At 46.0% G+C, this 494254-nt stretch overlaps 1 protein-coding gene across 5 annotated transcripts; it reads left to right on the plus strand.

The window, feature by feature from the left end:
* Nucleotides 1-43031: 43031 nt before the first annotated feature.
* On the plus strand, nt 43032-343077 carry CSF1R (colony stimulating factor 1 receptor). 5 transcript variants are annotated; one of them, XM_069654065.1, is made up of 21 exons: nt 43032-43176; nt 140653-140913; nt 149002-149277; nt 150127-150272; nt 173616-173775; nt 175288-175474; nt 177305-177414; nt 179796-179916; nt 180511-180680; nt 190515-190633; nt 241011-241137; nt 241507-241611; nt 244214-244324; nt 255894-256056; nt 268708-268787; nt 269982-270097; nt 291968-292090; nt 302236-302347; nt 304850-304949; nt 326243-326348; nt 339904-340173. In XM_069654065.1, exons 1-21 carry the CDS (start codon nt 43047-43049, stop codon nt 340036-340038), a joined length of 2958 nt encoding a protein of 985 aa, XP_069510166.1. In that variant the 5' UTR covers nt 43032-43046; the 3' UTR covers nt 340039-340173. The 5 variants fall into 5 exon arrangements, with proteins under 5 accessions (XP_069510166.1, XP_069510168.1, XP_069510169.1 ...); XM_069654067.1 differs by having other exon boundaries at nt 150127-150260; XM_069654068.1 differs by lacking the exon at nt 43032-43176 and adding an exon at nt 43251-43437 and having other exon boundaries at nt 339904-343077.
* The last annotated feature ends 151177 nt before the right edge of the window (nt 343078-494254 follow it).

Raw genomic sequence — 494254 nt, forward strand, 5'->3', positions numbered from 1 at the left:
GCAGACGTTTGCTGTGCAAGGAGCTAAGTTACATGCTAAGTTTGGCAAGTTTACATTGGCCCCAGTTCTAACTTTCTATCTACAAAAGGTAGTTCCAACACTAACATTTGGGAGTGAAGCTGGTTGGAACTTAAGTGCAAAGTTCTGGGATGAAATGGAAGCTTTATTCTGGCGAAAGATACTGCAATTACCATCAAATGTGTCAGCGGTTGCCATTCGACATGAATTAAGCATAGAGGTACTATATAATACAGTGGTGTGGAAATCAATAGCAATGCTACGGAAAATGTGTCTACAACCGTTAGCTAAACCATATGAGATCTCAAACCGGAGAGATGTACACCCTTCAAACGACTTACTAAAAATATGGGAATCAAAACTAACTAAAATACTAGATAAGGCTGACATATCCTTAGAACAGGTACTGCAGATGCCTCAAATTGCAAAAAAACGGATGTGTCGATGGAATTGGATTACCAATGAAGAAAAACACAGACAAATGAAGACAGCTTGCGATTTTGGTCTTTCAACTCATGAAGTCGGAGTTCTTCCGAAATATCTCTCTAAATTTCCTTCACGGTACCATAGAGATCAATTCATCAGACTTCGACTAAACTTATACAAAACGAAAGAGATACTTACATTGAAAAAAGATCCAAAAACATCAGACAATGTATGTCGCTTTTGTAATAAAGAGATTGAATCGTTAAAACATTTAATAATCAGATGTCCAGAAATCTCTGCAGAGAGATCACTGCACATTGGGAAATACGCACCAAAAAATGATAACATGGAAGACTGGTGGAGTTATTTAATTTCCGGCACAAACCAACAATTAACGTGTGCAGTAATAAACTTTATGGACAATATTCTCCCCTCAAATTAACTAAGCACAAATAAACTCTTGTATAATAAATAGACATTATATCTGGTAAAACTGTCAAGAGAAGTGATGGAAGTACATGTGAAAGAACCATCGAAAATGTGATCAAGATCATGTAGATAATGTTGACAAAAAGTTTACTTTTTTTTGTTTGGTCAAATAATTTTTTTTTAAAAAAAGTAGAGACCTTATAACCTTAAACCCAGACAGTCAAGTTCTTTAAGGATTCAGTTACATAAGATACCCAAGTACCACTTTCTTTCTTTTTATACTCTCTGAATCTTTTTAAGTATTGGGCAGGAGTCTTTCGAAACTTTAAGATGAGAGTTTGCTTCAACATTGCAAAATCTTCTCTCTCAGCTTTTGACATTTCAATAATGGCACTGCAGCCAGAATGGGGGCAGTCTACTAAGTAACCAGGCAATTTTATCAGCGTTGCCAACTTGTTGAACTTCACATGCATACTCAAATGCATTCAGCCAGTCCATAATGTCATTCTTTTCCTCATACACACTGAGAAGATCCTTAGGAAACCTTGGATGAGAGGAGGCCCCAGACCCATGTCCAGGACCCTTGGATCCATTGACAACCTGAAGCTTGGCCGGTTCCAACTGGTGATCCCTGTCTTTCTGTTTTTCTGCCTGGTCTATTTTCAGTTTGGTCATGTTGAATTCAAGCTCCTTCTGCCTACACAGCAGTTCTTGCTTCTTGAATTCATGCATGGCCTCCCCTTCAGTACTGGCAGAGGAAACACTAGACATTACATCCTCCAAGTTCTCATGGGTCCAATGAACAAGTGCAGCGATAGAACTGTCAGTTCTGCTAGTGGGAGCAGCCCCACCTCCTTCTGTACTGTCCACAGGAGATATGACACTAAGCTGAGCTTCTTGCCAGTCCATGATTCTTTGGATCATTTCCATTTGTGTGCCTTGAGCAGAGATACCTCTCTGAGCACACATCCTTCTCAATGTTTCAGATTTAGAAGCATTTAAAGTTAACAAGATACTTGTTTCTATACTGTTTGATAGGACTATGGGCTTTTTCAGTTATACTACAACTATTCACTATGTGTCCTGGTAGAAATAACTTGAAATGCCTTCACTAGTAAGCAACACTGGATACCTTCAGTCCTATCCCACCGCTGTTCACCAATTTGTTAAGAAGGATTTCTGAACTCTGACCTGGAGGGGCAGAGGTTTAGAAGGCCAGCCTAGTTTCTTGGAACAGGGTCGAGCTAGACCAATCAGGGTAGCTATGGCAGGCGGTCAAGACTAAGTCTCAGGAGGGGTGAGGGTGACTGAAGGACCTCAAGGAGCACACAGAGCAAGGACACTTACAAATTACTCCAGGCAGGTGTCATATTAAAAATATAGACACATTTATTACAAGGCCTTTGTAACATAGACCATAGCAAAGAATCACAGTAACACTAAGTAAACCAAAACATCACACTCAATACAATATATATACAAGACCAGGGGGGTCTAAAAGGGTGGCTGCACGAAATATGTCGACAACCTAGATGGGAAGGAAACAGGCAGTGCAGTTAATCTTTAGGCCCAGTTCAACATCAGTTATTCACCTAACTAAGAGGCAGTCCAAGTCCTAGGAAGAGAGGAGCCATTTGCTCAATAGTACAAGTAGTGCCAGCGCACGCGGTTGTTCCAATGGGCAAAACGGGGTCTCTAGCAGCTTGGGAAGGTGGATAAGGTGATGAAGAATAAGTTCCCACTATTCAAGAAGGACTTCCACTTGAAGGCTGAGGCAATTCGACAGTTCGGGATGGAGTCGCTATTTCACAATAGCAGTGGACAGGAGCGGGGCCATCATGGGCCACTCGTGCGTAAAAATGGGCTCTTGTGCTAGGGGCCACCAATTGGGGTATTGATTACTCACCCGTCCCTGATGCAAGGAGACCCAAACTTTGTCTGGTTAGTTCAATTCGGTTGAAGGTTCGAATGCAGCAAAAAGGACGTCTCGGCACCTTTTAGTTCCTGAGATCCAGCAAGGATTCCCAAATGGGACAGTGGTGATTTCTCCGCTCTGGGTGGATGAATTGCCCCAGTTTCACTACAGCAGGCTTCAGGGGCAAGATGGCCACAAATGCAGCAGACTTGCAAAGGACGTTGCTGCAGCAGGGCAACACGGTAACCGCGTTTACTTGGATCCGGGCACACTCGTCTCACTTCAGACCTGGGAATGCCAAGTGTACGAAATTCGGTGAGAGGGTGCCGTGGACACAGAGCTAGCAGTATGCCAGGTTTCAAGGGCCTCCTCGAAACAAAGGCGGAGACAGAGCAAAGGTCCTGCGTAAGCTGGTCAGCCCACTGGTTGGCCCAGGGGCAATTCCGAGAAAGCTTACTTGCAGGTTTTGGTGAAGGTGCCGAGAATAGTTGGTCCCACTATTCCAGTGGGTCGAAGCATCTTCGCAGACCTTTTAGGACGACCAGATGCAGAGGGGTCCCACGAACGACAGCGGGCTCAGGGTGCCCTATCCTTTGTTCAGTGAGAACTCAGGAGATCGACCTGGTAGTGGTGTTTCCAGCCTCCTCTCATCCAAAGTTCCCATCGCGCCAAAATGGGGAGGACCCAATGGGAGATCTGCTCACAAACACTCACTCCATACGTTGACCAATCACAGACCACGGTGGTCTCAGGCATTCAGGACACTCCAGACTCTCTGGCACCAAGGATGTGTATTGGGACCAGACATCACAGCCCACATCCTGGAGGCGCACACACAAGGCATGCAGAAGCCTGCGAAAGCTTTGGGATTGCGGGAAAGTCCATGACCAAATAAGGACTGGCCCGGGTCGACTCGACCTGGGGAAGGTGAAGGGGCAAGATGGCCAAAGTACAGGACAAAGAACCTTGTGGCATGGCCATTTTGGAGCCAGGCCACCTATTCATGCCAAACGCGATTAACGCGGTTAACATGGCAGGAAAGGGTTACAAAATAATGTGAAACAATAGCTGCCACCAGTCCTGTCCATGACACATTTGCACAGTTCATATACAGTACAGCGAGAGTATCTAGGGCCTTTGGAAATGACTATAGACCCAAGTGTGCTGAATGGTAAGATACATTGCACACTTGTTACATGTTGCCCAAAAGTTGCAACATGAGGAAAGGACTAAGGGAAACAAAGTCTCCCAGTATTGACTGTCTTAAGGGCATGTCAGTTTCCCCATAAAAAGTGAGCGAAAGCCCAGAGGAGTACAGCTGAAGGCTGTGATTCTCTGGCAAAGTCAGTCAGTGGTGTCTAAACAGCAGCAAAAAGTTTGGGGGTTGACACATGAAGAGAAAATGACATACACATATGAAATCATTCCTAACAGGCGTTGGAACTTAAAATCAACACGGTTGGCGTGGACGTAAACCTCTTACGGCAGGTTGTCAGAGCCCTGGCGGAACGCACGAGTGGCCTGGAAAGCGCAGTAAAAACCAACACGAACGTCAGCACTGCCAATGCCAAGGAGGTACACATATTACAGCAACAGATGCGCCACTTCTAAAACCGAGCAGAAGAGGCAGAAGGGCGAGTGAGATGCAACAACATCCGCGTGGTGGAGCTGCCGGAAGGGGAAGAGGGCTCGGACCCGATGAATTACGTGGAGAACATGTTGATTCAAGAAATAGGTGCCGGTGTGCTCACCCAGTGATTTGCAGTTGAAAGGGCGCATATGGCCCAGATTAGGAAACCCCAGCCAGGAGCTCCTCCCTGGGCAATCATTGCCAAAATATTGAACTACAGGGACAGAGAAAAGATCCTGGAATTTTTTCACGAGCGCGGAACGATAGACAGGGCATCAGCAACTGTCACTGCGTACCCAGACTTCACCATGCTGGTACTAAGGCAACGTTTCAACTATGTGGCCGTGAAGAGACAACTGAGAATATCTGGCTTCAAATACATGCTTTTGTATCCTGCAAAGCTTAAGGTCCTGCACAAAGGCAGGGCCTTCTTTTTTGAGACGCCAGAGGATGCGGCAAACTGGTTGGACACCAGGGGTGCCCGGCGGATGCAGATGGCCCAGATTGGGGTGGACAGGATAAGTGAACCTGCGTCTCCTTGTTGTTTGCTTAGATAGATGTTAATGTAGCGTTGAACATTGGAAGAGGTACGTGGGGCATTTAAGCATAGTGTGGATATTGACTATTTGCGCACTCCTCATGTGGACTTGTCCGACTAGAATATGCATGTGTGCAACATTACATGGGTCGGGCGGGTAATGCGTACTGTAGCAGCAATTTGGGAGAAGTATGAGGAACACAACTTTATCCCCAGTGGTTAGAGTAGTTCAATCACCAGTAGGGTGATTTCCCCTGCTGGGTCCTGAGTACTGGTAGTAACCAAGAAAGGGCTAGATGCAGGGTAGCCTGAGATCCAGGGATGGAGCTGGGTATCAGTTGGGATTGGGGAGGGGAGAACGCGGGGTGGTAATTGGGGAGTTTGGGGTTGGGCTGGGGGTGGGAGGGGAGTTGGGGAGTTGGGTTTGGTAGTAGCGGTCAGGTGGAGACTTCAATTGCACGTTGAATCCCGAGGTAGACAGATCAGACGGGAAGACGGTGATACCCACCCCAGCAGCAAAGGCCCTCCGGACCATATTGGGAGACTTTCATCTAGTTGATATATGGAGGATGCACCACCCACAAGACAGACACTATTCTCATTACGCGGCACCGCAGGGCCTACATACTAGGTTGGACTACGTATTTGTCACATCTGAGTTAACAGGAGAACTAGTGAGTTCCGAATACAAAGCGAGAGTCCTGTCAGACCACTCGCCGCTGATTGTAAAATGGCAGTATTCTCCACCCAGGGCACAGATCCCAATGTGGAGACTAAGAGCCGAGGCCTTAAAAGATGCAATGTTTAGAGAGGACCTGAGAAAAGAAATAGTGGAATACTTTGAACACAACACAGGAAGTGTGGAGTCGGCTTGCACATTATGAGAGGTATTCAAAGTGGTGGTGAGAGGTGCAGCAATATCTAATTCCAAGGGGCTGCAGGGTGAGATCACTAGGGAGTTACATGAACCAGAGCGAGAGATAGAGGGAATCATGCACAAGGGTGGACACACACATGAGGAGATTGGGACTGTTAGGCGACTGCAACAAGATTGCGAGAAACACTGGGAGAGATTATGTACCCTGAGCTATAAAAAATATGTAGAAAAACAACATGCAGGAGGAGGCAAACCAGGCAGGCTGCTGGCCTGGTTATACAAATGTGAAACACCCAGGCAACCAAATAGAGCAATATGGGACAATAAAGGACAAGCACTCGATACTCAAAAGGGAGTAAACAAAGGGTTTGTAGAGTTTTACCAACGACTGTATGCAGATACTGGCGGGGAGACGGAGGTGGACATAATGGGCACTATAGAAGACATTGGCCTTCCCAAACTGGAGGCTTCAGAGAGGGAGGACCAGGAGGTTCCAATCACCCTGGAAGAATTGAAGGCCGTGATCGGCTGCTTCTAATAAGACCGCGGGGCGGAAGGTCTCCCTAGTGATTTCTATAAAGCATGCAAGGCGGAACGGCTCCCCCCATTGCTGGAGATGAGAAATGAAGCATTGGAAAAAGGGGTGTTGCCGGAATCATTGAGGGAGGCGATTATCATCCCGGTCCTAAAGCCTGGCAAGCCAAGCATGGATTGCGGGTCGAACAGACCGCTGTCCATGCTCAATCAGGATAGCAAGATACTCACTGCAGTGCTAGCAAACAGGTTGAGACCAGTCATCACTAAACTCATACACCCTGATCAGACGGGATATGTCCCTCATAGGAACATATCTGATAACCTTAGATGGCTACATATCATGGAACAGACAGAGAAAGATTCAAAAGAGGTCGCAATAATATCATTGGATGCAGTGAAGGACTTCACTGTCAAGTGGCCTTGGTTGATGGCAGTCCTAAAAGGATATGGAGTGGGGCCAGTGTACTTGAGGTGGTTGTATTTACTATACAGCGCACCACTCACCCGAGTTAAAACAGGGGCGGTGATCTCCGATCGATGGCAACTTGGCAGGGACACTAGACAGAGATGCCTGTGGTCCCCGATGCTGTTCATACTTGCCTTGGAACCCTTGGCGATATATCTGAGGCAACACTATGGAGAAGTGGGTATTCCCATGAAGGGAGGGCTGCATCTGATATCAATATATGCTGATGATATGCTTTTATATTTAAAGTATCCCAAAGAGAATCTTGTATTTGTATTAGAAGTGATGGACAGATATGCTGCATTTGCTGGGATAGCGGTGAACCCCAAGAAGTCATGTATATTTCCCCTGGGTGGGTATAAAGGGATTCCGCGAGAGAAGCTGCGGATACTTCAAATACAATGGGAGACTGTGACCTTTAGATACTTGGGGATTGATGTGTATCATACGACGAGGTTGAATATATACATAATACAGAGAAGACGATGACAAATATTGAACGCAGTAAGATGTTCTGGGCCAAGCTCCCCCTGACCATGATGGGAAGAGTGACGTTGTTAAAGATGGTGGTGTTGCCTAGGTTGTTGTACTTCTTCGGGAACATACCTTACATGATAACCAAGCGATTCTTTGTCAAGCTCCAAAGCCTGTGCAGGGGAATTATATGGCACAATACTAGGAATCGAATTGCACTTTGGAAATTGCAAAATACGTATGATAGGGGGGCATTAAATTGCCAAACTTTGAGATGTATTTCCTGGCTAGTCAATTACAATATGTGACCAGGTGGTTATCAGATGACGCGACACGGGAATCTAGAGTCCTGAAAGCGGAATGTGTTCCGTACTTCCTGAAAGAATGTATCTGGCGGCCACGATCACGACAAGGGGGGAACACGAAAATGCTAGAGCTAGGTAGGAAAGTGTGGCAGAGAGCTTGACAGGCTATGGAGAACTCTGCTCCGTGTTCCCCACAGATGCCATTGGTGGCGCTGACCGCGGTGGACGAGCAACTGTGAAAGATAATCCGAAGGCATTGGGAACCAGATGGCATTGTTATGTTAGAGGATATATGGCAGGATGGGAAGGCGGTGGACTTCGACATGCTAGTTGAAGGCATGGATCTACACCTGGGACAGTATATTGCTTATACCAGGCTGATGCGGATGGTAAAAAATATGTGGGCGGATACGGTGCTGGAAGGTCAGCCTGACACGGCCATAGAAACAATTTATGACATGTCAGACGGGGGCCATGAGGTCTCCCAACTTTATGAACTACTTATGTCCAGGGTGGGTAAAGAGGTGCTCCAGCTGAGACGAGACTGGGAAGAGGAAGCCGGGGAACCCATGGGGGATGGGTTGTGGGTGAGAGCCCAGAAGTATCACAAAAAAGTATCCAGGAATGCTATACTGCAGAAAATCCAGTTGTGCATTACTCATAGGGCGTACATGACCCCTCAGAGGATTGTACGCTTCAAAAATGCGGGGATACAGACATGTCAGAAATGTGGGGAAGTAAATGCGGGAATGATACACATGTTCTGGGCTTACCCTGAAATAAGGAGGTTCTGGGAGGAGGTGACCCACCGGTTGAATGAGAAAGAGATTAAGCTTTAAGTGGAATCTTTGTGGGCGTGCCTGGTGGGAGGGTTCCCCAGGCCACGTAAAATGAAACATTTTAGTAAACTTAAGGACTTGGCCTATATACTAACCAAATGCAGGATTGCCAATGGCTGGAAAGCTATTAATAGACCGAAGGTGGAGATATGGTGGCGCGACCTTCAGAAATGGGTGGAAGCGGAGACTGGAGTTTGGAGTGAAGCAGTCAATAGGTGGGGAGGACCTGGTAGAATCATTGATGGTTTGGAGAAGCTTAGTGGCGATGTTGTTTGAGGTGGCACAGACCGGCTCTGGAGATGAAGACTCCTTGACAGGTGCAGAATTTGGTATACCCTTAGAGGATGCGACAGGGAATGGTGTAGGAGAGTAGGCTCGGGAGGGAGGGGGGAGTAGTAAGACAGCGATAGACATTAATAATAGCATTGTACCTATGACTGTTGTTTATTGTTTGGTTGCTTTTGGTTGTTTATGTTATTAAAATTAATAAAAACTTCTTTAAAAAATAAATATACGATAACACTGACTAGCTTAATACAACAAGCCCATCAGCATAAGCAAGCAATTTATATTGCATTTATTGACTTCAAGAAGGCCTTCGATGCAGTCCCGAGAGAATTGCTTTATAAAAAACTTGCAGATGCTGGTTGCCCCTGGGAAATTTTAAAGTGGTTGATAGAGTTACATACGAACACCACTATTCAAATAAGATTAACTAATGATGGCTTACTAATGGATCCGATCAGGATTGAATGAGGCTTAAAGCAGGGATGTTTGTTAGAGTCAGCCTTATTTAATTTCTGTATTTCGGATGTAGGTCAGGTTTTTGAGGGACTCAATACAGACTCACCTATGATTATGGGAGTGCATGTGAAGTGGTTGTTGTACGCCGATGATATGGTCCCTATATCTCAAACTCCAAAGGGTCTGCGCACCATACTGAAGGCATTAGATGTGTATGTGCAAAAAAAATGTATTACTATTAATATCATGAATACAAAAGTAATCCAGTTTGGCACACGAAAACAAAGAATGGCCAAATTGCAATGGCCCCTACAAAAATGTGAGATCTCGGCCGTAACATCATACATATATCTAGGCACATGTATCTCCAACCAATAGGCAGATACCAATTATCACCAGCAAGTAATTGCAAACGTCAGTGTCCCAGGCACGAATTGTCAAAGCAAGGTATTGCAGATTTTCATTAATACCAGTAATAACATTACAAATTAACAGTAATACCAGTTATAATGTACGGCGTAGGAACGAAATAATGGAAGCCTTACAATCACTGGGCAAGCAAGGAAGGCTGACACTGGAAGCATGTGTTAATCTTACCCAATTCAGAACCAATACCCATTATAAGATACGAGCTGGGTTTGATTTCCTCATATGCTATATACAAGTGGAAGCTGTGCTCACTTTATCGCAAGTGTCTCATGAGCAAAACAGCTACAGGTTGTTTGAATATCATATCTAACTACTTATTAAACTCATTAGATCCATTTCCCAGAATCTGGCGCTTAGAAGCGAAAAAAGTTCCGGATGCAGCACTAATCGATGCAGCATTGTTAATTGAGAATCCAAACAGAGCAAAAACTAAAATATGGGAAATGGATTGGATTAAAACGAGAACTGCATGCTTGCAATACCAAAACTTTGCGGAAAATCCATTTGAGTTGAAATGTTATAGTGAGTTTGCAAGCTATTTGGTGAAATTTCCGACCTCGCAACATCGAGATGACTTCATGCAGTTCCGATTAAATTTGTGGTTAACCGGAGAAGTGTTGTACAAACGTAGGATTCTTGACAGTGTAAATGCGAAATGTCGGTTTTATAATCAAAAGATGGAAACCTTGAAACACTTGTGCACAGAAGGTATCAAACTAGTGGCACATAGATCCCTTCACTATAACCACCTATTCGAAGTTCATTGTGATATGATAACTGAAAAACTATGGGGTCTGTTGTTTCACACCACAAGGAAATCAGTGAGATATGCCATACTAAACTTCTTACATCACTGGAGTTAAAGGAAGGGAACAAAGAGGCATGAAGTGTTAATGTGATTTTGATGCCAATAGAGCACTGCGAATGGTTTAAATAGGCATGATTTTATATTTTATTTTAGTAATTGGTGACAGAACAAACGCATATCTCCTATTGTAACCTTTTGTCTATATTACATTTTTATTTATGTAATATGTAATATGATATATATGTTATGTTTTAATTGTGAATTGTAATGATCAATTGAATTTAAACTGTATTTTGTTTTATTTTCTTTATATAAAAGTTGAAAGGTGTCGATTTATCATGACCATATCAACTAATAAAAAAATAAATATATATAATGATGTAGGGGAACAATATATAATGTTAGCTGTCTTGGTTGTCAAACACACAGCATATATATATACATATATATATGATATGTATATATATGATACGGCCGAAATCCTCCCTGGAGAGTGGGGGCTGGTTTCTGGCCATGCCTGGGTCGGTTTGGAAAAAAACAATTGAAATTTATTTTTATTTTTTTCACATTTTTTTTTTTCTTCAAAAAGCCTCTCATTTTTCTTAAGTCGTTAAATGAGTACCAAAGCTGGTTGGGTGATATTGTATGTACATTTGTTCTATAAAAAAGAGCTTAGGCGTAAGTGCTATACAATAACATATTATCATTTGGCCTTGGACGTCTGCTTGCATTCACAGTAATTTGTCAATATGGATCTATACACAGATATATTAATGATACATTTGGTGACCCATTCTTGTATGAAATGTAGATCACATTAGTGAAATCATAACCATATTTTTCGTAGTGTACTTAGGAACAATGCCAATTGATGCCACTTCCTGTTTTGTTAAGGGTTAAAAGATCATGTTTCATCGCTTCCCGGGATGTCACTTTGGGATGGGGTCATCATTTCTGGTGATGTCATCAGAGGTCAAGGGTTGAGAGGCGATGGGTGGGCCACTTTTTTGAGGCAACGGGTGGGACACTTTTTTTTGGGTGACCAAGCCTATTTCTTCTCCAAGTCCGACCCTGGTCCTGTTCTGGATGAGTTGCAGAGGGCGGAGAGTGGAAGCAGATAGATTTAGAAAAAGGCTGTTGCAGTAGTCCAGCCTAGAAAGAACCAGAGCTCTAGAGACAGTGAGCTTCTGTGGGAAGGAGAGAAACTGACTCATTACTTGGATTAGGAGGGCCAACTGTAGCTCGAAGTTCGTGCATAAAGAACATCATCATTCGCAACACAGATCTTGTAAAAGTCATGCAGCTCGGTAACGCATACCAGTGGTGTGTCTTCTTCGGCAATGTAGGCCAAGCAGCCAGAGTTTTCTCTGCAACAGCAGTTCTCCACCGTAATAGGCATTGGCTCCCAACGATGGCAGGTGCACCAGGTGGAAGCATCTTCCATGCGACTGGGTGCAGGCTCTGTGGATTGATCGTCATGACTTTCATGTGATTCCTCATCGTTTTGGCTTCTTTCTCTTAGAAGTATTTCCTCTTCTGAAAATTCAGGTTCATACAGGTAGGGCTGAATTGTTGCCGTAGTTATTGAAATATTGAAGAAGTACAAAATCACCAATGAGAACATTTTAAATAAATGTTGTTTGTATATTTTAACGAAATGAAGTCTAACATTAATGTTAAAGAAAGACAAGAGAAGAAAAGGCCATGTTCCAAAACACATTATGCAAATGTTTGCAAAGACACATGGTAAGAGCGTGCCATGTTACAGTAGAAATTATATATGGTTTGGTAAAGACATTTGTAATAAGGACTACTGAGTTAACTCATTTTAGGCAGTGTAAGTACCTCTTATCAGTGCAGAGCACTTTGAAGATAGCCGAACACATCAGAAACAAGTCAGGGAGGCTCAAAAGGTAGAATACTGACATGAAGGAAAAAGAAACTCCAAAGTTGTGTGATCAGAAAGGGTTTGTTTACCCTTGTCGAGGAAAGAGGCGTCTTAGATTTCAATGGAGATACGTCAATAGTTTCTGCACAGAGGACGTTAACATGAGACGCGCATTGGTGCTGTGAAAAGGGGCGTGAACATATAGTGATGTCAGCTTTAGCATGTGTAAAAGTGAAAAAAACAAAGGTAAGATGCATTGGACATTGTTTTAAGATCGATTGATGTATGTTCAAAAATACATGCCTGATCGGTTGGGCAAATAACATTTCTGAGCGGACTACCACTTTAATGATCGACTTCTTCATTGGCTAATGAATTCAATTTCCTACAACAACAAAAAAGTGACTAGTCCGAGTAATCAGCAAATAGCACCAAAATTTCTACTGACCTACGAGCTCCCAGCCCTTTCATTTGGTGGTTGTAACATTGACATTACTTTTAGAAGATGCAGCATGATCTATGTAGTGGTATAGAAACAGTCTGCCATGGTATAATTATAACAAAAGCATCATTGTGTTCATAATTTAACTGCTATTAAGCATATCATGAAGATTTCAAAAGATCATTAAAAATATTTAGGTTCAGTAAACCCATAGTAAAGGTACACTGCTACATTTATTGTGGTTTATTGACAACGAAGGATTTCCATACGTGTGCGTACTTCATAAAGAACATCATGTATATTGAAGAGAAAACATTCATATTTTCAATATACACACACTATTTGATGATAATATTCCAACTACTGCACTGTTTCAGAATAGTCAATGTTGTGGTTGGATGCTGCTCCCAGGGCTTGTGCAGTGTCACGTGTGTGACAGGAAGTAGGTTGGGCACTGCCCATCCAGGCATATGGCCGTCCACCGACAAGCAACCGAACTGTAGTAACCCCAGTACCGGAAGAGGTAACCCGCGTACACCCTTAACTACTTTGGGCTGCAATGCAGCCTATTACCTTACCCTTAATAGATGAACATTAACTGCTACCGTGGAGCTGAGTAACCTAAATCCAAGCGTCCACCCAATACCCCTTAAAATCGTATTCAGTTAATCGTATTCAATTTGCCCAATGGTCTCCAATCTCCCCTCCCTTAACATGCGTGTAGCTCTGTTAAAAATAAAAACCTCTTGAAAGCTAGGGAGTGGGGGGTTGTGCCTGTAGTTTACATGTGCCTGCAGACACTTCATACACCTTGCCTGTTCACCCAGTCCTCTCCTAACCCGCTTTATACAGTCTGGAACCTTGAAATTATAGGTTATGTATAACGTGCTTAATGCCCAGAGGTTTCTAAATGCGGACGGGGGATAGAACCTGTGATGCTCTGTGACGTCTTGCTTCCACGGCGATCACGTTGCCCCTGAGCTATCCTGCCTTCATACCTTCTAACCTTCAATGTTAACATATTCACTAGATCCTTTCACTCTTAATTCCTCTTCTTTAGAGCCTCCTTGACACTTACCTTCGCCCAGGACCTATGAATGCATGCTACTTAACGTTAATGCCCTAGGCTGGTCACAACTTGCTTCAGTAATACCTGCCCATTTTTCAGGGAAATGGTATGCTACCAGTGGTCGAAGTGAGCGGGAGCGGTCGGGAGCAGTGCTCCCTCTACTTTTTTAAATTACCTTTTACAGCTCCTATACTTTTATTTTTAAAGTAAACCGTTCCGGAATGGTTTCTTTTTAAAAATAAAAGTGTAGGAAGAAGTTGAAACCTTCACTTTCAGTGCACTGCACTGAACGTTCCCTTAAACAGCAGGTGCAAGTGTTTTGGTGGTGTGTATTGTGTGTGGGAGGGGTTGTGGCGATGTGGTTTGTGGGGAGTGGGTGCAGGCCAGCAGGGAACATAGTTCGCCTACTTCTTTTCGTACACTTCGACCACTGTATGCTACGTTCCCTCGGAGGAGCCTCTGCACCGTGAAGACCACACGGAGGCACTAGTTGCCTTTAAACTTAAACAGATCGCGTTCTGTATCCCCCAGCCCGGGACTCCGCCTTGCTCCTCTATTTGTCGCACATTGTGCAGGTGTCGACGAAAAAACCCAAAATGGAGGAGGCACCCCGATAACCCGAGCGGTGTCCTCCTCCAAAGGCGGCCTCCCCCTCTCCACAGAGGTGGTGGGGGAAGGCAGGCGCGGCAAACAACGGGAGAAGCCCGCGAAAAGGGAGCGCGGCAAAGGAACGAAAAGCCCGCGAAGCAGGACAATGGGAAAGGGGCGGAGTTATCCCCTTAAAAGCAGGCGGGTCCCCACTGCAGAACTCAGTCACCCCTGGCAGTGGGACCCGCTTGCCATCAAGGACTTTACCACCCCTTTCAGCTCTCCACGGCATGCCAAATCCCCCTTTCTCTTCTTTAGGGTCTCCTTGAACCTGTGTTTGCAAAAAATAAACTTAATTAGTAACACAAAGCAGGTCGTAGTACCCCCTTTGGGCCTCATCTTTGCATTCCCCTTTTAATCCCCTCGCTGCTTACAATCTTTGCAGCATTGTCCTGGCTGTTGGGCTGAGCTTGAAAATATTGCGTGTTCATTAGCATGCATTCCCAAGCGTCAGGCAAACCCGGCATCTTAAACTTGGACTTAAGTACACACCAGTCATATGAACGTGTTTCGCGCAATGCTTATGCCCCAAGCTGCATGTGTAGTTGTTCACAACTCTTTCTTCTGCAGAACCTGCCGCCTTTCTAAGGGAAATGATCTGCAATGCTCGGAGGAGCATATGCACCATGAAGACCAGTACAGGTGTTAACCCCCCGCCCCCCGCCTCCCCCCCCACAAACACACGGATGGTGCGCCAATCCTCCTGGCAATAGTCGCCTTATTAGTGCGTAGCACATAAATAAACCGTCCATCCGGGTTAAAGCCTTAAACGTATGCTAGCGCACAAAGTCCCGTATCCCCCACCCGCGACTCCGCCTGGCTCCTCCCTTTTGCACACGTTGTGTGTATGGTTGTGTGTATGAGCATTATAAACATACAACACATAAATAAATCCTCCCCCTACTACTTTTACAGCGCATTGTGCTTAGGTGGATTGTGACCCCCCCAAATCATACACCAAGGTTTCTCCCTCCCCCTTGGCGCCCCTACCCATCTCCCTCCTCCCTCCTCCTTGGGTAGGTGGTGTTTTAACAAACGGCGAGGCATTGTCACCCGTAGAAGATCAACAAGCGGCCCTGCGGGTATTAAGTTGATGGTTGGCACCATAAGCCAGCCCCAGCTGACTTACACTAAATAAACCCTTCATGAAACACGGGAAATAGCCATCCATTAACTTAGTTGTGACTTGCTATGCTGTGGTGTAAATACGCCTTCCATTGTACCAAATGATGTAATCAAATATGTACGCCAATTCTTTTGCGAGCTCCCTTAGTGTACTCCTCTCCTGTATGTCTCTTGTTGCCACAGCTGCCCTGCAATCATGGCCGCCCAACCTGCAAACCGTGCAGTGACTGCCTCTTTCATTCTGCCAATGACCTGGCGCTCAACCCCAGGCCCCACACTCCCTATGAAACTGAATTGCATTCTACGTATGCGGGCGGGAAACTGCATCCCACTTATGTGTACAAAAATCCCCAAACACAATTGCAGTTCACCGTGCAAAAGACATACTAAAATCACCCTTTTGCATGCGCCAGAATCCCTGGCACAGTACTCAATTACAGAAAACCCTACGTCCGATGGCCAAAAAACACCAAACACGACTGAAGAATATTTGGCATTCATAAAAATTCTAGCATCCCTTGCTAAACTGCCAAGTAACCCCACCAAACATGCCCTTAAACAAACGCTGGGACATTTCACTTTGCGGCTAGTAGCCTTGATTGATGTTACTCATTCTTCTTTAAATGCACCATTTGCATCGCATTTGAGCGAAAAAAAAGGAGCAAACAAAATACAACCACAGCCAAACACATGCTGCAGCGCAGTAACCCTGTTTGAGGTGCCGCCGGCCCGCGCCTCGTGGTGGGGACCCACCTCCCGGGCGACTGTCCACATCCCCAGATCTCATCTGTACCTCAATCGCGCAGCGCTCGATGTTCCCTGCCTGTCCCGACCTCTAGGCGGGGGCTGCAACGAAGTGAAGCCTTGATCAATGTTTCATAATACTTATTCTTGAAATTGCAAAATTTCCATCATATCGTACTAAAATAAACTGTTGTACTGTGTGAAAAGCTCCGACCCTGTACACTTATATGCTGAGCCCCAGCTGCATTTCCCTTTGCTGCACGCATTAACCATTACCAGCTCACAAATAGTCTGCCTCCAACAACAGAACGGCATTTGCTGGCCATTTCCTGTAATTTACTAGCAACCCAATGCTATTGCGTACTGACTCCCTCCCTATGAGTCGTGATTCCTGTGATTAATAACCCTCACTCTAAAAAGGAAAACATTCCGCTGTCGCCCCTGGTGTAAAGGCGCGTTATAAATCAGTGACATGCCCTCTGGCTTATCGAGGATCATCGAAACCCTTGTGTATATGCCGTTTTAAATTAAATGACATGCCCTCTGGCTCTTCCTTGAAACACTTGTGTATAGGCGCGCTATAAATAAATAAATGACCTGCCTTCAGGCTTAGCATCGGGTCACTGAAGCACTTGCATACAGGTTGTTAGGAAGAAACCTATGCAGTTCCCTTAGGGACCACTACAAAAGATTTAAGACTACAGGTGTTGGCAGTAAACCCACTTGGTAGCAGTTTGTACCACCCAGATTTACCTGGTAGCTGTGGCTGAGCAGTCAGACTTCCCTCAAGAAGAGTTAGGCAGTATGCAAAGTATACTCAATAGGCACTCAAATACAATAATACAAGCAAACACTGACCAGAGCTTTGGTATCAATGTATATAATTATTTATTTAAAAACACACAGTTGAAACACTCCAGCACTCTTATTGTAATATATTCTAAGCACAGTTACTATTAGGATATATACACCCCTTTTTCCCTATTAGAAAATCACAGTAAAACACCACTTATTTTCATACAGAGGTGAGCGCTTAACTAGAGTGCACTCTAATAAGTTTGTGAAAAAGGGAGGGAAAAAGACAGAGGTACACCACTCTACGATTCCAGAACACTGTTAGCAAGGCAGAGAGCAAAAAGTCACTGGTGAGCCAAAGTCCAAAGGCTGGGCCCACTCTTAGAGAGAGCAGAGCACAAATGCGCCAGTTACACTAGTCTTAGAAAGTCTTGCAGAGGGTTCAGAAAAGCGTTTAGAGAGGCTTAGAAAGGTTTAGCCAAGGTGTCCCAGGCTAACCCAGGTTCGAAAGCCGGGGGCTAAATCTACCCCATACAGTCGGTAGCAAGGGAAGCCAGGCGGGACACGGTACCTTAAGTGGGAAGGATCCTCCGGCGGTGGCAGTTGTTCCTGGTAGTGGGTGCAAGTTGCGTCGTCGTCCAGGGGAAGAGAAAATCTCGACTTGGAGGAAAGATGAAGGTCGTTGCACTACCAGGGCAGAAACCAACCGTGGAGTTTTCCGGTTAAAGGGGGTACCTTGGTTTCGCGGTCGTGGTAAAACGTGGTATCCCGCTTGCCGGGGTGCTTGGCACGGGCAAGGCGGCCACAAGATACGTCGGGAAGCGAAAAGACAGTGAAACTGGTTATCCCCACCAGTTAAAGGAAGAAGACTCTCCGGCGGGAGATCTCCTCTGTCGTTGGGAAAAAGTGGTGAGACGCTCCAGCAGGGCTCCACCGGTCGTGGTGTCGTGGCAGGTCGGCTCAGCTTCTCCCTCGTCGGATTCTTAGGTCCTGTGGCGACTTCTGAAGTTCCAGTCCCCAAAGCCCTGCTTTTATGCAGCAAACCCCCATTCACTCAGCCTAGCTGTCACTCAAACATGCTAAGTGGTGAGCCGGTCGGCTCACCACTTGGGCCAATCAGGATGGAGTGCGACTTGAGTTGCCTAGGCAACTCAGTCCAGGGTGCCTAAATTTCCCTCCACCCCTCCTAAGTATCCCAGACAGAGTGGCACCACTTTGGAGGGCTTCTGTGGAGAAGCCCGCCAAAAAGTGGAACAAAGGGCTCGACTTGGGTTGCAGTCACAGAAGAGAACACAAACGCCATTTTAGAATCAAGTTTTGGCAAAAAATACCAACCGGAGAATTAATATTAATTAAATAAACCGGCGGTATGTTCGAGGCTACCGTAAATAATTAAATAAAGATAGTAGCCTAAAACAATGGGAAATCCCATAGGAAAATATTCGCGGTTGAATATAAAAAGTAGTATCCACTGCCACCAGCCAAAACTCGATCAGGGGGGACGGAGACGTGCCCCCTCGACTAACAGACCCCGGGGCAATTGAATTGCCCCAGTCAGTACGTCCAAAATATGATGGTTTGTACTGGTTCTGTTCAGAATTTAAGACTAGTAAAGTCAATGGTGACTTTACATGCCCTGGGAGACAGTAGTCAGTCCCAGGGTATGGAGTCTATACTGGGGGGTCACTATGACACCCCTGTGTCACTGCATTGAGGGTGCTGGGTAACACACATCACAAAAACACATGAAGCCCTATGGAGTAAAAGACCCCATAGCCCATTAAACACATCTAGATTCAAAGAAACACACTCAAATCATGCCCAAGAGTGAGGGTAAAAGAGTCTCACTCTTGGCAGGAGAAAACAATAAACCCCAAAAATCCAGCAAAGCTGCTGGGGGACTCACTAGGTTAGGAAATTCAGCCTAAACAGAGAATTCTCCCTAACACTCACCCCCCCCCCCCAGACTAAGGAACAGGAGGATTTAATCCACTCCTGGATGAACCTCATACATCTGGCCCTGTTGGCAACCCACAAGTCAGCAGCCTTAGCTAGTTTTCTGGAATCTAGTTCCTTTGAATCAGCCAAGTGCTGTCTGAGCTCAAGAGAGCAGGCATCATAAATTGACTCCAACATAAACAGATTTTTCATACCTTCATAAGTGTTCACCTTGTAACCCTTAATCCATCCCTCTAGGTTTTTCAAACATTCACTCACCCAGGTAGCCCAAGGGGTACCATCATGCTTTTTGAGGGTTCTAAACCTCTTAAGATACTGGGAAGGGGTCTTCCCAAATATAGCTATCAGAGCTAGTTTCACACATTCATACTCTTTCCTATCCTCCTCCCCCAACTCCATTACCACATCAGTTGCAACAGGGGGAAGCCTAGAGAACAACCAGGTGAGTAAGTCATTTCCTGTGATGTTCTGGAGCCCATGATTATATTCAAACAGAGACAACCAATACAACACATCCAACTTAGGCTCATACATACCAACCAATTCTTTAGGCATCCGGGGACTTTTAGGACTGGAACTTCTAGAGGAGCCAGAGAGAGAAGCATTTTCAACAGATAATTTCTTCATTTCTAGCTCATGCTTGAGCTCCATTTCCCTTAGCCTTAGTTCTTGATTAATTTCCTGATGTCTCTGTTCAGCCAGAGTATTCAGTCTCTTGAACTCTAGTTCAAGTTTCATTTTCTCTAATTCAAGATATTGAGGGCTTAGTGTGGGACTTGGTAAAGGCCCAGTAGGTACAGCAGGTAGAGCAGACAGAGGCCTAGGGGGGACAGTCACAGCAGCCTCACCCTCTTCTGACTCTTCCTCAAGATTATCAACATGTGGATCAATATCAATTTCTATACTGTTATCTACATTTTCTGGCATGGTAGGTTCCTCAGACCCATTATCCAGACTTTGCTTAGCTAACAACCTTTCTATTAACTCCATTGTGTTGCCTTTAGTCGGGAGGTTCTTATGCTTACACAATACTCTTAAACAATCAGCAGTTTTTGTAGCAAGGGACTCTTGACTATAAGTTTCCATAGTTGACATGTTAGAAAGATTACTTTTTCAGTGCTAAGCTTTGTGGTTAGTTGTACTAAGGTATCCTCAAGCACTCTAAAGTGTATACTCAATACAGATCCCACCGCTGTACACCAGTGTTAGGCAGAAACCTGTGCAGTTCCCTTAGGGACCACTGCAAAAGATTTAAGACTAAAGGTGTTGACAGTAAACCCACTTGGTAGCAGTCTGTACCACCCAGATTTACCTGGTAGCTGTGGCTGAGCAGTCAGACTTCCCTCAAGAAGAGTTAGGCAGTATGCAAAGTATACTCAATAGGCACTCAAATACAATAATACAAGCAAACACTGACCAGAGCTTTGGTATCAAAGTATATAATTATTTATTTAAAACACACAGTTGAAACACTCCAGTACTCTTATTGTAAAATATTCTAAGCACAGTTACTATTAGGATATATACACCCCTTTTTCCCTATTAGAAAATCACGGTAAAACACCACTTATTTTCATACAGAGGTGAGCGCTTAACTAGATTGCACTCTAATAAGTTTGTGAAAAAGGGAGGGAAAAAGACAGAATAAGAAGAGGTACACCACTCTACGATTCCAGAACACTGTTAGAAAGGCAGAGAGCAAAAAAACACTGGTGAGCCAAAGTCCAAAGGCTGGGCCCACTCTTAGAGAGAGCAGAGCACAAATGCGCCCAAGATCACACAGTTACACTAGTCTTAGAAAGTCTTGCAGAGGGTTCAGAAAAGCGTTTAGAGAGGCTTAGAAACGTTTAGCCAAGGTGTCCCAGGCTAACCCAGGTTCGAAAGCCGGGGGCTAAATCTACCCCGTACAGTCGGTAGCAAGGGAAGCCAGGCGGGACACGGTACCTTAAGTGGGAAGGATCCTCCGGCGGTGGCAGTTGTTCCTGGTAGTGGGTGCAAGTTGCGTCGTTGTCCAGGGGAAGAGAAAATCTCGACTTGGAGGAAAGATAAAGGTCGTTGCACTACCAGGGCAGAAACCAGCCGCTGAGTTTTCCGGTTAAAGGGGGTACCTTGGTTTCGCGGTCGTGGTAAAACGTGGTATCCCGGTTGTCGGGGTGCTTGGCACGGGCAAGGCGGCCACGAGATACGTCGGGAAGCGAAAAGACGGTGAAACTGGTTATCCCCACCAGTTAAAGGAAGAAGACTCTCCGGCGGGAGATCTCCTCTGTCGTTGGGAAAAAGTGGTGAGATGGTCCAGCAGAGCTCCACCGGTCGTGGTGTCATGGCAGGTCGGCTCAGCTTCTCCCTCGTCAGATTCTTAGGTCCTGTGGCGACTTCTGAAGTTCCATTCCCCAAAGCCCTGCTTTTATGCAGCAAAACCCCATCCACTCAACCTAGCTGTCACTCAAACATGCTAAGTGGTGAGCCGGTCGGCTCACCACTTGGGCCAAACAGGATGGAGTGCGACTTGAGTTGCCTAGGCAACTCAGTCCAGGGTGCCTAAATTTCCCTCCACCCCTCCTAAGTACCCCAGACAGAGTGGCACCACTTTGGAGGGCTTCTGTGGAGAAGCCCGCCAAAAAGTGGAACAAAGGGCTCGACTTGGGTTGGAGTCACAGAAGAGAACACAAACGCCATTTTAGAATCAAGTTTTGGCAAAAAATACCAACCGGAGAATTAATATTAATTAAATAAACTGGCGGTATGTTCGAGGCTACCGTAAATAATTAAATAAAGATAGTAGCCTAAAACAATGGGAAATCCCATAGGAAAATATTCACGGTTCACGGTTGAATATAAAAAGTAGTATCCACTGCCACCAGCCAAAACTCGATCAAGGGGGACAGAGACGTGCCCCCTCGACTAACATACCCCGGGGCAATTGAATTGCCCCAGCCAGTACGTCCACAATATGATGGTTTGTACTGGTTCTGTTCAGAATTTAAGACTAGTAAAGTCAATGGTGACTTTACATGCCCTGGGAGACAGTAGTCAGTCCCAGGATATGGAGTCTATACTGGGGGGTCACTATAACACCCCTGTGTCACTGCACTGAGGGTGCTGGGTAACACACATCACAAAAACACATGAAGCCCTATGGAGTAAAAGACCCCATAGCCCATTAAACACATCTAGATTCAAAGAAACACACTCAAATCATGCCCAAGAGTGAGGGTAAAAGAGTCTCACTCTTGGCAGGAGAAAAAAAGAAACCCCAAAAATCCAGCAAAGCTGCTGGGGGACTCACTAGGTTAGGAAATTCAGCCCAAACAGAGAATTCTCCCTAACACAGGTGCGTTGTAAGTAAATGCAATGACCTCTGACTTAGCCCAGGCTCCCTGTAGCAGTTCCGTCCATGCGCGTTATACAAAAATGCCATGCTCCTGGCCACGCACCAGGTCACGGAAACCCTTGCGTATATGCGCACTATAAATGCCTTCCTGCATCGACGTCGCCATCATTTGCCCTGTTGCTGGTGTCCACGCCCTAATGCTTTCTTGCATAGATGTCGCCCTTATTTGCATTGTTGCTCCGTTCTTGCCACTCAGTCACTTCCATTGGGACAATGGAGCGAACCCAAGGCCACTGCATCGGTTGTTGAAGAGTCCCAACCGTCCCTAGTGGTATCAGTGCCTCTGTCACCCCATCATGACTGAAGCAGTCAGTGCTTGTAGCTCACGGACCAACCACAGCGTGCTCCCTTCTCTGGGACTGCCCTGTAACTCCGCCTGCGACAGAAAGAATAGTTAGAAAATGTTTTGTTACCATCACCTATGAGAATGAAATGGGTTAGTACGAGAAAGTAATGCATTCAAACAAGTACAATATTTACACTTCGTCAAAACAAGTACCATATTTACACTCTCTCTACACTCTGAGTTGTCCTCCAGGCAAGAACCCTCTCTTTTCCATTCCTGTCCTTGTCTTCCTTACAGCTTGGGTGGGAGGGTGGTTGCTGCTGCCTGGGCTGGAAAAGAGACCTTGCTCTCTTAGGCCAGGCTATTTATGCCCCTCGAGGGGACGGCCGTTTCCGGCCGGACCCCGGAGGGCACCTGCACTAAGCCCACCTCAAGGAGGCGAGCCCACTGAGTGGGTGGCCAGAGGGGCGGCCCACTATGTGAGCTGCACCTCTAGCGCCCCCAACGTGGGCTGGTGCAGCTGCTGAGACGAGCTTATCCCCGGAGTTTGGACTAAGAAAGAGCTAACGCCCAATTGTGTGGGGTTCAGTAAAACATGATGTGTCCTTGGAAGCTGTGATCCCACAGATTCTGTATGATTTAAATGGGTGCAGCAAATACTCGCATCCCTCATGTCCAACATGCTTAAAGACGACCCAGCAAATGCTGTGTTTCGGTCATTTCCAAAATGCTTAAAAGTGATCCAGTAAAGGTGCATGTCATGTGTGCTCCACCTCTCCTGGACTAACAAAGTGGGTTTTGTGTGTGTGCTGTGCCCCACTGGCTGAGTTTTAAATGTTTGTGACTTTTGTTTTACCGCCCTATGAACAACTGCCTATTCCTAAATGTGTTAATAAACGCGGGAATGCAGGAAAACATATATGCGCAGGCTCACGAACAGTTGTTCTCGGCACGCAGGCTTTGCGGGATCTCTGTGCACTTTTCCATGAATCAGGCCCATAGTGCTTATAAAGGGAGTGGCTGAAGGCAGACATGGTTAAGACATTTGTATTACACCAGTAAAGCGTTTCCAACTCCAATTAAGTAATTAACTCTCACAAGACTGCTTTGAGAAAACACTGGCATGCATTGTTTGAGGGTATGGCTTGATTAAAGCAAGAGTGTTCTGTGTTGTGGACTCAGCTGCTTTGTTTTCTGCCGGCTTGCAAATGTGAGTACCTTTTCACTTTCTACTATCCTGGAGGAGTGCCTATTTGTTGTATTTTTGGCCGGCGTAACACTTAAAAGCCTGACGTCTGGCGGAGCGAGCAGAGTGAGCAGATTGTTCTCTGTTGTGGACTCAGCTGCTTCGTTTTCTGCCGACATGCAAATTTGAGTACCTTTTCACTTGCTGCTATCCTGGAAACGTGCCTATTTGTTGCATTTGCCAGCGTAACACTTAAAAGCCTCACATCTCGCAGAGCGAGCTGAGTGAGCAGAGTGTTCAGTGCGTCTGGAGCCTGTTATTGACGGCCTCACTTGGCAGTAAGCACATTTTGTTTATTTTATTCATATCCAAGGCAGACTCATAGCCCTATTGGCTCCTGACTGTGATTACGAAGCGGAAAGCCTCAGGGCTGGTCGTGGTGGGGGTCACGAAGTGAGTAAAATGGGCGAGGGCAGTCCCAAGTCACAAGCCCATTGGGACTTGCAGTACCACATCGGCCGCGATGGCCAAACTCTTGCCTATTTCATTTCCGCCCAATCCAACAGCTCCTTCTCTGTTCTGCTCTCCACTAAATACTAATAACCCAGCGGGCAGAAGCAAGGCAGGCGCCAAAGTGATTCCTACGGGATGTCAAGCACCAGCTCCATCCTGTCCAGCGGAAGGAAATATACTTACCAACAATTCCACGACTACCTCTGAAGAAGCTGATACTTGTGAATCTACAGTGTCCCATGCTGCTTCAAAATCGAAGTCTTGTCTGCGGAAGACATTTCGGTTTGTTGTGCCAAAATCAACTATGCATTTAAAGACCCCTCAAAAAATGACTGATTACTATCCAGCACGCACAGACTCAAATGTGGATAATCTAGGCACTGAAGCCGCACCCACCCCTACTTCTGTAGATTTTTGTTCTCAGTGGATGGGCGAGCTATCTGTCTCATTCCCTTGCCTGGGTTCTAAATTAATCAAGTCTGTTACTGCAGAGCTAGTTGGGGACCCGGGTCCAACTCCCTCTCATTGTGAAGCCAGCGCTATGCATACAGATCTTCCATCTGCTATCAATGGTGGTGAGGAAGAGTCTTCTGCTCTAAATCATTGCAAGGATTTGTTAACTGGCCCTGAAGGCACGGTGCACCGTTACACCACAAAAAAGGACTGAGCTACTTTTTCGGATGCTCCTGTAACTAATGAGCCTTTGACTTCTGCGCACAATAGGGTAGCTGTATCAGTGGAGGTACATCCTACTACAATCATGAATGATGTCATTTTCAAGTATCAGTACATTAACAGATAAGTCAGCTACAACCTTAGCTTTTACAGAAGAGGAAGCAACAAGAATCTTAGGATTGATCAAGGACACAAGCAAAGTTACATCATTGGATAATAATCCAGAACGCCTAATTCAAAAATTAGAACGCCTAATTAGAAGAGAGATCTCACAAAAACTCCATGCAACTACATTAGCACAATACTATAGAGCAAAATGAATCCCACGAGGCTTGAGAATCTACCTCAAGCCAACACTCTGTAAAGAAAACAAAGAATTTGTCATCAGGTGGGAACATATCCTCAACAAGTGTTCATTGGACCTGATTTTGCCTACCATAGAAGAACTGTCTAAATCGGTACTAACATTACAACAGGAAATAGAAGAAGTCACAGTCCAATTGTCAAAACTCAAGACAGAAACTGAACTTAAACAAATTCTGGAAAATACAAACAATAAATTGGACTCATATAAACAAGACATAGAACAACACAAGATCAGAAAAATTCCGTCGCAACACCTTGGATTACGCCAGAGACATTGTTTACTCGTGGCAGGAGTTCTACGCAAACAACAGACCAACATCAAGGAGACCACAGAGACCCCAAAATACACCAGATAGCAACACCGACAGTAGCAAAGTACTAAGCGGGGAAGTTGAGGATAGAAGCCATCCATCAGCTGCATCAACTTCAACTAACAATTTAACCCCAGAAAATCTTGAGGATTCAAGACCAGGACCCACAACGGACACACAACCACGTCCTTTTTTAGGAAACGCAAAACAAGACGAGGACAGAAGAAAACTATGCCAGAAAAAGAAATAAACAAAAACTTGGTCATTAATATCTCATCCAAACAACTCACCATGGCACAAATTGAGACATTGAACTTAGGCATTTCCTTCATTCCTACCAACTCCACTACGTTCTTCGAAGAAGAAGTCAATTTGTTTAAATTAATAAGGAAGATGGAGTTAAAAGTATTCTTTCACAACATTGAAGACAATCTACATCCCAAAGAAACACCTAGATATTTGGAAATGAAAAACAAGAGTACCTTCCACCCTCAGGTAAACCATCCGCTCATAAATGTGTTAAAACAAAAAACTATGAAGGATTTAAAACGCATTAAATATATTCCATCTAAAAAATGCAACATCAGGCAACATCAACAAAAAATCATAAAACAATTGGCAGAGGATAATACCCTCACGCTGAAACAGGCAGATAAAGGGGGTGCTCTGGTACTCATGGACACCACACTTTATAATAAGGGATGTCTGAAACTCCTTGAGGATGCCCGCACTTATAAACCACTAGACAATGACCCAGGATTAGGAATAATTTCTATTATTCAAACAACAGTGGATAAAGCTGAAAACATGAACTGGATTTCTGAGAAAACAGCAGATTATTTAATTCAGAAACACCCGGTTACCCCGGTTTTTTATGGTCTCCCAAAGATACATAAGAATGCCAGCGACCCACCATTCCGCCCAATAGTTGCAGGAACTGACAGCATTTTTCAACCCCTTGCTATCTACCTGGATACAGCTCTCCAACCACTTGTACAATCAATAAGTACATACCTCAAAGATACTACACATTTTTTGAGAATTCTATAATCACTACATTTGCCAGAAGACAATTTACTATTTTTCACAATGAACGTGAATAGTCTATATACTTCCATCCCGCACTCAGAAGGCATTGAAGCTGTGGAATGGTTCCTGCTGTCACACAGAGAAGTTAACATTAACAGAAAGTCTTCACTCTAGAATTACTCCACATCATCCTGTACAATAATTACTTTAGGCACAATGGACGATATTATCTTCAAATTTCAGGTACCTCAATGGGGTCCTCAGTGGCCCCATCCTATGCTAACATCTTTATGTACCATTATGAGAAAACACATGTACTGGACAACCCCAACTGGAAAAACAAAATACAAATTTGGCTAAGATATATCGATGATATATTTGGAATCTGGAAAGGTACGGAAACAGAACTTGTACAGAACATCTGTAACGCAAGAATAGGGTTTACGATGGAAACTGCCAAACTCACGGTGAACTTCCTCGATATTACAGTGGAATATACAGGCACAAACATTAAAACAAAGATTTCGAAAACCAACGGACGTGAATAGTTGCCTACATCACATGAGTTACCATCCGAAACACTTGAAAGACAACTTACCTTACAGTCAGCTACTGTGAGTCAAAAGGATTACATCAGAGACCAACACACTACAGGATGAATGCAACACCATGAGAAGAAGGTTCCTCGATAGAGGATTCCCTCCAGATACGATCAATAAAGCTATTGAACGGACTGAAACTCATGACAGGAGTGCTCTCCTACAAGGGAAACAAATGATTGAAGTGAAAAATCTAATACATACGCTCAAATATTCAAGCCAGAGTTTTCAAGTCAAAAGAATCATTCATAAAAATTGGGAATTAATCAAATCAGATTAAACTCTTACGCAACTATTCCCTGATCCACCCATGATGGCCTATAAACGAGGAAGGAACTTTAGAGATCAACTGATACGAGCCGAAAGAGTAAAACCAACAACACAGAGAACGCTAAGCAAACCAAAGGTCGGCACCTTTGCCTGTTTACATTGCCAGCATTGTAACAATCTGATCAAAGGTGATCACATACGTCATCCACAAACAGGCAAGAAGATTTTTCTAAAAATTGTTGCGACATGTGACACAAAAAATGTCATCTATGCGATACGCTGTCCCTGCGGAAAATATTATGTTGGGAAAACCAACAGAAGGGCCAAAGACAGGTGGACAGAACATAAATCATGTATCAGGACTAAAAATTCAAGTTCACCAGTCTTCAGACACTTCCGAGACATGAGACTTAACGTCTCCCAAATGAGATTAGTAATACTGGAAGTCATACGTCCATTCAGTAGAGGGGGTAATTTACCTAAATTGTTGGCACAAAGGGAACTTTTTTGGATCAATAAACTAGATGCTATGACTCCCCGAGGACTAAATGAAGAATACTACTTAGGGCCATTCCTCTAGGCACACATTCAGATTTCACGCAAAAAGTAAACTTCATGTTTTCCCTGATTTTATTGCTATGTGTTTGTGACTCTGATATAAATGTTCCAATTAGAGCAAGCAAACTTTGGAATGTTTAAAATACCTATTGAGGTCCATAAAATATTGTACACCCATCTGTTTTGGGGTTAGACTACTTTGGAAAAAGACTTCCTCTTTTTATATAACTCTGCTCCAATGTTACTTTATTTATTATTCTACACTTGAATATGGATCGAAAAACTTGACTTTATTCTATTTTTCTCTAAAGACCAGTCTACACAGGTGTTCATAAACTTCCTTCCTTTATACATATAAAGTTTTTATAACATTACTGAACAGACTGGTAAGTCACTAATCACTTTCCCTATATGGGACGCATTACATTTTTAACTGCCAATTTTTCCATCTGTGAACATACTTAGACTTTGCGCTATATACCTTCCCTCCACTTAATAACCGTTTAACAGGCTGACCTGATCACACAACACATTTTTATTTATTCTACTTTTTAACTTAACATATTTCTGCTATTTCTTTTACTAGACTAGCACTCCATACGAGATTCAGCCATACCTTGTAGGACATTAGCAGCATTCACATGTGCTATTTCTCCATTATACTATTGCTTATCTATACAATACTCACATACCGTCTCATACGTCAACTGCGGATTCGCGGATGACGTCACAGACGCTTCATTTACATGACCATTTAGTCCCAGCATATGGACAGCTTGAGTGCGCATAAAAATTACCACCCAAACATGTGTATATGAGATCTTTGGTCTCTTTATTCATCATTTTACATTTCTAGCTTCATTCCAGCATAGGCACAACACTGAACGTCGCTCGCGCGAGTCACGTCACCATCTCTGACGCCGCTCGCGCAAGCGCGAGTGACGTCATAAGACTTAATAAACATATATAAACAGAGCCGCGGAGCAAGCGGTCGGAAAGCTGCGCTTCCTGACTGCTTCTCCACTACAGACCTCTGAACAAGTAAGTAATTTTTTTAAACAAAATCCCATTTTTTCCTGCACATCTCCATTTTCCATTTTTAACATTACGCACTCCCTTCTCTGTTTTACTCCATTAGGAGATAGAAATTGGCTTTCATTTCATGAGACCTGGTTGTCTCTATTGAACAGAACCCTCCTGGGACCTTACTAGCTCCCAGCCGTCGCACCAAGCTTACCTTTCAAGACTGTTGAAGAAGGGTGAGTTTCTCTCCTTCTATCCTTCCACCTCTTTTTTTAAAAAAAGTCATCACAAGTTAGCCTTCCCATTCACAAACTCTAAGTGTGTTACTTCAGTTGAAACAAAGCCCAAAACACCATGTTTTTTTTGCATATTTTGCGAATTTTAACAAGATGGGTTCTTGTACCCATATTACAATTACTTACATAAAAACGTATCTCTTACAAATGTTTGATCACTAGATCATTGAGATTTAGGCTTTTCCAGACAGCCAATGACATAAAGGACATGGTATCCATCCTAGACCATTTCTTGGTTTGAATACAGAATCACTGTTGAAAATTAAGTTCTGCTTGAATAAGAAAAGCAATTTTTTTAAAAAAGCTCTTTGATTATTAAGATGTGATTTTCTTGAAAAATAGTATTGAAATTGATTTATTTTGTATATATGTTTCTTATAGACGCTTGTGAAATCTAATTTTGAAACCTAAGCCCCTGATGAAGAGAGAAAAGGATCTCGAAACGCGTTGGGCAACTAGAAAAAATCAATAAAAAAAGAGAAGACCATCTTTCTCTAAAGAAAACGACCCTTGGAATTTCTCCTTTTTTTTAATTCTTACACATTTGAACTTTGAACTTTAAGAGACACTAAATTACATTGTTGAAAACCTTTTGATTAACTCCCTTAGGCCTTTGGCCGTTTTGAAAGTGTGCAGGGGACGCAGTTATCCATAATTTGGATTTCTTCTTGTTCACAATCATGACTGATCTCAATCTGTCTATTCACTCAACCTACGGGTGTTTTTTCTCACAACATTGGTGCTGCCTTGGATGGGACTCTTTCTAATTCACCTAACCTCTTCAATTCATCTCGGACAAGCAGATGCTTGTCGCGTTCTCACAAATTAAAACTACTGGAGGCTACCTTACCAGCCCAATCTGGCGCTTTGATGCCCTGTGACTCTTCTATCCATGTGGTCACCACTGTGGATAACCAATCGCATGAATCATCTGCTGTGTCTACTTCGTTAACAGAGAAATCTACTACAGCTGGAGACCTAGCCGTGAGACGTGAATGGAAAAAAAGGAAGGTTATTTGCCAGGCGAGGCGATACGGTGGAAAAAGCTTTTCCTTTAAAAAATCTTTTGATGGGGCGTGGCTTGGAGCGCCATCGGTGTGGTCGCTCCTCTGAGGCCGCCCGTGGGATGTCCGACGCCGCCGTCGAAATCTGGCGGTTCTACAGCGACCGGAACCGACATGGCATAACCTGGCTAAACACCTCTTCAACCGTGGCGGCGTTCTACTAGAAATTTGAAGCTGAACTTCTCTCCCGTACCCGACGGACGAAACTAAGATGGCTGCCGAACCGGGGCTCAGCAGCACGCTCCGCACCTGTCGATAGCGGGACCTTGGGAGGCAGAAGAGCCGGAGAGGGGGAGCGGTACCTAATATAGAATCCCCTGATTTCGGTTGGGCAGCCTGGATCCCTTCTGGGTTGCTACCGAGAGCAGGTCCCCACTCCTCTCCCTACTTTGCAGATCAAGTCGGGACCACTGCGGCCATCTTGGATCAGCCCTACCGAAGTCCTTCTCCCCGTTCCACCCTTCCTGGGGCGCCCCTGCCCACCCATCTACACCTGACCCAGAGCGAAGGCCAGGGTGACGGAGTTCTCCAGCTGCCATCTCCCACCGTCCTGGGCCTTGCCGCTAGTCTCCCGACTGGAACTGTTTGGCGTGGGCAACATGTCGAGACAAACAAAAGTGAGCAAAGGCACGGATATCTCCGCCATGTTTACGGCTACAGAGAAACCCAAGAAACAGGAACCTCCCAAACTGACCCCACAGAAGCAACAAGAGGACAGGGGCGAGCTTGCCACTAAAGGAGACCTAATAGCCTTCATGGCGGACATCAAATCTGAGTTCCGCGCTTGCCTCTCGGAACTCGCCACCAAAGTTGACCAAACAGATCAGAGAGTCACAGAACTCGAGCAGAGGTTTGGAGAGATCGAAGATCATGCCCAGGAGCACACCACCGCTCTGGGGGAAATGCAAAAATCGATCGATTCCCTGCATCACAAATGCGAGATCATGGAATTTAAACAGGAAGATCTCGAAAATAGGGCCCGACGCAATAATCTCTGCATCCGGGGCATCCCATCCTCCGTCCCCGATAACAAGCTAGCGGACTACGTGGCAAACTTCTTTGAGGCTCTACTTCCAGATCCGGACAAATCTCGGCTCATATTGGACCGCACCCACAGGCTTCGCCAGCGCCGCGGGACAGATTCTGACCCTCTTCCAGACGTGATCACTAGGGTCCACTTCTTTACAACGAAAGAAGCGATATCAGCGATCAGCCGCCAAGGTGAAGAGATCACTTTCCAGGGCACCCCTCTTCAAATTTACCAGGACCTTTCGGCACTCACGCTCCAGAAAAGAAGAGCACTTCGGCCTCTGACATTATTCCTCCAGGAGCAACAGATCCGTTACAGGTGGCTGTTCCCGACAGCTCTTCAATTCACATATAATGGCACCCTATGCCGAATCAGCCACCTGGAAGACGCGGAGAAAATCTTGCACTCGACCGCTCCCCGGGACCCTCCCACGCCACTCTTAGAGGGGACTGAGAACCCTGGTCCGCCTCCCTCCCCAAAAGCTAAACGCACGCCTTGGTCGTCGATACAACGAAACAACAAGAAATGATGAACGTGGACGCCTCCACGGTCCCAGGCTCCGTCAATGAGCTAGCCGGGACACAGATATGCTCGTCTGAATCAGAACCCGCTACCTACATGCCAACCTCTTTTAAGTACACGACGGCGGCGGGGCATTCCCATGGCTCATACCCACCCCAAGGATACTTTCCATCTTCTGTTCCTTGGGAACCCACAGTATGGGACAATTGGCCCTGTTGGCCTTAGGTACGACCGTACTAACAAAGTCGGTCTACCGCCTTGTTAAAGTTGAGATCCCCCGTTGGGATTTCGCGTTAAAACCTCAAGTGCAGAATGATTTTGTGAGTGCTTCCGTCAGTCATGGCAGTTGAACCTCCACCCCAGGACCCCCCCCCTAACGCAGGGAACGGAGAGTGAGCCCCCAGAGGACTTTCAGTCGCTTCGGATCCTCTCCCTGAATGTTAATGGCTTGAATTCTCCTAACAAGCGAAAGACAATTCTATTAAAACTCCGCGACGAGGAGGCCGCGATTGCCATGCTTCAAGAGACCCATCTGTTGCCCGCTGATGTATCCCGCCTTCGGTCTCGGCTATTTCCGCTTCAATTCTTTGCCTCTGGCACAAGCAAAAAAGGAGGCATGGCGATTCTCTTCAGGAAAGACTTGAACCCACAGATTCTGGAAACAAAGACATGCACAGAAGGCCGATTTATAGCGATCAAATGTCTCCTGTTGGGAGACCTGTACACCCTTGTTTCAGTATACGCCCCCAACTCTGGACAATCACATTTTTATGACGCCCTGGGCACATCGCTCGCCAACTTCGTGGAGGGCCAAACGATCGTCGGTGGGGACTTCAACGGGGTCCCTGACCCCACTAAAGACCGATCACACCCCCCGACCCCAGGCGACTACGCCCAAGCACTCAGCCTCCTTCGTCTCTTTAGGACCCTGGAGATATAGACTCATGGCGGGTGTTTCACCCTGATGATAAGGACTTCTCCTTTTACTCGTATGTCCACCGCACCTTCTCAAGGATTGACCTATTCCTGATTTCACCTCACACGTTCCCTTCAGTTAAGAAGGTCACTATCGGCACAAGAGCGATCTCCGACCACGCTCCAGTGCTCCTGGAGCTTCGGGTTCAGAACCCTGACCCCACCACCCCGCGCAAATGGATGCTATACGACCCAATCCTCAACGACATGGCCACCAGAGACAAGATCGCAACGGAAATAAAGAACTTCTTTGTGGAAAACCCGGCCTCAGACACCTCATTAGCAAACAACTGAGACGCCATGAAGGCAGTAATCAGGGGCTCCCTGATAGCCCAGGGTGCGGCCTACCATCGAGACTACGAACCCGGACAGCCCTGGAGCTCGAATTGAGAGAGGCCGAGGCACTCCACAAGGAGAAAGGCTGGTCCCCCAGAACACAACGGGCCATTCGCACGGCACGGAAAAGGCTGGAAGCCCATTACGCGGAACAAACCGCCCAACTAATGGCGAAGGTCAAACAGTCGTATTATGCGAAGGGCAACAAAGCGAACAGGTTCCTGGTGGCCAAATTAGCCAAGCAAAGACGCAGCATCGCGATCATGGGCCTGCAAGACACCAACGGGGTCATACTATACTCAGAACCCGAGAAGCAACGCCTCGCGATTGAGCACTTGGCCCAAACCGTGAAGGCAACCCCACGAAACCCAGCACAACAGAAGGAATACCTTCGGCAGGCAGAGGTGCCCCAGCTCTCCGACGCAATGAGAGATGAACTGGAGGAGCCCATCACGGGGGAGGAAATTGAGGACGCCATCAAATCTCTCAAATCACGGGCCCCTGGCCCGGATGGCTTCTCAACCAGGTTTTACAAACTATTCAGGTCGCAACTGACCCCCCATCTCACCACCCTATTCAACTCCTTCAGGGAAACAGGGGCGGTGACCCCATCGATGCAGGAATCGACCACCATCCTTCTGCCTAAACCTGGAAAAGACCCAAGAAGCATAACTTCTTATAGACCCATCGCACTCTTGAACATAGATGCGAACATTTACTCGAAAATTTTGGCGACCCGCTTCAATCGCATCCTGCCGAATATCATTCATCCAGACCAGGCTGGGTTCATCCGGCACCGGACCGCAGGCGATAATATCCGGAGAACCCTGAACCTGGTGGACCTCGCCTCCCGGAACTCCCAAAAACTAATCTTGGTGGCCCTCGATGCAGCTAAGGCGTTTGATAGGGTGGATTGGACGTTTATGGGACACACTTTAGGGGCCTTCGGCTTCGGACCGGCGTTCCGAACGATGGTGCTGGCCAACTATGATCGACCTACAACAAGCCTGAGGATCAACGGCCACTTCTCGGCTCCAATCCCCTTGCCATGCGGGACTCGTCAGGGCTGTCCGCTGTCGCTTTTTGCACTCACCATGGAGCCCTTCGCACAAAAAATTAGGCGGAATGACCAAATCAAGGGCATAACAAGCGGCCCTTCACATCATAAACTTGCCCTATATGCGGATGACATTTTACTTACGATCTCGGAGGCCCCCTCATCGCTTGAACATGCGATTCGCGAAATCACCAGCTATGGCGAAGTCTCGGGCCTCACCATAAACTTCGATAAATCTTCCGCCTTGGGCATTGGCCTCACCCCAGCAGAGCGAGAACCGCTGACTGGGATGTGCCCCATAATATGGGAAAGGAGCGCCATCCCCTATTTGGGGGTTTACATTCCGGCTGATCCAAAAGAGACGTACAAATCCAATTTTCCCCGATTTCTCAAGGAACTGGAGGGCGATTTGAAGCGATGGGGGACCCAGGAGATTTCGCTGCTTAGACGCATCACGGCATGCAAGATGAACCTTCTCCCGAGATTTCTATACATATGCGCCTCACTGCCAGTGGCAATCCCCACTCCGATTCTCCGAGGGATCCAGAGGAAAATGCTGAACTTTATCTGGAGAGGTAAGAAAGCGAGAATCCCTCTTAGAACTATGTTGGGGAGTCCCAAACTGGGGGGTCTGGGGGTTCCAGACCTTCAGGCCTACAGAGTGGCAGCCCAACTGGCCCGGGTCCAGGCCTGGCAAAATACGACAGACCGCCCGAGATGGGTGGAGCTGGAACAGTCGCGGACCCCCCTGCCTCTGCGGTTTCTGCCACACATCCCGCCCCCCCTCAGGTCCCATGGGGGAGAGCTCCTGCTGTCGACCAAACACACCCTTAGCACTTGGGACTGGGCGCTGAAACGAAAGGGAGTGCCAAGAGGACTGAGCCCACGCTCCCCGGTCTTTCTCAACCCAATGTTCGCACCGGGCATGCATCCCCGCAATTTCCAAAATTGGACCAAAGGTGGGCTAGAAACCATAGACCAGCTGTATACAGGGGAGAAACCGCTCACATTCGCCCAATGTAAGGTGAAGTTCCAACTTCGGGAATGTGACAGATTTACTTATATCCAACTACGCCACTGGTGCTCACACCCCCAAACCTTGCAAGCAGCGACCCGTCCTCCCACTGCCCTGGAACTCACCCTAGGAGACCTCCCGACTCGCGGCAGCGTATCCACCCTCTACAGACGCTTCTTAAGCGACTTCCTAACCACAAGAACCCGATGTATGGCCCAATGGGAAGCGGACCTGGGACACCCGATAGAGGATCAAACCTGGGTGGACATATGGACCCGAACACATACCGCATCCACCTGCATCACCAACAGAGAATGCGCATACAAAATCATGCTGCGATGGTACTATTCGCCCCTCAGACTCCACCATATGAACCCCCAGATAGACCACGCTTGCTGGAGAGGATGCGGCCTCCCTGGCTCTTTCTTCCATATGTGGTGGGACTGCCCGAAGATCCGACCATTCTGGAAAGCTTGTCTAGAGTCTATTTCGCTGATTACCGGAACAATGATTCCCTTGAAACCGGAGCCGATCCTGTTAGGAGCTCCAATTGCCGGGATCTACCCGCGCTCCAGACCCAGAGCGAAACTATTGACTCACTGCCTACTGGCAGGGAAAACGGTGGTGGCCCGAACCTGGAAATCCCCGGAAGGCCCCCACATTGCTCAATGGTGGACCAAAGTATGGGACATTCTGATAGCGGAGAAGGTAACGGCAGCACGAGCGGGGATGCTACACCGCTTTCAGAACATCTGGGCCCCAGTCCTGGAATTCGACCAGCGCTTCCCCGCCCTGACCTATAGGCCCGCCAGAGCCCTCTGGATCTTGACGAACCAGGCGAGCCCGGAGGAAGACTCCTGAGCGCTGAGACTCCGGCCGGACCGCCCGGGTGGGAGGAGCCCGCTCGCAGAGCTTGTGGGACTGATAATCCAGGGAGGAGGATAGAGAGAGAAGACACAGGGGGGGTCTAAAGACTGGGGGTCAACTTGCTGAGATAACCCTTGCATATAATGTCTGTATTTATCATTCTGCCTTGATTTAAAATAAACAAAGTTATAAAAAAATCTTTTGATGCCTTGGACTTAGAAACTCTAAACTCTCCGGATTGTAGGAAGGTTTCTCCTGTTTTTAGAGGCATTGACCCCTCTGTTATTGCTCTCTCGGCCGCTGAAGGGGCCAACCCTGGGGTCTCCATTCTTCCTACAATCCCCCAAGAAGTGGTCCGCCCTGTTCCTGTTCTGCCTAAAGCTCCAGCTGAAATGTGAAAGGTCGGCTTTTCAGAAGTTGGCTTGGCAAATTCAAACAAAGTTTGCAGTGGCAATGGTGGACGCAGGAACAACTGTGCAGTACAGACATCATTCTCTGTCCTGGATCCGCAAGATTCGTGGCGTGACTCCACTGCAATGAATCTTATTAAGAACTCCTCAGCGGTTCATCCAGCCAGTGCGGTCACAACAACGTCTGCCTCCATAGTACCGGTGAGCTGGGTGTTCCCAAACAGCCCTTTAAGATGAGTAGCAATAACCTGGAGACAGATGGGGATGCAGATTTTATTCATACATCAATGATGAAGATGACACAAATAGTTCGGAAAAGTTTGTCTGTTTCAATGTCAAGTATCTAAAACAGGGAGTACAACGAACATCAGCAATCGCTCGATACTCTGACTCGACTTACTTCATGAAGAAATTGGGCTTTTGTACCCAAAATTGGCCATCACTGACATTTTGACCTGCGTCATTACCAACATCATCCTACGTGGCAAACTACAAAAACCTAACGTGAGATGGGATTGGTTCTAAGTGAATAACCAAGCATAGGTTCCATATCTGTATAGGGTAACAGAGAGAGGTAATTGGATAGTTAACATCAGGTGGGGCAACTAAGCCCTCCCTTTAAAATGGCCACTATGAACGTCACTAAATGTACGACGTCCCATTGGCTACACAAGCTAAAGGGCCCCAACTACATGGTCCCGTACAATTGGTTGGCTTCTGACCCCCGTCAGTACTTTTCCACATACGTTAGCAGCACGCAGACTGAACAACCAGGTGCAGGTGAGCTCGTCTTAGCACCAGCTTCCCACCAATTAGCATAACCTCCATCATCACCTCAATGGTCCAGTGTCAATTAGTGCTTTGAAGTTGGCCTTGAGTTTTTACTGTTCTCTGAGAATTTTTTAAGGCGCATGGGCACCAACTTCCTTCTATCACATGACTGGACACCATGAAATTGAGCCTTTTTTTGTGTATTTGATTTTATTCTCAATAGTCCTCTGACGTCTTTTGTTTTTGCTTGACCTCTCTGAACTGGAGCTTCTGTTCTTTCACGTTAATTGTATCCAATGTCAGCCAATTCCAGTTTGATAAGACTTTGGCTTTCTCGGCTCAGTGAACTCATTAGCTGAACTTTTATTCTGTTTAATTCAATTACTTTTCTTAACTGCGACACTGAAATGAGACTGTCTTGCTTTGTTCAGTACTGCTTATATGCATAGTGGAAACATGCATCTTTTCTTAGTCCATATGTATCTATAGAGGTATATATGTATATGTTGGCGCTTGCCGCTGTCTAACTATTAAAAAGCATGTGGCTAGCTTCATGATTGCTTTGCTACTTGCGTTTTATTGTATCTGTACACGTTTAAACTAACTATCTTCATCGGGTCTGTGGCATAAGTCTCTTCATCTTGATCCCAAGATGTCACTTATTCTTGGTACCTCCTTGTGCTCTATAAATCGTCTGCCTCTCTGGTCCGGTTATCTTTCTATCTGGGTGTCGATTCAACTTTGTATGATGTCACCATTCATCTTTGCCATTTAGTTTCTCTGCTTCTTCATGAATCCCGTTCAAATGGCCATCAAATTGTCTTGTATGCAGGTATGGTTTCCTCAATGGGTACTTTACCTCCCATATTCTCATAGGTATAGGCATTTTTATGGGTACTGCACAGAGTCACGCTCTTCTCTTTGCTGGCTTAACTGTTCAGTATACGTCACGTACTGTGGTTCATACTTTTCAGATAGTGTAGGCGGGGCAGTTGGAGTGGGGGTACTTGGCTCCTCCTCTACACTGGTGTCAGAGAAGAAGAAAGAAGGGTCTCTCTAAACCAAATACAAAAATCAGAAGGCAAGTGCGGGCGGTGCCAAGCAATCTCAAGATTTAGTTCCTGTATACAACTTGAAACTACTTTTTGCCACTCCTGCCTCCACAACTAGTGTACCCCCCTCAACACCTACTACCCTGGGCATTGAGGCTGGTGTCGCTAACCTAAGGGTGGCTCAAACCTATGTGGGCTCTCTTCCCCCATCCTTGAGTACTTTGGATTCTGGTCGCAATGCTAAGGAATCTGTGAATCTTGAAAAGGCTCTGCAGATTAGGCGCCTCTTCTGGAAAGAATCAGATGATTACTTAAAACGGGCTCAGGTTCTGGATTTGTTTAATTCTATTCTACCGCTCAGCACTATTGGTAACTATGATATCAAGACCGCTTTTCAGTGCGAGTGAGCTGCATTTGTCACTTCTCTGGTCTACATTTTCTCGGATACTATGGAAGACTATGCGGTCGAATTCAACCAGCTATTCCTCAGAATCGGCTATGAATGTCTTGTCTGGAGCTGTAACAAGCCTCCTGAACTGGAAATGTTCCTTCTGCCCCGGCGGGCCAACCCTTAGCTGCAGGGGCCATTGACATTTGTATGAGGAGGATGGTTTGTTTGCACATATTGACTGTTTTAGTGCCATTGCATTGCAGGAGACTTGGATGTTGAAACCCTTAGATGGGTGGGCCATCATACAAAAGCCTGCAATCAAGAGGAAGCTGGGGAGACCCAAGTGTAGCCTAGTCTTGGTTGTCCAAAAGCCTTTGATCTTGGCTGAGACTTTCTGTGATTCCGACAATACATGCTGGTGGGCAGACAGTCTCTTGGGAACTGAAATGAGCCCAAAGAAATACTATTTGTTAATATCTATGATCCCCTATGTTGGGTATCATGCTGCAGTCCTAAACATTTTTGAGGGGTTGCTTGATTCAGTGTCTTCTGTTTCCTCTATAGTCGTGAGTGGAGACTTAAATTCCCAAATCCTTAGCAACCCCTCTATGGAGTATTTGATTGACGATTCTCAGTCCATCGGGACTTGTGCGTGAGTCCAATCTTGACCATTCTTGTCTGGGTGGCTCTCCTTTATTCTAGAGGTTTTGTTATGTTGAATGGCGCTCGCACGTCTGACTGCCCCCTCACTCCCAATTTACTAGGTCTACTCACACTAGCTCTAACATTATTCATTATTCATTTGTGGCCCACAATCCCTCCCTGATTATGGATATGGCTATCACGCCTATTATGGAGAGCAACCATTCCCCTATTATCCTGAGGATTGACGCTGAGAAGGCTGAATTTGATGACTGTGCAAAATATGAGCAAGGTACGACTCTGATCTGTGATAGCATTTCCGTTCAAATTCGGGGAAATAACCGGAGGGCCACTGGGATCAACAAAAAGCATACTCATGCTTTTGAAAAATCAATCAGGGACAAAAAGCGATCTATCAAGTTATACTAGGTGGCTCAGACTTGGTGTCAACCACTCTAACAAATGACACAAAGAAATGTTGGCAGATTATTAACGGACATAAGCGAACTTGCCCAGATATTAACGCAGTTTCTGAGCTTGAATGTATAACTTTATTCTCTGAGACCCAGGGCAGCTTGTATCTGAGACCTCCTCATCTTCCTAATTTGGGCGTTTGAAAATTCAAGAAAATTAGGGAGGAGGTCTCGAGGCTAATTAGCATCAGCAAGTCATCCAGGGGCGTTGGCCCCTGATGGACTCTGTAATTTACTGATTATGTCTGACGTGTCCTTGTGTTCTGAGGTCCTTCACCACCTCTTTTGCTGTATTGCTGCCACCCAGGTCCTCCCTCGTTCGTGGCATGACAGCATTTTGGTTCCAGTTTTTAAAAAGGGCTCCCATGCCGACCCCAGAAATTACGTTTTTTTGTCAATGTCAGATGTTCCCTCTAAAGTCTTTTCTAGGGTCCTCCTTAACGAACTAACCAGTTGGACCGGAGCTGAAAACATAATTCCTTAGAACCAAACTGGATTTAGAAAGGGCTGTTCCACCTCTGTCAATGCCCTGGCTCTCATCACTATCGTGCATCAGTCCTGGCAGATTTGCAAGATACCAGTCTATGCAGCATTTGTAGATTACAGAGCTGCATTTGACATGGTAGACCGCGCAAGACTTTGGGGGAAGCTAGTCAGTTGGGGGATCCCAGCGGGCCTACTAAAAATGACAGGGAAGAATTGGGTTTGGAACCTCAGTTGCAATGGCGCTGGATATGGCAGGTGCCAAATGGTATCGATGTACCTGTGTTACCTTTTCCAATGACTGTTGGACACAGTTGGGTGATTAAAGTAGGTCGGATTTATTGGGGCATTGGTCAAATCACAATATTTGCCCCAGGTGGGCAGACAGGCTTGTTTAGAGTAGCATGTTGGGTATATGCTGTTTGCATGTCATGAATTTCCCTAGGGTCTTTCTCAAGGCATGTAAGTGTGGGCCCCGTTGGTCCTGGGTGTAGTGGCTGAGTAGCCTCTGCTGGAGCCCGGCAGAGCTTGTAATTCTTGTGCGTCCTCACGGCGATCGTCTGCATCAGTGCTGGCACATTCGCAAGAGACCAGTCTATGCAGCATTTGTAGATTACAGTGCTGCATTTGACACGGTAGGCCGCGCAAGACTTTGGGAGAAGCCAGTCGGTTGGGGGATCCCAGCGGACCTACTAAAAATTATAATAATGCTGCACAAAGAGACTCACATTAAGGTTTGGCTGGAGGGAAACAGGGGTACTTTGGGGTGGATTTACACCAATATGGGCCTCAAGCAAGGCTTCATTCTGGCCCCTTTGTTATTTTCTCTCTATCTATCTGACATGGGAAATGCCTTGGCTGATCCGAAGAGAATTCCACCTAAACTCAGCGACCAAGTAGTGTTGTGGATGGGGTATGTTGATGATATTGTCATCCTTGATCTTACCTGTCTGGGTCTTAAAATTACGCTTGACAACCTAGACTCCTATTCAGCACTGAACTCTCTTAGAGAGAACTTCTCCAAAACAAAGATCATGGTGTTCGATTCTCAATCTTAACGAGCGGTCCAAGCGGATTGGAATCTGTGGGGAGATTCAACTGAAGCCGTAACTCAGTATGTTTATCTTGGGATTGTATTGGCCAACAAACTGAGGAGTGCTCCCCATTTAAACAAACGTAAAGTCTGCTCTGCTCAAACCTTAGGAGCGATATGTTATTTTGCCACAAGAGGGTGGGGGGGGGGTGGGTTCAGTGGGTACACTTGTAAAGTTGCATACTATGAAAATTGCCCCAATTATCAGTTATGCAGTGGAGGTTTGGGCCTGGGGATCTTTGAGGGTTGTTTGGAAGCTTGAAATTAGTAAATTAAAGAGTTTACTTAGACTTCCATCTTCTGTTTCCTCTGAAATGTTTGTATTTGTATTTGTTTATTTATAACGCGCAGACCATCAGGCCCGGGGGCATCAGGGCGCAAGGAGTTTATTGGAGTTTGGGCTACTTCCCATCCGAGAGCGCATCACATTGAATGATCTCACTCTCTACTGGAAGTTACCACATGCACAGAGAAAACACCAACGTTTCTCTTATGAAGTCGTCCACTGAAAATGTGGAGAGAATTGTATGAAGTCATTTTAATTTTGGAGAAGTGAATGTATATATTTGGTTTTCCTCTTCTTCTCACAGATGCTGGGGTTTGGCAGTTAAGAATTGATCAATTGACATTGATGTAAATGTATTAAACGTTATTAATGTAACTGTAAAATATGAAATTTATAAAAAATGAAATAAAATAAAGCAAGCCCAATGAGTTCCCGTGAGGAGGTGTTTTGAGCAGGGAGGAGCAGGAACTGGGTGACAATGGCCATAGGGATTAGCATGACCTTGGTCAGTCAATGGGTGGCCAAATAACCAAGCATCACCTAAGCTTTGTGTTCCTCCTCATATGGCGTTTCTCCCTATCTGTACTCTAATGTAATAGTTCTGGTTTATAGGGAGCCCAAATTTAAAACAGCCCCGCCCAACCGTGGAATGTTTTTTTGCTACTGTGGTCATGCTCCTGTCAGCAACTGCTGGGTGGCTCTAGCTATTTCACACCTGACAATTCGACTCCTCCCACATAAAAAAGAGGGAGAGATAGAGAGCGAAAGAGAGCAAGAGGGGAAGAAAGCGAGATAAGCCTGGGAGCTAGATACGTTAATAAAAAAATCACCGAGCCACAATACAGCCCAGTGGCGCCGGCTGTGCAAGTGAGCTATGGTAAATAAAATCACTGGCTACCCAATGTTGAGTGAAGTCCTGTATAGCTAAACATATCCAGGGGGCTTCTAGTGTCGTGACCACGGCTTTAAAAATGTGGCAAGCGGCTGTCTCGGACGAAAATTGGAAAGCTATTACAACACACGGCTGCCCCCCGCCAAGTTATTCTGCAGAAACCTCAAGCAACCCTCCCGTGTCCCTTCGCAATTGTTGGTCGTGTCCAGGTATGTCCTCATCTGTGGTCAACTCCGAAAGGAGAAGTTTCTCTGGCAAGCGACGAGGCAGTCTGCAGGCTTCAGACACCTCTCTGCGCTCTCGCGTGCAGCCTCTACAGTGCCCGCTCTCACACGTGGCTCGAGCCTCTGCTAGGACCCCCTGCGTTGCGCCCCTCCTGCAGGCCGTCTCATACGGTCGTCCCTAGCCGTGCAGGGGCACCATGGGGCCGGCGTTCCTGACGCTGCTGGCAGCTGCCTGCTTACACCAAGGTAAGTGAGGGCGCTCAGAGCCGGGCTACGTGGTGGTCTCGGGGCCCGGAGCAGACCTCTGTGTGCAGAGGCGTGCAACATTGGCAGGCATTCGCAGGGACGGCGCTAGGGCCTTACAGCTTTTTCATTTGAAAGGGGCCTCGAGGCTCGCGCGGGTCGGCGGCGGGAACGCTGCCAGTCATTGGTTGTATTAGGCTGCAATAGATTATTTTATATATATTTTCATTCTGGACCTTTAAATGTAGACCTTCACAACCTCAAGGGCTAAAGTAAATGAAGCTTGTAATGCAAGCTCTAAAAAGCACACATGTAAAACAAGGGAATACTCCCCGGGTTAATGCCTGTGGATTATCATTAGACGGCCAGCCAGCAGGGAGCTAAAACACTGAAAGGCTATAAACCTTTCTTTGTCAGCTAGGGGCTGGTGAGGGGCAACCAGTGTTGAAAGGCAGCAAGGTGATAATCAGTGAACATTAGTTGTATTAATTTATCTCCGTAATAACGTGTGCCTCAGAGTGACTGCCTGCCACTCTATGCAAAGCCCCCCCCCCCCACCCATCATGTTGATATGGACCCCCGCACATCTAGAGCCGGGCCTGCGCGTCCGGTTTTCATTAAGGTCGGTAAATGGGTGCCACATAACCAAGAAATTGCAACAGCGCACCGCAGCCACATGACAGAAAATAGAAGTGGCAGTCTAAATATATGACAGGCTAATGCAATTGCTATATGTGTATATTGGAGGCAGAGGGGTCATTGCCTCTGCAACTAAAGTAACCCGACAGCGCGGGAATTGCAGTTCTGTGTGCGAAGAAAGCTTGCCCTGTTGCTATGTTTGCAGTGGGTGTGTTGTGGGTGTGACTGCCGTGGTGTCTGCACTGCTGTGACATGACACACATACACACACACATACGCCATTCAAGGTTTAGCTGCCCCCGCGCCACAACCTACCCCCCCATCCATCGGTGGTCTGTTCCGTAAACATCTGCAGCCACTCCCCCCCCTCCCACTGCTTTATCTGGGATTGCATGGAAACCCCCCTCTCCCCAAAGAAAGCATGCACCCCACAGAGGGCCGGTGCAAGGTTTTTGCCACCCTATGTGAAGGTTCATGTTGACACCCTCCCCTCGCCCCCACACCCCGGTCATACCGCGATAACAGTATGCCCTGCCCTAAATGTGCACTACCCAAAGTGCCTTTAAATGGCTTTTCACTCCCCCAGGTGCTTTAAACTGTTGTTTTCGTAGCAAATTAAAATCAAATCTCCCCACAAACAATAACTGTCATGACCAGAAATCACTTGCTAGGCAACATTAGAAACATTAACTATATCAGGCCCCATTATAAATAACTACATCAGGCAGGATACAGTGCAGTGACTATATCAGGCACAACATCACTATGGGCCTGATTCACCGAGCGTTTTCCAATGGGATTAGGCATTATAAAGTGAATCAGGCCCTATATGGGCAAGGCTAGAAACAATGATGACAAGAAATCAAAATAATGACCATATCAGGCAAGAACATTAGGCAAACCCCTAAACCCTCTACACATTCTGGACCCGATTCATGGAACTGTGCAAAGTTTATTTGTGCAGTGCAGTCAGTGCATAGACTTTTTTGCAGTACAAAATGACTTTGCACAGACTTTGTATGGCAAAAATACACTTTGCACAGTCCCATGAATCGGCGTTAGTGTCGGCAGTGCAAAGTCACTTTTCAGCAGTGCAAAGCCAATTTGAACCGTGCAAAAAATTCCACGAATCGGGCCCAGACACTAACTTTGATTAGCAGAAGCAGTGCAACTTTCCGTGCACAACTGAATAGATGCACTACTGATGATATTGGTGCAAACTTTAACCACACACTGAAAACAAGTTTCTCTTCCACACTGAAATGATCACAGCAAGGCAGTAGCAATGCACGCTTCTCCTTCTCCTAACACACAATAGGAGCAGCGCAGCCAGTAGCATTGCATGCTTCCGTCACAGACAAACAGATACAGCAGAGTCAGGAGCAATGTGAACTCCATGACTCACCGAAGGGATACATTACAGACAGTGGAGCATCCTCTTACCCATAGAGCAAGTACAGGCCGATCGGTGGGAGTGCAATCGCGCCCACTGGAGCTGACGACGGAAAAATCAGCTAAAAATGGAGGAGGCAGCAGGGTAACCCCTGCGGTGTCATGCCGCCAGGACCTGGAACCATCCCCTGGGGGTCAAAAGGCGAGGGGCGGAAAGGCGCCAAAGGCCTAATGGGCCAAAAGCCCGCGAAGGGCAGAACAAAAGAAAATGGGCGGGGACATCAGGACTTAAGCAGGCGGGACCGGGGTGCCAGGCATCTCGCTCCTGCACTGGGACCCGGTCGCCGCCTCGCTGAGGGAAGAAATTTCGTTTTGTGCTGGAAGATGTTCGGGATGTTCTTGGTCCAGGTTCCTGGTGCACGAAGAGGAGAAGAGGCGTTCGAGGGAAGGGAGTGTTCCTGTACATGCCGAGATGAAGTTCCAGCATGGAGGGAGCTTCGTGTGTTGCAGTGCAAACCGCATTGGAAGGTAAAAGCCGAGTGAAAAGGGGCCTCAGATTACAGGAGTCAGGGTAGTGGGCTTGTGCCAGTACAGGCGCAGCCCAGTGGGTAATGGAGGGACTTCGTTCCGCAGGAAAGCTGGTGTTAAAGGATCGGTGGCAGCGCGGGTAATCAAGGAACATCGTATGTGCGCAAGGGGTTAATGCGAGGTGTGCCCGCTGTTGATCCTCTTAGTTTGTAGAAAAAAGCATGGCTGACGGTAGGCCTTTTGAGAGGCACGCCGGTGGATACCTGGGTCGTTGGAGTTGGGATGGCGGGTAGAAGCCGCCGTTGGGGGTGCGCGGACGTAAGGCGTGCAGGGGATAAGCATGGGGGTTTTAAAGAAAGTTTGACGGATTTGTTACCAGAAACCGTTGCAGTATCAGCTGCTGATTTTGGGGTAGAAGCCGCCGTTGGGGGGTGCGCGGACGTAAGGTGTGCAGGGGATAAGCATGGGGGTTTTAAAGAAAGTTTGACGGATTTGTTACTAGAAACCGTTGCAGTATACAGCTGCTGATTTTGTGAAAAGGCCGGCAGGATAGGTCACCGGCAACGTGCACGCCTTGCAAACAAGACGGCACGAAGCAGCACAGGTTAAATCCCCGGGTCCGCGCACAGAAACCTCGGGGTATTAAGCACGTGATAATTAGGCAATTAAGGCATATTCCCGTAACAGCGCCTCGATGCACCCAGAGCGCTGTAAAATGCAAATTAAATAAATAAATACGCAAGCCTACAGTCTTTCTAGATGCCCCTTTTGCGTGCAGGGTGGTTTAAAGAAATTCGCATAAACCCAGCGGTAATGTTAGAGTTGTGTGTGCAGCACATAAAAGTAAGTTGTGGCGGGTTCCAAGGTGCTAATCTCTTCACGGATGGCATGATTAACTTGTTTAGAAAGGGCTAACGGCAGCTGTGTTCGGGTGCTCGCCAGGTTGGCGTGGGTTTAATGGTTTCATAGGGAATGCTGTAGGAGGTTCAAAGGAACTAGTAAGTGGAAGGGAGCGACGTGGGTTTTTGCGGAATAGAGGGCAGAGACCGCTTTTTACGGATATCGCTCAAGGATAGAAGGAAATATTGTGCATTTAAGGATGTGTTTCGCTTACTATGGTTGGATGCGGCCCAGGAACAGTCGACCACTAAATATGGGTGGGAAAGCAGGCAGATTAGACATGTCTAGGAAAACACATGCGCAATAGGGCTAACTCGGGAAAAGTAAGTGTGAAAAGCATGTGCGTTCTTGGATAATAGAGGTTAATGGACCAGCATTCCCTGGTGGCCATTATGTTTATATTCCCAACCTAGCTAGCGGACCCAGTGCAAATACATATATGTTGAATTCCACCCGGGACGTGCTCCTGGTTTTGACTCAGACAGGAAAGTGAATTGTGGGACTGGTAGTTTCAATTTCCGCATTTGTGCGTATGCTGCACTGTGCGTGGAAGGGATTTTAAGAGTGGGGAGAACCCCTTTTGCTGTGTTTAAGCTCCCTCTGTGGCATTTTCCGCTACTGTCCCCTTGTGCTGGAGCCAGACCTATGGCTGTGGATAACGTGCAGTCAAACTCCCAGTGATGCTGTGGCCACAATCCTTCTTACATAGAAAAAAAGAGCTGTTTTAGAAGCTTATAAATCCTGCGTGGGCCCTGATTTGCTGCTTACTTCCCTCCCGGTTCTCTACATTTAGGGTCCGTGGGAATACAAAGGAAGAAAAAGGAGGCCGTTTTTATCTTGCTCCTGCCAAAAGTATTAGAACATTTCGTTTCCAGTGTCCATTTTCATCTCTTTACATGATATAGATCAGATGCATGAATGAGTTTACGGCCTGACCGCGCTTGAATAAACCGATCGTGGCTTCATCCGGGGGCATGTAGTTCCGTTCAAGGAGGGAACGGTTGGCATCCCGAATTATTCTTACGTTGTCGAGGGAAGGGGTTGCTTAAGGGTATTCGACAATCTGGTGGCGAGCTGCAGGGTCACGGGTTAAGCACCATAAGGGAATATGTGCGGGGTTAGGAATTGGTAGTAGTATCTGAGGTCGGGGAAGTATGGCCAGTTATTACCGCAATGTTTTACCACTATTTGAATGCGGGTTGCGCTTGTGGGTTGGCCAGCATGTGAGGTAGCTGGAGGCGCCGGACACGAGATATGCTCGCCTTATTAAGTTATGAGGAAGAGGAAAAGCCGGGGGCTAGGCGCGCCTCTGGCCCACGAACAGAAGGGGTTTTGGTAGGTAAGGCCTGCCATGTATCAGTGCATTCGGCCTTATTTTCACCGCAAAGGCGTGGATCGCTGGTTAAGAGGGTTTACGGCCATGGCGTGCGGGTAAGGTACTATGGGAACATGAGTGAGTAGGTTTATGGGTGTCTCGGCACGTTGCATCCCGTTAATGCAGGCCATTACTGGGATAGCCACAGCAAATACTTGATGGCACCGCAAGGTAGGCTGCACGGGGCAGCTACAATGCATTTACGGGCGGGTGCAGGTGGAGAGGCACTCGCTAAGTAGGGAAGGTCCATAGCTTGCCTCAAAGGCATGGGGGTGACTGGCTTAGGTAAAGCAATAGGTAACTTGACATGGGTGGGCTCATACAAGCAGGCGTTGCTTAAGACAAGTTGCGGATAGGAGGGCGCATCCCCATTGCAGGGCAAGGACAGCATAAGGCGAGCCTGGGTAGGATGGCTCAGGGTCAATGCGTCCGCGTTGTTGGAGAGTCGGCACAGACAACGCAGGTCCAGGTACTGCACCCGCAATTAGGACCTACGGAATCTGTCTCCTGCCCATAGGCAACACGAGCCCCGGTAGGTTTGCGGGGTCGGACAGGGACATACAATTATCATGGCACCATTATGTCGGGCACCAAAGGGTAAGGTGACCCATCGTTGCAGATGACAATCATTTCCTTTTGGGACTTTGTATAAAGAGAATCCAATGGGTGGGTAAGATGAACCGTCATGCAAAGGTGCAAGGTAAAGAATATGTGTTAAGCAACAATAGTCCAACCTTACCCCCCACCCCCTTTTTCCCCACAGTAGCAGTTTGCAGTGGGGGGGGCATTGCCCAACAAGACAGGCTGGGCACCTGTCTGAGCGACAGGTAAAGGTGTGCATTTTAACCTCCAAGAACCAATACAAATGTTTTCCCCGAATCTCGCAGTATCAAAAAGGGACTTTCACCTTCGCTTAATTGTAATCTTATCATGTTCCATAGTGCGGTGGTGAAGTGTCTGGCCGACAAACCTAACAAACTACGGCTCGAGACCCAAGGTCAGCTTAAATGCATGAATTCAAAGAAGATAGTCTAGGCGTTTCAATTATTTTGGGGAGGGAATCAAGCCTTTAATTGCGGCCTCTCCAGCCAGGGACGAGTTGCATACGGCTAGTAAATTCTGCCAAGGTGGCTAAATGTTCAGGCGCAGAGCAAGACGGAAAGGTGGCAGGGGCAGGGAAGTGTCCCGGAGCAGGCCAGCCACGGCTAAGGCGGAGAGGGGTGGCAGGGGCAGAAGTGTCCCAGAGCAGGCCCTCCCTGGTTAAAGCAGAGCGGGATGGTAAGGAGACTGGCGGCAGGGGCTGGGGTGTCCCGGAGCAGGCCCACCCTGGTTAAGGTGGAGCAAGACGGAAAGATGGTAGGGGCGGAAGTGTCCCGGAGCAGGCTCGCCCTGGTTAAGGCGGAGCAAGTTGGAAAGGTGGCAGGGGCAGAGGTGTCCCAGAGCTGGCCCACCCTGGTTAAGGTGGAGCAAGAAGGAAAGGTGGTAGGGGCAGAAATGTCCCAGAGCAGGCACGCCCTGGTTAAGGCGGAGCGAGTTGGAACGGTGGCAGGGGCAGAGGTGTCCCAGAGCTGGCCCACCTTGGTAAGGTGGAGCAAGAGGGAAAGGTGGTAGGGGCAGAAGTGTCCCAGAGCAGGCCCGCCCTGGTTAAGGCGGAGCGAGTTGGAACGGTGGCAGGGGCAGAGGTGTCCCAGAGCTGGCCCACCTTGGTAAGGTGGAGCAAGAGGGAAAGGTGGTAGGGGCAGAAGTGTCCCAGAGCAGGCCCGCCCTGGTTAAGGCGGAGCCGGTTGGAAAGGGGGCAGGGGCAGAGGTGTCCCAGAGCTGGCCCACCCTGGTCAAGGTGGAGCAAGATGGAAAGGTGGTAGGGGCAGAAGCGTCCCCGAGCAGGCATGGCCGGAAGACAGCAAAAGTTGGGGAGATGGTCTTCAGGTTGTTGCAAACGATATATAAGGCACACAAAATATAAGTTAACCATGCCGTTCCCTCCTGTTGTCACTTCGCAGCAGCACAAGGAAGGAGGAAACGTACCATGTAGGTAGTAGGGCGCGCATGCATCTCAAAGGCTAAGGCGAGCTGGACTCGGCGGCGGGAGGCGCTGATGGCCGGCGAGGCAAGAGGGAGTGGCACGGGGTGCCAGGGATGAAGTTGGCTCAGCTAGAGGGGCAGCTATGGAAATTGCTGAGTAGGCGGCAGAAACCAGAGGGTTGGTAATACTCTTGGGGGGGAACGACCTGACCAGCCTGGGGAGGGGTGTCCGGCTGAGGGACATTACGAGATCATTGCAGGAAATAGCAGCACAGTTGGGCGAAATTGAATGGTCGGAAGGGATTCCCCCGACACAAGGGAAGGGGGCAGAGAGCCAGGCAGTAGTTGTGTAGGGAAGAAGGATGCTGAAGGGGGGTGTTGCAAAATTACAAGGGCAGGGGTTTCCAATCAGAATAGGCATGGCTTGAGGGATGGGGAAACACCCGAGTACTTCCGATCGGACGGTGGAAAACTTGTCCACGAACGAAACGGAGCTCCTTTTTCGGGGACATCTTTAGCAAATTACTGGAAGGGGAGTAGGAGACAGGAGGAAGGGGAGCCACAGTGGGCGAGAACCCACTCAGTGGCGTGGCGGTGTTTGGGCAACCAAGCACAAATGATAGACTCCGGACGAGCCAGAAGGAAACGGAATGGGTCTTCGCTCTTCCGGACCAGCGCCTCTTGGGGGCCTAAACGGCGGGGGCGTCTGGTAGGGACAAATAAGGCTCAGCTTCCCCCGAAAAACAAACGGCGCTCTCCCCACCCACGGACACCTGCGCGGGCAGGATTGGAACAGGTACAATGGGTCGGGGGAGTTGGGGGCCTACGGTAACAAAGAGAGGGGGAAGCAAAGGAAGTCCGGCAAGCAAACGCCACACGGGCAGAATGAAGTTCACAAATGTGTACAAATAATTCTGTTGTCATGGAAATAAAACTGCGGCCAAAGTTGCCATTTGAAATTTTGTGTCATGCCAATTTGTGGGGATAAGGAGTAGTGCATGGGGGTGCATGCACAAAGAATAATTGGCAGTAAAGGCAAATGGACGGCTGCAGGGGTTATGGAGCTGACGACGGAAAAATCAGCTAAAAATGGAGGAGGCAGCAGGGTAACCCCTGCGGTGTCATGCCGCCAGGACCTGGAACCATCCCCTGGGGGTCAAAAGGCGAGGGGCGGAAAGGCGCCAAAGGCCTAATGGGCCAAAAGCCCGCGAAGGGCAGAACAAAAGAAAATGGGCGGGGACATCAGGACTTAAGCAGGCGGGACCGGGGTGCCAGGCATCTCGCTCCTGCACTGGGACCCGGTCGCCGCCTCGCTGAGGGAAGAAATTTCGTTTTCCACCCACCCACCCACGAAATACAAGCAAAAGAGCAGGAGACCTGGGGTGTTGCTGTCGCAGGACACCCAGGCCAGGATGTGACAAGTTGGCGGTGTTTGGGCAACCAAGCACAAATGATAGACTCCGGACGAGCCAGAAGGAAACGGAATGGGTCTTCGCTCTTCCGGACCAGCGCCTCTTGGGGGCCTAAACGGCGGGGGCGTCTGGTAGGGACAAATAAGGCTCAGCTTCCCCCGAAAAACAAACGGCGCTCTCCCCACCCACGGACACCTGCGCGGGCAGGATTGGAACAGGTACAATGGGTCGGGGGAGTTGGGGGCCTACGGTAACAAAGAGAGGGGGAAGCAAAGGAAGTCCGGCAAGCAAACGCCACACGGGCAGAATGAAGTTCACAAATGTGTACAAATAATTCTGTTGTCATGGAAATAAAACTGCGGCCAAAGTTGCCATTTGAAATTTTGTGTCATGCCAATTTGTGGGGATAAGGAGTAGTGCATGGGGGTGCATGCACAAAGAATAATTGGCAGTAAAGGCAAATGGACGGCTGCAGGGGTTATGGGAGTGTGTACAACACTAGCAACAAACTTGCTCAAGCTCAGAACACGTGCAGCCTGAACAGCAGAACTGAGAAGTTCCCTCCAACAAAAAGAGCTGATAAAGAATTGGAACCAGTGCTGCAGGCTTTGCTCACATGCACAAAACACAAAACTGTCAGGGGCTTCTGCAGGACACTAAAAGCACCGCGTGGGTGCGCGCGCACACACGTCACTGCACTTGCAGCTGCCCAATGAGTTGGTTTATAGATACACTGTGCAGGGTTCTAAATTAGGATTCAATGAGCAGGCGCGAAAAACCAGCTTGTAGGCAGGAGCTACCGCTGGGGAACGAGAAGAGAGCACGCAGCGCTGCAAAACTAACTTCCGCATGAGATGCACTTTTATGTTTTCCCATTTTTTGTGATCCATGATATTTAAATGTGTCCTAATTCTTCTTCATTTATAAAGACTCTAAGTGAATGTTCCATGGGCATGTTTGTAAGGCACCAGTCGGCCTGGGGAGCCAACAGTAGGTCCTATTCACTGTTGCATTGATGCGGTCCAGGCTCTGCTAGGGTAGAAGGAGGGGGCAATAGTTTCCAGCAATTCCGAACCCTGCACTGTGTCCTGGCACAGGCACGTTATAGCCCAGGGAAGCCCTGAATGGACACATATGTGCAGTGGCTGTCAATGCCCCAGAGGCATGTCGGCTCCCGTTGTGTCTGTAATGATGCACATGTGCAGTGCCTGCTGCCTGGGCAGGAGCTACATATATAAACACACAGGGCCGATTCAAGGATGTTATTGCACGGTTCAAAGTGACTTTGCACTGCCGAAACAAACCCGGATTCGAGGAACTGTGCACAGTGTATTTTTGCAGTGCAAAGTAATTGTGTACTGCAAAAATGACTGTGCACGGACTTTACACTGCAAAAGTACACTCTGCACAGTTCCACGAATCAGGGTTTGTGTCGGCAGTGCAAAATTACGTTGAATTGTGCGAAAAAATCCGTGAATCGGGCCCATACTGTACAGAAGCATATCTAGCATTGGAAATGCGCTGTGCTCTACGCGGACGGACACTGGCAAATCATAGGTTGAGACATTACAGATATATATATATATATATATATATACTATATATATATATATATATATATATATATATATATATATATATATCCCAATGGATGCACAGTTTGACGTAGGTACTGCACCACAATATGCACAACGTTTCCATGGTTGGCAAGTGTGAAGCCTTAACAAGAATACATTGACCTGTCTTGCTGGTGTGCGGCCTCCTGTAATGATGGAGCCAGAGAGGCGTCCGGGGCGTGCGTGATCAGGGCTTTTACTTTCTCTCAGGGCCTGGGAGACCCAGTGGCAACACCGGGCCAACGGGAGGTCAGGGAAGCGTCAATTGTTGCAATTGCTTCAGTTACTTGTGCCCCGGCCAGCAAATAGGCACACAGCGCGCCCACAGACGGAAAGCAACACATCCCGTCCACTGGGCCCTTAACGGAGTGGATGTGGCACGAAGACCGGGAAATGGGCTTGATATATTTACTGGTACAGGTTTGGAAATGAGCTTTTGCAAATAGCACGGAGTGAAATGAATCAGTGCAGATATTCCAGCTGCACCTCTGCCCGAGGAGTACTGTGCAATCTGCAGAGCTCGGTAATGCACACATTGTCTTACGTGTTGCTGTTTATTCATTTCGGTTATGCATCAGCGGTCATTTAGAGACTGCAGCTTGCTCAGGATCAGAGCAGGGGGCATCAGCAAGCAAAAGGACATCTATCACTGTGACACAAACAAGGAAAAAAAAAAAAACATACCTGTCAGGTGTCCCAAAATGTCAATGGCCTACAACGCTTGAACATTTGGAATAATTATAATGTCCTGTTTTTGTGTAGCGCTTCTTGGATTCCTCCTATTGGAGCTCTGTGATCATATTAGCTATCACCCAATTTGTATGGTACTCATTTAAACTAAACCATGACAGGCAAAGTATGCGCCAGTATTATTTGATGTCATAGGACCGTCTTCACAACTGAGAGGCGGACAGCTAAGGAAATCGCCTGGCTTCCATTGTTGGTGAATAACACCATCAGGTGAAAGGCATACAAAAATAGACAAAAAGGCAGGGCTGGTTTATTTTTACTAAATAAAATGTACACGCAGGTATCACTTAGTGGTAAAACTCAGGTTCTGGCTCTGCCACCTTTAAAAAGAGTTTGTCAGACATCGGACAATGTATGCAACTGTACACTGCTTATCTTCTCACAGCTTGAAGGATAGGATGAGGCTGCTTGTCCTTATGCTGTTAAAAAAATAACAATAAAAACTATCTGCAAAGCTCTTTTGAAAATGGTTGGCTTCTCGGATTTTTCAGTGGGTTTCACTAGCGGCGGATGAGATATGTAAGATATGTAAGAGCCTACGGTTTAGCAAATCGGAACATTGCTCAGCGGGGCGACTAGTTTGTCATTCAAACCTGTAACTTTGTAGTACATGCACCGCAAAAATGGACCTGCACAGGCTATGTTCTCATGTTCTGGGCAGAAGAATCCAGCTGCAGAGAACTTACCTGCTGACGTCTTGCTGCGGGGAGGAAAAGAGGCCACAGTGATGCGAATCCAGGATAGAGAGGGTGATACGGTCGAGTCCAATACACTAGTGCTGTGCCTGCAGGCTGCAGTGTCTGGGCCAATGATAACCCTGGTTCTGTCAGGAACACATAATCTCAGTGCAACACTGGTATGCTGTGCACCTGAATGCAGATGACTGTTTTTATTTTTAAATTGTTTATTTATAACGCTGGATCGAACCTGTGTTGCACCGCCTTGGCTTGCTTCTAAGACAAACGCGTTGCCCCAGAGCTATTCTTTGAAGGCCCCAGGCGACTCAACTGCCCTGGCTTGCCTGTGCCATCACTGCACAGTAGGAAACCCTCCAGCCATAAAGATAGCTCACCCCACTGCCCCCAACACCAGACCTGGGGAGCTTTGATTCATAAAACCGCAGCGGAGAGGAGCTGCTGCGTCCCACACAGTTGGAAAGTTAGCTTGTATTTCAAGCTTGTACAGCGCCCTCTAGTGCAGCATGGGCTCATTGTGCCACTGTGTTTGTTACAGTAGACCTTAGCCAAACGAACGCAGTGAAATTACACACCACCTGGACTACTGCAACAGCCTCTTTCTAAATCTGCCTGCCTCTACTCTCCACCCTCTGCAACTCATCCAGAACAGGACTGCAAGACTTGTCCTTGGCCTCAAGCCCAGGGATCGTACCTCTCCAGGACTGAAATCTCTGCATTGGCTCCCAGTGGTTGCGAGGATTAAGTTCAAAACCCTATGCATTGTCCACAAAGCCCTCTGGGGCCTGGGGCCTCAATACCTTCAACTCTCGCTTCCTAAATATCTTCCTTCTTGATCTCTTCGCTCATCCACCTCCAACTCCCTCAGGGTCAGTTGCTTCTCCAAGCAACAAGTTGGTGGTAGATCTCTCTCCTCGGCTGGGGCCTCCCTCTGGAACAGCCTCCCTGTCTCTTTGAAAATTGAGGCGAACCATCTCTCCGGAAGCACCTCGAGACCTTCCTCTTTGCTTCTGCTTTCTCTCCTCCACTCCCCTGCTGAACTCCTGGCTGATACTGCACTGGTCACCTGGCTACCCTGTGTTCTCTGGCCCAGGTCCCCTCCCTGCCAGTTGCACACCTGCACTGCCCCCCTGGCAACCCGTGCACCCTGTGGCTGTTTCTGTAACCCTACAGCCCCCTACCAGCACTTGACACCTGTTGACTGCACTTACCCTGACAGCTGCCACCAGCTGGCCGCACTTCTTATTTATTTTCCTATTTATTGCTTCTATTTATTTACTGTTTATCCTATGTACAGCACTTCGCCACCCCATCCCCCTCACACTTTCCCCTTCCCCACCTCCCCTCCACTTGCTCGATCTCAATGTCACCTGGCCTAATAAGATCGTTGTCTCTGTCTTCCCTCTGCTACTCTCCCTTGCCTCGTCGCGCCTTGAAACACTTGTGTATAGGCGTGTTATAAATGCCATATCATATCAAATCACCAGCTCCAAACACCTTGATCTTTGTCACAGCTCCTCTTTAGTTTTGCGCCCTAGGCAAAGGGCTAGTTTGCCTTCCCCTGGCCCTGATCCCACAGTGTCCGTTTGGTGGCAAAAGATAGACCTCTCCAAAAGGTGTTAACTTATCATAAACAAGTTAACCCTTCTGTCAGCTCTGTTGTGGGGTAGTTAATGCTTAGAGATTAATGAAGTACAAGGTGGCTCATGTTAGGTGAATTGTCAGGTAAAACCACAAAATTCGCTCAATGGAATTTGCCTTAGAATACATTTGCCGTTATAATCCGTGCACCACATGACTAGCTCCCACAATTTATGCCCTTTACCCTTGTTGCAGAAAATATATTCCTCCCATTCCTTATAACATGTTGATTTTGTGATTAGATGGGTACTTGAGTATGCAGTACAGGACCAACTGACACAATTTATGCCCCAAAAACACATCTACCATTTTCGACTGCCCTTTTGCATTTGAAACCTTAAACTACCATACTACATAGGAGGCAACCCGGTATACAACTGTCCAACAACCAGTTGGCAGAGTCTATTCAGTCTAGATACGGGTGGATCAGTAACAATTATAAATAAGAGACAGAACTAAGGGAACCGGTACTGGCCACACTAAGTCAGACCTAAGAATTGGACCTAACGCATATAAAAAATTACCAAACACATTTTAATACGAATCCAGCAGCAAGTTAAAACTTAATTAAATTCAGCGGTCTACACAAATTACAATACTTAGCAAAAGAAACACAGGAATACGTAGAAGGCAGACAAATGCTACCTAGAACAATTACAGGAAATTACACAAACCTTATACACTTCAAAATACTTGTCCATGTATCAGTATCCATTTGGATTATTATGCCATTATTTTACAACTCTGTTTTTAATCCAGAGGGATGTCTCGACATGTTTCTGTTCATAAACGCAAGTCATGAACATTCATCAGGAGGCAGTGATTTCAAAGAAAAAACCTATTTCTTAGAGAGTCACAGACTTGATCTGAGTCAATTTCATAGCACCTGTAGAATTAAAATACATAAAAACACAGTGTAAGCTGATTAGTAGCTAGTTGGCTGTGTAAAGCTCAAAAATTGATGAACTAGAGGACCAAAAGACAAATAGATTACCTTAAGGAGTGCTCGTGGGGGCTCGCAACTTCAATATAGATCAGTTGGAAGTAGGAGGGTGAATCAGTCCTACAGAGTAATGAATATGGGAAAAGCCACTCAGTAAGCTTAACTAAAAAAGCAATATCTTTGCTCACAATGCAAGAAATTAATGCTAAAGAAAACATTCAGTGGAAGATGAACACTCTAGTATGTCACGAAAGAACACAGACCTGCCGAGGTCATAAGGAGACAGGTCCTCAGGGTCGAAAGGTACGGGTTCCTAAAAACAAGCAAGCAATGCTAGTGAGTCAGTGGCAAAATACCACAGGCACAGCCATGCCAATTATGTAGACAGAAGAAGGGGACAAACTTCAAGGGAGTGGGACTACTAGCACCACAGTGTGTACCACAAGACAATCGCAAACCCGATAGTAAAAATAAATAAATTAATTACTGAGTACATCCAAAAATGGTGAGCACAATCGAGATCAGGCAGCTAGTGACAGTGCAAAGAAAGCCGAGGCTAAAAAGTACTCTAACCCATGTTCCAGTGCTCCCGAAGTCCCCATCGTGAGCTAGCAAACAGTCAACGCCATGCAGGTGGCCCAAAATCACACCTACAGATTCAACTGTGGTTACAGATGAGTCCGAAAAGCCTGAGTGTAAAAAGCACCAATTATAATAATGCAAGGTGCATCTAATGTAAAGTATTAAGTATTTCACCCAGAACATACCTCTGTATCGACTTAAATGGACACAGAAAAGGGCTATATAGCCGCCTGAACTGCGGGTGGCATCATCCTCGCGTTCCTGATTTACAGAAATGTAAACAGAGTAGCGATCAGGTCGGTAGCTACAAGAAAGAAATAAATAAACTGTGTCAGTCAGTAAATACCAGAATGACACACAGCTAGATCCACACGACGGGACAAGCAAACCTGAATACTGCGGATCGTTCTCAGGAAAAAGTGCTTTGTCAAGCGAGGGTGTGCGGTGTCTTCAAGTGGAGAGTCCTACAGATGAAAGCAACGGGCGCGTTGGCATGGAGACGGCTGTGTCCGTTTTCCATGTCTAGTCGTCCGTAGGTAGGGTGAAAAGGAAGGCGTCAACTGGCGGCCATATTGGAATGATCAAGTGCTCGCATAGGGAAGGAAAAAATCCCCAGAAGATAATCAACGAGCCTTAATAACACTTCCAGAGTATAACGAATGAAGGTGGGGAGCCACTAGACCTTCAGTTGGTAAAAAAAGGGGAGTCAGAGGGTGACTACAAGCTAAGTCACGTGCTAGGTAAAATATGAAGCATAAAAAAGTTGTAAATAATGTATAGGGTGTCAGTACAACTGGTAAGTATAGCGAGTAGGTGCATCACAAAGTAGAAGCCCAATATAGGAAGTGAATTGAACCAACCCACTCAGGTTGAAAGGTAGTCCCCGAAAGGACCCGCAACCCACAAAAGTAGGTCACTGTCCCATCCATACGGACAAGATAGTCTAGAGTTTTGCACAGAGGGAGAAAAAAATCTCTTGCAGACAAGTCCAAGTAAGTACTCGTCTGAAGACACAGGGAGGACCCTGGGAAAGAGAGAGGTGTAACCAGTATGGGACCAATAATGGAATAGACAAAAGGTAACAGAGCACCAGGAGAGTCACAGAGATTCAGGACCCCTAGAGTATTACGGACTCATTCAAGCCTGTGACGTCACTACCCAGCATATAAATCAATTTTTGTTCACATTTAAACAACTTTTTTCAAGTGTCGAGGAGTTAGACCCTTTCAGAGCAACAAGCACAGTCCATGTAAAGTCCTCGTAACCATGTTTAACAGTACAGAAATGTTTTACCAAAGGTGCATTCTCAGTTTTGTTTTGTAAACAGCTCCGATGTTCCATTATACGGATTTTTACTTTCCGGATTGTCTTCCCCACATAAAGTAAACCACATTTGCAAGTAATCAAATAGACCACGAACTCAGTATTACAATTGGATAAACTTTTCTGGGTCCAGGGTTTGGGTCCCCCTATATCAATTTCTTTACTTTATTAGTGGTAAGTTTACAGACTCAGCAAGAGACACACGGGTAATGACCCGTGGCTTCTGGCAGACCCCACAAGGTGGTAAGTTTGGGGTTGGGGGCAGTGACCACTTTCAATCTGCTGTTACTCACTCTATTCCCTACTGTCGTTCTTTTTTTATAAGCAAAGATAGGTGTAGGGAGGGGAGTGGAGGATGTGTTAAAGATTTTCCAATGTTTTTTGACAATGCTCGTGATTTTCAGGCTCTGGTCCGTGAAAGTGTTCACACAGACTATCCTTTCTTCTTTTTCTTTAGCTAGTTTGGGTTCCAAAAGTGCATCTCTATTATTATTAAAAGCCCGTTTGGCGGCTTTCTTCACTAACTGTTTAGGATAACCTCTTTGTCTCAATTTCTTTGTTAGCTCACCAGCCTCTTTTTCATATGTATCTTTGTCGGAGCTATTACGTTTTAAACGAAGAAATTGGCCAAAGGGCAAGTTATCGCATAAATGCTTCACATGGCGGCTGGAATAATCAAGTAATGAGTTTTTGTCAGTCGGTTTATGGTAGGGTTTGACCTTGAGAACACCATTATGGGAGTAGATAGTAAGATCCAGAAAATTAGTCGATGTTTCGCTCGCTGTCATTGTAAATTGAAGATGAGGGTTAAGGCTATTCAGCCATATGAAAAAATTGTCAGCTGACGTCTGTGTACCCCCCAGACTACTAGAATGTCATCTATATAGCGGTTCCACTTTATGATGTTTTTCGTGAACGGGTTGGTGGTGCTATATATGTGGGTCTTTTCAAAGATTTCTACGTATAGGTTGGCCACGCTCGGGGCCATAGTGGCACCCATGGTGGTACCCTCAATCTGTTGAAAAAAGTTCCCGTTGAATTCAAAGTAGTTGCGTTTGAGGGCCACCTCTATACACCACAAAATGAAGGAAGTTGGAATGGGATCTTGATCTTGACATGTAAGTAGTATCTCTTCAATTGTGTCCAGCGAGGCCTGCTGTGGTATATTAGTATACAGGGAGATGATGTCAAATCCTAAAAGTAACGAGTTGGCAGGGTCGAATTCGAGGTTCTCAAAGATGTTAATAACGTCCCTAGAGTCTTTAAGATACGATTGCATTTTCTGTACATAGATTTGCAAATAGTGATCTGCAAATGTGGACAATGGTTCAAGAATAGAATTGATTCCAGCTACTATCGGTCATCCGAGAGGGTTAACAAGAGTCTTGTACACTTTGGGCAGAGTATAGAAGGTAGGGATACTGGGGTTTCTATTGTTCAAGAAATCCGCTTCCTGTTTTGAAATCCACTCTCTATCTTTGGAGATTTTTTCTGAAATAAGCTGCTGTAGTTCTTTAGTCGGATCTTCTTGGAGTGGACGATAGGAATGGGTATTACTAAGTTGTTTCGTACACTCATTAATGTAGTCAGTACGATTCATGATGACGATTCCTCCACCTTTATCAGCTTTCTTAATGATGATAGTGGGGTTAGTAGAAAGGGAATTCAGTGCAAGTTGTTCCATTTTAGTAAGGTTTTGGAAAGGTCGATGTTGGTTGGCTTCGATAGCAGCGATATCAGCAATGACTTCTTTCTCAAAAATAAGGGATTCAGGAGAATAGCTGTATGTGGGCAGACAGAATGTAGAACAGTTGGTGGATACATAGTCCAAAGATTCAGACTCGAGTGCAAAGAATTCCCTCAAGTGAATCTTACGCATTAGTTTGTTAAACTCAATGCGGAAATCAAATGGGTCATGTTCTTTGGTAATTACATATCCCAGTCCTTTATTAAGAACTTTTTCTTCTGCTTCTGTCAGGGGATAATTGGATAGATTAATCAGAAGCGATTCCCGCTCCTGGCCTGCTTTGCCCCTTTGTCCCAGTTGTTTCGATTCTGGGCCTGGTATAAAAAACAACCTTGATTACCACTCCTTCCTCCATTGCCTTGGCGTCTCATGGGTTGTCCTCTACCTCTTTTATTGCCCGGTTTGGTGCCAACTGATGTTCCTTCGATGGGGTCATCTGGGTCACTGCTGTCGTTGCTAGTGCTGTATGATGTGTTACGGAACGTCACTCTTCTGTTGTTCCTTGTGGGTCCATTGGATTGAAGACTTTTGTTGACATAGTTGTCTTTGACGTATGGGAAGGCTTTCTCATGGGAAAAGCGTGCCAGATCTTTTTTCAAGCGTTGGATACGTTCATTGGTATTGTTAGTCTTGAATTCTTTCATCTCTTTTTCTATTTCTTCAATTCTTTTTTATAATTATCCAATGAGACCAATTTCTTTATGTTCTCTTCAATCTTTAATATTTCTATTTCAATTTTAGTTGTTGTTTCTTTGGCAGTATCAATAATCAATATGAGCCAGTCACGACCACAGCGGTTGGCAATGTAGCTCCACTGTACTCTGAATTTTACATTATCTAGGAACAATCTGGGTTCGTTCAGGACTGTGAGGCCCTGAGGCAGTGCCTTGTTCTTCAAGTATTCTAGCATAATAGCCCCATGTAATTCCGTGTGTATGAGTCTTTTTTTAAGTTGTACTAGTTTGTTCCATTCATCGGTGTTGAGGGTGGTGGAAACCCCTATGTCATCTTTACTAAGAATGGAGATAGCTTTCATAAGAGCTGCTGCGTAGTCATCACTGGAAGCCAGCGTTTTTTCTTCAGGGACGCGAGGATGATGCCGCCCGCAGTTCAGGCAGCTATATAGCCCTTTTCTGTGCCCATTTAAGTCGATACAGAGGTATGTTCTGGGTGCAACACTTAATACTTTACATTAGATGCACCTTGAATTATTATACTTGGTGCAGTTTACACTCAGGCTTTTCGGACTCATCTGTAACCACAGTTGAATCTGTAGATGTGATTTTGGGCCACCTGCATGGCGTTGACTGTTTGCTAGCTCACAATGGTTACTTCGGGAGCACTGGAACATGGGTTAGAGTACTTTTTAGCCTCGGTTTTCTTTGCACTGTCACTAGCTGCCTGATCTCGATTGTGCTCACCATTTCTGGATGTACTCAGTAATTAATTAATTTATTTGTACTATCGGGTTTGCGATTGTCTTGTGGTACACACTGTGGTGCTAGTAGTCCCACACCCTTGAGGTTTGTCCCCTTCTTCTGTCTACATAATTGACATGGCTGTGCCTGTGGTATTTTGCCACTGACTCACTAGCATTGCTTGCTTGTTTTTAGGAACCTGACGGTTTTCTGTAAGGAGGATTCCTTTCCTGTATAGCAATTCATCTGCGGAGTACTGTGGATACCCCGCCCGTACCTTTCGGCCCTGAGGACCTGTCTCCTTATGACCTCGGCAGGTCTGTGTTCTTTCGTGACATACTAGAGTGTTCATCTTCCACTGAATGTTTTCTTTAGCGTTCATTTCTTGCATTGTGAGCAAAGATATTGATATTTTAGTTAAGCTTACTGGGTGGCTTTTCCCATATTCATTACTCTGTAGGACTGATTCACCCTCCTACTTCCAACTGATCTATATTGAAGTTGCGAGCCCCCACGAGCACTCTTTAAGGTAATCTATTTGTCTTTCGGTCCTCTAGTTCATCAATTTTTGAGCTTTACACAGCCAACTAGCTACTTATCAGCTTGCACTGTGTTTTTATGTTTTTTAATTCTACAGGTGCTATGAAATTGACTCAGATCAAGTCTGGGACTCTCTAAGAAATTGTTTTTTTTGTTGAAATCACTTCCTGCTGATGAATGTTCGTGACTTGCGTTTATGAACAGAAACATGTCGAGACATCCCTCTGGATTAAAAACAGAGTTGTGAAACAATGGCATAATAATCCAAATGGATACTGATACATGAACAAGTATTTTGAAGTGTATAAAGTTTGTGTAATTTCCTGTAATTGTTCTAGCCAGCATTTGTCTGCCTTCTATGTATTCCTATGTTTCTTTTGCTAAGTATTGTGATTTGTGTGGACCGCTGAATTTGATTATGTTTTAGCTTGCTGCTTGATTCTTATTAAAATGTTTTGGTAATTTTTTATATGCGTTAGGTCCATTTCTTAAACCTTAAACTACACCAGATCAATGCATTTTTGTTGTTAACATATGCAAATAGGTTTTTCCAGCTGTAGGTCGGCAGAGGGGGCCCAAACATTACCCTGAAATGGGCCATCCAGATATAGTGTGCTGTATAATACAAGGGAAGTTGCAGTGAGACCCCCCTCTAGTTGCTCTGCATGTGTGTGGTTGTAGCTTGCACTGTTTGCCGAATGCCTTCTGCTGTACCTTTCTGAGAGCGGAAACAGTTTTTAATGGTGCTGTGAACACTGTAACTGTTTTGTGTGTGGAAGAAGAAGCAGAAGTGCCCAGAAATAACAAAAACAAATGCACTTTTTGTGCGCATTCGGCATAGTAGAATAGGTGGAATCCCAAAATGCCGAACAAGGAGAACAGGCATTGCAGGGGTGTCCCCCACCCCCCTAGTTTGGCATTATGGGCTCTGGAGGTTGCAGGGGTGTCCCCTGCTTACATTAAATGCAAAGCGGGCAAACAATATCCTAAAAAAAGCATGCAAGATTTTCAAAATGCGAACAAGTCAGCTTCGCAGGTTTTGAGACTCGTGCTTTTGACATTTGTTTTTTTCACGTACATCCAGATAAGATTGTACTGCTGCAGCCTGTGCTTTACGCGGTCTGTGTTGTTGATGCTTGCACTATTGCTGCCGTTATATATGTTATTTGTGTGACTAAAAAAAGGTTGCCTGTGTCTTCCACCCACTTAATAATGTTACGTCCACAAGGGGATCTTGTGCTGCCCACACTGTACATTTTTGTGCAAGTGGGAGATATGTGGGCTCCCTATTGGGCTAAATGTTCTGCCTTTTCAATTGTGGTATTACGCCCAAGCTGCGATGGGGATGAAAATCAAAATTCCACATGATGGGCAGAATGGCAATGGGGTGGATTTTAGGACCAATCCAGCATTCCGATCCACGGTAGAGGAAACAGGAGGTTCTCCCCATCCTATTAGGCGTATTGTTAGACAAATAAAGGGTAGGGACATCGCTACAGATTATAGAGCAATTAAAGAACATCCTCTTGCTTCCAACGTAAGATGGATGCAATGTATTTCCATGCTTAAATTCTATTCGTGCCTGGGGGAATGAGTCTGGCCAATCAGTTGGCCAGGAATGCGGTCAACATGTATCACTGATCACATGTGTTCTCTCAGCCCCCGAGCGTCATCCCGATCTGTCCGACCATGTTTGCTTTTGCAGCTACCCACAGGCCCTTTCCCTGCACATCAAAGAATGGCACTTACCTGCCGTCACTTGCTCCACCTCACCCCACTTACTGGCTCACCATGGGACCAGGGGAGCCGATTTATGAATTTCCTGTGGAGTGCCCAAAGATAGGAAGTGACATCACCAGCGGTTATATGACCGCATTTGCACATAGTCGCCAACTTGGTATGAGGCAGGGGGTGGGGGCGCTGAACATTGGCTAGCATGTACTGCATATACTAAAGTCCTGTAAGGAGGTTTAAGCCTTCCAGTTGCATTCCAGTAGGCCAACACTGCCCCTACTCCGCTCCTCTATAATCATCCAGGTTGTAGTAGCCCTCAAAAGGCAGAGCAACACAACTAGGATGGGAGAACGAAATGCCATCCCATCCTATGAGTGTGTCAAATCTCAGAGCAAAGACTGTGCATGTGCCTCCTACCTTGGAGCACAAACTCACTAATTTGGTGCAAATCTCGCAAGTGGGAGCATGGGAATCCCCCGCGTGTCTGTGGGCTGCAGACCCCGGATGACATGCTCATTTCTTCAGTGTGAAACTCTGGCCAAGGCTCTTTGGGCAAGCATTCAGGATGGGTCTCACACCTTTAAACAGTGTGATATATTGAGTAGGCACCTCACTCCTTGGAGCATAGTATACCCGTTGCTGGTAATCTCACAACTGAACGTATAGTTTCACTCTTGGTCATCTAAGTGACCCCATGTATATTAATAGAGACAGTCTCCTATCTGGGAAGACACTTATATTTCTGTTAAAATACTCTGAATTCTCACTCCAGTTTTCTCGATCTATAGATCCATACCATATTCATTCATTGTGTGTGCAGGGGTGATAACTTGTGTCTGAGAGAGCTCATTCTTTCAGAGGGATAAAGAGGTGACCACCCCCTGTATGTGGGATCAGGCTAATTTTTTGTGTTAGGAGTAAGGAGACACTGGCTCGCGGAGGACAGAAGACAGAGTTAAGGAAAATACAGCGCGAGTGAATCTGCGACTCGATAGGAAGTAGGAGAAAGGATAAAAACGCATGCGGCAGGAAACGGGGAGCATTTCAGGGAGGAAACCTGAATTGACTGCAGCATATTCCTAAAGATTCAGAAAGTGACCCCATATCAAATATAAATTGATCATCCATTTCTAAGACAACATTTGCGATTGTTCGAGTTGAAAATGAAATAGACTAGCACTTCAAAGATGTGAACATGAACAATATACAGAGAACCATTAACTAACTGGGAATGAGGAAAAGATGACGTTTCCATAATCTCACAACGCAATAAATTGCCACAGGAAACACCTGGGGATGTATTAATCAAAAAGGAAATGATGCTTTAATTTGACGTTGAAGAACGGGTTGGCTTTGAGTTTAAAATGAAGAATGATGTTGTCCTAAGAATGAAGAATTGTTAGAATTGAAGATTACTGTAACAGAAAAAAGTTGTTGCTCCTGATGAAGAGAGGCAAAATCTCTCGAAACGCGTAGAGCTCATTTGAAATTATTTGTTTTATAAATATTGGTTTTGAAAATATTTGCTTAAAAAACTTGGAGTTTTTGGTAGCTTTTTGAATTTGTTTGAATTCTTTTGAATGGTTTGAAATATGTTTAAAGAAATTGCTTTGGATTATTTGTCAAGTGCAAACTGAGTTGTTGAGTGAATATAACTCAAAGAAATAATTATATTCTTTTGTAAAATATGTAATAATACTATTAGTAAAATAATTGAAAAATAAGCTTAAAACTCTTGACTGCAATCTTTGATTGAACTATACATCAAGTATTTGTCAACTCTGGCTGGTTCTAAATAACTCTGAAAATATTGAGAGAACAAATAGTGGAAATTATCAAAAAAACTGAGATTTGTTTGGAAAGTTTTCTTTCCACTATTGAACGGTGTGCAGGGGACGGGAGTTCCTATTACCAATAGGAACTTCATTTTGTTCATATGTTTGTTGACTTATTGATGACAGAGTCATTTTTTTCTCCCCTGCACCCAGAAAAAACGGATTAGTATAAGGTTCAGTTGATTAGAAAAATAAGGAACACTATAAGCTGCTTATTGAACAAACATAAAATAGAGTGTGCTTTCCCCGCCTGTTGTTTTTTTATCAGGCTAATTTTGCCCCATGGCCCCTCCAGAATGAGTGAGCAGGTTTTAAGACCCTGCTGATTCTGCTATCCTACAGGCTCGAGCCTTCTATCCCTTGCCCCATCACGGCTTCCAACATCCTGAGTGGCAGTTTATGTACAGCAGGCAGTTCGGGACATGCCTGTTGCCAATAGAATGTAGCCAGATCTACTATTTAGACACTGGAAGAGTGCCATGAACCCACATTGGTGGTGAAGAAGCACTCAACATACAGAACACAATGGTATAGTGTTGCAGTCCTGATGAGAAATTACAGTTTGGTTTGTTTAAATGTAAAGCAGAGTGGCTGAGAAGTACACACACTGTGCCATTAAAAATAAAGCAGCTGTGGTGGGTGGAAGTGCTGCTTCGGTGGCATCAAGAGTATGTAATTCCTTGTGGGGTAGTGTTGGTCATTTCCTATTGAATTATAGCAGTCCTATTGCGAAGTGCCATTAAAAGTGAAGCTATCCAGTAGGCTGGATCATTGCTGCCCCATAAAAGGTGTAGCAGCCTCTGTGAGAAGTGGCAGTACTGTCCCAATGGTGAGAAGTGTAGTATTTTCACATTAACTATGCTTAAGCACTTTGGTTTATTGAATAGTGCCGCTACATTCGGAGTAATTCCATCCCTTTAAATATATTAGCTCTTGTATAACCACAACAGTGTTAAGTTATTCTGATGATATCATCCTCTGCTGGTTGAGAGCTGCATGGTTTCAACTTCCAGATGAGCTTTTGAGGAAGAGCAGCACTTCTTCATAACACAAATCCATGTATGTAGACATATAATGTAGAACCAAATGATGCCGGATAAGCAAATATGCCGGATAATGGAATTTTTGCTGTCCCGAGAGCAGAGAGAAAGAAAGCTTAGAGCGGCATAACAGAGAAAAAATAGAGAAAAAAGGCTGGATAAAAAAGCTTCCTGGACCTATGCTTTGTTTACTGGCACGGTACTATATGGACACTCAGTTACCCAGGTTGTAAACCTTGGAATCCAGCATTGTTTTCTAACAGGAATAGGTCTATTAGCAGCAATTGGGAATGCCAGTTAGTAGAGTGTCCCCGTTAATAAGGTGCTACTTAGCAAAACTTTTACTGTAGTTTTCAGAGGACTCTTGTTAATGGACCACCAAATACAATTCTTCATACTAAATGAACTGGATTTGGGAATACATGGAGGTGGTTACATTGTATGAAATATAGAGATTTTTAAACAATTAATGCAGGTCAATGGTGACCAATAGGCTGATTGATCTATTTTTGTCTGTCTATTCTCCATCTACACACATGTCAGACATCTGGGAAGAGAGGTTTGAAAATAATCTGAAAGTAGGATTTTGGAATTGCTGTCACAGAAGAGCAATGGAAACTCCAGTAGTGTTGGAACATCTGATTAGTGACGCCCAAGGTCAGATCGGCTATAAAGTTCTCCGTTTAGAATGACCCCTCCTCTCATGTGGATGTGTCAACCTACCCAACTCTCTCAGTTGTGCTGGAAAAACTGTTACATGTTGCAGATGTTGTAGGACATTGTGCGAAGTAGCTATTTTTTATTTTTGGGTGAAGGGCAACATGAACAGGTTCTATGTGCAAATGTAGTGTTGTGAAAAAGCACTCTCACCCAAATTCTAACCAATGTCTTTAACCCTAACTTCTAGCCTTACCCTAACCCCCCAGCCTAACCATGAAGCATGCAATTATAAGCCTTCCACAGCTTCCTTAATCCTAATGTCTATCTTAAAAGTACTGCATTTCGCTACTTTTCAGCTTCGTTTTTGAATACTTTTTGATATGCAATTGTTTCACTGCATAGCTATTTTCAGCACACTTTTTTCACTGACTACATTTTAGTTGGCAGCATTTTCACGACACACCCTTGAGAACAATGTCGCTTTACATGTAATACCTCAGTTCCATTGCTAGGAAACATGTGTTTTAACCATGTCATCCACATACCGGAGCATGCAGCCATCCTACTTGAGACACTAGAAGCTGCTGATGTTTCTTTTCGTTGGCTAGGACATCTGCAATGCCTCTTTCAGTGAAAAAGGGGGAATAGAAACAGGGTAATTGTAACCCTTAAGATGTGGTATCAAATTGGGTCTGATCAAAATTGACAAGTGAAGTAGGTGGACTAGGCTGGCAGGTTAACCAAATTGTCATATTTGGGTGCACATCCGACTAGTTGTAAGTTCTTTACCCCCAATAATTCTGTATATTTACCAAATGAAGAGGCTGTTACTGGGATATGCTCTGCTAGTCGGAGGCCTGGTAGGGCCATAGGCCGTGCCTTCCTGCTCATGGTCTGTACGGCTATCCTGTATACTGAGTGCATGGATCTCTCTTTTGTTGTGTTCCACGGTTCATTGGTCCAATGGCTGTGAGGGCCTGGTCTGTACAATATAAAAAATACATGTTCCTAAGGGTAAGGTAGGTGTAGCTCATACATCAAAATCCCAGTAGTGCCGAGTCAGCCCTTCATCCTTTCCAAGTTTAAGAACATGAGTGCCTTGTGTTTATGTTCGTCCAGACCTTATGATAAAACTATCCCTCTCCATAATTCCGAATAGCGTGTGGAAGGTTGGGGCTTAATTACATTTTAACGCTAGCGACTCATTTGCACAGTGCCATTGAATCTGTTGTATAGAGTCTGACCACTCCTATCACAGTGCAGGCTCTTCCGAAGTGCTTCTGATCGTTCAACAGATGATGCAGTGTTGGGCACTGGAACCCAGGCATACCATGGGTTCCCATGTCAATCATCTCCCGTCTTAACTGTGTCCAATCAGTACAGCCTTTAGGAAAATATATTGATTTCTTCCTACAACCCATTATACAGCAGACCCATACATACCTAAAGGACACAACCCACTTCCTTAATAAGTTGATGGAGAGCACATTTATACAGGATAGTATCTTGTTTACCATTGATGTTACAAGCCTATATACTTCAATCCCCCATGATTTGGGACAGGAAGCTATTGAATGGATGTTACTATTGTCACCAGAGATCAGAGCACAAAAATAATTAATCCTTCTATTACTCCAGTTCATAGCTGAAAACTCATACTTCCAGTTCAAAGATCAATTCTTCCTTCAAGTTTCTGGCACAGCAATGGGAGCCACAATGGCTCCTACATATGCAAATTGTTTTATGTTTAAATTCGAAACTGATCATGTGCTCATGCATCCAAGATGGAAAGGACAGATACATCTATGGACTAGATTCATAGATGATCTCTTTGGAATCTGGTCAGGAACTATTGATGAACTTAATGAATTCTTTGAATATCTAAATACTAAAGACCAACGAATACAGTTTACCCATGAAAGTTCTAACACACAGATTCACTTTCTCAATGTATTGGCAAGTAAAAGAGACACAGGATTCAAAACATCTTTGTACCGAAAAGCAACAGATAGGAATAATTTGCTTCATCGTTTAATCTTTCGTCGACCAAGTCTACTTCAGAACCTTCCATTCAGCCAGATGTTACGCATCAAGAGAATTATCAGCGACCCGTCGGAATATGAACAAGAACATGCTGACATGTGTAAAGAATTTCAAGCACGAGGATATACAGAGACAGACATTGGTCGAGCTTCACAGAGAGCAGAATCTATGAATAGAGATTGCCTGTTGGACACTCGAGACTAGACTAAAGATGCCTCTAATCTTGTTTATGTATCAAAATGTTCGATTCAAAGTAAAAAGATCAAGAACATTATTAAGAAAAATTGGTCAATACTAACCTGTGACACCAGAGTGCAACATGCAACATTTGTTTAAAGAACCCCCAACTTTCGCTTACCAAAGAAGCAGGAATTTAAGAGATGAGCTCATATCCACCAGACCTGCTGTGAAGAAGCCCAGTACTGATAGAAAAGGTACTTTCCCGTGTTTACACTGTACAAACTGTAACTTTGTCACAAAAGGTGACACGGTCAGCCACTCATGAACAGGACAAAAGATCAAACTGAAGGACTATGCTACATGCGATAGAAGTTTTACTTAAGCAAATGTCCATGCGGCTTACACTACGTGGGCAAAACCAAAAGAATGGCCAAAGCACGTTGGAATGAGCATCGCTCATGCATAAGTAATGCCAACATGGGCTCAGCTGTAGCAAGACATTGGCTAGAAAACAAACATCATGTGTCACAGATAAGGTTCCAGATCTTGGAAGTAGTGAGAACAAGAGATCCACACGAAAATATGAACATCAAATTAGATCAGAGAGAGACTTTTTGGATCGACAAACTGGGATGCCTAAACCCATCTGGGATGAATGATGAGATTAATTACCAATGTTATCTATATAGAGAATGTTTAATTTTGATTTGATGTGATGAATTTTATTTTTTCTACCTGTTTTTTCTACCTGTTCTTTTATGTTCATGTTTCCAATTAGTGATTTAAGATGAAAAGTATTATTTAAGCTACTAAGAACATTCACTTACAGCTAGAGTTGTAACGGAACATTACTCACATAGAGGGGTCCAAATGAGGTTACTTCGCCTTGATAACATATTTACTAGTATTATTTACTAAGTATGTGCACTTTCGGAATATTTTCCGCTGTGATGCAATTTAACTATGTTATACCATTAGGCCTCTGAGCCCCACTTAAGCTTTTTCCACTAACGACACGAGACCAGTAAAGACAGTTGATTTGCGCTACTTTATGATCTTTGGAGTAAACCCTCCCATTTACAGATTTACATGAATCAATCTTATAGCATGAGTTGGTAAACTCATAAGTAGCGTATATGACGTATAACCTGCTGAATTTGGGTTAGCTCGCGTTGAGGATCATGGCAGTCTGCAGCTCTTCCCGGCCCCTGCTGATTCAGCTGTGCTGGGGCGTGAGACGGCTGAGTCATGACACACCCACAGGAGTGTCAGACCCAGGCATCTTATGCTGCTGCCATGGTTACATAATATCATGATACACTTTTATACGGTATATGACTTTTTGTACCATCCCCCTACTAACTTGTAAGAATTGTAGGAGTTTTATTTTGTTCAGCGCGACGCACATGTCTCACGCATTTTTTTGGTTAACATAGTGAGGATCAAGCTGATTAGCAGCACGTCCCGGCCCCTGCAGCTGCAGCGGGATTAGCACGCTAGACTGCTGAGTCGAGACACACCCACGGGTGCGTCAGACTCAGGCGTCTTGGCCTGCAACCATGGCAACGTATGAAAACAAGTGTTGGGAGGACGCGTACGCGTTCTCCTTAACACGGCAGCACGTAGGTGAAGGTAAGCTGAAACCTCGCTCCTGCGATCCTCTAGATCGCGTAAAGGACAATTCACTTACATTAGGATATCTGTACTCAATTCTGTATATTTGTACCTTTATTTAAAGGCACGGATAGAGCCTGCACTACTGTCATGTTATCACGAATTAACGGGATGCACCGTCGTGCAAGTAAGCCACGTTTTACTTTTATTTTTTAATCAGGTTTATTTTCAAAGCAATATTACTGATAGTAAAGACCTAGTCAGGTTGGCATTGCAACTGATTACGTGTATCTCCCATTTTAGGGAGGATTGAGTTTTGGAACCGCTCATGGTTCATTTGATTCAACCAGAGATATAAGATAGAGGTAATTACATTTAAGTTCTTACGAATTGAAACAACAATATAATATAATGATATTTTTTCCTGGTACGTGAAGTACATTTGGTTGATCTCTGTTCTGTTTGTTTTTCATTTTTTCGAAACATCCTGAATAATACAATTGGAACGTTGGTATGTAAAATCTAAATTATATACACAAATATTTATTCTTTGCTGTGTAATATGTAAATACTAAGATTTGTGCATAGGGGGCATTGCCCTGATGAAGGAGAGTGATATTCTCTGAAATGCATTGGCTATATTAAAAATGCTTCCCCTCTGTTTAACATGAGTCCTATGTGGTGGCCTATTATCTTCCATACAAGAGCTATCAATTAATAGATAATAACTGCACGACCAAACCTCATGAAAAGAATAAGTACCTAATAGTGGATACACAGTTATTTTATGACAAGCAGCAAATATCGTTACAAATGGAGTTAGTGTCACAGGAACATAGTTAATAATTACGTGGTGCCCGCCATCCTGGCTTTTTTGTTTATAGGGAAATAGGCCCATGGCCAAATCCAAAAGCTCATAAAGCTGTGTGGGCCACTTTTTTGGCAAATGTTGGCCAGTTTGATGAGTTGCTTCACTATACGGCTAGTCGTTTTGACCAGTGATGCTGAATAAATATTTTTTTTAATGCACAATTTGCGTCACATTTTATCTTTTTTACAGAAGGTAAGGCTGGCATTGTGATGCCGTCAATATTGAAGAAGGAATATTGTAGATCAACCTTCTTGATCATTGATGCAGTGTCTACCAGCAGGATTTCTGTCTTGTCATCATTTAAACACAATCAGTGGGTAGCCATCCAAGCCTGGATAGTCGTTTAGATGGAGTTTAAGGTGGTTGAGTCCTGGAGATAATTGCCGGAGAGGGGGAGTAATATTTGTGTATCATCGGCATCGTTTGTATAAGATTGATAGATTCCAAAAAACGAAATCTGCAGATATCAAACACAGAGCTAATGGCCAAACATTTTTGTGATGCCCCTTTACGAGTGTTTGCCCTGGCCAAGGAGCACCACCAACAGAAGATGCAAGAATTCTCTGAGTGTATGGTTGGAGGAACCCAAATTTAGTTTGCTATTATGATGGCAAATAAAAGAAAACAAAGCCATGTTCAAGCCAATACTCAAGGGCGAGGCTACTGGTTGCATAGAAATGTCTATCAATTAACACTACCAGACACTATTGAACGACAATAACCAGTTCCTAGGTGGAATTGGAATCAACTCTGTGTCTGCATGGTAGTGCAGAACATGACAAAAACCCATATTCCACCAAATGGATCCAGTAAAAAAACATTTGCGACCAGTAGGCTGGAATTTCCACCAAGTTAAAATGTGGAACAGTCTCTCCAATTATCGCCTTAGTCGTCTAAAGTTACCCTAAGACAATGGTATTCAAACCTTTTTAATGCCGAGCCCTCCTTGAGTAATAATGTTGTTGCCAAGCCCCCCCTTGAGTACACATAATGCTGCTGGGCTCCCCTAGATGTCATTTCTGCTTACATTTTCTATTCAAATCAGTCAGCGCACTGGGTTTTGGAAGAGCTTCATGCACCCCCCCTGCCCTCCACCCCAGGCACCCTCCTTTGGGACCCCCAGGGGGCCAGCCCCACAGTGTGAAGACAACTGCCCTAAGAGGGGGCACATATCTCATTTTGACCAAAATTCATTTGAATTATAAGTAGTGTCTATTGGATCCGGATACTGACACATGGGGTTTCGTCTCCTGAGCTACTTTGAAGAAAGTTTTGGAGATGACTAATATATTGGGCGGAGCGGGTTTAGTATTTATATTGCACAGTTTAAGGTGGTCACTGTTTTATGCACTCCCAATTTCAGCACTTTAGTGGACACAGGAACACAGAAAAGGTGATTTGCCCATGATCACACAATTTTGTTAATATTGGGAATCCAGTGCACCCATTTCCAAATGATACAACTATGTCTTCAACAATGTGAAACATACATGAACTGACCTATCAAGAAAACGTGTCAGGCCTTCCACCTGCTTATTTACTGTGCATTGTATAGAACGGATTGGCATAACTTTGATTGTTTAACCCGTGGACAGGATGCAACTTATCTTTCAGAGACCCAACCCCAGGGAATCTCCCCACCCACCAAACATTGTAGCCTAGCATTTGTTTGACTTTTCTGTGAAACAACCAGGACTCGTAACTGAACCTGCTAATCTACAGGAGGCTATAAAACACGTTAGGAAAAGCAAGCATTGCTCTCATTTAGAGAAGAAATTAGCAAAATCGCAAATGCGTATCTTTCGAAGACAGTGCATGAAAATAAGTAGATTAAAACATTAGAATTTCCTCTGTGGAACGTCAAATTCAAAGGAGAAACTCTAGATTAAGATTTGAGAAGATGACAAACTTGATGAAACAAAACCTACTTCAACATATCAAAATAGGTGATGGACAGCAACATTTAAAAAATAATAGGAGAGGACTCATGCAAAATCTTGCTCCCAGGTTATATGGCTGCAGACCGCTGTTGACACTTACAGCTTCACTCCATTAAGTTCTGCTCGCCAGTCTGGTGTGCATGCAGTGAGAATGGCCCAGCAGAAGGGCAAATGAGAAATTACAAGCAAGTGCAGGAACCCTGTCAGCTTCGGCATTCTAGACAGGCAGCCAAGGCGACCCTGCAACCTGGTCATTGACACAAAAGAAAGAAATGCTCACTTGACGCTGCCAAGTTGGCCTGAAGGTGGATCCCCACTTAGACTACAAGGCCTGCAGAAAATTGCCCTCCCTGATGGCCCTTTGTGACAGGGTGGGCCCAACAGGCCTTTGCTAGCTCATACAAGCTGTTCCTCTTTTGATGCACACTTAGGTTGCAAGTGCTGCTTACAACATTTGCTTGGTTGACTTCTTGAGTGCTTCCTCTCATGGACAATACATGCAGGCATCTTGCACCAGGAGTGCTCCCCAATTGGGATCAGGGCACGTGCAGATGATTCTGCACATGCGCTTTGCCCCTAGCAGAAAATCTTTGTTTGGGGGCGCACCTCTGGGTGGTTACCGAATTTCTAAGTGCATCCCTAATTCCAGAATGTGCACACCCTGGAGTAGCCTTCTCCTGCTCCAGGTCTTGCCAGGAGTATGGCAAGCACAGGTGAACGTACAAGGTTGACAGTGGCATGGGCGTTTCTACTCTGAGGGAAATATCAAATTGGCATTTTATTTGAAGCGTTCTCCCAGTAGCCATATGTGTGCAGGGCAGTGGTGGAAATGGAAAAAATGTGGAGGGGGATCCCACAAAGGCCGGTGTGGGGGTGGAGTTTGGAGGAGGGGGTGGAGTTCAGAAGGGGCGGGGCTGCCAGTTGAACTCGGATCAAAGGAAATGTTAAAAATTATATTTAAAAAATGGTGCAATTTCTTTAATTGCTTGAAAAGTACACAAACCATAGTAAGCGTACCTTGCTATGGTGTGTTTACTTTTCAAGCCAGCACCGTCCGTGTCAAAATGTATTTTGAAATCCCAAACTACAAATACCAGAATTCATTTGTGAAGGCAACAATCACCGACCCACGAAGCTGGGGGCTCAGTGATCATTGCGTTTTCCAAATGGATTCTGCTTTCTGCTAAATCACAGCGTCTTTGACCCTCGGCGAACCTGGATGCCCGCCTCAGGGATATATGCAAAGTGCGCTTGTGCACAGCAGATTAGGTCAGAGAGGCGAGCCCCCAGGTTTGCTGAAGGTCTGCCTTGGCTCCTGCTGCCCGTGACATAGGTAGCGGGGGCGGAGTCAGAAGAGCACTCGCCATAGTGCTGTGTGCGGCTCCTCCCCCCTAGCCCTCTACCGTAGCGTGGAAATCGCTTTGTATTTTTTTTTTCTTCCTTTTTTTTTTCAAAAGCCCTTTATTTCGTGATGGGCTCTTTGGAGTTGAGGCTGGCCGGATCCCGAGACCCAGCTACACATCTGGTGTCAGATCTCGGATCTGGCGAGAGCCGGCCCATTGACCAGCGCTGGGTTGGAGGGCTGCTAACAACAACTAGTTTCCAGCGCTCCACTCACTTTTGTGCTGTGGCAATGCACATCTGAGCATTGGGCATATGTCCAATGGAGAGATATGAACTGAGAGTATGCTGCACTTGGGCTTGCAGTCCAGCCCGTCCCCACTGCACGCAGATTCCTTCCGTTCCTCGGAAGATTCGTAATGGAAGATCTTCTGTTCATATTTTTTTTGTCTTGTCATTAGTGGTCAATAGCGCTAATGTAGTATTCAATACTAAATGAAGACTAAAAGACTAGAAACAAGTATTTGTGTGGTATTCTGTTAGTAATCGACTAGTATTCATCCCGCTGAATGGTCTTCTTATAGTATGCTGCTGAAAAAGAAGGTATAGGAAAATCACATCACCCAAGATTCCATCGAAAAAGATTTCCTCAAATTTTGTACAATTAATTTTTCTGCAAATGTATGTGGGGGTGCGGGTATGGGTAATAATTAATAAGGGGGCTACCAGAGGTATCCCCTGACATATATTTGCAGCGAAATGTAACTAAAGAAAAAAAGTGCGATGAAATCTCCTTCGATTTAAAAATCTCGAGGAGATCACATAGATCAGAAAAAGAATACTATGTGTAATACTATAAAAAGGCAAGTTAAATACTACAGACTTTGGTAAGGGAAGCTCCTGCTGATGAGATGACCAGTGAGGTTAATGTTTTATATGCATGAACCCGGGTCCAGAAGTGTCTCCGGAGGCATAGTGGAGCAACACAGTGCGGGACACCGGCTAGTATGGCCTTTAAGAAAGACCTGTCTGTTAGGCCACGAAATATCATGCTTACCTGATGAAAACCGCGTGGCGAGTGAAAAGCACAGAGACAGAGTGGGGGTGGCAAAGCAACGAGAGACTGAATGTTACACAATCGCGGTTCTCTGGAAAGGTTCACATCAAGTTATCGGCAGCGATAGGGAAGTACGCTTTGGGCATTGCACGCCTACTGATTGCGCAAGACGCCATCTTGCAGATTCCAGATCCCTTGTAAACACTCTAGTCAGTGGGTGGCCCTTTGCCTCCCCCCAGGCATACAGCTTTTCAGCATCTTGCCCTCTACGCATTTCAACACTATATGTAGGCTGATGGAAGGACTAGGTGGTGTATACAGAAGACACTTCAAAATTCTCAGGGGAGTGTCGAGAGGAAGGGGGTGGGGGGAGCTAGGAAGGGCTGGAGTTTGAGAATGAGTACATTTTGTACAAAGATGAAACCTGCCTACAGACATAAGTAGAGTTTGACATTATGTCCCAGTGTTCACATATCATTGGACAATTCCTACGGGATTCATCAAGGTTCGTAATTCTTTATTGTATTTAGTCATCTGGGCTCTTTGGAGGCGATGGAGGCCATTATTCAGGCACTTGAAAGCAGCAGGGAGAGGTGAATTAAAGGGGTCTAAAGAAAACAATTATGAGAATGTTTTCGAGGAACCCAATGGGAACCAAATAAAATGCAGGAAGTGGAATGTAGTGGGCTGTCCGATATGTTGTCCATTAGGGAAGGCTTCACGGTACCATGGAGGGGACTGAGTGCAGAAGCAGGGCAGACAAAGAGACCCGCAGGTACCTACCGAGAGCCAGTTCCAGGCATCTGACAGGCTAGTAGAAGTTAGTGGTGGACTGGGACCCAAAAGAAGCCCTGTAATTCTTTTCAAAGTGACCCCATATTACCGATTTTCATCAAACCCATCCCTTTTTCTATGGGAAAATGTGGAAATATCACACAAAAGAGACCCACTGTGATTAGGACTATGGGGACATTTCCAGAGTTCCATATAGGCCAGCCCACCCCATCCCTGGTAGAAGTCAGATTGGGAGGAGGCCAGCACATATTGTGGCACTTTGAGACCGCAGTTAACCAGGAGAAAGCAAGCGGCCATCTTGACTGATCTGTTTGAGGAACTAGGGAACTAGACTAGTGGTACTAGATATACAGTGCCCAATGGAGAGAAAGTGGATTGCAAGCATAGCGGGTGGTTCCAGAAAAAGGATTGCCAAGGGGCTGAAGTGCATTCTTGCTGAATTGAAGAAATAATCAGTAGTCCTGGCCGGTGTGTCTTCAGAAAAGTGTGTTGAAGTACTGAGTGCCACTCTAGACGCTCAGAAGGGGTGAAGACCACGGGGTGAGTATGATGTATTTAATGGGTACTTGCAATGAAATGTTATATGTTAGTTTCAGTTTGGTAATTTATTTCGCAAAAACAGCCATAAATGTTACAATAAAACATAATACACAATTTAAAACATTAAAAAGAAATTAAACTCAAATAAAAATTGAGTTTAAATTGTTGATACGGTCTTGTAAAAGTACACATACCAGCCTCAGTGCAACATCAATTAAGAACTCGTACAATGATAATAACCAGATTAGCACTAGTGCATCGGTTTAAGCAAAAAAGCACTCAAAAGCACAGTTTCAACAACGTCATAAATACCACCAATCCTGAAGTAGTTTACAAAGAATGATACCTATTTAGTGAATTTCTGACACAGGATAGATAGTTCCACCATACCATGGGGTATTGCTAAAAAGAAGAATCGCAAATTCTGCCCAATTTTACCCAGCGTAGAGAGGGACACATCCTGGAGTATTTTACACATCTGGAGACATCCAAATCCCCATGGTTCCAACACAGACTGGAGTCCTTAATCCTGGAGCAGCCCACCTATCCACAACAAAGTCCAGACCGTGCTGGTAACACAATGTACATACTGATTGTGATAGCTTACCTAGTGCCCAAATGTTTGTTATCTGACCCAAAGTAGTGTTTCCAATAATTGTGAATATTACCCAGAGTCTAAAGCCCCATCGTTTTATAATTCAGAATTCGGAGAATCTAATGCAGAAATGAGAACAAGTTATCATGTCTAGAATAGAGAGATAAGTCCTATTGTACTTTGCTCAGGGTTGAGACCCAAATTCTGAAACATTTTAGCTAGAATAGAGTGACATGTCTTGCTGTATCTTACCCAGAATAAAGTCCAGATGTTTCCTAAATCATGCAGTAGCTTGACCACAGCAGAGTCTTCAATTCTGAAAACTCTTGCTCGGCGCAAAACTCTGAATGCCAGGGAATCTGACCCGGGTATATCGCAAGCTCCTGGAATATCTAGCATCTCCTGATCCTCTAGAATGTTACCCGGCTTTAACTAAACAGGGAATTGTTACACTTAAAATGGTATTCTAAACGTGAAAGTATCTCACCCATAGTAGATTTCAGGTGCTGGAGTTTCTTAGCCCAGGGTGCTTGCAAGTTAACCAATGGAACTGAAAGCTAGAGAACAAAACTGCCTCAAAACAGAAAAAGTTATAGGCTTGCAGGGCAGATATTTTTTTTAGATATACATGTGACACAAAAAGTGACGTGTCTAAATCTAGAAACACTTGGTTATTTATTTTGTTTTTTTAAGCACACTATATATCGATTTATACACGTTCAGAGCACTGGGTAATATATGTTATAGGTTAAAGAAAAAAGAAATGCAGGTAGTGAGACTCCAACATGGCCACTTATTCAGCATTCCTCAATCGTTTGTGCTGCATAGTGCTTGCACGGATGGATGGAACTTGTGATGTCAGAGAGAATGCTGTGAGAGTGCTGTTGTATGAGTGAGAGAGTCTTTAGGTAGAAGAAAGGTTCTAACCCAGGCAGTTAGAGAGATCAAGCCTGGGAGATGGGAGTCAGTGGGTTACTACTAGGCTTCCTACATGTCTTCCTATGTAATAGCTTAATTTAACAAGATAAGAAGGAATAAAGGAATTTACCTGTAACTCATTTGAAGTGTCTGCGGGGCTGCATTATTTCGCTGGCGACGAGCTGGTCTTTCTAGAGGACCAGGATAAGAACCTGCATGGCAAAAAGGAGAAGCTGGAATAAGGACATTAAGAAATTGATTCAGGGGTGTAGAAGAAGAGAGAGGAACCAACTACCCCTAAGAGTAAGTCCCATCACCCAGGGCAGTTTAGAGGGGTGTCGTGAATCACCCAGGGAAGTTTAGAGGGGTGTTGTGTATCACCCTGTACAGCCTGCATAGTACGTGGTCTAGGATAAGACAAAGACAGCAGAACAGCAGGGCGGCCCAGGAGGTGATTGAGCAAGGCTGCAGTATTTTGGACCTGGTACATCATAGTGACTGTGAGGGGTGTTGAAGCAGCAAATTAGCTTGACGAACAGATGTGAAGTGCCAGAAAGTGGAGCATTAAGTAACCTTGTGTAAACGACGGAGGTGGGCTGTCGGCTGAATGTGCCTTTGACGTTCCTGGCTGTTATGTTGGTGGTGTTTGTGCGGACTATGCACTGTGGAGACTTTCCTGGTATCTTTGCAGTGCATTAGCGGGGGAGCAGAAGCCATTGAAACGGCTGCTCTGCAGGAGTTCTGTCTTGCTCTGGAGACCACGGAGCACTGATGATGTAGGTGGCTGTGGCCAGGTGATTGCGGAGCCTGGGATCTTCTGTCCAATAAGCATTCCAATCTGCATTGGGAAGTTTCGCCAGGGACCACTGAGGAAAGAACCTTCCGACGGGTTGAAGTGACATCAAGAGGGAGTCGTGATGAGCGGAAAACTTGCACCAGAGCGGATCCCCAGGAGTCAGGATAAACAAGAGCAAGATATCTTGGGATCAGTGTATTGAGAGCACAGTATTAGCATAAGAAATGTGTTGAAAAGTACTTGCATTGCAGTTTTATTAGCATCTCTGTTTTTAGGCTTTGCAGGTGCAGCACAGTCAACACAGCGTGGACTTGTAGGGCGTCCATTGATCTATTAGAGTGTGTTGTGGTTCTGGGTTCTTTGTGATGCTTTGGATACAAATAGGGGTTATGTTAATAACTGGGTTAGGTTTAAGGATCGTGAGGACTTGGAGGAGAAGAGTGGCTGCATGCCACGAGGACTTTTAGGGATTATCAGTATGCGTAAATTGATGTACACCTTTAGGTATTGAAGAAAAGAAGTGTTGTAGGTGCTGTTAAACTAGCGCCCATAAAGAACAAGTATTTTATTTATTTATTACATTTGTTAAACGCCCAAACCCTCGGGTATCACGGCTTTGTTACAGACATCTTATCATAAAAATTCAACAGTAGTCCAATTACATCAAATAACACATTAATACAAAAAGTTAAATGTGTTAATACATTTCATGGGCTAGGAAGTAGGTAAGTAGTTCTGTGGGAGCTTGTTCTGCTAGGTACATGTGTGCTGAGGAATTTGTGCATGTTAAAAGTGCTGGTAAGCAGGATGTGTGTAAGGAGTGGTGAAGCTGAGAATGAAGTTAGAGTTAACAGGCTTGAGGATTTGCAGGGTTATTGCTGTCGAAACAGCTGTGGACTTGGAGGTCTTTTATGAATTTGTAACAAAGGGTTTTGTAATTGGTTGAAGGTCTCATCAGAGGTAAAGATCTATAAAGTATATGGTGCAGAGTTTGGGATTGCTGAGAGAGAAGTCGACCACAGACCGACACTGCGCTCTTTAAAAGCGGGCCAAGTGTATGGTGCAGAGTATGGGACTATCGCTTCCGGTGTGTGGCGGAGTCATTGGATATATGGTTTTGTACTGCTGTGAGAGTGGTCGTCCACGGACCGACACCACACTTTTTCAAAAAGCGCGTCATCTTTATGTGCAGAGTATGGGACTATTGCTTCTGGTGTGTGGAGTAGTCATTGGAAAAAAGTGTGGGACTGCTGCGAGAGTGATTGTCCAGAGTGGCACAGCACTCTTTAAAATCGTGCCATGTGTATGGTGCAGAATATGGGACTATCGCTTCCGGTGTGTGGGGTCGTTTTGGAAAAAGGTGTGGGACTGCTGTGGGAGTGGTCGTCCATAGAGCGGCACTGTGGTCTTCAAAAGTTTGCCATGTGCATGGTGCAGGGTATGGGACTATCGCTTCTGGTGTGTGGAGTAGTCATTGAAATATGGTGTGGGATCATGCTCTCTTGCGTGAGATGTGGTTGTTGGTGTAGGGGAAGCCCCTTATTTGTTTTCAGAGCTACACCGCTCGTTAAAATTGTGTCAGTGTGAGATGTTGTGTGAGATAGGAGTGGTGCAAATTTGCATGTGCATGTGTGTTTTGTGTGTGCTGCTTGCCCATATGCTGCTTGGGGGTTAATGCTGGAGAATTCTGGGTTAGGAAGGGAGGTGTGTTGTATAGTGCTTGGATGGATACATGGAACTTGTGATGTCAGGGAGAATGCTGTGAGAGTGTTGTTGTATGAGTGAGTGTGTTTTTAGGTGGAACGGTTTTAACCCAGGAAGTTACAGAGATCAGGTTTGGGGGATGGGAGCCAGTGGGTTCCTGTTAAGCATCCTATGTAACCTGATGTTAAGGAATAAAGGAACGTACCTGTAGCCGAGGTTCATCTACCCGTGTCCTGCCGGAAGTCTAAGGTGACGGAAAGTCTGAAATAGGTTAGGATGCTTGCTACGTCATTGGCGGGTCAGATGCTCATTGGCTGATGGATTATCGGATCCTTAAATACTTTACCCCGCGTGGAGTCTGAAATTCAGGTTCTTTTACAAGTAGCAGAGCCCAGTGTTTAGCTGTGATTATGTGTAGCTTGTGGTTCACACGTGTATATGCCCCTCCTCCCTCTGTGTGGTATTACAGTGTTTTATTGAGGGTGAGACCCACATCCTTTCTCACAGTGCCAATCTATTCTAGTTACTCACATTTCCCACGGGTGCCCTCTCCTCACACTGCCCAATAGCACCAGTTTCTTGCACAGGGTTGCATGTCTTTATACCAAAGTCAGTTATAAAGAATGCACATATATTGAATATTTTATAACGAAAAATGTCATAGACAATGCACTTTTTTGGGGGGGACGGGTCTTCCCCAAACCCCCGTTTCCCACCGCTAAATACCCACTCCAACCATTTGCCAAAAATATTTAACCTTTTACCCCACCCTAAATGCATTCTCTATAAAAACGTTCGTTAAAAAATGTGTTAAAAGTTCATTCTTTAAAAAATATTCGCTATAAAGACTGCATACCCTTGCACGGTGTTCCAGTGCGTGTTCCTAGCGTCACCAACAAGTGCCGGCTCCTCATACAGTGCGAGTGAGTGTCACACTACAATATTTCACACTGGCCACCAGAATGAGCTCCCCAAACTTCCAACCTGTTCCAGTTCTGCACACTGTCCAGCACCCCCATCTTCTCACAAGGCCTACAGGTGCCAGTTTCTCACACCTTGCCTATAGTGCCTGCTTCTCTCCTCACACTGCCTACCAGTGCCTGATGCCCACACCATTCACTAGCACAGGCTTCTCGCAAGGCCAGCCAGGGCAAGTCTTTGACACTGCCCACCAGTAAGGCGTCAATGTTCACACTCCATACCAACTCAATGCGTGGCTTAACTTATGTATTGTAGTGCCCCTCAAGTGCCTTTTGCATTGAATGCGGTTGGAAAGGCACCTCAAAGGCGAAGACGTGCTGTGCCAATTTTAAACGTGAGGCGCACTTTTTGCACAAATATGTGTGCATAGTTGATATTGCTGGTGAATTGTGCAGACTAAAGTAACGTTTCAAGTGCATTCGTTTCGGAAATCCAGTTGAAATGATGTGTGGGGATTTTCCTAGACCTAACTTTAAGTCCCGGGAGGTCCTGAAAGATCAACTTGGTGCTTCCCATTCTGCAGCCTAACTACTACTAACCTGGCACCAGCAGCGTGCACAGGAAACTCCCACAAAAACAAACAACACCCACAGGCACAAGGACTCTTTGTTTAACTCGTGACATTGCGCGATGTTTTAGGAATTGGAGAAGCTCGGTGTAGTGTAGGCAAATGTTTTGGGGAAAATACCTGCACCAGTATGCGGTTACAGCCTGTACTTCCTTATGAATGCTGACCCCTAACATCAAATTAGCTCTGCGCAAAAGGTTTGGCCGTTAGTAGGGTGGCAGTAGATTGGGAAATAGGATTTCCAAAAGGGTGGTGCCTCTGAAAAGCATTAGGGCCAGAGATGAGTCACTTGCATACTAACAAGGCAAACACCGTAAGAGTCACCCACTGAGCCTTCAAGGAAACTCGTCCCCTTTAGTTTTACAAGTGTCTCAATGGCCTTGCCACTCCTTATCTCTGTTCCTTGACCCCTTTCTACTCCCCTGCCCAATCGCTCCTCACCCAATCCCTTTTTCTCTTAACTGTCACTGTTCCCCCTGTGCGCCAGCCATTTGCCACTCCTTTGCTCTGCGTGTCCCTAAAAATTGGAACTCTCTCCCTCCCTCTCCACGTTCCATATCTTCTTTCACCTTTTTAAGTCACACCTCAAATCAAAGCTCATCTTCTCTCTCACTGATCTTTTGTTTTTGTTTTCTCTTACGCGTTCATTTTTAATGTACCGTTTCTGCTCTGTTCAGCACTTTGGCATCAAGCGCTCAAAAATTCAATACAATGGCATTGAATTTGCATTTCACACAATAACACCAGCCATAGCCATTGGCTTAGTTAACAACCAGAACATCCCATCCTCCCGAGATGACGTATGTCAATACGAGCCAGGAAAGGAATGCAACCAATCACCAGCACTACAAAACACATAATTAATTAATACATTGCTTGCTGTCTTTCACCAATTACCAAAGCCCCACAGGATCTTGCGCCTCCAAAAATATTCTGAGCACTCGACCATCCTGGTCAAGTGACCATCCAGCCACTGCCATGTTTCGTACATGCCTTTCCTCTTCAGTCATGCTACAGCCAAAGGCACACCAAGGAAGAAACTGTTTACAGCCTCTCTCTGATGACTGTTGAAAATGGCATCGATCAGTCAACACACAACGAGAGAAGATCTTCACCTGTTTTCTATGATCTGTGCCATTTTTGTCATTCCCTCTAATGGAGCTGGGCACCAATTAGTATGAAAGGCACTCTGCATGTTTCCCCTCTCTGTAAGCAGAGACCATTGGTGTCTGTTCTTGGGACAGGCAGAGAGGTCTCAATCCATTTGGTTATTCGCCTGTTTTTAACATCAGCAAAAAGCAGTCCCAATTCATAAGGATAACGTGTAATGGCCGACGCATTGTTTCCCCTAGACGCATTGTTTCCTCATAGGGGCCGCCTTGGCTCATCATTTGCCCACTGTGCTGGTAAAAATCACAGGGATCTAGGAACCGCTCACTTTCCCGTACCTTTTTACCACTCCAGCGCACATGGTCGGTTCGCTCTACCCAATATAGAATCTCCAACCAAGTGGCCTATCCCTGAGGAGCTGGCAGTCAAGATTCCACACCGAAGGGAGCATGGATATATGCCTGCAAAACACCAACAGAATCCTGAACCAGCTGATGATGGGCCAGAGTTATCCAGCACTCCTCGACAACCGGAAACTTTCCACACCACAATTGATAAGGGCGGAGGAGGCCTTCTCAAAATGACCCACAAGCTCTTCTACAGATATACACTGGCATTCCAGCCCCCCCCCCCCAAACCCTCACAAACAAGCTGCTGCAACTTATCAACAGTGCAAAACCAGTCCCCTGATTTCAATGGCCTTCAATGCAACCATTCAGAGAATCTTAACAATCGAATATCAACAACTCCCAAACCACCAAAACATCCAGTGTGTTATTTGCACACAGGAGCACACATCGCAGAAAATGTGATGGGTGCGATTCTCAGAAACAACTCCAAGAAGGAACTACTAATGATGGCTCCCAAAAAAGATCTAAAACCACCCCCACCACCTCTCCAACCAACACAACACCATTCAGGAAAACCAAATTCCCACAACCGAGAGAGCCAACACCTCCCCCGCCATTAATATCTTGACATCTGGACGTCACTAGTCCAAATACGCTCATTCCTGCCAAAATCCCACCTCTCTACAGGCTCCAAGCAACAGCCAGAGCGAAACACCATTACTGGGACATCCCACTTGCAAACCTGCTGAAAAAACGGAACCCTTGACTGAACGACTGAGTAACCCGACTCATCAAAGTCACAAAGAGAGCACGTACAGAGTCACCCCTCCTGGCGTTGACCTCACTACAGCCTTCAAACTCCTCACCTTCCCCAACAAAGCCATCTAGGGCACTGATCCATGAAAGAAATTAAAGACTGATGAGGCCAATTTTGATTCTGAATTGAACTTGTACCCCATCTCCCAGACTTGTCCACGGATACCCTGATTCTCCAAACACACCACAATAGGACCTAGACTTAACAGCGTGGAATGCACCAGCTGTGGACCACCACACGCCACCCAGCCTAGGGATGTCGGTTTTCAGGAACACTGCAAAACCCAGTGTGTCCCCAAGGACTGGATAACTCGACAAGAGAGTGGTTGCTTGCTCCCCATCCAAGCCACTTGACTGTCCGCTACAATCCATGCCAGTGGCGAGACGCCACCGACATCAACCATAGAACTAAGGAGTCGCCTGACATCACTCATCGGCGTGAGGTCCAGCACATCAGTTGCAATCACAATGCCACAGGGCCAGCACGGCAGCTCAGTGGGCAGAGCGCTCGCAGCAGGCACCTGGGATAATAAAAGGCGTAACTTTGGTTCATTGTCATTACTCTGCCTCTGAAGTAGAGGGACACGACGCGGGCGGCGTGCTCGGCGGGGAGGCTGCTGGAAGAACGGCGGGGGAGGGGGTGACATTCAAGGAGGTTGCGACCCGGGGGAGAGAAGGAAAGGGGAACTAGTGTGCACGACCCTGGACAATGTGTTTCCTAAGTCTGGCGTAACCTTCCCCTTCAAATCTTTACTCACCCATTCCTCCCCTTTCAGTTCCTCCTCACTCCCCCTAAACAGAGTCACAGGCAACCTTTTTTTGCCGAGAAAGCAAAAAAAACAAGACTTCGTTGTGTCCCTTGGCGTTGTGGTTAACTGTCTTGTCGACGTAGCATAAACGCATCCTTATTCCATAGTGCGAAACTCACGGGTACAAAAACCACAGGGAAAGACTCGCGTGCACACAGTGAGAAGGGGGCCAGTGGGTCGCCTCTGAGGGATCTGCGTAGCTATGCGATTCTGGAAGGAGGCGCGGCTGACCAGGCCTGGGGTGCGTCATTATATAAGTGTGGCCGTTCTGAAATAGCAGGAGGTGCTGCAGATCGGGACTGGTGCATTATTAGAGGGTCTATCTGAGTCACTGCTGAATAGCAGGAGGTGCTGCAGACCAGGACTGAGGTGCATTAGTAGAGGTGTATATCTGAGTCACCACAGAATAGCAGGAGGACCAGGACTCTGGTGCATTAGTAGAGGTGTGTATCTGAGTCACCACAGAATAGCAGGAGGACCAGGACTCTGGTGCATTAGTAGAGGTGTGTATCTGAGTCACCACAGAATAGCAGGAGGACCAGGACTGAGGTGCATTAGTAGAGGGGTGTATCTGAGTCACCACAGAATAGCAGGAGGTGCTGCAGATCAGGACTGAGGTGCATTAGTAGAGGTGTCTATCTGACTCACCACAGAATAGCAGGAGGTGCTACAGACCAGGACTGAGGTGCATTAGTAGAGGGGTGTATCTGAGTCACCACAGAATAGCAGGAGATGCCACAGACCAGGACTTAGGTGCACTAGTAGAGGTGTGTATCTGAGTCACAATAGAATAGCAGTAGGTGCTACAGACTGAGGTGCATTAGTAGAGGTGTGTATCTGAGTCACCACAGAATAGCAGGAGATGCTACAGACCAGGACTGAGGTGCACTATTAGAGATGCCTGAGTCACCACCGAATAGCAGGAGAAGCTACAGACCAGGACTGTGGTGCAGGGCTGGCCTTAGGGGCAGCAGCGCCCTGGGCGAATTGGTGCTCCTCCGTAATCCCCCCACTGCACGCCCCTGGTCAACAGGGGGCAGGGTGGAGCCAGGATGTGCGGTAATGAAATGAGTAGGGTGAATCAGCACCCTATTGTTATTATATTCCCTCCGCAGCCGCGGGCGCATTCAATAACAATGGGGCGCCAGCCACGCCTTCTGCCACTACGCCAGCTCGGGGAGTCCTTGAAAGACTCCGCCGAGCTGGCGTGGCAGGGGCTAATGGCATCCTAGGGGGCATGGCGCCCCAGGCAGTCGGCCGGCTTGCCCCGCCTAAGGCCGGCTCTGCTGAGGTGCATTAGTAGAGGTGTGTGTCTGAGTCACCACAGAATAGCAGGAAGTGCTACAGACCAGGACTGAGGTGCATTAGTAGAGGTGTGTACCGGAGTCACCACAGAATAGCAGGAAGTGCTACAGACCAGGACTGAGGTGCATTAGTAGGTGTGTATCGGAGTCACCACAGAATAGCAGGAAGTGCTACAGACCAGGACTGAGGTGCATTAGTAGAGGTGTGTATCGGAGTCACCAGAGAATAGTAGGAAGTGCTACAGACCAGCACTGAGGTGCATTAGCAGAGGTGTGTATCAGAGTCACCACAGAATAGCAGGAAGTGCTACAGACCAGGACTGAGGTGCATTGGTAGAGATGTTTCTGTCGGTCAGTACTGGAATAGCAGGACTGAAGAACATTATTAAAGATGTGTGTCAGAGCCGGCACCGAGCAGCACGACCCGCTTCAGACCAGAACTGCACTGAATTACTAGATATGTATGTCTGCGTCAGTTCTGAAATATCAGGACGTGTTGCAAATCAGGACTGGGTGCATTATTCGAACTATAGATCGGTATCAGCACACAGACAGCACGAGTTGCTACAATCCTGAAATGGGGTGCGTTATTAGAGATGCGTGAGGTACTAGAGGCCTTGGCTGCAGTGCAATCGCATAGAAGTGTGCGGTGTCATTACTGGAAGACCAGGTGGTGCAGCAAACCAGGAATGAGGTGCATTACTAAAGATGTGTGGCTGTTTGGGCACCAGAATTCTAACAGGCGCCAAAGACCAGACCTGAGGTGTAATACTAGCCGGCTCGGACTGGCCTATAGGGCAATAGGCCCATGGCCAAACCAAAAATGCAAAACGCTTGTGTAGGCCAGTTTTTTGGGTCAAAGTGGGGCACTCTTTTTGGCAATGTGGGCCAATTTGATGAGTTACTTCACTATGCAGCTAACAGTTTTGAGCAGTGTTGCTGAATAAATATTCTCTAAAATGTACAATTTGCATCACATTTTTATCAAAAACCTCCCCCTTGCGTACTATTCAAACAGTCTGTTACAAAAGGAATGAGTTGTCATTTGCAACTGTGGGCCACTTTTTCGTCATTGGTGCCCGAGACAATGTTATGCCTCAATCCGGCCATGATTACTAGAGATGTTTGTGTCGGAGACACTATTGAATTATTAAAGACAAGGTGTGAAAAGCATTTTTAGAGATTTGTCTCTGTGTCAGCAAACGAACCGCATGAGGTGCTACAAATCCGGACTGAGGCCCATAACTAGAATTATTAGGGATGTGTGTCGGTGGCACTTCTGAATGAGTAGGAAGTGCTACCGACCAGGCCTGAAGTGCATTATTATGGACGTGCCTTGGTTTCAGCACACAACTAGCAAGGGGTGCAGCAGGCCAGCCAGGGATGAGGGGCATTATCGGAGATATGTGCCGAGTCAGCAAACGAACAGCATGAGGTGCTGCATACCAAGACTGAGGTGAATTACCAGAAATATGTGCTGACTTATCAGGAGGAGCTGCAGACCGGTAGTGGGGTGCATTAACAGAGATGATTGACAGAGTCAGCACTGAAATAGCAAAAGGTACTCCGAAACCGGTAATGAAAGGGTGGCCCCTCACACTTGTGCACTCAAACGTCTGTGATCAGTCATTCAAAAAATGATTCTGTTCCTTGTTAGTTTTACTAGAAGTCCTTATTTAGTCAAGTAACTTGCTATGTGAAGGTTACATCATACTTGTCAATCTGATAATTTTAAAGCATTCAGCGTAAATAAATACAAACTTTTGCTTTTAAAAGATTTTTTTTTTACAGTCTCACTGCACAGCCAAACCTCTCCTAATTATTTTTTTCCTTGTTTGCTCTATTTAAGAGCTACCTCCATTTTGTCCTTTTTGTTCTGGTTTGGCAGTGTGATTCACTTCTTTCAAACCAACCCCACGTGGCGTTGGTTCTGTTATCCTGTTTCTCTGTTTTTAAATCTGTGCCAGTCTTTTTAGCATGGTTTCCAGGAATATTCCCAGCCCTCTTGTTATTTTTTGGTTTGGCTCATCATATGATGCTGACCACCATTGTTCGGGGTCCAGGTCACATGTTGGCATTATTATGGGTTGTAATATTTTTTCCCTTTCTATTCTGAACTCGGGGCAAAACAAGATAAAATGAACAAGATCAAATATCGTGTGGTTTCTTCATCCTGCTTGCACAGCCGACATTCTTTCTCAGTCTCTAGACCATATTTCATCAAGTTCGGTTTAGTTCTCAGGGTGCTGAGTCGAAAGCGTAAGATTAGGTCTCTATGATTTTGGTTTGCACTCTTTTCTAGGTAACCTGGCAGACTTTTTGGGAATCTGGTGATCTTTGTTGATAAAATGTGGAATTTAGAGGCTATTTGCGCACTTTCTGTTTCCGCCCAGTCAATTGACAGCAGCAATATTTTGACCTTCTTCGGCTGTTTACATAAAGCCTCTATTGATACACTCAAGTTTTGCAAGATCTCATTGCATTTTTTCTTCCACTCGATCAGTGGCCAGAATGGCATTCTTTCGATTTCTCTTTTAAAAATTGTGTATTGAGGAGGACAATTTGGCAAAGCTATCTTTCTAAAGGTAGCTAAAGCTTTCCACACAATGTGTACCTGCATAGAGTGCAGCCCCAATTCATGTCGAATTGTGCTCATTGGTACACAGGTCGGAATTCTCAAAATTGTTCTCCAGAACCTGGCTTCCCGCCTATCCCAGGTTTCCCACAGGATTCTCAGCGCTGTGTCACCTGCATATGTTCTTGTAGGAATTACTTTCGCATTGTAGAAATCTATTATGGTTGAATTGAAAATTTGCAAAATTTTACTTTCAATATCAATGCTTGTGCTGTTAGTTGGTCGGTTTTATGTTGAAGATGGTCAAGATGGCTGATCATTCCAATCGGCACTTATAATTTCCCCCAGGTATTTTGTACTCTTCACATTTGGTATGGCCTTCTTATTTATGTGCCATATGAATGCTTTTTGCATTTTTGTTCTTGATTTTTTGATTACCATTACCTCCGATTTTTCTGGATTGATTTTCTGCTTGTTTTCTTCAACATATGCATTTAGAGCCTCCAACTTTTTTGCAGGCCTATGGGCGTTTTATCCAGCACTATCAGGTCATCTGCATTTAGCAGGTGCCATATCATGCTTTCGACTATTTTCAGCGAGCAAGCTCTAGGGGGCTCTAACCAGTCTTTTATTTCCAAGATATAGGGCTTCATTACGACCCTGGCGCTCCTGTAATGAAGGGTGCCGGTACACGACCGGCACCCTTCATTACGGGAGCGCCTATTACGAGGATCCCTTTGCGGGACCTAGAAAAGACGTCTGGTAAAACCAGAAGTCCTTTCCGGGTCCCGCGAGGGGTTTCCGGGTCCCGCGAGGGGAAGAGGGAGCTAATAACGGGCGATTTGTAATGTGCCCGTTATTACCTCCCTATGGGGGCTCAAATGGGAATGGGGATGGGTTCCTGCAAGGAGGAATTACCGGGTCCTCCAATGTCGGAATGACCAGGTAATTCCTCATTGCAGGAACACGATATTGGAGCCCCGTAAGGAGGCAGCCATGGTGCTAATAGCATCATGGCTACCTCCATACTCGTAATGAGGCCCATAGACGTTATAGAGTACTGACGCCAGTGGGCAGCCTTGTCTGTGTGGCTGATAATTCTGATAATTATGATTTAACCTTCTCATAGCAAGTTACTTGACTCGATAAGCACTTCTAGTAAAACTAACAAACAACAGAATAATTATTTGAATGACTGATCACAGGCATTGAGCGAACAAGTGTGAGGGGTCACACTTTCATTTCTTGTACACATTTTCAGACCGGCAGGTGTTACGGTCTTCCCCCTACCTGATGCTGACAGTGCCTAGTTTTTGGAAGAAAAAATATAACTAAGATTGGCGCAGTGATACTTGGTAACCAACACCACCCATTTCTTTAGCATGTACCCTGAAACAGGACTTGGATGCATTGTACAGCAAAGGATAAGCATGGGCTTCTACAGAGAAGACTGGACGTCCATTCTTAGAGGTGTGTGCATATGTCTGGTTTGGAACAGAAGGAGATGCTATGGACCTGGACTGAGGTGCATTCTAGAAGTGTGCCGTTGCCAAAACTGGAACAGCAGGAAGTGCCAAAGACCAAGACTGAAGCGCATTATTAGAAATGTCTGCAGAGACGACTGGTACATTTTTGAACTTGAGGGGGCATACATATTTGCCCCGAATATGCAGGAACGACCAACTGTAGCGAGGGACACCGAACTTACCAACGGGGCTTGGGAGGGTTCTCCTTCCAACACTTGTTTTTTAAAATGGTGCATTTTACATCGCTTTCTGTAGAAAAAATTGTTAAAAAGCAGCTCAGTTTGCAATCACTTTGTATTGTGGCATATGAAAAAACCCAATTGATGCAAGTCACCAACGGTGTACAGGAGCTTTTTCCAACTTATTTTTTCATGATGCTTTTTCCCAAAACATGTTTATGCATACATAGCCATGAAGACTGCACCAATATATGCCATTATTACCATATAAGAACTAATTTGTTGGCGTTTCCAGTAAAAAAAATGCCATGCCACAGTAAGAAAACATGTAAAGAATTGCTCCACTAATGTAGGTCAGTCTATCCATGCAATAATACTTATCGTGTTTGCTTTACTCTTGATGCGCAGTAACAAAATGCCATGCCACAGTAAGACAGTATATCTAAACTGGCTGCTCCAGCGAAGGTCAATATAGCAATGTAATAACACGTATCATGCAGCCTTTACCATTTATGCCAGTAAACATTCAATACCACAATAAGAAAACATATTTAGACCGGCTTCACCAAAGTAGGCCAGTCTAGCTACATAATAACACTCATCATGTTTGCCTTAACATTGATGCCAAGTACCAAATGCCATGCCACAGTAAGAAAGTAGACCCAGACTGTCTGCACCAATGAAAGACAGTCTAGTAAGCAATAACAGCACCATGCTGGCTTTATCCTTCATACAAGTAAAAAAATGCCATGCCACAAGAAGAAAGCATAACTAAATTGGCTGCAGCAAAGTAGGCCAGTGGGGGTATGTGAAAACACTCATCATGCTTGCTTTGCCATTGATGCCAGAAAAAGTACCATGCCACAGTAGGTAAGTAAATCCAGACTGGCTGCACCTGTGTAACCTAGTCTAGCTATGTAATATGTAACTGATTTTAGAACATGGCACACTCTAGCCAGGGACTTCTTCCACTGACACTGAAGGTGGCACACAATAAAAACCGCCTTTTTATTTTTATTTGAACCCTGGATTCTTTCTTGAGAAGGCACCCAACCCGTCTCACACCCACCTTAACAAATACCCAGTGTCGCAATGGACCATGAACCAGGCCAGTGTGTAACAATGAGATATTTATTTATTTTTAGAATTCAAATGAAAAATCAGAGCAAAACAAAATTTAGGGCAGCAGGCACCACGGTGTGGCAATACACATGCAAAACCTTATAACAGAGTTAATTCAACCTCTAATACAAGATACACACACCTTTAAGAGAAATGGCAACAAAATAATTTTTCTTCACAATCACAGATGGCACATAGGTTAAACACTCCCCCTGTAATACTTCCCCCAACACCTGCTGACTAAATTATGTGTGGATGTAAAGCAGTGGCAAGGAGTCAGAAAAAAGAGGGACAAATCGATTGAAAATTCAGCCAACCACCCCAGAATGGGAGGCCAGAAAGGAAAAATGAAAACCCTCAAAATGAGCAAAATGGCATACTCAAATTTTACTGGTCACTTATAGATCAGTTTTCACTTGCGGTAGGATAGCTAAGACAGAAATTCGTGTGGCTGCACTAAAGATACAAGGAAGCTTACAGGCTACCGAACACGGCACTAAAGCAACACAGGTGGGAAAATCGATTTTGGGAGGAAAACAATGCACAGGAAAACACATGTGGCAGGATTGCAATATCTTATTTCACACAGCTTTTTAACTGGCAAACAGCTAAGAAAATGGGCTTAGCAGTCAAAATTGAAAATCGGTTTTTGGGATGAGGAACAAAGGCACAGAACAGATAGGATACTGAGGGGGAAGGGATGACTCTAGGATGATAGTATTTGTTTTTCATGGGGAAAATGCAAGTTGGATTTTAAAGAAAAGCAAAATACATGGGTAAATTTGGTTTTGGTTGCACAATGAATAATTCTACTGATGCTATATTTTACTTACTATATTCTAAAGGAAAGGCACTGGGTTAATTTGGAATTTTAACCAGCTTGCACTACGTACCTCCTTGTAGGGGAATTAATTAATTTATTTCCAAATGGTACTAAGGACTTATACAGATAACTGAAATAATTATAAAAGGAATATGCTTACAGACATAGACTAACACAGATTCTTCTAAGGAAAGGGTAAACAGAGAATACTAGCAATTTGGTATATGAGTGGGATTTATTATGGGATTTTAATAGGATTTGAACAGGATGCAAGGTAAAAGAGCGGGATATGCAGTTTATGTGCACTGGGTGATGTGATACTTAAAAGGTACACTTGAGTTTGGTAATTTGGACAGCCAGCAAGGTCTCTGGACAGCGGGCCAAGAGATCTGGACACTAGGTCAGCTGGGCTCTCCTGGATGGGGACAGCTGGGCAAGGTCTGGTCACTGTGGATAGTGCGATGGTTCAGCTGGGCAAAGGGTCTGGTCACTGTATTCTCCTAAAGGAAATCATTGGCCTCTCCTCTTTTCTCTCTGGATTATTGGGTATGCCTGGATCTAGATGGGTGGTACTGCCTGGATCTGGAGTGTCCTGCCTGGTTGGGGTCAGCTGTCTCTGGATCTGGTTTTGGAGTCTTGGAATGTTGAATGTTGAATATCCCTTGTGTCTCTCTGTCTCCTGCTTATATAGCCAGAGTGACTTCATAACATTTTACAATCTGGGGGGAAGTACCCAGGAATTACTCTAGCCTATCGTTCCTCCCACCTCCCTCTGGGCACATTGGTTCAAGGGAAGTGCAATCACCTTAAGTGTGTGCATTTTATGACTCCCTTTGTCTCACAAGCCTAATCTTTTTACAAAAATGAGTTATGGGACAAAACTTCATATTTACACTAGTCACCATCATAAAAAGCAGATCCCATATTTCACAAGGAATTGGCCAGTCTGAACACCAATTCTGGGTGATGTTGCATCGCCCATTGGCACAATTTTGCATTTTTCAGGAGAAACATAAGATCTAAAATTCTGGCTACACAGATGCATAATAGTATTTGGCACATTTTCCTCAAGTTTGATGCCTGTGGCATTTATGCTTCACCCAGAAATGAATGTTTCCATCCCCCCGGTCCCAGAAAGATGCACATGGCCTCATTGTGCTTGTCGAAAAATCACATAAAATACTAGCATAATATTGAATACTTGCTTATTTAGGGTGCTGGGCAAAATGTCTTGATGTACAACAGTTTTTAAAATCAATGGGCCAGATTATTCCCTTTTGTGGGCAGTCCTTCCACTCCCCCAACCAAATTGTCTCCCCATGGGTCAGCCTGATCAAAGGGTTTCCATGACCTCCCTTTTGAAGCCATCCAGTGGGTGCTGGGAATGAATGTAGGGGAAATCACACCTCTGAGGCAAAACACAGGGCTTCCCCCTCCCTTTGTCCTTTGAAGCAGTTCTGCCTGGCAATCTGGTGCAACCTGTAATGATCACACTGTCAGTCTCATAAGAACAGAGCACATGCCCTTGCAGCATCAGTTCACTGGTAGGTGCAAAATTAGCCTTTATACCAAACTGGTCTGACAGGAATTCCTGGGCCTCAGCCAGGCTGAGTGGTCTTTTTGGGGGAAAAGAGCATAATATGCATAGCTTTGCAGCCCCTCTAACCACATATACAATTGTGTATCTGTGCGAGCAACAGCATTATTTCCCATTTGGCTTTCAAAATGTAATTTTCCTGCTTTGCAAAAGCAGATTTACACATGTTCTTTTTCTCCCATGTTAATTTCACAAAATACGGTTTCTGCCGCACACAGTTTCCTTTGCATTAACTTTCTGAAAGGCTTTTAAAGATATGGTCAGTTTCTGGAAACAGAGATATGCTGAAAATAGGTTCTTGGTAATTGACACTAGGCAAGAGAGAGCGCCACACTATAGCTTTCCTCTGAAGTAATTTGCATGTGCTGGTTTATTTCAAAAGTAAATCCTAGCCGTGCGTACTGAAACAGAATTCTTTGCTCGTCATGGACTTAATTTAAGGATAACAATGCTGTTCTGGAAGGGATTGCCTTATTTTATGGCATTGAAATTAAATACACATGCAGGGCTGTGTTTTAATGAAGCAACACATTGTGGTGTTTAAAATGAAACGAGGCACAAGTGCAATGCCATCTTGAATGCAGGTCATTTTCTTGTGCAACCTTGAGTTCTTAAATGACAGAACAGCAATGCAGAGCCATTCTGAATTTAGGATATTTTCTGTGGATTCACATGCAGGAGAACAAAAGTCAGCCATTCTTGGGCAAATGCTGAAATGCGGTTTTGTGTTGAAGGGAACTTCTGATGAGGCTACCCCACATATTCCCCCCTGCTCTGCCATAACTTTTTTTGAGGGAGAGTAGGGCAGAGTGGCGTTCATTTGACAGAGTTCTCTTTCATCAGGGAGCAACACTCAAGGATTTCCTTCCTTCTTTCGGTTGGAGGATATGAAGCCTTTCCTTCCTTCCCTTTCCAGGCTAGGAGGAAGTATATTATAGGAGATAGATAAAAACAAGGTTTAGGATATTTAAATGACAGAATTCCTGGAAGATTTACAACAGCGGAACAATGCTTACAGTTACAGTTTTCTGTGGTCTTTTTCTTACATTTGGACAATAACATCACACAAATTACTCAACAAGGACACAATTTGACTTTTACACCTTGGTTTCATTTTTACAATACATCAAGCAACTTACTGAACAGGACCAAGACAGCAACTTGACTTTTACAACACCTTTTCTTTTTCATTTTTACAATAACAATACAAAAAATACTCCCTGTTATATAGGTATACCATTGCACCTACCTTTGGTTATTTGTTTCTTTTTCTTTCTTCTCATTCTTTCGATGGTTACTCGGTTTGTTTTTCCTTTGGCTCATCAATCAGCTGCAGAGCGTGTCTTGGGTGACAACTTTTTAATTGATTGATTAGGGCCCATTTCTCTTCTGACAGCTCTCCTTTGGGGATGCAGATCCTGTAGGTGACAGATGACATTTTGTCTACAATTTCAAAGGGACCATGCCAGGAGGGGAGGAACTTCCCCTCCTTGGTCTGGTTCGTCAGAAAATTGTACAAGTAGACGCTGTCTCCTACTTGGTATTCTTTTTTAGTTGTCTAAGTCATAGTGGGTTTTCATCCCCTCTGCCAATTTCTACAGATTGCGCTGAGCGTACGCAAAAGCATGCTGAAGGTGTTTTCTTAGATTCTCAACATATTCATGTGTTGTGGAGGCGTTTATCAGTGTCTGCTCTTGTGTTCTATAGAGCAGATGCTGAGGTAGCACCATTTTTCGCCCAGTCATTAGCTCAAATGGAGACATTTTGGTCGCAGAAGATGGTGTAGATGGTGTAGATCTGAATGTGAGAGGCAAGCGGTAATCAGATGTCCCAACTAGGCCCAGAGTCTGCCACAAACCTCTTAAGAATGCTCACAATGGTTTTATTGTACCTCTCAACTCCCCCACTAGAGGATAGGTGGTATGCAATATGGAGTTTCCTTTTTACCCCAAGTATCTCCCACATGTTTGTCATCACTTCGCTGGTGAAGTGACTTCCTCTGTCTGACTCAATCCTTTCAGGAAGGCCAAAACGCGAGAAGATGTGGTTGATCATCAGGGCAGCTGCTGATTCTGCTTTTGCAATTTGGGGCCGGGAGACGTTCCACCCATTTGGTAAACACGCATGTTACTGTTAACATGTACTTGTTCCCCCTAGAGGAGCGAATCCCGGGCCCGATGAAATCTACTTGTAAATGTTTATGTTTAATGAGTATATATAGCGCTTTAAGCCAAAGCGCTTTACAATATAACAACAGATACAATAGTAAGTGAAGCATATTTACAACATGAAACAAGTCATTAGAACAATCTGTAGAACAATTTACTAAAAGGAAGGGGAGAGTGGGGGAATGGGAGCAGAGAGGGGGTAGATAATGGAGGTAACCAAGTCTGTATTGAGGTCAGGGGAGTGGGAGGAAGGGGGAGAGAAGGGGGAGTTATCAAGTAACCAACAGTTCTCTATGTGGTGACTAAATGTGACCAAGGCAGTGTCATCCCCCTCTTCTGGAGGGTAGCTCGGTGTGTGAGTGAACTTGGCTGAAATTGTGCATACACAAGACACCCCTTCAAATATTGGTTGAGGTCCTGCCCCATGTGTGGCCAGTATGCAACCTCCCACAAGATTTCTAAAGTAGTGTGAAACCGAGAGACCGGCTGTGGCCACGTCATGGGCGTGACTTAGCTTCAGGCTTCGAAATGAGATAGGTACCACCCACTGGTCACATCCAGAGATGAATCTTCTTACCAACAAACTGTCTTGGATTCGGAACATTTTGGGAAACTTCATCAACACCCTGAGATCCTCTTTCCCAATGTAATTGGTTTCCATCAGAGGAAAATTCACTGGGTCCTCAACGTGTTGGTAAAATTTCCCAATAATCAGATCCCCTTTTTGTGCCGTAATTAAATCAGCATCTGGGGTCTCCTTACTCCACTGGGCAGTTGAGAGTTCATTGTGAGCAAGTGTCTGGGACCTGGTGACAGCAGTGACCTGGATTTCCCCCAAAAGGGACTCGTTCTCAAGGAGATACCCCCGGACGGCTCAGGTTTTGGCCAACGGATCAGCCAGGTCGTTTCCAGTTTTGTCTGGTCCCTCAATTCTGGAATGACCCTTCATTTTTTTCCAATAGATGCTCATCCCATTAGAGGTGACCAGATCATCAATATTTTGTATGAGTTTGCCATGCTTGAGTGGTTTATTATTTGCACACAGCATGCCTCTGGTTTTCCAATTGATCAGGTGCTCCACAAACCTGTTCCGGACATAATCTGAATAAGGGATTATGACTAGTTTGTGGATTCGGTGTTGCACGGCAGTGAGGATGGCTTGGTGAACTGCCATCAACTCTTCCACCTGACTACTGCGGGGACCAATCTTGTACCCAGCGGAGGGCTCCGGGGCATCATTGACCCAGGCATTCCCAACACTGGCCACCAGTTCCTTTTCCGCATTGTTGTCAACATGGTAGGAGCACCCATCCACATAGACTGTGGGCATCCCCTTGCACGTGTCTTCTTCATAGATCTTGTGTGGGGAATTCCGGTACTCCTCCATGTTGTTTTGGGTTTTGGGACTTTCGTCCTCAAGGCAGTTTTCTCAGGCACAATCATGCCAGTCAAACCTTTGTGAGGGGACTCTTCTTGTTTTGGCCATATCTGACCTCCACAGGAAAGCCTTGCATGGACAGAATCCAGGAAGTAATTCTGGAATTACTCACATTTCCTGCCCGGATTCTCTCACTTTGGAGATATTGAAAAGGCTGGTGCGGAGTCTCCACAATGATGTGCTCCTCCTGGATGAACAGGTGGTAATTTTTCAATGCCCACACTGTTGCCAGGAGTGCCTTCTCACAATCGTTGAATTTTTCCTCCACAGAGGATAGAGTCTTACTTGTGTAAGAGATGACTTTATTGACCTTGTCATACTTTTGATATAATACTGCTGTTAAGCATGTATTTGAGAACCCTGTCTCCAAGAAGAACTCCTTGTTTTTGACAGGGTAAGCTAGATCAGGTGCTTGTGAGATGCTTCCATTGAGTTGTTTCACTGCCCCGGCTTGTTCTGGACCCCACTCCGACCTGACCCCCCCTTAACAGACAGACCAGAGGTCTTGTGACCTCTGCGTAATCCTCAATGAACTTCCTACTGTAATTAGTCAGTCCAAGAACGCTCCTAAATTCACACAGAGTTGTGGGGTTTTTCATTTTTAGTAGTGCTCCCACTTTCTTTGCCTGGGAACAGAGACCCTCAGGGGTGATTTCATGTCCCAAGAAGTTTACACGGGAACTACACCACTGTGCCTTCTGGAAGGACAGTTTTGCTCTGGTAACCTTCAACTTGGTCAGAACATAGCAGATTTCAGCTATGTGTTCCTCCACAGTTGAACTTGTAATCAGGACATCATCCACATTGGCCAGGTTACCCCTTTCACCCAAGTCGGGCATGGCCTTGTGTAGGAAGATGTTGAATTAATTGCTGGAGTTTTATGTATCTGAAGGGAGTCTGGGTCCATGTTTACTGCTGCCCAAGGTACTGTGGACTAGACAAATTATCCCACGGGACTCTAGGTTTTTTATAAGGATTATTATCATTCTGTAAGGACTCCATAGACACGAGAGGCAAGCGATATTGATTCACGAATACGAATACAGGAGTCATTCCAAGGTCAGTGGGAGTTGAGGTAGAATGTATCTCGTGCGCCACAGTCGTACGAGTGAGTCCAAAGCAAAGATATCTTGAAAATCTAAAAACACTTTCAACTTTTGCATTTTGTTCCTTGGTCTCACAGGCATCAGCGAGGTTGACCCGTTCTTCAACCATCTGTCTGAAGCCTGGGAAGACCTTGAGTTCTGCGATCTCAGCGGCCTCCTCAAGCTGTGTGGAGAGATCTTTGGTGAGGGTGTTGACCTGGACAGAGGGTTTCAGGTAGGAAAGGCAGTCATTGTGGACCTGGAATATCACATCATCCCTCCTGATGTCACAGGTCACCTCTTCCCCCCAATAAGGGCAGGAAGAGTACACCAGAAAATTCCCCCTTGCCGTGAGAAGACCTTTTCTGATGGGATGTCATCATCACAGTCAAAGCAGTCATTGGGGATTGGTCCTATGATTTCATTTTCTAAGTCCATGGAAAAATGCTGGTCATCAACCGACATTCCAATAATGGTTGCTGTTATCCACCAATATTGGAATGGTGTTGTGTTCTAAGTTCACAAATGGTGTTGGGTTTAACCCCAACCCCTGCAGGTGGAGATGGGAATTGAGGTGTACATAATCATCCAGATTTTGGAATTTCTGTCCTCTCTTAATTTTTAAGTACAGTGGGAAATGTCGGGTCTGTCCTGGGATGGTGACCTCCTCTCCAATTTGGATTTCAACTGCACACGGTAGCAATTGAGCTCACCAAAATGCCTTTTCAGAATTATCAAAGCCCATAGGGTTGTCTCCCAGTCGGGACCAGGCCTTGTAATCTATGAGGTCCAAATTAATTGCGAACCGACTGCGAATGTCACTGCCTAAATAGAATGCAGAAGGGACATCTCACATGACCCAACAATTATGCTCTATGCTTTTATCACCTATGGACATTTTTAGCATACACCTGCTAGGCAGGAGATGTTTGGAATTGGGAGTTTCCAGGCCCATTTTCCATTTATCAATCAATTCAAATGGGGGAATGGTTGGATCTTTTGGGAGTTTCCTGAACAGCGCTTCTCTGATGAAGCTTTTTCCATTATTCAGGCACATCTCTGGTGAGAATAGGCTCCCTTGCCCTCATTTAACTGAATAGGGAGGAACAGCTGTTCACTCATTTTCTGAATATCAGCCAGGGTTTTAGCTGGTTTTTCATCACTTTTGACTACAGGACTTGGATTTTCAGAATGGAGATCGGTAAAACATTTCAAGGTATTTCCTTGCAGCGTGGAATGCCACTTGGAACTGGAAGGAAGGTTGATTTTCAAGAATGGAGAGGAGTTCCCATCACCAGTTTGCTGTCCTACAGCAATTACTGTACTGTCAGGTATTTGATTGTTTTGAAAGTGGAACTCAATTTTGTCAGATCTATGTTCAACCATGTGGCATGTGCCATTTAAACTGACATAGTTGATGCTTTGTTTTAATTTTATTGGCTGGTTAGTCTGAGTCCAGAGGACATTGTTCACAGTCTATCAGGGGAGACAAGCTCCAAAGGTCATTTCCTAATAGATAGGGGGTTCCCTCTAGAGTCACGATTATTGCAGGGTGCTTCACCTTGTGTTGCCCAATTTTAATTTCCAGATCCGCAGTCCCCTCAACGGGAATTGTATTCCCGTTGAAGTTCTGGAGTTTTCCAGGAAGAGGCGTGAGAGGGATATGGTGTCTCTCCCCCCTTCCTGAATTTAGCTGCTCAAAGGCCCTTTTGGACAGAAGAGTGGCTTGGGATCCAGTGTCCACATTACCCTTGCACTCGGATGGGCGCTTAGAACCTACCTTCTTTCTCCTCCAAGGGGCAAAGGAAATGGACATTTTGGGCAAGCTGGGCAATTAGTTTCTTTATTTTGGACTCCGACACTGTGGGGTTTTGGACAGTATTCTGTGTCGGAGTTCGGGAATCTGTAAAGAAGACTTGCCATGCAGAAATAGATAGGATTTCAGAATCCCCCTTTTCCCTTAGCTGTGTGCTATCCCACTTTCCCTGGAGGCAGTCACTAGAACTGGTTTGTGGGGAGGATTGTTATGTTCTCTGGAGGACAATTCTGGGGTTCAGAGATAGGTGGTTCTGAATCAGTCCCCCCACCTACCCAGTCTGGGTTGTGGTCCCTTGGGACCCATTTTTCTTTCGGAGGAATTCTCCCGTCCTTGAAGGAGAAGACTTTTACCCCAGAATTCTCCAAGTATTCTTTCCCTTCAAACTGGAGAACACTGACTTCCTCCACAAAATGGGCCTTTTTGCTCTCTTTGTTTCTCCTACCCAGCTTTTGTTTCCTGTGTTGCAGATTTGCAGGGGTGGGAGATTTTAGTTCCGGTTCCGGGGTGTCTAGGGGCTTTTCACGGGTAAGGAAGGAAGCTTCCTCTAGGGCTTTGCATCCCTCTTCCTCCCATACCTCCTCCTCTGGAACCGGCTGGTTGTCAGGGTTCCTCCCCATCATTGTTCCGGGTTGCCAGACCCTTGGGTTGAGTTATTCTGAGTTGCCATGTTCATCTGAGGGTTCTGCTGAGCCCTCAACATGCAACTCAGATCTTGAGTTAGGTTCTGGGCCTGGCGCTCCAGTTGATACACCCGCTCTGGCTGGTACAGGGGTCTTACATCAACTCTGGGTTGCTCTCGGGAAGGGTAACTTTCCCTTCTCCCGGAGTAACCTGGGTATTGGGGATTCCCCTGGTAGCCCTCCACCTTTGGCCTCCCCTCTCCTGGATTTGGTGGTCTGGACTCCTGAAAGCGGGGTCAGTAAGGATAGTTGTCCTGGATGTTGGGGTTTTGAGGGTACCTAGGGAAAAAAACTTTAACCAGAATTTTGGAGATTACTGCCCTCCTGAGGGAAGTTAGGACGGAAGTTCCCTGAGGCCGTACTCACCTGATGGGAACCCCCCTTGGGCCGGGGAGCCCACACGTACCCCAAGATGGGTCTTTTGGCCTTATACCTAGGGCTGATGTAATTGACTGAGGTTTATAGTCAAAAAGTCGAATCCAAAAAGTCGAAAACAAAAATATCGAATTTTTTTTTTTGTTTGCTTTTTTTTCGAAATGGGGGGGTCCCCCCCAACCCCCTTTTTTAAATTTTTTTTTTGTTTTACCACTTTTGTTTTACCCCCGGAACCCAAAAAAAATATATAAATAAAAAAAATAAAAATTCGACATTTTTGTTTTCGACTTTTTGGATTCGACATTTTTGTAATTCGACATTATTGATTCGACATTATGACTGGACACCATTGACTGAGATAGGGGGCACATTTGTGGGGAACCCTACTTGACTACCACCTGCTTGTGATTGATCAGAGGGTCTTCTTTGCCTCTGCTTTGATTGGTTCTGGGAAGGTGGATTTTTAGGTCCCCCCATTTCTAGGTCCAAAATGGGGGCAACCTACACCTCTGCCACCATGGCAGCAGCAGGGGTGTTGGTTGGGGTTGGGTATTTGGTTGGATTTTTGTTTTCTACAGGCTTTTGGACCTCGTAGATCCGGGTAGCTTGCTCTATTACCCAGTCCAGGGCCCTATCATCATGGAAAATCTCTTACCAGCTGTGTCACAATATATTTTAGGAGTGCAAGGTATTTATAAGTTCCTTACTCTTTGTGCGCACCCGCCTAGTAGTTTGCGCAAATGCCCGCTTTAGCTCCTTAACAAATTCTCTTGGGGCCTAATCCTCTCCACACTGCAGATTATAGGCCACCTTGCGGGCCTCCTGGGGGTTTCTGTGTGTGGAGAAGTGCTTCAAGATGGCCGCCTTGTAGGTGGACCACTTTGAATGGTTCTGGACTTCCAGCCCATCAAAGAAGCTGGAGTGCTCTGGAGAGAACGTCCATTTTGCAAATTCTATGGAATTCAGGTTATTTTTAATGTCAAAAGAGGTCATCATCTGGTCATATAGCTCCAGATGCTCCCAGGCAGAATATTTGGTATTCTTGTGGTACAAAGTCATGATACTTCTAATAGCTTTAATCTGTTTAATGGGGTCTTTCACCAGAACACTCTTTTGCTTGTTAGCTTTCTTTTGCCGCTGCACCTGAATCCATTCGCCCTCAGGCTCAGAGCTGCTGCTATTTGAGGTCCCGTCGTTATCCTCTGGACGCTCCCTAATTCTTTGAGCTTATGAATTTCTCCCAGAATGATGGGGCCTAGTCTCATCTCCCCTGTTGTGCCTTGGGCTCTCTGGGTCACTCCCTTTGGACTCCCTCTTTCACACTGGAGAGTAGTCTTCTGACTCCTCCCTGCTTCCAAGCAGGGACGTCATTTGAGGGTCGCCAGAGGTCGCAAGTGCGACCTCTGAGGTCTCCCTTGCGACCTCTGTGGTCTCCCTTGCGACCTCTAAAAAAAAAAGTAATTTTTTCTTTTTTTTTCTTTTTTTGCAATGCAAGCTCTTGGGCTGTGGCCAGCACCATGTGGCTCTTTAATTCTGGAGTGGCTAGCATACTTGTTCAGGCCTCTTAAAAAATAAGAAAAATAAGAACACGAGTGCCACAAGTCTAACACTTTCAGGACTGACCCTAAATAAGAAAGAATAGGAATGCCAAAAAAAATGTGTCTTTCTGGAATTCTATATAATAATTGCTAGACTCATTAAAGGTTTACTTCAGGCACACTTCAGGGGGTGAGTCACTGATTTAGTCTGTTCTTAAACACCTCAAATCAGCCTTTCATCCTTCTGAGGTTGATAAATGGGTACCAACACAGGTTGGGTGATATTGGGTGTATATTTCTTCTATGTAAAGCGCTTAAGCGTAAGTGCTATATAATAACACATCATTATCATTTGGTCATGGACGTCTGCTTGCATTCACAGTCATTTTTTAATATGGGCCTATACACACTCGATACATATTGCGATCCATTATTGTATGAAATGTACATCATATTATAGTGATATCGTAACCATATTTCTCCAGCATGGGGTCTGGCATGGATTCACATGCTCATGAATATTCCCCGTCGTCAGGCTGGGAATCCTCGGTAAAGAAAAAACCCGTATCAGTTTCGTTTCTGATCTGTCTTTCGCAGTAATAACCAATCACTGGTCTCTGCGTCATACTGACCACAGCCAATGACTGCCCTCTACCTTAGCACCGCCTCTGGCAGCCATCTTCAGATTTTTACCGCACGTTCATGTGTTGGGATCCTCGTGCTATTGCTCTCGAGCGTTAGTGCTATTTTTTTCACATTTTTTCTCAAAAAACTTTGTTTTTTCAGTCAAAAGAGCATCAAGCTCCACCGACTCTCCATCCGATCAACGGGGACCCGTGTCGGATTCGTCTGCGCCCCTCAAGGGTGAAGATCTCGTCGAGCTATGCTTTTGGAGGACTCCAGAAGTTTCTCAGGCCCGGACATGGCCCAGGAGAAGGGAAGCTCGACGCCCGGAAAGCTGTTCAGGATCTGCCCTGGATGCCAGCTGCAGAATGTCTTTAAAGAGGACGAACACTCCCTTTGTCTCTACTGCTTACATGAGGACAAGACGCACGTGGAGAAGGACTGTGCGTTTTGCGGCAATATGTCGGAGCGGACCATGAAGGACCGCCATCAACGTCTCGCCAACTGGCTGGAAGGGAAGAGCCCGTCAGGCGAGAAGAAGAGGAAGAAATCCGAGCGGTCTTCTAAGACCTTTGAGGACTCCCCGGCGACGGGGGTCCAACACAAGGCCAAGCACCGCGAGTCCGCTGGCACCGGGAGCGCCGAACGGTCGGGCTCTAGGGGCGCCAGGCAGGGCGCACCCTCCCCGGCACCTTCAGCCACGAGCCAACGCTCTGGGTCGGGTAAGAGGAAGGGCGAGCACCCGGCGAAACTCCTGGAGAGGCCCCGGTCGAGCTCGAAGGCCCCATCGGAGGGGGAGCGAGGCAGTGTCCCCCCCCTCAAGGCTAAGGCGGTGAGCGCACCTAAGGGGGTGAAGGCCTTAATCCATCCGGCCAAGCCCTCTATCGATACTGTTGCGGCGGCCCTGGCTCAGCCTGTGGAGGCTACACCAGTGGTGGCGACCTCGGGGCTCAGAGTCTCCCTGCCACCTCGGAGGGAGTCCTCTTTTATTCCCATCAATAGGACCCCCGTGAAACCCCCGGCGGGGAAGAAAAAGGGGGGGCAGGGCGTCGTCGTATATTCGGCCTCAACCTCAGAGGAAGAGCTGATTGAGGTCTTAAGCCACAGCCTTGGCGTGGAAGAAGACCGGCCCGTCGGGATGGATTCCGACGCAGGTGACGACGACATCGTCGAGGGTGCCGACGGGGCTCCTGATCGCCCGTCGGATTCCCCTCTGCCAGTGCCGCAAGACAATTCGGCGGCCATTTTGTTGGCTATACAGTCCTTATGTTCAGAGATAAGGACGAGACTACCGTTGCCGACGGAGGAACCTCTCCCGTCGGGGGATCCTGAACCGGGACCTTCTGGTGCTCCCCCGCCCAAGAAAAGAAGGATTCACAAAACGCACTGTTTCTGGGAGCGAAGCTCGACACAGTGTCCCTTCTGGCCTCCCCGTCGGAGGAAAGGACCAGGTCCATCCTGGGCAAGGTACAGCGGATGTTGGTTTCCGACGCGGCCAAGGTGAGGTCCATCAAGTCCCTCCTCGGAATGATGTCTTCTTGCATCTACCTCATTCCCATGTGCAGGCTCCGGATGCGCCCGTTGCAGGAGTTTCTGGACGCGCGCTGGATCCAAACGACGGGCGGCTTCGAGGAGAGGATCACACTCGACGAGAGTTTCCGCCGAGCGGTCCGGTGGTGGGGCACCCGCGCGCATCTGACGGCGGGCATGGACTTCCAGACCCCAGACCACCAGGAGACAGTGACCACGGATGCCTCCCTGGAAGGGTGGGGAGCGCACTCCGTAAATCTGCACGCGAGAGGCCTCTGGCTCCCGACGGAGAAGTCCCTCCATATCAACGTCCTGGAGCTCCGTGCAGTGTTCTGGGCCCTCAGGTCCTTCCTTCCGTCCCTCAGGGCAAGGTGGTCAGGATCTTCACCGACAACACCACCACCATGTTTTACATCAGGAAACAGGGCGGAACCAGGTCCCCAGCACTGTCCAAGGAGGCGCAGGACCTGTGGCATTGGGCAGTCGCGCAAGGGATGTTTCTGGTGCCGTTTCATCTGGCAGGGATAAAAAACACCATCGCCGACTCACTCAGCAGGGAGCTGCGCTCGTGCCACGAGTGGGAACTACGGCAGGATCTAGTGGATCGCCTCTTCCGATGGTGGGGCACACCCCAGATCGACCTGTTCGCGACGGCGACGCACTCCAAGTGCCGGAGGTTCGCCAGCAGGTTTCCCCAGGCGAGGAGCATGGGCGATGCTTTCTCGTTCCCCTGGGAGGGCCTGTTCCTCTACGCGTTCCCTCCTTTGCCACTGCTAATCCGGCTCGTCAACCAGCTCAAGAGGTCACAGTGCAGGATGATCCTCGTCGCACCTGCGTGGCCGAGGCAGATATGGTTCCCGGACCTTCTGGACTTGTCAGCGTCCCCGCCAATCAAGCTGCCGGTGGACGCGGATCTACTCTCCAGGGAAGGAGGCGCCATCCTCCACCACGACCCGAAATCGCTGAACTTGCAGGCCTGGCTCCTGCAGCGCTAGAGTTTGGAGGATACGACATACCGGCCGACTGCAGAGAGGTTCTTGCAAAGGCCAGGGCGTCCTCGACTCTTAAATGCTACGGACACAAATGGAAGAGGTTCTCTGTCTGGTGCCACGCACAGAAGATTAACCCTCTACGGATTACGGCTCCCCAGGTACTGCCATACCTGCTGACGCTGGCCAAAGCTGGACTAGCACACGCGTCCATCAAGATACATCTTGCTGCGATCTCCCGATACACCAGAACCACGGGCCGGTCGTTCCTGTGGTCTCATCGTCTGGTGAAAGAGTTCATGAAGGGACTGTTCAGATCGTTCCTGCCGGTGAAGGCGCCGGCCCCGGCGTGGGAGCTCAACGTGGTGCTGACCAAGCTCATGGGACCTCCGTTCGAGCCTCTGCACTCGGCCCCGTTGAAGTTTCTGTCGTGGAAAACAGCGTTTCTTGTGGCCATCACCTCCGCACGACGGGTGGGAGAGATCCAGGCCCTTTCCTGCAAGGCCCCGTACTTGACTTTTCACGACACGAGGGTAGTGCTCAGGACGCACCCCTCCTTCATGCCCAAGGTACCGTCGGACTTCCATCTCAACGAACCCTTGGTGTTGCCTGTATTCTTCCCGTCGCCTTCGTCGCCGGCTGAGAGGACTTTGCACTCGCTGGATGTGGCTAGAGCGCTGAAGTTCTACGTGGACCGCACAAAGTGTTTTCGGAAGACGTCACAACTCTTTGTGAACTTTGGACCTGTCAATCAGGGGAAGGCTCTCTCGAAGGCTTCCATTTCCAAATGGCTCTCCGGCTGTATCATGTACTGTCATCGGTTGGCAAACCGACCGCTGCCTGGCCGTCCGAGAGCCCATTCCACCAGAGCGATCGCAGCTACCACGGCGTTCCTTTCTGGTGTGCCCCTGCTGGACATATGCAGGGCTGCTACGTGGAGGTCGATGCACACCTTCACGAAATTCTACTGCGTCGATCGGGATTCCAGGGAGGAGTCCAGGGTCGGCCAAGCAGTGCTGCGCAACCTGTTCGTCTGAGGTGAGCCTGGTGAGGAGGTAAGATGCTTAATGTTGAGTTTGATGTAATGCTTAATGTTGAGCCTTTGCCACCTCCCGTGGTTGTGCATGTGTGTACTGCTATGTATTCTTTATTCATGAGCATGTGAATCCATGCCAGACCCCATGCTGGAGAAGGAACAAGTTACTTACCTGTAACTGTTGTTCTCCAGCATGGGTCTGGCATGGATTCACATGCGAACCCTCCCGCCTACCCCTCTGCGGCTCTTCACTTGGTCATACTGCCACTTCATGTGCTTCCAAATCTGAAGATGGCTGCCAGAGGCGGTGCTTAGGTAGAGGGCAGTCATTGGCTGTGGTCAGTATGACGCAGAGACCAGTGATTGGTTATTACTGCGAAAGACAGATCAGAAACGAAACTGATACTGGTTTTTTCTTTACCGAGGATTCCCAGCCTGACGACGGGGAATATTCATGAGCATGTGAATCCATGCCAGACCCATGCTGGAGAACAACAGTTACAGGTAAGTAACTTGTTCCTTTTCGTAGTGTACAATGCTATGTGATGCCACTTCCTGTATTGTCAACGGGTGAAAGGTTGTGTTCTATCGCTACCCTTCGGGGTGAGGTCAAATTACATCACTTCCGGTGATGTCATCAGGGGGTCAACGGTTGTGTGATGTCACTTCCGCTACCCCTGGCATTTTGGTGAAATGACGTCCCTGCCTCCAAGGTTGGTGGAGAACCCCCCCCCCCACTTCCCTGATTGGGTGGAAGTTTTCAGAATACTCTTGGGGCCTCAATTCGGACTCCTTTTTCTCTGCAAAGCGAATTAAGTGGTTCTTTTGTAGGTGATGTTTCTGCAGGTCTAGCTCCCTGATTTCCTCCTCATAGGAGCTTTCATGGTCAGATCGATCAGCCATGACATTTTTTTATCTGAACTTGGACGCCCGCCCATCAGTCTCTGATGGACGCTGACCTGCCAGCTCAATCATGCTCGGGCTATTTAAGTCTAGCTGCCTCATAGTTTCCGGTTCATGTGAGCCTGTAGACATGAAGTCAGCAGTGCCTTGTGCATGCAAGGTGGTAAATGGGTTTGAGGCCCTTAGTTCAGAGTGCATCACACTATGATAAGGGGTTGCCCTGCCACTCTCTACTTGTTCAGGGTCCCTCAAGTTTTGATTCAACCTAGCACACTCTTTTTCTAACTTCCCAAGTTTCTCCTTCTAAGCCCCTACCTCTTGATAGTAGGCAAAGGCCTGAGCCTTTTGTTCTGCTATCAGGGATTGACTTGCCTCTGTTACCTTCCCTTGGGCCTGCATCATTAGATAGGGATCAAATTTGGAGACATCAAAAGTCGATGCAGAAACGCCACTTGTTGTCAGGCTTTGTGACAAGTACAATCGGTGAGGACCGTTCGCATATGATTTCTCAATGGCACCGACATAAACTATTTCCTTTAGTTATTGACAAATTATTTGCTTCTGGCTTTGGGTGTTTAGTAAGGTTTTTTGACATATTACTTTTCCGGTAGAGGTGCGTATCTTGTGGACTATTCCCTGTACCTTTTCAGGTTTTGGGGAGAAAAAGGCAGCATACCCGTTGACCTATAGGGCTAACTCCTGATATTCTGTTGTTGTTAGCCCTAATGGGATAGTTAGTCGCAGTGCTCAAATGAGTAAAGGTGTCTTCTGGGTATTGTTAGCATACAGTAAGGGCAATTGTGTGTTGCTATCTTTGCTCTAGCCTCTAGCTTATTTTTATGGTAGAGTTGGGAGGTCTTGCAATGGTCAGCTTGCTGTACATTGTATGTTTGTGAGGTCGCCACTTCAGTTATGGTATATCTCTGTGCCATTTGGCTACCATTTTGTTTTGTGTGGTGGGCAACAGAACCATTATCTGGTCCCCCACTTAGAAAGTACATAGCCTCACTTCTGTGTTGTATGCACTATCTTGTCGGCTTTGCCCTTCCTGCAGATGGGTTCTGACCAGTCGACAAGCCTTCTCCATGTGTTTATAATCATGGCATCATCACTGGTTTTCTATCTCTGGGGTCCTTCCCATTCATTCCTCAGAATATCTAAATGTCTTAGCTGTTCCGACAGAACACCAACTCAAATAGGACACCAACTCAAATAGGGGGGAGCCTGGTCGATGATTCTGATATATTTCGTACTGCAAACAGGGTTCACAAAATCATAATGACCCAATTCCAGCCATCTGGTCTCGGGAGGATAGCTCAGGGGCAACGTGCTTGCCTTGGAAACAAGACGACACGGAGCAACACAGGTTAATTCCCGGGTCAGCGCTTAGAAATCTCTGGACATTAAGCGCGTTATAAATAACCAATCATATCATATCATATCATCTTCAGAAACCGTCTTTCTAAGAATGTTCTCCAAGACTTTATTAAAGCACTCTACTAGACCATTCGTATATTCATTAGTGTTCGGATATACATTAGTGTTTTTAATCCGCTCATCTGTTCCAACATGAAACTACGCTCTTGGTCTCTAAGGATTTCTGCTGGGAACCTCACTCTACTGAAGAAAGGAATGAGCACTTTGAGTATTACTTTGGAGGTGTTACCTCCAATAGGGAAGGCCTGCGGGAATCAGGTTGCGTAGTCGACAATCACTAATATATTGTTTGCCAGATTTAGAGGGTTTCAGGAGGCTGGCTACCTCCATGCCAATCTGATGTAGGGGTACTTCTATGATGGGTAACGTCTGCAGGGGTGCTCTGTGCACATCATCTGGGGAGGCCTTTTGAAAGATGGGACAGCATGTGCAGATCTGCTACATCCCCGCATATACCCCATGACCAGTAGAACCGGTAAGCAAAGCCTTCTTAGTTGCCACTAGCCCGAGTTACCCTGCAATTAGATGGGGTGGGCAAGTTACAACACAGCTTTCCAAACTGTTTCGAGGATGCCCCTGGCGTTCACATTGACTCAATAGAGGAGTTTTCTACTTTTCATAAAATGTGGAGTCTTCAGAGTTCATCACTCAGAAACCAGACTCTGCTGAGCTTGGTCCAGGAGTGGATCTGTCCTCTGAGCTTCTGCAAATTCAATGGGAGCAGGTCATGGGAAGTCATGGCTTTGGGGTTTTGATCATCCTGTTCACATCATCTCGCCAAACCCTGCTTCAGCTCTGCCCGTGGGTTCCAGGATTTCTGCTTCCTCTTTTTCCAGGATCAAAATCCTCTCACATATACATTGGGATATGTATTGGCCTTCTTTCAGGTTAAAGGGAGTATTTCCGAGGTTCAATAGAATAACCTTAACTTCTTCTCTGTAATCTCAGTCGAAAACCCTTGTTCCCACCTCCAGAGAATATTTATGCACCAACCCGGATTTTGGAGCTACTCTTCCATAGGTTCCCGCTGCTATCTCTATTTTCAACCCAGTACGAAGCATGGCCTGGCCTCAGGAAGGGATGATTAGGTCTTAGTCCCCATATAAGTGATACCATGATGCTCCACGTTTACTCTGGTGGGAAACCGGACATACTCGTCAATCTCATAATTCTTAGCATCTTGGATGGCAATGGGTGACATCTATATCAGGGTCTAGATGATCCCACAATGACACCATGTGCCACAGATGGGTCGAGAATCACTCCACACCTCAGAGACGGTTCAAGGGTTTTTATTTGAATTTTGGGTGGGCCCTTGGGCTGTTGCTTTCTTTCTCGTCTGGTGTAGCACCTCCTTCCTAACCCAGGCATCGCTGACCCCAGGTTAGTAGATTCAGAAGATTGACCCCTGCTGTCTAAATCTGCCTTGTAATACATGTTAAGGCTTAAAGGCAGCTTGCATTCTCTATCTTAAACTCCCCCAGGGACTTCCTAATTGCCCCTATTCCATCTAGATGGTAGTGTTGTAATGGGTCTGGGGATTTCTACCTCATGATACCATGTTGGATTCAGAATTTCTATTATGCTGATTTTCTCTACTCCATTTGCTGTACTTTCTCTTACTCCCATTTCCACTCGACCTGCCTCTCTTCTCTCCACCCTACACTCTTTTGTCCCTCCAATGTCTCTCACTCCTTTTGGATCTCGCCTCTACCCTTTGATTTAACCACCCTCTCTCTGCTCCTACTAGTCCCTCCTACTCTTTACTACTCCCTCCACAACACCACTACTTCCTCCTCCACACCACTAGTCTCTCCTCCACACTATTATCCTCTCCCTAGAATACTACTCCCTCCTCCACACCACAAAACCCTCCTCTACATCACTACTCCCTTTGCCAAACTACTACACACCCCTCCCTACTACAATGAAACACTGTCATTGCACTCAGTACAATTAACTCTAAAATCACTCCCTACACTAACTCCCTTGCCCACACTAAAACACAGTCTTACATTGCAGTACCAATCTCAATTACTAGCCAATACCTCACATGTTCTAGAAAAAGTCTCCACACTATGCTGCTCCTTTCTCCCTCCTTCTGGTCTCTTGGTTGTCCACCTCCTCCTCCTCTGACCTCAAACAAATAACTCGCACTTCTCGCTTTCTGTGTTGCTCTTTTATCCCCCTCCTACTGCTTGTATCGGGCTTCTGTCCTTGGCCAATCTGGCCCTGTCTTCCCATCCCAGGATATGATACAAGTAGCAAATGTTATAAGGAAGACGCTAACCCCCGTCTACTTCCTCCTAGTGGACCTGCCCTGGAACTGCAATGGAGGGCGAATGCTCGAGTTTAGTCTGTGTGTTATAGGGTTTTGTTCCCAGGACCCCACAGGTGAGTCCTGATGTGGTGAGGGATTGAGTCCCTGGTGGTCTATGGTGATCATTGGTGGTGGAAGGTGCCTGCCACCGCGTTCTCAGAGCACTTCTCGATCTCTGTGCCTGCTGTGCGTGGATGATGCTGCTGCATTTCTCTCCTCTCTCTTCTCCTCTAAAGGCAGCCGGTTACCAGAGCCTAGGGAGCGGCTTGATGGTGGGTGGATCTCATCTTTTCCATGGCTGGCATGGTGCATTAGACACAGGCACTTGCTTTACTGGTCCTTAGTGGCTCTTTGTTTGGAAGAGTTGTCACTAGGAGAAATCAGAAAAGACTGGCAAGCATCTGATATAAAAGGTATGGCAGGAGATACGGTTCGACTGCTCAGAAGCCGACTAGCACAAGGGGGGAGACAGGAACTGGGACCCTCTCAACTGGCACCATCTACATCAGGGGATGGCTTGGCTCTGGAATCTTTCTTGGTAGGCCTCCCACCCCCGGCTAAGAGAGATTCCCATCCCATTCTCTTAATTGTGTTTTACATACTTAGAACACAGCTCATTCCTTTGGGAATACATCCTTCTGTAACCATGAATCCCGCCAGCCAACATGTACATCTTTTTATTTGTCCAGCCAATTTACATGTCTTTTTATCTGATTCTTTGTTTGTCAATAGGTTTCTTTGTACGATGCTTAGATTGTGTCTTTTATTATGGTATGTTTGGTATATTTGCCTTGCTGTAGGCAGGCTTTTCTGCATGTCAAGGACCTGCTCAATATCGCAGAGATATTCGGAAATATCAGTAGATACCCCTCCTTTCACACTCCAACTCTGACAAAGACCCAACTAACACAAAGCACTCACAGTATCAGTTAAGCCTTTTTTTGGAAGAATTGAAGATGGTATAGCGTCTTTTACCACAGAACTTGTCCTATTCTAGTGAAGGGAGGGGAGAATTCTCCCCAACCGGGAAAAGCAGAGAAATACAAATACCTTAAAATGCGGCAAAAGGGAGAATTCATTTTCCATTTTATAGCCTTAGTTCTTCAGATACAACACAGGCGAAAGACAGGCATTCATAGCAAAAGGCCAAAAGATGCAACAGCTGGGGTTGCCACTGCTCCCCACTCCCTTCTCTTTGAAACTAAGTTAAAGTCACATAGTACTAATGCAACTGCCATTGGCCAACAGACACTCACATAAAAGAGAGTTGCCATCCAACACAAAAAAACATTTCAATATCTTCTGTGCCCAATGAGTGAATGAATTTGGAAGGAGAGCAGACAAATAGGTTAAATAGAAGCTGGGACAGTGAGGAGCCCTGCCGAGTAAACATGAAAGTTGATTAAAAGTAGGCTTACAAGGGTCCAATCCCACGTCTTACAAGCATGAGATTGAGTATTTTACAATCTAAAGTTTGTGACACTCTCACATCCCTCCTCTATATTGCTCCCCAAGATCAGTGGTCGACGTGTACAGAAAGAAGTAGTGGAACTATGTTCCCTACTGGCCTGTACCGCTCTCCACAAACCCCATCGCCACGCACAATACAAACCCCAAAACACAGGAGCCTGCTGTTTAGGGGAACGTTCAGTGAAGTGCACTGAAAGTGCAAGTTTCAACTTCTTCCTACAACTTTTATTTTAAAATGAAAACATTCCAGAACAGTTTCTTTTAAAAATAAAAGTATAGGAATAGTAAAACCCAATTAAAAGAAGTAGAGGAGCATCGCTCCTGACCGCTCCCCCCCCACACTTCGACCACTGGCCAAGATACCTTCTGTCCACCACCTCTCCCCCTACCTCATATACTCTCGACTACTACTGCCCTAGCTCTTCTATTGAATTAGCACCCATCCTTCGCAGTGCCAACCCATCTTCAGATCCTATCAACCCTTTTGCTCCCCAAATGGTCAAAGACTTAGGGCCTAATACATGCAACGTTTAGCACGGTGCAATGTGACTTTGCACTGCCAAAAACACATAGAACTGGGCCTAATTTACAGAGTGGTGTAAAGTGTTTTTTGTAGAGCAAAGTCACTTTGCACCGCTCTGTGGATTAGACCCGGTTCAACGTGTTTTCTGTCAGTGCAAAGTCACTTTGCACCGTGCTAAATGTTCCATGAATTAGGCCCTTAATCTCAATCACTTGTCCTTAGCTTGCAGAATTCTTTAAACCCTCTCTCTCCACTGGACTCTTCTCTGACTCCTTCAAATCTGCAACTGTCTTTCCCTGTTGAAGAAACCCTCTGCTGACCCAACCGTCCCAGGAAACTATTGCCCAGTTTCTCTCCTTCCCCATCATTAACAAGTCTTGAGGGGGTGGTCTTCAGCTGGACCACTAAGTACCTTGAGGATAATGGCCTTGGAGATGCACTTTAATCTGGCCTTCATAGTGAACACTCCACGAGTCTGCACTCATGCATATCTACAACATTCTTTATAATGCTCACCACTCCAAACTCTCTTCTGTGCTCATGCTTTTGGGCCTTTCTACCACTTTCAACACTGACAACCATGCCTCCCTCCTTCTCACTCTCCAGGACCTTGGGTTTTGCAAATCTGCTCTTGCCTGGATCATCTCCTACCTGAAGGTCGATCCTTTAAGATCTCTTGGCACTAGCAAACCTCTGACCTCACCCCTCTTTCCATCGGCCTCCCCCAAGGATCAGTCCTTGGACCTCTGCTCTTCACCTCCTATACCTCTGCCCTTGGAAGACTTATCTCATCATTTGGTGTTCACTATCTTTTTGCTGATGACACTCAAATATTTTTCTTGTATCCTTCCTTCAGCCTAGCCATCTCATAACAGATTACGAACTGGCTCCCAGCAATTTGTCACTGGATGGCTCATGATGAAACTTTCAAAAATAGAAGTCATATTTCTTCCGGCTTCCAATGTCATCCCTACCTTCCCCTTATCTCCTTTCTGCCTAACCTTCTTGCTCCCTCACCCACGACTAGCAATCTTGGGGTCCTCTTTTATATGCAGTGTGGTGGATCAGAAGAAGGACGCAGGCTCGTCAGTCATCTTGTGATGTCCAAAAAGAATCAGTCCACTGTCTAAAAAACAAATGCTATCTGACCCTACCACTAAGTTGAACCAAAAAAAGAATAATGTCAGGAGAATTTCAACCGTCTCCTGACAGGTGCTTCTTACACTGTTCTCTTTAGTCTTTTAAACTCCAGTTTAATATGTAATTTTCAAATAGTCTTTCGTGATTCCTCATATCAGTTCATACAACTCTCTCAACTGGCTCTTGTTCCTCCCATTCTTTGGTGCAATAACCTATCCTGAATCTGGTCGGTTCCTTAGGGTATTCCTTAAAAGGTTTGCATATTAAGGCAAAATATAAGTCTATATGGGAATCATATTTCTCTTGTTGGTATATTTCCCCTTTCTCTCCTCTGTATTCCCACTGCCAGTTATTATTTGTGAAGGATTCTTGGGCCTTCTGCTCCTTATCTTTTGTCATTCTTTTATACCTTTCGTTCACTTCACACAATGGGTTAATCTTCCCTTCTTTCCAGGATAAGGGTGTATTTTCTTGTAAGTGATTTATCATAAAGGCTTCACAGCCTTTCTCACTTTCTTTACAGTGTTTTTCAAAGTCTCTTACAGTTCTCTTTCGCTCCCTTTTAGTTATTATTCTCTCTGTCTTTAAGGCCATTCACGTTTTGCAACAACTCCCTTTCTCTTTCAACTCTATTAGCTTCCATTGTAGGGTGGATGATGCTTCTTTTTTCTTCACCCCGGCAGTTCAAGATTTGTCATATTTACTTTCTCACTTTTCACGTTTATACTGGAACGTTTCAACGTTCTTATAATGATTCCTGCCTCGGTTACCATTCCTCCCTGGTTCCCTGTTACCTGTGAGAACGTCTCGGGGTTGCACAGTGTTCGGGTCTCTCCAGGTGTTCTCTCTTCTTTGTTCACCTCCTCGCAGGCGTCTTTGCTTGACAAGGCTCCTCTTCTCACCTGACTTCGGTATTCCTCACTGGGGAACCGTATCACCTGTAGCGGTCTCCCTGCGGCAGTTTCAGCATCGTTGCACAGCCAGCTTGCCTACCACTAGAATCTCGTGGTCACGCTACCACATTTTTCCGGTTCCTCTCGGGCCGGAGTCTTGTTTCCTTCAGCCTCCACAAAGGTTGCTTCTCAGTTGCCGGGTCCCAGCAACTTTGGACTTCACTGGCTCTGTACTTGTCCACAGACCCGCTTCCAGAGAGCGTAACGTCACCATGCGATCCTCTCTCTTCACTCTCTCTTTCTTCTCCGGTGTTAACGAACATTCCTCACCCCAGTGGATCTAGGCTTTTCACTTAAAGAATCAGCTGCTCCTTTTTCTTGTGGATAGCATGTTTTCTCTTGTTCCTTCTTCAAGTCTTGATCATTATAAGTAGTGGATATGGGAGACAGTTGCATATATGCCATTATATGGCTTGGCGTTGGGAGTTCCTCACAAGAATGGGAGTCCTTGTCACCTAAGTTGGAGTCTCTCCCTGTGAGGCCTCACTTGCCTCGACATTTAGGGAGGGTGTTGCGGAGCAGGCTCACCTCCCTAGCCTCACGGGTAGGGACTCCCTCTTGGGGAGAAGTGACAAGTTCCCTTGATTGATTCATCACACAACCTACAACTGCAACACTTCCTCACTACTACTGTCACTGCCTCTGCTGCTCCTATTATCCCCAACATTCGGAAAATTCATCCTTTTCATGCTTTTCTTACTAACCACTCTACCAAAACTCTAATGTCCACTCTCAGACTCAGCAAACCTGACTACTGCTCAAACCTACTGCTTGGCCTTCCTATCTATGCTTTCCTCCCTCTAGACAAGGTACTCAACTATGATGCACACATTCACTACAATCCACCATGCCCTCCTCCCCCACTTCTACCTACTGACAACATGCTGGTTGGCTCTTCATGCACAACCACTCTCTTTTCAATTTCCTTCTCCTAGTCTACAAAGCTATCAATGGTCTTGCTGTTTAGTATCTGTCTGATTGTATCTCAGTTTATTCAGCATCTAGTTCCTTCTGATCCTCCTCTGCACTCAACCTCACCATCCAATACCCTCCCCTGTGTCTCCACTCACTTCTGCTCTTTTTCTCTGCTCGCCTGCTTCCACTAGAACCCACTGCCCATAATAATCAAAATCAGCCCAACTGTGGATATCTTCAAAGCTTGGTTTAAACCTCACTTTCTTGATAAAGAGGGAGATTTCACTGACCTCCCTCCCACCCCCTTATCTGACCCCACCACAGCCTCTAGTGACACTCATGGATGTCATTCTGTATATTTAAATAGTACTGTTCTTTAGTTTGAAGCACTTGCCCCCCTTAGGCTAATGTTACCTCTGTAAGTTGCCTGTATTCTTATATGTATATTGTTTTCTATTTGTTTTGTTCCTGGTTTATGTCCCACTTTTATACACAATCTTCAACTGGCTCACCACTTATTCTCATTTTAGGCTACTGTACAGGATCCCTTCATGGGAAAGCCTCCGCCACCTGTAAATGTGCTGTTATAAGTCATTTCTGTACAAAACAGAGATCCCTGTTATTCAAATAAATACAAAAAATTCAAAGAAAATAAAAAAATACATTTGAAAAAAGATAAATGACTTCCACACTTTTATGTGTGGGATTTTATCACTATGATACAAGATCTCAATATGCTCCCTATTCCTGCACATTATTATAAACTCTCCTTCAGAATGTGCACAGGAAGCACTACCGCAGGGGGCTGCAACCTGCACGTCTCCAGAGGCTTTAGAGGACAAGTCCCACGAACGCTCACCAATCACTATGCTGGCTGGGGCTAGTGGGAGTTTTGGTCCAAAACATTTGAAGAGCCATTGGTTGCAGACCCCTGCACTACTGAGGAGGGGTTATGTGGCTTACTAGTAACAGGAACACAGACAGCCATAGATGACAAATGCCCACAAGGGAAGGAGAATAATCTGTAATTACCAGCATGGCAATTGCACCATGGAGATCATTCCCCAAGAAAAAGCCCAAGAAGTGCAGGAAAGAATCACCAAACAGCATGACACAAGCAAGTGAAGCACTCTTCCAAGACAGAGCAGAAAACACTGATGAGCATAGTGCAAGGACAGCTGCAGCCGCACTGCAGCAAGGGCAGGACATGCATTGGCAAAACAAATAGGCCTAGATTTTTTAAAGATATGAGTTGTGGTTGTATAGATGAATGCAGCTGCGAAGATTGGAGGATGTGTGGTTTGGGATATTTTTTAAAGTGTCACGTTCAGGAAGAACAAGTACGGTCTTATGAAGTTTAATAGCAACATGTACAAAACACATAGTAAAGTAACCAGAAAATGAATGGATTCTTGCTGAAACATGATAAGCCAACAGAGTATAATTGTAACTTTATTGACCACATTCTGAATGGAAGCATACAAGTTCAGCAATGCAAAGTAATGCGAACCTGAACATTCTCCTCTGTTCGACTGCCCCAATACTTTAAGAACGACTTAAAGGCACACAATAAAAGGTTTTGCGTGATTAGAGCACATGCATACAGTAATTGTTTGGCAGCAACACCCAGCTACGTTTTATGCTTGATGCTCCCCAAAACTGTTCTGAAGCAGACCATTCTATTTCAACAGGAAAACCCACACACCTCTTTCCATCACACTCCAACCCTGTTCTACTATTCAATAAGAATGACCCTGTGGTAGACAGGCGGGCAGGCACATTCACCTCCCCTGATTTCGCACCCCAGTCATGCTCTGCTGCCCTCCTCAGCTACACCGAAAGAAATAACATTTTGATATAAAAGCAAACCCCTTTTTGCGTGTCAAGCTTGCAGATATAACAGATATAAAGTAAGGAGTTCAATGTTGTGACTCACAAACTGTCTGTGTGTTGGAAGAAGTGAGAGAGTTGGTAGGTACATGGAGCTATGAGTAAACTTCCAGGTGGAAATGCCAGTTCACTGTTCTGAGGGTCAAAAGCACCTGGAGGAAAAGGCAGTGTCCTTGCGTAGGGCCTGGCAATGACCTGTTTAGCATTTTTCTTTGTCTGATTAAAAGTAAACAGAGTATCTCTGCTGCTCGTGAATCTCAGAATGCATCACACCTGAACAAATATTGCCTATAAATAGTAAAAGAATCGGAGGGAAATCTGTGCACAAAAACCCAAAATGTCAAATACGTTTTTATAATTCATATTATTATCATTATGGTATTGTTGGTGAGAAAACCTGGAATGCCAGAGGTCTGGAAATGACTAGGAGCTTACCCGTCCGACTCCCAAGGGCCCAACAACCCTTCCCCCAGAATAAACAGAGGACTCAGCCAACGGCAAGTTAGAACAGTCATGTATTACAAAAACCGACAGGAACCATACAGGACAATCACGATTCTCCATTAATTCTTAATTTCACAAGGCGTGTTTCACAGTTTTGATGCCACATGACGTCATGATCTGGGCCCTTCCCCAAAAACCTATCCCCTTTTTTGTTTGAGTGCTCGGAGTAGTATAACCTATGGATCACCTAAAGGTGTCTTAGTTGGTTGGCCTTCTCATGTGAGATGGCTAGTCTACCCCATCCCCATGAAACCATTTATTACATTGTTGCAGGGTAGCAGACTAACCATTGGCCCTTGCCCTCTGTGGTCCACCCCTGGGTTTCTGTCTCCTAATTGGTTGAACCTGGTCTCCCCAGGCCTGGGACTCGATTTGGTTCTCAGCCCTCTATGCACGTTTCCAAGGTTATGTGAAGTGACTACGTGTCCCAAATGTATCTTGTAGTAGACCACTTTTGCCTATGAAAGTGCACTCCACGTTACAACATTTGTTTCACTTCTCGTCTAGGTTGCTGAGAATGGCTTGGTTTAGCACCACGGGTGAATACCCATTGTCTAGTTCGGGCGCATCACGTGGTTGTGGACCCCAAAATGGAGCTCTTTCGGTCTGCATTTATGAAGATTGATTCTGTTTTTTCGTGCACCTGGCCCCTTTTTCGCTTGGAGCTTGGAATGCGCTTGTTTATCTCTGACCTTGGCTGTGAGCTCGGTCTTCCCGCTTCTTGCAGCCTGAGTCTTCTTCCCTTGTCTGGTGTCCTGTAGCTTGAGGCCTTCTCTAATTTTCCTTAGACTTATAATGTGATTTCTACATGTTTATACTGTGCTATGTTTCTTATAGGTTAGTCGTACGTGGTCCTGCCAGGCTCCATATATATTCTTGTAGTTCCATAGGGTTAATTGCCACAAGCATCTGCAAGCCTGCTCAGGATCTCGTGTGGCCTTGCATTTAGCGGTACTGCACTTGGCTAATGAGAAAAATAATAAACGCTCTGACAATATGTATATGTATCTGTCCTCTATCTACAGAACTGTGTTTGCATGTTCTTCGTGTATGCAAGTGAGTTTTTGTGTAAGCTTTCCATGACTGCGAGAGTTCTTCATGGCTAACGCAGCTACGTTGTGGTGTCACTAGTGACGTCAGCACAGTGGCTCCTCGGCACGTAATCGATGAAGTCCATTATGGTTTTTGGAACCATGATCTCCGTCGAGTCACCTGTATCCATGAGGACATGCACTGGATAAGGTTGCAATGGCTGTCCGAGGGAATACCTCTCTACATACGTGCCAGTCAGTGGTGCACTTGGGGGTTATCCATAAAATTAGTGGCTTTGGCCATCCTTAAGTCTTCGGGCCGTAATGTTCATGGGGCTGAGGAGGGGCATTCCTGGGACCCTCTCTTCAGTATTTATTAAGCACAGACCTAGCTTCAAGAAGCAACGGAGCACTTTACAAGCCAGAATGAAATGGTGTACAAATTATGTAAAATCACAGAAATTATACAGGGTCGTTTCCTGCCTCTAATTACCTACTCCAGGCGGTCAAATGATTGCAGGATTACATACACATAACTGTGTTTACTATCACTTAGGACACTAGATCCTTAGCCAACATGGTCGCCGCCATATGGAAAAGGGACAAAGTCCCTTTTCCATGTCTATGGCGGCCAGGAGACTGGAGGAGTGCCGGGACCGGAGCACAGAGCTCCGATCCTGCAGATAAGTTGGGATGGAGGGAGGGAGCGGGGAAGGGGATCGGGGGATTTTTGGGGGCGGGTGGGGCGGGGAGGCAACAGGGAGAGACTCCCTGTTGCCTCCCCATATTAACAAACAAACAAAAAAATGGCGCCACCCACGGAAGGACCTCGGGTGGCTGGGACAGCGGGCGGGGAAGGTGTATTCTCGTCCGCTGTGACAGCCACTTTATTGGCTGAGCACCCTTCCCCGGGTCCGAATACTTTGTGGACCAGGAGAACAATGTAACATATGCTAGCATTACAACCCAGTTATTGAGAAGAACACCTCTATCATCCCCATTTGTATTTAAACACAAAATGCCTCAGAAGTAAATTACATTGTAAAGAGTGTTAAGAAACAACAATATATGTCCAAATCGTGTGATGTCCAATCTGTGAGGTAGGCCCAATGTGGGCTTAATTATTGGCATCAATAATCAGTTGATCACTGACCAGATGGAAGAATAGAATTGCTCTCATTTGCTTTCTGTAATCATTGAGATGCATGAAATGGACAGAAGTAAACGGTATTGCTTGATTTTAAATATCTACGACCCCCTGGAGGGACGATTACAGAAATATGAATGAAGGGAATAGATAATGTATTAGACCAAATCATGAGAAATTCAATCATGTTTCTATATTAATTGACAGTCACTTCAATGCTGCTCGCTGCACAGCCACAGTTTATTTATTTATTTGAATTCATATAAAGCGCCACATGCCTGTGGGCCTCAGAGCGCACAAAAAACAAAACAAGGTAAGACAACAAAAGCATAAAGAAAAGTCATACCAAGTGATCAGTGGAAGAAAGAAAAAACATTAGTCAGGACCAAGGTTGAAGAGATATGTTTTAATTGCTTTTTTTGAACACAATAAGATTGCTAACAAGACACATAGGGGCAGGAAGAGAATTCCAGAGAAGGGGTACCTGAACGTCAAAGCTAGTTCCACCAGAGCGGACCAGTCTGAATCTTGGTTGGACAAATGTGGTTGCCAAGGAGGAACAAAGGCTTCTGGTATGGATGTTAAGCTTGGCTCGATCAGACAGATATACCGGACATGAATGAGAAAGGCATTTAAAGGCCAGTGTCAGGATTTTGTGTGTAATCCTTTGTTTAATGGGAAACCAATGTAGAGCTTTCCTTGACATAGAGACATGTGCGCGACGAGACAGACCTAAAGTCGCTCGTACCGCATTAGTTTGGGTAACCTGCAGAGCTTGAATGTTAAGAGCAGTAATACCTGCCTACAAGCTGTAACAATAATCGAGTCTGGAGTTGATAAGAGCAGTCGACCACAAGGCGCAATTTTCAGTAGCGATGAAGGGGCGAATATAATGTATTTGTTTCGTAACGAGACCGCATGTGGAGCAGATGTAAGACACTCGAGGCTTCATAGATAGTTCTTCATCCAGAACTACTGGCAAGGTTTTGATCTTCTTGGAAACGAGAACAGCATGGCCCGCAGTTTCAAAGTTGGAATATTCAGGCGTTAGCTTACTCAGACAATCTTTTGAATCAGGTGATATGAGATAATTGTTTCCCAAGAACGAAAGTATCTAAACCACAGGGAAATAATTCGAGTAACATATGGTTACAATACATGGCTTCTATAGGAATGCTCATGTTGAATGGTAGAATTGAAAGTGACATAACTGGCAAAGTAACATGCAGAATGAGTAATACGTCCTCACGTTTAGATAATTATTTTCTCACACATAAAGATTACGACTGTGCCTCCTCCTTGAACATTGTCGACTGTCCATTAAGTGATCATTCAGTTCTGACCATGTCACTTACATTGGAAGGAAAAGTGAAAACTTGAAAAGTTGGACATACAATAGCGAATGATAGTGGTAACAGAATTACATGGGCACACAAGAACATATCTGCTTTACATACATGTTTTTCTGCAACTCCTAAACTTGATGAATGACCATGTACTCATGGTCCGACTGATGATTTTATCATTGAATCTATTCAATTGCACAATATTGTAGGCCCATTGGCAAATGTAAGATCTTCATGGAATCTATTAAAAATGAACATAAGACATATGATGCAGTCATTGCTTCTAACAAAAGTATCTTTAAGAAGGATATCCGACTTGCTATAAAGAAAGGTGGAACTAGTACTAACAAGATGATGTCCTCTGGAACAGCCTCCCTGCCACCCTAAAACTTGAGGAGAACCATCTCCGGTTTCGGAAGCACCTCAAGACCTTCCTCTTTTCTTCTACCTTAGCTCCCCCTCCCCCCTTCTGATCTGTTCCCTCTTGGCACCGTGCACCTGGCCACCCTCTGTCTTTTGGGCCCAAGTACCTTCTCATCCTGCCACCCTCCCGCACTGCCTCCGGGCCACCCCTTGCACTGAGGTCTGTATCTGTACCCATACAGCCCCCCCTTTTTCTTCCTGCACTTATCAGACCTACCCTGTCTGCTGCCTTAAACCTAGCACTTGCAAATTGCTGGCTGCATTACCACTGTTTGTTGCCTTTATTATTTATTTATTGTTATTTATCTGTTTCTCCCCTGCTTCGCACTTTCCACCTCTCCCCCTTCCATGCACTTTTCCCCTCCCCCTCTCCCATGCACTTGCGTGTTCTCAATGTCACTGGGCCTAGTAAGATCGCTGTTTTGTTCTCCCCTGTTCCCCTCCCTTGCCTTGTTGCGCTCTGAAACACTCGTGTATGAGCGCGATAGAAATAAAATATCAATCAATCAAAATAATTAATAATAAAACTAAATATAGAAATTGGCATGAAAATCTCTGCTATCTTTAAGGCACAACAACTGGCAAATAATGATACCCACATAAATGTTAGTAAAAAGGTTGGTATATCTTTAATAAGGAACTTGGTGGGTTGGATAGACAGCAGATTAATTGTATAGAAGACACCTGGCTGTGCTTTCTTCAGGATACATTTTACAACACACACATGGATGATGCGTTGAGTGTAGAATATACATATCATGTGAAACTCAATAGGTGAGATCACTATAGAACTGCGTCAATCGTCTTAAATATTGAAGGGCGTATGGACCTGATGGTTTAGGAAATATAAATCTGTAAGTAATAAGGTGGTGTGGACACCAATTTAGCATAAAATGTTCTGTGATGGACACAAGGGCGCTGTTTCTAAGTCATGGAAAAAATCCATCCTATTGCCTACACATGAAAAAGGCATTAAAACAGATCCTGTAAATTATCGTTTACTCGCCCTTTAAGCTGCATCAAGCAAGGTTTTGGCCACCTTACTGCGCAAGAAACTGTACAAATGGATGACTAATAGCAACTTGTTAAATGCATTGCAGACCAGATTTCATATAAATTGCTTGACTATTCATGACATCTTGCTTCTAAAAGGTTTGATAGATAGAGCCACACGAAATGATAAGCCACCATAATATGGAGCATTTCTAGACTACAGTGCAGCTTTTGATAAAGTGTAAGGCAAAGATTCTTAAAATCAGGAAGTGGAACATTTCACAAGGTATGTTAGTATTAATCATACAACTATATACCAATACGAGTTTACAGATATGTTTAGATAGTATAGGTACTCAATCTAAAGAATGGACCACTAACGTTGGACTCAAACATGAGTGTGTACTAGATACCCTGTTATTCAATCTTTATATTTCTCACATTCATATGGCACTCTCAAAAGTGCACAGCTTTCTTCCCAAACTGGCATGTCTCTTAGTTGGGATATGCAAATTATTTTATATTACTTGACCACGCCACAGTCTGCTTGAAAAGGTCCCTCATAACTAGTATGGCTTATTCCAAAGAAAATTCTCAGACATTGAATCCAATCAAAACCACAATCATAAAGTTTGGTAAGCAAAAGCCTCAATTAAACAAAGGTTGGTACATATGTGACACCAAATTAACAACCACATATTTGTACCTTTACTTAAGGATCATACTTGCTACTACTCAACCTGACTTTGAAGATCAACAATTTTGAAGTACAAAACGTATACATAAAGTGATTAAGAGCAAGGAATTCACAAGTCGCTTTGGTGGGTATAGCTACATGGGTTTATTTTTGATATATAAGAAGAACTTGATTTCATCTTTATTTGATGGTATGGAGATGACCTAGTTTGATAAACCTGCAAGGCAAATTTTGACAAAATGTTTGGGTTTACTGAATAGTGTCACCATACAAACTATTAGACTGGAACTAGGAATTACACTTATTAGTACCATGACCAAATTAAGAGGAATACTATTTATTTTAAAATTAATATTTTTAATGCATATCCCATGAATGATTTTTTGGTAAACATCTTAAATACTAAAATACTGACGGTTATATTAATGAAATTTCTTAAAGAAATTGTAACAGGTACTGATTATGTAAACAAGGAACATCAATTTGAAAGCATTAAGAAAATATTTGTAGAAAAGGTGAAGCATTGGGATTTTTTGAGAATATAAATGATATTGGAAAACACAAAAATATACAGGAGATTGTTACACTGACATACATATACGATTGCCATCAGCAGTGCATATTAAAATTTGTATCTGAAGTAATTAGACATACGTTTCTACAATTGAGGATTAACGTATTGCCTTGGTTAGCAGTGCATGGTCCGAGATATGGAATAGATAAAGAAGAGAGAAATTTTGAAATGTGTATGAGAGTAGATAAAAAATGAAACAACTAGACAATTACTTACTGCATGTGTTGAATTGTTTGACCATTATGGAAACATTTTTGGCGAATATATACATTCTATTAGCATTATAAAGACTACTTCTTTATGGTTAAGATATGTAAACGGAAAACAACTGTCATTGACAGTTGCAGTAGCAAAGTTATAGACTTTAATTGAAGAACAATATTTAAAAATGGATAATGAAAACCGTGAGATTTAGCTAGTTTACCTCTTTAGAAATGTAATATGAAATTATGTGTTAGTTATGTAAATGTAAATGTATTGTATAGTCTTTTATTTTATCTTTGTGTACATAAGTGTGCAAAGTTTATTTTTTAACTAGGACTCACTTTAAACAATAAATAAATAAATCCTGTGGTGTGTGTGATTCTTCAGGACCTAAAATGACGATCCTCATTGTATATTATGTGAACATCTTAGTAAACCGCAAGATAATATTCTGTCACTGGTAAGCTTGTCCTAAATACAGGTAGTGCCAAAGATCCTTTATTCGAGTAACTGCCTGATAAGTGGTATCTCCTGAAAAGCTTCTTTCAGTTCATGGGTATAACATTCGAGAAACCTTTTAGGTAAGAAGGCTACCCAATCAGTCATAGACAGCGATTTCCCTTATTTCAATGTCATTTATAATGAGCTATGGATAATTACTTGTTAAACACGTTTATTTTCAGTATGCTGATGGCAAAGAATTAAATGTGCGAATCAAATAATGCTAAGTACAAAGAGCAGTGAGAAAAATCATGTGCTAATACCCCGAATGTCAACTATGTTTGTTAGCCAGAATTACTATACAAATAATACTGAAACACGCAAAATGTGGTTGCCTGAATCTCATTCCCTGTTCCAGTTGTATGAGGGAAACGTAATGCGTGATCTGTTCTGAAGCCCCCCTTAAGGGCACGGTTTAGCATAGGGATGCTGTCCTCTGAGAGGACCTGTGAGAGGTGGTGCAGTGTTTCGGGAGCGGCCGGGGCTACAAGGTTGGTTAAAACGAAACTAGCCCAAAGGTGTTACGTTCCCGCTTTCAGCATGACTTTGTATACATGGTGGGCACCTGCTTTGAAGTGGCCGCAAGGCAACGTACAGCACTATATAAAAAACGTACAGAAGAAACGTGTTAGACAGTGGGGATGGAGCAGAAGGACTGTTATAACCCTACACACGGAGAATGTAGATCCAATGTTGCTTTGTGGATATAGCATGTGTAATGGCTCTGGCACCACAAACAAAGGAAAGGGATTTGCTACGGCACTAGGGAGAAGCAGCAAGAATGTAATTGATTGAGTGTATACAGGAGGAGTGTCATGTGCAGCAGATAAAGGAAGAGGATTGGGTACGGTTGCTGATAAAGTACAATTGACTATGACTTTTGATAAAGGAGGGGGATTGGCTGTGACTCTGGTTATGAAAGAGGATTATTGGTTGTGACCTTTGATAAAGGAGGAGGATTGGCTGTGACTTCTGTGATAAAAGAAGAGGATTAGTTATGATTCTGTAGACTGAGCAGACAGATTGCCTCGGGCTACGAAGAATAAGAGGACAACATGTTTGGTGTTTTAGGGATAAAAACGGCAGACTCTGCCTGCAGGTTTGGGCGTGAAGGTGAAGAGTTGCTAGTGGCTCGATGGATTGAGATTAATTGTTGCTCTGGTTGTAAAGGAACATGATTGACTGTGGACTGAGGGACACAGCAAAGGATTTCATTAGAATGTGTTGATCCAGAAAAGGGGTTGGTTGAGAATTGTGATAGATGATAGCAATTGGTGGCACCGGGTGGTAATGGATACTGGGGGATATTCTCTGTTATGAAGAGGAACATTAACTGGATGCTGGGTTCTGGTGGTAGGGGTGTATAATTGATTTAAGACTAGTCAGTGGTTACAAATGGTAGTGATTGGCTAAATCTTAGACACATTATTAAAGATGCACTGGTTGCGCAGATAATGAGGATGTCGTCTCAGGCTCTGGGGAAAAGGCGATAGGGTTACTGTAGCTCAAGGTCTGGCAATGAAAGATTGAACTGACTTCTATTTCGTTTTGATGATGAATCAGAAGGACACGCTTGGACATAGGCTCTGGTGATGATTTATCAGATCAGCAGCGTGATCAACTAGAACATGTCAATGAGGCTTTGCCTTTGGAGATGAAGAAGAGGAGCTTGTGGGGATGGTGATGGGATCGGGTGAGGTTTAGGATTCGTTTGGACTCTGGTGATTAGAAGTTAATTACTGGTTGGGGCACATTTTTAGGTAAGGAGGATTATGGCTGAAGCTTTGGAATTGGCGCTAGTGGGAATGGTTGGGAATACGTAGTTTCCTGCCTTCAGGCAATGGGAACTCACAGGAGTATCGGAACGAGGGATGCAGATTTATTGCTCCCAAAAAAGTGCGTGCATTTTTTCCCGCTTCTTTCTTTGATCGATTCTTTTCTACTAAATGTGGGGGGGGGCCTTCCCCACCTGCCGGTAGACACCCCACTATCTCTCACCACCCACCCTCTCCACCCTCACCAATATTGTCTGACCGCAACCCACCATGTACATTTGGTGGTATAATTCGAATTAAAAAAAAGCAAAACTATTCTGATACGATTTTGGTCGGGAATGGCTCGGGAATAGGTGTCAGGGTACCTTGTGTGTGACATCTGAGGAAAGCAGCAATGTTTATATTTGATTTCATGCTGCCTTGGGCATGCCAGCCTTGTGTGCCCACTTCTGTGACCGTACGTTCATGCCATCAGTTTGCGAGTGTGTCCTATAGTCCTTTCCCCACACTCTCTGGCCAGCCTCCGTTGACCCTCCTCCTACCCCCACCTGCGAGGCTAAGAAGCTCGGGGTCATCTTTAACTCCACCCTTTCCTTCTCCGCCCACATCTCTGAGGTCTCTAAAAAGTCAAATTTCCGACTGCACCTCCTCAGAGGTACTCTGCCTTTCCTCTCCTTCCCTCAGAAGCTCATTGTATCTCAAGCTCTGGTTCTCACTAGCTTGGAATATTGTAACAGCCTCTTTCTAAATCTACCTGCCTCTACTCTCCGCCCCCTCTGCAACTAATCCAGAACAGGACTGCAAGACTTGTCCTTGGCATCAAGCCCTGGGATCGTATCTCTCCAGCTCTGAAATCTCTCCACTGGCTCCCAGTGGATGCAAGGATTAAATTCAAAACCCTCTGCATTGTCCACAAGGCTTTCTGGGGCTGGGGTCCAAAATACCTCAGCTATCCCTCTGCAAATACCTCCCCTCTCGAGCTCTTTGCTCCTCTACCTCCAAATCCCTCAGGGTCAGTCGTTTTTCTAAGAAACGAGCTGGGGGTAGATCTCTGTCTTCGGCTGGGGCCTCCCTCTGGAACAGCCTCCCTGCCACTCTTAAACTTGAGGAGAACCATTTCCGGTTCCGGAAGCACCTCAAGACCTTCCTCTTTTCTTCTGCCTTCGCTCCCCCTCTCCCCTGCTGATCTGTTCTATATTGGCACCGTGCACCTGGCCACCCTCTGTCCTTCGGGCCCAGGTACCTGCACATCCTGCCACCACCCCCGCACTGCCTCCGGGCCACCCCTTGCACTGGGGTCTGTATCTGTACCCATACAGCCCCCCCTTTTTCTTCCTGCACTTATCAGACCTACCCTGTCTGCTGCCTTAAACCTAGCACTTGCAAATTGCTGGCTCCACTGTTTGTTGCCTTTATTATTTATTTATTTTTATTTATCTGTTTCTCCTCTGCTTTGTACTTTCCACTTCTCCCCCCTTCAATGCACTTTTCCCCTCCCCCCTCTCCCATGCACTTTGCACGTTCTCAATGTCACTGGGCCTAGTAAGATCACTGTTTTGTTCTCTCCTTGCCTTGTCGTGCTCTGAAACACTTGCGTACGAGCGCGATAGAAATAAAATATCAATCAATCAATATCAATAGTCACACTCCGCCATATATTATACAATTGCAGCAGCATTGCTGTGTGACATCCATCTTCCAGCTTGCCCTTTGTGCTTCATTTGCACTTTGCTTTTGGGGTGATTGTGCTTTGCAGGGACCCACCCAGACTTTGCTGAAGAACAATGCTGCACATTCTGAATAACATTCTAGACTACCGTGACTGCCACATTTGAGTCTAAATCTAACCGCCCGCACAGAGCCAAGAAGCCTTGTTTTTCAGTGTCAAACCTTTAAGAACCGGAACCGTATTATTGACTGATAACTGCCCCTGGTACCAGTTTTGGACCCTATAGACCTGCTAGGTCACTTTAATCCTTTTTGCATATAAGAACATATCCTGTTTAAAGAACATTGTGGTTATGGATTGCCTTTGATCCCTGTTTCATTACCCATAGTGCTGCATCTTTTTATCTCTTGCATAGTCTCTGTTCTTTCCACAGGGGTGGGTTTTTGTAGTGTTTTCTAGTTAGTTGTTTTTGCATATGGTGAGTTGTTATTAAAGTATATATTTGTATAGAACCTTGATTGGACGTTCTTTTATTTTGGACTGTTTTACTTAGCTGTTTGGGTTTGTACTGTTTTATATTCACACCCCTCTTGAGAGTATAGCCGTCCCTCGGCCCACGTTACCACAAAGGGCGAAGGAGGTTTATCTCTTAACTGTGCCAAGTCCACCTTCATGATGGGGATCACTTTTGTTTTGTAGAAGTGTGTAGGCGCTTTAGCCACTACTCACCCTTATACTCCTACAGGGCAGAAGTAATTTCGCAGCTAGAAAAAACTTGTGTACAGGCGCGTTTTGAATTATGAATGACTCATATCATATATCATGCTCACTCTCTTGTTGCCTCTCCCTCCAACATTGCTTTCTTGCAATCCTTCCAATCTTCCCCTTCCCCTCCACGCTGCTACTGTCTGTGCCCTGCAACTTTCACCTGATTCCGTTTTAGTCCCGTCTTTCAGCACCTACTGCTTACCTTGTATCATGTGTATTTGAAGGAGATATTGTGCAAGCATGAGTGATTTTGCTTGATGATGTTGTACAATGACAATAATTACATGACTGATCAGGTTCTTTAGGTTTATGAGGATTGGGCCATGTATGTGAGGGGGCAGGCCACATGTGTGTCCCGGGCACAGAGGTAGCAATTTCCCCTAGGGTAGCAAACCTCCTTGCACCACTCCCAGCAAATAAGTGAGTATGTGGACATGGGTGGGTCCATGTAAGTGGCATTGCATGCCTGTTTGAATGTGAGAGTGCACACATGTGTATGTGGTTGTAAGTGCATTTTTGCATATGATTGTGCATATCGATATGGATTAGAGTGCATGTGTTTTATGTGTGAGATTGTAGGTCTAAATATAGTTAGATTAGTTGGGCATATCACAGCTGTAACAACAGGTGAGGGGACTCCCAGCCATATGGTCGACTACTAGAACATACAGTGCAAACACGTGAAGATGTAAAAAACGTGTGGTTGCCTTCAAAGTTGTCCTGGCGATATAAAAACTAAAGCCTCATAAAGAGTCAAAAACCTGAAGCAGGCTAAAACTCAGCCACTATTCTCCATACCCAGGGATCAACATACGTGATAGGCTTTTTTAATTAACAAATATTTGGTTTTTTTTGTTTTTTTTATTGTGACATTTTAGATTTACATTGTTAAACATTTATCACATTAATTCCTATCAAAATTCATTCATGCCAATTTAACACACATTATTCACATTTTCCCCATTTCGGTTATTCAGTCCATCATCAGCTATTCCCTTATTATTGGCCTCCTTATTTTTAAGGATATTTTCTAAAAAGTGTATGCCCTGACATGTGAACTTGTGGTTGTGTCCTTGTAAAAAATAATCCCACTTTTCCTCCTTACTTTTTGCAGTTGAAGGTAACATGTGGGCTCCTAACATGTATTGTCTCGTTTTGTCTCCTGCACCACATTCCAGTAAAAGGTGAAATGCTGTTTACATTTGGTTTTCTCTTTGGCAAAATCTGCACTGACCATCGATGACCCCTCTTTTGCCAGTTCTATTCTTATATTCATTAGTTGGATACACATTCAACCTAATTTTCATTAATCTTTCTCTATGAAAGCTGGAGGGGAATTTGGGTAGATATTCAGGCAAAGCATTTCTTTTCTGATGTTCATTCGCCATATTGCCACAGTTTTTGAGACCCATTTTTGCCTCTCTTGTCAAAATCCAATCAGCTCTCAGGAATTTCTATTTCACTCGATTTGGATTTGTTATCAATTCATTCATAGATGATTCTAGATCTACAAGGATGTTGGACCATTCCTTTTTCCAATTATTTAGAAGGGAAGCATTTTTTCCTTTCCCATTTTCCACCAGTATTCTGTAGCCTTCTGCCAGATTTTCTTCACTTATTTTCCTCAATAGACATAGTGATTTCCATTTCATCATTACTTCCAGGAACTCAAGGCATAGTACGGCTCTTATTGCAACAATTGGGATACTTTTTGGCAATTTTAGTATGGTCTTTCAAAAAATGCTTTCTAGTTTTGGCCAGATGTCATAATTTAAGTTCACTCCGGCCTCACTTCCATATGTTAACGATGGAACGACTTTCTGTGAGTAGAACATTCTTACTGGAACTAAGGAGAATTTTGCAAATCTTCCGTCCGTTTATGATACTACCTTGCAAGCTTAGCATCTTTGCTTTTGAGAATAGCTCTTTTTCCCATTTACTTTCGATGCTAGAGGTATTAAACCTTGCTCCTAGGTATTGAATCTCGGAAACTGTGTCCAGTTGCACACCCTCAATTTGCCATTTGAATTTTTTCATAAGTGGTTTTTTACTTCCTCCAATTGTGACAATATTTGATTTATCGTTATTTATCACCAGGTTGTTAGATGTCATGTATGTCTGTAGGTTGTTTAACAGACGCTGCAGTCCTATTCTTGTTTCGTCAATTAGTACTATGTCGTCAGCACAGCAAATTATTGCCACTTCCTGTTCGTTCAGCTTTGGAGGAAAGTGCCTTATGTTTGTTGTTGTTATTTTAGGAAGATCAGCAATATATAACTTGAAGAGAGTGGCTGCAAGTGGACACCCTTTTTTTACTCCTTTTTTTATTGCAACTTTTGTTGTCAAGTCGAATTTTGGGTTGAGGTGCTTTGGTGTAGTGCTCTTATTGGGTTCAAAATGTCTTCAGGGCACTTCCACTTTTTCAATTTATCCCATAGTTTTCTTCTATGTACCATGTCAAATGCTTGACTGAGATCTACGAATGCGAAATGCACTTCTCTATTATATTTTAGGGCCTTTGTTTTAAGCATCATTTGAATAAATAGATTCAAGTCTGTGCTGGTTCTCTTGGTGAATCCCGATTGTCGTGGGTCAATGATGTTGTTTTTATCTGTCCAACTGGATGAATTCCATTGTAGTTCTGCAGCAAATATCTTCCCAATTGTTGCTAATAGGGATATGGGGCGGTAATTCTTCAGATCGTCCCGTTTCCCTTTTTTGTAAATTGGGACAGTGATGCTTTTGTTCCAGACTCCTGGGATTTTCTTTTTACTCACAATCTGCCTAAATAAATTGTTAATCATTATCGCCCAGTTTTCTGGATCTTTTTTCAGATGAATATTGGAAAGACCATCTCCAGCAGCAGTGGAATTTTTCAATTTTTTTATTGTGTCTTCTAGGTCTTTTATATCCATCAATTCCTTCTAGGGATTGGTAGTTTCCTCTTCCCACTGATCTGGGTCGTCCTCGTAAGGATCGAACACTTGAGTGTAGTGTGTGATCCATTCAAGTTCCAAGACCCCACTTTTCAACCTCTGCTGTTGATTTAATGTACATTTATTGATAAGGTCTTATGTCTCTCTCGTTGTTGTGTTCCAAAGTGTTCTCAGCATGAGCTCCCCTTGTTCTTGAATTCTTCTAAATTTTAATTCTGTAAGCCAGTTTTTATACCATTGTCGGGTTTGTGCTATGGCCTTTTCTTTACAAGAGTATTGTCTGATTTTTTTTAACTGTCTTATTTCTCGTCATAGTTGTTTTCTTTTTGCCACCAATTCAGCAATATATTGGTACTTTGGAATCATCGAGTCTTGGGTCAGGCCATTTTTTTTGCTCAGGTGTACCACAAGCAATGTTTCGTACTCGAATTGGTGATTCGATTTTGTGAATCTGTCTTTTAACTTGACAATGTCGTTCCTTGTGAGTTGCAGTCTATTTCCCGGCAGATTCAAGTCAAACTCTTCCAACCCTATTTTAGCCGTATTTGTCACTTTTCTCATCAACTGCAATAGGGTTGCTTATGGTTGCTGTCATCTTGATCAATGACTTTGAAGCTTTTTTATTTTATGCAGCATTGATGGTGAAACACACATATAATCAATTGTGGACTTAGCCGCTGCGTTGGTCCAAGTTTGCGCACCGGGAGTGTCTCCCATATTCTGACCATTAAGCATTTGGAGATTGTTCTCATAAGCCATTTGCATCCATCTTGCTGCATTTGAGGAGCCCATACATAGCTAATCTAATTGTGGTAGACTGTTGGGGTTCAAACACCATATGTTTAGGACCCCACAAATGATTGTATCCAAATTTATATTTTCAGAAGATTTAGATCTTAATAAATCTGTAATTGTTGGTAGTAATATATCTGCCTTTATTCCCACGTGGTTCCAGTAGACGTTGATGACCAGCATTTTCTATAGCATCTTTGATTCCGTTTCACTTTTTTCAAATAATACCCATTGGATGTATTTATTTGGGTTTCCCTTCTTTATTATTCGAAATCCATTCCCTTTTTTTGACAGGGCCAATAGACCCCCTGATGGCCGTCCATGCGGTCCCTTTATAGCTTTATTCATACAGATGTCAAAGTCTCTACTCGTGGGAACGTCACTTAACCAAGTCTCTTGCAGACATATTATAGAGGCGTTGTTTAAATGAGGATTTTCTTTGGTCATTAGATGGTTGAAGCCCCTAGTATTCCAGGAGATCACTGTGTCCTGGACTATATGTGATTTCCCGTTTTGCAACTTCTGTTTTTCATCCATTGCAAGAGAATTTGCTTCACACGACTAATCCTCTTTTGAGCTTGTAATTCTTCCAGAGTTTTTTTTGTATTTTGATTGTTATCTGCCGTGTAATCATTTTTCACCATTATTTTAAAGATCTCTGTTTTTTTTCTCGTTGAGGTTTTTGTGTTGTAAATGTTCAACACTTTCCTTCTCTGGTGGTTGTGAGAACTTTTCTTCCTTGCACACCAATTGGGTCTCTGTTAGAAGGTGTCTCATTTCGTAACCTCGTTTCTTTAGTTGCATCCCTTCGTTGAGCAAAAGCACTTTTATTGATTTCTCCCTCAAGTGCAATATCACGTGGTCAACCCACTCTTCGTACACATATTCAACCACTGCATTGTCCTCAGATGTTATTGACCTAAATTGGGGGACACACTGCAGTAGCTGCAAAACGTTCTTTCGATTCAAGTTGAACTCATCATTATCTGGTAGAACGTTCTCAATTATGATCTTTAAGTCTTCTTTTCTTGTCTTCCGGCTTTGTTTTGAGTAATTTCTTCTACCATTGTTTATTCTATTGCTCTCAAGTAGCTTTGTTGGATTCCAAATACTTTTTTCAGGTTTGGTCTCCTCCTTTGTGTTATCTTGATTCAAATGTTTCTGGGATTTTTTCTCAAATAACTTTCTTTTTTGATCCAGTGTTAGAAATTCGTTGTCTTCGTCGTCGACTTCCTCAGCTGATATATCGTGGGAACTAGTGTTTTCCACCAGCTTCACTGTTCGAATAGTTTGCTCAGCCACAATTCCCAAATTCCCATTCCGTTGTCCCGATGGACTTGATTCTGAAAACTGTTTGGCCTCGTTGATGTAAAAGGAAGCATTGTCAATCAGGTCATGAAAATTATTTCCTGGATCAGAGTCACAATCCTCCACGCACTCTTCTAGTCTAACTACTCTCTTACTCAGTGTTGGAACTCGCTTGTTATCTTGGTTTTCCACCACTGGACAATCAATCTTTGTTTTTATGTTTCGGAAGAAGGATCTCGCCCCTGTTTTCTGATTCTGTTGTGTCCCTTTTATATTTTTCGATTTCACAATTTCCTTTACAGAAGTTGTTTTTGCTGTGCTTTGTTTGGGCTCTTTGCTTTTTTTTTGTAGTTTTCTGGTTTGTTTTAGACAGTATGGGCCCTTGGGGTGTACCAAATACTGGGAACAATTCGTCTTTGTCTATTATATGTATCGGTTTTCCCAAAGCGCCCTGTTGTGTATCAGGTTTATCATCATCCTTTTTTGCCTTAGGATTTGGGGCTTTTCTGTTTTTAAAATCTTTGTCGGGTTTATTTTGGTTAGCTTCTGTACGAATGCTTGCCTCTCGCGCTTTGCTTCCTTGATTTGAGCGTCCATCGTTCTGTTGACCTGTCATCTCATTCATTCCTTGAGTGATTATTGCTCCTTTCTGTGTTTTTCCTCCAATACAAATTCCATTTACATTTGTTCGGTTGGACAAGCTGCTGTTCGTCCCTAAGGCTAGAGGCACCCTTTTCTCGGCACAGTTAGTGTCTTCATAGATATTCTCACTCCATGTCCCTTGATTTCTACTTTCACATGTTTTTCTTATCCATTTTAAGGAGTCTAATAGCGCATGAGTCAGTTGTTCTTTTTCATTCTTTTCGCCACTTGCTAAATCATATAGCCTTCGTCGCCAGGCCGCAGAATTTTCCGCTTCTTGGTTTAATTTAGCAGCAAGATTTACAGAAGTAATTTCTTGCGCTGACAGTTTTGTTAGAATCAGCGCAAGTAAGGGGTTGTTGTCCTTTAAGCTGTCACTGATTGTTTCATATAACTTCATGTAGGGCGCCAAGGAGATAGAAAGCGCAGCCATGACATTATTGTGTATCTGCATACCTGCTGCGATTGACAGATGGTTACTGCCTCCTGGCAGCATTTCCTCTTTTTCAGTTTGATAGATCTCTCCATTTACTGGCTCTTTCAGTTGGTTTCTTTTTTCCCCTTCGCCATTTTGTTGGTTGTCAATTGTATTGCTCTTGTAATTGTCTCTTTGGAATCCTTTCGATACGATAATGACATTATCCATTTGTGTGGAGGTCAATCTATTTTTACGCTTCTGCAGGATATCAGTGTCCTGATATTTATTATCAAGTATGTGACTTCCTTTAGACACAAAGGTTGATTGTAAGCAATATTTGTCATGGAGCGGTACCCTTATCAAGTTTGCATCTTCAATGCTACACATTAATTACACATATTTGTTGATTAGATTAATGTTGTCAAGAAGTATATTTCTCTTTGCTTTGAAATATCTAGCATGTGGTAATAGTACTTATGTATATGATTTAAATACCTATTATATGAGGTGACTCCTCGGCCAAATGATGACATGCAGGTATATAGTAGGCGTAGAGGGGTATATGATGGCAATTTGTTGCATTTCTTGGCATTCCTGTCACGGTGAAGTCTATGCATGGCATGTTGTTTGTATTTGGGATTGTGATATCAATACCAGACACATGGTGCAAGTATCTGGGCATACTGTGGGCCAAATTCACAAAGCTTTTTTTGGTGCCAATGAGATGCTCTGCCGCAGCTCCTCATTTTCTCCAATAAAAGCTGCACCTTATTCTGAAAGCGCATTTACATGTACCCCATCATGGATGTGCATATTTAAATGTCCTTTTTCATTCATTTAACCTTTTGTGCAAATCAGGGGATTTCTGTGCCCCTTTTTGGAACAGGTCTAGGGTGTGTGTATTGCATGGTAGCAGGATTACTCCTGACCTTGTCGTGCTTTTGTGTTTTAATAGCAACAGAAGTGGTAGGAACTGCTGCAGTTCCATTTGCATTTCTATCCCTTAAGCATTGTTAGAATGGTTTTCTTAATTTTTTTAGCATGTCACACACATGCTTTTTAAGGGAATGTCACTGTGAAAAGCGTTCCCAGCACCCACTTGGTTGCTGGAGGCCTCACATACATTCGGTTTAGGAACGTGCTCCTTACAAAAATGTATTCAGGGGGGCTGGACAGCACATCTTTTGCACTGTGGACCAGCTCCTCTGAAACGCACAGGATAACTCTGAGAATAAAGTGACCTGCACATTTCTGAAGTGAACGCAAATTAAACAGTACCTTGCCTCCCCTTATTTTTGAGAATCAACCCCCAAGTCTGCAAACAACATATGAAAAGAGTAGCAGTTAGAGGAAGTACCTGTACATATTTGGTAACATCTGACAAATAAGGGGGAAGGATGAACCTAACTACATATTTGGTGCAAACACCTTGTCGTGTGATAGCAACACCTGTCATGTGGTGTGAAGTACCTGACTGCGGCCATTTGATGGCAATGCTGTTCCATATTCTGGCGTTACACGTATTTATGTGGGGTTTTCGCTTCCTTGATGTGTTAGTGTATCAGTGCATAGTGGCATGATGTATGCTTTTAAGCATTAAGCTCCTCCCCCTGAAGTCTGGGTCTAGTTGCACCTCTGACCGGAAGTCTGGCATTGTGTCGAGTGTGACTGTGAAAGGCGTCGCCTAATTACTTTACTTTTTCCTTTCTAGGTTTGGGGTCCCCTGTAGTCCACCCTGCGGCAGGAGAGTTGGTAGTACAGAAAGGGAAACCGGTCCTGTTTTACTGCTCTGGGAACGAGACAGTAAAATGGATGAATTCTGGTCGCTGGGACAAGAAGCGGGTCAGCACAACAGGAACGAACGCCAGCGTCAGCATTCAGAAAGCAAACGCTTACGACACGAACACGTACACGTGTGTTTACAACAACAGTCAATCGGCAGAGAATGCAACCCTGCACGTATATGTTAAAGGTAGGGCTTCAGCATAGAGTGGTCCATGTCAAAGCCCTTGTTGCACTGCTGCCAGGATACCTTCACAAGCGAAGCTGTGGGCATTTTCACGATTCCCCCAAACTTACAAAGTCATTTAAAACGTGTTTATAACCAGTTTGGCGCCATTAATTTGATGCAGCGAGTTCAAGCTTTGCCAAACCTGCTGAAAATTGTTTGGCGGGGGGGGGGGGGGGGGGGGGAGGGGGTGACTGGTTGAGAATTAGCACCCTGACTGTAATTAAGTTTGTTGTTGGGCTGTGGATGGAAGCAGGTTGTAGAGAGCCTGTCAATGACGCCTACAAGGAGGAAGTTAAAGATAAAGGGGGTCGTTTGCTTCCTATCTGCTCACAAAACACAATTATAGGTGCAAAAACAGCTTAGTTTTAATTGGTATTTTGACAGGCTAACACGTGTTTCGAGCGACAATGCTCTTCATAGGAGGCTTGGAGTTCTTGTTGTTTACACAGGACACTATTTAGCTGTTCAATTACTGCGGAGAGTTATAAATCATGGCTGAAGTAACTACATTTTGGCTTACTCCACAAAAACCCAGACTCATTTAAAAGGGGAAAAGGTTGCTTTAATGTGACAGGCCAAAGCTTACAATTAAACGCTTACCTGGCTCCATGGCCTTACAAACTAAAGACATATTTAAACAACCAATTAACTAATTAAACATTTTCATTTTCCCCCAACAATTAAATAATTAAATAAAGCCATTTCCTCTCTAACTGTCCCTTGGACCTTACCGTCTCCTTACTCCTTTTCCTGGCGTCCCGCTTTCTCCCCGGGGCCATGCCCCTCCAGGCTCAATACCTGTTCCCCCGGGGTGGCCTGCTTGTGCAAACAGCACCACCCCATCCTTTCCCGTGTCATTCCCCCATTGTGCTTCCCTCCCCCCACATCAAAAGGGGCCATGCCCCCGGCACCAGAAAAACCCTCCCCCGAGGTGTTCTTTCTGCCCCACCCAACTCCCCCAATTTCCTTTACCTCCAACTCTTTAACCAATCTCCCAGCCAAGAGCCCAGGTCCGCCAGGTAATGATTATTCCCATAAATCGACAAGTGTACACTATCTTCTCTAAAGATCATGAAACCTTCAAACACTATTTCTTTATGTTCCATAACCTGTACCGCCACCGAGGCACAAAACCTAACCATCTCTCTGTTGATCCCTTTCCTAGCCCGCTCTATCGCTCCCTCACTCCTCGCCCCCCTCCACACTCTCCGCGGCAACAACTTAGTCCACACTACAGCTGCTTGCGGCCACATTTCACGCACCCAGACTAAATCCCTTTTCATTTTCCTTAGCAGAGCCACCCCCGTATCCCTTACCAGGTCATTCTCCCCAGCATGAATAATCAACACCTCTGGAGCCCCATAGCGTTCCCTCAACCCAGCCAACATAGGAAGCAACTGGTCCCAGCGGAGGCCCCCTAAACCGTGCCATTTTACCACCACATCCTTATAGCTGCACCCCAGTTGCCTACCAAGAACCCTCTTCTCCGCCTCTTTCCCAGCCCACTTAACAATTGAATGGCCGACAATCCACACTTGCGCCAACTCCCCCTCCTTTCGCACAGCATCTAAAAAAGAAATTACGAAAATCACTACAAATCAATACATTCTACCAACGCTGTCAACCAGGTCCTCTGCCACCCTCCTTCAAAATTCCCCTTTATCAAACTCCCTGACATACCCCTTGTATCTTCCGGACCTCCAACGCCCCAGGTTTTTCACCTTATCCTCCGAAAAACCCAGCCTATTACCTTCAGATGCTGCACCCATCCTAAATGAATGTGTACCAAAATATCCCGCCCTTTCTCCTACTGCTACCAGCACCTTACGCAATACCCCAAGGACTTGTGCCGCTGAAACCGGTGTCCCATCCTCATGCTTAAACACTAACCCTGTCTTACCCCCACAACGCTCCTTCCATAACCTGCCTGTCTGAACTGGGCATAAGTCCTTGCTCCCCTGACCCAACAAAACCCAATGACCCTTTCCCTTTTGGCCCGTTTTAGACCTCTTAATCCTGATGTCCAAACCCAATTCTGTAATTTGCACATCCTCCCACTTCAGTCCCCCCAAACCCCCTTTTCCCCCCACCAACTCCGAAACCCGAAAAGCCCCAAAGAATAACCACGTAAAACAAGTCTCAAACAGCTCCCCTTCCCATACCAACCAGCAAACTCCCCTCACCGCCTTAATCAACCTCTGCAGCAATTCCGCCGATATCGGCCTCCTCTTATCCTTGTCCCTCTTACTCTCCCTTGCCCATCCTTCCAACATCCTACTTGCCATTTCCCCCCCACTCGGCTGAAAACCCCAAAACCATTTCCCGTAAAAAGCAATCCCGGCTAACTTCCCTGCTATAGTTGCTCTTGACCAGCCCCTGTCTATGCACCTCAGTAGGAAGTTCATGACATCGTCCCTCCTCTGCTCTTCCGCATCCCATCTACCCTTCCAACTACAAGCTCCCCCCCCAATAAAATTCTCCCAGGCCCTCCTGTATGACTCCTTAGATGCCCCGGCCAATGAACCCTCCACCAAAGCAAGCGCTCTCAGCTTCCTATCTTCCACAGCTCCTCCGGAAAATGCTGCCCCTCCTGATCCGCATCTGGAGCCAATCCACGGAATCTCTGCCATTGAAAACGAGATAATGCATCAGCGATGCCATTATCCTTCCCTGGCACATGTGTTGCCTTAAACACCACATTCCATTCCATGCAGCGCAGAACAAACTCTCTCATCAGTCTTGCCACCCTCTGATCCCTTGCTGACTGCCTGTTCACTACATGGACCACGCATTCATTATCAACATTGAAATTCACGTTCTTATTCTGCAAATCCTTCCCCCACAACTCCAATGCCACCAGCAAGGGGAAAAATTCAAGAAATGCTATACTCCTTCCCTCCTTCAACCACCGAGCTGGCCACTTCTCCGCACACCACTCCCCCCCCCAAAAGACTCCGAAACCTCCTGCTCCTGCTGCATCAGAAAATATCTGTACTTCCCATGTCACTGGATCTCCCTGCAACCACATTGACACCCCGTTGAATTTCTCCAAAAAAGTGCAGCCAAATTCTGCAATCCTCACTGCCCCCGATACTCTTATCCGATGATGTGGGCACTTTGCTCCCGCCATAGCCCTTTCCATGTTCCTACAAAACGTCCTCCCTGGGGCCACCACCTTGCATGCGAAATTCAGATGCCCTACCAATCTCTGCATTTCAACCAACATCATTTTCTTGGCCCCTACCGTTTTCTCCAGCAGTACCACCAGCTTGCTCACCTTGTCGTGCGGCAAGCGTGAGGTCATGGCCACTGAATCCAGTTCAATTCCTAGAAATGTCAACACCACTGCCGACCCTTCAGTTTTGTCTTCAGCTAAAGGCACCCCCAACTCCTCCATCAGCTCCTGAAACAACTTTAGCATTTCCTTGCACTCCCCCTCTCTTTCTGCCCCGCTAATGAACAGAAAATCATCCAGATAGTGCAGCACACTCTCCCCACCCGAATTAAATGAGAAAACCCACTGCAAGAAAGAGCTGAACCGTTCAAACAAAGCGCAGGAAATTGCGCACCCGATTGGCAAGGCTTTGTCTATGTATATGTGGCCCTCGAACTGCAAGCCTAACAACCAAAAGTCCTCCGGGTGCACTGGCAATAACCTGAAGGCCGCCTTAATGTCGCACTTGGCCATGAAGGCCCCTCGCCCTTCTTTCCTTACCAGCTCCACCGCCTGGTCCACACTTGCATACACAACCCCACATTCTTCCGGGGCAATGAAATCATTGACCGACATGCCCTCCGGCCATGACAAATGGTGTATCAATCTGAACTCCCCCGGAGCTTTCTTGGGCACCACCCCCAGTGGGGATATAACCAAGTCACCCGGCAAGTCCTCAAACGGCCCTACTATCCTACCCGCCGCTATCTCTTTGCTCAATTTTTGTCTTACCCCCTCAACATTTTCTTTGGCTGACTTCAAATTTTCAGCCCACCGACGCACTCTTGGGCCCCGGTACCCCAATCTGAAACCTTGATAAAACCCCTCCCCCAAGATCTTAGCCCCTTCCCTGTCCGGATAAAATTGCAACCATTTTTGCAGCACCCCCACTTTAATTGGAGTAAAAGCTTTTCCCCACAACCCCTCTACCTGCACCTCTCCCCCTACCCCTGTCCCCCTGTTGGAAACACTGAGTGAGAGGGTGTTTTCCTCCACACTTGCTACACTCGTGCCTGAACCTACACAGGGTCCTTGTGCAGCCGTCCTTATTAAACGCCTAGCACGCTGCTGAGGACTGCCCTCTGCCTCGTCCCCCTGCCCCATCATTGGCGGGGCGACCAAGAAAGGGCCGGAAAGGCACAGGCAGCCCACTTGCTGTGTGCACCGTCGGGGCAGGCCTCGTCGGAGCCATCCATTGCAGCCAAAGATACATGTCTATCTCCCCCCAGACCGCCTGTCTGTCTTCCGCCATTCTCGCTCTGAATTCCTTGCCATACCTTACCCAGGCAAAGCCCCCAAAACTCGTGAAAGCCTTCCTAATTACGTCCATATATTTAAGCAGGGTCACGCACCTCTCTGGGAATTTTTCACAATAAACACTGGCATAAATGATAAATGCCGACGTCCAATTCTCAATATTCACCGGGACCCTTGGGCGCGCAGCCAGCTCCCTCTCTTCTTCTTTAGACCCCTCCTTTGCTCTCACTTCCCTATGGAGCAATTTAAAAACATCTACAAATTCCCCCGCCTGAATCTTCTCCCTGGTTGCTGCCATCAAGTGCGCCCCCAACGGTTTTGTTATCCCCATGTATGGCAGTTTTTTCTCCCTGCTTTTTACCTCCACCTCCTTTTCCTTTCCTGCTTGCACCTCGAGCACCAATGGCTCTACCACCTTGTCCGTTTGGACCTCCGCTGAGCAAATGCTCTTCTCCGCCCCGAGGCTCCAATGGCCTGTACACCCACTTCCTTCCTTACCCCTTGCAACCCAGACCCTTCATTTCCCGCCCCCCTTTTTGTGACCCCTCTCTGCCAACCAGATGACCAATCCCTATCCCGCTCACCTCTTTCCACGCAGACCGTCTGCGGTCTGGCGTCCACACCGATGCTCCTCATCTTTTTTCTTGGAGGGCTCCTACTGCGGGGACAAAACATGTCAGCGGACTCACCCAGCCAGTAATTCCCCCGACCTCTTGCCCCCCGACCACCCTACACCTGTCTTTCAAGATCCCCCCTCCAAATTCTTTCCTCCTCCCCCCTTTCCCTTACTGCCCTATAACCCTCTACCCCCCACTGCCCCACATAATCCTCCAATCCAACTTCATCACCCCTTAAATACCATTGTGGATGCGAGCTCATGCCCGAGTTGAGTTGATCTTCTTCGTGCGAGTCCGGGCCGTCCGCCCCGCCACTCCTTTGACGTCTTCTCGGCGGGGCCGCAGAAACCCCTGCCTGGTCCTCTTCTCTCGGGCGAGGCGTGCCGACCTCCGCCCTGGAATCCTCATCGCTAGGGGCCGTGCTGCACCCTCTAGGCTCTCCTTGTGTTGACCGAGGAGGGGCCGTTCTAAAACCCTCCACCTCCACCTGAACAGCAGGGGCTGCGCCGCGCCCTCCGCCCTCACTCCTTCTACCTGGGGTGGCTGTTCCGCACCCCCTTCTATCCTCCTCAATTGATGGGGACCTCTCCCTCCTTCTCCCACCTGCACTCTTCTGCAGGTATTTACCCCCTCTACCTCTCTGCCCTGTCACCCCTTTCTGCGCCCCATCCCCACCCCCACCGTGGTTCCCTTGCCCCACCTCTTTTTGAACACTCCTAGCTTCGCCAGGGCTATCATTCACTCCCTCCCTCCTTAGTTCCCCACCCGAAAACCTTTCTCCCCCGGACGCCCTCCTATTTATCTCCCTCCTCAGCTTCATGCCCCTGGATTCCCAAACCTCCCCTCTCCCCGCCGCGGCGGCGCAAGCCACCACTGCCGCGAGAGCCCCATCTGCCGCAGCTCTCCGCTGCGGCCTGCCCCCACCTCGCTCCGTCTCACCTGTGACCTCCGCCACCGCCCCTTCCAGCTGGGCCTTAGGCGCCCTGCTGATAATCTCCAGGGCCTCCCTCAAAGCCCTAGCATCAACCAGCCCCTTCTTGTTAGCTCCCTGGCCCACCATTGTGCACCACTAATCTGGGTGAGCACCAAAATATAACCCTTTGAAAGTAAAACTAACTAACTAAGCCCCCGAGCCAGATACCTACCCGTGGAGGACTACCCTAGCCTGGGAAAAACCGCAAGCGAAAAATTGCGATATAAAAAACCCACTAACGCCCACAAGGTTTACAAAATCTATATTTCCAATATAGAAAATATAGCACCTTATTATTCTGGAAAACCCTTACCCTAAAGAACCCCTCCCCAAACCCTAACTTACAACGAGAAAACAGCCCAAAACCAGATCCCAAAAACCAAATTGGGGCCCAGAAAGACAGTAGAACACTGCCCCCTGGCGGCACAGAAGCCACACCGCACTGGCCCAGGAAAACTAAACGCTGTCCCTTTAAGGGAACTGCAATGCCCTCTATCCCCTGTTTAGCGCTACCGCGTATACGGGCGACCTGACTTAGAGTGCCCTATAAAAACGAAATTCCAAACTAAACCACACAACAACAGACGCCCGGGCCCCTTCCCTGCAGGAAATCTGCTGCTCCACCTAAATGAATGCAGCGAGCAGGCCCACCGTAGGCTGCAGGAAAAACAATCTGGTCCCAGGAAGCCGCTAACCCCGTGCTCCCACTTCTCACCAGAAAACACGGGACCCGCCGGTAAGCCGACAAGGGGTGTCTTATCTACGGCACCCCTACTACCCGTTCCAATAATAACTGTCTATGTAATTTTTATTTTTTTTTTAAACTAACAACTACCTAACCGTCCACTCTACCCACCCTCCGCTGCCTCACCTGACTAACTCGCACGCCTGAAGGCCCCGCTAATACCAGGGAAGGCTCAGGAGCAGGCACCAGGACTTGACAATTGGCAAGTCCAACCGTCGCCTGCCTCCCGAACCTTCCCTGGACCCTTAAATACCCCTGGGCGGTGCTCTGCCCCCCCACGGCCACTCGCTGGCCGTGTGCAGCGCCAAAAACCTCCCCGGGGGGAAACGCTTCGCGTTCCCCCCGGGGATCCCCTTCAGGCGGAGACGCTGAGATCCTCAGACCCAATCACAATTGCGTTCATATAGTGGAGCCATGATTTATAACTCTCCACAGTAATTGAACAGCTAAATTGTGTCCTTGTGTAAACAACAAGAACTCCAAGCCTCCGATGAAGAGCATTGTCGCTCGAAACACGTGTTAGCCTGTCAAAATACCAATTAAAACTAAGCTGTTTTTGCACCTATAATTGTGTTTTGTGCGCAGATAGGAAGCAAACGACCCCCTTTTTCTTATAATGCTGAAACACTCATCACTTATGGTTAGACAGTCTAACACAATGTGGTTGTATCCTTGCAATGTCCTGCCTAGAGTTCCACGAGTCTCACTGCCAGGGACGCCGCCCAATAACTGCATGCAGGAGGCTGTAGTGCAATCCATAGCAATAGAGAGATGTGAACAAATTCACACATTTAACTTTGAATTGTCAGGGGTTATTGATAATTGGTGCTTGAGGACTAACGATTAGCCAATCGCAATTATGAATGGCCAATCGGAAGGAGAAATAACCATTCTCTCTCTCTCGCTCTCTCTCTCTCTCTCTCTCCCTCCATCTCCCTCTCTCGCTCACTATCTCGCGCTCTCGCTCCCGCTCTCTCTTCTCTCTCTTTTAATTCCAAATTCATTGTCACTTGAATTGTAATATTAACTTAATGCACTGGTCAAGGAATCCCACATTTTGATTGATCATTTGCAATGTATCTTCATGCCTACATCATAATCTTTGAATCTAAACCTGCATGATGCAAGCGTAGGAGGCCCCCAGCATTCTCCCTCCCCTCGTCACTTCTGTTAAACTTGTTCCACGCTCTCAAAAGGCGATCCATGCTCTAAGGCTTCACTGTTGGTTCTCGTTCTGTTGCAGATCCAAACACGCCTTGGGTTATCCAAAAATCGATTGTCAGCGTTTACAAAGGAGCAGATGCACGCTTCCAGTGCCTTCCTACAGACCCAGCTGTGGCCAACGTGTCCCTGGTGCCAGATGGAAATCAGCTGGAATCATCAGCCGCCATATCATTCAGCCGTCAACGGGGAATAACTCTACACAATGTGACGGTGAATCAAAATGGACACTACGCATGCGAGGGAGTCATGTATGGAGAGAGGAAAACATCAAACACTATTGAGCTCTCTGTCAAGGGTAAGCACTGCAGGTAGAAAGAGTATGGGAGCCAATCACTAGGGTACAGTCATCAAGGAATCCTGAGGAGTACCTTTCCACAGTACACAGAATACACTGGCAATGAGAGTACCCAAACCCGCACTCAGTGCGGCAATGGGCTCTTGTTTTGGGGGATTATCAATGGCTATCTTTGGCGTCCTCATCATAGTTGAAGGTTTCATTGTTTCTAGTCTGCAGCATTTATATCTGTAGTTTATACTATGCGGAAGCTGCACAAATATCCAGTGCATTTTCTGCATAATCAAATATTATAATTCCGGTATGTGGACTGTGGATATATTAACTATATATGAACTGTGCATGAGGTGTTATATAGTCATTTAGTTTGTCTTGCCCAAGAGCACAGTATGACTATGTGAGATGCGGTGTGCGAGTAAGAGAGAGTGGGTGGTTGAGTGTGTGTGTGTGTGTGTGTGGGTCGCAGACTATGCTTGGATGTGAGTAGTAAAATATGTGGAAATTGTTGCTTGCGTTAAAAAGATGGCAGGCTTTGAAACGGTAGCAAGAGGTTTGGCCTTGGAAGAAATGGTCGAATGCGATTTCATAGAACTTTAAAAAACGATTTCTTCCGCAAATATTTGTGAGGGGTGGGTTTAGGTGTATAACTACTCTGGGGGAGTTATGGGGATGCTGCGGGGGTCTCCCCCGCATATATTTGCAGCACAATTAAAAAGATTGGACCAGGTCACAAAACCCTTTGAAACCCTTTTTCCGGTGTTCATAAGCAATCTGCTTGGTAAGGATTCGTGAATGCGCACGAGGCAGACACAGAGCAACTCAGATGTCTATTCTTTTGTCATTTACCAGAGATTCCTGCTCCTCCGGTAGTAGTACTGGAAACTCAAGGACTTATGCGGATCGTGGGTGAAGAATTCCAGATAACCTGCACAGCAATCCATTCGGAGGCCTGCACTGTGGTGTGGCAGTACCCATCCGACCATGTAAACATCTTTGTACGTCTTGCTTTGTTAGTATTGTACAGCGCTTTTATTAAATTGCAGGAATTTCAATGAAAAAACAAACACCAATTCACCATTTTAAGAGGATAATTCCTATGACGAATCCATGAAAAGTGCATTGTGTAAGGTACATAAAATATTGCTTGGCAATAACCTATTTCATAGGGTTTTCAGAAACCCTCTCCGCCGATTTTACGTGAAAATGCTTGACTTTAACAGGTAGATTTGAGTTGTTATAAGTCACTTAGCATAACTGTGGAATAAATACACAGATTGTCCACCAAAACGGATTTTGAAAGATATTCCCAATAGACAACAGTGCAATCAAGACCCCATTCTTCTATGTACACTTTTTAGTGGAATTCTATATGATACTGTCCAGAGGCACACCAATGGGTCACTTTGCCAGTCACAACCCCCTCTGATGCAAAAACAGTTTTGTAATCCCTCATATGCTGGTGTTTGCATGTTTGTATGCAATCAATCCGATGAAAGGATGGTATGATAGGGCAATTCACAAAGCGCAAAACAACACCAAAGGGGCACCCTAGCGATGACCGACACGGAAAGGCTAAACATCCTGTAGACGGAGGGTTACATCAAGCACTGTAGGCAGAGAATGGTCTTCCTCCGATTCCAAAACATTAATAGCTGGTGAATCTTGAGTGCCTCCTCCTACAATGAATACTAAACAGAAGCCCCCTAAACTTGAAAAGATTAACTGAGTGGATTTCTCCATTTAAAACGAGGAGTAGCTATCAAGCCTTTATCACTGGAGAACAGGTTCCCTTTAAGTGAAACCGTTTAACCAGATCCCCACCGACTCTACGCAGCACCATTGATGCCTTAAAAATGATAAGGGAATCTGCTGGTAGCTCGTGCGGTTTCCAAAGAACAGGAGATGTGGGAGCTCACCGAGAAGACAATGGAACCACCCTGGCTGCTGGGTTCCGAAGGACCTGAAGCTGGCAAATTAAGCTTATCAGAGGATGCTAGAACGATCTGTTTTTGCCGTGGTTATGGCACAAGCTATTGTGGCACAATCAGATTCCAAAACAAATTGGAGAATTTGTGGGACTAGGATGAGATGGAATCTCAAGGTGCTAAAATAGCATTTACCTGCGCTGACATAGAGTGGTATCAAACATAACTCACAAAGATGTTATATTATCATGAGCAGGAATTCATGACTCAGCAATAGCAACATATGAATACCAAGTGTCCACCTTAGCTTTCACATGTGCCCTGATAGCAAAAAGGATTCGTTTTTTGATTGGTTTAAGCTGAACAAGTTGTTTTTCATCCATTACTCAAAGATGCCAAAAGTGCCTGTATGGAGCCCAGATTTTCTTCCTGTTTTTCCGTTAGTCGCAACACAAACTATCGTAATTATGAATTCTCACACCTTCCGCAAATAGTAAATGATATAACTGCTTATTATGTCAAGGGGGAGTGACATGGCTCTTCCCCATTGGCCAATTTTGCTCATAAATTTGGTATGGTTTGGAAATTGGCCAATGGGAGGGGAAACCGCAACTTCTCCAGTCACGGCCGCTGACAGGTCTCTCAGCTCGGTGCACCCTATCATCACAGGCATGCTGTGCTGAAAGTCCGGACACCCACCTGCACCATTGAGCCTAGCCCAGGCCGTACCTGACCGACATCGTCCGGGCACTCAAGCATTCCCCCGCATCTCTAAAACCCACCCTGCTCCTTACCATAGTCTAGTGAGGGGTGAATGGAACCCCCCCCTGCTGCCGAATTCTTTGCCGGGCAACACTGGCAGACACGGCACGGCCCCTGAACCTCATTTGTGGGCTGCCTCTGTTACTTTGACAGGCTGGCAGATACAACCCGGCAGATTTCTAAGCTCCGCCCCTCCCTCCTCATCAAGTTGCTTCACCCTTCACTATGCTTAACATAATAGCTTTATAAAACATATCCTCGGGCTGTACCTAGAGTTATGGGCCCATAAACCTTGTCAAACACCCTCGCTATGCTTGACCCTTTAACTCGGTCTTCAGGGCCCACAACAGCCAGTATGGTCCTCGGGCTAGCTCTATAAAGCTTAAATATGTATGTTAAACAGAGCAGGAGCGTGCCATGACCCCTGGGGGACTCCACATCCAATGTGGTAGAAGAGGTTTCAGACTAGCCTAGCCTTAAGACACATGTCCTGTTACGAATAAAGCAGTCAAACCAGTTCCTACCACCAAGGGGTGACTGATTTCAGATACCGTTAATTATCAAATTATGTTGGAACAACTTCTATCAAAAGCAACCAATAGATACAGCAGCAGTGAGATGCCAGATCCATCAGCTTCCAGTAATTTGAAAAGATTTTCTTTTACATCCAAGAGAGCTGGTCTCTGGTTCTCTATTAGACCTAAACCCAGATTGTCTGTCCGCTCTGTGGTTGTGTTTTTCTGTATAGGTTTGCAATGACAAAGAGTCCGCCTTGTCCAATATCGTTATCAAGAATGCAACATTAGATGTAGGGCTATAATTAGAGCTTGCACATGCTTTCAAAGAAGGTGGGGGTCATTACAAGGTGGGCGGTAAGGGATTACCGGCACCGGTAAGGGCACCAGTACCGGTAATCCCTTACCACCCTACTACGAGGTCACTTAGCAGGTCCCGTCCTTAACGCCTGGTTTTACTAGGCGTTATGGAAGGGACCCGTTAAGGGACTTCAGAGCTAATAGCGGACCCGTTATTAGCTCCATCCCCATTCCCATTGAGCCCTATGGGGGTTCAAATGGGAATGGGAATGGTTCCCAGAATGGGGATTTACTGGGTCCTCCAAGGTCGGAATGATCCAGTAAGTTCCTATTCCGGGAACCTGTTGTAATGTTACATTGTCTTGCCACTGGCCTGGATGCTTGCTGTAGAATGTTGGTGCATGAATGCAGCTCAGGAGAATGTTGGGTGGATCTGTGTGTGAATGTTCTGTGAGTGTCAGTTGGGGGCCTGAGCTGGGTTGAATGGATGGCCGGTGGGTCTGCTCCTTTGTGAGTGATGTTTATACCTTCCCATGTCCCTGTCAATGTCCACGCGTGCTGTAACTATAACAAGAGTAACTGGAGCAATGTACAGATTGTACATATGTAAAATAAAGCCTTGCCTGGAAATAACTTAAGTCTCCACAGCTGGTCTGTGTGTCCGGTGTGACTAGTAAGAGACATCACTACAAATGGCGACGAGGAAAACCAGAAAATTAAGAGGACATGGAGAAATGGACTGGTCAGCGTGCTTACAGAGGAGCTGCAGCTACCATAAAGTACAGTAAGGAGTGCTGTGGGGGGGAAGCAGCATTAGAGTGACCCACCGTTCCCCCAACATCTTGTATAACCGTCCTGCCCAGCATGCATAATGGATAAAGAAATAAGCTCATAGGATTCCCTGGGAGGGAGGCCCCCATCCAACAGATATGCCCAGGAATTACCATCAAAGAGCAACATGGGGCGGCTGTGATTTAGTCAGACCCACCTGAAAGACATATGAATACGAATTGGAGATACGTTAAGTTGCTATGACTATCTACAAGTGACTTGGTGGAGTAAATGCCGTAATTATCCAGTGGGTGGCGCCAGAGCTCCATGTACTTTGCAAGAAACGTGCATAACAAAATTATGAATGAACATGGCCCGTGCGTATATGGAGGAAAAGTGCCGTGTGTTTGTGATCAACTTCGATCAGTGATGTTTCAGTTTCCCGTAAAGTTTTATAATCGTGATGTTGATGAACAGTTTGGCATTCAGTACAGTACAGCATGGAACTTGCCATTTGAATAATGCTGTGCGTGAGTGGCGGTTGCAGTGTGGGGGCCCAGCGAGGTCCTGCTCTTTCAGATCCAAACAATGAATGATGACGTTGCCGAACGTCCTCTAGGTGATGGGGATGCTTAGGATGTTGGAATTTCCAAGGAACGTCACTGCGTGTGTTTGTAATGCTTGGAACAATAAAAAAAAAAAAAAAACACAGCACCTCCGGTGAATGACATTATTACGCAATGTGACCCATCATACAATCAGGAAGTTATGGATGTGAGGAAATAATCGTCCCTATACGGGATGCTGCTAATGTTTTCATGCATTGTAAAGCATTACGCGTTTGAACTAAGACTGCCTCCGTACAACTTAAGGTTTGTGTTGCTCACGGAGTATTTGAAAGTAGTCAGCCCACGTGTAACAAGGAACGTGTAATGAAGTATCTCTGTTTCTGGATTTTAAAGATTTCTCCATGTTGTGCGACCACATAAAATGACACTTGAAAACGTATTATGTTTCACTGGAATCGTAAGTGTTTTTAAAGGAAGATGCATCTAATATTTAAAAAAAAGGAAACAAACGGTCATCAGGAACTTTTGGTAAAGGAATGCAACGCACATCTTGATGAATACAAGACATTGATGATTTGTGATGATGATAATGCTACAGGAATGCTATATTATGGGTTACTTAATTTTTTTGCTTCTTTTTGCGTTTTTGAATTTAGTTTTATAATGGTGTGGCCCTGATCAAGCCAACACATGCTGATAGTTAGAACTTTTATGGTGAATGCAATTTTTTTTTTCTTTGGTATAAGAACTTAATTGAAAAAGGATTTATTTAAAGATAATTAGGCAAAGTTTAATCAAAAAGAAACGTTTTTGTGCATATGCAAGAAGTTATTTCAGGTGTTTTAAACACATGCATCATTTTATGTTTGTAGTTTGGAGTTTAATGTTAAGGATCTTGGAAAAAGTTAGTGGGTTTAGTGATGACCTATGTATGTAAGGTATTGCTAAGTGAACGGTAAGGATATCCTGTAATAGTACTGGGCCATTGTCTTGTGACGTTTGTCTGGTGTTGTGGCCCTAATTGTGAAGTGTCTCATCCCGACCATGACTCATGTGTTGCTGTTCATGGCCGAAGTACAGGGTAATCTAAAGTGTCATATATTTATGTGATGTGTTCAAAGTTGTAGGTATTTGCCAGTATATGTGATGAAATTCACACTCACTTATGAGGTACATATGTGATATGTACACTCAAGTATGAGGTACAGTGGTGGCCAACCGGGTAAGGGTTGCGCCTGACAGTTATAATAATATTTATTGGAGTAGTATTTGTCAAAGTTAATGGTCAACCATCATTAAGGTTGCTATGGTTCGAGTACAGTGGAATATTTAGTGGAAATTTAAAAGTAAAGTTATATCAACCAATTGGGGTTGAACTGGCCAGCGGGTGTAATTACAATGTATATAGAGTGCACTCTAGTTAATAGGTTTAGTTATTAGAATGTTAACTATTGTTTCCCTACAGGTCAAAGTTAAGTTGTTCAATGCATTAGTGCTACCAGGAGCACATCATTTGTTACATGTCGTTTGTGTGTGTGATCTGGTAGTGTCTGGTTTGGATGATATTGGTGATAAGTGACGTGCGCTTATGTTCCCCTTTTCTGGTTGCAGTTCGATTGTTGGTTGTGGTGGTTTGTTTTTCCTTTCTGCGTGTTGGTGATTCTGTGGGATGTATGAGGGAGTCAAGTGGGAGCGATTTGTATTTGGATGTGATGTGAGGGTGTAAGAGGAAGAGGAGTGATCTAAGTAGCCCTCTGCAATTGTTGACCTGTCATGGCAACACCTCTTGTTGTGCGTTAGTTGGTTGGACTTGGACTATGCCTCCCCAGGGTGTCATGTTTGTGGTGACACCGGGTCCGTGGTGGGGCAAATGCGTGATCCCCCCCTGTTTTTCCCCACCTGAACGTATGATTGTTATCCTGGCTGTGTATGGTTGGTGCCAGAGTGTGGCAGGCTCTGTGTTTGGATGTGGCAGGTCCAAATGGAAGGTGATTGTTTGGTTAGATGTTTTGGTGATGGGGAGATGTTGTGGTGAGTCTGTGGTGAGTCTGGTATGAAAGGGAGATGTTGTAATGTTACATTGTCTTGCCACTGGCCTGGATGCTTGCTGTAGAATGTTGGTGCATGAATGCAGCTCAGGAGAATGTTGGGTGGATCTGTGTGTGAATGTTCTGTGAGTGTCAGTTGGGGGCCTGAGCTGGGTTGAATGGATGGCCGGTGGGTCTGCTCCTTTGTGAGTGATGTTTATACCTTCCCATGTCCCTGTCAATGTCCACGCGTGCTGTAACTATAACAAGAGTAACTGGAGCAATGTACAGATTGTACATATGTAAAATAAAGCCTTGCCTGGAAATAACTTAAGTCTCCACAGCTGGTCTGTGTGTCCGGTGTGACTAGTAAGAGACATCACTACAGAACCCGGACCCAGAATGCGGTAAGGGGGTAGGCGTGGTGCTAATAGCGCCATGGCTACCTCCAACCTCGTAATGACCCCCGGTTTCTTTAATAAAGGGGTGACCCAGACGGTTTTTAAATGCTCGAGGATAATACTTTCTTTGAAAGATAGATTAACTGCGCCATCAATCAGAGGAGCCGTTAGCTGTGCAGGATGCTTGATGACTATGTTAGAGCAGGCCTCTGCAGGACAATATATGATTGGACGAATGTCAGAAGTGATAGTCTGGAAGGGAACAACTTGATCTAAGTGGCAACAATGGATCGTCACAATATGTTCTTTGACATCAAGTATAGGAACCTTGGCTACTGTTGCCAAAGATGTGGATTTGTGGGAAGTGACAACAAGGCACTGGTCAGTAGCCATGTTATTGTAACATTCATTCCGATACAGTGACAAAAAAGGACCTCTCATACAGACAGACACATACATGTGTCTAAACTTTTTAGCAGCTATTGAGACTCTTTTCGCTAAGCTGTTTATGACTTCACTTCTAGGAATTTTGGGGATGGGCAGAAAATATCTGTTTACGCTGGTGAGGGTTATTTCTCTGTGCTGTGTTAATGCAAATCATTAACCCGGTCACCCGGTACCCCACCTGGACCCCCTAGTCCTCCCTTCCCCGTCACACACAAAGCACTTTGAAGCTACATCTGAGCAGAAGAAACAGCTCTACATAAGAACAATAAACAACATGCATGCAGAAAAGTGTAATGTTGTCACACAAATGTACAACAAATGTAACAGAAAGGACCCTTTTCACACTTACAAATCAAAGTAGCTTGCTCCCTGTGGACTCTGTTGCCGGGTGCAGTGGGTGGGCTTGGGCAGGGCGGGGGAGGAGGTGGAGACACAAGGAGAGGGGTCCAGAGCTAGTCGGCCGTGCAAGTACTGCATTAAGGCCTGCAGCCTCCCACAGGGCTCAGTGTGGTGGATTCCCTAAGGCCTGGATTACAGGATCCACAAGATCATGGAAAAGCCTGCTTGAGGTCTGCTTGCCTTTCAGCATAACCTCCCACAGCTCAGGAAGCAAGGCATCTCTGTATCACTCGCCCAGGGCTTTGCATACATTGCCTCGTCTGAGGGAAACACCAGATGTGAGGTCTGCTGCTCTTTCTCTTCTTAGAACAGGACAGTATTGGTCCAAATGTTATTGATGATGATGTGGCAGAAAGAGTTCAGATGTTCCACGTTTTGGCCTTAAGTAATTGCTACAGAAGATATTGATGTATATTGTTTCACAGAGACATGGCCTGCGGTAGTGGCCCTGTAGTTATGGTTAAGTTGCTCAACTTAACCAGAGAACCTTTTGGGCGGCTTATAACTTTGCCCCCCCTGGACATATCCTCACGAAACCTTGCAAAAAAAGTATATGGCCCGTCAGATTGATTATGTGAAGTTGGGTGAGGTTTCGTGCAGGGGGAGCAAAGGTATTGGGGGGCCCAAAGCCCCGGACAATCTGGCTACTGACCATGACCAGGCAGGACCAGAAGTAGGGTTAAAGTGGGCAGGGCCACTAGGGACCAGCTATGTGGCAAAGTTTTCCGAAATTGGGATAAGTTTGAATGGGAACATAAATTCTTCTTGTGGGTACAGGTTGAAATGCTGGATGGGATTGCAGTAAATATGCACAAGGAGGTTCAGCAAGAACTTGAAAGCATGGTTTTGCAAATATGTCCTGTGCTTTTTTTCCAAAAGTGTAACATGTAAGTACACAACAAAGTGATATAACATTGGTGTCTGGCTAATGGGCCTGGCCGTCAGCAAGGAGAAATGTGTACTGTAATTTGCTTATTGGGCCAAACGTCATGGCCGAAGCAGTAGGTTTTAATGGGAAAAAACATTCTGCTTGCGGTTACAGCTTGAAGTGGTGGACTAGATTACAACAAACTTGCACAACAAGCATTAGCAAGGACCCAAAGCATATTTTTGTAAATATGTCTCTTGTTTTATTTTTCGAAAGTGTAAGAATGTAAGTAGAAACACTAGTGATATCCATTTGGTGTCTGGCTAGTGGGCCTGGCTCTGGCCCTCTGCAAATGCAAATGTTTACTCTGATTGGTTTATTGAGGAATGTGGCATGGCCGAAGCCTATGCCCCATGGATTTGGAGACTGGCCATGGCTGGAAGCCATGAGCACTGGCCATTGGTTACATTATTAGGGTATAGTGGACACTGAGCTAGGATGCAGGGTAGGTGCATGCATCCCGCTGTAGGAAGGAAAATCCTTTTTTTAGCACCCCGGGTTACCGCTTTGGCAACCCGGGGTGCTAATGGCCTTCATCCCATAACGGTCCTGAGCCCACATTATCCACCCTCGCTTCACTTCGGCCGATAACATGGGCTGCTGGGCCGTTAACCTTGTTCCAGCCTCTGGATCAGGGGATGAACACCAAATTATTTCCATTAACATAACACAAAATGCTATGGAAATGTTGGAGAATCTTATTGAGTCTATCTACTTTGTTGAGAAATGTAAAGGATATGGATTCTATAAGATTATTTCTTTTAGTTCTATTTTTGAACTGTGAAAGGTGGTTCCTAAAGGAACTTTGTATTTTTGCAGGAGGGGTCAGAAAGTAAGGTGGGAAGGAAATGAGGGAAGAGGCACCAACCACTAATATGGAGGGGCAGGTGGACAGGTGGACAGGGGGAGATGTTGCACGTGTGTTACATCTAAGGTAGAGGGCAGTGTTTCTCATACTGCTTGATTACAACTTCAAAAGCACTTCCAAATTGCTCCCCCCTGCAGAGTGGTGTGTTGCAGTATATACAGAGTACTGTTGTCTTCGAAAGATATGGATCAAAAGCCTCTTTTATTGCTTGCAAGGTAGCTGGTGGGATTTTGTGTCTCATAGAAGTAGGCTGTGTAGTTCCAGTATTGGTTGAGGAAGATGAGGTGGAGGAAAACAGCATACTACTTGCTAAGAAAGGAACAATCTTTCTGAGAGCATTGCAATGGTTGGATTTGGTGAGGGGGTGCATGCAGGTGGTCCCGTAGGAGTACTATCCAGGTAGTTCGTGACTGAGCACTCAGTGCATTTCAATTTGGTAGCTTTATCCTTTGGTACATTCCCAACAGTGGTAAAGAACTGCCACACGCATGATTCTCTCTGGGTGCTCGAGGTAGGCCCTTCCTCTACCTCATCATCTTCATCCTCTTCATTGTCTTTGGAAGTAGTGCACTTTTCTTCTTGTGTAGGTCCTCCAGCTGCTGGTGGTGGTTGCTCTAGGGGAGGAGGGATGGCAATAGCTGATGCCATTTTGAAGATAAATAACAGTTTTTCTAATATTCTTCCAAGTATGTGCTCTGTGATTGTTAATGGGTAATGAGTAGGAATAGGTGTAGGAGCCTTGCAACGGTAAATCTTGAGCTTGAAAGTTCCCGGAGCAGCAGGAAATGAAGTTCTGAACTGTTTGCGAAGCACGGAACCATTTCCAAAGTGCGGATATGTTCACGGACACGTCATGCCGCGGAGGATCACGTGACACTGTCTGGAAAGTCTGTGATGACGTCAGACATTCGCGAACAATCGACGAACACAAAAAAAGTGGAAAAAGTTGCAAAAGTTGCAAAAAGTGTATAGTGTTAAACATGTTGCTAGAAGGTGGGGAATGGCAGTGTTTTAAAGTGAACCTTTGTGAATTGGAAAAAAATGTTGCTATATTGGGGTAAGCATTATATTAGTAACCTGTAGGAAATTAGCGTGCACTGGTAAAAACCCATGAAATTCACTGAACATTTTTTGTTAAAGGGACGTTATGGTTAAGTTGCACTAATAAAAACCTATGAAATTCAGTGAAAAAACTTAGTTAAAGGGACGTTATGGTTCAGTTGCACTAATAAAAACCTATGAAATTCAATGAAAAAACGTTGTTAAAGGGACGTAATGGTTACAAATAAAACCGAAAAGCCTGAGAAGCTAGCTAAGCAACCATAACTTGTGCCACCATCGTGCACTGCTAAGACTAACACCCAGGACATGAATGATGACATCACAAATGTCATTGATGACATCACTGATGCCATCTCATTTTAAATTAATTTTAATAAACAGTCCCTACAAGGGGTTCAGTTTATAATTTGGAAACACAATGTTGGGTGTGATTGGGAGAACTATCATCAACTTTAAAGAATGTTCTCTTGTAAACAAATCATTATATTCTAGTGTTGTTGTTAGTAGAGGAACGTAATCATACATAAATATAAGGAATGGTTGCAGCAGGCACCACAGAAGGGAAATATTTGTAATCTGGACATTTCCGAAAATAAAATATTGAATGCTACCTTATGAGAGTTTTGAGTGATGTTAGACATGGAATAAATAGGTAACAATTGAAAACTTACCACACACTTGTGTGAGTAGAAAAAAGACATTAAAAAATGCACAGTGCATACAAATTAGAGGCACATAGAGGGAAACTAACGCAAGGAAGAAAGAAACAACAGCACCAAAAAATTACAATAACATTGGAGTTAATCATCATGTACACAAATTAATTGTTTGTTTGAGGCCTACTTATTGCCCCATTTAAGTGCACCATGATCTCAGTTTAAACTCTAACGAAAGTACTTTAAAAACATATAAAAAGGTTAATGTGTAGATATATAGCACCTTTTCAATTTTGGAAATTCTCATTATCAGTAAAAACAAAAATCTAGCCTAATCATGTCAGTAAACAAAAACAAGTGGCCCAGATATGTGATGTCGATGTCATCAATGACATTTGTGATGTCATCTTTCATGTCCTGGGTGTTAGTCTTAGCAGTGCACAGTGGTGGCGCGAGTTATGGTTGCTTAGCTTACCATAACTAGTGAATTTTCTGGGGGTTTTCGGTTTTACTTTTAACCATGACGCCCCTTTTTATAACGTTTTTGATGCATTTCATAGGTTTATGTTACTGCAACTTAACCATAACGTCCCTTTAAGAAAGTTGTTTGACTGATATATATGACACGGCCCGCGCTAGCGGGCGTGTAGTTATGTATGGTTAAGTTGCTGAACTCATAGTAAGAGCACTTTTTCGGCAGCTTATAACTTCACCCCGCTGGAGGAATCCTCACCAAACTTTGCAAAAAACGTAGATGGCCGGCTCCAAATTTTTTCACCAAGTTGGGTGAGGTTTCATGAAGGGGGGCAAAGAGATAGGGAGGTCCCAAAAAATATGTTTTCCCATAGACTGAGTGGGGAAAAACTTTGCGCACGGCTACAGTCCGAATGGCTGGACAAATTTTCACCAAATTTGAGGGGTGAGCGGGGGCTTGTGCCAGAAAGCGTGCTTTTGTGTGTTTGGTGGAAATCCAACCAGTACTTTTGTTGTATACAACTGAAATGTACATCCCCTAAAATGTCCCTGTTCGCTCTGTGGACCGAAGTGTAATTGGTGCGCGGTATGGCGTGATGTCGCCGAAGAGTGGACGCAGCCGATGGTTGGCTGGAGGGTAGCTATGGTGTGTCAGAGGGTAGTGTTGTGCTGTGTGTGTGGCAAGATTGTAAGAGATAGTGTGCGCGGCTGGCACTTTTGTATGTAGGATTGTGCGCACTGAAATTAGTACTTATATAAGGCTCAGGTCTGGCGTCCCATTTTGCTGGTCGCTGTGCGGGCGAAATTGTGATTGTACTGCAGTAGGCAGTGATGGTATGTGTCAGAAAAGATAGCTATGACGGCGCCATGTTGTGTGGGAGGACAATATGGCGGCGGAAGGGCCTGAAGAACATAGTGCATGGCATGAGGTGGGTGCAAGAAGGGATGGAAAGGGGGCACGAGTGAGCAGCGCATTGTGTGAGAAATGTTACGAGAAGAGGAGGGTGGTGTGCCAGCAGAATTGGCTCACAGTATGGAAATGGGTGGTTACCTGAGTAGCCAGGAGACCTGAGATTGCAGGCAGCCTTAGGTATGGCATGGGAGGTACAGGGGCGGTGTGTTAATGTGATAAGTGTTGGAAGGAAAAATAGGAAATAAGGGGCGTGCATTGCACAAGACAAGACAATACAACTTAAAGAGAGGGTGTCCTATGCTGTGAGAGGTAAGTCAGTAGTTCCTTTTATGGGTGCAGGCGTAGGAGAGGAAAATATGTCCAGTGTCTGAAAAGTTATGTGCAGTGGTTCAAAGTAGGTGGTGCATTGTTGCTTTGTGTGTGGGTGTTTGGTTGTGGTGATTGTTGGAACAATGTTCAGTTGCAGATGTGTGTGGGTGGAGAAGTTCCACTGAGCAGTCCTGCAGTGTGTCACGTCAAGTGGTTCAAAGAAGGTGGCACACTGTCCGTTTGTGTGTGGTGAATGGTGGAAAAAAACGTAGAGTTGTACATGTGTGTGGGGGGAGATGTTCCAGTGAGCACTCCCCCAGTCTGTGTACTGCGTACTGCAATAGGTTACTGTACATATGGATGCCGTTATGGCGGTACTGGTTCTTATATGTGGTTCTGTACTGTGCATTGGCCAGATTAGTAAGTGCTTGGATTGCGCAATGCAGCATTGCTTTTGTGCATGTAGTGCAGTGTTCAGAGCAGGCTGAATGTTGTGTGGAATGTGCTGCTAGGGTGCCATACTTGCAATGCTTTGTGATTGCAAGTGGGTAGTGGGGCAAAGCACAGCCATATGTGTGTGTGCTATGGTAAGTGGAATACGTGTCCTTGTATCCCTGCATTGTGGTGCGGTGGTTGGTTCGAAGTGCTGGAGGCTATGTTGGTTTTGTTATTTGGGTGCATGCTTACACTGTGACCTGCATGGCTCTAGTAAGGTGTGGCGGGTGTGGGTAAGGCCTAGACTGTTGGGTGCATGGCTGAAAAAAGAAGGTTCAACGCACATGGCACTGAAGTGCCACTTGAGGGTAGGGGATGGACAACAAAGAGGGATGATTGTAAAGAACGTAACAACGGGTGTGTGTCACATATTGTGCCCACAGGCGCTTGTAACACAGTAGTAAGCATACTGTAGACAAGGTGTTAGTACCGCAATTTGGTGGTGGTGGGTGCTTATGTGTAGGAAAATAGATGCAGTAAGCGTGCAATTTTGCAGCAACATTTGTATTGAACATGGTGTGCACTGACAGTATAGTAGCATGCTGATTTTGTAACGATTCCTACAAAGTGTTGTGCACACCAAACATTGTACCTTGCTAACGTCTTGGATGCCATTTGTGAAATTGTGTGTGCCTATTAACATGTATACAATGAGGTAGCGCCGGAGAAAAGGAAGTAGAAAGGGAAGATGGACTGGTTGTACTTTACTGGGATGCGTCCCGCGAGGTGTTTGGAGCACCGCATGTGCCACTATCTGCCCTTATCACCATGCTGGCCAATGGCCATGAGGCTGTTGGGATTATCCAATCAGGTACAGTGAGAGAGCTTAACTCTAAGGGGCTGCGATAATGTTGTACATTATACAGTTCGTAGTCAGGATGGCTGACATTGCGATATTGTCTGGACTTTCAGTGATGCCTTCGTGATAGATCAACGCAAGTATATCCTGGAAAGAAAAGTTGCTGCCAATTTCGCTTTGCAAGGAGTGGACGCATTGTGGAACGCTGTGTAGGAGCACAATTCTGCCATATGAACGCACTTTGCAAAGACTTGCCCACTTTTGCTACAGCGGATGTTGGCGGCACCCACTACAGCGGCATGCATATCCATTACATGGGTTGCAAAGGTTTGTTTCGTCGACTGAGAAGCGTTGAAAATCCCACTGCGAAGCTGCTTTTCACATCCATGAAACTACAAACAGTATGGGACACTGCTATTGGATGTTGATCGGAGCCCGAGGTAGGAAGGTGTCTTATTAACAGAAGCATGTACACTTTTGCGTCAGGTGCAGCAATGTTATTCTGGAACGATTACCCCATTAGTTGTGGAAATCCGCAGTTCTCTCAAGAAAATGACATTTCTCTGTCGCCCTTTGGTAATGCTGTGTTGTTTGTCCATCTACAAGATGCACTGAAGAAAGTACTGTACGAATGTACGCACAAGGAAATAAACAAGTAAATAGTATCCGAAAGAAGGTGTTTCTGTATAAGCAATTTAAAACAAAAAAAGGGGAAAGCTTTCTTCATAGGCGCCTTCTAGAACAGCCTTCCCCTATCCTGCTTGCAAGTTATTTCACCGTGGCCGCATGCAGTTGGAAAGCCAAAAGACTTTGAGGAATGCATCCATGCAATTGGAACTGCACAGGCACAGGGATTGCGCAACAGCGTTTGTGGCCGTGGTGTGTACGCAGAGGCCTGTTGTACAGAAGTAATACTTTTAAATGGACAGCTCTTCTTTGTCATTGATGGAACCGTTTACAACTTTTTTACCAGTACGCAATGATGCCGTGCTGTTAAGAGCACACTGGAAAGGGAAGAAGGAATGTGTGTGTTTCATTCGGACGAGTCCTTCGCCGTGCTTGGGTACACGCACGTGCATCTACTCCCTTTCTGTGCAAGCGACAAATCAAATTGGGACAAAAGGGACTACCGCTGCTGCCGGTGTAGGTGTTATCGAGGGCTGTTTATAGATTTCTCCACTAGTGTGCGTAGCCAGGCACAGTGATATGGTTGTAGTGAATATAGTGCACAAAAAGGTTTCAAACCTTCTTTTTGTGGTGGTGGGTGCTCTTGTGGATGAATGCGGATGCACTCCTGTTGAAATGGTTTACTAACTTTTACACTGCACATGCTGTGCACTAACAGCACAGTAGCAGGTTCGTTTTGTAACGGTATCTGGGAAGTGTTGTGTACGTGTTACATGCTATCGTCTTCCATGGCATTGGTGGAATCGTGTGTGCGCATCTGCAGGTATGGAATGTGGTAGCGGGGGAGAAAAGGTAGTGGAAAGGGAAGATGGCCTACCCCTGGTTAACTGGGGTGCGGCTTTCGCTGTGTTCTGAGCACCGCACGTGCCACAATGCGCCCTTCTTACCGTGCTGGCCAATGGCATGGGACTGTGAGGATGATGCAATCAGGTGCTGTGGGTGTGGTTCATAGGAAGGGGCAGTAAAAATGTTCTACATTGCACAGAGGGTAGTGAAGATGGCTGACATGGCGAAACGCATAGTGTGGTCTTTAGGTGATGCCTGTGTGATACATCTGCACCAGTATGCCCTGGAAAGAAACTTTAGTGCCAATTTCGGCTTGAAAGGAGTGGACGCATTGTGGAACGCTGTGTACGAGTGCACTTTTTCTGACATGCATGCACTTCCAGACTTGGCCACTTTTGGTACAGCAGATGTCGTGGTCATCCACCACTGCGGCATGCATATGGGTTACCTGCGTTGTGAAGGTTTATTTTGTCGACTGAGGAGGTTGCTCACTCTACTGAAGTCGCGTCTTCCCACTGCAAAGGTGCTTTTCTCTTCTATAACTCCACAAAGAGTATGGGGCGCTGCTGCTGGATATTGTTCGCAGGCGGAGGCAGGAAGGTGTGTGACTAACAGAAGCATGCACACCTTTGTGTCTGGTGCTGGAATGTTCTTCTCCAACAATGACATCATTAGTTGTGGAAATGCAAACTTTTTTGAAGACAATGAGCCTCATTACGAGGAAGGCGGCCAAGGATTGTACGGTGCCGGTAAGGGACCGGCACCGTACATTCCGGTCCGCCACATTACGAGGTCTGCAGCGGGTACCGCTAAGGACGACTGGTCAGACCAGGCGTACTTACCAGGACCCGCTAGCAGACCCAGATGCTAACAATGACGGGCCCGTTGTTAGCATCCTCCCCATTCCCATTGAGCCCTACGGGGGCTCAAATGGGAATGGGGATGTACCGGGTCTGGGTCCCGAGAATGGGAATTACCGGCACACCAAAGTCAGCATGGCCCGGTAATTCCCTATTTCTGGAACCCGGACCCGTTATCTGGTTTGGGGGTAGCCATGCCGCTAAAAGAGGCATGGCTACCTCCAAACTCGTAATGAGGCCTAATGGCTTTTTTTTGTTGTTCACTGGTAATGCGATGTTTTTTGCCCGTCTACAAGAAGCAGCACAGAAGGTACTATAAGACTCTCCACACAATTAAAGAGAAAAGCAAATAGTATCCGCAAAAAGTTGTTTCGCTGCAACCTTGCAAAAAAAAAAAAGGTTTCTTGAGAGCACCTCCTACAACGAACTTCGCGTACACTGGTTGGAAGTCCTTCCCCCACGGCCGCACGGAGCTAGACAGCAACATCCAGGGACTTTGAGGATGGCGGCCATAGAAATGGAACTGTACAGGCACAGGGATTGCGCAACAGCGTTTGTGGTCGTCGTATGTATGCTGAGGCCTGTTGTAAAGATCTAATAGTGTGATATGGAGAGCTCTTCAATGTTATTGCTGGATGCAACTGCAACTTTTCACCACGCAATGACGCTGTGCTATAAAGAACACAATGGAAAGGGAAGAAGGAATGTGTGTACTTCATTTGGACGAGGCCGTGCTGTCCTTGGGTACATGCACGTGAGTATACTCCCTTTTTCTGGAAGTTACCAATGACAATGTGAACTATGACTGCTGCGGGTGTGGGCGCCACCAGGGCCAGTCCATAATCTTCCCCACTAGTGTGCGTACCTAGACACAGTGACATGGTTGTTACTGCTTGCAGACGCTCTGTAGATGAGCAGATGTGGTACAGCATTATTTGCAGGGCAAACCTATTTGCCGAACTTCGCTGCTGAAAAAAGATGTAAACACATTTCACAGCACTTCAACGGTGTGCCTTTTGGCTGGATTGTTGTGGACATTTTTCACCCTGCAAGGAGCCATACATTATTTGTAAACATGCATGCCTGTGCAATGGCACATAGCGATGTGTTTGTAAGGCAGCCCTCTTCAAAAAATACTGCGTACATTGCTCTACCCTATACTTTGCCATTGTCAGAGAGTCCGGCTCATGTCCCCGAAATGAGGGTCAACGCACACTGTAGGTGTGGTCGGCTGGTCACGTTGCCACTGCTGTTGTTATGCCGCTCGAAAGCCACATCCGGGAACTTTCAGGATAGCGGCTACGGAAATGGGACTGTACAGGCAGAGGGATTGCGCAACTACGTTTGTCACCACGGTGTGTACGCAGAGGCCTGTTGTAAAGATCTAATAGTGTGATATGGAGAGCTCTTTAATGTTATTGGTGGAAGCGTGTGCAACTTTTTACGAGTAGGCAATGTTGCTATGCTGCAAAGAAGACACTGCAAAGGGAAGAAGTACTGTGTCACCTTCATCCGGACAAGGCGGTGCCCGTCCTTGGGTAAGCGCCCGTGCGTACACTCCCTTTTTTTGAAAGCTACCTACGACATTGGGACATTGGGGAGTGTCGCTGCTGCGGGTGTGGGTGAGAGGAAGGGAGGTTCATAATTTTCTCCTCTACTGCGTATACTCAGCCAGAGTGAAATGGTTGCTGGTAGTTGCAGACACACTGTACAATACCACTTTTAGCCATTCTAGAATTGCCACAAGTGACATACACCCTATTTCTTCTACAAATGGTTTGAAGAAACACTCTCTTACCTCTGCCTAGCCAGGCCTGTAACATGTATTTATCACACAATGCTGATGAAAATTCAGAAACCTTCCGCAGTGTTTGTGTACCGTGTGCAGTTTGACAGATTGTGTAGGACACTGAGAGATGTCTTATGAAAGTCGCCAATGCACTTTGCACACACCCCCACCAGTGTATGTGTATCTTGTGATGTCTCAATGAGTGTGTAGGGAAGTTAGTGCTGTGTTCTTTGAGCCTTTATGCACCTTTCACACACCCCTAATACTGCATGTGTTCCTTGTGAGATGACATTGCCTGTGTAGGAAATTGAGCGGTATATTATGTTTTTTTTATTTTTTTTTATTTATGCATTTGGATTTGTAAAGTGCCCTACAAGCCCAAAGGCATTGAGGCATTCTTGCATGACATTGTGTTAGTGACATGCACTTGTTGGATACTTGGGTCATGGTTACAGTGATATAATCTTATGAAGACCTTACACACAATCCAATCCTTTAACCACTCGGAACACACAAGAATACAATCAATGCAAAAAAGAAAGGAAATTTACAGCACAACCTGTCCTCACAAAGAAACTCCTGCTCAAGGCCACCAAGGAAAGAAGTATCTCCTTATTCTTCTCCATGAAAGAAAAATTACTCTATTAAACCCATTCGATTCAACCTGTAGAAAAAGCTTTTCTACAGTGTGTGGTGAAATTATAAAACACACTTCTACATCATAAATAGGATTAATCAACTTAAGAGGACATTTGACCACCTGAAGCTCCACACTTTGTGGTAAAACACGTGTTAAGGAGTATTGGTTGACTAACTAAGGAATGCTTTGTTGAATTATTTTGATGTAGATGTCTTTTACTGTTTCATTACAGATTGTCCCACATTCAAATTGTTGTGCTTGTTTGCCAGTGGTTGGTGTGGGCGTCTAATGTCGCTCCTGCTAACTGTTGGGTGTTAAGGTAGGCAGTCACTTTTTTGCTACAAGTAGCATCTACACTGCTGCCAGGATATTTTTGTCATGCTTACTTAATAAAATGTAACATCACGGTTTGTACCACCAAGTATACCTGTTTTTTTTTTTTTTTTAGTTAGGCTTTCTTAGGCCTCTACATAACAAAATGTATTTCACCTGAAGGTACACTTTGATATTTTAAAAAATTACTGCATTTACCTACTGCTATAACTTTGTTAACTTGCTCGTATTTACTCACTGACATGTTGTTTGTTTTAGCAAGACCTATTGTAATGGTTCATTTGTCCAGAAGTAGTACATGTGTCGTCCTCTCATACATTGAGGTTTCATCCAGTTCTACAAATCCAACGTCACTGGTGAATTACATTGTTGTTCTTGCTACGCTTGACGAGGGAATTGTATTGTGGTGATGAAAGTGGTGACAGTATGTACACGTCACTCATTAGCTACATGTGTTCATTATTATGGGTGACAGTATATGAGATGTAGCACATCAGGCAGTACGCTCCTGTGATGTTTTGAAGGCCATATGCCAACTGAGGTCATTTCCTGTGATGCGTTCAGGTGAGGCTTCATGTGACATCATGTCCTGTGATACTATGTGCTGCCGTTTCATTGGGTGCAGTTCATGTGGCTTCATTTTCCGTTATGTCACCAATACGGTAGATACAATTTTTGAAACTTTACGACTTTGCTACACATTTTCAGGCACACAATGTTGCCATGTGTGCTATTGGACGACTGTCCCCTGGATGCTTTTTGCCTGGACAGCGTTTTGCGCATGTGAATGGGTGTACTACGCACACCGTTGCAATTTTCTACGGAGTGATATTGCACCACAAATGCGCCAAAACATTTTTCGGAAGATGATGGCTACTTGTAGGGTACACCAGGTGGGATGCTTTTATGCATAGCTATCTGTAGGACGTGGGTGGATGCTTTGCCTACATTAACGTTCTTTTGCATATGCTCCACATTGCTCATGTTACCAGGACACAGAGAAATACATACACATGCCTGTACTTGCACTATGCACACACGTCCATTCTAGCACGCATTGGTAAGTGGTTGACAACATGCTGACATGTGGAGCCTGCTGCCTTCATATGGATGCATCCATTGTAATTGTGGGTAGTGTGTAGGACACCTATCTTTTGGTTACTTGCAAGCATTGCAAGGACAACTGTCTGCCGCAGAGTGAATGAAATTTCACGAAAAAAAGCATATCACCCAAACACTTAGCTCCATTACCATTATTAATGTTCTCTTTTCCACATTCCAACAACCCGGTAGGGAAGGGGTAGCACAAGTGCATACTTACTGTGGGGAAATGCGGATTTGCAGATCTTGGTTGTTAGGGCAGGAAGACATTAACACGATTTTTCAGGGGATGGCGGATTGCGACATGGAGAAGGAGTACACCTGCAAGTGTGCCACTACCATTTCATTATGTCCAAAACAATTCTCTGTACGCAAATTGTAAGGACCCACAATTGTTGCCTATTGTTTTCACTTTGCATTCCAGCCTCTCCATTTTTCTTTTGCTATGCGCGCCTCTTGTTGTGCAAGGGTTGTGCTTTCTACTGCCTTGCTTTCCAATATGTTTTCTTACCAAACACAGAATCTGGTTGCTGTAAATGCAGGAATATATCGTCCATAATGTATGCTTCAGACTACAGTGCGTAGAAATGGGGTTACTGTAGAAAGTCTTTCTGTTATGAGGGACTTTTGTTTCCGGACACTGGAAGGTGCCTGCCATTGCAGCGTTACAAAAAGACACCTTATACATATGTACTGTTGCATAATGCAACATCAGTGCGATGATTAGAGAAAGTTCTGCTTCATTACTATATTGTACTGAGGTTGTCCTCTTACGTCTTGTCATTCGTGACTCTGCCCGTTACTTCTTTGATTCCATGTACAGTAGCAGTGCGGTACGATTGTCCAAGGCCGACTTTAATTATGCTGTTGATGCATTACCTTAAGGTGTCCTCCCAATTACCTCCTCCTATTTTCTTTGTACGTACAGAATTTTAAACCTACACTGTTTTTCCTTGCCATTGTCCGCCATGGTGCTCTTTGCATATCTTTTTTGTGTTTGGTGCTTACTACCACAATGTAAGAGATTAGCAGCCTTCCTTAGCAGGTTGCATGCCACCCAATGTTCACAAACAGACATACAGTCCGCGAGTGCTGTCTGCATTAACATTCTGCCAGCACTACCACTATGTTGCACAATTGTTTTTTACAAACTAAGGTTATGCTGTTAAAAACCAATGAAATTCACTGGCAAAAAACTTTGTTAAAGGAACGGTATGGTTAAGTTGCACAAGCAAAAACCTATCAAAATCAATGGACAACCGTTGCTATAGGGACGATATGGTTACAGGTAAAACTAAAAAGAATTTTTTTTTTGCAAGTTATGGTAAACTAAGCAACCATAACTCGCGCCACCAGTGTGCACTGCACGGACTAACACCCATGACATCAAAGATGCCATCACAAATCTCATTCATGACATCACTGATCACATCACATGTGCATTTAGTTATCATGGGAAGCCTCCACATGTGATTGGTATGGTAACGGTAGCAGAAAACTATGAAACATCATTGGAAGAGCCATTATGAGATAGGTAGTTTATTGAGCAATGCATGGCTTTACACACCATTGCATTACAGACTTCTTTGCACTACATAAGCAATTCATGTAAACCGTACCCATTGTCCGCACCATGCCCTATACAGTGTTACATTGAAAATCTTCCCATTTCAACTAGAGAAATCATGAATGCTTTAGTTTTAGAGTTTCGGGTACTGTAAGACATGGAAGAAATGAATAACTACATAAGTGCACTAGTAGACACCAAATATAAAGACAGCACAATGCATACAAACATGAGCATATACACGGGAATTAAAGAAAGCAAAAAAGGAGCACTATTAGCAGAAACATGGTCATAACATAACTGATTATCTTCATGCACAGAAATCATGGCAGTGTTGTACACCATCCTCTTCCCCTGAATGTGTATGTATCATATAATGTTAGCATACCGTAATGAAAGTAGTGTAAGAACATATGAGAAGGATGCTGTACACAAAGATAAACCCTTTTGAATTGTTAGTTCCTGACTGTTAGTGAAGGGGAGCACCTGGACTACTTATAGCACTGTTGAAAAAAGAGGGAGCCACACATGTGATGTTATCAGTGATGTCATGAATGAGATTTGTGATGGCAACTTTGATGTCATGGGTGTTAGTCCTTGCAGTGCACTGTGGTGGCAGGAGTTATGGTTGCTTAGTTTACCATAACTTGCCGAATTTCTGGGTATTTTCGGTTTTACCTGTAACCATAACGTCCCTATAGCAATGGTTGGCCATTGATTTTCATAGGTTTTTGCTTGTGCAACTTAACCATAACGTTCCTTTAACAACGTTTTTTGCCAGTGAATGAATATATATAAGGGTGCTCTATTTGTTGATAAAAAGATAGGGAGCTAACCGATTTAACTGGTTTAAGAAACGTTATATATATATATATATATATATATATATATATATATATATATATATATATATATATATATATATATATGTAATGTTTCTTAAACAGGTTACATATATACTATCTAGCCATTTGAGCCAGGTCATGCATTCCACAACGTCACCTAGAAGCCATTGATGGAAGTTCACCTCCAATTCCGAGCCACATCAGCGATGGATTGTGGGTATGCAAATTAGACTAAATGCAAACCTTCTTCTCCAGGGTATGATCTTTGTCTTAGAGGGCAGTGCTACTCTATACATAGCTTAATCAACCGACATTTCACAAGGCTGTCAGGACAACCACATACCTGGTTTCACCCTTACTATCTTACTTTCACATTTCAGGTGAAAGTTTTTTTTCCAAGTCTTTTTGAACCCACCATAACGTTTTAGATATATATATATATATATATATACACACATATATAGTTAAGGTGTGTAACATGAGCCATAGAAAATCCAAAAATTCTATTGCTAATAACTTTTGACTTGCATGACGGATTTGGCTGACATTTTCCAAATGAAATCTTTATCACGCATACCCCCCTGCCGCGCAGACTGGAAGTTATGGGAGAGATTTGTTTAAAAATGAAAAAGTTATTAAGAAAGCAAAAAACACAATGTTTCGTTTGTAAGAGCTAGACGGGTAATTGCCAGGCCCTACTTAATGGAATGATTGTGCAGGACCCTGCCTTTTCCTCTGGGCGATATAGCCCATTAGAACAGTGAATTGGCATTTACATCTGGAAGCTCACTCATAGCTCCAGTTACCTACCAACTCTCTCACCTCTTCCAAGAGAAAGACAGTTTGTGAGTCACAACATTAAACTCCATTTGTGAAGCTTACTTTATATTTATATCTGCAAGCTTGACACACAAAAAAGGTGGTTGCTTTTATATCCAGATGTTCTTTCTTTTTTGAAATTGTATGTGAATATGTGAGGGCCTTGATGCCAGAGTAAGTGAGAGGTGCAGTGCAGCATCAATGGGTGCACATGAGCAGATGTGTGTGTGTGTCTTCTTGCTGGAAGGGAAGAATCTACCCACCCAACGGGCTGTTATTTTTGCATCGTAGGGCATTGACAAGCCGGATGTGCGTTTTGTCGACAACAAATACTATGTGAAGTCCACTCTGACGATTGCAGCAGTGGCCACTGTGGACAGCGGAAGCTACACTTGTGTTGCCAAAGGACAGGTCACAGCCAGTAGTAGATCAGCAAATCTGCATGTTGTAGGTAAGAAGCAGGGAGTGATGTATGTTTCCATGTGCAGATGGGGGGGAGCGGTCAAGTGTGGGCCACCCAAATATGAATGGAAAGCCCCATCTCCCCACAGAGAGCCCCTTTCTGCCAGAACATGAAAAATCAATGCATGTATGTTCAGCTGAAGGAAGTAAAGACTATGGGGAAAGAGGGGAGGCAAGTGACGCCAATCATGTTTTGGGGATAGCGAAGAGCACTAAAAAGGCATGCGGGCCATCTCCGCCCGCAAAGACTAATTCAACAGGACATCCCATCTCAGAAACATTTGGGGCCATAATACAGAAAATATGCATTGTGACAAATTGCTGTACTGCAAAAAACATATTCTTTCAATGAATTATTGCACCATGTCCTGGAGCAAAAAGACATCGAAATATATTTTTTGCACTAGGGCAATTTTTGCCCTTGCGCTAATTGCACTTGGACTGGTGCAAAGTTTGTGTAATACCGCCCATGGTCCCAGTGGGGCATGCGCATACCTCTTGCATCACTGCATCCTTCCGCCACTACATCCGTCCCTCCTTTTTCTTCATAGCATCTATTTGCATATCTTCCACCCTCTTCTCTCCATCTGCTTATTTCCCCCCTTGCAGACTAATGTCTGGATACCCACGGATACACATGGCAGGGGCACAATATGTTATGTTGATTTATACCGTGCACCACTACCACCCGAGGGCAGTCTGCAGACGCTCAATGCCACACTACGGACAAGCAACTAATTCAAATGCTTATTTATTTAAAGAATCTGTCAAAGAACCAAAAATAAAATCATCTACCAAGAAGGACTGGCTGAATGCAAAATAATGTTTCACTACTCAATAGATTGATGTGTGGGGAATCTGTAAGTTCCCTATGGAGCAGTTGTCCTATATGTATGGGTCCTCGCAAGCCACTAATCAGCCAGCATTTGCAGAGTGGTGCAGGCAGAAAGATCCTTCTCATGGAAATAGATCCTAACTAGCAGTGGCTGCAGGCTGATGGAGCAGGCCGCGGAACATGCAACAGTGCAGGCCGGGCCGGGGTGATTCCAAAGGTCGCCATTTGAAATGCTCAATGCTGAAATGCTCAATGCTGATATTAGTTATCCAAATTCTGATTTATCTTTTGTATTTCAGATTACTTTTGTTGGCAGTCATGCTTAGCTCCAGCTGATCAGTCAGATTTCAAACTATTTCGCAAAAAAACCCAGACCAATAGACCTTCAGTATCTTGAGTAATAGAGAAACTATCATGCCCTTTGACTTCAATTACAGCACAAGCCAATGGACAGTCAAAATTCCACCTGAACAACTGGGATGTTGAATCACCAATCACAATCCTATTAGAATCCTAATTAAACTGTCATTTTGAAAGTTGTTTATCTATTATCCAGATTTGGGGATCTGAGTTTTCCGAATTGCGTCCACGTTTCTAACTTTTGCTGCTTCAGAAATAACTGGTGTATGGATATGGGAGCCTGACCTATGGCATTTCTGTGTTCAGACAGTGGGTACGTGCGCCTTGCTATCCCGGAGAACAGCAGCCTGCAGGTGACCCCGACAGACATCCTGCAGCTGCAAGTACAGATTGAAGCTTACCCCAAGATTGTCCGGTGGAGCTGGACACATGAAGCGTCCAAAACCTGCAACAAATCCCATCTGGCAAATCTGATGGATCTCAATAATGACAGGTAATGGCTTCTCTCCAAACTTCAACACATACGCTACATTATCAGCTCTGGTCACTCCTGTAGTGACGTAGCCGCCAGGTACTTAGTGGGCGCCCTCCATGCTATTCTATTGCTTCCATTCTGTCATGAAACCACTTTCTTAAGTGGGACAGGCGCAGGGGAGGTGTTCTGTGTCTTTATTATGCTACTAGTGGCAGGTAACCGCATCACACACCAAGTTGCTCTTGGAGGGCTGAACACCCTCTCATGTCAGCCTTAGATCAAAAACCCGACAGCCCCATGAGTTATGTCTAAGGCGGTTGCCATGGACCTTGCTTGACAGCTTGTCAGTGCAATTCACCCTATCCGAGGCCCCCATACACTGAGGTCTAGTGCCTTAATTTAGGTACTCAGTCATGGTCATTCCTGCTTATCCCAACAGAAAGTCAATCAACACTCCTGTTTTCCATAACATGTATGATATCTATTTAACACACAAGTGCAAATGTCTAATGTTAGTACTGCAAGCCTTCGAAATATATCATCATGAATGAAAGATCACAAATTGAGTGACCAAACCTCTTTCCCATCTAACTCCAGTACGCTAACTTGGAAAATCTCTTCCTCTAATACACATACACCCATACTCACACGACTCTGGTCACATCATTCAAAGATGTCACGAAACTGAAGTCCACAAGACACTGAACACAGTCATTGGCAGTCTGCCCACACTGCTGTGGGAGGATTCACAGCCAAAATATCACTCACCCCCTCGGTCCGCCTGCCATTTGACACTGCCAGATCTGCACCCACATGAAGAGACTGGGAAGCGCAGCAGATCTGTAAGAGACCAGGTCGGTTGCAAACCTGTGCTTTGGGAAGCACCAAATCCCATGCGGAGAATAGGGGCAATTTACATAAAACCTAGAGAATAGCACAGTGACCCCAGTCCTATTCTCTCCTACTGACTGTGACCTCAAGGATACCCTGGCGCTCAGCCCAGCAAACACCTTTGGGGTGCCCCATACTCGCCAGACCTAGGGCTACCCCCACTCCTCCGGCAGTCCAAGCTCAGCAGGAACAGAGGGCAAATCACAGAATACCATTCCTACACCTACAAAGCCCAGCTGTGGGGCCAACCTCAGGAAAACAAAAGACCAGCCCAGCTGGCCTCCCCAGGGTTCACTGTCCGAAATGACAGAAAGATAAACAGGATGATTATGGGACAGGTTAGGTGCTTTACAGCCTGGACTATTAGGGGGTGGCACTAAAAGATAAAAGGAAGACTTCTTGGGAGAGGGTTCAGTCGGAAGGCAGAGCACCTTCATAGAGTAAGTACTGTGACGAGAAAGAGGGACGTGGAGGTAATGTGGGATCTTGTTTGCACAATGCCACAGTGTTCTCCTTGCTTTGCTTCGTTGACTTGCCCAAAAAGTAATATTTATCAGAAAATGTCATACCATATGTTTCAAGTGGAAAGATTTAATTATGTGCACCTGCTCAATCAGAAACCAGGGCTTGCCCCTTCATCTTAGTCAATATTACAGCTATGACTGTGCCCGTGGCCCCCTACTGCTGCACAGAGGACTTCTGCCTCCCAAAGCCATGTTTACGCTTCATAAATACCAAAAATAAAACAAATTATTGACATAAAACCTCAGGTCTCCAGGTGTGTGGGACACACAATGTCACAGAGTACATACTTACCCCGATGCAAAAATATAATGGCTCGTTTGAGAAATATTATGAAAGTGCATTACTGCTCAGCTGATTTGACCCATTGTGGGCTTCGTGAGGCCTAAACGGAATCCATTCAAAAATATGTTTGCTAAATTTCCTCCCTTGCAGATATGAGAGCCACCTCACCTTGTACAGGCCGAAGGCAAGCGAAGTTGGGCAGTATATCTTTTTTGCTGCTAATTCAAAAGCCAACAATTCCATCACCTTCTCGTTGTACAGTAAGTACTATCCTATCCCCCTCCCCCGGCAGCTTATCAAACGGCCTGAATAACAGGAAATTGTGTACATTAAGTGGCAGAAATCAACTCGCCTCAAAATTTCTCAAAAGGATTAACACACATTTTGTACATTGTGTCATTTTTTGTAGCCACTATTTACCTACTATGGGCCCGATTCATGGAAATTCGCACAGAAATCCCACAGGGGCCGCGCAAAGAGAAAGACACTGCGCGAGCCTGCGCGCAGAAAGAAAAATGTGCGCCCTTCGTATTCATGGAATCTACAGCGCAAAGTAACTGTATTCGCAAGTCACGCCCAGATCGCCCCCGATACGCCCACACGCAAAGCATAAACAGCCAGAACAGCAAACGTTGGGCGCTCCTCCAGGCGCAAATACATGCACCCTTGAAACAGTGCGTGGGGTCCATCGTAAGCAGGACTGTGACTCAGGGATCCTGCACAGGGTCCCTCGTAACTGTATGCAGCACCCCGACAACTTGCGTATGAAAAATCGTAACTCGGCAATAACTCAGGAAATATGCATGCGAACCCCCATAAAATGTTCCTGCAGCCTGCTACACTGCTTACGCACACCCCTAAGTTACATCGGACCCCTGATTGAGTACATGTGCCCCAAAATCCGACATGCAACCCCACCTGCATGCTGCAAATCCTACGTGCAAGTGTACTTACGCCTGCCTCCTTCGGGTGGCGGATCATATGAAGGACTTGCATGGCCATCTCCCAGCCGAGACATTGCGTGATCGAATCCATGAATATGTCTCGTGCTGCGCAATTGTGGGTGTGCAAGGGACTGCTTCAGGCCGTACCTCGGAACGCCCAGTTTTTTGCAAGTTCTTCCCCATTTTTGGTGTTATGCCCCCTTCCCCGCCCACTGCGCAAGCCATGCCCACGCTCTGCTTGGAGTCTCGTGCAAGGCCTTTGACGCCTCGCACAGACGTGCAAAGCCAGTGGGAACTCCATGCTAGTCCAGGAAAAGTATCACGCATTCGATTCCATGAATCGACGAAAGCAGATTTGCCCACGGAAGTACCCTATTTTCTGCGCCGATAATTCCATGAATCGGGCCCTATGTGCACAATTTCATGAGGTAGTCACATTATGAATAACACAATTGTCCATTGTTGTCATGTATACGATCGGGGCATGGCGAAATCAACTAGACTACTAATGCATTGCAAATATTCTGTGCGGTGTATCCTGCCACATACAAAACAGTGAGTTGAAAGTTCTACACACGGTGCTGAATGCTGTGGAGGGAATGCTCCCTGAGGCAGAGAAAGAGAGCAGGATCTAGAGTGGTAACATAAAGTGTGGGACCGTGCTGCAGCTGTGAAGGGTTTTTTCCCTTTCAACCCTAATATCACAATACCTGGCCAATACGGAAAACAAATTATTATGAGGAAAATTAATTATTAATTTTTGGGGTCCTGAAATTCGTTTTGTAAGGGTTTTGTAAGGTTGTGCCAAGCCCCAGTATTGTGTATTTGTGGAAGCCATGGGAGAGCGTGCGCATCGTGATGCATGCAGTGGTGGAAGTCGCGCATTCAACTGTGGACTGTCAGTCTCAGAAGAGGGGTGCACACCCAGCTGCTGCCCATTATAAAAGGTGGATCTCAGTTCAGGGAGCAAGAAGACTGATAAAAAGAGGAGAAGGCCTATTGGGCCATGGGTCTTGTGAGCTGGGTGAGGCTTCCAAATATATTTTGTATTCAAGCAATCTGACTTTTCCCATAAGTCATTTTGGTTTTGTAGAGAGGGCAGCATCATCTAGTGTTGTTCACTTTTATGTTTGTATTGCTTTAGGAATGAGAAAAGCAACAAAGGCATATCCATTGATGCGACAATAACAGGACTGAGAAATAGATGAATGGTGAATGAAAAGTGACCATCAGTGCCCATCGCACCATTACTTTGCCTTTATTTGTGCCTCATTTGGATGCTACCCCCATATTGATATGTATTTTGGATATACCCACACATGTGCCCAGCAGGTAGTTCTAAAGAGCTACAACATTCTAGAAAACCCAAGGGAAGCCTATACACAGGGGTCTGCAACCAGTGGCTTTTCAGAGGATTTGGACTACGTCCCCCACGACTCTTCAAAATTGACTGTGCTAGCTATGACTGATGGGAGCTGTAGTCCAAAACATATGGAGAGCCAAATGTTGTAGATCCCCTGCAGTCAGGCATGTCATGCTCCTCTTCCTCTGCTGTGAGGAGCCTGTAAGGGAATCAATTACTTTCCATTGAATTGGGCCGCTAGCTAGACTGCTGGCCTCCTTGCCAGCACAGCCAATGCCAGTGGCAAGGAAGCCTGCTCACCCACTAACGTTTCCTACTATCTTGCCTCTTTCAGGGCTGCCCTCTGTCTCTGCCAGCTTGTTTGAATTCAATAACTCCAAGCAACTGAACTGCACTGCATCCGGATACCCCACACCGAACATCACCTGGCACTGGTGCCCAGGAAGGAAGGAGAGGTGAGAAAGAGAATGCAGACAGCAATATATATATATATATATATATATATATATATATATATATATATATATGTGTGTGTGTGTGTGTGTATATATATATATATATATATATATATATATATATATATATAAGAGGTCTATGACCTACGTGGACTTTGATGGGAGCAAGAGGCAAAGACACCATTAAACTGGGTTGGGTAAAACCAGGAAATCTCACCAACAGGCCAGTTCTTCTGAAAGGCATTTTGGACTGGCCTAGTCTTGTGAACCTCACATGCAATTCTTTCTATCCCTCCAAAGCCATATTCTGGTGTCATGGGCTTGTACATTTTCCCAGGTTCTCAATAGAGCGCCCTTGCTTTCTGGAAGTACATTTTGGTGGGTTTTCACCAGGAATGTCCTGCTGCTGTATTACTCCTTGGTGCAGCGTGGTGCATCATGTCTACGGCACCTGAAGACACAAAACGAGCTGTGTGTGTGTGTAGTAGTATCCAGGTTGTGCTGGTGTGCATAAGCACCACACACATGGCTGGCTAGGGCTGCTCGCTGTCAGAACTCACAGCTAACACACACACATCCTTTCTGTTCCTGCAGCTGTGAGGCAGCTGAGCTTCTGCCACTGGAGGGCTCCAAGACAGAGGTCGCCTTTGCACAAATAAACAGCACTCTGCGGCTGGATGGGATGAAGGAAGATGCCACCTTCCAATGCACGGCGTCCAATATCATAGGAGCTCACTCCGAATCGGTGCACGCTGCCCTCGCAGGTAAGACCCTTCCACATGTTTCCTTGGCACAAAAGGGACCCTTTCAGGGCAGGATCAATGTGAAGTAATCAAACATGTTATCCCTGTGATGGGTACAGGAATTCATTACCCAGAGGCAGCAATGGGAAAGAGTTAAGGTTTTCTATGAATGGGAATGCAGTCGGTTTGCGGGCTATACGCTGCTGGCTCCACCCAGTCCTTAGTATGGGGGCATGTTGGCTCAGCAGGTCTGTCACATAGTTGTGAGCTGGCACATCAACCTTGGGATTACTCGCTGAAGACAAGCTTAGGCTGCTTAGCCCTGTTGTGATATAAAGGCATTGGTTCATTTTGGGTATTCAGTGGATGGTGTCAAACCCTTGATGCCCACGGGTTTAGCGCGCTTCATAAATGTAAAAATAAACAAATGCGTTAGACAGCATAAGCCCAGGCCACTGTACGCTGCCGGGAGGATATTCAATATATCTCAGCACTTTTCTGCAACACAAAATGCACATGTTAAAATTAGATCCAAAGATCTGCCTAAACCTAAACTTTTGCAAATTATCAATAGGTGGAGACAATGGGCCTCATTACACGGTAGGCAGTAAGGGTTTACCGGTACCGGTAAGGGCACCGGTACCGGTAAACCCTTACCGCCTTACTACGAGGTCCCTTTGCGGGACCCGACCTTAACGGCTGGTTTTACCAGCCGTTAAGGAACGGGCCTGCAAAGGGACCTTGGTGCTAATTACGGTACCGCAATTTGTGGTACTGTAATTAGCGCCTTCCCCATTCCCATTGAGCCCTATGGGGGCAAAAATGGGAATGGGGAAGTGCCTTGGTGAATGGGGAATTACCGCCCCGCTCACCTTGGAGTAGGGCGGTAATTCCGCCATCCACCAAGGCGGACACAGTAAAATACTGGTGGCAACCATGGCGCTAATAGCGCCATGGTTACCGCCTACCGTGTAATGAGGCCCAATGTCCAGCCAAAGACAGGACTGCTCATCCAACTTCTCAATGAGTCCCTTCAAAGACAGGAAGTGTACATCCAAAGGCATTATCATTAAAAGCCCAAATACAGGAAGGGTCTGTTTGTGCAAACCAACAAAGCGTCCTTTCAAAGACAGGTGCCAACCCAGAGAGAAAGTGTTCACCCGAAGAAAGGACAATGTTCTTCCAAAAGACAGAAAGATCCTATCCAAATATAGGGCCTAATTTACTAAACGTTTTGTGTGGCGCAAAGTGACTTTGCACTTTAAAAGAAAACTTTGCTCCATGCTAAAAATCAGTTTCCGTTGCATGGATCAGGCTTTACGCTGGGCCAAGCCACTTAGCGCTCTGAGCGAGTGCTTTTCACAGAAGGCGTGGGAAGGGCCAGCGCAAAGAATAAAAAGTGGGGGGGACATGCAAAATCCTCATTAAACGAGGAAAATGAGGAAGAACATGGGCATGGGTAAGAAGGCACCGTGCAAACAACAAACACACCCCATCACAGAGCCTATCGCACAATCATTTTGACCACAAAGGGGAACGCTCATCCCGTGATCTTACCGCCACAAGTTACCCATTGCAAAGCGCAAAGAAAGCACACACATAAAAGAGCAATACAACCCAAATGAACATACGATTGCCACAATGATGAATTCTGCATTGCTAGCACTGATATTATTACATGGAAGGAGGATGAGGAGGAGGGCCAGAATATTCCATACACAAATGACATTATGCCAGACGAGAAGGTGCATGGGAGATGCCACTTCCCTCCCCCATCCCCATGTCATCCTAGACCTGGTCAGGGGGTGGGAGATTGACCTGGTATCACCCACCTTGTGCTCACAGGCTGTGCCACCTCTGGTCAAAGTGCTACCAGTCCTACACTTCCTGGCCACATGATCATTCCAGCACACCACAGCCATTGTGGGGGGGTATATTACAGCCCACACAATCAAGGTGCCTCCACCAGGTCTTGCGCTGCATCCTAGCACATGTGCCCAGGCTTTTGATTTAGTAGACCATGCTATTCTTATTGACAGATTTTTACACTCTGCCTTCTTTTCTCCCGTAAAAGGAGCGGTAAATGGGTGTAATCCTTTTGTCTAATCACTCAGCAAGAGTGTTCAGTGGTACTGCAGTAGCAGACATGGTTAATGAGCCATTTTGTGTTCCACAGGGGTCATGTTTGTCATCAACCCGTTACATATATTTACTAAACCATTAGTTGACCTTCTGGACACAAAGGGTGTAATCTACACCAATTATGCTGATGACAGGCAGTACACAATTCCTACATCAGGAGATTATGCAAAGGACACAAAATACATTAATGCGATCTGTTCTTGCATTCAGCAGTAGATGACGTGTGACGGCATGGCCTTAAATGACACAAAACAGAATTAATGCTTGCTGGCACACTCTACAGACTAAATAAGTAGTTATGCAGTATAAAAGCTTTGTTATCACAGTCTGTACGATTGGCACTTTGCAAAAAGTAAAAACCTGAGGAGTCTATTTAGACTCTTGAGTTGAGTCTGAAGGCACATTTAAACCGTAGTGTAGCCACCTCCACCTATCATCTGAAGCTACTGAATAAACTACGAACCTTCCTAACCAAAAAGAGCTGTGCCACTATTACAAGGGCTATTATTGGGGCAAAACTAACTAACTACTTCGGCAGCCTGCTCCATGGAAGTGTTAAGGGTGAAACATCTAAATTGCAAATAATCCAAAACAGCGCAGTCCGCATGGTAGAAGGATTAAGGAAGAGAGAGCATGTCTCTCAGGCCAGACGAGCACTTCACTGGCTTCCGGCTGAGCCCAGGATCTTCTTTCAGCTTCTTGTGTTGATGCACAAATGCCTCTTTGGTGATAGTCCAGGATATCTAACAGTAAGAACCACCTGCTTACCTGCACAAAGGATACTAAGGTCTATTTTCAGAGGTCTGATTGATTTGGATGAATTATGGTGAGAGTTGTTTGCCTTTTTTGCTTTTAGTTTGTATAACAGTTGGTTGTCACATCATTTATAATTCTATTTTTAAACTATTTTTAAATAATAAAGATAACTTCAAATGACTCACTGTGTGTGACATAGATTACACATGATCCCCTCAGTGACCCACTAGTAATGTTTCGAAGAAAATAGTATGGGAGATTGTCTTTGTGTTGTTCTTGGCATGGTGGCATGCTTTTGATTGACATGGACATGTGGACATGTGTTTCACATGTAGGGGAGGGACCATCAGAAAGCTGGGGGTAGCAAGGGATGGTTGTCGATGCCGTTCCTTGTGCAGGGGCACTGCATGTTTCGTGTTGGTGGTTGAGTACATTTTGGATTGTGTGCGTAATGGTGCCAATGTGGGGATGCATTTGGTGATGCGTGACATGTTTCATGATGGTGTTTGGGGTCTCCTATTGGGGATGGGTACTCATTTCTACATGTGTCTTGCCAGATGTTCCACAGAGCAGAGATGTTTGAGGTATCATGTGACAGCTCATTCACCTCTGTCCATTCACTTCTCGAGGTTCAGTTTTTAATGTACGTTGTATTCTTTTCTGGTCCACTGAGGTTTTGGTGTCTCTTCCGCACTTGCTTGTCAATGTGGTTGTACTCATACTTCGTATAGAGGTATGGCGTATTGGCATTGGGGATGGTGAGAAGGGATGTGGCCTCACTCTGGATCACTGGGCTACACACATCACATGTGGACTATTTCACCTGTACCTCAAGTGGCCAAAGTGTAGCTGAAGTAATAGTATGGTTGCCTGTTGTTGTGCCACTGAGTTTGATGCAAAAGGGAGTCATGGTAGAGGTGACTGTCCTGGATTCAACGGCACTGCTTCTAAGTGTTCCTGATATGATATGTTATTTATAGCACGCTTAATACCCAGAGGTATCTAAGCGCAGACCCGGGGATCGTACATGTGTTGCTCCATGTCGTCTTGCTTCCAAGGCAAGCACGTTGCCGCTGACCTATCCTCGCGAGACAAGCTCCTTCCTGTTGGAGGAGGATGTCTGGCAGGTTTACTTCATGGTAGAAACAGGCCATAGGAGTTGAGGTAGGTAATTGCTTCACATTGAACGGAGATGCGGGCAGATTTGTGGGTGCTGCCTTAAGTTAGGGCCTTGGGGCGCAGATCAGTGGGGGTACTGGGATGAGGATGGACTTGTGATTACTGCCTTATGCTAGAGGGTTGGGGCACAAATCAGTGGGGCCACTGGGAAAAGGGCGGACCATTTGGTGCTGTCTTAAGTTAGGGGGTTGGGGCGCAGATCAGTGGGGGTAATGGGACGAGGGCAGATTTGTGTGTGCTGCCTTAGGTTAGGGGGTTAGGGGCAGATCAGTGGGGGTACTAGAGTGAGGGCAGGCTTGTTGGTGCTGCCTTAAATTGCGGGTTCCGGGTGCAGATCAGTGGGGGTACACGGGTAAGGACTTGTCGCTCACAGGAGAGGAGTGGAAGTAATGGTGATTGCTGGTAAGTAATCCTTGATTGCTTTTTTACATGGTCCAGCGCAAAAGTCATTTGACAGCGATGCGTTTTGTTCGCCATGGGGGTGGCATGTGGGTGTTCCGGGTGCTGCTCTTTTTTCTTTGTGCTGCAGGTTTCTGCGCGCATTTTATTCCATGAATTGAATCAGCTCCCAGTTCTGGTCATTTCGTCCAAACAATGTTCTAGCTTGCGCTAACTACTTAGTGCAGATTTAAAGCTTTTTTTGTAAATATATGTTTATCTAACTGTTCCTTCCACAATTATTTAATTGTGTTTGACTAGTAACCCTAAACAGTAGCACATATATTGCTCATTAATATTATAATATTATTATAAAGATTCCCTCCCCTCACAGATCTGCTTAACGTTAGTGAGACACTTCAGGAGAACTTGACATTTTAGGGTGGGTTTAAGTTATATGCCAAATGGTGTGATGGGTGGTGCAGTACCTTTTAGCCGTTAGCCCCCAGGGTGGGGGGCGCAGCCAATCAGGTTTTTTGGCTTTGCGGGCTGATACTCCCAATTTCAGCCCACGTTCCATGGAACCCATTGGCTGCCTCCCCCATCCTACCATCTTCTAGACACCCACCCTTTCCCTTTAATTTTATAATCCCAAGCCCACTTACCTGATTGAGGCTGCACCGGTGCTCACAAGGGCAGCTTCACTGCATCTCACATTTTCGGCTTCCATGGTAATGAAGAGGGGCAGTCATCTCAGCAAAGTATTTTCATCATTGAGTGGGACGCGCATGCCATCCCGTTCCGTGAATGAAATACTTTTTTTTAGCACCCCGGTCTACCAAAGCGATAACCCGGGGTGCTAATGGCGTTATTAACCCATTACACGGGCTGCACCAGGGGTTTAATGTCCCAGAGCCCTTGTTAACCGCCCTCACTTTGCTTGGGCCATTAACTCAGGCTGCCGGACGTTACCCCCCCCCCCCGCCCGGTGTAACCCGTGGAGGTTTTCGGGGGCCTTTTCTTTCCTTTGCAGTGGACTTTGCGAATGTATGCATTAGGCTGTTATTTATTGGGAACAATCTACGCATTGCTTTCTTGTGTGTTCTGCTCATCTCAATGAGGTCGTTAATTTTAATAGGTAGGTCTCCTGAAGAATGTTATCCCCTAGGACCTGCACTCTTCTTCATTGCTCTGTTACCTCAGGGCTGCACACAATCTTCAAATGACTGTACCTCACTCTTTACTTACTGTCGAATAATCTCTTAAAAATGTTTTAATCTTAAAAACCATGTCTGTCTCATTCGCTCTTCTGGAAGAGGTTTCAGCTCAATCTTAAAGGCTTTCATGCTGAGATATGTCTCCAATAGATGTAGGATCTCTTTACCCCAAAAACCAATGCCTCCAAACTCACAGTCTATAAGAAAACATACTTTTCTTCTCTGCTCTGCGCTCCTGAGGTTCCTCCCTCTGGTGGTTCTAGTTTAGATGTCTGCCATTTATGGACGGGTATACTTCTGTCCTTGTCTGCCCAATCAAGTGTACTTTTGATCTTCCTGATGTACTTTCGTAAATCGATAATGACGCCTACATCTCTCTATGGGTATTGCCACAGTGGTGGCAAGTTCCACATTTTTTTCTTTACTTTAATTCTGGCCCAGGGTCACACAAATCTTCAACGCTATGTGTGGCTGTGTACCTTATTTATGTCCTGTTGATTAAATACCCAACAGTGGTAGCCTAAGTGAAGCTACTGTCAGAGATTTTTGTCTCTGGTGCAGTGCTTAATTTGTAGGAAAATAAGTGCAGCACCCAAATATTTTCTAGCATGCCTGTGACACACCGGGGTGGACACCACCCACGTCTGCACCATACAGTTTCAACATATTTGGGGTTAAAGCTGCAACTCCCACCAGTTCATTGAATGCGATGAATGATCTGACTGTGGCAGTGTCGACACAACATATTAGTTGTGGCTCGAAAAACGTAAATGTTTAATTCTATCACTGGCAAGTGGAACATATTGACCATCTAACCACAGACAAAAGAGCAAACATGCTTTCCTTCTATGGCGAATTGAAGGCAACAGGACATCACGGCCGAGGAAATAGGTGAGGCGATCAAATCACTGGCCACTTCTAAGTCCACAGGCAGTGATGGACTCCCCCCGGAGTTCTATAAAACACACGCCTCGGTGGTGACGCCGGTGTTGCATGAGGTGTACATGGAAACTAACGATAAAAGGGTACTCCCAGCGAGCATGAGAGAGACACTAGTGGTCCCGATACCCAAGCCAGAGAAACCCACAGACGAATGTGATTCTTATACGCCTTTGGCAATGCTTAATTATGACATGAAGATTTTGACCACCATTTTAGCGGGGCGGCTCAGCAGAGTGATCAGGGGTCTGATACATGGGGATCAAAACGGCTTCATCCCGGGCCGCAGCACAGCCATGAACGTACGTCGGCTACAACACTTCATTGCACAATCAACAGATACCCAAGAGCAGTGCGCAGTACTCTCGCTAGATGCGATAAAGAATTTTGAGTCAATATATTGGGAATGGCTACTTGCTGTATTGAAAGAGTTTGGGTTTGGTAGGTGGTTTATCAAATAGGTTCAGATCTTATATACATCACCGGTGGCGAGGGTCAAATCTGGGAAGCTAGTGTCATATGCCTGGGACATACAAAGAGGAACACGACAGGGGTGCCCGCTATCACCCATGCTGTATGTGCTGGGGTTGGAGCCCATAGCAATTTACTTACGCAAGCAGTTCCCGGAGGCGGGTATACATGTGGGAGGGGTGGGCCACTTGATTTCGCTGCATGCGGATGACTTGTTATTGTACCTGCAGAATCCACGCCAGAATGCACCACTGATAATGGAGGTATTGGATAGGTATGCAATGGTGTCCAGGATTAGCTTCTGCAAAAACGAAGTCCTGCATTTTCCCACTGGCTAGCCTGAGAGGAGTGGAAATAGGGGGACTCCGGGAGGTGGGCCTACACTGGCAACTGGGTTCATTCCGGTACTTGGGGGTGCACATACGGCATACAACTGAGTGGGTGCATGAGAGCAACACGGCAGCTGTCGTTAAAGGCTTAAGGAAATCCATGGTATTTTGGTCCAAACTACCATTGTCACTGATGGGCAGGATAGCTATATCTAAAGTGATAATTTTGCCAAGATTTCTGTACTTCTTTAACAATGTCCATAACTATATCAAGGCCTCCTTCTTTCGCTTGTTAGAAGTGCTGTTACTGGGATTCCTGTGGGGCTCGGCCCGTCATAAATTTGCTCTTGCCACACTCTGCCTCCACCACAAGGATGGAGGGTCATAGCTACCCGACTTGGAGAGGTATTATTTGGCGGCGCAATTCAGCCACGTAACTAGATGGCTCTCAGATGAAGCCACTAGTGAATCGGCCCTGTTGCACAGCCTGGTAGCCCCAGCACGCCTGAAAGAAATTCAGTGGTTGCCACTGAGCTGCCTGGGCAGCACGCCTATGTTGGTAGCACTGGGACGTAGGGTGTGGCATATGGCCCTGGCACTGCTGAAACTGAAGTGCCCCTATTCACCCGAGACCCCAATGCCTTCGGATATCTGCAGGAACAGGGAGGACCTGGTGATGATGAGACACTTGGAAAACTGGGGTATATACACATGGGGAGACATGTACGAGAAGGGTGATTTCAGGGAGTTTGGGTCATTAACGCAACGGGAGGGGCTGCCTCGTGGGCTATTTTTGTGGTACCAGAGGGTGAGGGGGGCTGCAAAAGGGGGGGAGAGTGGAATGGCCGGAGGAACCAGCAATAGGCCCCCTGCTGGCCCTGATGCACAATCTGGGAGATGGCTGTAAGCCGATATCTAGGATATATGCACTCTTATATATACAGGCCCAACCCCAAGAGTATGATGCTGAAGGAACGCTGAGAGGCAGACCTAGGGGAGGATATAGTAATGGGCATGTATTTTACTGCACCCCCGGAAGGTGTCAAGAAACTCCTGCTTTAGATTAATTCAGTTAAACGTATTGTACCACACCTACATGACATCACACTGAGGTGGCAAAATGTAATAATGCTACGCAACCGAAGTGCCCTGGTGTGGCATGGATGGGGCGGATTTAATGCACATGTTCTGGGGATGTATGCACGTACAGGGATTCTGGGAGCAGATAGAAAATGCTTTTAGTATAGCACGGATTGTAAGGTACACCTGGAACCCGAAGGAATGCTTGCTAGGTGCTTATCCTAGGGACGGCAAGTTCAAGCATGTCACAAAATGTATGGACTTGGCATACTTATTGGCCAAAAGATGTATCGCAATGGCGTGGAAGTCAACAAAAGGCCTGCAATATAAACACTGGCATAAGGAACGTGAACGCTGGGTGGAGGTGGAAACGATAGCGTGGGCCAACATGGTGGACAAATCGGAGGCAGATACTAGTGCCACCTATGAATCCTGGAAAACGCTGACCTGGGATATGTTCCATCCCTCGGACGACAAACCCCCATGAGAGCTTGCACATCCTTTATGGATAGTTGTCTCTAGGAGAGGCCAGGTTGAAGGGACTTATGGGTTTCAGGTTGTACCCCGGAACATCTGCACCTTAAGAAATTAGCTTGGATATAATGTTTTACCCTTGAAGTGAAGAAGGTTTGTGTTGGTTGTTTTGTTTTCTGTTAAATATAAAAGGCATCTAGACTGCAACATGAGAGAGTCAAACAGAGTGGACACAGAAACGGTTGTGATATGTACCACTGTAAATACACAAATGCCAATAAAAACATTTTTAGATAAAACATTTTTTAAAAAGGCAAATTGAAGGCAAAATCATTACTGAACTAATGACATTTCCTGTCAAACACTGCAGTGAGGTCTTTTTGTATAGGTTGGCCCTGTTTTGGGGCTGCTCACTGGTGACTGTCCAGATGTTGCCAACCCACCCTGCTGTGGCAGTGCTACTGGTTATTAAGGCAAATAATGTTCACCAATGTTATGCAGGCTGAGTGGAGCAGTGTGCAGGCATGGCTAGCACTCATTATTACTCATGAACATGGATAATTAGCCATGACCTGCCAACCTAGTCCACACTGTTGTTAGACGTTGTGTTACTAGGACTGACTAACAATTAAAATAATAAAGTTGACAAAACACCACAACTTAATGAAACTGGGCTCTGAAATAAGTACCAGGGCTCAGAAATAAGTGCTGGGGCTGAGCCCTGGAAAACACCTCCACAATTTAGGCACTGCTGGTGCCTCGGGTAGTGCTGAATCAGAGTCAGTCATCAAGCAGTCTGCCAGTGAATCCAACTTTTCCTTATAGGAAGCCGCCAATCCACCTCGGCTTCCAGGACATGGTTTTATAATGTGTCCCTTTTTCTTTCTCAGAACGTGTCGTAGAGCGGAGAGTCCAGAACACACTGTTCAGTCCGGTGTTGGCAACCTTGGGTGGCATTACTGCCTTGTTCCTCTTGCTGCTGATTCTGCTCTTCTACAAGTACAAGCAGGTGCGTCCCTCAATATTTACCATGTGTTTCATTAACACCTGTCATCACCAATAACATTTCACTCATGTACAGAAAGGGGCACTTTATGAGTACAGTGCTGCAGCAAAAAATGGTGGTAATTCCGTTACCACCATATTGCCGTACCATGATCGGTGGTAAGGTGAATGTACACCAGCAAAAAGCTGGAGGTAAATCTGCCACCTTACTGCTAAAAATCTTCAGAATTACCACAGCGATATTACCGCTTGTGGTACTTCTGAAAAAATCCCTGTGGAGTCCAATGGACTTCAGTAATGAGGACTAACCAAGTGGCGTTAACAGTTACCAATTTTGGTAGTGCATTGACAGATTTACCACCAAACTCATAATGAGGCCCAAAATATTTTATTTTGTGTGTTTATTTATAGAGTTTTATAAAGTGTGAACAAGGCCTTGGGAGGGCATCATAGCGCTTGGAAGTGAAAGCATTAGCGGGAAAAGAAAATTACAACAGGTGCCTCTCAATAATAACAAACTGGTCCAAGCAAAGATATAAATATCCGTGAAAGCAACATAAGCAACAATGAGGACAAGAGAGCATGTTAAAAAAATACACAAATATATATATATACACATATACACACACAGTTTGGATGGTCTGGGCAGGGACTAGCAGGTAGGCCAGGATATCCGGGGTCACCATGGTGATGAGCACAAGCGGGGAGTACCTTACAGTAAAACAAAACTACAGAGTGCATGCCATTTCAGAATTTCAGAATGGTAGCTGGTCTGCTTCTATGAGCTGAGAACAATGATTTTCTACTTAAGGTCAGAAGGGCAATTACATGGCGTAGGAGTGCTTTTCGGCATTTGTCATTCAAGTATGTGCTTCTATGAAACATCAGTCTGCTCAGTGACGCACTAGGGTTGCCCCTAGTATCTCTCTGGAGAGGACAAGTCACCCCACGTGCGGCTCATTCTTTATTTATTTATTTATTCGGTATTCTGTTTGATTCTCTTATTTCAATTTGTACAAGGTTTTTTTTATATTTTTGTGTTTTAGATTGTACCTTACATTGGGCCTCATTACACGGTAGGCGGTAAACCATGGGGCTATTAGCGCCATGGTTCATGCCGGTAATTTACCGGTACCGCCTTGGAGGAAAGGGGAATTATCGCCCCATTCCAAGGTTGGCAGGGCGGTAATTCCCCAACCCGCAAAGGGACCTCGTAGTAAGGCGGTAAGGATTTACCGGTACCGGTAAAATACCGGTACCAGTAAACCCTTACCGCCTACCGTGTAATGAGGCCCATTGTTATTCCTTTGCCTTGTATTTTCATGAATATTGTTTATGTTCGAATAAAGAGCTGAAGTGAAGTGACCTCACCCTGCCCCTGAGGGCACACAGGTTTATCACCCAAGGCCGTGCAATTTATATGACTTCCAAAAGGCCAGAAAGAAAGTTCCCCAAACATTATAAGCATAGGTAGAATATACAATACAATGCAAAACACACAGAAGAAAACGTAGAAGTCCCCTTGGTGAGTTCACACAGGCCGACGTGCAGTTCACATTTCAAAAGTAATCAGTGGCTCTAAAACTACCTATTTTTTTATTTGACTATTCTTGATCATGTATTCCTACATTGTTCTTCAGCCAAACATGAGCTTCAGTAACTGTCTGTGGATTAACCTGTGGTGATTTGGGAGAGTAATACTATCACTCCACTGCTGTCAGATCTCTGTGAAGGGCCATGCCATTGCCGCCCTGCCTGGCAATACCCCGGAGAGAGGAGTCGGAATTAACAATAGCAAAAGATCTCCCCCATGAGGGCAAGCCGTGGTTTCACTTACGGGAAATCAGGGAGCTGATTACGAGTACGGCGGGTGGGAAAAAATTGGTGGTAATGTAATTACTGCAACTTTTCCCGTTCCACCATTCTACAAGTAGCACCCTGGAGTGAGGGATTTGCTTCAAGCATCATGCTAGAGGTAAATCCTTCCACTTTCCGCTGAAAAAACAGCAAAATCAGCAGGATTACCGCAGCAGTAATTCCAATGCAGTCCAATGGACTCTTCGAAAATGGGGATTAACTCCACCACTACCACTTGTAATCCAGCGGGTATTCTACCGGACCAAGTGGCGGTAATGGTAATTCTGTTGGGCGGTATTCCAAGTGTGGTGAAACTATTGGCAATTGAGTGAAAAAATATGGGAGCTGGATATAAAGAGGGCTACACAGCCTGCAAATGTGGTTTGGCTACACAGCAAAAAGAACAGGAGCATTGCAATGGAGACTTTCCCAGCCTAACCCAATGGATGTTTCCCTATCACCAAGTACCTAACGAAAATGTATTTGTTTTGTCACGATTATTATTAAAGGTATTTATCCTACAAAAAGAGTGGTTTCAGTCTCTACAAACAACACACACACAAATTGCCTCCAGCAATGCACTGCACACACAAAGACTGCCCAATCACTGCACACACCAATAGCACTACACTTATACCCATGCACCAACTCAGTGCTCCTGGCATCGCACACACTCCCTTTATCACTACACTGCTCATTTACACCTCCCCAGAACTGATATGCAGTAATACAATCGCAGCAAAAAAAGTTGTCTGTACAAAAAATCGCTGTAAAAATGCTGTGGTTTGACCCGGTAAAGGTGTACCCCATTATACCATTTAAGGTGAGCTGGGGTTGCGGGGGTATCCCCCGCTCCCGTCAAATGGTATAATGGGTCTGGGAATTGCAGGAGTGTCCCCCACATCATTACATGGATTGTGGCGGAAAAACCACTGCCTTTTACCTGCAATTTTTTGTGTAAACAGCCATTTTTGTTGCGATTTTAACACATGGAACCCCAGAACTGCCTGAACACGCGCGCGCGCACACACACACACCACACACTGCAAGCACATAGAGACACTTCCCTCAGCTCGGCTCTGCCTGCGCACACACCAACAGCACCACCACAGCAGTCCTGCACACATACCACCCCAGCACTATTATTTTATTGTTATTATTATTATGGTATTTATTGAGCGCGGACCTAGCTTTGAGAAGCAACAGTGCACTTTACAGAGTTATACAACAATACAGATACATAACGGAGTGTTTTTCAGAGGTAACAACAGAACAGATATACAGTGGGGAGTGGTACACAGAGGGCCCAGAGGAGGGTTACAGCTGCACCGGGTGGTGGGGAGCAGAGGGGCAGGTGGCGCCTAGGTGCCTTCCCTTATTGTGGTAAGCCACCGCATACCAGCGTTCAGTGTGGGAACCACCGTACCTATAGCTAAGGAGCTGAAAGGGTCCCCTAGTGTGGGAAGGCACAGTATACCAGGGTTCAGTGTCCATAGCACTCCACACACATTGCCCCCAGAACTGCACAAACACTCCTCCAGCACCACCCCCTACACACACAAACATATGTACAACCGCAATAGAATCTGGCCTTAAACTGCAAATTTGCCACACTGGCATCTAAGATTACTATGCTTTCTGGGCAGGATGATAACTGTCTTGAATGTCAAGGCTATGAATAATAGCCCTACTGTGCTAACTGGCCATAATGGATTGTGCAACTGCTGTTGTGATTTAGCATAATAGTAACCGGCGTTACTGGGTGAAGTCGCCAAAATCAAACATAAACCAAAATAAAAAGATAATACCACATGGGATCAATTATAATTCATTCCGCAAGTGGAATAACACCATACAAGCCGCCATGTGTGTATGTGTTACATACTGAATGGTCCCTTGCTCGCAAAACATTTGTGGTGAATGGAAATAAGTACAGCCTGTAACATTAAATAATCCTTTTCACTTCCACATTAGTGTTTACTCATCTCTTACACTTGTGTCTATGATCACTCCAAGGCAGCTCACCTCCATTATGAGCAGGAACGCACTGCAGTTTGCAGTGTGTACACGACACGGCGGCTGGAGGGTGGTTACCTCATTCTAACACTCGGCACTGAAAAATTGCCATTGACTTGTGATTGGGTCTTCGTTTTGTAATATGTGCCAATTCTTTATAGTAAGCTGTTTAATTGCAGTAGTATCGGAACAACACAGCAGATACTAATCTTTCAGTAGACTCTTTTTGGTAGGTTTTATCAAGTAAGCATGACCTGTCTGCTACCCTAGCTCTCTTATATGACAGACTTAGTCATCTCTTCGGGAAGCCTCCCGCTTGCAACCTATTCTTCATTAAGTCTCCTAGGGAGGTACAGTCTCCGTCGGCTCTCAGGAACTGTCCATATGCTGTGGTTTGTTCCAATGATGCAGGTTGAACACTGGGATCATGCAGAGGGTTTGCAGGACAAGGTGGTCAGCAATGTACGCTCTTCCATTTCAGATCTGAAAATTGAATTTCGTATCTCCTTCCCCCAGAAACTCGCTGTCTCCATATCCCTGGTTCTCTCTAAGCTGGACTATTGTAACAGCCTCTATCTAAATCTGCCTGCCTCTACTCTCCGCCCTCTGCAACTTTTCCAGAACAGGACTGCGAGACTTGTCCTTGGCCTCAAGACCAGGGATCGTATCTCTCCAGGACTGAAATCTCTGCACTGGCTCCCAGTGGCTGCGAGGATTAAGTTCAAAACCCTCTGCATTGTCCATAAGGCCTTCTGGGGCCTGGGGCCATAATACTTGCAACTCTCTCTTCCTAAATATCTTCCTTCTCGAGCTCTTCGCTCATCTGCATCTAACTCCCTCAGGGTCAGTCGCTTCTCCAAGCAGTGAGTTGGAGGTAGGTCTCTCTCTTCGGCATGGGCCTCCCTCTGGCACAGCCTTCCTGCCTCCCTGAAACTTGAGGAGAACCATCTCCGGTTCCGGAAGCACCTCAAAACCTTCCTCTTTGCCTCTGCTTTCTCTCCCCTTCTACCCTGCTGAACTCCTGGCAGAAACTGCAGTGGTTACCTGGCCACCCTTTCTGATTCTTGGGCCCCGCCAGTTGCCCTCCTGCACTGCCTCCCTGGCACCCCCTGCACCGGGGGACTGTTTTCTGTGTCGCTACAGTCCCCCTACCACCACCTATATCTGCACTTACCTTGCACTTGCCACCAGTGGCCGTTTTTATTTATCTTATTTTTTCAATTATCCCATGTACTGCACTTTCCCCTCTCCCTTCCCCCACGCACTTTTCCCTTTCCCCCTCCCCTTCACTTGCGCGATCTGAATGACACCTAGCCTAGTAGGATCATTGTTCTGTCCTCCCCTTTGTTCCCCCTCCCTTGCCTCGTTGCGCCTTCAAACACTTGTGTGTGGGCGCGTTATAAATGCCATATCATATCATATCATATCATTTACTATATGAGATTGTGAATTTTAAATTAGGTTTCAGTCCGTTAATCCAAGCTACAAACTCACTTCGTGCCGACGATTCACTACCTTGCCACATAATCAAGATGTCGTCAATGTACCATTTGTACACTTTTCAATGTGAAGAGAAGGAATTGATTGCATTCAAATCTGAGTTGTTTTGAAATTGGAATTAGAGAAAGAAAGGGTTTGCTCTCAAACTGCGCACACACATAGAATAATAAACAATTGCAAATTAAATGAGTGGTTTTAATCAGAATTGGTGCAGCCTGACACGTGTTTCGAGCTTCCCGCTCTTCTACTGAGGCTGCTTGTGCAAAATTATAAAACATTGATGTACAACGAAAACATTTGTTAAGCATGATTCAATAGCAAAACAAACCAGTCCCCAGACCCAGGGCAAGGAGGCAGTTAGGGTTTGCCAAACCAACACATTGAGTATATGGTTTAAAGTAACAGACAGTTGCAACGAATGCACATATCAAATCAACCCAATTCAAAGAAAGAAAATGAAAACACAAAAAGTGCGTAATTCGGTGGAAAAAACATAACACATTATAAAACAATGAAAAGAGGGAGGAGAGAGAAAAAAGACAAAAGAACAACAACATTATTCAGTGAGAGAAGATGCTCATGGTAATCAGCCAGAAATACATGTATAAGGCCACTGACTGTTAAAATTGTACCTTAATCTTGGCTAGTGTGTATTTTGAATACTAGAGAAAAATGCAAAATTAAAAAATGTTTTATCAAGTGGCAACTTAATGAATCGAATACGATAAAAAGAGGGGTTGCAAATATATTGCGTCATAGAAAATTGTTTTAATATTATATATATAGTTTTATCCCACTTACCAAAGGTAGAAGTTGAGTAATCTGACAAAGTTAGGCGTGGGCTCCCTATAAAGCAAAAGACGGGATGGCTATTTATGTAGGAATCTGACTGACTAGATTTCCACCTAGCAGTCATTTGAAAATAAAGAAATGACATACCATTATTTTGCAGTTGCACGAATGAATTTTCAGTAAATTATTATCTTGCTGCAGCACAGGCAGGAAACGAAGAATGCAGGTGCGGCAAGAGCCAAAGAAAACAAAGCAACAAAAGGTCAATTAGCTAATTGAGTGGTTTATCTCTGTGGACATCTGAAGCAGCAAGAATTCTTGCTGGAAGGGTACGTGTACAAATTGTCAACGTTGACTCACCAGTACTTTCACTGCTATGTGGGGAACTGGAGCCAAACGGGAACCCTCTGTGTGCCGAGTATAACTCGGAGATGTGAGGGAAGCAACAGTGAAAACGCCCGTGCACAGGCGAGTCACCACAGAGTTAATGGGAAAACAAGAGCGCCATGATGGACTAGTGTAGATATCATGTAAAGGAAATCATTAAGGCTACTCCATATAGACAAGGATATGTTTGAGGTGTGCGTATGCCGGAAATAAATTGCGCATGGTAAATGCACAAATAGAATTGGAATTACAAAAAAATAAATAAAAAATAAATAAATAAATAAATAAATAAAAAAATTTTAAAAAAAAAATTGCGAGACAGAAGGACATAGATCCGGAAGACATTAGTTAATTAATTGGAGTATGAAGTCACTTGAGCTGTCCACGGATGGCAGTAGTGTATTTTAAAACACCTGTGCCTGCATCTATAATAAAGAGTGTTGCATGTGCTGAAAAAGATGCTAAATAAAGGAAGTGCGCCTCGACCTGACTGGATATGCAAGGATTGTGTTAAAACGGTTGCGCCCATGCTAGCAAGTGTATTCATTAAAAAAAAAAAAAAAAAAAGGGGGGGGGGCGCTGCACCCGGGTAGATAGCATGATAGTTGAGTAATGACATGTAAATAGCGGCTGATTACCATTGACATCCATACAAATAATCGGTACCTATTGGCATGACATGTGCGAAGACCTTAAAAAACACACGTGTACCATAACTTTTAAACAACATGTAATCACAAAAAGACAGATAGTTCATGGTCTGTGTTCAGGCCAAACTCTACAGTACGGTATTGACAAATCAATCGGGCTTCCAATTGTCTAAGTTTGAGTATCTGGTTGCCTCCACGTTGTGGAAGTGACACCTTCATCATCCCAGCAAATTTGATCATTGTCTTGTTATCCATTTGATGGGATCTTTGCCAATGCAAAGCTAGGGGATATTTGGAGTCAGATTGAGTAATTGAGTACAGATGTTCCCTGATACGAATTTTCAGCGGGCGTATTGTACTGCCAATATAGAATAGGCCGCAGACACATTTAATACAGTAAATGCAGAATTTCGAATTACAATTAATAAAAGACAAAATCTTATGTGTACCTAAGTGTCCGAAGTCGATGGAGGTAGTCTCCAGTGCATGTGAACACGTGGAGCAGCCCCCACACTTGTAAAAACCAGGGCGTGGGGGCTGGTGTAACCAAGTATGTTGCTTGGGTGGGATTGACATGAATGAAGGAGAAAGTATGTTCTTGAGGTTGTTTGCCTTAGTATAGATAAAACTTGGTGAGTTGTCCACCCAAGGAGTAATATCACGATCAAGTTGTAGGATGTGCCAATGCCGTTTGATTATATTGTAAAGCAGCGAACTATCGGAATTAAATCTAGTAATAAATTTGAGTTTCTGAGAATGAACAGTCTCGTTCCTTATTTTCGGAGTGAGTAGATCGCATCTCTTCATGGTCCGTACATCATGTTCTGCTTTTACTACTGAGCGTACGTCATAGCCTCTAGCTATAAACCTTTGGCGTATCAATGAACATTCCTGGTCGAAGTCTTTCGTAAGCAGACAATTCCGTCTTGCCCGAATGAATTCGCCTTTGGGTATATTGGAAACTACAGTTTTCCTATGACAGCTAGTAGCATGCAGAACTGCATTCACGGATGTAGATTTTCTAAAAGTTTTAGTTACAAACTGATTATCTGAGATACTGATAGTAAGGTCTAAGAAATTAACACATATGGGGCTATACGTGTGTGTAAATTGAATGCCCCAATTGTTGGAATTGAGATAAGCAACAAATTCATTTAAAAGCTCAATAGAACCATTCCAAACCAAAAGCACATCATCGATATAACGTTTCCACATGTGAATATGTGGCGTGAAAAGCTGGTTAGAGAAAACGAGTTGTTGTTCATAATTATGCATGAAAATATTAGCTAACGCTGGGGCATAACTTGCCCCCATTGCAACTCCGATCAACTGTCTGTAGTAAGTGTTATTGAAAAGAAATACATTGTTGGTAAGGGCAACAGATAGTAAATCTTTGATCATTTCGATATGTTCGAAAAACGAGGCTGAATGAGCACGAAAGATAAAGTCTATACTGCTGATTGCTTGCTGATGATTAATGGATATGTAAAGCGCTTTTACATCAAGTGTAACCAGGACAAGATTAGGTAACATAGGCAGTTGGTTAAGCATCTGGAGAATGTGCATTGTGTCACGAATGAAAGTAGGTATGTTGTTGACTAATGGTGAAATGCATTCATTGATGTACAGGGAGGTGGGCTCCAGGATACCACCACCTCCACTCAGTATAGGTCTCCCTTCTGGTATTTTAACAAACGGTTTGTGAATTTTTGGCAGGAAATAAGCAGTTGGCATTGTTGGCCCATCAACAATTAAGAATTGTCTTTCCACATCGGTTAACAGGCCTGCTGTAAGCCATTTGTCCACCACTAATTTGATTGTTGCACGGAGGGAGGTCGTAGGGTTACCAGGTAAAATTTCGTAACATCCAGGAGAATCAAGGTGGGCGAGGCCCATTGTGATGTAGTCTACTTTGTCCAGAATCACAACATTGCCTCCCTTATCTGCCTCCTTTATGATAATCGTATCAATTGAAGCCAGAGTGTGCAGAGCTTGTTGTTCTTTGATAGAGAGGTTAAATCTCGTGTTCTTTTGTTTGACAGAGTCTTGTAATTTGTGGATGTCATTGGTTACGACTTGGTGGAAAGTATCAATCAAGTTATCTTTAGGAAATACAGGAGTGAACTTCGATTTGTTTGATAATTCTTTTATTTTCAAAGTTTGTTGTTCAATATTGAGGTCATGCATCAAGTTCATTATATTCATGTTCGGGTCTAATCCATATTCATCAATAGACATGAGTACATGAGTGCTCAACATGGTTTGTAATGTGATGTCAGATGGTTGTGGTTCTTGGGGCTTACTTGTATAAAGCTTAACTTGTGTAGCAAAAAATTTCTTTAGTTTTAATTTACGAACAAATTTGAATAAATCAATCTGAATTTGAACATATTCATTGAGACCAGTAGGCGCAAAAGAGAGCCCTCGGTTAAGGACTGAACGTTCGTCAGAGGAGAGCGAATAACTACTCAAGTTATGAATTAAATCTATCTGATTTGATTCCTGAGAGTCTGTTGGTATGATGCCCGGGTGACTCTGCGTTGGGCGATCGGGGCGTTTGCGCCTGGTTGGTTGGCCGCCCCTTGTGCCCCTGGGCTTGGGTCTGGGGTTGAAATATTGACGGGTGGAGGTAATTGAAATCGAACCTGTTTGGCCGCAGCTAATGCGGCTTGGCGGTTGCCTTTTTTGTACCTGCGTATTTGTTCTAAAAAAGGCGTGGGCAGAATAATGGGTATTTGTTCCCCTTCTCTGGACTCGGTAGCATCAGAGAGATTAGGCTCAGAAGTAGCAATACCTGTTTCCGAATTAGTCTCAGAAGATGGTTTGTCACTGTCGCTATCGACTTCAGAGCTAGCAAGGGATGAAGCCAGACTACTCGTACGAGACCGAGATACTTGATCATATTTAGGTTGATAAGTATATACCCTGTTATCACGGTAATCTCTATCATCTCGTGAGAATTTCCGTGATTTGCGTAGTTTGACTTCATCCTGATGTTTGCGTAAACGAGTATATAAAGTTTTATAGTTCTTGTCGATCGTAGTGCTGGGTGCATCATAGAGAGCAATTTCTTCTTTCAAACTATCGATTTGGACGACAATTCTGGCATGTTCTCTTTTAGCATGTTCAATAAGTAACTTGAGCATATTATTGGAACTGGTGGATAGGTTGCTTTCCCAGTCCGTGGCGAGGTCATTATCTAAGGGGTCTTCAAAGTCCGGAAGAATTAATATACGTAGGCCTCTAGGTATTTTATTTTCTTGTAAATAATGGGTAAGGGTAGTCTTTTCCCAAAATTTGTTGATCTCTCTGATGCTAAGGCGTTCAAGCTTAATAAATTTAGATCGTAAGTCCTCTACTTCAGAGGTCATCCTTTTGAAAGGGTTCAATGTCGAGCCCCTAGGGGCAAATAGAGCCTTAATATCATCATCTCTAGTTAGAATGTATTCAGCTGTTACAGCCATAGTGGTGATAGAAATAGTGATGCCGAATAGAGCTGCTGTGTCACTAGGCCTAACGGGTTTGAAGAAAAAGTGGCAGAAAAGGCCAGCAGGATACAGCGCATAGAACGGTAACTTATGTGGCTGTGATAGGGCTGCGGCTGAGAGCTTGAGTAGGAGCCTGCCAAATTCCCACTGGAAATTGGAATTAGAGAAAGAAAGGGTTTGCTCTCAAACTGCGCACACACATAGAATAATAAACAATTGCAAATTAAATGAGTGGTTTTAATCAGAATTGGTGCAGCCTGACACGTGTTTCGAGCTTCCCGCTCTTCTACTGAGGCTGCTTGTGCAAAATTATAAAACATTGATGTACAACGAAAACATTTGTTAAGCATGATTCAATAGCAAAACAAACCAGTCCCCAGACCCAGGGCAAGGAGGCAGTTAGGGTTTGCCAAACCAACACATTGAGTATATGGTTTAAAGTAACAGACAGTTGCAACGAATGCACATATCAAATCAACCCAATTCAAAGAAAGAAAATGAAAACACAAAAAGTGCGTAATTCGGTGGAAAAAACATAACACATTATAAAACAATGAAAAGAGGGAGGAGAGAGAAAAAAGACAAAAGAACAACAACATTATTCAGTGAGAGAAGATGCTCATGGTAATCAGCCAGAAATACATGTATAAGGCCACTGACTGTTAAAATTGTACCTTAATCTTGGCTAGTGTGTATTTTGAATACTAGAGAAAAATGCAAAATTAAAAAATGTTTTATCAAGTGGCAACTTAATGAATCGAATACGATAAAAAGAGGGGTTGCAAATATATTGCGTCATAGAAAATTGTTTTAATATTATATATATAGTTTTATCCCACTTACCAAAGGTAGAAGTTGAGTAATCTGACAAAGTTAGGCGTGGGCTCCCTATAAAGCAAAAGACGGGATGGCTATTTATGTAGGAATCTGACTGACTAGATTTCCACCTAGCAGTCATTTGAAAATAAAGAAATGACATACCATTATTTTGCAGTTGCACGAATGAATTTTCAGTAAATTATTATCTTGCTGCAGCACAGGCAGGAAACGAAGAATGCAGGTGCGGCAAGAGCCAAAGAAAACAAAGCAACAAAAGGTCAATTAGCTAATTGAGTGGTTTATCTCTGTGGACATCTGAAGCAGCAAGAATTCTTGCTGGAAGGGTACGTGTACAAATTGTCAACGTTGACTCACCAGTACTTTCACTGCTATGTGGGGAACTGGAGCCAAACGGGAACCCTCTGTGTGCCGAGTATAACTCGGAGATGTGAGGGAAGCAACAGTGAAAACGCCCGTGCACAGGCGAGTCACCACAGAGTTAATGGGAAAACAAGAGCGCCATGATGGACTAGTGTAGATATCATGTAAAGGAAATCATTAAGGCTACTCCATATAGACAAGGATATGTTTGAGGTGTGCGTATGCCGGAAATAAATTGCGCATGGTAAATGCACAAATAGAATTGGAATTACAAAAAAATAAATAAAAAATAAATAAATAAATAAATAAAAAAAAAATTTTTAAAAAAAAATTGCGAGACAGAAGGACATAGATCCGGAAGACATTAGTTAATTAATTGGAGTATGAAGTCACTTGAGCTGTCCACGGATGGCAGTAGTGTATTTTAAAACACCTGTGCCTGCATCTATAATAAAGAGTGTTGCATGTGCTGAAAAAGATGCTAAATAAAGGAAGTGCGCCTCGACCTGACTGGATATGCAAGGATTGTGTTAAAACGGTTGCGCCCATGCTAGCAAGTGTATTCATTAAAAAAAAAAAAAAAAAAAAGGGGGGGGGCGCTGCACCCGGGTAGATAGCATGATAGTTGAGTAATGACATGTAAATAGCGGCTGATTACCATTGACATCCATACAAATAATCGGTACCTATTGGCATGACATGTGCGAAGACCTTAAAAAACACACGTGTACCATAACTTTTAAACAACATGTAATCACAAAAAGACAGATAGTTCATGGTCTGTGTTCAGGCCAAACTCTACAGTACGGTATTGACAAATCAATCGGGCTTCCAATTGTCTAAGTTTGAGTATCTGGTTGCCTCCACGTTGTGGAAGTGACACCTTCATCATCCCAGCAAATTTGATCATTGTCTTGTTATCCATTTGATGGGATCTTTGCCAATGCAAAGCTAGGGGATATTTGGAGTCAGATTGAGTAATTGAGTACAGATGTTCCCTGATACGAATTTTCAGCGGGCGTATTGTACTGCCAATATAGAATAGGCCGCAGACACATTTAATACAGTAAATGCAGAATTTCGAATTACAATTAATAAAAGACAAAATCTTATGTGTACCTAAGTGTCCGAAGTCGATGGAGGTAGTCTCCAGTGCATGTGAACACGTGGAGCAGCCCCCACACTTGTAAAAACCAGGGCGTGGGGGCTGGTGTAACCAAGTATGTTGCTTGGGTGGGATTGACATGAATGAAGGAGAAAGTATGTTCTTGAGGTTGTTTGCCTTAGTATAGATAAAACTTGGTGAGTTGTCCACCCAAGGAGTAATATCACGATCAAGTTGTAGGATGTGCCAATGCCGTTTGATTATATTGTAAAGCAGCGAACTATCGGAATTAAATCTAGTAATAAATTTGAGTTTCTGAGAATGAACAGTCTCGTTCCTTATTTTCGGAGTGAGTAGATCGCATCTCTTCATGGTCCGTACATCATGTTCTGCTTTTACTACTGAGCGTACGTCATAGCCTCTAGCTATAAACCTTTGGCGTATCAATGAACATTCCTGGTCGAAGTCTTTCGTAAGCAGACAATTCCGTCTTGCCCGAATGAATTCGCCTTTGGGTATATTGGAAACTACAGTTTTCCTATGACAGCTAGTAGCATGCAGAACTGCATTCACGGATGTAGATTTTCTAAAAGTTTTAGTTACAAACTGATTATCTGAGATACTGATAGTAAGGTCTAAGAAATTAACACATATGGGGCTATACGTGTGTGTAAATTGAATGCCCCAATTGTTGGAATTGAGATAAGCAACAAATTCATTTAAAAGCTCAATAGAACCATTCCAAACCAAAAGCACATCATCGATATAACGTTTCCACATGTGAATATGTGGCGTGAAAAGCTGGTTAGAGAAAACGAGTTGTTGTTCATAATTATGCATGAAAATATTAGCTAACGCTGGGGCATAACTTGCCCCCATTGCAACTCCGATCAACTGTCTGTAGTAAGTGTTATTGAAAAGAAATACATTGTTGGTAAGGGCAACAGATAGTAAATCTTTGATCATTTCGATATGTTCGAAAAACGAGGCTGAATGAGCACGAAAGATAAAGTCTATACTGCTGATTGCTTGCTGATGATTAATGGATGTGTAAAGCGCTTTTACATCAAGTGTAACCAGGACAAGATTAGGTAACATAGGCAGTTGGTTAAGCATCTGGAGAATGTGCATTGTGTCACGAATGAAAGTAGGTATGTTGTTGACTAATGGTGAAATGCATTCATTGATGTACAGGGAGGTGGGCTCCAGGATACCACCACCTCCACTCAGTATAGGTCTCCCTTCTGGTATTTTAACAAACGGTTTGTGAATTTTTGGCAGGAAAGAGGCTATGACGTACGCTCAGTAGTAAAAGCAGAACATGATGTACGGACCATGAAGAGATGCGATCTACTCACTCCGAAAATAAGGAACGAGACTGTTCATTCTCAGAAACTCAAATTTATTACTAGATTTAATTCCGATAGTTCGCTGCTTTACAATATAATCAAACGGCATTGGCACATCCTACAACTTGATCGTGATATTACTCCTTGGGTGGACAACTCACCAAGTTTTATCTATACTAAGGCAAACAACCTCAAGAACATACTTTCTCCTTCATTCATGTCAATCCCACCCAAGCAACATACTTGGTTACACCAGCCCCCACGCCCTGGTTTTTACAAGTGTGGGGGCTGCTCCACGTGTTCACATGCACTGGAGACTACCTCCATCGACTTCGGACACTTAGGTACACATAAGATTTTGTCTTTTATTAATTGTAATTCGAAATTCTGCATTTACTGTATTAAATGTGTCTGCGGCCTATTCTATATTGGCAGTACAATACGCCCGCTGAAAATTCGTATCAGGGAACATCTGTACTCAATTACTCAATCTGACTCCAAATATCCCCTAGCTTTGCATTGGCAAAGATCCCATCAAATGGATAACAAGACAATGATCAAATTTGCTGGGATGATGAAGGTGTCACTTCCACAACGTGGAGGCAACCAGATACTCAAACTTAGACAATTGGAAGCCCGATTGATTTGTCAATACCGTACTGTAGAGTTTGGCCTGAACACAGACCATGAACTATCTGTCTTTTTGTGATTACATGTTGTTTAAAAGTTATGGTACACGTGTGTTTTTTAAGGTCTTCGCACATGTCATGCCAATAGGTACCGATTATTTGTATGGATGTCAATGGTAATCAGCCGCTATTTACATGTCATTACTCAACTATCATGCTATCTACCCGGGTGCAGCGCCCCCCCCCTTTTTTTTTTTTTTTTTTTTTAATGAATACACTTGCTAGCATGGGCGCAACCGTTTTAACACAATCCTTGCATATCCAGTCAGGTCGAGGCGCACTTCCTTTATTTAGCATCTTTTTCAGCACATGCAACACTCTTTATTATAGATGCAGGCACAGGTGTTTTAAAATACACTACTGCCATCCGTGGACAGCTCAAGTGACTTCATACTCCAATTAATTAACTAATGTCTTCCGGATCTATGTCCTTCTGTCTCGCAATTTTTTTTTAAAAATTTTTTTTTTATTTATTTATTTATTTATTTTTTATTTATTTTTTTGTAATTCCAATTCTATTTGTGCATTTACCATGCGCAATTTATTTCCGGCATACGCACACCTCAAACATATCCTTGTCTATATGGAGTAGCCTTAATGATTTCCTTTACATGATATCTACACTAGTCCATCATGGCGCTCTTGTTTTCCCATTAACTCTGTGGTGACTCGCCTGTGCACGGGCGTTTTCACTGTTGCTTCCCTCACATCTCCGAGTTATACTCGGCACACAGAGGGTTCCCGTTTGGCTCCAGTTCCCCACATAGCAGTGAAAGTACTGGTGAGTCAACGTTGACAATTTGTACACGTACCCTTCCAGCAAGAATTCTTGCTGCTTCAGATGTCCACAGAGATAAACCACTCAATTAGCTAATTGACCTTTTGTTGCTTTGTTTTCTTTGGCTCTTGCCGCACCTGCATTCTTCGTTTCCTGCCTGTGCTGCAGCAAGATAATAATTTACTGAAAATTCATTCGTGCAACTGCAAAATAATGGTATGTCATTTCTTTATTTTCAAATGACTGCTAGGTGGAAATCTAGTCAGTCAGATTCCTACATAAATAGCCATCCCGTCTTTTGCTTTATAGGGAGCCCACGCCTAACTTTGTCAGATTACTCAACTTCTACCTTTGGTAAGTGGGATAAAACTATATATATAATATTAAAACAATTTTCTATGACGCAATATATTTGCAACCCCTCTTTTTATCGTATTCGATTCATTAAGTTGCCACTTGATAAAACATTTTTTAATTTTGCATTTTTCTCTAGTATTCAAAATACACACTAGCCAAGATTAAGGTACAATTTTAACAGTCAGTGGCCTTATACATGTATTTCTGGCTGATTACCATGAGCATCTTCTCTCACTGAATAATGTTGTTGTTCTTTTGTCTTTTTTCTCTCTCCTCCCTCTTTTCATTGTTTTATAATGTGTTATGTTTTTTCCACCGAATTACGCACTTTTTGTGTTTTCATTTTCTTTCTTTGAATTGGGTTGATTTGATATGTGCATTCGTTGCAACTGTCTGTTACTTTAAACCATATACTCAATGTGTTGGTTTGGCAAACCCTAACTGCCTCCTTGCCCTGGGTCTGGGGACTGGTTTGTTTTGCTATTGAATCATGCTTAACAAATGTTTTCGTTGTACATCAATGTTTTATAATTTTGCACAAGCAGCCTCAGTAGAAGAGCGGGAAGCTCGAAACACGTGTCAGGCTGCACCAATTCTGATTAAAACCACTCATTTAATTTGCAATTGTTTATTATTCTATGTGTGTGCGCAGTTTGAGAGCAAACCCTTTCTTTCTCTAATTCCATCACTATTTCTATCACCACTATGGCTGTAACAGCTGAATACATTCTAACTAGAGATGATGATATTAAGGCTCTATTTGCCCCTAGGGGCTCGACATTGAACCCTTTCAAAAGGATGACCTCTGAAGTAGAGGATTTACGATCTAAATTTATTAAGCTTGAACGCCTTAGCATCAGAGAGATCAACAAATTTTGGGAAAAGACTACCCTTACCCATTATTTACAAGAAAATAAAATACCTAGAGGCCTACGTATATTAATTCTTCCGGACTTTGAAGACCCCTTAGATAATGACCTCGCCACGGACTGGGAAAGCAACCTATCCACCAGTTCCAATAATATGCTCAAGTTACTTATTGAACATGCTAAAAGAGAACATGCCAGAATTGTCGTCCAAATCGATAGTTTGAAAGAAGAAATTGCTCTCTATGATGCACCCAGCACTACGATCGACAAGAACTATAAAACTTTATATACTCGTTTACGCAAACATCAGGATGAAGTCAAACTACGCAAATCACGGAAATTCTCACGAGATGATAGAGATTACCGTGATAACAGGGTATATACTTATCAACCTAAATATGATCAAGTATCTCGGTCTCGTACGAGTAGTCTGGCTTCATCCCTTGCTAGCTCTGAAGTCGATAGCGACAGTGACAAACCATCTTCTGAGACTAATTCGGAAACAGGTATTGCTACTTCTGAGCCTAATCTCTCTGATGCTACCGAGTCCAGAGAAGGGGAACAAATACCCATTATTCTGCCCACGCCTTTTTTAGAACAAATACGCAGGTACAAAAAAGGCAACCGCCAAGCCGCATTAGCTGCGGCCAAACAGGTTCGATTTCAATTACCTCCACCCGTCAATATTTCAACCCCAGACCCAAGCCCAGGGGCACAAGGGGCGGCCAACCAACCAGGCGCAAACGCCCCGATCGCCCAACGCAGAGTCACCCGGGCATCATACCAACAGACTCTCAGGAATCAAATCAGATAGATTTAATTCATAACTTGAGTAGTTATTCGCTCTCCTCTGACGAACGTTCAGTCCTTAACCGAGGGCTCTCTTTTGCGCCTACTGGTCTCAATGAATATGTTCAAATTCAGATTGATTTATTCAAATTTGTTCGTAAATTAAAACTAAAGAAATTTTTTGCTACACAAGTTAAGCTTTATACAAGTAAGCCCCAAGAACCACAACCATCTGACATCACATTACAAACCATGTTGAGCACTCATGTACTCATGTCTATTGATGAATATGGATTAGACCCGAACATGAATATAATGAACTTGATGCATGACCTCAATATTGAACAACAAACTTTGAAAATAAAAGAATTATCAAACAAATCGAAGTTCACTCCTGTATTTCCTAAAGATAACTTGATTGATACTTTCCACCAAGTCGTAACCAATGACATCCACAAATTACAAGACTCTGTCAAACAAAAGAACACGAGATTTAACCTCTCTATCAAAGAACAACAAGCTCTGCACACTCTGGCTTCAATTGATACGATTATCATAAAGGAGGCAGATAAGGGAGGCAATGTTGTGATTCTGGACAAAGTAGACTACATCACAATGGGCCTCGCCCACCTTGATTCTCCTGGATGTTACGAAATTTTACCTGGTAACCCTACGACCTCCCTCCGTGCAACAATCAAATTAGTGGTGGACAAATGGCTTACAGCAGGCCTGTTAACCGATGTGGAAAGACAATTCTTAATTGTTGATGGGCCAACAATGCCAACTGCTTATTTCCTGCCAAAAATTCACAAACCGTTTGTTAAAATACCAGAAGGGAGACCTATACTGAGTGGAGGTGGTGGTATCCTGGAGCCCACCTCCCTGTACATCAATGAATGCATTTCACCATTAGTCAACAACATACCTACTTTCATTCGTGACACAATGCACATTCTCCAGATGCTTAACCAACTGCCTATGTTACCTAATCTTGTCCTGGTTACACTTGATGTAAAAGCGCTTTACACATCCATTAATCATCAGCAAGCAATCAGCAGTATAGACTTTATCTTTCGTGCTCATTCAGCCTCGTTTTTCGAACATATCGAAATGATCAAAGATTTACTATCTGTTGCCCTTACCAACAATGTATTTCTTTTCAATAACACTTACTACAGACAGTTGATCGGAGTTGCAATGGGGGCAAGTTATGCCCCAGCGTTAGCTAATATTTTCATGCATAATTATGAACAACAACTCGTTTTCTCTAACCAGCTTTTCACGCCACATATTCACATGTGGAAACGTTATATCGATGATGTGCTTTTGGTTTGGAATGGTTCTATTGAGCTTTTAAATGAATTTGTTGCTTATCTCAATTCCAACAATTGGGGCATTCAATTTACACACACGTATAGCCCCATATGTGTTAATTTCTTAGACCTTACTATCAGTATCTCAGATAATCAGTTTGTAACTAAAACTTTTAGAAAATCTACATCCGTGAATGCAGTTCTGCATGCTACTAGCTGTCATAGGAAAACTGTAGTTTCCAATATACCCAAAGGCGAATTCATTCGGGCAAGACGGAATTGTCTGCTTACGAAAGACTTCGACCAGGAATGTTCATTGATACGCCAAAGGTTTATAGCTAGAGGCTATGACGTACGCTCAGTAGTAAAAGCAGAACATGATGTACGGACCATGAAGAGATGCGATCTACTCACTCCGAAAATAAGGAACGAGACTGTTCATTCTCAGAAACTCAAATTTATTACTAGATTTAATTCCGATAGTTCGCTGCTTTACAATATAATCAAACGGCATTGGCACATCCTACAACTTGATCGTGATATTACTCCTTGGGTGGACAACTCACCAAGTTTTATCTATACTAAGGCAAACAACCTCAAGAACATACTTTCTCCTTCATTCATGTCAATCCCACCCAAGCAACATACTTGGTTACACCAGCCCCCACGCCCTGGTTTTTACAAGTGTGGGGGCTGCTCCACGTGTTCACATGCACTGGAGACTACCTCCATCGACTTCGGACACTTAGGTACACATAAGATTTTGTCTTTTATTAATTGTAATTCGAAATTCTGCATTTACTGTATTAAATGTGTCTGCGGCCTATTCTATATTGGCAGTACAATACGCCCGCTGAAAATTCGTATCAGGGAACATCTGTACTCAATTACTCAATCTGACTCCAAATATCCCCTAGCTTTGCATTGGCAAAGATCCCATCAAATGGATAACAAGACAATGATCAAATTTGCTGGGATGATGAAGGTGTCACTTCCACAACGTGGAGGCAACCAGATACTCAAACTTAGACAATTGGAAGCCCGATTGATTTGTCAATACCGTACTGTAGAGTTTGGCCTGAACACAGACCATGAACTATCTGTCTTTTTGTGATTACATGTTGTTTAAAAGTTATGGTACACGTGTGTTTTTTAAGGTCTTCGCACATGTCATGCCAATAGGTACCGATTATTTGTATGGATGTCAATGGTAATCAGCCGCTATTTACATGTCATTACTCAACTATCATGCTATCTACCCGGGTGCAGCGCCCCCCCCCCCTTTTTTTTTTTTTTTTTTTTTAATGAATACACTTGCTAGCATGGGCGCAACCGTTTTAACACAATCCTTGCATATCCAGTCAGGTCGAGGCGCACTTCCTTTATTTAGCATCTTTTTCAGCACATGCAACACTCTTTATTATAGATGCAGGCACAGGTGTTTTAAAATACACTACTGCCATCCGTGGACAGCTCAAGTGACTTCATACTCCAATTAATTAACTAATGTCTTCCGGATCTATGTCCTTCTGTCTCGCAATTTTTTTTTTAAATTTTTTTTTTAATTTATTTATTTATTTATTTTTTATTTATTTTTTTGTAATTCCAATTCTATTTGTGCATTTACCATGCGCAATTTATTTCCGGCATACGCACACCTCAAACATATCCTTGTCTATATGGAGTAGCCTTAATGATTTCCTTTACATGATATCTACACTAGTCCATCATGGCGCTCTTGTTTTCCCATTAACTCTGTGGTGACTCGCCTGTGCACGGGCGTTTTCACTGTTGCTTCCCTCACATCTCCGAGTTATACTCGGCACACAGAGGGTTCCCGTTTGGCTCCAGTTCCCCACATAGCAGTGAAAGTACTGGTGAGTCAACGTTGACAATTTGTACACGTACCCTTCCAGCAAGAATTCTTGCTGCTTCAGATGTCCACAGAGATAAACCACTCAATTAGCTAATTGACCTTTTGTTGCTTTGTTTTCTTTGGCTCTTGCCGCACCTGCATTCTTCGTTTCCTGCCTGTGCTGCAGCAAGATAATAATTTACTGAAAATTCATTCGTGCAACTGCAAAATAATGGTATGTCATTTCTTTATTTTCAAATGACTGCTAGGTGGAAATCTAGTCAGTCAGATTCCTACATAAATAGCCATCCCGTCTTTTGCTTTATAGGGAGCCCACGCCTAACTTTGTCAGATTACTCAACTTCTACCTTTGGTAAGTGGGATAAAACTATATATATAATATTAAAACAATTTTCTATGACGCAATATATTTGCAACCCCTCTTTTTATCGTATTCGATTCATTAAGTTGCCACTTGATAAAACATTTTTTAATTTTGCATTTTTCTCTAGTATTCAAAATACACACTAGCCAAGATTAAGGTACAATTTTAACAGTCAGTGGCCTTATACATGTATTTCTGGCTGATTACCATGAGCATCTTCTCTCACTGAATAATGTTGTTGTTCTTTTGTCTTTTTTCTCTCTCCTCCCTCTTTTCATTGTTTTATAATGTGTTATGTTTTTTCCACCGAATTACGCACTTTTTGTGTTTTCATTTTCTTTCTTTGAATTGGGTTGATTTGATATGTGCATTCGTTGCAACTGTCTGTTACTTTAAACCATATACTCAATGTGTTGGTTTGGCAAACCCTAACTGCCTCCTTGCCCTGGGTCTGGGGACTGGTTTGTTTTGCTATTGAATCATGCTTAACAAATGTTTTCGTTGTACATCAATGTTTTATAATTTTGCACAAGCAGCCTCAGTAGAAGAGCGGGAAGCTCGAAACACGTGTCAGGCTGCACCAATTCTGATTAAAACCACTCATTTAATTTGCAATTGTTTATTATTCTATGTGTGTGCGCAGTTTGAGAGCAAACCCTTTCTTTCTCTAATTCCAATTTCCAGTGGGAATTTGGCAGGCTCCTACTCAAGCTCTCAGCCGCAGCCCTATCACAGCCACATAAGTTACCGTTCTATGCGCTGTATCCTGCTGGCCTTTTCTGCCACTTGTTTTGAAATTGGACACATTTAGGTTAGGTAAGCTTGGTGCAGAAGCGCAGCCCGTAGAGGGGCTTTTGATTTGTAAGAAAAAGTGTTTCTTAAACATGAAAACCTGTTTGCTTAAAGCTAATTCAGCTAATTCCAACACAAAAGCAGCAGGAAGTTTATGCAGAAACTGGTGAGTTCTAATGCTTTTTTTTTAAGCAAAAGTAACACTCAATCTTGGGGAATATTAGTGTATAATGAGTCAATATCAAGAGTTAAAAAAATTCTGTCTCTTGATAAAAGTCCATATTTTCTGTTAAATTAATAACATGGAAACTGTTTGATGAAAGAAATCGACATATTTGCTGATACGTTCGAACACCTAATCACAGGCTGAAATAATTGGCCGGCCCGGGCCAAAATCAAACATGATATTTGTGCCCTATTTGGGCATAATGGCTGTGCTATGTTAGCTGGGATAGTTCATCCTGCCACTTCTTAGCCAACTTGACGTAAAGGGATTTGGCACCACTATGCTAGCTTTACATATCCTTGACAATTATTTCATCACATGGGAATTGGATGGCAATTGTGCAAATAACTGGGGCTTTAAGGCCTTATTTGGGAATGGTGTGAGTCCTTGCAGTGTTCATACCAAAACCTTGAAATAGTTTGAATACATGATAAGGTAAATCAGATCTTGATGGAAGATAGAGTTATGTCGGTAGGTCCTCTACTCCAGTGTTCCTCCCGTGGCACTCTGCAAACATGCTTCCGCCCTCATCTCAATGCAATAGTAGGAAACATGAGGGTGCTGGCATGGTAACTTGCGCTCCGTCCCTATTGAGAAATTCCACCCACAAGTGTTACCTCATCGACATCTGTGGCTTAAAATTGGCCATCACAAATCACAGTCAACCGTAAAAGAAGCAAAAAAGGGATGAGAATTTTGCAGTCTGGACCACAGCGAGGGGAAAAAAAAAATTGTACAAACACTAAAAGCAGGAGGTCAATGGATATGAAGGCCTGATGTGGCTTTTATCTCCAGCAGCCACATAATTCATGTGCGTGGAATGTGCTGCCAGGGGCTAGTTATGTGGCACCTAGTACTAGGGTCAATAACCTATGCCTTGTTCTAGAAAAATGGGCCAAGTCACTGGAAGAGAATTTATGGAGCTCTAATTCAGTCCAGGGTGTCACATTTGGATGAAGATATTAACCATATGGTGTCTTTCTCGTAACCTTTGCGCAACATTCTGAGGGGAACCTGGGCTAAAGCCATAGTTGTTTGGGACCTTCCTGCGCCCCCAGCATGCAAGCCTCTTTCCTGGAACATGCTGAATCTGCTGAAATGTTGCACAACCTGGCCCAATAGCAGAGGAACTCTGACATCTCTGGCGGTACCCACATCCGATGAGGGAAGCTGTGAAACTCACGGACCACATCCTTACGCAGTGAATTTGGGTGGGGGGGCAGAATTGGAGGGGGATGAGAGCGCATGCTCTGCTTGATCAGCAATGTCCCATTTGAAAGGTTTCACAACCAACAGTGCACTGGCAACAAGAACAGCCCTTTCACTAGGAAGGCGCACGCAGGGGAGTCAATGCCAACATCTTGCTCTTGCACAACTGGAGGCTGATGATCATTCCTGTCAAAGCACACTGCTGAGGGAGCTCTTGGGCATGCCAGCTCAAAGAAGCATAACATCAAGCAAAAGGAGCTTGCTGTGGGGCTATCTCTGATGGCAAGGCGTTGAGGGAGGCAGGGGCTCGCTCCTCTGCTATATAGGGACTTCCTTAAAGAATGGTGTGCCTCGTTGGCCAAGGCTGTATATCTCCCAGGGCCTTATTGTCCCAGTGTAAACAATGTACTGTATTGTGTTATGCAGTATTTGGCACTGATGGTTGTCTTTAAATCACTGACAGGTTGTGGTCTGTGAATTGTGGATTTCCTTGCAGTAAAACCCAGATGGTGGATCGTGCCTTGTAGCCCTCCACAACATCATGCTTATGTAAGCAGATGGAGTGTTTGTGTCACCAATTTGCCCTCAAAGGAAAAAGAGCTTGTGCAGCCACAGGTGTAGGCCTGGGCAGTTTGTGAGAGGCTAAGCATGATGCATGTGAGGGGGCTGTGGATTGGCTGTTGCCAGGTGCAGTAAGTCTAGGAGCATGTGAAAGATAAATCAGGTCCTGCTCTTGGGCTATCTTTCAGTGTATTCTGATACATGTGATGCATCCCTCAAGAAGATTCACAGAAATAATGAAGACTGTATGTGGCTTTTAAAACATATGCATCTTATTTGTCTTTATACAGGCAGAACCTTATTAACAATATGATTTACAGAGCACTTTACAACACTAGATGTTCACAGAAACCTAGACATTCAATGAGTAAATACAACGTAACAGATCATAAAACACAATCTAAAAAGGAAAACAGACTATAACCACTGTCCAAGTTCCAATAAACTCTTGGTTATGGCTATTACTGAAACTTGGATTACACCCACAACACTACCACTCTAGAAGCAGCCCTTCACACCAACTTTCACTTGTCTTTCCAATAAAAGACAGTGGTGTTGGTCTTATGGTCAACAAGGACACACCATCGGTACCCCTTCATCTTGATGATTTCACTCCCTCCTCCTAGGAGCACAGCTCGATCCAACTCATCACTCCCACCACTATTAGCACCCTCCCCATCTGCCGGCAACTGGGCACCCGGAATCTCTTCTTCTTTGATCTTGACTTCTTACTCGAAAAACTACCAGCTAATGTGCCTGTTCTCATAACGGGCAACCTCAGCTGCTCCACTATGACTAAGACACAATAGCTCCAACTTCACTCCACTCTCTTTGACAATTCAATAATCAACCAACATAATCTTCCAACTCACACCTTGGGCAACTCTCTCAATCTCATCCTTACCTTCCACTCTGGTTTCCTCGGCCCCCACAATAGGCAACCCCAACCACTTTCTCTTTCACTTCACCATCTCTATTCATCCTCCATGTTTCCATCCCCCTCCCACATCCATGACCAAATGAAAATTAAATTCTGACTTTATGGTCCCCTACGTCAACATCTTGGTCTAAGCTCTCTCACTTCCACTTGCTTGCTCCATTGATTTTGCCTTTACCAAACTCAGCTCTGCACTATCCGCCCTCTTTAATGCTGAATACTCTGCCTAGTCCTACACCACTCCTGCCCACATCCTCAACCCTGGGTATTTTCATCCATTCAGCTTCTGAGGGCAACCACATGTCACTGCTTATGCCGCTGGAGCAAAGAATGCCTACAACACTATCCAGTGCCAATGACACAGCTGTCCTCACAGCCAAATCCTCCTAGTGCAATCACTTTACAATCTATAGAAGACCCTTCAGGCCACCATGCACTCCCTAACAATCTCTTGGTTTCCTCTGCTTTCTCTGCGGATAACTTTGCCTCCTACTTCTCAACTAAACCACTAAAATATGGGACATCCTGTCAAAGGAAAAGTTACTCACCATAGTGACCACTGTACTCCCAGTCTAAAGTCCCTTTTCCTCCATACATTTGGGACATTGCGCCCTGTCGGCGTGACCGGAGCACTGTTTTGTAGTACCAAAACATGTCTTGTCCTTTTTTTGTTTTTATGCGGGCCCGGAGCATACGCTGCCTTCCCATGCCCTGCACATTACCTTACCCTTCAGTTCTTTTCCAACCGCCGAGGTCAGTCCTTTACTGATAAATAATTGGCTTTTAGCAGCAAATGTGAACAGGCGTATGTAGGAAAGGGGACTCTGGGCTATGCGTACATTAGTCACTACAGCAAGTACCCTTTCCTTACTCATGTATCCCGTCCTCTTTCCTCCATACTTTTGGGAGACTTCCCATGCACTTGTGAATTTCAGGTGTGGATGGTCCTATTTCTACATTTAACTGAATAGGATTTTATGGACAGTGTGTCTGTCCTTGAGCTCATGTCATGACAGTAGTGTCTACGAAAAACCAAAGGGGGAGCCGTGTTTGCTGCTTTGGCAAACACATTCTATGGAACATATCTTGTGAAGGCGACTGAAGCCGCTTTCAGTCTAGCCAGATCTGCATGAAGCACTTTGGGTTGAAGTAGTCCCTGAACAAAGTAACAGTCTGGGATGCACAAAAACACACATCTTGAAATTGCGGCCTGGCATGCCTGAGATCCTTTATTGACATTCACAAAAGTCACGAAGAGATAGGAAGAGTTCCTGAATTCCTTCATCCTATAGAAGCAGAACTGCAAGGCCCTCCAAATGTCTAAATAAAGAAGGACTCTCTCTGCATCTGCTGAATGATTAGGAAAGAAAACTGGTAATGATATCTCTTGATTTATATGGAATTCTGATAGACTGTGAAAGGTTATCCCACTGATAAGACCTGAATCACGCCTATGTTTCTAGCAGAAGTAGTAGCAATATGGAAAGCCATTTTCCAGGAAAGTAATTTAATATCGGATGTAGCCATAGTTCAAAGGGTTTGTGACATACATCCGTGAGGGCTACATTCAAATCCCATTTAGGGTTACGAACTTTAACTGTTGTATACAAATGTCAAAGTACACAATAATGTTGTTTCACCACCGGTTAAGAGATTGAGAAAAACGGAGCGTCACAGTTCAAGTAGGCCCCCAGAGCTTCCAGGTATGTCCGACAGGATTACACTTGAATACCTGAAAATTCTAAATGTGATATGAAAGATAAGACAACATCCAAAGACGCCAGCAGCAGACTATTTTGTTTAGGCAGAGACCAGTGGCAGAAACTTAACTACTTGCTCCAGGTAGAAGACTTTCTCATTGCCGGTACAATTCTGATGTTGTTGTCACCTAAGTGGTCCAAAGTCCTGACTTCAGGAATAATGCTGGCAAGCTCAATAACTGAGGGGAAGGGTGCAGGATCTGACACCCTTCCAAAGACAGAAGGTTCAAGATGTTCGGAAGATGAACCAGTGATGACATGACGGAATCATGGTCCAAAGGAAAAACACCTGTAGGTGACCCATTGGGATCCCCAGCCTAATAAGGAGGTTCTGTCTCATTCTACCTGTTATCGACATGTTCCGGGACTGCTGGTCCATCGCCTGGGAGCAGGACTGTTCCAGCGTTAGCTGAGTTCTGTGCATCTTAAGCCTGAATAGGGCAACCGTCAGCACACATGCGCCATGAGACCAGTCGTCCAAATATGAATATACATGGATGCTCTGAAGGTGAGGGAAAGCCACAAATGCCGGAAAAACTTTTGTAAACCCCCACAGAGCCAAATGGAGGCCAAATGGTAGCACACACTACTGAAAACAAGTCTGCCCCACTGACAAACCTTAAAAATGGTTGGTGCGCTGGATATATTGGGATATGCAGGTATGCACCTTCAGATTGACTGCACACATCCAGTCTCCCAAGTTGAAGGCCAGACTTGATCTGCGCAGGAGTAATTATCTTTAATTGTTTGTAGGGGTAAACACAGATTAATATGGTGCTCAGGCCCTTCTGGTTGGTTTTGGACACTGCAAATAGATGCAAGTAGCATCCCTTGCCTATCTCGTTCAGGGGAACTTTCTTTATAGTTATGAGTTTCGACATTTCTTACCTCAATAAGGCGTATGCCATTTGCTGGAAGGTGGAGAAGACTGAGGAAAATGGTGGAATTGTGGCAACGCCAAGGCTTTGCTCTCTACTGACAGTATCCAAGCATTCAAATTGGTGATCATCAATGTGCCTTGGGACCATGGCTGACCATCACTTACTAGGTACTACCCTTATCCACTGAGGGTAAGAAAAAATATGCGAAGCCAAAAGGACAGGAGAATAAAATATTTCTGTGTTTTTTGGAGTTTTTTCTAGTGGCTACTAGGAGACCTGTCCAGTTGACGGGAAGCCTTGAAAACTCACAAAGTAGTAGGAACAGAACTCTCTACCTCTCGTGTCCGCTAAGCCGCCTTTGACCTGTTCAAGCCTATCCTCAGGAATGTACTACTCCAATTCAGATATATCTCTTTTGAATCTCTGGTTGGCCGCCGCCAATAATGCCTTGGTATTAGCCTGGTGAAGCTGTAGTGTGGAATGTGCAAATAATCTCTTACCTATGGCTTCTAGGGCTTTGTACCATTTACTGACGTCTTGAGGAGAACTCAAAGAATGTTTTCGAATAAAGAGTTGCCACCCCAACCACTGATGAGGATGGCTGGTGAAAGGTGGTTAAAGTGACTAAGTCAGAGGGTAGCCTATATTGCTGGCCTATCTTTTCTTTTTGTTGGGTTGACAGGTGTCTTGCACCACGTTTTTACATCATGGAAGGCGCTCGCTGACAAGGGGATCTCCTTCTCACCCTCTTGGTCACCATTGTCAGGCTTGGAGGACTTTGATGGTTCTTTTGTGTCTGGCACTCGTGGCTTTGGGTCAGTGGAGCTGGTTGAGGCTCCGTGATTGCATCTCCCTGTAGCCAGCAGTTGAGCCACAATTGGTTTAGGTTGGTCCTGCCGTTGAGGGATAATCTCTCTGAAGAGCTTTATAAAATATTCTTTCATGGGGCAGAAAAATGCATCTTAAGAGCTTTGTGAACGTCTCAGAGTTTTACGAACAGGCATTGGGGAGGGAGGCAGCCTGGCCCACATCTCTACAGAAGGCAGCTGGTAAGTTGATCTGGCCAACCATGGATCCCTGTAATAGTGTGGGAGAGTGAGGGAGACAACAATATCCATGTAGGAGCCGATCACTTAACCTTCAGAGCAAAACCGTCTCTACCCAGAGAAGAATTAGGTGCTGATCGAGATCGTGTTTCTGATGTAATCAAGCATGACATAGATACAATGTTTGACTAGGCCACCTCATGCTAAGCCTTCATCTTGATGAAATTTAGACTGCATCATAGTCAGTTTATCTTCCTGAGGTAACCGTGACTTCTGCCTCAGAACCTAGCAATGAGTCCTTTTGGGTATTTCAGAGGAGGTTTGTGGCTCCATATAGCCCTTGGTTTCCTGAATCCTAGCACTTTTTGAAGGTTCCTTAGCTACACCAACACATTGATTAGCCCTACTGGAGGGAGCCTTTTGGGGAGCCCCGGTAAGTTTATCCCTGCTGGGGGTTTCCTCAGTGTTGCCAGTGTGTTTTGTAGCCCTGGAATTGGAGTCTCAAAAGGTTTTCCAGTATGTTTTGCCCCTAGGTGGGGATCTTCGCCCCTTCCTGGTATTTGCTTTAGCGTCAGAACAGGGAACCTCTGGTAACATTTGCTCCAAGAAGTGGATTCTTGCCTTGGCCAGTGTGTTTAGCCCCAGAGGGTGGGAACCTCAGAGTAGACTACTGTTAACACTTTCGTTCCCCTGCAGGATACCTCAGGACGAATCCGGATAGGGTGAGGATTTGACAGATTCCTCCTGGCACCAGAGAATGCCCTTAGGAATTCCTCAGACTGGCGTGCTGCCATTTTTGCTGGATAAAATACTTGAGGTGTGAAAGTGCCTGGTGTCGAAAGGTGGCCTCCCAGTGCTGTAATTGTCAAGTGAGAGCACAATCCGACAATGCATGAAAGAAAAAACAGGCGCCCCTACAGTGACCAGAACTCAAGCACTCAAGGCAGAGTGAATGGGAGTCCAAAGCCATGTAGTGATGCACACACAATGAACAGGGCACACGTTATTTCTTACCCAGCAAAGACAATGGAAAAATCATGCTGTGTATCCAGAGTGAGGAGAGAAAGGAATCTACAAGAAAAAAAGGCAGGAAAAATATTTGCTGGTGCCAAAACCATGCCTGATCCCGAACACGTAAAGAAAAGGACTGAAAAGGACTTGTCACATGCGGGCCAAGGGGAGGCAGGGCCAAACTCCAGTCCCACATAAAAACCAAAAAAAGGACAAGAACACTTTCGGTGCTACAAAAAAGTGCTCCGATCCCACCACATAAGATGAAATGTCCCCAAAGTATGCAGGAAAGAGGGGCAAGGCATAGGAGTACCCTTATAACTCCCCAACCCTCTCCTTTGATCTTCCCTCCCCATCTCCCATTCACTCTCCCCTCTTCCCACTGATCCGCTGCCCATTCTTCGCTCTGCCAAACCAATCCTGAACTCCAATTGACCCCCTTCACACCACAAATGGTTACCTAACTGGCACCTGTCACCTTCACTCATCTCTCGTCTCCACCATATACAACCTATCGCTCTCTGGTATTTACCAGCCTTGCCACAAAACAGCCACAGTCATACCACTCCTAAAGAAACCAAGTGCTGACCCCAGCAGTCCCTCACTGCACAGACCTGTCTATCTCTCTATCTCTCTCTCTCTCTCTCGCTCTCTCTCTCTCCTTCCCTTCTACTTTTAAAGCATCAGGGTTCTCTTCAACTGCACAGTCAACTGTCTCAGGGTGCACTCACTCCCTGACCTCCTCCCATCTGGGTTCCAGTTCAAGCATTCGTCCAAAACTGCACTCACCCACTCTTACCACTGCCCACCACGCGCACCTCTCCTGCATTCTCGTCTTTCTGGACATTTCTGCTGCCTTTGGCACTGTGAATCCTCCCTCCGTCCATCAAACTATTTCTCTCCTTGGCGTCAAGGGAACTGTACCCGACTGGGTGTCTTCCTGTCTCTCTGACCGCTTCTTCTCGCTTTCATGGGGCTCTGGCACCTCCTCCCAACATCCCGTGCTGTGGGCTTTGCCCAAGGATCAGTCTTAGACCCACTCCTCTTCACCCCATACACCTCCTTATTCTGCAAACTTATTTCCTTCTTTGGCTTTAACTATCACTCTCATAGCTTCTTCTTCTTCCCCTCTTTCACCCATGCAATCTCCGAATGCATAGCCAACTGCCTTACTGCCATCTGTTGCCGGATGGCTATAAACTGCCTCATGCCTAACTCTTCAAAGAAGAAAGACATTTTTCTCCCTGCCTCCAGTGCCTCCCCCTCTCCCATCTCTTTCCACCCTGACCTCCTACCAATTCACACATGGCTGGCAACCACAGTGTTTTGTTTGACTGTGACATGAGCCTCTTCCAGTTCACCATGGCCACTTCTACTGCAGCTAGACTCAACCAACTTAAATAGCCACCCATGCTTCAAGCACTACTCAACTAAAGCCCTTATCTCTATTTTTGTGCTCAGCAAACTGGACTACTGTGTGAGCATTCTTGTTGTACTCCTCTTCTCTGTTGCTCTCTTCCAAAAAGTCCTCAACTTGGAAACACCCACCCTTTTAAACCTACCCAGATCCTCGCCACTTTTAGCACACTGAATTGCAATATATGCAAACATCACTGTCTTTAACGTCCTGCTACTTGCCTATACATCAATTGATGCCTTTCACACAATTCCCTTGCTGTCTGCATCGCAGAGTATTCTCCTTCTCCTTTTGCCTTGTCGCGTCTCAATCTATCAGTCCCTGGCCCACCCATGTGCCTCCTCTTGCTTTTCTCCCTACTCGCATCACTCCACTGGAATGCTTACCCGCGGGCAATCAAAGCCATCCCATCAGTGGAATTCTTCAAAACAAGATCCAGCTCCACCTGCTAGCAATGGAAGGTTCTCCCCGTTTCCCCTCCCATCTCCAAACTAACTGCCCAACCCACCCCTGCATTTCCCCCTCTGGACTAATCTATGCAGTTTGCATACATGTAATTTCTGGTTTCGAGCTCTGATATATGTTCCCACTTTTACCCCCTTCACTACCCGTTATTTGTCATTCAATCCAAACATTCTCTCATGTAAACACACCAACAGTCAAATGCTCCAATCAGTTCTTGGTATAACTGAAACGTGCAGACAACTATGCTCTGTGTGTACCTCTCCTACGTGCTGCCTAATCAGGGTCCACAGGCAAAGGGGATCGGAGCTCCAAGTGGGAGGAATTATTTAAATTCTAAGTCCCTCCTTAGATTCACAGAGACCTGAATGAAAAACTCACTAGATCCACAAATCCATTCAGATTTTGGCATCATGAGGAAGAGACTATACAAAAAAAGCAGATTCCTCTGAAGCACAAAGACAAGAGTCCCACACACAATGCAGATATGGTGCAGACCCTACAGGTAGGCACTTATCGATCATATATATATATGTACTAAATTTGGGCCCCAACCGTAGACTTTCACAAATGATTTAATGCTTGTCATTGGTGCACACAGTAGACAGCCATAGGCAATGTACTGTTTGCACCTGTTAAATATTGAAACACACAGGATATGTAGCTGAATATCCACAGAGCTATTTTTGCCACTACTATCGACGCCTAATTCGGTTTTGGCCTTCCCTTTCGTCTGTCTATCAACTTGTATCTCTACTGCTTTTACAATAATCCAATCCGATTTTGTCTACTGTTACTAAGTATACTTGGGCCTCCCCCTGTACTGTTTCATATAGCTCCAGGCCCTTAGAACTCTGCTGCTGTATAGATTTTGACCTGTGTCACGCGGCTTATGCTTCTCCCTTACTTGCCTGATTACACTCTCTACCTGATCACCCACAGGGGAGTTTTAAAACACTTTGTATTGTCTATTGCTTCTTTTTTAACTCTGCCCCTAGATTTTTGTCCTCTCGAGTAATCAATATATTCCTCCTCTTTGTCTTCCCTCCGGGCAGCGTAGTCTGCTTGTTGTTTCTAGGTTTTGGGTGCGTAATCATTTCACACGAATCAGTGTGACTTGGCCGAGAGCAGCGAGGGAGCTCCAACCACCAAGAGAGATTGGGGCGTTCTTGCACTGAAACTTTTTTTTTTTTAAATAATGGGTCAAAATGGAGCATTTAATGGCACACTTTCAGTGAAATATTTCGTATAAGGCTGCACAGTTTGTAATCAATTTTGTAAAGTAACACATGAAAAAGTCCAATGGATGCCAGGTCACTGATAGAGCACAGGTTTACTTTCACGATGCCGCTCCCCACGATATATGCCAGTATAAAATAAATGTCATGCTAACTGTGCCCAAACATGTATGCCACTGTGCCCATATCTGTTAGTCCAACGACGTAAGAACACTCATTTGAGCTTTGATCATAATACCAGAACAAAATGTTATCCCACTTGAAGAGAAGCAACCATATTGGTTGGCCCAATATAGAGCCTCTCGTCTCCACATAAGAACTCATCAAGTTGGTTTTCCCATAAACCAGTAAAACATTCCATGGCGCTGTAAGAAAATGGCTATACTGGCTGACTCAATGTAGGTCAATAATGCACGCAAGTACATTCATCATATTTGCTTTGCCCATAATGCTTGTAAAAAAATGTCATGCCTCTGTAAGAAAATGTGCATGCGAGCTGCACCACTGTAGGCCAGTATTGCACATAACATTGATCATGTTGTTTTTTTCCCCATAATTGAAGTCAAATATGCTGTGCCATTTTAAGAAAAAGTCAATTCTGCAAACCCTTTGTAAGACCACTCATCACTTCACACGAAAACAAAAGTACTGTCATATATCTCGAGTTTACCAAGGCAGCAAGCATATCAGTCATACGAGTATTTACACAACTGCTAAGTGATAGGGCTGTGTCTTGGAGATTTGGTCTAACCAAGAATGCTGGAAGGGGTATGGGTTGGGTTTCTGTGAATAGGTGTAAATTAAATGCTATTGACATGACTGGCAGGAACATTTGTGCAAATGACATGCATCTTTCAAGAGTCTACAAAAAGTATATAGTTCGAAGAGGCATGTGTACATGATAAATGTTTTTATTTTAAAGGAAGCCTTGCAGCAAACATAGGATACATAGATTAAGAGAGTTTGCAGGGCACATTTCTGTCAGGGTCATATTTGGAGCACCCATAACTTGGCTGGGCAATGGGATGTGCACAGTGCATTCATTATGTTAGGTGTTTATTCTTGTTTTGAAATTGTGCTTTGTTTCTGATGTCATCGGTGAGTCCTTAACTGAAGCCACAAAAGGGATGTCATTAGTAATGGCATGGGTTGATTAATTTGTGATGTCATTAGCAATGTCATGATCTAGGTCAGAGGAAGTGCTCTGGGGGGATCTGATTTGCAGAACAAACAACCGAAATACTCGAGGCAACTTTTTTTTAATGAACGTAGACCTTTTTTCCCCTACGAAAGACATCTAAACATTCAATAATCTATGTTTTTTTGTGAATTCCATGGGTGTTTGAAAACTATACAAAGACAAAACACATTTACACATTGCAGCTTTTGGCTTTCGGACGATATGCAGTCATATGCCTACTGGTGGTATGCACAGTACACAGTGTGTGTGTGTGTGGCCTTGCTCTGTGTGTACCACTCAATGACTCCAAAGCCACCTCTCATTGTTCAATATATATCTCAAGCTAATCCACAGATTGTGTTTAAAATATCTGAGTGGACCATACAGTGCATAGACTGCATACAGTGAGGAAGCCCAAATATAATTTTATAAGGTAGACCCTGATTGACATTTCTGGCTTGTGCATACAAGGATTCCAGAAATCCCTTCCAGGGTTCTGCATAGATAGAAAGTGTTTTATTTGACCAGTACATACACAGCATCCTCGGGTGTACCTCTGATATAATCCAAAAATAGCTCTCAGCCTTCAACTTTGTAATGTCTAAGTGCTACACAGAAGGCTCAATCAGTGGTAGCCTATGAAAGTGTTGATTGGAGGGGCATAAACGTAACCCGTGAATGTGCAGGAGCGAATTCGCACACACAGGGAGTCCTAACCAGGTCATAATCCCCAGAAAACATATTTTAAATAATTAGATAAATGGATCCAATTTACAGCACACTTTCTGTAAAACATAGGGTAAAAAGACACATAGTTTACATTTGATTGTGTAGGGTAACAAATGGCAAAATCCAGTAGATGCCAAGTCACTAACAGTGAGGAACCTTTTCCAATGCAGTTTCATTATGCCATTCCCAAAATATATCACAGTATTCTGTTATTATACAAGAATATTTTCATGCTGGCTGTGCCTATCATGTCCATGTGAGCTGGCTGCACTAATAGATGGCAGTATTCCCATATACCAACATACTCATGTTTGCTTTGCCCATAATGCTGTCAGTTATAAATTAAGAATATATGTCCATGCTGGCACTGACAATACATGCCAGTATCACCACTTAAGAACATACCCACCTTGGCTTTTCCCATAATGTCATATATAAATGCCATGCCACCTCAAGAAAACATGTCCATCCTGGCTGCACCATTGCAGGCCAGTCATCCCACATAAGAACATTTATCATCTTGGCTTTGCCTAAAATGGCAGAAAAACGTGGCAAGCTGTCTGTAGGACAAATTCCATGCTGGCTGCCCCCAGAATAGTCCTCCTACCACATAAGAGCACTCATTAAAATGGCTTTGCCCATGTTGCTAGTAATACGTGTTTTGCCACTGTGAGAAAACATACATGCTGGTTGTACCAATGCAGGCCAGTATTCCACATACGAACATTAATCATGTTGGCTTTGCCAATGATTCCAGTGAACCCTCCCATCCCACTGTAAGGAAACGTTCATGCTGAATGCCCCAATGTAGGCCCTGAACCCTCAACTAAGAACATTCCCATCTGACTATACATATTGTTATATTGTTATAATACCACATGTAATATATTACACTACTTTAAGACACACTTCCTTTGGCCTCATTTCTCTATTTGGTCACGAAACTCCTTGTTGACTTACAATAACCTTATAACATACAGTAGGGGGTTCTCGATCCCATATATAATCAGCTATTTATGACATCACAACTATCCTACTATGATACGTTATGTTAATAAGCATGTATATGGTCCCATCACAACCATAGTGGTCCTATGGCACAGAGGCTTGTCTCGATAGGGGCGTGTTGTACCCCCAGCCAGGGTGCACCAAATCATGGCCAGAAGGAGGGGAAAAAAAGGAGTTGTGAGAATAGAGGAAGTGGGATTAGAATAGAGAAGAACAGGCGATTGGAAGGTGCAAGAGAATTTAGAGGAAGGAGTATGATTGTGAAAGAATGGGGAAATGTGTAATCATTGGCGATGGATCAAATAAATGTTTATCTGGACAGAATGATTAATCATTTGCGAGGCTGGAACATTTTCTGTGGAGGCACTTTCTAGTACATTGAACTCATGGTACAAGAATTAGTTAGTGCAGGTTTGCATGTTGAACTCAGGTTGTGCAAGAGTGGACCCTTTAAGCGTGAAGGCTTCCGGAACAGATGACTTTTTTGACTGCCCCCTCCCAATAAAGAAAGAGGATAATCTGGGGGTGCCAAGTAGACTGACAGAAGAAGAAAGAGCTGGCAGCGTAAAGGTGAATATTGCAATACCAGGGGGAAAAGGAGACAGGGAAGAATAATCTGGAGCCTCCAGGAGCCATACCATTTTAGCCAACCAGAGAGGGGTGAGAATGGGTGAACGATGTTATGATGTGTGAGAAAATGCAAAGCATGGTCTGAAAAAGTCCACAAAATCAAAAAACCTATACAATCTTAATTATGTGTACCTATCTATGGAAAGAGCATAGACTCTGACACCCCCACACCATGGGAGGGCACCCATCATTGACCACCCATAAGACACAAATAGCATGTCCAAAGCTACTTTAGGGGAGTACTCATGTCAATTGTAGTATTCCTGCTGTCTTAATGTGTTAAGTAAATAAAGCCATTTGTATTTACTTACCTGGATCTGCAAGTTACTTCATCAATATCTATTACTCGTATACAAAATTGATGAGGCTCAATTAAAGTGTGTCGGGATAGTGGCAGACAAGTATGCAGGGCTCAGTTGAAATGTACAAGGCCATATATTTTTGAAAGAGTGAGACTCTTATCCAGTACAGGTATCTTGTGTGAGAAAGATTGTGACTCCATTAAAGTGTGTGAGGCATGTGATGGATGGAAAGTGAGTGAGACCCTAATGAAATGCCCAAAGACCATGATGCTGGATGAATGATATTCTGATGAAGGCTATACGATCAGTGATGTGTTCTGTGTGAGACTCCTTAAAGTCTATGAGGACACTGATGGCGACTGAGTGAGACTCCATTGCAATGTCTGAGGACAGTGATGGGAAATGCGTGACACTCCATTGAGTTGTGCATGTTTGGAAGAGGTGAAATTAAATTTGGCGAAATTAAATTGACAGTACTTTTTAAAATAACCGAAAACGCCCTAATTTAACACATAGGAACATTTCAGAAACAAAAATGACAACATAACCCACAAAAAGACTCACAAAACAAGCATTGTAAAATTAAAGATACTTTAATGTTCCGAGCTGGAATAGACTGTATACAACCATTTTTGAAACACAAAATAAATATTTGTTTTTTTACAAAAGACACTGTTTACAATTTTAAGTAAGTGTGAATTAACATTTAGTATTACCGATTTATTTTTATTAGAGAAGAAAATATTTGAAAAGATTTCATTTAAAAAGGTTACCAGCTGTTGATGGAGTGGTTGTTTCTCCTATGGGTTTCACTTCAGTATAGGGATAAAGGTTTGTAACTGGGAAGGAGCTCAGGCCTAATATGGTAGTGGGCAACACAACTGGTCCAACGGTCACAGCAGTGCCACAAAGCAGCACCAGGCCTTTTTTCTGAATAATCAAATAGTGTTGATCTCTTCCTATTTTCCATAAGAGATGCAGTGTCACTACCCTTCACAGCCAAGGTCAACTTTACCAAACATTCTTCTTAGGGCTGTCACAGCACCTCACCCAATGACTATCCCCTTCTGGGCTGCCCGACGCCCATCTTCCCCCAGGAGCTATCCTCATCTGAGTCCTATTGCTGCCCAGAGATCCACCCTGCCCTACACCGCATGTGTGCCCCGAGACCCATCCCCACTTCAAAGGCCCTGCCTGACCCAAGACCCATGCGTCTCTAAGGCTCATGCCCAACTTGAGTATGTAGTCTTTTGCTTGTGATCTACTTATCGCAGGTGAATAGGACGGCATACCGAATTCTACAGCGGAAGGCACATCCAGGCCGAGCACCACCACACGCCGCAAAAGAGTGTGCGCAAGGGCTGGGCCTCAGAGTGGCCCAAAAGATGGAAGATGCCAGCGTGGAGAAAAGGTTAATAGTGTGTGTGTGTATGTACGTACCTATGTGAGGTGCAGTGTGGGGTGGGCAGTTCAGAGGGTAAACCCTCAGACCCTCCCTGAAAAAGCCATTTCCCGGCCATGGAAGGCTGCAACAAATCGGCATACAAAAAGCAGGCTTTTTGGGAATGTGGCCTTTAGGAAATAAACAAAGTTCTACGATCAGGATCACCCCCAGCTCAAAACCCATACTTGCTTGAGGGCTATTCTCCATCCCCACTCCAAGGCCCATTTTAGGCTCAGAACCAGGGACCCAAGTAAAAATGTGATGCATCTAAACTTTCCCAAAAAATTAATTCTCACTGCATTGGTATTTTCGATGATCATGCACGAAAATGTTTAATTTTTGTTCACTTTTTTGGTATTTTAAAGCATAACATATCCACACAATGTACATTATAAGGATATTTTTAAAAAAACACCTTAGAATAATGTGCCTTTCTAAAGAAGTCTTCATGTGTCCTTGAGCTTCATATGGTATAGATCCACAGAGTGATTTCTGTATCTAATCGTAGGTGCAGAAACTCACATTTCAAAATTGCAAGTAGCATTGAAAATAAGTAGGTTTCTTAGCATGAGAAATTGGTCGCTATCAGAGTACTGCAAACGTATAGCTGTTTTAGTATGTGTAATGGAGACATTTAGAGGTTTGCACTGGACCTGCAATATGTTGCCACATATTGTGAAATACTTTGCTCATGGAAATTACTCTGATGTACTGGTCAGTTGGTACGTTCTGGGATTTACATTTGTCTAACCCAAACAAATATCCTTGGTGATGTCACCATTGACGTCACCTGTCATGTAATCTTCGATGTAATTCGTGATTTCTTATGCAGAGTGCGAGTCCATGGGTGAACAGTGCCTTGGGAAAAGAGTTGTGATTGTGCAGCTTATATTTACCTGGGGTTATTGTGGTGGAATGTTAACATCCCCCAAAGATTTGAACTTGCCAGCGATTGGCCACGAGCAAGTCAATATTTTCTAATAATGACTAATACTGATTTTCAAGCTTCCCAGTCAACATGGCATGCTTTCACATCACGTCGAATGTGTTGTGACTTAGAGTGCATGTGGCTGTATGATTGCAGTGAGCGGCCTATTGGAATGTGATGAGGTATGTGGGACGTGGGACACCTGGGGGTTCCATAAAGTCAGTTGGGGACTTGGGGTAGAGACGGGGACAAGAGTGGATGCATGTAACCTTCTCTCCCACCTCTAACCTGCTATGCTGTAACAACGAAGAATAAAGCATCCTGTTTCTTTTCTACTTACCTGGGTCAGTCTGATTCCTGCTCCTTGTCAATTACCTGGCCCTGACACATCAAACAGCTCAGTAGAAGCTGCGCATAATTGCGCTGTCGCCAGTGGATTGGCTCCTTGTGGTCCTCTTACTGTCGCGTCTCGCCCATTGAGCCAAGAGAGAGTCATGATAAATAGCGAATACAGCTCTATCCAAAAACTGTAAGTAAGGGTGCCTTAAAAGCACACATTCATTTTGCCTAGTGGAAATCTGAGCAGGCGCCATCTTTTTTAATGTTTAGGTGACACAAATGGCCTAAGAAGACCACTTTTGAAATTGTAAACGTACATTGAACGCTGGCGGAATCCGGCTCCACAATGCATAAAACTCCCATGCAGAGAGGCGTAGGCTTTTCAGCAAGAGGTTAGGGGGCAGGAAAGAAGAGATGGTGTGGGGGATACACAGGCTCACTGATTCCCGAGTGCACTACATTTTGTGTGCACTGTGTAATGGACACATGACTGGGGTATGAAACTAAATAGAGAGTCCAGATTTTAGTGAACAAAGGATAATATTCAGCTGTTGGCGGTAAAATATATAGTACGCGAGCACTGACAAAGTCAATAGTGTGTATTGTTGTATGGTGAAAATATTTCCTGAATTCATACTCTGGGACGCAGAGAGTGAGTACGAATGTGGGGATTGATGAATGAGAGCAAAGGAGGATATTTGAATTAATGATTATGAGGAAAGATGTAAGAGTACAGTACTAAATGGGTGAACGAGCAAACATGTTTTCCGATGGATTAATTAACCCAAGTTTACGGATTTGTGAACGTGTGAGGATCTACGGCAGATACACGCATACGTGTAATATGGATGAATAGATAACTGAATAAGTATATGTAGAGATTGATACATTTGTGTACGAATTGGAAAATTAATAGAAGGGGAGGATGGGTGAGTAAATGGGTGTGGGGACAGCAGTGTGAACCCCACAGCAAGCTTGTGTCACGTGCGCCCACTACAGCATGTAAAGGGACAGTAGTAACAGCACATGTGCTAACTATACTAATGCCCAGAGTATCACAGTATGTCTGACCATCTTATGGCAGAAGCCTTCTGTCCATGTTGATGAGTGATGGGAGCGCTTCAGCTGCTCCAACTGCACGCAGTCCTTTCCTAGGATTACACAGTTGACAATGCTGTGTCCTGAACACACAGCTGCAGAGCCAGCTTTTGGTGCCAAAGGAATGGGGGCACCAGCATGCTATATGCTTCAAGGTCAGCAGTGGTTGGTGAACCAAATCAGTAGAGGGGCATTAAATAGTGCCTTGGACTGAGAGTAACAAAGAACCCCTGAATAATATAGAGGGATACAGGGTGGCTGCCTCTGAGAAAGTATTTTAAATAATGTGTTTAAATAGTGCATTTTACTGCACAATTTGAGAAAACTCCATAAAAAAGACATACAATTTACAATCTGTTCTCTAGCGCTACATGTGAAAAAATCTAATACATGCCATGTCGTCACCAACAAGTAGAAAGGAGCATTTTACAACATTTTCTTGATGCCTCCAATCACTATATATATATATATATATGGCATTGTCATTGTAAACCACTTTCATGGAGCAGCACCCACATTATATTTTTTTAAAATTAGTTTTATTTCAACAAAAAACACAAACCAAACTTGCAGTGCATATAATAACATTTTGAATTTACATCATTCCCTCCCTGTCCACTGCTTCTCCCATTTCCTCCCCTCCCCGTTCGAGCCTACTTTCCTTCATATTCTATTTCTTCGTCTTACAGTAGGAATTCCACTCCTGTGGTCTCTGCTGGGTCCCGATCACTTGACCGGTCTTGCGTGGGCCCAAATAACGTGACTATCAGACGTTTCCAGGCTACCAAGGTTTCAGTCTCCTCCTCCCCTCCAGAGTTACTGGCTTCCTGCCATACTGTGGATTCAGCTTCTGCCCATTTCTGTAGGTCTTTCCACCATACTTCTATTCTTGGTCTATGGCATGCTTTCCATCCCATAGCGATTCTACACTTTGCAAGTATGTATGCCAAGTCTTTCAGTTTACTGACATGCTTGAGTTTACGCGGTCTGGGAAACCCCCCTATCAGGCATGCCCACGCTGTTTCCACCACTATCTAAATCCCTTTTTCCACCAGCCTATGTGCTACTTCACCCCAAAATCTCTCCATTACTGGACATGTCCAAAACATGTGCACCATTCCAGCGTTTTCTTCGTCACATTTGGGGCATGATTGACGTCCTGTATTTTTGAATTTGGCTATCCTCTGGGGTGTCATATAAGCCCTGTGGGTTATATATAATTGTATCTGTTGTAGTCTTGCATTTCTTGATATTTTTGTGTGATACTATTGGGCTCATTCCCACATCCCATCACTCATTGGGGCGCCCACTTCCTCTTCCCAGTCCTGTCTTAGTTGTACCACTTCCTTCCCCACTTTGGTCATCATCAGCTCATATATTCTAGATATTTCATCTCCCCCTTCTGCTATGTCATATATTGTATCTATGGTGGCGTCCGGTTGATCTTCTAGCACTACTTCGGACCATGTCTCTTTAATTCGCCGCACCACCCTATGGTATGTAACATATTGTCCCATATGTAACCCCGTTTCCTCCTCCAACGTCTCATAGTCTTTTATCCTCCCCTTTTGCCATATGTCTCCCATTGTTGCTATCCGTACCGGTTCCCAGTGCTTCCTGATCGTCATCCTTAGTTGCTTTTCTTTTCCCGCCAGTGCAACTAGTGGCACTTGAGGAGAACACGGGGATGGGTTCTCCATTACCTTACAGGCCCTACGCCACATCTCCCACCCCAGTATCATCATCTTTGGGCGCCCTTCCATATCCGATCTGGGCAACCACATCATTTCTTTTAAAAGAATGGGGCATAGTCCAGTTCGAACAACCTGGATTCTGTGGTTGGTTCTTCTGAGAGCCATTTAGCTACATATTGTAGCTGGCTTTCCATATAGTAGATTTCGTAGTTTGGCCATTTTATACCTCCTCTTTCGTGTGAGTTTTGTAGCTTCCAAAGGGCATCTCTGTTCCTCGTCCCATGCCAAAGGAATTCCCTGCATATGCCATGTATCCTAACAAAGAATCGCCTTGTTATCAGGTATGGGATGTTCCCAAAATAATGTAGTAGTCTTGGCAGAACCACCATTTTGCCCCTCGTCCCATCATCTCCAAGGGAGCTTTACCCAGAACTTCATGCTATTTGCAATACTCTTGATCGCTTTCTCTGTGTTATGTTTGTGCTCTGCCTCCACCGTGCGATAGATGTCTATCCCAAGATACCGAAACGTGTTGACCTCCATGGTATCTGTAAAACAGGTAATTGATCTAACAGGACCCCTTGTATCTGCCCAGTGGAAATAAACAAACATTTTTAGGATTCACTGCTATGCCAGACAGCCCTGCGAACCGCTCCATCACTTCCAGAACATATTGGAGGTTTTCTTCAGTGTAACGTAGATACAACAGCATATCGTCTGCATACAATGAGATTACGTGCTGTTCCTCTTTTATTGTGTTGCCTCTTATGTCATACTGCTGCCCCAGGTATATCACCAGGGGCTCTAGGGCTAAGATATACAGCATAGGGGACCACGGGCATCCCTGTCTAGTGCCTCTGCTGAGTTGCCACCTCTCTGATATTACTGCTCCCTTTATAACCATGGCCAGCGGCGCGCTGTATAATAGTTTGACCCATTTGAGATACCTGGGTCCTATTCCATAATTGGTCAGGGCGGCAATCAGTCAAGGCCATTTGACTGAATCAAAGGCCTTTATTGCATCTAGCGATATGATTCCCATTTCACCCGCATCCCCATTCGCGTGTTCAATAACTCGGTGGAGTCGTCTGAGGATGTTGGATATATTCCTATTCGGGACATAACCGGTCTGGTCAGGGTGCATCAATTTATTAATGATCCTCCTCATTCTGTTTGCCAGGACCGCTGTTAGCATCTTGCTATCCTGATTCAGCATTGACAGCGGTCTATATGAGCCGCAATCATTGTCAGGCTTATTAGGTTTAGGGAGCGGTATGATAATCTCCTCTTTTAGAGACTCTGGTAGCCTTCCCACTTCGTATGCCTCATTTAACATCGCCAAGAGCGGGGGGAGCACCTAATTTCTATACATTTTATAAAATTTGCTAGGGAGTCCATCGGCCCCCGGAGTCTTGCTGGTGGGTAGTTGCACTACTACCTCTTTTAGTTCCTCTAAAGTAATCAGAGCATCCAGCTCCTCTAGCTTCTCTGCGCTAATTTGCGGCAACCCAATATCTTGCAGTGTTTCTCTTATTTTCCTGCAATTGCTTCCCTCTTCATCTCCGTACAGGAGTCTGTAATAGTCTACAAATTCCTGATTAACGCCTTCTTGGGTGTCCACTATGCGACCATCTTCCTTCGTTATTGTTCTGATTGTGGGTCTAGGTGTCTCACTTTTATATAACCATGCCAGGGCCCTCCCTGGTTTATCCCCTCCTGCACAATGTCTCTATATGTACTTTTTATAGTTGAGATTACATAACCTCTCCCAGTGCCCAGCACATTTCTGTTACAGCCTGAGTACTGCTACGTTATCTTCCTTGGTATTAGTTCCCCTTCTTAGCGCTGTTTCTAATTCTTTTTCTGCATCCTGTTGTTCGGCTAATATCCCTCCTTATAGTCCCTTGGACTTAGCTATGGCTATCCCCCTCCCTTCCACTTTAAAAGCTTCCCAGAGCATACCCGCTGTCTCCACACTGCCAGTGTTGATCTCAAAATAGCTTATGATTTCCTCTCTCAAGTCCTCCCTGAAGATTGTATCTTGCAACGCTTCTGCTCTGAGGCGCCACGTTGGTATCCTTGCTCTCGGGGGTCGGTATTGCCATACCAGTACCAATGGTGAGTGGTCCGATAGGACCCTCGCTTTATATTATGTCTGTGTTATTTCTGCCATTAGCTCCTGTGTGGCAAACATGTAGTCCAACCTATTGTGTACATTTTGTGGGGCAGAATAATGCAAATATTGTCTGTCCTGCAAGTGGCGCACCCTCCATGCATCCTCGAACCCAAAATCCGTTAACAGTGACTGCAACGCCCTGGCGGCTGGGGTGGGTCTATCTATTTTACCATCTGATCTATCCATTTTCGGGTTTAGTGCGCAGTTAAAGTCTCCTCCCCAGATCACCGCCCCCCCTAAGCACATGCTGAGTTCGTTGTATAGGGTCCTAAAGTATGCCGCCATGTCCTGATTCGGGGCATATGTGTTTATAATGCTTATTTCCTTGTTTTCCACCAGCCCTCTTATTATAACCATCCTCCCATCTGTTTCGGCTGTAGATTGTAGTAGCAGGAATAGGACATGCAGCGCTACCCAGGTAATCACCCCTCTAGCATAGGCCGGATATGTTGCGCCCACAACGGACCCCCTCCACTTCTTCTGGATCACCTCCAACTCTTCTCGTGTGAGGTGAGTCTTCTGTATCAGGGCTAGGTCTATTTTCTGTCTACGCAGATACATCATAACCTGATTCCTCTTTAGATAGCTATTGAGCCCTCTAACATTCCAAGTAATTACTTTAAGGTCCCCCATGATGTATAAGGATCCCACTCCTCCCTCCACAAGCGTAGTCCATATCTAAGTTTTTTCCCATTTCGTGTACGCTCGTTCCCCAACATAAACTTCCCCTAACTATAAACACATCAACTTCACCCCCTCCCCCCTCCCTCTTCACATCCCAAGACCAACACACTTCCCAACTCCCAACATTCCTCCTTCCCCGCCCACTCCTCTTCCCCGCCTCCCCCTTTCCCCCGTGCCCCAACTTCAACCCCCTCTTATCTCTACCCCTCCCCACCTGTTGCACAGTTCCATCCCTGGATCTCAGGCACCCCCACATCTAGCCCTTTTCCAGCAATTGCCCATACTCACGGCTCAGCAGGGAGATATCGCCCTAGTGGCGGTCCTACTACTCTAATTCACGGGGGTAGGTTGACTCCATCTCGTAACTCCTATTTTGCTCATCTAGCTAAGCGCGCTTAACGCTGCCGTTTTGCTTTTTACAATTTATATTCCAGTCCAACGTGTTCAAGTGTCACCTGTTACGATTTACCATTACTATCTTTTCTAGCCGTGCCATTGTTATCAGTTCTACAGTCCCTGCCCCCGGCCCCTCTCCCCTCCCGCCTCTTATCATTTAATCACTTTTCGTGTTCCTCTCGGCCTTGCTCCTCGTCTCGTTCCGGGCAGCCATGTGCGTCCAACCATGTCGCCACATCCTCCGGGGTGTCAAAAAAGTGCGCTTTGCCTTTGTGTAAACTTTTGAGCTTTGCGGGATACAAGAGCATGTATTTGAATCCGGCTGTGCGCAGTCTCCTCTTGATCGCCACATAGCTATAGCGCTGTCTCTGCACCAGCATGGTGTAATCAGGGTATGCGGTGATGGTTGCAGATGCCCTTGTTATCGTCCCTCCTTTCCGAAAGAATTCCAAGATCTTCTCTCTGTCCCTGAAGTTCAGGATCTTCGCTATGATTGCTCGAGGAGGGACTCCGGGTTGCGGTTTCCACATCAGGGCCCTGTGCGCGCGTTCAATTGCGAACCCTTGGGAGAGTGTGCTGGCTCCTATTTCCTGTATAATCATGTTCTCCACATAGTCCGTGGGGTCTTGGCCTTCCTCCCGCTCCGGCAGGCCGACCACACGTATGTTGTTGCGTCTTGCTCTTCCCTCGGCCTCCTCCGCTCGGTTCTCCAGGTTTGCCACCTGTTGTTTCAGTATGTGGACTTCCTTGGCATTGTTTGTGCTAGTATCCGTGTTGGTTTTCACTGCGCTCTCTAGGCCACTTGTTCTTTCCTCAAGCGCTCTCACATCTTGTCTCAGCAGTTTGACCTCTATCCCCACTGTATCTATTTTTGTTTCCAGTGCAGTTCTCAGGTCTGCCATCGCTGTTCCCCACAAGGTTTTCAATTCCGTGATGGCTGTTAAGATCAAGTGGTCCTCTCTCGGCGAAGCCGCGTCTGCGGGTGCGGCAGCCATACCTTGTGCTGGTGTGGTGGGGGGCTGCTGTGACTTAGCAAAGATGTCCATTGTGGGCTGATTGCCCTTGGTTTTACCTTCCTTTACATACATTGTTCCACCCTGTGTTTACCCCGGGATCCGGTTCACCAGTAGTGTGTGGGTCTTTTGCCCCCCCCCCCCCGCAGCTTCTTCTCCATGGGTGCAGGCCTACTATAGTGCTGCCCATCTGGCACTTGCTTGCGTACTGTTCCAGTCCGCCTCATTGGGGGTTTGCAGCCCTCATTTCCTGTGTGCCTCGTGCGGCCTAGCCATTGTCAGTATTATATTGGGACACTTATTCTTGGGTACCTAATTCCTTATTCCCGCGGCCAGCTCTTCCGTCTTCATTCAATTGTTGCAGGTATTCGTGCCCCCTAGTGTTTGCTTTTCCTAGGCAGTGTTCCAGCACCTGGTCATGAGCTGTGCCTTCTCCTTGCTGCAGTTTAATTGGTGTCTCACACTGCGCCGCAGCGTGCATGTCAGCCAGCCCGCCTCCTCAATTCTTTATGATGTGTGTTGTTTGTGGCTCACTTTTGTCATTGTGTCCACCTCCACTGCCTTCTACAGACTGTTCCTGGTCTTTTTGTTATGAGCCTCAACTCGGGGGGGGTATTGTTCCAGGCGTAACCGCTCCCTCCAGGAGATCCCTGTGTCTGGTGATTCGCTAGGGAGTCCAATGCAGTCCAATTCTGCCCCAATGCTACCTTGTTATGCTGCATATGGCCTTTGGGTCCCCGCCTGCTTAACTTCTCTGCATGTGTTATTTGCAGAACCTTTACTTCTCTTCATTAGCGTGGTGCTGCGCGCACCATGGCATTTGACCTGTGCCTTCTTTCTCATCAAATCTGTGTTGCTATAACTGTTAACAAAGCCTTTCCCAACGCTCAGGCAATGTTGCATATGCAGTGTGCGCACTCCGCTGCTGCCGCTTCCAGCGCCGGAGGTGCACACCTGATTCAGCCACCCGATGTGCACGTCTGCTCCGACGAGCTCCTGCCAGTCACATGCAGCCACGTACCGGCTGCCTAATTATTCGTTTGCTCCCCATCGTTCATGTCTTGTGGCACCATTCTTCGGCGCCAGAGGCTTGCTCCTTCCTCAATCGCCCGTGCGCCCGGGCCGACACCGTTGGTCATGCAGGGCCGAGTTTGTGTCTTTTACTGGCCAGAGTGCACACAGGGTTTCCCCGACTGGCTGCCGTTTGTCCGCTTCCTTCTCTACCAGCGATCCGCAGTGCTGGGTCTTCATAAGGAGCTTGCAACAATGTATCACTGTGCTATTAACTCTGTATCAGCCTAGTCATGCGCCCTAAATGTGTTCTGACTCGCCGGCTCAATATAGGTCCTTCAAGCTGTACGTTGCGCACTGTCTTCAGCTCATCGGGTGCACTGGCGAGTCCCTATGTTCTGCATCCGCCATCTTGGTGTCGTCTTCGCCGGGTCGCGTCTCTGCATTCATAAGGCCATATCGGATGACTTGCTCATCTGTTTCATTTCGCCATATGCTTATTCTGCGCTCCTTGTCTTCCGATGGCTGCATGTACGTTTTCTGTCATTCCAGCCTTCTTTTTTAATCTCGTGCATCAGGATCACTATAGGAGCTCACAGGAAGAGCTGCCTACTCCATGGCTGTTAAGCCACGCCCTCCTCCTTCAGCACCCACATTATAGTTTGGCATTGCTGCTGTAAATCACTTTGGTTATGTTGCAACCACATCATATGGCAGCATTCCCATTGAAAATCTCTTTTAGTGAAGTTGAATCCACAGTATATACAGGCACTGCTACCGTAAATCACTTTGAAGATGTTGAGCTCACAATATATTCCATCATGGCCACTGTAAATCACTTTCACAATGCAGATCCAAAAACGTTTGCCGACTTTGCCACTGTAAATGGCTTTGATGATGTTGCGCTCGCAATAAATTGCAGGATTCCCACTGTAAATCACGTTCACGATGCTGCACCAATAGAATATGAAAATGTTGCTCCTGTAAATCATTCATGATGCTGCACCCACAATATAATCCAGCATTCATAGTGTAAATTGTGTTGATGTCATGCCCACAATAAATGCCACCACTACCAGTGTAAATCACTTTCATGATGCTGTGTTCACAATATAAGCCTCACTGCTACAGTTAGTGCCCAACGTAAATGCAGGAACTGCCACTGCAAATCAATTTCATGATGTGGTGCTCAAAATATATGGCAGCAATCCTATTGTAAATCATTTTCATGATGTTGTTCCGGCAATATATGGAACATTGCCTCTCTAAATTACTTTTTTTTATGATGCTACTCCCACAATATATGCAAGCATTCGTACTGAATCATTCTCATGATGTTGCAAGATCAATATATGCAGGCTTTGTCACTTTAAATAGTTTTTATGGTGCTTCGCACACAATATATGTAGGCATTGCCACTGTAGATCACTTTGATGTAGCGCATCACGCAAATATGGCAGCATTCCAACTGTAAACCTTTTTCATGTTGCTGTGTCCACAGTATATGCCACTGTTTATCACTTACAGGTACAGCCTCTCTCTCCTGCCAAACACATTCACAAATCACACGTGCACACACAAACACACAAACACAAATGAACTCAGAGAGTCATACTCACAGAGAATTATATACATGCATACACGCATGTATCCACTCACACACACATTAATTCAATCTCTTTTGCACACATAGTCACACACACAAACACACGCACTCTGAAACAGACATATAAAAACAAGCACACCTACTCATTCACATGTGCACACAAACTTACTCTTCCAGCAGTCTTACACACAAACACACTCTGCATGACATTCGGAACACACATGCATGCACGCACACATACCCTTTTAAGCTTCCCTTCTCTGAGGTTTGGCAGGTCATGTAGCATCCTATGGATTGATCATAGTCAAGCTACAAGAAGAAGAAGGGGAATTGGAGGAACATGGGGGACCAAAAGCAAGATGGCAGGGAATAGAAGCTTCGTTGCATAGCAACAGCAACTCACTGGCTGTAGCGAGCCTCTCATCAGCTCCTTTTGCATGCAATTGTTTATGTGGATAGAATAAAGGATAGCAATGTCTTTTGATTAAGCAGGAGATCTTAGGATAGCAAGCGGCACGTTTGCCAAGGTATGGGGCTGGGAATGATTGGAGGGACCACAGCTAGTAACTGTGATTGAGTGAAACAGCATTCCTCCATTCAGGGTATCCCTGACGCTGTCTAGTATGGAGCAGACAGATGATTGTCTGAATGCGCTACAGGAAGGAAATGGAAAGGCAAAGTACTTTGTATCCTTAGACTAATCCAGACGCCCATACACATAGTAGTACTTTGGCAAAGCTGTCTTCACCAACTTTCAGACAAAACTAAAAAGGGTATTGCTCTGTCGTCAACTTCATTAGTAATTAAGTATAGAATCACATAGAGTATGGGTGGGTGTTGAAGAATTGGATTTCAAATTACAAAACAAAATTCACACATGTTGTAACAGCCCGGTGGGGCCACACCCCTACTGAGCCCGGTCCAGCCCCGTCCTCGCTCTTAGCATGCAAGCCCCACTCCGTTGCACTTCCTGTTACTGCACTTGCATGATCCGAATGTCACAAGGCCCAGTAGGACTGCTTTTGTTCTTCTTCATCCCTGTCCCCCCCATCCCCTTTTTTTTGTCTTGTGGCTCCTTGAAACACCGTTTTGCTGCATTGGCGCGTTAGAAATACCCAATAAATAAATAACAGTCTGGCCATTCAATTTGTGTGCTGTCTCCCGAGGTTGTGAATGTGCTTCACAGAACATAAGCAAAGCTGATGCCCATTTCACTTCTTGCAGAAGCCCAAATATGAAACCCGCTGGCAAATCATCGAGGGCTGTGAAGGGAATAATTACATCTTCATTGACCCAACCCAGCTGCCCTACAACGAGAAGCTAGAATTCCCACGCAGCAACCTGACCTTCGGTAAGCTGCATCTCTGCGTCCCGCTCACGTGATGCTTGCACAGTGGCTATACTGCGTTGGGGTAATGTATCACAGCAACTGGGAAGCCGAGTAGTGGCGTCAACGTCTCCACAGACATCGGGAGATTCCCCAACAATCCAGAGGCCTGCACCTTAAAAAGGCAGGTTCAAAGTCAGTGACATGTTTGGCTACCTCCTGGCCGGTTACTGAACAGGGTGACTCCCTTTCAGCTGCCTGGCAACTGTTTCTCTTTGCCTATAGGCTAGTCTTTCTCTGCTGCTTAACCATCATCCATCTATTATGGGACTGCTACAAGCTGTGCATGGCGTGGTCTGGACTGACAATGTTGTTATATTCTACATGCTACAGGTAAAACCCTGGGTGCAGGGGCATTCGGGAAGGTGCTGGAAGCCACAGCCCATGGCCTTGGAAAAGAAGACACCTCTGTGAAAGTGGCTGTGAAAATGCTTAAACGTAAGAGGAGGCACTGGCTGTACTAACATAAATACACAAAAGTGCAAATGCCACTACAAGGCAACAAATATTTTGATCAATAAATATTATTCTCACTGTATTTGTATACATTTGTGTCTGAACTCACATTATGGCTAGTTAGCACATACTTTCCAGTTTTCTGCTTGGTTGCTTAACACCTGAACGCCAGTTCATATTATGCCAAATTATCATATTAAATTAGATTATTCACAGTTATTTAAAACCCTTTTAGCCCACCATGGCCTGTTGCAACTTTTAACCCATCATGTCAGCCTACTCAAATCAGCCTACTCATAGCAGGTTACATCTTCTGCTACTAGTGCTGGAAAGAAGGGACACTAATACTCCAGCTGGCATAAAGTCAAGATGGGCACGAAAGCATCTAAGGGGGACAGGACTGTGTTGGGCTTCTGACAGCACTTGCCACTGGGAGCATATTTTTTGGCACACGCACACATTACCTGTCATCGTTCTATGAAATTGCCCAACTTTGTAGTGGTCTTAGTGTTAGAGTAGCGGCTGCATTTGAGATGGTTGTAAAACATGTGAAATCTGTCTGGCTTTGTAAGGGTGGAAGCACTGGCACAATGGCCACACATGAACTAAAGTCAGCACTGGCCCTAACAGCAGCACACCTTGTCATTGTCACAGGCATTGTGCTGGACCAGACAGCTGGCACAGCTATTTATAATATAAGCACAAAGTCCAAACATACAACGCCCCTCTACTGAGAATGAGCATGGGTCAAATACTTGTTCTATGGAATTTCTTCCACTCAGGAGGGTCTACAACCACGTTTTAACTCACTGAACACTTCGCAGTGCAGAAATATCCATTCTCATATCAGTCTTTGTCCCACCCACAAGGGCAGTCCAACACCGAAATGCTAAGCAATTGTCCTCTGAACGAGAGTACGATCAGCAACCCCAGACACATGTTTCAGCCTTGTTGGGCCTCCTCAGTGAGGTGAAGCTGTGCCTCTCTAAGCACAGTGAGCAAGTGGCCCATAACTGGATTACCCTGGGTTACTCCTGAGTCGAGGAAACTCCATAGAACAGGGTATTTGACCCATGTTTGTTCTCAGTAGCGGGGCTCCCACACTCCTTTTCAATTTTCTAATACAAACGTGGAGCCCTTGTTCACTCTGCCTTACTTGCAGCTGAATGTTCCCAGTTTGGCCATCCCACTACACTCTCATTTTACCCACACAGGCAAACTCCCATCTGTCCAATTCTAGTATATTTCTAGTTTGCCAATCCCATTAAATTCCCACTTTGATAATAACTCCCAGTTTTCCAACTGTAGTATTCTACAATTGGCACAATCCCATTAGAATCCCAGTTTAAATCACATTACACTGCCAGTTTGGCAATCCCAGTATATTCCAAGTTTGCACTATACTAATGTATTCCTAGTTTTAAATACTGGTATTATTTCTGTTGGCAGAATGACAATATGTTACCAATCTTACAATTGTTGTATTGTTCCTACTGTGCACGTTCCAGTATAAACAATCTATAATCTCAGAATTCACAATAAAAATGCATACCCAGTTTGTTCAATTGCAGCATACTTCCGTTTTACAGATTTTTCAAATAATTCATTTGCAATCCCAGTAAAACCACAGACTAGAAAAGCAACTCTCTAGAAACGTGCTGTATGCTGCCAATAAAAAAACCAGCAATTGCACAGCTAGTGTATGGGTACATGGGCCATGCTGCCACTGATCCTATTGACAATGAAAGAAAACAAAACAAACCTTCAAATAGGCGTGTATTTAAGTAATATATTTCATGTGTTCTTTATTCACGTTATATTCCATGCAAAATAATCAATGACCATACCACAACTGACATGTTTCTCAATTCTTAACAAAAAACTCTATTTTACTCCTAATATCATGGATTCATATAATGAAGTCTACACTTGTTTCGAGTAGAAGCTCTTCCTCAGGACTCCAAATCATTTATATATGATCAATAAACCCTGACTATTTTTCTATTGTAGTAAACTGTAAATCATTGCAATGTTCACCAGAAATGATGGTATTAGACCCACAGTGGTTGATGTGGTGCTCGGTTTTGAAGAAGCACATTTAGAATTTAGTGTGATACACTTGTCTCAAAGGGTTGCTACTTTAGACACTGTCATCAGACTAAACTACTAAGGCATCATGAAGAACAGTGGAAGTCGTTGTTCTTTCCATCTACAATCCTGGCCCAGAGATGCCTCTTTTGAAATCTATACTCAGAAGGCAGAGTGCCTCTTGGTTGTCTCTCATATCTCTCAAAAAATAGATCCCTTTTCTGGTGTATCACCCACTTCCAAAGGCCAGAGACCAAGCGCAAACATATAATGAGCATTCCTTCTGAGTGTGTGCATTGGCTGAAGGGCAGTACATTGAAGCCTCTGCTTGTTAATATGTTGAAAGACTCACTCCCTTAGATACTGCATTGGGTCTAGTTAACAGCTGATATAACACAACTCTTGATGCACAATGGTTGGAGGGCTCTGTGGTGAATGTTGATAGTAGTAGTTCCTTATTGCCTCACTTTGCTGATTCCTTCCTATCTACCTCCAGCAAGTGCACACACTGAAGAGAAGGAGGCCCTCATGTCAGAACTGAAGATCATGAGTCACCTGGGCCAGCATGAGAACATTGTCAACCTGCTGGGTGCATGTACCCACGGAGGTAAGGACCCAGGTTGCATGTCATAGGGATGCCAGGACAGTGCCTTTTGTATGCTATGTTTCATGAGAGATCCAAAATAAGTACCTTCTTAATCAGGGTTTCATTGTTGTTCATTAAATGTTGCCCCTCTCTGGTATAAAAATGCATGATAAACAAAATCAACTTTTCCACACTTCAATAGCTTCTCAAAGCCCAGCATGTATGTATGGTAGGGACTATAATGAATGTTTTTAAATACATCTGATTTATTTTATTAGAAAGAGTACAACATAGACAAACCACAATTTATATACTATATATTATAATTTATATCAAAAGAGATGATGAATGGTGGACTCATATGAACATATAAAACTTGCTGCACAAGATCAGTTTTAAAATTGTACATGCAATCCGTTTTTTTAGCTATATTTTTTAACTCAATATTAATGTAAGAAGCAACAAGCAAACAAGAACGGTAACAACCAGTAAATACCTCAGTTACCTTGACACCATTCTTCTACCAAATAGCAGAATTATTCGGTGTAGCAAATTCAAAGAACATATGAAACGCAACAGAAGCCCATTATACTTCTAGCAACCAATCCACATTTCATCCTCATTTCTTTCTTGTGCTTTTGTTTGTGTTAGAGTCCGCAATAGAGATACATATGGACATGACCAAGAGGGACTATACATGCATTCTAAATATGCAACAACATTGATATTCCACTTCTTCCCATGTTACAACAGTTTATCATTTACTTTTCTTATCTGCTCCTCCTTTTTCGGTAGTAGTCTTTAGAATAATCCTTGTCGTTCAACAATGGCTAATTTGTTCCAAACACTCACTATCACTTATATGGTAGAAATCTGAAGAAGGTGCACTACCCTATATTCCATGGATGAAATGTTCTGTAGGGGTATACATTCTCCGAAGAACAGAAAAGTCAAAGAGTCAGGGGATCACATCGACATAAATATTTAAATATGTTTTTCCCTTTGACCCACGTTCTTTCCAATTTAGGAAAGAACCAAAACGTATGTCCCACTAATTTGATCCTGTGTCAAGACCACAACGCCAGCACATTGGTGATACATTTGAATCCATTTTGTAAAATGTATCTAAGTCTAAGTGAAATATCTGGGATCAGATCCCATAATGCAATTCATTCCATGATATTTATATGAATATGAAGGTTCTGAGACCATTTATACGCCAGAGATGCACCATGAGTGTTGTTATGCGAGATCAATGATGCATATATGTCTGTTTAATCCATGGATATTACGTGCCCGATCTCTACAGTTTCCACCCAAAACGTACATTTATGATCTATCATGTTGAAGTGTACGTTGACTCGTATATATCTCTGGCAGCCAATACACTTCGAGCAAAATACCTTTTAAGCAAAGTGCCTCAAAATCCAAAAGGTGCAGACCTTGACGTGTTTCTTTGAGGGTCACTTGATTCACATATATATAGGTCAGAGCATACCCTCTTTTAACTCCATGTATATATTGAATCCAGAATTTTACGAAAAAATGTGATAATAGCTGGTTAAAAGCTCCCCCTCCCTCCACGCCAATCGTGCAGTGTTACTCTCTATGCCATCAGAGTGTATCCAATGATTTAATGTGATTTCAAATGTCTCGAGATCAAACTCCAAAACAGGTATACAATTTCGGGGAAACCCCAAAGGTATAACTCCTGCATCTCAATCATCTTCCATTCGGGATCATCCATCTTTTAATAAAGCCCATCTCTAATCTGTTAGAGCAGGGCCACCATTGGGTTTAGTTGCTTTAATATCTAAACACCCATTTTGAAATGCACACCCCTCATACAAATGTTTCACGGAATCACAAATTATCTGTAAGGATACTTTCTATTCTACAATCAGGGCCCAGATGTCTTCTATTCAAGTTTGTAGATATTGTATTTAGTTTGGATATTTAAGAATTACTTAAGCACCCATTTAGGGAATAGTTTATTGATTCTTTTGGACTTCAGACATACAAGTAAAGGTGAATGGTTAGAAATCACCCTTGGAAGAATTTCACATTGAACTACATTTGGTAGCGACTTCTCCAGAGTGAACAATACATCCAGCCTCGAATATGACTTATATGAACAGGAGTAAAAGGTCAAGTCTCTTTTATTTTGGTTTAGAGCCTGCCATATGTCAAACACACCCAATCTTGTGGCTGTATCTCCCAGCACCTTAGCCTTTTTAGTAATACCCATAGAAGTTGGGGGGATCTGTCCATATTGAAGGAAAGCGATACATTAAAGTGTCTGCCAATATACAACTTGTGGGAAAAGAATGGTGAACATTTAGCAACCATTTCTACATATAAAGGTTTTTATCAACTGTTGGGTCGTAGACATTAAGGAAGGAGATCTTATCTGAGGATAATGAACCATCTTTGAGCAGATATCGCCCTTCCTTAGCCTTCATCTTCCAATAAGAATGGCATGGGCTTTTCTACTTAAATAGCCACTAGGGATATGGATGATAAGGCACATAAAAGCTCTGCGATAACCGTCCTTTGTGGGATGTTTTTGATTGAAAGATAGTGTCATGAGTCTCTTGTAAGAAGGCGCAATCTACCCTCAGCAATGTTAAATGAGATAGTATTTTTATCTCCTAATTGGGCAACTAGCACCTTTCACATTACATGAACAAAAAGTATACGTAGCCATATGTGGTCATATAATGTGTAGTACCTTTAGACAAGGGATCTTGAACCTTTGGCTCTCCATATGTTTTTGACTACAACTCCCGTTAACCCTATCCATCACAGTAAATGGTGGAGGATCTTGCGAGCTGTAATCTGGAACATCTGAAGAGCTGCAGGTTGCAAACCCCTACACTAATGTGTGTTTTATGTGTTGAGGATACAAAAAACAATCATAGTATTCTCAGGCCACAAAAAGTAACCAGGGAAATGTTTCCCGAATAATAACCAGTATAACATATTTAATCAAAACCTATAACAACATATTAAATCTAGAAACACTTTTTACAACTAAATCTCCACACCAGGGGATTGGAGACCTGTTCATTAGACTTCTTATGAGAGGTGAAATGTCACCCTGTGCTTTGCTGCCATCGTAGGGGGAAAATCTTGTAGTACAGTGACAGCAGAAATATATTTAGACCAATTAATGTTAAACAAGTGTATATATGCAGATATAAATTCTACACTTGTCTTTAAACATTAGTGGTTCCCATGGGGTAGTAGTCAGCCTGAAGGATACTTTGATCTTTCTATTCATGTTGGATGCCTAGCCCTACTTGTAGATGCTACGGGTCCTTTCCGCTTCCTACAGTGAGATCTATTCTTTGTTGACCATTGTTTTTGTGGATTCCTTAGTTTACCTGTCGCGCCTGTCGAGACTGTACTAGTGATGGAGGAGGATCCTCTCATGAGAGTTCTGTTGATCTTGTATGAGGGCACTAAGTTTATAAATTCCATTGTCATCTGTGGCTCTTCAGATCTGTGCCAATCCTGTTGGCATTCAATAAAAAATATGTCTGTGACTCAAAGGTAGAATTGAAAACTGGATCCCTACAAGGCTTCAAATACTGAATTGAACCTCCATCTGCGGTTGACCACATCTGCCAAGTAATCATTGAATATTGGATAATGGACCTCTCCCATTTCACTTCTGGCTATGCCCTATAGACTTTAGGAATGGTTACTTTATGTTGAATCTTAAGGATCCTCATGATGATCGTTATCAGCCTTTCAGATGTTCCAGGCTCGGGAAGAGGGGCCCTGTGCACTCCTTCAATTATTATGTTGTCAGGTTTCTAAAAATGCAGTGTTTTACTGCAGAGTGTTCTAAGAAACAATGGTATCTGAGCCTTCCTATTCTTATGGAAATCCTGTTAGCCGTAATTTATTGTGTTTTACCTATTTTCTTGCTCGTCCACCTTCTCAGTCAGGTGCTGAATCTCTCTAATCGCATTTTCCCATTCTTTGTTTAGAGTTTCATAGTTAGATTCTGTTGCACAAATTCTTCTTTTACTGTCTTCAAACCTGTCAGCCTGTTGTGAGATCTTAGAGTTGGCTGATTTTCTTTCTTGCATTAATTACATGACCTATAGGTGGCCTCTAGGTCCTTATTCATTCGTCTCATTTCGGTTGTGAGCTCTGCCACGTGCGAGTTTTCACTTAAAGCCATCATCATTAAATTATATTCCTCCACCGATTAAGAGATTGCCCACACTGAATATAAAGACTGTTCTGTTATATTTATTCCATATCCCCTATGATTTCAAGATTTTCAAATGAAGGGATTCTTAAGTATTTACTGGATGATATTGGTCCTATTACCATTTATATACTATGTCCGCTCCGCAGCACCCTAACTTTACATGTGCCCATGCATGCTCTGCTGATGGAGTTATGTTCAGTAATGCCCAAATCTGCAAATGGGACACTGGTAGGGATCTCGTGGTGGGGCTATATCAATATTTTACATCAGCATTTCCACCTCTCAGGCTTATCCTCCGATCTTCCATCCCTCACCAACTGCTAACCTTACATGGAGCACCGCCATGTCGTGCCAAGGCCCCTCTCTAGCTGCAATCCCAACACGAAGTTGAGGCCACCCTACGCAGTGTCTCACAGTTTTTACTCTGCTACTCACTTAATTCACCCTGCTCTCCTTAGTACAGGAACCTGATAGTAAGTCGCAAGGACCTGCTGTGTAAAGGACCAGCTTAACTCACCGCATTTCTGTTGATCTCCCCCATAATGCCATATGACCCATAATGCCATTTTATATGGCATTGTGAATCCCTTCTCTTATAATATATAACTTCTCTTGGGCTTTGCAATGGGAACGATCTGAGTTTACGTGTATAGTGCAGGGTGGGCACTGCTGACTGTAAATCAATAATCACAAAATCCTTAGTATGTATCGGAGCACACCCTGTGACCTCGACACAAGGTGAAATTATTTAAACCAAAAAGAAGAATCAGAAATCAATCTGATTCAATGCGTGCTCACTCTCAGCTCTCCCTTAGGAGTTGCTCAAAACTGTGTGGTATTTCAGTAATGTTCACATGACGCATAAATCAATGTTTTTGTAAAAAAAATTGAAGATTCTCATCTACTTTATTTTCAAGGCACAGGCAATCCCTGGTTTATCAGTGTCAGAATTGCATTGCCAATGCATTTCAGACTATATGTCCGTCCTCAGGGCTTCTAGGCACTCTGTGCTTCAAGGGACATTGTTTGTAGTCTGCACCCTTTTCTGCAGTAAACCCATAAAGCCATCTATCACGCTTCTTTCCAGGGGCAATCCGTAAAATGGATGTTCCCCTTCACTCGTCTGTAATGCAGCTGTTCTGTCGAACGATCTGAGTTAAGCCAGTCCTGAGTTTCCCAATGTGCAGAATTTCAAGGGTTTTGTAGTGTTAAGATTAGTCACCTTAACTGCACTTTAACTTAAGTTTTTCCCTTGAATTTCTAGGGTTTTGTTATTTCAGCACCACTAGTCATGCCCTTCGGCCCTGGCCAGTGGCCGTGGCCTTTAGCCATGCCCACTTTACATTTTTCATGGCCAGTGATCACAGCCATATATTTTTCAGGCTTCTGGCCATGGCCTATGGCTGCACCCACTGTAATATTTCTCAGCGCCACTGTCCAAGTGATTTACAGTGACCATGATGCCATAGTTCACAGTTGAGGACACAAGATGTGCAGTGACCACACTGGCATAGATTGTGGTTGCAGCTTCATTAAAGGGATTTATAATGACTGCACTGGCATTAATGGAGGCTATAGCTTCTCTAAGGAAGCCAGGGAGATTGTCACCTCTCCCCAAAGGGGAACCACCCCCTTTTGGACTAAGGAGATGAGCCTGCTAAGCTTAACATCCCCTACGCGACTGGGTAAGTAGTATCTCTCTGGAGGTGATTCCCTTTAGGAGATAAAGACCCAGCGAAGGGTATAAGTCACCCCTCCCCCCAAGTACTAACACCTTTCTAGGGAATCTGGGGGACAGGTTTTACAATAACCAGATACACCCTTTATTAATGGCTAACTTGGCTTCTGACCCGAGGTATTCCCAATCTCCTGTGAAGATTGAAGAAAGATGAGTGGCCTTGAGAGAACTAAACATGGAGGAGCCTCAGCAGGTCCCATGTATTTTAACCACGCCAAACAGGCCAAAGGAGGTGTGTCTGGCGAAGGAGCAAGAATGATAGTGCTGGTGGGTAAGAACACAGCCTGCACCAGGAGGGTGCAGAGAGACGCAGCTGCAGCTGATGAACGGCCAGAACAGCACTGAAAAGCTGCAAGAACGAGGAGGAAGACCCTCAGAAGGCCAAAGCGGAGCCGGAGCCCTAATGAATTGGCACGAAATAAAAAAACTCCACACAGACCGCGCTGCAGGAACGGGAGAGAAGGGCCTCGGAAAACCAATGTTGAGGCCAGCTGAAAAATCACATAAGCAGCTTTGTGACAAGAGGAGAGCCGACACCTATCTCGGGGAGCTTCTTTCGAGGATATCACATATGCAGAGGATCTTGTGGAAAGGTAGGCGGGCAGAAGAGAGAGAAAGGAGAAGCATGCCCCGTAGCAGGGGACTGAGAAGGGTGAGAGCCCCAGAGCACACAGAGAATGAGCACAACAGAGTGGGAAGTGAGAGTAAGAAGAGCACCATAGTCGAGAGAGCCTGAGAACACCCCAGAGACGGGAGTGAGAATAAGCAAAGCTCCAGAGTGGGGAAGGCTTGAGAATACACGAATGTGGGGAGTGAGAAGAAGCAGAGCCCCAGAGTGGGGAGAAAACCACAGAGTGAGGAGTGGAGACTGAGAGAACCCCAGAGTGGGGAGGATGAAAGATTGAAAGAATCCCACATGGGAGAAGGATGGAAAGAATCCTAAAGTGGGAAGAGACTGAGAGAGACCTGGACTGGGATACCTGGATAACCTTCCAGGACACTAAGAACTGTCTTTATTTGGAACTAAGACTACAGGCGAAAGCCTTTACTAAAAGGGACATGGTTGAGGCCAGAAGACAGCAGCCATCCATGCCAACGTCTTTCTTTGCTGTATTTGTTATTTTGAGGTTTTCAATGTAGATAGGGATAGTAAGCAGGTTCGAGTAGGCTTGCGAATAGAGAACTGGGTTATTATTTTACAGACATCCTGACAAGCACCCCTTTTTGACATTCTTTTATAGAATAGGGACTGAGGTGGTAGACTTGGAGAAAGAATATTTTGGAATTAACAAGGATAAATCTTTTAAACTATACCTTGTTGTCCGAGTCCTGATTCCGACCTTCACCCTTCCCAAAAGAAACTTACAGTGACCATATGGCATAGATTGTGGCAGAAAAAGTAAAGTGCTTTACACTGGGAGTGCTGGCATATATTGTAGGCTCGGGTTCATGAAGTGATTTACAGCAGCAATGCTGGTTTATAGCGTGGACGCACATGGATAAAAGTGACTTACAATGCTGGCATATGTTGTGGACACATGCACCATGAAAATGTGGTAAAATGGTTCTGTGTACTGTTGGTGACTTTGCAAGTGCTGGGTCATTTTATGTGTTACCCTCAAGAACCAATTGTAAATTGTATGGTTATTACCCCATTCTTCTAAATCATTGTGCTTTAACATGTGCCATATCAACAGATTATTTTTAGAATGTTCTCAGGTTTTGGACCTGCCACCCCCGTCTTTCCCTACATTACCATCTCTATGCTTGGTTGCTTGCTCTAATTCATGAAAAATGTAGCGCCCCTCCACTACAAATATTCTGCTGCTGCAACTGACCTTGCATCATTTACAATGCCAGTGTCCCCTCTGGGTCTGCCTGCCCCGTTAGCACCAAAAGCTGACACTGCCAATGGCATGCGCATAAAATATTTACTGGCCATGCACAGTGGCGACTGGAACATTTGAAGTGATATTAAGGTGCAGATTTTAATGTAATAATTCTAGTGCTGGGGACTGCAACCTGCAGTTTGCCAGATGTTTTGGACTCTGACTTGCAATATCCATCACCATTGACTATGCAGACTAGGGCTGATGGTAGTTGCAGTCCAAAACATCTTGCAATCCAAAGGTTGCAGGCACTTGTTCTAGTGTATAGGAAATTATAGATTGTCAGAAGCATGAATTACTTTCTAAAGTAATTCTAACATTATTTACAATGCTTGCTAAATATTTTTTGACATTTAAATCAGAAAATCCATAAATGCACACATAAACCATATATATTATATTGCAGTGGTTGCCAAACTATAGTTAAATTGTGTGGTGAGGTCCATAGGAAATCAAAAAAATGAATTGCCAATAACCTTTGACTCACATGATGAATTTGGTTGATATTGTGCAGGCAGTTGTGTACATGCAGGCCCACAAAGACAATGCATGGGAATGAATTGTTAAAAAATAAAAATGTTATTAAGACAATTCAAAAAAGAACTTTCGGCCTAGTCCCCCTTAATTTTGCCACAGACAAAAAAGGTCAATTTGAGTCACGCCGCCCAGCAAAAACCACTGGATGGAAATGGACAAGGTCCGAAACAACTTAGGCACGAAGCGTTGAGTCACAATCCTTTTGTGGTTTGGGGTTATTGGATCCAGTACTTTTTAAAATATTTGCCAGAGAAGGAGGTGTCTCCTTCTCCCAAAATTATAGCTATATCTCCCATGGTGCATTGCAGGATGAGGTTTTTCTGAAATGTTAAAGCTTCCATCTTTTTTTTCCCAAGCAAGAGATAGTCGCGATTATCAGAAAACGAACAGCTAAAAAATGGCATTTGCAGGTGGAAAAACTGTGAAATTGCATCAAGGTAGAAGTGGGGGGCACCATATGAAATTTGGGTGTTGGAGTTGGGCTAGAGACCGATTATGCAGCACAGTCGTTTTCCCATAGCCACGGTTATCCTGTTTGATAAACGCGGCTAGTGAAGAAAACCAGATAATATATGAGGCACTGCAAAGATGTATTTTGAGTCTCTTGGCATGCTCTCTGGTAGTTTTGTCTGCACCCAGTCTGGAAGTCGCTCTTTATAAATAAAACACTCACTCAGTTGTTAGGGTAATTTCTGGGCAGGCAAAGCAGTGCTAGGGTTCCGCTGACACCCAGCTCATTTAACGCCCTAACTCCTTCCCTTGTCCCACAGAAGTCGAGGTCCACACAAGTAGCAAGGGGTTACTGCGGTTTTATTACAAGCAACAAAACACACAGGGGTCATAGGTACGGATGACGGTCCGGGCACATCTCGCCGCATTCTGGCACGCAGGCCAGTTTTGTAGACCTGTGACGTCATAGTCTGCGTCACTCAGCAGGCTCCCTCCCCAAAACCTAACACCACTCAGGATCGGCCACTGAGTGGAGGTTCCAGTATAGGAACCTATAGAGAAATTATATTAGTGGATGCCGCTGTGTCAGGTGGTATACTTGGATCATCCCCGCAAATTGCTACTCTGAAAATGTTACATTAGGTAAGCCCCATGATTGGTCAGTAGTCCACGCCACTTGTCCCTAGACCCACGGGTTCTGATTGGTCAGGCCGCAAGCACCCGAACCTGGGACAAACTCTGTTCCCAGGCCGCAAGACACCTGTTTGCGCTACAAGTATACTATGTGTCAGTGAAGTGCAACTATGTGTCTGTGTTATACAATAGTGTGTGGACGACTAATGCCATGAGAGCGTTCCATTCCCATCGTACAAGGTAGCTGGAGAGTAGCGAGTATGTTGCGAACTGCTGCCTAGTCGTGGGACAGCCGCTCTTTCACAGCCTCCGAGCCTCGGCCCAATATCAGATCGGCCGAGTCACGTGAAGGCTCATTTGCTTCGAATTAGCTTGTATTTTGCAGAGGATATTCTGAGCTGCAGCCAGTGTCACCTTGGCTCTGTGTGTGGAATGTCGTTCGCAGCATCGTGGCCTTGGCTGCCATTGCTCCTGCCATGGCTATTCTGCTTGCACAGCATCTTGCGGCTTGAGATTTCTCTGAGACGTTCATGGCTTACTCTATTTTCCTTAGGCTTGTTCTAGCTTTGATTATGTGCTCTCCATAGTGTCCATAGGTTAATATGTGTCATGGCTGGTTAAGTTCCTCGAGTGCTCCTGTCCTTCCATTGGGTTAGTTGCATGTAAGCGTCTGCAAGCATGTACACAAGCTCTTCTGGCTTCTTGCGTTTCTATGTTGCTGTAGCAAGCCTATTGGCAAAATAATAAACATGCCGACAGTATATTTATGTCACTGTCCACTACCTCATAGAGCTGTATGCGTGTGTTCTTCATGTAGATTGGGTGTATGAGTGTCCTGAATGTGCGGATTGCACGTGTGCTTCCTGTCTAATGTAGCTGTATTGTCATGACGTCTCTAACAACTTGAGGCATGGCTTCTTGGTGCTTTTAGTCGATTCTGTCCACGTAGTCGTCTCCAGCTCTGTCTTGTCTCTCCTCGTCCACTCTAGGCAGGGTTGGTATTACTGCAGGGTTGTACGGTAGGTTGGCAGGGTATCTTTCATGGTGGTTATCCATGGTGGAAGAAGTGGGAATTGGTGTAAGCTCATGCGATCGGTGGCCATAATGTCGTTGGTGCTTTTTCCAGTGGGGGAGGGGGGGTTTTCAGGAGGAAAGGCAGTTTCTGATTTACCCCTCTTCACAGTATGTAAACAATTCAATCAGTGGGAACATCTACCTTGTTGTGAAAATTAATCACCTATGAGAAAGGGTATGGGGATATGTAGCAGTGGCTGCTTATAAAATCGAAGATCATTTTTGTATTATAAGAATGACCACAACTTTGCATATATACAATCACAGTGTTAGTGATTCAAGCATACAACTGTTTTACGTTCATAATAAACACTGGAGCTTGGTGCCCATTTCAATTATTACAATACTCACCCTAACTGTAAAATGCCTGCAAACTCTGTGCTTTGGCTTTAGCTATTGGCATGAGGCTAAGGCTGCTCTGGCTAGAGCAGCAGACATCTTCTTCGTTCCCTAACAGCATTTCATTTGCTGCTTGAAATTGATTGCCAAAACAGAAGAAAGTATTAATTAGGGATAGCCACTCATCACAGTGGTCTTCTTCAGGGGTGCCCCACACTGCGGGTGCTAGTGCACCCACTGGGCAAGTTCAGAGCGAGATGCCACTCATCAGCCATTTATTTGATTGCTTAATTACACACCTTTCTCATGTCCTTCCACGTGGCGGAGAAGTGCGGTAACTTGCTCCTGCCAGCACATGGTGCAGCCATACTCTCTTGCCAATGGTGACATAAGGAAACACTGAGATATTAACTTGTAGTCATTCCCATCTGTTCTCCTGTTATAGTTTGCAAGATTGTTCTAAGAATATCAACAATCCTAAATGTGGACCTTATTCAGACCTATCAATATTCATGATTGTTCTCTTTGTGATTGGGAAAAGTAGGTCTCTGTACCCGGATTGGTAAGTGTGGAAGGAGGAGTTCTCTGAGTTTATAGTTAGAGGGGCTGGTGTGGCATGATGACCATCACATCAGGGCCGGTTTAGCTGCATACAACCCTTGATGGTGATTCTTGGTGTGTCCCCTCTTTTCTCACTCTTAGGGCCAATCCTGGTCATAACGGAATACTGCGAATATGGGGACCTGCTGAACTTTCTTCGGAAAAAAGGGGAATCATTCGTCATCAAAGACTCAGTCACAGAAACGCTCCAGGATGGGACTGTCATTTACAAGAATATTTGTGTGGACAAGAAGTACACCAGAAGGTAATAATCCCGTCAACCATTAAACAGCAAAGCGACTACAATAACCTTCTAATTTCCAGTTTCCTTTCCATGTCACTTCTTTCTGTTTCACAATCCCCCTCCTAGCCTCGTTCATTTATTTGTAAAGCTATATATATATATATATATATATATATATATATATATATATATATATATATATATACATACATACATACATATGGACATATATGGCAGACTCCAAGGGTGGTGGTGGTGTTGGGGAAACTCTTCCTTCAGCCTACAACTGAGCACATTTGAAGCAGGCAGAGACGGAAGGGTAATTGGAGGAGGCACCCCAAGACTCAAGTGGAGTTGCCTTAAGAAAGAAGACAAAAGGATTCAGTGAGAGGGATCTTTCATGTTTATTTATCTGTAGTCGTATGCATCTTTTCTCCAGCAGATTATCAACTTAATTATCTTTGCTTAAGATCAAAGAATCATCCTGCAAATTTTCTAACCTCTGGGTTGACAAACATGGAGACAAACAGGCCACGGACACTATATAAAACTTATTCTCCTGCTTAGATGATCAACTTGTCCTGGGATTGTCTCTTGACTGGGAAAGTTCAGATTTGCAGTCCAATCTCAGATGTAGAAGGGTCATGCCCTAAGTAGTCAAACCATCAGTCCGGCTACGCCTGAAAGAACTAAGGCCAGTCCTCCTTCAAATAAGCCAGCCACCTTTCAAAACACCCACACTGTACGTTGATTGCCCACCACAGGAAGGGCTGATCCACTGTGGCTACTGGAGACTACCAGCAACCAACATTACATTTCTCAACTTTGCTGCCCCATTCGGAACCATGGTCTCCACGTCTGCATACAAGGGTGTCAAGAAGTAGTTAAATCACTATGTGGTATTCATGAAGACAGCAGGAAGAAATCCAGATCATAACAGGAGAAAAAATAAGATCTCAAAGGACAAATGCCAACCCGATGCAAACTGAAAATGAGAGGCTACAGGAGAGCAAAAACAAAGGCCAAGAAACTGCTTGAACCAAATGCTCTTAGAACATCCCAAGTAAATGAAGTGAACTATTCAAAATTTACTAAGAGATATCAGGGTCAGACTCATGAACATGTCATGCGCCACCTACAACAGTCTGAAGATTGCTTCACATTGTTCGTTACCCAGACTGACCCAATGTATGACACCCCCAATGCAAATCCCTCTCAATTCCCTCTGCTCGAGGTATCATTCACTTTATTTTCCACAATTAGCCTCGCTCAATTCAGATGCCACTCAGAGGATCAATGTACGCAGCAGCACAGCTCAACCATGCCCATGGATGTTTAAAAATGGTGACAAGGCAGGCGCTCTGTTGTCAGTCAAGTTTTCCTGCATTAGCTTCTCCTCCAAACGCACGTTTTCATGACTCCATCAATCTTCAGGGAGGCTGTGTTTCTTTGCTTTTTCAGGCGTGGCAAGTTAATTGACTCTAAGGATTCTGGTACTTGTATTTTTCGTACTTAATTTTTCTTGCAGATGGCTGGAAACAACACCCTCCATAGCACGAATCTTCCCCTTGATGGGGGGAGGGGGAAAGCCCTGGTTGTGGCTCTCCATTGTAAGGCATGATGGCCCTGCAGCTGCTGTCTTTTGAGCCCGGGACTCCTGGAACAATGTTTAAAAATCGTGACAAGGCAGGCGCTCTGTTGCCAGTCCAGGTTTCCTGCAATAGCTTCTCCTCCAAACGCACTTTTTCATGACTTCATCAATCTTCAGGGAGGCTGTATTTCTTTGCTTTTTAAAGCGTGTCTTCATTTCCTTTTCAGGTGTGGCAAGTTAATTGACACTAAGGATTCTGGTACTTGTATTTTTCGTGCTTAATTTTTCTTGCAGGTGGCTGGAAACAACTCCCTCCATAGCACAAATCTTCCCCTTGATGGGGGTAGAGGGAAAGCCATGGTTGTGGCTCTCCATTGTAAGGCATGATGGCCCTACTGCTGCTGCCTTTTGAGCCCGGGACTCCTGGAACAATGTTTAGAAATCGGTGACAAGGCAGGCGCTCTGTTGCCCATGGATGTACCCAAAGACAATATTGAGACGCTCGGTCCAGAAATCATGATTTTGCTGAATACCTTCCTCCCTTAGATGCAAATCCCAGCGTATGGAGATACCAATATCAACCCAACAAATCTGCCCAGATACAGCATGAACCCACTCTCTCATGCCCGAGCGATGTCATTGAAGGTTAACTCACACATTCAGTTAAACCTGTGGAAGACTAAAATAGTATCTACAGCTGACAGTGAGACATGAAACTCCTCAAGGGTATACAGTTTGTTAGGACTTGCATTAGGAAAACTAGTTCCACAGCTCAACTAGTCTGAAGTGCTGCTCCTGCTCAACCTATCTAGAGTGTGCAATCCATGGCTTAGGTGGTCCTCATTGACCTAATCCAGTAAAGGGCAGGAATCATAGGAACATCCCTAAAATGGATGTGGTCCTTCTTCTTGGGCCCAGTCAGCATGTCAGAATCTGTTTGGCCATCGATACAACGCATACCATCAGTTGGAAGGTTTCCAAAGTCGCCGGATCTCACCACTGTTAATCAACATCTAAAGGCCATCTGTCGCAGTGGTGATATTGCAAAATCAGTTCTTTTTCTAAATGTATGCAGATGACGTCAAAATATCCCTCCTTCTTGAGAAGGAATGGGAGCACCAGAGAAGAGTCACGCAATATCTGCAGCACAACCATCAGTGGTTGAATGAACTGCCCCTGCCTGAATGGGAAAAACAAAGAACCTGGAGTGTCACATCCACAGACAACGTACCAAAAAGCTGGGCACAGCTTTTGGAACATCTTGCATAGCTTTAGAGAAAGTGAAGACATTTAGTACCTGGGTAAATTCTGACCATTCTAAAGGCATTTTTTCAAACCAATAACTGCATAGAAATCAGGATTACACTGGATAAGTGCATGTGAATCTACACAGGAGCCCCAAAGGGGACATACAGAAGCTCCAAAAGAATCAATTAAGCAGCCAGAATCTACCTGATTCTGACACCTGCCTGCACCGGGGTGAGGAAGACCCACTTCCAGGCCTGACTCATGGATGCAGGGATTTTATGAAAAGATCTCTTCATTATTTGGAATGGACTCACAAGCCTAGGCGCAGCACCAGTTATCTCAACCCCTGCTACTGAATTGCTCTCTCTGAGAAAGAAATCCCCTTGTTCAGTGATGACATCTTCTCCCCGCAGATGAACATCCGATGCAGTAACTTCTGTGAGAAACTTGAAGGTGTCTCACCCGCTAGTCCCCGGGGATCTGTCATCTAGGTGGCCAGGACACGGCCATTGCTTTTGAATCCAGTTCCTCCGGGTGGACCAGTGCAGGAGGATCACCTGGATGAGGGGTCTTAGGGAGCGGAAGTGGGACACAGGACGGTGAGACGCAGTATCCCCTTCCCAATAACACCTTTTTCCCATCCTACCTAGGAACCCAACCCCCTTAGACCACCTTTTCCGACACATACACTTTCTTGCAGACAGTTCACTGTGAGTGACAACGGACTAAAACCTGAGCTGTATACCTGACATGTCCCAATGCAAGCTTCAGGCACCTGACTTCCATCACACTTCCCCACACAGATAAAAGGCGGAGCACAAAAGGACAATCTGAGCAAGGCAAAACACACAAGGAAGCAGCAGTTCCGAGATGGCAGTTTAACACCAGGAGAAGGATGGCAAGACCAGAAAGGGTTGCAAAGAAGGAATTGCCCTGGGCCTTTTCAGAGAAAGAAAACCGCGACTTTCAGAAGCGTTCGAGGATAAGAAGCATAAGACCGGGAATTAAAGCTGAAGAAAGGTGCAGTGTGTGTCGAAGGTACCCAGGGTTCTCCCGCATTGATAGCCGAGGCGAGGAGGAGCGATGGCTGCTGTGGTACTTTCCTTGGCTCCGACAACAAAGCCACTCCAACTCAGTCAGTACAGCCGATGAGTCGGGGGGACTGATAGCAGACTGGTGTGTGTTAGAACCAAGGTTACAAGCAGCAACAGTGTATAAAGAAATGTGTAAAGAACAGAGAGTAAGGCATATGTGAAGAGTGATGCAAATATAATTGAATATTTAACGAATGACTGAACATGTGAAAGCCAAGATACCATATACTGAGCGGTTCGGCACCACGTGTGTGCTCATTCAAAGGACTCTGTTAGGTATCCAACTGAGAGTGTAAAATTGTGAACTGTGATATCGAAGTGGTCCTGCAATGTGCCAAGCCACACCCTGTGCACATTTGAAAGTCTTCGATAACTAATACGAATTGTAATTGGTCCGAACCCGACTGAGGGAGACTAATTGGGAAAAGGGGATCTGAGCCCGAATGAGGGGCATCCGGCGTGAACTGTGAGTCACCTGAGAAAAGACATCCAAACTGTAATTGGTCCGACACGGGGTGAGGGAGACTAATTGTGAAAAGGGGATCTGAACCCGGCTGAGGGGATCCAGGCTGAAGAGTGAATCGCCCTACGTGAATACTTAGAAAGGAACTTTTCATTTGTTTGATACATCAGGCCCTCTGAAGCCAGATACTTTTGCTAATTTAAGAGACTTGGGCATAGAAGGCCCTGATGATTGTAATGGAACTGGGTCCTCATGCCGAAGAAGCTTAAGAGTGTGCTATGCTCGAGTCACCCGCCTTATCCTGTGCTGAAAACGTGGGGCAGGGAGGCCAATGGTCTGAACATCCTGACCTATCTTTCTTTTTCATGAACATTACCCCACACTATTTGTAACTTAGTGGTAAGGATTGGCAATAGGTTTTTTAGTATAGGCCCTTTTATTTTCATGAGACTCTCAGGTTCCTGCTTTGCCTTTTGTAGGAGCTGCTGAACCCCACAGTCCCTCTCCAGCTGTTCTGTGCCCTGCCTTTGATTTACAATGTGGATCAGATCAGATGGCTGGGGAAAGGGCAATGGGACAAAACAACAAATGACACAGGAGCTCTTCTTGCTTCTTGGTCAACACACTGTATGGGAATTAAAATTGTTAGAACATTGTTGCACATTCAATTCTAAACTATACTTTCACTTTTATTCTTGGAACTGCAGAAATATCTGTGTATCCTCTGCCACTAGCCTGGAAGAATTATGGTTTATTTTTAAAATGTTAATTTTTCTCTTAAAATTCAGAATTTCTTAAGAGGCTTCTCCTTTACTTTCACGTTCCAACCAAATGGGTGTCTTTTATTTCCAAAAATATTGTGAAAGTTTCTTTACTTTTTCTGATTTTCAAATGAGTTTGTCACTGTTGCAATTTTAATATTCAAAGTTGCTTTAACAATTGCTTGTATTCTTATGCTTGACTTTCAAAACAGTTTGTTTTGTAATGAACAAGGAAAAAAGGAAGGGAAATGGTTTATTTACCTTTTTAATCAACTAACAACCTTGGATGCGCATCCTTAACTATATTTCCCAGCATTCAAAGCAAAATGGCCACCAGCACTTCTTTTGCGTGCTATGCGTCATCGTCATTTGCAGTATCTTTATAACGAAAGGCGCTTAAGAAAAGAAACAGCTTTCCAGAGCGAATGCGCGTCACAGAAAGTCCTTAATCCACACACAAAGCTCATCAGGTATTAGCTTGCTCAATTACAATGGGCTTTTCAAATAACGTTGACTACGTTTTTCCTTCGTAGCAGTTCTAAAGTCAGCTGCGCATACACCGCGGTCACGAGTCACTTATAAAACTACAATAAGGTGACCGCGGTATACGCCACGGCTCTCTGTTCAATGTGTAATATATGCGCTTCACTTCAAAGCTAATCAGAAGTGACACAAAGGTCGCGTAAGTGGATTTCATATACGCCACAGCTCTCTGCTCAATGTATAGTACACACGCTTCACTTCAAAGCAAATCAGAAGTAATGCGAAGGTCGCGTTAAGCAGATTTTGTAGCATATCCAAAAAACAAACATTATCTGAAAGAATACTTGAACATTGACTGCTAATGGCTTAAATAGAGTCTATTTCCCATGCACCGTGTAATCTTCAAACACATTAGCTGAACTGCTATCTTTAGCGGAGCGTACCCTCTAGTATCTACGGACTGTGCTTTCAAAGTTTACATTAAAACAGCTGCTAACTTGCCAACAAGCTGACTTCTTCATGCACTGAGTTCCCTAACACAATCACAGTTCCAGTCTTCCTAAAATTAAACAAACATAGCTCCTAACTCGCCAACAAGCTGCGTTCCCACCAGATTTTTGTAGACTGCTGAAAACTTCAGATTTGCTTCCTCTTCTGTCTTCTTATGAACTTGAAAAAGGGAAGGCCTAAACGAGCTAAACTAAAACATGACTGATTTCCCTAAAAGTAATGATGAAAGGCAGTTTAGAATGGAGTGCCAGGATAATCTGTCCTTAACATTACAAATTGGATCTCCACCATCTTGGCCTGGGTTTGAGGCAAATCCACCATTTTGAATGCTCAGCTCTGCAGATTACTGAGGAAAGGCATTAAGGGAAAACGAAAAGCATTTAGCATTGCAAACAAAACCACAACCCTCCAACCTTTGCGCCCTGCTGACTCTGTGTGTCCTGGTTCTTAGCCTCACCCTTCCCGCATGACCCCGGATGTTCCTGACAGTACCCCCTCCGCAAGGACCTGTCCCAAGGCCAGGCTTTAAGGGAAACCTTTGATGAAATTTGTATACAAGCAATGGGGCATGAACATCTTCAGCTGATTCCCAGGACCTCTCTTCAGGACCAAAACCCTTCCAATCAATGAAATATTATAATCTACCTCTACTCTACTCTACTATCTAAGATTGTTTTTACCTCAAACTCCTCACCCTCAGATTCTGCAATTACTGGTGAAGGATGTGGCGAGATACAAGTTCTATCAATCACAGGCTTGATCAAACTGACATGAGAAGAATTATGAATTTTCAATTCCCGGGGTAATTTAAGCTTGACTACAGCGGGATTTAAAATGTTCTCAATAGCAAATGGGCCAATAAACCTTGGGCTAAATTTGTTTCTTCCCTTCAATATCAAATGCTTGGTGGCCAACCAAATCAGATCTCCCACTTGATACTTAGGACTACCTCTCCTATGCTGGTCAGAAAACCATTTCATGGCTTCCTTGCTTCCTTGTAAAGCATGCTGTGCACGTTCTAAATTCTTCCTCATCACATGAATTCTTCCTCCTGCCTGAGGGCAAGAAACATCTAAAGAGGATTCAGCTCTCAAAAAACAAGGGTGATAACCTTGATTGCAAAAGAAGGGAGTCATCTGGGTGGAATCCTTGGCAACATTATTACAACTGAATTCTGCCAACCAAACAAAATCAAACCAACTATGATTAGAACGCAAAAAACACCTCAAATATTTTTCAAGCTCCTGATTAACCCTCTCAGTAAAACCATTGATCTGGGGGTGATATGCTGAAGACAAATGTACTTACATTCCTAACTCTTTACAGAAAGCCCTCCAAAAAGTCGATTCAAATTGAGACCCCCTGTCTGAGATAATTCGAACTGGTAAACCATGCAACTTAACTACATTTTGCAGGAAAGTGTTCGCCAAACTGGTTGCTGTGACCGCCCCCTTCATAGGAATAAAATGTCCTGCCTTAGTTAAATGATCTACCACCACCAAAATGGATGTACACCCCTGATCTTCAGGCAATTCCACAATAAAATCTAAAGATATTGTATGCCAAGGGTGTGGTGTGAGTGGTAAAGGATTGAAATACCCATCCGGTTTACTGTATTCACCTTTGGCTTGTGCACACACCTCACATGTTCTCACAATGTTCATCACATCTGTCCTCATACCTTCCCACCAAAAATGGCATCAAATTAGTTCCATAGTGTTTGCTAACCAGGATGACCTGGTAATGTAGTCTTGTGACATTCTTTCAAAGCCACTTGTCTGATGTCAGCACTAGGCAAATAGAAACGAGCATCAACCTTCGGCAAGCCATCTTGAATACTTCTGATGGAATCTCCCTCAACCCATTCCTGCCTTTGTTCCAAGGTCATCTGTTGTTTTACCATAAGTCCAAAATCTAACTTCTCAGTTGATACAACATCAGCAAAATGTTCTGCCGCCAACAAGGGAGCTGAAAGATCTTCTTCATTCTTAAGACTTCCTGGAAACTGTCGAGAAAGTGCATCTGCTTTACCATTTTGTCTTCCCGGTTTAAAAGTGATGACAAAGTCAAACTCAGAGAAAAACAAAGACCAACGAAGTTTACGTGGAGTCAAATGTTTTGGCAGATTTCCTAAAAAGCAAATTCGTGTGATCATTGAGAACTGCCACTGTATGCCGCACACCGAAAAGGTAGTGTCTCCATTCCTGAAAAGCCCTTTTAATAACTAATACCTCACGATCAGTTATCGTGTAATTCATCTCATCGGGAGCCAACTTCTTCAAAAAATATGCTACTGGGTGCAACTGTCCAGTCATCTGTTGTCTTTGAGACAAAACTGCTCCCACTGCGACATTAGAAGCATCAGCTTCCAAATAAAATGGCTGAGCAGGATCAGGATGAATAAAGATTGGACTCGCTGTAAAATGTCTTTTTAAATCCTAGAACACCAATTCCGCTTGCTCCGACCACTCAAATTTCACTTCCTTCCGAAGTAATTTTGTAATAGGTGACACCTTCAACGGAGAAATCCTTGATGCCTGCCGGTAAAAATGGGTAAATCCCAAAAAGCTCTGTACTTCCTTTACACGTGATGGAGATGCCCATTCTGAAACCGCCTGAACTTTGTGAGCGTCCATCTCCAAACCCTGAGGTCTTATCACAAACCCCAAAAATTCAACCACATTGGTATGTAATTGGGACTCCTCCAATTTAGCAAAAAAGTTATTGTCCTGCAATTTTTGCAAAACCCTCTTCACATGCTCCTGATGCACTGTTTCATCCTGTGAATAAATCAAGATGTCGTTGATATAAACAATTACAAATACATCCAAATATACTCTGAGGACCTGGTTAAAGAAGAATTGAAACGCTGCTGGGGCGTTGCACAAACCAAAGGGCATGACCAAATACTCAAATAATCCAAATTTAGTTTTAAAGGCAGTTTTCCACTCATCTCCCTCTCGTGCCCTTATGAGATGATAGGCCCCCCGCAGATCCAATTTGGTGAAGATAGTGGGGCCTTGAATTTGTTCAAGCATTACTGAGATTAACGGGAGAGGATACCGGTTCTTGATGGTAATACAGTTTAGGGCCCGATAGTCTATATAAATTCTTAATGTTTTGTCCTTCTTAGGGACAAAAAAGAGTGGCAAAGCTGCCGGAGACTGAGAAGGTCTAATAAATCCCCTAGCAAGATTTTCTTCTGGGTCAGTTTTCAAATGCTCATTTTCTTTGTCAGGTAAGGCATACATTTGACTACAGGGAATAGGTGCCCACGCTTCCAAGTCTATTTTACAGTCGTACGGTCTGTGAGGTCGTAACTCCTCAGCTTCGTCATTATCAAAAATGCTCCAATACTCCTCATAACACCTTGGCAACTGCGCCACCGCTGCTCCTATACAAGTTTCCACAGTGCCGCCTTTGGCTAACCAAAATGCTTCACTGCCTTCTTCCTCATTGGTTGCCAACAACTCCTCACTGAATTTGCTCTCTCTCTCTCTCAAAACAATGTAAAGAACAAAAATTTGAAACTAAACTGATCGTCCTCTTCTCCCAGTCTACTGACGGATTATGTAAGGTGAGCCAGGGCATTCCCATAATCAACAACAGTTGAGGTGCATCAATCAATTCAAAAGCCAATTCCTCCCCATGTCCATCTTCTGTTTCCAACCACAGAGGAAAGGTCTCATGAGTTATTGGTCCTGAAGAGAGTTGTGTACCATCTACAGCCCTGACCTGTTCTGGGCTAGTCTTTAAACCCAACGGAATTCCTAGTGATTTAGCCAATCCCCAATCCATAAAGTTTCCTGTGGCTCCTGAATCCAACATAGCTGGTCCTTTACCTTTAATCTTTCCTGCCAAGAACAAGGATACATTTAAGGTGATGTGAGGAACCGCAGACTGCACAGAATTTGCAACTCGTTGAGGGTTGGGAGTTGACAAAGGTGTCTTGCAAGCTATTCTAGGACAATCCTTCCGTGAATGACCTGCTCTGCCACAATACATGCACAAAGCTTCCCTGACTCTTTTTTCTCTCTCCTCATTAGTCAAAGGACCTCTAGGTTTGTAATAAACGCCCTTACTCCCTACCAAAGATCAAAACTCCCTACTCACCACCCCTCCTTTAGGTGTCTCAAGTCTAAAATTCAGCTTAACTTCAGGGAAAATTCTCTTTCGCTCCCCTGCATTCTCTAAGCCTAAAGTCCAACTGGTTGACCAACGTAATGAAATCCTCACACGACGATGGTCTCTCTACAATGGTTGACAAAGTATCATTGAGTTCTTCCCGCAAACCTCTATAAAACAATGTTGCTCTCTTGTCTTCTGGCCACTTAGTCTCAAGCACCAACAACTTAAACTGTGTGATGTAATTAATTAATCTGTACTTCCTTGTCGTAACTCAAGCAACTCAGCATCCACCTCCTGAGAAACTAGTCACCTGTCAAACATTTTACTAAATTCCTTCATAAAACCTTCAAAATCTTCCAAAATAGGACTATGCTGACTAACCAGTAAGACGAACCAATCCGCTGCATCACCAGATAAGTATGACAGAATAAAGGCTACCCTAGCAGTTCCAGTGGTAAACACCTCTGGACGACAATGGAAATGTAATTGACACTGAGTCACAAACACAGAAAATCTTTTTTGATCTCCCCGATAGCGCTCAGGAGCCGCCAAAGGGATGGGTAGGTGACATTCCCTACTCCTAACCAACATTTTACTTTTACTCCTAACAACTTGCTCTTCCTCCTGAATTAAATCCGGTGGTCTTAAATCCTCTGCCATATCATCTGGTAACGGCTTTCTTTGTGCTTGCAAAAAGCTAACCTTTTCTACTAAACCTTTCACCTTCTGATTCAAAAATTTATTTTTAATCCTAACAGCCTTTAACTCCTGTCTGATTTCTAACAACACCTCCCCTAACAAGCTTAGAGAGAAACCTCTGGGGTCCATAACAGCTTGGATGAAAGAATCACCTTGGGCCTTTCATACTTTCAGGTTCCTGGTTTACCTTCCATAGGAGCTGCTGAACCCCACATTCCCTTTCCAACTGTTCTGTGCCCCACCTTTGATTTACAGTGTGGATCAGATCAGATGGCGGGGGAAAGGGGAATGGGACAAAACAACAAACGACACAGGAGCTCTTTTTGCTTCTTGGTCAACACCCTGTATGGGAATTAAAATTGTTAGAACATTTTTGCACATTCAATTCTAAACTATACTTTCACTTTTATTCTTGGAACCGCAGGAATACCTTTTTATCCTCCGCCACTAGCCTGGAGGAATTATGGTTTATTTTTAAAATGTTTATTTTTCTCTTTCAATTCAGAATTCCGTAGTATAAGAGGTTTCTCCTTTACTTTCACCTTCCAACCAAATGAGTGCCTTTTATTTCCAAAAATATTATAAACGTTTCTTTGGCTGTTGCATGATGATGAAATCCCCAATCAATCGGGGTCGTCAGTAACCATTTCTAATTGCCAAGATAGGTGACTGTTGGCACCCGCTGAAGCTGCTAACCTCAAATGGCCAGAGGCATAAGAGAGGACGCAACAACACCTATGCATGTCTTTGACCTCGGTGGAAGCCCCCCAGCTTGAGGCCGCTTCATATTTAAGGGGTTCAGTTCGAGGATGTCCCATGTTAGCAGAATGCAACTTTTAGACTCTGAGAATATAGCACATCCATGAACCTGTGTCCTCTGTCTTTTCAAGGGTACTTCTGCTCCACCCCAACTGATCTGAGGCTGTGCAAATTCCAAACAAATATTGATCTTCCTTCAAAAAACACAAATTGATTCAAAGTTCTCAAATCTCAAAACTGTGGTCTGGTGGACCTAGAAAGCTCTGCTTCTGTGTCATGGTACTATTTCAGTAACGACAGTGCAGTGTGAGAACAAATGCATGGTTACAAAAATATGGGTGGGGCACGCAGGAAGCAGACTCTTCCCTATCCCGCTCTCAAAGACATACATGTTATAGCGTTCAATCCGCCCTGCATACAAATATCAGGGTATTTACCCAGATTCCATGCAAATGTTGTCCCAAGTGATTTCCTTTTGTTTTATTTGGAAGAAAGCGTGTCTAGTCCACCTGATGAAGAGCGATGAACCCAAAACATTGTGGGATGATAAGAGGGAAATATAAGAAATCCAAATGCGCATTAATTAGGGATCACTGTTGTCAAAGTAGATCAAATGCTACCTTTGAAGAATCTGAAAATCAATCCATTTACGCTACAAGCTCTGTGTGTGATTGAACGAGCTTGTTCATGGTATTGACACAGAATATTCTGGGCTTACAAGGCACATCCAAGCACCACCAATGCACTTGAATGGAGATTAATTATATATTGGGCAGTTATGGCTAGAAATCTCTTGCTTCTCAGATAAGCCAGCCTGCTGCTTCATAGTTGCTCCTTCTCAATCAGAAGCAATAATAACTGTGGAAATGCAACTGCAGGCCAAACTAATTATTACAACTGCTAATGCTCTTTTTGCTTTTTGTGTTCTGGTGACAGTGACAGCGGCTTTTCCAGCCAGTGCCGTGAAAGTTACATTGAAATGAGGCCTGTGTGTTCAGACTCTACCTCCAAGCGGGGTATGTATACGAGAGCCATGTAGGGGAGGGAGGGTTGTTGGGACAAGGGGGAACCAAAGCAACAAGAGAGCGAGGTGTATTCCAAAGATGGTCATTTCAAATGTCCGACATGTCTGAAATGTTGTTCAAATCTGTTACATTTGGCTAATGAAAACTTGCAGATAGTCCAATCAGAATTCAGGTTGATTTGCTTTGAAATTGACACGTAAGTCTGCATTTAGATCTAGCACTGGTTGACATGAAAAAGCTAATGCGAGTGAATGGGCTTGTAGGACTGCAGTGGGTCATTCTTAATCAAGGTAGTTCAATTGGAAATTAGGTACACAATCATAGTTGGCGGCATGTTCTGAAGTTTGGGATAGACAAATGTGAGATGGTCCAAAGATTCACCCAGCGTATGTGCAGGGCAGGGAATATCAAAAGATTAATTAATGTGGTTCATGCTGTTGATGTGGCTGAACTGCACTTGAGAGTAAAGAGCCTTCTGTGTCTGTACATGCCCAGTGGCCCGATTAGTGTCCCGCTATGCACAGCTCATGGATACTCATGTTGTCCAAAACATTTAACATGACATAGTACCAAGTGGCAACTTTGCTGTATTCGACTGAAAGTTGATCAAGCGATACTGCACAGAAGCATAGTAGTCCTGTAATTTAGTCGCTGTTATTTTAACCCTTCTATGCATCGTGCCCACTTCTCCTGTTCACATGGAGGATGAGAGACTGAGTGATGCTTTCTGACCATGCTTCCCAGAGTTAAAAAAAAGGGAGGTATGTCATTTGCAAGTAAGCTTCAAGAGAAAGGTGGAGGTATGATCTAACTTTGAGTTGAATGCGACGAGCAAAAATCGGGTGACGGAAATGGGAGTGGAGTCAAGAATATGGATGGTTTAGTAGAGCAAAGGAGTGGAATATAGATTCATTAACCAATAGCGGGGAAATGAATGCTGGGAGGGAAGGGCAGGAGGGACCCAGATGTTTATGGGCGCATCCAGGGGCACGCTGCCGTGCACAGAAGGAATTGATTGGTACCTCTATATATATGCCTGTAGTAGGGTTATTGTACAGTTATGGACCCTCACACGGTCCCTAGGCTGCTACGTGTGCAGGATCCCATAGTGGACCCACCGCGGCATGAAGGATTCCATGGAAGATGGAAGGGATTGGGGATCACTTTCTCTGTTACTCTTTCCAGGCAGCACTTTGGCCCAAGAGACGGAGGAGGAAGACACAAAGCCACTCATGCTCTTCGACCTGTTGCACTTTTCCAGCCAGGTGGCTCAGGGAATGGCCTTCCTCGCTGCCAAGAACGTGAGTCTTGCGGGTTCTGAGGCGGGAGGGGATGAGCTTCACTGTCAAGAAAATCCCTTATGCTAGCTGCTTGTCAGTACCATGCAGTGTATGTGGTGTGTAAGCAGTAAGGTGTGTGTGTGTGTGTGTGTGTGTGTGTTGTGCAAGCATAAAGAAGTATTTGTGGAGTATGATTATGGTGTGCCAGATCCAAGCAGAGTGCTCTGTGCATGCAGTGTATGTAAAGATCATGCAGTGCGCAAAATGTATCCCACATGAGATAGGATGTGGTTACTGGATGATTGTTTGAATGAGATGCGTATATGTTCCCATGCTTGTTTTTTAAGCCTTTTTGTGGAAACTAATACAATTATACTATTGCGGAACTGTTGGCTTGTGCCTCTCCTCAATCTCTAGCAATTCATCATGGGTTAATGAAAGAGTTAGGAAAGGGTATGTCTGAGTGTTGCTGATTGGCTGAAAGGCAGGCCCTGTTGACGCTGTCAGCATACTCAGGTAAGAAAGCATCTGATTGAATCACTTGGTAGTGCTGCTGAATTGCATTTCAGAACGTTGAAATGCAAAGAGATTTTATTCAGCTCGGAGCTAGAGCAGGTGTACTCATTGGTCAATGCTAGGACAGGTCTCATTATTTGCCTCTCATCTTAGATGTTTAGAGGGGGCTTTGCCAAAGCCTGGTGGTTGCCACATGCATTTCCTCCTAAGCATGCCACTTCCACCTTCATTCTGAATGGGCCAGATGTGGGCACACAGCACGGAAAAAGGCTCTCTGTGCTTCAATCCCATCTGCCCTATTCTGAGAGGGGTACTGACGACTTCCCTTAGCAGATTTAAGGCAAAGAGACCAGTGGGCATGATTGACAGAAGGCCCTGGGTGCGCGGGACGTGGAAGCAACCTTACTGTGAGTAAGTTAATGGCTTTCATGAGTGCGACAATGATCAAATTTGGGGACGAATGTTTAATGTTTTTTAAGTTGTCTTTTTGTACTGTTGGAGTTGTGTGCTTAGGCGCCAGAGTGTGGCTGGAAATAGCCAGATGAAGGTGATTTGACCGTATCCATGTTTTCGAAAGAGTGACGTGAGCACATTTTTTTCCCTCGGGTCTCCCGCCCCCTACCTTTATTAATATCCCTTACCACCCCCCCACATATATTATCATTTAAATGTTTTTTTCGGGAAAACAAATAAAAAAAACTATTCGTCAATTCTTCCTCAAACATTGGATTCGGTCACTTTTACGGTATCGGAAATAGCATGCTCTTCTCATAGGGTTTTGCTGACAGAAAGTGTTTTGACCAGAGTAGCTCAGTTTGGTCAAGTGGGATATCTGTCCTCCCCATCCATCGGATCACCTTTGCTCCTCCCTTCTTCCAAAATCTTCTGCTCTCCCTCCTTCTTCCAGCTGATGTTTGAAAATGTGAGCCGTTTTTCCTATGAAACAGAGCAGCCTATATCATGGAGTGATTTCGGTATTAATAGAGGTGTTAAGCAGAATCCTGTGCAGTGCCCTTAGGGACCACTACACACAATTAAGACTACAAGTGGTAATACAAGTTTACCTTTGGTACAATCCTGTACTACTATGTTAAAGGGGTAGCAGTAGCGGAGCAGCCAGGCTTATCTCAAGAGAATATGAGCATTAGCGGAGATTACACAAAGGGACCACAATTACTGTGACTCAAGCAAACACTGACTCAAGGTTTCAGGTAAAAAAAATAAGTACATTTATTTTTAAACCATTTGTTATAAACACAACACTTCTATTAATTCAAAACCACATGTAAAATACACTACAACCAACCAATTCACTTTGTACAGTATAACTCAAGGTAAGTACCCTATTTTTTAACGGACCGGTGTTGTAAAACAAAAGACGTTACCGGGAATACATATGCAATCACTTTTTGACAGTAATGACAGTTCGGTCTTACTAAAGATACGCGTATCCGCGGCAAGAAATGTTACCGGGGCAAAAACACACTTAGCACCTGAGATAAATAGAGAGAGTTGGGGCAAAAATCATAGGCAATACTTTTGTCAAGGCAGACAGAATCAGAGAACACTCGTTGACAGAAATTCAAGAGTCAATAGGCCGGAGTCAGTGTCAAGTGGAACCGGGTTCCTGTTGTCGAGGATCACACAGTCGGACAGTTCAAGATTCAACATATCCAGGAGTACTTAGATATTGTCAATAGAGGAAGCAAAAGTTATAAGAAGGAGGGAAGATAAGGGCAAGCCTTGTAGGAGGAGAAAAGGGATTCACCCTAACTCCTCAAGCAGAAGACAGTACCTTATTCAATGAATAAGCTGGTGCCACGGCAGTTGTTCCTGGTAGTTTCCTGCAGACCCACAGTTCCTATAATAGCCTAAAACAATACCACGTTTATATAGTATTATCACGGTCGCAAAGTTAGGGTAGATACCACTGCCACCAGCCAAGTCTAAATGTTAAAAGAGCGAAACAATACTCTGGGAGGTACAGAGAAAAAGGGCTAAGGATTAACCTTTTCCAGTACTCCAGGTAAGATGGGGTGTACTGGATCTGTGGTTATTTGACTGAGTAAAGTAAATGGCAACTTTACCCTTTTCTGGGGGACTGTAGTCAGCCTCAGAAATGGAGTCGGTGGGAAGTCTAAAAGACAAACCTGTATCACTGCACTGAAGGTGCTATGTAACACACAAAAGAAGGGGGTGACTGAAGTAGTGTACTACAGAGTCCACAATCATAAAAACAGATGAAATACACATGGCAAAACACAGGTAAGAGTGGGAAAAAGGGGTACACTCTTACCAATTGGAAAAAATAAACTCTAGAAATCCAGCAAAGCTGCTGGGGGACTCACTAGGTGAGGGAAATTTGCCATATAAGGAGAGTTCTCCCTAACAAGAGGTTTCCTGCATTATCTCACTTAGCAAGAAATAGAAATACACCATGAACTACCTTGGGATGAGTGTTAAACACACATCTGTGTCTAGGGGTTACTCTGGTATTATGGATGTACTATCGCCGGCCTTATTACATTCGTTTTATTGTTATAATGTTTATTATAACAGAGACATCTTATCTCTCCTAATATAAAAAACATTATTTTTCTGGAACTAGACCAGAGGTCTGCAACCTTTGGCTCTGCAGATGTTCCGGACTACACATCCCATCAGCCCTGTTCCTGGCCAGCGTAGTCAATGGAGAGGGATAACAGGAGTTCTAGACCAACAGACCCCTGAACCATACCATTGTATCCAGCCATCATCATGGTCATCTATCATGTTTGCAACATGGAGATGATTCACAGAGTGTTTTTCAGTGGGGCTGTGCCATTATAAAGCCCTTCTGTGAAACAGGCCCATTAATGTGATTTAGTTACACATGCTTGGGCGTTTCTTTTATTTAATTCCGGAATGTTTTCTGTCCATACGCATCTATGTTTTAATACGTTTTTCAGAAGATTGTAGGTCTTCATTTTGAAAACAAAGTTTGAAAATTAAATCTCGAAAGCTAAAGTTCAAAAAGACACCTTTTGTGTGTTTTGAATTGATGTGCTGTCAAGTTAAAAATTGAAGTTTGAAAATAATGTACTTCTTGTGGTTTTTCATTCGTTTCAACTTGGATTAAAGTGGTCGTCTCTCCTCTGCCCTCCTGACATCGACCTGTGCGGTCCTACTTCCTGTCCTGTAATTCCTGACACCTGCCCTTGTATTCATGGGCAACACGTGGATACATAGACTTGCTTTTGAAAGTCTGCAATTGGGATGATCACTTTTGGTCGATTCGACCAAATACATATACAAACAAATGTATATGTGTATGTGGTATCTGTAGAGTAGGGAAGTGGGGGGGGCTGTGGGGTAGTGTCGGGGGACCTGGGGAGCCCACCCGATAATAGAAAAACCATAAGCTCGAATTCAGGTCATGTTTGTTGTACTAATATAAAGGGCAGGGGGACTTTTCATCCCTTTCTGGACCTTTCGCAAAAACATGCCGTTTTCTGCCATTTTTTAAATATTTTCATTTCATAATAAAACAAGAGAAACCTGCTATATCCCTCCTGCAACCACTGCTTCTTCATGATTGTATAGCGCTTGCTTCTTTTTTGGTTTTCCAAATTTTTTTTTCAAACTTTACTCTTGCAAACATCTATTCTCGACCTTTTCTGAACATAATAGCTATGCTTTGTGTTATAGCTAACATGCAGATTTGGCCAATTAATGCATGGTGTGAGCCTACGTTTATGGTATGGCCACTGACCCATGTCAGCAACATTATTAATCAGAATGGCTGCAGCATTTTTCACTAGTGTATAACATATTGTAACGACCCTCAGCCCTGACCCCCACTGGCAAGCCCACACACAGGCCAGGTGGAATCAGGGCTCGGATCTTTAATAAGGCCAGACTTCCACTTTTCAAGCCCTCTTGGGGCCAGTCCTGGCACCTTTGGTGCCAGGCTCATCAGTTGGGAGAAGCATCTGCTTAAGGCTTTCAGCCAATATAGAGGCATCCACATAGCTTAGTTCCTAGAATCAAGCTTTGCGGTCTAGTGCTTTGGGTGTGGTGGCCTAGGGCCTACTTTACCTGGACTACTTTACAGTGGCTATTTAAACCACACCCGAACAAGAAAACATGCTTTGCGTTACTTTGCTTCTAGCAACGTGACGCTCACCGTGTCCAGCTTCTCGCGAACCCGCCGAATTCCGGACCTGCAGAAAAAGACAAAGAAGCATCGTTAGCAGCAGAATCTTACTGTTGGAGGAGTTCGCCGCCCGGATCAAGGGACCTGAGAAAAGGAGAAAGGCATTATTAACGGAGGTACTAGCGACATCACAACCATAAAGGCGCTTAAAGACTTACCTGGCTGGTTACTTCTCGACCGGCACAGCTCCGGAAACTCCATCTGCGCTGGGTACTCTCCGCGACCTACAAAAAGGGAAAAACACAGGTCAGTGAGGACAAGGCATCGCTGCGCTACGCAAAGTGCCTCCTTACCGCATCATAGCACTATAGCGTGCCATCATCTCCAGGTGAGAACCAGCACATCCCCTTCACCGAGTGAACACTCCACGCCCCTAGAGGAGATAAAAAGAGACATTAGAACAGAAAAAAGGCATGCAAGAACTACTACGCCATTAATTGCAATAAGACCTACCTGAAAGACACTACAAGGGCTGCAGTCAGTGAAGTAACTGGACCGCCAGCGCCCACAAAAGCCAACGCGCCCCTGTCCAGAGAGCAGGACGGAGAGCCCACCGATTCCGGCAACCAGGCAGAAATCCCTTGACACCGAGCCCACAGGGGAGCCATCAGGAGGGGCATCAGCGACCAGCAGGCTGGGTGGCGTCCCCGTGGATACCAGGTGAGCGTAACAGAACGCAAAGCCTCACATAAATAATCCACCTGGGCGCCATGGAAACATCATAAATTGACCAATTGGCCCAATTGTTGGGGGACCTTCATACAGAGGTTCATTCAGCCCGACAAGAGACTAATGCACTCCGGAGAGACTTAATAGTGACCAGGGAGCGCACCGATGAAATCAGCAGACAATTCTTGCAATCGCAGGCAGGGCAGACTCCTCTACCTGGGGGAAATCCACCGATGCAAACTCCTGTTCCACCATCCCATGCCCCCACACCAGTACAGATCACACTGCCTGGAACAGTTCCCCTGGCACCACCAGAAAGGTTTTCTGGGAACCCACGGAAGTATGCAGTATTTATAAATCAGTGTCGCCTTCATTTCCTTTGTCGGCCTGGGGCATTTCCAAATGACCAAGCTCGGGTAGCTTTCATCCTATCATACTTGAGTGGAAGCGCATCGGATTGGTCGGTGCCCTTGGTGACCCATAACGATCCGTTGTTGCAGGGCTATGGGGGGTTCCATATAGAGATGGAAAAACTGTTTGCTCGCCATACCCAGGAACAAGCAGTGGATAACAAACTTATATCCCTCCGGCAGGGAAACCAAGACTTGTTAACATATATTGCAACCTTCAATAGACTGGTGGCTGAAGCGAGGTGGCCAGAGAACAAAAGAACCACGTTATTCCACCGAGGCTTACGAGGCAAATTAAAGGACGTCTTGGCCCAGGTAGTTGATCCTCTCAGAGACTGTACCGAATTCATAAATCTAGTAGTGCAGCTAAATCATCGTTTGCAGGACAGAAAAGCAGACCGGTCCAAAGCAGACTCACGAATAGTTTATGTTTGGCCTAAAGACAATGCATTACGGGGGGAGACAACGCCGTAGAACCCATGCAGATCGGAGGGTTACAACCTCCATTAACAAAACAAGAGCGGGAAAAAAGAAGGACATTTCCTGAAAGACTGCCCAATTAAACCCCCTAGGAGAACAGTCGGGGTCACAGAAAAGGATGAAGGTAAGGAATTGGAAAACTACCAAGCTCGGCAACCATAGAGGTCAGTTTGTCGAGTGATGAGAAAGAGCCACTGACCTCACACTTTGTGATACCCGTGATCTTAATAAATCACCAACAATCGTCAAAGATGCATGCCGCAGAAGCGTACATCGACAGCGGAGCAGTTGGGAACTATATAGATCAAGAGTTGGCAGCAGAGATGGGGCTCCCTTTGTGTTCTAAATCTACCAGGGACCAGGTGACAACCGTGGATGGGACGGAAATCGCCTCCGGGCCAGTAAACCAGTGCACAGCGGTAGTAACCTTGGATGGGCAATGGGAGTGTATTTCGTTCGATCTAATAAAGGCACCTCAATTCCGGTTGATACTAGGGATGCCATGGTTGTTTGCTCACAACCCTTTGATAGACTGGCGGGCACGAAAATGAACCTTCTCCAGCAACTGCTCCATAACCTGCTACTCTCCTGACCCTAAACCCGACTCCTGTGTCTCCAAAGCTTCCAGTATTAAAGCATATACCTTGGGAGTAACTAATACTTTGCCAGATGAATATCCTGACTTTCAGGATGTATTCCAAAAAGACCAGGCTAACACGTTGCCGCCACATAGGCCTTATGATTGTCAAATTGACTTTGTTCCTGGGGCACAAATCCCATGCGGCAGGATTTACGCTCTCACCGAGCCAGAAAACCTTCACCTGAAAACCTATTTGGACCAGTAGCTCGCAAATGGATTCATCCGCCCATCTGAGTCTCCAGCAGCCAGTCCTTTGTTCTTCGTACCGAAAAAGGAAGGGGACTTGAGGACCTGTATTGATAACCGCACAATAAACCAGATAACTGTGAAGGACCACAACCCCTTGCCTCTTATCCCGGAAATGCTAGACCAAGTCAAAGATGCCCAGATCTATACCAAATTAGACCTTCGGGAGCATACCACCTAGTCAGGGTCAGAAGTGAAGATGAATGGAACACCGCTTTCTGTACCAAATATGGCTTATTTGAATATCAAGTCATGCCCTTTGGCTTGTGTAACGCTCCTGCAGCGTTTCAATATTTCATGAATGATGTCCTGAGAGAACTGATTGACGTTTGCGCCTTAGTATACATAGATGACATCTTGATCTACTCAGCCTCAAAACAAGATCATATCAGGCATGTTCGTTCAGTCCTCACCAAGCTCCACCAACATTGTTTGTACGCAAAGCTGGAAAAATGTTTTTTTTCACGTCACCGAAGTAGAATTCCTTGGTTTCATCCTTTCGCCGATAGGCATCAGAATGGACGTGCATAAAGTGGACGCAATGTTAAAATGGGCATCACCAACATCTCTGAAGGGAATACAGAGCATGTTAGGCTTTGCAAACTTTTACCGCCGGTTTATTCCAGACTTCTCTCAGGTTATGCACCCAATCACGGTATTGCTACGAAAAAGCAATAAAAAGTTTGCTTGGACTGAGGAAGCAGAAATAGCTTTCCAGGAACTAAAACAAAGGTTCACTTCTGCTCCAATCCTGCGGCACCCGAGTCCAGACCTCCCTTATGTCGTAGAGACTGATGCTTCCAGTATGGCGATGGGAGCGGTCCTGTCACAGAGGGACCCAGAAACCGGCCAGCCGCATCCGGTGGCCTTCTGGTCGAAAAAGTTTTCACCTCCGGAACTAAATTACGCTATCACGGACAAAGAATTCCTAGCCATCAAGTCTGCTTTTAAGGTGTGGCGGCCCTATCTTCTGGGAGCTAGACACACCATTACAGTGATCACTGACCACCGGAACCTGCAATACCTCAAAACAGCCAAAGCCCAGTCTTCACGCCAGTTACGGTGGGCCCTTTTCTTCGCTGAATATGACTATGTAATCACCTTTCGACCTGGGGTCAAGAATGGAAAAGCTGACACCTTATCTCGAATGGGCATTGATGAAACAGCGTATACAACTCCAGACCCGGTACCCATCATACCTGAAGACAAACTCTTGGGCATAACAACAGCCTTATCACAAGTCGAATTACGGGACAATATTTGTCAGTCAATGAACCCGGATGCTTTCCTTGCATGGCAAACTCAGGGCGAGCAGTATTGCATCAAGGATCAGTTACCTTACTTTAGAGATCAGCTATATGTACCCGAGAAGGAGTTGCAACAGCATATCATTTCAGGTTATCATGACTCCCTGATCGAAGGACACCCTGGAATCGCTAAAACTTTAGCCAAGGTAAAGAAGAACTTTTGGTGGCCTACCTGGCGTAAGGATATTGTCCAGTATGTTCAATCCTGCGGCGTCTGCGCTCAAAACAAATCACAGAAACAGAAACCATCAGGTCTCCTACAACCACTGGACATCCCTCCCGCTCCATGGCACACGCTTTCCCTCGACTTTATCACAGATCTGCCACCAAGTTAAGGCTTTAACACCATTCTTGTAATCGTGGATTTGTTCTCAAAGATGGCACATTTTATTCCTCTTAAAGGCCTCCCGGACGCATCCACTCTAGCAGGAGTATTTCTGCAAAACATTGTCAAGCTGCATGGCTTTCCATCAGTTCTGGTCTCCGATTGAGGCAGCCAATATTTGGAGAAAATGTTGTGCGATGGCTCAGATTGACGTCAGGCTATCCACCAGTTACCATCCCCAGACAGACGGCCAAACTGAGAGGACCAACCAGACCCTCGAGCAGTGTTTGCAGTGCATGCTGCACCATGAATTAAGAGATTGGAAGGATTTACTGTGGATAGCCGAGTACGCATATAACAACTCCGTACATTCTAGCACAGGTCAAACTCCCTTTTACACCTTGTATGGCAGACATCCACGTACGTCAGAACTGGACCTTCCTGCCAGCTTGGAAATGCCCGCAGTATAGTCTCTTCATACAACCATCACTCAAGCGTTCAGAAAGGCAAAGGAACATCTTATTCATGCTAAAGAAAAACAAAAGCACTTCGCCGATCAGCATCGGAAAAAGGCTCCAGACTATCAAGTAGGAGACCAGGTTTGGTTTGCTGCCAAATACGTCCCCATCAAAGGGACCCGGACCTTCCAACCTTGATATTTGGGACCCTATACCATCAAGGCAATTATCAACCCAGCAGCTGTCAAGTTAAATCTACCACCTAATCTACAAATCCATCCGGTATTCCATGCATCCTTCTTAAAACCAGTACAACCCAGTACAAAAATCAAAACACCTCCTCAACCTACACTAATAGATGGAGAACCAGAATTTGAAGTCAAAGGCATCCTGGACTCTAAGTACTCTAGAGCCAAATTGTACTATCTCGTCGACTGGAAAGGATTTGGGCCTCAAGATAGATCCTGGGAACCCAGTGAAAACATTCATGCACCACATCTGATCAAGAAGTTTCATCAAAACTTCCCAACCAAACCTGGACCAGGCAGAAGACCCACCTTGGGAGGGGCCTTGGGGGGGAGTGCTGTCACGACCCTCAGCCCTGACCCCCACTGGCAAGCCCACAAGCCAGGTGGAATCAGGGCTCGGATCTTTAATAAGGCCAGACTTTCACTTTTCAAGCCCTCTTGAGGCCAGTCCTGGCACCTTTGGCGCCAGGCTCATCAGTTGGGAGAAGCATCTGCGTTAGGGACTACTTTATTAAGGCTTTCAGCCAACATGGAGGCATCCACAAAGCTGGGTTCCTAGAACCAAGCTATGCGGTCTAGTGCTTTGGAAGTAGTGGCCTAGGGACTACTTTACCTGCACTACTTTACAGTGGCTATTTAAGCCACACCCGAAAAAGAACACACGCTTCGCGTTACTTTGCTTCTAGCAACGTGACGCTCACCGTGTCCAGCTTCTCGCGAACCCGACGAATTCCGGACCAGCAGAAAAAGACAAAGAAACATCATTAGCAGCAGAATCTTACCTGCAATCTTCATTCATCTTTACTCACAGCTCCTGGGCATCTCTGTTGGAGGAGTTTGCCGCCCGGATCGAGAGACCTGAGAAAAGGAGAAAGACATTATTAACGGAGGTACTAGAGACATTACAACCATAAAGCTGCTTAAAGACTTACCTGGCTGGTTACTTCTCGACCGGCACAGCTCCGGAAACCCCATCTGTGCTGGGTACTCTCCGCGGCCTACAAAAAGGGAAAAACACAGGTCAGTGAGGACAAGGCATCGCTGCGCTACGCAAAGCGCCTCCTTACCGCATCATAGCGCTATAGCGCGCCATCATCTCTCGGTGAGAACCAGCACATCCCGTTCACCGAGTGGACACTCCACGCCCCTATAGGAGATAAAAAGAGACAGTAGAACAGACAAAGGCATGCAAGAAATACTATGCCATTAATTGCAATAAGACCTACCTGAAAGACACTACAAGGGCTGCAGTCAGTGAAGTAACTGGACCGCCAGCGCCCACAAAAGCCAACGCGCCCCTTCCCAGAGAGCAGGACGGAGAGCCCACCGATTCCAGCAACCAGGCAGAAATCCCTTGACACCGAGCCCACAGGGGAGCCATCAGGAAGGGCATCAGTGACCAGCTGGCTGGGTGGTGTCCCCGTGGATACCAGGTGAGCGTAACACATATGCCCACATGCAATCTCCCCTGACTAAACATGCCCATATGTGTGGGTTCCCACTCTGTACCATAGCAATTGTGTCTTGCATGCCAACACACGTGGGGGAACCATACCTGACTACATTTCCTATGTCCCCTACTGGCACTCATGCATTGCCACAGGCATCAGAGGAGGAGGAGGACATTGCAGGCCCATCTCGGAGCGGTGCATCCAGGCCCTCAAGGTCTGCCACCAACACCACCCTGCAAAGGCCCTCTCAGGCCACACTGAGGCAGATGTGGCCCTTGTAACACTGCAACAGAGCAGGGCCAAGCCAACACCCACACCACAGGCCACCAGGAGCAGTGCAGGGTACACTGCACCCACACCCACAACCGGAGGCACAGACAGGGGTATACCAGCCCGGTGTCAATGCCTGCTGAAGGGCCACCGACCCTGATGAGCCCACCATGCTGCCAGCGTGTACGCACACCTGAGCCAGACACTGATACACCCTTATATGGCTCCCCTGAATACGGAACAAAAAGTGGCTGTTCCTAAAGGATTTTTAGGAACTCCCGTCCCCTGCACACTATCTAGTATCTGTACAACAGATCAATCATTTGATGAAATAGTCAAGGATTCATATAGACAGTTTGATATAATTTCTTAGCAATCAACAATTCAATATGTAAGATAGTTAAAAGAAATACCATCTCACAATTTTCAAAAAAATCATAGTATTTTATTGTACAATGTCAAGCCCAACGCGTTTCGAATTCACACTCTTCTTCAGGGGCAATGTAACAATTCTTCAAATTTCCCAAAGAATATAGAAAAGAGTACATCTTAGTTTGTACTTGTATTTACAAGAATAAAAAGCGTCATTTTCAATCAATTCGTAGGCAACCATAGATATATTTCATTTGAAATAAACACACACCTTTGACAATTTGAACAAAGTTAGTGAGCTTAAGGCAGCTCATGCTTAAGGAGGTCATCCCTGCTTAGAATGATCATCAACACTTATCACAACCAAAGGCCTAGGAGGAGTCTAACTAGTCAAATGTGAGATAATTCAAAATGTCAAGTCAGAAAATGTTACTTAGAAAATTGAGTAAGGTCCAAGACGTCACTTACCACTGAGGGTGAATGTATAGGCTAAACGAGATATCTGAAAGTTCCAAAGTTCAAAACGAAGTTTGTATAAGTTGAATAACAAGATAACATTGCTTTTAACTATCATACATATTGAATTGTTAATTGCTAAGAAATTATATCAAACTGTCTATATGAATCCTTGACTATTTCATCAAATGATTGATCTGTTGTACATATACTAGATAGTGTGCAGGGGACAGGAGTTCCTAAAAATCCTTTAGGAACAACCACTTTTTGTTCTTTGATATCCAACCTAGATGCCAAGGTTGAGCCTTTCTCCCCCGCACCTCAAAAACCCTTTAAACATCCTCTGAATCTTTTAAGGTCCTACTGATATTTTTTCTAATATCTATCTAATACAGGTGTGCCCTGGTGTTCCGTTTCCCTTCCCCTGAATACAGCCCAGGGCCAGTGCAGAGCCCCTCAACAACATAGCACATCAGCATGCAGCATGCTGTCGCTGAGGCTTGAGGACATGGGACGGAGACAGTGAGAGATGGAGGCAATTGGCCACACGAACTCCGAACACCAGCAGGCTAAAGTGTCAAAAGAAATTGTCTATCAGTCAATTTCCCATCCCTTACATAATTTCTGGAAATGCGTGCATTTACCTCCGTCACTGGCACTGCATCCTCATCCTCTGGGGGCGGCATGTCCACGTCAGGGTGTAGCGGGAAATTCGTCTTCAGGCAGGTATTGTGCAGCATGGCACACACAAGCACAATTTTACCCACTTTCTCTGGAGTGTACATCAGGGCTCCGCTGATATGGTTGAGGCAGTGGAAACGTGCCTTCAGGAGGCCAAAGGTACACTTAATGCACACACAGGTCCTGCTTTGAGCATAGCTGTAGGCATTATACTGCAGTGTTTGTGGATCACGCACATGGATCATTAGCCAGGGCAGCTGTGGGTAACCGGAGTCACCTGCATGGGGGAGGCACAGGCATTAGTCACAGTGTAAGGTGTTGGTGTGGGGTTACACAATATCAGGGCAATGGACAACTTTGTCATGCAAAGGGGTTTTCCTTTCATGTCATTTGTCGATGTTTCTGCATGCTGCGTCACTTGTGTCATCCATTGTTTCTGCTTCACATGCACCCTGTTACATGAGGTGTGTGTAGGTGACATGTGCAGCTGACATGTCGGCTGTCATGTGGCATTGTATTTCCACTGTGGATGTGGCATGCTCGGTTTACCATGGGCCCTCCCTGAGCATCTGGGTCCGCCGGGTTGCAATTGTGGGCTGCCCACAAATGCGTTTATGGCTGTGGTACTGGCACGGTTGTTCTTGTGTAAGGTGATGTGGCCATTTGTCACCATTGTTTTGGTAAGTGCATGTTGCATTGTGGTACCTGTAGTCATGTTGGTGTTCATAGTAGCTACTGTAGGTGTACATCAGTTTCTCCTTGCAGATTTGGCTGACATGTGCATGCTCCCTGGCCTGTAATGTGATATTGGTACAGGAGGTGGTCAAGTACGAAATTCGCATTTGCTTGTCATGCCTTTGTGTAGTCAATTGCATCCCCCCCCAAACCCCTGTTTGGGCATGGGCTTCACGGCGCATATGTGCTTGCTTTTCTACTCCCCCACTATCCAGATCCGTTGTCCTCTGTGCCTCTCCATGTATCCTGGCAGTGTGATGTTCCGTAGGACCATGGCATTGTGGGAGGAACCAGGGCAGCGGGCGCATCAGTGGTTGCTGTACAGGTTGGGTCGCAGGTCACCTGTACTTTCAGGGAGTGGTAGTCCTTGCGGTTATGGTACACAGCTTTGTGGGCCTGGGGGGCCACCAGTGAAACATGGGTACAGTCCAGGGCAGCAATCACATTTGAGCAACGGCATAGAAGTGTGCCTTCATGGCATTGGCCTTGGCTGGGGTGGTAGGCATTGAGATGTGGCATTGCACTTGCCACAGGAGGGCTTCAAGCACCTGGCCCAACACTGCGCAGAATGTGGGCTGTACCATGCTGTGCATCAGGGCCACTGAGTGCTGGAAGGGGCCAGTTCCGAGGAATTGTAGGCCAGACACTAGCTTCAGCAGCGGGGGCACAGCTGTCCGGATGTTAATCATGCTCCCTATGTCATCCTGTATTGTGATGAGCAGCTCTGTTATGGTCTCAATGTTGAGGCGGTACAGGGTGACCAACTGGCTGACAGTGAGGGCCTTACCCTAGGTATCGGTGCACACCTTGCCTGGGCTCTCCTCCTCCTCCCCCTCCCCCTCCCCCACAAATCCCCCTGTACTCCTTGTGCCCTGACCTGGTTGTCCTGCCTCTCTCCTTCCAGCAGCAACATGAGCAGCTGCCTGTCCCAGCTCAAAGTGGCTAGTGGCAGCATGGTGTTGGAAACAGTGCTCAGGGTAGGGGTGTGCCTAGTGTAGTACTCTGGGGTGGATTGGGATCACCTGTGGCTTAATTTCAGGCCCCTGTGTTCATTTACCTCCAGCTAGAAGCTGGAGGTAACTGCGCCATGTTTTCGGCGGTATTGGCGCTAATACCGCTGATCATGTACTTGTGATTCAGCTGTGTTTGCACCTTGTGTGGCCGGCTGTGATAGTGCTGGGTGTAATAGCGCCGGCTGTAATAGCGCTGGGTGTAATAGCGCCGGCTGTAATAGCACTGGCTGATATTACAGTCAGGGGTATTTGCGCCGGCTCATGATCCGGTGGAGCAGTATTGGTGGTGCTAATTCCGTTACCGCCACCTTTAAGGGTTACCGCCAGACTTGTGATGAGGCCCTATGTAAGGATTAAGCAGTATGTCTGCTGTAAAACAAATCAATGAGCAGATAGAGAGAGAAGCAGTGTGTGTTTATCAGATATGCAAGGATTGAGCAACATGTTTGCAATGTGTCATTACTGTGTCTCTGTATCAGTCAGTATTCAGCACTGTGTCAAAATCCAGCCTTAAGATCAGACATTATAAAACAGAATAGTACATACATTGCATTTGTTCAAAGGTTTGTGTGTATTGCAACTTTAGAGCATGTAAGTAAAAAAGTCTGTGCTGTGTCATCAAATGCATTAAATATAGTGCACGATTACAGTGTATTTAGTAGTGTGTGTGTGTGTGTGCGCTAGAGCAATGCACATGGTGAAATTGCAATGCATATTAGAAAGCTACTTTTATGTGCATAGTTTAATATTGGTATACATGCAACCTACCACCTGGCAAATTCCAGACTGGCTTCAGAAAGGGTCATAGCACTGCTCTGAGTGGGTTTTTAATCAATGCATTGGCACACTCTGCTAATCATCGTCAGGGTAAGCCCTTTTATGTTGCCAGTATCGACTTATCAATGGCGTTTGACACAGTAAATCGGGGAAAACTATGGCAGAAATGGAAAGGCTGGGGTTTTCAGATGGGACTTTTGAATATTTTGATATACCTCCGTAAAGGGACCAAATTGAGAATCAGTTGAACATGTAGGGGGGCACCAGAAAAGAGATGGACAGTATGAATGGTTTACAAGGGTGTGTGTTGGCCCCCTGCTTGTTGAACTTGTATGTCTCTGACATGGGTGAGTCACTGTCGAAAGTGGCTTAACTTCTCTGATTATATGAACAATGAAAATGAGCGTCTAACTTACACTAATGATGTCCTCTTGATGGACTATACACAGATAGGGCTCCAAAGGTTGATTAACACTTTTTTCCAACACACAATCAATAATGATGAAAAACTGAATGCTTCAATATGGATATAGGTGGAATGCTGGTGAGCAGGTCTTGTTAACGAGTTGATTTACCTGGGATTTCCTCTAGTGTCCCGTCCGACGAAGGAAGTTTTAATCATAAAGCTGGAAGGAAAAGCTAAGTGTTTTATTCCTCAAATGAAGCGAATAAACTATAGATATGTCAGCTTCTCGGTTCAACCATTAATACATTTTTATATTGGGAAAGGAGTGCCATCTCTTCTGTATGGGTTTGAGATCTTACCACTGGCAGATAAGATCGATTTTTAGGAACAATCGAGGGAAAGTTGTGGGAAGGGACTTTGTGTTTGCCAAATTATATTCCAAACTGCCTTAAGGCATGAGTTTGGGCTTATTTCACTAAAGGGGTCGTCCCAGTGGCGTGTGCTTCAATTTTATAGTAAGATACTTGCATTGATGTGGAACTCTTTCTTAGAAGATTTAAATTGTCACAATTGGGGAGACGAGTGTCTACCTGATACATAACTTTAGAGTAAGAGCTGAAAACATCCTGGAATTCTGCATAACATCTGCACTCCTAGTTGAGACTCCCGGGGAAGCTAAAAGGAGACTCTTCATCAAGATTGGTCAGATACTTGGGATGGTATTCTGAAATACAAGTTGGTCAATAATTTATACTGGGATTTGTGAAACCAGGGTACTATCCCGAAATATCTGTACACTATCCTAGCTCATACTGGGGCACACAATTCCTGAGATTTAGATTGAGTGTGCTACCGACTGGTGAAATCAAATCCATTAGAATTGAGGGATAATTCCAAGAGTTGTGCATATTGCAAAGAATTGGGACTAGTGCAAAATGTAATTCATCTTGTTATTGAATGCTCAGGTTTGCAGGGGCTACGAAGTCAGTTTTTTAGCAAATGTGTTGATGACACTAGTTGGACCAATATGCAGGCTTTCTGGCACCAAATCGTTTCTGGGCATGAATAATGTCTGTCTTAGGTTTTTAAATGCTATTAATGTGTTTGTTTTAAAGAAAATTAAGTAAACGTATATGTACAGACATGATCAGTATTAACACTTGCACTTTAAGTTGAGAATCGAATTCATTTTTATTGTGTGCTGTATATATTTTAATGAACCTAATGTATTGGTATGTTTGTCTTGTTACATGAGATATGTCGTATTGAAATATGTATTTTTTTATTATTGGATGCTTTTGTGCAAAATGTTTCTTTGTAAACTAATATGCACATTATTTTTTTTAAAAAAAACTACAAATAACAGTTTTGCATCCTGGCAGGGGGGCTCAGCCTCTCATTCTTCTTAGGTTGACAAATTGAGCACCTGTTATTTAAAGCGTTATGCAACAGCAAAAACGGTGGTAGATGATGCTGTATAATCAATGCATTATTATCATTACAAACAGTGAGTGTCCTCATGGTGCAATTTAATTGTTGAGATTGCATTCAGATGGTGAGACTATGCAGAGAGTCAATGAAATATAATTAAAGTAAAAGAAAATAAAAAAAACACAGATTGAAGAGAGAAGGAAACACTGATTACCCAAAGGGGAAAATGGAGGGGAGTAAAGGAAAAAGAAGAAAAACGGGGCAAGGGGTTAGGATGAAGGAAAACAGGCTAAGGCAGTGATATGAAGAGGTTAGGAGGGGAATGCATACTTGATATGTTAATGTTAAAGAATATTTGTACTGCGCGCTATCACCACCGGAGTGGTCCCATGGCGCTCTGGCGGCTCTGAAAAGGGAAGGGGGTGAGTTAGTGGGAATAAGCGGGAAAATGTGCAAGAGAACAGTGATGCACCATTGGCAGCCTCAACCCGGTTAACACTGTTCGCTGGGCTTGGGGTGTTTTCCGGTTGGTAGCCGTCGTGTGATGTTTTGCTAGTCTATGTGTGGTTTGTATTGTTGTTGCGGTGTAGTGAAGTTTGTGCGGTTTGTTGTGCTATGGGGTTGTGGTTGTATTTGGTTAGAGTTTGAGAGGTGTATGCAGAGGGGTGAAATTGTTAGAGGGTTGGTTATTGGCATCAGTGTCAAGAAGCGATGTGCTAAAATGTCCACGTTCTTTCTAGGTGTGGCGCGTGAACATCTCTGCACTTCTTTCTAGTTCCGGCACCGGCCGAGATTCAAAATCCCTTCCACATATGACACCCAACAATATTCACAACTGTGTCCAAATTCGGCCCCTGCCCTCCTTTGAAAGCCTGTCTATATGTGAGGCAGGCAAGTGTTCGCGATTACATCCAAATCGGGCCTTGCTAGCCTTCCCAATGCAGTCCAGACACGGCATCGGTCAACAACCGCTACTCTATCCAGATATGGCAATGGTCGGCATTCACAATCCTATCCAGCTGTTCACGCAGGCTAGCGCTCACAACCCGATCCAAGCGGCGTAGCACATGCCAAAACTCACAATTACGTCCTTGCGCGACACGTGACATCATTCACAACTCTGTCAGGGCCCAGTGCATGCCAACATTCACAACTCTGTCCAAATGTGGCAACCGCCAACACTCACAATTCCATCTAAGTATGGCACTTGGTAGCGTTCATGGAGTGGGTGAGGTTTTTGGGTGGGTTTGGGAATGGATGCTAATTTCTGTCCTCATGGGGTTGTCGCTTGTCTCCTATTCCACCTAGCGTCGTCTCTCTTGTTATTGTAGGAGTTTCCATTAGTCGGTTCTGGGTGTGTCTGTGTCATCCTAACTTCTATCAACCTGTTCTTTGTTTTTCCTGTTTGATTGTTTAGTTGTTTCAATTTCAATTCAATATGCAGTGTTGAAGAGCCAGGTTTTTTGTCGTTTTCTGAATTGTAGGTGGCTTTTGGTGTTTCTTATTTCTTTTGGGATATTGTTCCAGGTTTTTGCGGCCAGGTGGGAGAAGGAGGTAGCCCCTAGTTTTTTCTTGACATATGGTTTTGGTTCCAGGCGGATTTCATTGCTTGATCTGACGAGTCTTGTTGGCTTGCAGATGTTATTTTCTTTTGTAGGAATTCAGCTCCCTGTCCGCTGATTGCCCTGTGTGTTATGCACATTGTTTTGAAGGTGATGCGATGTTTGACTGGGAGCCAATGTAGTATTTTTAGTGCTGGAGTGATGTGATCTCTTCTGGATAGTTTGAGGAGGAGTCTGGCTGCTGCCTTTTGGGATGGGTTGTAGTTTCTTCAGGAGGTATTCTGCGTCCCAAGGTAGAGGCTGTTTGCGTAGTCGATTCTTGACATGATCAGGGCGACGATTGTGTTTTGTGGGTGAAGGAGAGGAAAGGTAATATTCTTCTTGTTTTGTGAAGGAGGAAGAAGCATTTCTTGATTATTGCGTTTATTTGTGGTTTTAAGGTTGGGGCGTTGTCCATCAGGACTCGCAGATTTTTTTACTACTGGTGTGGAGTGGGGAAAACATCTGCTAAACTTTTTTTGTCTAACTTTTTCCAGTATCTACTCATCACAGCCTTGGTCCTTTTATATGGTGGAGAATTAGCGCCACTCTGTCTCCAAAACAAAGTTACAGAGAGGGAGAAGAAGGGCCGGGGTTTAGAGAAGAAGAATATTTGGTTGGCATGGCAACTGGCAAAGCTAGTGAAGTGCATTTGCTGCTAATATTGTTATTTTTGTCTTTCCCTCCATAGCAACCACTCATAGGTAGTTTTATTAACTGTGTGCCAATAAGGAGTTAAGATGAAGACATTTTCTTTTCCCCATTAACCTGCATGCACCCTGCTCATTCTCCTGTGAGGCGGTGTCTGGAGGAGCATGCACACCATACCAGTCCTAATCCTGCCGGCATGTCTCGGGTTGCACACTCACAAGAAAAGCACCCAATACACCCACACTCCCCTATCCATTGACCAGTTCTGCCACACAGCCAGTTTTCTATTAGATCAGGTACGTTGCTCCTTGTTGCCTTCGGCTGGGGCACGTGAAGCAAAATAGCAGACAGTAAACACGGCGCCTCTACAAAATTGTGTGCAAAAGTGATTTGAGGCCCTCTGGTGCTAGACGTGGGGTGGAGTCATTCGAAGAGGAGCATGTTTGAGGGGCTGATACTTAAAATGGCCCACAGAGTTTGGTTTGTTTTGGGCTGGTCGTTGCTTGCACAGGTCTGGTGCTTTTTGCACTGGTATGGCCTGCTTCCTTCCCGGCGCTTTTCAATAGGTAGTTTGTGTTTGTGCACAGAGCAGGGACTATGCAGGACTCTCAGTCAGGGAGAACAAGGCCTCTGCATGGTGTGATAAATCCTCTGCCTCTTTTGCTCCCCCGAGACCTGAGGCACTCGAGAGCCATCCCTGGCATTACCTGGATGACATGGCAGGGGTTACTGCTGTCTTTTAGAAAGTAGATTGTGGTAACGGGTGTTTAGTCTCTAGTTGTAGACGATCCCCTCCTGATCAAAGCCAATTGTTCAACCCAAAGCTGTTTCAACAAATAAGCTATTTACTCAGACTCTACCCATGGGATAAAGTTAATTGCTAAATTGGCCTTGTTTATGATCAATTTTGGTATTTGCATAAACTAAATGGTTGTTTATGTTTGGAATCATAAGGTTAAGTAAATTAAGACGTGCAATATTCTGCTTGGTTATTCTCTTGTATTAATTGCCAGAAATTGTTCTGAGTGAAAATGAATCCAAAAGCTCAATATTCCTTGTTGATGACCAGTGACCACCAAAAGAGTATGCATTTTATCATGCACTTGGCAGTCATGGATCCCCTTCCCGCATACCTACAGCCTCTATGCACACAGACACTGCACACAAAAACATATACCACTGAGAAGAAAGATAGAATCTCCACTCCACCTCTATATTTACTGACACGACCTGGCATTTTGTGTTATCTGGGCATAATGAAATGTAGGCATACTGTGCTTTCTGGCCATAATAACACCCGTCTTTATTATTAAAACCATGAATGCTGGAATACAGCCTTACTGTGGTCACTGCAAATAATGTAATCTGACACTGCTATGCTAACTGGACATAACAGAATCTGCACTCCTTTGGTAACTGGACTTGATGGGATCTGGTACTGATATGTTAACCCGGCAAAAGGTGAACTTGCACAACAGTGCTAACTTCCCATATGCTTGAAAGTGGTGTCCGACCGGACCGACCATGGGAACTGGGGCGTGCCAATGCAGGTATCTGGGGATTTTGATGGCAGCACCTGGCAATGGTGAATTTATGTTTATGAAAACAAGTTCTTGAAATAGTGTGAGTAACTCGGCTTTTGATGGCCTTACCTGGTATACGAGAGCAATACCTGGTGTACAATTCGAGTGCCAATTCATATCATGTCTGGTATTAGGTTCAATGTAACCACGAACCAGAGACAGGCTGTCTTTTCTTTCATGCCTGGCTTGTAACAGCACCACGATGCCCAAGGGCAGCTTTGTGCGCTTTATAAATGTAAAAAATAAATAAATAATAACGGGCAAATGATGGTAATTCCTGGGCATATGGCGGCAATGGTAGCTAATGCCGAATGGTACAAGATGCCAATGGCTACACTTTTTTTTATTATGTCAGTTGCTTATGTTAAGTGTCTGTAAGCACTAACGTGCAAACATTTTTGGAACTTTGAAAATAATTGCTGGATATGTAGGGCTTAAGTATTTACTGCATGTATGTGCATAATAGTACAATGTAAGCACAACTGCAAAGACCAAAACTGTTGACTTTGTCAATGATTGTTCTGTTACCTACTTATACTGAACTGCTGAGATGAGATGCCATCCCATAGCACAGGGGATGCGACCTGCGGCTCTCCAGATGTTTTTGACTACGGGTCCGATGATCCCTTAGCACTGGCTTGGCTGGCTTGTGGCTGATGGGAATTGTAGTGCACGTCTAGAAGTTCACAGTTTGCAGACCTCGGACCTGGCTAAAAGCAGGATCATGAGACACAGACACACTCGCCCTTGCACACACAAGTACCTGTTCACTAAACCATCAGAAACCATCCTGGGACCCGAACACAACACTGATAATGCCCCTGGTTCATGACCAGATGCACCAACGCTCTTCCAGCAGAACCTTCAGAGCGCTCCATGGTGCACATTGAGAGAGTTATGCGCCCATGAAGGCTTAGGATTCATGCTTGTCACACAGCCAGTTCACTCTATATTTGCCTCACTCTCTTAGTGCATTCATCGGGACGTGGCTGCGAGAAATGTGCTGGTGACTCATGGGCGCGTGGCCAAGATTTGTGATTTTGGGCTGGCCCGGGACATCATGAATGACTCCAACTACGTTGTCAAAGGAAATGTAAGTAATGCGGCATATGATGCACATTCCTCCTGAACCCTACCTGCTTCTTCTGTAACGAGACCCTTCCAGCCACATGCCCCTTTCCCCGCCTGTTTCAACGGCATCTGCCCTTAAACCTTACCTTCTGCCACTGTACCTGCACCAGACCTGCTCATCTGACCCTGCGCTGCTAGCTCTTTCTGAGACTGCACTTGCCTATACCTGCACAATGTCTGTTCTCTCTGAGCCTGTACGAGGCCCATTCGAACAATACATGGATCCTGTTTAGTCTCTCCATTTCTGCATAGTGCCTTTTGCATCCCTATCTGTGACTTGCTTGCTGACCCTGTACACTGACTACACTGTCTACTGTATCCTGTCTGCAATATATATGCTCGCTCCCTTGTCTCGTCTGTCTGTGCCTTCCACCTCTGTGCCTGCGCTACTTCCTGCTCTATTTGTCCCTTTCGCCTGTTATGTCATTTTATAAAGCTTTGATACTTACCACACTCGTACCTTGCCTGAGAAATTGCCCTATTGTGTCACACCCGGGGTAACTTGAGCATAGTCTGTGCCTGCACCCTACCTGTTTTGTCTGTATCTCACACTTGCCTGTTTTCTGTACCTCTCTTTTTCCTGCTTGATCTGTACATCACTTCTGCCTGTTCAAATAGGTATTAACATGCGCCTCTCCTAATGGGATACGTTTATCATTAATGCCCTGTACTACAGTATCAGCAAATGTCTTCCACGTCAAACTCCAAAGGTTCAACACTCTGATTTCAAACTAATATCCCTGCCACTATCATGTGTTGCAAGAATTTCTAAAATTCGTGTAGAAGCAAATTAAATTCTTGCCACGGCTGTTTGAGTACTTCCAAATAAGTCAGAGGAAACACAGTTTTATCAAACTAGCTCCTGCTATCAATTTTCCATGCTACGCAGAGAGAAATCCTGTGGTCTATGGCTCGTACTTAGAAATGTCTACTCTACTCAGTCAAATGTCTTTCCAGCATAAGGGCACACTGTGTCCGACCATGATTCTGGCTCAAGGAGATCACAGTGATTTAACCTAGAGGACATCGGCTAAATTAACTAATTTTATGTTTTGTGTGTCTTATTTTTTAATGGCTGTTATCATTGTCCGATATATTGACTCAGAATACCTTTTTACAGTGGTTACCAGCTCTGAATAATGACCCTGGCATGTTGTCTTAAAGACTTTCATATGTTATTAGATACATAGTTTGTGTTTTCCTTTTGTGTCCCCCATTTAGTATGTTGATTCACTTGTGGTCTAATTGTGTTCCCTGTAGCTTTGTTAATCATGCATCTCTCCTAAATATGTTTCGAATTTATGCCCTTATTTGAACTCATTGACGGCCATTTCAATGGACTGGACAAGTGGAGGAGAGAGCATTATACATGATCATTGTCAAACCAAGCCTCTTGCAACAAATTGTCTCTTAGAATGTGTACCAGCCTTACTACAACCTTTTCCTCCGGCTCTTTCCCAGTATGTTCCACCGGCTCTTCCTCAGCCCCTTTTAGAGATGATCCATAAACCACTTTCACTAGATCTTCTCCTGCCTTCTCCAGTTTTTCCCTTCCTCTTCCACAAACCGTTCTTTCGTGTTTTCTTCCAGCTCCTCCCCAGTTTCTCTTCCACCGATTCTTCCTCTGCCCCTTTTAGAATGTTCCCCCCACGTTCGCTTCAACCAGCTCCTCTGAGAGCTTTTCCTTCACTTCTTTCCAGATCTTCTCCGATTTGTTCCATCAGCACTTCGCCAACCTGAGTTTAGGCACCCAAGGCTCAGTTAAATCACCAACAATAAAATTAGTTTCTCCAGCATGGTGTCTGGCATGGATTCACATGCTCATGAATATTCCCCGTCGTCAGGCCGGGAACCCTCGGTAAAGAAAAAATCAGTATCAATTTCGTTTCTGATCTGTCTTTCTCAGTAGTAACCAATCACTGGTCTCTGGGTCATACTGCCCCCAGCCAATGACTGCCCTCTCCCTCAGCCCCGCCTCTGGCAGTCATCTTCAGATTTTTACCGCACGCTCAAGTGTTGGGAGTCCTCGTGTTTAGCTCTCGAGCTTTTGCTGCGTTTTTGCGCTTTTTCAAGGAGAATTTCTAATTTTTCGGTCAAATAGAGCCTCAAGCTCCACCGTCTCTACGTCCGAGTAACAGGGATCCATGTCGGATTTTTCTACGCCCCTCAAGGGTGAAGATTTCGTCGAGTTACGCTTCTTGGAGGAGTCCAGAAGTTCCTGCGGCCTACCCGATCATGGCCCAGGAGAAAGGAAGCTCGACGCCCGGAAAGCTGTTCAGGGTTTGCCCTCGATGCCAGCTGCAGAATGTGTTCAAGGAGGACGAGCACTCGAAATGTCTCTACTGCCTTCATGAGGACAAAACGCACGTGGAGAAGGACTGTGCGTTTTGCGGGAACATGTCGGAAAGGACCATCAGGCACTGATACCTTTGTCTCTCCAACTGGCTGGAAGGAAAGAGCCCGTCAGGTGAGAAGAAGAAGAAGAAGTCAGAGCGGTCTTCTAAGTCCTGTGAGGGCGCCCCGGCGACAGGGGCCCAACAGAAGGCAAAGCACCGCGAATCCGCGGGCACCGGGAGCGCCGAATGGTCGGGCTCCTCGGCTGCCAGGCAGGGCGCACCCTCTCCAGTGCCATCAACCACGAGCCAACGCTCTGGCTCAGGGAAGAGGAAGGCAGAGAACCCGGTGAAGCTTCTGGAGAGGTCCCGGTCGACCTCGAAGGATCTGGCCGAGCGGGAGCGAGGCGGTCACCCTCCCCCCAAGGTGAAGGCCGCAGGCCCACATAAGGTGGCAAAGGCCTTGATTCACCCGGCCAAGGCCTCTTTCGAGGAAGTCGCGGCGGCCCTGGCACAGCCTGTGGAGGCTACACCAGTGGAGGCGACTGCGGGGCCCAGAGTCTCTCTGCCTCCGCGGAGGGAACCCTCTTTCAGACCCATCGAAAAGACTCCCGTGAAGACCCCGGCGGAAAAAGAGGGGGGGGCGGTGGCCATTGTGGACACGGACAGAGCATCCGAGGAGGAGCTGGTAGAAGTCTTAGAGGGCCTCGACGAGAGCGTCGAAGAACCCCGTCCCCACGGGAGGGATCCCGACGAAGGTGATGACGAGAGTGACGGCGGCACCGGCGAGAGTCCTAGTCACCCGTCGCTCCCGTCGCTTCCGGAGCCGCAGGATAACTCGGCGGCCATTTTGTTGGCGATACAATCCTTATGTTCGGAGATAAGGACGAGATTGCCTTTACCACCGACGGAGGATCCAGAAACAGGCTCGACGGAGGAGCCAGAACCAGGCGCGGCAGGAAGCACCCCGAACAAGAGAAGACGGATCCATCCAGCCCCAACTTTCCAGCCCTCCCGGCTTGCTCAGCCTTTACCCATGTCTCCCGTCCCTAGGGATGACACGGGAACGGACACGGCCACGACGGGTACCGACGACGACGGCGGTGACGACGGGACGGAGCTCCCATCGCCCCCAGCCCGGGCCTCCCCGCCCGACGAGATCGGATCTTTCCATGCAATGATCACCAGGGCATCCGAGCTTTTTGAGCTCTGCCCCAAAGAGAAGAAGAAGGAAGGTTTCCTTTACCAACGGCACGAGGCCAAGAGGAAGACAGTCCTCGCCGTGCCTCTGCTGGATGACATCTGGGACGAGGGTCTGACACTTCTCAAGAACCCGTCTATGACGCCTGCCAAGAGGGATTGGTGCGAGAAGAAGTACCGGGTCCCTGGCACGGCCCCTTTGTGCCTTAGGGCACAACCGACCCCTGACTCGGTCATCTCAGCGGCGGCCAAGAAGAAAGCAGGGGGTGCATCGGCCTCAACGTCAACTTCCCCGCCGGACGGCGAAGGAAAGAAGCTGGACGCAATGGGACGACGAGTTATCTCGTCGGTGGCAACAACGATTAAGGCGGCCAACGCCCTTGCGATCGTGGCCCGCTATGACAGGGAGTTATGGTACAAGATCGCCCCCCTGTTGGACTTCCTACCAGATGACAAGAGGGCCGAGGCCCTGGAGATCTTGCAAGAAGGCGAAGTGGCATCGGATCACGCCATTACGGTGGCAACGGACATTGCCGACACCGGTTGCCGCCAGCTAGGCAACAGTGTTTGCCTTAGACGACGAGGGTGGCTCAAGGTGACAGATTTCCGCTAGGACATACAAGCCAAGGTTTTGGACATGCTGTTCGACAGGAACAATCTGTTTGGGAAAACAGTGGATGAGTCCCTCCAAGCCATCAAGGAGGACACAGAGACAGCTAAGGCCCTAGGCGTTCTCCGGCAACGAAGGCCGTCCTTTCGGAGCACCAGAGGCAAGCAGGGTGCCTCCAAGGGATTCGGCGGTGGCTCCTCTACTTACCGCCAAGCGGCCCGCTCCTCATCTCAGGAAGCCTATAGAGGACAAGGCAAGTCGGGTGGACCCCGCCGTCATCGCCAGTGAGGGCAAGGCGTCCTCCAAGCAAGATTGAACCGACAGCGGTGTCGGGCCCCCACTGAAGCACCCTGGTGGGAGGCCGGCTGGCGAAGTTCGTCAGCGTGTGGGAGTCCATCTCCAACGACCGTTGGGTGCTGGATGCCCTGGCCCAGGGGCACGCCCTCGAATTTCTAAAAAAGTGCCCCTGTATTCCACCCATGGCCAGGAAAGAAAATCACGTCCCTCAACTGCTTTTGGAGGTAAGGGCGATGCTCAAAAAAGCTGCCATCGAGCTCGTCCCGAAGAGGCTCCGGGGCTCCGGAGTATACTCAAGGTACCTCCACGTGGAAAAGAAGACAGGAGGATGGCGCCCCATCCTGGACCTGCGACGACTGAACAAGTACATCAAGGCACAGAAGTTCCGGATGGTCACCCTGCAGCACATGCTGGGACAGCAAGAGGAGGGCAATTTCCTGTCATTGTTGGATTTGGAGGATGTGTACTTCCACATCCCCATTCTAAAAGGACACCGAAAGTTCCTCAGGTTCGTGGTCCAAGGACGGCACTACCAGTTCAAGGCCCTCCCTTTCGGATTGAAGTCGGCACCCAGGGTGTTCACCAAGTGCCTTGCACCGCTGGCGGCCAGATGCGCCTGCAGGGGATCCACGTCCACCCATACCTGGACGACTGGCTCATCCGAACAAGGACAAGGGAGCTCGCCGTAGATCACACAGCGAAGACCGTCCAGCTGCTCATGGACCTGGAATTCTCCATCAACTTTCCCAAATCCCACCTGGTCCTGTCACAAGTCGCACTGTTTCTGGGAGCCAAGCTTGACACAGTGGCACGTCTGGCCTCGCAGTCGGAGGAAAGGACGAAGGCCATCCTGGGCAAGGTGCAGCGTCTGCTGGCCACGGACGTGGCCAGGGTGAGGTCCATCAAGTCCCTCCTCGGGATGATGTCCTCCTGCATATATCACGTGCGCCTGTGCAGGCTTCGGATGCGCCCTCTGCAAGAGTTCCTCAACGCCCGCTGGATCCAAGCGACAGGCAGCTTCGAGGACAGGATCCCGCTCAACGAGACCTTCCGACGAGCGATCCGGTGGTGGGGCACCCGCGCTCATCTGACGGCTGGCACAGACTTTCAGACCCCATCCCACCAGATAACGGTGACGACAGATGCCTCCCTGGAAGAGTGGGGAGCGCACAGTGGAGAACTTCACGCGAGAGGCCTTTGGCTCCCGGAGGAGAAACCCCTTCACATCAACATCCTGGAACTCCGTGCAGTGTTCTGGGCCCTAAGGTCCTTTCTCCCGTCCCTCAAGGGCAAGGTGGTGAGAATAGCAGAGGAACCAGATCTCCAGCCCTCTCCAAGGAAGCCCAGTAACTGTGGCATTGGGCCGTCGCCCAAGGGATGTTTCTAGCACCCTTCCATCTGGCAGGGATAAAGAACACCATCGCCGATTCACTCAGCAGGGAGCTGCGCTCGTGTCAGTAGTGGGAACTACGTCAGGATCAAGTGGATCAACTCTTCCGACGATGGGGAAAATCGCAGATCGAGCTGTTCGCAACGGCGACGAACTCCAAGTGGCAGAGGTTCGCCAGCAGGTTCCCCCAGCCGAGGAGCATGGGCGATGCCTTCTCGTTACCCTGGGACAGCCGGTTCCTATACGCGTTCCCTCCGTTGCCGTTGCTGCTCCGAATCGTCAACCAGCTCAAGAGGTCCCGGTGCAGGATGCTCCTTGTCGCACCGGCGTGGCCGAGGCAGATCTGGTTCCCGGACCTTCTGGACTTCTCAGCGTCCCCACCAGTCAAGCTGCCCACGGACACGGATATTCTCTCCAGAGAAGGAGGCGCCATACTTCACCACGACCCGGAGTCGCTGAACTTGCAGGCCTGGCTCCTGCAGCACTAGAGTATGGAGGGTACGATATCCCGGCTGACTGCAGAGAGGTCCTTGCAAAGGCCAGAGTGTCTTCAACTCTCAAGTGCTACGGACATAAGTGGAAGAGGTCCTCTTTCTGGTGCCGTGCACAGAAGATTAACCCTCTACGGATTACGGCCCCTCAAGTGCTGCCGTACCTACTGTCGCTGGCCAAGGCTGGACTGGCTCACACCTCCATCAAGATACATCTGGCTGCGATATCCCGATACACCAGAACCACAGGACGGGCTTCCTTGTGGTCCCATCGCCTGGTGAAGGAATTTATGAAGGGACTGTTCCGATCGTTGCCGCCGGTGAAGGCCCCTGCCCCGGCATGGGACCTCAACGTGGTGCTGACCAGGCTCATGGGGGCGCCATGCGAGCCACAGCATTCGGCACCGTTGAAGTTCCTGTCGTGGAAGACTGCGTTTCATGTGGCCATCACCTCCGCACGACGAGTGGGAGAGATCCAGGCCCTATCCTGCAAGCCCCCATACTTGACTTTTCACGACACGAGGGTGGTGCTGAGGATGCACCCCTCCTTTATGCCCAAGGTGCTGTCGGACTTCCACCTCAACGAGCCCTTGGTGTTACCTGTTTTCTTCCCGTCACCTTCGTCACCGGCCGAGAGGACTTAGCACTCGCTGGATGTGGCTAGAGCACTGAAGTTCTACGTGGACCGCCCGAAGAGTTTTCGGAAGACATCACAGCTATTTGTGAACTTTGGACCTGTGAACCAGGGTAAGGCTCTCTCGAAGGCTTCCATTTCCAGATGGCTCTCCGGCTGCATCATGCACTGTCATCGGTCGGCAAACCGCCCGTTGCCTGGCCGTCCGAGAGCCCATTCAACCAGAGCTATCGCTGCTACCACGGCGTTCTTGTCTGGTGTGCCCCTGCTGGACATCGCAGGGCTGCTACGTGGTGGTCGACGCACACCTTCACGAGATTCTACTGCGTCGACCGGGATTCGAGGGAGGAGTCCAGAGTCGGCCAAGCGGTGCTGCGCAACCTGTTTGCCTAAGGTGAGCCTGGTGAGGAGGTAAGAATTGCTTAATGTTGAGTTTTTGATGTAATGCTTAATGTTGAGCCTTTGCCACCTCCCGATGGTTGTGCATGTGTGTACTGCTATGTATTCTTGTATTCATGAGCATGTGAATCCATGCCAGACCCCATGCTGGAAAAGGAACAAGTTACTTACTTGTAACTGTTGTCTTCCAGCATGGGTCTGGCATGGATTCACAGGCAAACCCTCCCTCCTACCCCTCTGCGGCTCTTCACTTGGTCATACTGCCACTTTGCATACTACCAAATCTGAAGATGGCTGCCGGAGGCGGGGCTTAGGGAGAGGGCAGTCATTGGCTGGGGGCAGTATGACCCAGAGACCAGTGATTGGTTACTACTGAGAAAGACAGATCAGAAACGAAACTGATACTGATTTTTTCTTTACCGAGGATTCCCGGCCTGACGACGGGGAATATTCATGAGCATGTGAATCCATGCCAGACCCATGCTGGAGAACAACAAACTTGTTCCTTATAAAACAAATATAAGATAAGAACACAGCGATCGTGAAAAACTACAACTAGTTGGTACAAGCAGTTATCAAGTGCCCAGACTTGGCAGGAAAGGAGTGGGACATTCCAGTCACTCAAAACAAAGAAAGCCACAAGCCCCCTTGAGGTACCCCTAGTAGAGCATCCTTGAAGCACCCCTGGAAGCAGTAGCAGAATGCAAGATTTCATCTCCACCAGAGATGCTGGGGGATGCCAAAGATAACTTGCACAATTGCAAAACAGTTATGATATGAGGAATTTGATAGCCCATCATTAATATGTGTATAAATAAAGTACATTTCTGAACAAATCACCCATAAAAGAATTAGGTGGTGAATTAAAGAAAAAATGAGCTATTTTTCCTTTTAATTTCCCCGAACCCCTGCATTCACTTGAGTGCCAGCTTCTGCATTTGCATCAAATGGCACTGTTCCCTTTTCGCTTTCTTGTAAATATGCAGTCACCAATGTGTTCTCTCGTCTACACCCTGATAATGTTAACCCCTCACAGTTCCTACAACCTCGGCGAGGTAGGATTCCTGCTCCTTTCTCTACGTGCCCCTTGTTTCAGAACGCTGGTACCTCGTCCTTACGTCCCCCCCAGTACCTCCCTCACATGCCGCTTGTTACATCACCAAATATGATCCGAAATATCCAGATGAATATGCAGCGCATGGCCAAGGCTTGGCTACCTCAGGTGGAACAGTCTTGTTGTGGTGGACCTTGGTGGTTTCACGCGTCACCTTCTTCTTTGGGTCTATGGTGACCAGCAGAGCTTCTTCCAGTTTCACTTGGTGCCAATGTTCTGAACTTAAGCCGGGAAACAAAAAGCATAAGCACAAGACTTATGACCGCAGTTTTAAAGCAACTTAAATACAGGAAACAGAGGAATTTTCAAACCTGTCTTGCAAAAATTGTTAATACAATTGAGTCAAGTTAATAAAACAACAAAACAAAAACAAAAAACGCTTTATGCTGCCAATCCTTAAGAGCACGTGGCAAAGGGGCCCACCTGTCTGCCAAACTTTGCCACACATTTAGAATTCCCTCACGATCACTATAAAAGCGGGAAACAATTGTTGGTTGTTCTCGAAACTAATGATGTATGCTGAAAAAAATTCATTCATTCTCAATACGCTTTCTGTGGTTTCTATTTATTATTTAATTACCAACCTCACCTCAAGGTCAATCCGAGTTGTACAAAACATCTAAAGAAAATATATTTGTAACAATCCATTGTTTACCTGCCAATCAACACCTCAGTGCTGGCAGTATCCATCCACTGAAAAGGGCAACGTCTTTCACTGCCTATGAAGTTTGAAAGTCCCTTGGTATCACCCAATTATATAGGTTTGTAGTGCTTACCCTGAAGATAGGATCCAGTCATGCCTGCCAAAGACCTTTGATCAGCTGACCAACTGCTGCTAAATGTTCCACTTCCTAAACATTATCAGAGTTGTCTGAACATTCTCTTTGGTGGCCCACTCTTTGGAAAAATGTACCCATCTACTTTTTCCCAAACCACCGTACCACTCCACCAGCTCCAATAAGTCATTAACTCTCAAAAGACTGCTTTGAAAAAAGCACTGGCAGGCACTTTGAGTGCAAAGTTTGACGGTAAGGCTTGTTGGGCAGTCAATGAGTGGTCAAATAACCATACAAGCTTTGTGTCCCTCCTCATATGCCATTTCTCACTATCTGTAGTCTAACGCAATAGTTTCAGCTTATAAGTGGTGCAAGCACCACCCAATGACCCAAACTAAAAAAGCACCGTATCAAGAGTAGTGCATGCAGAATTTGAAGGTGGTTGAGCCCACGTATACATGCCAATGGTAGAGTAATTATAATAATAAGAATTGCAAGTGTATTTAGAAATAAGGTGTGAAAGCAGTACAAGACGATATAACAGTTTGGCTGCATAACTGTGTCAACATGGAATGAATGGTGCCAAAGGAAACGATGACCACATCAAACAGTAATGAGTAGGGTCATTCTCACCCACCAGCATGCCATCCACATTTGACTTTCCCCGATGTCTGCTCACCAAGTTTTGCAAACGCGCATCTCTAATCCTACAGGAGTGGCCGCTCGCCGGAAGTTACCTTGGTCGATTTCTGAAGTAGTAATGTAGAACCATGATCTGAGCGTTATAGAACTCCTAAAGAAATGTAACTAATTATGTCTTGGTGGTAAATGTGCCCATCTAATATTTGGTTTCTGTCTCCTAGGCCCGCCTGCCGGTGAAGTGGATGGCCCCCGAGAGTATCTTCGACTGTATCTATACGGTGCAGAGTGATGTCTGGTCGTATGGAATCCTGCTGTGGGAGATCTTCTCTTTGGGTAATAGCAAGAGAGGGGCTACATGGGGCAATCATTTGACTCCTGGATGTAGCTTATTGTTCTGAGAGCATATTATCTTCATGACCCCAAAGTTGAGGGCAAAACAGAATCAATGCCTCAGATATCAAAAAATGACCCAGAACCTAATCACACACTTGGAAATTCTAGATATTACCCAGCAACCTGGTGCCTCTGGAAAACCATTAAGACTGGCCTGCTTTTATGGTCATTGCCAAATCACGATATCCATGCTTATTCAAGGATCAGTCAAGGATGCCCATGGTTTGGATATTACATTGACCCTGTTTTTTTCTCCATTGGGATAGAGTCAGTCACTTGTGACTGGCTTTTTCCCCGGCTCTAGCAGCCTTTAGGGACCATAAACTGACTTTCAGCAGCCCCACCAGCTTATAAGAGACACCAAGATATGACTTCAGTAGCCATTTTTTTGGCACAGTCGCTTTACCTAAACCCAATCACCCACTCCAGAACACCCTACCAAGTGATAAAACCCCCTCACCAATTGCAGGGCCCAATCCCACCCAAACCATATCATAGACTCCATTACAGGAACACCGTATCCGATACTTCTACAAACATTTGTATCGCGGGGCCCTTCTGAAAAAAACAACGTGTTGTGTTTTTTTTTCTCCAAGAAACAATATCACTATTTTATGTGTGCGCAAGGGACATAACGAATTCAGCGTTTTCTGCCGAAGAAACTGGTCCACTCATTTGGCTGTGTAACTAGGATCCCATGGGGGAGGTCCTGAGACCAAGGGAAACTATGAGCAATCCTGCACATCAGCTCAGATCCCAGTAGACGGACTTGCAGAGCTGCTAAGCATGATAATGGCATGTGCCTGAAGGTGTGCAAACAAGCCTGGAAAAACAGCAGCAGCTACATACAGCAGGCTGCCTTTTTGCTAAACAAGACAATACAGGGATATCCTTCCTAGAAAGAAGGCAGGGTTACAGTTTCGGTGTCAATAAATAGTACTATTTTGGAGCGAAACGATAGTAGAGTGCAGACACATCTATGCATCACTCCGCTTATCGGATTCGGGTGTGCACTAAGAGCACTTAGCCGCAGTGGTGTTGCCAGGAATCAAATTTAGGAGGGGCACAGAGGGGGCCAAAGACAAAAATAGGGGGGGCACAGACAAAAGTGATGGGGCCGCATGTGAAAGGTAATATGTGATGTCACAAGCACTCTTGCAGAGAGGCTTTTGTGCACACCAACTACTCACACCCCACTGCACCTCCACTCCCATCAGAATGCCTGCAGGAAACCATTCAGTGACTAATAGCTCATCATTAGCAGTTTTTTGCGCTACATTCTGATGGGAGGGGGCTGGAAGCTGCTCTGCACACTATCGAGGTAGCTGTGCAGAAGCCGGGCAGGAACACCTGAGAAGTGACTGGTGCTCATGTTCATACCCATGCCAGAATGCATACCATGATCACTGCTAGCTTTGAGACAAATGGAGAGTATTTGCCGTGTGATATGCAGACATTTGCCTTAGTGAGTGTCAGAAATAACACGCCGAACAGAGAACACGGCCACTACTCGCCTCAGGTGGGGGCACAAGAGGGGACCCAGGTTTTCAGAGTGGAGGACCGGGGACGTCAGCCCCTCACCCCTAGAGACACCACTGCTTAGCCGCAGTCCTTTAGAAACTCAACCTCACGTTCCGTGGGCTAATACAGAGACTCTTGAGCTGGCAGAGGTGAGAGGCAGTCTCTCGATGCCTCTTAAAGGTGTTAATGGCCTGGATGGGATCAGGGGGGGGGTATATTTTACCTCGGTTACGTAAAAGAACATCACATTTTGCAACAAAGTGGAGGTCACAATCATTGTTTACTAATAAGACTAATTACTTGTTATGTATCGAAAATGCTTCATATCAAACATTTCATATTTACTATGCCCTACAATTAGAAAATGTGTATTTGCTTGTATTATTTCCCGCTGTAGGTATGATGGGAGAGTCTCCATTCGGGAATGAAGACTAGATCAATTGTCTAGAGGGCATTAGGAAGAAAGTTTTTTTGTGGGGGAATGCACTTTTTTTTTAACTTGAAAAACCAAATCTTTCCCCTGACCTCAATTTGCCACCCTTCCTCCTTCTGTGGCATTTTAGGGGCCTCCGACTTTTTCAGGTCATGTGCGGATCTGCCATAGACACTCGACTGCTGAGAAAACTGCCAAGGCCCTGCCTTCAGTCAGTCACATCTCATTACTGGCCAGCAGTCAAGGGCCTTTGAGCCAGTGAGTGGCTGCTTTGGGTAACATTGAAAGAGGAATCTGCTGAGTGCTAAATGCAGGCACTTTGTGGTTTCGGGAAGGGCTCTACTCTTGGGGGAAGTGTACAGCTGAGTACACTCATGGGATGATAGCAGTGCTGGGCTGGATGCTGTTAAATTTGCAAAAAATGAAATCCACTTGCACACTGCTATAAGACCCCTTTACATTTCCTTACTGGTGCATTTTGTTTACAGGCATGAGTCCCTACCCCGGCGTACTGGTGGATGGAAAGTTCTACACACTTGTGAAGCAGGGGTACCAGATGGCCCGGCCAGACTTTGCTCCTCTGGAAATGTGAGTATAAGCACTGAGGTTTGGAGGATGCCACCCCCGTGCTACGGGTGCTAGAAGCTTTTGCCAACACGATAGCTGAGATTCCAGATTGGTCTATAAAATTGAAAAGAATCAATGGGCATCAGGATTTCTGATTATCCACACAGAATTCTGATCGGTCAGTCACAATTCGCAATGTGTATTTGGAGTTCTAAGTGGTAACTCACAATTCCAATTACGTATTTGAAATGTTGCCTGGCCAACTGGAATTTTGGATTTATAAATTGGAGGGTTGATTGATTTGAACTCTGCATTTTACTTTTGTATTAGCCAATCATGCAAGATGCATGTTTTGATACTTTTTAGTTGACTATCTTAAAATACTATTCAAAATTGGAAACAAAGCCTTAACTTTCAAAGTCCCTGAGACTTCTTTGCCAGATGTTGCAGAGTGAGATGATTAGTAAAAGATACAGTACAAAGATTCTCTAAACAAAGAAAAAAAGGGACATGTTAAACTTTATTGGCTGAAGAAACAGTATGCCTGGAATGTGGGCCTGGAGATACTGTCTCATTTAAAAGACTATAAAAACCTTTGGGCGTAGGGAACACATAATGGTTTGGAAACAGAACACACATTCTGAGAGTTGCATTTAACAAAAGAAAAGAGAAGAAACCAATCATTTTCACATGTAACCGTTAGATTTGGCCCAGGCAGTACTAAGCTGGGTCCTGTAGGTTTCTTAAAATTACTAATGTTACTAATGTTTTAAAAGGTGAATCGAAGTGTGAGGTTTGAAAACACATGATTAGCAAGCAGGGTCAGTATGGCATTTTCCTCATTTAGAGTTGAAAAATGGGGTTTGCAGCCTCCATGTAATGCCAGGACATTGTACGTTTCTTAGCAAAATATGCTCTCAAGGCTTACCTGGTGCAGTCTCAAAAGTTACCTCATCCTGCGCCTAAGTGCACCATGGTTTCCTCGCTTCTACGCAGTGCGGAAAATGCAAAATATGTTACCCATTTTCTAACAGTTCAGTGTCTGCTGTCTCATGCCCTGTAATAGGTGGCACCCATTTGAGCTTAGACACCCAAGATTTCCGTCATTAGTATCCTGTGCCCCTAATGCATTAGGGGTCCTGAACAATGGTGTCTGACAGCTGTTGGTGAGAAATTGTACTGGAAGTGTGTCTTCTGACTTGGTTTCTTTTTAATTCTTCTTTTCGTTGTTTATAATCACAATCGAAAAGTAGACAATAACAACAGCAGAACATTTTGAAAAATCGAACCATCACGGCAAAACGTTCTGTAACACACACAATATTACAGGCAGAATCATCAAACAAAATACTCCTTCATAGCCTCACAATAAAAATGAAATAAAACCAGGTAGGTAGACGTCCGTGCATATAACGACATTGTCAGGGTCACTAAGCACTCCCCCATCTGTCTCAGAGCTTAAATTTGTTGGGGCATCCCCTGGACCTATATTTCGATTATTCTACCCCCATTCAGTTATCCATGTACAACACCCCCCAAGACAACATGGGCATCTCTCGCGCTCCCCAAAGCATGGCGATATTCCACTTGGCCAAAATCAGAGCGTTGGATATAAACCATTTTTTATAACGTGAATAGGCGGTCTCGCCCCATATTCCAAGTAATGTCAACTTCGGATCCATTGGGAGCGGCTGAGAAACCACCTCAGACACCCTGTGTAGGATCGTAAACCAGAAATTCAGGATTTTGCGGTTTATACATATTGTGTGATAAAACGTTCCCAATACAGTATGACACCGTAAATAGTTGGAGTCCGCCACCCAGACGCACCTAAACAGCAGTTCCTGGGTGTCATTTATTGTAACAGGATGTTGAACTGGATAAGTCTAAAACAGGCCAGGATAGCTATTTCTTGAGGGGCCACTAAGGCCTCTTTCCATTCTTCCGACTCAATGGGCCCCATGCCAGTCCCCCATTTGTGTTGGAGTTTCATCAAGGGGCGCACAGTAACAATACAAAGGATTTGGTACAAAGTCAAAATTGCCTTCCTAGCACGGAGCTTGCTATGCGTATTAGCTTCCACCGGAGTATGTCCTGGACAGGCATTCCATCCCTCAAAATTGCAACCAAATGATGTTTTTGGAATTAATGAGGGGATCCCCTCTGAGCCAGATTGCCAGGGGTTCGATAGCTAGGATAAACAATGACAGAGAGCGAGGGCAGCCCTGGCACATACCTCTCTCCAGCAGGAAATGCTGAGAAGTCACCCAACTGACTCAGACCTTTGCCAGGAGGCACTCATACAACAGTCTAATAAATTGCAGGAAATTCTGCCTGAAACCCATACCTGACAACACTGCCCAAACAAAATCCCAGTATATTGGGCCAAACGCCTTATTGAAATCGATGGCAACTATTGACAGTGGATCCACAATGCTGTTTACCTTGTCCAGGGCCACATGAAGTCTCTGTATATTCATGTGAGTTGCCCTGTACGGCAAGAACCTGTTTTGATCAGGATGGACCAATGCAGGCAAGATCTTAATCTCATCGCTATAACTTTGGCCAATATTTTGGACTCCATAATAAGGCACAAAATAGATCACTAAGACGCGCACTAATTTGGCGGGTTGTCTTTTTTGGGTATGACTATGCTGATCGCTAGACGCAAATCCTGTGGCAGGCTTCCCTCCTTCTTGCTACCCTGGAACATTGAAAACATTGGGTCAGCTATCACGTTGCTAAGCCTTTTCCAAAGTTCTACTGGGAAACCATTAGCTCCCGTCGCCCTACCCGACTGGAGTGATGATATCGCCGATGCCAGCTCATCCCACGTGATTCTGGATTCCAGAGCCTCTGCCTGCTGATCCATAAATTGGGGCCAAGGGATCTCATCTAAGAGATCTGTTTATGCCAACCTACTGTGCCCCTTTGGGACTGCATATAATCGTTTAGAAAAATCTGCAAACGCCTCGCAGATCTTATCGTCCTCTGTGACCTCCTCCTCCGCCACCATTGTTACGCTATGTACATGTCTGGAGGGCATGCCCTGTTGTTCCAGCCATGCCAGCAGTTTCCCGGCTTTGTCCCCAACCTCATATACTCTGGCGCAGGATGCCAAGTTGGCTTGCTTTGTGGTGTCAGTTGCAAGGGTGCAGTAAGAGTCCCTCGCCTGCAACAGCTGGCACGGTTTTCCCAGGGACCGATCAGTAATAAATTGCTGTTCCAGACGCAGCAAAAGAAGTTCAGTGTCCATCAGTCTTGCAAGCCTCTACCTTTCCCTGGCAGCGACGGCCGAGGTTGCCTCCCCTCTGTAAAACTACCTTATAACCTTCCCAAAGTATCCCTGGGATACTCGCGAAGAGGTGTTTAACACAAAGTATTCCACAGTTTTGTCCTACAGCTTGCTTACCACCTCCAGGAATCCCCAAAAATATGCATTCAGTTTCCAGGAAGAGCAGTCCTTCACCAGTGCTTTAACCATGGAGATCAGCAACGGAGAATGATTGGGCATGCCTCTAGGCAGTAGCTGCATCTCGGTGACCCTGTGAGAGTCTGGGCACAAAAATGTAATCAATCCTTGATAAGGAGAGATGTGCCTCAGAGTGGAAGGAATTGCCCAGCTCTTGCGGATGCATCTTGCGCCATACATCCACCAAACCATTTGAGTTGACAAATGCAATGAGTTTTGTATGGCTCGATTCGACCACTCCGGGCTGGAAAGCAATCTCGGCTGCTGTACATCACATCATTAAAATCCATGCCCACTGTGCCAGCGGTCCAACTGGTGTTGTACAAACAACCCCTGCAGCTCGCATATGAGATACATAATCAATGGCAGAGGGGCATAGAGCAGTCCTACGGTTCCCCTCCGAGTGATCCTGTTAACAACACATATCTCCCATGATGTCCTGGACCACCGACGAGGTGGTAAACGGTGTATGCTTCCAAATCAGCACCACCACTCCCCTTCAACCCCTTGTAAACGCTGCATGCAAGTATGTTGCTGAGTTGGATTTTTTGGAAAACATGCAATCTGTTCCCATCAAGTGCATTTTCGGAAGAAACATGAATGTGGGCCTATTCAGTACCTGCAACACCGTACTCTGCGTGATCCTGTCGCAGAGACCATTTACATTCCAAGACATACACACCACCTTTGTATCATCCATTGCACTCATTCAGCTGGCTTTGGGCAAATATATAGAAAGCATGTGACGTGGCGGTGTAACACAAAACAAACATTTTCCCCATATCCCTAGAAAACTCCACCCACCCCATATAGGGTTAAAAATTAAGGGGAGCCGGGAGATATTTAGGCTCCTGCTGGTTGCCTAGAGGAGCCTGGTTAGATTGACACCAACAGTTACCAGGAGTGGCTTTTGGCTCCCTAAGCTCAATGCTGCTCAACAAACACACTTATTGAAATTTAACTTGGTTCATTTGGGACATTCTGTAAATATACATTAAGACACGTCTATACAACAGTTAGGTTTGCAGAATGCAGTGTACTACCTCCTTGTTCCCCAGTGGTAGCCCCTAGTCCCTGGTTAATGCTGAATACCCAAGAGATGCTTTTAGATCCTGCTTATCCAATCTGAATTTCGATTCCTGCCATACAAATTATAAAATTGGTGTTTCCGTCGCCCAACACTCAACTAAAGATAACTATATTGGGAAAGCGAGAGAGAAGTAAATCCCTCTAAGAGGAATCAGAGCAGATCCACGTCTTCCCACCCTCAGAAGGATACCATCCTCCCACCCCTGGAGTCCCTTATCTCCTTTTCCCTGGAGCTGCAGCACAACTTACTTAGCCTAGACATTTCCCATCCTGCCCATATCACACAAATAGTGGCCGCCTCCCCAAACATACAAACTCTGCCCCACCCCAATCAGACCCCCACCCCTGCAAGCAGTCCTATCCAGGATTATGGCACCAACATGATCAGTCAACTTCCCGGTGCCCTCCCGTATTAGCCCCAGAGGTCCCCGGGAGCACTCTCTGGGACAAGTCCATCCAAAGCAACCAGTGATCTCTTCTCCAAAGACAGAGTTCCATCTGTTCCTACCAAAACCCTTATGGTGGGGACACTGGTAGGTGTGCTGAACTCAGTTTGGGCAATGGCTTATCTGGATAGCCTGCACTCCACCCTTCACAATTGTGTGGTCTCCAACCAGTCCCAGGCCTCCTGTGGACTGTGAAAAAAGAAGGAGCGGCCCTCCGACAGTACTTACAATTTAGCGAGATAGAACATCATATATTTGATGCCCAGTTCTCTCAGTTTCCTCCTCACAGTGTCATACAATTTGCGTTGTCTCTGCACTTATCGGGTTTACTCGGGGAAAATCGTGATTCTCAAGTTGCCCACATCATAGACCGCACTTCTTCTGGCATCCTGGAGAATTGCATCTCTATCCCAGAAGTTGGGGAGTTTTGTCACAATAGCCTGTGAGGGCGTTCGCAACAGAGGTCTCATACGAGGAATTATGTGCACACATCGACTGAGAACCACGTTGACAAGCCCTTAATCTTCAAGGTGTCCACAACGAGGGTCTTCAAAAAAAGTTCCATTTTAGGGCCTTCCTGCCTTCTGACTGTGTTGATGTGATTGCATTGCTGGACTTTGGCTCAAAGTTGGCCACAGTGTGTCATAAAACCAATATCTATTGTAAGAGCACTGTCTTCTAGTTTAAGCATCTTCCGGTACTTGAGCTCCGACGTCTTTCTGTATCTTGTATTTGAAAGGCCACCTTTTAAAACCATCAGTGATAGATCCCGTTTGTTTTGTGGTTTGAGATGGTGTATCTATGTAGGTTCATCCTTTCATGCAGGTCTTTGCAGCTCTCACTCACATAGTTCCCTTCCGTGCACTCTTTGAATTGGCTGAGGTATACATTCTTGGATGATCTGAAGTTGTACCTTCCTTGTATCTGTATTGTACGGTTCTGTGGGGTTGTTATGGTAGATCCAGTGCAGATGTTTTGGCATGTTTTGCATCTCCTGTTATTGCAAGGGTATGTTCCATATCTTCTTTGTTCTTGATCTAGTGGAAATATACTGCTGGTTTGAGACTGTGCTAGGTTTTTCAGTTGCTTGTTTTCTATTAGTGGAGCTTCTTTGAAGATGTCGCTCAGCTAATCAAGTTGGTTGCCCCTTGCCTTCCTTTCGGAGCATATGCGTTGATATCGCATGGCCTGGCTGCAGATAATGGAGCATTTTTGGCTCAGTGGAAACTTGCCCTGTGCATGTATTTATTACTGCCACTAGGTTTCTTCTATAGAACTGTTTCTAGGTGGCTGCTATTTCCAACCAAGATGGTTGTATCCAGGAAATGTATGCTCTTCTTGGAGTATTCCATGGTGAACTTTATCCATTGGTGGAAGCCATTTAGTGATTAATGGAATTGTTTAAGAGAGTCTTTGCCTTTTGTCCGATACCAGAAGGTGTTGTCAATGTAATGCAGCATGGTAGTGGTTTCAGGGATTGTTGTTGTAAGAACTCCTGTGTGAGGTCCGCCATTAAAAGGTTAGCATACTGAGGTGCCATTCTTGTGTCCATGGTCGGTCCAGTGTTTTGTAGGAAATGTCTCCCATTAAAGCAGGAATTGTTGTGTGTGAGCATACATCTCATGAGATCCATGATAGCTGTGATTGGAGTGTCACATTTTGCAGGAATTTCAGGCATGCCACAATTCCATCTTCATGTGGAATGTTGTAATAAAGTGCAGTGACATCCAATGTGGCCAGGACTGCATGCTGTGGTACATGGTCTACCTCTTTTTAACCTTTCTGTGGAAGGTTGTGTCATGTAAAAAGCTTTCTGTGACCATCACCAGAGGTTTCAGGATGAATGCCTCCTCATTCTCTACCTGTGGCATCCCTCAGGGCTCTACCCTATCACCTTGGCTCTTCAACATCTACCTGGCCCCTCTGGCCCACCTGATCTCCACTTTCTGCCCTAATTTTCAGTGTTACGAAGATGGCACACAGCTCTCTTTTGTGCTGCCTTCCCTTACCTCCTCCTCCTCTTCCCTCATACCTCATACTGGACTTCCTGACTGCTATTCAGGCATGGTGCTCTGCCCATGATCTCTGCCTGAATGGCAGCAAGACAGAGATCCTTCTCAAGGGGACGCCTGCCTCTTGTTTTCCCCCCCTCTCTCAGGCCAGTCTCCCAGGGTCCTATCCCCTCAAACACTTGTGAGGCATAAAACCTTGGGATCATCTTTGACCCGTCTCTATCTTTCTCTCCTCACACCATGAACCTTGCCAAGAAGCACAATTTCAAGTTGCATCTCCTCAGGGGCATTCTACCTTTCCTCACCTTCCACCAGAAGCTCAACGTCTCCAGAGCACTGGTTCTCTCTAGACTCGACTACTGCAACATCCTCTTCCTCAACGCCTCTTTCCTCCCTTTGCCCCCTTCAAGCCCAGAGACCACATCTCTCCAGCCATACAATCTCTCAACTGGCTCCCGATGACCGCAAGGATCAAATTCAAGCCCCATTGCATCATCCACAAGGCTGCCTGGGGCCCGGGACCTCTTTACATCCAGCTGTCCTTCCCTAAATACCTCCCGGCCAGAATCCTTCAGTCTTCTGGCTCCAACTCTCTGCAGATCAAATGATTCTCCAAGCAGAGAGTGGGAGGTAGATCCCTTTGCTTGGCTGGCTCCACCCTCTGGAACAGCCTCCCTACCCCACTCAGACTTGAGCCGGATCTTCTCAAGTTCCATAAACTTCTCAAGACTTTCCTTTTCTCCTCTTCCTTCCCTCACCCCTCCCGTGCTAATTCTCTATCTGCCACTGCGACTGGGGCCTGGTCCCTTCAGAGTCATACAGGGGCCAGACCACCTGCTACCAGTCCCTCCAGCATCCCTTCTCAGCACTTGCCCTCAGGCCCCCTTTACTGGACTAGCCCAACTAGTCCTCCCTGTACACCACACTCTTACTCCCCTTCCGCCACTACCATGGGACTTGCCACCTCAGGCCGCCCAGTACTCGTCCAACACCGCACCTTTGGAGGCACCCCACTCCTGCACTTCTCCCTCATCCCATCTCCTTGCACTTACCACCTTTTCATGCACTTGCCCGGTAGGATTGTCACAAGGCCAATATAACTGTTTTTGCTGTTTTAATTTTTGATTCCCATGTCCCCCCTACCCATCTTGTCTTGTGGCGCCTGGAAACACCTGTGTATAGGCACCATACTTCTCCAGCGTGGGGTCTGGCATGGATTCACATGCTCATGAATATTCCCTGTCGTCAGGCTCAGGCTGGGAATCCTCGGTAAAGAAAAAATCAGTATCAGTTTAGTTTCTGGTCTGTCTTTCTTAGTAGTAACCAATCACTGGTCTCTGGGTCATACTGCCCCTAGCCAATGACTACCCTCTCCCTAAGCCCCGCCCCTGGCAGCCATCCTCAGATTTTTACCGCACGTTCAAGTGTTGGGAGTCCTCGTGCTATAGCTCTCGAGCTTTTACTGCGTTTTGCATTTTTTCAAGGAGTTTAATCTCATTTTTCGGTCAATCGAGCCTCAAGCTCCACCGTTTCTACTTCCGATCAACATGGACCCATTTCGGAATTTTCTACACCCCTCAAGGGCAAGGTTTTCGTCGAGTTACGCTTCTTGGAGGATTCCAGAAGATCTGAGGCCTACCTCGTGGACATGGCCCACGACAAGGGAAGCTCGACACCCGGATCCACGCTGTTCAGGAACTGCCCTGGATGCGGATTACAGAATGTTTTCAAGGAGGATGAGCATTCGAAATGTCTCTACTGCCTTCATGAAGACAAGACGCACGTGGAAAAGGACTGTGCGTTTTTCAAGAACCTGTCGGAACGGACTATGAGGGATCGTCGGACCCGCCTGGCCAGCTGGCTGGAGAAGGGCCCAGCAGGTGAAAAGAAGTCTGAGCAGTCTTCTAAGTCCTGTGAGGGCGCCCCGGCGACGGGGGCCCAACAGAAGGCAAAGCACTGCGAGTCCACAGGCACCGGGAGCACCGAAGGGTCGGGCTCCTCGGCTGCCAGGCAGGGCGCACTTTCACCGCGCCATCAACCACGAGCCAACGCTCTGGCTTGGGGAAGAGAAAATCTGAGAACCCGGCTAAACTTCTGGAGAGGCCCCGGTCGATCTCGAATGGATCAGCCAAGGGGGAGCGAGGCGCTGACCCCTCCCCCAAGGTGAAGGCCTCAAGCGTGCCCAAGGTGGTGAAGGCCTTGATTCACCCGGTGAAGGCCTCTATTGAGGGAGTCGTGGCGGCCCTGGCAAAGCCTGTGGAGGCTAACCCAGTGGAGGCGACCTCGGGGCCCAGAGTTTCCCTGCCGCCACGGAGAGAATCCTCTTTTCAGCCCATCGATGAGACCCCCGTGAAGACCCCGGTGGAAAAAGAGGGGGGGGCGGTGGCCGTCACGGACACGGATACAGCCTGTGAGGAGGAGCTGGGTGATGTCGTGAAGGGCCTCAACAAGAGGTTTGAGGAGGTCCAGTCCCACGGGGAGAACCCCGAAGAGGCGGACGAAGTGAGCGACGGTGGCGCCGACGAGACTCCCGTGGAGGAGGAGCAACCATTGTGCCTGTCGCAGCCAGTGCCCCAGCCTCAGGACAACTCAGTGGCCATTTTGATGGCAATCCAAACCTTATGCACGGAGATAAGGACGAGATTGCCCCTCACCCCAACGGACGACCCAGCAGAACCGGGCCCATCGGGAAGCCCTCCAAACAAGCGGATGAGAGTTCACCCCCCCCGACTTTCCAGCCCTCGCGGTCCGCTCAGCCTTCATCTCCTTCCCCTGATCCTAGGGATGACACGGGAACAGATACGGCCACAACGGGGACGGATGACGACTGTGGTGACGACGGGATGGGCCTTCCATCACCACTCCCTCGGGCCTCCCCGCCTGATGAAATTGGCTCCTTCCACGCCATGATTGCCAGGCCATCCGAGCTTTTTCAGCTCTGCCCTGAGGAACAGAAGAAGGAAGGTTTCCTCTATCAGCGGCGTGAGGCCAAGAGGAAGACGGTCCTCACGGTACCACTGATTGACGATATCTGGGAGGTGGGACTTGCTCTCCTGAAGAACCCGTCCACGACGCCTGCCAAGAGGGATCGATACGAGAAGAAGTACCGGGTCCCAGATTCCACCCATTTGTGCCTTAGGGCGCAGCCGACCCCGGATTCGGTTGTCTCGGCGACCGCCAAGAAGAAGGCAGCGGGGGCGTTATCCTCAACTTCGACCTCGCCACTTGACGGCCAGGGAAAGAAGCTGGACGCCATGGGACGACGAGTCATCTTGTCTGCGGCGACGACAATTAAGGCGGCCAACGCCTTAGCGATTGTGGCCTGCTATGACAGGGAGCTGTGGTACAAGATCGCTCCCCTGCTGGACTTCCTACTGGACGACAAGAGGTCGGAGGCCCTGGAGATCCTACAGGAAGGTGAGGTGGCGTCAGACGCCATAACGGTGGCCACGGATATCACGGACACCGGATTCCGCCAGTTGGGCAAGGGTGTTTGCCTTCGAGGACGGGGATGGCTCAAGGCAACTGATTTCCGCCAGGACGTGCAAACCAGAGTTTTGGACATGTCCTTCGATGGGAATAACCTGTTTGGTAAAACAGTGGATGAGTCACTTCAGGCCATCAAGACTGACACGGAGACGGCTCGGGCCTTGGGAGTGTTGCAGCAACGACGGCTGCCCTTTCGGAAACGCCGGAGGCAGACAGGGTGCCTCCAAGGGATCCGGCGGCAGCTCCTCGACTTACCGCCAGGCGGCCTGCTCCTTGTTGCAGGAGGCCTAAAGAGGACGCGGCAAGTCAGGAGGATCTCGTCATCGTCGCCAAGGAGGTCAAGGCAGCAAGGCCACCTCCAAGCAGGACTGAACTGGCCGTAGCGTTGGGCCCCCACCGGAGAACCCCAGTGGGAGGCCGGCTGGCGAAGTTCGTCGGCGTGTGGGAGTCCATCTCCACCGACCGTTGGGTGCTGGATGCCGAGGCCCACAGGCACACACTCAAATTTCAAAGGAAGTGCCCCTGCATTCCTCCCGTGGCCAGGAAGGAAAATCACGTCCCTCAACTGCTGTTAGAAGCAAAGGCGATGCTCAAGAAGTGTGCCATTGAGCTCGTCCCAAAGAGGCTCCGGGGCTCCGGAATATACTGAAGGTACTTCCTCGTCAGACAGAAGACAACCGGTTGGCGCCCCATCCTGGAACTGCGGCGGTTAAACAAATACACTAAGTCACAAAAGTTCAGGTTGGTCACACTCCAGCACGTGCTGGGACAGCTGGAGGAGGGCGACTTCCTATCGTCACTGGACTTCGGGGATGCTTACTTCCACATCCCCATTCTAAAAGGACACCAAAAGTTTCTCAGATTCGTAGTCCAAGGGCGGCACTACAAATTCAAGGCCCTGCCATTCTGGCTGAAGTCGGCACTCAGGGTATTTACCAAGTGCCTCGCACCAGTGGTGGTGCGGTTGCTCCTGCGGGGATCCACGTCTACCCTTACCTGGACGATTGGCTCATCCGTGCAAGGACAAGAGAACTCGCCGTCGAACATACAGCGGAGACCGTCCAACTTCTCACGGATCTGGGATTCTCCATCAACTACTCGAAATCCCACCTGGTCCCGTCGCAGGTCGCACTGTTTCAGGGAGCCAAGCTCGATACAGTGGCGCAATTGGCCTCACCGTCGGAGGAGAGGATGAAGGCCATCTTGGGCAAGGTGCAGCGCCTGCTGGCCACGGGCGTGGCCAGGTTGAGATCCATCAAGTCCCTGCTCGGAATGATGTCATCATGCATCTACCTGTTGCGCCTGTGCAGGCTACGGATGCGTCCTCTACAAGAGTTCCTCGACGCCCGTTGGATACAAGCGACGGGCAGCTTCGAAGACAGGATCCCTCTCGACGAGGTTTTCCGCCAAGCGATTCGATGGTGGGGCACCCGCGCATCTCGCTGCGGGCAAGGACTTTCAGACCCTGGTATATCAGGAGACGGTGACGACGGACGCCTCGCTGGAGGAATGGGGAGTGCACACCGGAGATCTGCACGCGAGAGGCCTTTGGCTCCCAGAGGAACGGTCACTCCACATCAACATCCTGGAACTCCGAGCAGTGTTCTGGGCCCTCAGGTCGTTTCTCCCATCCCTCAAGGGCAAGGTGATGAGGATCTTAACCAACAACACCACCACAATGGTCTACATCCGGAAGCAGTGAGGCACCAGATCCCCAGCCCTGTACAAGGAGGCCCAGGATCTGTGGCACTGGGCCTTCGCCCAGGGGATGTTTCTGGTGCCCTTCCATCTAGCAGGAACAAAGAACGTCATTGCCGACTCACTCAGCAGGGAGCTGCGCTCGTGCCACGAGTGGGAGCTGCGTCAGGATCAAGTGGATCGACTTTTCCAACGATGGGGCAAACCCCAGATCGACCTGTTTGCGACGGCGACGAACTCCAAGTGCCAGAGGTTTGCAAGCAGGTTTCCCCAGCCGAGGAGCATGGGTGATACTTTCTCGTTCCCCAGGGAGGGCCTGTTCCTGTACGCGTTCCCTCCGTTGCCGTTGCTTCTCCGACTCATCAACCAACTCAAGAGGTCCCGGTGCAGGATGATCCTAGTCGCACTGGCGTGGCCGAGACAGATCTGGTTCCCGGACCTTCTGGACTTGTCAGCGTCCCCCCCAGTCAGACTGTCGACGGACGCAGATCTTCTCTCCATAGAAGGAGGCGCCATCCTCCATCACAACCCGGAGTCGCTGAACTTGCTGACCTGGCTCCTGCAGCACTAGAGTTTGGAGGGTACGATATCCTGGCGGACTGCAAGGAGGTGTTTGCAAAGGCCAGGGAGTCCTCAACTCTAAAGTGCTACGGACACAAGTGGAAGAGGTTCTCTGTCTGGTGCCGTGCACAGTAGATTAACCCTCTGCGAATTACGGCCCCTCAAGTGCTGCCGTACCTGCTGTCGCTGGCCAAGGCGGGGCTAGCTCACGCTTCCATCAAGATCCATCTTGCAGCGATTTCCCGTTACACTAGAACTACGGGACGGTCATCACTGTGGTCTCATTGCCTGGTGAAGGAATTTATGAAGGGACTGTTCCGATCGTTCCGCCGGTGAAGGCTCCGGCCCCGGCGTGGGAGCTCAACTTGGTGCTGACCAGGCTCATGGGGCCGCCATTCGAGCCTCTGCATTCAGCACTGTTGAAATTTCTGTTGTGGAAAACAGCGTTCCTTGTGGTCATCACCTCCGCACGACGAGTGGGAGAGATCCAGGCACTGTCCTGCAAGCCTCCATACTTGACTTTCCACGAGACAAGGGTGGTGCTGAGGACGCACCCCTCCTTCAGGCCCAAGGTGCCGTCGGACTTCCACCTCAACGAGCCCTTGGTGTTGCCAGTTTTCTTCCCATCGCCTTTGTCGCCGGCCGAGAGGACTTTCCACTCGCTGGATGTAGCTAGAGCGCTGAAGTTCTACGTGGACCGCACAAAGAGGTTTCGGAAGACATAACAGCTTTTTGTGAACTTTGGACCTGTGAATCAAGGGAAGGCCCTCTCGAAGGCTTCCATTTCCAGATGGCTGAATCATGCACTGTCATCGGTTGGCAAACCGACCGTTGCCCGGGCGTCCGAGAGTCCATTCGTCCAGAGCGATCGCTGCTACTACGGCATTCTTGTCTGGTGTGACCCTGCTGGACATCTGCAGGGCTGCTACGTGGAGGTCGACGTACACCTTCACGAAATTCTACTGCGTCGACCGGGATTCCAGGGAGGAGTCCAGAGTCGGCCAAGCAGTGCTGCGCAACCTGTTCGCCTGAAGGTGGGCCTGGTGAGGAGGTAAGAGTTGCTTAATGTTGAGTTTATGTAATGCTTAATGTTGAGCCTTGCCACCTCCTGTGGTCATGCATGTGTGTACGGCTATGTATACTTATATTCATGAGCGTGTGAATCCATGCCACACCCCATGCTGGAGAAGGAACAAGTTACTTACCTGTAACTGTTGTTCTCTAGCATGGGTCTGGCATGGATTCACATGCAAACCCTCCCTCCTACCCCTCTGCGGCTCTTCACTTGGTCATACTGCCACTTTACGTGCTACCAAATCTGAGGATGGCAGCCAGGGGCGGGGCTTAGGGAGAGGGCAGTAATTGGCTGGGGGCAGTATTGTATTGTATTGTTTATTTTGATTTGTTTATTTATTTATAGAGCGCACAGGGCCATTAAGCAACTGGGCGCTTTCAGAAAGTAGAATCTTAAGTTACAGGTACATAGATATTATACATTGCTAATGTTATATAATCACATATACACAATTTCTTGTGTTACAGGGTCGTACAGCTTACAAATAGTATATGTAACAGTTTCAAGTATTATACATTAAATATACAGAATATTCAGTACCTTTGAAGTTTAACAGTCATTGGTATGAAGCCAGAGTTTGACATTAGCTTTGAACACATGGAAGGAAGGAGTAGCTCTAAGTGAATCTGGGATGGAGTTCCAAAGATGGGCTGCTAGTACTGGAAAGCTGGACCCCCCAGTTCTTTTCAATTTGAAGTTAGGGACTTTGATACTATTTGATTGAGCCTTTCTGATGGGTCGTTCAGGGGTGTATTTTGGGAATTTCTCTGCGAGGTATGCAGGAGCTTTATTATTCATACAATTGTGTATAATATTCAGAGTTTTAAGTTTGATACAGTCATTGATGGCCAGCCAGTTGACGGCTCTTCTTTGGTCAGATATATGTTGCCCTTTTGAAATGCCTAATGCTGTCCTAAGGGCATTGTTTTGCAGGGTTGGAGTTTGTTAGTGTTGTGTTTACTGGTGCCTAGGTACAGTGCATTGCAGTAGTCTGATTTGGAGAGGATGAGGGCTCGTGCTATGGTGGTACAGCTGTCTGTGGACCGGTATGGTTTGCATGCGTGAATGAGTTTGCAGGTGTAGCTAGTTGCTGAGGCTGTAGCATTTACTTGCTTGTCAAGGGTGAGAGCTGAATCAAGGTAGAAATCTAAGGTTTTAACTTCCTTGGCTACTTTGATTTTGATGCCATCAATAGTGATGGCATTGTAGAGATGTGATAATTTGTTAAGTTTACTAGTGGACCCGATGTTTAAGAGCTCAGTTTTATCGTCGTTAAGACATGGGCCGTGTGTGGCCATCCAGGTTTGGATAATTTGGTAGACTTTATTTATGAGGTTGGTGTCGTTGTCATAGTCTCCTTGGATTGGGATAAGGATCTAAGTGTCGTCAGCGTAGTTGGTATATGAGACCCCTAGTTTGTCCAAGATATCGAACAGAGGCTTTGTAAAAATATTGTACAAAGTGGGGGAGACACATGACCCTTGGGGGACTCCACAGGTGATGGGGACTGGATCAGCTGCTGATGTGGGTGAGAAGACTCTTATAGGTCTCTTATCCAAGAATGAGTTTATCCATGCAGTGGCTTTTGTGGAGAAGTTGGCAGCTGATTTGAGGTGTTGCAGAGAACCTTGTGATCTACCAGATCAAATGCAGCTGATAGGTCTAGGAGTAGGAGAATAGAGATGTCTCCTCTATCTTTACGCTCATCTAGTTGATTTTTGAGATCAAGGAGGGCCGTTTCAGTTCCATGTCTCGGTCTGAATCCTGATTGTCTTGTCCCTAGTAGGTTGTTGATCTCCAGGTAGGATTGGATCTGTAGATATGCAGCTTTATCTAGGATTTTGAGGAGGAACGGGACAGTTGTTATGGGCCTATAGTTCGTTGGGACATTGGGGTCCAGGTTTACTTTTTTTAATAGAGGTAATATCCAGGCATCTTTAAGGTTGGTTGGCACATTACATGATTTAAATGATGCGTTGATAAATGATGTGACGAAGGGGGCTAGTTCGTGTGCGGCCTCTTTCATAATCGAGGCTGGACAGGTGTCACCCAGGTATCGGGAGGGTTTAAGCAACGTAACGATATTCTTAGTTTCCACAGTAGAGATGGCTCTAAAGCTGAATTGGTTAAGAGGTTTGGTTTGGTTGGCGGCAAGTTCCTGAAGGATAGTTTCTTGCGTGGAAAGGGCAATGTTGTGGAGGGAGGTTCTTTTGGCTGCTATTTTGTCTTGTAGCATTGTGATTTTGTTGCATAAGGCATTTGAAATGTTGTGCACCAGGCTTTGTCTTTGGTGCGGGAATCTATGGGTGCAATGGGGGATTCTAGTTCTCTCAGGATGGAGAAGATTTCCTTAGTATTAGAATTCACTTTTTTTATTCTGTCATGAAGGTCTCTTTTTTGCCTGAATGATTTGTTTCTTGTAACTGTTAGTGAGGTCAGTAAGGAGGTGTTTGTTGTGGAGAGAAGGGTTTTTTTCTCCAGCATGCTTCTGCGTGTCATTTCTCTTTGCGTAGGGCTTTTAGCGTAGGAGTGAATCAGGCATTGAGATGGGCAGGAGGTTTAGATTTGGTGAGCTTTAGCGGCACAATGGCGTCAATCGCTGAGTTGATAGTGTTATTGTACAGGTCAGCTAGATCCTTAGGGTTGGTGGTCAGGCTGGAATGATTAGTGATAGGTTGGATAAGCGGGAGGAGGTTTGGTAGTGTTATATTATTTTTGCAGCGGGTGAAGGTAGGAGGAGCATGTGGTTTAGTCGGTTTAGGTTGGGGAAGATCTGAAATAGTCAATGAGATCAGATAGTGATCAGTCCATAAGCAAGGTTCAATTGCTGTTATGAGGGAAACGCAGTTGATGGCTGTGACCCAGTCCAAAGTGCGGCCTTTGGAGTGCGTTGGGCTATTGCTGTGTATGGTAAGGGTTGCTTCCTGGATGGTATTGACTATGGTGGAAGCATTAGAGTCATTTAAGTCATTGTAGCCTAATTTGAAGATGATTTGCGTTCCTGGTTTAGCATTAGTGTTTAACAGGGTAGTTAGGTCTTCTTCTTCAGTATGACCCAGAGACCAGTGATTGGTTACTACTAAGAAAGACAGATCAGAAACGAAACTGATACTGATTTTTTCTTTACCGAGGATTCCCAACCTGACGACAGGGAATATTCATGAGCATGTGAATCCATGCCAGACCCATGCTGGAGAACAACAGTTACAGGTAAGTAACTTGTTCCACATGTCCAAAAAATAAATTATAAAATATTCAATATATCCAGATATGGCTTTGGTCAATGTATTTACTCCATAGATGACTAAGCAGCCTGGATTTCCTGCCTTGTAGAAGCAAATAAAAAGGTCCTAGCAGCTGGATTGTTTGGAATCAGATGATGAACGTGTTTAATGAAAATGGATTTCATTATTTGTTTGAGAGTTGTTTTGTACTCCATGGTCGGTTCGTCACTAAACTGCTGTTAATAATTTAGTTTCAAGACGTTGTCTGTAAGGTTCCCTTTTGTATTTCTGTGTATCCACGACCGCAACAGCACCACTTTTGTCAACTGGTTTTATTATAATGTCCTTGTAGTGTTCTGATTGCCCTTCTCGATTGGGGGGGGAGAGGTTGTATTTATTTACCTACTGCTTGGTGAGTGTGTCAGATCTTCCACGTTATCTGAGATAGTCAATGGATGTGTCAAGTTTCAAGCAAGTTGTTGTGCCATCTTAATCCAGCGTAGTAGTTTGTTTCTTCATTGTTTTGCCCATTGAAGTATTCTTTGAGGTGCAAGTGTCAAATGTAGTCTTCAATTTCCCTGAAGAATTGAATTTTGTCTAGTTCCTAGCTGGGGCACAAAGCTGGTTCCTTGGAGAGTTCAGCATGTGTAAATGCATGCCAGGATTGGTTAATGGCTGGTAGGTGATTGGTAGCGAGATCTCCCATCGTGTCCTCATTATTTCTCCTGTTTGGTGTGCGCATCAATGTTTCAGGGCAAGGCATGACCCTTCCACATCCCGGAACAGTACCCTGTGTTATTCCTTGGAGGTTGTGGAGTTTCTTGTTCTTCCGAATTAGTAAAGAATTCAGTGTATTTTGATAGTTCCTTCTGAGATCATGTTCAGGTTGTGGTGCTTGGCCATTTCTTTGCTCTCTCAGCCTTGTTGTGAGGTTGTTTATCTCCATCCTCAGTCTCGTTCTCTTGGAGTAGAGATGTGTAAGAGATGATTGCTTATTTTCACTGATGTTTTCCTGCATACCTGCTTAGCATATACCGAGTTACGGGTAATCCTCAGTAGGTTTATGTAAAGACGGAGGGCGGGGTCTGTACTTCTGCTCTCTATATGGTAGAGGAGAGGCACAGAGGACCCCAGCCAAGATTCTCTATTATTGGTATCTTGGTCAAGCAATCAAGGCCTAGCTTCTCAGGAGGTGATGCAGACTGGTTCTTAAGTACAGTGTAGTCCCTAAGCCCCCACAAAGGAATGTCCACACACTGTATTGGTTAAAACACAGTCTTTATATAATTAATATTTAAGGTTATGTACACTATCACAATAACTCACTTTGTGCTCAGAAAATCAACAATGGTAAATATATACAGTTCTACAGTGGTACCACAAATATTATCAGATCTCATTAAAGTGCATCAACTATACTGTCGAAATGTCACACAGATCAATAAAGAGGAAAGCAGCAGTAGAGAGAGGAAGGAAAGCAAGATGGTTGAACAATTGGCAGAATGCTGTCCCCTTACTACTAGACACAGTTCTGTGTGGAGATCCCCCCACCTGGGCAACCTGTAAGATAAAGATATAGCACAAGCCCAGTCCATATATTGTTCTATGAGTCTTATTTCCTTCTACAATAGTTCTACAGCCCCAATGAACCTGGAATTGTAACGTTCGTCGACGGGAGATAATGAAGAGCTGTGGCCCAGCAAGGGCGTCGAGCCGTCAGCGTCTCTGTGGTCCTTAGGTAGCGGGAAACCCACTAGCGGGAAACCGTCCTCGGCGCGTCGACGGTCGGGCCTTCTCCAGCAGGACAAAGCGGGCGGCGATGCAGACGAGAGCGTCCTTGGATCGAATGAAGTTCTTAGGCAAACAGGACCACGGCGGCTCCAGTCGGCGACGGCGGTCGTCAACAGAGGCGGACAACAGTCCGGGCTCTTCTCTTTGGGATTCCGCGACAGTCCCCGTCTCTGGTCGGCAGCCTGTCGTAGGTCTGTCTACCAGGGAGCTTTGGCAAAGATCAGCTGTGCATGATGGTCCCTCGTAGCTCGGGAAGAGGACGCCTTACCAGGTCCTCTCTGGGTCAGTCCTTGGAGACACAGCAGCTTTCAGATTGATGAAGGAGAGCAACAGCAATTCTTCTCTTCCAGCAGGGCCTCAAGGTCAAGCTTCAGTTACCCCAGTTACTCGTCGTAGTGGAATTCAGCTTCTGAACACAAATTCTAGCAGTGAGAGGCCCCCAGATATACGAGCTGATCTCCCATTCATTCTGCTGGGTCACACTCAGGCAACCAATCGAAGGGCATTCATGCAGGCAGGCATCCAATCAGGTGCATAGTGCATTCAGGCCATTCACTCCTCTCCAGACACTCACAACAAGTTATGTGTATTGGGACAAGTACCCAGCCATTCAACACACTGCATTCATACCAGTTTCGGGCAGGGCTGTCTCAGTCATTGTGTCAAACACCAGATACTAGACACCCACAACACAGAGTGTGTATTCGTCACACACTCCATTCACCCAGGTCCCACTCACAGGGTGTACCCACAACATACAGTCACTGGGAAGGCTCCAGCCAGTCTGGCCTGGACTTCACAACAACACCATATATGGAACTTCCACCCAACAGCCGGTCAGGGGGAAGGGACAGCGTCAGGGCTTCCCAGGACTTTGGGAAAACAAGGTAACAGGTAATAGAAAGCAAGAGACCACAGGGGACATCTTGTTTTCTATCAGGAATCAACTGATTCCAATGGCAGGGCCTGGGTATCCCAAAATGGAGGATACTCAGAGCACCTGTCAGATTCAGCATGGAGCTGCCACCAGCCCATACCCTGCCTGCTCTGTGGGCCACACACAGGTGCCCAAAAACATACACTAGAGGCACAGGGTTGTACCCCCACCCATGGGTGCCATTAGGGTATATATGGGTATGTTCACCAAAACCAAAAGAGAGAGCTGCACTGCCAGGAGTCCCACATGAACTCCTGTGCAAAAAACACAACAGAACACACGATAAAAAGCAGTAAAGGACAAGGATACGGAGGCCCTGTCCCTCCGATGCATTTCCAGCATCACAGTTTAGGATCCTGAGTCTATTTGATATCAGATTTTATTTTTTGTAAGCAGTCAGGAAAAAATATCATTGGCCAGCTGGGCTTCCTTTCATTTTGGCAGGGTTGCTAGTGTCTCTGGCACATTTCAGTATCCATTTTGAAAAGCAAAGAAAAAATCGGTGCCATGTTAGTCCAGTTTTAAATTCATGAAAGATGCAGTTTTTGATACCTTTTATTGGGTTAACTGAAAACACTACGAGAAGATGAAAACAAAGCATTAGCTTTCGAAGTCCCACAGATTTAGTCGTCAGATGTTGAAGAGTGAAATGATTAATAAAAGAAAGCTACAGTACAGCTCATTTTCTCAAAATGAAGAAAAAAAAACAGTCACAAATTCAAAAAGTCACTGTGGATTCCAATAGGTCCATATGGATTTTGCATTCCACTTGCACTAGTTCTGTAGTTAACTTAGCAGTGCAGATCAATGGAATGGAGTACAAGTCTAGTCACAAATATCTGAACATACCCTGATATTCTGATTCAGGAACGTGCCATGGCTTCAATCAATGCTGGCATGTTGTGCCCATGGCTACATTACTGTACCTAAATATGGAGCCTAGCACCTTCTCATCTCTGCGGGTTACTCTGCTTCTTGGTGCAGGCTTGTGTTTTAGTGTGCACCAGCCTAAAAGGATAAAAGTAGTCCACCTTGGCCCTACCTTGACGCCTTCTTAGAATGTGCACACAAGCAGCCCACGCAGGCACAGGACTACCTGCTAATAGTAATTATGGCCCTGGCCCTAAGGTGCAAGACTTGTTCCTCTCCTGAAAGTGCTTTGATCCCTGTCCACCAATCCCGAATCGTGAGACTTAAAGTTCAACATTTTTAAGGCTTGTCACCATTCTTCTGAAAAAATCCATTCTCATTCTGAGCTCAGATCTTCCCCTACAAGCCTTCTATAAACTGGATGGGATCTTGTAGTTCAGACACCTTTTTTCACACAGATAGCTCAAACTGTACTAGCTTTAGTCACAAAGGCCCCGAGAAGGAATTTATTTTGCACTGTGAACTATACTTTTCACTTATTCAAGCAGGCTCTTATTTACTCATTACATTGTGTACGTATGTCCTTCCATTACTGTATTCATAGTATCTGGTAACTGTCCATGTCCTAATGCCCTGTCTCTCGTGTGCAGCTATGAAATGATGAAGGCGTGTTGGCACCTGGAGCCCACACAGCGTCCAACATTCCAGCAAATCAGCGAATTCATTCAGCATCAAGTTGGAAGCGCTCATGACCAGGTAAGACACCAAGATGTTGAGTAGTACCCTAAAAGTGAGATGGCATGTGGAAAGCGTCTTTCACCAAGCTGTGCACTACTCCATCACCAGTTCCAAAGTAGCCCATGTCAGAAATAATAGAAGGACTTTATAACCCAGTAGGGTGGGTAGCGTGCAGTGTGACATGTAATGGCGATCTCATTCCAGTTCTTAGCGGGCAAAGCCCACCCACTGCAATAAGCAGCACTTTCTCCATGATAAAAAACAAGCCAGCATATTCTGTGTGAAAACTTAAGTGAGGTCACCCCTTGTGGGGATTTAGCAGGTGTACCATTAAATGTTTGAATTGGGGTTAGCAGGTCTTCTTAAGGTGACAAAGGAAGGAGTTGTTGGCAGGAAAGCTAATCTGGAGGAACTACACATGGAATTGTAGGTAATATTTATCAAGGATATTTTATCAGCATTAGCCAAAGAGAGCAGAGCAAGCGTTAAGGTGCGTAGGTAATATTTTTACCATGGCGCCCCCATATGTGGACATATGTGGAAAGAAAACAAAATATGTGACTTGGAGTACTCATCATACTGTGTTTCAATATGTGTAAAGATGGAACTTAGATGATAATAGTTACATTTGTATGCATATGTATGAAAAGAGGTGGAAAGAACAAAACACAATTCTTTAAAGGCCCATTCTAATGCCCAATCTGTTGGACGAGAAATCAGTGTCACCCACTAACCTGTGAGGAGAGGGGAGTGAAGGTCCATCAGGTGGGTCGAAAGCTCCCAACACTCCAGGAGGAAGTGACGGAGTAAAGGAAGGGAGTGAAGGTTATAAAGGATTAGAGAAAAAAGTGTGATGAGGGTAAAACACACCAGCAAGAATGAAGGATTATTAAATGTGGTGCTAAACCCTTCCCCTTTTTGGACTTCAACCTGTTCCTGTGTCTGTGCACGCTTCACCATACAGATGCACGAGTTTGGCGCAGCTGCAATTATCTTCAAACAGCATGAAAGGGTTCTAACAACATATTCAACCAACCAAAGACGTGAACAAGTCAGAAAGTGTTTTAATTAGCCTCCTGCTTTCATCTCTGCAGAGATGTCGGGGTTTGAAGCAACAGAGTCCAAATTATGGGTGCTCCATAGTTACAGACTGCTGATGGGACAGGGTTGAAAAGCAGTTGCATCTGCAGGAATCATGCTCCGCTGCTGCCATTATACACCCCTTAAGTGTGTGGTTGGAGCTTGCAATGCTGCTGTACATTCTTAACTTGTCTGTGCTTGAATGAATCCTGCACTGCTGCGGTCCATGCCCACCAGGTCTGACCATAAGCAAGCCCATAACTGGCACAGGAGCTGGGCGAGCACAAGCATGATACGACCGCATCTGGAGGGGGCAGCCGAGGTAGTTGAGCATGGACATTGGAGGTGCTACTGTGGCTGGGGGTGTGGCAGCCAAGACATTGAGCCTCTGCCCATGTGCCTGCCACTGCAGGCGGCCACCCACTCAGGGGAAAGTGTCCCCAGAAGAAGGGGGCCAGCAAGAGAGCAGTCCACTGGAGTGCCCCCGAGGTGCACGATACTAAGGGCACAATAAGGAAGACCTGGGAGTAGATGCGGGACCGGAAGAGGGCAACGTGACGAGTAGGGCACAGGAAATCCAGCCCTCACACTGTCACGTCCACAAGGATAGATGGCCGGCACAAAAGGGTGCCTTGCAAGAGGTACGGACAATTGCGGGAAGTCACTCTCCCTGGATGGGGGATAAGGGACTGGGGCAAGCAAAAAGCCACGGAAGAGGTGGCTTGCAGAGGCACAGCGCAAAAAGTGTGTTAGTGGGAGACACAGTACCACTGTCAGGAGGTGCGCCCTTGCCCCTCATAGCCTAAGAGTCGCAGGCCCTGAGAGCACAGCCAAAGCAGGCAAATCGGGGCGCTGTGTGCGCTGATTAACATACCCACGCCTCGAGAAACTCAGTGAAGCAGGAGCCCCTTGAGCCAGCGCCCCACCCGACACGAGAGCAGCGACCCATACTGCTCCACTGAAAGCTAGCTGTAGCGAGGCGCTTCTCTGGGACTATACACTAGGTCATATCTGAGCCATAAGCATGCGGAAATTGCAAGAATTGATCTTGAGGAACCCTGTGGAAGAAACTCCCACAGAGTACTGGAAGGGGGTACACCCCACGGATTGCAGAAGGATCATGGCGTCTAAGAGGGGCAAAGCCAAAAGCAAGCAATCAACGCTTGAAACCTTCACATCGGGTCAAACACCCTGATGGGACAAATAAGATGACAAGACGAAAGAACAGCAGTTGACCCCGGACACTTCAGGACCAGGAAACCGACAGATCCTGGAAGCGATAGGGGTACTGCAGTCCACGCTGGAGGGCAAGATAGACGACGTGGCAATTGATGTGGCGCTGTTAAGCCAGGTCGTCCGTGCTATTGCTGACCGCACAAGCAAGTTGGAAGAGCTGGTGAAGGAAAACACGACAGAGAGAGCAGACAACGAAAGATGTAGATGTCCTCATGCAAAAAGTGAAGCTATTGGAAGACAGGGCGGAGGAGGCAGAGGGCCGCGTCCGCAAGAATAACATATGTATCTTTGGCTTACCGGAAGGGACTGAGGGAGTGGACCCTAGCAACTATGTGGAAAACCTATTGTTGCAGATGATTGGAGCGGGTGAACTCTCCCAGGGATTCACAATAGAAAGAGCGCATCGCTCCCTCATCAGAAGGCCGCCCCTGGGCGCCCTGCCTAGGCCAGTGATAGCCAAGGTGCTCAACTATAAAGATCGAGAATTTTGTTTAGCTTTTTCTAGAGCAGGGGGAACGATACAAAGAGACTCTGTGAAAATAGCCGTGTACCCTGACTATACGTTCCAAGTTCAGAAGCAGAGAGCAGAGTTCATTGATACGAAGACCAGGCTATGGAAAGCGGGACTCGAGTACGTGCTGTTATACCAAGCAAGTCTAAACGTGATCCATATTGGCAAAGGCCCTCTTCTTTGGATCTCCGAATGAAACGCAAGAATGGATGGACAGGACACAACTGGCAGACAAACCAGATCCCGGCCAAGGAGCAAGACAACCCCGCTAGATGTGGCGCAGCATTGCAACATACGACCCGAGAAGCTGACAGTTGCACATCACTCAGCCTGGCCATATAAGGAGACATTTAGATGTAATGACTAGATGTGATGAGTTGGCAGGCAAAACCTGTTAATTGCTAACAGGTGACCCAATGATGCACTCCTATGGGGACGTGAATAGTCCCAAGTTAATTAGACAACAGATGTTCTGGTGTGCGCCTCAGAGGGGGCATTCAGTCCAGATCACGTGTCAGATGTTGTTGTAGGTATTAAATATAGGACTGTAGGTCCCTTGCACTGTTGGTGTCATTCCTTATTTCAAAAATCGACTCAAACACAACAAATGTTGATTTAAACACTTCACAGGCATATCAAACAACTGACTGACACCACAGTAATGGTCTTTTCAAAGAATTGTAATTAGAGAAAGTAAATTCATAAAAGGATGACCAAATTCAAACAAAAAACAGATATAGAATTCCGCTTGTGTATATAGATGTTTGTATATGTTCATACGCAATGAATATAGTAGGATCAGTGGTTGTGTTGACACATCACACACCGCCGTTTTTCTAACAAACATCAACAAAATTCGAAATTTATAAATTTACAAAATTGTTATCTCAAATGCATATCTTCATTCACATCTAATAGGCTCCTTAGGACATAGGAAATAAAGTGATTGCCGGCGCGTTTCGGATTTTCAAAAATCCGTCTTCAGGGCTTGGGTGCCTATTGTTTCTTGATGATTTAATTCCTTGTGTCCTTATCCAGGGACCTAAAGATAATATACAATAGCGTACTGTCAGGGGGAAGCGTGTAAATATATATGGAAACCATGATATTAAATGTAATGAGTGTCCTCAGGATCTCATTAGTTGGTTGAGGCGTTCTTGTGGACTCTATTCAGTCTTCATACCGTAATGGGAGCGGTATAGGAGATACCGACTAGCATAATGCCGCTTGGGAGAGCGTGTATCGAGCACCACAGGCAGCCAGTGTCTGCTGTGTCTGAGATTGAGCGATCATAACGATCTGTAGGAAACAGAAAGCGGAAAGTGGTTGTCAGTGCCATGCGTCTAGACTCTAGACCATGGGTGCACAACATACGGCCCGCGGGCCAGTTGCGGCCCGCCATGCCCTTTTGACCGGCCCGCGAGGCACAAAGACTTTTCTAATGGAGGGCGGCCCGCGGCCGTCCTCCATTAGGAAAGTCTTTGTTGTCTTCCGGGCCGGTGAAAACACTGGCCCTCATTGGCTCAGCACACACACGCATCACGTCGCTCCTACGAGCCACGTAATGCGTGTGTGCTGCACCAATGGAGGGCCAGCACTACGGCTGGCGTGGCCCATAAGGCTTGATGCCGGAAGGCATTTCAGCCTTGGACCACGCCAGCCGTAGTGCGATTCCAGCGACTTCCAGCTTACCTGCCTGCCTGCCTTCCAGCACGTCTCCGGTAAGTGGTCTGTTTGTGTTTGTGTGTCGGGTTTGTTTTGCTTTATGTTTGTGTGTATGAATGTTTGTGTTTGAATGTATTTTGTGTATATGTTGAGATGCGGGGGTGGGGGGTGTGTCGGATGTGTATGAATGTTTTTGTTTGAATGTATTTTGAGTGTATGTTGAGATGCGGGGGTGAGGGGGTGTGTCGGATGTGTATGAATGTTTTTGTTTGAATGTATTTTGTGTATATGTTGAGGTGAGGCGGTGTGTCGGATGTGTATGGATGTTTGTGTTTGAATGTATTTTGTGTATATGTTGAGGTGAGGGGGTGTGTTGGATGTGTATGAATGTTTGTGTTTGAATGTATTTTGTGTGTATGTTGAGGTGAGGGGGTGTGTCGGATGTGTATGAATGTTTGTGTTTGAATGTATTTTGAGTGTATGTTGAGATGCGGGGGTGTGGGGGGTGTCGTATGTGTATGAATGTTTGTATTTGAATGTATTTTGAGTATGTTGAGATGCGGGGGTGGGGGGGTGTCGGATGTGTATGAATGTTTGTATTTGAATGTATTTTGAGTGTATGTTGAGATGCGGGGGTGGGGGGGTGTGTCGGATGTGTATGAATGTTTGTGTTTGAATGTATTTTGAGTGTATGTTGAGATGCGGGGTGGGGGGGGTGTCGGATGTGTATGAATGTTTGTGTTTGAATGTATTTTGAGTATATGTTGAGGTGAGGGGGTGTGTCGGATGTGTATGAATGTTTGTGTTTGAATGTATTTTGTGTATATGTTGAGGTGAGGGGGTGTGTCGGATGTGTATGAATGTTTGTGTTTGAATGTATTTTGAGTGTATGTTGAGATGCGGGGGTGGGGGGGTGTGTCGGATGTGTATGAATGTTTGTGTTTGAATGTATTTTGAGTGTATGTTGAGATGCGGGGGTGGGGGGGTGTGTCGGATGTGTCGGATGTGTATGAATGTTTGTGTTTGAATGTATTTTGAGTATGTTGAGATGCGGGGGTGGGGGGTGTGTCGGATGTGTATGAATGTTTGTATTTGAATGTATTTTGAGTGTATGTTGAGATGCGGGGGTGGGGGGGTGTGTCAGATGTGTATGAATGTTTGTGTTTGAATGTATTTTGTGTGTATGTTGAGATGTGGGGGGGGTGTGAATGTTTGTATTTGAATGTATTTTGTGTGAGTGTTGAGATGCGGGGGTCGGGGGGTGTCGGATGTGTATGGATGTTTTGATTTGAATGTTTTTTGTGTGCTGAGTTGGGGGGTGGGGGTTCAGGTCTGTATGGGTGCTTGTTTGAGAGTTTGCTGATTTGGGAGGGTGGGGGGTTCGGGTCTGTATGGGTGCATGTGTGTGTGTGCTGAGTTGGGGGGTGTGGGGTTCGGGTCTGTATGGGTGCATGCTTGAGTGCGTGTGTGTGCTGAGTTGGGGGTGGGGGTTTGGAGTTGGGGGGGTTCGGGTCTGTATGGGTGCATGTTTGTGTGTGTGTTGATTTGGGGGGTGGGGGGTTCAGGTCTGTATGGGTGCATGCTTGAGTGTGTTTGGGGCATAGTGTTTGGTTGGGGGTGAGGGGGCCATGGGGCATAGTGTTTGGTTGGGGATGAGGGGGCCATGGGGCATAGTGTTTGGTTGGGGGTGAGGGGGACAGGGGGCATAGTGTTTGCTTGGGGGGTGAGGGACAGGGGGCATAGTGTTTGCTTGGGGGGTGAGGGCCATGGGGCATAGTGTTTGATTGGGGTGGGAGCCATGGGGCATAGTGTTTGGTTGGGGGTGAGGGGCCCATGGGGCATAGTGTTTGGTTGGGGGTGAAGGGGCCATGGGGCATAGTGTTTGGTTGGGGGTGAGGGGGCCATGGGGCATAGTGTTTGGTTGGGGATGGGAGCCATGGGGCATAGTGTTTGGTTGGGGGTGAGGGGACCATGGGGCATAGTGTTTTGTTGGGGATGGGAGCCATGGGTATAGTGTTGCACTCGAAGAGTGAACTCAATAATAAAGCTAAAACAGGCACAGTTAGGAGATGTACATCCTTTGCTTTTTTGAGGAAACCTGACTCAACGATGGCCATACTCCTCTTGGGTAACCCAAACAGCAAACTATAGCAGACCAAAATAACGGAATGTCCAATCAAGGGTCAATAAAATATATATAATTTAATTAAACAGACGATATACAATAACTAAATCGAAATAAATGATAGCAATGGAAAATGTGTAGTACAAAATGTAAGTTTGAAATGCAATAAAAATCGTTACCCCTCAAAAACATATCTTTTTCCATGTGTTTAATACAAATTGGGGGTTGAAAAAGCCTCCTGACATGTCCCGCCTACCGCCCCGCCCACTTTTACTTTTCGGCCCACTATAGCCCTCATGTAAGGTACTTTCCGCCCTCTGTCAAAATCAGTTGTGCACCCCTGCTCTAGACGCACGGCACTGTGTCGGATGTCTTGGAAATTAACACTATGTTGTGCAGCAGATAAAGACTAATCTATTCCGCGCTTAAAAACGTGGCCCATAAATCTCTGTGTTCGTGTGAATATGTGCCATAGTAATGTTTAAAGCAAACATACGGTATGGTAAGCGTATTCTGCGTATATATCAGCAATATAAAGAACAATCTATTCTGCGTTTGAAAACGCGTACCGTAGATCTCTGTGTTCGGATGAGTTTGTGCCATGGTAATGTTTAAAACGAACATACAGTATGGCAAGCGCATTCTGGGTGTATATAAATATGGCCTGGCTCGGGAGAGCAACAAGATAGAGCTTTCCTGCAATTACAGTGTCCTCTGACAATCGATGCAGGGGCGCTCGATCGCAGCATTCTGTGTTTAGTGTGGTTACCTGGTTACGTGCGCACATGCGCAAACATGTCTAATGAGGCCATCTTGGTGTGGGAGTGTCGCCATAGCAACGCTCTACACCTGAGGCTGTATTCCATATTGACTCTGTGGAGAGGACAAAGCGTCCTGTGTTTAACATTCGTCAGTGCTACACTAGCTAGAGAAGTCACCATATGCCTGTAACTCAATTGACAAGCGGTCAATGTCAACAGGCGATCAGTATAGTTTAGAGTGACAGGGGGAGGGGCACGAAACCAAAAGTATCAGTCGGTGCCCCATCCCTGTCTCAATACGTAGGAAATTCAACATGCTGCATATTCTAATGTCTCTCGTCTCTCGCCCGTATAGTATAGACTTAGCATGAACACAGTATGTATTCATCAGCGCTCTTATGGCATCGAGCCTAGACATTTCAATCTTGCGGGTGGTCACTTCTCAGCAAACTAATGGCCGCAATCCTATATATTTCAGATGGTCAATACTAAGCAGATTCAATACAACCTCTAAATTCACAGTTGTTCCTAAGACCCGTTCAAACAACTACAATTTCACAATGGTTCTGAAGATGGTCAAGTCATGTACATACAATCTTGAACATCACCTAGACATAGGTATTCAACAAGGTGTATACAATTGAACCACATTTCTTTCGTCGAACTACACATTAACAGTTGTTTATGCACAATAAATAATCCCTATAGTAGGGAGGTTTAAGAGTGCACAGAATTGACATTATTCAAACTCTAAATTCAGTTATTCCCAAGACCAGTTACAACAACTTCAATTTCATAGTGGTTCCAAGGATGGTCGAGTCATGTGCATACAATCTTAAATGTCACACAGACATAGGCATTGGTACCAAGTTTGTATAATTGAAATCACATTTCTTTCATAAATCCCCACATTCACAGTTATTAATGCACAATGAATAATCCCTATTAAGATGTGATGAGTTACCATAGTGGGAGCAAGCCAGAGGATTGCGGTCACCCGGTAGAGGGTACACTAACGCAGACCCGACACCACCCCTAGATAGTTGAGGGCTAAAATATAGGCCCCGCCCGTAGGGGACCAGGACACTAGTCTTGTGACCAGTTTGAATGGAGCAGAAACAGGGTTTTCCCAGCATGCGTTGCATAGCGGGACGAGTTATGTTTTTTGAGTGTTGTGTGGGTGAGGCACGGTTGTGGGGAGCCTACCAAAGTTAATTGTAGACTGCATCGAACTCCTATTTAGGCTGGCCACAGGTTGGCGACTTCACTGACATCCTTGAAATGAGCCATGACGTCTGACATGATCAGAATCATGACTTGGAACGTCAGAGGACTTAAGAACTATGTGAAACGCAAGAAAGTGTGCATATATATTGGGAAACGTAAAGTAGGGATAGCGCTTTTGCAGGAGACACCCCTAGATAGGCAGAAACAGAAGAATCTGGAGAGGGCGTGGGGAGGAGTGTGGGTGGGCTCTACATCCTCGTCAAATGCAAGAGGGGTCCTCATTTGGATAGCCCCCAACATACCATTGAAGGTGCTTACGGTGAAGAATGACAACGAGGGTAGGATGGCCATGGTACAGGACGGATGGGCTGCTAGAAAACCGCGAAGTTTGCATCGTCAGCACCTACGCCCCTAACCATGATGCTACAGTGTTCTTTAGATCACTATACGTGAGGTTGGGCCCTTACAGAAGTGGCACCTTCATTTGGGGTGGGGACTTTAACTGTACAAGAGACACATTTATAGATAGGTCTGTCACCAAACATAGGCGGCCATCCCCCTCAGCCAAGGTTTTGAACTCGCTAGTGGAGCACCTTAAGCTACATGACCTATGGAGGGCTGAACATGGGGTGAAAAGAGGGTATTCCTACTGCTCATCTCCACACAAAGTTTACACTAGGATAGACTATATGTTCACAGGTGCAATAAAAAAAGGTGGAGCTGAATTTTCGGGAGCGGAGTACTTAGACAGAATATTATCGGATCACTCGCCATTAGTGGCAAGGTGGAAGGTTTTCGCCCCAAGGCCGCCGATCCCTACATGGAAGCTGCAGAGCGAAGTGCTACAGGATAGCGCGTTCTCCAAGCACGTCAGAAAGAGCACTGTAGAATACACCACAGTAAATGAGGGGAGTGTGCAAAAGGTGGGTACAGTCTGGGAAGCGTACAAAGTGGTTATCAGAGGGGTGATGAAGCAGAATCGGGCGGTGTGCAGAAGGTCCCGATGAGGGAACTAGAGAAGACGGAGAGGGAACTGACAAGAAGGGATGGGGAGGCCTCAACAGACAAGGAACAATTGGAAGAGATAATCACATTGAAACAGACGGGCCTAGCACAGTGGGACAGAATTGGGAAATTTAGCTATGCAAAATACCTGGAGAGGAGTCATGAGATAGGCGATAAGCCTGGGCGGACACTAGCATGGCTGACTAAGCGCGAGAACACAAGGTCCCCTACTCCATTAAGAACAGAGATATGGAGGAAGTGAGCACCCAGGCAGGGATAAACGAGGCGTTCTCCGAATATTACAATGCGCTATATGCAGCCACCCAGAGCGACATGGAGGAAGGCATACAGGATGTCCTCGCTCTGATAAATCTAGCCAAACTATATGGACCCCAGGCGGAGTCACTAAAGGCACCCGTAAAACCAGAGGAAATGGTGGCCACCATAAGATCCCTGCCGACGGGTAAGGTGCCAGGGACGGATGGGCTCCCGGGTGAATTCTACAAAGCTTATGCTGATACACTGGTGCCACTGCTGGCCAAGGTGTGGAATGAGTCTTTTGAAGACGGCTTCCTGCCCGAGAGCATGACAGAGGCCCTGATAGCACTGCTGCTTAAAACAGACAAAGTAAGCATGAACTGCGGATCCTCCAGGCCTTTGTCCTTACTAAACCAGGATAGCAAGATCCTCACTGATATTTTGGCCAATAGACTCCTTTGGATAAAACACACACTCATCCAACCGGATCAGACTGGGTACATACCAGGGAGTAAGCATCTCGGAGAACCTGAGACGGCTTCACCACGTGATATATAGCACTGCAGGCCGTGCTTCACTATGCGCTGTGGCGTCCTCGGACGCAACAAAGGCATTTGACTCGGTGCGTTGGGACTGGTTGTACGCCACAATGACAAAGATTGGGATTAGCCTGGTGTTCATGAGATGTGTGTGCCTGATATACACTAAACCTATGGCTAGGGTCAAGACGGGAGGTATGTACTCAGAGGCATGGCAACTATACAAGGGCACTAGACAGAGGTGTCCGCTGTCCCCAATGTTATACAACTTGGCGGCGGAGCCCATGGCTGCCTATCTGAGGCAAGAATACGAGGATGTGGGAATAGACATAGACGGAGTGAGGCACATGATATCTATTTACGCAGACAACATGCTCTTATATGTGAGAGACCCCGAGGCGAATCTGCCATACATATTGGATGTACTGGATAACTCTAGCACGTTCACAGGTATAAAAATAAACAAGAACGAATCATGTTTGTTCCTGCTGGCGGCCTCTGCAAAGAGGGGGGGGGTGGAGGATTTGCCTGACCTCTCCCTGCCCTGGTGCAAAAGCTCCTTCGGATATCTGGGTGTCAACATACATCGAGACCCCGCACAAGAGCATGAAGATAACACAGTATGTGCCAAGGCGGGGCTTGTTGCATCCATGGGATTCTGAAGTAAACTGCCAGTGATGAGGAGGGTTGCATTGCTAAAAATGGTGGCATTGCCGTTGCTCATGCACTGTTTTGGGAATGTCCCATATGAACTCCTGAGACGTTTCTTTCAGGAACTGGAGAGGTTGTGTAGGAGATTCCTATGGCAGGAAGGTCAAAAAGAGTGGCATTGAACACGCTACAGAGGCTGTACGAACAGGGAGTGCTGCGGGTGCCGAACTTTGAACTGTATTCCTTTGCGTGCCATCTACAGCACGTAGTGAAGTGGATGGCAGATGAACTTACAACTGAGACGGCACTACTGAAGCCCGCCCTACGGCACAGACACCTGAGAGATCTCCTCTGGATCCCCGCCAGTATGCGGCAGGAGAACCCCTACCAGGTGAAACTGGGCATCTGAGTTTGGCATAGGGTCTGCGGTGTCATGGGGTCGGTGGACCCACTTTCTCCACAGATGCCAATTGTGGCGGTTATGGAGGGCAGAGGGGGAAGCAGGGCCATCATAGAAACAAGGTGGGAGATGAATGGGGTGGCCACGGTAGGAGATTTGCAGAAGGAGGAAGGGTGGAAAACGTTTGAGGAGTTGCGGGAGGGGGTGGGATTCAATCAGGTTAGTTTCTGTTGTATAACACAATTCTAGGTGTGCTACGTGAGAGTAGCCAAATATTGGAGATGGGGATATTGAGAATGAGGATATTGAGCTGTTGCTCACAGTGGCAGAAGGCGGACATGCCATCTCCGGAATCTATGAGATACTGCTAGGCTGCACTGACGAGTAGAACTGAAATGCAGGAGTAAATGGGAGCTACAATTGGGGAAGACATTTGATGAGAAAGAATGGGGGAAAATAAAACAGTATCACAAAAAGGTGTCCAGGAATGCCAAGTTACAGCTAATACAAATGTACATAGTACAAAGGGCATACCTCACACGGGCGGTTATCTCCACCTTTCCAGGGGCAGGTAGGCAGGTGTGCACCAAATGTAAAGTGGAAGGGGCCAGGCTCACACATGTGTTGTGGGGGTGCCCAGTGATACATGGATACTGGAGGAAGGTAGCAGACAAGGTGGCTCAAGGGGGAATTGATTTGGATGTCCAGACACCGGAAGCCTGCATGCTAGGCTGTTATAAGAAAAATGTGAAGGATAACCCACTGAATAAACTTAAAGAGTTGATGTATATCATGACTAAGCGCAGCATAGCTATGGGGTGGAAAGATACAAGGGAACCGAGTGTGGTCAAATAGTGGAAGGACTTGGAAAAGTGGTGTACATCGGAAACAGGAGTGTGGGAGAAGGCACTCAAAGCGCAAACCGCAGAGGCGGGTGGGGACATCCAGAGATGGATAGCGCTAACAGTGTGCAGCAATCGGAGGGTGTTGATGCAATATAATAACTGCAAGATTAGTTTATAGGTGGGCTGTGTGGGGGGGGGTTATGTAGTGGTAGAAATATAAATTGTAGAGTATATGTGTTTATGGAAAAGTTGCCCTGTATGGTTGATTATAAAACTCAATACATTTTTTTTTAAAAAAAAAACATGAAGGGAGGAGGCTGCCTTGACTTTCATTTTACGTTTTCTGCGCTCCCCAAACCCAGGGAAGCACAGAAAATGTAAAATGAAAGGCACAGCAATTATAAATACTTTGCAGGCGGGCGGCGGAGTTTTCATAATTGCTGCGACTTTCTTTTCTAGTTTCCTGAGCACGCTCCAAATTGTTCCAGCCCATTCTCTGCACTGGTGGTTGAAGCTTGCACTGCTGCCGCCCATTCTTAACTTGTTCTGTGCGTGAATGACTCTTGCACTGCTTCTGCCCATGATTGCCTGCCGGGAATCCTGCTCTGCTGCTGCCCATGACACAACCCTTACGTGACCCTTACGTGTGTGGTTAGAGCTTGCACTGCTGCCGTCCATTCTTAACTTTTTCTGTGCGTGAATGAATCGTGAACTGTTGCTGCCCATGTCAGTCTGCTTGGGTGTGGTTGGAGCTTGCACTGCTGCCGCTGCCCATACTTGTTAATGAATCCTCCATCTTCATGATATTATAGTATGAGATTTATTTTTATTTTTATTTATTTGGATTTGTTAAGCGCACTTGCAGCCCATAAGGCATCGAGGCGCTGTTACAGAGGATACACAGATTTAAGATTACAGAAAGGTGCCAGGAGGGCTCTTAGTTACAGATTGGCAGGCATATACGCAGTGGATGATACAAATTCAAGTTAGACAAAACGTTTTGATAGCCTTAACTATAACTAGACATGTTTTTTTTTCTACATGATATGGATTGCCTATGTGTTTTACGTTGTATCCAATGAATTCATTACTTACTCATCTACTTATATGTTGCTTTTATGACTTTTGTCGGAATCAAGCTGAACATGAATGAATGAATCCTTCTGTTGCCGCCCATGCTGTGCCTGCTTTGTGCGTGAGAAACGTTTATAGGGCTGCAGTATGTTGATGTATTTGAATAGTAATCTCTCTCCTGCCTCTTCTTCGCCAGAACGCGAACCTTCCCTGCAACACTGAGGTGGATGCAGAATCTGACTGTGGAACATCCATGTGCGACCGGGGGTCATGTGAGCCGGGGGAAGTCCGCCAACCCCTGCTGAAGAGCAACATCTACCAGCACTGTTAGATGCGGACGGCATCACTGCAGTCCCTGTCTTTCACCTCCACTTGCTCACCATTCCCGACTTATTCAGCGCTGCTGTTTTCTCCCGGACTTTCTCTATCATGTCCATGAGCCTTGGGGAGCCGAGGAACTTAGTCTCATTCAAAGGAGATTTTTTTTCTTTTTCTTCAGTTGTAGCAAGAAAAAGTAAGGTAGCCACACTGTAGCATGTTGTTGTGACTGCGCTTTCCTGAAAACCACAACTGGAATTTTGACCAATCGACGCCAGCGAATTCTGACTTGACCTGCAGCATCCTAGCTAGAAAATAACACCTTAGAGGTGGTGCCAAAGGACCAGGGTTCTCCTATATCCTCCTACGCCACCACACCTCCTAGACTTATAGAAGCGGTGCTAAACTCTTCAGATGATCTCAGGCCTGAGGCAACTAATGGCTTCCAAACGAGACTGGGCTACCACGCACATCAATGATGAGCAGAAGTTTAGTGAATGTGTTCCCCGGCATGAGGATACATGCTCTATGGAGTGGGGCAACAGGGCGTGTGTGATATGACTGGGATTAGGGTGGGCTTCGTATTTCAGATCTCACTTATTGAATGTGCCTAATATTGTAGTAAATCAACCAGGCTATTTGGTGTTTAACCCTAAACGTCGCTATTGCACTGTTGCGAGCTTATGTCTCCTTTGCTACTGTGACATGAGGAACGAAGAGGCATTCCTGAGGTGCTTATTTCATTTTATTTTTACATTTGATCCAAAGATACCACTGCACACTTGTTGATGAATGAAAACCTCTTATTAGCTAGTCTTGCTCCACAGACAAATGTGCATACGGGTGCAGAGATCTTCGCTATTGGCCAGAGGAGTAGTTCTCCAACAATCCAGTTCAAACCTTTTAAATGGTGCTCTGAGAGGGACACCGAGACGCCAAAGTGGCTCCTTTTCAGGATACAGGGCTTCAAGCAAATTGAAATAAGTTTGTGGATTTTCTGCAAGACAGCTTTGGTGAAATGGTTATCAAAGTGGCAATGTCCCTCAAGAACTAGGACCAGTTGAAGACCCGAAGTTTGTCTAAAGGTTCTCTCCATCAGCTGAGAAGCAGCAGAATAACAGGACTGCAAGGAGCTTCGGCAAAAAAGCCTGCAAGCCCGCCCCCCAATCCAGGGACAGGGACCCTCTTGCTCTGGTATTGCTTTTAGAGAACGTTCCCGTAATTGGTCATGTTTGAGTGAAGGCCCCACCAACACCAACCTTGTGGTATCGGCCTGCTGTCCTGAGGTAATGGCATGAGAGAAGCAATGGCATTAGCAAGTGCCCCCCCCCTGATGCCATAATGGCCATCAGCTCTCAGTGCGGGTGCTCAAAAGGCAGGAAAGTAAACCCACCCAAAAAATGGGCGTCAAAGTAGGAAAAAGCCATGTGTTTTGCAGTAGTCTGGTGCGCAGCAGTGAAGACTTGCTGCCCCAACCCTCACTGTCCAAAGGAGTATAGATGGTAGGTTGGGAATTTAGTTCCACTTCACCCTTCATCAGATATTAATCTTGAATTCAAAATCTAACTACATAATTGCCATGCTGAAGGGGACAGTGTGACCAAGTGTCCTCTTCCGCCTATGGAAATGCTAATCACAGCCCCTGATGAGAAGTGCTCTTGTGCAAAAGGCCAAGATGGTTCCAACCATTTTTTGTTTCCTTTGTAATTTCCGATCTGGATGAGAGAAATCAGAATCAAGCATCTGGATGATTCGAAATTGTCGATTTATTTTTGAGAAATGTAGGTAGCATTTTGGGAATTCTGATTTCTGAATTCTTGCTTGGAGGACAAAATTAAAATACAAATACAAGGTTCCATCATTAAGACATTCATTAAAAAATGCAAGCATTTAGCATTTTTCAAACATGTACATTTTTGGAATGGTGAAATTAGAATTGCTCGATACAAATTTTGAAGGGGAACAGAATACATTGGCAATCCTAGCTGAGTGGGGCTTTGTCAGCCAAAACTCAAAGCTCTAGTAAAAGTCCTTAATTACTTTTAAAAGGTTTAAAACACGTTGATGCTGCTTTTTTTAACATTGAATTTCATGTTTGAAAGTAAGAAAACGATTTTTGAAAATGTGGGTTTGTGTGCTAAAAAATCTCTGTTCTATTTGATTGTTTTAGACGTCATTATAGTTTGATGCACATGTATCGGTGAAATCACTCATTTTAACACAAAATCACAACCGATTGGACTCTTAACAAATAACATTTTATCATTGTGGAGTGGGGGTGGGATTTTCGTGGAAGGTGGGGATTTCACCCACTTGGGCAAGTAGCATTTAGCGGTGTGTGTTCCTGGGACGCGAGAAAAGGTTTAGAGGGGCACACATGCGCTTAGGAAAAAAAAATGGAAATTAACTCAACATTACTTTGTGGGGCTCATCAATACACTAGCGCTCAGGGCGAAAGGGGTCTGAAGCATGACCATTTATTTGTCTAGTTTGGTAGCATTGTGTAAAAGTGCACGCTAATGTGCTGATGCCAAAGGAAGTTGGGTAGGACTGTAAAGAACCAAAAGCTGCAATTTCCCTCCTCTGAATCCGAATGTGGTATTTTTACTTAGATAGATTATGCATGTCTAATTTTCTATCGATTTCTTTTCCCTAAGGGCCTGACTGGCAGTGTTCATCTCTGTCTTCTAAGGGCATTATTTTGTGTTGACAGCTGTTTTTTTAAAGATGTGTTGACGCCTCATTTTGTTGCTTTGAGATCCATTTTGTTGCATTAAGGGTGGGGTAGGGTAGTAGCACTATTAAAGGGCTGGGCGGGTGCTAAAGGAAGTGACGTGAGTGCTATGTTGGCGCTTGGGGAAACCTCAGCGGCTTGTACATAATAAGACAGTTATGTCGCAAAAGAAAACGCGATATTAGAAGTTGATTTCTGTGCTTTTAACCAAGTGTGAAAGCCACCTTGGTTGAAATGACGTGAAATTAAGCGATATGTTTGCACTCACACGCTTTATTTGAAACGTCAATAAAACTAACCACACTGACAACAGAAAAACGATGTCTTGTTTCTTGGAAACTGTGTATAAATAGATAGCACATGCATATTTCAAGTATTCTAAAGAAACTTCTGTATCTGAGGTGGGGCGTGCCATTGGATAGTCAGTGCCTCCAATGAGCCTTCATGGCATGAGCAAAGGGAGGCCCCTGTCAGCCATGCCCACCATCCCTCCAGACAACCTGCTCAACAACCATCATTTAGAGCTTAGGGAAAATCACATAAAAAGGAATCAATAGTAGACAATTACAAGCACATTCAGAAGAAGTGTACAGCAACAATGCTGTACTCAGCAGGCCGTGCCAGGTAGTAATGGCCCAACACCCACATTAATTGTCTCAATCGAAGCCCAGGATGCTACGGGCATATTTTTAGTGTGAAAAAAATGCCACACTGAGGATGTGATCCATTTTTTCACACCCAAAAAAACACAATAAAGATGGCTGGCAAAAAAATTGCAGGCAGACTCCAGAAGGAGTTTCTTTTTTATTTTTTTGTAGCGGCTGGCTTCAGGCTACAGAATTGGAAGAGCCAGTGCTTTAAGAGGGATACAAAACCGACGGGGACTCTGGAAAGGAGGCACGGCCAAACTATGCTGGGCATGGCCTATAGGATGGTGGTTTGGGGTGGCCACTACGAGTCCCCATGCATCATCAGCTGGCCCTAACATCATCCATTAGAGCACCCGTGAGAAAGCATCAATGTAAGCTGAAGAGGGATGGTACTGTGAACGCCCATACTATTTCAGACCAATTCCCAGTACTCCAATGATTAATAAGTATGTGGAGAGATACCCCCTCAGCCAGTCCTAGAGGCCAGGGGCTGTACAAAATCTACCCCAGAGTGGACGAGGAGCCCCAGGCTGCAACTAAAGAGACCTCAAATGACAGAATAGATTAAAGCGCCAAAAAGCCATGTTGCTGACGTCGATAGAGACACCACGTTTTAGCAGCGTTAGACATGAAGCACACGTGCCATCCGCATTTCGGGAAACAAACATGCACTATAATACACGAAGAACACAAGTGTACAGTTCTATAGTTAGAGGACAGATACATATACATATTGTCATTGCCTTTACTATTTTGCCACTCGCTAAACGCAGAAACCACAAGAGCAAGAGATCCTGAACAGAGCTTGCAGATGCTTACACACAAATGACCTTATGGAACCGCAGGAGCACCAATGAGACCTGACGGAACCAAGTGTGACTAACCTATGGAGAATATAGAATAGCACGAACATTGTCGAAGCAGCATTAAGGTTTAGGAAAATTACAGCATGCCACAAGCCTCTCAGCAAGAACCGAGCAGAGGGGAATTCAGGCTAGACAGCTCTTGAAGACGACTAGATGGATCTTGAGTCTCTTCATTCAGTCTAAGTAGGATCCACACCACTCTGGGGTTATAGGGTCTGCTGGGTGAGTATCTTCCATGGTAGTTTTCGATTGTGGGAGCAGTAGGAATGGGTGTAAGCTCATATGATCAGTGGCCATATTGTCTCAGGTGTCTCAGGTGTTTCTTCTTGCTGAAGGGTCTTCTGGGACTGGGGCACGTTCTGCTTTCCCGTCTTCAGTACCTTCAGACTATCTGTCAGCCATGAGGGCATCCAGGACCAGAGATATGCAAACCAGCTTTTGTCTTTCCCCGTTCCTTGTGATTCTGTTTTCATCTTTGCATGCAGGTGGGCAAATTGGGCCACTGCATCTGATAATGTTCTGTTATCTTCATCGTTGGCGGAAATGGACATGCAACAGGAACTTCCTATGTTTGCACAAACTCCTCCTTCCATATCCGCTAGGAGATCCAAGACATAACTGTTCTGTAGCGCCACTAACCTTATTGCTCAGAGCTCTTCTTTTATTGTATTGAATCCCTTCACTGTTGAGTTGATAGTGACCATGAGTTCCCACCTGGTGATCTGCAACCATTTTGCATTGGCATACGCCTGTACTCCGGGGATGAATGCTGAGAAGGACATCTGTGCTCTGCTGAATAGTCTATGGGGGGCTGGTACTTCGTCCAATGCTTCTTCCGAGAGTCCCCACAGGTAGTTTCCTTCTCCTTTTACCCTACTGAGCGTTTTAGCATTGTCATTGTCTTCTGAGCTGTCAGAGCTGGGTGCCATTGATCTTGTTTTCCTCGTACTGTATTGCATTTTCTGGAACTCTCCTAGCTGCAGATCGTTTCGTGGCACTACTAGGGAGGGCATGTTAACGTGTTCCAGTGAGCATATCCCTCCACAGTTTGGAGTCAACTTGTCATATGCCTTTGTCCCGCAAGCCCAATAATGAGTCATTAAGACAATCGTCCCTATCCCTATTTCTGGTATTGTCTGTATTGATTTACATTCAATGTTTTCTCGTACTTCATCTTCGCCGTTATTCGAGGAGCAGAGAGCTGGTGTTGTTAACGGAATTATTGATATGGGGCCTGCTTCGTTGTCCACCTATGTCACTAAATTAGCCCTCTTGTCCCATTCTTTGAGGCATTTGTCATTTTCCTCCTCCACCTTGTTCACTGCTGCCTTTACGAGTGTTACTGATTTGCTTCCTACCACTCCATCCACCCATCATTCAGTTGTGTATACTTGTCCGTACATTAATATTTGTGGTCTTTTCCAGCACCCTGGTTCTCCTCCTATCTCTCTTGCTATCCATTTACATGGTAGATAGTTCAGCGTTATAGTTTTCGTCTCTCCTTTCTCTGGTCCTTCTGTAATGTATTGCAGGCTTTCTTCTAGCTGCCAGTAATTATTCATCATGGACAGTGTCTTGATATAGTTTGTTTCGTACGGAAAAGTTGCTTTGCACATCCATCTTAGGGTGGCTGTTTTCCCTTGAAATATTTCCCTAGTTTGGAACATCGCTAGGTACAAAAGGCATTGTGCTGTTGCTGCAGGAATTTCAGTTGCTATGAAGGTTCTGGGGTGCTTATGGCATAGGGGATTGACGTGCAGACATAACAGCTCTCATCAGTTGTATCTTTCCCTATTTTAGACATGTGTTTGTACCAACTGTTATTGGTTATGTGTGCAGTGTCTGTAAGGTATGTCTCAACCCCTTTCATGTCAGTAGCAACACTGCTCTTACCTCTCCTTACCTTTTCAGCAGTATCGCCTGTGCCACCTGACACCATGGGCTGTGCAGCTTGGGTTGGGGAATTAGTAGAGGGGACAGCGGCCACATGCAAAGCAGAAAAGAACTGCCACAGGGCAGCTATCAATAGGCCAATAGAGAATAATCATGACACAATAACCAATGCTGTTTTTATTATTGTCATGTTTAGTCCTTACTTACACCGTACGTGTAGTCGATGAGCTGAGATGATAAAGTTGCCCGTCTGAAAATCACGTAAAAATGTGTTATTGTTAGTATCTGTAACTAAAATTCAAGCTCCGCGTACTAAATAATCATGGAGAGCTCATGCAAACATCACTTCCCATATTTTCCATATAGAACGGTGTCGAAGTGTGGGTAAAACGGGGTATGTTCAAGTTGTGGGTATGTTTGCGCTAGATATTCAAGAAATGCATGATAATATATTCGTGGTGGTCAGGGTCTGAAATGTGTAGGTCTTCTTATAGCATGGACAAATTGATGGGAGAGTGCTTCGGGGTGGTCAATAGAAGGCGACATCTGGGTTAATTGTACCCCTCAATTTACTCCGTCTATTTATACATTAACAATCAATAGTCGCAGAAACCTGTATGTGCGAGAAAAGAGAATGTTAAGACAGTGTTACTCGTGCCTGGTGGTGTAGACTGACTGTGCATGCAGTATGACAAGTTAGAACATAATGTTAATCTATCATTTCATATTATACAACCACTTGAGGATGTTGTGAGGGGACAGGGTGAGGGGAGGAGGGATGGGACTTGAGATCTGGCAGTGTTTATCAGTTATCATTTTGCACCAGTACAGCTGTAGGGGGTTCAGTCACTTGGGAGCGTCTGAGCATAGGATGCCCAGTTGGGTGCAGGGTTTTAGGGTCTTGGGGATTTGGATTTTCTGTTTCAATGTTAGTATTGCCAGCTTCTGCGGCCTCACAATGGGGTGCTATTGATGGCTTATAGAGTTTAACGTCATGGCAGTGACTCCATGCTAATTTTCTTTGTAGGTTCACTGTCCGATCTGTGATGGCCTCTACGGTGTGGGGGCCAGTGAATAGGGGTTCATTCCAACAGCAAACACATTTCTCATTAGCACCCTGTCTCCCACTTGGATCAGTGGTTCTTCCTGTTTCTCAGTGTTATGGGTGCTGTCTCCCGTGTCATCTTCTTGTTTCTTCTTTGTCTGCTGTAGTTGATGAGAGATAAAAGAAATGCTAGAAACAAGTGAAGTCATATAATTATAAAGTTCTTGTCCCAGAATGTCTGCAGTATTTTTGCAATCTTTCAGGGCTCTTGTAGGGGTGCTAATGGGAGGTGCATTCTGCGTCCCGTCGCCACCTCGTGCGGTGTTAAATGGTGGTCGGACCCTGGCTTATTTCATAGTTCAAACAGGGCAAAGGGTAGACAATGAACCCAGTTCTTTTTTATGCTATGTTGTGTCTTTGCTATGCATTCTTTCAGGAGGCCATTGAGGCATTCGTACACTCCATTGGCTTGCGGGTGGTATGCACACCCAAATTTATGTTTTATTCCTAGCAGGGTGGTAACATGCTAGAACAGTTCATTGGCGAAGTGAGGTCCGTTATCAGACTGTAGTACCTCATACACGCCCCATCTGGGAAATTCTTCTCTTACTAGAAATATTGCTGCTTGGAGGGCATCGGCATGAGAGCATGGCCCTGCCTCTATCCATCGAGAGAAGGGACAGACCACCACAATCATATAACGGTACCCTTGGCATACCTGGATCATGTCTACGTAATCAATGTGGAGATGTAAGAATGGTCCTAAGGGTCTGGTATGGTTCCTGTTATTAATCTTAAGGTATGGCCCGCAGTAAACTGTTGGCACATCAGACAATTGCTAAAAAAGTTTGGTACATGGCTATCTAGATCAGGGCAAAACCATGATTCTCCGCTGTGTGCTGCAATGACTTCCTTCCCTGTGTGTGGAGGATAGTGTAATGCTGTTGCTAGGCGTGCATGTGGCATGATCACTTTCCCTGTATTGTTTTGTCGCCATAGGGCATCAGTGGGGGACATTGAACATACCCTCTTTACCCATAACCTCTTCTGATCCCTATGCGATGCTGCTTGCAGCTCCATTAGCTGTGTTTCTGGCAGGTGAGTGTATCCATCCTTTAATAACATCTGTCTTACCCCTCCCCTTTGTTTTTGCTCCTCCTTCAGATGCCACCATTCCCCAAAATATGAGGCGTGTTTTGCTTGATAATCTGCAGCTTCATTTCCCCTTGACACTGGGGCTTCTCCATTTGTATGTGCCTGGCAATTTCCAATGCTACTTCTTCTGGGTATGTGATGACATTTATTAATTCTCCTAGAAGTAGGGCATGCAGTACAGGGGTTCCATCTGCTCTTCGGAATCCCCTTCTGAGCCACCTTGCAAGGCCAGAATGTACTGTGGAAGTGACATAGGCACTATCCAAATATATTATGCTTTTTCCCCACGCTATTCTGTAGTGCTAATATTAACGCCACTAATTCTGCTGCTTGCGCTGAATAATAGGATGGTAAGCGGACACTACACTACCTCACTTGTCCAGTCGTCTCTGAGTTTTGCTACTGTTGCTCCAGTTCTCCTTACTCCATCTGTCTGATTAATTGTCGAGGACCCATCAGTGTAGAGCACCTCTCCCCCCTCAGGTGCATCCTCCTCTACCTTGCACATCTCAGTGAAAAACTAAATATTTTGCATGCAGTCATGAGCCCATTCATTTGGCTGTTGGACCTCTGCTATGAATTGTGCAGGATTAACATTTTTGCATCTCATTTTCAATTCTGGTCTTGATAATAGTATTTCATACCCTGTTGCTCTTTGGGTTGTTAAAGTGCTTTTTCGTTTGTGCCGGTATCCCGCACAAAATTGTTGCAGGGTTTGCTGCCACAGGATACTCTGCCTCTACAATCTCATTAAGTGGGCAGAGATCTTGAATAAAACGCCATGACCCCTGTCCGCGTTGTGCAAGGGGTACACTGCTGTGTTGCATGGTGACTCTGATGGCACGATGATGCCCCTTTCAATGAGTACACTAATTGTCTCATAGATGCCCTCTTCTGCTCCTTTGTTAGGGGTATGCTTAGCTCTTGGTAGTATCGCTCCAGGTTTCAGCTTTATTTTCACTCCTCCTATACTTCGTATATAGCCCACATCATAGGGACTTGTAGTCCACCAGTCTTTGGGTACTTTTGCCAGGTCCTTCTCCATGAATGGAGGCGGTGCCTCTAGCGCCATCACTATTTTCTGGGCCACCTTCTGGTATGTGATACGTAGCCAGAACCTAATACTAATTTCTAATATTGTTTCTGTCTCACTTTCATCTTCTGTGAATAGTTCTTCATCTGTTACCTGGATTAACCTGCATCCTTCTGCCGCTGCAATTATTGCCCACCATGCCCTCCCTTGGTCATCTACTGCATGCACTGCAATCCAATCCTGTCACACTACAATGCCTCCAATGTCAACGGGTACTGCCAGTCCTCCTTCATCACCTGATGGTGTTTCTGGTCTGTAAAGGTACTCACCTGGTCTCCTCCATACCTTCCCTGCAATCCCTGGCAGACATGCGAGGGCCATGTCTGTGCCATATTGAAATAATTCAGGTCTGCTGGTTCCCCCCTCTGTACTTTCTTGCCACAATAAGCCTGGACCAGTAGTCTCACTGTGAGCATGTGTATCCCTGGTTTTTAGCATATTATGCCTTTGTCTGTGAATGAAATGGTCATGTTGAGTCTGCTCATTATGTCTCAACCTAATATGTTAACAGGTGCATGTTTGGAGTAGAATAAAGATAATGACAGATCATGTTTCCCGATAGATAAGGAGATGTTATCAGTAAATGGAACCACCAATCGAGCCCCAGAGAATCCTTGTGTGTTCATGGCAACGCCTGAAATCGCAAAAGTCCCTTCCTGTATGCACAATCTGGTTGTCCCAGTGTCAACAAGAAAGGAAAAGGTTTTGTCACCTATCGTCACCCTTATGCAAGGTTCCTCCACAGGAATAGGTGTAACTGACAAGATGGGACACAACAAGTTCATCTGTGGACTGTCCTATTTGGGAAATAAGGATAGTCCGCCTCCAGTGTAGGGGTTGTTCCCTATTATAGCAACCCCTCCCATCTTTTGAACTGGTACCGTTGTTGTCGTATCCATGGGTTCTGGAAAATGAGCATGTGCTTGTACTAACTGCTGTGTCGGTGCTGTTCCTTGGGGCACCATAATCTGGAGTGGGGTTGTTGTTGGGGCCGCATGTTGGTGTTGGGTCTGTGTTTGCTGCTGTATGTTTTGCAGTTGCCCATGCTGTAGCATCTCTGGAGTGTAGTAACTGCCCTGTCCCTCCTGGTACCCTGGCTTTCCCCATCCTTGATGGAGTCCCCTGTTCCTGCACACTCAGGAGATGTGTCCTAGTTGCCTGCATGTCCAGCATTGTAGGGGCTCCCTTGTCTGCCAGGGAAATCCCCCTTCCCTTCCTCCCAGTCCGTTTTGTATTTGATGTGTATAGCCATGTTGGTGTGAAAGGGGTCCAAACTTGTGGGTATCCTCAACTACCCATGTACCCTCCTCCCATGCACTGTGCATGCATCGGTATTGTGTTGTGTGACTGTTGTGGTTGATGCTGAGGTTGAGAAGTCACTATTTGCGTGCGTTGACCAGGGCTTGTTATTAGTGCACCTTCTAATGCGCAGTTGGACAATTTCTTTTGTACTAAATTTGCTTCATCTGCCTTCCTCTCTTCCCCCTTTTGCTTCTGTTTTTGTTGCCATAATCTGCAATAGTGTACTATGGTGAGTTGTATTCCTGGCCAAGCCTTTGCTTCCATCCCTACCAAGTTTTTCTGTACTGGATCTGGTAACCCCTGCACCAAAATGTGATAAAATGTTGCTATAGTTTTGTCCCACGGCTCTCGAGTTTCCAGGTGCCAGAGCTGTTCAATCTCCTGAATGTACTCAACTGGATCTCATCGTCACACATTTTGCGTGACGTTATTCCCCTATGTCTGATGTGTCTGGGAATTGCGTTCACAATGCATTCCATAGTGCTGCCCTGCAGTTTGCGAAGGGTGTCCCGTCATGTACTGTAGTCTGGATGGTCATCCCGGGGAACCCTGCCCTCTTCCAAACGTCATCAGTAGCATCACCCAGTATAGAGACCAGTAATCCCTTGACATCCCCAAATGCTAGCCAGTGCCATGCCATTAACTTCTCCATCTCATATATCCATTTCCCCATCCCTCCATTCAAGCAGGGTCACCTGCATTTTATATTTTCCTTGTCCATGTACTTCCAGGACACGTACTGCGGTTGCGTTCTCCCCCTTTCTAGTAGCAGCATTAGTGAGTATGCAGCCCTTTCTTCAGGCGTTTGCCTATATTGCCTCATCTGAATGGGCCCCCTTCCGTCTTCTACCTCTGTTGTCATGTCTTTGGGTTCTAATGTACTTATCTGCGGTGGGGCTGTAAGCGATCCTACCCCTTGCCCTCTGGAACATGAGTGTCCCCGTGACTGCGCTATTGCTGCCCCAACACTCTTACACCCAGGAAGATTCCTAAGCCTATAACTGTACAGTGTTTGTGAGGTCCCCTTACCCCACCATGTCTTGTGTCGATCTATCGTGTGACTTGCTTCTTTGTTCGTGAGTTTTGAACTCCCAGGAAGTCCCCCATTTTTCCTCGTGAGGTAGAGTTTGCTATGCCCTTCCCTTTCTTCACCACTGTGAGCACCGTCTGTACTATATTTGTCATCCATGTAGCTACAAAAGCTAGTTGAGAAATTCAATGTTCATGTTACTAGGGCCGGATCATTTGGTACATTGAGGTTGATATCTGTTAGTTTACATATATCTTCCTCTTCCCTCACTCCTAAACGTGCTGCACTGTGTCCGCGCTGTTCCCCCTCGCACTCACCTGTGTTATCTCTTTCCCTTTGTTGTTCTCCTCCCCCTTTCCCTGGCTAATTCCATCTTAACCTGATCCCTTACCTTTTCCATCGCCTGTGCTTCGTCATCGTTCCTACCTTGTTCTCTCGCCCACCCCTCTAATCTCAATTGCTTCAACCTCTTCGCCTCGTACTTAGATGATTCCTGCAATATTTTCTTCCTCCAAACCATTTCTATCTCCTTCTCCTCCTCCAACATCCTTTCTAGTTCTTCTTTGCTGGCTACTCCTTCTGGCCGTTCCTTTTCCGCATCTTCCCTCCCTGGTACACTATCTCGTCCCCCTTGTAATGGTGTAAGATGATCTCTCTTGCCCTGTCCTTGTGACTGAGATTCCTTTGCCATATGCTGCTGCGCTCCCGTGGGCGCACTGACTTGGGGCTGCTCCTCCTTATTCCCCTCTACCCTTGTTGCACCTCCGGTACACCCGTGTCCTACCTCCAAGCTTTCTATTGCTTGCATGGCACCTTCTGCCTCCCCCGTTGTGGCCCCTTTTAGTTTCAATAATATTTGTGCAGCTATCCATTCATCAGATGCTATACCTGTGAGCTCATTTTTGTGCACCGTAGCCCATCTTCATTATAGTCTGGGCTATGAGTAGCTTCTTCTGTCTCTTTCAATAGTTCAGATTGAACATATGGGGGTGGTTTGGATGTAGGGTTTGAGTAATCTTCTGCTGCTTTTAATTCTCTTCATGGGTGTGGGCCTTATTCCTCCTCTGCATCGTCGGATATGACGCTCGACGGTGCGGGTGGTGGAATGGATGGATCCGACCCCCCTCACTCGCTTTCTGTAAACTCATCATCCAAGGCCTATCCTCTTGAAACATACTCCACAACTCAAATATTTCCATGTGTTTGTCAAACTTTTTTCCTTGCATTCCAAGATGCCGGCCGAGCCGGGCAGACGTGCGTGAGCATAGCTCCATCCCCCAGCTCGTGCCGCGACAATAAAGCAAAATAATTTAGGCGGTCACCGAGCCATCCGAGAGGTGCCACATCCCCCCGGAAGGTGAGACAGGGGAGACAACTCCCACAGAAATGAACCACCCGGCGGTCGCAGCCCTGAAGACCCAGCTTTTACCACTTCCACGCCGGCGAGGAAGCCACAGAGAGAGCCGCCCTTCGGGGCCCACTAGCAGCAGAGGGAAACACACGGGGCCGATCCGTGGAGGACCCGAAGAGCCGAGCAGAAACTCCGACAGCCCGCGAGGCCCGCGTACATAGGAGTCAACCCAATCCGGAGACGTCGCAGCGCCTGCAGCAGGAGAGCGAGGCCCACAAGGCGGGAGAGACGGGATACCAGGCCCCCCGACGCCGATCGGAGGGAGAAGGAGGCTGCGGAGACAGCGGTCTGAGCACAGTGGACCTCCGGATCCAGAGGAGCCCAGCAGAGGTGCACCCATAACGCAGGTACGCGCTGGGGGCGAGATCCTGGGACAGATGGGGAGGGCTGCCCCCCCATACAGACAAAGGCGGCGGACCCCCAAGGAGCAAAGGGGAGCGCACGGGGGACGGAAGAGAGAAGGAAATGCCCCCCCCACCACTGGACAAGATCGGGGGGCGGGGAACCTGGCGCCCCACGCCAGAGTTTGCGAGAGCCCGCCCCTTCCCCCACGAAGCAAGAAATAAGGACCCAGGCTCGACCGGCAACATCAAGGCGGGCCAGCGGGAGCTCCTTCAGCAAAGAGGGCACACCAAGAGAGTGAAGGCCTCTACCTAGGGAACAGGCAGAAGCCCTGCAAGGGTCAAATTTACAGGGACACTGAAACCGCAAAAGAAACGAAGAAGGGACCGCAGGAAAACACGAAGAGACACGCCAAAGGGAGAAACTCAGGCCCCCAAGACCGTGCCCCAACGCGCGGTGGGGAACGCGCCACAAAGATAGAAAAAGAGAATCCTAAGCTCCAGCAAGCAGCCCATAGCACGGCTGGTCCTCTGTCAGAGATACGCAGCCGACAACAACTCCACACATTACAGAAGACCCAACGACGAAGCGGCAGAAGGGGGCAAGAGACAGACACATGTCAAGACCTAGAACGAAGAGTGGGACCCAGGCAACAGCGGCAAGCAAAAGCGGTTCCAGGCTAGACCAAGACCTGACCCAAATCTGGGGACTACAAAATCAGATACCAAAGCAATCAAACAAACAGAAAAACAAGGGGGTAGACCCAGCTGATCAGAAAGAAGACGCAGAAATGGCCTCAAGGGACGACGTGAAAACATGGTTCCAGGAGTTCCAGGAACAGTTCATCGCATCGACCCAAACACAGTTCGACAACATGAAGGGAGAACTGAAACAAGCGGTCCAAGAACTGAAAAAGGACATAGAAAACCTTGAGGAGAGAACAGACAATCTAGAAAAGTCGGTCCAGAATATGGATGAAGAAGTCCTCCAATATGCGGAAGCACAAGATCGACTCGTACGCCTAGCGCAGGAACTGGAAACCCAATGCGAAGACTTGGAAAACAGGTCCAGAAGATCGAACATCAGAATTAAAAATATGCCGGAAACAGTAGCCGACAAAGACCTACGCACAGCGACTCAGCAAGTATTCCAAGAAATATTGCAAGACGGGACAGGGGACGACATCCACATCGATAGGATACACAGAGTAGGCCCTCGAAGAACTGGGGAGCCCGGATCACGCCCAAGGGACGTATTAGTGGCCATGACACTGTACGCCCAAAAGGAACAAATCTTAAATAAAGCCAGAAACAATGGAGCAAATTAGAATGAACGGTAAGGAAATCCAGCTTTACCAAGACTTAACTCAATCCACGCTCAGAAAAAGAAGAGAAATGAGCCAGCTTACGAAACTCCTCGCAGAAAAACAAATCCGCTACAAATGGACATTCCCTTTTGGCCTTCTCTTCACATGGGAAGAAAAGCCACATCGAATACTCACCTGCGAGGAAGGCCTGACGATATTGGGATGCCGGGAACAGGAACCAGAGACAGCAAAGGCCAGGGAACCCCTAAGGCAAAGAAGACAGCCGAGGGGATGGCAAACGGAGCAACGGAAAATAAGACCCCAATCCCGCAAGCCGGAGAAAAGCTAAGACACCCCAAGCAGTCAGCATGATCGCAAAATCAGACGGAGGGAGAGGCAAAGATTGCACAGACAAATCAGACAGGGCAGGTGCCGACGAGTAGGCATGGCAGAGCCATGGGACGGCCATGGAATCCGTACCACTAGCAGGGTTTAGGAACCCCTGCGAACAGTTAACCCTGAGATGTTAGAGGGCATGGAGCAAAGGCGCGACGCCAGAGCAACCATAGGGCCCAGCGCCCTCATCAGGGACAAAGTTGGGGGGAGAAGGAGGGAGGGGGGAGGGGAGTGGGGGGGATGTCTATAGGGGAAAAGACTTCACCACCGGTTTGTAAGCTCACCTCAGGGACCCACAAAGGAAAACCAATAAGAAAACAAAGACTAACCCGGAAGAATGGGGCTGAAAGTCTTAACATACAACATCAGAGGACTGAACACGCCGGTAAAACGGAAAAAACTGGAACACTTCCTGCACAGAGAAAAATATGATATAATCACGCTCCAAGAGACGCATATACAGAAAAAAAGGAGAGGCCTCCTTCGGATTAGAGGCTACAATCAAATCATCCAATCTAACGATGAAGGGAAAAAGAAAGGAGTACTTATTGCCTTCGCAAATCACCTACAGATCGAGATCACAGAGACACAAACAGACAAGAACGGTCGCTATGTCTTCACAAAGGTCAAGATAGACAACTGCCAATTATCAATAGCCACTCTATATGCCCCAAACACTGGACAAGAGGGCTTTATCAAGGACACAATCAACAACACAGAAGGGGAGGTGATCCTCACCACAGACTTCAATCTAGCATGGAACCACAAAGAAGATCGATCGAACCCGAAAAGTAACCAAGTAGGATCTCCCTCTCAGGCGCTGAAACAGACGATGCAGAGCCAAGCCCTAGAGGACGTATGGCGCATACTTAAAGGATCAACGGAAGGATACACCTACCACTCGCACGTACATGACACCAGCTCCAGGATAGACTATATTTTGGCATCAGGGACCCTAGTCGGAGAAATACGGGACATAGAAAGAGGCCTAATATCACTCTCGGACCACGCCCCGTTGCGGATTACAATCCCCAAATTCATGAAAAGATTGAATCTATGGCGATGGTCGCTCCCTAGAGACATAATACAAGACCCAGTGTCAAAAGAAGCTATCAGAGAAAAGATAGAGGAATACTTCGAGTACAACGACACCCCGGATGTCTCCAAAAGCACAACATGGGAAGCATTCAAAGCAGTAATGAGGGGCCACCTAATCGCATTAAAGGCACAGAAAGGCAAGTTATCATATATATGGGAAGATGAACTGGGGAAAAAACTGGTAAAAATAGGGGAAGAAATGGTCAAGAATCCCTCCAGGAAACGTATCCAGAGCCAGCTAGACTTGATCAGGACCAAAAGAGCAGAAACGCAATTAATGCACACAAAACACTGGTACGCGATGAAATCAAACAAAGCCGACAAACTACTAGCAAGACAGTTAAAGGGTAGACGACAGGAGCAAACGGTGCAAACACTGAAAGACGAACAAGGAACAGAGAAAACACAAACGAAAGCCATAAAAGAAGCATTTTGAAAGTTCTACCAGAATCTGTACTCTTCGCAACATCCGAGGGAAGAAGAACAAGCAGCCTTCCTGAAAGAAATCACTCTCCCGACGGTATCGCCATCTGAAAAAGAGGCCTTAGAGGAGTCCATTACGCTGGAGGAGGTAGGGAAAGCAATAAGAGATCTCCCCAAGAATAAAGCCCCAGGCCCGGATGGCTTCACCGTGGCCTTCTACAAAACATATGCGGACGTACTGACCCCCCATCTAACCATATATTTCAACACCTTCAAGACCTCGAACAATATCACGGCTTCAATGAACGAGGTTAATATACTCGTCTTCCACAAAAAGGGAAAAGATCCAGAAAACCCGAGCTCGTACCGCCCAATAGCCCTTATTAATGTCGATGCCAAACTCTACACGAAGGTTCTTGCAAACAGGCTGGCGCCTTTGCTCCCCAAACTGATACATCAAGAACAAGCGGGCTTCATCCCCAGCAGGAAAACCCACAACATAAGACGTATAGTACATCTCATAGAGAAGGCAGGGATCATGAATATCCCATCGGCAATAATTTCGCTAGATGCGGAAAAAGCCTTCGACCGCATCGAATGGTCAATGCTATTCGCGACCCTTAAGAAAATGGGCATGGGAAACGAATTCATAGACATGATCCGTGCCAACTACAATGCACCGACGGCCGGGATAGCAGTCAACTGGGAACTCTCGAATCCCATCAAAATCGGAAGAGGCACAAAACAGGAATGCCCCCTGTCACCACTTCTGTATGCGATTTTTCTACAACACCTCCTGGTGAAAATCAGAGCGACCCAAGACATCAAGGGTATAGAAATGGGATGACACACACACAAGACAGCCGCATATGCCGACGATATGATGATGACAATCACAGAACCAAGCAAAACCCTCCCAATCCTCATCCAACTAATAGACAAATATGGGGACATCTCAGGGCTGAAAATTAACAAGCAGAAATCAACAGTAATGGCACTAGCTGGAAACAAAGAAGAGATCCACAAATTAACAAAAGACCTACAACTACAAACGGCAGAAGAAGGCGTGAGGTATCTAGGAGTGACACTGGCACCCAAGATACAAACATGTACGCGGGGAACTACACAAACCTCTTAGAAGCTGTGAAAAGAGACCTAAACAGATGGAACCCGCTGACAATCTCTTGGTGGGGCAGAATAACTGTAATCAAGATGACGATTTTGCCCAGATTGCTCTATTACCTACAAGCACTCCCCATAAGGATTCCGACTTCTTTCTTCAAGTCACTCACCAAAATCATCACCAAATACGTATGGCAAAACAAAACACCAAGAATCTCACAACAGGCGCTCACAGCTCACAAATCAGATGGAGGAATGGCGCTCCCCCATTTCAGGAAGTACTACGAGGCGGCCCAACTATGGGTAATCAACGAATGGATCACGGACACTTCAGAAAAATGGTGGGAGGCACAGGATAGAGCTGTCGCAAGATCGAACCTGCGTCACCTCCTGTGGAAGAGACCTGAGCACAGGCACAAAAACATAAAGATCAGCGAAGTCATGAGCTCTACCATGCAAATCTGGGATAGGGCCACCAAGAGAGAAACCCTAACGATAGACCCGGCCCCTTTCATACCACTGCTCGACAACCCGGACTTCTCCCCAAGGATGGCGAAAGGGTCATTCTAGAAATGGAGAGACACCGATTGCTCAAAAGTGGGAGACATGTTTGTGGGCCAACGGATCAGATCCTTCACGGAATGTCAGAATTTGCTGGGTCTCACGGAGAAAGACAGATACCAGTATGAACAGATCCACCACTGGCTCACAACCCCAAGAATAACGAAGGCCATGACAAGGGATCTCACCCCATTCGAGTCATACATACTGACCCAAACTGGAGAAAAGAAGTTTGTATCAACCCTCTACAAATTTATAAACGCACAAGAAGAAAATATTACATGGCAATACATGAAAAAATGGGAAACCACATTGGGAAAACAAATCACGAGGAAGCAGTGGACATATCTGTGGCAAATAATCCCCAAGTGGGCCCGGGCAATTCAAACAAGGGAAGCATGGACTAAAGTGATGGTGCAATGGCACTATACCCCAGAAAGACTTCACAAAATGTTCCCCACAGCTCAAGGGAACTGCTGGAGGGGGTGCGACACCACAGGCACATGGAGACACATCTGGTGGGACTGTGGAGAACTACAACCATTTTGGGCAGAAGTGAAAACGCAAATGCAGGAAATGTTCGAGGGAACGGCAAATCTAGCAGATGAGATCTGGATGTGTGGCATGTGGGCCCCCGGAGATAGGACTCTCTCCAAGATGCAAAAGCGGAACTTTATGGGGCTCCTAATAGCAGCGTGGCTGGCAATAGCCCAGAATTGGAATAAAAAGTCCCCCCCAACTACACAAGAATGGCTTCACAGGATATGGACCTATGTAGCAATGGAGAGAATCACATATAATCTCCAAGGGGACAGACAAAGATTTGCTACAGACTGGGGAGAGGTCATAGAATTCCTTCAAAGTGACTATATGATACAGTGGTGCCCACACAACATCCGCATCCTGGACATGTTTACTAGTTAGATCCGAAGCATACAAGAGACACAAAGGACCTGCAAGGACACTAACACCGGTTGGGAGGGAGGGGGGAGGGAAAAGGGGCTTGGGGACAATGTTGAGTCCCGATGTTAATGTTTAAAGAAATGGCAATAACATTTTTTTTTTAAAAACTTGTTCCCTTGCATGAACTCTGTAAATGTGTCATGAGCGATTGCAGCACGTCCTTGGAGAAACTGATGTTAGACGGTCATGGTTTTGCTATTTTCCCCTCTGTACCTTTAGACGATTGTATGCTGTACTTAACGATTTTATCCTTATATGGGGGAAGAGTTTTACACAAATGTTGAATCAGAGTCACTGCCCCACTATACATGGTCCCCGTTCCAACATGGATACATTGCAACCTTTACCTGACCTCTAATTGAGGCTTTCGATATCCGCTTTCAGGGGAAGGAAAAGGGTTACAATACAGAATGTGTTGATAGCTTTCACTACAAGCCTCCACGGCTCGATACCTTACACAGTGGGCTTCATGCGTAGCCCCGCATTCACCAACATTGTCGCTATCCAGCACACTGCCTCATTCGTGCGCATGTGCCTTCCGCGCATTGCCGATCGTTCCCCTACTTTCCGCTCTCATCTTTAAAATCTCTGCTCCTCTCTTCCCCAAACAGTTTCTCAACAACCTGAGGGTGACGTCACCAAACTAACATTCACACAAATGAAGAGACAATTCTGCATACGCGAAGAATGGCGGTTTTCCTCTCTACCCACAATACACCCCAAATCCACAATAACCCCACAGCTGTCTTACCACCTCACCGGGGGTGGCGTATTCTCTTTTTATCTCTTGTGTTTGCTGCAACCGACACATCGCCTGACTGTTGAAATGCCTCGCTCCAGGAAGACTTAACCAGACAAACACCTTCCGCAACTGAGATAGTTCCAGCTAACCGTCACGGGGATCCATCATCTATGATCCGAAATAAAACGTCCAATACATCGGAATACTTCATATATACAGTTTTCACAGTCCGAGCCTACTAAGTCCTCAAGCCTTACTCCTCACCAGAGCCTCTCATCGCAATACTCGAACAACCACAGAAGGGAACTTCTACCTCCGCTCCAGTCCCTACCACCAAGCACGTTCACAAACACCTTCCGCAACTAAGATAGTTCCAGCTAACCGTCACAGGGATCCATCATCTATGCTCCGAAATAAAACGTCCAATACATCGGAATACTTCATATATACATTTTTCACAGTCCGAGCCTACTAGGTCTTCAAGCCTTACTCCTCACCAGAGCCTCTCATCGCAATACTCGAACAATCACAGAAGGGAAGTTCTACCTCCACTCCAGTCCCTACCACCAAGCACGTTCACAAGAACAATTCCAACACCAATATGTACATCAAATTTTGCCTCCCCCTCCCGCATATACACAAAACCCACCCACTCACACGTTGCCTTTTATGTGGACCACACTTACGTTCTTTTGAGTTTGTCTGTGCTGCTCGGCCACTAGCTCCCCATTAACAGCTTGTCTCGCCCTCCGAACTGCGTGGACTGCTCGCCGACTGCAGGCGGGGTTGATTTCTCAAGGTGGCTCCCGACGGCCTATCTCCACTTGCGCTGCTCGGTTATCTCACAATCCCCGCGAGGGTCCTGCAGCCTTCTGGGTCCGACGGCTAAGGAGGCAACGTCCGGCCAGGCTGGCGACACTCCCGATCTCAGTGGGACCTCCAACTTGTTAGGGGTGGACCCAAAGGTCCGGCCAAACCACTTTGGGGGCCCGCTGAAGCGAGTCCGTGGAAGGCCTAACTCCTTCCCTCAGTCCTAATCAAGAACTTCAGGTCCACACAAGAGGCAAGGTTAACTGCGGTTTATTGTACAAAACACGCCACAGGGATCAGATTTGGTTATTGGCCCGAACAGTGTCAGGTGGTATGCATAGCCGTTCCCCTAAAATTGTCATTCCAAGTTAGTTACAGTGGGTGGACCCTATGATTAGTTGGCGACCCTCATCATCCACCCTGAAGGTTCTTTGCCCTGATTGGATAAAGTCTGAACCTGGGACTAAATCCGCTCTCAGGCCACAAACACCTGTGAACAATATTTTGTATACTTATGCATCAATGAGGTGCAACTATGTGTCGGCATCATACTGTATGTAGCCCATAGCCATGCTGAGCACGCTTCGGCTCCCAATGCAGTTGTGACTAACTATTATTGCAGTTATTTGGCCTCATTACAACTCAGGCGTTAAGGGTTAACGCCACCGTTAACCCTTAACGCCTGATTCTGATTTTAACGCCTGCTTTTAGCAGGCGTTAAAATCCATGGCGCTAACCTGCCATGGTGCTAATTACGCCGCCGTAATTTACGGCGGCGTAATTAGCGCCTTCCCCACTCCCATTATGCCCTATGGGGCAAAAATGGGAATGGGGAAGGGAAAATGGGAAATGGGGATTTACCGCCCCACTCACCTTGGAATGGGGCGGTAAATCCGCCATCCACCATGGTTACCATGGTGGTAAAGTTGGTGCACTTAGCACCAAGGTTGTAATGAGGCCCATTGTCTGCAGAGGTGAACAGGTGGCCCTTTTGAGGCCATACCATTGGCAGCTTCTCACCATGGTCTGATGACGTGCCTGGAGACTGTAGCTGCGAGCCTGGGATATTCAATTTATTCTGTATTTTGTCAGAGGGCTCACTTTTCCTGCAGCTGGTGTTACTACAGTTCAGAAGAAGGAATGCCACTTGCACCATTAAGACCTTGGCTGTGGCTTCGATTGTGTCGCCGCAGTCTTGCTGTGCATGATCCTGTGAGGCTTTCGGTCCCATCTAGACCGATCGTGGTGTACTAGAGTTAGTGAGCCAGGGTCTGGTTTCTGCTGTACATATGTTCTAATTCGTCTAAATTATGGCTGTCAGGATCTTTGAGTGCTCCTGTCATACCATGGGGTTATTTGCATATGAGCATCAGCAAGCTTATGCACAAACTCTTCTTGCGTTACTGCAGTGCTGTAGCAGGCCTAATGACAAAATAATAAACATGTAGACAGTATGTATATGTCACGGTCCTCTAACTATAGGGCTGCATATCCGTATTCTTCGTGTAGTTGGGTGTGTGTGTGCATGTCCGTGATGTGCGGATGGCACGTGTGCTTCATGTCTAACGTGGCTAAATCGCTGTGAAAGTCTCTAATGACAAGTGATGTGGCTTCTCAGCGTTTAGTCAGTTTGGTCCATGTAGTCCTCTTCAGCTCTGTCTTGAGTCTCTTCATTCAGTCTGGGTAGGATCTGCACCACCGCAGGGTTATAGGGTCTGCTGGGAGAGTATCTTCCGTGGTAATTTTCCATTGTGGGAGCACAATGAATGGGTGTAAGCTCATATGATCGCCGGCCATATTGTCTCAGGTGTTTCTTCTTGCTGAGGGTCTTCTGGGGCTGGGGGCACGTTTTGCTTTCCCCTCTTCACCAACTCTAGCCAATCACAGTTTAGTATCCTAGGGGTGGGCAAGAACCAATGGTAAGACCCTCACACTGCAACATTATTATAGATAGTGATTTGGGATGGACCAGGCCAGCCACCTGACATGACAGAGCCAGTAGAATAACACATGTAGGCAATCATATAGGTTATTAGGCTCCTGTCGGCTAATCCCAGAGGGCGATAGGTTTTCTGGAGTAGGGCCCAGTGTGTGACATCACTCTGACGCAATAGGGGTACAAAACTGGCCTGCGAGCCAGGAGAAGTTGAGACGTGCACAGATTTCTTCTGTCCTTGTGTTGATCCCTTATGGTTTTCGCTGTAATAAACCGCACTTTGAAATTGCCGTTTGAATGAGTCCTCCTTTTGTCCTGTGGAAGGTGTTGGGCCTTCCAAGAGTCCGCAAACTCCTAATGGCCCTCTGACATACCTGGGAGTTTGTCCCAAAAAGTTGGTAGTGCAGGAGATGGTTGGCTGCGCCAGCCTGGCACCTCCTTCACCACCAAAACTGAGAGGCTGCTGGACCCTCGCATATTTCGAGAAGACGGGAAAACACGTGCCCGTTTACAGGTCCTTAGGAGCCCCTTGTGAATAATCCTGCCCGAGGTCAGCGAGTTGTCCAGGCATACCAGGACGGGAAGGCGAGCTCTTTGATGGGGAGCCGGCAGCCGAGCAGCGCTAGCACACCACGGAACGTAAGTATTGACCCAGTACAATGACAACTGTGGGTGTGAGGGAGGGTATTGAGCATTGTGGAGTACTGATTAGTTTTGTCAAGTATTGTTGAAGTACTGTTTAGTAGTATTATAGTGAGTAGGGGCGGGAGCAGAGGTAAAAGTGCCTTTTCTATGTTTAGTGCACTTTCAGTCTTAGAGGTAAAAGCTTCTGGTGAATAACCTAGACTATTGACTTGAGGGCTTGGATGACAAAAGTTATGTAAATAAGGTATTCCTGTGGGTTGGGCATTTTAGCTCAGGTCATAGATGATGGTATCCCCGTAAGGGTTGGCAAGTGAGCTGGCCTAGATTGCGGAAGGTGAATTGACTGGTTAAGTCTCCTGGAATGAGGCATTTCACATGTTAGGCGACAAAGCGTTTGATCTCAAGAGAATATTGGTATACTCTGCCTGGAGTGCAGGAAGAGAACTGTGGGGTTTTGTGGGTTTGGGATTAACAGACTATTACAGTGTGCGCGCAATATTTCATTTTTCTATGTCGTTTTGGTAGCTCAGTGACGTCACCCATAGGTTTGCATATGGGACACAGAGAGTTTGAGACGGTGAGGGGATTGCCAGACGTGGTGAACCAGTGGCGGTGCGTGGAAGGCGCATGCGCAAGGTTGTGGGTGTGCCTGAGGAGGCAGTGATTGTGAAGGAGTGGTGGTCCACAGAGCACGCCTGATAAGTTGTGGAGCCAGAGAGGCTCATAGAAACTGGAAAAGTATTATCATTGCATTGTGACTTCTATCCCCTAACAGCGTATTATCAAAACCCTCGACTTGAGGTCAGGTAAAGGATATTGATATGTACCATGGTAACTGTGGGGGGACCACGCCCCTTCAGCACCCGTGTAAGACACTTCCACCTTATAAGGAAAAGATATGCAAATATAGCATAGAATGGTCTAAAAGTACAGGAGGTAAGTTAACCAAACCATGGCCACCATGTGGAAGTTTCTCGAAAGACGTGCAGCAATCACTATTGACACACATACAGGGTACCTATAAGGGGAAGAAACTGACCAAACGCGTGGCCATATTCGAGTTGTGGAGCGTGTTTCAGGAGGGAGAGGGGGATGCCATAAGGGCATCAGTGGATTCTAAGCCAGCAGGAGGTGAGGGACCAAAGGACCCATCCCTCTGCACCATTACCAGCCCCTCCAAGTGTAGCATCCGATGATACAGACGATGAACAGGGAATGTATCCGATGAGGGAACTAAGGGCAGCAGAGGGCTATTCAAATCTGACATATAAGCCACCACCATATACAAAGGAGGATAAGCCGACAGGCGCAGGGCAGCAAGCTAGTGATGCAGGGGTGAGCAGTGAGGCGCATAAACACGCGAAGGAGGAGTTTGAGGGCACTAGCGCGAACAGGTACTTTTGAAACTTCAATGGAAAACAAATGGAGAGGCAGAAGGGAGACTGAGGTGATAGAAAGCCTGAAAAAGGACAGCGGCATGACAGACTGGGCAGAACTAATGGACGAGGAGGATAGAAGGGAGAAGGACAGGGAGGTGAGGTTAGAGCGCAAAGACAGAGGGAAGGAGCAAGCAGAAACTGCAGCGGGAGGACAGGGAATTAACAAGGGAGGAAGAGAGGGAACGCTTGGAAAGGGAGCAGGAAGAAAGAATCGAGAGAGATCTTAAAGAAAGGAAAAGAACAGAAAGGGAGATAAGGGAGACAAGGGAGCTAGAAGCAGAGTAAGAAAAATGTAAGTTAGCAGAGAGAGAACAGAGGAAGTTGCAGTTGGACAGACTAGCAAGGGAACGAGCGCACAGTGAGGAGGACAAGCGAGCAGTAAGGGCAGTGAGACGCAGGCAGCGCTGGATAGGGAAAAGAATAGACGTGACGAGGACAGACGAGCTGAACCAGATAGCACAAACTCATGAGGCAGAAGCGCGACTGAGGGAGGAGGAGCAGGCCTAGGGTCCTGGGCAGGAGGTAGCAAGTATGGTTTAATAGACATTGATCTTAGCATGAAATCAAACACAGACTTGACATCGAGGAGACTAAGCTTTGCCGATGATTTCTGTAGCAACATGGACACAGGATCTGACAATGACGACAAGCAGAGTGGGGATGATAGGGGTCAGCAGGTCTGATAACAGTCCACAAGGAGGGGGACAGACAAGTGGGCATAATGGGAATTTAGAACCCACAGACAAGGAGGAGGGGCCGATTCAGAAGAGCAGGCACAGCAGATGAATGACCTGTGCACCACACACAACACATGTTAATAGACTAAGGGACCTCCCAGGACGAAGGAGAGGGGAGACAGCCATAGCATTCTTGAGAAGACGATTGTCTAGAGCTTATGACAATAACAGAACCAGTAGATGGGTGCACAGACATTAGGATGAGAGAGGTCCTCGACAAATCAGACTGACCAGAAGGACACCTGAGGAGGTGACAGAATACTCATAGATGCCTCTATTAGAGAGAGGAGGGGTGAGACCTCAGTGTGTGCCATGGAAGCACATAGACAAGGAAAATGTGAAGTGTAGGTTACCATCGTTGAGTGCGGGAGCTGGGAAATGGATCTAAGAAATGGAAAAGATGACAGCTGGCCATAGGCTGCAGAGGGTGATGTAAAAGGACTTAGTATGGATATTGGGAGATGCAGCTGATGACATATAGAAAAGGGCGGCGTTGCCAGGGGTGACGACACAGCACACAACGGGGCACCATTTGCAAACTGCAGGGCAGCAGTATGGCAAGCATTAAGGACACAATACCCAGATACGTCAGAAATTGGAGCGATTACATCACAGAAGATGGGGGAAGATGAAGATCCTGTGCAGTACATTCAGGATATTCAAGAGCTTTGGCGCCTTAAAACTCGAGAGCCTTGGGACAAAACAATAACAATATTTTATCATATATTAGTGCAGGGACTACCAGATTCAGTTCAGAAGAGTTTGAAGAAAAAGGTAGGGATGGAAGCAAAAGTATGGGCAGAGATAAAGCTCACGATAGTGCATCATTGTAGACTATGGCAGGAGAAGGTTAAGCAAAAGGCGGAAGACAAGAAGGCAGATGAGGCAAAAGTATGCGATGGAATGGGCGGTTTTAACCAGCCAGACACAGCAGCAGCATCAGCAGCCACAACAATTTGCACTGCTCATGAAGGGAGGAATACATGGGGTGGGGGAGCCCACAACAGGGGTTCTGAGGAAGGCGAGGCCCACAAACGGGGCGTGGTTTCAGGCCACAGATGCATCATAACCAAGGGGGGTTTTCGGGAGGGTTTCGGGGGTATGGACAACAGATGCAGTAGAACCCAGGAGACTTTTCGGGGGGGGGTTCAGGGACAAGGGAGGGAGCCACCACTGTGCTGCAGTCAGCTAGGGCACATCTCAAGGGCATGTCAATTCAGAGAGACACAACAGAATTGGGGAGAGCAGGGCCAGCAGCCATATTAAGGGGGCCAAGAAAATTATTATACACAGGACCAACAGCCACAAGGGCAGACACAGGGTACCTATCAACAGATGCCACAAGCACCACCAGCATAGATGCAGGTACAACAGATGTCAGATCCGCTACCACAGTATTTACAAGCACCACAGATTAGGGAGAGCACACAACAGCTAGCACAAATACAGAATGAGGACACACCTGTCCGACGACTGGGAGGAGTTACCAAGGTAGGGAACAACCCCTTTCCAGGAAATGGGTTATCCATGTACCCCCAAAAGGACAACCCACAAACTTGATGTGTCCCATCCTGTCGATCACACCCAACCCTGTGGAGGAACCTCGCATAGGGGTGGCGATAGGTGACAAAACGTTTTCCTTTCTTGTTGACAGTGGGGCAACTAGGTCATTCATTAGGGAAGGAAGATGTAGGTTGTCAGGCGATGCCATGAAAACTCAAGGATTCTCTGGGGCTCGAAAAGTGGTTCCTTTTACTGATAACATCTCACTATCTATAGCAGATCACGACTTATCATTACCTCTACTTTATTCTCGACAGACACCTGTGAACATATTGGGATGAGACATCATGAGCAGATTAAACATGACCATCTCATTCACAGACAAAGGCATAGTGTGCTCGACACCAGGCATACACATGTTAAACGTAAAGCAGATTGTTCAAGAATATTGTGGACGTACAGTACAGAGAGGGGTGCCGGGTGCCAGTGGACCCAGAGATGTTTCAATATGAGATTGACCTTGCCATTGCATGGATGCCAGGCATTGCAGGGAAGGTGTGGTGAGTTCCAAACGAATATCTGTTCAGGCCAGAAACAACATTGGACGAGCCAGAAGGAACAATAGTGTTCATAGAAATAGAGGCAGTGTTGGCAAGAGAGGACTGGATTGCAGTACACGGTATGGATGACATAGGGAGGGCATGGAGAGAAATAATTGCAGTTGCAGAAGGCTGCATGTTGACTACAGTGACAGACAAAGAACTATTTCAGGAAGAGAGACAGGATTTGGAGATGGTGTTCGAAAGGAGTGTAAACTACTGGTTACAGATACACTACACAGAGGTACCACAGGGAATGGCAACCGCCCTCATTCTTGGAAGAGAACATGGCCAAAGTACCCAGCAGTTTCTGGACCACAAGTCCTTAAGACGTGGGGTGCATAAAGAGCATAAGAGGGGTGAAGATTACATTGAAACCAGGAGCGATTTTGCCAAGAGTAAAGCAAAAACCCCTAACCAAGGAGGCAGATGAGGGCATTTATTAGACAATTACAGCCCTGATTGAGAGAGGCATTCTGGTACCACCAGAATCACCATGTAACACAGCGGTGTACCCCGTGCGCATGGCAAATGGGGGATCATGGTGTTTTATTCAGGATTTAAGACCTCTTAACCATATTGTAGAAGCAGAGTATCATGTTGCAGCCAACTCACCAACAATTTTGTGCAGCATTCCAGCAGAAGCTGCCTGTTTTACGGTCATTGATTTGAACAACGCATTCTTCTCAGTGCCACTACACCCAGACTCACAAGACTTGACCAGCTTTATTTACAGAAACCAGAAGTGGATACTCGTTTGCCACAGGGGTTCTGCAAGGCATCATCCATATTTAACAGAGTGATACAGATGGATCTCAGTAATATACAGCCAGAAAGTGTAGTTTTACAGTATGTTGACAACATTTTGATCTGCAGTGAGACAGAAGACCAGTGCAGGAGGGACTCGGTGCACGTGTTGACAGTGTTAGCTGGCAAAGGGTACAAAGTGGACAAGGCCAAATTACAGTACTGTCAGAAGGAGGTGCTGTACATTGGACAGATGATATCCAAGGATGGCTGACAGATTGCCCTACGCAGAGCAGAGACAATATACAAGACACCCCAGCCCACAACAGTGAGGGAGATGCAACATGGGGTTGTGCATTTACTGCAGAGCATGGGTCTTCAACTACAGCACATACACAAGGCCACTATTGGGCGCTCTGAAGGAGGTACAGAGGGAAACAAAGACACTGACATGGACCACAGAGATGACTGAGGCCTTTGAGGAACCGAAGGAAGCGATAAGTATGGCTCCAGTGTTAGCGACCCCCGACTACAACAAGGAATTTTTCTTATTCTCGCACACTGAAGGTGGTACTGACACAAAAGAAAAGCATGGGCCATAAACCAATTGCTTACTACAGTGGACAACTTCACCCAGTGATGAGAGGACAAAAGGTAGCACTAGTGAAGTGCCAGGCCGACACAAAAGGGGAAGATCCAATCTCAAGAGGAAATGAATCAGCAGATTATAAGGGAAAATGCGCAGCGTATTTTGGACAATTATAGTAACTGAGCGAGAGACAAAAGGTTCAGGGAGGAGTGAGGAACATGGTGATGAAGGAAGGTTACAATGTACTACCAGAGACACAGATCATGGAGCTGCAGGGCGATGCGCCTCAGCAGGAGAAGGAGCTATGGGTAAGGAGAGGATGTGCCATGTGTCCAACAGATTCCTTATGGCAACAGAACAATACAGGGAAAGTGGACATGCCATTAGCACTATTGAAGACAGCATTAGCACCATTGCACTATCCAACTCACACAGGGAAAGACGACATTGCTACACGCATTGGAGAAACGTGGTCTTGCCCAAATTTGTATGAACATGTAGCTGAATTTGTCAGTAACTGCTTGACATGCCAACGGTTTACAGCAGGGCTTACTTTAAGAGTTGTGAGACGAGCCATACCAAAGCATGTAGGCCCATTGTGGCACCTCCACGTGGACTACGTGGATATAATCCAAGCTTGCAGAGGATACCGCTACATAATAGTGGTTGTTTGCCCATTCTCCAGGTGGATCAAGGCCGGCCAATATTCACATGCTGACACCCTTAGAGCGGCCAAATTCTTGGTTAGGGAAGTTTTCCCGATAAGGGGCATGTGTGATGTCCTGCGGTCTGACAACGGCCCTCACTTCGCAAATGAGCTGTTCCAACACATCACAACCCTACTAGGCATTAAGCATAAATTTGCCTGTGTGTACCATCCAGAAGCAAATGAGATGTGTGAACGTCTGAACGGACTCCTAAAGGAGTGCCTAGCAAAAACTCAGCAAAGCACCAAGAAAAATTGGTTGCACCGTTTACCCCTTGCCTTGTTTTAACTGCGCAATAAACCAGGGTCTGACCACCATTTAACGCACCATGAGGTGGTGACAGGACGGCATATGCATCTTCCCCTGGCTCCTCCCACAAGAGCACTGAAAGACTGAGAACTGTGCAGATGTGTTTGGACAGGAGATGTATGATTACATTACTTCTATGGTGGCTAGCTCTTCTTTTATCTCTCATCAGATACAGTGAATCCAGGGGGCCAACAAGACGGCAAAGAGATTGACGGCGACGATGCACCACAAGACTATGAACTAAAGCATTCTGTGAAAGTGCGAGAGATAGTCCTCCAGCATAATTTTGTGAGGCGCTGGAATGCGCCTAGATTCACTGGCCCCCATGTGGTGGAGGCAGTAGCAGACCGCGCGGTTAAGCTAGAAGGTACATCTGTATGGAATTACCTCCAAGACGTCAAGCCCTGCAAAGCATTGACCTCACCTGGCAACAGAGTCTCCGTGGCCGACAGGGCCAATGTTCAGGACCTAGATGAACTACAAGTGCGTGCAGATCTTACCCAGTTAGGGAGACCCAGACAACTTATGGTCAGGCGAACCCAAGCAGCAGAAGTAGCAACTGGAATACTTGTACAAATTGACCAAAGATACACTGTTTGTTATTTTCTCTTTCTGCACACGCAGGGCCTACGTGAATGTCGCGTGGATTGTATTGTTGTTTCACTTTCACTTTTGTAGAGTGCTTGGCCCAAACATAACCACAACTTGAGCATGGTCAGCGGCATGCCCAGTGTTGGCCACATTAAGAGACCCATCAATAAGGAAAGTCTGGGAGGAGGTTTTTGCTGCCTTCGCAATTAGTGATTATTTGGTTCGCGGGGCCTAGGGGCACTGACAAATACTAATGTCGGGGTAATTTCCCGGGGGTCGGCAGGGCCGTCCGCGGACCTCTGGGGTTGGGGAGGCTCCAACTCATCCCGCGTCCCAAAGGAGTATGAGGCAAACACAAGAGCAAAGAGTTACTGCTGTTTATTGTACAAAACAGACGGGGACAGGTTCTCGGATCACAGGTACCCAGGAAACGTCTCATTCGTGGTGGGCTTGCAGGCCCTTTTTCTAGCCGATGACGCGACTATGTGCATCACCTGGGAAAACTAGCCCCTAAACATAACACTATCTCGGCTTGGCTCCCCGAGTGGTAGGGTCAGTATAGACCGGTATAGAAGAAAAGGTTATTGGTAGAGAAGGGGTCAGGTGGTACGCTTGGGTCGTCCCTAACAGTTGCTACATAAGAATTGTTACAAGGGGAAAGTTAGTGATTGGCTAAACTATAGTGGCGTCAGTGGTTGGCCCCTCGTATTCTGATTGGTTCGTCCGCGAGCCCCCAAACCTGGGGCCATTGTTGTTCTGAGCTTGCGGTGTACCTGATGCTGGCAACAATGTATGACTATGTGTCAGTGGCGGACAATGGACAGGTCTGACTACTGGCTTTTGGGTGTCCCTTTCCCATCGCTGCCGGTGTCCAACTTGTCAATTCGTTATTGCAGTCTGTGTCCCAGACGTGAGACCCCAGAGCTTCTCTGGTCCTTGGGGATTGGCATCGTAACAGATTGGCCTGGTCACGTATTGGGAGACCGTGGCTGGAGCAGAATTACGAGTATTTGATTTGTATTTCGGCTCTGAGGAGAGTTTAGCAGTAAGAGGTGTAACCTTGGCGCGGGGAGCGCGGCATGTAAATTGCAACTTTGTGGCCTTGGCTGTGGGGCTCTCGTCAGGGTTTGTTCTGCATGATCAGCATCTTGCAGCTTCGTCTGAGTTGCTCCAGCCTGGGGACTCTGGTTTCGGCCTACCTTGGCCTAGCTCATGGGTGGTGGCGTACAGTCCATAATACAGGGGTTGCGAGGGGCTACATGGGTTCTTATGCATTAGTCCATATACAGGGCTACATCTTCATGGTTTTAGTAGCAAGGAAGCGTCTGCAAGCATATACACTTTCTGGCGTCTTGCATTTCTGCAGTGCTGTAGTTGGCCTATGTGAAAAATAACAACGATGCATATGTGAGTGTGAGTGTTCTTCTATGTCATAGCACTGACATAGAAGAACATGTTCTTTGTGTGGGTTGGTGTGTGTCTGATCCATGTGCTTGGTGGCACGTGTGTTCTTGTCCGCTGGCTATGTCGTCATGGCATCTCTAAGGAGGGCGATATTTGTGGGTGATGTCTAATCGAGTTGGTCCATATGGTCAGTGTCAGCTCCACCTGAGGTCCCAGCACGTGATTGGGGTGACGCGCAGCTTGCCTGGGTGTGCGGGGCATGGCCACGGTGGATCTTGACGTCTGGGGCAGCAGTGAGCAGGTCAAACTCCTCCCGCGGTGCGTGCTGAGGTTGTGACGTCATAGGCCATGGTCTGGACAAGAATCGGGGGAAGGGATCGTCCCATTTTCCCTCTTCAGTCCCCCCTCTGGTCGACTTGTCCACTCTCTTATCTCCTCGCACTCGCCATACCTTTCGTTATTCCTGCCAGGTGTCCGTACCGGTCCACATGGTCTTTAAATGACCAGTACATATATACACATCCACCACTGGACTTGCAATAAACCCATTTTCCAACATAACTTTTCGGGTTTCTTGGATTCTCAACTTTAATGGATGGTGGCTACAAGTCAGCTTCTACTATCTGTTGACGTAGCCGTTCACGTTCCTTGATGATGAACTCTGTGTGTTTGTCATCTTCAGCTGGCATTAGGACGTGCATGCTGATCATTTCCTCAGCAGTGCGCTTTGATCTTGTCCTCCATAGATTTATCCCCATCAGAGAAGCCATTCTCAGAATCACACATCCTGCCACAACCTTGAGGCCATCTGAGAGCCATGATAGCATCCAGGACCAGATGTATGAAAACCAGCTACCGTCCTTCTTCACTCCCTTTGCTTCCTCTTCCATCTTGAATTGCATCTTGGCCAGCTATGATACTGCTGCAGATAACGTACCGTTATCCTCCTCGTTTGCAGGAATGAACGTGCAACATGAACTTCCAATTTTTGCACAAACACCTCATTCCATTGCTGTCAGAAGGTCCAGCATATATCTGTTCTGTAGGGCCACCATTCTTATCACTCTTAATTCTTCCTTTATCCCGTTGAATCCGTTAACGGTGGAGTTAATCATCATCATTAGCTCCCATCTTGTTATTTGTAGCCATTTTGCATTTGCATACGCCTGCACAACTGGATGTATGATGGACGAAAAGAACATTGCTGCTCTGCTAAGTAGCCTGTGTGCTGGTGGAATGTCACTCAGGCTGTTTCTAACCGTCCCTACAGGTAATTTCCCATCAGTGGTTCCCCTTGTCTTTTTACTCTGGATATGTGTGCAGTGCCGCTCTGTGACTTGCTTCATACCATCTTCAATGATCTTTTCTTCCTTTTGTTCCCTTCGTCCATCAGAGGGAAGTTCTCCATGTTGACGTGCTTTTGTGGTACTACTAGTGATGGTACGCTGATGTGTACCACAGTGCACATTCCATTCCATAGCTGTGGCAGGCTGTTGTATGCTTTGGCTCCGCAGGCCCAATAGTGGTCCATCAATCGTGCTGTTCCTGCAACCCCCTCAGGAAGCTTGATTGTTCTCTTGCATCCTTCATTCATTCCAACATCAATCTCCCCATCATGCTAGTAACATAGTGTGGGTGCCGTAAGGGGAATTATTGTTATGGGTTTACCAACATCAAAGGTTTACTTCCCACAACTCCATCCGCCCATCCGTTCTTCGTGTATACCTTGCCATATATGAGTATCAGTGGCCTTTCCGAGCACCCTGGTTCACCTCCAACCCCTCTTGCACTTCATTTGCATGGCAGGTAGTTTAATGTCACTTCTTTCGTTTCTCCCTTGTCGGGTCCGTCGGTTATGTATTGAAGTCCTTCAGTCAGCTGCCAGGAATTGTCAAACATCGGTAGTGTCTTGATGAAGTTGTCTTCGTAGGGGTATGTTGATCTTGTCTTCCACCTTTGTGTTGCCTGTTTACCTTGAAATGGCCCTCGTGTTTGAAACAACGCTAATTATAACAGGCATTCTGCAGTTGTCGCAGGTACTTCAGTTGCCACAAATGTTCTTGAGGTGCTCATGGCGTATGGGATCAACGAGCACACATAGCAGTTGTCCTTTGTCGTGTCCTTACCAATTTTGGACATGCGCTTGTACCACATGTTGTTGGAGACATGTGCGGATTCTGTGAGGTATGTGCCCACCCCATGTACATCAATAGAAACACTACGTTTATCCCTCTTTATGTTGGGCCCCGTGCTACCTGTACCACCTGACACCGTGCTCCTTGCAGCCATGGTAGGGGAAATTTTAGTAGTGGGAGATGCCGTCACATAAAAAGCATAGTAGGCCTGCCAGACCGCGGCAGTCATCAGATCAGTGGTGAAAAATATCCCTAACATCTTTATTACAGTTGCTATTACCACTGGCATTTTCCTCTTACCTGTGCTGCGGTCCTGCAGCTACTTTATTTTAGATGATATAGGTGCCCGCCTGAAAATCTCTCAAAATGGGCGTTATTACTGATAGTACTTTTTATTCAAGCCCTGAGTATCAAGTGGTCGTTCAATGCCCAGGCGAAAAGCTCTTCCCACGCTTTCCTTACTGTCCTACCTCTTAAGGCAGGTAATGCTTCGTGGAGGTGTGGAAATGAGCGTACTATTAGCATGAGAAACGCGTTATAATAGATGTGTATTCTCTGTGGTCTTAAATATTTTGGCCTTTTTATAATATATACAAATTGATGTGACAGAGCTTCTGGGATATCATCTGTGGGTAGCATTTGTCCCTGGGCAGTGGCGTATGTTCCTTGTCATTCACTTACATATACAATAACAGTGCGCAATACTTGCATGTGCGAGACAAAAAGAGAAGAGAACATGCACATGTTTACACAGTGTGGTGTACATTGCAGGTTCCTTTGACAATGTTCTTCTTTAGCTGGTGCCTGTGCTGTGTCGTTGGTGTCAGTTGTCGTTGCTGAAGTGTTGGCCCCTTCGCTGAGATGAGGGCAGGTCTGTGCTTTGTAGGGCTTGATGTCGTGAATATGTGACCACATGTCTTTGTCATGGAGTTTTACAGCTCTAGGGGCTACTCTCTGCACTATGTGGGGCCCTGTGAATCTAGGGGCGTTCCACTTCCTCTGATAGTTCTTTAGGAGAACTTAATCTCCTTTCACTGTCCAATGTGCAGTCAGTTCCTGTTCCTTGTTCGTTGCTTTTACCTGTTGGTTGTTCTTCGACCCGCCCTGTGTCCGTTGAATCTGTTGAGAGATAAAAGCGGCACTAGTAACCAAGGAAGAGACATAGTTGTGCATGTCTTCACCAAAAACAGTACTTGCATTATTACAATCACTCATAGCCCTTGACGGGGTGTGAGGGGAAGGTGCATCTGGCGTCAGCTCACCACCTCATGGGGTGTGAGGTGGTGGTCCGAACCTGGTCTATTTCTTAACTCAAACAGGGCCAGTGGGAGGCAGTACAGCCAACTCTTTTTGGTTGTTTGCTGGATCTTTGCTATTTCCTCTTTTAGGAGACAGTTGAGGCGTTCACAGACGTCATTAACTTGTGGGTAATACGCACAGGCAATCTTATGCTTTATTCCTAGGGGGGGCAGTTCCGTGTTGGAATAATTCATTGGCAAAGTGGGGACCATTGTCTGACCTCAGTACTTCGCAAACTCCCCACCTCGGGAATACCTCCCTTACCAAGAATTTAGCTGCTCTGAATGCGTCTGCATGTGAGCACGGACTGGCCTCGATCCATCTTGAAAATGGGCATACTACTACAATCATGTATCTGTATCCTTGACATACATTGATCATGTCAACATAGTCAATGTGTAGGTGGAAAAAAGGGTCCTTCAGGCCGGGTATTTTACCTTTGATCACTTGCAGCATGTGACCGGCCGTGTATTGCTGACATGTGAGGCAATTGCTAATGAAATTTGCAACGTGTGAGTCTAGCTCGGGGCAGAACCATGATTCTTTTATTCATGCTGCAATGACTTCTTTCCCTGTGTGCGTGGGATGGTGTAGTTGGGCCAGAGCTGTTTTCAGTAGGGCCAGGGGCATCACAACCTTCCCGTTATTATTCTGTCACCGTAGTGCATCTGTGGGGGACATGGTGCACCCTCTTTTGACCCACAGATCCTTTTCTGCCATTGGTGCTGCTGCCTGCAGCTCCATAATCTGTGTCCCTGGGATGTGTGTATACCCATCCTTCATTAACATCTGTCTTACCCCCCCCCCCACTTATCTTTTTGTTTTTCTGGGAGGTTCCATGTCTCGCCAAAGTACACAGCATATTTTGCATGTGCGTCTGCTGTTTCGTTACCTCTTGATATTGGATCGTCACCATTAGTGTGTGCCTGACACTTCACCAGGGCTACCTCTGCTGGGTAATTACTTCCATTAGTTTGCCCAGTAGGAGAGCATGTTGTACCAGAGTACCATCTGCTCTTCTGAATCCTCTTCTTTGCCACTTATTAATCCTGAATGTACTGTTGACGTAACATATGCACTGTCAGAGTATATAGTTACTCGTTTCTCATTGCTTTCTTCTAAGGCCAGAATGAGCACTACTAGATCTGTTGCTTGCGCTGAATAGTGCTGAGGTAGTTTGATACATTTTACTGGTATGTAAGTCCAGTCTTCCCTTAGTCGCACTACTGCTGGTCCTGTCCTTCTTATTCCATCACTTTGATCAATTGTTGATGACCCATGGATGTACATTATCTCACCCCCTCTAGGGCATTCTCTTCTACTTTTCTGGTACATGAGTAAAATTCAATCGCATGTGCACAGTCGTGTGCATGCTCTCCATTTTCCACTTCCTCTGCTATAAACCGTGCTGAATTGACATTACTGCACCTTACTATTTTCAGCTGAAGTCTAGACAGGATAATCTCGTATCCTGTTGCTCTTTGGGTAGTCAGTGTGGATTTTGGCCTGTTTAATATTGCAAAGAGGGCGTGTTCCACGTACAGTGTGGTGGAGCAGCCCACGGTGATTGAGGAGGATTTTTCTAGTGCAAATGCTGCTGCAGCTAGGCTCTGTTCGCATGGGAAGTGTCCCATCATTACAGGATCCAAATGGACACTGTGGAATGTCACTGGTTTGTGGCCCATGTTTGTCTGTTGTGTTAGCACTGCTTTCATTACTACACCATCGAAATATGAGAATATGTAGAATTATTCTTCATAATTAGGGGTATCTAGTACTGGTGCCGTTGAAATGGCGTATTTCAGCTCATTGAATGCATCTGTCATTTTTCTTGTCCACCGCAACTTCCTTGCCCCCCTCTGTCCCTCCCTGAGGGCCTCTAGCAGTGGTCCTATGTATGAGCTGTAATCAAAGACCCATGCTCTACAGTAGTTGCATAGGCCAAGAAATTGCCGCAGTTCCCTGACCGTCTGCGGCTTTGGTGTATTCTTCATTGCTTGTGCCCTTTGTGGTGCAATGTTCCTTCCCTTTTGTGAAATGATCTGCCCAATATAAAGTACTTGTTCTTGACAGTACTGCAGTTTTCCCTTGTCAACCATGTATCCTTTCTCAGCCAGCACTGTGAGCATCTTTACAGGGTCCCTCCTGCACTTTTCCTCAGTGGTGCTGCAGATGATGATATCATCTACATACTGCAGCACCATGCTTTCCATCACTATGTTTCCTAGGTCCATTTGTATTACTCTGTTAAAGATGGATGGTGACTCACAGTAACCTTGGGGTAGTCTAGTGTGTTTCCACTTTGTGTTGCGGTATGTGAAACTTGTTAAATCTTGTGAATCACGGTGCAGTGGTATTGAGAAAAATGCATTTTTGAGGTCGATCACTGTGAATCGTGACACCTCTGCTGGTATTCAGCACAGTATGGTGGCTGGCTTAGCTGCTATCGGGTACTATGCCTCCACAATGTGGTTAAGAGGCCTCAAATCTTGTATGAAATGCCAAGGCCCTCCCTTTGCCTTGCGCACAGGATACACTGCAGTGTTGCACGGGGATTCTGATGGTACCAATATTCCTCTACCCAGTAGGGCAGTTATTGGGCCTCATTACGACCCAGGCGGTAAGGGATTACCGGTACCGGTAAGGACACCAGTACCGGTAATCCCTTACCGCCCTATTATGAGTTCCCTTTGCGGGACCTCCCTTGAACGGCTGGTAAAACCAGCCATTAAGGACGGGACCTGCAAAGGGACTTTAGAGGTAATAACGGTACCGCAAATTGCGGTACCGTTATTACCACCTTCCCCATTCCCATTGAGCCCTATGGGGGCTACGATGGGAATGGGGAAGGGCCATGGTGAATGTGGAATTACCGCCCCTGCCAACCTTGGACTTGGGGCGGTAATTGCTCCATTCATCATGGCAGAATCGCAGTATCGGTAAGGTTTTGGAGGCAACCACCTCCAGGGTGGTAATGAGGCCCATTGTCTCGTAGATACCCTCATCAGCTTCCTTCGACAGTGAGTACTGCTTCCCCGTGGGAAGCATTGCACCTTTCTTTAGCTTTATTTGTACCCCTCCAATGTTTTTTATGCACCCCACATCATAGGGACTAGTAGTCCATAGAGAGGTGGGTACGGCTGCTAAGTCTTCCTCATAGGAGGGTACTTGTGTAGGGATGGGTGCTTCTAGTGCCATTGCCATTTTCTGTGCTACCTCCTTGTAGGTCACTCTCAACCAAACATAGACGCTCATCTGGAACACCATCTCCCCATCTCCTACTTCGTCTGAGAACAGCTCCTCATCTGACACCTGCGTCAGCCTGCATCCTTCAGCTAATGCTATTACTGCTCTCCATGCTTTCCCTTCCCCATCCTGGGCGTGAACTGCAATGTAGTCTCTGGTTGCTACAATACTCTCGATGTCTACTGATATTATTGCCCCTTCCTCCTCACTAGTGGGCGTTTCCGGCCTGAAAAGGTATGCTGCTGGCCTCCTCCACACCTTGCCCTCAATTCCCAGTAGCCATGCTATTGCCATGTCTGTCCCATATTGGAAGAGGTTCCTGTCCACTGGTTCTGCCCTCGCCACTGTTTTGCCACAGTAAGCCTGGAGTATGTGTTGTGCGGTGAGCATGTGTATGCCTGGCGTGGAGCATACTATTCCGTTTTCAGTGAAGGATATAGTCATGATGTCTCTCCCAAGTATATTTACTGGTGATTGTTTTGAGTATTATAGTGGTAGAGATAGGTCATGATCTCTGACAGATAAGGAGATGTTATCAGTAGAAGGAACCAGCCCTCGAGCCCCAGAGAATCCTTGAGTGTGCATGACCTCGCATGACAAGTTGAACTTCCCTTCCCTAATACAGGATCTAGTGGCCCCTGTATCAACTAAGAAAGAAAATGTTTTGTCACCTATCGCCACCTTTTTGCGTGGTTCCTCCGCAGGGTTAGGTGTTACCGACAGTATGGGACACAACAAGGATGTCTGTGGGTTGACCTGTTGGGGGTATAGAGATTGTCCGTTCCCTGTGTATGGGTTGTGACCCAGTATCGTCACCTTTCCCATTTGCGTCTGTTGTATTGGTGTGCCCATGGGTAGTTGTTTATTGTCCTGTATTTGTTTGAGCTGTTGTACTGTCTGGACGTGTTGTTGTTGTGCTGTCGCCATTTGCTGTTGTGCTTGTTGCTGTGCTGGTTGGTACTGCATTTGTTGTGCAGGGGGCGTCGTGTATGTTTGCTACTGATGTGGTGGCACTTGTTGTTGCGCTTGTGTTTCTGTCATCTGTTGTGGCGGTGGTTGTAGAGAGTAGTGTTGTTCCCTGTTGTAGCCCTGTTGCCCTTGCTCTCCCCATCCTGCTTGTGCCAGTCTTGCCCAGCATGTGCGTGATACGTGTCCTACTAGCCAACATGTCCAGCACATTGGTGGCTCTCGGGCTTGCCACGGGTATCCTCCAGTGTTGTCTCAGTACCCCTGCTGTCCATATTGGTTGTGCCCTCGGAACCCTCCCCCTTGCTCGGGTGCTGCTGGTCCAAATCCCCTCCCTCTTGCCAACCCACCCCACCCCTTGTAGTTGTCTGTGTAGCCATTTCCCACTTGCGTGTATCCACCCCCCATCAGAGGAGCATAGGTGTGTTGGGCTGTGTATGGAGGTGGTGGCAATTGCTGTGTCGTAATTTGTGCTTGCTCTGGTGGTGCTGCTGGTTGTTGCGGCTGCTGTGTAGTGGCTGGTGTTTGTGTGGCTGGTACTGATGTCACCTGGGCGGGGCTTGTTATTAGCGCACCTTCCATGGCATATTTTGACAGTTTCTTCTGGATCAGTTTTGCCTCGTCTGCCTTTCTGTCTTCCTCTTTCTGTTTCATCTTTTCTTGCCATAACCTACAATGGTGTACTATTGTTAGCTATATTTCTGGCCATGCTTTTGCTTCCATTCCTGCCAATTTTATTAACTGCCTTTGTACTGGTTCTGGGAGCCCCTCTATCAGTATGTGGTAAAAAAATTGCTAGTGTTTTGTCCCACGGTTCCCGCGTTTCCAGGTGCCACTTCTCCTGAATTTCCTGGATGTAATCAACAGGGTCTTCATTCTCACACATTTTGCGTGACGTTATTGTCCCTATGTCCGAAGTGTCTGGATATTGTACCCTCAGCGCTTGCCATTGTGTATGTCTGCAATTTGCAAATGGCGCCCTATTATGCGACGTATCACTGATTGTCACCCCTGGGAATCCTGGCCTCTTCCAAATGTCATCTGCTGCATCACCCAATATGGAAATTAACAATCCCTTGATATCGCCCACTGCTAGCTCGTATCCTGCAGTTTGCTTTTCCATTTCATATATCCATTTCCCTGCCCCTCCGCTCAAGGACAGTAGTCTACATTTAATGTTTTCCACGTCTGCATGCTTCCATGGGACATATTGTGGCCTTGCCCCCCTCTCTCTAGTAATGGCATTTGTGTGTATTCTTTTACTTCCCCTGGCGTGCATCTGTGTGGTGATGTGTGCGTGTATTTGCTCTCCTCTTCCATGTCAGAAAATTCTTTGAGAAAGTCAGTAATGTGTTGTGTAAGCCGAGTATCTCCTATGCCTTTATGTCCTCTCCGTTGACCCATCTGATCCTTGTTGTGTGGGGTGGCTGATCCCTCCATTCTGCGTCCTGGGAGGTCTCTAAGCCTATTAACATATGGCGTGTGTTGTGCTGGTGGTGTCAGTGGTTGTTGTGTCCCTTCTCTTTGTTGTCTTTTGCCTTCCCTTCCTGTCCTTCCTTCTTCTTGCGTCTTACACTCCCATGATGACCCGCAGTCTGTGCGTGTTATGTATAATTTACTTAGCCCCTCCCCACTCCCATCACTCCGTCCTCTGCAAGATCCCTCTTCCTCCTCACTGCAAAACCTGTCTGAGAATGTCAATTTTGTGCTTGGGCGTTTTCCCCCCACTGTTACAGTTTCTAAGTCTATGTTTGTGTACTCACCTGTCTTCTATGTGTCTCCCTGTACTTGTGTCCCCGTTACCTCCTTATTGTCACACGCATGTGTCTTAGCCCCATATGCTTGGCTTGTTCCTCATAGCCCTGTATTACTCCGTTTGTTTCCTTCATCCTCTGACCCCGTTCTTGCCCTGCAGAGTTCGTTCATTATCGCGTCACTTCCCTGTTCTAGTACCCTTGCGTCTATCCTTTTCGCTCCATATCCTGCCCTCCTTTGCCAATATACTCTCTATTATTCTCCCTTCCTCGTACTTTCGTGCACTTTCTGATATAATCTTCCTCTTCCATAGTGTCATCTCCCTGTCGTTCTCTTCTCGTTCCTTTTCTTTCCTCCTGATCTCCCGCTGCTCCATGTGTGCTACTCTTTCTGCAATCCCCATTATGCAGTCCTCTTCCTGTTTCCTTCTTTCTTCCTCTTGCTGGTTTAACCCCGCTCGCACCTCCCCACCTTCTTTCCTCTTCACCTTCCTCTCTCGCTCCTCCTGCTTGAGCTGTCTAATCAACACGCTCCGCGCCTCCCTCAGCTCTGCTAATTTCACCTCCAACACTGCCTCTTCTTCCCTTGTCATGCTTCCCTCTTCCCTTGTACTTACCTTGCACCCTCTCTGCGTGTGTCCTATCTCCTCCTTACCTATCCTTTTTACCGCTTCTTCCTCTTCTCCTGTTAAAGACCCCCAGAGCTTCAGTAACACCTGCGCTGCTATCCATTTGTCTGGCCCAATACTTGCCAAGTATATTTGTGTCTTTTTATGCTCCCGGAGCTCACCTGTGCCAGATTTGTGTATGCTGCACTCCCCGAATACCACCCCTTTTGGTAGTTGTTTGCTGGTGCGTATGGCAGTGGGCTGTATGTAGGGTTTGAGTATCCTTCAGTGGCTATTAGCTGTGATCGTGTCACTTCTCTCACTTCCCTTATTGGATACAGTCCTTCTGTTTCTTTCTTCACCTCTTTAATTGTGGGTGTTTCTCCATCATTTTCCTTTTTTACCTCTGCAACTGGGTATGATCCTTCTGCCTTGTCTTCACTCTCCTCAGCGCTGGGAGGAGCTTGGGGTGCGCTGCCTCACCTTCTCCTTTTTTACCTCCTGCATGCTTAACATCCCTGGCACACATGGTACATATCCCTGAAACATTCTCCAGAGATCGAAAACTTCTAGGTGGCTCGCTAACTTCTTCCCCTTTTATGTGTTATGTAAATATGCTAGCAATAAATGTTGAGTGGACATGTCAAAGCTGCCGTTGGGCAGCCATGGTATCCTAATTCTGTTATCCATCCCTTGAGTCCATTCAACACTGTACTTTACTATTTTATCTCTGTATTTGAATTTGAATTTGAAACATTTCTTGAGCGCACCAGGCAGATAACTGCATTCGGGCGCATATGTTAGTTAGGGGATTGAACGTATCGCTGTGGGAGCCTGAAGTAACCCTGAGGGAGTAGGTTCATTTAAATAGGAAGGTTTTCAATTCCTTTTCTAAATCTTGCCAGAGTAGTACATGAGCAGATGCTAGAGGGCAGCTGGTTCCAAAGCTTAGGCCCAAACACAGAGAACCTTCTGTCACCTTTAGAGATGCGTTTTGTCCTCGGGACACATACCAGGAGTTTGTCTTCTGAATGGAGGTCTCTGGCTGGGTAATAGTGGCGAATTCTGGTGTTCAAATATCGAGGTGAAAGTTTATGATGGCACTTGTACACCAGGCATGCCACCTTAAATTTGATGTGATCTTGCAGCATCAGCCAGTGCAACGCTTTCCTGGCTGTAGACACATGGGCCCTCATTACGACCCTGGCGGAAATCGACTGACCGGAGCGCCACAGCGTAAATAGCGTTTCCGCCATTGCACGAAGGAGCAAAGTGCGGCCCATTCCGACCCATCGGGCACGAGCACCACGCCACGGCGGAAGTGCAAAGTCCGCGATGGCGGAAATGACCCCAAAACGGCCCACACCGCCGCCGTACGGCGCCCTAGGTGCAATACCGCCACCCCTCTTAGCGGTCACCGCAGTGTGCGCCTACCGGAAAGTACGGTGACCGGAAATATACGGAAACGGAAGATAAAACATGGGCCCGGAACGGGAAACATCCCGGCGTACACCTATAAAAACACTAAAACCACACAACCACTAAAATCACTACCCTGAAACACACCCCAACCCGTCAACCACCCTAGCGAAACCAAGAAAAATGGGAAAAGTAGCGAAGAAAGCGTGCGACCGCAAGCGGCAGGTCCACTTCTCCCGTGAGGAACTCACCGTGCTAACAGAGACCCTCCAGGAGAATGCTGCCGTCGTCTTCTGCACGCAAATGACCAGGACGGCACTTGCAAACAAGAAGGCCATATGGGCTCTGGTGGCACAGCGGGTAAGTGCGGTGGGGACCGCACCCCGCACCCCACAGCAATGCCGCAAGCGATGGGACGACCTGCGGATACGCGTCCGCAGCATACTCTCTGCCAACCGCAACATTGCCACAGCCACCGGGGAAGGTCCTGAATCACCCATCAAGTTGACCCCCTGGGAACAAATCTGTGCCTCCACCATCGGAATGGAGAGCATAGAGGGAGTCGGAGGGATGGAGAAAGGAGTGCAGACATCCGAAGATCCAGGTAGGTGGGCCAGATAAAACAATGCCAAAACCACAATGTCCATCCATGTGAAGTACCATGCGTCCACATAGTGCAACAGAAACACATGTCCAGGAGAACGTCCACACACATCGGCCTGATAGCGCACGTTAAAACCCACAATAAATACATAAATAATTAAAAAACCCTAATACACGCACTACACGTGCAGCAGGCACACCCTAACTGCAGGCTGCCAAACAACTGCACCCTCACTCCACACACAAATCAAAGCACCTCCAAGGCCCCGACCCAAATCACCCTCAGGTACCACCCCAAAGCATGTGATACAATGCCATTCCAATTCCCACAGACCCATCAATAACCCTCGCCCTCCTTTACTCCACCACAGGGTCCGATCCAAACGACGAGCTACAGGACACCCCTACCAGCACACCTGCAAAGAGGGCCAAGACCAACGGCCAGAGACCCTCCACCTCAGCTGCACGCATCAAGACACGGCAGCAGCACAAATCAGGTGGCAGCACAGAGGAGGGAACATCAACAGGCACCCCAGCAGCCAGCATGCCCACAACACCACCACCACAGGTCCCCCCAATGGATGCCACAGAAGGCACTGCCTCTGGTGGCAGCAGCACCATAGGTGACACCCCATTGATGGCAGCATGCTCCGACACAGAAAACGGGGATGCCGAAGTCAGATCCATCCATGACCTGTCCCAATCCCCCTGTCTGTCCCATCCCGTACAACATGAGGATACCACGCAGGGGCACCCACAAGACGACGACTGGCCATCCCCCCCAAGCCCTGTGGCAAGGCAACATGAGGACAACAGCCCCTCTGTGACACCCCCGCAAATGGCCATGGCCCAGCAGAGGCAACAGTCCCTCGACCAGTTGATCGAACAACAGCAGCAACTGGCCACACTCCTCAAGGACCATGCCGATGAATGTGGGGGCACTAAGGCAGACATAGAAACATCAACTGAGACACTTAGGGCAGAAATGGAGAGAGGTACAGAGACGCTAAGGGCACAAATTGAGAGAAGCACCGAGAGCCTGAGGGGGGAACTGCATGCGACGTCCAAAGACGTATGTGCCGAACTTGCCGCAGTGCGCCGTGTGCTCACTGAGCTCTCGCAAACCCTTAGGGACATGCATGGACGTGAGCAGGCAGAGACATCATCCGTTGCAAGTTCCGTCCAGGGCAGCCCCCAACGTAGATCTGGAAGGAACCTGCGCTCCACAGGCAGGGGTGCCCCTGATACCCGCAGAGGGGGCATGCAATAGCGACAGCCCACTGACAATGAGCATCTTTGGACACTGGTGTTCGGGGGGGAGGTAGGAGGGTGGAGGGGGTGTGTTGGGCTCACTTGGGTGGCGGGTCGATAGGGTGTTCAACATGACATCACATATGCCATTAAAAGTGCACGATAAACCAATGAGATGTGTGGACATTGATCTTTGTGTACTAGGCCATCATAGGCGTACAGTCCATATTGTGCATGTCCCAGACACACGCAGTGCCACGAGTCCCGTGTCCATGTATCAGCCACCAGGCGTGAGTGCTAGAAGCATACATCAATGAGATGCTGACGAATGTCACGGGCCTCCGGTGCCTCGCAGACTCCATGAGGTGCTGCCACAGCCCCACCCTCATCATGACCATCATCAGGTGCTTGCAGTTCTGCGTCAGGGGGCATGGGCACATTTCTACGTACGCACATGTTGTGGAGCATGACACATGCCATCACCATCTTTGCAACCTTCTCATGGCGGTACAGGAGTGCCCCGCCAGACCTGCTGAGGCAGCGGAAACGGCCCTTCAGTAGGCCGAATGCCTGTTCTATGACTACACGGGTACGTGAGTGGGCATGGTTGTAGTCCTCCTCATGCTGGTCCCGTGGGTTCCGGACTGGTGTGAGGAGCCATCTCTTCAGTGGATATCCAGCATCACCTGTATGTGGACGAGAAACGTATGATGTGGAATGCCATTGATACGTACGCACCCCCCCCCTTCCTGCCAGGTCATTGCTGCATCACATACCCCACATCATCGTGCATGAAATGAGACTCACCGAGTAGCCAGGATCTGTTCCCTGCGTGTCGCTCCATGTAGCGTGGTATTGTAGAGTTCCTCAAGACCATAGAATCATGGGTTGATCCAGGGAATCGGGCACAACAATGTGTAATGATCCTGTTGGAGTCACACACCATTTGTACATTCAGGGAATGAAATTGTTTTCGGTTGCGGTACTGGGCCTCCATGGCATGTGGGACGACCAATTCAACATGGGTGCAGTCGATGGCACCAATGCAACCCGGTATGCATGGAATCGCACTTTTGTGTTGGTAATTTCCTGCTCCGAGCGTGGTAGAGAGATGTAGTCGTCTGCGTGCTGCAGGAGGGCATCGAGCACTTGCAATAGTGTCCGTGAGAACAGTGGCTGAGAAATGCCATGCAACTGCCCGACTGTGTGCTGGTAGGTGCCTGTGGCCAGGAAGTGTAGTACAGACACCACCTTCAGTAGGGGTGGGATGGCGGTTGGGCTATCTATCATGCTGACAAGGTCAGCCTGTGTCATGTCCACAATGGCGGCTATGGTGTCCCGGTCCAGACGGTAGAGGGTGTGGATCTGCTCATCAGTGAGGTTGAACGGATGTGCTCGGAGGCGTGGTATTGCGGGCTGCCTGCGTGGTGGTAGTGGCTGTGCTGGTGGGCCTTGCTGGCCCTGCCTTGCCCTCCTCCTCCTCCTGCGTCTCCTCCGTGCGGCTGGTTGTAGTTGGTGTTCGTCTTCCTCTTTTTGTCGGAGCACTTGCAGTGCTGTCAGGTCCCCCAGGGCCAACATCGCGAGTCCTGCCGGTAGCATTTCGGTGTGGTTGTGGGAGGAGACTGGCTGTGCAATTTATGTGTTTCCAGGCTGTATGGCCTCCACCTGTGGTGATTAATTCCACCTGTGCAAACTGCTCTCCCCTTTGGCCGAGCACGTCCCGCGCACAACGCTGCAATTCGGGGAATGGTATCTTGCTATTGCAATCATGTATTTGTACCCGATGGGCGTGTAAGATTGGTTGATATGTTCATTCTGCTGTGGTCCCATTGTTTCCCATACTATCTGTGCAGTCGCGAACAGACTTGTGAAGGGTCAGTGGAACGTAGTACTCGAGTAACGGTGGGCCCTCATGCATCACTGTACCGAGTTGCAACGACGGGCGGGGCGTCCCATTTGTGGGTGAAGGCAGTTGCCATTTTCACACACAGCCGCACTCGATGGAATAATTAGTGATTTCAAACGGCCACAGATGCCTTTTCGACGTGATGTTGCAAATGAGGAATTCGAAGGGCGGCGCTTTCGGTTTCCAGCTAGCGGCGAAGAAATGCCCACAGGTCTGACTGCAAATGTAACGTTCTATTGTTCTATGTCCTTGAGACAGGGGCCATGGCGAGGGAGCAATGATTGATATGAATAGTTTGGGATGCGCAATAGCGACGTGGGCGATGAGGCCGTCCGTTCCCAAATACATGTTACTTCACAACACTGGAATTACGGGCTGGGGCACTGTGGATTTAGCAGACGGCATAACGCACAGACTCAATGGATGTTTCTAATGTTATGTGAGTAATTATTCAGGCGTTTTGATCCCGGGATGAGGGAATGATGAATGGATGCATGGGCAGGTGATTTGATACAGAGTTTGCCATGTACAGGGCTTCTTGGGATCTATCCGCCTCCCCTACGCTATGTGATGCAGGGCTGCCATAGTGGGACCATCGTCTATCTGGCCTTGTTGAGCCCTCCCTGTCTCGAGGCGCCCTCAGACACTTTTGTCCATGCACGTTAACATTCCCATCTGATGGATTCTGTTTTGACAGACGCATGCACAGGTACACTCGTTTGTGATGGTGTGTTTGCACCTCGATATAGATGGTTATGAGTCGCAAGTGGTTTTGGGGTGGTGATGATGCTTTTGAGTGGGCTAGCATGCATATGGCTGTGGATTTCGTGTGATCATTGAAGTGAGTTGTTCGAATGTAGTTCTGATGGCCATTCTGTTCTTGTTCTTTTCTTTTGGTTGACAGGTATCTCCTCCCCTTTTGCCACTGCCATCTGTATGCCACTCCTGCAGATGGATTTTACTCCCGACACCTGCTGCTTCGTGTTAATCAGTGGAGCAGCATTACGATCTTATGGGACGATCGCCAATGGCCCACATGCCCTTACGCAGTACTGGTGGCTCGGAGCAACATTTCGGCCTTTCAGCTGGACTAGTGCCTCCCCGTTGGGTCGGCCCTGCGGTTCTGTGCGCTTCCATGTTGCCTTTTCGTACGTGAATGTGGCTCTGTGTACCATGGGGGAACAGGGCGACACACAGGTAGTGGCTGGTCATTTCTTGCGGATGCAGCCCACAATGGTGATCAGTGTTTTGGAGTTCATGGCCTGATGGCTGTATGGGCTTGGTGACTTTGATGTGCATAAAATTTCTTTTCTGATTTGGCCCGTGTAGCGTTTTTCTTTGCAAGTGATGTGGCATATGCCTATTTGGGGGGCGATGTATTGTGAGGAGATCTGCATTGGGTTCCAGCTTCGGGGTTTAGTTGCGTGGTACTGTGCTGGGCGCGTTTGCCTACGAAGCCCAGTGAGGTCAGGGATGGGGGCTGCCAATATGACAGTTTGAATGTTGTCATGCTCAGGGGCGGGGGATTGGGTTTTGTGTAACAGATGCCGGTCAGCCAGGTGGACTGGTGGAATGATGTGATTTTCGGAATATTGCTGGTCACAGGTGCCTGTGTTTGCGTGCGTTTCTTGGTGGGGGACTGTGGTCATGTCCATTGGGATGGCTTCTGTATTCGTGCCATCTGTGCCCTGCAGCTCCCATTGGCCCCTCTTGTGTTTCTTTTGTTCGTTGCCATGCATGGGTGACTTGTACATTTCAATGGTTGCATTGTGACTTCATTGCACCTACGGGGAGTTGTACTTTGTGGGCAGGGAGCGGTGTACAGGCACTCAGTGGGGCCGTTTACGGTTGATTCGCGATGCCGTACTTCTCACCATGGCGGTATGGTGCTTTCCGCCGTGCTTGATGGCGTTAGGTACATGTCCGCTAGGGTCGGAATTCGCGTACCCTTGCGCCATGGTGGTATTTACGGTTTGGCATGGCGCGCGCGCGCGTGCTTGGTGCAGTTAGCGTTGGCGTTCACTACGGTGTCGCTAATGGCATCGTACTTTACGGTGACGGGTCATAATCGCACCGAGCGCTATTCGATGGCGGTATTGCATTTCCGCCATCGTTTTTGGATTTCCGCCAGGGTCGTAATGAGGCCCATGGTCTCTTTTACCCAGATGGGCCGTTAACCTGACTGCCGCATTCTGGGCCCGCTGCAGTCTTACCATTTGTTTCCTCTGGATCCCTGTCATAAGACTATTACAGTAGTCAAGGTGGGAATTTACCAAAGCTCCCACCACTACTGGAAGGTCTTGGGTTGTTAAGAAGGGGAGCACATTTCTAAGCAGCCGCAAGGAGTAATATATTGCTTTTACTTTGGCCCCTACCTGGGCTTCACTGGCCAGATTTTCTTGCCAGATGCACCAGAGGTTTTTCACTTTCCTTGAGAACGGGATACTCACTCCCAAGATCTGTGGGGTAAAGTTTGTGTCTTCCTCTATTTTTTTTCTCTGATCTAAATAGAATTATTTCTGTTTTGCCAGCATTAAGTTGTAATTGGTTGCAGGCCATCCACCTTTTTATATCTTGCATACAGCGGTCTATCATCTCAAATGTCTCTGGCAGATTGTCTGTCTCCACATAAATCTGTGTATCATCTGCATATGAGTGAAATCGTAGGCCGTGTCTCTTCAAGATATCAAATAGTGGTTGAATATATAAATTAAAGATCAGAGGTGAGAGTGCTGACCCCTGTGGGACTCCGCATCTCAGTTGTATTAGTTCTGAGAGAAATGCTCCCAGTGTTACCCGCTGTGTTCTGTCCTGTAAAAAGGAGTAAAACCAGTCTACCACTACTTTGTCTGCTCTCCCGATGTTTCTGATCCATTGAAGAACAGTCTTGTGGTTGATTGTATCAAATGCCGCAGATAGGTCGAGCACCAACAATAATGAGCTGCTTCCCCTATCTGTGCTTCCAGTAGGTCATCCTGGACTGCTAATAAAGCCGACTCTGTCCCTTGGTTAGGGCGAAATCCTGATTGATGTTCGTCCAGGATGTCTTTACTGTCAACAAAGTGTTGAAATTGGTTACAGACTATTTTCTCCAGGATTTTGGTAGGCCAGCATAAGTTGGCTACCGGGCGTTAGTTTTTAAGTACCATAGGGTCTAGATTAGGTTTTTTCAGTAAGGGTTTTACCAGTGCGCTCTTAAGTGCACGAGGAACATAGCCTTCTGTAAGGGATTTCTTCACAAAAGTTGTTATAAATGGGGTAAGATTGGATGCCAGACTGATAGCAGTACAGGCTGGCATAGGGAAGGCTAGATCTTTTGTCGGTTTTAATTGAAGTATTAGAGCCTGTATTGTTTCCTGTTCCATTGGCTGGAAACTGAAGATCTCCCCAGTCTCCTGATTCTCTATCTCTAATTTCTCTTCGCCCACATCACCTCACTCTTCTGCCTCCAGTACTTCCTTGATACTCTTCTGAAAATCCACAATTTTTTGTTTGAAAAAATTGTTAAACTTATTGGCCTGTTCCTGGGAGTTAGCTGTCGGTACTGACATACATTTAGGATTCCTAAACCTAGATACTACATCGAATAAGGCCTTAGACTGATTGTCTGCTGACTTAATTTCTTCTTCTTGTGCGGTGTTAGTGTTGCGCAGCTATGCTGGAGTGGTGTAGTTAAGGTGCTGGCTCTGTATCCTGCCCCTGCCACTGCCCCGTAATACATAGACATTTTGAATTTTTAAATTTTTCAATACCGCCATTACCTGGCCCCGTAGTTTGGGGACTTCCGACTTTCCGCTGCAAGGAAAAGCAAGGTTATTATTGCAACACGTTCGTGCTGGGTGCCACCGCCCCTTGTTCTTTACAACACTATCGCCTCCCTTTACAATCCTCCTTTCTGAGGTAAGACCCCTTTCGACCCGTTGCGCGCAAAGCCCCTTGCGGCTTCACGCCCCGCGCGGCATGCTTTTGAGCTGCCCCGCCTTTCCAGTGCTGCCACTACTCGGCGCACCTGCAACATACTTCCAACTCCTCCTCCTTCCTCTCTGACCTCACTGCCTTTGAAGTGTATGCCCTTCTCTTCTCCCTCCCACTTGTTGCACCGCTTCTCAGTGCGACCCCTTTGATAGAGGGTGTGCCGCCTGTCCCCTTCACCCCTCCTTTATCGCGTGCCTCTGCACCGATTATGTTGAAGAAGACCGCGGTATTCTATGCAAGTCCTATGGGTGATGTCACCATCTACTACAATGGGTTATCGGTATGAAAAATTACAACAAAAGATGCGCGCTAGTTTTGACAATGTTATTCCCCACAATCCCCACAGCTGTCTTCCCACCACGCCTGGAGTGGAGTATTCATTAATCACTTTGTTATTATAACTGGGCTGCACCCGCTGCGTCGCCTTGCGCGTGATACGCTCCCTCACTAGGGGAAGTTAACCAGCCAACTATCTTCCGCAATCTGAAAGAGACTCTAGCTACCTCCTGCAGGAATATGTCATCTATTCACCGAGCTAAAACACTCAATCAATAGGAATCCTCATCTATTCATTGATCTACAATAGCAACTCATAGGAATGCCACACCCCCTTATACAGGTGTCCGCGATCTAGACTAATCAGTGGGATTCGCCAGTCACACGTGGGTGCTCGAAGCCCCACCCAGCTTGCTCTGTAACACTAGAGGGGACGGCCTTCGTTCCGATCCCCACTACACCTTACACATCCATCGCCGCTCAATGACCAAAATCTTTTCTGAACAGACTGCAAAAAACCACCCGCCACCCTATTTACAATGCCTCCCGCCACCTGCACAACATTACACTGCTGGTTGTGTGTGCCATGCTCACATCAGGCTCTCGCCTGCCGGTGCCGCTCGACTGCGGGCACCCCTCCCAATCAACTCGCTGCCTTCCCCCGTCTGGACCATGTCTGGACACTTGCCAACCGCGGGCGGGATACTTCTGAAGTCGCTCCCGACGGCCAATCTCTGGATTGCGCTGTCCGGTCTTCTCGCAGTTCTGCGATTGTCCTGCAGTCCTCCAAAGGGGGAAACAGCAGAGGGGGCCGCGTAGCCGGTCACCTTGACGCAAGCGGCCTCGCTGTGGTCTATCTCACCATCTCAGCAGTTCCTCCAACTTGTCAGTAACACCTTTTTCTGCGCATTTCGGGTGGGCAACTGGATCACCAGACTGCAAAGATCAAGCAGCCTAAGTGGATATGGAGGAAACAATAAAGGACATTATCATTATGTCGTGTCTATTAATTCCCAGTGGCTTGAAGTGATTAATATTCTGGCAATTATATGTTGTACTACCGCTGCACCCTATACTAACATTCCCCCGACCCAAGCAGGTGGGTCGACCATGTCAGGTGTACGAGAAGACACTGCTGATAAGGTAAGGAGAGGTAAGCGCAGTGTTGACATAGACATGAAGGGAGTAGACATGTATCTCACTGACAAGCTTGAGTATCTAACAACATGTGGTACAAACATATGACAAAAGTAGGTAAGGAAACCACTGGGAAGTGCTGCCATGTTTGCTCTTCAATCCCCTATGCCATGAGTGCCTCTAGAACGTTCATAGCAACTGAAATACCAGCTGCAAGAGCACAGTGCCTGATGTATCTTGCAATGGTGCAAACACGAGGAAGATTCCAAGGGAAGACTGCAACACTGAGATGAATGTCCAAGGGAACATTCCCATATGAAGATAATTACATAAAGACCTTGGACATGATGAACAATTACTGGCAGCTAGATGAAGCCATACAGTACATAACTGACGGACCTGAGAAGGGAGAAACCAAGACTATCACATTGAAGGAACTGCCATGTCCCTGGACAAGAGTGAAGGAGATAGGAGGAGAGCCTGGATGCTGGGAAAGACCACAGATATTAGTGTATGGACAAGTGTACACTAACGATGGATGGCAAGATGGAGTGGTGGGAAACAAGGCACTGACACTAGCCCAATCATCAGTGAACAAGTTGCAGGAAGGAAATGACAAGTGGCTGAAGGAGTGGGACATGAGTGCAAAGTTACTGGCATGGGTGGAGAATGAAGCTGGACCGATGCCAATAATCCCCCTGAAGACACTAGCCCTGTGCTATCAGAAAAATGGTCATTTTGAAGTTGGCGAGAACGTTGGGTACAAGACAGTTGAACAGCTCACAGCAATGAGCGCAGGAACGGCAGTACTGATGGATCATTACTGGGCTTGTGGATCGATGGCGTATGAGAAGCTGCCACCCAAATGGGGAGGAGTTTGCTCATTAGTACACATCAACATGCCTTCATTGGTGGTACCCAAGAAAGATGTAAAGCTCGATGAATTCCCGAAAATGAACAACAATAAAAGAAGGAAGAGATCCATTGCGGTGACACCAACAGCCAAGGCCAAGAAGACAGAGAACTGGGGAGGACTAAGCAGAGTGAAGAGAGGGGTGAATTACTTCTCAGAAGCATCAGAAACGGCACTAGATGAGATTCCAGCAGAGCACAGACTATTCAGCAGAACACAAATGTTCTTTGCATCAATAATACCGGGAATACAGACATACATGAGCAATAAGGTTGGGCGCGCCCCATAATAGATATGTTCTGGATCTCCTCATAGCTACGGAAGGAGGAATTTGCGCAAATATAGGGAGTTCCTGGTGCAGATTTATACAAGCTAACGACGAAGATAACGGAACTCTCTCAGATGCAGTAGCACAGCTGGCACACATGCATGCGAAAATGGAAGATAAAGCACGAGGAACAGGGAAGGACAAAAGCTGGTTAGTGTATATATGCTCCTGGATGCCATCATGGCTGTCAGACGGACTGAAGGTGATAGCAGGAGCCCTTCTGCTGGGAGCAGCATCAGTGTGTGGGATCAAGATCTGCATGGTGAGATGCAAGGAAACAGCAAAAGAGGCTATTGGAATGCATTTCCTGATGGATGTGAACATAGGAGGGACAAAGGACGAGATTGTTGCAGAGCGAAAATTGCGCTGTGTGAATTATTTCTAGCAGGATCCATATAGCTGGACAATCCGCATGACTCAAAGTTCTTTGAAGGGAAGTGGGTTTGGTGTTACCTCGAAGGAGTATGCTGCTACATGCACTGGTCATTCGATGACCACACAAACTATTATGGACACCTTGGAGGAATAACAAAGATATGGCAGCCCAGAGCAAAATGATTGTCATATAAGGATGTGGTAGATAGGTCACCCAGAGGGGGGACTGAAGAGGGATGGGGAAGTTTACCCCCTCCTGCCCCTCCTATAAGATACATGACACGGAAGAAGGGCAGGAGATACTATTTCGGACCAATTCCCAATGCTCCAATTATTGATAAGTATGTTGAGAGATACCCCCTCAGCCAGCCCTCCAGGCCAGGGGCGGTACAAATCTACCCCTGAGTGGATGAGGAGCAACAGGCTGCAACTAAACAGACTGCATTTGACAGTATTAATCAAAGCGCCAAGAAGCCATGTTGCTGACGTCGATAGAGACACCACGACTTAGCAGCATTAGACATGAAGTACACGTGCCATCCGCACTTCGGGACACAAACATGCACTTCAATACACAAAGAACATGAGCGTACAGTTCTATAGTTAGAGGACAGATACATATACATACTGTCATTGCCTTTATTATTTTGCCACTAGCTAGACACAGCAACGCAGAAACCACAAGAGCAAGAGATCCTGAACAGAGCTTGCAAATGCTTACATGCAAATAACCTTATGGAACCCCAGGAGCACCTATGGGACCTCACCGAACCAAGTGTGACTAACCTATGGAGAATATAGAATAGCACGAACATTGTAGAAGCCGCATTATGGTTTAGGAAAATTACAGCAGGCCACAAGCCTCTCAGAAAAAGCAGAGCAGAGGGGAATTCAGGCTGGACGGGGAGCAAACGTGTGAGACAGGACCCGCTGCCAAGGCCACCAGATACGGATGACATTCTATTCCCTGAATGACTGTAGCCCCAGCTGCAGTAAATGCCAATAATTCTTCATAATTCAGAGCTGCACAGCTCCAAATCATGGTCTCGGAACACGCAGACAATGGACAGCAACCAGCGCTGAGAAAGGGAGCCGATCTCATGCTACCAGACAGGGGCTTGCAACAAAGATGCTACAATGTGAGACAAGTGTTGCACGAGATGAACAAGCACTCTCATAGAATAAGGTGGTACACACAAGTTACAATGCAGACACATAGTCATTCTTATTACCTTGAAAAGGTACAACAAGAGCTGAGAAGCTTTACCGATCCCAGGCCTGGGGATGCCAGCTTTAGCCAATCAGTTTAGTATCTGAGGGGTGGGTAGCAACGGACAAGAACCAATGGTAAGACCCTCAAACTGCAACATTGTTATAGATAGTGATTTGGGAATGGAGTAGGTCAGCCACCTGACATGAGAGAGCCAGTAGAATAAGACATATAGGTGATCATATAGGTTATTAGGCTCCTGATGGCCAATCCCAGAGGGCGATAGGTTTTCTGGAGTAGGGCCCAGGGTGTGACATCACTCTGATGCAATAGGGGTACAAAACTGGCCTGCGAGCCTAGGAGAAGTTGAGACGGCCACGGATTTCTTCTGTCTTTGTGCTGATCCCTGTTGGTTTTTGCTGTAATAAACCGCAGTTTGAACTTGCTGTTTGACTGAGTTCTCTGTTTGTCCTGTGGAAGGTGTTGGGCCTTTCCGAGAGTCTGTGAACTCCTAGTGGCCCTCTGACATACCTGGGAGTTTGTCCCAACAAAGCTATTTGCTGCTTTGCATAAAATCAAAGAGCATTTTGAGAATATAAGAATGAACACACATTTTTAAATATGACATATCCATGACAGTGGTACAAGCCTGCGACACATCTTAGCACATAAGGCACACTGGCATATTTAATTTTTAGTAGCAACTTAAGAGTAAGATGACTACAACGTGTGAGTCGTGTATAACCATTTGGACTCAAGCTTCCCTGTACATGTTTCTTTCACAGCACATTCTTTATCATGGAGTCACCCACACACACACTCTGGTGCAGGGTTCTCACTCATGAGGGAGCTGGCGAAACCCAGCAGCACCCTGGCTCACAGGCAGTTTTTGGAGACTGCTGAGGAAGTGAAGGTAAGCACAGGCGAGCTGAGAGTTCATAGGTCATGTCCAGGCTAGGCTAGGTACAGAAAGGATTTGGAAGTGTTGGATAGAAGACATGGGCATCATTACAAGTCTACCAGTCTGGTACAATTACCGGTAATTCCAGCTCTGGCATTTTTACCGAACAAGCACACTTCAAGTTTGCCGGTGGGGGCCACAGATATTACGGCAGACCTGACCTGTCAGGAGTTCAGGCCCCTACCGGCAAACAAATGCCTGAATCATCGGCACCATTACTAACGATGCCAGTGATTTAGTGAATCCCATCCCGTCTCTTTGGTTAAACAGTTATAATTATGAGCCTACGAATGGCCGACATCCACTGTAGTCAGATAGTTGCCTGGGTGTCAGCTGTCTGCCTCTGATGCATGAGGGGAATGGACCCCACCTTGGGAATGGGAATGAGTCCCATCATGTAGCACCAAGCAATGCATGAATCTCAAACATGAGCACACCAATCCTATACCATTCAGCATACCCTGGAAGGTACAAAACTGAAACCCTTTAAATGCAGTTCCCAGGCTATGGCGGATTCCCAATCCTCCCCTGGCTGATGGCACCACTAGGCAATCCAACAGCGCTATAACCATGCCCACACATGCACCATTGTAAAACAGATGGTGTGTTCATGAACGGCAGTGTGCCACATGATGGCCATGTGCTGCATGTTGCACAATGTAGCATCAGATGCAATATCCCTATGCCTGATGATGGCTTCGAAAATGCAGACTCCTACAAGGATGCCATTGGCCTTGACACAAAACCACTAATGGCTTTGTGCTGTGTGATGAACTTGTGAACAACTGCTTCTGACATAGGGTTCTATGTTATTTCATCGACACCCGTTTTTAAGACGGGTGTTTTTCCGCGGAATCGTTGCCCAAAAACGTTTTGAATTTGTATGCCAATGTGTTTATTTAAAAGGGAATGAAGGGTGGGAACCTGTCGCTGGATAACAAAATCAGGGGAAGACGACATGTCAAAAGCAACTTTCCAAAAACAGTCCATGTCCAAGAAAACAGAGTTCCGGGCAAAGCCCAGGGATGAGGAGTCCAAATTGAGGTCCTAAATGTACTGGTTGTAAAAGGGTACAAATAAAATCCTGTCATCTGTAGAACAAACATAAATGGAAGACCAAATCGCAATGAAGTCCAACAGTGGAGGAGACATGGGAGGGGGGTTCCTATCCCTCCATGGCTGCTTCTCCGCCAGCCCTTTTAGTTTGTGTTTGTGGGTGGATCATTTGCTGCCAGTGCAGGTGACAGGATAGAGGAGGTCTCACAGTGGGGACTGCTGTGCCAAGGGGGCGGCAAAGGTGGGGACGGTTAAGAAAGAGGTGGTATCCCTACCCACATCTTCATGCATCAGGATAAGAGAGTGTGGCTGGCTATGTTGGAGGCTGGCCTCCACCATCCGTTGGGGGGAGGGGCCCATGCTCTGGGCCAAATTGAGCACTACAGCTGGGGGGGCACTGACAGCATTATCAGCCGCCCGGCTGTGCCTGGAGGCCTGTTCTTATGTCATTCCAGCATCCTCCCTGACCCCAGTGTAGGCCTCTGGTGCTGGCGCAGCCGCCTGATCTATTGCAAACCAAGAATCCTCCCTTGCCTGAGCAAAGGCCTCAGCAGATGCTACAGCAGCATCTGGCCTGCTCTCGAGCAAGCTGAGCATCCTCACTGACCTCTTGCCTTGCTGCCCACACCTCCTCAAGCAGCTCTGCACTCGGCCAGTTGATTGCCACAATTTGTGGTATACATATTTCAGGGTCTGTTGGAGATCCCTCAACATCGGCTCAAGTGCCCACCAGGTTTTCAGCAGTTCCTTCCCGCTTGCCTCTACCCATATCCGAGTTGCCTCCGTGGCTCACAATCTCTCCCTGATGTCTACCAATAGACTGCCAAGCTGCCACATCATAACACAAACTGACAAATACGAAATCCATATCAAAATCTATCAAGCATGAAGAGTATCATTTTACCTTTATTTTACCCATCTTGCGTGAAACATGGAAGTACCAGAATGCAAAGTAATGTGAGCCTAATACATTTCTCTGGGTTTTTAAATGTCCATCCAAGACTTAAAGACATACAACAAAAGACACGGTGTGGTAATATCTATTTACAATAACTGTATGATACATTTGTTGTGGTCATGCGGGAGAATGGACGGCAGGGGGAGGGCAGGCCAAGGTTGCTTACTGCCTGCGGTGCAGTCTGGCCTAAGACCGTCCCTGCTGCCAGCCACAGGGGCAGGTACAGGAGGTGGGCTGGAGATGCTGGATGCCTATCCCACTGGGCCAATATCCAAGGGTCCCTGGAGGAGGTGCAGCACACTCCTTATCTGGCCTTGGGAGGGATGGCACCAAAGGGGTGGTAGTGATCTCCTCCACCACCAGGGTGTCCCCTGCCCTCAGCTACGGCATATCACCCAAGACCACAGTGACAGTGTCCATGGTGGTGGCAGTGACCTGGTCACTGGGGCTCAATGGTGTCATCTGGTGGTAGGACAGTGTTCTGCGGCACAGCACTCTACTTAGCGTCTTGGTGGCCAGGTTGTCTTGCACACTTCAAGGTGTCATCACCATTGCCACCATCTGCATCCACATCATCTTCCTCTGCTGGGTCATCTCCATCTCCTGTGGACGAGAAAACAATGTCAGTGTGACAAGTACATAAATCAATGTGGGCACCATACACATTTACTCACATAATCATGCTTGATAGTGAAGTGGGCTGTATGTTGTCCACTTGGTGGTTCATTGATGGCGTAATGTGTATCCACATTAGTGGCCTTTTGAATCGGTGGGAGTTGGCCATGGGATAATGCAATGTCCAAGGTCCTCCTCAACCAGTCTACCCCTGCAGTTGGTCTCCCCTGACCCCCCCCCCCCAACCTGCACTTGCCCTACCAGGCTCCCTCTCCCTGCACTAGCCTGGCTGGGCCTGCACCCCCTCAGCCCATCCAGCCCTGCTCCTCGCCCTTAGCATGTGGGCCTTCTATCCCCTGCACTCTCTGCATTTTGGCTTACTGCACAAAAAACCCAGACTCATTTAAAAGTGGAAAAGGTCGCTTTAATGTGACAGGCCAAAGCTTACAATCAAAACGCTTAACTGGCTCCATGGCCAGCAAGCTAAATAGCTATTTGAACAATCAATTAAATAACTTAAACATTTTCCATTTTCCCCCCAACAATTAAATAATTAAATAACCAATTTCCTCCCTAATGATCCCTTGGATCCTACCGTATCCTTGCCCCTTTTCCAGGCGTCCCGCTTTCTCCCCAGGGGCCATGCCCCTCCAGGCTCAATACCTGATCCCCCGGGGTGACCTGCTTGTGCAAACAGCGCCACCCCCTCCTTTCCCGTGTCATTCCCCCATTGTGCTTCCCTCCCCCCACATCAAAAGGGGCCATGCCCCCGGCGCCCCGACCCACTTCAACCCCGTTAAACTCCCCTCTACACCAAACTCCCCCTTCCTGTGACCTGCAGCCAGCCTGACCTGCCACATCAGCAACAATATTACACACACCTTTCACGATGCCCTGACCTGTCACACAAAACTACCATCCCTACCCTCCTAACAGACCCCCCAAAATCCATAAACCCCCCCCGCATAATCCCCTGAAAAACGCACCCCCCCTATTCCATAACTGACATCACCCTAAACAAAAAGAAGGGGTGGGAGGGCGGGACAATCGCCAAGTCCTAACCGTCGCCTGCCTCCCGAACCTTCCCTGGGCCCTTAAATACCCCGGAGGGGCGCTCTGCACCCCCACGGCCACTCGCTGGCCGTGTGCAGCGCCAAAAAACTCCCCGGGGGGAAACGCTTCGCGTTCCCCCCGGGGTCCCCCTTTTGGCTTACTGCACAAAAAACCCAGACTCATTTAAAAGTGGAAAAGGTCGCTTTAATGTGACAGGCCGAAGCTTACAATCAAAACGCTTAACTGGCTCCATGGCCTAACAAGCTAAATAGCTATTTGAACAATCAATTAAATAACTTAAACATTTTCCATTTTCCCCCAACAATTAAATAATTAAATAACCAATTTCCTCCCTAATGATCCCTTGGATCCTACCGTATCCTTGCCCCTTTTCCAGGCGTCCCGCTTTCTCCCCAGGGGCCATGCCCCTCCAGGCTCAATACCTGATCCCCCGGGGTGACCTGCTTGTGCAAACAGCGCCACCCCCTCCTTTCCAGTGTCATTCCCCCATTGTGCTTCCCTCCCCCCACATCAAAAGGGGCCATGCCCCCGGCACCAGAAAAACCCTCCCCCGAGGAGTTCTTTCTGCCCCAACCCCCCACCCCCATTTTCTACCTCAAACTTTTCACCCAGTCTCCCAGCCAAGAACCCAAGTCCGCCAGGTAGTGACTATTCCCATACATGGACAAGTGTACCCCATCCTCTCTAAAGTTAAGAAACCCCTCATATGTTATTTCTTTATGGTCCATGACCCTCACCACCACTGACGCACAAAATTTCTCCATTTCCCTGTTTATCCCCTTCCTGGCCCGCTCTATTGCTCCCTCATTTCTTGCTCCCCTCCACACCCTTCTCGGCAACAACTTAGTCCACACCACCACCGCTTGAGGCCACATATCCCTAATCCACCCTAAGACCCTCTTCATTTTCCTCAGCAGAGCCACCCCCGTATCCCTAACCAGGTCATTCTCCCCAGCATGCAGCATCACCACCCGAGGAACTCCATAGCGTTCCCTCATTCCTGCCAATATGGGCAGCAGCTGATCCCACCGCAGGCCCCCCAAACCGTGCCACCTCACCACCACTTCCTTATAACTGCACCCCAATTGCCTTCCAAACACCCTTTTCTCCGCCTCTTTGCCAGCCCACTTCACATTTGAATGTCCAACAATCCAAACTTGCGCCAACTCCCCCTTTCTTTGCGCAGCATCTGAAACAGAAATTACAACAAATTACTGACAAGTCAACTTATTACAAAACAACACAACTTGCCCAATTGGTCCTCCACCATCTTTCTTCAACAATCCCCTTTCCCAAAATCCCTAACGTAACCCTTGTATTTTCCTGACCTCCAACGCCCCAAGTTTTTCACCTTTTCTTCCGAAAAACCCAGTCTGCTACCCTCAGATGCTGCGCCCATCCTAAAAGAATGAGTCCCAAACTCCTCCCCCTTTTCTCCTACCCTGCCCAACGCCTTACGCAATACCCCCAGCACCTGTGCTGCTGTAACCGGAGATCCATCCGAATGCTGGAAAACCAAACCTGAGTTAACCCCACAGCGCTCCTTCCACACCTTACCCGCCTGAACTGGGCATAGAGCCTCGCTCCCTCGACCCAGCAGGACCCAAGAGCCCCTTCCCTTCTGATCCGTCTTGGACATTTTAATCTTGATGTCTAAACCTTCCTCTGTAATTTGCACATCTTCCCACTGCAGCCCCCCTACCCCCCCTTGTCCTCCGACCAACTCGGAAACCCTGAAGGCCCACAAAAAATAACCATGTAAAACAAGCCGCAAACAGTTCCCCTTCCCATACCGATCAGCAAACTCCCCCCAAAACCTCAATCAACCTCTGCAGCAATTCAGCCGATATCGGCCTCCTCTTATCCTTGTCCCTCAAACTCTCCCTTGCCCATCCTTCCAACATCCTACTCGCCATCTCCCCCCCACTTGGTTGAAAACCCCAAAACCATTTACCGTAAAAGGAAATCCCCGCTAGCTTTCCTGTTATCGTTGCCCTTGACCAGCCCCTGTCCATGCACCTCAGCAGGAAATTCATAACATCGTCCCTCCTCCGCTCTTCCGCATCCCATCTACCCCTCCAACTACAAGCTCCTCCTCTAATAAAATCCTCCCAGGCCCTCCTGTATGACTTCTTAGATGCCGCGGCCAATGAACCCTCCACCAGTGCAAGCGCTCTCAGCTTCCTATCTTCCACAGCTCCTCCGGAATCTGCTGCCCCTCCTGATCTGCCTCTGGAGCCAATCCACGGAATCTCTGCCATTAAAAACGAGATAATGCATCAGCGATGCCATTATCCTTCCCTGGCACAAGTGTTGCCTTAAACACCACATTCCATTCCATGCAACGCAGGACAAATTCTCTCATCAGCCTTGCCACCCTCTGATCCCTCGCTGACTGCCTGTTCACACCACGCATTCGTTGTCTACATTGAAATTCACCTTCTTATTTCGCAACTCCTTCCCCCACAATTCCAATGCCACTAGTAATGGAAAAAATTCAAGAAATGCTATGCTCCTCCCTTCCTTCAACCATCTCTCTGGCCACTTTTCGGCACACCATTTTCCCCCCCAAAACACTCCAAAACCACCGGCCCCTGCTGCATCCGAGAGAATCTGAACTTCCCATGTCACTGGGTCTCCCTGCAACCACATTCACGTTCCATTGAAACTCTCCAAAAAGCGCAACCAAATCCTGCAATCCTCCCTCACTGCCCCCGATACTCTTATCCGGTGATGCGGGCACTTCGCTCCCACCATGGCCCTTGCCATGTTCCTGCAAAACATCCTCCCCGGGGCCACCACCTTACAAGCAAAATTCAGATGCCCAACCAATCTCTGCATCTCCACCAGCATCATTTTCTTGGCCCCCACCGCTTTTTCCAGCAGTACCACCAATTTGCTCACCTTGTCATGCGGCAAGCATGAGGTCATGGCCACTGAATCCAACTCAATTCCCAGAAATGTTAACACCACTGCCGGCCCTTCCGTTTTGTCTTCGGCTAATGGTACCCCCAGCTCCTCCATCAAGTCTTGAAACAACTTTAGCATTCCTTTGCAATCCGCCTCCCTTTTTGCCCCGCTAATGAACAGAAAGTCATCCAAATAGTGCAACACACTCTCCCACCCTGAGCTGAATGAGAAGACCCACTGTAAAAAAGAGCTAAATCGTTCAAACAACGCACAGGAGATTGCGCACCCCATAGGCAATGCTTTGTCTATGTAAATACGGTCCTCAAACTGCAAACCTAACAACCAAAAATCCTCTGGGTGCATTGGCAATAATCTAAACGCCGCCTTGATATCGCACTTGGGCATGAAGGCCCCTCGCCCTTCCTTCCTTATTAGCGCAACCACCTGGTCTACACTCGCATACACAACCCCACATTCTTCCGGGGCAATGAAATCATTAACTGACATACCCTCCGGCCATGACAAATGATGAATCAGTCTGAACTCCCCCGGGGCTTTCTTGGGCACCACCCCCAATGGAGATATCACTAAGTCACCCGGTACGTCATCAAATGGACCCACTATCCTTCAAGCCGCTATTTCCTTGCTCAATTTTTGCCTTACCACATCTGCATTTTCTCTCGCCGACTTCAAATTTTCCGCCCACCGCCGTACCCTTGGACCCTGGTAACCTAATCTGAACCCCTGCCCGAACCCCTCACTCAAAATCTTAGCCCCTTCCCTATCCGGATAAAATTGCAACCATTTTTCCAACACCCCCACTTTAATTGGAGTAAAAGCTTTTTCCCCCAACCCCTTTTCCTGCACCTCTCCCCCTCCCCCTGTCTCCTTGTTGGAAACACTGCATGAGAGGGTGTTTTCCCCCGCACTTACTACACTCGTGCTTGAACCTGCACATGGTTCTTGCGCAGCTATCCTTATTGTACCCCCAGCACGCTGCTGAGGACTGGCCCCTGGCTCCTCCCCAGGCCCCCTCATGGGCGGGGCGACCAAGAAAGGGCCGGAAAGGCACTGGCAGCCCACTCGCAGTATGTAATGTCGGGGCAGGCCTCGTTGGGGCCATCCATTGCAGCCAAAGATCCATATCTATCTCCCCCCAGACCGCCTGACTGTCCTCCGCCATTCTCGCTCTAAATTCCTCATCATACCTTACCCAGGCAAAGCCCCCAAAGCTCGTAAAAGCCTTCCTTATTACGTCCATGTATTTAAGCAGGGTCACGCAACGCTCCGGGAATTTTTCGCAATACACACTGGCATAAATGATAAACGCCGACGTCCAATTCTCAATGGTCACCGGGACCCTCGGGCGTGAAGCCAGTTCCCTCTCTTCCTCCTTAGACCCCTCATTTGCTCTCACCTCCCTATGTAGCAATTTGAAGACATCCACAAATTCACCTGCCTGTATCTTCTCCCTGATCGCCGCCATCAAATGTGCCCCCAATGGTTTTGTTATCCCCATGTATGGCAATTTCTTCTCCTTTCCTTTTACTTCCATCTCTTTATCTTTACCCGCCTGCACCTCGAGCCCCAATGGCTCCACCACTTTGTCCGTTTGGACCTCCACTGAGCAAATGTTCTTCTCAACCCCTTCGGCTCCAATGGCCTGCACCCCAACCTCCTTCCTCACACCTTGAAAACCCCCCCGGTCATCCCCCAACCACCTATTTGTAACCCCTCTCTGCCATGCAGATGACCATTCCCTTTCCCGCTCACCTCTTTCCACGCCTGCCACTTGCGGCCTGGCATCCACACCGGTGCTCCTCCTCTCCATCCTTAGAGGGCTCCTGCTGCGGGGACAAAACATGTCAGCACAGTCACCCAGCCAATAATTCCCTTGACCCCTTTCACCCCGACCACCCTGTACTTCCCTTTCCCTATCCCACCTTGAACTTCTTCTCTCCTCCACCCTTTCCCTTTCCGCCCTGTAATCTTCAAATTCCCATTGCCCCCCGTAATCCTCCCAACCAACTTCATCACCCCTTAAATACCATTGAGGATGCGATCTCCTGCCCGAGATGATTAGCTGATCTTCTTGCGAGCCCGGGGCGTCCACCCCGCCACTCCCCTGACGTCTTCTTGGCGGGGTTGTGGGAACCTCTGCCTGGTCCTCTTCTCTTGGGCGAGGCGTTCCGACCTCCACCCTGAAATCCTCGTTGCTAGGGGCTGTGCTGCGCCCTCCAGGCTCTCCTTGCGTTGACCGAGGAAAGGCCGTACCGAAACCCTCACCCTCCATCTGTACAGCGGGGGCTGCGCAGCGCCCTCCGCCCCCACTCCTCCTACCCGGGGGGGCCGTTCTGCGCCCCGCCCTACCCTCCTCAATTGACGGGGACCTCTCCCTCCTTCTCCCACCTGCGCTCTTCTGCAGGTATTTACCCCCTCTTCCCCTCTGCCCTGACACCCCCGCCTGCGCCCCACCCCTGCCTCCACTGGTGTTCCCTCGGTCCCTACCTTCTCGAGCGTTCCCCTCTTCCCTAGAGCTATCATACCCTTCCTCCCTCCCTGGCTGCCCCCCCGACCTCCTTAAACCCCCATCCGCCCTCTTGTCTATCTCCCTCCTCATCTTCCTGCCCCTGGATTCCCAACTCTCCCCTCTCCCTGCCGTAGGGGTGCAAGCCACCACCGCCGCCAACGCACCGTCTGCCGCCGCTCTACGCTGCGGCCGGCCCCCACCACTCTCCTCCTCTCCCGTAACTTCCCCTACCGCCCCTTCCAATTGGGCTTTAGTTGCCCTGCTAATGATTTCCAGGGCCTTCTTCAAGGCCCCAGCATCCACCAGCCCCTTCTTGCTTGCCCCCCGGCCTGTCATTGTGCACACTAATCCGCGTGTGCCCAAAAATATGCCCCTTAAAATCCAACTACGTACTCTACGCCCCCGAGCCGGGACCTACCCGTGGACTAGCACCCTTGGCCCTGAGCAACCCAGACACTAAATTAAACAGCCCCCAGAACCAAAACACACCTTGTGTGATAACCCGTAAAATAACCTCCCTAATATTGATAATTAATAAAAGAAAAATAAACCCCAAATATCCTTACCTAATTAGCTTTTATTACCGGTATTGTCACTATTATGCTTGCCTTATGCTAATTTGTAAAATTTATAAAAATTTCTTTTTTTATTTTTTTTATTTTTTAAAAACCCTATTAAACCAAATTTAACCTTAAAACCCCTTCCCTCCCTACTGCCTAGCGAAAACCCGGAAGAGGGAGCCCACAAAAACACTATAAGAAACAAGCACTAATTAGTGCTTGCTAACAGCAGCACACACTGCCACCTGGCGGTGCCCAAACAGCACCGCACTTCTCCCACAATACGAGGGACACGGCCCCTTTTACAGCGCTGCCCTGCCCCCTTTCTAACGAGCGCTGCTATGCGCCACCAGACCGAGACAAACGCTCGCTATCAGTGGGAAAATCCACTGGGGAGCCGCGGAAAAGCCGCTGCCGCTCTGCTCCCTCCCTGGCCCTAAAACCCACACGCACAGCCGGCCTGCGCACGGATGCAGGATTCCCCCCAAATCCCCGCCGCAAAACCACGGAGCCCTTACACCCCCCGCTCACGGGCTAACCCCGGCGAGCACACGGAAGCCCGAAGACACGGTAAAACGCGAGGGGTGTCTTATCTACGGCACCCCTCCTACACAAACTCCTAAACCAAAAAAGTAAACGAACTTAATTTTTTTTTTTTTTTTTTTATAAACAAAACCTAACCGCCCTCCTCTGATACTATTCCCCTACCTCACCTGCTCTAACTCGCCACCTAGGCCCCAGGCACTACAGGGAAGGCTCGGGAGCAGGCAACAGGACTTGACAATCGCCAAGTCCTAACCGTCGCCTGCCTCCCGAACCTTCCCTGGGCCCTTAAATACCCCCGGAGGGGTGCTCTGCACCCCCACGGCCACTCGCTGCCCGTGTGCAGCGCCAAAAAACTCCCCAGGGGGAAACGCTTCGCATTCCCCCCGGGTCCCCCCTTCCCCCGACAGTTGTCCATCTGGCATCCTCTTAGCACTCGCCTAACCCATGGGTCTACCCTCCCTTTCCTCCCCCTTGCCAGCTTTGCACTCTTGCCACTCCAACCTGCATTTCCTCCCCTCCTAAGCATTAGCGCATTCCGATCTGACCGGCATGTCCCCTCCTCCCCTCTCCCCCGCACTTCTTGTTACTGCACTTGCAGGATCCGAATGACACAAGGCCCAGTAGGAACATTTTTGTTTTTCTTCATCCCTCTCACCCACCCACCCTCTTGTCTTGTTGCGCCTTGAAACACCATTTGCTGTATAGGTGCATTATACATACCCAATAAATAAAAATGTAATAAACCCAACACAGCAACCCCCCCAAACCCCCGCAACAGTATTTACGTGCATGGAATTTAATCCATTCTTGCAATTTCTTATAATACATTGATTGGCCGATCAGATATGTGCACCCGGGATACAACACCTCACCAATGGAAAGAGCTTGTGCCCCAAAATAGATGTTTACTGTTTTCCCACTACCCTTTTGCATTTGAAACCTTACATTTGAGTGGTTACTAATGCAGGAGGGTTAAAGGTAAGGGGGAGTAGCCTAAAAATATTTTTGCAATATTCCCCCTGGCGCCACCCGAGCATCCTGAGCGGGCCCTGGACCACGGTGTAGCCCGAGTCATGCTGTGCCAGTGACTTTATTTCTGTAGCCCAAAGAAAGCATTTGAACCGAGACAACACCAAGGGTGAGGACAAAGCACATTTTTGTGTTTTTTGAAGGCAGAGGTGGAAGCACAGAATGGGCGTTACATTTCCACCTCCCTTTCCCCCCCCCCTCTACTGCTAAAGATCACTAGATTGGATAGAAACATGGTTGAGTAAAGCCAATGGATTCCTAAGGAACCCGAAGCTTTTTACACCAACAAAAAAATAGGTGGATTCCATGGGACTCCTTTGTAAATGCTGCCTGCAATGCGTAAATAGGATGCAGCATTTACTAAATGTACATTGTCAAGTGCAAAAACAAAGGCATACGGATGATTAGTTCTGTATTCAGACCTTTTTTTGAATTTTGCAATGCACATGGTTAAAATTGTATGGCGGGGACCTGCTTGCACCAGTGTTCACTTAATAGATCACATCCGTCCAATGTACGAACTTTTATAAAATAAGCTCCAAAGGAGTTAATTTTCACATTAACGTAGCATAAGTAAAGGTGATAAAGACAAGGAATAAAGGTGTTACGCCTGTCTTAAAACCTGTATTCATGCTGTGCAGCATTTTTGTGGTTTTTGAAGGCGAAGAGGGGCCACAGAACGGGAGTTATGTTTCTGCCACCCTATTCGTCTCTGCCTCCAAAAACCGCTTTGTTTTACACCAGCATAGCGTACAACCAACGGATTCCTATGTAATCTACCTGCTTTTTACACCAGCAAAAAGCAGTAGATTCCATAGGAATCCTTTTTAAACGCTACCCGCCATGCATAAATGGCATGCAGCGTTTACTGCAAACTGGCGTACAGGCGATGATTATGCCTGCACTTACAAACTGCTTTGTTTTGCACTACACAGCACAAATGACGAAAGTGCAAACGAAACCGGTCCCTTCTGTGCAAGTCAAGCCCTGGAGGAAAATTACCTCCAAAGTATGTCTCTGAACTGCGTAACCATAGGCGTCGAGTACATGAAGGCAGAGGGTGCCGTTGCACTCATTCCTCTAGCACAAAGGGGGTAGGAGTGTTATTTTGCCCCCTATAGAGATTCTACAATGAAAAACAAAAAGCAAAATAAAAATTAGGATGAGTGCGATGCCGTTCCAAATCACTGGGCTTCTGGCACCTCTCCTGTGGTGCTCAGGCTTGGTGAAGTAGCACGCATTCTGCAATATAAGCACGTGCGGCTCACTTCAAAGTGGGAAATCTATTGCTTTGGTGGAGGGTTAGGATTTAGAGGGACAAGTCAAAGCTGTTTGGCAGGCATGAAAGAAGTGGGGAATCCTAAAGCAGAGCACTGCAAAGTCAGCTCAGCAGGTACAGCGACTATTGCTGAGATGATATTTGGTTAGACCTACCTTTAAATCCTAAGTCTTGTTTTCAATTCTATGACGAGCCCAGAGGCTTCCTATTATGCAACATCTTCTTTACTCCACAACCAGCAGCAAAGATTTAAACATGTTTTCACTGACACCAAAAACATTTTAAAACAAGACACAACGAGGGAGGACACCAGTGGGCGCACTGATGTTCGGAGCCTCAGCGTGATCCTCCCATACTTTGGGCCCGTAAAGTGACTTGAGCCCCCACTTGTTCGGACCCCACAGCCTGGACAGGTGGAGCGGTGATCCCTACGGCACCCACAGCAGCAGGGTCGGACTGGGACAAGAAATAGGCCCGGACACCCCCAAAAAAATGGCCCACCCCTCTCAAAAAAGTGGCCCACCCTTCGCCTCAAAAAAAGTGGCCCTCAAACCATCATCCGTGAATCGCGTCAATTCACGACTTTACAGAAAATGGTACTCATGGAGGGTTCATGTGTCTGTTACATTACAACACATTACCACTGTAACACATTTTCATGCTGCCTGCCTCTTGTCCCAGTTCTGCCCCACCCATGTCACTCTTGCTGAAAACTGCTATCCCTGCTCGAATTCCACCTCATGGCTGCCATTGTATTGCCCATATGAAATTCTATCGCAGGGAGAATGAGATGAATTATTACATTTGAGTGTAATAACATGTTGGCATATAATGACTTGGATTCACCTAGTAGTAGTTAACATTGATGTGTGCAGGGTGGTTGGGATCGACCTAAAATAAGCATGCACTGGCAAAGCCAAGAGTTTTGGCATGGAATAGGCATTTGGCAGGCATTGTCGTAATGGTACTACCTGGGCATTTGATGTCAGTGCCTGGCAAATGCCTCACCAATACACAAGCCAGCACTGTTGGCTTTGGCACTGCTTGTTTTTAGCAGGACTTCAGATCAAGGAACAATTGCAAGGACAAACATTTTACTTATAAATAGCTAAAGGCACACCTGGTTAAGACATTTTTTTTACAACAGGGGCTCTTTTACAGCAGAAATTGAGTCATTAACGCTCAGCAAACTGCTTAGATAACACTAGCCAGCCAACGTTTGATGTTACTGCTTGATAGAGCTAGCTCAGATCCCAGGATTGAGTTTGGTGGGAATATACATTAGCATGGTTTTGTGCAATCAATGGGTGAGTACAGGCCATTATGCGCTGTACCAGAAAATGCAGATCATACAACGCATTACGCATGCAGCTTTCCCACACCCACCCCAGGCACTAATGGGGCACTATTACTCTCCTGGAATGCAACACCCTTGCCACTGAGAGAAAAACTCAGACAGCAGCAGTCGGGGTGGGCAGTACAAAAAAGAGAATTAACAATTCACCTTTGGTTTTGAATCTTCTCTGCTGGCAGGGATCTAAAGTAATGCGCTGGAAATTCGGTGGCTTAAATGTCTAACATTAGCGACAGCCCTGCAGTAATGAAACTAGTGCTTGGCGTCAAGACACATTAATAATGGTGTATTTGTTTATCACAGTGCTATGAAGCAAAACCAGTTGGAGATGTGTGCTATGCAAATGCCAACTAACATATCAACGGTACACAGAGGTAGAGCAACAACTCACCAGGTCCCTATTAATAAAGGTAGTTAGCATTTGCTGTGCATTATTAAACCAGCAAGCGTACATTTTTTTGCACTGCTGCAAACATTTGAATTGCAAGCAACTGTGTAACGTTCTTGTAATATGTGCATCGAAGTGCAGAATAAAGATCACTAAATACACAGTCCTGCAATGTGAAGCATGATAACTAATGGGCATGCAAATGCATGTCAAATGATGCTTCTATAACACACGGATCACATGGCTAGAATTAGCGAATCTCTTAAATGATGTGAACATGGTTTCTGTCACATGGCGCACATGACAGTGTCTATCGAGGACAGGCTATTTCCATACACATCAATTGGGCCTAGTTTACTGTGCCTTCTCCTAACCACCATCACTCACAGAGAAGCGCAGTGGCAATTTTACATTTTCTACTCTGTGTGGGGCGGCGAGAGACATTCCAATAAGCAGGCACTTGGGCAGGGCAAACTTTGGAGGAGTGGCCCACTTTCTAAATACTACAGCAAAAAAAAAGGTGTTCTTCCTGCAGCTGGCCGAGGGTAGATGCGCTCGAAACCGGGTGGCATGTTGCATCCTCACATATAGTGCCCAAGGCAAGACACACCATTGGTAGGCAGGATAGCAATAAGGGATCAATAGAACATTGCAGTTTCGGGCTACCATGGTCGCCCAGCCGGTTGAGCGACTGTTGCTGAGAGGTTATATGTTGGGAAATTGGTTAATTCTATGACTTTTGATATTAGAACAAGGGGGTATATTAAAAAGAAAAATGCGTTGTCACAGTCCAGGGGATGGGTTGGGTAGGCACCAGCAGCTTGCTTATATTCTGGGTGGAGGTGGGGGGCGGGGGGTTCTCGTCAGCATAACAGAGGCAACTTTTTTATGGTATGAAGCATTGAGTTGACAAGCAGCATATGAAACATCCGAGAGTATCAAGTTGACACTATCGGATGGATCACCCTGATATGCCTTGCACTACACAATCACATAGCCTATAGGGTGGCTTAAAGGCAGTGTGACTGCTACTGGCAACTTGGCAAGGGCCATGAGCTTGCGAGATCGGGGCACGCACGGCACAGAGGGCTTATGGGGGTATCTGCTGACTCGATAGCACACGTTGGGCGCCTCACTGGCACTGCCCGCGCAAAGGGCGGTGCTGCTCTGCACCACACACCAACCCTACAGTTCAAAGCATGGGTCCCGTCCAATTACTTTTGCTCACCATATGCATAGCACACTTCCTTCATGGCCTGAAAATATATACAAATGCAGGTTCTAACAATAAAATGCTCTATGTTAATAATTGCCACTGGACGCTGATGAGGGGGACTCTCGGGTCAGAGTAGATGTCTGGATGGCTCACGTTCTGCAACATTAAGGTGGCCACTTGCTTTTTCTTAACTCCCAGCCCATCCATCCATACTTTCCTACCAGGAGGTGTGGGGCCAGACTCAGAGGGTGGGAGTCGAGGAAGCAGTCACGCAGATCTGTACATTCTGATGTGATGAGCAGCAGAGATCCCTGGACCATGGGCTGGGCAAGAATAATCGGGGCGCTCTCTGGGGAGGGTTGGAAGGAGGCGGGAGACTAGCGCAATGTGTTTAAGTGGGCGTGGTGATGATAATGTCTGCAGTGCAGCATTGCACATTTATTTTATGATAAACTCGAAGAAATGTTGGTAGATCAGGCCGCCTGCCTATTCACGCGGGATCTAATAAGGAAAAACATGTTAACAGGAACGGCAGGATTGTGTGGCATGGCAGCCTGACTAATTGAATCATTTTCCTTGGACGTTCGCTCAACTGTGCAATAAAGGAGCTTAAATGTCCCCAACCCATGGAAAGAAACTATGAGGGTCAGGTGCAGAGCAGATCGCATGCAGAGGACAGATGTGGGTTACAATTACAAACAAAGGGCTGGTTCCTGGCTGGCAATGTATTGCTTCAGGGGGCAGACGCACATGGGGTCAGAGATCATGGGGGCACGATTATCTTACCTAGTAGTGCCAATCCAGACTGCCTCAGGGGGTCTCTCTCCTTCTCTCTACTGCTGTTGCTGGCTGCCTGTGTGCCTGGGGGCCGGGCCAACCTGAGCGGAGGCTGCACTGCACCTCGGACTCAGAGGTGGAGGAGCAAGTGCTGAGCCGGGCGGCTGTCAGGCGGGCCGGTAGAGACTGTGCCTGGCTCTGGCTGCCAGGCCAGCCACACTGCGGTGCCCTGTGTGCCCACTACCAGTGGTGCTGCCTAGTCCTTCTGCTGCACACTGCCCAAGGGCCAAGGCCTGCTGCTGCTGTGCTGGACGGCGGGTGTCACAGTCATGACTCGTGTCTTGTGGGTGGTCTTCTGGCTCTGTCTGAGAGAGAGAGTCACGTGGTAGTCCACTTGGCGTTGCGTTGGCGGCACAGAGTCTACTCAGCCGTCAGCCGCATCCCTAGCCCCCAGGCACAAGTTGCTTTCAACTTTGTAAAGTGCAAAGTTGAAAGCAACTTGTTATTATATGGCATGAACTTCTTGGTGGGGGAAGACGGCAGCCCACCCCCAGGGCAGCTCCCAGCCCAGCAGCAGGCACAGGAAGCAGCCAAGCCAAGCCAGATGTTAAATATGTAACACTTGAAGCGGGGCAGCCAGCCAGCCCGAGGCGAGTACGGCAGCCCCGGAGTTAAGTGGCTGCAGCCTGAGGCTGCCTGCCACGCCTTAGTCACGGCCGCCGCCGCCCCCTGCAGTGGCGGCATGGCCGCCGCCCGCCGGCCTGGTGGCCCAGGCCCACTGACGCCGTGGCGTGAATGAATTATGCACATGCTTGCATCTGCATCTGCATGCATCATAAATTATGACATCTAGTGTTACCTTGCTGCTATGATGATTGTGCTGCAGAGTCAGACAGTGCTGCCGGCGCGCGGCGCCTCCCCCTCCTGGCTCCCTGCCATGCCCTGCTGCGCAGCCCAGCCCTGATCCTAGGTGGCTCAACCACCCCTCCCCCTCCAATTCCCCCTCCCCCTCCCCCCCCATCCCCATCCCCATCTGACTTCCCGCCGGCCGCGAATACTCGCAACGCGAGCTCCCACCGGCGCAGCTCAGCAGCGCACACACACTAGGCCGGGGCCGCTGGCCCGGCATGCCAAAAAAAAAAAAAAAAGACATTTAAAAAAAAAAAACGGCCCCAGAGGTGGCTGCCGGAAAACCGGCCCCAGGGGACCCCAAAGTTGATCGGCCACGGGCCGAAAGACCGAAAGGGCCAGTCCGACCCTGCACAGCAGGAAGAACGGCCGAAATACGCTCCGGATTGCCAGAGAACCACCAGTTGCTTTGCACGCCGAAAACGAAATTTGAGAAGCCCGCCTTGGGGAACCGTGTGGAGGAGGGACACAGCCCGCAGGCGCTCTGGCAGCAGAGCCAGCCGACAGGAGGCGGGAAGAAGCCAGACTCGGGGAGTGAGGGGAGGTGAGTCTGTGCTCCCCCTCTCCTCAACTTTTTAGTCCGTCAGAGGTGGCAGGAGACGCAACGCCACTGCTTCCCAGAGAGGAAAAAGCCCACGAGAGGGTCTACAACAGATCCCTCCACAGTGGTGCTTCTTGGTGTAGAAGCGCAGCCCTAGTTGATTGGTGCTGGGGCCCTCCCCCGGCAGAGAAGATAATAGTCTGCAGCACGTGCAGGGGCCCTGAGCGGACGGTAGGACGGACCCAGGGGCTGAAAGGAATAAGCGTGACACATCAGGGTGTCAGGGATCCGAAAACCTACACCCCACATGAGGGAAAGGATCACTTTGTCAGTTTGAAGCAGGCCACAGGAAGAAGGCCCCCCCCCCAGCAGAGGCACTGGACTGGCAACTGGAGGTGGGAGAGGTCTCACGAAGTCAGAGCAGGGAGGTGAGGCCCCCCCCCAATTCCGCAGCGTGTGCCTGCCTCCCTGGCCGTGGATAGGAGCAACATCCGTTGAGTTGCAGGTACTCTTAAGAGAAAGAGGTAAAGAGAGCACCAACCACCATCGCCCGCTGTGAAGGGGTGGGGAGCACCCGAGGGGAGACCCATATGGAATAGCAGGAGGAGGTGCATGGAGGCGAAACTGAAGTTGGCCACCTACAAATACGCACCGGGTCGCCCTGGTGTTGGAGCCCTAGCGCACACCAATATGGCCACCGCCCCAGAGGAATCCGCAGCTACTAAAAAAGATGTTGCAGCATTGATGTAAGGAATTACGAACATGAGGGCGTAGGGTTCAAAAAATCACCCAGAGACTAGAAAAAAATGGAGAAGAGGCTGGAGGAAGTCGAGCACAACCAATCCTCCATCGACACCCTAGAAACACAAATGGACATGCGGATGTCCGAAATGGAGCAACGTGAGGAAGAGGTAAGAATGAAAATGGACGACCTAGAAAACCGCGAAAGGCAGAACAACCTAAGGCTTTTCGGAATCCCGGATAGAGAGGGGAAGGCGGAGCTAGATCTGAAGAGAACACTACACGAAGTCACGAAACTGGTTTTCGAGGATGACACCATCGACAAAGCTAAGATCGAGAGATTTCAACGAGTCAGTGGGGGTGCAGGAGGTCTGAAGTCGGTCCTCATCCGGTTCCATAACTACGACAAAATGAAAATCTTAAAGAAAGTGAAACATGTACGGCACGTCCAGAGTAACACTCTTCCAAGATTTGTCCTCCTTGACCCTAACCAAGAGGAGGATGTGCTTGTCCCTGACAAAGTGGCTCAATGAGAAAGGAGTGAGGTACAGATGGGGGTTTCCATTCTCCATCTCCTTTGAAGTCGATGGGTACAAACATAGACTGACGACAGAGGAGGACATTCGTAGACTCATGGGCGAGTTGGTTGGAGAAGTCGGCACTTCAAAGAACCAGGGAGAAAAGGCAAGCGGGAGACAGGCAGTGGCTTATTAAGGGACCCAGAAGAAGACGGATGCCGGGTTCCAGGAAATATAGGAATCTGAATACATCGCCCATGGCAGATACTTGATTTGCAGCGGAAACGCAGCCATGGAGAAGACATACAAACTAGGAGGTCTCTTTCGCAGTGTAAGGTGGTTGTTAGGGAGAATTCTCATAAATGGCTGAATTCCCTTACCTAATGAGTCCCTCAGCAGCTTTGCTGGATTTCTAGGGTTTCTTTTTTCACCTGGTAAGAGTGTGAGCCTTTTTCCACTCTTACATGTGTTTTGCTGTGTGTGTTTTCACTTTTTATGTGATCTTGAGCATTGGAGGGTCACCTACATCATGGCCTCATGTTTTTCATGTGTGTTACACAGCCCCTTCAGTGCAGTGACACAGGGTTGTCTTTGAGACTTCCCTCTGACTCCATTTTCTGGGGCTGACTACTGTCCCCTAGAAAAGGTAAAGTTGCCATTAACTTTACTTTAGTCACTTTAAACCACAGACCCAATACACCACATCTTACATGGAGTATTGGAAAGGGTTAATTCTTATCCCTTTTTTGTCTGTGTCTCTTGGAGCATTGTTTTTCTCCCTTTACACTAAGACTTGGCTGATGGCAGTGGTAACTACCCTATTCTTTATATAAATAACCATGGTATTGTTTTAGGCTATTAAATTAGCCTCAAACATAAACCCGCTTGACCAGATATATTTTATTATGGTTCCGGCTGGGTTTATTCGCCATTTCTTTTTGTAAATATCTTTCCCGTGTTTTACTCTGCGCGCCAAACCAGGTTTGGTCCCTTTGTTCTCCGTCTTTTCGAAGGCTTCTGCACGGAAGCCCTCCTTAAGGCGCCTGAAAGTCTGGGTAGGCAGGATGTGAGGGAGGGGTCTTATGACTCCTGCCATGGGTTCCCTTGGTAACCCAAGTCATCCTGTTTGATTGGCTGGGTGACTGTCCTTGCCAGGACAGCCACCCTGCTGTATTATTGACAGCCAGGCTGTATGAATGGGGGAAAACTGCATAAAAAGCAGGTCTCTGGGACTGGAAAGGCAGAGTCGACACTGGAACGAAAGAACCAACGAGGAGCTGATGGAAGTGGACCCCTACAACGACTGACCCGACTGGTGAAGCCCTGCTGCAGGTCCAAATCTTCAGAATCCGATGACAGAGAAGATCCTCCAGGAAACTTCTTCCCTTGAGATGGTGGGACCAACCAGTTCGCCCAAACTGCAAGCCAGGACCCCTCCTCTGGTTGAATTCGCTGTACAAAGCTAGAGTGGGCCGGATAGCCAGGAAGGTTGGACCCTGCTTGGGTTTTAAGGAGCGCACCTTTTGTTTGTTGCTTTGCACTGCTGCTGTTTACTTCCCTGGGTAGTGCAGGACCCTCCAGTCTTCCTACTCCTTGTCACTCCGAAAGTCGCTTCAGGAACCGTGAACTACCAGGAACGTCCGCCTCCGTTACAGCTTCCTCTCAGTTTTAAGGTACTGTGGAAATCTGGTTGTTCGTTTCGTTCAGCTGCAGTGAAAGTGTTTGAAATCCTTCTCCAAACCGAGGGCTTGTCCTTCTCTTCTTTTTGAACTTACTTTTCTGCCAACCAACCTCGTCCGGAATCTGTGGCACATACTTTACCGCAAACTACCTTGAACTGTGTGATCTTGAGCAAAAGACTTTTGACCCATTGACTATGGCCCTAAGCCTTTTATACCTGATTCTATCAAAGTAGTTCCTATTGCTCAAATTGCCCTTTTACCTGTTGGTGTGGTTCCATTTCTATTAACATTGTTTTTCCCTCCTTTTTAAATTGCTAGAGTGCCATTTTGCTCCCACTTCAAATTGTGAGCTTAACTTGTCTGGAACTTATTGGGAGTGGTGTGGTGTATTAAGAGTGTGATTTTTTTTAAAATTTGATTTTATTAGGTTTTATTAGGTTTTACATAGAAGAAAAAGGACAATTTTCTCGCATTCGAGAGTAAGCAAACAATGAGTGTTCGTACATACATAATTGTACGTCAAAATATTGTCAGAAAAGCAAACAAATAGGAAGTGAACAACAAAGGAACGTAAGAATATTGTACCTGTTGGTACTCTAACATAGTATCATACATTCACAGGTCGATCTGGCGACTAATTTTGACAGAGCACAACGAGTTACTTCTCTCGTTCTCGTTTCATCAATTTCCCCCCTCCTCCTCCTACCCCCCCGGGCTGGGTCTATAACTCCTAAATTAATGTATCTCCGTGCGTATATTCTAATTTTAATGTGTCTACGGGTTCTGTATTTGATATTTTACTCTCTTTTATTTGGGATCTCCTTTGTTGGGGGGCCCTCTTGCTTTTTCAGTTCAGTTTCTTTGGTCTTTCTCTGTGACATCTAATCGTGTATTACTGGGATTGAAGAGGGTGTCATTACTCTACCGTGGGGGCGCATGATTCAAACTAAGCTTGGGCAGTGTTTGCCCCCTTCACTACCTCAGGGGCGTATTTATCCAGAAAGTCTGCCCATCCGGTATCACATTGAGACGACTTACCATGCAAGGATGCCGTTATTTTCTCCATAGTGCACATATTCATTGCCACATTTACCCATTCTTTTTCGGAAGGGGTCGTGGGGATTTCCATTTTATTGTTAGGAGCACTCGAGCGGCAAGCAACAGATGCGGGGCCAGGCCCTGTACTTTTCTCCATTCATCCTCATCATTTTCAAACGCAAAGAGAACTAGGTAAGGGTCTGGAAGTCTCTGGATACCATCTACGGCCCTGATCCACCCAAAGACTTCGTCCCAGTAAACCCTGATTCGTGAACATTCCCACCACATGTGCCAATAAGAGGCAATCATTCCACATTCACGCCAGCACAAGGGGCTAGTTGTTTGATACATTTTGGATAGCCTGCTTGGATCATATTGCCACCTTTGTAAGAGCTTAACAGCATGCATTTTATATTGAGAGGATCTTGAGGTTTTGAATGTTGCGCAGCACATCTTATCCCATGTATCCCCATCTATGTCTATCCTAAGGTCCCTCTCCCATCTTACCCTGAGATGTTCTGTGTTTCCTTTTCCCGCCTCTATTAATGTCTTGTACATGATGGAAATTAGGCCCTTCATGGTTGTTCTGGAATCGAGTATTTTCTCAAAGGGGGTGAGTTCTCTACTCAATTTCTCCTTCCATTCCTGTTTGGTCAATACTCCTTTTATCTGTAAATAGCGGAATGTGGACAATACTCCTATTCCTAGCGCCTCTGTTAGCTCTGGGAGTGTTATAAAGGATTCGCTCCACACCAGCTGACCCACCCTCTCCAATCCCGCCTCGTACCAAGTCTGGTATCTCTCGACGTTAGGGATATGATTATTTATGCCCGGGGACCATAAGTGGCTTAGGGGTGACGGCCATGTGGTGATCTTTTTCGTCTCTGTGCCCTCATCCCATATATCCCAGATAGTTGCCAATATCGGATGCGCCTTTGATCTAGCCCGTATTCTCTTTCTTGGGGCCCACAACCACTCTGAGACCGTTGCCGGCTGGAAGTAATGATTATCCATTGCAATCTATTGTGGTTCGCTCTGGTTTTGTAAATGGGGGATTAGCACTCGTAACTGGGCTGCCTTGTAATATTGTTTGAGGTGTGGGAGGCCTACCCCGCCCTTTTCCTTGGGTAGTGTCAAAGTGTTATATGCTATCCTTGCTTTCTTCCCTTGCCACAGGAATTGTAGGATTGCCCTCTTAACCTCTAGAAAGTAGCTCTCTGGAATGTGGATGGGTAGCATTTGAAAGGGGTATAGGAATCTGGGGAGACAGACCATTTCTATTGCGTTAAGGCGCCCCAACCAGGATATTGTCAATTTGTTCCATCTAACGAGGTCCGCGTGGAAGCTTTCAAGGAGTTTAGGGAAGTTGGCTTCGTATAGGGTTTCTATGCTCTTTGTAATTTGTATCCCTAGATATTTCAACTCATTGTGCTCGATGCATAAGCCAAGAGGGGAATATTTGATTTCATTTTCCACGACAGACCCTTTCAGAGGGAACAGAATTTATTTGGTGCGATTGATCTTAAAACCGGAAATGTGCCCATATTCTTCTAGGAGGAGCATGGTTCTGGGGACGGACGTCTCCGGCTGGTCAGATGCAGGAGTATGTCGTCAGCATAAAGTGCCACTTTATACTCTGCCTGTCCTAAATGGATTCCCTCTATTTGTGTGTCGCCTCTCATCATTTGTGTGAGTGGTTCAAGCCAGAGGGCAAACAGAATAGCTGACAGTGGACATCCTTGACTGGTACCTCGCTTTAGTTCAAACCACCTGGAATATTCTCCGTTGATGGATACCGAGGCTCTAGGTGCTGTATATGCGGCCTGGATTCCCCTTCTAAACCTGGGTCCTATACCATTCTTGCGCAGGAGACACATTAGAAAGTCCCAGTTGACCCTGTCAAAAGCCTTTTCTGCATCAATGGATAGCAAGGTTGGGTCTCCCACCATGTTTGCAGAGGCATGTATTTTGTGTAATGACTTGCGCATAGTGTCGGCTCCTTGCCGGCCTAGTATGAAGCCTACTTGATCGGGGTGAACAAGATAGGGCATATGTGATTCAATTCTGGCAGCGAGGACTCTCGTATAGATTTTTGCGTCTACATTTAACAAAGATATGGGGCGATACGATCCATATTTTTTGGGGTCCTTTCCCTCCTTCGGGATCACCGTGATAAGGGCCCTAGCAAAGGAGTCAGGTGGTTTTCCTGTTTCCAGGATTTCCTTAAATAGCTCGACCAAGAAAGGGGTAAATTGGGCGCTAAATGACTTGTAAAAGCCAGCCGTATATTCATCCTCTCCTGGGGATTTACCTAGGGTCAATCTTTTTATCGCATTTTGTATTTCTTCCCCCGTTATGGGGGTTTCCAGGCAGGCTGACTCTTTGGGGGTTATTTTGGGCATTGCTATGTTGTCTAAATATGACTCAATGTCGTGCGAGTTCGGGACTGTCTCCGGGGTGTACAGCGCTTCATAGAAGTCTGCGAATGCTTCAGGGATAGTAGTTTTGCTAACATCCGTGTCGGGCCCCCCATCCACAATCTCTCAGACCCTGCGTTCTGCCCTTTGTTCCCTCAGTCTGGCCGCTAATAATGCGCCCGCTTTATCCCCCTTCTCATAGAACCTTTGCTTCAATAGCAGAAGTTTGCGGGTGATTTGATCATGTTCTAGAAGGCAGAGTTCCTCTCTTTTCTTCCTTGCCTCATCTAACCTGCAACGAAATTCCCTATAGACCAGTGATCTCTTGGTCGGTGAGTTAAGACCCTTGACATTGAGCGTTCCCACCCTTATGGAGTCCCTGCTTTGGGATTCAGCGGCGGCCATCTTTATATAGTCCGAGATTATTCACATCATTCATTAGTGTCCGCCGACTTGTTCTAATTTCAGGTAGTCACGTGACATTTTTATGCATTCGATATTCTGTACTTGTCCATTCTTCAGTTTTCCCCTTAGCCCGTGTTCCCCTCCCTGCCACCTCCCACCTCCCTCCATGTGATGGTGTTCGACCGGTTTCAGTTGACGAAACTGTCCCGGCACCGAACCACTAGTGGGGACCGTTACCTCACGGTCCCTGTACAAAAAATAATACAACAAATTACTAATTGAGCCCCCATCTTTCCCTCTTTGGTATCTTCTCGGAGTTCCAGTTCGAGCATCAGTCATTGAAATCTTACCTCAGACAATGTACATGCTCCTCATTATCAAGCGACAAATATGTCAAACATTCCATGATCATTGAAATTCAGTCGCCGCCATCCGTTGATACGTTGCCTCTATGATATTTCCTCGAACCTTTCACCCTTTTACGCCTTGGGCCTTGGGTATGCCATGCCCTCCCCTCTATTGCAGATTCCTGTCGATCTTCTCCATGGTCCTGAGTTCCATGCAAATCCGATATACATGTTTTAATATCTTTTTCTGAGTTCAGTCTGATCCTTGTGCCTTCGTGTTCAAAGGAGAGGGAGAAGGGGTATCCCCATCTGTATTGGGTATCTCGTTCTTTCGGCCATTTTGTGAGGGGTCTACACATTTTCCTGAGAGCTAAAGTCAGGGAGGAGAGATCCTGATAGATTGTTATTTCTGCTCCCCCTAGCGTGATGGTGCCTCCTCTCCTCGCTTTCTAAAGAACTCTGGTCTTATCTTAGTAGCGGTGGAACCACGCAAGTTTCTGACCTCGGGCCCCCAGGCGGGCCACCTGCTCTATGGATGCGTTCCGTTTTGGGCTCATCAATGTCGTCATCTGTTACGAGAAGTTTGATAATATTGTGAAGCGTTGTTTTAAGGCCAGCCTCCGTCTCCCCCTCCTGATTTCTCTGAATTTGGTCTCCATCTGTCTCCTAATTTTCTGAGGGGTATCGCTCTCTGTGGGTGGATCCTGCGTGGTTCCACGCGTATATGAGCGTATTACGGTCTTTACTTTCGTTCAATGCCTCACCTCTTTCAATTCCAATAATACGCAAGGTTCACAGAGTGCCTACGGCTTATCTTATGTCTCCTGCTGTATATTCCATGCGTTTTCGCTTGTGAGGCCTCCGTTATAGTATGATATTTTTTATGTTGGCTGGGGGTACTTGCGAAATCCCCCCTTCCCAGACGCGGGGGTGCGGTCACTCTGACCTCGCAACCGCTCTAATAGTATTGTTCTCGCCTGGGGTCTAATGCCGATTCTCACGATGGGTCTGGTTGGACGTGGCTGACTCTCCGTGCGGAGCGCCGGGTGTGTTTAAGCGGCGCAGCTATGGGCTTCGATAGGGCTGAGAGGACCGGGGCCGCGTAGTGTTGCAGTCCGGGGGTGGATTCGACTCACCGCGTAGAGGCGCCGTGTTGTGTTTGATATTGGTTGCTTGTGATCGCCTTTTCAAGTCGGTCGTGATGGTTCCGATCGATGTTCCCGCTCCACGACGTTTTCCAGCTTCCCTCCAGCTTCCTATCCTCGTACAAGTTTCCAGTCGCCTCCGTAGTCTTCTGGAGTTCACGTGCGTTGCACAGTTAAGCCGGTGATCGGGACCTTCGACGTTTCTCCACCAATACTTGCACGATTTTCGCCGGATTTTTTTTCATGTCATGGTAGACATCCTCTCCCACACCATTCCGTCGAGCGTACTTAAGGGGGGGGTCTCAAGTGGGGGCTCAATCCACTTTTCTGGGACCTCGGGACGGAGCTCACACGAAGGAGTTGTTCATCCGTGCGCCCCCTGGTGGCCAACCTAGAGTTTGATTTTTAAACTGCTTATAATAGTGTAATGTTATAAAACTGAAGAGTGAAATAAATGTATATTCTTTCACTTGAAAACCTTGAGTCAGTGTTTGCCTGAATCATAGTAATTGCTGTCCTTTGTGTAACTATTTGATACTGCTCACTTACTCTTGAGATAAGTCTAGCTGCTAAGCCATCGCTACCACTTTAACTGTGTAGTACAGGCTTGTACCAAAGGGGAATTTGTACTGTCACTTGTAGTCTTAATTGTGTGTGGTGTTCCCAAACGGTACTGCATATAATTCTGCCTAACAGTGGTGATGTGGGACTAGGTGGACCCCTATTGGGTTATTTTACAGCGGTTTGTTTGAAAGTTGTAATGACTGGGGGTGAAAGCCGGCTGGAACCTGGAAAGTAGCAGTTTAGTTCTGTTGGGGGTGCTCAAAGGTAATGAGGTGCTGAAGGCACGCGCCGGAGGGGAATCGGTTCCAGCTGGTGGTCTGACCTCAACCTGGTAATGTCAACCAGGAGGAGTCAGGTGCCATTTTGGGTAACTAGAGGGGAGGGGAGACCAAGGTAGGGGTCAGGATATGGGTCTTCTCAAAGTTGTGGTTTTCGGTTGTTGGGAGCTGGATTGACGGGCACAGGCCGCCCGAGAGCAAAGGGGACCCATGTGTGGGGGAATAGCAGGATGGCTGTAGTTTCAGATGCAGCAGGATATGGTCACCTGAGGGTGGGGATGTTGAATGTCAAGGGGATGAACTCACCCACAAAAAGGTCCCTGGTGGCTAGGGAGTTCTGAAGAGCGGGCATTGATGTAATGTTCCTCCAGGACACTAAATACGCTAGAGGGGAGGAACGGAGGGTCCCTGGTGGTGAGCTGGGTAAGGAATAGTGGGGTTCAGGGCCCTTGAGGAAAGTGGGAGTGGGAATTCTCACTGGTAAAGGGCTAAGAATGGTGGTCACTAAGGTGTGGGCTGATGAGGAAGGTATGGCCCCCCTGGTCTCTGGTACTATACAGAAAGTGGGGTTTACATTTACAATCTACTGCCTGAATCAGGGTCAACTCAGGTTTCTGAAGAAAACTCTCCCGAAGATAATGCTTAAAGCCTCAGGCCACATAATACAGGGGGTTGATTTTAATATATGGGCTGATGTCAAGCTTGACAGGCTGGTATGGGTGGCAGGGACGCAGAAACTGCAGAAAATGGGGTGCGTAGAGGTCCTGGAAATATTGGGGGTCTACGGGCTGCGGAACATATGGCGGTACCTGCACCCAAATGAAACAGGGTACACCTTTTACTTGGCCTTACATGGCACCTTCACTAGAATAGATTATATGTATATCTCAAGGGGTCTATGGGGGAAACATTGGGCTCTGCGATTTCCCCGATCACTTGGTCAGACCATGATCTGGTATCAGTGGACCTGAACCAGCACGGATTGGTACCCAGGGGGTCAAATGGAGATGCAACAAATCCCTATGGAAGGATCCAGTGTTCCATTCAGACCTGACCAAAGAAATTGGGGACTATTTCAGAATGAACAATACAGGAGAGGCCTCCAGGAAAGTGGGGTGGGAAGAGGGGAAGGAGAAATGGATGAGGATCCTGACAAGGAAGGGGCAAGGAAAAAAAGGGAGCGGACGTTAATTGAAAACAAGTTGAGATCTGAGATTATCCAACTTGACAAAAGGGCTTGGTATGCCACAGAGGGGCGGGAGGACACGCTCATGGAGGCGAGGGGGAAAAGGGAAGAGCTTAGGTTCCTGGAGGAAGGCCAAATAATTAGGAAACTGCAGTTCCGGAAACAAAGGTTTTATGAGAAAGGAGATAAGGCGGACGCACTACTGCCCGCCAGGCTGAAAGGACAGCGAGCAGAACGATGGGTGGAGGCCATAGCAGGGGTGTATAAAACACAGGACCCAGGGACAGATGGGATTCAGGAAGCATTTGCGTCTTTTTATGAAAATCTTTATAAAACAGAGGCTAACCTAGAGATGGGAGATATAACAACATAACTGGCGGGAACTCAGATGTCTAGACTTTCCCTGGAGGAGGCCACCCACGGCGATGGAGGCCCCAATAACTGCTGAAGAAATCAAGAGGGCAGTGGCAAGATTACTGTTGGGTAAGGCCCCACGGGAGGACAGATTCTCTGCAGGCTTTTACAAGTCCTTCATTGCCCCCCTCCTCCCGTTCATGCTAGAACTGTTCAATGATATCCTGGAGACAGGGGAAGCCCCGGAATCCTTCTCTCATGCACCAATCACTGTGATACACAAGGAGGGCAGGGACCCCCGGCTATGCTGATCTTATCGCCCCCTCTCCCTCCTGAATATCAATGCCAAAATTCATACACGAGTACTGGGAGCAAGACTTGAAGTATAGATGCCTCAACTGATCCATCCAGACCAACTGGGCTTCATAAAGGGACTCCAAGGGGCGGACACAATGAGGAAAACCCTGTACCTGATTCATGAGGCTCGGGGATGGCGGGAGACCCCGCCCTCCTCTCGGTGGATGCCGAAATGGCGTTTGATAGGATGGTGTGGGGCTTTCTCAAGGAAGTGCTTGGTAAGGTAGGGCTGCGTACTAGGATCAGGCAGGGCATAATGGCAGTCTACGCATCCCCCCGGGCGTGTGTGGCAGTTAATGGTGGTTACTCCCGCTGGTTCACCCCAACTAGGGGTACAAGACAGGGTTGTCCCCTTTCCCCGACCCTATTTGCAGCTCTCCCTGGAGCCTCTAGCTCAGAGAATCAGAGATGACCCAGAGTAGAAGGACTCCCAGTGGGGGGTGGGAGGGAGGTGGATTACAAGGGTGCATTATATGCAGACGATATTCTTTTGCACACGAGGAACCCTCTAACCTCCATACCCAGAGCAATCTGTTTGATTGAGCAGCACAAGACCTCTTTGGCTTTAAGATTAAGAGGGCTAAATCAGTCCTTTTCCTGCTGGATAGGGACAGGGACGGAGATATAAATAGGTTCGCCCCACTGGGGTTTCTGGTTAACCTAGGCACACTGAGAACCTTGGGGGATCTACTTCACGAGGGACATGGGAGACCTAGTTGATGCCAACTTCCCCACACTCCTGTCCGGATTTCGGCTGATCTGATAAAATGGGAAAAACTGACCATATCATGGCTCGGACGCCTCAATGTCCTGAAGATGGTTTGCTTACCAATGTTCCTATATCCGTTCCAGATGCGTCCGATCCAGGTCCCTGAAGCCTTCTTCCGGGAGATAAAGGGGGCTATGGTGAAATTTCTGTGGCAGGGGAAAAAAACGAGAATATCCTTTGAGGTGTTCACCTTTCCGAAAGAGAGGGGTGGGGTGGGGCTCCCGAACATGAAACTGTACTAAAAAGCGGCACAGCTAAGGGTCCTCATACCCCATCTTAGAATGCAGAGGGACTTCCAATGGGTTGATCTGGACAATCTTCACCTGTCCTCCACCACTGTGGGGGAATGGCTGTGGGTGCCAAGAGGTAAGCTCCCCGCAAAATTCGGGACCACCCGATTCTGGGAACTATATGGGAGATATGGCGACAGGGCGTGGAAATGCAAGGAGTAACGACATGGCCCTCTCTCCTGAGTCCCTTGTGGGTGCCCGGTGTACGAGACGCGATCCCAAACCCCGAAAAATTTCAAGCATGGTTTGAGGTGGCTCTTGAAAGTGTCGGCCAACTTTGGAGGGATGGCACCTTTATTACTACAGCGGATCTGGAGGGGGAGTTGGGCATAGTTACTCTCTCTGTCTTTTCATACCTTCAGTTAAAAGAGGTGATCATGGGGGAAAATTGGAGGGACGGGATACAGAAGGACAGGATAAAGAGGGACCTTTCTCCCTTTGAGAAGCTCTTAGATAAAAGAACGGAAATGATGAGCCTGATTTTTGCTATGTAGAGGGAACTGGTGGTTGAAGGGAACGGGAACACAGAGAAGTTGAGACGGAGATGGGAAAGTGACATGGAGAGGGAAACAGACCAAGCGCTTGGTTGAGATTGTGTAAAAGGGCCTCTCAGACATCGATCTCGAGCCAACACAAATTGCATGCCATCAAGCTCCTCCATAGGTAGCAATATGACCCTGTCAGGCTCTCAAAGATGTTTCAGACTGCGAGCCCAGTTTGCTGGCACTTATGTGGGGACATAGCTGACTACTGGAATATGTGGTGAGGATGCCCTCGAATAAAGGTCTTTTGGGATGAAGTACTGGGCTGGATCAAGGAACTAGAGGGGATTCACTGTACCAAATGTCCCAAAATACCCTTCTTGATCTTGTTTGGGATGGAGGAAGTTGGGGGAGAACTGACCAGGTTGACAGGGCTTGCTGTGCCCCTGCTGCTCGCAGCACTGGCTTGCCTAGTGATGAAATGGAAATGTGCTCGAAAGCCATGTAAGAGGGACTGGATCAATGTGGCCCTGAATATATGCATCCTGGAAAGAATAACTGTGGGGCTCCATGGGAGGGCAGTGCCACATCAGAGCATCTGGAGGGAATTTATGAATAAATACTTGAAAAATTGAAACAAGTGAACGTTAGGCACAAATGTTGATTACATGAAGGACAGTATTTGGTCGGCCATGAGGTAAAAGGGGTGAGCTTCCCTCCCAGGGACTATCCCGAGCCAGACAATATCCCATGAAGGAATACAACTCTCAGGAGGCGGCCATGGACATATGTGTAATACATGACTTGATTATCCGTTATCTCAAGACAACCGAAGGTTCTTTATAGTAGCTTCATTCAGTAAAAGAAGACACTGTTACCGGGAGGGAGGGGGGTGGGAACTGGGTGGCGGGGGAGAAAAGTACATATTTAGATTAGGGGTGGAAAGTGGGGTGGGGCGGGAGCAAAGGGTTCTTTACTGTTGATTGGTTTCTTTGCCTGTAAGGTTCATTGTTTCAGATGTACGAAAACATACAATAAAAAGACAATTTAAAGAAAAAGAAACAACACACAACCTTGTGTAACCTAGGGAAAGACCCCCAGTGCAAAATAGCAGCCGTAGGCATCCATTAGCCAACTGGTTCTCCCCCCCCCCGCTATAAAGTCCATTGGAATTAGTCCCTGATCCTCTCCTTTGCTTCTCGACCAGCAGATAAGTAATTTCTCTACTGTTTGAGTGTTCTGATGCTTAGTGTCTGATACTTAGTGTCTCTTAATTGTACAAGTTATTGCTAGATACAGTGTTATCTCTGTGTCTTAGTGCTTCCCACAGTTGCTTGTGGTTCTGGCTTGATCAGTTTCAGGAGCCACATCGCTTCTGAGAGCCGTGGTCAGCGCTCCGGTTCCTTTCTAGCCCCGGGCGCCTCATGCAGCTGCATTCGCACAACCTGGGGGCTGCTGAGGGAAAGGCAGTGCTGGCACACGCTCACAGACTTCGTTAGGAGCTCATGGTGCAGTTAATGCGCAGCTGCGACATGCAGTGTGTGAAAAACCAGAGGGTGATTCACACCTAGTCCCTGGGGATCCTGTACTCAGGTGGCCAGGGAAAGGCCATCGCTTTTGGATCCCGACCCTGGGGGTGGACACGCGAGGGAGGATCACCTGGGTAGGGGGTCCTTGGGAAGTGGGGGTGAAGCACCTGACGGTCGACATGGTACCTCCCTTTTCCCTTAAGCCATCTAACCCCTATCCCTGCTTATTTTATGGGAAACTACAACTCCCATAATTCCTCCCCACTTCACAGTAACAACAATACTGAGCTGAGGAAGATGAGGAATGAGGCCAGGAGCATTACCTCTACTGATTTGCAGTGACTCATTCCCTCTAATGAGATCAGGCAGAGTCAGGCACGTAATGTGAATCACATACACCTGCCACTTGTTAACACTCCCTGTCTGGATAAAAGATGGCGTGCACAGGCACACTCTGAGCGAGGCTGAATAGTAGAAGGAACAGCTCTTTTGGGGCTGATGGGAACCAGGCAATGGAAGTTGGAAGGCCAAGGGGCTGATCGACTGCTGCGGAGAACGAGTGAGAGCCAGGTGAGAATTCCATCCTTTTGGGAAGCCTTAAGCCTTTCATGATGAAAACGAGTGAGCAGAAAACAGAAACCTTCAAAGTACTTCCAGATGACCCATGACCCTCCCGGGCAAACGGCAGAGTTGGGGAGGCCTTGACTGCTACGGGAAAACCATTGAAGATAGAAGCCAATTAACAAGACCAGTGAGTTATCGGAAACAAACAAAAGCCTGGTTTGTGTTAAGAGCAAGAAAAGGCAGGTAACACAAGTTGAAGGTTGCGTGTGTGCCGATAAAACACATAATTATGAGAACAATGATTGAATGATGAGAAAAGTATGCAAAGTAGCATAGAGGCCCTGCGAAGTGAAATCGCACATTCGAAAGCCTCTGTGAAAGTTTTTTAAAGCGGGAAACGAAGGCAAGAAAGTAACTGCGATCCCAAACAAGAGTTGATTCAGTCAAAAGCAATTTATATGAGCTTTGAAAGATGCCAAGAAGGCAAATGAACTTTGAAAAATGCCAAGAGGCAAATGAACTTTGAAAGATGGCAAGAGAGCAACAGTAAAACTACAAGTACCAAGAAGCATTGGTGTTGCGTCTGAACTTTGAAAGAGGCTAAGAGGGCAAAAGTAAAACTACAAGTACGAAGGTGTTGTGAAGATAGTTGATTGTCAAATTGTTTAAAAGGAGGTTGAAGTGGTCAATCAGAGGTCTACGTAAAATCCTTGCAGTTTCTAAAGTCTTTGACAATAAAAGAGAAAGACGGGCTCGAGCTCGGCGGAGGGAAGCCTGTGCCGAACTGTGATAAAATAAAGAGTTGAATGTGAAAGAGAGGCATGTTCTAACAGGAAATACAAAAGCTGTAAAACAATGAGTTAATAGACTATAGTCTTAATTTGCATGGTCAGTGATCATGGTATCTAAGATATCCAAAAGTTCTACCTTGAAACAACTAAAGATAATCTGAGGGAATCGGAAATATTATAAAGCTAATGTTATAAAAAGGTTAATTTGACAAAAAAAGGAACATGATGTTTCATAAAATCATAATAACAAATTGACATTCCGTTACGATGAAAGCCAGGTGCAAAAAATTGGAGCACCAGAATTTAAACAGTTGAATGAAACACAAACAGAATGTTCAGTACATATAAGCAAAGGCATAAATTAAGAAATTTGCCAAAATTGAACAAGAAATGAAACATAAGCCAAATGAAAATTAAATAAATACATTTGTACAAAAGTGTAGATTCACTTAAACGGGTCTGCCTTCGTAAACTTTTCACATTTATTCATGTCAAAAAGAACGGTCTCGAAGTGATGTTGTTTCAAAAAAGGTTGGGGTTCCCTCAAAGAGAGACCAAGTTACGTTTCGGCGGGCCACCTGTATGGCCGTTGATGTCAGAAAAACGCCTTCCTCGGGGCAAAGTAAGAAGTAATAATCCCTGCAGGGAAGCAGACAAACGAAAGATACTAAATATTAAATAACATAAAGCTTCCTATATGATTCTCAGTCGACTATCTTAAGTAGACAGGGTACCTAAACAATTTCTTCAAAGGATTTTAAAATGACTACTGATTAAATCTGTCCAGAAAAGGAACCTTACCCAAAACAATGTGGGGGGAATCTTCTAGACAAAGTTTCAATACGCAAAAATCACCTCAGTGCCAGTCGTGAGCACAGGTGTCTGGTTAAAGATCAAGACCCAGTACTCATCTGTGAAACCTATAAATCAAAGTATATAGCTTTGAGTTTGGACTCAGAGTTAGAGCTAAAATAGATATAAAAGAGGGGAACAGGCATATGCCTACCTTGGTAGAAATGCTGCCATGGTACCCGTAAAAGGATGGGATCCTAAAGAGTTGGGTTCGCCATCTGAAGTCAGTCTTGAAAGAGGTTGTGTTTACAGTTTTCAAGCTGGTAAAGATAATAATGAAAATGTATTGGTGCTACACACTCAAAGCCATCAACAATTGCAGAACATGAAAAAACGGTGCTTACTTGTCCAACTTGGCTTGGTGAATGGAGTCAGGTGTACTAGATGCCTGTCAGATATCTGGTACCAGGTGAGTGAACTTGGGCACGTTCCATATGTGATTTAGGAAACCTGCTGGGAAAGCGAGTTCAGCCCCTTTGTGGAAACAGAGAAATTGACATGAGGCCGGGAAGCCCAAATGGAAACACACCAACACAGGTTACAAAGGACCATATAAAGCGCTTTATTTCAAAGTTACAAAGTTACCAAGTTATCAAAGTCAATTGACATGCGAATAGCTATTCGGCCCTCTGACTAACACACGAACCTTCAACGTTAGGTTCGCACTGAAAGTGGGAGAGACCGATCATCGGGATGCTTGGGTTTTTATACATTTAGTACTGCATTGGCCAGCCCTCTTACAAGTTAACCATTTCTGGAACCATGGCTAGGGTTCGTAGCCAGGTCGAACATGCAATCTCCATATATTAGATCGGTTCCGCTGATACAGTTACATATTTACACCTAGGTTAAACAGAGGACAGGGTCTTAGTTCATGACCCTAACAAGTAGCCTGCGGACATATTATTCATTCACGTGTGCGGAGGTCACCATGGCCGAAGTCTTACTCGCAATGTCATTCGGCCTCCATTTTGTGATTCGGGGTGACTTCCACACTGCAAGAATACCTAAAATGGCGGCTAGATCCAAGATGGCAGCTTACACAATACATTAAGGTCAAGACCTTGCCGCGGAACCTATGTTCACAATATTCTTTAGACAGCTTGGCGTAGGCCAACATACATTTAAACAATGCGATTGGGGTCACAATATTATATCGATTTCCACAGACCCTCCTTTTGGCCTATGCCAAGTGCTAAAACATAGTTTTCTAATACTTTCGAAAATACTTGAAGGCATTATCATTCATAGGTTCCGCATCATTGTCTGAAATATCAATAGCCATAAGGTCGTTCGTAAGAACTTCTTGCAACATGAACTCTTTAGATGCTGTCTTCGGAGTGTATATCTTACGCCCTATTGCGCTCATTACCTGGGCACAACATTCCCCCATCATTCCGCATATACTTGGGAGGCATTGAAAACAACAGCAAAGAAATAACAGAGTCCCTAAAATACCTAAAATGACAGAAAGCACCTTCCACCCCCAAGATCGCAGAGAATCCCAAAACCAGGTACTAAGGCTCCAGTCTCCTACAGGGATATGGACTTCAGAACTAAGAGTGTGTAAATTCTGAATTGCTTTAAATATTGTTGGTGAAGAATCTGGTACGAAAACGCAACAATCGGACCCCACTAATTTACATACTCCACCTCGTTCAGCTAAAATGACATCTAATGCCATTCGATTTTGAAGTGCTACCAATCTTATCGCCTTTTGCTCTAAGGTCATATTGTAAAGTATGTCCGTGGTCCGGTTGATCGTTTTCTCCAATACCCTCGCTAATCCCCTAATGTTTTCTGAATTTGCTATTTGTCCCCAAAAGGGGACTACTGATTTGGCTATATCCCCGAACACTTGTCCGGGGGTATCTCCATCACTATCTCGTCGCGGGCGAGCCTTGGATACCTCTAAGGTACTGGCTATAAATACACCTGGTAACAATATCCCTAAATAACAAGTCCCCTGCCAATCCTTGGGCAACCAGGGAAAAGCTAAACTACCACAAACAAAATAAACGGGTCCCCCTACATACAAAGGCCTATTTTCCCCAGTCAAATTTACAATATGTATACAAGGCTCAAAATCTCCCATTGGCCTAGTGCCATTTCTTTGTACACAGAAAGGGACAGAATCAGGATTGTGATTTACAGAATAAGAAGGAGGCATGGCATCCTTATTGCCTATCGGAGCCATCTTGAAAGAAACTAGATTTTGGAAAGGAAAGGAAAGTTTATCAGACGGCCTAATAGAAGCGATATTAGGTCTACTCCTATTTGCGAAAAGCGAGCATCCCAGGGGAGTCAATTCACGTCTCTCAAATTCATTCAAATTAGTGCCATCGAAGTTCCCTGAGATGCTATCATTCCATCGGCCAAAGAAGAGTGCTCTAAGAGAGGCATAGCAGGAAGTCGTTAGAGGTAAGGGATGTATATACCATCCCAGTCCCTTGTTTCCATGTTGTGGCAAATGCGTGCAAATCCAACAATTACTCTTATTAAAAATAGCATGCGTAGCATTCATCACTATCATCAGAGTGTTATTATGATATTTCTGTCTATGCCGAGAGTCCCTAGGGGACAGAGTGTGAAGGTGTACAGAGGGAGTCAAAACAGTTGGTACAATTTCGGTCGGTAACAGAGGCTTCAAAGGATAAATCTCTTCAAAGTACCAAAGTCCCACGGCAGCAGTTGCAAAACTAACAGTAATCAAAACAAGAACACAACAGTACGTTTTCAGGGCCCAGGCACATTGTCCATTGTTCGAACTGGTCACCTCCTTATCTAATAGTTCAATACGAGGAGCAGCGGTGAAGGCGGCAGGCATCATGGTTATCCCGATCGACGGCCCCAATGTTCGTTGCTGGCGGCACTTCGGCCGCGCGACTTCTTAGTCCTTCCCAACCCTAGCCAACAGAACCCCCCTTTTTCTTTGTTCCAAAAAAAGGGAAGACAATAGTATTTCAATCACTCCTTCTTCCTTTCAAATGCACTATACTCGTGCAGCGCGTGGTCGAAGGTTGTACCTGATGGTACCCAAGTTTACCGAATCCAAAAGCAAAGTATCGTCGCTCCCTGAGGGGAGCGTCACGTCGGTGGCGACGGAAGTCGCAGAACTTGAAACAAGAGTTTCCGGAAGTGATTGATCAAGGGAGTGCGGAGACAAAATGGACGGCTCCCCGAGCTCCTCAGGCTCAGAGAACTTCTCCAACGCACTCACAACGCTGCTTGCTACTCCGAGATCAGAGAGTGTAGCATCAGCAAGGGGTTCTGTTTCTTCTGTAACGTGTGGCGTCGGGTGAGGGATCTTCTTGATGTGTGTTGCATGTATCCAGTTCTTCTTTCCTGCCACCCGCACTGCCGTCCTGGTGACCAATAAAACCTGGTAGGGTCCCCGCCAGCGAGGCGCGAGACAGGAAGACCTTTCGTAGGCCTTTACCAGGATCCAGCTGCCGGGCAATATATCGTGTCCTGGGCCCGTAAACCGTACAGGTAAGGCGGCCTTCACCTGGTGGTAGATGAAATACAGGTTTTTAGTCAATTGATTACAATAATCTACAAGCAATACATTCTCCACATCCCTCAGGGCTTTAGGTTTAGGGAGGCCCCAAATATTAGCAGGCCTTCCCATTACTACCTCAAATGGAGAAAGCCCAGTTCTAGTCTGGGGTGTGGTGCGCATAGCTAACAATACAATAGGTAAAGCATCTGGCCATTTTAATTTAGTCTCAGCACATGTTTTTGCAAGTTTGTTTTTTAAAATACCGTTGTGTCTTTCTACCAACCCCGCACTTTGAGGGTGCCTAGCTGAATGAAAACATTTCTCAATCCCTAAGGCAACACATATTTGCAATATTACAGCTGCGATGAAATGTGGGCCGTTATCCGACCAGATTATCCTCGGGAGCCCAAATCGAGGAAAATATTCTTTCACCAAGATCTTTGCGGTAGTCATGGCGGTGGCATCTTTGGCAGGGAAAGCCTCGACCCACTTGCTAAAAGCACAAATGATAACAAGAACATATTTCAAGTTATTACAACGTTCCATTTCAATGAAATCAAGGTGAATGGTTTCAAAGGGGACAGAGGGGGGCCCGAAACTTCCCCTTGGAGTCACTGTCCCTTTACCCACATTGTGTTGTAGGCAAATCATACAATTACTAACATATCTTTTTGCAGTTTCCAAAATTTTATCATTCACCCAAACCTGCTGTAATATCTTCGCAATTTGCTGGGCACACACATGTGTCGGACCGTGTGCCATTGTGACCATTGCTAATACATAAGAATCAGGAAGCAACCATTTCCCATCAGATGCGTCCACCCAACACCCTTCGTCATCCAATTTCCCCATGCCTTCAGCCCATTTCCTAGATTCATCAACAGAGGCATCAGTCTGAATATCTCGCACAGACCCAATGCCTTCATCTATTATACAACCATCTCTCACTTCCCTTGAGGTATACATGTCTGTGCTAAGGTCTGTAGCTGTTTGTCTAGCTATCGAGTCTGCAAAAGCATTTCCTTTGCCCACATCATCTATGACCTTACGATGAGCTGCACATTTCATAATCGCTAGTTGTTTAGGGAATGAGAGTGCTGAAAGTAACTGTACTATTAAGGGACCATGCTGAATCTTGGTCCCATGTGAGGTCAGAAACCCTCTTTCCGACCACAATTTTCCGAAGTTGTGAGCCACCCCAAAGGCGTACTGACTTTCCGTATAAATATTAACTCTATGCCCTTGGGAGAGCTCACAAGCACGAGTCAACGCTATAATCTCTGCGGCCTGCGCAGAGTTATGCGGAATCCTTTTAGTTTCTACGATCTTGTTCAAAGTAGTAACTGCATAAGCAGCTGTAGATATGCCATTCGGAAGTTTAAAGCAGGAGCCATCACAAAACAGCTCCCCTTCCGCATTCTCCAAAGGAGTATCTGAGAGGTCTATTCTGCCCTTTGTTTCTTGTTCGGTGGCGTACAGGCAGTCATGTGATCCATCATCGCCGCAAGCAGAAGTTTGCGGGAGAGGCAAAAGTTCAGCCGGATTGAGAACACAACACCTTTTAATTTGGATATGAGGAGCAAATAGAACTAATTCATACCTGGTCAACCGGGCAGAAGTAAGGTGTTGTGTTTGAGTTTTATTCAATAGAATATCAACAGAGTGAGGTACCATCAGAATCAAATCGTGGCCTAGGACCATCCCCTCACTCTGTTTTACAGACGCAGCAACAGCAGCAACAGCGCGCAGACATCGCGGCAAAGCGCATGCGACAGGATCGAGGGCGGAGGAATAATAGCCGCACGGCCTATTCTTCCCTCCATGTTCCTGCGTTAACACAGACAAAGCACATCCATTACATTCATGCACAAACAACACAAAGGCCTTATCGTAATTTGGTGTACCCAGAACCGGTGCTGAACACAGCGCGGCTTTGAGAAGCTCAAATGATCGTTGATGTTCCGATTCCCATGGCAGTGGCAAAGAAATGCCCTTCCTCGTCAAAGCCAACATCGGTTTTACCACTAGGGCAAAGTTCGGGATCCACAGTCTACAGTAGGACGCCATCCCTATCAGGGCTCTGACTTCCTTCTGTGTTTTTGGGACAGACATGCCAGAAATGTGTTTTATTCGTTCAGGTGTCAATCTTCTCCCCTCCTTTGACAGGAGGTAGCCTAAATAGGCAACCTCCTGGCAACAATATTGAAATTTCTTAAGTGAAGCTTTGTGACCATGTTCAGCTAAATGAACAAGCAACAATATAGTGCCTTCTTTACAAGCTTTCTCAGAGTCTGCAGCTAAGAGCAAATCGTCTACATATTGAAGCAGCGTGCAAGTAGGTGGCAGTTCAAGGGTGTCGAGCTGCTCTTTTAAGGCTCTACTATAGATACTAGGACTTTCAGTGTACCCTTGAGGTGCCCTTGTGAATGTAAATGAGCGTCCCCCCAAGGTGAACGCAAACAAATACCTGCTCTCCTTGTGTATCGGAATACTAAAGAAGGCGTTTTTCAAATCTACGACACTGAAGTGCGTAGCCGTAGCAGGGATCATTGTTAAGATTGTTGTTACATCCGGCACGATTGGAAATTGTTGGGCCACTACCCGGTTAATAGCACGAAGATCTATTATAAACCGGTACGGAATTGCATTGTCGCCTTTCTTATATACCGGTAAGATCGGACTATTACATAAGCTACCTGTAATCTCTTCGATCACTCCACGATGTACAAAATCAGAGACAATGCATTTCAGAGCGCGCTCGCCCTCAACTGAAATTTTATATTGCGGAATGCGCGGTAGTTTGACCCCATGTTTCAAGACTATCTTAACGGGCTCAACGTGCAATATTCCGACATCATTGTCGTCTATTGCCCACAAACATTCCGGGACAATGCCGAACTCGGGAGGTAGAGGTCGGGTCAAGTACTGGGAGTTAAAAGGTTGCTGTGGTGAAACTGTCAAACTTATTCCATCAGGGGTACAATGGATCACTGCATTCAGTTTCTTCAACAAATTCAACCCCAGCAAGTTTTCTCCACAGTTTGAAGTAAGAAGAAAAGGGCACTGGTCTGTAAAAGGGCCCAAAGAAACGGATACCGGCGCAGAGACCGGACAAACAGTTGGTATACCAGAGAACCCTATAGAAACGTTTGTTTGCCCTGACAGGGGAATGTTTGGAACCCGTGAATGGTCAATGGAGCACTTCTGCGCTCCAGTGTCGATCAAGAACTGATGTTTCCTATTCCCCACCAATAATTCAACATAGGGGCCCTTCTGAATAACGGGAATAGGTAAAGGTTCCAAACGCTGCTTTGGGCAATCCTAGTAAGGCAGAACTTCATCAAAGGGAAGTTCCTCAGAAAGATAGACGGCGGAAGGGTGATCAAATATATTTCTCGAGTCCATACTCGAAGTCTGATTTTCCTGTGAAAAAGGTTGCTGTGGATCTCGTAGAAGCTGACCCCTATCAGGACCCCCTGCTCCAGGGCGGCCCCGTGGTCGCCTACCCATACCTCCGAATGTGCCTCCTGACCTCTGACGGAGGGCAGGGCACTGTGCTCGCCAGTGACCTTCCTGGCGGCAATAAGCACACTGATTAATATTTATAGAATTTAGAGGAGTATTTCCTCTTGGAATGTACTGACCTCTAGTTTGTGTCGTACCTCTTCTGGGGTGCCTGACAATTTGCTGCAACAATACCTTAGTCTTTAGGTCACCCCTTCTTTTTTCGATTTTCTCTTTTTCGTTATTAACCCGATTCTCATAATACTGAGCCATATGCAAAACCTCTGACTGAGATTTTGCCTGCCAAGCGCTCTCTGAGGACATAATTTGTGACTGGATGTCGGGCAACAATCCACGCACAAATTTGTCCACAAACAACCTCTTCCCCGACTCTGTACCCAAATCCTGTCCACTGAAGTCGGAGAACACCTGTTCAAACCTATTAAAGAATTCAGTGGTACCTTCAGTTTTTCCTTGGACACAGGCCGTAAGCTTGTCCCAAATAATCCTTTTTTCTGGAATTATAGTTTTCAATTTGGCAACTATTCTATCGGGTAAAGTGAGTATTACCTGGGGTGGTTTCTCACCAGCTGGTCGTTCCCCATCTATTCTAGTTAGATTTACCCATGTATCCCCTAACCCCGGCACATCATCTACTGTCCGTACCTGCTTCCATACATCAACAGGTAAAAGCACTGGAAACAATAAATCCATGTCACTTAAGGTGAACACGGAAGACTGCAAAACGGATTCTATTTCTTTATAAAACCCTGTCGGGTTCTTCCTAATATCAGGGACTGATTGTCTGATCGTGTTCACTTCCTGTCGAGAGAACGGGACGTGAACAAACTGTGATACGTAGTGTGCTGGGATATCCACCGCGGGAGCACCAGTCGCCGCGTTGGCGGGGATTTCTACTTTTGGGACAAGGGTCGGAGGGACCTCTCTCATAGGCAACTGAGATATAGGGACCCCCGACCGCTTACTGAGTAATAAGGCCAAATCAAGCGCTAAAGCAGCTGTGGAAGTGTCAGGCGAAAAAGCTCTTTTACAAATACCTAATAACTCTGTGGGGCAACCAACCTTCTTTCTTATACATTCTTCCTGCAAGTGCTGTACCATCACTTGAATTACCTTCCTTTGCATTTCTACCGTATATTGACTATATGTATCGTATACCTCATCCGGCGGTATTGATGAATCCGAGATCCATCGAACCGCATCTCTAGTACAGATCCGTACTTCCTCGGGTGCTGATCTTCGGCACGAAAGGAACCGTTTCTGTATATATATCCTATCGTCCTCATCATCCTCATTTTGTAATCTTTCAAAATCCTGTCTAAACTCAAACAATCTATCAACATGTCCATATACTTTCTGTTCGGTATCCCTTGAGAGTGCCAAAGCGTTCAGATCTCTCACCCCTTGTGGGAGATCCGAAGTCTGCAATCTACCCCACATTACACCTAAATGAATCCCCAGTCCTTCAATAAAAACGTTTTTCTCGGGAAAATCGTGCAAATTAGATAATGTTGAAAATACATCAGTTTGATCACCTTTTTCCATGCAATGTTTAGCCCAAGAAAATAGTTCCTGTTTCCTGCCCGCAGGAACAGTACTACGAGTCACTATCCTCGACCCTGCACCAGGATCTGATTTAATAAACACAGGACTCCCCGAAATCGAAAGTGTAGGTGAACCTAACATGGGTGCAGGGGAAAGAGGTAATGTAACAGACGAAATAGACGGAGGAGCGACAACTAAGGAACTAGGGGTAGTAGGCTGTGTAAGAGGAGTAGGAATAACGATAGGAGCAATAGCAGGAATGGGAAGAGCGCCCACAACAGGAGCATATGGAGGTGGCGCTGAAGAATCAGGCCTCCGTTCGTTTAATATTTTCTCAATAAACTCCTCGGAAACATGGAAATCTTTAGAAGGGTAAATTTTCTGGACTCCGAGCGAAAAAGCTCTGTCCATTTTCTGGGTTTCATCTAATCGTTTTTCCTTGTCATATAACAATGCCTTTTCGGCATTCGTTTTATGACGTCGTGCATGTTTATCCCTACTTTTAAGCTGCTGTAATGCTTCCTTTTTCCAATTTTGTAACACATCAAAGGCTGCTGGCCTAGCCTTCTTTTTAAGCAAGATCGACTCTAAGTATTCAATACGGGGGATCTCAAAACTACCATTGATTGGCCACTGAAATTCGGAGGCATTTCTGGTCTGTCTGTGCCAAATGTCATTAAATACAATACTACCAATGCCATACTTACAGTACATAGTACACGCCGGCGACCCCTCCTGTGGTGCCGGACGGCTAAATTCCAAAGATTGTCGATCGCTGCGGAATAGAGCCCTAAAACAGCTAGACAATTTCCCAGGCATTTCTCAAAGAATTGGTGTTACCTGGTCCAATAATTGTGTCTGCAGATACAATACGCCAAATTCAAATTGTCAGGGTTAAATTAAGAGCCGGGTCACGACTACACCTGACCAAACCTAAGGAGGACCGTACGGTTTTCAAAGGACTTCAACTAACAAATTTTACCTGCGTTCAGTGGTTTCGGCAAATCTGCCCGCCTCGGATTTGGACCCTCGTCAAGATGCCGTGTCAGACCGCACGACTATCGCCCAAGGATCGGATCGTGCAGCGCTGCCGAGGTATCACGTCTCGATCGGTCGGGCCCGCAGAATCACACCGTCCGATCCCGATTCGATAGTCTGCGTCAACCTTCAATGATCCGGCATCAATCTTGAGGGTCCCTATTCGGGTGCCAACTGTGGAAACAGAGAAATTGACATGAGGCCGGGAAGCCCAAATGGAAACACACCAACACAGGTTACAAAGGACCATATAAAGCGCTTTATTTCAAAGTTACAAAGTTACCAAGTTATCAAAGTCAATTGACATGCGAATAGCTATTCGGCCCTCTGACTAACACACGAACCTTCAACGTTAGGTTCGCACTGAAAGTGGGAGAGACCGATCATCGGGATGCTTGGGTTTTTATACATTTAGTACTGCATTGGCCAGCCCTCTTACAAGTTAACCATTTCTGGAACCATGGCTAGGGTTCGTAGCCAGGTCGAACATGCAATCTCCATATATTAGATCGGTTCCGCTGATACAGTTACATATTTACACCTAGGTTAAACAGAGGACAGGGTCTTAGTTCATGACCCTAACAAGTAGCCTGCGGACATATTATTCATTCACGTGTGCGGAGGTCACCATGGCCGAAGTCTTACTCGCAATGTCATTCGGCCTCCATTTTGTGATTCGGGGTGACTTCCACACTGCAAGAATACCTAAAATGGCGGCTAGATCCAAGATGGCAGCTTACACAATACATTAAGGTCAAGACCTTGCCGCGGAACCTATGTTCACAATATTCTTTAGACAGCTTGGCGTAGGCCAACATACATTTAAACAATGCGATTGGGGTCACAATATTATATCGATTTCCACACCTTAAGCATAAAACTAATGATAATCGAACTAATGGTGATAGAGATAGTTCTATAGAAAATTATGAGCACATGAAATGGAATGAAGCAAATACGACGGAGTACGACAGGGGGCCGAGCGCTGTGTGTGTACGAAAGTGCAGAAGTCAAAATGGGGAGTGACAGCACTTAACCACGGCAGTGAAGGAGTCAAGCTACGCGGGGAGCGCTGTAGCCGTAGAGGACAGGTTCGCACGGAAGCCTAGCATCGAGTGTGTGCTCCAGCGGCTACTGCGAATGTAATAGGTAGACAGTAGCAACGCCCACCTGGGAAGCGAGGTACTGGAAATGTGACGTGGCTCGCCCTGATAGGCCGCAGGCTGGATGCTGGTGCTAATGCAAACCTCATAGGTTGAGGGCGGCGCACCCACCCTGTGTGAGCTGCCATGACATGTCCGGCCCTGGTAGGTCGCTGGCGACACACCCTTGCTAGGGGGTGTGTTCAGTACCAGGAAACACAGTCTCACGTAGACTGAATAGTGTTTTTGGCTGCGAGGGGGTGGAAAGAAATTAAACAAAGGACTATCAAGGAGACAGTGACAGCAACCTCCATATAGAATGCGGTTGCAGGAAGGGTCCGTACATGTGACAGGTTATGTGTAAAGGACATAAATAAGTCCAAGGTCGGTGTGCCCCCTGGCGTGAGCTGTCGTGTATGCCAATATGTTGCTCAATAGTGAATGAGTTTGAATGAGTGTTAAAAAAATAAAGATTCAGAGAGTAGAAGCCAAGGTGTTGCCACCATCGTCAAGTGGTAATGTCAAAATGATGTGTAAAGAGTGCATTACTGCCGAGGTAGTATTGAAGAGAGTATTCGCATAATTAAAGCGAAGGTGTTGGAGGGTGCTGCCATCTTCCTGCAATGGGGATGCCATTGTGAGAGAACAGAAGTCAAGAAGCAAAGATGTGGCAAAAATGATATGGCCAGGATGACTGAAGCCCTGTTAGAGTGCGTTAGGAGTCACTGAGGTCCTATGATATTATAATGGTGTGATTAATTCTTCATTTAATCCATGGGTGTGAGTGCCTAATCGAAAAATCCAACGTGCTTCTTTATCCAGTAAGCTTTTAGATGTGTTGATGGAGTCTTTTACTGTTTCCAGTATCCACCATAGCATATCGTTGGGAGAATGTTTCAAAGTCATGTAGTGATTTACAATGGGTGCCCTGGTGGTTTTGCATCTAATGCGCGAGTGATGTTCTGAAATTCTAATGTGTGCTGCTCTGCTTGTTTGCCCAACATACCTTAATCCGCAAGGACCTTCAATGCAATATACCACATTTTTAGTTTTGCAGTTTGTCAGGTGAGGTAAGGTCCACACCCGCTCTCCAATTTTAAAGTCCTTCATCTTTTTGGTAAAGGCGCATGCCATGCAAGAACCGCATGGGTAATGCCCTTTAACTGACCGCAAATCCCATAAACCCATTTTGGGTGATTGTTTGCGAAAGCTCGAGTGTACCAGCTTATCTCGAATGTTCGAAGCCCTTTCGAGAGCGAAGCGAGGTAGGGGTTCCTCAGGTTAATCCAGTTTAACAATATCCCAGTGTTTCAAAATGATTTTCTTAATTTGGAAAACTTTGATGCCGTGAGTAAGCACACAAGTCATTTTATTGTTCCCTGACTGCTGGGTTTTGGTGATCAATAAGGAATTCGCGGTCCGTAAAGCGTGCCCGCTTACGTGACCGTTTGATGAGTTTCTTAGGATAACCTCTCTCTTTCAGTCTGGTATCCAACTCGTACGCTTTCTTGTAGAAGTCTTGTATGTCAGTGCAGTTTCTCCTTATGCGCAAGTATTGCCCATAAGGAAGATTATCCCTGAGATGACGAGGGTGATCACTAGTATAGTGCAGTAATGTGTTCCTAGCACTGATTTTGCGGTGAAGACAACATTTAAGTGTACCATCATTATGGTTAATGATAAGATCCAAGAAGATGACTTGATTCTTCGAGTGTTCAAGAGTAAATTGGATGTTGGTATCAATCTGGTTAAGCCAGGAAAGGAACGCTGAAAGTTCAGTTTCCAGTCCTTCCCAAATAAAAATAATGTCATCTATGTACCGCTTCCAGTTCAAAATGGATGTGAAGAAGGGATTGGACTCACAAAGAATGTGCTCAGTTTCGAACTTAGCCATAAATAGAACAGCCAAGATCGGCACAAAGGCGGCTCCCAGCGCAGTGCCTTTGGTCTGTAGAAAGAAGGTTCCATTAAACTCAAAATAGTTTTTGCATAGTGGCTAATTCCATTAATTCCATATTGAAGTTAATTGGCACCCTTTGTTGTGAGTTCGATTCGGTCATGTATTCCAGCATGCAGTCTAGGGCTTGTGCCTGGGGAATGCTTGTGTATAAAGAAGTTATGTCCATAGTCACAAAAATGTGTTTAGTGGGATCAAACTTAAGATGTTCAAAGATTTGAATTGTATTCATTGTGTCCTGTAAATACTTGTTTGAGTGTTTAAGGGCTTAAGAAAAGTGTCAATGAATTTACACAGTGGTTCGAGTATCGTACCACAACCCAAGACTATTGGTCGACCGGGTGTGTTGGTAGTGTTTTTATGAACCTTACTTAGGTAGCGCGTACAGAGTGGGAGTGCGCCCTTGGCTGGTCGTCAAAAATTCGTATTCATTGTCAGTCACCCAATTGCGGTCAAATGCATATTTGATTGCCTGATCGATCTCCACTTTAATTTCTTTGGTGGGATCCCTTTTCAGTTTTTTATAACTCGCGGGATCAGCTAGCAAGTTGTTTACCATTTCCAGTATTGGGTATTAGTCATCACGACTATCCCCCCCCTTGTCTGCTGGTTTAATCACTATGGCTGCATTGGAGGCCATTTCTTTGAGAGCTTTATTTTCATCAGGTTAAATTGTGCTTAACATAGGGTCTGTTATTTTTAGTTTTTAGATCATGCAGGTCCCTAAGAACACTCTTCTAAAATGTCAAAATTTCTTTGGACACCTGGTTGTCCTGAGGTGTGAATGTAGATGGACAACGGAGTCCAGAATCCTGTTCTGGTGTTCTCTCAGGGGTGTCTTGAAAGAACGATTTAAGTCTCAAAGTTCGTAAAAATCTGCGAATTTGCATTTCTGTGGAGAACCAGTCTGAAAGGGAGGCAGGCTCGAGCCCGGCGGAGGGAAGCCTGTCTTGAATACTGGCAAAGTGAAAGCCAAGAGAAGAACTGTGTATTTGTGGTAAAGTGGACAACACCTAAGGAATTGATTAGACTGTCAAAAGCTGGAAGCCCAAGCCTGAACTGTTGAATTGTACCAGCAAGCCAGAGTGTGCAAGACTTACTATGCCATCCACATATCCTTTTTTTATGAAACTCTCGAGACCCCATGCTTCTGAACGCGGGGAAGGGATTTGTTACCTAAGCCATTCTAACAATTCTTTTAAGACACTATTTTTCCTTTTTGTATTCCCTTTACACAACTGTCATTTGAGAAGGAGAGTAAGGAGGGCAAGGTTAGGTTTTCTTAGTATAGGCCTTTTTTATTTTGACTAGACTGACTTGGACTCTTTTGTTGTTCATTTTATTGTCGAGATTACTCCCATTTTAGTGTTAGGGCCAGTTAGGAATTTCACCAACCCCAGTAACCTACAAAATAAAGGTTTTCTGAACTTGCATCTTTTGTGTCTATTTCTACTGTTGATACCATGCCTTCCTCACAGGTGCCATTTTAGGGTTGTTTTGGGTATTCATTAGTAAACGCTTGGGGGGTAGGAGTTCACTTCCCTCCCATCTCCTGTTCGGTGTAAGAGCCTGCTGTTAGAATGTATTTCAAAACTCTGGCCTGGCAGACGTTTGGGAGCACACCCTTGTTATAGTGAACAGGGAGTAACTTCTGTGAGTTAGCCAAACAAATCAAGCTAGAATGGGGAGAGGCCAAGTCTAAATGAGATGAGTGGGGTCAGTGGTCCACAATGAGTTCACACAGTGAAACACCAAGGATTACACTTATGCAGTTAGTTATAAATACACTATATTTATTTTAGGCCCAGAAAAATGACTAATGGCAGGTAATATGACACAATACTAAACACTATAATACATATATACAGTCACTGTAGTTGGTGCACTGTAGTTGGTAATCAATTCACCCCCATTAACTGAAAAGGAAGGTATGTAATTAGATTAGCACCAACTATCCACAGGAATTGCAATCCTAACTTATAAAGTCCAACCCTAAATTGTATGGGGCATTGTGCCCAAAAGTTCACAAAGTTTAGGAGTTGGGAAAAAAATAGGAGAGGGGTCCTGGGGATGTGCAGATGGTTCCAAATGTCAGAAGAAGACGTAAATTAGTGAATAAAACAGACCTTTATGGGTTACTATAAAGCTGTTGCCTTCATTTCCCCACATATGACACTTGACAGTACTGGGATGAGGAAGAGGCGACCAAGAGTAATGAACACTATACCATTTCACCACTTTAGTACTGGGACAAGGAAAATGCCTGCCAAGTGCTGTGGGGGTCAGGCATGTCCCTTTAATTATGGTCAGGCAAGTCTAATGAGGCATCCACACATGCAGCCTTTCAAGGAGCCCATCCTGCAGCCACAGTAGTATAAAGGGAGACCAGTGGAGCAAAATGAGGAACAACAGGGAGGCCTTTGTAGGAGAGACCAGCAGGGAACCTTGTTTAAGAAGAGGCAGCCCTGGTGGGGCCAGAGAAGGAGCCAGGACACCGGCAGATTTCCCAGAGGACTTGCAGGGTCTAAAGCAAGTGGGCGGTGTACTTGACGCAGGTCTGGGAGCCTCCGTGACAGAGAGCGAGCAGCAGGAGCTGCGAGAGAGCCAGAAGAAGAGAGGACGCTGTATGCATCCGTAAAGAGACATTTAAATTGCCGGCGTGCAGAGGGAAACACCTGCAGGTGGACGGGGCGCGAAATGGTAGACATCCCGGCTTCAGAAGCAGAGAGGAGTAGCGGGAGCGGGAGCCACCGGAAAGAGATGCAGAGAGCCGGTGAGTGTCAGGAGGGCGCTCCTAGTGGACCGCAAATAAGTATCAGTCTTCGAAAGTAAGCAAAACAAGTGCAAATTGAATACTGAACTGAATGTAAATTTAAGATTAAGCAATATGAATGCATATTGAATACCGAACTGATTGGAAACTTAAAATTAAGTGACATGAAAGCATATTGAACACCAAATTGAATGAAACCCTGAAGTCAAGCATATTAAATACTGAATCAATTAAAACTTTATGGTCTAAGCAAATAAAAAGGACAGACAGGTGCCCATATGAAAGCGAATTATGGAATAGGGCGCAAGTATGACGGAGGGTCATAGAAAGGTGGAGTGCAAACAAAACCCCCTCAAAGTGACCTTTTATGAGTGAATGCAGTTCAGCAAGGCCAAAGACTGTCAAGAGGTGTCTGACAAGTGGTGGCAGAGCCAAGAGGCTGACAAGGAAAAGCCAGAGCAGTGTAAATCTGTACATAAAGCCAAGTGGCTGACAAAGAGAAGCTAAGTGAAGATGACGTGGAACACAGGGGCAAATACTGAAGAGCCTGTGTGGGCTGGAGAGCCCGGGGATACTGGTTGCACGACCTGGGATGGGTGGATCATTCGGTCGGACAACTGCGCCTAGACCAGTGAGCCTGAGTGCTGAAAACCAAGAACACCGTGAAAGAAACATGACGAGCACTGTAAGTGAACTGGTGAGGCAAACCAGAAATAGGGTCAGGTCGACCTTGAGTTGTGTAAAACTTTGTGAAAAAAATGAAACAATTATAAGTGGCAAAATTGAAGTCTTGGGGAAGGGAACCCTGAGCCTTCAGGAACTACACGTGTTGTCTTGAGAACGGAGCCTCAAGCCCTTTTGTTTTGAACTGTGTTGCTTGGAACTTGTCGAAGGGAACCCTGAGGATTGTTTGGACCTGTATCACCTTGAACATGAGAAAGGTTATCTTGAGACTTTTGTGGCACATTCTTATACTTGGGGAAGGGGAGCTGAAAGACCTGCGAGCTGGAAAAAGCTCATAACTTTGAGTTAAACACTATTTCTTTTATTATTGACATCCCTACACCTTGTTTAGCTTACTTGAAACAGCAAGAATAGGATTTAGACGCAGACAGACTTTTAAGTTGAACTTACTGACTCAGACTTTCTTTAATTTATTTAGGTAGGCAAATCCCACCTCAGCATAGGACAAGTTAGGGATTCTACCATCCCGACATTTGATTTAATAAAGTATTTTATTTTTAACTTTCAGTCTGTTGTCTGTGTCTTACTTCATGATGCCTTCACAGCATGCACATCAAACACAGTGGAGCCAGATTGTGGATTGGGACCAGACAGTCCCTACCCACTACCTGGGACCCCACACCCATGCTCTGCACTAACCCGCAAAATCTCTGGGTTTCCCGGGCACGTGCATGAACCATAAAATGATTTTCCTGGCCGGGCAGGAAGCAGGCCAAAGGACAAGATGGTCAAGGAACAAACGAAAAACCTTGTGGCACGGCCATGTTCGAACACTAGCCACTGTTTATTTATTTATTTTAATTTTTAGAACACGTCACTTACCCATAGTTGTTAGGGCGCACATGAAAACACAGACAGACAACTGGGGTCAGAAATAGAGCAGAGAGGAGAAGTTCAGTTATGCAAGGTTAAAAAGGTGAGTCTTGATTTTTGTCTTGAAATCCAACAGACATATTATCTTTCTCAGGTCGGGAGGAAGTGCATTCCAAGCCAAGGGGGCCTGAACATTGAAGGAGGTGCCCCCAAACCCTTTCAGTTTGAATTTAGGTTGTTGGAGGCTAGCCTAATCGGCTGATTAGAGCGAGTGGCAGGGTTGGCAGACCTTGGTACACTCACAGATATAGGAGGGGGCCTAGAGATTCAGGCATTTGTGACTCGGCGTTAGGGCCTTGTGGGTAACACAATGTTTCACAGGGAGCCAGTGAAGCACCCTCCTCACATGAGAGATGTGAACTCATCTGGCTAGACACTGGATGGCCCGGCGTGCCCCATTTTGCATCACCTGGAGTGCTGGCAAGTTTGACTGGGAGGTGCCCAGAAACAGGCTGTTACAGTAATCCAGGCGTGAGGTAACCACAGCTGAAGCAAGGAGGGACATGTTCCCAGGAGACAAGAATGGACGGATGTGGCCAAGACGTTTCTTGATGTAGCCACAAGATGCCCTGAGGGGGGCAACCCGGGGTTTCATGGTGAGTTCGGCATCGAGCATGATTCCAATGGTCTTAACACTTTTTGGCACTGAGATAATGGAACACGCAATGTTAAAGCTTTGAAAATCTGCAGGTAGCTTTTTCAACCGTGACCCAGCTGCAACAATCAGGAGCTCAGCTTAATCTTTGTTCAGGACCAATGCATTTGGCTGCCATCCAAGCCTGGATAGCGCCATAGACTATATTAATGGTTGCTGTGTCTTGTGTGTAGATACCCGAGAGCTTCAGGACAACCTGTTAGTAGCTAAACACTGTAGACACTGTACGGCTAAAGAAAAATACAATAAAAAGTATGAAAAACGAACTGCTGCCACCAGTTTGTCCTTAAACACATCTAAGGTAAGCAAACAATCCCTTTGATTGTTAGTCTGGGGTCATACAAAAGAAACTCCATTACACTGCATTGGATGATGCATTGTGCAATGTTAAAAAGTTACCCAAAACGTAACAAAGTCAAAAGACTAAGGGAAACATAGCTTCCCAGTACTGACAGTCTGAAGGACTAGTCAGTTTCCCCATAAAAGCCAAGTGAATTGAAGTTGAAGGCTTCACTTCACTGTAAAACGTCATGACATGACGAAAAACAAAAGCAAAACGTTTGGGGGTCCATAGAATAGGGAGAGAAAGTTGCTAAAAGAGAAATCTTTCCTAACACCTGCGAGGCATACATTCCTCGACGTGACTGCTGAAGAGGCCTGCTCGGCTTCTGGGCGTGCAGAGGCCCTGGTTCTTCTCCTCACTGTCACAGCCCGCTCTGACCTTTTCCCCTTACAAGTGAAGCGTGGCTGTGGCTTGCTTGGGTTGAGGAAAGACCACTGCTCGAGGTAAGTTACTGTGGGTGCCATTATCTCTCCTCCCTCCCTTCCTCAGTTAGCTTTAAAATAAAACAGTCATGTCAGCTCCTAGGGGCAGTGAAGTACAGGGCGCTGTATGCAAGGAGGGGGGGACATAATTATCCACTATGCTAGTTCCTCTGAGGAGGGGGAGGTTCCAGTTAGGCCACTGCCTTCAATTAGTAGGTCTGAGGTTAGTGCTAGAGATATTCGTAGGGTTGTGCAAGAGTCTATGGATAGTGCCTTATGGGGGCCTTAATAATACCATTGCCTCTGTCTTTGACTGCCTTATAACTGGCATTTCCGAATTCCAGGCATGGGGGGCTGCAGTCGTAGAGGCGGATTCCTCTGCCAAGGGAGCTAGGCAGGGTAAGTGTGTGGCCAAAACCAAGCATATTGAGAGTTCAGCACCATCAGGGGGAGTCCCTGTCAGAGTCCCTACAGCCCATTACTGTAAGAAGGCATAGCGGTTCGTCCCCTCAGGAGCCTGCTCTTCTTCAAATGATTCTGATTCTCCACCCAAGAGGAAGAAGGTAAAAAGGAGGAGTCCCATGAAAAACAAAGGGTACTCAGGGATACGCTGGGGATACCTTTCTTTGATCCCACACATATACAACCACCACGTTCAGCGGAATGGCGCTCTTCAGAGGTTCCTTCATGAAGCACTGAGTCAGGAAATCCATGGAAAAAGAGGACCGTAATAAGTTAAAATCAGAGTGCCTGCACCCTAGGCTCCTGGACAAGGTGGCCCTAACACCTAAAATTGACGAGTCTATGGTAGTTTTCCTCACAAAAAAGGGGAAGGACCCTAGAAAAGGGATCTATAAAGCTGTGCGAGCTTGTCAAGATAAACTGTTAGATGTCCTGGGACCCCTCACAAGTATTTGACATGCTACTTATTTATTTATTTATTGTTTGCTTGTAAGGTGCTTATCCAGGAAGTAAATACTGTTTCAAAGCACCCACAGGGCAACAGGTAGGGGACAAGGGGATGTGAAATTACATACACATATTAAATACATTGGGAGGGGGGGGGCGAACCTACTATGACTTGTCAAGTGTTCAGAACGTGCAAGTGCAGAAGGGAGAGGGAATGGGATAGGTGATGTGGTGCTCATGGATGAGCAACAAGTGAAGTGCAATGTGAGGTAAGTCTGAGCCTCCATGGTGGAGGGTGAGCCGAAGCAAGTGCTGAGGATAGACAGAAGCTGGGGGCAATTTGGTGTGGGAGGTCAGGGCCCCAATGATGCATAAGGGCCCTGAAAACTAAACAAGTAACTGTGAGATTAGCAGATGAGAGTGCGGGAAGGAGGAGGTAAAGGGGAAAGTCTTGAAAGAGCTTCCGGAATTTAAGAAAGGCCTGCTCAAGACGAAGAGGGAGGGGGAGGCTGTTCCAAAGAAGGGAGCCAGCTGAGGAAAGAGATCGACCACCTGCCCTCTGTTTAGCAAAATGCTTTAAACACAAAGAGTTGGTGCCAGAGCAACACAGGGGGAATATTTAGTAAGAGGGTGTTGCAGACAGTGTGGCCCCGGCCCCACACAGCCTTGTGGATGATACAGAGGGATTTGAATTTAATCCGTAACTTAGTAAGTTAGATGTTAAAGAGTCAAGGCAAAACGATAGAGCCCTGGGGGACACCACAAGTGGAGAAGGAAATAGGGGAGGAGAAGGTGCCAGGGATGACTTGAGAGGAGTGGTCATTAAGAAAGGAAGTCAGCCAGTCCAGTGCCCGCTCCGAGAGACCGTGGCTGTCATAGAGCCTTTGTATGAGGATGGAATGGTTGACCGTGTCAAATGCAGAGGAGAGATCAAGAAGGATGAGGACAGCTGGGGAGTTGGATCCAGGGATGCAAGCAGTTCTTCACGGCTGTTCAGAAGAGCAGTTTCCGTGCCTCTGGATACTCAGAATCCAAATTGATGGCCGTGGAGAACACCAACAAGTTCAGTGTGAGAGTTGCTAAAAGAAAGGCTTTGTTAATGCGCCTCAACCTCATGTTGGTGGATATGGCTCTGTTAGAGGCAGGGCTTAAGGCCCAGGGGTTTCTGTTTGGGGACAGATTTGTTAAAATGGTATTCTCCTTTGAACATATCTTCACAGCACTAGATAAGGCCTAGACTAACATACCAAAGGCTGTGATCCCTAGTGTTTTTTTCTAGGGCTGTAAATGGAGACCCCACTCCTCTAGCAGTCCCTTTCAGGGCTCCTCACATGCCGCAGTTTGCTTCCAGGGGGATGCGTGCAGGGTCGTTCGCCTCTAGAGGTGTGTCAGACACCTTCTTCCTAAAGCATTGGACTCAGTGGAGAGGTCGCTCCACTAGAGGAGCAGGTTGTTCGCAATCTGCAACAGGTGACCATTTTCCGTTTAAATGTCTCTTCCCATCGAGCTTGGGGGAAGGTTAGCTCGTTTTGCTCACAATTGGTCTATCCCAACTACAGATGCATGGATCCTCCAGACAGTGATGGGGTTCCATATAGAGTTTTATTGTTCCCCCTGTCAGGTGGTTCACCCCTTTCCGTTGGTGTTCAGTTAGAAGAAACAGTATTTGGTGGATGCAGAGGTGTGGGACCTCATTCAGAAGGGGGCAGTGGTTCACATCTCTCATGACGCGTACCCTTTTCTCAGGTCCATCTTTCTTTTGAGCAAGCCAGACAGGGGGTTCAGACCGGTTATCGACCTCAAGGCTCTCAATTCTTTTGTGGTCTACCACCACTTCAAGATGGAGGTTCATTCAATTGTTGAGGGACTCTCTCCTTCAGCGAGATTGGATGGGCAAGATAGATCTGAAAGGTGCATACCTGGTGGTTCCCGCTTACCCTCCTCACCAGGAGTACCTTCAGTTTCAGTGACAGGGTCGTCCTTAGCTGTTCGCCTCTCTCCTGTTTGGCCTGTCAGAGGCCCTGTGGTGTTTCACGAAGCTTCTGCGTCCGGTAAGGATGTTCCTCACAGCGAGAGGTGTGAGAATAATAGTGTACTTAGACGGCATGCACATTCTGGCGCAGGAGAAGGAGTTACTGCTGTCCCATCTAAGGTTGACGATTTCTCTCCTCCAAGATCTGGGGTTCATTGTCAGTCTCAAAAAGTCTATTCTCATTCCTACAAGATGCATCCAATTTCTGGGCTTTGTTATAGATTCATAGCAGTGTCAGCTGCTTCTTCCACAGAAAAGAATGAAAGGTATTCGGCTCCAGATCAGATCCATTTTATGAAAGGGATTTCTTGGTCTTCAGGTTCTCGCCCAGGTCATAGGGATGTTATCGCCCTCGATTCAGGTGGTTTTTCCAGCCCTGTTACATTACAGGACTCTTTAGAGATTGAAGAACTGAAATCTCCAGAGAAGGAGTGAGGGGGGGGCTCCTTGTTCACAAGTTGTGTGTCTATCCCTGGATGTGACAGACGAGTTACACTGTGGCTTCAACACATGGAGGTCTGGAACGCGAGGGATATCTTTGGTTTCGCTCCCGAAATGGTGTTAGAATCGGATGCCAGTCTGACAGGTTGGGGATAAAGAAAGCATGAGATTCTACTGGGGGAAAATGGTCCACTAATGAACAGTCACTTCATACAAAACTGCCTGGAACTCCTTGCGGGCTCCTTTGTTGTAAAAAGCAAGGACAGGGTGAACAGTTGCATCCTGCTAAGAATGGACAATGTCTAAGCAGTGAGGTACATCAACCAGCTGAGGGGAGGGGGGAACTTGGTCCAAGGGTCTAGCGGACATAGCAAGGTATTTTTGGCATTTAGGCAGAATACCTCCCGGGTGGGTCAACATGGTAGCAGATTGTAACTCAAGGTTCCTGGGAGACAGTAGCGACTGGAAGCTGAACAGCAAAATGTTCCTTCTGCTATCAGATATTTGGGGTCCATTGAACACAGATCTCTTTGCCTCTCGCCTCAATTGCCCGGTTCTGTGGTTTTTCAGTTGGCGTCCGGATCCGTATGCAGTGGCTGTGGATGCTTTTTTCCAGAACTGGACTCTCCTCCGGGGGTATGCGTTTCCCCCGTTCTCCCTCATATCAAGGGTTCTGCTCCAGGTGCGCAGGTAGGAGGCCTCAATGGTTCTTCTGATGCCCTTCTGGCCATCCCAGGTGTGGTTTTCAGTCCTGCTAGAGCTATGTGAAGGGCCAGGAATGAGATGCAGACACAGAGGACTCATGGCGTTTGCCATAAACATATATTAAATAATATAGGGGTTGGAAAATGCCTCACTGTCCCCAATCTAGGAGGTATTTCCCTTCCTCAACCAAAACTAAGGGACTGTCGTGCATCAAGATGTCCAAAGCAAAAATGTCCTGTGTCCAAAATCCTATCCTATCCCTCACACTCTAAAAGTAACTGTAAGTAACAAAAAGGTTTAACAAAAGCCAACAAAGGTTCCAATTGAATAATGTTCCCAGTTCCAGGGAATTACTCCTTTCCCCAGGTTTCTCTCCACCAAAACAAACGTTCAAAAGAGTAACCAAGTTCTTTGTAGCTCAAGAGGATAACTACCCTCCTCTTGATGTTGCAACTTATTCCAAGGAAATGTGTCCCTTCCCCATGTCCTTCTCACATTCAATGTTATTCACAGATCCCAAGGGCATGAATCTTCCTTGGGATTCTGTGACTCACACAACAACACCTGGTGTAAACTCCTGCCAGGTTATTTCATATAGTTCTTTGATACAATTTGGGTGCGTGTCCCAGACTCGCAAAACACCTGGTATACTCTCCTGACAGGTTCCTTTTCACATTCACTGTAATTCACTACACCCACTTGGCTTCGCCTGGTATACTCCCCTGCCAGGCCTTTCTTTATGTAGTTTACTTTATACACACTTGTTTTCACCTGGTATACTCCCCGGCCAGGTCTTTTAATATTCATTGCAGTCAGTCTTTTCTGCCACGCTGTTTTTTCTCCCACATGTATTTTATTATGTGACTACGGGTCGCAGACCCTTCTCCATGGACTTCTTATTTTGTAATCAACTGTCTCAGGGGCTCTATTATCTTGTTTAGGCTTCTCCCAGCTCTCACACTGTGTTTCTTCAGGTACATGGTACACCCTCCAAAGCGCCACAGCATCCCCCGTCCCTCTCATCAGGCTCACAGGTTCTCAGCAGCAGATTCAGTGTCCCTTATGTCTCCTGTGTCGGTCTGCGGTTTGTCGTTGGGTCTGTGGAGTGCTTTGTTTGCTTGTCTGCTTTCACCCTGCCTCCAGCTCCCTTGGCAGTCTCTCCTCTTCACTGCATCTTGGTGGCAGTGCTGCGCCCCGTGAGCTTCGCTGGACAATGTTCCCAGGCCTTCCACAACCCAGCAAGACTGTATGCTTCCTTTGGTTGCTCCGACCCGTGTCGGAAGCAGGAAAGCTTCTGTGCCGCCAGCCGCCGTCCTCGCAGTCTCTCTACCTGACTGTCCCCACCCCAGCTGGGTCAGGAAACAAACTCCATGCTTCTTTTCCCGGCATGGTTTTAAACCATGTCGGCCCAATGGCATTCCTCCAGCTGGCATTGGTTCCTATTACAACGAATCATCATTGCTCCTCGCCTCTTCTTGTCTCAGTTTTTGTTCATTTATTTGCTTTCTGATATTGAGCAATACTGTTAGTAAAATGGTCAAGCTGTAGAAGAGGATGATGGCCATATGCCATTAGGGCATGATGGATGGAGGGAAAATTTGAGGTTTGCAGAGGTACAGCAGTCATTGGCAGTCTGTGGTGGCTGGCGGTGAATGGGTGAACTTCAGGCTGAAATGGAAGCTGAAATGAAGGATGACCTTTTGACAAACCAGCCTGACAACAGGATTGCTGTAGATGATGAGGAAACACTCCTCACAGAGGATGTAGAAGCAACACAACAACGTCATTGGCGTCAGCTGAGCGAGGAGGTAAGTGAGCCACCTTTCCAACAGACATTAAAATTATGCACTTGGGGTATGGGGCTGGACTCACGCCATTGCCGAAAGATGTGAATACGGGCAATGTTACCTGTGTTCCTTTTAATAACGCTGTTAAGAAAACTGCCGGTACTGTCAGCAGTGAAAGCAAACACAATGGTGCGGAGTCCGAGTGGCTTATGAGCCAGGAACAAGTGGCGGATAACGGTGCCTCCCATGAACTACTGGAATCCCCTGTGCGACTTGTGATTGAAGACAAAGCTTGCTCTACAGTTGAAATATCTACAAACTGGTCGGTAACGCAGCACTGTATGCAAGGGGAAAGGGTATCTGTTGCACATACGGCAAAGTCTAATAAAGAGCATGAACCACCTTTATCAGTATCACAGAGAAAAACAACGAGGGTGAGTACCTTTGGGGATGAGAAGGATTTAGTATCAAAGGGGGGGTCGATCCATTACAACCAAATCAATCTGGCACCCGACGGGACTGACCTCCAATGAGCCATTTAAAAATCAAAGATTCTTTTATGGGAGACCACTCTCAAAGTGGAACTTTCCACCCAAAACTAATCAGGGGGGATGGAAGTGGATGAGGTCCCAGACAATGACCTCTTGGAAAGTACAAACAACATAGAACTTGAGATACTGACCCAGGGTGAGACCTCTTCAAGCATCAATAAGGACCTGCAGAGCAGTAAGGAAGTGGACCTGAATTTGCCCGCCATCTACAACACAGCTGGCCTGAGCAACACCATGTCCACAGTTGAAGACTTGGCCAAAGCAGCTCCCACAAGGACACCTGTAGGTGAAGGAACAGAGACTGATAGAATCCCTGGACGACGGGTCCCAGATATTGAAGTACCCCGAATGGTCCGTATGACCGAGAAATCAAATAGAACTCAAAATGTGAGAAATCAGAACTCACCGGAACCGATTTCTCATGGTTGCAAATGGCCATCCAGGAGATTGCACAAAGGAAATAATAAAAGAGCAACGCTCTCAACTAAAACCTTGGACTCATTCTCTTCACACCAGGAAGTAGCCTCTCCCAGAGAAGGAGGTCTGAAGCTTTCTAATTTCCAATCTACATTAGACAACAACAACGTGCAGGTGACTGACTCATGTGTGGAATCAGACATTGATGCAAGTACTGTAGCAGCCTTAACTATTACTATGGCGCCATTCATGAAGCTATATGAAAACATTAATGATCAACTTAAGGACCAAACAACCTTGATGGCAATGATGCATTCCAAGATGTTCTTTGTAGAGGGATTAATCACAGCTATTCAAAACAATCTAGATAAAAATACTGCTCAAGTCACGAAAATGCTACATAGTATTTTGGATCCCATTATTAAGGAAAAAAATGAAAGACGATCTCAAATATTGACAAAAACGCTGAGGCACCAAAGAGGAGGAAAGAGAGGCAAAATATCTCTACCACCGCGAAGACAAATCTTTTAAATCAAGTATTGGGCCTGGCTGATACTGTAACATTGAATGTATCTATGGAGAGAGATACAATTTTGACCCGAGAAAAGGGGGCTGACAAGGAGTCAGTCATAGAAGTATTGGGGAGTATTGATGAACAAGAGGACAACACTATGATCAGCAAGTAACAGGAGGTGGAGGTAACTAATCAACAAGAGAAAGAGATGTCGAAAAGAAAATTGTCCTGAATTATCGAAGGTGACCGATCTAGTTAAATAATACACAATATTTGCAAAGAAAATGGGAAACTCAAAGACAACAACTAGGACTAGCAACTCAATTCAAACAAATACTGATGAAGTAAGAAAAAACACAAAGAAGATACAAAAAACAGAAATAACGCTGAAAAAAATCAAATAAAATAGAAATGCTAAAAAAGGGTAGATCAAATGAAGCTCGTTCCTTTATAGCAAACCTGGTACTCTCAGAGAGTTCAGAAATGCCCCTGTTGGACAAGAAAAAAAAATCAAATATAGAACTGAAGAAATTGAGCAAAGCCAACAAACCAAATGCCAAGAAGGTAGACAATCCAAACCAAGCAAAAGCAACATTGTTGTGGACAACTTAATGGACATTTCCATTTACACAATGTCAGACAGTGAAGAATATGATGATGGAAATTGTTTCAACGTCCTGGATGACGACCAATAACAGAATAACGTGCAGACTAGTTCTCAATCTATTGATGAGAATGAAGGAGACCTGACGTTAGTGGTAAATGGAATATCGCTTGGGAGAGAAGCAGACCAGAGTACATCTAATGATGGTAAAGTAGAAGACACATTCAAGAACTTACAGCTACTAGTTAGCTTCACTACCTCAGGTGATGCTGGTAATAGAGACTGGGTCTTTCGTCCTGTAACGCCTTTTTGTACATTGGAGCAAAAAAGACAGGCCGTGTAGTATAAGCACGGGTCAGCACCTCAGAAAAACATTATCCACTGGCAAGAAGACGAACTTAGATGATTTGGTCAAGATGAATTGGTGGAGGAGAGGCAGAAAGTCTTGGAAAACAAAACAAAAAAGACTGTCTATAGGCAAACCAGCTGACACGAACAAGGACGACGAGGGGGAGCTGATGGAAAAGTCACAGCAGTTACAGCGTAAAGATTGCATTCCGAATCCCTCCAGCGAAGCAAATAATTATCAGATGAAATACCCTGACTTTGATTCGCGAACGAGAGCAGTTAGATCCATTAATCAATAACAAGATGAAGACCTAGAGAGCAACACGAACCACAGACCTGTGGATCCAAATAGAGAACTGTCCTGTAGGTTGCCTAAACTGTACCTAGACAACGAGGAACTGGAACTCAAGAAAAGACATACAGTGTCAAATGTGCTCTGTAACCTACCCTATGGATCCTCCCAGAGTATAAGCCTATGCTCCCCCTTTTGAACCCTGGAACAAAAAAGGCAGGATTTATTATCTAGATGGCGAAAAAAACAGAGACGAAAATGAAAGCAGTAAACGTGAGTCCATACAACTAAACAAAATAGACAAAGAAAAGCCCTACCAGATAGAATTTGCCTTCTTATGGAACAGATCTTACATATTGATGATGGACTCACATATATATATACACATATATCTTAAGGCAGCAACAGTCACAGGAGCAACCATTCGTTGTTATGGAAAAAATGGAGCAAGCATTTCTTTCTTACATGGCTGCATATGTACTTTAATAAATGCACTTTTTATTAGAATAAATGCAGGAATATTCTGGTTGCGAGGTATATTTTTATATGAAAAAAAATAAATGTGGATAAATACAGAAAAAAAGCCCCAAAAATAAATATAGAAACAATACCGACGGATATGGCAGAAAAATGAATACCATACAACCGGAAGCCTTAGTTATAATCTACCGCATTTCTAACCTAGTAAAACAGCTAATGCTGGATGATATGATAAGGTATTTACTACTACAGCTGGGATTCGATTTGGGGGAAGTTTCCACCACTCTAACTGTTGAGAACAAGGACCTTCGAGTAACGCATAAAGTGGTAACTAGAGACCATGAGGATTGGACGAAAGAAGACATGGGTGGATCTCCCGCCTACCCCATAAAAAACCATTTAGATGATGATTTAGAGAACCGGGCACCTACAAAACACAAATTCTCAATTATTATTAGAGTGTAAGGTACTTGAGGGGTTAATGGAAGATCATTAAGAAAACAGAAAACAGAACATAATAGTGGGGAAGAAAACTGGAATTGGTTGGCAGAGGTGTTGACTACAAAAAGAACTAGACCATAACTGAGCCAGCCTAGTACAACAATAAACATTGTATTGCGGAGCTGGAACACTAGAGGATTCATGCACCTGTTTGGAAGTGGAGAAATGGATTATGACTGTTACAATATTATTTGCCTTCAAGAGACCTGGATGAGAGAAGTCCCTGTACTAGATGGGTATACTATCTACTTGAACCGAGCTTTAAAAGGGCTGAAAGGTAGACCAATGTCATGTCTACTAATAGCGTTACCACACAAAACCAAAATGAAGGTACTGACAATTCAGAATCCTAACCCTTATATTCAGATTCAAATTGAGGGAGAAACTCAAAAAAGATGGTCATATTCAACCTATATTGGAACATGGCTCCAAGCGGGCCATACATTTTCCAACCACTGTCATGGATCGCCTAGATAGCTCTCTCGAAATGTGGTCAGATCCGCTAATAATAATATGCAGTGATCTGAACATCCACTGCTGCGACCAAGATAACATTCTAATAAAAAACACTCATTCTTCCTCGATGCTAGCCGAAGAAAGGGGGTATGCCTGGAAAGAAGTCCTAAATTTAAGGAACATCGATTTGGTGAATGGAAAAATTGAGGGGGATATCCCAGCTAAAACCACGTGGAAAAGAGGTATGGAAACCAAGAATCCTTGATTACATCTTTGTATCCCGCAATATGTTCATCCAAGGACAAGAAAACAGCTGATGTTGCAGCGTGATTCGGAACTTATGTTGGGAAATATCGCTGCTAAAAATACACGTGAAATATGGAAACTCACCAACTCACTAACTCACTAAGTACACTGCAAGTTGCATTGACAGTCAATGCTGTGTCGGCAATCCTTTGGGTTGAACATTTCTCCTTATTATTAGCAAAAACTGAACCAACTGAGAGGGAGGATGAGAGCCAGCGGTGTGACGTGTGACATATGGTAATTTCCTGTTGACAAAGAAGGCATCCTGGAACTGATCAGTAAAATAAGCAATTTGCGGCCCCAGTGGATGGACGGAATAACAAATGCAATGCTGAAAAAAGATCCTACATTGTGGCCGACATTTTTGTGGGAACCATTTGACTATTTAAAAAAGTCCAGAAGAGTACCATTGACGTGCAAAACCTCAGTGGTGGTCCCAATCTTTAAAAGGGCAATAGGCCTGATCCTAAAAATGATAGGGCAATTGCCCTTCTAGACGTGGGAGGAGAGATCTTGGCAGCTTTAGACATAAAGGCCCTTTCAAATTGGAGTTCGGCAACGGGCAATTTTGACCTAATGCAGTCGTGCTTCATAAAAGGAGCAGGAACAGCTCTGAATGTGTTTTTGATTATTATACTAAAAGCACGGATAAGGGAGAAAAAACATACTAAGATTTACTTAGCCTTAATAGATCTGGCTCAGGCCTTTGATACTATAGATCGTAATAGGCTCTGGGCAAAGCTTAACTCCTGGGATTGCCCAAAGGACGTTGTGGAGGCAATACGAGACGTGTACTCAGGCACTCCTCCTTAAAACACTCTCACTCACGTCTAGATGCCTGAACAACATCGCGCCGCCCTATCTTGCGGAAAGAATAAGCAAGAGACGTACTGCCCGCCCTTGAGATCTGCCAATGCCCATACTCTAGAAATCCCTAGATTTAAATGCACTACAGCAGGCGTTTCCAGCTTCCCGGTCATAGCCGCACAATCTTGGAATGCTCTCCCCTTAGATCTCAGAACTGACCAACCCTACCCCTGTTTTAGACGGAAAGTCATTACTTGAATACGAGCAAACGACTCCTAATCCTACCGTGCTTGACTTCTAACTCATCTTCTACTGTGCTCACATTATGTCTGAACTTGCTACCCAATATTCCTTAGGCCGCTCCACCCCTCTATGCATCTGTTACTACTGCAACGGTCGACTGGAATTTGTGATACCTGTCTTGTAACCATTAATCTGCTGTGTAAACTACGTGGCATTCATTCTGTGTATCTCCTGTATGCATGTACCCCTTTTCCTTTTTACTGTGTAACTAAGCTCTAAGTATACCTGTAACGTTGCGCCCAGCTACCTGAGGGTTGGGAGCGCTATACAAAATAAATAAACAAACAAACTTCACTGTGAGTTAGATCGGACATGAGGGGAGTGCTTTCTGAGCCAATAGCAACTGAGAAGCGATTGAACCCAGGATGTCCACTCGCTCCAGCTCTTTTTAATCTGTTCAGCTCTGAGTAACAGGAGTCATTACAGAAGGTGAGACGTTTCCCCCAAATAGACAGAGTGGCTTTGGACAGATTATTATATGCAGGCGATTTGGTATTAATAGACCAAACACTAATTGGTCTGCAAAGGCAACTAAACACATTGCAGGATTATGTCCTGGAAAATGACTTGAAAATAAACAAGGCTAAGTCGAAAATCTTGGTGATGCAACTGACTAATAAGAACCAAAGCTACAAATATAAATCATTTCTGAACACTAAGAAGCTATCCAAGGTCAACTCTTTTGTATATCTGGGGATGTGCTTGAACGCAAGTGTGAGAGATGCCACCAGAGAATTAGTCCTACATAGTAAGGCAAGAAACCTAGCAACCCAGGACAGAGTAATACTGAGGAGGTACTGTGGATTCTCCATCTCTCCAGTAATCTCTTTTTATTGTATGAAGGTGGTACCAATTCAGACTTACGGAGCCGAGTCATTTTTTTCATTGCCTGCGCAGGTGTGGCCAGTTCTAGAAGGCTTGTTTTGGAAATGAGTACTAGTTTTTCCCAGAAGCGTACCGATCCAAGTAATAAGGATGGAACTGGGTTTAATCTCGATGTAAACAATGCTATTATGGGAAAGCCTAGCTTTATATTGGAAATGCATACTGCCAAATCCAATATGAGGCTTCACAATTATACATGGAGCAGTTACCAGAGGTTCTGAACTGATTTTGAGGGAATGGAAGAGCATTTGCTGTTCATTCCTACTCAATTTAGAGATGTCAGATGGCATTTTGATCGGAAATCCACTGCTAGTGAAATTCAAATTATGGACCCAAGATTGGATGGACGCAAAAACAGAGGCAATCATACAGAATATATGCATACATGTTTCCAGAAGCCTGCAGATACAATAGACTACCTAAATACCTGTTAAAATTCCCAAACAGACATTAGCGATCACAGTTTATACATTTTCGTTTTAACCTCTACCCTAAAAGATCGAGAACCAGCAGGACTTATCTGACATGAAGACTATGCAAATGCGAAGACTTAACAGAATCCCTGCAGCATCTGGTATTGTTTTGTTCTGCATTAACGAAACTCAGGACGAAAATACTGGGCAAATTCATCAACAAACAAGTTTCAGTATCTGCGGAGCAATGGTGGATCAGATTGATGCAGGGGGAGCGAGTCTCATTGACTTTCGCATTGGTCAACTTTTTAAAGGACATTTTTATATTAATGGAGAGTTTCTAGAAAGTAAAGATAACAGTACCAAAATGAGTTTAAGAAGACTGACAAAGTGACTAAATTGTCAAAGTTAAGAAGCAGAATGTTTTAATTATTGTTCAAAGATTGAGTATCATGTTTGTAATCGTCAAAAGTGAGAATGGCAAAAGGTTTATTTTTAAGCCAAATGCAAATAAAAAAATCCATCTAAAAGGGAAAGGGGGATACCATGTCTCACCTTATGATGTCATGTCATCCCCCCGAGGGTCGCATCCCTCCCATGTAGTCCTCCCTCAAATAGCCACCCCTAGGGTCAGGGTCAGGATCAGGTAGCAACTGTCATCCCCAGATAGCATGAGGAGAGGCTACCTCAGGGAAAGGAGTGATGACATCATCTTATTCAACAACTATTAGTAGATGTTCCTAGATGTCTCCCGACCTTTTCCCCTTATCATCACTGATCAGTGGGAGGTTGCCACAAGTTAGTTTTGCAGGATCAGCTCCTGCTGATGGCAAGAATGTTTTCTGTGAATCCTGGGCATTCCCAGGCCTTTCGAGAGATGCTCGTCAGGTTATCAGGGACTCATGGTCTAGATTCACTCAGGTTTCCTACTCATCAGCGTGGTCACATTGGGTGGGCTGTTGCATGGAAAGGGATATGAATCCCATTTCTGCCCCTCCTGTGGAAGTAGCTAATTTCCTGGCTTCTGTGTTCAAGGAGGGGAAAGCTTATAGAACTGTTAACAGTTTCTGCTCAGCCATTTACGCAGGTCATATTTTGGTTAAAGGGGAACCTATGGTTAGACACTTTCTAGTTAGGAAAGCATTGCTGGCCATTCGGATTAAGGATCCTCCTAAGGCTAGGTATTCTGTTTTTTTGGATATTAATATGGTTTTCTGTTTGTTTCAGTCATGGACATCAAATGAGAATTTGTCGCTTCAACAATTGTCTGCAAAGTTGACTATGCTATTATGTCTTATATAACTTAAAAGGGTTTCTGATGTTAAAGCATTGGATGTGGACAACAAAGCTCACTTTCCTGATGGGGTAACCTTTTTTAATCACTGGCAAAATGGTGTAATGGAGGTCCCAACCTATATATATATATGTTGAATCAACAGCTGAATGAAGTGGACACCCACCCCCTCCACTTAAACCTAACCAGAGAAATTCAAAGGGACTTATGTGGTGTTGAATAATGCGAACATGGGTTTATGGTGTTGCAACATACTAGCATTCAAAGGCATTGTGTTTATAAAGTCGAAAATGGCATTACCATGTTGTAGTATGGTGGCAAAGCACAGAATGGACAATGAGATATTCTATACGCAGACAGAAAATCGTGTGGGCTAAATGCCTTTAACAAAAATGCATGTACTTGAATTGTAACTAAAAGATGAAGAACTGAGTAGTGCTCAAAGTATGTAATAATGAGCTCATTTTAAAAGTTGAGACGTTCAGGGACATAAGCCGTCAGCAACTTGATTTAGAAGCAGAAACCAGACAGGCCTGGTCGAAACTCTTATCTGTAAAGCCCAGCTGCACAATTATAAGTTGAACCGAGCACCGAGACAGAGTGAGGAATGCATGTTAGAACGTGATTCATTGTTGAAGGGTTTAGTTCAATTAAAATTAATAGGACAATGAGCTAATGTAACAATATAGTTGCTTAAGATGTGCAGGGAGAGGTGGGGGCATTTTGCTCCCTCCCATTTTGCTATAAATGTGTCTGTGTAATGCTGGGAGGGGAGTTCTCTCTCGTGGAGGCAGGGAACTTGGACACAGTTGTTAGGGCTGCACTGTGTCAAGCTATGGTGAATAAACCCTTATGAACTTAACAGTCTCTGTGCTGATCCATTTGAGTGGTCCTTATTGAATTGTGTTGGAATATGTGAATCCTGCACCCTAACCTCCTCGAGGTGAAGCTACTTTGTCTTAAGGTATTTGAGGGCCTGCCCTGATCCCATGGGCCCGTCAGAGGTCACTAGGTCCTTGTTTACATTTGTTAGCAAGAGGAAGGTTTCTGACCATCGATTATTGCAATATCACAAGTCCTTCGCCATTTTGAGCTGAGTGGACTGTGAAACTCCCCATAGACAATGACTGCAGGTGGGGCCTGAAGGGACCCGGCACATCCCGGCGGACCAGCGGACCAGACGGTAACCTGAAGAAGGCGGTGATCGAGAGGGCGGCGGGAGAACAGAAGGTGAGTGAAAAGCTGCCATAGCCAATAGAGACAGGGAAACGGGGGGAAAGAACAATGGCAGTCATATTTGGGAACAAACCAAATACGATAACTGCATTTAAAAATTAATAACAAGAGTAAAATATTAATGCGAGACATGCATGCAGGTGGACGGGGTTGTGTCTAACTTTGTACATGTCACGATATGTGTGTGTTTAAATTTGTATGTTGTGGCGGTTCATGAGGCTCGCTTCGTGCGAGCGCAGTTAAAACATTGAAACCAGTATAAAAATGATATTTTAAGCTGAATAAAAAATTGGCGTCAAGCCAAGGTTTTGAAATTGCAACAATTTTCATCAAAAGAAGTGGCCAAATATTGTAGTTTAGAGTACACAAATTCGTGGTGATTGCAGCCCAAAAAGAGCTAAAACAACCTGTCAAAAGTAAAAAATGCTGGTACACTTTTAGTGAACACATTGTGTTTCAAACCAGCAGATATGGAGTTAAAGTTGTATTTTACTTATAGTAGGCAAGGTAATTGATAGATCCTGCTCGTGCATTAAGCGCATTGCACAGAAAAGGAATGCAACATGTGGCCATGTTTTAACTGTGAGGTGCAGGGGAGGTATGGCTAAGAACCAGGAACTGCCAGCCTGAAATGTGTATAAATATAAGAAATGATTGAAAAATGCTTGAAGCAAAAACAGAGCTCTGATTTTGTTAAAATGTCTGCATGAAGTTACAAGTGGGGATTAAAAATAGTGCTCTTTTTGCTCTTTTTGCTGTTTTAATAGCAGAGCAGCAGTTGGGAAAAACACAGTTCAGAACGAATATGTAAAGGGGCGTTGACAAGAGAAATAAATTAGGCCCCTCACTAAGAGTCCACGAGAGCGCGGTGATCAAACTAAGAAAGGAATGTACAAATCAAGGAGCCCTTGAGATAAGCACCGAGGACACTCTCGAGGCGCGCTTTGTAAGATTGCCTTAATCACACAGAATCTGTAGGTCTCGTGGAAACAAGGCAGGAAAAGTAGATCACAAAGAATCATTCTGAGTATTGCTGTGAATGATGGAATAAAAGGCACACATTTAAAGATAGGGGAAAGGCACTAGTATGTATTAATGTATTAACCAAGTGCTAAGGGGATATTTATTAATGAAAACAACAGCTGAATATTTCCGTGTATGGCTGGGTCATCACATTTTTGTTATTCTTAACTCGTGGTAGACATGCCAACAGCCGATGTAATTGTGAGGTTATTTCAGTGACCTGTAGAATGTTTTGAGTGCATGTGTGTTAAGATATTGCATTTAATTCCTAGGACAAAGTTCATTGCATGCAGTATAAAGGTGTTTTATGGCAGAGCAGCCCCAACAATTCTAGAAAAGGACTTGATTGCATATCAATGCATCCGGCCTGTTGTGGAAAACATTGCAAGGTTCTTTTATTTGTAGTACTGGTAAACAGACATCCCAGCTCTTAAGAGCCGGATGATTAAAGTTAGCATTCAGGTAAGGATGAATGAGCGTGGACGAAAAGACATCTTTTGTGTGCTGCCAATGAGGCTAATAAGAAATGCATTCTTACCGATAACACATGCGCTTCTTTCATGAGAAGCACCTGTATGGGAATACTCAGTATTACCTAGAGACTGTACTCTCTATGAGGCATACTATGCGGCTGTTCAGCATTTAAGCTAAGCATGTTTTCACCCTTTTTGAGGCCCCTACCCACTCCATTCTTGCGCTATTAAGAATGAGAAACAAGAAACATTTGAAGGCCAACATTAGTAAATCTGCAAAGAGATTACTTCACTTCTAGTATAGAACCAAGATACCTGTAGCATCCGGAGAAGTATCAACCTGCAGTATTAAAGTAGGACTGTTTGTGAAAAGATACATGCAACTCTGAATAGGCAGATTAGAAGCTGCCACGAAGGTAGCTTTATCCAGGCACACTGAGAGTAGGAATGGGACATGGTTTACAAATTTTGTCACCATTAGAATACGAGGGAACAAGTGCCTGTAATATGCAACATGTCAACGCTCACTATCACATTGGGAACGACCACATAGCCAGTAAAACCATGAGGAGTGCCATGATGAAAAACATATGCTAAGAAGAAAATTACCCTGAAGGACTGACGATTTTTGAGAGGTTAAGAGACTGGCAATTAAGAAATATTAGGCAATAAAAGATTAAATGAGAAGTCCAGGATCACACAGTGCTTATGGGGTGAAGCTGAGATTTGTGCCAATATTGCAATCCCTGCAGTTGAGCGTTTCTCTTCCAACTCTTAACACGAACTAAGACAATCTAATGTTATAAAATGACCTGCAAAAGTATGCAACCCGCATTTCCAAACCTGACAACTTAAAAACCTAAAAAGTACAGAAGGGGGTTACACAACGTGGGAATTAAGTTAGCATCAGTTCTCTATTATTAAAGGGATTTCCCGCATGCAAGTAGGTAAAACCTCGCAGAACACCGCACAGTAATGCAAGGGATCCTATATGTTCTGACCAGGATCACTGTACCGTCTGCTGGCATAGCCAAGATACAAGCATTAACACAGTCTCGAATTTGCATACTTGTTTGCCGCTCAGACAGATATTCTATGCGCATCTTCCAAGGGATTGCTTAGGTTTTAAGAAATGCCCAGCTGAGCAAGCTGATTGTAACCCCTATCTGGTGCAGTAACAGTGCTGCTAAACGTGCCGCTGTGCTGCAAACCCCAGTAATTGTACAGGTATATTTGTGAACTTCAGATTTAAAACCGGTACAGCCAGTCTCACTGGGATGTGCCCTTCTGATCCTTCTCACGAACACATATCCCTACAATAAGTGCGTAACACACTGAGAAAACTTTTGAACCCTGTGGATGAATAAGGCTTCCCACTTTGGCTAAATGCACACGGTCAGCAATATCCCCACAGAGGGAAAGAACGCTACAAAGATCGTGTTACCCAGACTACGTATTCCACAATAAAAAGGAAAGGCAGTGCATGTTTTTAATTGATCAAGGCAGTATGTACTTGTCAAAACCGTCAGGCAATGGGTTTGAGGCATCAGCAGCATGCAATCAAATTTTCCTGGCATGTGCTATTTTAGCCTAAGGTAAACTGGAATCTTACTTTTAAGACCAGGCAGCATCGTAGAGGCCCTGGGCAACCACCCCATGAGTCCTCCAATAAAAACGTCTCTGGGTTCTACTGTCATGTGGCAAGGAATGAGCGATTCCTAGTAGCACGGAGCATGCAGAAGCCTGTGGGCATTGTGGTACTATTGAAAAGAAGGGGCTTGTAGAATTACAGCAAAAGACATACCCTAGGGGATGCGTGATGAAGCATCGCCTGTGGTTGTGGGACAAATAAGTATGTTGTGGTTATTATGAAGGGGTTGCATGTTGGGCTCACACTGAGTGGAGTATGTTGTGTAGGGCACAGCATAGTGTTTAATTTAGCAAAAGGGGAAGAGGTACAGACACTGCTGGGGGAAATGATAGAGGTAGGTAACCAAAGCAGGGTTGACAATTTTGCGAGAAATGAGAAGGGATGGTTCTGCGCCAAACCCACTAGAGAAGCATTTCATGATTTAGGGACAAGGCGGGGAGCTTAGCCCTGTGGCATTAGCCCTTTTTGGTGAATGGGGACAGCAGTGGGTAACAAGGAGTCCATGAGCAAGAGCACTGGGGAGCAGCGCAGGATTCAAGAAATGCTTGCTTCTTGCATTGCATGTTGAAAAAGCTTCTCACCCGGGTAGGCCCTGCAGTGACGCATGTGTATGTATTTATGTATGGTTAAGTGCTGTATGGAAATAGAATGCTGGCTGTAGTGGTGATTTTTAACGTTTATGTTGCAGAGTGAGCGCGCATAAATTAATTGTTAAATGAGAATTTTTGTCCTTGTATAGGAAGGGGGAATTCAAAGCTGCTTGACCATCCTGCGCACCTAATGGGGAAACCAATAATGACAATAAAACAGGTCTTAGCCCCATTTCGATTCCCTTACATTGTGGGGTGGCAAGCAGCCTAGTGCAGGTAGCAATCTGGCCCTGGCCGAGCATCGTAGAAAATATTGGCTGGGTCATTGCACCAGCAGTCACATTGACACATACATACAGGACTGCCAGCAACTTAGGCAAATGGAATATGGTCTTCAGTGTATGAATGTCTCTCTCTATAGCACGCGTGGCTCTGAACGAGCCAGAGACTGGAGGTAATAGCTTAATTTAGCTGTCGCCTCGCGCTCAACCCCTTTCTGGGCTGGCAGAGATTCTGTAAAGGGCAGAGTCTGTGTCTGTGCATATCTGTGAATGCCACCAGCCACATACATGTCATTCAATGGGGTGCTGTTGTAAAAACAAGGAAAAGATATTGAGACTGATTACCCCAAAAGGAAATACACCAAGCGCAGGTTACAATGGAACATACAAAGATCTTTATATTACACTGAACAGTTTCAAAGGACAAAACTAACCGATAAGCAATCAGGCCCTCAGTACAACACCGCAAACTCCAGCATGGTTCAGGGTGCTCAGTGAGTAGGACCGTACATTAGAATAGTCTTGCTTTATATACCTTTGAAAACAGGATGTTCAACCCTACTACGAGTTAATATTGGTTGATACATTACAGATCTAGGGTTCGCGCCGAGTTCACGTGTCTCTACATTTAGGGTTTGCCTTTAATACATTCGCCAACAAGCCTCAATGGCAATAGTGTATTTTCTCGCAGAGCCTTCTCAAACAGTTTTTATACAATGTAGTCAAACAAGTGTCCACAGTTCAGTATTTGGATACATTGGCCCTCATTACGACCCTGGCGGAAAGGTGAAAACGATGGCGGAAATGCAATTCAGCCATCGAATAGCGCTCGTTGCGACTATGACCCGTCACCGGAAAGTACGAAGCCATTAGCGACACCGTAGTGAACGCCAACGCTAACTGCACCAAGCACGCGCGCGCGCGCCATGCCAAACCGCAAACACCACCATGGCGCAAGGGTACGCAAATTCCGACCCTAGCGGACATGTACCTAACGCCATCAGGCATGGCGTAATGTACCATTCCGCCATGGCGAGAAGTACGGCATCGCGAATCAACCGTAAACGGCCCCACTGAGTGCCTGTACACCGCTCCCTGCCCACAAAGTACAACACCCCGTAGGTGCAATGAAGTCACAATGCAACCATTGAAATGTACAAGTCACCCCTGCATGGCAACGAACAAAAGAAACACAAGAGGGGCCAATGGGAGCTGCAGGGCACAGATGGCACGAATACAGAAGCCATCCCAATGGACATGACCACAGTCCCCCACCAAGAAACGCACGCAAACACAGGCACCTGTGACCAGCAATATTCCGAAAAACACATCATTCCACCAGTCCACCTGGCTGACCGGCATCTGTTACACAAAACCCAATCCCCCGCCCCTGAGCATGACAACATTCAAACAGTCATATTGGCAGCCCCCATCCCTGACCTCACTGTGCTTCGTAGGCAAACGCGCCCAGCACAGTACCACAGTGCACAGCACAGAAGCTGGAACCCAATGCAGATCTCCTCACAATACATCGCCCCCCAAATAGGCATATGCCACATCACTTGCAAAGAAAAAAGCTACACGGGCCAAATCAGAATAGAAATTTAATGCACATCAAAGTCACCAAGCCCATACAGCCATCAGGCCATGAACTACAAAACACTAATCACCATTGTGGGCTGCATCCGCATGAAATGACCAGCCACTACCTGTGTGTCGCCCTGTTCCCCCATGGTACACAGAGCCACATTCACGTACGAAAAGGCAACATGGAAGCGCACAGAACCGCAGGGCCGACCCAATGGGGAGGCACTAGTCCAGCTGAAAGGCCGAAATGTTGCTCCGAGCCACCAGTACTGCGTAAGGGCATGTGGGCCATTGGCGATCGTCCCATAAGATCGTAATGCTGCTCCACCGATTAACACGAAGCAGCAGGTGTCGGGAGTAAAATCCATCTGCAGGAGTGGCATACAGATGGCAGTGGCAAAAGGGGAGGAGATACCTGTCAACCAAAAGAAAAGAACAAGAACAGAATGGCCATCAGAACTGCATTCGAACAACTCACTTCAATGATCACACGAAATCCACAGCCATATGCATGCTAGCCCACTCAAAAGGATCATCACCACCCCAAAACCACTTGCGACTCATGACCATCTATATCGAGGTGCAAACACCATCACAAACGAGTGTACCTGTGCATGCGTCTGTCAAAACAGAATCCATCAGATGGGAATGTTAACGTGCATGGACACAAGTGTCTGAGGGCGCGTCGAGACAGGGAGGGCTCAACAAGGCCAGATAGACGATGGTCCCACTATGGCAGCCCTGCATCACATAGCGTAGGGGAGGCGGATAGATCCCAAGAAGCCCTGTACATGGCAAACTCTGTATCAAATCACCTGCCCATGCATCCATTCATCATTCCCTCATCCCGGGATCAAAACGCCTGAATAATTACTCACATAACATTAGAAACATCCATTGAGTCTGTGCGTAATGCAGCCTGCTAAATCCACAGTGCCCCAGCCCGTAAATCCAGTGTTGTGAAGTAACATGAATTTTGGAACGGACGGCCTCATCGCCCACGTAGCTATTGCGCATCCCAAACTATTCATATCAATCATTGCTCCCTCGCCATGGGCCCTGTCTCAAGGACATAGTACAATAGAACGTTATATTTGCAGTCAGACCTGTGGGCATCTCCTCGCCGCTAGCTGGAAACCGAAAGCGCCGCCCTTCGAATTCCTCATTTGCAACATCACGTCGAAAAGGCATCTGTGGCCGTTTGAAATCACTAATTATTCCATCGAGTGCGGCTGTGTGTGAAAATGGCAACTGCCTTCACCCACAAATGGGAAGCCACGCCCGTCGTTGCAACTCGGTACAGTGATGCATGAGGGCCCACCGTTACTCGAGTACTACGTTCCACTGACCCTTCACAAGTCCGTTCGCGACTGCACAGATAGTATGGGAAACAATGGGACCACAGCAGAATGAACAAATCAACCAATCTTACACGGCCATCGGGTACAAATACATGATTGCAATAGCAAGATACCATTCCCCGATTTGCAGCGTTGTGCGCGGGACGTGCTCGGCCAAAGGGGAGAGCAGTTTGCACAGGTGGAATTAATCACCACAGGTGGAGGCCATACAGCCTGGAAACACATAAATTGCACAGCCAGTCTCCTCCCACAACCACAGCGAAATGCTACCGGCAGGACTCGCGATGTTGGCCCTGGGGGACCTGATAGCACTGCAAGTGCTCCGACTCCAAGAAGAAGACGAACAACAACTACAACCAGCCGCACGGAGGAGACGCAGGAGGAGGAGGAGGACAAGGCAGGGCCAGCAAGGCCCAGCAGCACAGCCACTACCACCACGCAGGCAGCCCGCAATCCCACGCCTCCGAGCACATCCGTTCAACCTCACTGATGAGCAGATCCACACCCTCTACCGTCTGGACCGGGACACCATAGCCGCCATTGTGGACATGACACAGGCTGACCTAGTCAGCATGATAGATAGCCCAACCGCCATCCCACCCCTACTGAAGGTGGTGTCTGTACTCCACTTCCTGGCCACAGGCACCTACCAGCACACAGTCGGACAGTTGCATGGCATTTCACAGCCACTGTTCTCACGGACACTATTCCAAGTGCTCGATGCCCTCCTGCAGCACGCAGACGACTACATCTCTCTACCACGCTCGGAGCAGGAAATTACCAACACAAAAGTGGGATTCCATGCACTTGCCGGCATACCGGGTTGCATTGGTGCCATCGACTGCACCCATGTTGAATTGGTCGTCCCACATGCCATGGAGGCCCAGTACCGCAACCGAAAACAATTTCATTCCCTGAATGTACAAATGGTGTGTGACTCCAACAGGATCATTACGCATTGTTGTGCCCGATTCCCTGGATCAACCCATGATTCTATGGTCTTGAGGAACTCTACAATACCACGCTACATGGAGCGACACGCAGGGAACAGATCCTGGCTACTCGGTGAGTCTCATTACATGCATGATGATGTGGGGTATGTGAATTGGCAATGACCTGGCAGGAAGGGGGGGGGTGTGCGTACGTATCAATGGCATTCCACATCATACGTTTCTCGTCCACATACAGGTGATGCTGGATATCCACTGAAGAGATGGCTCCTCACACCAGTCCGGAACCCACGGGACCAGCATGAGGAGGACTACAACCATGCCCACTCACGTACCCGTGTAGTCATTGAGCAGGCATTCGGCCTACTGAAGGGCCGTTTCCGCTGCCTCAGCAGGTCTGGCGGGGCACTCCTGTACCGCCATGAGAAGGTTGCAAAGATGGTCATGGCATGTGTCATGCTCCACAACATGTGCGTACGTAGAAATGTGCCCATGCCCCCTGACGCAGAACTGCAAGCACCTGATGATGGTCATGATGAGGGTGGGGATGTGGCAGCACCTCATGGAGTCTGCGAGGCACCGGAGGCCCGTGACATTCGTCAGCATCTCATTGATGCATGCTTCTAGCACTCACGCCTGGTGGCTGATACATGGACACGGGACTCGTGGCACTGTGTGTGTCTCGGACATGCACAATATGGACTGTACGCCTATGATGGCCTAGTACACAAAGATCAATGTCCACACATCTCATTGGTTGATCGTGCACTGTTTATGGCATATGTGATATCATGTTGAACACCCTATCGACCCGCCACCCAAGTGAGCCCAACACACCCCCTCCGCCCTCCTACCTCCCCCCCGAACACCAGTGTCCAAAGATGCTCATTGTAAGTGGGCTGTCGCTATTGCAAGCCCCCTCTGCGGGTATCAGGGGCACCCCTGCCTGTGGAGCGCAGGTTCCTTCCAGATCTACGTTGGGGGCTGCCCTGGACGGAACTTGCAACGGATGATGTGTCTGCCTGCTCACATCCATGCATGTCCCTAAGGGTTTGCGAGAGCTCAGTGAGCACACGGCGCACTGCGGCAAGTTCGGCACATACGTCTTTGGACGTCGCATGCAGTTCCCCCCTCAGGCTCTCGGTGCTTCTCTCAATTTGTGCCCTTAGCGTCTCTGTGCCTCTCTCCATTTCTGCCCTAAGTGTCTCAGTTGATGTTTCTATGTCTGCCTTAGTGCCCCCACATTCATCGGCATGGTCCTTGAGGAGTGTGGCCAGTTGCTGCTGTTGTTCGATCAACTGGTCGAGGGACTGTTGCCTCTGCTGGGCCATGGCCATTTGCGGGGGTGTCGCAGAGGGGCTGTTGTCCTCATGTTGCCTTGCCACAGGGCTTGTGGGGGATGGCCAGTCGTCGTCTTGTGGGTGCCCCTGCGTGGTATCCTCATGTTGTACGGGATGGGACAGACAGGGGGATTGGGACAGGTCATGGATGGATCTGACTTCGGCATCCCCGTTTTCTGTGTCCGAGCATGCTGCCATCAATGAGGTGTCGCCTATGGTGCTGCTGCCACCTGAGGCAGTGCCTTCTGTGGCATCCATTGGGGGGACCTGTGGTGGTGGTGTTGTGGGCATGCTGGCTGCTGGGGTGCCTGTTGATGTTCCCTCCTCTGTGCTGCCACCTGATTTGTGCTGCTGCCGTGTCTTGATGCGTGCAGCTGAGGTGGAGGGTCTCTGGCCGTTGGTCTTGGCCCTCTTTGCAGGTGTGCTGGTAGGGGTGTCCTGTAGCTCGTCGTTTGGATCGGACCCTGTGGTGGAGTAAAGGAGGGCGAGGGTTATTGATGGGTCTGTGGGATTTGGAATGGCATTGTATCACATGCATTGTGGTGGTACCTGAGGGTGATTTGGGTCGGGGCCTTGGAGGTGCTTTGATTTGTGTGTGGAGTGAGGGTGCAGTTGTTTGGCAGCCTGCAGTTAGGGTGTGCCTGCTGCACGTGTAGTGCGTGTTTTAGGGGTTTTTAATTATTTATGTATTTATTGTGGGTTTTAACGTGCGCTATCAGGCCGATGTGTGTGGACGTTCTCCTGGACATGTGTTTCTGTTGCACTATGTGGACGCATGGTACTTCACATGGATGGACTGTGTGGATTTGGCATTGTTTTATCTGGTCCACCTACCTGATTCTTCGGATGTCTGCACTCCTTTCTCCATCCCTCCGACTCCCTCTATGCTCTCCATTCCGATGGTGGAGGCACAGATTTCTTCCCAGGGGGTCAACTTGATGGGTGATTCAGGACCTCCCCCGGTGGCTGTGGCGATGTTGCGGTTGGCAGAGAGTATGCTGCGGACGCGTATCCGCAGGTCGTCCCATCGCTTGCGGCATTGCTGTGGGGTGCGGGGTGCGGTCCCCACCGCACTTACCCGCTGTGCCACCAGAGCCCATATGGCCTTCTTGTTTGCAAGTGCCGTCCTGGTCATTTGCGTGGAGAAGACGACGGCAGCATTCTCCTGGAGGGTCTCTGTTAGCACGGTGAGTTCCTCACGGGAGAAGTGGACCTGCCGCTTGCGGTGGCACGCTTTCTTCGCTGCTTTTCCCATTTTTCTTGGTTTCGCTAGGGTGGTTGACGGGTTGGGGTGGGTTTCAGGGTGGTGATTTTAGTGGTTGTGTGGTTTTAGTGTTTTTATAGGTGTACGCCGGGATGTTTCCCGTTCCGGGCCCATGTTTTAGCTTCCGTTTCCGTATATTTCCGGTCACCGTACTTTCCGGTAGGCGCACACTGCGGTGACCGCTGAGAGGGGTGGCGGTATTGCACCTAGGGCGCCGTACGGCGGCGGTGTGGGCCGTTTTGGGGTCATTTCCGCCATCGCGGACTTTGCACTTCCGCCGTGGCGTGGTGCTCGTGCCCGATGGGTCGGAATGGGCCGCACTTTGCTCCTTCGTGCAATGGCGGAAACGCTATTTACGCTGTGGCGCTCCGGTCAGTCGATTTCCGCAAGGGTCGTAATGAGGGCCATTGTGTTTGACATATGCTCACAGATTAGCTTCATTGACATAGGTAATTCTCTACACACAGGTCGGCGAAGGAGAAGGTGTCAATTCATGACCCCCACATGTGGCTTGCGGGCAAGTTACACATTAGAGTGTACACGGGGGTCAAGACGGCCATGTTACATTCGGAATGACACTGTCCACCATTTTAAGACACAGGGTGACTGTAGAGAGAGAACCTAAACATGGCGGATAGACCTAAAACGGCAGTTTTCATTAACTCTGAGGTCAAGAACTTGCGACGCGGATTTCCTTGCAAATAGCTTATAAGCAACTTGGCGTAGGCCAATACACGTATATTCATCAAATAAGAGGCATGATATAATTTCCTGTTCGACACTGTTTGGACACGTGGCCTTTATACCCTTTGGTTGCTGACACTTTTGGCTCAAGATATGGCTGTAAATCTGATATGTGGACCTTTAGTTAAGTTTATTGTGTGTGTGTGTGCATTGTATGGCAGAGGCACAGTGTCCCCAGTTTTTGTGAACTGCCTTTGGGGTTGTTGACAGGGGTTTTATTTTAGAAAATTATATTCTTGTGCATTATTTGTTAATGCCCTCACATTAGTCCAGACCAGGTGTCCGCGAGCGGGGAAAAAACCATTGCAGACATTTCAGTGGATTCCAGGCTGTTTAAGACTCATAATTAGACCAGGTTTTGTGATGTCATATGTCTGTGGGCTTGGACAGTAAATGGCACATCTTGGAAGCCATTTTTTCCAAAATGCCTTGCTGAAGGAGAAGCCACCGGCACACTGAGTGGTATGAGGTAGCCTAGCTCACTCCCTAATTCCCGCCAAGATATGTACGCCCACCAACTTTGAAGTCACCAGCCGCCACTGAGCTGAACTGACCCTAGCAGCAGCATCAAGTAAATGAACCAGCGCTGTGTAAAACTTACAATTGTGACTTTGGAAAAGTAGCCTTTCCTCCATGGCTGGCCAGTGAGCAGCTCATCTGGCACAAAGTCTTGTGCATTCTTTTAAACACTGAGAGTTGCATACTGCGGCACTCTGGACTTTTAAAGCCTGTGAGGATTTTGTGAAATGCCTGCAAGGATACCCGTGCAGTAATACAATTAACACTGATAATGACGAGAAATGAATGAGCAGGTGGTGTAAGTATGACGGGGAAAGGAAAGGGCCGGAGGCCTTAGCAAATGAGATAGTGAAAGGGAAGTAATGACACAGGGACATCACTCCACCAGAATGATAGAGGTAGCGGAAGTGACATCTCAATGACCCCTGGCCTCTGATGATACCACTATAGGAAAAGTTTAAAACATTTTTTATTCTTGGAATAGCAAAGGGGACCGCGCGGCAACAAGGGTTTCCTCTGGGGGTGCAGCCATGAGCCCTGGCGACCCCCAAATGACGTCCCTGAAATGGCAATCCAACGATAAAGTGCAACAAACAGAGTGTAGCATGTAACCAGGCATGATATGAGCAAGGGTTATTTTAAAGCTACAGTAGTAGTGTTAGAATTAAAAGAGATAGTGATAAACTTCATGAGACGAGGAGCAAGTGATTTTACATGGGGTTTTAAATCAACGTGCAGGCAGGAGCAGGCACTGCCCTGTAGCTGAATGGTCCATAGCCACTCATGCGTTCTATAATTCTTTATTACAATGCCCCTGAATTTAAAAGAGGTTACTGGATCACCTGCGACCTGCTTTTGGGAAATTTGGGGATAACACACATGTAGTGTAGGGGGTTTTTGAGGTGCTCCTAAAGTTTGTTTCTAGGAGCTCCACCGTGATTTGTAGGACAGTCTGCATGGAGTCATACCAGGGGTGGTAGTTTGCAATTTTGGGGCCTTGTCAGTCGGAGTGGAGATCATTTTTATTAAATTGGGAAAAACTTTTGGTTTGAGACGAGCGGTTGAGATTCTGGAACCATAGGAATTAGATGAATGAAGAAAGACTTGAATGACAAAGTGTGAAAGCATGATGACAGTGTTGAGGTTATCGAGGAAAGCATGATTAGTTGGGGTATGCCTTAAATTAAACACAAGCAATTGTGAAGGCATGAGCGCGGCAGAAGGCCAATGAAAGTGGGTGAGTGAGAAGTAAAAGATTTATAGTATTTTTGTAACATAGTGAACATAGCCAGCGGTACGACCTGGTAAAGAAATAATGACATATTCTAAGAAATTCAGGCGCAAGCTGCGAATTATGAAAATTCACAAACATGAGATAGAAACAGTTGGCCTCCAGGAAAATGAAGGCAGCCATAAAATAAGGGATTATGGCAAATAAATAAAAGAGCGAGCAGGATGAAATGAGAATCATGAAGGACAGTAGTGGTTAACGTAACATACCAGGAAAAACGGTAAGATACCGGGAGGGCACCCGAGAGAAAAACAGTAAAATACCGAGAGGGCACCCGAGAGAAAAACAGTAAGATACCGGGAGGGCACCTGAGAGAAAAACGGTAAAATACCGGGAGGGCACCCGAGAGAAAAACGGTAAGATACCGGCAGGACACCTGAGAGAAAAAGTAAGGATACCGGGAGGACACCCGAGAGAAAAAGTAAGGATACTGGGAGAACACCCAAGAGAAAAAGTAAGGATTACCAAGGGGGCACCTGAGACAAAAACGCAAGGAATACCAGCGGGGCACCCAAGAGAAACAGTAAGGATTTGCCTTGTTCCTGCGCTTTAAAGAGCGGTCAGAAGAAACGTGAACCCAGAGCCCACATAATTGGGGACGATAGGCTACGGTGACGATTAAATACGGCACAAATGGGGTTCGTTTAAACCCCATGTCGGGGTATTCATTAGAAGGCAGGTATATGTGTGTCCAGCTGGTGTTCGTTTAGTCTGTCAAGTGTCTGTTATACTTGTCCTGTTGTATGTCAAATGTAAGGAATTTTGTCTTCTACAGTTGAGAAGGAATCGCACATAGATTGATGATCTCAAGTAAATTGGCAATGAAAAAATATATATAATAATAATAATTACGGGAAGGGGCTGGATTGGAGCTCGCTACATTTGATGCTCACTCATAGTAATGGGAGGTTTGGACTCACAAAAGGATATCAATAAAAACAGAGATAAGCCCGGGAAACATACTCCAATTGGTGGAGTGGGTTAAAGGTACCGCCCACAAGATGTTATGCCGCGGCCACAAATTGAGCCCTAATCTAAAGCCATTTTACCACGCATGGCAACTTACTTGCATGCCACATATACAAACAAACATTTTGAAAACCGCTATGCTACTCTCGAATTGTAAAAATATAAGACCAAGGAAAGGAGGTAGAGCCTCCAGCAGCTTGGTTGAAATATGCACTGAGGGGGGGGGACTTTGCCCAGTATAGAGATCTAAAAGCAACCACAGGTTATAGTAACCCTGCATATGAGCCACCTTCATACAGTAGTAGCAAAAAGCAAGAGAAAGTTAAGAACAGGAATCTTGCATCCCTAGCCAAGGGACAAGGGGAGACACAATGATGCGTTAATGAAGAAGGGGATCAAGCACAGGCAAGGGCATCTCTCAACAAGGGAGAGAGAGAAGGAAGAGGAAAGAAAGCGAAGACAGAACTGATGAGATAGCATTTACAAAGGACGAATGGATGGGAGGCCTGAGGAGGAGTTAGATGAGGCACAGACAAGAAGACAGAGAAAGAAGTTAAGGGACAGAAGGGTAAGAAAGAAAGTTAGGCTAAGACGAGAACAACTTTATCGCGAAGAGCAAGGAAAGCAGCTCGGTCGCAAACCAGAGAGCAGCCTATGAACGTGGCAGACAGAAACAGCAAAGGTTAGAAGAAAAGCAAAGGTACGTAAAAGAAGGGATGAGGAAAGTCAAAGGAAAAATTAATATAGAGATAAGAAGAAAGGGAAAGATAGGGTCAGAGAAGAGAAGAGGAAGCGCAAAAAGATTGACCACAGAAATAAATAACAAATAAATAAACAAATATATAAATAAATAAATCAGGAAATACTGAAAGCGAGGGGTTATCTTGGATAAAAAATGAATAAAGGGACAAGGGATACACTCAAAAGCATGAAGAAAAAGAGCAAAAAGTGGAAAACAAATAGCACTTAGGATGGTTCCTGGCAAACAGGAAAAAGAATATGGCTGATAAAATTGGGTCAATTAAATAAAGGAAAACACGCACAATTTTAAAGTAAATATGGTGAATTAAGCAAAACAACTTGTGAATGCCAGTAACAATGTTGATTTATTTTAGAGACAAGATATGGACCTCTTGCGCGGAAACACAAGAAATCGTCTGCATGGCCTTAAATTAGGGAGAAAAGAGAAAAAGGTAAGTACTAATTCACGCCAAAAGGGTGTGAACACGCAATTGATCAACACTGAAGGTAAGAGGATCCAGGTGAGTAACAGGAAAAGGTATCAAGAGACATAAGGTCTTCACAAGTTAGCTGTTTTCCCAAGATAGGTATTATCAGGTGTGGAAAGAGAGGAGAAATAGATAAACAGCATGGCCATTCAGACCACCTCAGAAAACAGAAGTAAAATTGAAGGTGAGTAATTATTTTTATGTTCATAATGTCAAAAAGAGTGCTATGATAGAGGTATGCAAGCATTAGAGCAGGCAAACAATAATGGGAACAATAAAGGTGGAGGCACGTAGTTAGAATTGGTGCCATAGTTTTAGAAGACAGGGGTAGGCTAGATCAAGTTAGACAGGGACAGTGTGCAGCGAAACGCCTCTGTTTTATCTTCCTAGGATGAACACAAAGCACAAGCATAGACCATGGTCCAACTAACAGAAAAAAAAATAGGAAGATGGCTGCTGAGCTGAGGAAGTATGTGCAGCTAACCAGGAAGAATGGCTGCTGAGCTGAGGAAGAATTTACTGCTAACCAGGAAGAATGTACTGCTAACCTGGAAGAATACAGCTAAGCTGAGCAAAGAACCAAACCAAAACTAAGTATCCCCGTGGGGTGGTTTGGAAATTAATAATTTATGTGCACCAACGAATAGGGGAGAATGACCCAGAGAGTATTTTTGATAACATGAAGGAAGAAAGGGGGCTTAAAGTCCGGAAGAAAACCTGACCCCTTGCAAATGCCCGAATGACTTTTTCCTTATTTCTGACTTCCTACAGACGACGGGAATCCCCAAGGACGTTCCTGTCATCTACTACGGACGTGCCTAGAAGACCAGGAAAGAAGACGACATCTTTCTTTAATTGTTTTCTCTCCTTAGGGTTGCATGTGGCACCCGGAAGGGAGAATGTGTCCCATGATGGACATAATGTGGTATTGTAAACAAAAATCATTGTCTAAGCCAGCTGACACAGTGCTAGGAATTGGGGGTATTTTAGTTATGGTGTGAAAATGACCCACAAAGGGAAATGTTTAAAAGGAAATGCTTTGTAGCTTGTCTAGGAGGCAGGGGTGCCAAATAAGTGGGAATGGGCCTCATTCCGAGTCGGGCGGTAAGGGTTAACGGCCACCGGTAACGGGACCGGTGCTGTTAAACCCTTACCGCCCTATTCCGAGTTCCCTTTGCGGGTTGGAACTTAACACCTGCTTTTTGCAGGTGTTAAAAAACCAACCCGCAAAGGGACCTTGGAGCTAATTACGGCACCGTAATTTACGGTGCCGTAATTAGCACCTTCCCCATTCCCATTGAGCCCTATGGGGCAAAAATGGGAATGGGGAAGGGCCCATGGTGAATGGGGAATTACCGACCCCGCCAACCTTGGAATGGGGCGGTAATTCCGCCATTCACCATGGCGGAGTCGGAATGATAACGGCGTCAACTAAGGCGCTAATTGCGCCTTGGTTAACGCCAGGGTCGGAATGAGGCCCAATGTCTCAATTTTAGGGAATAAGTAATAATAGCCAATGCGAAAAGAGGTTTTTGAGGAAATGTGTTGGATAAGTAGAGACCCGGTTATTTACAAAAGAAACTCATTCCGTTTTATATTACAGGTATACGTCGAGGGACCTGTATGCCTTGGGATATTGACATTGAACCGCGTGAGGAGAGAGGAAGGTCGTAGAGGAACCCAGTGAAAGCCTGACGCTGAATTATGTCTGCAAAGAGACTCCCCCAACCCTGCATCCCCATGCTGAACTGTCCCCTCTTATGGACCTAATGAACAATGAACCCTTTTTGAAAAGAGACACTCTTGAAAAAACACTGAACCTTATGTGATAAGGAAAAACAATGGACTTCTGGTCTAAGCAGCAAAAGAACCTGGGAAACCGACGGTGAAAACAGCACATGGAAAGGAAAAGGTGACAGGACACAGACGGTATACTAACGCCAAACTCATAACAACTACAACGGAAGATACAGAAAAGGAAAGAGTGTGGACAAGAGGAAAGGACGAAGTGAAATGACGTTCATGGGCAGGAGAAGATGCTTAAGGAGTGATTGTACTTTGTTGGGGTGGGAGTTGCAGACAAGGTGTAACATGCGAAGAGACAATGGGCTAATGGGTTACCTCAAAGCTTGACCCACGTTTGGACTATTAGGCTACAACATTCGGTGCTGTGGGCTTAGGAAATCCAAGATGGCCGAAAAAGCCCACATGTGCGCCAGAATCTATGAAAACCGCGCAGTTGTGCACACTAAAATGGTTGCCTAACTTGCCACCCACCAGTGCGAGCAGGATGGGCCGGGGTGCCATGAGTGAAATGTGTGCCAAAGGAAAAACCGCACTTTAAAATCACCTTTTGTTTCTCTGAATGCCAGCTCAAAATGCCTATTTGCAACACATCCAAAAATCTCACTGAACACCAGCGGACATCTGGCAGAATAAAGTCTTGTGGGCATACAAAATCTGGAAAGAGGATGAGCCTAAAACAATGTTCATCACAAGACTGGCTGAGCTGTGGATTTCAGCAGTTTAAGTAAATTTGGACTGAAAGACACTAAAAATCTAAATGTTTAAAAGAAATGAGTGACCTACTTTTGAGTGTCACATAGGCTGCAATTGTTTAAATGTCATAGTTTTAAACTTAGAATCAGCATTCTAGCTGCATATGTAAAAAAATTGTTAGTTATTTGAATGCAGAAAACTGGGGAACAGAAATGACATGTGGCTAAAAACTGGCTTAAAGAGATTCCAATTTTGCCTGGCAACTACCCCCATCAGGAGTGAAACTTGATTCACAAGTAACTTCCCAGGCCTGGCTGTTTCCTGCTGGCCACACTAAGGATATGCCATCTCTCTGATAATTGAATTAAGGGGAGCCCCCACAGAATACAGGAGCTCTGAACAATGCAACCCCCTTCACCCAGGCAGATGGTTTATTGCAGATGTCGTAAAACAGCTTCCTCTTGGCAGAAGCTGGGAGGGGCAGGGTCTCTGAGCTTGGCAGAAACTGGAAAGACTGGTTTCTGTACCATGTGACCTGAAAAGACACACCCCTATAGCCAGAATATAGTTTTAGAAAAAGATGGATCATTCATAGAGCGGACTTGTGAAAATTATTTAAATGATACCATAATTCTTGTGATTTTTCTGCCCACATTTTAAGACGTGTTAGGACCCGGTGGTATGTTCAGGGGGGTTTTAGCGGAAAAGAGGATATTACTCAAAATGTGTGCATGTGAAAAATCTGACACTTCATCAACTAATGTCCATACTCCTTGCGCACATGTGTGTAATTTTGGGTTAATGTCCGAAATTGCAAAATCAGTAAAAAAGTGCAAATGTCGCCATTTCTGAATGCAAGCCCCCAGGAAGAGCAGATTTGGACAGGGTATACCTCCTGTAATGCATGATGGGTGCATATGATTTTAAAACAATATGTACCTCTGCAAATATGTATTTGGTTCAAATCTAGATTTGTGTGCAAGTTGACAGGAGGAGTGGACTTTCTGCAGGCTGTAAAATGACATCACTCTGACACAACTTAGCTCCCCCAATCAGGGGAGAAATGAAAGCTTGGCCAATGATAAGTGGAGAGGGGTAGGGTCTAGTGATGCTGCACACACACCCATTTTAAAAACAGATAAAAGCAGACAGACAGGACAGATAGGGACCTTCAAATACATTTGCTGCGGGACGCTCTGCCGGGAAAATCCATACTTTACCTCCATCAATCTCTAGAGAAAGCTGTGCAGAAAGATCCAGACTTTAAATCCATCAATCTCCAGAATCCAGAGAGAGAGCAGACCCAGACCAGACCAGACCGCTGTTAGCAGAACCAGAGAGAGCTGACCCAGATCACTGTGAAGTGCAGAGACCAGACCAGAGTCCAGTCTAAAACCTGACCAGATTCGTGGCGAGGCCCATCTAATTCAAGAATATAGTGTGAGTACCTAGCAAGACTGTGCAGAACCCATCTCTTAGTTAAAATAATATAATTCAAGCTATTTTAATCTAAGTAGAACTGCCTCCTAACTGTCACCTGTCATTTTCTAGTTGCTAGCTGTCACTTGTCTTTTCGAACTTTAAAATTTCAAATCTGAAAAACGACCTTTATTTAATCGCTCATATCTCCGTGACCGTTTGTCCTAGAGACTTGCAGTAACTAACTTTCATCTGGAAGCTGAGATCCTAGGCTGTCCTAGGACCCCAAAACGATATTGCTAATCCTTGTAGTTCCTCTGTAATCGCGCCCGGCGCACTCGGAAAAATCTGCCGCGATTTGACATTTTGCCGCGATTTGCAAGTTTCTCCACGTGTAAAAATCTGCTCCTGCTTGCCTTCCGTTAAAGAAAAAATGTGTTTAACCTGCCAATCATTCCTGAATCATGGCAACAGTGAGCCTGGACTAATATTAACTAGATACCACTCACCCTGAACCTCTAGAGGGAATTAAAAGCATTTTAGCATATTTTTCACTTCATTGCCAGCACATATAAAAGCATTTTGGGCCTGTGTTTAAAACTCCGATCCGTAGTCTAAGCTTGCTGGGGTGAACTGAATTACATTTGATTGCATTTCTGAGAACTGTGTGCTTTCCTTCCATTTCCTTGCATTGCATAAAGGGGGGAGGGGATTGCCAGAGAAAAGTGATTACATTGTTTTGTTGAACGCATATTGAGTATTTTCTGTACTGCATTTTCATTCCACCTTGCATCCATTTGAAACCATAAAGTATTGTTGCTATCTTATCCATCCTATAACCACTCATCATTGATTATAAAGAAGTGTGCTAGTGCCAGACTATCCATTATTGATTACTGCTCAGATTCAGTGTGATATTCAATTATTAATTTATTATAAAGTGTGATATATAGATCTATTGTTTAAATTATCAAATAAACCTTTTAAACTTGCAAAACAGAACTACTTCTTGGCTCAGTGGGGTCAGGAGGATTCCAAGAGAGGGGTGTTATATAGGGGTAGTCATCCAGAACGCATGAACTGGACATAAAGGTATATCAATAAGGGTTTCCATTCAGTATCCCAGACTAGGCATTGACTTAGCTGTAGTGTTGAATTGAACCCTCTTACAAATTGGGGGCTCGGGCCGGACGTTTGGGTTAGATCTATCACTTGTGCAGATTAATACAGTGTGCCAGCTGACCAGATACACATATCCGGTCGGATCACCACGCTGTGTTACGCTGTAAAGCACTCCTCAAAGGAACGCTAAGGAAAAGGTCTGTTTTGCAAAAATAAAATACAAACTTCTGTAAGTCAGGACAGAGACCAATCTCTAGAATGCCTACCTTAGTAGACGTGAAAATAGCCAGAGAGCACTTCTTACATAAGTTATTTGTGAGAGGTGAGTGGACTCACCAGGACCGCATGGTCTGGTTGCAGGCCATCACGCAACAGGTCACTGAAACAGGGTCAGATATATGGGGAGATCAGGGTCCCCTACATGTGGCCCTGAGTGAACTATACATGGCTCCTAAAGCTAAGGATGAACAAGACAAGATGGTTAGGATAGCCGCATACCTGTACCTATATATGGGAGACATGCAGGATAAATGTACTGAAAGGCAAGATCTGGCGAATAAGCGACAGATGGCGTTAGAGAAGGTCCAATCTGACCTGGTCTCTTCTGAGCAGAGGCTGCAGGGGAGCCAGGAGTCAGAAAATGAGAGTAGACAGCACATCATTAAAATAAAGAGGGATATGGACATCCTGCAACAGGAAAAGGCTGACCAGGATACCAGATTTCTGGCCTTGCAGAAGGAGTACCAAGAAGGTTTGGACTCCCTGCTGCAGAGCCAGAAAAAGCTGGAGCAACAATTAGACTTTAACAGGGCATGCACGGAGCAGGTAGCCACCCTGCAAAGTCATCTAGATAGAGTGAAGGCAGAGAGCAATAAACTGATTCTGAAAGACCTGGATACCCAGGCAGAGTTTGATGAAGAACGCCAGAGAGCTGGTGCCTTTCAAAGGCAGAGGGACGACCTGGCGGCACAAATGCAGGCTCTTAGCCAGGAAAGAGACGCCTTAGGCCAGGAAGTCTGCCATTTAAAAAGAAAAACAGAAGAAAATCACCTGGCCCACCAGGGACTGGGTGACCTCCAAAAAGAACACCAGGACTTGCTAGAGCACACCAGGAGGGTGGAGGAGGCTCTGGCAAGACAGGAGCAGGCCAATAGGGACACAGCTCAGGAGGTAACCCTCCTGCAGCAAAGACTGGCCCAGTGCTCCAGGACCAATCAGGAAACGCAGAGAGAGAATGAGGCTCTCTGCCAGCACAATGATAGGCTCCAACAACAGGTAGCGATGCAGGAGAGACTGATAGAGTCTAGTAAGGCCTTAACTGAGGAACTGAAGGCGCAGGCTCTTGCATTGCAACAGGGAGCAGGGGCGGATAGAGATGAGGTTCGCTGGGAAAGAGAAACTCCTGAGCATAACCCCAGGAGCCCTAGTACCAGAGGCCTTTATTTCTCTCAGTCCCTGGACTCTGCCACCCCCATGTCCCCTGGCGCACATGAGCACAGGGCCACAGGGATGGCAGATTACTATCCAGCCAGAAGCATGGGGCTCATAGGCCAGTACCACCCAGGAATGGAGGGGCGGGCATCCGGGTATGGGCACCCAAGCACGGTGCAATTTGATGGGGAACCCCAGGTGAGTAGGCCCATTAAGGGCATCCTGAAAACCTCTGCCCAGTTAGGTCAGTGGGGGGGGGTACCCATCAAATCCTGGCAGCAAGGAGGGATCTGAAGACTCCTCTGAGCGGTACAGGACACAGGAGACCAGGTCCCCACATTCTGCCAGCCATTCCCAGGCTCGCAGAATCCAGGAAAACCTGGAAGAACAGACGGGAACCTCTGGGAGCAGTGCCTCTGAGTCAGAAGATGAATGGACCAGGGTTACCCGGACCAAAAGGGCCAATAAGACAAAAAGGGCCTTGCTTAAGGACCCCTTAAAGCAGATTAAGGCAATCAGGAGCGTCATCACGCCGTATCATAAGAATGCCAAGTATTCTGTTTGGGAGCACTTAGAGTTGTTTGAGCAAATGATGGAGACTTTCCATTTGAAGGACAACCAAAGCTGTATCCAATATGTAAAGTGGACATTCTCCCCAGAGTACTCCAGTTTCTTTGCAGGGCTGGAGGACCAAAATCATTCCAGGTGGTCCACCTATAGGGCGGCCATATTAAAACATTTTTCTGTTCACAGAAATCCCCAAGAGGCTCGCAAGGCAGCCTACAATTTACAATGTGGGGAGGATCAGGCCCCACAAGAATTTGTGCAGGAACTGAAACGTGCTTTTGCACAGACCACAAGAAGGGTGCGCACGGATAGCAGAGAATTTATTAATACGTTTTTCCATGCCTTGCCCAAATACATAATGACCCAGCTCGTGAGGGATTTTCACGAGAAAAGACCTTTAGACTGGGTCATTGAACAGGCGACCCGGATCTATGAGGTGCAGAAGCCCATAGAAAATAAAAGCAATACCCAGAAAAATCCCAAAACCAACAGCACCCCTGCTGCTGCCAAGGTGGCAGAGGTAAAGGTCACCCCCATTTTAGATTTGGAGATGGGGGGGCCTAAAAACCTACCTGCACCTAATAATGCTCGGCCCAGAAGGTCCTCGGGCCAGTCACAGACAGGGAGCCAAAGAGGCAGCCCCACAAATGGGGTCCCTCGCTCTCCTGACTATGTAAGTCCCCGTTACAAGGGTAATCGACCCATCCTGGGTTATGTGTGGACTCCTCCAGCCCAAGGGGGGGGGGTCCAGCCAAGCACCTAACCCAGGGAACTTCCCTCCTAACTTCCCACTGGAGGGCAGAAACTTACCAAATCCTGGGCAGAACTTTTTCCCCAGGTATCCACCCAATTTCCAGCCCCAAAATCCTCCACCCTTCTTTCCCCAATTCCCTGAGCTCAGACAACCTAATCCGGGAGAGGGGAGGCCAAGGGTGGAGGGGTATCCAAATCTTCCCAACCAGGGGTACTACCAAAGAAGGGATAGCTACCCTTCCCGGGATCAGCCCAGGGGAGAAAACAGGGCCCGTATCAGCCTGAGCGGGTTTCAAAGTTAGAGCGCCAGGTTCAAAACATGGCGCGGGATCTGGGTCACATACTGAGGGCTCAGCAGAACCCTCAGATCGGCATGCCGGCACAGAACGCACCCAACTCTGGACCTGGTGCTCCAGAACAATGACGGGGGAAGCACCCCGATAACACACCGGTTCCCAGGGAGGAGGCACAAAGGGAAGGGGGGTGTAAAGCCTTGGAGGAAGCTTCCTTCCTCACTTGTAAACAGCCCCTGGAAACCCAGGAACCGGAAACAAAATCTCTTGCCCCTGAAAGTCTGCCTCCTAAGGAGCAGAGGGGGGGTAGGAGAAACAAAAGACCCAAACAGACTCAGTTTGAGGAGGAGGTACAGATCTTCCAATTTGAGGAAGAGGGATCCTCAGAGGATCCTGGGAAAAGGATCTTCTCCTTCAGAGAGGGGGGAACTCCTCCCAAAGAAAAATGGGTCCCTAGGGATGCAAATCCAGACTGGGGAGATGCGGAGACTGAGCTACAGCCGCCCACCATCTCATCCCAGAACCAACCGCAAGAAAATCCCCTGGTTCAAACCCATCCTGATGACTGCCTCCAAAAAGGGGGGGGCGGCCCAGAACCGGTGCCAGGGGAACCCACAATGACTCTGATCTCCAGTTGCCAATTTTTTCTTTCAGATTCCCAAGGCTCTCCACAGAATTCTGCCCAAATCTCTTTGCTAGCGATGTCCAAAACCAGAAAGTTAGCCCACCAGTTGTCCAAAAATGTGCATTATCTGTGCCCCCTTGAGGAGAAGGAGGGAAGATACTATGCCCCGGTACAAGTACAGGGGCAGGGTACAATTTTGGCATTGGTGGACACTGGATCTCAAGCCACCCTTCTGTCCAGAAGGGCCTTTGATGAACTGAATGCAGGAAGGGGAGAGAATTACCAAATTCCTCTCACCTCTCTTCCTGGACAACTGCAGAACTTTGACGGGAAGGAAATTCCCGTTGAGGGGACTGCAGACTTGGACATTAAGATCGGGCGACACAAGGTGAAACACCCGGTCATAGTAGTGACTCCAGAGGGCACCCCTTGTTTACTGGGGAATGACCTCCTAAGGAGGTTGTCACCCTTAATAGATTGCGTAAACAAGGTCCTCTGGACCCAGACTAGCCGACCCATAAAATTAAAACAGAGTGTCAACCATGTTAGTTTAAACGGCACCTGCCACATGGTTGAACAAAAATCTGACCAAGTAGAATTTCACTTCCAGAATAGCCAAATTCCAGACGTGACAGTAATAGCAGTAGGACAACAGACTGGTGATGGAGGGTCCTCTCTATTTCTGAAAATCAACCTTCCTTCCAGTCTAAAGTGGTACTCCACGCTGGAAGGAAACACTCTGAGATTCTTTACTAATCCACAATCAGAAACTCCCACTCCTATAGTCCAGAAAGATGTGAAATCAGCTCAGAGCCTGGCTGATATTCAGCAAATTGGAGAGCAGTTGTTCATCCCTGTCCAATTAAATGATGGGAAGGACTCTGTTCTCGCTCGAGTGTGTGTGAACAACGGTAAGAGCTTCATCAGCGAAGCCATGTTCCGCCAACTCCCAAAAGATCCAGCCATTCCCACATTCAAACTGATAGACAAATGGGAAATGGACCTGGAAGCACCTAATTCCAAACATCTCCTGCCAAGAAGGTGTATGCTCAAAATCTCCATTGACAACAAGAGCATAGTCCACAATTGTTGGGTCGTGCGAGACGTCCCTGCCGCCTTTTACTTAGGCAGTGACATTCTCAATCGCTTTGCCATTAGTTTGGACCTAATAAACTTCAAAGCTTGGTCCCGATTAGCGGATAATCCCATGGGCTTTGACGATCCAGAAAAAACATTTAGGTCAGCTCAATTGCTACCTTATGCAGTTGAAATTCAGATCAAAGAGGAAGTCACCATCCCAGAAAGGACCCGACAATTCTCCCTGGAAGTGAAAGTTAAAAGAGGACAATATTTGCAAAACCCTGATGCTTACATGCATCTAAACGCTTCTCTCCAACAGCAAGGGTTGGGGGTAAACCCAACACCATTAGTCAACATAGAACACGACACCATTCCAATAGAGGTGGATAGATTGTTGGAATGGCGGTTGATGACCGACATTTTTCCATAGATTTAGGTAATGAACTGTTAGGGCCAATCCCCAAGGACTGCGTTGACAGTGACAGTGATGACAATACAACACCAGACAGGATTTTTACCTGGCATGGGGGGAACTTCCTGGTGTACACTTCTTGCCCTTATGGTAAGGAAGATGTGACTTGTGACTTCAGGAGGGATGAGGTGATTTTCCAAGTCCATGAGGGCTGCCTTTCCCACCTGAAGCCCCCAGTCCAAATCAGCACTCTGACCAGGGACTTCTCCACCCAGCTGGAGGAGGCCGCTGAGATAGCCAAACCAGAAGTCTTTCTAGGCTTCAGGCAGATGGTGGAAGAGAGAGTCAACCTAGCTGATGCCTGTGTGACTCTGGAACAAAAGCAAAAGTTGAAACAAGTTTTCTTGGATTTCCAAGATCTCTTTGCGGTAGACTCATATGACTGTGGTCGCACTGATATCCACACAACAACAATCCCCACGGACCCTGGCATGACTCCAGTGTTTGTGAAGCAATATCGCTTGCCTCTCGCATCAATGGAGTCCCTTACTGAAATAATTAAGAACCTTGAGTCCCGGGGAATAATCCGTCCAGTCCACAGCACCTTCAATAATCCGGTGCTGGGAATATTGAAGCCAAACGGCCAGTGGAGAATCTGCGCTGACCTTAGGGAGCTCAACAAACGGGTCCATACTTCCCGATGGCCTCTGCCCTACATTGACCAAGGGCTGGCCCAGATCCAGGGGTCACAGGTATTTACTGCAATAGACCTGACCAATGGATACTGGACCGTGCCGGTCAGTAGGGAGGACCAATACAAGCTGGCTTTTACCTTTGGGGGCCAGCAATACACATGGACCCGGACTCCCTTCGGATATCTCAACTCCGGCAATGAATTCAACATTTTTCTACACAAGGCCATGCCCGACCTGGGTGCGAGGGGTAACCTGGCTTATGTAGATGATGTCCTCATCAAAAGTTCATCTGTGAAGGAACACATAGCGGAGATCCGTTATGTTCTAACCCAGTTGAGGGCCGCCGGAGCAAAACTGTCCTTTCAGAAAGCACAGTGGTGTAGAACCTGTGTTAATTTCTTGGGGCATGAGATTACTCCTCAGGGTCTCTGTCCCCAAGAAAAGAAAGTGGAAGCACTTCAAAAACTGAAAGACCCCACAACTCTGCGGGAACTAAGGAGCCTCCTTGGACTGACTAATTACAGCAGAAAGTTCATTGAGGGCTACGCAGAGATCACCAGACCCCTGATTCATCTCCTGAAGGGGGGGTCAACAAGTGGGAATGGGGTCCAGAACAATCCGAGGCAGTAAAACAACTCAAAAGAAGCCTCTCACAAGCGCCTTGCCTAGCTTACCCTGTCAGAAACAAGGAGTTCTTCCTGGAGACGGGGTTCTCTAATACGTGCTTGACGGCGGTATTATACCAAAAGCATGACAAGGTCAATAAAGTAATCTCCTATGCGAGCAAAACTTTATCCTCTGTGGAGGAAAAATTCAACGATTGTGAGAAGGCACTCCTGGCGACGGTGTGGGCATTGAAGAATTAGCGCCCGTTTATCCATGGAGAACACATCATAGTGGAGACTCCACACCAGCCTCTGCAATATCTCCAAAGTGACAGAATCCGAGCCGGGAATGTGAGTAATTCCCGAATTACTTCCTGGATTCTGTCAATGCAAGGCTTTCCTGTGGAGGTCAGATATGGCCAAAACAAGAAGAGTCCCCTCGCGCAAGGTCTGGCTGACTTGCATGATTGTGCCAGAGAAAACTGTCTCGAGGACGAAAGTCTAAAAATCAAGGACAACATGGAGGCATACCTTAATTCCCCACACAAAGTCTTTGAAGAGGACAAGTGTGAGGGAATGCCCACTGTCTATGTGGATGGATGCTCTTACCATGTTGACAACGACGGGGAGAAAGAACTGGTGGCCGGCATAGGGAATGCATGGGTGAATGAGTCCCCAGAACCCTCCGCTGGATACAAAATTGGTCCCCGAAGTAGTCAGGTGGCAGAATTGATGGCTGTGCATCAGGCCATCCTCACTGCTGTCCAGCATCAACTCCACGAACTGGTCATAATCACAGATTCGGATTATGTATGGAACGGGTTTGTGGAGCACCTGGTTAATTGGAAAACCAGAGGCATGTTATGTGCTAACAACAAACCCTTGAAACATGGGAAGTTGATCCAAAACATTGACGATCTGGTCACCTCGAATGAGATGACCATCTATTGGAAAAAGATCAAGGGTCATTCCAAAGTAGAGGAACCAGACAAAACTGGAAATGACTTAGCTGATCAGCCGGCCAAAACCGGGGCCATCCAAGGGGAACTAATAGAAATAGAGTCCCTATTGGGGGAAATCCAGGTCACTGCTATCACTAGGTCCCAGACAAATACTCACAACGACCTTTCAATTGCACAATGCAGTAAGGAGACCCCTGATGCTGATTTGATTACCGCTCAGAAGGGGGATCCAATAATTGGTAAATTTTACCAGCACATTGAGGACCCTGAGAACTTTCCCCCGAAGCCTGATGTTAAGTCACGCCCATGATGCGGCCACCGCCGGTCATAGGGGGTTTCACACAACACTGGAAATCTTAAGAGAGGTTGCATACTGGCCACACATGGGGCAGGACCTTGACCAATACTTGAAGGGGTGTCTTGTGTGTGCACAATTTCAGCCATCATCCCTCACGCACCGTGCGCCTCTCCAAAAGCGGGGGATGACACTGCCATGGTCAGATTTACAAATCGACTTTGTAGGCCCCGTGATTCGCTCTGCTAGGGGGAATAAGTACATGTTGACTGTGACATGCTTGTTTACCAAGTGGGTGGAATGTCTCCCAGCCCCAAATTGCAAGGCAGAAACCGCAGCTGCCTTGATGATTAACCACATCTTTTCCCGTTTTGGTCTACCTCAAAGGATTGAGTCAGACAGGGGTAGCCACTTCACCAGTGAAGTAATGACAAAGATGTGGGAGATACTGGGGGTCAAAAGGAAGTTGCATATTGCTTACAGGCCAGCTTCTTCTGGGGCAGTAGAGAGATATAACCGAACCATTGTGAGCATATTAAAGAAGTTTGTGGCAGATTCAGGGCCAAGTTGGGATATCCGATTACCTCTGGTCCTAATGGCCATCAGATCTACCCCTTCATCTGCAACCAAAATGTCACCATTTGAGTTGATGACTGGGCGCAAGATGGTGCTTCCGCAGCATTTGCTCTATAGGACCCAAGAGCAGACACTGATAAATGCCTCCACTACTCATGAGTATGTGGAGAATTTAAGGAAACACCTCTAACATGCTTTTGCTTACGCTCAGCGGAATCTAGAAAGATCGGCTGATAGCATGAAGACCCACTATGACCTGAAGACTTCCAGGAAGGAATATCAGGTGGGGGACCGGGTCTATCTATACAACTTCCAAAGAAACCAGGCAAAACAGCGGAAATTCTTGCCTACATGGAAGGGACCCTTTGAGATCATCGACAAGATCTCCCCTGTGGCCTACAAAATCCACATCCCCAAAGGTCCTTTGGCAGCGGGGGAAGACAAGTGGGTCCACATAAACCAGTTGAAATGTTGTCATCCCAGGCACACTCTGCAACAACTGGAGGAATCCTCTGGAATCCTAGCGGGTACTGTCTCAGACTAATTCAGTTCCAACCATAAAACATACCACATCTAGTCTCTAAAATATTGTGATTTGCATGAAACTGTCTCTTAGTTATACTGTTTTTTTTTTCAAAATAAGAATGTAATGTTTCGTTATGATGAAATGCATATGCTGCCCCACTATCTCAACAGTGGTGGAAAAATGTCTATGAATAGGTATTGCCGCTCTTCCTTTGTCGTCCTAGGAGAAAGAAAACCTGGAGACGGGCCAAGGAGGACGATCCGGAGACTGGGAGGATGACGCAAGGGGGCCCAGGGTACCACCCAATATTCCCATCAGGACCGGCGAGGAGAACAGATCGATCCGACCGGATGGAGGAAAAGATGCTGAACTGTGCCATTTGCAGAATTGGAAGAAGATTATGCGGACAGACCAGTGCGTGGGTCAAAACCCTTGTGCACCCGACTCCCCATCGACTCAAATTCAAAGGGCAGTCGCGTGGGGGGATTTGTTGGGTGTTCTGACCCACGTTTGGACTATTAGGCTACAACATTTGGTGCTGTGGACTTAGGAAATCCAAGATGGCCGAAAAAGCCCACATGTGCGCCAGAATCTATGAAAACCGCGCAGTTGTGCACACTATAATGGTTGCCTAACTTGCCACCCACCAGTGCGAGCAGGATGGGCCGGGGTGCCATGAGTGAAATGTGTGCCAAAGGAAAAACCGCACTTTAAAATCACCTTTTGTTTCTCTGAA

The sequence above is a fragment of the Ambystoma mexicanum genome, chromosome 3q (genome assembly GCF_040938575.1).
Source record: "Ambystoma mexicanum isolate Mex_15411 chromosome 3q, UKY_AmexF1_1, whole genome shotgun sequence".
Lineage (NCBI taxonomy): Eukaryota > Metazoa > Chordata > Amphibia > Caudata > Ambystomatidae > Ambystoma > Ambystoma mexicanum.

Coding starts and splice junctions, on each gene's coding strand:
- CSF1R (XM_069654065.1), top strand. CDS start 43,047: ATGTGGCAAGCGGCTGTCTCGGACGAAAATTGGAAAGCTATTACAACA. Junction 140,914..149,001: donor CCTGCACGTATATGTTAAAG/GTAGGGCTTCAG, acceptor GTTCTGTTGCAG/ATCCAAACACGCCTTGGGTT. Junction 180,681..190,514: donor GGTGCACGCTGCCCTCGCAG/GTAAGACCCTTC, acceptor TTTCTTTCTCAG/AACGTGTCGTAGAGCGGAGA.